Raw genomic sequence first — 576,716 nt, 5'->3', positions numbered from 1 at the left:
AGCTTTGAGGAAGAGGAACACACCCTGACTTGTCCTCAGGGAGGTCACTGCACAAAGGGCCAAGGTAAATAATTTGGAGAGAAGACAGATTGTCAAGGAGACTCTTGCAATTGAAGAAAACAAAAGTCTAAAGAAACTGAATGAAGGTAGTGAGCAAACATATAATAATATAAGCCTCTTAATCTCATATTTTGGTTTGCCAATAATATCTCCATCCCGCAGCTGTATCCTCAATTGAAACATTAGCATTAAAAAGAAAAGCCCATTAAATAGACATCTCATCAAAGAAGATATACACATGGTAAGTAAGTATATGAAAGGATGCCCCACATCATATGTTAGGAAAATTCAAATCAAAGCAATGAGATACTACTACACACCTATTAGAATGGCCAGAATCTGGAACACTGACAACACCAAATTCTGGCAACAATGGGGAGCAGCAGGGATTCTCATTTATTGCTAGTGGGAATGCAAAATGGTACGGCCATTTTGGAAGACAGTTTGGCAGTTTCTTACAAAACTGAACATATTCTTACCATACAATCCACCAATCCCACTTCTTGGTATTAAAGCAAAGGAGTTAAAAACATATCCACACAAAAAACCTGCAAACAGATATTTACAACAGCTTCATTCATAATTGCCAAAACTTGGAAGCAACCAAGATGTCTTTCAGTAGGTGAGTGGATAAATAAATTGTGGTACAGCCAGGCAATGGAATGTTATTCAATGCTAAAAAGAAATGGGCTCTCAAGCCATAAAAAGACACAAAGGAACATTAAATGTATATCCCTAACTGAAAGAAGCCAACCTGAAGAGGCTACATATTACATGATTCCAACTATATGACATTATGGAAAAGGCAAAACTATGGAGACAATAGAAAGATCAGTTGTTGCCAGGGGGTTAAAGGGAAGGAAGGATGAATAAGCAAAGCACAGAGGAGTTTTAGGGCAATGATATGATATACTGTGTATGATATTATAATGGGAAATCTGTCATTATAAATTTTTCCAAACCCAATGAATATACAAACACCAACAGTGAACCATAATGTAAAATATGGACTTGGGGTGATTATGATGTGTTGTTGTAGGTTCATGAATAGTAACAAATGTGCCACTCTGGTGGGGGCTGTTGATAATGGGGGAGGCTGTGTATGTGTGGGGGTGAAAGGCATATGGGAACTCTCTGTACCTTCTGCTCAATTTTGCTGTGAATGTAAAAGTGCTCTAAAAACTAAAGTTTCTTTAAAAAAAAAAACCCATTAACTAAATTCAGGAACTCAAAACAATGCATCTGAAATTTAGGTGCATTGTAGAAAACTTAACAAACTGCTCAGAAATTTCATTTGGGATATCTATAAGGATTTTGTAACATTAATAATTTCTACAACAATGCTATTCTCATTTTGAAACTGAATTAGAGGTGCCTTTTTAAAGCTTTAAATTTAGTGTACTTAAATTCTCTTGAGTTAATGTTTAGTATTCATCTTATTGCAGTAAAAATTGTTCACATTTAGCAAGAGCTTTGGAAAATCTAGGGCTATTCAATCTGCACACGGTTTTTATTTAGCATTGGTGTTGCTGTGTTGAAAATGTATGTATGTGGAGTTTTTATTTTTATAGATAATTAATTTATATAAATGGATTTCTTTCCTCATAAGGTTATTGTGGGATGCCACTAATGTTTGGTAAGATTTAAAGTATAAATATTAAAGTCCTGTATGGTCTCAGAAGTAGAAGCCCATTTTACTTTTATGAATTAACAGTTACACTATATAATATCTAACTATAGATTAATGTGAAATTGCTAGTTCAGTTACCATGAATACAAATATTAGAGAAAAAATTGAAATGCTTTGCAAAGTAGCTTATAATGAATTTGAGTTTAAATGTGTTAGTGATTTTTCAGAACTTGATTAGGAATAATTCTGTCTCTCCCTCACTGTATCTTTTCATAACAAGAATAAAAATTCCACGATAGCAATGACAATTTATTTCTAATATAAAAATTACACAAGATGTGTGAAGGAAATTTACTGAGACAGTAAAAGACTTAAGTAAATATATAGTGACCATACATCTAGGATTGGAAGACTAAAAATTGAAAAGATACCAGTTCTCTACAAAATAATATGTGAGGGGCACCTGCGTGGCTCAGTCAGTTAAGTGTTTGCCTTGGGTTCAGGTCATGATCCCAGGTTCCTGGGATCGAGCCCCACATAGGACTCCCTGCTCAGTGGAGAGCCTGCTTCTCTCTCTCCTTCTGCTGCTCCCCCTGCTTGTGCTCTCTCTCTCTTTCTGTCAAATAAATAAATAAAATCCTTCAGAACAAAATAATATGTGAATATAATACAATGCCATATAAAATCCTAAGACACTTTTGGAACAGAGGGGCCTTGAAAAAAATTCCTAGTTTGTTTAAAGGAATAAACATGAAAATTGAAAATCCAGAAATTTTCTGAGAAGAATACAGAGGTGAAATTTATTCTACCATATCTTAAACATATTTAAAGTTACAAAAATGAAGCCTTGACAAAAGAGCCAGAATAGACATACAAATCATTGAAACAGAATAAATAAGTGGTTAATAATGACAAAGGAAGACCTTTGAATCAGTAGGGAAATGGTAAGTGTTGTTAGGAAAGTGGGGAAAAAATCTGTGCTTAAAGAAGAAAAGAAAATGTTATCCTTAATTCATACCTTCATTCAGAATAAATCCAGATATATTAAAATGTAATTATACACAAAAAAGAAGGAAATCCAGGTGGATATTTGCACAGTCAGTGTGGAAAGAATTTTCTAAACATGACATAACAAGGAAAAAGTCAATAAATCTGACTACATAAAGCTATTTAACATTGAACTACAAAAATGCTGAAAACAAGAAAGTTTAAAGGACAAATTTGGAGGGAAATTTTAATATATAAGGCAAAAATATTACCATAAATATGAGATATTATTTTTCACATCTGTTAGGGTCCTGGCAAAAACAAAAACAAGAAAAACAGGGCACACTTGAGCAGAGTGATTAGGAAGTGTAACATAAGGGGTTTTTTTACAAAAGTATGGACAGTGCTAAGGGAAACCAACCAGGGATGGTGAAGCACCCAGGGCTAGCAATAGCCCAGAAGGGAGCCATTGCCCTCCCTAGGTCAGAAAGAGCAAGGAAGGAGCAGTTCCTGGCACACAAAATGAGTGGCGACCACCAGACAGGAGCAGTGAGGTTTGGTTAAGGATACGGGCCATCCACTATAAACCTGGCAGAGAGGGAGCAAAAAAACAAATGCCTTGACCTCATCATGCTCCCATCTGCCCATCTCCTGCCAAGGACTTCACTGACAGACCCATGAGGGAGCCAGAGGGCAAGGAGCCCACTGATGCTCCAAAGAGCTGGGTGGAGAAGGGTGGAGAGTGAATCTGAAGGTGGAAATGGAAAGCTTGTCATTGGAAAATATTTTAAATGATTAATATTGGTGCTGTAGGGAGTATGGAAAACTGGGATTCAAATACATGTTTGTGGTTGTGTAAGTAGTTCCACCCTTTTAGAGGTCAAGTTGACAATGTGAAATATTTATATCCTGTAACCCAGATATTCTACTTCAAAGGATCTATCCTTCATACTGAATCAAAGAGATTCTTTGTGTGTGTGTGTGTGTGTACATACACATATATGAATAGTCATCACAGCATTGTTTATCATAATTAAGATTCTATAGCAACTTTAATTCTATCAATAGGGAATTGGTTAAATATATTATTATACTCAAAAATGGAATATAAGCATATATTGAAATTAATTAGTCTTATATTTCTTTTTTTAATTTTTTATTTCAGCTTTATTGAGGTATAAAGTATACTGACAAATAACTGGCTTATATTTTGGCTTATATATCTTAATAAGGAAATATGATCACAATAAACCATTAAGTGACAAAATTCATACAAAAAATAGTGAGCCTATATGTAAATACCAAGAGAAAAATGATGAAATTATGAGTGATTTTTGTTTATTCTTTTTATTTCTGGTTATGTGTGTTTCCCCATTTTTCAAACAATGAACATTATTATATAGTAGTTGGGTTTTTATTTTAAGAAAAAAAGGAGAAATCTGAATGTAAAATTAACTCTAACATTAGATATTTGGGGCTCTTCTCAATTTTCTTACTGGTTTCGAAAGAAAAATGTGTGTCCTTTATTAACAAAAAAAATGAGATAGAGCAGTGCATCAAGGTAAATGAAGCCCTCTGTAATAAAAAGCTTAGGGAATGGAGGACTATAAATATTTATGAGAGACTTGTATTTGGTGAGGGAAGGAGATGTTTTTAATGATACAAAAAGGTATATTATAGAGTTGTTCCAGCCACAAAAGTGACAGGATCACCAGTCATCAAGCTCATCTTTTTCTCTAGCTTCTAAAATACAGTGTCAGCTTCACAGCATGAAACCCATTATAGATTGCAGCCCTAATTTTACATTAATACCAAAATAAGACTACCAAAATTTAAGTGTCAAGCAGCATATTGCATATAGCATTATTTATGTCTAATAGATAAACCAAAGCTTTTCTTTTAATCCCTCAATTTCAATTAGATTAACTACTGGTTCTTAGGTATTAGGGAAAGGCAATTTACTCATAATCAGAAAATTCATTTATGAAATAAAATTATGTCCCATTCTGAGAGCTGCATTTAAAAAAATTTCTGGCTTCAAGTTAAAAATGACAGATTGACCAAATACATTTCTCTCTGTTCCTCCCAAGAATTCACTAATGAGAGTGAAGGAATAATATATACACCTACCATAAAAAAGAGAACAGGAGGGAATCCACCGGCAGACAGATTTCAAGAAAATGCTGAAAGATGAAAAGGAGAGGGACTAGGGGAGAAGACATAGCATAATGTGTACGTAGAGGCAGATATTGAAATAAGGACAAAAAGTTACCTGACTTCTCCACAGAACCCCAGAGGTACTTAGAACTGGAAACGAATCTACACCACAAAGTAAAAACAAGATGTAAAACTAAAGACAGGACAATGAATTGGAATTGAGTTCTGTAGCTGCCTCCCAGAATGACCCCTACTCCCTTTTCACCCCCAAAGATTTTATTTATTTATTTACTTATTTATTTATTTGAAAGAGAGAGCAAGAGACAGCGCATGGGGGGGGTACAGAGGGACAAGCAAAATCCCCACTGAGCAGGGAGCCTGACATGGGGCTCAATCCCAGGACCCTGAGATCATGACCTGAGTCAAAGGCAGATGCTTAACTGACTAAGCCCCACCCCCCGTGTCCCTGACCCTTATCTCTTAATATGCATTTGTTTAGTCCCCTCCCATTTTAAATTTAAAAATGGATGGCTTTATAAGGCTAACAGAATATAGCAGAAGTGATAAGGAATGATTTTGGAGGATAAGTCTTAAAAGGCTTCACAGCTTCCATGTTGTTCTCTTGAACTGCTCACTCTGAAGAAGCCAGCTACCATGCTGGGAAAACAGTCTTTGGAGAAGCCCATGTGGAGATTCCTGCACCAGCACCAACTGTCCGGACACCTGAATGAGTTACCTTGGAAGTGGTTCTTCCAGTTCCAGTCAAGCCTTCAGATGACTGTAGTCCCAATTTATGAGCAATCCCAAGTCCAAACCACCAATCAGAACCACTAGGAACTTTCTGACCCGCAGAAATCTTCAGAGATAAGAAATTGTTATTGTTTTTTAAAGCCACCACGTTTGGGAGAAATTTGTTATACAGCCGTACTAGCTGGAATGGTCAACATATGGATGAGTCAAATATCACAACTGCACACAGAATGTTTCACATAGATGCAGTCTAAGATGGCAGAGGAGTAGGAGACCTTATTTTCGTCGGGTCCCAGGGAATTCAGCTAGATAGCTATCAAATCATTCTGAATACATGCAAACTCAACTGGAGATCTAAGAAAAGAATAGCTGCAACTCTACAAATAGAAAAGCAACCACTTTCTGCAAGAATAAGAAGATGGAAAAACTAACCTCAAAAAAGAGAACAAGAGGCAGTACTGACTGCCAGGGACCTAATCAGCATGGATATAAGTAAGATGTCGGAAATAGAGATCAGAATAACGATTATAAAGATACTAACTGGGCTTGAAAAAAGCATAAAAGACACTAGAGAATCCTTTTCTGGAGAAATAAAAGAACTAAAATCTAATGAAGTCAAAATGAAAAAGGTTATTAATGAGATGCAATCAAAAATGGAGGTTCTAACAGCTAGGCTAAATGAGGCAGAAGAGAGAATTGGTGATATAGAAGACAAAATGATGGAGAATAAAGAAGCTGAGAAAAAGAGAGAGAAACAACTACTGGATCACAAGAGGAGAATTTGAGATATAAATAAAACCATAAAGCAAAACAATATTAGAATAATTGGGATCCCAGAAGAAGAGGAAAGAGAATGAGAGGCAGAAGGTATATTGGAGCAGGTTATAGCAGAGAACTTCCATCATCTGGGGAGGGAAACAAGCATCCAAGTTCAGGAGGTACAGAGAAGCCCCTCAAAATCAAAAAAATAGATCAACACCCCGACATATAACAGTGAAACTTGCAAATCTCAGAGACAAAGAGAAAATTCTGCAAGTATCTTGGGACAAGAGGTCCATAACTTACAAGGGTAAAAGCATTAGGCTGGCAGCAGACCTATCCACAGAGACCTGGCAGGCCAGAAAGAACAGGCATGATATATTCAGGGTGCTAAATGAGGAAAATATGCAGCCAAGAATACTTTATCCAGCTAGGCTATCACTCAAAATAGAAGGAGAAATAAAAATCTTCCAGGACAAACAGAAACTAAAAGAATTTGTGATCACTAAACCAGCCCTGCAAGAAATATTAAAAGGGATCCTCTAAGCAAAGAGAGACCCCAAAAGTAACACAGACCAGAAAGGAACAGAGACAATACACAGAAACAAGGACTTTACAGATAATACAATGGCATTAAGTTCATATCTTTTGATAGTTACTCTGAATGTAAATGGTTAAATGCCCGAATCAAAAGACACAGCTATCAGGTTGGATAAAAAACAAGACCCATCCATATGCTGTCTGCAAGAGACTCATTTTAGACCCAAAGTCACCTCCAGATTGAAAGTGAGGGGGCGGAAAACCACTTATCATGCTAACGAACATAAAAGAAAACTGGAGTGGCAATCCTTATATCAGACAAATTAGATTTTAAACCAAAGAGTGCAGTAAGAGATGAGGAAGGACACTATATCATAATTAAAGGGTTTATACAACAAGAAGATCTAACAGTTGTATTTATGGTCCTAACATGGGAGCAGTCAATTATATAAACCAATAGATAACAAAGTTAAGGAAACACATAGATACTAATACAATGATAACAGGGAAATTTAGCACCCCACTCACTGCAATGGAGAGATCATCTAAGCAGAAGATCAACAAGGAAACAAGGGCTTTGAATGACACACTGGACCAGATGGACTTCACAGATATATTCAGAACATTCTATCCTAAAACAATAGAATAAACATTCTTCTCGAGTACACATGGAACATTCTCCAGAGTCTATCACATACTGGAAAAGAAATCAGATCTCAACCGGTACCAAAAGATTGGGATTATTCCCTGCATATTTTCAGACCACAGTGTTTTTTGAAACTGGAACTCAAACACAAGAGGAAATTTGGAAAGAACTCAAATACATGGAGGCTAAAGACCATACTACTAAAGAATGAATGGGTCAACCGGGAAAATAAAGAATTAAAAAACTCATGGAAACAAATGAAAATGAAAAAATGACTGTTCAAAACCTTTGATATGCAGCAAAGGTGGTCCTAAGAGGTAAGTATATAGCAATACAAGACTTTCTCAAGAAACAAGAAAGGTCTCAAATACACAACTTAACCTTACACCTAAGGAGCTGGAGAAAGAACAGCAACTACAGCCTCAACCTAGCAGGAGAAGAGAAATAATAAAGATTAGAGCAGAAATCAATGAAATAGAAACCAAAGGAACAGTAAAACAGATCAATGAGACTAAGAGCTGGTTCTTTGAAAGAATTAATAAGAGTGATAAACCTCTGGCCAGACTTAGCCAAAAGAAAAGAGAAAGGACCCAAATTAATAAAATCATGAATGAAGGGGAGAGATCACAACCAATACCAAAGAAATACAAACAATTATAAAAACATATTATGAGCAACTATATGCCAACAAATTAGAAAATCTGGAAGAAATGGGTGCATTTCTAGAAACTTATAAGCTACCAAAACTGACACAGGAAGAAATAAAAAACCTGAACAGACTCATAACCAGCAAGGAAATTGAAACAGTAATCAAAAATCTCCCAACAAACAAGAGTCCAGGGCTAGATGGCTTCCTGGGGAATTCTACCAACATTTAAAGAAGAATTAATACCTATTCTTCTGAAGCTGTTTCAAAAAATAAAAATGGAAGGAAAACTTCCAAACTTGTTTTATGAGGTCAGCATTACCTTGATCCCAAAACCAAACAAAGACCTCACCAAAAAGGAGAATTACAGACCAATCTCCCTAATGAACATGGATGCAAAAATTCTCACCAAGATACTAGCCAATAGGATCCAACAGTACATCAAAAGGATTATTCACCACGACCACATGGGATTTATTCCTGGGCTGCAAGCGTGGTTTGACATCTGCAAATCAACCAATGTGATACACTACATTAATAAAAGAAAGGACAAGAACCATATGATCCTCTCAGTTGATGCAGTAAAAGCATTTGGCAAAATAGAGCATCCTTTCTTAATTAAAACTCTCCACAGTGTAGGGACAGAGGGAACATAACTCAATATCATAAAAGCCATAAACATAAAGCCCACAGTGAATGTCATTCTCAATGGGGAAAAACTGAGAACTTTTCCTCTAAGGTCAGGAACACAGCACACATGTCCACTCTCACCACTGTTGCTCAACATAGTGCTAGAAGTCCTGGCCTCAGCAATCAGACAACAAAGAGAAATAAAAGGCATCCGTATAGGCAAAGAAGTCAAACTCTCACTCTTCCCAGATGACATGATACTCTACGTGGAAAACACAAAAGACTCGACCCCAAAATTGCTAGAACTCACACAGTAATTCTGCCATGTGGCAGAATATAAAAATCAATCCACAGAAATCAGTTGCATTTCTATACACTAACAATGAGACAGAAGAAAGAGAAATTAAGGAGTCCATCCCATTTATAATTGCACCAAAAACCATAAGATACCTAGGAATAAAGCTAACCAAAGTGGCAAAGGATCTGTACTCTGAAAACTACAGAACACTCATGAAAGAAATTGAGGAAGACACAATGAAATGGAAAAACGTTCCATGCTCATGGATTGGAAGAACAAATGTTAAAATATCTATGCTACCTAGACCAATCTATACATTCCATGCAATCCCTATCAAAATGCCATCAACTTTCTCCACAGAGTTAGAACAAACAATCTTAAAATTTGTATGGAAATTTTAGAAAAGACCCCAAATAGCCAAAGGAATGTTGAAAAAGAAAACCAAAGCTAGTGGCATCACAATGCCAGACTTTAAGCTCTATTACAAAGCTGTAATCATCAAGACAATGTGATAGTAGCAAAAAACAGACACATAGATCAATGGAACAGAATAGAGAACCCAGAAATGGACCCTCAACTCTATGGTCAACTAATCTTCAACAAAGCAGGAAAGAATACCCAATGGGGAAAAAAAAAAAAACAGTCTCTGCAACAAATGGTGTTGGGAAAATTGGGCAGCCACATGCAGAAGAATGAAACTGGACCATTTCCTTACACCATACACAAAAATAGACTCAAAATGGATAAAAGACCTAAATGTGAGACAGGAATCCATCAAAATCCTAGAGTAGAACACGGGCAGCAACTCCTGTGACCTTGGCCGCAGCAACTTCTTGTTAGACACGTCTCCAAAGGCAAGGGAAACAAAGGCAAAAAATGAACAATTGGGACTTCATCAAGATAAAAAGCTTTTGCACAGCACAGGAAACAGTCAACAAAACCAAAGGACAACCAATAGAATAGGAGAAGATATTTACAAATGACCTATCAGATAAAGGGCTATAAAAACTTATCAAACTCAACATCCAAAAAGAACAAATAATCCAATCAAGAAATGGGCAGAAGACATGAACAGACATTTCTCCAAAGAAGACATACAGATGGCCAACAGACACATGAAAAAAATGCTCCACATCACTTAGCATTAGGGAAATACAAATCAAAACCACAATGAGATATCACCTCACACCTGTTAGAATGGCTAAAATTAACAAGTCAGGAAGTGACACATGTGGTAAGGATGCAGAGAAAGGGGAATCCTCCTACACTGTTGGTGGGAATGCAAGCTGGTGCAGCCACTCTGGAAAACAGTATGAAGATTCCTCAAAAAATTGAAAATACAGGTACCTCATGACCCAGAAATTGTACTACTACTAGGTATTTACCCCAAAGATACAAATGTAGTGATCCAAGGGGCACCTGCTATAGCAGCAATGTCCATAATAGCCAAACTGTGGAAAGAGCCCTGACGTCCATTGACAGATGAATGGATAAAGAAGATGTGGTGCAGGGGGTGCCTGGGTGGCTCAGATGGTTAAGAAGATGTGATGTATATATATATGTATATAATGGAATACTATTCAGTCATCAAAAAAATGAAATCTTCCATTTGCAATGATGTGGTTAGAACTAGAGAGTATTATGCTAAGTAAAATAAGTCAATCAGAGAAAGACAATTATCATATGATCTCACTCATATGTGAAATTTAAGAAACAGAACAGAGGATCATAGGGGAAGAGAGGAAAAAATAAAACAAGATGAAACCAGAGAGGGAGACAAGCCATAAGAGACTCTTCATCATAGGAAACAAACAGGATTGCTGGAGGGACAGGGTAGCTGGGTGATAGACATTAAGGAGGGCACCTAATATTATGAGCACTGGGTATTATATAAGACTGATGAATCACTGACCTTTACCTCTGAAACTAATAATACATTATATGTTAATTAATTGAATTTAAATTTAAAATTGAAAAAAAAAAGAATGTTTCACACAGGGATCAGCTTTCTCCCTTAAACAAGATAACCTCCACATTCTCATATTTGGGAAAACTTACAGTCACAATGCAGGTTGGCTCCTTGCTTAATGACTCCACAGCCAAAGGTCCTAATCAACAAGACCAACCTTGCAACAGAACTCGCAATCAAGTTTTAGTAGCTCATTTTAATGTATTGATCAAGCATCACTAGACATTAGTAAAAAGTCCTCCATATAAAAGAGAAAGGCCAGCAGAACAAAGAGAGGTTCACTAAAAAAACAAAAACAAAAGCAAAAATGGAAGGAACAGTGCTAGAAATAAAAAAAGAACTTGAAAAATCTCTGATTGGTAGCACTGGAGAAAATTAACAAAATATTGAATCTATTTTTTTTTAAAACACAGGTTGATATAGGGGCACCTGGATGGCTCAGTCAGTTGAGCGCCTGCCTTCAGCTCAGGTCATGATCCCAGGATGCTGGGATGGAGGCCTGAGTTGGGCTCCTTACTCAGCAGGGAGTCTGTTTCTTCCTCTCTCTCTGCCCCTCCACCCTGCTTATGCGCTCTCTCTCTCTCTCTCAAATAAATAAATAAAATCTCTTAAAAAAAAACACAGGTTGATATAAATAAGTAACGTTCTTTGAAATTTAAATATGATTGCCAAAATTAAAAACTCAGTAGAAGAATTAGAAAATATAATTGAGGAAACTCCATAAAGAGTAGGATTCACAGATGAAAAATATGAGAGAAAAAAGTCAAAATAGAGGGTCAGTTCAGGAGTCCATTGAGGATCACATCGGTCGAATATCTAGGATATGGTTTTTCATAAAGAGAGAATGGATAAACAGTAATATCTTCAAAGAAATGAATCAGGAAATGTCTCTAGAATTGAAAAAATTGAAAGGATTTGCTAACCAAAAGTGTAAAGGAAAAGAGAAAAAGACCTACATCAAGACACATGAATGTAGAACACTTTCTATAAATTTAAGATTCAAAAAGCTTCCAGAGAGAGGAAAGGAGGGAGGGAAGGAGAAAACCAGACTGCACAATAGTAAAGTGGACTCTGAATTGAATTTTCTCAAGAGCAGCAGTGCTGGATAGTAGACACGATGGAGGAGTGCCTATACAATGATGAGAGATAGCAATGTGGTGGTTATGAGCATGGACTCTGGCATCAGATTGCCTGGGTCTGAATTCTTTGTGTTTCCGCTTACTAACTGCCTGACCTCATTTTAACTATTTTCACCTACCTTCAAATAGGTGTCAATGGCTAGAGTCAGTCAGATCCACAATAAACAAAATAGAAAAAAGGATAGGGACTTCTGGGTTGGGTTAAACACTACAGTTAATGGGAGCAGGTCCTGGTTTAGTGCTGCTAGGACATAGCACTAGTGACAGACACCAGGATGAAGAACTAGGTCCTCAACCTACCAGCTGATGTAGAGGGCTGGCCTCAAGGAAAAGGAACCCAAAGCCTGTTCTATGGGACAGTGACCAAGAGGGTTCAAGACATTGGAAGAGTATCTTTAGTCCCCTTCCCAAGAGTAAATTAGCAGAGAAACCAGACAACATAGATGGGGCAGAACCAGTTTGGCAGATTGATTCCATGGGGTGAGGGTTAGATTTACAAAGCTGAATCACCACCAGACCCAGACACTGGGGCACCAGACAAAGACTACATCTATGCCTTGCTTCCTGGAAGGAAAGGCAGAATTGTCACTTCCAGCCCAAGGTCAACTTATCCAGGAAGGTTCATAAATAAGCCTTGATATATTCATTAAACTATAATGAATGTCTCCACTATGAGAGCTCTGGGCATAGAAATTACATCTCTTTCCTCTTTATACCCAGTGCTGAGCACTTGGTCAGCATTCAATAAATAAAGGAGAGAATTATGCATCATGATTCTGTACATGAAAGGTGTTTTTCAAAGGCCACTGGATTCAAACCTAAAGGCTTAGGAAAGATATCCAGATTCAGAATTACTTTCTTCCCCAACAGTAGCCCCTCCTTGAAGGCACTGCTGCCCCTACCATCCTGGTTTCTGCCCTTGCAACAGGTGTACTCCCTCTGGCCACTGCCCTACTCCGGTCACCTCCAGGTCACACCCTCTGAAGCCAGCCCTGCCCTAAAAGATGGCTGTCTCCTGGCAAGGGCATAAATGGGTAATCATACACATTGACCCAGCTAATCAAGATGGCTAAGCCTGCCCAAAGTTCCCCTACCTCCTTTCCTCAGGCATGAGAATCTGTTCTACTTGAGGAGAATCTCCCCAAACTCCAACTTTCATGATTTTTTCCCTAACTGCCTGTCCCCTCAGGCATCTTGTCTTTTCTTCCACTTTTAGGAACAAAACTCACTGCTCAGTAACAGCAGAGAGAAACTTGATAAGTAATATACAGACAAGGAAACTAAGTCTCAAAGAATGAGTAACTTATCCCTGGTCATGGAGTTAATAGGTGTTGAAGATAAGATTAAAGTAATGCTATTTCAGACTCAACAGAACCTTTGAAACTCCTTAATCTTCCACGAGCAGACTCCCTGCTCCCCCCAGCAGCCCTACCTTCATATCCAGGCCTGTAACCCTGACCTCCACTTGCCCTTTCCTTCCTGAGGGAGGAAACATTCTGTCAGAATCTTCATGCCTTGTAAATCCTGGACTACACTTTGTTGCATAAAGGTCATATCCAAACACAGGTCTTAGAAGCAGTTGAGTTTTTGCATTTATTCTGAAAATATGGCCTCTAGCTTCAAAGGAAAAAAGCAAAATACCATAAATTTGGAACAAATTCAAGGGGCAAGCCTATCTGAAAGGGGGAGAAGTAATGTAATGATGTTCTTCTTTCGAGGAAACGAGGCTTTGCCGTGGCCATGTTCATATACTCACTGCAGCTTGACAAACCAATCAGACTTGGAAGAAGACCCTACTTTAATGAATAGCTAAGAATTATTTGAATTGCCAAATTAGGGCATCAGTCAAAGCAGCTATGAGACCCAGCTTACAGAGTCCTTTCACTTTGTCTAGGTAAGTACAACTATTGAAGTTCTTTACTCTCCAAAGTGGATAAATAACCTCTTCCTGTACACTATTCTTTACCTAACAATACCCTTTTTTTCTTGACAAAGAGAAACCGTAGTTAAAATCCTTTCTGAATTATCACCAATTTTAAAATGGTAATGCCGGATTAAAGAAATTTTAATGCAATACCTGAATTCTCTGTGGACTTTAAAAATAAAGTTAAACATAAAATAAAATAAATTTTAGAAATTATAATAATAAAGTCAACATCTTGATTTATAAGTGTACCACCCCCCACCATGGTGCATTAACAACCACATATTTGCTAACAATTAAAAACACCCCAAAATATTACTGCTCATTTAATTCCATCATTCTCAATTAGTATGTGATTTAGAATTTAAACTTATCTTGGTCATCTTTCCTAAGGGAGTTGGGGGGTTTTCCTGTGTTTTATTTTCTAAAGTGGTTATTCTCAGTGTTATTTGAGTTATAATATCTTATTGTTGATCATTTGATTTTATCAGTTGTCCCTTCTAAAAGTGCTCAAGAGTTGTAATACTCAAGAGTTGGTCATAGCCAAGAACTGTCAAATTTATAGCCCAAATGGGAGGACTTTTGATATCAAAAGGGCACTATTAATAAATATACCAGACATAAACTATCTCTGTCCTAGACAATCAAAGAAGTATGGTCAGCCCAGCCCAGTGATTCCCATCCTGGGAATGTATCCTGAGTAAACTTTTTCAAAGGATAAAGCTAAATGCACAGACTGTCACTGATTGTCATGGCTATAGAATATATATTTGTAAAAAATGAGAAGCAACTTAATGTGGGAAAAATTAAGCTAAGGTATGAGGATGTTAGTTAATTACAGTTAAGATTAATTGACTATTATATAGTCATTAAAACTAATCACCAGGAAGTTGGTAAAATAGCACAAAATGGAATGAAAAAAAATACTTACGATGTAATTTTGTTAAAAAAAAAAAAACACAACTTCAAATCATCACTGGACTCCAAACTATGTAGAATTACATGCAGATGTATACACATATATAGACATGACCAGCTACATAATTTGTGGGGCCTTTTTGAGTATGGGACCTTCCACCACTGCAAAAGTCACACACTCATGAAGCCTGGGGACAAACTAAGCTAGAAAAAAAGAAAAAGAAAACAAGTGAGTTATCTGTAAGGATCATAGGATTTGTTTGTTTTATTTTCATTATTGCTATCATAATATCATTATTTCATACATTAAATACAAATGTTTAAAAATTGGTAACATATCTTTAGGTCAACATAAAAGTGAAATAAACTTTGTTTTCACAATGTGAGCATTTTCTGACATCCTGAAAATAAGCATATTTTTTAGGGCTCTAGTTCTTAATTCTGCCTGAGCACCAGCATTTCCTTGCAGCTTTACACTTTCCAAATGTCTACTCTTCACTCAGAGATACTGATAGAGCAGGTCTGAAACAAAGCAATTAAAACCTAGTTATATAGCACTCTGAGCTGGCCTTTCCAACAGAAGGATTTCAAGTGTTGGTTTTGGCCTTTGGGATCTTATTCTCTTACAAAAATAACAAATTTTTCATTACTTTTGTGTTGTGTTTTTGGTTTGTTTTGTCCATTTTTATTCCCTAAACCTAGATATTCTCACCCATAGGGAAGCGTTCAAAATAATAAATATACAAGCTATGTAATTCTTTGGTAAAAGAATATTATATTTTTAAGAAGACCAAGAAGAAATGTTAGACACAGAGAAATCTGTTTAGAGAATTACTGAGATTTTTCTCTGTAACATGTCTTCAAGAAAAGATCTGGAAGAGCTTTCTCTGGGGTTTATTGTGACAAGACATTAATGAGTAAGAACAGTGTTCCAGACAACAGGTAATCAACGAAAGATACATGGAAGAAATCTTCATCCAGGTAAATCCACCACGTAATCCCTAACATGGGCATTATCTCCTAGCAATGTCTGTCATGGATAGTGGCAGGGTCAGAATTAGGGCAAGGTAGCAGAGGTGAGGTACAAAAGGAAGCAATCACTCTCAAGTGCCAACCACGTACCCGTACAACCCTGAGAGCAGGTGCCTCCTTAAATTTCATGGCTTAGGTAACTGCTTGCAAAACTCTGGGTACAAGAGTAGAAATTTATAACACATGTGTCGTGTGTCTGTCTTCTTGACTCTAGAACAAATAACAATTTTTCCCTCAATAGAGTTTTAGAGGAACATTCTCAATCATCAGTAAGTAATTATTTGAAATGGATGTTATCTTTGGAAAATCTGGCTTTCGAGTCTCCATTTACAATATGTCAGATTACGCCTAATTCAATCCTTTGATGATATAAATAGAACCTCGGTAGCATTTACTCCATACCTTTAAGACCTAAAATCACCTTTAGATAGAATGTGACCCAGAGCTTCCCCATTCTAGAGAAGGTAAGAATCAGTAACCCTCTCCAGACAAGCTGGCTCCACCTAAGCATGCTGATTCTCATTAATCTGAGAAGTAAGAAAGGAATGAGGAAAAAAATAATCCTTACAGAGAGAAAAGAAAGATGGGATGATCATTGTTCACTTCTGACTGCCCACATCTCAGCTCAAGGCACTGATCTTTTCAGCCTATAGCCCACCAAGTTAGGTATTCTGTCTCTTGCTCGTCAGAGTTTGTGGAGCAAACTGGGTAATGGCAGTGACAGCATCCCCTAAAAACTGGTTGGAAATGCAGAATCTCAGGTCAGACCCCAGACCTGCTGCATCACCACCTGCATTTTAACAAGATCTTCAGGTGACTTGTAGGCACATTGACATTTGAGCGGGATGCTCTAATCCAGCCCATCCCTTCCCCAACAGAGTTTGTAATATTTCTATCATACACAAAGGGACCAAGCACAACAGAGTGAACCCAGACTTCCCTGTCTCCAAGCAGCTGCATTTCCTAACCCTTGATGTGTTGCACGACCCCTACAATGGGTTTCTGCCACAGTTACTAATTAGCAGACCAAGGCTGGCCCTCTGACTTGATTCATACTGTCAATCCTCTGTGCCCCATAGTACTTGAGAAATTTGGGGGACAATTTTGTGTTGTCGCAATGATTGGGTATGCTATCGATATTTAGTGGGCAGAAGTCAAGGCTGCTAACTGTCCGGCAATCCATGGGATAGTTCTCTATATAAAGAGTGGTCCCACATTCCACAAAAATTTCAAGTATCCCACTGGGCATTCCTGTAGGTGAAAAATTTGTCTATAATTATCTCAGCCTAGGACTGAACTTTGTTTCACACATAAATACAAAGTATTTTGGCAGAAATGCAACTACTGTGCAGATCAAAGGATAAGTTGATTTGGTTTTGATCTGAATTTTGCCAAAAATTGCTCATGAATTTCCCAAAGAATCACATTAATAATGGCAACACCACTCCTGGCAATTCAATCGCTAATTCGACACACTCTATCAGACCACCTTTGTAGCTTTGTCTTTCCCAATGCAACAGTCTTCATTATGTCTTCTAAGAACAAAATGTATTCCATATACCAACAGCATTGACATCACCAGGAAGCTTGTAAGAAATACAGAATCTCAGAGCTCACCCAACACGTAATGAGCCAGAATCTGCTTTTTAACAAGATCCCTGGAGATTCGTTGCACAGTCAAGTTTGGGAAGTGCTCTTCTATTGTGTTTGGAGAAGCACAGGTTCAATGTGGTTGTGCACAAGCATTATATATTAAAATAAATATTGTTAGTTACTTTTTTATTTCTTTTCTATTTTATAATCAGTGCATACAGATTTTTAAAATTACGTTTGTACAAAAAACTGAAATAGACCCATTAATAGAGAACAAACAGGTGGTTGCCAACAGGAAGAAGGCGGGGGGGTGGACAAAATGGGTGAAGGGGAGTGGGAGGTACAAGCTTCCACTTACAAAATGAGTAAATCACAGGGATGAGAGATACAGCATAGGGAATAAAGTCAATGGTGTTGTAATAACATCGTGTGGTAATAGTAGCTATACTTGTGGTGAGCATAGCATAACATATAGAGTTGTTGAATCACTATGTTGTACACCTGAAACTAAGGTAACATTGTGTCAACTATACTTCAAAAAAATCACATTTGTAGACTATTTGATGTTAAGTAAGGGGGTGTAATAAAATATTTGTTTTAGATAGAGGAAATTGATTGTGTCAGGATTGAGAACCACTTAGTTGGGACCTGACCATCTGCCCAGCCATTGATTATCCACTCTCTTTCACCCACAACCACTAGCTGAAGACTTGGAGCCACCCAAATTGTGACATCATCATTGACTGAAATGCCTGTTGCTACCACCCACTAACCAGATGGATCCATTTGGATAACCACATCAACCCAAATTCAGGCCAAATCCCAGAGTTCTCTGGGATAGAAACTGTCTTTTCCCTAGCTGGCCACCTTCTTTCTCTTGATAATCAGACCATTGCCAAGTTAGCCCCACCTCGCTACAAAATTTTCCCAAACCAATGTAAGTTTTTCAAATCCTCATTTGTTCTGTAAGTGATCCTGCCAGAGTTATGAAGAAGGTACAGATATAGTCTAGTGGCATTCAAACTTGAGGATTCTATATGAAACTTTCTGAGCTTCCAGAATGTTGCATACACCCACATGCAGCTAAATTTTAAAAATACATTTCCTTGGGGCACCTGGGTGGCTGAGTCGTTAAGTGTCTGCCTCGGCTCAGGACGTGATCCCAGAGTCCTGGGATCGAGCCCAGCATCTGGCACCATGCTCCGCTGGGAAGCCTGCTTCTTCCTCTCCCACTCCCCTTGCTTGTGTTCGCTGGCTGTCTCCCTCTCTGTCAAATAAATAAATAAAATCTTGAAATAAATAAATAAATTAGTTAATTAATTAATTAATTAAAATAAAATAAAAATTCATTTCCAAGGCAAAAGTAAACGATTTGGCAGGGGTGAGAGGGGTTAATGCTCACACTTGTGTTGTACGTTGCCTTTCCTTGTTATGGCACGACTCTCAGAGAATTGTTCGTTTCAATTACAAAGGCTAAATGATATTTGTATGAATTATGCCACTCTATAAAGAAAATTAAGAACTAAATCATCCACGTTTTGGCTTCACAAATTATCTAAGAAATCTAATCATTTTCAAATATAGGTCTCTCCTGCTATCCAAAAGTAGAGCATTCCAATGAAATCTTTCATAAACCAAAATTGTGTAAAACGAAGAGTATCTCCTGCTTTCTGAAAGTTTATGTTAGTGCACTCTGCTTATAGGAAAGACTTAGATTACATCAAAAACTAATGATGTACTATACATTGGCTAATTGAATTCAAATTAAAAAAAAAAAAAAGGAAAGACATTAGTAGCTGTTTTCTCTAACTGAAAGAAAATCCAAAGAGGATTTTTGCTATATCAAAAAACAAAAAGCAAAAACAAAAGCACCAAAACCTGTTACCATTCTAATGTAAGTTTCTATAAAGGTGAAGTGAAGTAACACAAACTTTTGGAAAGCAGGGAATACATGTTTAGTCATATTTTACACTGTATATATGAAGCATGCTAGAATTATCACTTACGTAAAACTTTTTGAGCCCAAGGTATTAATATACTTGTAATACAATAATTACTGTACCTTTTGATGCAGTTCCCAGCAGTCGAAACAGAAGTACCCACTTTACCAGTAATGTCCCAGTAAATCATTTATACTGATCACATTATGCAAATTTTTCTTCATTATGTGCTTGAAATAATTTTTCCCCCCAGGCATCCTACCCTGAATCATCATCTCCAGTGTTGTGGCTTAGCTAATAGCATGATTTGTTCCATAGCATAGCATGTAGACCCTTATTTAAGACAGTTAAGATAGGAAGCAGAAAAGAGCACTTTAAAAAGTCAGAAAATGAATGCTTAGCTATTGTTTTCCCAGTTATCAGGACTGTGATTTCAGGCAATATATCAAAGTCCACGAATCACAGTTTCCACATCTACAAAAGAAGAGAGTGGGCCAAATGGTCTATAACTTTCTTTCCAGCTTTAGCATGTTGTGATTATAGTCAAAGAGCAAACATGTAAATGTATTCTTTAAACTGTACAGCAATTTTCTAACATTTCTGAATTCATCCTTGATATTAGGTCACCTGGTGATCTTTCAAAGGATTGTAACTGTCAATACTTGGTTATATAGGTTCATGGAAAGAAGCAATGTCATTCTTGATACAAAAATCAGGTATAATTCACTTCCGAAAGTAGTATTTTAACTCTTTTACCCTCCTAAGTAAATAGAGTTGAGAAAGGCAGACCAAAAGAAAATAAGTCACAAGCTCCAGGGCAAAGGAGGGATGCAGACAACAGGGCATTGAAAAGGTGACAGACCATGGGCACCTCGGTGAGTCAGTCGGTTAAGTGTCTGCCTTCAGCTCAGGTTATGATCCCAGGGTCCTGGGGTCGAGACCCACATCAGACCCCCTGCTCAGCAGGGAGCCTGCTTCTCCCTCCCCTTCTGCTCCTACCCATGTACTCTCTGTCTCCCTCACTTTCTCACACAAATAAAAAATCTTAAAAAAAAAAAAGTTACAGACCAAGAGGTGGGGGGAGGGGGGCTCACATATGTGCAAATAACTTAACTCTAGTGACTTAAATTTGATCAGTTTGAAAGACTGATTTATACAGGTTACAATCTAACTTTTTAATAAAAGTTCTCTCCTATTTTTGCTATAATATAAAACAGATTGTAGGTGTTTACTAAACAGTCTTCGCAACTTGGCAAAATCTGCCAAAATGTATAATGTGTATGACCTTTGATTCAACAGCTCTATTTCTTCAACCCTGTTCAACAGAAATATTGGCACATGTACAGAGAGATATGTGTACAAGGGTTTTCACTGCAGGACTGCTTGTCCTGGAGAAAAATGGGAGACAACCTACATAAACGACCCACAGCAGGGCAGAAGTCATGCACACTGCACACTCATTTCATCTTGAAATAATTTCAGACTTACAGAAAAGTTGTAAAAACAGTAGAATGAACTCCCCAAATGTCAACATGTTATCACAATTGCTTTATCCTCCCTTCCTCCCTCCCCCCTGCCTTCTTCCCTCCCTCTCTCTCTCTGTCTTCTTCTACACACACACACACACACACACACACACACATTTGTTATTTACAACAAAATTTAAAATTTTTCTTTATGGTCCTTTCTTTAGGGTCCAAGACCAGGTATTGCATTTACTTGCCAAGTATCTTGAGTCTCCTTTAATCTGAAATAGTTCCTTCATCTTCCTTTGTCTTTCAGGACTTTGACATTTTTAAAGAGAACAAGCCAATTACTTTGTAGAATGCCCCTCAATTTGACTATGCCTGATATTTCCTTGTGATTAGATTATGCAGTCATTTTCATTTTAATAAATATATTTCTAATGACATGGTAGACCTCAGAACATTCTGCTAATGGAAAAGGGGACCATGCTGTCATAGTCATGACAGGAAACAGATGGCCCACTCAAAGGATTTAACTAAATTTTAATGTAGGGGCTCTTTTCAGAGGTGTGGATGGGGTTAAAGGAACAGAAAGGGTTAAGGGAAGCAACACAGGATAGTAAGGCACCCTGGTATTAGCAAGAGTGGGAAGCTTTACCAGTCTTGAGCTAAAGGAGCAAGAGGGCTAAGGAAGAATGGCAGCTAGGCAGGCACTTCAGCCATAGAGGAACATGGGTTGGGAGAGAGGGTCAAGGTTATAAATATCCTAACTTCCTTCTTTACCACTCTCCAATCTCCTACCAGTATCTCCTTTAGCCAGAAGCAACCAGAAGCAAGAGGACAAGGGAGCCAAAGTAATGTAATCCATAGAAGTCAGCTTTCCAGGGCACACTGCAACACAGATAAAGGTGGAGAATAGATCTTGGGCAGAGGGACAAATAGAGAACAACCAGCACAAGGAGCAAGTTCTTAGTGTATAAGGATATGAAACAAGATGTCAACTTGGATTTTTCTCACGGTACAAAATTTCACCTAAGGGTCAGGGCTGAAAATAGAAGGCACTAAGCACTTCATGTTTTTATGTGCAAGCAGTCAAAACTGGGGTCACCCTCCTTCCCACAGACCTTACAGAAACAAAACTGTACAAGTCCTACCACCACCCGTCACCACATTACCCTCCTCCAGTTCACATAAAAAGAGAACTGTGAGGGGAGGAGGTCACCAGGCTTACAATAGCAGTTCATAAAAAGAGTCTATTCCGTTAGCTCCCCTTGCAAGGAAGAGAGAGAGAGAGAGAGAACGTTGCTTCCCCTCCCCCATGACAAGGTGGACAATCTCTAGTGAGGCTCCAACAGAACTGCTTGTAAAGACTGGGGTGACTGCAAAAAGAGTTTGGCATTTTGTTTCTCAACTGCATGTCTGGTTGGCCAGCAGATCTAATGATCTGCTCCGTGCTCCCTGCATAAGACCAGCAGGTTTAATGGTCCCCCCGCAAAGGAGGAGAGAACTGGAGAGAGATGGCAAGGGGCCAGCAGCAGGGGGTACCAGGTAGAAAGAGAGTCAGAACTGCTCCCACCCCCATCAAGTTCTTGATTCCTGACAGAGTTGGAAGAAGGGATCCCACATGTGTCTGCCAGCCTTAGAGATAGTTTTGGTGAGCAAAACTCACCAAGATAGTTGGGTGTTGCACGGGGACAGAGGTGCACCCTATTAAAGAATGAGAAAGGATGCTGTTCTTGGCTGCAAGAGGTATCTAAATATGACAAAGGGCTACTGATGCCCACCAAGGCTAAATGGAAGCAAGCCTCTCTTTTTTTTTTTTTTTAAGATTTTATTTATTTATTTGACAGAGATAGAGACAGCCAGTGAGAGAGGGAACACAAGCAGGGAGAGCGGGAGAGGAAGAAGCAGGCTCATAGCTGAAGAGCCTGATGTGGGGCTCGATCCCACAACGCCGGGATCACACCCTGAGCTGAAGGCAGGCACTTAACCGCTGTGCCACCCAGGCACCCCGAAAGCAAGCCTCTCTTGCAAGGAGCATATTGATACTTCTACTGCCTTTATCGAGCTCATAAAGACTAGAAGAGCAGGCAGAGCCAACCAAGAAGAGGCTGCAGGCAAGTTCCCCATCCCCACTCCCACGCAGACTGAGCAGTTGGAGCCCACATAGATCTGGCCTTCACTGGGGCTCAGGGGAGGAAATTCAGTCTGAATTGCATCTAAGATCAAAGTTTTAAAAAATATAGGATCATAAATATTGAAAGGAAATCATTCTAATAACTGAAAGTAACAGGAAAGTTATGGAAAGGGACTAAAATTTCATTAAGGAACCTATATACCACCACCAAGAAAGGGAAGGTTAAAACATCACAGTTGGGGGAAAGTCATTTTTTTTAAATTAAATCATTTCATATTTATGTTCCAATGAATCGTGTTCCTCCACAATTACCTTCATATTTAAAAAGTCATATACATATATGCAAATAAAAAAATTGTTGGACCGCATATCAAATTGTTAATGGCCATTACATATGTGAAAGAAAGTGAGGTTATGGAGAGTGTGCGGAGTGACAATAATTTATCCTGTCTACCTTCTTTGGTATTTGAAATTTATAATACATGTGTATTTGTGCATTATATATGGAATTATTACAAGGGGGGGAGCTTTCTTGCATGTTCTCTGTGAGGCATTGTCAACTTCTCAAGTGTTAGTAATATATTGTGAGGGTCACAGGGGTTGACACGTGCAAAGCCTTTATCATAAGACCTGGCACATGAGATGCTCACTTAGTTCCTGCCTCTTGGCCCTCCCACCACACCTTTGTCGTTAGCAACTCACACTAAGTGTGATAGCCCAAACACTAAATTTTATGTTTAAAAAGGAAGTGCTATACATACTGCAAATGCAATTATTAGCTTATTTTTCTTTCTTTTTTTCAGAGTGCACACATGTGCAAGAGAGAGAGAAAGAGAGAGAGCACACATGACTTGGTGGGGAGGAGCAGAGAAAGAGGGAGAAGCAGAATCCCCCCCAATGAGCAGGGAGCCCAATGTGGGGCTCGATCCCAGGACCCTGGGATCATGACCTGAGCAGAAGGCAGACGCTTAACAGACTGGGCCACTCAGGCACCCTTCTTTATTTTCTTTTTAAAAACCAGGATTAAATATTTCATTTATAAATGAACTTAGCTTTTTTTTTTCAGTGTTTTCAATAGCTTTATACTTAATTCTTCTCGGGTTCCTTTCACAGTCCTCAAAAATGTGTTTCCACTTGCCCTGAACACAGTTATCACTCAACTTACTTTCTTTACTCTGCTTAGTTCTGCCGGACCTGTATCCAAGTGGACCTCTCCTGCAGAGCACCTCTAATATGCCTCTCAGAAAAGCACACATGTGTCGCCTGGGTGGCTCGGTGTCCGATTCTCGGTTTTGTCTCAGGTCATGATCTCAGGGTCCTGGAATAGTCCCATGTCAGACTCTGCACTCAGTGGGGCGTCTGCTTCAAGATTCTCTCTCTCCCTCTGCCACTCCCCCCGCTCATTCTCTCTCTCCAAAGTAGATAAATAAATCTTTATTTTAAAAAGAAAGAAAGAAAAGAAAAGCTCACGTGCAATCCTGAAGGTGAGAATGCACCAGAAAACGTCAGCAACGTCCTCCTGTACGACTCTGTCCCATTACCTCCTCGGCTTCTGCCTGGTCCCATTCCTGGCTCACATCTAGCAAGAGCTGGCAATGCCACTGATGACCCCTAACTTCCTACCCTTCATTCAGTCTACATTCACGAGGGCTTACTATGTACCAGAGCTATATTTGGGGTTGGAGGATAACAATGAATAAAATACAGCCCCACTGGCCACACACCAAAGCCCCAGCCTTCCCACTGTTTACCAATCCCAGGTCAGCCAGGTCCTCCATTCCAAGCTTAGCATGAATATCATCCCTGTAAATCTTTATTATTTCCAAAGCGACTATCGTGATGATGTTTGCTGTTAATATTATACTTTAAGTTGATTAACCAAAAAACAAACAAACAAAAAAAAACACCTAAGCTATAGTTCATTTTCTTTCACATTTTCTGTCGTGATAACCTACCTCTCTGAGTCATAAAATGTTAACAGAGTAACCTTAATTTTATGAGTGGTGAAAGCTGTTAACAGTAATTTTTAAAAGATGTTTATTTAACACAACAAAACCAGACTGGACAAGACTGCGGTATGGGCTTAAGTCCACTTAGCAGGGGAACTTCTCCAAGGTAGATAAAGGTCCTCACGGGCTATGAATGCGACCTAAGCGTTAGCTTTCTGTTACTGTGCTGCCTGTAGCTCTGGCCTCCCTGAAGACTGCAAAACAGGTTAGGGACTTTCGTTTGAAATTCCTGATTCCTGATTTCCTGGGATTGTCCCAGTGTTCTGCTTGTTTGTGCTTTTGAATGAGGTCAATTCTATTTTAGCAATTCAGTTATGAGCACATCTTTCATCAACTTTTCTTTAATTCTTCTCTTATCAATATAAAGCTTTTCATAGAAGCAGTTCTCTACATTTAGTTTCTTGTATTTGGAAGGAAAAGAAACAAAATTTCAACGAAAACAGAATTTAGAGGCTAGAAAATAAGGGAAATTAATAAACCGTCAGCATGTGAAACTCATCTCTGAATCTGGCTGTCAGGATCAACTCAAATACTGTGTCTGCTGGGAGAATATTGTAGGTCATTGTTAGAATTATGTTAGAATAAATTCAACAATCAGATTTGATATTTCAAAATCTTGGATAGTAGGGTTCCTGGATTTTTTTTTAACAAGAAATTATCACCAAAAATAAAGGGAACATAGTTTGCTATCATGTTGACTTAAAATGAAAACCAAAAAGCTTAGACTTAGGTAGGGTGTTATGGCAAGTGAATTTGATTTTTTGTTTTAAAACCACTGCTCCTTTTGAATCTTCAAAACCTGTTCCCTCCATTCCCTGCTCAGCTTGAAGCTGACTCCTTACCCCTCTTTTCTCCCTCCCACTCAAGTCACATTCCTTTTAACTATGAACTCACTCAGCTCTTACCCCTCAAGCTACTTCACACCAAACTGTTCTTTAACAATATTTCAATCCAGCCAGAACCAAATTTCAAGAGAAGGAATGTGACTTCAAGCCAGAACCTTGTCTTTTTATAGAACTGAGTGGAATCCACAGCTATTTGACTGGTACTGTATCTAGTGTGTAGCCGATGTCATGTGCATGAGAGCTTAATAAGACAATTTGATGATGAAATACCCTCCCTGGGCAAGAAAGCCACAAGGAAATTCCAGAGAAAGGAGCAGGGCCAAATCCTGCAACAAATTTAATTTAGCCTGCCAAATCATAACATGTGATTGATAATAGCAGCAAACAAAACAAAACAAAAAGACTCAAAAGTTAATCCTTAGGCACTATACTCATGATATTCAATTATAGCACGAAAATACATATAATAAAATATACCAGAACATTAATGCTTATAAAACTGTTAGCCTTTTCAACACCTATTGCACTTATGCTAATATGCCTGGTTGAGGCATCAAATAGAGGCCTCTGTTGATTTATAGTTTAAATTACAAATGTAACATCCTGCAAAATCATGCATTAACAAATACGGATGTCCATTTCAATATTCACATGGACAAAATATTCAAGCTACTGCTTCTTTTGACCCCTATAAAAATACTCCCTTGGTGTGGAAGTATCACTTATTGACTGCATCCCTAATTCATAACTTTTAAAGAAATTGTAGAAAACAAGAGAAGTCCCAAAAGAACAAAAGGAGAGGGGAAACTGCCAGGTATGGTTCTAAACTTTCAAATGGGGTAAGAGTGGGATTCCACAAACTCTAGACAAGTGCTGTCCGATGGAAATATTATAGTCACACTTAAAAACGTTAAAAAGAACTAGGTGAAATTAATGCTAGTAGTACATTTTATTTAACTCGATATATCAAAAATATTATCATTTCCTCATGTAATAAATATTACAAAATTATTCATGAGATATTTTAAATCTTTTTGTATATTTTCAAAATCTGATGTGTGTTTTGCCCTTATGCCCCATTTTAATTAGGACCGGCCACATTTCAAGTGCTCTATAGCCGCTTGCGGCTCTTGGCTAATATTGGACCGTGCAGCTACTGACCCCTAAGCCACTGATTACAGCACAGTTTGGAAACTGATTGCGCCTTGGCAAAGCCTGAGGCAAAAGCTGATGGACTCCTACTTTATTAAAGGCACAATCCCATGAGGTGGAAAGAGGCGAAGGGGGAGTGTGGCAGGGAAGGAAGGCCACGGAGTTGGCCACTGCTTAGAAACCAGAACAGTTGTTCCCTGTCACACAATCATCTTCTGAGACACACAAGCTGGTATGTCTCAGCAGGAGAAGGATGGATTTATCAACTAGCTTCCATCTCACTTTGACCAAAGTTCACTTCACGGGACATTAACTCCCGCACACCTTCAGGTTGCATGTAACGTGATGCCAGTTCAGCACCTGCACCTCCGAGGCTTTGGGGAAAGCCCAGCGCAGCAAGCAAGTAATGCACGGCAGAGGCAGGAAGCAGGGCACTGTGGGGCGGTACCCGCGTGAAGCTAGTTGCCATAGCAGCTGGGGAAAACAAGCGGCCAAGGAGCCTAGGGACAGCAGTGTCGTGAGGATGTGAGGTGGTGGATAAGAAATGCCTGACGCAACTGAAAAAATAATGTAGAGATGACTAAGAGTCACTACTGGGGCACCCAGACTGAGTCACATCAAACAGCATTTATGCTCTGCTTTGCTTAAAGGCACCAAATGTGTAGATCATGTTAAGACTTGCCTGGATCTTCACACTGTCCATCTAATCTTCAAACCTGATGTAGCTTAATTACTTCCTACAAACCAAGCTCTGCTCTGGGCACTCCCCAAAGTTAGTTTTTATAAGGAAGGAATTTAAAGACCAACAGCCCTATATCCCAACAACCTATATCCCAAGAGCCTTGCCCTGACTCTTCTCTGATCCTAGGCACCAGCTCTAGTGACTGGGTCCCTGCACTGTTACTTAAATCCGACTCTTTTCCCCTGTACTTTCTTCCTCTTTCCCAGGGGTGCTGGAAACCAATGTCACCAGGTCCCATCAGCCTAAGGCTGGGCTTGTTCTACCTGCCTCCTTCCCTTCATTGTTTTATATTTCTAAACCTTCGTTTCGCAGGGCATGGATCTGCCTGGAAGCCAGATGACTTCCCTTATTGGGTCTTCCTTGCAGAGATGCTCCCATGATGTGTCCCTGTCACTCTCATCTCCACAAATTGACTTCCTCCAGCATTGCTGGACTTCCCACACACCTGAAGCTTGATCTATCCCCCAACTCCATCCTCCCCACCCCACACCCCTCAAATATTCATTCTACCTTGAAAGGACATCTGTTCTCCAGAGTTCAAAGATCAGTCTTTGATCTTTCCCAGCTAGGGCCTTCTCATGGAGTTTCTGCTCGCCATCCAGCAATTCGCGTATCCCTTCTTCTGGACAGACACAACCCTGTGCCAGATTCACAGCTTGGTGAGCAAATCTCCCTTGTGCAAGTCACCAACTGCCCAACTTCACGTTTGGCTTCACTTTTGCTGCCTAAAGCATATTTCCCCCAAACTCTTCCAAAAATTTTCTTCTTCTAGTCTCTGCTTAAATGTTCTCCCTCGAGAGGCTCTCCGGCCATCCTTCTAAAGTAGGCCCTAATTACCGTCTCACATTACCCTCAAAGCACTTGTCATTATTTGTATATTATATACCCATTTGCTTATTTACTTGTTTGTCTGCTTCTTCAGACTATCAGCGCCACTGAAGCCGAAATTACCACTGTGTATCCAGAACACTTCCCAGAGCCAGAATAAGTCTTTGTTGAATGAAAGAATAAATGAATGATCTATTTACCTAGCAGTGAAGCTCCTTATATTAAAGATCAAGGGAATGACACAGATCAGGGAACAGGATCACAAAGGAGTCAGACAGACAACATAACACATAAACCACTGGTTTATAACACTAGAAAGTGGCAGGGCTTGGGGCAAACTACAAAAAGTCTATAATTCCCAAAGACATTCAATTTCAAATTTCAAACTACCTCATTGGCCCAACAGAACTCACCCTGGGGGGACCTGGGGGGCTCAGTCGTTAAGTGTCTGCCTTTGGCTCAGGGCTCGATCCCAGAGTCCTAGGATCGAGCCCCACATCAGGCTCCTCCGCTATGAGCCTGCTTCTTCCTCTTCCACTCCCCCTGCTTGTGTTCCCTCTCTAGCTGCCTGTCTCTCTCTCTGTCAAATAAGTAAATAAAATCTTTGAAAAAAAAAAAAAAAGGCACTCACCCTGGACTCAGCGTCTTGCCAGCACTGCTGGACTTCTTTCCAACTCCTGCAGCTTGATGGCCAGCTTGTAGATGGAGAATCCAGGACCTGATGGATACAGAGCTCTCCTTAGTCTCTTATAATCACCTGGCTGGTGAATTAATGTGGAATTTTACCCCCATGACTTTGCATATAGTCTTCCCTCAATTCCTTTCACATCTACCTTTTCCATCTCCACTTTGCTAATTCCAATTCATCCTTCCTCAAGGAGTCTTGTGTGCCAAGCCCGTCCCTACCCCTCCTCTGTGCTCCCGTGATGCTCTGCGCTCCGGCTCATCTGTTTGTCTCTCTACCAGACTTCCCTTAAGGGAAACGTCCGAGGCTTGTGCCCTGCTGTGTCCTTGGTGCCTGGCACAGTGCTTGCCATAAATTAGAATTGAAAACATTTACCAAATGAACAAATGACTCTGCTGTAGGGATTCCTAGCTGGTTGAACCACACTCTTATAGAAAGCTCAAGAATGGATTCAGATACGGATGAAGACTCCATCCTATTCTGTATCCTTTATGAATAACTCTGCCCAAGACAAGTTCTGCTCTGACATGTGAAGCAGGCAAAGCTGGGAAAGAGAGTCAGTGTATTGGGAAATGGCCAAGGGAGAGGAGATAAGAGATTGTGGCTGTAATGAGTGTGGGTTGAGGCCTCAATTTTGTAAACCAACTTTAAATATTTTCATGAGGGTTGGTGTGTAGGATTTGTGGACAAGTGTGGGGGAGGAGGTGTGGTTCAAGGTAGGAATGTGCATCTGCTTCTTGGATTCACTTACTGGTGGTTTTACAAGCCTGGGGCTGGAGCAGTTCCAGCTGTTTCGCTTTTCCTTTGCCAGAGAGCCTATAAGTGCTATTTTAAAAGTAGCATTGCTGACAGGATTCTATAAATTAATCTGTGTGTACCTTTCTCACCCAAGTTCTCGATTTATAACACCCTCAGTTAGAATACAGCCTCCTCTCTTTACTCATCATATGCATACAAATACAACTAGTTCATTCTCCCCTTTAAGCATACTGTTTACTTTATTCTTGAATTTGATACCAGAATTGCTAAATGTCTGCTGAAGTTTAGGAAAGCAGAGTGGATATAAATAGGGTCAAGGAACCCACATCTTTTAGAAGATGGCCAAACTTCTAAAATCTACACAGTGGAACCCTTGAGGGTAGTATTCTTCTCTAGCTTATTGTCTAATGAATGCTTCCCTCCAGGAATCAAACCTGTTAGTAACTAGTAAAAACCCCCTTGAATGCTTGCTTTAGAAAATTATAAAATTTGGGATGCTCTATGTGTATAACCGTATTTAATTCTCACAGCAACCTACTGAGATATGGGTATTTGTAGCAGACCAGGGAGGTACCCCACATATTCACTACACCCACATTGTCCATTCTCCAGAGAGGGGAGGAGACTGGAAATGGAGATTATAATTGATCATGGCTCCATGATGAAGGCTTCATAAAAACCCCTGAAGTACTGGGTTCAGAGAGCTTCCTGGCTGGTGAACGTATCTTCCTGCTGGAAAGGGTGGCACATCCCAACTCCACAGAGACGAGAGCTCCTGCACTCAGAATCCTTCCACACCTCACCCAATGTATCCCTTCATCTGGCTGTTCGTTGGTATCCTTCATTATATAATAAACTGTTAAATGTAAGTGTTTCCCTGAATTCTATGAGTTGTCTGGCAAATGATCGACTCCAAGATTTGGTCTGTAGGAAGCTCTTCTGTAACCAAATCACAGAGAAGTTGTGGGTAACCTGTGAACTTACTACTTGCGATTGGCATTTGAAGTTGAGGGCAGTCTTGTGGGATGAGCCCTTAACCTATGGGGTCTGCACTTACTCTGGCAAGTCTGAATTAAATTAAATTAAACTGTAGGACATCCGGCTGATGTCACAGAGAATTGTCTGATGTGTGGGGAAAAAAGACCCACATATTCAGTGTCATAAGTATTGTGTGTGTGAGTAAGGAAGACACACAGAGTTTTTCCTATACAGTCCTAATGATCATTGCCTACTAAATTCACACCCTTGTTTAATCTTCTCCTCTTGAGTGTGGGCTAAACTCATGGACTAATTTCTATCACACAGAACACAGCAGAAGTGATGGGATGTCACCTTCAAGGCGAGATTAGAAAAGGCTCTGGCTTCCATTAGGGATGCTTTCCTTGCCTGCTCTCTCACTCTTTCCTGAGCCATGTGTCACAGACTGAAATGTGTCTCTCCCAAAGTCCATATGTTGAAGCTCTGACCCCCAATGTGATGATATTTGGAGATGGGGCCTATAGAGAGGTTATTAAGGTCAAGTGAGGACATAAGGGCTGGTGTCCTTATAAGAAGAGGAAGAGACATCAGAAATCTCTTTTTCTCCACACATACACAGAATAAAGGCACGTAAGGACACAGCAAGAAGGCAACTGTCTAAAAGCCGGGAACAGAGCTCTCATCTCAAACTAACATTGCTGAGACCTTGACTGTGGACTTCTAGCCTCCATAACTGAGAAAATAAATGTCTGGCATTTAAGCCACCCAGTCTGTGGTATTTTGTTACAGTAGCCCAAGTTGACCAACACACCATGTCATGAGGTAGTCCTCTGAAGAGACCCATACGTCAAGGAACCAAAGCTTTTCAACAACCACATTAGTGAATTTGGAAGCAAATCTCCTTCAGTCAAACCTTCATATGAGAGCGTACTTCTAGCTGACAGTTTGATTGTCAACTTGAGCCAGAGGCACACAGCTAAGCTGCGCCCAGATTCCTGACCCACAGAAACTGTAAGATAACAAATGTTTATTGTCATAAGCTAAAAAATATTTGGTAGTAATTTGTTATGCAACAAAATAGATAACTAATACATGGAAGTAACATGTAGTGTCAAGAGATCAGGTAGATAAAGTGGCTAACAGTAAGTCAGCCCCAAATGTATTGTCAAAAAAAAAGGGGGGGAAGAAAGAGTCAGAGCAGCAAATTGGGAATTCTAGTGTGCAGTCAAATAAAATAAGGATAAGGAGGCAAAAACAAGGACAGACAACTGGCGGAGCAAATGAGAAGCCTTCTTTGTGAATTCCAGATGACAGGTCCCAGCCTGGGATTGGATTTGTCTATGCTTCAGGGCAAAAGGTTTACTTTCAATATCCATAACAAAGAGGTAAGGTGGTGTCTTATTTTGGGTTACCCCGAAACAGATTTTGAGATAGGATTCGAAGTAAAAGTAGTTAATTTGGAGGTGATAAAAAAGAGAAAGAAAGAAAGAAAAAAACCACACCACTAGTGGAAAGGGAAGTAAGGCAGGAAAGAGAAGAAACTCAATGTCATATCCTGTGCAGACTGTTATAACAAAACACCATATACTGGGTGGCTTATAAACAACAGACACATATTCCTCATAATTCTGGAGGCCGTCTTTCTGGTTCCTAGATGGTGCCTTCTAGCTATTATTCACGTGGCAGAAGGGGCTAGTAAACTCTATAGGATGTTTTTATAAGTGCACTAATCCCATTCATAAGGACTCCACCCTCACGATCTAAGCAATTTCCAAAGGCCCCACCTCCCAATACTATTACACTGAGCATTGGGTTTCTTCTTCTTTTTTTTTAAAGATTTCATTTATTTATTTGAGAGAGAGAATGAGTGAGAGAAAGAGAAAGAACACAAGTTGGGGGAGGGGCAAAGGGAAAGGAAGAAGCAGACTTCCCACTGAGCAGAGAGCCGGACTCCGCTTGATCCTAGGACTCCAGGATCATGACCTGACCGGAAGGTAGACGCTTAACCAACTGAGCCACCCAGACACCCAGAGCATTAGGTTTCAACATTTGAATTTTGGGGTAGGAGGGAAAGTGCACACAAATATTTGGCATATAGTAGCCAATAATGAATATGTTATCATGCAAGTTGTCACTGTGGGTAACTGAACTTTAATGCCACAGGTAACTCTGGGAGGAAGGATGGAACATAGATGTCAGAGTTATGCATCTCAGGAATATCCCCACCATATCCTGTCTGCCATCAGTTGGTGGGCGGGGCGGGGGGTGGGGGCATGAATTCCCAGTACCTGTGCCTATAAAGACATACATATATTAGTAATGAGACGTACATATGCATACATAGGTTGTTGTGCGTGAACATAATAAGTGCCAAGGGCATAGGAATGAGACACTGGGAGCATTTCCTACATATAGACCCCCTGAAGTAGCCTATAATTGTTTAGGTAGCAACTACATACAGTCTATCTAAATGAAATCATTGAAAATTATTATCATGAAAACCTGTTGAAATGAACATGGCTGTTAGGCTTTTTAAGAGATTTGAAAAACAGTGTTTGAATTCAAATGAATTCAGTCTCACTCTTGCATTAAATCTTGATTTGAGTCAGAGACTTTTGAAAAGTTATGAGCTTCTCTGAGACTTGGTTTTCTCACCTATAAAATGGACTCAATAATTCCTACTATATTTGGTAGTTATGAGACAAAGTGTGTCAAACATAGAGATAATTCATTGTTTTTTTAAGTTTGAACTACCGTGATAATTTGGTGATGGCAACTGTGCCAAAGGATTGCTTAAACAAAATTAGTAATACCACATAAAAGCAATGTTAGTGTATGCTATAGACTGAATGTTTGTCCCCCTCAAATTCATATGTTAAGTATTAATACCCAGTGTGATGGTATTAGGAGGTGGGGCCTCAGGGAGTTGACTGGATCATGAGGGTGGAGCCCTTATAAAAAAGACCCCAGAGAGTTCCCTTGTCCCTTTCACCACGTAAGGACATGGCAAGAAGATAATTGTTTATGAACCAGGAAGTAAGTCCTCAACAAACACCAAATCTGCTAGCACCTTGCCCTTGGACTTCCAAGCATCCACAGCTGTGAGAAATAAATGTCTATTGTTTATGAGCCACTTGGTCTATGGCATTCTGTTATAGCAGCCCAAGTGGACTAACATAATGAATGTCCTTGAGATAAAAAGTCAACAATGCCTATCAGTATCGAAATACTTAATCTATGAGACATTGTACAAACAAGTATTTCTTACAACTTCCTTTCACATTCCAATGCTAAAATTACATTAAAAAGCTAATGTCATTGATACTCTATATGGAAAACCCAAAAGACTCCACCTCAAAATTGCTAGACTCACACAGGAGTTCAGCACAGTGGCAGGATATAAAATCAATGCACAGAAATCAGTTGCATTTCTATACACTAACAATAAGACAGAAGAAAGAGAAATTAAGGAGTCCATCCCATTTACCCTTGCACCAAAAACCATAAGATACTTAAGAATAAACCTAACCAAAGTGGCAAAGGGTCTGTACTCTGAAAACTATAGAACACTCATGAAAGAAATTGAGGAAGACACAATGAAATGGAAAAACGTTCCATGCTCATGGATTGGAAGAACAAATGTTAAAATGTCAATGCTACCTAGAGCAATCTATACATTGTGGGCAATGCCTATCAGAATACCATCAACTTTTTTCACAGAGGTGGAACAAATATTCCTAAAATTTGTATGGAATCAGAAAAGACCCTGAAAAGCCAAAGGAATGTTGAAAAAGAAAACCAAAGCTTGTGGCATCACAATGCTGGACTTCAAGCTCTATTACAAAGCTGTAATCATCAAAACAGATACATAGATCAATGGAACAGAATAGAGAACCCAGAAATGGACCTTCAACTCTATGGCCAATTAATCTTTGACAAAGCAGAAAAGAAGATCCAATGAACAAAAGACAGTCTCATCAACAAATGGTGTTGGGAAAATTGGACAGCCACATGCAGAAGAATGAAACTGGACCATTTCCTTACACCATACACAAAAATAGACTCAAAATGGATGAAAGACTTAAATGTGATACAGGAATCCATCAAAATCCTGGAGGAGAACACAGGCAGCAACATCTCTGACCTCAGCCACAGCAACTTCTTGTTAGACACGTCTCCAAAGGCAAGGGAAACAAAGGCAAAAAATGAACTATTGGGACTTCATCAAGATAAAAAGCTTTTGCACAGCAAAGGAAACAGTCAACAAAACCAAAAGACAACTGACTAAGTGGAAAAAGATATTTGCAAATGACATATCAGAAAAAGGGTTAGTATCCAAAATCTATAAAGAACTTATCAAGCTTAACACCCAAAAAGAACAAATAATCCAATCAAGAAATGGGCAGAAGACATGAAATAGACATTTCTCTAAAGAAGATATACAAATGGCCAACAGACACACAAAAATATGCTCCATATCACTCAGCATCAGGGAAATACAAATCAACCACAATGAGATACCACTTCACACCTATCAGAATGGTTAAAATTAACAAGTCAGGAAATGACAGATGTTGGTGAGGATGCCGAGAAAGGGGAACCCTCCTACACTGTTGGTGGGAATGCAAGCTGGTGCAGCCACTCTGGAAAACAGTATGGAAGCTCCTCAAAAAGTTGAAAATAGAGTTACCCCACAACTCAGCAATTGCACTACTAGTATCTACCCCGAAGGTACAAATGTAGTAATCCTGCACTCCAATGTTTATAGCGGCAATGTCCCAATAGCCAAACTATGGAAAGAGCCCAGATGTCCTTCAATAGATGAGTGGATAAAGAAGATGTGGTGTATATAAATGCAATGGAATACTAGTCAAAAAATGAAATCTTGCCATTGGAACTATGTGGACAGAACTAGAGGGTATTATGCCAAGCAAAATAAGTCAATCAGAGAAAGACAATTATCATATGATCTCACTCATTTGTGGAATTTAAGAAACAAAAGAGAGGATCATAGGGAAGGGATGAAACCAGAGAGAGAGGCAAACCATAACAGACTCTTAACTATAGGAAACAAACTGAGGGTTGCTGGAGGGGAGGGGGTGGGGAGATGAGGTAACTGGGTGATGGGCATTAAGGAGGGCACATGATGTAATGAACACTGGATGTTATATAGAACTGATGAATCACTGACCTCTACCTCTGAATCTAATAATGTTATATGTTAATTATATGTTATAATTATATGTTAAAACATTATATGTTAATTAATTAAATTTAAATATTTTTTAAATTAAAAAACAAAAAAACCTAATGTCATTTTCACCATATCCAATCAAAAATTTGGATTTCTTCAAACCCATTTTTTCTATAAAGCTTTCTTTTTTTTAATTATTAACATGTAATGTATTATTTGTTTCAGGGGTACAGGTCTGTGATTCATCAGTCTTACACAACACACAGCGCTCACCACAACACATACTCTCCCCCGTGTCCATCATCCAGCCACCCATCCCTATGGCTGCATAATATTCCATTGTATATATATATATATATACCACGTCTTCTTTATCCACTCATCTGCTGATGGACAGATAGTTTGGCTATTGTAGACATAAAACTTTTTTTATTAGAGTTGTCACATATTTGATTGTATATATTATATATAAAATATGTAATCAAAATGGTGAAAATTCATCTAAATAAGTTGGCATCATTTGGTTAAAATGAGCTTTGCATGTGAAAGAAACAAAATAACAGAGAAAATGGAGCACTAGCTCTCCAAAATTGTGATTTTTAAATTTTAAAACCACATTGGCATGAACAAAATTTATCAATATATGAACTAAAGGATAGAAGCACCCATTTTTTAGGAGTTTGCCTCTGGAAAACTCAGAGCTGGAGACAAAATTTAAATTCATGAAGAATTGCCAAACAAGCGAAGCAGAGCTAATTGGCCAAAAATAAATAAACTAACTCCAAATATGTGAGAAATGAACAGAAACACGACATTCCTGTAAGTATCCCAGGGTTCATAAAAATAGTTCAAAACCTCTGAAATCTCTGACAAATAGACACAAATATTTAAGACACTTTAAAACTGGAAATACTGTCACCATGATGCACAAACTTACCAATGTGTGACAAACTTCTATGATTGGAAATATTTATTTTTGACCTATTTGTTGTTTCAGTCAATTTCCCTATAACCTCCACTATAGTCTGACACATGGTAGATGTGTGACAAATGTTAGTTGTCTTTTATTTATTAGTATTAACAGAAGAAAATGCTAGCAAAGATTTCTGAGACCCACCTTCAAGTCCAAACCATTTCCAAATAGGCCCTATTGGTTAAAAAGCCCAATTACTGGAGGGGTGTCTGGGTTGGTTAAGTGACCAACTCTTGATTTCGGCTCAGGTCATGATCTCCAGCTCATGAGATCGAGCTCTGTAACAAGTGCCATTCCCTCTCTCTCTCCATCTCCTTCTACCCTCCCCTGCCCCAATCCAGCTTGCCTACATACGTGCTCTCTCTCTCTTAAAAAAAAAAAAAAAAAAAAAAAAAGCCCAATTATAGGAAATCAAACGGGAGGTTGTTATGAAGTGCTTTGGGTTTGTTTGGGTTTTTTTGAAGATTTTATTTATTTATTTGAGAAAGAGAGCATGAGAGGGAGAGGGGCAGAATTAGAGGGACAGACTCCCCACTGAGCATGGAGCCTGAAGCAGGCTCGGTCCCAGGACTCTGAGACTACAACCTGAGCCGAAATCAGATGAGGTCCAATGTTCAACTGACTAAGCCACCCAGGAGACCCCATGCTTTGAGGTTTTTAATGCAAGAGTAAGGAAGAGGTAGGTAGATATTGGAGATAGTCTACCAATGCATCAAATTAATAAGGTGTAGGAGGTCCAGAAGCTGTGCTTGGAACAGGCAGACAAAATGGAATAGCTCAGAAGCTCCATCTGTGAATGCTGAGAATCTATTGAGGCATTCTTTTTACTAAGCCAGACAAAATCCAGAGATGAATCCTTACTGTGGTCAGAAAACACTGACCAAAGCATACCAGAAGCCTCTGATCTCTAACACATGTATAACCCTGCATGCAAAAGGATGACTCCACAGTCCAACACAACTCAGTGAAAATATGTCTTTACGAAGACTCAAGTCCTTTTATATGCATTTTGTATTCAGCAGACTTCATTAATTTTTCCCAAAGATCTTAGCACTAAGAATGATATACATTGACTGGTGAACAAAAACATTCTGGTTTTAATGGCCTAGATATCCAAAAATGTACATTACAACTTGCCTTCCCGTTTACTACCCACTCGTTGAGTCTGACCACAGCTGAATTAAAAGTCCCTGGGAATCCACATTTAAAGGTATAAGACACAAATCACTATGCTTTGAGCGTCCTCTTCCAAGGCTCAACCCCCAGACTCAGCCTGAAACAACTTGCCAGCCTCACATTCCTACAAATGTACTCTATGCTTGGATGTCAATGGTTACCACCAAACTCTCTGAATCCATTAATCAACTTCTTTTCACATGGTTAAAGGCAATTCTGTTTGGGGAGTTGCTAAGCAGCTTTGTCTCGTCCTGGAGATCCATGATTAGTTGTTAAATGTCTTAGTTATGTTGGCTCCGCAGTTGCTGGGGTGGTGAGCTAGCCATTGTTAGGCGATGGGGCGATAGCCCTACCTCAGACAACAGCTGTACCACCTCCATTTGAGAAAGCCTATTGCCGAAGTTTTTTGAGAGACGGTGGGGGCGGGGGTACTGTTAACTTGGCTCAGTGTCTCTCTTGGCCAGAAGGATTTTATTTGGAAATCTATTTGATCTAGATTTAGAGAAGGTCTCTGCCTTCATAAAGAACAAACAATGATCTTATCCCAGGGACTCCACGCCATCAGGTTAGAACTTATAGAAGAGCGCTAAGGGCTTGCCCCATCTTCAAGTGGACGATTTAACTCTTGGATGATTCAGATTGTGTTTACCCAATGGCATCCACGGTTCCAGCAAAGTCAGCAGAACCCCGTCTGCTGAGTGACTAGCTGTGATTGTTTTGTTGGTGATGAGGAAGACATTCCAATCAAACTGTATGATCTGTTGGGGCGCCTGGGTGGCTCAGTTGGTTAAGTGTCTGCCTTCTGCTCTGGTCCTGATCTTGGATCAAGCCCATGTCTGGCCCCCAGCGGGGAGCTGCTTCTCCCTCTGCTCCTGCCCCTGCTTATGCTCTCCCTCTCTCTCTGTCTCTCAAATAAATAAATAAATAAATAAATAAATTTTTTTTAATGTATGGCTTGTGACCGAAATATTCATATGATCTTGGTCCTGACTCAGCATGAATGAATAATCAAAAATATAAAAACACAGCCCAAGGTTTCAGGACCAGATCTTACTTTAAAACAGGGTGTTAGGGGCGCCTGGGTGGCTCAGTCGTTAAGTGTCTGCCTTCGGCTCAGGTCGTGATCCCAGGGTCCTGGGATGGAGTCCAGCATCGGGCTCCTCCACTGGGAGCCTGTTTCTTCCTCTCCCACTCCCCCTGCTTGTGTTCCCTCTCTTGCTGGCTGTCTCTCTCTCTGTCAAATAAATAAATAAAATCTTTTTAAAAAATTTAAAAATAATAAATAAATAAAACAGGACGTTAAACTACCACACCAAACTTCCTAGCACAGAATACCATCCTGTAAGCATAAAGTCAAATTAACAGGCTGACTGTACACTTCTCCTCACTACACATCCCACAGCTTGGGTATTGGACAGATACTATTAAGCCCAGATCCACCCCTCCTACAAGCCCTGAGACATCGAGCAGGTCACAAATCCCTCTGAGCTTCCGTTTTCTTGTCAGTAAAACTGAGAGAATAAAATTAACTTAATAAGTATTGAATTCCTAATATATTCCAGTCTTTCTTTTAGGTACTACGAATACAGACAGAAGTGAAAAAGAAAATAAATAAAAAGTTCAGCCATTATGAAGATTTTTCTACTCCACAAGACTGTTCAGAGGAGTAGAAAAGAGAACAGAATAAATATAACATTATCAGCACATAGTAAGTGCTTAATGTTAGGTCCCCCCGCTAATCCCCTCACTCATTTTTATTTCAGAATGATAAGTGTTATGGAGAAGGTAGGAGAAAATACAGTGTGTCATTTGGAACTGTGTTTAGAAACTAAAAATGCAAACCTCATTTAAGCCAGTATTTTTTTTTTCAAACTTCAGATTCTGACATGCTAGCATTTTTTCTAAATGAAAAATATGGAATAAAACGGAAAGGAAAGGAATGGAATGGAAATGTAATAAGGATTAAGTACTGATTCCTGAAGCTTGTGTTTCGTGTGTGTGTGTGTGTGTGTGTGTGCATGCGTGCACATGTCCGTGTATGTGTGCGCACTGGCTCAGGACGTAAAAAGCATTTCTGACTGTAGGTCAAAAAGTTTTCAAAAAATTTTGAAAGCTACTGACCTATACATGATTTTAAAATAAAGGGAAGTAATTTTCTTTTAGCTTTTGTTCCCAACTACCTCACTCCTTACCTAGTGTTTATGGTGATGACTACTATAAAAATGTACACCAAGATAAATGAGTTTTTTAAGAAAATGAAAGACCATGCTCTAAAATGAAAACCATTTTGAGTCATTTTCTATAGTCCCATATACTTTGCTTATTTCCCAGAATGTCCATCAGAATGGAACAGACAGAATGGGGACATTCTGTCTAAGCACATTTTCCAAAAGTGACGCCTTCTCAATAATTTCTAAATTTGTATGTTTACATGATGGTGTGTAAACTATCATGAAAAAAATGAAACAGAGATTGAAAAGGACGATTGCATGCAGGAAAAGAACGTAGACAAATGTCACGTAGACAAATTCCTCTTCTCCAACCAATGGTCCAAGTCTTGCACAAGCCCTCAGAACTTAGCTACGCCCCACCTGCAGAGACACTGCCTCTGATCTGCAAACCTTGCCGTGGTTGCTAGTCTGGCTTAGAATCACCCAAACTGCATGAAGGATAATGGCTCTAACTCCTGACCACATTTTTCCCATTAGTTTTATTCTCACACCACCTGTCCACTTTGTTGGGAACCAACCTAAATTAATTCAGTCATAAACAACTAGTAGGCTTTTTTTTTTTCAAATATCAATTGCCTCAAAAAAGCAGATATTCTTCATCATTTTTGTGTCTTCTCAGAATATCATTTTAAATATATAAAATAAAATGCATATGCATGGTGCACTGGGTGTTATACACTACTAATGAATCATCGAGCCTTACATCGGAAACCGGGGATGTACTGTATGGTGACTAACATAATATAATAAAAAATCATTAAAAAAATAAAAAAATAAATAAAAAATAAAAAATAAAATAAAATAAAATAAAATGCATAAGGATTAAAAAGAAAGCAAAATATATTGAAATACAGTTGTTGAAATATTTTTAAATACCTGTGATATAAAAATACATAGAATTCTTTATTAATAAATTAAAAATAGACCTATTAGTGGGTCTACTATCACTATAATTGCCAGGTAATGATGAGATGAAATGACACGATGAGATATCTGCAGTAAGTAATATGTCATGAAAATAAATGTGATTTCTATTAGTGACAAAGGAAGTTAGTAACACCAGGATGTGTTGCCTACACTCGTAATTGAAGGAAATTCTACATTTCAGTTAGAGTTAGTGAGAATAAAAATGTAATTCATTTTTATATCCAACACCATGGGTATCTTGAATTCTACCTATGCAAAGTGTCCATACGGCAGGTTGAAAGTGCCTCATTAGAGGCAGATCTCTCTACAACCTTGCTGCAAAGTAACAAAGAAGGCAAAGGTCTGATGGAATCCTGTCATTTAATTAGCAGGCAGTCCCAAGACAATCATGTATCCTGTTCTTTAAACTTGATGAAATCCCAACTCTCTGTCTTTTTAGAAAGTCTGACAGTACCTTGCAGGAGAGGCTTACCCAAGCCAAATGTGCCAAAATTCAAACATTAGGACTCAACTTATCCTCAAGTAAAGTCAGACAACCAAGAATCTTTCTAATTAGTGACCAAATCTAAGACTGCCCAGGAATCATACTTAAGGCCCTTTTCAGGGCTGCTTAGTACAGTCGTGTTGGTTGAGCACTGTGTAACACTATAACCAAATGCAGTGACCATGCCATTTCTAAGAGTACTGACTGCTGGGCTCTCTCACTATTATTGTTGTTATTATTATTATTACTATTTTAGAGAGAGAGAAAGAGTGCACGAGGTGAGGGGGAGAGGCAGAAGGAGAGAGAGAATCCTAAGCGGGCTCCATGTCCAGCACCCCTGGGCTCTCTCACTCTTACACCTTGTACCAAGAAGCAATGCTCAAACTATTTAATATCAAAATAGTACAGGGGTGGGGCCCCTGGGTGACTCAGTGGGTTAAGCATCTGACTAGGTTTTAGCTCATGTCGTGATCTCAGGCTGGTGAGATTGAGACCCGCATGAGGCTCCACACTCAGCACCAAGTCTGCTTGAGATTCTTTCCCCCTCCCTCTCCCTTTCCCTGTGCTCCTCACCTCCACACTTCTCAAAAATAAATAAATAAATAAAATCTTTAAAAAAAAAAAGTACAGGGTACCTCGGTTAAGTGTCCAACTCTGAATTTCGGCTCAGGTCATGATCTCAGGGTCCTGGGATCAAGCCCTACGCTGGGCTCCACACTCAGGGAATCTGCTTGGGGATTCTCTCTCCATCTCCCTCTGCCCCTTCCCCCACTCTCTCTCTTTCTCTCTCTCTCTTTCAAATAAATAAATGTTTATTTAATCTTAAAAAAATTGTACATATTACCCCATCAGAATGGGTGTTGATTAAAAACAACTAGTACAGGTATAACAGTATGTCCTAGATGAATTTTAGCCTTGCCCTGTTCATGCATGGGTAGAGAATATATTCTAGACAATCCCTACATCTTTTTTTAACTTTTTTTTTTTAAGATTTTATTTATTTATTTGACAGAGAAAGACAGCCAGCGAGAGAGGGAACACAGGCAGGGGAAGTAGGAGAGGAAGAAGCAGGCTCACAGCAGAGGAGCCTGACGTGGGGCTCGATCCAGAACGCTGGGATCACGCCCTGAGCCGAAGGCAGACACTTAACGACTGAGCCACCCAGGTGCCCGCGACAATCCCTACATCTTGACCACTAAGTTCACCAATGAAAGTCCATTTCTAACCTATAATAACCTATAATATACTCATTAACAAAGAATGTTGTGTTGATCAGAAATCAACATAAGTAAAATACTCACTTAAAATAACTATTTCTGGAGTGTGACGTCGTGATTAAATGTTGGCTAACCACTTCTGGAGGGTGTAATACAACTATCTCTGGTGTATGGATTAAAATGGACACAATGTGTATATGTAATATATCATACTCAAATTTTTTCCAAAGAATTATAAGCCGAATACCCGATTATCACTATTTTGGTAAAAACAACCTATTAATTTATTAACCTGCCAAACTATTTTGGAAACAAGAAAGATCTCTTACACCTACCAGTGAAAGAAATTTTTTTTTTTAAGATTTTTTTTTTTAATTTATTTATTCGACAGAGATAGAGACAGCCAGCGAGAGAGGGAACACAAGCAGGGGGAGTGGGAGAGGAAGAAGCAGGCTCATAGCGGAGGAGCCTGATGTGGGGCTCGATCCCAGATCGCGGGATCACGCCCTGAGCCGAAGGCAGACGCTCAACCGCTGTACCACCCAGGTGCCCCGAAATTTTTTAAAACTTTGTCTTTGAGTTGAGGTGTTTCAGTTATCCTCCATTAAATGATATTTTGCAAGCTTTGGGAAATCCCCAAAGTGTCATGTAGTTTTAAGGAATCCAAATCCAGCAGAGAGATTCTGTCATCTCCTTTATGAAGCATGAAGGGATGTAGTTAAACAAGCCTATCTAGAGACTAAAAGGGATCAAAGAGCAGAACATGGAAAGATCATGATGAAAACAGAGCCGTGGAAACGGATGAAATGTTGCTCTTTGAAAGCAATGAGTTGGAACTGTGTGTGAAAGAAGACATTAGTACAGGGCAACTGAAGAAGCACTGAGGAAGACCTAAAAGGAAGGCATCTGGGAAAGAGAGAAGGGCAGATTTCTATCTTCCTCTCTGGTCAAAGTAATCTCAAGTGCTCAAACAGCAGTGCACATTCACTAGGCTGCACCTAATGGAATATAGGTTAAAAAAAAAAGTCAAAGTCAGGATCATGTGAGGGAAATTAGGAAGTTAAACACTCTTCTAACCCAGGAGTCAAAAAATCGCCTGAACAAAATGCAGTATAAAAGTGATAAAGGCAAAATGGCAACAATAAAAAGTGCTGTAAACTAAACTAGTTCTGATCCAAAAATAATTTTAAGAATGATATTTCTAATAGCAGATACACTGAATCATGACCAAAACAAAGCCAGCTCGAGGACCCAGGACTCAACAGAGGGTCATGATTACACGAGAAATACCATTCTCTTTTCCTCTGGGACAAAGTTAGATCATATTTCCCAGCATCCTTGATAGTGCTGTGGACCATGAGACTTAGTTCTGACCAGCCAACTGTGGATGGGAGTTATACACCTCGCTTCAGATCTGGCCACACAAGACATTCATGCACACCTCCACACTTTCTTTGGCTTCCTGAGAAATCACATAGAGTAAAAACAGTGTGCAAAAATGTGGTTACCCATGAATAGGGTAATTATGAGCAATTTTTTTGCTTCATTCCAATTTTCTGTACTTCTCAAAATTTGCACAATAACTAAACAATCTTAAAATATTTCTGTTTTATGATAGAGTACATTAATAAATAAATTCATGTGTTAGCTTTTTAAAACTAAACTATCCCCACTTCCTTTGCGTACTTCAGATGGTGTGGATTGGGGTATGCTTCTTCACTACCATCCAGGAATAATATCGGCATTTAATCATTGTAGTTTGAAAGAATAGTTTCTGGTGTCCTCCACATTTTGCCTGTCTGTCAATGCTCTTCTTAAAATGTGACAATCTCAACTAAATAAAAAACGTGAGATAAAAACAAAACATTTTACCAATCCTCTTCACTGTGAAAAGAACCCTTGACTATTATACAGCTTACATCCTGGCCTGTGTTTCTACCAATGTGGCCCAAGATTACGTTTGGGAAGTTTTGGTTTTGTTTTTAGAAGGAACATCACCCTGTTGGCTCATATTGATCTTATAATCAACTAAAACCCTTAAGTCTTTTTCACATAATTTGCTGTCAAGCCTGATTTCACTCATTCTGCACTTGCGCAATTGGTTTTGTTTTTACCCACAAATGCTGGACTTTAGATTGATCCTTGTTAAGTTTTATCTTATTTGTTCTGGTCTATTATGGAGTCCGCTGAGATGTCCTTAATCCCTAATTCTACAATCTTGTTTATTACCTCTCTTTGTATATGTCTTCTAATAACTTTATTAACTTCTAAGTCTCTAAAGTTGAGGGTAAAACTATTAAATGGAAAAGAAACAAAAGGAGAATTTTCCTGAACACCATTAGAAATCTCATCCAGACATCAACACTCTTGGGAGTGCTCAAGTATTGTAAAATGTTAAATTTGGAAGGAATAATCAAGCTCATTTAGTCCAGCTTCTAAGTTGCCCCAAGCCCCATAGCCTGCTGGTTATTCAACATTTTCATGATCCCATCTTTACCGATATGCTCATTATTTCCTTTCTATCTCTATTCTACTTTCTTAGAGAAAAATTTCCTCTTAGAGAACCTACTCTATGCCATCTCTGGAGGAAGTAGTCCTCTTTACTTACATCTGACTTCATCCCCTTCACCTTGACTGATTAGAATAAGAAGGGACACCTAACAAAATAAGATACATCTAGAAAGTAGGATTCATTTATTTATTCAACAAATACTTACTGAGCACCTACTATATACCAAAAACTGTTCCAGGCCCTTGCAATATATCAGTGATCAAGATAGACAAAGATTTTTGTCCTTATGGAACTTAAAGTTATAGCAGGGAGAGAAAAATATAGACATTAAATATAATACATAAGTAAATTACATATTATGATAGAAGATAAATTCTATGGAAAAAAAAGGAAAAGTAGAATGGGATAAATGGTATTGGGAGCGAGAAGTGAAATTTTAAGTAGCCTTACTAGGTCCTTTTTGAAAAGGTGACTTTTGAGCAGAGACTTGGAGGAGATCAGCCATGCAAATTTCTAGGAAAGGAGCATTTGTGCAGAGGGCACAACCCATGCAAAAACACTAAGACAAAGGGAAAATGGCATGTTCAAGGAACAAGAAAATCAATGTGGCTGCAGCAGAGTAAATGTTTTGGAGAAAAGACTAAGAAATGAGATCAGAGATGTAAGTGGGTCAACAAGCATTTTAATTCATATTTTGAATGAAAGGTAAAGCTATTGCATGGTTTTGAACAAAAGAATGACATGATCTGATTTACATTTTAAGAGGATAACCTTGGCCGATATCTAAAAGGAATTAGTAAGACCTATTAGGATGTTATTGTGAAAGATGGTGACTCAGACCAAGGCAGTAGTGGTGAGAACGGGTCAAATTCCACATTTTTTTTGAAGGTGAAGTACACAATATTTGCTGATAAATTGCATGTGGTTATGAAAGGAGTCATGCCAAGGTCTTTGGCCTGAGACAGGATAGTTGGAGTTGTTGCCATCAATTGTGACAGGGAAGGCCGGAGATGGAGGAGGTTTGGAATGGGGGAGGAAGATCAGAAAGTCTGTTTTGGACAGACTGGAAATACAGGTCTGCAGTTTGGGAGAGAGGTCCAAGCTAGAGATATATTGGAAGTTGTTGGCATATAAAAGTTTTTAAAGCCATAAGACTCAATAAGCTCCAAAAGGTTGAAAGTAAATCAAGGGACTTAACCTTGGGCCCCTGTAACATTAAAAAGTTAGGGAGGCAGAGGAAGAACCAGAGAAGGGGATTAAAATAAAGCAATTGCTAAGGTTAAAAAAAAAAACGTAAAGCCAAGATAGTGTAGAAGCCTGGAAGCCAAATGAACAAAGTGCTAGAAAGAGCATTCAACTAGGTCAAATGGGGATGTGAGAATTGGATACAATAAGCTCAAACAATATTAGAATTTGGAACTTTGCTTTAAAGGGAAGCAAAGAAGTGGGACATCAAGTGTTGGTGGATGTGTCATCAAGAAGAGGGTTTTGTTTTGTTTTGTTTTGTTTTGTTTTTTAAATAGTTGACACACAATTAGTTTCAGGTGTACAACATAGTGATTCAACTTCTCTATACATTATGCTCTCTGCTCACCACAAGTGTAGCTCCCATCTGTCACCACACAACACTATGACAATACCATTGACTATATATCCTGTGCTGGGCCCTTTATCCCTATGACTTATTCATTCCATAACTGGAAGCCTCTATCTCCCACTCCCCTTCACTCATTTTTCCCCACCCCCTTCACCCCCCAAGAAGAGGGTTTTTTTGTTTTTTTAAAAAAAGATTTTATTTATTTATTTGACAGAGAGAGAAACAGCCAGCGAGAGAGGGAACACAGGCAGGGGGAGTGGGAGAGGAAGAAGCAGACTCCCAGCAGAGGAGCCTGATGTGATGCTCGATCCCAGGACTCTGGGATCATGCCCTGAGCCGAAGGCAGACGCTTAACGACTGAGCCACCAGGGGCCCACGAAGAGGGTTTTTATAATCGAGAAACAACAAATGGGAACAATCCCATAAAGAGAGGAAATATCGATGAGATTGTCGAGAGAGGGAGGAGTTGCTGAAGTGATGCTGGAGCAAGAGGATATACAATCTAGTATCCAAGCAGCGAGAAGAGCTGAGATAGGCAAAGGGAAAGTAGAATACATCAATTCAGATGTTGGTAGCTGAGTAGATGTGGTGGTGGAGTCTGTGGCAGTTCTCTTCTGATTGCTTTCACTTTTTTAGTGAAGCCAAAAGCAAGATCATCACCATAGATTAAAAATGGAGGAAGAGATGTTGGAGCTTTAAGGAGACAGAGAAGGTGACATCATCTAGGAGAGTAGGAGAATGAATGGATAAGGAATTTATGATTGCCTGAAAGCATTAAAGGCCTATTTGAAATCCCTAATCATGAATTTATAATGAGACTAGCCAATGTGGTTACGATTTTTTTTTTTTCTAACCATGTTCAGCTAGACACGGGCATAAGTTTGGAGTAATCAAAAAGATGAAATTCACCAGGGTTATATTTTTTACCAAGATATAGATGAAGGAGATGAGGATGTATGCAAGGGAGTGATTATAAAGAATGAATGTATAATTTTACCCTGATAAGGAGGAGAGAAAGGACATCAAGGGATTGAGGGACAGAAGGAAAGGTAATATGCTCAATGCATTGGAGTATGGTGGTGGGGGTGGGGGTGTTGGAAACCCATTGGGGTTGGGCTATTGGAGGGAATGAACTGGAAATTTTTTCAGATGGTGGTGAGACCGTGAAAGGCATGAAGTTGAGCGTTATGGTTACCAATAAAGACAAAGTCTAAAGTATAACAATGGGAAATAGTGACTGAGGTAGAATGGAAGACAAGATTTTTGGAAAAGATAAAGTCAATGAACTAAAAGATCTGAAAGTTGAAAGAATCAGCTATGTATTACATATATTTGAATCACTAAGGCCTAAGAATCATATTACAGAGGGGGTAGTGGATCAGAATCTAAAATCAATTTGGAGAATCACCCCATGATCTAAACTCAGTGGATGAGAGATAGTGGGTAATAGTTTGATGATCATGGATTCAGAGTGAAAGAGAAAGAGGAGGAGGAAGAAAATGGTCTAAAAGCAGCAGTAAGGAGCAAAGATGATACCTCAGGTCTAAAAGTGAGAAAGTAGTAGGAGAAAAGCAGCCATTATTTGAGAAGGTTACAGTAGACACAGCATCCTCAAGGGACAACCAAATTTCCATTAAGATAAAATGACCAAAAATATGTGAAATCAAAAGGTAAAAGATATATGAGATTTTACTGATGGTAGACCATGAAATCCAGAGCACTCTGTGAAGGGTTTCATGAGATGAAGAAGCATAGCAGATGAAAATAGATTAGAGGATTAGAGGTCTTTGGGACATTAGAGTGGAGACAATGAAATTTGCCCTGTATGTCAAAAGGTTTGACTTGTTTAAGCAGAGATTAATACTAAATAAGATTGTTCCTTATGGATTCAAGGGACTGGTGGCAAGTCTGTGAGTGTCCAATGGTTGGAAAAGGGGTATTTCAGGAACTCCTTTTTCATCCTTGATGATGATGTTAGGTAAGAAGGTTTGGAAAGACAAGGTCTTAGCCCCAGTAAGTGAGTCTCTTCTTGATTCTGAAAGGTGGGAATAGAAGCTTTAGAGGAAGTGTGGTCTTAGTCCCACTGCACAGATTAATTCTTGACCAATAAGAATATAAATACTCTGTCTTGACCCCTCTTGTGGGTCAAATGTGGCTGTTTTGTTAATGGGTCATAAAATGTGTGTTTCTAGAATTTGTACTAAGGACGAGTACTTGACATGTGAAGGAATGTGGACTCAGAATCTGAGGATAGCCCCACTTGGTGATAGCTATGACATGTCATGCAGGAAGAGCAGAGGAAGCAGCAGCTGTTCCTTGGAAGAGAAAGAAAAATGAATCAGAGCTTAGAGAGATGTAGATACAGGAGCAAATGGAGAGAGAGAGCATGAGGTTGAAAGAGAGATAAAGCTGCCTTGATTTCTAACAACTTATTTGCCATTTATTGCCCTTGGATTATACCAACGCATTTCTTTCTAAGCACTAAACCATCTGATTAAAAATGTATCCTCAATTTTTTCAGTAAAAAGACTTTAATTTTACATGTTTTTAATTTCTGAAATCTGTATTTTCCCTTTTTGGAAAATGGTATGATTGTCTCCTGCGTCTCTCAGATTCATCAAAGATTATCCACCAAGATTAAATAATCCCATACGAGAAGTTTGTCAGAATCTTGGAGTCATTTACCTGAATATGTGAGAATTTTCATTTAAATACTTAGGTGCCCTCTTATTACTCATCACCCATCCCAGACATCAATTCTCTCTTAACCACATTTGACAAGTATTCTACTTAATAAGGAAGCCAGAAGTATACATGGAATTGAGCAGTCCTGCTTTCTCTCTGTTGTCTGTGACTATTGCACCATATGCCCTGGCAGCTGTCCTCTTTCTCTTTGTGTGGTAGTCACACAGTGCATCATCATCCTTTGTGTTTTATAAGGCCCAGCTGTCATCACTGGAGTGAGCTTGGTCAAGAGGTATTCTATGAACTCAGACACAGTGGGAAAGAGAGGAAACCAGTTCTGTGATAGGAGACCTGGCCCAGAAGCAGGACTGGCCCTTGAATGGGAGTAACCAGTAAACCAATATTGAATATCTAAAGGGTTCTCAAAGTCATGTTTAATTGGAGTTGGTGTCAGTATTCAAGAATTTCTAAGCCTGGGGTGTTTGGTTAGCAGCTGAATACACAAAGCCAAATGCCACCCCTGCTGATGGGGGTAGACCATTAAGGGGAGGCAAGGACTCAGTCTCAGGGAGTGAAAATCCCAGATATAGGTGAAATAGAGGTGTGGTCTTAGTTTTCGGACGCAGATTCACACTTGATCTGTGAAGGTTGCTGAGTTCAAGGTTAAGGATGATCCTTTCAAGCAGATACCCAGAACTGCACAGGATTTAGGAGCCATCTGGTCCAAGAGAAAACAGTCGCGAAGCCAAGAGCGAGGATATGGACCAAGAGAAAGTAGAAATGTTATATTAAAAAGCCAAGACCCTTGCATGAAGACTGGATCTGTACAGCAGAATTAATGATTCAGATGGCACCCTAGACTGAAGCACATTAGCTAATTAGCCCTCAGCTACACAGTTCACACTACACAGCACCAGTGCTGGTGGGATGGAAGCTAATCCACTTCCTGCATACACAGGAAAGGGTCAAGAGGAGCTTCCTACGTGAGAAGCTCGTGTTTGCATCAACAAGTGCTTTCCCCAGGTGGTGATTGGAATCATCACAGTCAACTCTCTGAAAGGTTGAAAGCAGTGTTCACGTGGGGAGGGGAGATCATGAGTCCCTGCCATCATGTTCTATCCTGCCCTTCTATGCACTCTAAGGGGAAACAGCCATGTCCTTTCTAAGTTATTGACACTATTGACCTTGCTCCCCACCAGCTCTTCCCTATGGACCAGGATAGAGTAGTTTCCTTTCATGCTTTCTCTTCCCCATGGCCAAATAAAGTTAGCGAAGTCAAGAATTTGTGAGAAATTCCAGGTTGCAGGAAAACATTCCAGGATCTGTCTGAATAATCGCATCTCATTTTATTCCTATTTCTTATTTCTTTATTATTTTTGAAATCTCTTCCAATAGGGCTCACTCAAATCCCCCTTTCTCTCTGGTCATCTGTATCATGCTCCCACATCCCGGGAATGAAGGACCTCACCAGATGTGCTGGTAGCAAAGTGGAAAAAGATGCACACAGCCCAAGTACCAGCAGTATAACATAAACTACTATTCGCAATATAAAAGAGAGGGTGACCAATCACTCTGGTTTGCCTGGGACTTGAAGGGACTTTCAGGATGTGGGACTTCAGCGTGAATACTGGGAAAGTCCCAGGCAAACCAAGATGAATCGATCGCTCTAAAAGAGTAAACAGGCTTTCACCTACACCGAAAATTACCAAAGTTTCCTCTAAGTTCCTCTTTGATGGGTTTCAAATAGAATTGTATTCCTATGTGATATTTCCTTAAAACTGCTGCCACAAGCTACATGCGGGCCGTGTCTAAATGGGGGGAGAGGAGCGTCTTTGAATGCTTCCTTTAAACCTGTCTCCTACTCTTCCTCCTCTAAGATGTTAACAAGTAGGACTGACCCATTCTTAAAATTGTTATCAAATCCATCTACTTTCTTTTTTTTCCCAAGATTTTATTTATTCACTTGTCAGAGAGTGAGAGAGAGAGAGCACAAGCAGGGGGAGTGGCAGGCAGAGGGAGAAGCAGGCTCCCCTGCTGAGCAAAGAGCCCGATGTAGAAGTCGATCCCAGAACCCTGGGATCATGATCCGAGCCAAAGGCAGACGCTTAACTGACTGAGCCACCCAGGCGTCCCCAAACCCATCTACTTTCTGTCTTCTCAAGCACCACCCTCCTTCAAAGCATTATCAATAAGCACACACCTGGATGATTGCACTCATCTCCCCAGGGTTTCTCAAGCTGTTTGTGACGGAGGGACGGTTGTTTTCAGTGTTCTTTTTGTTTTGTACTTTATTTCCAATACATTATGAACCAACACCTCTGTAACATGCAGCAAAAATGAACTACTAGGATAATGATCACACACTTTGGTCTGGAAACAATGTCAAATTTGCCGCAAGAGTTTCAAAACGCTTCCTCTTGATTTCTGTGCTTACTTTGTCTCGGGCTGGTAACAAAGTCATAGTAGCAGGCTACAGACCACACTCGAGAAACATTGTCCTAACAGACATTGCCATTTCCATGCTTTTGCCCATTCTTTCTACCAAAAAATCTAGAATGACTTTGCAAAATTTGAATTAAATTACGTCAGCCCTCAGCCCTTAAAATAACAGAAGAAGGGGGGGTGTGTTAAAAGCATGGACTCTGGAGCCAAACCACCTGGATTTATTTATTTATTTTTTTAAAGATTTTATTTATTTATTCGACAGAGATAGAGACAGCCAGCGAGAGAGGGAACACAAGCAGGGGGAGTGGGAGAGGAAGAAGCAGGCTCATAGCGGAGGAGCCTGATGTGGGGCTCGATCCCACAACGCCGGGATCACGCCCTGAGCCGAAGGCAGACGCTTAACCGCTGTACCACCCAGGCGCCCCAAACCACCTGGATTTAAATCTCCGCTCATCACTTACTAGACTTATTTGACCCCAAGCAAACCACCTAAATTCTATGTGCCCCTGATTCCTCACCTAAAAATTGAGATAAAAATAGCATCTACTTTATAGGGTTGCTGTGAGGATTAAACACATTAATTTTTGTAAAGTGCTTAGAACAGTGTCTAAACCATAAGTGTGTATGTGGCTTCTACTGTTATTATTTATTATTAGCCTGGCCTACAACATCCTGCCTTTATAAATGTTATGTGTTATTATTAGTAATGTTCGTATTATTATTATTAACAAGGCCTACAAGTCCCTTGTCATCTCTCCAGCCCCATGGAACTACCAAGTTACCAAGCCAGCCTCCTACCACACAATAAAAGAGCAATGCACTGGAGATTTTATGCAGACCATCTGCGCAGACTGGACCATTGTCCAGCAAATATTCACTCCCTTCTCTCTACCCATGGGAGAACTATGCACCCACCCCCCTTGACTTTGCATGTGACTTGAATTGGCTAATGGGATGTTAGCAAACATGATGTAAGCAGAGGCTAGTGCGGTTAGTTGGGCTATGCCCTTGAGCTTCTGCCATCACCATGAGGAGACCAGGTCCTAAGCAGCCAGCTGGCCCCAGAAAAATGACCACTACACGGATCAGACCTAAATGGAAACTGCGGCCTGGGGCCAAGCCCATGCCAGCCCATCTGAGCTCAGCAGAGCGTCCCTGGCCAATAGCTGTGTCACTGGAAGTTTTGTCTTTGTTACACGATGAAATCTAACTGCTCACACTATTCCACCTCTTCTCTCTTTCCTTTATTTTAAATTCTGCTTCTCAGGATTTTGTTCCACTTCATGGCCAGGTAGCCCTGTCCTGTACGCTACGGTGCATTCTAGAGAAATAATGCCTTAGAAAAATGGGACTACATATATGGCCCCTAGCCCATTCCATGGTCTCAGAAATCTCTCTGAAGTTTTACTTTCATGTTTTGGGCACTCAAAATGACTATTTGTTAGAAATTATATATGTAAATGTGTGTATTATGTATATGTGTGTGTAATTTTATACACAGGTGGGGTAAAGTGCTCTCAAATGAATGCTATGTAGAATGATACAGAAGCACAGAATTTAGAGGTAGTTTCCCATTATCTGAGTATAAGCTCAGGCTTATAAACTGATTATAAGATGAGTGAAAAATATAAGATACTGAAGGTCCATGCCAGGAGACCACTCATTCACAAGCACAAAAGAAAGAATTAAAGTTAATTTTGTTCCTTTCCTCCTGGACAATAGAAAACAGAAGCTAAATAACCCCAGAGATCTTAAATCAAATCTAAAATTCATTCTCACACATGCCACTGATATTCTAAAGATGCCCATTAATTTGCAATCAAATTAGTGTTTGCTGTAATATTCAAATATTTATTTTATATTTGATGGATAGGATTTTTTTTTTTTTATGAATATGTGCTCCGGACCATATCTCAGAATTGGAGCACTTTTTGGTCTTCCTTTTCCTGCAAGGATATGAGAAAGTGGTTACAGTAATGGTTTCCTAGGATCCTATAGACTATTCCTCTGGAGGTATGCAAACTTGGGTCTAGACTCTTGCAGTGTATGGTTAATTAGCCAGTTAACATCTCTCACGAATGTTATTTTATGTTAACTTGCTGCTGCAATAGATTTGGCTTCCTCTAAAAGTTTAGGCTATCACTTCAAATTTTACTCCCACATGCCAAATACATCACCATTTAAGAAAACATTTTGAAGTGTGAACTGATGGAGAAGCTAATGATGGAACGGGTCAATGCGGACCTTGTTATTATTTTTTAATATAAAAATATCCTGTTACTTTATCCCTTGCTTTTTACCTTGTGAAAATAATGGCATTTTACCAAGAACTTTCCTTTTTTGCATGTCGGGGGAGGGGAGGAGCTGGGCTGTTCAAAGTTAATACCCCTCACTTTTATAATTCTTTGACTTATATGAAATGAATGCTGCCATGGGTTTTTAATCCAGATTTCGGAGGTTTTCTCAGTTTGGCTTTTGGCCATGACTAAGGTTCACTGGATTTATGTTTGCTTTGTAAAATATACAAAAATTCCTACATGAAGGTCAACACCAGGCTGGTAGCATAACAACTATATTGCAACCTGTTCAGCAATCCGTAGCTAAAAGACAGAACTCAATTTACCTTCCCTCTGAAAGAGCATGTCAATTCTACCCCTCCAATTCCACAAAAACTAGAGTAAGAGCAGACTGGAGGCTGGCTTCAAAAACCCACTGGTGAAAGTACATTAAATCTGGAAGCCGCTGGTGACCCCACATGAAAGGTTACCCCCACCCCCCAAAAAAAAGCTCTGGAGATCCAAACATCACAGCTCTTTTAGCCTGGCAAGCAATCCGCTTGATTCAGATCAGCTTCTACGCAGATGAGTTTCTTTGAGTGTTGATACCTGAATAAGTTGAAAAAGAAGAGCTGAGAGAGACGGTTTCCACGAAGTCTGAATCTAACTCTTCCATAAAACATTGAAAAGCTTGTATCATCCATCTTGCCTCCTCTACGCATAATTTAGAGATGAATAAGGCAATTATGGAGGAGTTATAGAGCTGTAATGGAATTTATGTATTTTTAAGGACAAATTCTGTCAGAAATAAAATGTGATGGAAGTCTCCTCTTCACAAATAAAACACATAAGGTCAAAATGGCTGATTTAAGACACATGTGACAAGGCTTTCTAGCATGTAGTATAAAATTATCAACCAAACTGAAAGCTGCAATGGCTGTTAAGAACACCCCTTACCAAAATATATATATTATATATATATACAGATTCTATATGAAATATATATATCATATGTACACACATATCATATATATGAGAATATATATATATTAAATATATATAAAGATTTATCCTTGGGAAAATCATCCTTATATCTGGCACAGGGCATATGTTGACTGACAGTTCTAAAATAGATGTTTTGTTAAGCACTAACATGGCGAGAAAGGTTCAGTGAATAGTTCTGGAGAAGAGGAAAATACTGTTGTAGCCTCAGTTGCATCATTGGTGGCTGGTGGACTCTGGACAGATCAAGAGCAATTCGCATTCATTGGAGTTCCACTGTTCACTGAGCACTTTTACTTACCTCACTGTGATGAACTGTATTCTTGTTCAAGATACTTGCTGCCCCTCTCCACAGGCAACCCCTTGCCTCAGAAAAGGTCATGTTTTCTGCTCCTTGGCTGTCAGGCTTAGCCTGTGACTTCCAAGCTGAAGCTTTAAGAGCCAGCGTTTGCTTTGCCATGATCTCTTTACCCCTGCATTGACCAGCGACGTCCCAAATGGGCTGCTCTGTCACCCTGGTCCCAGAGTGAAGATCTTCATGGAGGAGAGCCATGCCCGACCCAGCCTGGACCTGTAGCATAAGTAAGAAATAAACCTCCCTTGTAAATCACTAAGACGTGGGGATAATTTGTTACTGTATCAGCTGACTGATACAACCACATTGACACAATTTAAGACTTAACTGAAACCTATACAAGTTAACGTTTCACATGCTTAAGGTGACCCAGTTGAATAAGCACTATTTTTTCCCCCTTCCTGAACTGCCAGTGTCATTACATTTTGGGACCTACAGTTCCTCACCTACATATTGAAAGAATTGGAATTAATAATCTCTAAAGTTCCTTCCAACTCTAACATTCTATGTTCATCAGACACCTCTTTTCATAGACTCCTGAGCCTTGTAAGAGTTGCTTGGGTGATATTTGCTACTGTGAGTAGTTATATTTTGGATGAGATCCAAAATATTTGCATATTATAAAAATTCCACAACTATTACTGCAAAGTTCTAGGGCATATTGACTTGTACTCCTTGATACTTTACTCTGTAAATGTGTTACTCAGGTTTTTATATATTTGCATACCACCTTTCTGATTAAATTGCAAGCTTCATTGTAAGAAAAGAAGGTTTTTTTCTTTCATTTTCCTTTCTCCTTATCATGCCTCAGCATGTTTTAATAAGTACTTAATAAACGCACTCCTTACCAAATGAATCTTTTTTTTTAATTTAAAAAAGATGAGGGGTGGTGCCTGTGTAGCTCAGTCAGTTGAGCGTCTGCCTCTTGTTTTCTGCTCAGGTCCTGCTCTCGGGGTCCCCACCATCAACAGGCTCCCTGCTCAGCAGGGAGTCTGCTTGTCTCCCTCTCACTGCACCACCCCCAGCGGTGCGCACTCCCTCTCTCTCTGAAATGAGTGGCTACGTCTTTAAAAAAGGGGAGGGGGCACCTGGGTGGCTCTGTCATTTAAGCATCTGCCTTCGAATGAGGTCATGATCCCAGGGTCCTGGCACCAAGCCCCACCTCCGGCTCCCTGCTCAGAGGAGAGCCTGCTTTTCCCTCTCCCTCTGTCTCCCCCCCCACCCCGCATGCTCTCTCGAGTGCACAAGCGTGCTCTCTCTGTCAAATAAATAAATAAAATATTTTTTTTAATTTAAAAATTAAAAAAAATTTTTTTTAAAGATGGAAACCAGGGGCGCCTGGGTGGCACAGTCGTTAAGCATCTGCCTTCAGCTCAGGGTGTGATCCCAGCATTCTGGGATCCCCCACATCAGGCTCCTCCCCTGGGAGCCTGCTTCTTCTTCTCCCACTCCCCCTGCTTGTGTTCCCTCTCTCGCTGGCTGTCTCTGTCAAATAAATAAATAAAATCTTTAAGAAAAATAAATAAATAAAAGATGGAAACCAGACTTGACCAAAAGGTAAAGCATTTACTGTAAAGATTTTAAAGATGGCAACAAATTCTTGGATAGTCCTCCCACCAAGAAGTGGGGTCTAAATTACTCTCTGGTTGAATATGGACCAATCTCAGTGGCTCACTTGCAGCCAAGATAATGCAGCAGAAGTAACACTGCATGACTTCTGAGGCTGGGTCAGAAAAAGTCATGTGGCCCCCATCTCATTGACTGGAACACTCACTCATGGAGCCCTGAATGTAAGAAGGCAACTACCCTAAGACTACCATGCTCTGAGGAAGCCCGTGTCACATGGCAGGCATTCCAGAAGGCACACATGGCAGAGCCCAGTTTTCAGCTCCCCCCAGCCCATTAATCAGACACGTGATTGAGGAAGCATTCAGATCATTCCAGTCCCCAGCTCGTAATGTGACTTCCAGTTGTTTGAATCTTTCTAGCAGAGGCTCCAGACCTCGTGGAGTAGAGACAAGTGATCTTCCTTCTTCCCTATTTAAATCCCTGACCCATAAAAATCCATGAGCAAAATGAAATGGTGGTTGTTCTGTGTCATTAAATTTGGCGGTGGGTTGTTCCGCAGCAATAGATAACTGGGGCATATGGCGTCTGTGAAAGTCAGCCTGAGCCACACTGTCAGCCCGGACAAGTGTCACCCAAGGAAGTCTACGCAACCACATGCTCTCCTGCTTTGTTTATTTTTATTAGGGTGTAGCAACTCACTGGGGTAAATCTCTCCCCAGTAAGAGCAATCTGGAAGACAGGAGTATTAAAACATCAGGCAGAGATACAATCGAATTATTATCAAGCAATTGCAACATGAAAAGAGTAGGCACTGATAGAATCTCAGAGCCTATTACTTTACTGTGCAATTGCAACATAACAAAAACATGAGTCAGAGATGTAATCACAAAGACAAGTGGGATCAATACTGACTCTAAAATACATTACAGGCCATTTTTAAATAAATATGTAAAATCTGCTTTAAATTGATTCTCACTCGGCAGGAAGCAAACTGCTGTAACAATTTTTACATACAAAGCCCAGAGAAAAGAACGGGCAGGAAGCACCTGGAGCATTCACAGCTTGGGGTGAGGGGATGCTCTTCCACTTCAACTCGCCTTGTGACGTGTTGCTGTCCTGTATGCTCCACAACACATTTCACCTGACGGATCTCACACGCTCTGCTCTGGGAAAGAAAAACCAACATGTTCAAACTGTAACAGCCAGAGAGTTAAAAATAAAGCCAAGTGTTCTTTAATGTCAGCTCAGTTTCCCAAGGAATCTGTCAGAAGGGAGTCAGAAGCATTAGGTGTCTCTTCTGTTGTATTGTTTGGGTGTGTGTTTGTCGTTGGAGCCAGGTCTCCTGTTAGTGTATATGCACTTCACATAGGTTTAATGACACCTCTGTGCACAGCACCCTCCTAGGCAGCATGGACGTAAAAGATAAGAAAGATATAATCCCTGCCCTCAGAGAGTTTATAGATTAGTCGGGAAGAAAAAGGCGTGTCTAAAAGTAACTATTATACAACATAAAGGGTCCTAAGAGCCGAAAACAAGAACTGTTCACAGAACACAGGCCTATATCAAAAAGTTTTAATTTAATTTACTTAGAATATTAAATAGTCCAAATCATACCCTGATATTTTAAGTCCATGACTATAAATTCATCCTCAACCTTCATCCTCTTCTTCCAACATGGCAGCCTCCTTAGACAGAAGAAGCTTGGATTACATACTTTTTAAATCTCTCATCATATCCTTCAGGTATTGCTACAGAGCAGTGCTTGATACATATCTATGGAATTAATGAGTACAGTATATTTGATGTAAGACCTACCACTACAGAATAGATGCCCAAAAGAATTTGGGCTTTGGTGTCCTACTTAGGCTCTACTGGCTTGCTTCTGTGGTGTCTATTGCTCTGATTCTCATCTTTTCCCTTTTAAAAGCTGCCAGTATGGTTTCAGGGAAGCTTGAAGTACTACCTCAAGGATTTTGTATTTTTAGCTTTATCATTAATTGCACAATAAAAGTTTTGGTCCCCTGGACAAGAAAAGAGCCCTTCTCCATATACTTGAAATCACGCCACAGATAGATGACCCTCTGTGTCAACTACAAATGACAAAAGTCCTGGCTTCATTATCCTGCCTCCAGCTAGAAAGTGGCCCCACTTTCACGTGGCCCAGAGTTTCAAAATCAAGGGATTTTGAAGTGTTTGAGACCTGACAAAAGATTTATTGATTCCAAAATATGAAAAGAAACCTGCAAAATCGAAGTGAAAAACTGCTTAACAAAATGCCTTCAAAACATAAAGTTGCATTACCAATATGACTGCACTTCTATTTTTACATAGTTGTAGAGAAAGTATACTTAATGTGGCTACGAATACCTTTTAATATATTTGAAAGGATGTGGACTGTCAGGACACAGTGGGAACAGTTACTGGCCTCCAGTCTTGCTTCTCCCCATCCCGTTTTTTCCTAACAAGGCTCTGATTTTGTTCAGACACACACCCAGCAGCCATGTGCCTCGAGGAAACTGACCCCAGTTCCAGAAATAAACCTTATTGGTCTAACGGTGATATCACTCCCTTTGGCAGGGGTTGGTTCAGAAGTTGGCCTACAACTCAACTCTGACCAGCAAGATATGAAAAGAATGCCCCTGGGGAAGGGGTGTTCTGGAGAAAGTTTCTTCCCTTCTGGGAGAGGCAGTCCCTTACATCTAAAGCTTTTCTGTCTGAACATGATGCCTGGAACTACTCCAGGCATTTTACTGAAACCTGAGGAAAAATCAACACCGAGGATGGCAGAAGGGAGAGATACAAAGTTCCTGGGTCCTCCATAATGTGGTCGAACTGTTGAATGAACCCATCCTGAAGCCACCCTACCTCTGGACCTCTTGCTATATGAGATTAAATGTCTTCTTTGTTCAATCCAGTTTCAGACAGTGTACCCTCATTGATTTAGAGGCACCCTGTCCTCCTCACCAAAGAGAAGACATCCCATTTCCTGCTTCTCTGTCATGATCTGTTTCAGTCATATTCAAAGAACAACAAAATGCCTTTTCTATCACTAGCTGTAAGCTACCCAGGACAAGGATCATGTTCCACTGGTTCCAAGTCAGTCAGTGGTACCATTTGAATAGTAGATATTCTTCCTTCTATCCATGCAACACATTCATTCATGACAATGGCTAAATTCAGCCTTATGGCTGGGCTCAGTAAATTGCTGCCCACTGGATATAATATGAAGACCATTGGGAAGTCCCATGGACAAAAATAGCTCTACTAGATTTCCATCATTAAAGCCAAAGCTGTGTAACACAGTAACCAAGATATTGATTGCTCCTATCCCAGTAATCATTTGTGAGCCCACATGGAATTTTGACCCACAGAACTGTGTGATAATAAATGAGTGTTCTTGTAAGTTATTAAATTTGTAACAATTTGTTGCACAGTGTTAGAAAAGAATTAGAGTGTAATACAAATTATGCCAAAAATTTCAAAACACACAGGGGCGCCTGAGTGGTGCAGTCGTTAAGTGTCTACCTTCAGCTCAGGGTGTGATCCCAGCATTCCAGGATCGAGCCCCACATCAGGCTCCTCCCCTATGAGCCTGCTTCTTCCTCTCCCACTCCCCCTGCTTGTGTTCCCTCTCTCGCTGGCTGTCTCTGTCAAATAAATAAACAAAATCTTTTTTAAAAAAATTTTTTTAAACACACAAACTTGTTACTATACAGTAGGGGTCAGCAAACTACAGCCCACAGGCGAAATCAAGCCCATGACCTATTTTGATATAACTTGTAAGCTGAGAATGGTTTTTACATTTTTAAAGGTATGTAAAAATGAAGAAAGAAGAATATATGACAGAGGCTGTAGGAGGCCCACAAAATCCAAAATGTTTCCTCTCCTATCTTTTACAGAAAAAGTTTGTGGACCCCTGCTGTATACTATTTATTATACCGTAATGTACAGGGACACGCAGAAATAATAGTTTCAGGATACATGCTGTGCTGGATGTCTTATATTTGCCCCTCTGGGCCTATATCCCACCTCCTTCCTTGCCATGAGAGGCTGATCAGTGCAGACCACATCTGGGGCCTCTTGCTCCGGGTTGGGTGTGGCCAGTAAGGGCACTGCCAGCAACCAGAAGGCAGAAGGAAAATGAGATTGGGTGTTTGTTTGCCCCTCTCCGTCCCTGCAGTGCTGCCTTAGGCAGGGCTTGTCCAGGAACCAAAGGGCGCAGGGCCTATCCAGACCACCACACAATTCTCTCCTCCAGAGTCCGGTAACTGTTGCCTCCCGCCTCCCCTTTCTTTACAGCCACAGGCTTCGGCACCCTGATATCCATTGTGATTTCCCTACATTCTGCCTCCACCGGCCTACACAGCACACACCACAAATCATCCATCTTGAATGTGATGTCCTTTTCTTACCAGGACCCTGACGAAGGCACCCACAGATGACAGTGGTTACCTTTGAGGTGGGCCAGGGAAAAGGAGCAAACACGTCACCTCTGATCTTTAATATGATCTCGTTTCATTTATAAAAGGACTTGAAACAAATACAACAAACTCCTCATAATGGCCGCTTCTGGGTGACAAGAGCACAAACGCATATGGTTTTTTTCTGGAATTGGTACACCTTTTAATACCTTCAAATTAAAAAAAAAAAAAAACTTTACCAGCCACACTGATCGTTTATTAAGACTGTCAAAATCACGTATCTGAATTCAAATCGTAAGTCTTCCCGACTGGCCCCAGGCTTGCCTAATGGACACTGTATCGCCTAACTAGTTCCTTCAGCACCAAAATCCCCCCTGCCTCTTCGGCTCATCCCCCCCCGAGGCTCGGAGCCCCGGCCACGAAGGCAGCTCAGCCGGCCGGACCCAGCGCCGTGAGAGTCCCCGCTCGCCCGCAGATTCCGGGCGGCTCTCCTCCCGAGACCTCCGCGCTGGCTCTCTGTGCTGTTTTGGAAATGAAGTAATAAACCTTCACTGCCAGTACTTATAAAGTGTTCTGGCTTTATGGGACAGCATCTCCTGCTGCTTTGGGCACAGGTCCAGCTTGAGCAAAGACTCGGAAAGGAGAGCAAAATGACAATTTTATAACCATTGCCCCAAAGACAGAGGAAAAGAAAAATCAGGCTCATGGTAAAGAAAGCTCATCTGCAGAGCAAACACACAAAAATCGGACTACTAGTTTGGATCTGCCTAAATGAAGTGAGAAAATGAAATTCTTTGATTAATCACGAAAGAGAGTTTCACAGCTATTGCAAGACACGCTCCCTGGCACAAATACCCCTCCCCCCTCCCCCCAGGAAATACCTGATCGTCACTTCCCAGCCGTCTTCCTTCATGAGATCTAGCCCCCTCATCTGAATTCTCACTTTTAGGGAAGTGCCTTTTGTGAGTTGTGGATGCTCGGTGGTTTTCCGTGTACTTCATTTTTTACCAGCTGTGACAAGATTTTTAATCTTTAGACAAGAGAAGCCAAACCTGAGCAAGAGCGAGCTGTCAGGAATACTTACAGCCTTGCAGTTAACTCTCCCTCTCGAGTGTGATTTCAGCAGCAAGGTGCTGCTGACAACGTGTAATAGAACATTGTAAAAGCTACAGGTTAGCACCTCTGGGGGTGCCAGAGGAGACACCATTAAGGGTACGGTGGTGAAATGAAAAATGATTATTATTTAGAGTTTATTAATCCTAGGTGGTATGCTAAGTTCTAAAGAACATAGCACAGACCAAAGCAGGTTGCCTTGAAATGTCTGTGCTTTCCTTAACAAAAACGGGAAAGCCTTTTACAACACTATCTCTGTGCAAGAAGATGAAGTAGAAATACCCGGACTCCATGAACAAAGGCAGAAAAACACCAAAATAACAGCCAAAAGGACTTTTGATGCTTGCATCCTTCATCCCTCATCTGCTTTCATATACAGCACAATGTTGTGTAGCTAGACCATGGGTCCGCAAACTACAGCCTGTGGGGGTGCTGCCTGTAAATAAAGTTCATCGGAACTCAGCCACCTCCATTTGTTTGCATCTTGTCTACGGCTGCTACTGCCCTCGAGCAACAGAGATGAGTGCTTGTGACGGAGACCGTATGGCCAGAGCCAGAGAGCTGGAAATAGTTACTAGCTGGCCCTTTAGAGAAAAGGTTTATTGACCGCTGATCTAGATTGAGTTGGAGAAAACAAGATCCAGATTTATGATAGTCTCAACAGATGTACTTATTAATGTATGTTTTCATACTTATTTATGCAATATAAAATTCAATTTATTTACTCATGAAGTATGTATAAAATGCTTTTTTTGGGGGGGGGCATCGGAGAGGAATATACATACCATTGGGAAGGCTAATGCATCACCCCTCTAGAGTAAAGGCACTCTGCCTTGATGGAACTGTAGGATTTTCCCCAATAAAGTTTTGAAAAGCCAAAGATCCAGATAGATAGTTCAGTGGAGTTGAAGTCGAATGGATAGTTGAATATAAGTAAGATTATATAAGACTTCATCTACATAGGATAATGGCTCATGGTTTGACTTCTAGAAATATTCTAAATAAGACTTGAAAACTATCTGGAGCATCAAGGGATTTATTAGTTTCATTTCAAAGCCCACGAGCTCTTGAAAAAAAAAAAAACACTCGAAATCCACTTCCTGATTCTGTCGTTACAGGGCATTTGAGCTACACAGTCAACAGTATGGTAAAATCAAATGGCATCTGTTTGTTTGGAGACCACAAATGGCTTTCTTGGTATGAAAGTAAACAGTGTACGAAAAATTCTAGCCTAAAGGACCGTTTTTGAAGTCTTCCTGGAAGAATCACTTTTGGGGCTCCAACAAATGTGGACATTGGAAAACTATTCTTTCATCTGAATAGACTAATAAAGGTGTTTAAGCCTCCAAGCTGCATAGAAAGAACATTACTAGACGTTTCCTAGCACATAGGTGGTGTTTCAAATGGATACTATCTTTCTTCTACAAGAATTGTACTCTGTGCCTTAACCTTACCTGCTTAACATCCAAAATCTGTTTTAGGTTTTTGGCAGCTAACATATGCTTTCCCATGGCAACTGCATAATAACATCATCTAGTTTGAAGAGGGAAAAATTTCAAAACGTTTCAGACCCAATTACTTCATGGAACTGTTTTACAGTGTCTTTTTATTTTACGACAATTCTAAAGAATATATTTGACCAGTTTGTATATTTCACCACATGTAATTCTGAACAAAAACATGTTTTTCGCAAAGAAATACACAGAAAACATCCAGGCTTATTCAGGGAAGTGATAATGCATATTCTTAAGCAAAGCAAAACTAGCACTAAACAGGTCAGGTTTTCAGTTCCTACCTTGGCTGGGTTAACTAACCAGAAGAATGACCTTGACAAGTTACTTTCTTCCCTGGGTTTTATTTTCATCATCTGTAAAAGCAGGTGATTTGATTCAACTTGCCAGAGTATTTCCAGCCCTAAATACAATGATGACTAAAGCTTGGCATCTATTGTAGTTCTCAATATAATTACTTCTAACCTTCTTCTACCCTCATTCTTATGCATGACAGAACGCCAGAGGGAAAAAAAAATCACAGTAAACCAAACATGAATTCGATTCTCCCCTTCTATCTGGAAGGGGTCATCAGGATATTGCTGAGCCACAGAGAAAGAACACTTTCCCTTCTCCTCTTCTAGCACTTCATACAAGATTAGAAATAAGTCCATTCTTACTTTCTCTGACTATATTATTTAAAAGAGTAGAAGCAAAGAATGATTTTTTTTTTCAGGAAAGAATTTAGGACCATGTTGGGGCGCCTGGGTGGCACAGCGGTTGGGCGTCTGCCTTCGGCTCAGGGCGTGATTCTGGCGTTATGGGATCGAGCCCCACATCAGGCTCTTCTGCTATGAGCCTGCTTCTTCCTCTCCCACTCCCCCTGCTTGTGTTCCCTCTCTCGCTGGCTGTCTCTATCTCTGTCGAATAAATAAATAAAATCTTTAAAAAAAAAAAAAGAATTTAGGACCATGTAGAGTCTTACGGGTCAACAGATTGGCACATGATAGAAAGAACTTTACCTAAAGCAGGATGCCCAGGCAGCTCTGTAACCTGTCCTTGAAAAAATGTGTGAGGTTACTAGAACATTCAGGTATTGCTGATGGAAGTAATATATGGTCCTACTTTGGAAAGATGTTTGGCAGTTTCTTATAAAGTTAAATAAAAACATGCCCATCCTGTGATCCAGACAGAATGTAACCATCAGAATCACAATTTTTTTGAAAGAATATATAATATGATAGAAAATTACAGCATAGCTCTTCAAATAAAATGCCTAGCATAAAGATTCTGAAAGTTTTTTGGAAGTAGTATTAAGTCTCAAATGATGATAGTGTCATAAACTTAAATATGTAGATTTTTTGAGAAAGAACACAGTGAGCAGACAATCATTTGGAACAATAATTGGGAAGACTTAAGAATTTGAGATATGACCAGGTTGCTAAACTCAGGATGACTTAAAACATTCAACATTTTCGCATATGGGTAAAGACTACCCAAGCAAAAAGAAAACAAGCAGACCCATCTTTTATATGATGCAAAACCCTCCAGGAGGGAAAGGGTCCCAGAGAGGAGCTGATGGTATAAGAAATAATTAAAAGCGACCAAGCACAAACTGCATACTGGCTATTATCTAGGATTTTTTTTTTTCTTTACCTTAGAGCATTAAAGGAAACACAGAAAATGGTAATATCCCCGAGCAACAGTCATTCCCCACTTTTCAGTCATCTTATGCAAAATAACAAATCCAGGGAGAGGGGAGCTTCAAAAAGAGTTAAAAAAGAGGAAGTCATTTGACAGTTTCTCAGACTTGCCAATGAAAGCAATGCAATGTGAAAAACCCAGGCAACATCCAAATATTTTTAGCCCAAGCTACCACTCTTCCGTGAAATAAACCCCCAACTCTTCTCCTAGCTTACAACTCCCATCACTACCTGGCTTTGGTTTTCTTGGCCTCAGCCTTCGCCTGTCTCCTCCCCACCCACTGTGTCCCAGCATGTTCCTACAACTCCCTCCCCCACGTCCTGCCTCCATCTCCACCTGCAGTGCCCGTTCCCTCATCTGAGCGTGATGCTTGGCCTTTCAGCTCCCAGCTTCACCATCTTCTTCCTGGGGGTGGCCCTCTCTGGTCATCCAATCTAAAGAGGCCATCTCTATACCTAAGGGAGAGACTTAGCTTATTTGCTATTTTTTCACGTTTCTTTGTCTTTGTGTTCTTGTTGTTGGAATTGGGGGGGGGGGGGGCGGTGTTGGCTTATTTTCTCACTATACCAACTAAAAGTTAAGCTCCATGAAAGCTAGTAAGTCGCCAGTTTTATGCCTGACACTGGTAAGGAAAAAATTAATTCGACATTTGTTAAATTGGTAAGAAATACTTTTTATTCAAGACTATTATGGGGCACCTTGCTGGCCCAGGCAGAAGAGTATATGACTCTTGATCTCAGGGTCATGAGTTCAAGCCCTGTGTGGGCTCCTGTAATAAATAAAATTTTTTAAAAAGACCGTTACTATTGTAGGGGAAATAGATGGAGCTTAACTCTGAATATAGCAAAGGCAGGTGGGGAATTACAGTCAAGGAGCATGTTAAAGGTGAAGGACAGTAGTTAATTACTAAGAGGAGACATCAAGGGTGGGGGGATTCTTGCTAAACTGACCTAACAGGATCCTTACCGTGGGCAGGTCAGGCTGATCAGATATCAAGGGAATAAGGGTTGACTTAGCAGAATTCTTTGCTACGATTGGGCTGCACAGACCAAAGACAGACATGGGGACCAAGGTCGAGGCCTAGTGCTTAGTCAAGGATAGAGTTTTTGTCAGGACATAGTAGTTCTCAAAAATTATTGACTGGCCAGATGAATGAATGAATGCATGCATGAATTCTCACCCTCAAAATCTAAGTGATAGATTTGTTATTTAAATTTCTTAATTGCTTCACTTTTCCATTTCACCTTACTAGCATAAACACTGGTAATAACAGGGATAAACACGGAAAGAAAACCAAAGAATAAACTCCCTACTCCCATGCAGAGTAAAAAGAATAAATCTTCATAATTAATGATTCCTTTTGTTCACTTATTTATTCTTCAAATGTTTATTGAGAGCTAACTGCAATGTACTAGTTACTCCTCCAGGCATAGACCTACAAATCCAAAGGAAACACCCCAGCCTTCAAGTTCATTGTCCCTTCTACTGAGTGACAAATATGCGAATAGAATGAGGTATGGCAAATGGAGTTGCTGAGATGGGTAAAGGGCACAAAGGAACCCCTGTTGGGCAATGAGGCAGGCAGAGAAAGACTCAGGAGGAGAAAGTGTGATGAGAATTTCCCAAATGAAATGCCCTGTAATAAGACTTCAGCCAGAAAACGTGCCCATCTTCCACAAATGACAAAACCCAGGATATGCTTGGTGTGATTCAATTTCTCATGGAAGTCAGCAAAAAGGCCAGATTGAGTCAAAAATTTGTGCGGGACTTAGACTCAGCCAAGCAGACAAAGGGACAGCTGCACTTCTGGGTTATGTTAATAAATTGGAAATGCATGATTATAAGTAAGAAAAACATATTGCCTATTCCAAGGCTGATATCAAAGGGCGAAAAAATGGCATGGAAGCCCATGAGGAAATCATTGTTATTCCTGATGAATTCAGAGGGGTGGGGAAGAAAATATGCCCCATATGAATGCACTTCTGTGACACAAAGGCTGGTCCTGTGCCTTGCAATCTCAGTGGCTCTCCGCAAGAAGACAAGCCAAGAGAGGAGAGGCTAAACCTTGCAGCTCTCATGCCTAACACGGTTCTTCTGAGCATGCTCCCAGGATCGTGTGCTCTCTCAGCGGTATGGAGGGTTAACTACAAATCTGAAAATAATGTTTGAGAATACCTTTGTATTTTTTAATTTTAATGCAACCAATATCTGAGGTTATCATGATATTTCCCAATAAATAGGAAAAAAATTAAAGATTTTCCCATTTTTAAATTTCATCTCAGGAGTATCATAACCCAAAGCTCACTAGGTGATCCAAACAGTAAATGCAGAAAGGTTGATAAAGAGAAGACTAGATCAACATAAGAGAGGTGATATATGTTGGCAATGATTCCCAACACATGTTCATTAAAAAATTGTGCTAATTGGAAGCTTTCCTTCTTCCATGTGAAAGCAACTAATAAGAAGTTGATGACAGCACAATCAGGCGCTAGAACCCCACAAGGAAATTGCAGATGTAATAGATACCTCTGGGTGCATACAAGACTTTTAAATCTAAATTGAATCTTTATTTAGAAATCAATTTATGTGGGTAGATGTTTTGCCCAAGGGTATTTGTTTGCTCTTTTATGAATGTTTCAAGCTAGCAATTTTTTTCCTTAGGGTTATAAATGACTCTAACTAAATAAAATATGAGGATAGATTTTTGTAATAAATACATCTCTGACATTATCTATTTATTTGTCCATTGAAAAGTGCAGACTTTATCTAAAACAGTTACCTAACTATCACACTTTCTATTTTATGACATAGAATTGTCTATAAATGACCTATTTCCCCTAATGTCCTCCAAAGGAGCTAAAATAGTGATACTTGAACTTATTCCAAAGATTATGAGGTCAATCTGACCCCAGTTCCAAATAAGTAAAAGCATTTCAGATTTATTTAACCTCTAATACACATAGGAAAATATTACATAATTTATTTTAAAGAAAAAGAAAATTCTCTCTAAACTTTACCAGTTGTTCCTTTTTAAACCATACCTCCATATCCTGGGGAAAAATGGGGTCATAATTCAGGCAGAATCAGCTCTGGACATAGGTTAAGTGGGGAAAGTGATGTTCCATGAGTCAGATAGAACAAGGCAGGGCAACTGTCTCAGCCTGGGGAGAGCACTAAAACCGATGGTCAGCAGTCCACACTACATCTCCTAAGAAGAGAATGATTTTGATGTGGATGACATGGGTTCACAAGGAGCCTACCTGCAATTTCACTTATCAGTGACTGGGGAAGTCAAGGGGTGACAATACCATGGACCTCTGTGGTCCATCTGGTTTGGGAAAAGATTCCAGCTAATAGCAGGAAGCATGGAGAACAGGGTCACATCTCAACAAAAATAGGTTTGTCAAAGGCTGAGATTTAGGACAAGATTAAGTTTTAATAATTTTCCATCAGGAATCAGGGAAGAAGAGCATTTGTACTGGCCAGACAGGTTAAAATAGAGAAACTCAGGCACACAGGGATTTGTGGGACACACAGGAGCTACACAATCTCTCAGTTGTACACAGCCAGTGCTGAGGCCCGGCTCCTATCTCTAGTCCCTGCCTAACTGTGTAGGATTATTCAATCATGCCTCATAGATTCCCTGAGATAGTGCAACAGGTGGTCCTTGCAAAATAAAATGAGAAAAACTCAACTATCCAAGGGAAAACAATGTGGAAATCACCAAGGTAATAGCTACATCAAGTAATAAGAAAAATGTCTCTTACTATAATCACCTCAGATTTGAAGTGATGCGATGCTTTATTCCTGTTCCTCCTGTGTCAAGGTTTGCAAGCAGTTTGCAAGTCCCAGTTTCTCTTGATCATCGAGTTTCATATTCAAGGTTCTCTTTTCCTGCAAAATTTCCTGCTGTGCTTGAGAATTTCTTAATTACATTTTCAAGTTTTCTGCTGTCATGGCAGAATACTACACAAAATAATTACGGAGCTAATAAAAACAATGTAAACCCTTTTTCCCCCCAAATCACACAACGATGCAAAATTATAAACACAGATGTAGACGATTTGCTCCACATTTGTCTCAGCAAATTAAAATACCATCCACCCTTTATGAAGAAAGTTTGGATAGTAAAAATAGGGCGCATTGAAGTGAAGAAGTAAGACTGGAGGCTGAATTTCAATCCAAAGTCACCGTGGGATTAATTAAAAGCTAAAATTAGACAAATCTAAGTGATCTCCAAAATTCCTGTTTCTTCTGATTAAAACTGTAGCAGATGTTTACGGTAGAAATTTTGGAAAACATAGAAGAATACAAAAAAGAAGAAAAAAGAAACACCCAAAAACCTAATATTCAAAATTAGACAAAATAAACGTCTGATATACATTCTTCCAGTCTTTTTTCTAGACATATATACACACTTTTTAAAGTTAGGTATCATAGTATACCTAATATTTTTATAAATTGCTTTTTTTTTCTAAACATAGGTTGTGAAAATTTCTTATGTCATTGAATATTTTATAGCATTTTTATTGGTCACAGAGTATTTTATTATAAGAATATACTTTATTAGTATTATATTTATTATGTATTTATTAGTATTATAAATTTATTTTATTTCTCATTTATTCTTATGTATTAAGAATTTATTTTACTAGGGGCGCCTGGGTGGCACAGCGGTTAAGCGTCTGCCTTCAGCTCAGGGCGTGATCCCGGCGTTATGGGATCGAGCCCCACATCAGGCTCCTCCGCTATGAGCCTGCTTCTTCCTCTCCCACTCCCCCTGCTTGTGTTCCCTCTCTCGCTGGCTGTCTCTATCTCTGCCGAATAAATAAATAAAATCTTTAAAAAAAAAAAAAAAAGAATTTATTTTACTAATCCCCCTTTCTTAGGTACACGGTTTATTTCCATTGTTTCCTTATTGTGCACAATTATTTAATAGATTTCCTTTTACTTATATCAATTCCTTAATTATATTCTGGAAAATAACAACATTATATTAAAGATACACAAATTTAAACCTTTTGCTACATGTTGCCAAATTGCTTTCAACCTACACTTGCCCTCCTCCTCTTTAACACAAATGAGAGTTTATGTCCTAGTGCCACTGATAACACTGGCTTTATTACTTCTGATTATTGCCAAATTGATAAAAAGAAAAAATGGTATCCATTTTATTTTCATTTTTCCAACTACTAGTCATGCTATTTCTTTAAACTTATTGACCAGTGTGAATTTTTTGTTTTGCAAATTGCCTATCCATTTTTCTACTGGGAAGTTCAATTTTTTTTTATTATAAGAACACCTAGATTAATAAGCTTTTTGAAATAATATATTACAGATGCATTTTGCTATTTCATCACTTTTAATTATCTTTCTAGTGCTTTTTGATGTACAGATTTTTTTCCTTTTTTAGATAGTTAAACCTATAAATATTTTCTTTTATAATTTTTTACTTTATATGTTTAGAGCCTTTTTCCACCCCAAGATTATATAAATGCTTACCTACACTCTCTTCTTTAAGTTCTTTAATGAGTTCATTTTTTATACTTAGTTCATAATCCATCTGGAATGTATGATAGCATTATAAAATCTTAACTTCATTCTTTTCCATATAACTGACCATTTGATCAAATATCTTCTATTTCTACAGTTTTTAGAACTCCAATTTAAAATAATGGAGGGGCGCCTGGGTGGCTCAGTCATGTAAGTGTCTGCCTTTGGCTCAGGTCATGATCCCAGGGTTCTGGGATGGAGTCCTGCATCAGGCTCCCTGCTCAGTGAGGAGCCTATTTCTCTCTCGCCCTCTGCTGCTCACCCCCTGCTTGTGTTCTCTCTCTCTCACTCTCTCTCAAATAAACAAATAAATAAAATCTAAAATAAAATAGTGGAAAGCTTTCTCCAAACATAATCTTATAAGCCATTGTGTGTATTACAAATAAAAGTGGAGCTGTGTTAGTTGAGCCAGAGGTGGGGGGGAGGACAGAGGAACGGATTTTCTTCATCAGCCTGTAACACTTCACAAAGCACCGTTTGCTAATCATTATCCCCCACAGATTAGAAATGTCACTATTATGTTGTGTTATTTATCTGACTTGGGACTGTTCTATCCTTTCTGCTCTATTCTGGTCATCTAGGCTTCACCAGCACCAGTTCTAATACTGTTTTAAGTATTAGAACTCAAAAGATACTTTCATATCTGCACTGAATTATACACACACTCACACACATACCCACTCTCATTCTTTCTCAAAATTTTCTTGGATACTTGGGTCTATTTTTTTTTCCACATGAACTTTTTAATGAATCCATTAGTCCTATTCTCCCCTGAAGCCCAATAATATTTCAGGGGGGTTATATCAAATTCGTAATTTCATTTGGAGCTAACTGACATCCTAATATTTAGTTTTTTTATCAAAATCCATAATATGCTTTCTCATATTTGAATTTACTTTTGCCTTTAACAAACTTTATACATGTTTCACACATTTCTTATTATGTTTTTAACTAAGTATTTTATAGGTTTTGTTATCGTAATTAGAATCATCACATTTTCTCTCTGGTTATTATCAATTTGTAGGAAAACTATTGATTTTTTTAGGATTCTCTTGATTTTTAAAGGATTTTTGGTTCATTCTTTGGGGTCAGTAATCAAGTCATTATCAAAGAATAATCTGGCCTATGCTTCTTATTTCTTTTTCAAATCTAATGGCATTGGCTAAATATTCCAGAAGAATATAAATGAAAAAGGTGCTGGTGAGGATCCTTCTTCTTGACTCTGACTTTGACAGTGATGCCTTGTCTGGTAGTCATTAAATATCATACAAAACAGTAGTTTGAAACAAGCATTCCAAAATGTCAATAAGGAAACAGTTTTCTATCCCAAATTTGGTAAAAGTCTTTTAAAAAAAAATAGATGTTGAGTTTCACCAAGTCCTTTTTAGCATCTGATTGTTTTTCTCCTTCCAACTACTAATATGATTATTCCATTGATATACTTTCTCATATCAAGTCATCTCTGAATTCCTGTAAGTTATTGGCTAATTATGTATTGTTATTTTAATATAATGCTATATTTGATTTTCTACTGTTTTATTTAAAAATTCTACATCTGTGTTTATAGGAGAAATTAGCCCACGGTCTTTGAGTTTTAATACTTTGTTAGGTTTTGGTATTAATGTTACTTTAGCTTCATAAAATGATTTAGGAAGTTAAATCTAATATCATGATTTTAATAAAGCATATGCCCCCAGGGTAAATTGCAAACACAGTTCATAATCAGCAAATTATGAAATATTCCATTTACATCAATGAAACACGGTTTCTCCGGGAAGGTTCGGCAATAAAAGGTCTTACAATGTTGGTAAAGACTTTGAATATAGCCAATAGAGAAACCCACAGGTGAATTCTACCATTAAAAACAAGTACTAAATTCCAGTATTCAATGCTCGAGTTGATACGATTTGCAGGGCTAGCATGCTTTAAAGAGTCATAGTGGTATGTCCCTTTAAAACAGACAAATTGAGTTCCCTGAAAATAAAGCAAAATAACCCACTGTAAAGCAAAATAACAAAATAGAAATTAACACATTAAATTTCATTCAGCAAATATTTATTGAGTATGAGTACAACTGTTTTACTAGACACTCTCTTAAATGCTGTAGGATAGTCTCAAAATCCCACTTAGGATGTTTGTTAAAAGTAAAACTCCTAAGCCCCCACCCCCAGACTTACTGAACCCAAATTATAGCAGAGACATCAAACTTGCTTGTTTGTTTTTTAATAAGCATTCAGGTCATTCTTATGATCAGGAAAGCTTAGGAAACCCTTGCTATAGGAGATGCAAAAATTAGTGGATGTTTCCAGCGGCCTCGTTAATTGTTGTGCTGCTGAGCCCTGGTCCCTGGGATGTGTGTTGAGCTCCCAAGGTCTAGAGGCTCGAAAGTCTCAGCCTCCATATAGGCCTGAGGGGACATCCTAACCCACAGACAGGACACTAGCAGCTCCCAAATTTCTCCCTAAAAGTACTTAGGGAGGCAATCTTGTTATAAGTTGGGGCAAAAGAATTTGTCTTAAAACTTTATTATATAGCAAGCTCACTCTATGCACTTGATTGTGTGTTTAAGTGGGTGGCTTTGGGAGGCCGATGGAAAAGACACTAAAGCCATCGGAAGCCATCATTTGGCACCGTCCCTGCTGGAGGAGCTGGACTTGTCTCCCAAAATAGATTTAGACGAAAACAGTCAGATTCTTTGCTGTCGTGAAAAAACAGAAAAGAAAAGAAAGTGCCTTCCCCATGGGACACTTTTGATGGAAACAGGAAGATGCAAGTGAAAGCAATAGCTTGAGAGGTTCACAGGGAATTTGATTGTTCCGGATGGGAGGATCGAATGTGTGCCTGGATAGAGGAAGGGGTGAGGGAGGCAAGTCAAGAGAGCAAATGTTTGCAGCTGTGAAAGTGGGAGAAGGAACACGAGGTTGAGCAGAGGAACCAGGAAAAGAGTGCAGGTAGCCATTATTAGGAGCAGGGGTAGGTGAAAGCTAGCGAGACAGGAGGGTCGAGGTATGAGTGGTCCAGCCGCTCCGACCCTTCTCAGCAATGGAGGCTTTGCTCGCTCTCGTTTCTGCCAATCACCTGAGATAATCCTGACTGAGCGTGGAAGAGTATTAACAACCTCAGATCCAGTCAGGATGCCGAGGGCTATTCCTCTGGATGTAGTTCCGCTCTGCAGTACGCCCCGCGTGAGTACGAGATGCCCAAATGACCGCCGAGCTGCAACCTTCCATTAACCAGACTGACTAGCCAGCCTCATGCTCGTCCCGCCTACTCCAAATGAGTAAGCAGCTGCTTGCACTTTATCTGTCTCTCCTAGGAAACTACAGATCTGGCCAGCCAAGGGGCTAGAGCCGCAGCGCCCTCAGGTCAAGGCTGGCAATTGCTTTCAGGTGCTCTGCACTTGAGGGCCAGTGAACTTGATTGGGGGGAGGGATAACCAACCACCCCTTCTGGAGGTTTTCGGCTGTTCTCCATAGGCCATCGTCCTTGAGAACACACAGAACTGAGCAGTGCTTCCCAGAGTGCTGTACTGGGGTCGGTGGCACCACTATCACCTGGGGACTTGTTAGAAAAGCAAATACTTGACCCTATCCCAGAACTACAGGGAATTCTGCCAGAGGAGGGGAGTCTTAACAATGTGGTGTCAACAAAGCCTTTAGGTGATTCTGATGTGCACTGAAGTTTGAGAACCACTGTCCTATTAGAAGGCCAGACTGTTGCTGGGTCGTCCTTTCTCTGGCCCCTTGGGGTATCGTCTTGAGGTAATCACCCCTGTGTCCCACTGACTCACTTGGTCCTGCTCACCCCATTCATATTCACTGGCTCTGTTCCCTCCTCTGAAGGAAGCAGCGCTCTAGCCCTTCACAGGCAAGCAAGGATGCCCTGACTTTTCTCGTGCCTTCATCAGCAGGATCAGATGGGAACTCCTGGACCCTGTATATTCCTAGCAAGATTCCTTCCTCAAAATTCACAGCCTCAGACTATTATCTTCTCTGTGACTATCAATGTTAATTTTATTATGCATTTATTCCTTCATCCCAGCAATTCTAGTCCCCAGAGAGATCTGCAAACCCCATTTTCTGCCACTACCTTCCACCACTACCAACTCCTGACAACACCTCTGCTAGGCCCTCTTAAATTCATTTATCATCAGCAAAATCCCCTGAAACCTCAGTCTCCTCTCTCAACATTTGCTTTGCATAGTTGTTGCAATCGAAGGCTCTAGCTTTAGGATTCTTCGGTGGTGAGCCACACACCACTGACGTGAAGTTGGAGCGGCATCCTTCGTGCTCCTCATTGCCACGTCCAGCCCACTCCCCTGCCTTCCTCCTGAAAACTCCCAGCTTTGGATCTCATCGCACCCCAGCGTCCACTTCCTCTCCACATCCTAGTCACCTATCACCTCCAAGTTACTCCCACCTGCTCCTTGAAGAGTGTAGCTTTTTTTCGTAGCACAACCATTATAGTTCTTCAGGACTGCCATATATACGTGATCTTCAATAACCTGGTCTCCCAGTTCCTTAACCTCTTTTCCGCCGATGACCTTTTCATCCACCTTGCACTGACCACTCACATCCACGGTCATATCCTAGATCTTGTGATTACCAACAACGTCTCCCCGCTACGATCTCAGTTCCAAGCATCCCACTCTGGTCGCTTTCAGTCCATCTTTCCAAAGCTCACTTTTAGTCCAGCTCACATAGTGCTTTGACCCCACCAGAAAACCATCTGCCTCATGCCGTCACTCCTTAACCAGCCCAAGATCCATGGTCTGTCATCTTAATCACTCCCTTAAACACACCCTTAAATCTCTGGTTCCTCTCACCTCATGCTTGCAGTGGGGAAAACTGCAACACTGTTTAAATTCAGCTCCTACACCCATGGTAACTAATCGTACTAGAAATAAATGGGCTCTTAATGCTACCCATAAGGTCTATTGTATGTGTCCTGTCTCTTCTCTCCCCTGCCCTCCCATGAACCTGTTTCACACTTTATTATCACTCTTCGAATCTCCAGCACTTCTGACATCATCCTCTCAGTTAATGATGTTGCTTCCTATTTCATAGAAAAACAGAAGCAGTCAGAAGAGAATTTCTAAAGCACCCCCCCCCCCGCCACAACTACTTGCCTTCTTGCATCTGGGTGCATATGTTCGACATTCTCTCTCATTGCTGCACAGAGGGACTACTGGGGCTCCCGAGGAAGGCTCATCCCCCTACGTGCACAGCAGGTCCTATCTCTTCACACTAATCTAGCACACTGCCTCCCCTCTATCCACATCAGCAGCTTTTCTCTGTCTCCTGGCTTTTCCCATTAGCATTCCCAAACACTCTCATTGTTTCAAAACCTTCTCTTAACTCTACTTACCCTTCTAGCCACTGTTTTATGTCTTTCCTGCTCCCTACAGCTCAACTGCTCAGAAGAGTTATCCATGCTCATTGTGTCCAATTCTTCCGTTCTCTTTTCAGTTCACTTCAGCCATGCTTCTACTTGATTGTTCTACTAAAACTGCCCTTGTCAAGGTCCACATCCATCTATCTGCCCTCCTTTTACCCAGCTCGTCAGGCTTTCCTCATTAAAACACATTCTCCCTCTTTGAGTTCGTTCTACCTCACTGGTATTTCTTTTTGGTCTCTGTTACTAGTTCCACCAGGACTCAACCCACGGCCTGGTCTACAGATTCACCCCTAACTACTCATCAAATGCCTAGCAATGGCAGGTCTCAGTTTCCCACACCCGCCATGTCTCTTGATTATTTAAGGTCAGGTGACCTTCCTCAGTAGATTCTGCATCCAAGTGGTTGCTGCCTGATAGGTTAGTCTTTCTCTGCTTTTCTAAGATCCTAAACTGCTGAGGTCCCAGAATGCCTGGAGGCTCCTTCACCCATGGTATGACAAGAAAAGAGAAGGAATACTGTGCAAGTGTAAAGTGAGGATGTTAGCTAAACGTCAAAAGGCCAAAGAAGATAGAAAAGACCACTTACTTGGTTTTCGTAATTATACAGACAAATTGGCATGTTTGTGACTTCTTCCATACCTAAGGATGAGCCAAAGGCACCCTCAAACAGTATCCCTACCTCTATATATCAGTGCCCCAGAGATGAGACTCTGCCAGAACCAGCCTTCTCCTCTTCCTCATCCCCAGACACAGACCCTACAAGGGTTTTCTGCCTTCCTAAATTAATTAACAATATTATCTCAATTGCTGAAATAGTTTACATTCCTTTTTTTCATAGTAGGTCTTTGAAATTCATTGTGTATTTTAAATTTATAGCACATCTTAATTTAGAATAGTCACATTTCAAGTACTCAATAGCCACATGTGGTTAGTGGCTGCCATATTAGACACTGAAGCCTAAAAAGCCAATGGTAGGAGGAATGAGAAGGAGTTGAGAATATAAATGGAGATTAGGTACTTAAGTGGAGAGAAAAATCTGGAATATCTGTGATTTGAGATCTTGCTTGAGTGGTTGAGAAACAAATAACTGGACTGACATGCAGAAGCCAGTCTACATTGAAATAAGACAACATAACTCTCTATGAGTGTGTATCTTTGTGTGTGTATATCCATATCCACATACACATGCATACTGGGTGCAAACAGAGTCAGGATTTATGATTGGTAGGCCAGCAACTGACATAATTTGTAAGTCAATAAAGTCATAAGTCAATAAGGACTTAACATTTCCCCCACAAAATACCCTGGTTGCCTAAACAGAATATAGTCTTTGGGAAATTAATTCCAGGTTGTTTCTCATCTGTCCATCCCTTGTCCAATTTCCGACACTGCTCCCTATGGTCAGTTATGGACATCCTCCTCTCTCATCTAATTTGATGACCCTTCTCTCCTCATTCCCTTGAGCATCTCTCCTCATTTCAGACACCTGGGCAAACACATTGACCTTGGACTCTGGCTGGGCCTTTGCCTTTTCCACACCTCCAGCTCTCCCTCAGCCAGTTTTAATAATAACACAAATCTCCTCCCGTGGAATGACACCAGAAACTGTCCCACTGAATACCTACCACTCATCATGGCGTCCTCGGTTTTATCTAATGCCCTCCCTTTACTTAAAGTGCATCTTCTCTTGGGGTGCCTGGCTGGTGCAGTCAGTTAAGCATCGAACTCCTGATTTTGGCTCAGGTCATGATCTCGGGATTGTGGGATACAGGCCCATGTTAGGCTCCGTGCTGAGCATGGAACCTGCTTGAGATTCTCTCTCTCCCTCTGCCCTTTCCCCTCACCCCCACCCCATGTGCTTTCTCTCTCTAAAATAAATAAATAAATCTTCAAAAAAAAAAAAAAGTTTGTCTTCTCTTTCGTAGTGAATGTTCATTAAAGATTAAGAATCCAGAGAATTGTTTAAATGCTGTTTGAATTAAGAACCACAGGACAGTTTGCCTGGAGGCCAGACTGGAAGACAGCAGTTGGAAAAGGAAAACAAAATGAGGAAATGTGTATCTACAAATATATTTTAAAATTATGTGGCAATGTAATAGCTATGAAATTGAATCTTCTTCCTTAGGGTAAGTAGTAGCACAGGAGGCCTTGGCTGGCAGAATAACCCCCTTTCTAAGTTGGAAGATATCATCCTTTGATCAAAAACGTAAGATCCTTTCATTTTCCCCACTACAGTCAGTGTTTCAATTTCAAAGGCCACTCGCTGTTTCTGATCTGTTATCAGTCAGGCAGACTCAACACACAGAGAGAAAGCCACTTTAGTGTAAGCTGCTGTCTCTTTTATCACAAATGCAGACTTAAGGATCCTGTTCTGCTAGAACTGTACAGCTCAAGACGAGAAGTGGAAGTAAGGGCAGAGGCAAGCCAGCTCCGTGATGGGCAGTTGTAGACTTGAGAGCAGTAGACGTGTTAAATGCAGGTGAAATATGGCAAGTTACCTACGTGGCTAGATAAAACCCTTTGTCTCTGAGCTAGTTGCACTCCTAAGATCAGAAGTGCCAAAAGAAAAATACCAGGATGTTGCTGGGCAGGTGTAAATAGGACAGTGCAACTAGAAAAGAAGGTACACTAATCTGTTCAAGTACCTAATACGTGCCAGGCACTGCGCTGTCTTTTTAAATACAGCAAACCATGTGGTCCCCTCTGATGAGGAAAGAGACACAGAGAAGTTAGATGCTTGTCTGTTGGCTGCTTTTAAGTGAAGGAGCCATTATTCAAACCCCTGCCTCTCTTACCAGAAAGCCTGAGCTCTTTCTTTTATTTTCTTTCTTTGTTTCTTTCTTCCTTTTTTACCATTCTCGTTCTCCTACAGCACGCTGCCTCCATAGAAACAGAGAGAGGCTCGGGTGTGTTGGTCTGTGGACTGGTTTAGCCTGAAGGACAAGCCTGACCGCACAAACATTTGTTTTCATTTTGTCCATTCTGTGTACCTCATAATTGCGCATCCCTCAAAAAAAGGTTTGGTCAAATAAATACAAGACACATGAAAACATCTCTGCCTCATCCCCACACCATAAATCGTTATTTGTCAAAAGTTGTCAAATTTGCTAAGTTGGTGGTTCACCAGTCCAACCAGTCTGCTGATTCACTCACAGGCTTAGCTTCAATGGGAACACAATGTAATGTTCTCTGATTTCTTTTACGGGAGCTCTTTATATCACTTATTCATATTATTCATTCAACAGTGTTATTCAACAAAAGACAATCGGACAAAGGACAAAAAGGCAAATGACAGCTGGACTGGAATGACAATTGGAATTGAGCCAAACCTGAACTATGTCTTCAGCCCCAACTAGTTTTATTTCTTCTATATTTACTTTTCTGTTTCCTTGAGTGAATTTTTGTGGCTGAATTCACTTTGGTGGGTTGTTTGTTTGTTCTTTTTTTTTTAGTTATAAAAATACATACAAACTGCAGAAACATGTACTAGTTTCTCTGTGTTAAATCTGGTGTGGATTCTTTTATACCTTTCTCCATATGCTCTATAAACATTTATAATTATATGGAAGTTTTTACTACTTTTATAACAATAATACACTATATATTTGTATTTTGTTAAAAATATATCATGCACATCCCTCTAGATTAGTACATTTAGATTATACTTATTCTTTAAGTAGTTACATCACTTCTATTTATACCTATATCAAAATATATTTATTCCTTTAGAGACAAACATTTAGGATGTTTAGGATGTTTCCAAGTTTTTGGTTGTTTTTGTTGTTTTACTATAATAAATACCATTACAACAAACTTCCTTGTGAACTTATCCTTATATATATGTGCTTGTTTTGTAATAGAATGTAGCCCCAAAACAGGGCAATTAGCTCCAGGGCTATGCACATTTTTAAAATTAACAATATAATTGAGACACAGACTTAAGTGTATGGTTCAATCAATTTTTACAAGTGCAGATACTCATGGAACTGACACCCCTATCAAGATACAGAACATTTCCATCATCCTAGAAAGTTCCCTTGTGCCCCTTCCTAGTCAAACCATTTTACCATATGGATGTTCCAGAATGTTCATTCTTTTTTAATTGTATGCATATTCCGTAATCAACTATTCTTATGCTGATGAACGTTCTGGTATTTTTTTTTTTAGATATTTTATTTATTTATTTGACAGAAAGAGCACAAGTAGGCAGAAAGGCAGAAAGAGGGAGAAGGAGAAGCAGGCTTCCCCCTGAGCAGAGATCCCAGGACTCTGAGATCATGACCTGAGCTGAAGGCAGACGCTTAATCGACTGAGCCACCCAGGTGTCCCTGGTATTTTTTTTAATTACAATAAATAATGTCTAGTAAACTTCCTTGCTCTCATGATTTTTCGTACTGGTCCCTGTTTATCACAATATGTAGCCCACAAAATGGGATTTTTTAAACTGAAATTTTTAATTTTGTTAGATACTGCCAGGTTACCTTCGCATGAGGCGTTAGCAATTCACACTCCTACCAGCCCATGTCCTCACACTTCTATTAATAGGAGGAGCTCTTTGGATATCAGGGGTGCTGACCCCTAAGTGTTAAACACTCATTCGTGGGAGCACACCTATTAAAATACGAAACATACACATACTGAGCACAAACTTTGTGTTCAGTGCTTTTCTGGCCACTGATGATAAAACGTTAAAGTCTTATCCTTGTCCTTGAGTGGCTTACAGATCAAATAAGAACAGCAGTGTGATCAGTGCAAGAATGAAGGTTTTCATATGGTGCAACAGGGGAGGAGATTTGGGGAAATTAGACTGGGCGGTCATGTAGAACATGTCTGGGCAAGTGCTGGTAAGTGCTAGTTTGACGGAGTAAGAGTCTGTTGGGTAACGAGGGAAAGAGTATTCCAGAAAGACCGACGAGACTGGAAGCAGCCGCGGATGCATAAAAAACTGTCCTCGTTGAAGAAGACTACGGGGACAGGCAGTTGTAGGCAAAGAACGGCCCCAGAGAAGGACAAACAAAAGTGCTATAAAAATTGGTGAAATGTTATCTTATACACTTGAAACTAATCTGGACATTGTGCGTTGACTATATTTCAATAATTTTTTTAACAATTGGGGAAATTTGAATGAATTCTATAGATTAGGTAATACTATTTTGTTGATGTTAAATTTCTTGAATTTGATAACTGCCCTGTGTTTGTGCAACCGAATGCCTTTGTACTTAGGAAATACACACTTGGATAAAAGGAGCTTAAGGTGTATAATTTACTCACAAATGATTCAGAAAAAAATACTATGTAGATAGGTAGATAAGAGAAAGAGAGAGATATGATAGAACGATAAAGCAAATGTGTTGAAATGTTAACAGTTGACAAATCTAGGTAAAGAATATGTGGCAGATTTTTGTTCTAGTCTTGCAATTTTTCTGTTTGAAGCTGCTTCAAAACTAAGAGGGTTTTGTATTAATATTTAAAATACAATAACGCCTCAGTGACCTTCAGTTGGCTCTACAGGACTAGAGTGAATGATGTAAAATGGAAAGTGGTGAGCTCTGCGGGCAGAGAGGCAAGCAAAGGCAAATTCTTAAAGGGCCCAGTTCTTAGCTGACAAATTTTAATTTTATTCTGAAAGCCATGTGGAATAAAGCCATGAAATCCAATCTGCATTTTTAAAAGAGTACTTTAGCAGCTTTAAGGAGATGGGCCCACAGTGGGACCAAATGAGGCAGGAAGACCAGCTGGGAGGCCACCAGGATGTTTCAGATGAGTCAGGGCCTAGCAGAAACCATGGCTGAGGGAATAGAGAGAAGGGCACAGCAACCAAATCTATTAAGCTTCTGCATGACCTAGAAAGTGAAGGATGCAGGAGGATTCCAGCTTAGGAAACTGGTTAGGTGGTAGTGTTAGTCACCAAAATAGAAAAGAGAGGTACGGAGGAGAGCTTGAGAAGAAAGATGATGGGTTCTGTGTTGACTGTGACAAGCTTAAAGTATGCATGGAAGATTCCAAGGGAGACCTCCAGAGCTCAGAGAAATCTGGACATGAGATACTGACTTCAAAGTCATCTGCATGCAGGCAGTTTGAGCCCTTAAAAAAAATGGTTCTTAAAGCCTTTGCCTATTTCACCACTATGAAATTAACATCTTCTGAGGGCATGCTATTTTTAAAAGGAGGCTAAAAGTGGTAAGTTGTTATCCTACTATACCCAGAATGTCTTCTTCCAAGTACCTGTGGAAACAGACCCACTCAAAAAATATATTAACAACTGCTCTAGATTGAAAGAGTATGTGTCACCATCTAGAGATATTTCCATGAAATGGGGCTTTGGTGAGCTGTTATGCAAAAGACAGTCATTGTTCATTGCACGATCTGAGCTAGAAGAGCACAGCAGCTCTGAAGAAGGGAATAGATCTGACTCATCTCTCCTCGTACCCCTCACTCGGTCAGGGGTTCCACACACACAAGATGCATCCAGCCATGCCCCCAACACCCTTCACCACCACCTTCGGGCAAAACAGCTCCAGAAAGCTGCCTTGTGTTATGCCATATTCTCTGACGGCGATTAGGAGGGAAAGTGAGAACCCGGGAACTTCCTAGAAATGCAAATTACTGGGCCGCACATCAGCACTACTGAACCAGAAATTGCAGGTGAGCCCAGCCATCTGTGTTTTAACAAGCCGCCCCACCCCCCGGGTGATTCTGGTGCACAGTAAAGGATGAGAAATCCCCTAACAGAGGGAAGAGAGGAAGACGAGCCCATTATCATGTCAATCCAGTGAATGACACCCTCCCACAATTTGGAAATTATGAGCTTCTCAAGGATGCAAGCCCTGTCTTTTCATCTTTTAAATCCCTGTAGACCCAAAATCTAATGTATTAATTCAACAAACATTTACTGAGTACTAAGTGAGTCTGGCTCTTAATGTTAGGGAAGGAAGGAAGGAAGGAAGGAAGGAAGGAAGGAAGGAAGGAGAAGGGAAGGAAGGTGGGAGGAAGGAAAGAAGGAAGGATAGGAGGGAGGGAGGAAAGAAGGAAGGATGGAGGCAAGGAGGGGAGTTTGGTTATACAACATCTGTGATTTCAAAGTTATCCCAAACTTTTAAAAGTCCGTATTTTTCTCTCATTCTTCCAACATTTGCCAAGATAAAATACACACATAGGAGTGCACGAAAATGAGCCAAGATTCTGTGGGCAGTAAAGGAAAGGGGGGGGGGTACAAAAAAAGTATTTCTCTATGTTCTTAAGTACTTCTCTTCATATCCTTAATTCCTTGTTTTTCTCCCCTTTCATGATCTTCTATTTCCTGAAACATGGAGAAATTTCACTTAGCCAGACATGCATTCTTACACTCCCAGGGCACGTACACACCAACACCCAAAGTGAATCGTATTAGATTTTTCACACCCCTCCTTTCCCATCGGCCTCTCCCCCAGGGCAGCAGTGGGCCTCCATCCCCTTGGCTGTCTCTCTCTGCAGCGTCTCCCTGTGGGCACTTTCTATTGCTTACCATCCAGGGTTCTGTTAAGACTATGCAGCCTGACACCAGGTGTATCACGGGCCGGATAAAATCCCATGATTTAGCCTCTAACTTGGGATTCACTCTCCTTTCTTCAAAATCACCATCTCAAGGAAAAACCAGGTGGCCAGAGAGAAAATAATAGCTAGCATTTATTGAGCACTAACTATTTGCAGGTCTCTGTATTAAGTGCTTTCAATACATCATCATATTTTTTTTTTACAAAAACCCTAGGAAGCAACTGCGCCCTAACTCTGTGAAGCTATGTGCCACATAATTGGGCCTGTTTCACAGATGGAATTAAGATTAAAGAAATACCTAAAAAGTTAAAGATTAAGAGATGCAGTGATTTACCAAGATCCAACTGTTGTAAGGAAAAAGCAACTAATTCCAAAATTTGTACTTTTAAATCACACAGAATAAGAAATCTCAATATCATAAAATATTAAGATTTTTAAAAATGTATTTAGTTAGTTAGAAGCAGTGAGCAAGTGGGGGGAGGAGCAGAGGGAGAGGATCTCAAGCTGACCCTGTGCTGACTGCAGAGCCTGACGCAGGGCTCCATCTCACGACCCTGAGATCATGACCTGAGCCAAAATTAGGAGTCGGACACTCAGTTGACAGAGCCACCCAGGTGCCCCTCAATATCATATAATATTAAGATGGAAGGTATCTTAAAAATCATCTAGGCCAGTGGTTTTCAACCTGGGGTGCACATTAGCATCATGGATAGTTTTTTAAGATCCTGAAGACCAGATCATACCCTGGATCAATTAAATAATCATCTCCGGGGAGATGACCCAGATGTCTGCAATTTTTTAAGCTTCATGGTGATACCAGTGTATAGAAAATGTTGAGATCCACTGATTCAAGTTCAGTTCTTATATTTTGTGGCAATAGGAACAAAAACTACAGTAATAGGGAAAGTGCCTGCTACCCTCTGACTCACAGTGAACAAAGGAAGTCTTCCACCCACCATGGGGCAAGCATGGAGTGCATTGTTATTCTCCTACAAAGAATTCATGTTCAAATCATCCATGCCTAAGATTGATAGGAAGAGGTATAATTGTTTTCCTTTGAATTTTTAGGCAGGTGTGATACCCTAAAAAGAACAGGGTTAGCGGTCACATGCTCTAGAACCAGCTCTGAACTTACTGACCACGATCTTGGGACACTTACCCTCCCTTGAGCCTCAATTCCTTATCTGAAAAATCAGTGTAATAATAGTCCATGCCTTATTGACTTCACAGGTACTCCTAAAAATCAAATGAGATAATGTATATGATATATACCTCTGATGCAATAAGAGTGATGCAATGTTGTTTTTTAACAGGTAGTGAATGTAAAGAAAGTGCACATTGATGACACACAGACAGGATCTGAGTCCCACTCTTGCTGTTCATTAACTATTCTTAGGGAAGGAAGATAAGCTCTTTGAAAGAGTACTCCCCTATATGAGATGTAAAAAGCAAAATCAGTAACATCATGATTGCTTTGAGAATTAGATAACATTTTGTAAAGTGTGAGGCACCTAGAAGGTATTCAAAGTGTTACTTTCCCTTTCCCACAGATATTTAAATTTCTTATTTATTCTATTGTATATTTTAGATTGAAGCATACCAGAAAAAAAATTAGAGAGTACCTATCATTATTCATTTTGATTAAGAATGCACTGTCCAATTGTGGAAATTAGAATACAAACAGTATGTTAGATAAAATGTCCATAGGTTCTTGGACACAAAAAATTGGAAATTGTTAACTGGAAAAAAAACAACTAACAAGCCCACATGGACAGTATGATCTCCTAGATAAAACGTTTGGAAGTATATACACTAAGAATTTAATCGTTATCATGAATAGGTGATGGAATAGTATCTTTTTATGGTCTTACTTTTGGCTTCTCTACATTTTCTAAATTTCTACAATGTACATATACTGCTTTTGTTACAATAAAAAAGTATTTTTTTAAGAGTGGGGAGAAAAAGAATGGGCTGTCCGAAAGGACATGAGCAAATGCAAAGACATCTCTTGATCTTAGGGCATCTCAACATCATCGATGCACCAGTTCTAACCGAATTTATCAATTTAACGGGATTCCAATGAAAATACCAACAAGCTATTTATGGAGCTAGACAAATTGATCCTAAAGTTCACATGGGAGAAAAAAACATGAAAGAACAATTAGAAAACCTTAAAGGGGAAGAATTTTAGAAAGGACCACTCTTTCAGCCATTAAAGCCTTCTACAAAGCCATGGTTAAAACAGGGCAAAACTGGTGCATGAATAAACAGGCATACCAGCAGAAGAAAACAGAGTTCACAAACATGCCCAGCAAAATGCAGAAGTCTCGTATACGATCAAAGTGGCATCTCAGATCACTGAGGCAGTCAGTCTTCTTAGTAAATAGTGTTGGGGCGCCTGGGTGGCTCAGTCAACTAAGCGTCTGCCTTTGGTTTAGGCCTTGGTCTCAGGGTCCTGGGATTGAGCCCCACATCAGGCTCCCTGCTCAGTGGGGAGTCTACTTCTCCCTCTCCCTCTGCCCCTCCCCGCTCATGCTCTCCTGTGCTCTCGCTCTCTCTCTCAAATGAATGAATAAAATCTTTAAAAAATAAATAAATAGCTAGTGTTGAGATAACTGGATAACCATTTGGGGAAAAAAAGATAAAATTAGATTAATTCCTCAAAATTTACACAAGCATACTCTCCAAATGTACCTGAGAACTAAATATAAAAAATATTATTATATAAATACTAGAGGAAAACAAGTGAATCCCTCTTTTACCTGGGTGGATGGAGAGGCTTCTATGACTAAAGACAGTAAGTAAATACAGTAAAAGAAGCCTGATAAACTTGACTATATAAAAATAAAGAATGTTTGCATGGCCAATAAAAATACAACCATAAATAAAGTCAAAAGACAAATGATAAACTGGGAGAAAACAATTGCCACATATTACATTGATAAGAAGCTAATAAACCTATATACAAAGAATGCTTTAAAACTGAGAGGAACAAGACCATAAATCCTAAAGAAAAATTGATAAAGACATAGACAAAAATGTTTAGGATATTAAAGTGGCCTTTATATAAATGAAAGATGTACAATATTATTCACAATAAGGAAAATGCAAATTATTATTATTTTTAAAGATTTTATTTATTTATTTGACAGAGAGAGAGACAGCCAGCGAGAGAGGGAACACAAGCAGGGGGAGTGGGAGAGGAAGAAGCAGGCTCATAGCGGAGGAGCCTGATGTGGGGCTCGATCCCAGAACGCCAGGATCATGCCCTGAGCCGAAGGCAGACGCTTAACCGCTGTGCCACCCAGGCGCCCCAAGGAAAATGCAAATTAAAACCATAGTGAGATACTATTTCTCATCTATTAGATTGGCAAACATTAAAAAGCTTGACAACATACTCCATTGGCTGGTGAGGCTGTGGGGAACAGGCCTGTTCCTACACAGCTGGTGGAAATGCAAGATGAAGGAGAATTCCCATTTGGAGGCGACTGGCAATATTTCACAAAACTACATATGCAACCCCACTTCTAGAAATTTATCCTGAAGATTATACCTCCAATAATATGAAAATACACATGCACAAGTTTAATCATTGCAACATTATTTATAATTGCAAAATATCAGAAATCACACAAAGGCCCAAGCATAGAACATTGGTTTATTATCAGAAATGAGTACCATGAAGTTGTAAAAAGAAAGAGAATGGTATCTATGAACTGATATAAATTTATCTCCTGGAGATAGTTAAGTAAAAAAAAAAAAAATTAAGTAAAATGCAATAAAGTAGATGACTAGATAGATAGATAAGGGAAAAAGAGGGGAAATAAGATGGCATACACTTATCTGTTATCTTTACCAAAGAAACACAGGAAGAATAAGAGCACAAAACAAGGGTAGAAGGGGATGAGGTAGAAGGAATGTAGGAGAGAGTGACCCTTCTGACTCTATTTTTTCATATAGTTTAGAATTTTGGAAGCATGTTACTGTTATAAACATTCAAAAAAATAAATAAAATTCAATCAACAAAGATGGGAAAGGAAAATTTTTTAAATCTAAAACTGAAAGCAAACCAAAATAATGAATCCGATTATATTTCAAGTGAATACTGTATTCATAGTAAATAAGGAAAGAAAAAAAAATTTAATCTCAGAAAAATCTGAGCAGAATATTTGACTTCAAATCTATACCTTCAGCCTTATGCAGCTTGTGGAGCAGGAGTCAAACTGCACACCCAACCTAAGCTCTTTTTTTTGTTCATTGTACCGGTATGAGCTACGTACTTCTTTTTTTTTTTTTTTTTTTTTTTTTTTTTAAGATTTCATTTATTTATTTGACAGAGACAGAGACAGCCAGCGAGAGAGGGAACACAAGCAGGGGGAGTGGGAGAGGAAGAAGCAGGCTCATAGCGGAGGAGCCTGATGTGGGACTCGATCCCATAACGCCAGGATCACGCCCTGAGCCGAAGGCAGACGCTTAACCGCTGTGCCACCCAGGCGTCCCTGAGCTACGTACTTCTGAAACCATCTTGGATAAACTATAGCAATGACGGAATAAATGTGTCAATATGGTTGGGGGGCAGGCTTTCAATATGAAAGAAGAAACATACAAATAGCGAATAGAGGAAGGTGAGAAAAACCCTTTTGGTGATAGATTGGACTTGGAGGAATGGGTGAACCCAAGATTTTTAAAATATGTATGTGTCGGGGCATATGGGTGGCCAGATGGTTAAGTGTCTGACTCTTGGCTTTGGCTCAGGTTATGATCTCAGGGTCATAAGATCAAGCCCCACATTGGGTTCTGCACTCAGTGCAGAGTCTGCTTGAGATTCTCTCTCTCCCTCTGCCCCTCCCCGCAACCCCCACCTGCTTGCGTTCTCGCTTTCTAAAATAAAATAAATAAAATCTTTTTTAAAAATTAAATATGTATGTGTCTCCGCATGTATACACAGTTTGTGTGGGTATGTGTATATATGTGTGTGTGTGTACATGTATACATACATGCAGGTAGCTTTGTCTGCTGAAAAGCCACGGAAACAAAGATACCTCAGGAGCAATGAACTCACCTAACACCCAGATCTTCCATGTTATATACCACTCCCAACTACCAGGAAATAAGGTTTCTCAGGGGGAAAAAAAAAAAAAAAGTCCAATTCTGAGGCTAGAAAGATAAACAAAAGATGGGCTTAGAGTCTGCCTTCGGCTCAGGGCGTGATCCCGGCGTTATGGGATCGAGCCCCACATCAGGCTCCTCCGCTATAAGCCTGCTTCTTCCTCTCCCACTCCCCCTGCTTGTGTTCCCTCTCTTCGCTGGCTGTCTCTATCTCTGTTGAATGAATGAATAAAATCTTAAAAAAAAAAAAAAAAGATGGGCTTAGAACATAAGATAAGGAAATTCTCACAAAAATCAGCCAAGTCATAAAGATATGGGAGTCAGTTTGAAGGGGTTCCACCAGCCAAATCTGGGACAATTTGAGCACAAAATGCTTAAGGGCAGTAATGAATTATAAACCATTGAGAGAAAGAAAAAGGAATCCATAAGTCCTCACCACGAATAAATACCTAAAGAGGGAGAAAGGAGGGATCTTATTTGTGGTAGAATGTCAAGTGCCAACTGGTAAACATGGAATACAGGAGTTTTGCACATTTTACAACCACCACAGGCAAAATTAGTTCAAGCAAGAATTGTCAGTGGATGCTAAATCTAGGAGAAAGTTCCAGGAGGGGCAGAATACTTGCATGATCTTAATAGGTTTCCCACAGATTGCAAGAGAAAAAAATAGTACTTCTGGGGCGCCTGGGTGGATCAGTCGTTAAGCGTCTGCCTTAAGCTCAGGGCGTGATCCTAGAGTCCTGGGATCAAGCCCTGCATCAGGCTCCTCTGCTGGGAGCCTGCTTCTTCCTCTCCCACTTCCCCTGCTTGTGTTCCCTCTCTCGCTGGCTGTCTCTCTCTCTGTCAAATACATAAATAAAATCTTTAAAAAAAAAATAGTACTTCTGCCGTGGAGACATAGAACAACACTGGACTGGGTGATGAAAATTAATATCACTAATGTGGAGCAGACCAACACTATGTGTTTCCACGAGACACCCTAAGAAGATACCCAGTAATACCTAATATTCCAGCCAGGAACGCACAACCTGACTCTAAGCCCTAGGAAATATCAAGCAAACCAAAAATGAGGAACTTTTGTCATAAAAGACAAAGAATGGCTCTAAAAATGTCCTATATTAAAGGAGATTAAAGAGACATAAACACAAGATGCCATATTCTATCCTAGATAGGATTCTGTCCTGGGAGCCGGTACTACTGGACCGGAGCCGGTAAGGCAGGGACATTACTAGGTCTACAGACAAAATGAGAACACAGATTAAATAAAAGTGTACCAAAGGTCACCTGGGTGGCTCAGTCGGTTGAGCGTTTGCCTTCAGCTCAGGTCATGATCCCAGGGTCCTGGGATCGAGCCCTGAAACAGGCTCCCTGCTTGGCGGGGAGTCTGCTTCTCCCTTTCCCACTGCCCCTCGCCCCCACCACTGCCGCTCGTTCTCTCTCTCTCTCAAATAAATAAATAAAATCTTTTTTAAAAAGCGTATTAACACATTTACTGAAGTTTTGACTGTACTGTGGTTAGGTAAGAGACTATCCCTGTTCTTAGAAAATACACATCCTGTATTTAGGGGTAAAGGGGTCATGGTGTATGCAACCGACCCTGATTCAGAAAAAATATGTGTACTTACATCTATATATACACATATACACATTACACAGAGAGAGAGTATGCATAAGGAACCATGCAAATTGGATAAAATGTTAACAATAGATGAACCTGGGTAACAGATATACAGATCTTCCTTGTACAATTTTTATTCTTAAAACTTTTCAGTATCTTTTGAATTCTTTCCAAATTAAAAAATTGGGTTTTTTTTTTAAGTGTGCTATCAACTTGACTTAAGAAAGTCAGGGGAAGAAATGGTTTAGGTTAGCACAAAGTAGTATAGGTTAATATCAAAATAAACTCGGTATTTATTTTAATCCAGATTTATTTTAATCCAGATCTGAAAAATGCTGTAAGCTAATTTTGATTCAACAACTTCATTATTTAATATTTATAAGGCCATTTACTGCAGGAGTTTTAATGCAATAGCTTACAAACTATAGTACAACCAATAGAGTATATTTAATAAATAGCAATGACTTAGTGATGTGCCATTGATTCGCTGGGTATCTATCCTCCTGAGAGCCTTACAAGGAAGACCTATTTAGTGATCAGAAAAATTGGGGGATGTCTTATCAGCAGGCTTTTTAGGTTTGAAATAAATGTTTGGTTGCATTACTGTTAAAATTATATCACATTCTTTTTCTTATTTCAAAATTATGTCTTGAGACTCAATAGTAGTATTTTGTTAATTTTTGTGTTTACCTTTACTTGGGTATTAATATTGCGATTCTGAAGGGCAAGAGTACCAAGTTAAATATTTCATGACCTGTAAAAACTTAGTGTCCTTTAGCTCACATGAAGATCCAGAGGCTGATAGCAGAATATTTTTGTTTTAATATTTGCTTCCTAAGGACTAATGTAAACAGATTAGAACCTATTGCTTTCTCAGTCTTCAGACAGCTTACGTTCGCAGGCCTGTTATCCCTTTTCTCAAGGAGCTGAGGCTGCTAGACAGGGTGGATCCCAGGGGGTGGTTTGTATAGCATGACCTCCTGCCTTGTTTTTCTGCATTTGTTTTGTTTTGTTTTGGTTTGGTTTTTGGTTTTTTTTTTAAAGATTTTATTTATTTATTTGACAGAGATAGAGACAGCCAGCGAGAGAGGGAACACAAGCAGGGGAGTGGGAGAGGAAGAAGCAGGCTCATAGCAGAGGAGCCTGATGTGGGGCTCGATCCCATAACACCAGGGTCACGCCCTGAGCTGAAGGCAGACGCTTAACCGCTGTGCCACCCAGGCGCCCCTGCATTTGTTTTGTTTTAAAAAAAACAATTTTGTTATAGATCTGAGGTGTTACTCCTTTAAAAGCTTCCTGTTAATATACCAAAGCAAAAAAAAAGTATAATTTACTTATTCATGAGTTATCTCCTACTTATACTGAAATGAGTTCATTGTTTGCTTGTTTACTTAATAGGCTAAATCTAAATAGCCATTAGTGAACGTTAGTAAACGAAATAATACTGGTTTTTTAAAAAGTTTTTTAATTCCACTCTGCATTTCACCTGTAGTGGTTTCCTAGATATACTCCTCTGATAAAGGCATGACTTCAAGAAGTTAACATTGAATTTCTTGTAATTGCCAGTATAAACCAAAAAAAATTCACAAATATCAATTTTCTGTGGCTGACATCAGAGGGGGGTCCTAGCCAGTGCCATTTATTTGGCTCTATTAGCCTGTACTGACTTCAACACGGGAAGGGAGACAAAGGGAGAACTGAAAGTATGGAGGGAAGAAAGTTAAATGCAAGGAGGGAGAAAAAGAATAAAGAGGAAAGGGGCGCCTGGGTGGCTCAGTCAGTTGAGCCTCTGCCTTCGGCTCAGGTCATGGTCTCGGGGTCCTGGGATCGAGCCACACATCGAGCTCTTTGCTCGGCGGGGAGCCTGCTTCTCCCTCTGCCGCTCCCCCTGCTTGTGCACACACTCTCTCTGTCAAATAAATAAATAAAATCTATTAAAAAGAATAAAGAAGAAAAGAGAGAAGAGGAAACAACAGAGGAAGGAGAAGTAGAATGTCCGTTGGAAAGTAAATCGAAGGGATGTTAAGGAAAGGGAAGAAAGTGAAAATGAGAATAAGGCACAGAAGGAAAAGCAAGAGATGAAAACTCGCGCTCACCTGGAGGGTCATGGAAAAGACCGTGAGCTGCAGCCACCCGAGTCACATTTTGGTCAAAGGCAGCGCTAAGTCTTCATCAGAGAGAGCGATGTTTTCTATTTCGCTTTGCTTCTGTTTACTTCATATCAATTTATTTTCTGCCACGTAAAAGCTAGCTCGCGCAAGAGCGGTCCGTAATACTTTACACAAAAAGCACGCAGTCGTTTCGGAGGTGGACATTACCTCGAACCGATCGCTGGGCTGAGCAGAGGCTGTGCAGCGTGCCTGCGATCCGTAGAAATTGCCAACTATTAACAAAGCAGTTTTCTTCCAGTTGTCGCTGTGTGCCATTCTTTGAAACATTCCCTGAGGAATAGTTTTAAACCAGCTTAGATAGAACTTGTCACGGTATCATATAACTGCTATTGAACTGTTCTGAGCTTTGAATCAGCCATGTATCCTTTGTGTGAAAAAGAAAAACAATCTGTCATAAAAGTGCATGAAAGTTGACAAGACTTTCTCTAATAGCTATATCCTGGGAATACATATTTATGAAGGTTTTTTAACACTAGCCTGGGAAACACATACTACGGACTCAAATTCTTTAAAATTGAACCACTGACCTTAGCAATCACTACAACTTCCTTTGCACATAAAATGCAGTTTTCTGACCATCGAGAAGCCTATAATGTTTTACATGAAAGAAAGAACCCATGTTTACATTTCTTTTCAGTATTTAATTTACAATTAAGTATAGACATCATTCAAAATAACTGTCTCAACTTGTCTTAATGTTTATATGATTTCCTTTCAGGATTTTAATTTATGATTAGATACAGACATTAGTCAAAATAACTGTCTCAACTTGTCTTAATGTTTATAAAGCTTTCCAAACTATATTAATTATTCTCTAATATTCTATGATTATACAACGATATCAGTGAGGTTTTTCTTTAAGGCAATAATGGAGCAAAAAGTCAAGTAATGAGATCATTTCCCCCTCTCATCTAAAAATTATTTTTCTCTTTCAAATCTTACAATTAATCCATATAAATATTTAAGTGGAAATTTGTCCTGGTTTTAAAGACACTGAAGAGTTAAATGGCAATACCGCTACAGAGTGACCTATGAATGTTCTTAGGACACATACAATTTTAAATGAGACAAAGCGATGACTATATTTGGGTTTACAAAGGCCCCTAGAATAGATGGTATTCTTGCTTTTAATTTATGGTGGAGTTAATTTCAGGATTCCCAATACAAACACAGACAGACTTCTAGTAAAACACCCCACTACGTTTTACCCCTAGCAAGAAGCAATACAATTCCAAGAGTAGTTTTCGTGTAAGAGTCAATCATACATGTTGCTATTGTCCTTGTATAATCTATTTCTATAACATTCGTAATTACACTCCCCAGTATTCTTTCTTGGACCTCCAAATAATACTATCTGCCTTTTATACAGGAGTCATCTGAGGCAAAATGAAATAAAAGTAAGTTTACCACCAAATAACTTAAGGTTCATTGTAATTCATGAGCTTCTAATTCCTCTACTTAAGACACCAAGATACTATTTCTTCCCATCTCTGCTTCTGACATTTATCTCAAATGAGAGCTAAATATCAAGATTAGCTTAAAAATTTAGACCAGAGTCAAATGCACTTAAACATAAAAGCATAGATAAGAAACTCTAGAATTTCTGAGCTGATGAAGATCTTAAAGATAATGTACCTATAATTTTTAAAGAAAATGAAATCCAAGGATAAGAAAAGACCTTCTAAATCCTGCATAGCTAGTTGGGGGCATGAAGCTGATGAAGGAACAAATAGAAAGGAGACTGAGTACGTTTGGTAAGTACATAAGAAAGGGGAAGAGAGCAAACAAAGTCTTGGCAACATAGGTAACTAGATAGTATTCCACAATATTCCCATGGGGCCTAGAATGGTCTGTGGAACTCTGCCCAGGAAATACCCTCTCACATGGCTGTGAGCTGTGAAGCTAATCTGCTGAGGTCACTCCTTCATCACAAGCAATAGCCAACAGGCTTTTCACTATCACTTTGTACGTATGGATCTGTCCCTAAATATATTCCATAAGCACCATCTACACGGGACTATTACAGTCCTAAAAATTTTTATCAGCAGAAAATACCAGTCTTAAATCAAGTGCACAAAGAAAATGTTCTTAAGTAATGGGGGGTATTCTCTGGTATTTTTTTAATGAGTCAGGAAGCAGAATGGAAAGGAAGGGTGTGTCAGGGACAGCACAACCTCCATGACTAAGGATAAGAAGGGAAAACCTTCTTGCCCTCAAAGTGAAAATCCCCTTCTATTTTAAGGAACACTCTCTTACTTTAATCTCCAAATGAGTAATTAGGGTTAGATAATTTTCTCTTGGGACACCTACTTTCCAAAGAATAAGCTTTTAATGCATCAGTAAGAAAGGAAAACATATAATCTGACAACTAAGAAGGAAAATCATCCATTTCCAAATGCCTTGTCTGTTCTGTTCTCATCAGTCTACAGAACCTGAACTTCGACTATGGAAGGCAGCAAAGATCTCAGTTTTGTGGAGGTAAAGAGACTCAAACGTGAGTTCTCTAGTCCCAGAGCTTTATATGGTTGCTTTTTTGTAGCTATTGGCCTCACAAAGCCTCTATTTTGTCTTAACATGATGTTTCTCAGGAGCAGAAAAGTGGACAATGTGGTGCTTTGAAAACTTTACCAGCTTTCAGGGTGAAATCGTAACTGTGCACTTTAAGTCAGGCTGGATGGAGACATAGATGAATAGCTGCTGTTTTACTGCTCATCCATTTAAAATGCAAATGATAATACCAAAAATTACCAAAGTCTACACTCCAGATGTTCTTATTATTCACTATGGCTTTTTTTTTTTTTTTTTTTTTTTGGCTACACTTAGCCTCTCCTACATATCTCTGAATATATTCTACCACATAACCCTCCTTGTGAAAACTCCTACTCATTTCTTAAATAATTTTGTTTTATATATTTAAAGAGTTGGAATCAAAAAATAAACTCTCATTTTCCCAAGTAATGAGGAAAACAGATCTTCATTTCCATATCCCCAAAGTCAACTGTATAGAAACAAACTAGCAATAACATAAAGTGGCAGACAACCTATTTATGAAGCTCCATTGATGGCTCTGTGGAAACAAAAGTGACCTAGTTTCTTCCAAAGCATGAGAGAAGAGGTCTATGTTAAGACCATGAAGAGAGGAATGAAAGTTCTTTGATTGGTACCCAATTCCCTGTCATGAGATTGCTTAATTCAGTCTTCTTGAACTTGGGGGAAACACAAACACGCGCGCACACACACACACACACACACTCAGGAAAGCCCACTCTCTTTCTGCATGAAGGAAAAGCCCTGTTGCTGGCCACAAACCATAGGATGTGATTCCAAGCAGAGCAGGAGAGAACAAGTCCCTTCTTCCTCCTCCAGCCTCATGGTCTCCCTCTGGTGCCCCTGACTGGCACAACCTGTGCACCCCTGAGTCAACTATTTAATTTCCTTAATCCTCAATTTCCTTGTCTGCCAAGTGGGACCTCACGCTAGTCCTACTTTATGGAGTTTTAGGGAGAAGTCAGTGAAATGATACATGTGCTGTGGCACATGTAGTGACCATTCAAGCAAATAACTTTCTCTAGTATTAAGGAACACACAAGGAGAGAGGGAAGTTAGAATTTTTTGTCTTACAGTCAGTTTCTGGTATGGGGTTATTTTTTCTATTGAAGGGACAGGCTATCTTGCCCCTTGAGTTTGAGTGTCTTCCAGAACAGCTTTATTTAATGTAGAGAAAATTGGAAGTATATGTCTGGACTCAACTGAGAGGTCAGGGCTAAAGGATCAATAGAATGAATGTGTAGTAAAGCCATTTAACTTGGTCAGTGTAAGTTTTCCTGATACGAGCGATGCAGGGCCATGAGCAGAGAGAGACGGGTGTACTCAGAAGTCACGTGGAAGCTTGTGAATGGACACTAAAGCTGTGGTTCTCAAGTTCTAGAATCTAGCAGAATCACCTGGAGGACTTGTTCAAACACAGATTTCTGGATCCCACCCCGGAATTTTGATTCAGTGGGCTGGGATGATGGGGTTTGAGAATTTGCTTTTCTACCAAGCTCCCAGGTGATGCTGAAGCTACTATTCAGTGACCGCGCTTTGGGTACAGCTGTCCAGGGAAGTAGAACAGGGCTGCAATCATTGGTAAGTATTCGTACTAGTTTAAAAAAAAAGTGGGTAGGAACTTCATTCTTGAGTACCTACTATGTACCAGGAGTTTCATAGACATTATTTAATTTCATGAGTTTCAACTATCCTAAAAAGTAGGTGTTATCATTCAATTTTTCAGATAAGTAAATTGTAACCAAGAGAGATAAGGAGCTTGCACAAAGTCATGCAACTAGTAAGGTAGCATCACTAGTATCCTGATCTAGATCAGTCCCACTCCAAAACCTGTATTTTTTCCCAATGTGTCATGCTCTCAACTCTCACTGCGAGTCAGATCAGGAAGGTAATAGGAGGCTTGTTTGATAAGAAGGACCTACAGTTCACAATGAGGTTTTAAATACCATCTAGATGGTAACAATTCCCAAGTTTATCTTTCTACGCCAGGCCTACCTCCTGAAACCCAGTACTCAGCTGCCTACCCAGCATTGCTAACTTCCTCCTCAGCTGTCCTAAGTTGAACTCTTACTATCCCTGCAAGGGTGCGTCCCCTTCAGTATTTCCCCTCCCAGCCGATGATAACTTTATCCTTGCGAAGGCTCAAGGCAAATATCTTCCTCTGCTCCTCTCACAAGCTCCCCATCCGATCTGTCAGTAAGTCCTGATGGCTTGGTCTTTAGAATAAACCCAGCCACCTCTCACCACCTCTCCTGCACCCACCATCATCTCTGGCATTGATTACATACTTAGTGCTCCACTCTTGTTCCTCTGAAGCTTATTTTCAACTCTGTAGCTAGAGTAATCATTTTAAAATCGAGTCAGATCACGTCCCTTTCTAATGAAACCCTCCAATAAGTCCTTATTTTACTCAAAATAAAAACCCAAGTCCCCATGACACTGATCCCATTACCTCTGCTCCCACGGCTCACCTTGCCTCACCTCCTCCTACTCTCCGCCTCTCCTGTCTCCAACCCAGTGACAGTGACCTCCGCCATTCCATGGACACCACCAGGCACACCGTTGTAGGGGTACTTGGTACTGGCTCTTCCCTTTCCTTGGAAACGTCTCCCCCAAGTTTAACAGCTAAACTCCCTCCCCCCATGTCTTTACTCACATTCCACCTTCTCAGCGTGGCCTGTGTAACACTGCTGCCAGGAACCCTGATCCCCTTACTCTTTTTTTCTGCCTTTTTTTTCATCTTTTTTCCTCATGACCTTTTTATGACTATATAATATACCTGCTTGTAATATTTACTATTCATTGTCTACCCATCCCCCTACACACACACACACACACACACACACACACACACACACTGAGGAAAAAGTGGAAAATTATTTTCCCTTTTAAAAGTATTCAAAATATCATAGTAGCCTTAAAAATATATATCATGTCTCAAATCAATATTTCTTTACCTTACCTATCTACCTAAGAAGAAGAATAAATAGGCCAAGCTTCTGTCCTAAGAACTCCTGTCATTTTCCATAGTTTAGGCCTCTGTAATGTTCCTGTGTGAACCAAAGGGCATATATAAGAAGTACCTCTTAGACAGTGATAGAAAAGACTCTATCCACTCTAAGCAGAATCCCAGGGTCTTAGAATGTCAGAAATTTTGGGGTAGACAGTAATAGAAAACCCAACTAAGACTGCCTTAATTAAACAACGTAGTAAAGGAAATTTATTGACTTTTGGAACATAAAAAATTCAGAGTTCTGTTGGTTACAGGTCTGGCTTGATCTAGGCATACACACAATGTTATCAGGAGTCTGATTTTCTCCATCAGTAGGCCCTGCTTTCCTCTGGCTTGGCATCATTTCCAAGCAGGCTTTCCCCAAATATGGCTTCCAACATGTCTAGGCTTATATTTTCTCATATTAGCTACCCCAATAGAAGGAGCCTCTTTGGGGCACCTGGGTGGCTCAGTCGGTTAAGTATTCAACTCTTGATTTCGGCTCAGGTCATGAGCTCTGGGTCCTGGGACTGAGCCCCGTGTTGGGCTTCCTGCTCAGCAGGGAGTATGCTTCTCTCTCTCTCTCCCTCTGTTCCTCCCCCCTGCTTGTTCTCTTTCTTTCTCTTTCTCTCTTTCAAATAAATAAAATCTTAAAAAAAAAAAAAAGATTCCCTCTCTCCCTCTGCCCCCTGCTGTCTCTCTCTCTCTCTCTCTCTCTCTCTCTCTCTCCCACTTTAGAAAGAAAGAGCCTTTTTGACAATCATTTCAAGATAAGAACCAAGCCTGTATCTCCTAGGCCTGACTTTTGTCCTCTCCCCTAGACACATCACTGTGGCCAGAGGATGCTATCCTTTTATTATCTAGTCTTGGGTCTTAGACATGTCCATTCCTGGAACCAAAAGAGGACAGATCCCATATGGACTAATTACAGAGAAGGATGATTTCCCAGAAGAAAAAGTGGGGCTCTTTTATCAGAAAAAGGGGAGCAGACTGCAAAAACATATCGGTGTTTCTTCAGAGTTTTATAAGAGAGAATCTTTCTGCTTATATAACAATGATCTTAGGACTATGCAAGAACTGAAGGCCAAAACCATTTCTCTTAATTTAGAAAGTCCATACTTTTGCAAGAGTAAGTTATTTTCAGTGACTGCCATGGTTTAGGACAAGTTTATTTGTTTTTGTTAAATAATCCTAGACATTGCTGAGTCCTGTGTCACCTTCCCCCTTAGCAGATGTCTGCTATTTCCCAGATTCAGGGCTAGACACTAGGTAAATACAGACAGAGGCAAAATGGGCCATCAGGGCCACCATGTTCCTGCCTTTCTCTACCTCCCCCAGCCTGCTATTTAGGGGCCCCATCAAATGGCAGCTTCCTGAATACTCTGTCTCTGGGTCTCGCACCCACCCTGGTCCCGAGGTTCTCATGGCTGCCTGTTGTCCTGTCCATTTCTATTCTGCCTTCATATTGGCAACTGCAGTCATGGAAAGTCTGAAGACGTGTTGTAAGGATTGGGACCATCAGGCTACCTTGGAAATCTAGAAGCATTTCAGAAATACCGTCTCTGACTACTCACACTCTGACCCCACCCGCCACAGGCCTGGAATCCAATGGAGAAAACCCACAAGCACCAGCTCAGTTGTTTGTTTTGTTTTCTAAAACCAGGCAAACCGTCATGATCCCCGGAGGCAAGGAATCTTTGTGCTTACAAGCCAAAGGAATGATCATCTACTCTGGCCTTGTATTTTCTTACGTAGGAAAAAAAGACATGTAGACAGGTGGTGGGAGCACAGATGGCTTCCCCTCTGCTGTTGAGAAAGCCCACTTGGTGGTGACTCAGAACCGCAGCAGAAACAATGAAGGGGAAAGGAGTCAAATCATCTTTTCCAACCTGATCCCCTGCCCTCTGTTATCCTAAAGCCTTATTTTATTCTTCCATTTCTTCATTTGTTCCTTCAGCAAATACTTATTTAGTGCCTCTCATGTGCCGGCACAAGAAAAGTCAAGTCAAACAGACCGTGTTCTTCCTCCCAGATGCTCAGTCTGATGGGGGAGACAGACACAAACCAACGGGAACGTGCACAGTAATGTGTGCAGTCATAGAACTGATAGTGACACAAGAGCCTAGACAGGGATAAAGAGGGGCTCCTAACCCAGCTCAGGGGCAGTGGGGGTGCAGGTGGAAGTGAGGTCTCAGGGAAAATTCCCTGGAGGAGGGTCGTTATGCTGGGTAGTAATATGACTCAATTTTCATTTTTGATGATCATTCCGGCAGCTGTGTGGAGGGTAGTTTTTAAGGGGGCAAGATAAGTTAGAAAGAAAAATAGGGGCGCCTGGGTGGCTCAGTCGTTAAGCATCTGCCTTCGGCTCAGGGCATGATCCCGGAGTTCTGGGATGGAGCCCCACATCAGGCTCTTTCGTTGGAAGCCTGCTTCTTTCTCTCCCACTCCTCCTGCTTGTGTTCCCTCTCTCACTGGCTGTCTCTCTCTGTCAAATAAATAAAGAAAACCTTTAAAAAAAAAAAAAGAAAGAAAAATAAATAAAAGATTGAACTAGAAAAATGGCAGCAAGGGAAGAGGGAAAAATCTATTTGAGAAATATTTAGGAGGTAAAATCAGAATAACCCGGGGACTGATCGGATGAGGGGTGAACACGGAGATTCGGATCCATTTACCAGCTAGTGACAACAGAAAACAGGAGGCTAGGTAGAGCCATCAGTCATCGAAGGCAAGGGGAGAACAGCAACCAAAGCAGTCTTTGGGTGTCAAGAATGCAGGTGCTTCCCATGGACACACGGATGCATGTTCAAGCCACCGTCATGGGACCGGCCCAAGAAAGCAACCCACGGGGACAAGGAACCTAAGGAGGTAGGGTCTGTGGGACAGACTGCCAAAGGTAAGAGCTGCAGGAGCTGGACCCAGGGATCAGTAGTAGAAGGTATCACCCTCGTCACTCCGCACAGGAGTACTTTCCAAACAACACACAAATGTCCGTGAAAGAACCTGTGTTCATCGAGATAGAACGATAGTGGCACCAGCGACAAAAGACTCTTGCTTCTCTTCATTGAACTGAGAGAGGTTGAGAAAGAGGGAGAGACCCTTCGGACACTGTAGGTTCCTTGGACGTGAGAGCGCTGTCTTAGTATTAGGCTGAGCTGAATCTTCTAACACCTGAAAATGACTTATAATTCTCATGTAATGAGAACTTTTACACAGCTGAAAGTGACTAGAATAAAATTAACCCAGTATCTTGTTCAACGATGGGGGAGCATATCATTGCTATGGTCTGAATGTGGCCCCTCCAAATTCGTATGTTAAAATCTTAATGTCCAATGTGAACTAGTAGCAGGTGGGGCCTATGGGGCGGTGATTGGGCCATGAGAGTGGAGCCCTCATGAATGGGATTAGTACTCATAAAAGAGACCCCTGAGGGTGCCTCAGTGGCTCAGTCAGTTAAGTGGCTGCCTTCGGCTCAGGTCGTGACCCCAGGGAACAAGTCCGCATCAGGCTCCCTGCTCAGTAGGGTGACTGCTTCTCCCTCTGCTGCTCCCCACCACTTGTGTGCGTGCTCTCTCTCTCTCAAAAATAAATAAATAAAATCTTTTAAAAAAAAAGAGAGAGAGAGATTGAGAGCGAGAGAGAGAGAGAGAGACCCCAGAGAGCTCCCTAGCCTGTGTGGATACAATGAGAAGGCATCGCTATGAACCAGGAAGAGGGCCCTTATCAACGAATGCAACCGTGCAGGCACCAGGATCTCGGATTTCCCAGCCTCCAGACCTGTGAAAAATAAATGTCTGGGCTTTTTTATAAGCCAGCTGATGTGGTATTTTGTTATAACAGCCTGAATGGACTAAGAGAGTCATGGTTAAGAAGGATGTTTAGAGAAAAATAAAGCCAACTCCTTACTGTCCTGTTCCTCCTGACTTTTTTCCACCAAGTTCATCCCATTCTTTTTTTTTTTTTTTTAAGATTTTTATTTATTTATTCGACAGAGATAGAGACAGCCAGCGAGAGAGGGAACACAAGCAGGGGGAGTGGGAGAGGAAGAAGCAGGCTCATAGCGGAGGAGCCTGATGTGGGGCTCAATCCCATGATGCCGGGATCACGCCCTGAGCCGAAGGCAGACGCTCAACCACTGTGCCACCCAGGCGCCCCAAGTTCATCCTATTCTTGAAAACACACCCACTAATATCCTACTGTTCCATATTCACAAAAGGTAAGGACCATCGTTAATGAAAATAGATGTGTATCTATGTCATGAAGTCCTCGTGCTAATGACAACTTACCTTGGCTAACTTTGTCAGATCTCGTTCGATCAACATCAGTTTTACCTCCTCAGTGACTGATGAGTTTGTCTAGCAGTGACAGTGACATCAGCTCTGTTGCTTTCTTGTTGTTTGCTTATGCCTGCTTTTAGTTTAGTCTTCAGTTTCTTGGTAGGAATCTGCCTAATCCCCTTGTTCATCTTGCAAGGGTTAGTTCAAGTAGATATAATTATTTATAAATGCAATTAATATGGCACAAGTAACCTAGAACACATCAATCACAGTGCTCGGAAACATTCAAATACATGAAGGTGCCAATGTCACCCCTCCCCCACCCTCCCCACCCCACACAGCACACATAGTGGAGCTCCCACCTTTGCCTCAAGACGCCTCAAAGACCGTAGCATGCACCATTTCACATTCACTAAATGCATCAGTGTCGATATGCGTATTCATTATTATTAAAGCTTAATGTCAGATGAGGAAAAAAAACCCAGGAGCTCTGACATTTTTTGCACGCCTCGCGGGGAGTCATGTCTCACACTGCCCTGCGTGCGCCTGCACCTGGAGCCCACTGTTGTGGCCCAGGCTCTGCGGTGCAGAGCCACCCTGGCGTCGGTCAGCTGAGGCTCAGGGGACCCACCAGTACTGCGGCCGCCTTCTCTTCACTCTGTGCCTTCAAGGTCCCGCCGCCTCTCTTTAGGTCTTCGGAAACCCCTGGATGTCCTCAGGGAGCGCACGTTGCATGACAGTTCCCCCTTTATAATCTCAAAACACAAAATTTGGATTACTTTCCCCGGCAGTAGCAGTGAGGAGTGAGTGAGGAATACAAAGGATCTCTCGATGAAGTCAGGACCAGAGAGCAAGGCTAACCCCTGAGCTGGCATCTGTCACCTGCAGAGGGAGCCACCTAGAAGGACTGGTCTGAGTGAGGGCCCAGGGAATCCAGCCGACTCAAGGCTCCAGTTCTGGGAAAGGATTGTTATTTATGAAGCAAGCAACAAGGAGGCACCTGGGGGCTTAGTCGATTAAGCGTTGGATTCTTGATTTGGGCTCAGTCATGATCTCAAGGTTGTGAGATGGAGCCCCACGCTGGGCTCCGTGCAGGGTGTGGAGCCTGCTAAAGATTCCCTCCCTCCCTTTGCCCCTCCCCACTCCCCTCTTTAAAAAACAAAACAAAACAAACAGGCAACAAGAATTCTGGTTAGTTTGTAAATTCCAGGACTTGGTGCAGTGGCAACACTGGCTTTCTCCTGAACCTGGGTTAAACTTCTTCCCCTTCAGGGTTTCTGAACTCTTTTCCACTTCCTAAGTCTCTTTGAGGCCCTAGGCTTTTCCAGCTTTCCTACTGCCGCTCCCTTTTGACCCCCGCACTTTGCTAATTCCCTGGGGTCATCTCACATATTCTAGTTACTCTTAAAAAACCCACCATCTTTCTGACCTTTTCTAAGTTACCTTTATGCTGGGACATTTGGAAACACTTTACACACCCCAGCTGACCTTCAAAGTCTCCCAGCTTCACTCTTCCCTATCCCTGTGGTTGTTTTTGTAGTTCTCACAGGGAAACATACCTGGGCCCATATATATGCCTGTCTGTCTTTTTCCACGGGTATACAATATTTTGGATTACAGTGTACATACTTTAATGACCTTTTGTTTGTTTCACACAGTTCTCTCATACCTTTTTGTATATGTCAGAAAAATTGTAGGGGGTGCGTGGCTGGCTCAGTCTGTAAAGGATACAACTCTTGATCTCAGGTTGTGAGGGGTTTCTTTTTTGGTGTTTTGTTTTGTTTTGTTTTGTTTGTTTTGACAGAGAAGGAATGAGAGCACAAGCAGGGGGAGCAGCAGGTCGAGGGCGAAGAAGGATGCAGGGCTCAATCCCAGGACCTTGGGACGATGATCTGAGCCAAAGGCAGCTGCTTAACCAACTGAGCCACCCAGCGGCCCCTCAGGTTGTGAGTTTGACCCCCACTTTGGGGGTAGAGTTTACTTAAATAAATTAAATTAAATTTTAAAGAAAGAATTGTAGAAAAATAATCAGCGAAAGAATAAAAAGTTTAAAAAAAGCAATAAATAACACCTTTAGAGATAGCATAAATTATTGACTTATTTTTACAAATTAGAAAGAAGGGAAGAGACAATAAGTAATTTTGACAAATTTCATCACATTATCATATGCAAAGTGTTGTATGAATTTCAATCTATTTCTCCCTTAACCCAATTTAGGTAACAAATGTTATTTCCATTTTGGTGCTAGCAGTGAAATGGAAATGAAACGATGCTCTGCAGTGGGTATTATATAAGACTGATGAATCACTGACCTCTACCTCAGAAACCAATAATATATGTTAATTCATTGAATTTAAATTTTAGAAATGGTGAAAAGAAAAGACACTCTATGGGGAAATATATATATTCCTGTAGAAGATATGTATTTTTTATTTAGCTATACATTTACTATATAGATGTAAAATAGAGAGAGAGAGAATATATATAGAATACGTACATATTTAGCTGTAGAAAAATATACCAACTCCATACCATCATTCTTACAATCCTATTCCATTCTTCCCAACATCCCTTCCCCCACACACATACTGAAATAATTGTCACCAACTGTATTCAAGTAAGAAGTTTCATAGACACTTAGTCTACTCAGGGTGGCAGAATTTCCTAGTTAGACACTTAATAATATTTGTTCTATTGATGTTGGTAAAAATTTTTTCCATATGCATCTTGTGAGCTGCTACTAAATTGTCATCGTTTATCTAACAACTAAACCAAGGGTTATTTTTAAATTTAAAGTTTTGTTTTTTAATATGAACCAAAAAATTGAATTAACAAATTCAAGTTGCTATATCTATCTGTGTACACATCACAAGTGCTATTAGTTTCTACAATTTCTTTAAGCAATAATCTTTAGTGTAGTCAATTCTTCCACATTCATCAATTTCTTTTTTTAAAGAAAAGCTAAAGAATGAGAGGTTAAAATATTATTTCTGGATTATTTTAACCAAAGAAAATACATGAAGAACAGAAATTCTTTTAGATACAGGAAATGCTATGTTACCTAAGCTTCCAGAACCCTTTTCTCCTTCAGATGATTTTTCATTAGTCAAGTAAATGGACTACAAAACTCACGGAGCTTTCAAACTCCTTTTACCATTTAAAAGGAACCATGTACTGAATGCTGTCTGGGCCCCATGGGATCAGGCTGAAGCCAGTCTCCAGCTGAGACCACATCCTTGCTTAGCTCCTTTCCTTACTCTCTCTATCTTCCGTGCTTCTGTTCTTCAGGGAACACTTCCTCAATAAATCATTCAAACAAGAATCCTCATCCCAGGCTCTGATTCTAACCAACCTGACTTAAGGCAAGTCCTAAGCCATAAATTTCTCAAAAAGAGCCATTACTGTCTGGGTCACATGTGTTAAACTTCAGAAACAAATGCTGTCCTGCTCAGTACTTTTTTTTTTTTTTTTGTATATTCAATTTACAACCCTGTCAAATCATTTTTTTTATTGAGATATAACTGGTATATAACATTATAATAGTTTCAGGTGTACAACATAATGATTCGATATTTATAGTTATGGGAAATCATCACCACAATAAGTCTAGTTAACATCGGTCAACATAGTTATAAGATTTTTTTTTGTGATGAGAATTTTTAGATCTACTTTCTTAGCAACTTTCAAATATGCCGTACCGTATTATTAACTATAGTCACCATGTTGTACATGACATCCTCATGACTCGGTCAGTATTTTGTATAAAATATATGCATATTTATTTAATAGCTAAATTATTATTTAATACCTACAATATTATTCAATATCTAGGAATGTTAGTGCAACAATGACCTTCTTGAGAAACTTCTTACTCTTTTTTCTTAAGCAGCACTTTTACTCATGCATGTAGGAGTGGGCAAGGTGGAAAGGATGCACCAATTAAAAATATTCTGCTTTGAGTGGCAATTAGACTGAATACAAGAGCAAGAATTCAGTTGCTAACAGAGAATCAAAAATACATCTCCACAAAATGTTTAGACAATAGTAGTTTCCAAGGCTGTCAGAGGCTTCTAGCTGAATGCTAGCTGTACAGAACATTTAAAAGTAGTTACGGTATCTGGCCAAGCCAGAGAAAACAGGATGATAATTAATCACCTCAAACCTGGACTGAATTCTCAATGTTGTTTTAATGGCTCAACCCTCCTCTGAGCTATCAAAGTCCTTCTACAGAAAGAAAGAAATATGTGTAGCCAACTCTCAATTTTCAGCCTTAATGGAAGGACTATTCATTCCACAAATGTTTATTGAGTTCTTGCTATGTGCCTAACACTCTACCAGGCACTGTTTAGAACCCAGAGAAGTAAATAGGCTGGGAAGATGCCTGAGTTATGCGCAAAACCAAGAAACTGCATTTGGCTTTGGAATGTCATGCTATGGGTGACCCCACACCATGTGTATCTGGCATCTACCTTCTCTGTGTTCCTCACTCCTCCCTTCTCAGTTCTGTTTTCTAGCACATATTACTTTGTATTTGCTTTACCTTCTCTCTGCCAAATTATAGAGGGATACTGCTTTCTAAAAGAAGTGTATGGCCGCCTGAACTCCTGCACTTCCTTTCATTCTATGCTGCTTCTCCCTGACACACCCAGCTCCCTTCCTAGGGACAAGAGAATAAATGGAAAGTAAGCTATTTGGTCTAAAAACACAATATGGACTGTCTAGCCAGGGATGAAGAAGGTGCAACAGCTTAGATTCAGTGTAAGTTATCCATCTGCAAAAAAGCAAATGCTTTTTTAACATTCCTGCACTTGGCAACTGTCAGAGATGGCTCTAATTCATTGGCAGAATGAATGAGCCTAAGAAACGACCCCTTAGAGTCACCTAGTGTTACAGAGTTTATAAAATTCTTTCAGATCCGTTACTCCATTTAATCCTCACAAAGACCTTGTGAAATTAGCCTGCTACATCAGAGGCAACTGAAATTCACAAAGGTTAAGTGGCTTTTCCTAAGTCGCAATGTCGTAAGAGAAAAGCTAGGGCTGGAACCAAGTCTTTCAGCTGCAAGCCTTTCTGCTACTCCAGCATCATCACCGCCCTTAGCCTTGTGAGAGCCCTAGATTCCTTAAAGTGTTTTTCTCAACCATTTCCCCTCCCACTTCTCGACTTCAGCCACTACGAAGTCAGCGATATAATAGTCTTTCAGAGAAGCTAGTGTTGGGAATGTTATAATACCCCACCCTCTGTACCACCCAATTCTTTAGAAGATTAGACAGATAATATATGAGCCATCACGGTAGGGACAGTGATTACATTAACTACCTTCCTTTCTCTCTCCACTTGGCAGGTAATGATGCTGCGAGACACAGTATTTTACTAACCAATATGGTCTGTAGGAACTACCAGAATTGCTATGGACAAAACTGATACAAAGCATATATCGCTAGGTTTCATATACCATTTTGTTTTGTTTTAAACACTCTAGTACGCTGTGAGAGGGCAGAAAGAACTCGCATGATGAAACATGTCTGGGTCTCTGAGTGGGTACCTTCTTTTGGTACCTGTTCCATGACTTACCTGTTTTCTCATATGAATAATGAAAGGGAGGAGGTTAATGTTCACAACTTGGTCTAGTCATTGGAATCACCTAGACATATTTTTTTTAGGACAGTAGCTTAAACCATTCATCATTCATAGTCTTGCACATTATGTCAATATTCTTATGTATTATTATTTGATGACCAATGCCTAGATCTATTGCTATTAATAACTATTGCCTACAACCAATGACTCATCAGGAGTTACAAAATGATGATATTCTAATTCTGATATTCCCTCTAATGTTATTCAAAAAGCTGGAAAAAAAAATAGAAACACACACATAAGAAATGGTATGTATAACAATGACCAAACAAAAAATTAGTACTTAATTCTTTTTCTAGTTTACAACTTTTTCTAAGTTAGGAGGTGGCAAGCATTTTCTGTAAAGGGCCAGATGGCAAATATTTCAGACTGTATGGGACCACACAGCCTCTGTAGCAACTGCTCAGCTCTTCCATTGTAGCATGAAAGCAGCTGTAGATAATAGGCAAACAAGTAGGTGTAGTTTATTGCATTCTAATAAAATTTTATTAACAAAACAGGTGGCAGACTGGATTTAACCTGAGAGCTGTAGTTTGCTGACCCCTGTGATAAGCCACGGCCTTTGCATTTTGGGACACAATTTTTATTATCAAGTTTTTCTGATTGGAATTTCAATCATATCCAAAACTTACAAGAATAGTATAGTGACTTCTCAGTGTCCATCACCTAGCTTCAACAGTTGTCAACTTAGGACTATTCTTGTTTCATATAACTCTTGACCTACCTCCCTTCTCTGAAATATTTTAAAGTAAATCTCTTAATTTTATTTGTAAATATTTATTTCATCCATAAATATTACAGTAACACTAAAAATATATCTACAACATAATTATCACACCTAACAAAATTAACAATATATATTTTTAAGTGTGGGATCAAATCAAGATCCTAACAATATCCATTTTTAATTGATTGATTTATCTCTTAAGTCTTTTTCACTCCAGGGTTTCCCCTCTTTTTTCCCCCTTTCGATGTATTTGATGAAGAAACTGAATTATTTGACCTATAGATGTTCTCACAGTCTGGATTTTTTTTTATTTTTAAAGATTTTCTTTATTTATTTGCCAGAGAGAGAGAGAGAGGGAGCACAAACAGAGGGAGTGGCAGGCAGAGGGAGAAGCACGCTCCCCGCTGAGCAAGGAGCCCCATGTGGGACTTGATCCCAGGACCCTGGTATCATGACCTGAGCTGTAGGCAGATGCTTAACCAACTGAGCCACCCAGGTGTCCCTCACAGTCTGGATTTTTATTATTGAATCCTAGTAGTGTCATTTAGCATGTTCTTCTGTCCTCTATATCTCCTATAAATTGAAAGTGAGATATACAAACTTAAAGAGATCCCAGTTTAAGTTTTTGGTGAGAACACTTTATATGTGGTGTTGTGTACCTTCATCAGAAGGCCCATTTGTGTTATTTATAGCTATTGATGATCATTGCCTCGATTCACTGATTCATTAGGATTTACAGAATGATGATATTTTACCATTCTTTCTTTACTTACTAGCTATAATCTTCTGTAAAGAAAAATTTTCCCTAAATAGCTATTCAATTTTCCTGTTAATATTGGTAAATGAAAAACAGGATGAGTGCATGATTTTCCCCTTAATTTGGCAGATTATTAAATAATGATTTCTCTAACATCTTCCAAATATGACGAATGAATTTCTTTTTAATGGGTATCTCCTTAAAGTACAGATGTCCAGATTCTACCACAAATACATGGAACCAGAGTCTCCAGGGGTAGGACCTAGCTTCTGCATATTTAAAAGTCTTCCTGAATGATTCTGAAACATTGTCTACAGCCTGGCCATTGAGAATGTCTGGACCAGATGACATCAGCACTATCCATCCCAGCATTGCCATTCTACAGGATTATAATATGCAATTAATTATAGATCACTTATATCTCTATTCCTTGTTGTCCTGTAACATAGCTGGAGAAATTATGCCAACCAGGTATTCAATGAACATCCAGGCATTCTCAATAGCTTGGCAACTAGTTCCTTCAGAGAACTGCATAGCTGGTCAGAGATATTTTTATTTTCCACCCAAAGGGTAGAGGTTGGCACCTTCTTAGTTACAAAGTATTCAGGATATCCCTGATGTTCTTCAGTATTCCATTTCCACACTCCCAGAGATGACAGGCACATAAATTAGTGTCATAAATTCACCTGCAGGGCTGGCTCTTCTTGCAATGAGGCATCCATGAAGGCAACACAAAGGGCAAGATTCAGGAACCAAGCCAACACACCATAAGACACTTCAGTTATCTGCCTATTGAAACATAAGAAAGACATTGTGTTGATTTCTAGGGAAAAAATCATTCAAAACCTGCCTTTCTCACTATGGGACTCATGGCAAGTTACCTAGTCTCTTGTGTCTTGGATTCATTGCCTTTAGAATGGGGAGAACACTATCTCATTGAGTCACTCTGAGGAGTAAATGAGTTTAATACATATAAAATGCTCTAAACAGTGTTTTGCACTTAGATTGCTAACCACTACTATTAATTACAGCCAGGAATGTCACCTGTGTGGTGACTCAAAATCAATAACAGGATGGATAAATACAAACTTAGCACAAATTGCAGCTTTCAGGGGCGCCTGGGTAGCGCAGTCGTTAAGCGCCTGCCTTCAGCTCAGGGCGTGATTCCAGCGTTATGGGATCGAGCCCCACATCAGCCTCCTCTGCTGGAAGCCTGCTTCTTCCTCTCCTACCCCCCCTGCTTGTGTTCCCTATCTGGCTGGCTGTCTCTCTGTCAAATAAATAAATAAAATCTTTTAAAAAAAATTGCAGCTTTCAAGAGAACTTGACAAATGTTTTAAAGACTATGAGATCAAGAATAGAGTAGAACATGATTCCCCTTTTCACATTTTAAGAATGGTCATATGAATACTGTCAGCTGGAGGGAAGAGGGTCACAGTATCCACAAATCTTAGTGAAAATTGGTTTGAACCACCATCACTTCCCTAATTCCACAGTTTATGGGAGTTCAAACCCCCATCCTACCCCAAGAATACCTCTTACAACTTTATATGACCACCTTAGACTCCAGCCTCTTGCCTTTGAAGCATATCCCATATACCATGTCATATTGACCTAGGCAAGAAATATAGCCCTTTCTTCAATTTATATTTATTCCTACAGAGCATTCATCAAATTAATATAATTCAGGGGGAAGATGAAAGAGAGGTTTACCTTACATCAGTGAAAACCACCTCCCTGGTCAATAGATACACTCATCCTGAACTATCCTGTGACTCAGTCCTGCCCAACAGAACTTTCTATGATGATGGAAATGCCCTACTTCTGCACCTTCTCTACAGTCATTACTAGACACATGTGGCTTTTGAACACTTGAAATGTGGCCAGTATGACTGAGAAATTGAATTTTGGATTTATTTAATTTTAATGTCTTTAAATAGGCCTATGTGGCTAGTGGCTACCATATTTATAACACAGCTCTAGTCCCTTCCCTGCAGCCTCATGAGCTTTTCACCCCATAGAGTTCCAGACTCTCTCCATCTTTCTCACTCTTCTCACCATCTTTTCAGACCTTCCCTTAATTCATGCCAAGCAATTTGTCCTTCTGCCACGATGCCACAGCATCTGCTATACCCACTGACAGACATGTCTTTGGATCTCTACTTATTATGTGACTCGTTTCAAGTAACTTAATCTCTGTGAACCTCAGAGTCATTGCCTCTAAAATGGAGATAATAATAGTTACTATCTCACTGAGTTAAGCTGGGAATTAAATAAGCCAATATATATAAAGTAGAATATATATCCCAAATGGGCTGAGCACAGGTCATCCCTAAGAAAGCTGTTTTTATACCTAAAAGGAATCCTGATGATAAATGTCTTAACTAAAATTTTCACCTTATTACGTAATTGTAGGCTGCATGGTCCAATGCCATAGCCACTGACTACAGGTAGCTATTTAAATTTAATTTTTTTTTATTCATTTGTCAGAGAGAGAGAGAGCAGGAGCAGGCAGAGGGAGTAGCAGGCTCCCCCCTGAGCAAGGACCCTGATGTGGACTCGATCCCAGGACCCTGGGATCATGACCCGAGCCAAAGGCAGCTGCTCAACCACTAAGCCACCCGGGTGTCCCTACATTTTAATTAATGAAAATTAACATTCAGTTCCGCAGTTCACTTAGTCACATTTCAAGTACTTGATAGCCCCATGAGGCTGGTGACTATCATATTGAACATGGAAAATATAGGAAAATTCTCCTGGACAGCAGCTGAACATCATTATTATCTCCAGTACATAAATTCAAGAGAGAGATATATCCACGGTAGGTCAGAAAACCAGTTACATTGGGGATACCAATCAACAGCAGGTATGTCCTGTTTATCAGTCTCACTCTCTCATTCCTGCCAGCCAACCCAGATTCCCACACTTCATTTTCCCCTTTTACTCCTTGCTCTCCCGTCTCGGCAGTGCTAATGAAATGTATTTAATAAATATCAATAAAATATTGTAGACTTAATTTCCAATGTTATCAAGAATATTTTCTTCAGAATTTATTTTCTTCTAAAGCTTCACAGCAGATGAGATTATGTCTTTCTTTTTATTAATACTAGGTCATATCTGGCAAAACACCAGGCATAATCCTATTCATTTTCTGCAGCCATAGCACAGCTAGGCGCAAGAGATAATTTCATGAACATTTTTTATTTAGTCCTGTTTGCTCACAGGTCGACAGAGCCCGACATAAGATGGTGAAGGGACTAGAGGATCCAGTATGTGTGAGTGTGTATACGTGTGTGTATGCACAGTGTTCAGATCCATGTATATCTTTTGTTATTAATTGTAGTTGATGGAAGTTTGGGCAGTTAATGAACGTTCTCCCATTAAGCTGCTATTCTTTTGGGCATCTGCTCCAGAGGGAAATGTTATCATTAGCGCATGACGGAAACTTATCCTTAGAGCACACAGTATTGCCCTGGCTGTTTTTCTGAGTATTGAGTGCCAGAAAATTCCTGTTTGAATCTTGGTGAGAGTACAAATAAGTGTACTTGGTAGAGAAAAGGTTAACATGGCCCATCATCCTGAAGAATATGTAGTTAGTCCTTGAAGAAAACAAGTAAATAAAGCCTTTTAATATAGTATTAAAATAAATGATGAAAATAAAAACAAGTAACTATTGATCTTCAAAAATAAAATTTAGCCACAACTTTTGGATGTTTTATGTGCAAATGGAAAGGTATCCAGATGCAAACCCAGGTGGTCTGAGTCAGATTCTGTCAGTCTTTACAAACTACGTGGCCTCAGGCAAGCTGCTTCTCTGAGCCTTTGTTTTCAGACATCTGTAAGTGTCAGAGTTCGTCACCCACCCTTCCCTCTCCAGGTTGAAGAGTATCTTGGGTCAGCTTCCCCGGAACACACACTCTGAGAGAGAGATTTATTGGCAAGAATTTTACGGAAGAATGCCCTTCAGAATAGCTGTAGGGACTAAAAAAGCAGGGCTGGGCAGAAGGAGAAATTGGGTTACAGCGAATAGCAACAGTCTTCAATTGATGCCACGGAGGCTCTAGAGTTGGGAGAGCGCTTCAGAGTTGTTCCAAATGGAGACTAGGGCGCCTGACCTTGAACTCCACATTGAGCAACCATGCTATGAGGACTGCCCTTTGGCTAATGACAATTCACAGAGAAGGATGTGAGCTGCCAGTGTTCCCAGCAGCAGGGGAAATGAGTGCCTAGGTCCTGAAGGAGAGATCTGGACAGCATGGACTATAAAGAAGGAAGCCCATTTCATTTCCTGCTGCAGGGGTTGTATCCCTTTCATTCAGGTGTGTGGGCTGACCTCTGTGACCCAGGCAAGGCAATCGCAAGCATCCGCAATAAACCACCTGTCTTAGGAAGAGTTTGCTAGAAACAGACCCTGAGATCAGGATTCGTGTTAAAGTGATTGATTAGGAAACATTCCCAGAACAAACCAGTAGAGAGGTGGAACCAGGGAAGGAAGGAGGCCAGCAACGTTATCAAGAAAATCCTGCAGCTGGGCACTGGCTCGGTTCTACAGGGAAGCTCTGGCAATAGTATAGGTCCTTCCTCAGAGTTACCCCTATTAGGGGGCCACGGAGTAGCATATTATACCCCTGCACCCATTAGCCATTGGTGAAGGACGGTGTCTGGGAGAACTCAAATTCCTAGGTACTCCCAACCCCCAAGTGTAGTCAAATTGGATTCCAGACACTTGGGGCAATCCTTCAACAAAGACACGGATGCTGGGAATGAAACATGCAGGTAGCCTGTGTGCATTAACACGGCAAAGGGATTAGAGAGGCATGGATGGAGAACTCTCAGCCCAATGTCTGGGTTCATGAGTCTTTCTTAACCCCACGTGTGGTATTTCACAGGCAGCCACTGAGCTCAATTGTTCCACTTCTTTGTCACTGTCTATGCTCCAAAGTAGAAGAGGAGATAATCAGATTTGTTAATTACTCCTATTTTAGCATGATAACACATTCTCCTATAAGCAAATGCTTACAATAGAACTCATACATTTACATTTCTCTCAAGGACAAGCAGTAACTGTTAGATCCGGGCAATCCTAATGGAAATTAACAAAATACAGCATCATTGTCATGACCAGAACTAATCTTAGATTCATCCAACAGTTTTCCACAATACATCATCTTCACGTCCAAGTAGGTTTTTGAAATAGAGCACTTTTAAATCCATATATGATGCTATTAGATAATTTTCCCTAAATCACATATGCTTATTGGCATAATATCAGGAAAGTTTCTTTCTAGTTCAGCCTGTGAACTAAATACAATAGCTTTCTGAATTGTTTTAAAAGTAATTTTAAAGAGCTTTTTGCAATGATATCCCATACAGATATTTATAAGATCACATTCCCTATAATTATAATTATAGCTGTGTTAAATTTCTTTGCCTCCTTTTAAAACTTGTAACCTATTTCATCAGGTGACTTCTATCAACATCTAAGACTCATGTTAAGGAGGGTCATTTCAGGCTAATACCTCATTCCCAAGTAGTACTTCGTTGTTCAAAACTTAAAAATCAAGAGAGCCCTGCAGTAGGAAAAACATATAAGGACTTAGATATTAGGCAACTCCCTCTTTTATGGGGGACAATTTGAGGGTACAACCCTAACTTTACAATAATAAACAAAATGAAAGGAAACCCACATTAACCACACTTAAATGTTGGTGTCCATGTCCAGGTGGGAAAAGGGGGCTATTAGGCAAGCACACAAGTTTTATTAGACCTGCCATAAATGGGCTTTTTTCCTCCACCCTTTTCTTAGAGTCTCCTATAACTTTATTGATCGTCTCTACAAATATAATATTAAAACACATTTCTATGCAAAGGCTGAGGAATAAGGTTTATTCTCTTTCACTACATGGCCATTTTGAAGAAATGCCTTTAGGTACCCTATCCAGCAACAACTGATCTCACACTTGAGAAATCTTTCACTCATAATTGAAAAAAAATGTAGTTGTATGTAATTAGCACATAATTTTCTAAGGGTCAGACGAAATACATGTATTTGTTAAAAATACGATTTGTTAAAAAAATCATAGATAATTCATAAAACATTTACAAAGACCGCTCTGTGGGGCCATCAAGCTAGAAATTACTAATGAACTAGCTTTTTGTTTATGTTGTTCAATAGGGGAAGCGTGGAAAGTATAAATATATTTGTATTTGGTCAAGTACATACAACTTAATAGTATTCAGGGATTTTAAAAGAAAGATTACAATCTAAATTGGAAGGTATACAGAATTATTTGTAATTCGTGGAGAACTAAAATTTTTGTTCGATTTGCCCAACATTCTGTTGTTGGAATATTTGCTTTGTTTCTAAATACCTTAGGGTTAAGTATATGAATTACTATGAAACACGAAAAACGTCTAATCACTAAAAAACTGCAGTGAGCTTAGACAATTTGGCCCTGTTATAACTCAAATTTCTTATCTGCAGAAAGGAGAGACACAATGTCTTATCGCCTGCATTTTATCTGATTTTGATTGGGAATTCGAGCTATGTTTCTTATTCTGTTGAAGACATAGTGAAACCAGACAAAGGATCTCAAGGTAAAGAACAGGAAACGGGTATTGATTTCCTTTATCCACCTCAGTCTCTTGGTATCTTTTTGTATTGTACTATGATGGATTAGGTGGACAGGCCAGCAAATGTTTCACATTTGCTACCGATTTGATGGGCTTTGGGAAAGAAGGATTTGAGGCATAGGCTAGTAGAGTCCTTAAAACCAGGTCTGGGTCAGGGTGATAAGTAGCAAAACATATGTTCCCTATATCAGAAGGCTCTAAACCTCCTACCTAATATCTTACTTAGCTCTCTCGTAGCGCGTGTGCGCACACACACACACACACCCCCTCCCTGAAATACTGATGTTTTCTTTTTTTTTTTAAAGATTTTATTTATTTGAGGGAGAGAGAAAGAAAGCACGAGAGGGGGGGAAGGGCAGAAGGAGAGGGAGAAGCAGGCACCCCACTGAGCAGAGAGCTGGATGCAGGGATGGATCCCAGGACCCTGAGATCATGACCAGAGCCAAAGGCAAACATTTAACTGACTGAGCCACCCAAGTGCCCCTGATGCTTTTCTTAATATAAGATTTCTTTCAATCACTTCTGTCTTTCTTTTCTCTGGAGTAAATATGATCATCAAATTATGCTTTCTCATTCTCGCCTATAATCTTCCAGGTAAGTTTTTCTCGAAGTGTCGTCCATGAGACAGTGGATCCAAGCCATATAGGGTAAAATGCAGATCCCGAAGGAACTGAAGCAGTCTCAGGGCGGGGGCTCAGGAACCTGCATTTCCCCCACAAGAGTCTTATGCACATTTAGGTTCGGAAGTCACTGATACAGCTTGTTATATGAGATTTAATTGCTAAATTAAGTAAACGAACATACAGCCCTTCCAAGAGCTATCTGACACCCATAAAAAAGAAAATGCAAGATTAAGTCAAGGCAGTACACAAGCTTCCCCGGCCTCTGGAACACCCCACCCGCTCCTCTTTACTTCTCGAGGGCTTTGCCATTCTTCTTTCTCAGGAATAAATTATTTACAACATAATTAAGCAGTCATTGTCTGAATGTTTCCAGTCCCTCATCCTATCCCACTCCACCTTTCTATTTTCTCCTGATAGTCTTTGTCACTCCTTTTAGGAGAGTGACATTCAACAAATTGAAAAACTAAAGACAAAATAATTCTAGTAGAAATGTAACAATAGCATGAACGGCTTTGTACCAGATAGCATCTAGGCAGTTGTGCAGCGCGAAGTCTGTTCTGGTCTCCTTCCATTCCCACCCACCCCACACTCCCCCAGTCCCTCTCCTTCCAGCCATCCAGTCACCTGAAGGATGCCACCAAAATAGCAAGTCACCCAAACTTCCTTCTGGAATAATGCATCTCAGGAACCATATCTTTTGTGTTTTCCTTCTTCCCATAAAAACTGTTCTGCCTTCTAGTGAATAAAATAAACAACAACTCAATCACCAAGAAAACTTTCTATTTCAGTGTTTTTCATCATGCATATAGTTTTTCTTTTTAGATCAACTTTTTTTGAAGTATAATTACATAGAATGAAAGTCAGCTATCTTGAGTGTACAGTACGAGGGTTTTAACGATATACACCCATGCAACTGTCTCCGCACTCAGACTAGATACCATGACTCATCACCCCAAAGGGAATTTTTCTGCCCCTTTGCAGTTAATCTCACCCCACATCTGACCTCCCAGCCCCAGGCAAGCGCTGGTCTGCTTTCCATCGTTGCAGATGAATTTTGCCTGCTCCAGAGTTCATATAGATGGAATCATACTATGGATACTTTTTGTGTCTGACTTTTTTCTCTCAGCATAATGTTTTTGTGGTCCGTTCATGTTGTTGTACGGATGGATATCCCAGTTTGTGTATCCATTCTCATGTGGATGGACATTTGGGGTATTTCCACTTTAGAACTACTATGAGCAAAGCTGCTGTCACCATTGTATACAATTCTTTCTTGGACATAGTTTGTCATTTCTCTTGAGTAAATACTTTGGAGCAGAATATATATGTCACATGGTTAATTTATATTTGGCTTTATAAAAAAACTGCCAAAGAGTTGTCTAAAGTGGTGGTATAAGTTGTTGAATCACTATATTGTACACCTGAATATAACAGCGTGTTAATTATACTGGAATGAAATGAAATGAAATGAAATGAAATGAAATGAAATGAAATGAAATGAAATGCAAATAAATATATAAGAGTTCCAGTTTTCCCACATCCTCATGAACACTTAGTATTGTCAAAGTTTTCACTTTCTAGCCATCTGGGAAGGTGTGTGTGGTATCTCACTGTGAGTTATTTTGCGTTTCTCTGATGACTAATGATGATGAGCATCTTTTCATGTGCTTTTTATTCCCATTCATATAGTTTTTTTTTCTTAAGGTATTTGTTAAAATCTTTTGCCCATTTAAAATAATTTTGATACTGAACTCAAAGGACCAATTCTGATGGTAGGCATCAGACATAGTGGTAAAGGGTAGAATCTTTTTTTGTGTGTAAGACATGGGATTTTACTCCACAGAAACTGTAAATTCCTGGAACCTAGTCTTACACTGCCCCTGCTTTGTCTTGGTATTACTCTGTGGTTAGGCACACAGGCCGGAGTTGCTCAGCCTAGCTTCACATGCTGGCTCCACCACTTACTAGATGCATGACATCAGGATTCTGTGCCTCAGTTTCCTCTGCTGTAACATGGCACAATGCTTAGGTCATGGGTTTGCTGTGATATTTAAATGAGGTTATTTGAAGCACTTTGAATAGTCCAAATAGGAAGTAGCACTCAGTAAATGTTTGCTGTTGTCAGGATGAAGAATCTGGGTTTTGTTAATGTAAGTGTTCACTCAACAAGACTTCTTTCCAGAATCCTTATCTATATATATTATCTCTCTCCTCCAGTCCTCAGTTTTGCCTCTACAACTTTTTCTAGGTAAGCAGTATCTGGAGATTTATTTTCCTCTGGCTCTCAGGTGATTTGCAAAAGCAATGGCAGAGAGGGTAGGTTTTACCTGAATGAGTTTAAATTTTATATCAATTTATACCCATTTGCTCCTTGGAAGCCTGATTCTTTTTAGAATTATTTCAACGAAGTCCTGAGATGACATAAAACTCAAGAGAGGGAAGAAAAACTAGTCTCATCCCAGCAGGACGCTGGGAGTAACACTTGACAATCAGATTATTTTACCTCAGGGCAGAAAATTAGTTGCCTCCAAGACAAATGAAGGAAGTGAAACTTAACAACTTTTGGCTTTGAACTTGAGGAAGCCCTAAAAATTCCTGAAAACACATATTAAATGAAAAAGAAAGAATTAAGATGCAGTTGATTAATAGAATAAAAGACAAAAACCACAGGATCATTTCAAAAGACACAGGAAAACCACATGATCATTTCAATAGACACAGAAAAAGCATTTGAAAAACTCCAACCTTCATTCATAATAAAAACTCTCAAACTAAGAATAGAAGAGAACTTCCTCAACCTGATAAAGGGCATCTATAAAAAACCCACAGCTAACATCATACTTAATGCTTGAAATATTGAATGCTCTCCTTCTAAGATCAGGAACAAGGCAAAGATGTCTGCTTTCACAAATTTTATTCAACTTTGCACTGGAGTTTCTATAACTAGTGCAATGAAAAAAAAATTCTTTTTAAATTAAGGCATCCAGAAGGGAAAAAAAGAAGTAAAACTGCTGTTAACTATAGATGACATGATCCTATATGAAAATCCAAAGGAATTCTCAAAAAAATTTCCAGAACTAATAAAGGACTTTAGCTAGTTTACAAAATCAATATACATAATTAATTCTATCTCTCTGTATGTTAACAATGAAAAATCAGAAATTGAAGTTAAAAAAATGATTCATTCACAATAACAACAAAGAGAATAAAATACTTAGGAATAAATTTAATGGGAGAAATGTAAGACTTGTATGTTGAAAACTATGAAACATCATTGAAAGAAATTTAAAAAGACCTAAATAAATGGAAAGACATTTCATGTTCCTGGACTGGAAGACTAAATATTGTCAATATGACCACTCTCCTCATATGGATCTATAAATTCAATGTAATCCCTGTCAAAATCCCGCCAGCGAGGCTGGAAAAATGAGTATCCTTGTTAGCTTGCCCCTAACTTTTGTTGGTGCCCAAGGCAAAAAGTACAAATGGGAAGTCCCAGCCACAGCCTGCTCACTTCTCTTCTCACTCGCTGGCTCTGCCTTACACCATGAGGGGCTTTATGGGCAGGTGGTATGTGCGTGTGTGCATGTGTGTGTGTAGTGTGTGTGTCTGTGTGTGCGTGTATGTGTGTGGCCACCCTTCCAACCTACGGTTGTGCATGAAAGAAACATAGTCCCCTTTCAGGACAGACCCAGGGCAGAGATCCAAGCAGTTGCTAGGAAAAAGAGCCATTTGGGCAGATAATTCCACAGTTCTGTTTCCCAGAGGCATGGCCTAGAAGCAGACGCATGGGCTCCAGATGGACACATTCCCTTGGCCCCACGGACTTACTCACAAGGGGACCAGAGCTTTTTTCCTAAGCAAGGCTTCTCAGAACTTTCATATGCAAACAAGTCGCTGGGATCTTATTAAAATGTAGATTTCGTAGGTCTGAGGTAAGGTGTGATGGTCTGCATTCCTAACACGTTTCCAGGCAAGGTTCTGCTGCTGGTTCGTGGACCACACTTTGAGTAGCAAAGCTGTAAATCAGTGGCCCAGATCAGGCGCCTTACTGGGCTGGCTCTAAGCGCGAACTCAGCTGTGGAATGGGAGAGACATCTATGGGATGAAAGCTTGCTTCGGTATCATCAAACTTTCGTCACCTAGGTGATGACTGATGGGGAGCCAGTAGTATTTGTAGTACTGGCTCTTGAGGAGCTCGCAGTGCAACGGCAAGTTAGATATCAACAAGTAAGTCATTGTATAAAGAGGAAAAAATATATTTAGGGATTGTGTAAAAAGGAATTGTGTAAAGAGCAATAAATATATATTTGTCTATATAAATATAGACATGGGACACAGCAGAAGTGAGTAATGTCTGAACAGAGCATTGAAGGGTGCACTGGGCTTCATAGAGAACAATGAAGGAAAGGGGATTCCAGGCAAAGGCCATGATGTATCTGTAGCAGACTGTATTTTCCAAAAATGGCTGCAGCAAAATCTCTAGTCCCATAAAACCTTCTAGAAACCTGTCACTCCCCTATCAAGAGGTGAAGTTTAATTCCCTTCTTGAATCTGGATGGATGTATGATGGCTTCCCTGAATACAATGTGGAGCGATGACACTGTGTGATTTATGAGGCTATATTAGGAAAGAGTATGTAGTTTTTGCCTGGTTTTCTTGGGATGCTCGCTTTTGGAACCCTGCCATCATACTGTGAGAAAGCCAAGAAACCCTTGGAAAGTCCCTATGGGGCGCAACGGAGGTCCCCACCCAGGACTCCTGAGGAGCTCCTAGCCAACAGCCAACACCAGCTTGCCCGCCACCATGCGAGCAAGCCATTGTGAGAGCAGGTCTTCCAGCTTTCAGGGAAACTGCTCCAAGTGACGCTGTGTCGTGGGGAGATAAGCCATTCCCGCCAAGCCCTGACCAAATTTCGATTCATGAGCGAATTAAATGATTGCTATTGTTGAAACTACCAATTTTTGGTTTGTTATGTACCAGTAGATTCCAAGGATTGTATCTAAAGAGGTATGGTACAGTCTGGTGTTTTAAAACATGACATCAGTAAGAGCATGTTTATGGATAACTCAGCTATTAAAAATGAAAACATAAAAATTTGGGAAATGTTGGGAATGTTGAATCCGTGGTATGAAAGGAAAAAAAGTTTAGTAAACAAACCATTAATAGTATAAATATAATGAAGTTGTACTGTGTAGTTAACCATGTTTGGATTAATTATTATGCATGGTTCTGTCAGAAAATATTCTAGATATAAATGTAAATGTATTTACTTAACAAAGTTTTCTTGTGGGGAAAAAAGTAAATTCTTATTGAAAAGAAAATACTAATAAGTTGCTGTTGTGTGTGCTCTGTAGATGAAGCCCAAGTTGATAATTTCCAAAAGAAATCAATTTATAGTTTTCATTACCAAAATGAAAGCGTGATATAATTTCAAAGCAATTGAAAAACCTACCTGACTTCTTTTGTAGGGGATAAGTTCCCCCATTCTTGGGATAAAAGTATGTAATTCTGACCTGCCATCCATACCTTAGTTTTTTTTCCCCCAAAAAACACATCTCTAAGAGAACCAAGAGCTTCTGGAAGAGGTAAAATTTGTAGCTATTTAATGCTGACAACCTTATTTTCTAGAGGCCTGAGGAGCAGTGGGTGTATGCTATTTTGAGAGATAAAGATTTAGAATGTACTGAGTAGATATGCCAAGATTATTTCCTAAGGTGTGGGTCTCCTGAAAAAAAAAATTTTTTTTATTCTTTTGACCCTAATCTAATGTTTAGTTGAAAAGCAATATCCCCATGCAGCATGGAAATTTAGATTACATTTAGGAGTTCAGAATCAGAGATTCCTCGGCTGGAGATAGCAGATGACAAACAGCTTCCTTCTGCTCTGGGCTAAGCTGACTCCTCCTGGAAGATTGTGTTCAGTTCCTGACACTGTATTTTAAGAGAAACACAGACTAATTCAAGTGCATTTAGAAGAGAGTGATTTAAATGATGAGGGAACACAAACCTGTGTCAGATGAGGGACAAATGAAGAAAAAGGGGATGTTTCCTGTAGGGAGGAGACAACTCATGGGGCACGTTAGGCATTTTTTAAATAATGAAAAAAGCTTTCTTGCAGAAGAGTTGTTAGTATTATTGGATAGCCCAAAAGCATAATGAGAAAAGGATAAGGAGGCAACGTAGGGGTGAAGAAGGTCAAAACTGTTCAGAGATGGAGTCACCTTTCAGGGGAGGAGAGAGGTCCCATTACTGGAGATTTTCAAGAACATTATTTTGAAAGAATTCTATATCAGATAGTGGTTGAGTTAGACATCCTGCCAAATCCTTTCCACTATTGCCAAGAGGTTTGAACTCCTTCAGAGTCCCCTGTACCATCCTCTCTGGGAGTCACCAGGTGAGCTCCCACATGTACTTATAACACAGTCCCTTCTTTCCTGCCAAGGCCTCCCTGGGCCAGAGTTGCACCTCTGTGGCAGAGCCACCACACTGCTGGCTCCCACGCCCTCCACCTCCACTATACTGTCAACTCCCTCAACTTGGCAATGGCTGACTTCCTCCGTTTCTTGTGTTATACTGTGCAATTGTTGGCAATCCAGAACCCCATAATGTCAAATGTATTTTATAGGCAAAAAAAATAGCTCTTGGTTCTTAGTCATGGACATTTCCCTCGTTGGTCTTAACAGTCTACAGGGGCTTGAGTTGGAATAATCAGGGAGCAACAGATTTTATGTCTTGCTTACAATCGGCTTTATCCAGAGTGATGTGCTCATTGTCCTTAAGTAAATATCCTAGGTCTCCAATCTTTGTTTTCTTTTGGTCTGTTCTCAGGACGGTCTTTGCTTGGCCCTTCATTTAAATATCCCCTCCCTAAGGGCATACCTGACATTCTGAATCCCAGATTAGAGTCGGGCTGTAGTCTTGTCTTCTTCCCTTTCCCTATCTGCCCCCCCCCACATGATTCTATGACTGAGGAGTGAGAACAAAAAACGAGGAAAATAAAGATAACAGATGAAAAAAGATTTCATAGAAGGGGAAAGGAAAAGAACAATTTCTAATTAAAAATTTAAAGTGAATTAAAAAAATTCAATATGATGTTTATACTACTAAAGAGTGTGACTGAAAGAAGTATTCATGTAATTTAGTGGTAGCAATGTCTATACTCCACAAGATTGTACCGATGAATACCTAGCCTATATATCAGGAAAAAATATCCAGCAGCTTGCTGGAAGTATTTACTAAATAATTTTTATTACTCATTCAATACTAATTATACATTTTGAGAATCAAATTAAGAATAAATTATGTATACGCAATATAAAGATACTTACACACACACCATGTGTATCAATTGATATTCTCCAATTCATGAGTTAAGAAGCAGCTTGTTGTGAGTATCTTTGGCAAAGTTAGGCTGAGGGTAGATGGAGGAGACAGCATATGTTTGCCCTTTACTCTGAACAAGCAGAAAGATAACTCTATTTAGCTCTGCCATCTGAACCCTCCTCAGTGGCACATAACTCCTTAGGGATGCAGTTTTGGAACAAGTTTGGGGTGTGTGTGGGGATAGTGGGGCAAAAAAGCCAACTCTTTGAATTCTTATGTATTCTTTAGCGCATCCTGCAGCGGGCCTCTTTCTCTTACCTCTAAAAGAGAGAGGAACGATGAGAGTTAATGAGAAAGCTAATACTCTATTCATTCTATCTGCAAACCTCCAAAGAAGTCAGGCATTTGTTTTGATTCTCAAGGCCAGTCTAATGCGTGTTGAGCACAGAACGAGATTGAATGTATCAACTATTAAGCAAATGTAAATGGAAGAACCAGGGGCAGTGTATCAGCTAAAAGACCAAGGCTTACGACCTGCGTTAAAGTGGAAATGGTGAGAAATGGCATGAGTGAAGGAGGTCATCCAAGTTAGCAAGTCCAAGACAGGTGGACAAACAGGAATCTAGTATCAAACTATATTCATGAATGTGGAGTTCTGCTGACAAAGAGGCAAGGCGAGTGTGTGACTATGGAGATTGATGGCTTGGATCACTCTTCAAGAAAGACCTTGCCTAGCAGATGCAAGGAGTTTAGTTAGCTGACAGCTTCCAGCTCTAAGTGCCTTCAGGACCCATTTTACCTATGGAGCCAAGGACACGCTCTTCCTGGGCAGTCTTAGCAAATGACTAAGTATGATGGAAGCATCAGGATCTGGCCATTTCTGCCCAACATGTAACTGCTTTGTGGGCAGTATTTGCACTGGAGCTTTTGTTAGGCTGGACAGGCCTTCCTCAGAGCTGCCCTGTAGTCTGAGGCTCTTCCTACCCAATTTTCTCTCCTTCCTCCTTTAACAGGGGTCAAACAAACCTGCATTGTAGCCTGAAGGATGTCACTGCCTACTCCTGCTACTTTCCCCTACTTTTTTCATAGATGAATAGGTAAGTCTCTTGCATTCCTAACTACATCTTGGCGTCTGTTTTCTGGAAAGCTCAGTTGATATGGAGGGATGCCGGTGTTCCAAAACACAGCATGAATAGGGCCACAGTAGTAAGAGAAATGACTAACTGGGGGCCCTGACACTTGGCTTCTCTCATGATATTACCTTGCTTTGAATATTAATCCCAGAGAGCCCAAGGAAATTGTTCACCTATAGGGTACTTATGGTAAGTCCTGGTCAATAGAAAAATATAACAAAATAGAAAGAAAGTGAAAGGAGTAGAAAAACCTTTATTCTTTTCCATTCACAAAAATTGTGCCCTCCCATGAATATGTGAATATACTAAAAAACCATCATTACACATTTTAAATTGGTGAATTGTACGGCCCGTGAATTATATCTTGATAAAGGTGTTATTAAAAAACTTGTGCATTTCCAAGTAGACAAGGGAATACCAAGATGACTGTCGAGGCAAATAAAAGCAATAAGATAAAGATAGCAAATTGTATCTTTTTTTCATTTTGGCCATATGTGAAGAGATTTCACAGTGTTTCTTCATGGAATCTGCAGAGAGGGCCAGAGGGTTCATAAAGCTCTGGAAAATATTCATTAATACACTTTCCAAATGTAAAAGAAATAGTAAAGAGCTTATGCCTCCTTTGAAATGGCTGTTAAAACGAAAGACATGGGACAGTTTCATCTACTTCCCCAAATTCTATAATTTGGGGAAATGGCAGTTGAAAAAGCAGTTATATTTATTCATTTGGCCAACATTTAGAAGGCGCCTACTCTTTATTCTAAGCATGGTCTCTGCCCTTGAGCAGCTCACAGCAAAGTAGGGGACATTGGCTTTTAAACTGTGTAAGATGCAGGGAGACATGCTGCTGTGACAAACTGGGAGACTCTTTGCAAGAAAAAGTGGCAAACTCAAGACAGATCACAGCACATAGACTTGAGGGTGACATGACTTTTTTTTTTTTTTTAAGATTTTTATTTATTTATTCGATAGAGATAGAGACAGCCAGCGAGAGAGGGAACACAAGCAGGGGGAGTGGGAGAGGAAGAAGCAGGCTCATAGCAGAAGAGCCTGATGTGGGGCTCGATCCCATAACGCCGGGATCACGCCCTGAGCTGAAGGCAGACGCTTAACCACTGTGCCACCCAGGTGCCCCAAGGGTGACATGACTTCTGACTTAAAGCACTAGGAAGACTAGTAGCTCATACTTGTATGACAGTTGTTTTGTTTCAAGCCCTATTTAAGTTGCTTGTATGCATTAACCCATTTAATCTTCTCTCTTTTCCTATGTAAGTATCAGCTATGAAAATAAGCTCCATTCGTAGACAAGGAATCTGAGCCAATGAGTTGATTAGTACCTTGTCCATGATCACAGCAAGGAAGAAGTAGAGCCAGGATCATGAATCCAGACAGCCCACTTTCAAAGCATCTCTGTACTGCGTAAGAAAGGCAAAATCCAGGCAAGTCTTTCCTCTGTTCTGTCTTTGTCTCCTTCAGAGGTTTTCCTAAGTTTCAAATATTTTTTTTTACTTATTGTACTAATAACAGTGTAATAACTTTAACAAAGAGAACCTTATCTATAATCTCATTGCTCAACAAATCCCTGACTCTTAGATATCATTATTCTTTCCTTTGTTCCGATGATAGACTTTCTCAGAGCAGACTCTTTCTATCTTACTCCTATGGTATCTAAAGATGGCTCTTCTGAACAACCTTTCCTTTTTCCCATTCCCAGCCTATGCTCTCTCTTGATACCATTTCCATATCTCACACCTACTTAAACCCCACTATATTTCTGGGAAGCTGGAAGTAATAGCCCATTTCAACAGTGGGTGGGACTCCTTGCCCTGCAGAAACTACCACAGCAGTAGCATCCTTGATACGTAGAGGACTTGAGGAGGGAACATCATCATCAGAGAGAAGAGAGCATGTGTGTTAATTATCTATTGCTGCTTGAGAAATTACCCTCAAAACTTAGCGGCTGAAAACAACAAACATTATTATCTCAAGGCTCGAGAGTGGTCTAGCTGGATGTTTCTGTCTCATCATCTTTCATGAGTGTGCACTGCTTATGTTGAGCGAGGTTGCAGCATCTGAAGGCTTAACTGAGGTGGAAGAATCTCCTTCTGAGGTTGCTCATGTGGGTGTCAGTAGGAGACCTCAGTTTCTAGTCACATGGGCCTCTCCATAGGCTTATTTCCAAAAGTCAGCTAGCTTCCCCCAGAGTGAATGATGAGACTGAGAGAACCAGCAAGCAACCAAGATGGAAGTCCTAATATCTTTTATATACTAATTTCAGAAGTGAGGTACTATCACTACTTATCATTTATTAGCCAGTCCTGGTATGAAGTGGGAGAGAACTTCACAAGGGTGTGAATACCAGGGGTGGGGATCACTGGGGCCATCTTAGAGGTTGACTACCATACTTGGGCAGGGAGCAGGGGAGGAAGGAGCAGCCAGACTTCTGTGTTTGCATCTTAATTTATGTGAGTGGCAGTTGAAAAAGCAAGTATATTCATTCATTTGACCTACATTTAGGGGATGCCTACTCTTTGCACATTGCAAAACTGATGCTATGCAATGTGCAATATATATAATTGTACATGGCAGCCCAGGTGGCAGTCCCTCACCAGGGGCATTTGTCCTCAGCACTCTTCCATTACCTGTTAGGAATTCATTTATTCACTCGTTCAACAAACTTTTTTAAAATTAAGTTTTAAATGTTAATTCCAATATAGTTAACATACAATGTTATGTTAGTTTCAGGTATACGATATAGTGATTCAACAATTCTATACATTATTCAGGGCTCATCATAAGTGTGCTCTTAATCCCCATCACTTTTTTTACACATCCCCTCACCTACTGCCCCTCTGGTTAACCCTCTGTTGCATCAAACATTTTTTAAACACCTGGTACTTGCCTCTGTGTTGGTACGGTACTAAGTAATGGGGTCTTAGGGTCTCAGCTCTAACGGAGTTTCAATTTTCCCACATCAGTGTTTTTCCTCTTAAGTATCCAAGACATTCAGAGTGACCACAGAGTGCCCTGTAGCCCCATTCAAGCCAGACTATAAGCAAAAGATTGTTGTCTTTCATCCCATTCTCACAGGGTCCTAATCTTTGGTAAACTTAAGCTAATAATGATATTTCCTCCAGGGAGCACAAACCAAATATTTAACAATCCTCGACCATTGGGTACCTAACAAGAATGGGAGCAGCCTAAACAAGGAGCAGCTCTATCAGTATGATGCATTTGGCTGAAACCAGTCCAGTTGCCCTCAGAGAGGGTCTTTCTAACACACTTCTTTTTTTTTTTTTTAAGATTTTTATTTATTTATTTATTTATTTGACAGAGTTAGAGACAGCCAGCGAGAGAGGGAACACAAGCAGGGGGAGTGGGAGAGGAAGATGCAGGCTCATAGCAGAGGAGCCTGATGTGGGGCTTGATCCCAGAACGCCGGGATCACGCCCTGAGCCGAAGGCAGACGCTTAACCGCTGTGCCACCCAGGTGCCCCTCTAACACACTTCTAATCATGCTAGAAAACTGATTATGACTCCAATTACTCATGAAGTTGGAGAGCCCTACAAAAAACTGAGGGTTACCAGAGGGGCAGTAGGTGAGGGGATAGGTACAAAAGGTGATGGGGATTAAGAGCACACTTACCGTGATGAGCACTGAGTAATGTATTTGCCAGTTCTGGGGGGGGCGGGTGGGAAGTAGGCTACATACTAAAGCCCAGAAGTAAGAAGTGTAGGAAAGGAGTGTGTTCATGATGTTGGGTCAGAGCAGGAAATACAAGGCAGGTAAGCTATTTGTTTTGGAGACCAAGTTTGAGTCTTAGGGGAAAGGACTTGAGAAAATCAAGTGAGATCTGTTTATAACACTGGGCTCAAGTCAAGGTGTCCTGAATTTCATCAACTCCAGAGGCAAACTGCTGATTTCAATCCCAGCTCTGCTACTCACCAGCTATGTGACTGTGGGCAAGTGACTTAATCTTTCTGTACTTCAGTGTTCTCATCTATACAGTGGGGTTGACTGAATGAAACAACCTTACGGGGTATTTGTAAATTAGTATATGTAAAGTGCCTGAACTTTGCCTGGTACAAATCAAGAACACGCTAAGTGCTAATTATTATTGAAGAAATTAAAACAATGTCTACTGTGTCATTAACAGCAAGAGGTCAATTTCATTCACTGCACCAATATTTATTGAAAAAAAAATATAGCAATGAACCTCAGCCAACAAAATCCTTGTTCCCAAGGTGCTTATATGTAGAAGAGGGAGGGGGAAGGACCAGGGGAGAAACAGAAGACTAAAATAAACAAATAAGTAAAAAATATATATTATTTTAGATTTATTATGATGATCATGAAAAATATAAAGCACAGTAAGGTTTATAGGAAGTACTGGGGGGAGAGGCGAAGGGAAGAATGTTCTAGAGATAGGAACTTGTTAAGTCAGAAGTATTTAGAGAAATGTTTGGTGTGTTCCATAAGCAAAGAAGCTACTGTGGCTGGAGGGAAATGAGAATGGGGTGAAGTTTTACAATGTAAGGTCAGAGGGGTCCTGGTTGAGGGTGGGGGGCAGAATATGGGCCATGAAGCCATCGTAAAAATTTTGGGTGTTGCTGTAGGATGGGAAGCCATTGAATTTTTTTTTTTAAGATTTTATTTATTTATTTATTTATTTAAAAGATTTTATTTATTTATTTGAGAGAGAGAGAGAGCGAGCATGAGCAGGGGGAGAGGCACATGGAGAGAGAGAGAGCAGACTTGCTGCTGAAGCAGGGAGCCCAACGAGGGGCTCTATTCCACCACCCTAGGATCATTGACTTGAGTGGAAGGTAGCCACCCAACTGAATGAGCCACCCAGGCTCTCTGCCACTAAAGGTTTTGAGAAGACGAGAGACTTATATTTTAAAAGACAAAATAGATTATTGTGTGTTGGGATGGGGGGAATGGAGGGATAGTAGGTAAAGGAAGTAGCAAGATTAGGTAGGAGGTTATAGTTGAGAGATGATGGTAGCTTGGACTAGGGTCTGAGCTGTGGGGAAGGAGGTGGGAAGAAGTGGATACTTTCAGGATGTATTTTTGAAGGCACCATGGACAGAATTTGCTGATGAATTGTATGTAGCTTGTAAAACAAAGAGAAAGGTCAGAAATAGGGAAGCTCTGTGAGGACAGGGATTTTTCTCTCTCTCTCTCTCTTTTTTTTTTTTTTTTAAGATTTTTAAAAGACAGAACATGAGCAGGGAGGAGGAGCAGAAGAAGAAGCAGACTCCCCGCCGAGCGGGGAGCCCCATGAGGGGCTTGATATGGGGGCTCAATCCCAAGACCCCGGGATCATGACCTGAGCTGAAGACAGTCCTTTAACTGATTGAGCCACCCAGGCACCCCAGATTTTTCTCTTTTATTCAATGCCATATCCCAACCAACTGGACAGTGCCTAGTACTCAACAGACATTCTTTGAATTAATGAAAAGGCACTTCTGATTTGTATTATACCTTTAATTTCTTAAATTCAATAAATAGTACACAGCAGTTAAAACATCTGCAGATAAATGAAGTACCACAGCAATCATAGTTTCAGCAGTTAAATAGTAAAATCTTTTCCAATTCTTTCACAAAGTTAGAAGTTGACATTGCTGCATTCCTAAGCCACCAGCTGCCAAAGATCAGGACTAAAAAACAACTTTGATACTTTCTGTAACAGAAGGGTACTTTGTTATAAAGTATTCATTATAAACAAGCAAAACCCAACAGGATATATACCCGAGTACATATGAGTAGTCTATTGGAGAAAAGCATCCCTACCTGGAAAAAGGAATTCTGTCATCTATCCTTACCAAATCATTACAAAACACAATCAGGAAAATGAAAATATTAAAATACGGAAATTTAACGAGGTAAAATAAATTATGCAGACATTTAAGGCAATCTATGAAATGTTCTATTCTGGTCATCTTCTAATATTAAAAAGCAATTTTTTTTTTGCATTATATGCATAAAATTTTGTACCGTGTGAGAGGTATAGGTGACTATGTAATTGGTAATAATCTCAGGATGTGCTAATTTATAATCCTTCAATACATGTTTTTGAGTTTTAGGGTAACAGGACCTGTTGGTATCCTTGAGTGCTGCATAGAAACCATACCCAAGAACACACCCACTTTTTACTCATTAGTGATTTATGGGGGCTGGAAGCCAATACCTGCTTTTGCCAATTTTCAGGGATGTTATAATGTTCCTCAAGAAGACATTTGATAGAAGGATTTTCAGTTCTAGACATATATATGGATCTTGACTTGCTCCTGTGCTTTGGGGTCTTACTGCACTGATTTCTTTTGGCTGCTTGAATTGTGCTGGATTCTGTGGGGGCTATTTTCAGCCCTTTGTAGGCCGGATACTTTTGCCACAAAGAGTGACAGCTCCAGGGTATGTCACACATATAGTGATAGCTTCTCTACAGGAGGGGTCTAGGAGCAGAAACGGCAATCAGTTGGTAAGAGGAGTTAGGGGTGGAGGTGGGGGAAATTTTGTAGAAGCTGAGTTTTCATAGCAGGCATAGGGTTTTTGTTTTTTTGGTTTTTTTTTTTAATTGGTTATTTGGGGGGAAGATTATAGCGAAACCTAATGTTCCCTTGGGTTGCCCACAATACTGTCACTGTTCCCTTTGCCTTTGACTAGGCGTTAAAGCAGCTCCTACTCGCTCTGACAGCTCCTCCTCCTTTCACCTCTCTCCCCAATAGCCCAGGGCTAAATGGCGTGGAGCTCCTGGCTACCCGCGTACATACTAGGCCCGGGCGAGCCAAAAGGCAGAAGGATATTCGTGTTGCAGTGTAGCGTAGAGAGTCTGGGTTAGCCTTTGAGAACTTTCCAGGATAGTGCGAAGTTTTCTCATCTTGGGTGCATGTGGGCACCACGCGTCCGAGTTTTGGCTGGTATGTCAACAGGGTCAGTCCCAGTAGCTTACTTTGAGAACGCTTTGAGGGAAGTGTGAAGCCCAGGGCGGCCGTGGATGGGCGTAAAACGCCGCACCCAGTTTCGTCTTAGGGCAACTCCCACCCCCCAGCCGGCATTTCCCTTTAATGCGCGTGCCCGTCAAGGTCCCCGCGTCCCTTCCCCTCAGGTCGCCTCGTCAGCCTCTGTTTCCCTCTTTTCTCCTGGTCCCTGCCTTTCCTTTTCTGTGGGACGCCCCTCGCCCACCCCCGCTGCTGCTCACTCGCGGGACTCGGATGTCACTTTACTTTTCCGCGCCGCCTCCCCGCCCCCTCGCCAGGCCGGCCGGGCAGCCCGCCCGTGCGCGCGCCCGCCCCCGCCCCCTCGCGGCCACGCGCTGGGAGGAGGCGGGGCGGAGCGGGCTTAGGGTGCAGGGAGGCGCGCGGCGCGGCACGGCCGACGTGGGGCTCGCGCTCTCGCGGTCTCTCCCGAGCGGGTACGCGGGCACGCGCACTCGCGGGCGCGCGCGCGGACGGCCGGGCGGCGGCAGCGTCTCACGGAGGCGGTGGCTTCACTTTCCAGGACTCAGGGGCGGCCACAGCAGCAGCAGCGGGCAGCAGCCTCGGGAGCCGGAGCTGGAACGGCCGCGGGCGGCGGCGGTGGCGCTGAGGGTGAGTCCGGGCGGGCGCGAGCGCGGCGGGGACAGGCGTGGCCGGGCGGCCGAGTGCGTGGTGCGCGGGTCTGGCTTTCGGTGACTAGACGGTCTGCGGGGACACCCGGTCCTCGGGGCCTCCCAGCTCCCCCTCCCCCGCCTCCGCAGCCCTTTCTCCCGGCGCTTGGGCTGGAGCCCGCGACCTGCGCGGACGCCCCTCCCTCAGGTATTCGCCCGGGCCTCGCCGGTGCCCCCCCCCATCCCTCCCTGTCCCCGGCGTCCTCCCTCTAGCGGGCGTCCCCCCAACCTCGCCTCCACGTCGCAGGTCTCTGCTTACACCGCTTGCGCCCTAGTTCTCGCCCCTGTTCCCCGGCGTGCCCCATTCCCTGCGCCCCTTCCAGCAAGCCTCCTTGCCCCGGTTTCTCGCCCTTTCCACCCCTCCCCCCTTCCTAGCTCCCCCCCACCCCCGCCTCGTCCCTGCCTGCCCATCTTCTACCCCCTTCCGTTCTCAGTTCCCCATCCTTTGCCACCCTCCAGCCCCTTTCCTCTCCCAGCCGCATCCTGGAACTAAGTCTTTGCAAAAGTACTGGATAAATGTCACGGTGGAAAGTGCCCGGCTTGATCTTTAGCTATTTTCCCTAATTGCATAATTGCTGCACATGGTGTCTCTCCTGGTGAGTGCCGGGTCTGGCTCCCCCGCCGCCGCACCCCCGTGGCCCTCGTGGAGAAGACCTTGTGGGATGTGTTTGTGTATACCCTGGTGTGGAGTGTGTGTTGTATTGGTCTTTTGTGAAGCCTAGCGCTTGTCACAGTTTGGAGCCGAAGCCCATTTTTCTCTGGTCTCTTCTTCTCTGCAGCCCCCACTGGCCTGGTTTGAAACTGGATTCCCTCTGCCCTCCCTCCACTTCTCCCCCTCTCTTCTCTCATAATGTTTTGATCTTTTTGCCCTTTACCATTTCTAATGAAGATAAAACGTAGCTTCTTGTGGCTTTTTTTTTTCCCCACGACCAACCAGAAATGTCCAATCCATCTTCCCTTAAGGAAATTAAGGCCGCTTTAGAAAGACATCATCCTGTGCTCGGTGGTTGTTAGACCTATTTGCATGTTTTCAAGATTCATCGTTTTGCATTGTGTATTCTTGAGAGTCTACTCAAATATTTTTATTTAAAAGTACAAAAGAAAGTCCTAGGCTTTACCTTCAGATTACCTAGCTCTTTGGAAAGATTTTAAGCTCTTCTTAGTTTTTTTTAATTCTCTATTCTTTAAAAAGTGTGTTTCTGAATATGTGATAATAATTCAGTCTGGACCTTGGAATTTAAATAATTGTCTCAGCGATTTGGATGCTCTGGCTCTTTAGTGTTTTGTATGTGGGTTCATGCTGATGATGGAGTGTTTTCATATAATGTCATATCCCATTTTATTTTCCCCAGAACATAATACCTTTTCCTCAAAAATTGTATTTTATTTTACATTTTAGAAAAGTTTAGAAATGTGAGTAGGAAGACAAATAACAAGATATTAAATGACACAATTAAGCATTTTCCTGTTGTAAAAACTCAAATGAACATTGCTTTTGCAGTTTTATACCGTGAGATACAGTTATAAGGCTTATCTGGACAGTAATTGAATTTATGAAGTGACTATAGTTGCTTTTATGTTATCAGTTATATTTATAACCGAATCGTTTCATTTTTATGGAACATGTGAGTTTCATTTACTATATTGCTGATTTCCAGTACTGTAATTACCACATAGAGTACATAGCTAATACAGGCTTAATTTGTGTGTTGAAGAAGAAAAATATCTAAACTCTAATATAACACATGTTTGAGGAAAGTCTGTCTTTCAATTTTATGTTTAGAAGCCAAGTTTTACTTTGAGTCTATATTTAAAAATACAGATTTAAATATCTTATTAGCTTTGAAACTATCATTGAAGAGGAGCTCTATGTTTATAACCCTGGAATTTAAGTTTATCTTTCTTCTAGATTAGGTGATTTGATCAGATTAACTAATTAGGAATTAATCTTAAAGATACTTTTAAAATGCTGATTTAGAAGATAACTTTAAAGAGCTTTTTTATTCATTTGTACTTTGGAAAGATAAAATACCAATTTTATTCTTATACCTAATTAAAATGATTATAGGCTGCTTTTTCTTCATAAAAATTAGTTGCCACCTGAGTGGTGCAATAATTTTTTTCCAATACTTTTTTCTGTAATTAGGCATTTAAAAACCAAGATCAGTGGAAATTTGCCTTACTCTTGATATTTGAAAAAGATATGAAAACTTTGTTTCTGTAAGTTTCTGTAGTGGTTATTGGTGGTCTCAGATGAATTTATCATCCGTAGGTTAAGATTTGGATGAACTAAAGTGAGGTCAAAAGTGGAAATAAATTTTTTTTCTTTATGGTGAAACTGTAGAAATTATTCCTCTATTTGGGTTTCTCTTTTTATGGAAAGGAGCAAAACTTAAGAATCTATCATCATCCATTTATTTATGTAAAGTTCAAAGATGAGCAAGAGATGGTATCAGAGGTTAGGGTAGTGACAGGAGAGGTGAATATGCTCTGTTTCTTGGCCTGGATACTGGTAACATGAGCGTGTGTTCAGTACATGACAACTCATTGGCCAACACTCACCATTTGTGTACTGTTCTGTAGGTATGTTACACTTCGAGAATTTTTCTTCAGTTAAGGATTTCCTCTAATACTTACCCTCTGTTGGCCTTCTTTTAGTATCCACACATTCAGTACTTCTCCATTCATTTCTTGATATGTCAATTTTCTGAAGTCCATCAGCCAAACACACTGAGACCCAAACCCATTTATTAACAACTGCTTTGTGGAGCTATAATCCACATACTGCAAAACCCACCCTTTCAAAATATATAGTATACTAGGTGGTCTTAGTATATATATGTGCAACCATCACAGCTATCTGATTTTAGAACATTTTCAGCACCTTAAAAAGAAACTCCATACCTATTAGCACTCATTCCCTATTTGGATATTTTTAATTTTTAAAAAAATTTTATTTATTTAGTTAGTAATCTCTACACCCACACATGAGCCTCGAATTTGCAACCCCGAGATTAAGAGTTGCATGCTCTACCAACTGAGTCAGCCAGGTGCCCCATAATAGTATTTTTAAATAGTTCTCTAGAGAGACTAGTTTTAGTTTTCTGATATTCTGAAGCAGTTTTTGAAATTTGGGCTTCATGTTATGGCTCAGATTGACTCACTGAGTAATCTTTCAAGTAATTATATGCTCATTGCATTAGTATGCAAATGTACATAAATAAGAGCAATAAGAATGTGTATATATATACCTATAACTGTATAAATGTATATAGATAAATGTATATAACTAATGTAATATATAACTGAAACTGTAGGCATAGTTTATTAAGCTGAGGCTCCAGCTTCAGTAAAAAAAATTTTTATTTCATTTAGGTTTCCATATATTTGTCATGTGATGGATTGCTTCTGGTTTAGGATGTATGAAATGAATTCTCACTCATTTCACATTTCTTAAAATATTGCCAACAGCATTTTGCTATATCCAAGGACCTTAACCTGAGAATTGTTCTCTTTCTCACTTCCATGCACATCTGCTCTAACATGCTCTTACATATACATACTTACTAGATTTTAAACTTTTGATATATTTTAACTGAAAGAAGTAAGCTGGAAAAAAAAATCAATGTTAAATCCAAGGGTAAGAATGAAAGTGAAATAAAAATGAAAAAAAAAGTAAGAAATATGTTAGGACTGTTAGAGCTAGACGTGAAACATACTGATATAAAATTTCAGTATTCTATTAAGTGACTTTAGTGTTCATAAAAGGTGTCACAGCTGTGGAGACTGATGCTCTCCATTTACAGAATAGGTAGAAGAGCAGTCAGATTTCTCCGTCACTGTGTTTCAGAACTACTTGTGCAGACCTATTTTGTTTGGCATGGGGGATGGAAGCTGTTGGAGTTGAGAGGGGTGGTGGTGTGTTTGTGATGTCTCATGGAAGGCATTCAGTATTTTCTGTTGACTCTTCACCTCTGTGCTTCCTGATGCTTTTTGTTTTTGGTTTGTCTTACCATGAAAATTTCAATCCATTAAAGATTTGTATTATGAAATCACTTTGATTTAGAGCAAGCTGTAAATTAAATCTTTGGTGATGATGAATTTTTGTCACTGTCAACTAGCTGTATATTTAGACTAATTATAGTAATAAAAACAGTGCTTTATTTGAGGTATCTTTCTTTTACAAAGTGGTTAATAGGTGGTGAGTAACATGGTGAGCACAAGGGGCTTTATTGTCTGGGCATCGATTTGTTAGTTTGGTTTTGAATTTGTCAGTACACTCTAAGCTAGTTTGGTCATAAGGTATGTATTCATAGAAATCAAACTCAGAAATTGATTACGATGGGGTGACAGTTGAGAGGGGATATCCCTTTTCACTTACTAGAATTTTTTGTATCTGCTATATAGGTTATAGCAGCCACTAAGTATCAAGGTATTGAGGAAGTTGAATTGATAATCAGAGCTGCTTGGGGAGCATGAATTCAGAGCAAAGGGAGTTTGAAAGCCTTCAGGGATATTTTATCCAAGACTGGGTAAAAAGAAGAGTCCTTCAGCGTCTCAAGACAGTCTCCATTTCTTGTGAAGCCCAGTTGCTTGGTATATTGCTCGGTCAATGCTGACATCATCATGTGGTTCAGTTTTTATTTAGAGTCATGCAGGCCTCTGTGTTCTTTTTGTGTTCTGTTATCAGAAGATAACAATTGACTAGTTTGGAGGATTTTAATTTGGTAGTTTTTAGAATATTTAGAGTTGTACAACATCACCATTATCTAGTTTAAGAACATTTTCATCACCCTGAAAGGATACTTCATACCTATTAGCAGTCCTTCCCCTCATTCCTAGTCCCTGGCATCCACTTATCGACTTCTCTGTCTCCGTGAATTTGCCTATTTTGGACAGTTTGTGTAAGTGAAATCATACAGTTTGTTGTCTTTTGTGACTGGCTTCTTTTACTGAGCATAATGTTTTCAAAGTTCATCCATGTTGTAGTGTGTACATAATGTGCTTCATTCCTTTATATGACTGAATAATATTCCATTGTGTGGCTGTATCACATTGGGTTTATCCATTTATCAGTTAGTGGACATTTGAGTTATTTCCTCTTTTTGGCTTTATGAATAATGTTACTATGAATGTTTTGTGTATATATTTTGTGTGTTTTCATTTTCTTTCTCAGTACATTTTGAGAGAAAAGTTTTGGCAACTTCCAAAGTTGATTTGTAAATGACCACCGTATTCATTTTATATTAGTTTTACTTCTTCTACTTTGAGGCTCACTTTCTATTCTAGAGTTAGTCCTCCCATAACTAAAAAAAATGATCTTTGATTTTTAATCCAGGATCTAAAATGTCCACTGAGGCACAAAGAGTTGACGATAGCCCAAGCACTAGTGGAGGAAGTTCTGATGGAGACCAACGTGAAAGTGTTCAGCAAGAACCAGAAAGAGAACAAGTTCAGCCCAAGAAAAAGGAGGGAAAAATATCCAGCAAAACAGCTGCTAAATTGTCAACTAGTGCTAAAAGGTACTTCAATTATTATAACCTTTTTAGTTTTCGTATCAATTTGTTGTCTTAAGTTCTATTTTTCTGTTGTATTTAATCATTTTTCTGGGATATGGACCATGAAAGTCATGGATTTTTCTTTCTTCTTCAAGATTATTTCTTGTTTTAATTGTAGCAATATGAGCTTTTTAGTATTTAAAGTCAGTTAAACAATATGGCAGAATCATAAAAAGCTTGTCAGAAAGGGGAGAGGTTGGGCAGGCCGGATCTATGGGGAGTAGGGTCTAGATAGTGCTTCTGGCTCTGTGCTCAGTTCTCCCATGATTGCTAGTTAGCAAGGACTCCTGTCTGCTTCTTGAGGCCCTGCCTTTTCCCCTGGTACCACCAGGGAAGTGGAGTACCATCATAAATCCCTCAAAATCATATTTCTTGAGTGATGTATCAAAAGACCAAATTCTGCTTATGAGAGATTAAACTTATGATATGTGAAAGTGAGGATTGCATGAATTTTTTTCAAGTACATGGATCATCTTTTACTTCATTTTACTACAATGTGATCTTAGATACATAATTTAACATTTCTAATCCTGGGTTTCCTTTTCTGTAGAATGGAGATAATGATGGTACCATCTTCATAGGGCTGTTGTGCAGACTAAATGTGATAAAGCATTTATTTGGCATCTAGTAAGGTCTCATTCACTGATGCTGTCATTTATAGACTTTGTGCCAGTTAAAGTCTTGTAGGTATTTTTCAGGTTCACTGAAAAGACTAGGAAAATGAGATATACATTAGCCTTTGAGGACATAGTGCTGTTGTTAAACTAGAAATACTCAGATGCTGTGATTATATGCGTTTTATAGTAACTCAGGAAAAGCACTTGGCACGTAGGTGCTCAATTGTGTGAAATGTGCTATAATTGAAGAACTAATGATTTTGTGTAGAAACTTGTTTTCTTAAAAAAAAATCTCAGTTTTCAAGTATTATAGAAAAGTGATGTAGGATACAGGAAACATTTAAGTGGATATTTTCTTTTTAAACAATGGTATAAATTAATTTCATCTATTTTGAGTGAGGAGGAAGATTATAGTTGTATCTTTGATCAGTTTTTGCTCTTTGGCAAGAATTTGTTTCTTAAAACATTGGCATGCTCTTATCATAGTCCATTCTCTTGATAATGTCTGTATCACTCCTCTTATATTTGCAAGTATGTAGTTGGACTATGTCTGGCAGTGACAAATTTTGATGATTTGATTAAATTGACTAGTCAGTTCAATAAAATAACTATTTTGAGCTTGTCATTGAATTGACTGTACTGCTTTCAAGTGTTGACACATCTGTAAATGTGAATTTTAAATCACATTTATTCCAAATTAACTTTGTTTCGAGTAGACGTTGTGATTTTACTGGACATAATAGAGTGTTTTAGAAATGAATGCTGTTTGGTCTTAGACTACATTTTTGTTATGTTGAAAGGTGGATTCTGGTGTGTTCCAGCATAAACTTTTATTATATTGGCTCTTAGTTTTCTACATTAGAATGAAGTAGTACCCTTTGTAGATAATCTTTTGTACTTACTTAATCTTATTGGTTCTAAATGTACATATGAAAACTTTAATGTTTCTGAAATCAGGATGCGTCTTACAGTTGATGTGCAAAATCATTTAATTGAAGGTATCTTAAAAATCACAGATACATAGCTTATATCACCATTTGGAATTAAACTTCAGGCTTATTATTTGCAATGACTCTTTTCTAGGTTAATTCAGATACTACTTTGACAAACATTTATTTATTTACTTTTAAAGTTTTTCTTTATTAGAGAGAGAAGGCACACATGAGTGCATTAGCAAGGGGAGGGCGGAGAGGAAGAAGCGGACTCCCTGCTGAGCAGGGAGCTCCATGCAGGGCTCAATCCCAGGACCCTGGGATCATGACCTGAACCAAAGGCAGATGCTTAACCAACTGAGCCACCCAGGCACCCACTACATTGAAATTTAAAATATTTTAGTAATTAATGGTGTGATGTTTTTCTTTTCTTTTCTTTTTTTTTTTTAAGATTTTATTTATTTATGTGACAGAGAGACAGCCAGTGAGAGAGGGAACACAGCAGGGGAGAGGGAGATGAAGAAGCAGGCTCCCAGCCGAGGAGCCCGATGCGGGACTTGATCCCTAAACGCCAGGATCACGCCCTGAGCGGAAGGCAGACGCCTAACGACTGCGCCACCCAGGCGGCCCATGATGTTTTTCTTCTTGAGAATAATTTCATTTTTGAAGGTTTTGACCAGTTGGTTCAGTTGGTTAGAATAGGAGTTCTCAGGTGACCAGAAAATACAGTCGGTAGAGGAATATAGAAAAGTCATTTTGGTGGGACAAAGTTGTTGTTGTTGTTTTTAAATAACTGCTAAGAAAATATCTTTGTGAATCACCATGTCCAAATATTCTTGTTCTACTTGGACCTGAGTGAGTTACTGAATTTTCTTTAGCCTGAAATCTGTGTGTGTGTTTTAAACATGTCAGTACTTACGTACTGCTTCATTTTTCTGAACCATTAATCTAATGCATTGGTGTTAAAATGAGTGCTTCATATCTTCTCCCATTTTGTAGAATTTTGATACCAAATTCTTCAGTTAAGCCTAAATGAATCATGATTGTTACTTCTCTTCCCCTCCCCCTTCTCCATTCTTTTTAGCAAATGACAGTCATGTGCAGTACTCTTACCATTCCTGGAACAGTTAAGGTATTAGGTTAAGTCTTACAAACTGAAATTCAGTTTGTATTTGGCTTCTGACTTGTCTCAGTAACTATGCAGTTCCTGGCTTCTATATGACAATAACCAAAGAAGTGGCATTGCTAGATGGAAATAGGAAATTTAGGCAATTGTCTAGTTGATTTACGTCTAAAGAAATAATTTTGTCTTAAAAGTTCTGATAAGAGAGAGGCCTTTTGTTTGTTTGACTTAGCAAGATAATTGCCTTTCACCTTACCCCAGTGTACAATAACTAGCTTTAGTTTCCTTATCTTTTAAATGGGAAATGATAAAACAGTAATACTTAGAGAATTCAGTAAGATTTATTTAGTTCACTTTTAACAAACTAAGATCATCATGTGAAAGGTATGCTGTAAGTGTGAATTACTGATACTTTTTCATTTTACTGTCCCCTAAGGGACAGTGCCTGAAATAGCTACCTTCCTTACCCCACATGTCAAGACTGAGAAACTTAATACATACCATGATCACAACTTTTGAGAAAGAATTGAATTGCTGTCATTAAAAGCAACAGGACATCTTGGCAACTGTTTAAATAGCAATTCTTAGTATAATCTTTTCTGTCAAGAGAAATATAACCATTCTTAGGTGTGGCACAAAATACATTTTAATATATTGACTCAGTGCTTAGAGTTTGTCAAGTTTATCAGTAAATTGCTTTTTATATTGAATAATTAGATCTGGAATTATAGACATCCAGGGGAGTTCCGGTTCCATTATAGAATTATTTGACAGAAAATAATAATTTATCAATTTTTTTTAAGTAGGCTACATGCTGGGCATGGGCCCAATGCAGGGCCAAACTCAAGACTGTGAGATCGAGACCTGAGCTGAGATCAGGAGTCTGATGCTTAACCTTCTGAACCACCCAGGCGCCCCTAATTTATCAAGTTTTTTAAACCAAAAGAGACATTGTAAGCATAGAGCAAGATGAGTTGTTAGAAAATCCCAAAGAAATTCTGTTAAAAATGTTTGACAGTTTAAGCTTGTTCTTTTGAATGGCTATTCTTTTGGTCTTCTTGGTTTAAAAACAATTCATAAATGTCATTCATGTTTCTGGTAACTAATTAAGTACTACGGAGACATTTTTAATGGAAAGCAACAATTTTCTGTCCAAATACCTTCCCTATCCCAATTTTATTCCCTTGAAGCAAACTCTTAGCCATCTCTGATTTTAGTCCTACTTTTGGCGTTTCTGCATTAGTCTAAATTACGAATAGTACTTACACCTATTTGTTGAATTGTTAATAGTATCTTCTGACTCTTTGCTATGAAATTTGAGGATATAGTATGTTTACCTACTTTTTCTTCCTTTTCCCTCCTCCCCGTTAATGATAGTTACATTAAAAAAAAAAGTATTGGTTGTCTTTCATAACTAAATAATATATTGAAGCCACTATTTCTTATTCTTTCAGTTTTCGACAGTATTTCTTGGTTCCCTACTTTGTAAACTGGGGATATTAGTACTTTCATTCTTCCTCCATCTTCTCAAACTAATTTTGGTTACATACACTTAATTTTACACCTTGAAGGTTAGTGATATTTACATTGCATAGCACAACTACAATGCATCTTCTGTGTGTTGTCTCTGCGTAAAAGACCAATAAATTGCTGATGCATTTGCTATAACTAAATATTCCGTGCCAGACCAAACAGAATTTTAGGATTAGATTTCCTGTAAGTCCAATATCATGATCTCTAGAATACCCAATGAGTTATAACATTGGGGCAAATAGATCAAATCTCACTTTTTTTCCCCCTTAACATTTGTTACTTGATTAAAATAGTTTTACATTTTAGTTTCTTTCATATTTGATCTATGGTTTGCTTACACAGGTGTTTTTCTTCTGGGATTTCTGGTTGTCTTTCTCTCCCCGCATCCGTTAAATAATGTGTCTTTATTATACTTCTAAGTACTCTGCATTCCCCTCTTGCCTGTCTCAACCTGTTTAATTTACACTTGTCTGCTTTGTCTTCCAGAAATGCACTGAAATTTTCATTTCCTTCTTTTTGCTATTTATTACTTTTTGCACTTTCAGTATTTTGCCTCCCTGCCCCTTCCCGCCTGCCCCAAGTGGGGTCTTGAAGGAGTGGGAGGTGAATGTGTGTGTGCTCAGTTTGCTGTCATTAACCTGGACGTACTCGGTTAGTTTCAAAGTACCTGTTTTATACTTTTGTATGAAATCCATAAAGAGTGTTCACCAATATCAGATCTTTGAAATTTCTCATTTAATTATGGGCTGTATATACTTAAAAAAAAAAAAGATTTGTTTATTTGAGAGAGAGAGAGACACTGCGCACCTGAACCCGTGTGCAGGTGCAGGGAGGGACAGTGGGAGAGGATGGTCAAGCAGACTCCCCACTGAGTGTGGAGCCCTACATGGCCTTGATCCCAAGACTCAATGAGATTATAACTTGAGCTGAAACCAAGAGTCTGATGCTTAACTGACTGAGCTACCCAGGCGCCCCGGGTTATAAATACTTTATGTGCATGTGAACATATCACAGAATCCGTATTAGAAGGAATCACGTTTTAAAGATAAAACAGATCCTAGTTAACATCTTCATTTCATAGGATGGAAAATAAACCTCTTCATTTTATAGGACGGAAAACTGAGGCTGAGGGAGAGGATGTAGGTGTGAGCAGTCTTTTGATCCAAGAACTCTCAATTAATGACAGAGGAGAATTAAAATGAAAGGTTTTTTGGTTTTGAACTTATTAGTCTTGCTCAGCTTCATAATGCCTCCCCAGCCTTGAATCACATGGCTTAGAAAAGTGAAAATTATGTTAGTAGCATGCAATTCCTTTAGGGAAATGAAGCCAGTCCTCTTGGAGGAGTCATGTCTATTTCTGTATTTTCGTTTGTTGTATTGAAAAAGATGTGGAATGAGATTGAGAGTGTTTTTGTTCCTATTCTTATTTTTTAAGGTACTTTAGTCAACTATCATCCATTTACTACCATAATAATTACCAGATAGCAGGTATCCGGTTAGCAAATCCTCATATTTAAAAAGCAAAGGAGAAGAAGCAGTTTTGAGAATTTTTTTTTTGTATTTGCTTTAACAAAGCCTATGTTTAATAATGCATGAATGATAGTTAAGAGATTGCTTAGTCTTATAAAACAATGTAACACTGTTAGCCTTTGTATATGTATATAAGGGGTTAGGTGCAGTTAAAAGTCAAAGTTAAAAAATAACATGAGGACAAAAGCAGGTTTTTTAAAAAGTTCTTTTTGCAATGCAATGACATTAAGATGATTATCCACATATTATTAGGATAGTTCTTGCAGAAGGAATAGTGTCAGGTTGGAAAGTCTCAATCTGCTCCAACCTAGAGGCTTTAGGGAGGAATACCATTTATATTTGAATGGCAGTTTCAGGTGTTGGGATGGGATCCTGATAATTCTTCCTTCACCAGTTGATTGGATCATTCAGAATGCTTGGATTCAACTTAGTAATCATCTTTCCATCTTATGTGGGGATGTTCTAGTGCAAATCAGAAGTTGGAATGATTCATAAATAATGTGGCAAAGCTATCTAATTTAAACTAGAAATTTTGGTTATTATCAGTGGCTTAATGAAGTTTTTTTAAAGGACTTATTTTAGAGAGAGCGGGCGAGCAGTGTGGAGGGGCAGAGGGAGAGAGAGAGAAGCAGACTCCCTGCTGAGCACAGAGGCCAACACGGGGCTTGAGCTCACAACCCTGAGATCATGACTTGAGCCGAAATCAGCAGTTCATCATTTAACCGACTGAGCCACCCATGTGTCCTGGTTAGATGAAATTTTTAGTGTTGTTTCTACAGGCTGCATGTATTGATAATGGCCAGTCTTTTTACCCTTTGTAGGTGCATTGCCACAATCATGGCAGAAGTTATGGCTTGGTTATTATTGTGTATGCTCATTTATATAGTATCAGTATTTCAAAATAAAAATAATACAAATGGGAAATATTTGTGTAAAAGTATAACATTTTAGTGAGCTGTTAAGACAGTGAAGACATTTTAACATAACGTTGTCTTTATTTTAAAGGATTCAGAAGGAACTTGCAGAGATTACGTTGGACCCTCCTCCCAACTGTAGGTAAGTACTTACGGATTTTTATTTATTTGTATCTTTTGCACAAGGTATAATTGAACTGTTGGTCTGATGTATAACTGTTGTGGTTTGATTAGTAAAATATTGTATAAGTATTTAAGTATTGCACACTCAAATGACTGCGGAAGACAATTATTTTTTCTGTGCAGAAATGGAATACTTATCAAGTATGTTTGTAGAGGTATAGTGGAGTTGCCAAACAGAGTAATGCAATAACAATAAGATAATGAAATTGTAGAGTAACAAATACAATTATCTTTTAGTGGAATAGGTGTTAGGGCCTTAAATGATTTCTTAAATGATGGAATAATAGTGTGGCTAAAATGTTTGCTATTTGATAATACACTTGTTACCTTTTTGGAAATTGATTTTTAGAAGTACTGAAACATTAAACAGTGTTTTTTCATGGTTTATATTATTTCTTATAGTCCTCGGCTGTAGCTAAGTAAGAATGGGTGATTTGAGGCAGTGATGTTTAAATTTAAAACTCTGTCCTTTATGACCACAGTCTTCAATTTTCTGGTCAGAGTTTATTTATAAGAAGTAATAGTGCTTGCCTGGAAATGATTAATGATATACAGGTACATAGAGGAAGAGGAGAAAAATAACCTCCTACCTTATACTATATCTTGGGTCTGATGCAATAGTTGGAAGATTGGTTATTGGACTATTATAAAACATTTCTTTCTGTTTTGATGTGAGGTCAGTGTTGGAACCAGGCTAACATGGAGTTTTCATAGTTTAAATTGGTAGTCTTGTGGATTGAAGGTGAGAGGGCAGATTACAGGAATATGTTGCTAGTATTGAATGCAGGTAGAATTTATTGTTAGGTATGATGTCTGATTTTACTGATCTTTTTTTAATGTGAAAACAAAGATAGCAACTCTACATATTAATGAAAGGGAGAATTTTGCAGACAGCTATTTGATACTTGGCTAATTGAAAACTTTTGTGTAGGAAGAATTCTAATAAGGCTTTTTATGTTTTGTGGTTCTTTACATGAGAGTCATATATAGTATATGCACTTGCAATAATATTCAAAGAATATCTTATTCAAATAGAACAAATATATCTTTGTTCAGTAAAACTGTTTGACAGTAAGACTTTTTGTCACACTTAAGACTGTTACATCAAAGGCTTTTTCAGATGGCAAATCATTGTTTAGGCTTTGGTAGCCAATTCTTGGAAATGGATTGATTTTGGAAAAACTTCAGTTTGAATGAAACCTAAAATTTCTTGTTTCTTATGATAGTATTTGTTTTAATGATTTGAATTTTTTTTAAAAAAAATAGTTTTACCACATATATTATTTTTTTAACCTTTTTACAATGAAATTGGTAAATATATGAACTTAGTTTATATGCTTATTTGCTTAAATTTTGACAACAAATTACTGGCAAAATAAACTTTATTTTAACGAGTTGTTTAAGGCTCATTTTTAAAAATGAAATCTAAATATTATGTGATGGTTAGACTGCACCTTCGTTATAAGATGTATTATTTTCTAATACATTAGTCTAATTTAGTTTTGACTTACTACAGATAATAATTTAGCTTGATTAAACCAATGTATTGTAAACATGTATGAAAACAAGTGTGAGGAAAGGAATTATGTAATGGCCATTATTTAAGTGTGAGGAAAGGAATTATGTAATAGCCATTATTTAAATAAACTAAAATAATTAAACCAATTCTATTTAAAGTAAAAAGAAAAGTTTATAATGTCTGAAATTTGGAGATTTACTTTTTCATTAAGCCATAGTTAATGATATCATTACTTGTTTATGTAAACTCTTTACAAATAAAGCATTTTAAAATGTGGATATGACACATAATAAGCCCTTCAGAAAGTTTTAGGGAAGATACCTACTTTACTGTGGTTTTCCCCCCAGTTTAATTGAGATATAATTGATATATAACACTGTAGAAAGATACCTACTTTGGTTAATTTGCCTGCTTGTGGGAATTTGCAAGGAAATTCATTTAATGGTATGAAGATTGGATAGTTAGCAAGTTTGCTTAGAAGCCAGGTCTGTGATTCAGTGGCTTTGGCTCCTTTTCTTGATCCCAGAATAGTTGATTGAACTGGATCAGGCAGAGATAAAGATCATATCCACCTTCATGTATGTGGTGCTCCCCTTTGGCAAGCAAAGGATCCGTTACGTTGTGGCTGATTGGGAAGTGGTGATTAGTTCTACAAGCCCTGTGTACTTGTGCTACTTAATAGAGATGTCAGTGTGATTGTTAAGTGGATTACTGTGGCCTTTGGATTGTTTGGTGTCAAATATTTGATTGTGGTTTATAGTAAATCTGCCCATCTATATTTCAGTGGGAATGTGGTTATTATCTTCAGAAAGAGAAGTTAGAGCATAATTTTTGTTTGACTTATTTTTGGCACAAAGTTAACAATGCTTTTGTGGTTGATTTTTAAAAGTTCTGTGCTGCCTTCATCTGTGTCTTAATGACCGTAATGAATTAATTTATAGAAGTATACTAAATTAAAGTTATCTGCCTAATGGAGTCACATTCCCCTGGTACTCCCTTTGTGTATTACCTCTACATCAAACAGGCCTCTCAAAATCCTGCCTTTTGGTTGCTTGGGTATCTGTTAGCTCACTATCACAGAGAAGATTATGTATGAGGGAACATCTGTGGGTTTACCTGTTTAGACAGTGAGACTGGAACAGGTATTTTATCTGTTATTGTTGTCTCAGTGGGGGTGGTTGTGTGTCACATTCCACTTACAGTGTGGTTTACCCTTATTTTCTGGAACCTTAGCAGACTAGTACAACCCAGCTGTGTGTATTTGTCAGGTTAGAGATGGCACCTCTGAATTTTGGTGCATCTCTTATGTGATGACCGGCTAAGCAATTCTTGGAATTATATGGGAGGAACTATTATGTGTGTAAGTATTCTGTCATTTAGACATGTTGGGAATATAAAGTCTTTCTGAATTATGTCATTCATTATAGATAGATATGTTTATGTAAGGCATTTTTAGGGGAACTGCTGTGGTATTGTTTAATTTTTTCTTTCAGGTTTTGAATGAATCTATTATTTTTAAAGCATCCACAAAATACTTTGATGATACGTTAAATTATTTCTTCTTATGGGAAACATATGCCTATATATCTTTCAGTTTTCTTTTCACTTTTTCTGTTGTCTTTAAGGTAAGAATGCAATAATAAGGTTTTTTTTGAAAACTAGATTCAATTATCTTTGGATTTTTTTCTATTACAGCCTGAGTTAATGTTTAAAAACAAAACTTCATGATACATCTAAGAAAAAAGTTTCTGTTCATGAAATTGTATGGCCTGTAGGGCCATTGGCATAGAAAATTATATATAGTTTGGGTCAAATTTGGTTGTATATTTAGAATATTTCCTGTAAGTAGTAGAATATATTTTGCTTGGCTTCTGCTCTTATGGTGGATAACATAATTGACCTATGACATTTGCAAAGGCTCTCTTCTGAGGCCTCTTCAGATCCATAAATGTTTTCGTATTGCCAGCTTAGTTGGAGTTATTGGACTAGAATTGCTCACTACTTCAGTTCCTTGCACACCAGCTTAGCTGGATGGAGCCAGGAGAAATCATGTTACATCCTTACAGAGTCCTAATAGGTAAAATTGCTGCCCCTTGTAAATGACTGTATGTCGTGACTATCGTGGTTCTTCACAAATTGTCAAAAGCACAGATCTTGAATCTATAAATGCTGGTATGTTCATTTCTGTTTCCTCGATCCTAGTCGGAAACTGGGAGTTAGCTAGAAAAATCTCCAAATTAAAATTAAAACTTTTCTCATCCAAAGAGTAACTTGTTCTTTTGTAGGGAAACTAAATGCAAATTCTGTCATGATCTGATAGTGTCCACGTTTGTATTAACTGCATGAGGTTGGAAATGACAGAGATCCTTACTATTTTTTGAAAGTAAATGACTCTTTTGGATTTTGATTTTTGATTTAGTAATTGAGCAAATATGAGGAGGAAATACTAAAAAAAGAGGATTTAGTTCAGTTATACTAGCAAGTTTTACTTTTTATTGCTATGTTTCAATGATCTACTCATTGAACACAGGTTTTGCTTTACTTTAAAAGAAACTAATTGGCTTTATTGAGATGTAATTTAAAGTGTAAAATTCAGCGGCTTTTACTATATTCACAGAGTTGTGTAACCATCACAATCAATTTTGCAACATTTTGATCACGCCAGAAAGATACACCAAACCTTTAAACAGTCACTCCTTCCTCATTTCCTCCCGGCTCTCCACCTCCAAGCCCTAGGTATCAGTCTGTTCTGTCTCTTATAGATTTACCTGTTCTGTACATTTTGTATTAATGGAATCATATAATGATTGTGACTTGATTGTGACTTGTGACTAGATTCTTTCATGAAGCATAATGTTTTCAAGGTTCATCCATGTTGTAGTGTGCATTAGTGCTTTTATCTTTTTGTCTCTGAATAATATTCCATTGTGTGGATATACTACATTTTATTTATCCATTCATCAGTTGATGCACATTTGGGTTGTTTCTACTTTTGTGCTATTATGTATAATGCTGCTGTGAACATTTGCGTACAAGATTTTGTGTGGACATATGTTTTCATTGGGGTTTATATCTGGGAGTAGAAGTGTTGAGTCAGAGAGTAACTATGTTTAACCTTTTTGGGAACTGCCAGACTGTATTACAAAGTGGCTGTACCATTTTACCTTCCTACCAGCAGTGTTTGAGAGTTCCAGTTTCTCCACAACCTTGGCAGTTGTTCTTGTCTGTCTTTTTGACAATAACCATCTTAGTAGGTATGAAGTGATATGTCATTGTAGTTTTGATTTGCATTATCTTGATGAATGTACTGATGACGTTGACCATCTTTTCATATGCTTTTTGGCCATTTTTATAAATTCTTTGGAGAAAGGTGGGTACTTTCTTAATAGCAATGTTTGAAGCACAAAGTTTAAATTTTGTTGTAGTCCTATTTATTTTTTTTCTTTTTGTTGTTTGTGTGTGTGGTGTCACTTCTAAGAAACCGTTGCCTAATCCAGTACTACAAAGATGTACACTTAGATTCTTCTCAGGGTTTTTTAGTTTTAGCTTTTATATTTGATCCTGATCCATTTTGTATATGGTGTGAGGTAAAGGTCGACATTAATTTTGTGTGTGTGTGTGGATACCCAATTATGTCAGCACCATTTGCTGAAAATACCATTGAATTGTCTTGACATCTTTGTTGAAAAATCAATGAATCATAAATGTGAAGGTTTATTTTTGAACTCTAAATTTTATTCCATTGATCTGTATGTCTATACTTATGCCAGCCAGTACCACATAGTCTTTTCTTTCTTTTTATTGACATAGAATCTTGATTATTGTAGCTTTGTAGTAAGTTTTGAATCAGAAACTTTAAGTTCTCTGATTTATTTTTCATTGTCTTCACTCAATAGTTAAGGTGTTCCAGTATAGGATTGGCCATGACTGGACATAAATCTAACCACTGTCTCACCTACTGTTGATGAGAGCCATTTAATAGCAGAAATTGTATTTTCCAGATCATAGTAACTGAAGCAGTATGTAGGGAAAATGTGTTTGTTGGATTAACATTGTGACAGAATGGGAAGGCATTGAAATAGAAATTGGGGATAGTGTTTACAGAGGAGTGAACTTGTAAAGAACCTCTAGTGCAAAAATCTAATTATTGTCACTAATTGTTTTCCTTTTTTGGCTATTGTGGTAATATTTTTATAGGATTTTTAGCTTTTCAAGGATTTTCATATGTGATTGTCATTTGGTCTTGTCAATTACTCTGTGAGAATCCTGGGGTTAAGTAACTTGCTCAGAGTTGCACAACTAGTTGATTTGGATTTAAACCCAGGTTTTCTACTCTTTCATCCTTTATTATTTTACGTGTGTGACTAGATAGAAAAATACATTTAAAATTACATTTGGGGCTAGTCGTTTATGTTTCAGTAAAGTAAAAAAAAAAAAAAAATCAACATGCAAGGCAATCCAAAATATCATTTGCACTATGTTTGATTTATATTTCTGAATTCCATGAGACAGTTTTTTGCCAAAACATTTTGAAAAGGAATTTTTTTGAGTATAGTGATTTTTACCACTCTCCCTTGTGTGTGTGTTTGTGGGTATATATCTTAGTGTTAGTATTATTACTACTGGCACTTTTTCAGGTAAAGAATTTCTTTACATTTGACAGTTCTTAACTCAGTGTTTGAAGATGTCTGCACTTTTAATGCCAAATTGTTTTTTCCCAGTTAGCCTGATTCTAGGTCACCTTCCCCTACAGTTTGTTTTAGTATTTATTGAGGGCTTAATATTAGGTCTGTCCTAGGGCAAGTGTAGGCTACAATAAGATATCCCAGTACAGTTCCTAATCCTAAAAATCTGGTTATAACTAATTGAGAGGTAATACATATGGATGCTTGGAGAACCAAGACTAGGGGAATGTTGATACTCTTGGCAGAAATTGCCAATATCTGTGGCTTCAGCAAATCTGAAGATTGATAATGCTTTCCTCTTTACTTTGGTTGCCCAGAAGCTAATACCCTTCTTTACTTTTTGACTTTAGTAGTTAACAGTGTTTTGTGTAGAAATCTCAACTCTGTATTTTATTTTATTTTCTTACTCTTTCCCCCCAACTGTTTTTGAAGCTTTGTATTTTCATTTTGTACTTTTAAACTACATAAAATTTTTAAGACATATCAGTCTTTTTGGAGTGAGCTGATGATTAATAAATAAACAGTATGAATAACTGAAAGGTGATGTTAATGTGTATTGGTTAGCAGAAGGCTGGAATGCCTCTTTTGAGGAGTCATTAACATGATAAAATTTAAATATACAATGAGGGCCTGTCTTATATAGGTTACTGAATTATTCATATCCTTCTCTCCTTTCTTTAGTACAAATAATTGAGGAATATTTTTTATTCACTCCTAGGAGTTCTTGACGCCATTGCTGTAGTGTTGAGTGGTTTTGCATAGACCTTACAAAGACAAAAGTCTTTAATATTTGAGATACATTAAATGGTTATAACAGCTAAAGGATTGTTTGGAATAGTACCTGTGGGTTGGATAGCCATAGAGTTGGAGTACATGTACAGTGTGAGAGAGAATGAGAAAACATGGTCTTACCTTATATTCCATTGGCATTAAGAGTTTCAGGCTTGTTTATGTTTTCATTTGAATACCTTTTATGATTTTACAGGTGTTCTCCTTTCTTACTGCCAAAAATGAATGTATGTTTTCTTTTTGCTTTACCTTGAGGCTGACTTCACCTGGGGCATAGCCAACATAGAGCCATAGGTGCTGTTACTTCAGTTGGGGAACTTCAGGTGTAATTTTTTGCTGTCATGTACGTTTACTTCAGAACTGAGCTTGGCAAGACATAACTCTCTCCATAAAATCACCAGAAATTTTTTTACTTTCTTATTTCAAAATGTTAATTTTTAAAATATCTGCCTTTAACTATAGATTTAAAAATGTTTATTTCATAATAAAGAAAAATGTTGAGTGATAAAGTGAGTTTACTGCCCATTACTTGCTGTCTTTGGTATTTTATTTCCTTTTTTAAAATTCTTTGCTGTTTTAAGAGCAGTACAAGAGTGTGTCTGAAAAAACGTGTTAAATGATCACACTGGGATTATATTTTATAAAAGGAACAGAACATTTTATCACTTATTTTGCTCAGTTTTAAGCTGGTTATTATTTCAGATTTATTACCTAAGTACTTAGATAGAAAGTGTCATATTACTTTCTAACATGTGATATTTTAATTCACATTGCTGTTTTATCTTTTAAGTTGTCCTGAAAACTGTATTCTTCAAAGCATTTCTTTACAGTGATTATTACATTCATCAACTTAAATATATTTTATCAACTGTTACTGCAAATAACAAGTAAAATGGTTTTGTTCGTTTATTTTATTTTGAGAACAATGGAAATTTTGATTTTTAAATTTATGTTGTCAAAGTGTGTTTTTTGACTGTTTTTTGTAAATGTTCGTTTAGAACTTTTTATTTATAATGTCTGCATACTTTAGAGACTTACTGGGATGCTTTAAAGGTATATCTAAATCCCCGTTTGTGTAGAAGCAGCACATTGTGCTAAAATGTATAATAGAATTAGGCAAAGCCCTAAGCTCAAATTCATTTTCTATTCCAATACATAGAGTGTAGAGACTCTCTCCCCTCTGACCTGTATGGAAGATGAATAATGTCAAATGACCAAAAGGAGAGGCATAGCTGTCGTATCAGAGGCAAGATTCCTGCCTTGGCAACTGCTGTTCCCTCCAACTAGAATCTAGCACTTTCCCCTTCTATACCCACCCCACTGTTGTCAGTTCTCCTGATGCTTCGTGTTACAACTACTTTATCTATTTACCCACTTGGGTGAGAATGCTCTCTTCAGTCTCTATATTTCAAATCCTAGCACTTAGTTGGTGTTCATTGTACCTATATGTGAATAGTTATACTAGGGAGCTGACAACTATTGAATGCTTCCAGTGTTTGAGGCTGTGTGCGGAGTGCTTTACCAGCATTATCTCTTTTCATCTTTATGACTAACCTTGAGATACCTACTACCTAGTATCTATTAGTTTTAGACAGTATTTTTTTTAAATTTTATTTATTTATTCGACAGAGACAGAGACAGCCAGCGAGAGAGGGAACACAAGCAGTGGGAGTGGGAGAGGAAGAAGCAGGCTCATAGCGGAGGAGCCTGATGTGGGGCTCGATCCCATAACGCCAGGATCACGCCCTGAGCCGAAGGCAGACGCTTAACCGCTGTGCCACCCAGGCGCCCCTAGACAGTATTTTTTAGATGGGAAGAAAGGCTTAGAGAGATTAAATAACTTGTCCAAGGTCACATAGCAAGTAAGTGGCAGAACTAGGATTTCAGCTTTGGCTAGTTTCTGACTTTAGAGGCCAAGTGTTTTGAGACTTTGCTATGCAGATCTTCCATTTGCAAAATAGATACAGGTGAATCTGTCTAGAATAGCACTGCTCCAGTAGAACTTTTTGCTACGACGTAAGTGTTTTGTATCTGTGTTGTTCAGTACAGTGGCTATTAGCCATATATGGCTGATGAGTACTTGAAAGGTGGCTAATCTCACTTAGTAAATGAACTTCTAATTTTGTTTAATTTAAATTTAGATAGCCATCTGTGATTAGTAACTATTGTATTACACATCACAGATCTAGAAAAACAAGAACTTCTAAAAGCTTAAATTTATGCTTAATTTCAATTTTAGGTAGATTTTGACCTTTTTAAATTGTGCTTGTAGTTATGTAATTATACCGCATAAGTATTTGTCACCCTTCTCTCCTCTCTTCCCACCAGCCACCATTATATTCTAAGTGTCAGGGACTTGTAAATACTGCTGTTTTTATTTTTATTTTTATTTTTTTTTTATTTTTTTTTTAAAGATTTTATTTATTTATGTGACAGAGAGACAGCCAGAGAGAGAGGGAACACAGCAGGGGGAGTGGGAGAGGAAGAAGCAGGCTCACAGCAGAGGAGCCCGATGTGGGACTCGATCCCGGTACGCCAGGATCACGCCCTGAGCCGAAGGCAGACGCTTTAACAACTGCGCTACCCAGGCGCCCCAATACTGCTGTTTTTAGATCATCACATATAGTGCCCATAGTTAAGTAAAAGACCTTTATGAATATTATAAAGTATTGGGTAAATATTTATTTTTAACTTTTTAACAAAATAAAAGCAATATTGCAAACCATTGTTTTTAGATGGATTCATCATTTATTGAAACTGGAAAGCATATGGTCTGGCATTCTCAAGCCCAGAGAGAAAATGGCACTTCCCGTGTGCAGTTTAATGAGAATGCCAGGGCTAGCATTCAGTTCTGAGAGTTCAGTGTGTTGCTTATTTCACTGATAGAATGGATATGTCTTATGCACTCAGAAAATTTAGTTATAATTAATGCAAACAAGGAAAATGGAGAATTCTTATCCATTTGAAAAGTATTGGAGTTATTTGTCTGGAGAAGTGAGGGGGCCACCGTAGCTGTGTTTCAACTGTTTTCAGAGCCATAAAATGGAAGGGAGATTAATCTTATTCTGTGTGATTATAGGGAGTAGAACTAGCACTGCTGTGTTAAATTAGAAGGAAACCATTTTCTTTTTGATAAAAAGGCTTCATTGTCAGTCAGAGCTGTCCAGAGCAATAACGGACAACTTCAGGAGGTAATACCTATTTCATCTCTGGAGGAATTAAGAATGAATCTGTTTGCTTATTTCAGAGGGATTTTCAGGTGTCAGATATGAAGTAGTACTAGAATGGCATTTCTCAGCTGCTGGACCCTAGACAAATGAAGTATATTTTTATCACCTTTGTCCTCTTCACCTATGGATTATGACTCATTTTTCTTCTAATTTTTGTCCTTTTGGAGTATGTGATTTACACAGTTTATTGGCATATTTAAAGCAGCTTGTTTGTTATCAGTCCCATATCTAAATTAGTAAGTGAGGCTTTTATTTTCTTCTTTACTCATAACTTTTAAATTTATAAGAAAAGGACAACATATGAAGAACATGGGAAATAAGAGGCTGGCATGGAGTTTAGGGACATAAGTTAATATCCGTCAGTTTGATAAGTCCCAGATTATTACGTGTTGTTTCATAAACACCACTTCTCAGACACAGTTAAGAAATAAAAATATTACTGTTAATAAAATTCTAATAAAAATTAAGTTACTTATCTAATGCAAATCTCTTGAATAATTATTTGGTCAATATACTTACCTTCAAGTCTGTCAAACTGTAACAAACTGGAATCCTCATGGTTTCCCCCTCTTCCCTTTGGTTCTGGGAAAATATTACTTTCATTCTTAGAAATTGAATAAGGATTAATGAAGAAAATTTGTGGGTTTTTTGGGGATGTGTTTTTTCCAACATAAACATTCCATGAGCTAGTAAATCTTAGGATTGAAAGGAAATTCAAAATTTTAAAGATTTCAAATGACAGAGTACACTAAAGAAACTACCATTGCTCTTTATACATACATGTGGGCTGCCTGTTTCACTTATGACCACTGATTGAGACATTTATTTTAAAACTTTGGTCCAATATTACAAAAAGATGACTGTCATGTCTATAGGCTGACGCCTAAAGCATCAGAGCAGAATGATCTGAGACCTGCTTCCAAGTGATGAACTGAAAGGTGACAGATTCAGCTGCAAGTGCTGGAGGATAATCCTTGCCTGAAGCTAGGACAAAGTTTCTGAAGAGTGGCAAAACTGCTTATTGTTTTCAGCAATTGACATTTTGGTATTAGGCTCAAGTTAGCAGGCAAATGGAGCAGTCTTTGGATTTCAGGTGGCTAAGTAGTGAGTAAGGGGTTCTGCAGGAGGGGGACTGGTGCTAATCTGAGCCTGCCAGGGCAGGATAAGATGGCCTAGAATCTGGGGAAGTAAACTATAGGAGCTTGGGAGTTAACTGCCTTGAGTCGGGTAAGGCAGAATGGGATAGGAGTAGTCTCTCTCAGTTCTTTTGGAGTTAACATATTCTCCAACGTAAGATAAAAGATTTGCCCTTCCTGGCCAAGCCCTTGTGCATCACTTCAGTAAATATCTGGCAACAGCCTGGTTTGTAAATGATATTAAACAGTGTTATGGTCTTACTTTGCCAATAATTGGGATTTGAGGTAGGAGAAGGGACAAGTTTTTTTAAAAGAAATATTTTATTACCTTACAGAAACACAGTAATAGTAATTCTTAATTCTAACAATGCATCCTTGATTTAATGCCTAAAGAAGGTTCATTTTAAATTTTTTACAATATATATTTGAATTTAAATTCAATTAATTAACATATAATGTATTATTAGTTTCAGAGGCAGAGGTCAGTGATTCATCAGTCTTGTATAGTACCCAGTACTCATTACATCACATACCCTCCTTAATGTCCATCACCCAGTTATCTCACCCGCCCATGCTCTCCCCTCTAGCAACCCACGCTGGTTTCCTATGGTTAAGAGTCTCTTATGGTTTGTCTCCCTCTCTGGTTGCATCTTGTTTTATTTTTTCCTCTCTTCCCCTATGATCCTCTGTTTTGTCTCTTAAATTCCGCATATCAGTGAGATCATATGATAAATGTCTTTTTCTGATTGACTTATTTCACTTAGCATAATACCCTCTAGTTCCATCCACGTCATTGCAAATGGCAAGAGTTCATTCCTTTTGATGGCTGAGTAAAAAATATATATATAAATGCGCTGTATCTTCTTTATCCATTCATCGGGACAGACAAGTTTTAAGAGAGGACAAAGTAATTATCTTTTACTATCCTGTTGCATTGTTGTCAGATCCTTTAGAAATTTTTAGAGTTCTCATAATAGATATTTTGCCTTGGATGATTTCTTAATACTCTGAAACAAATGCTTATGCACTTAGTTCTAAAATTTGAGTGGGTGTAAGGCACTTCTGCCACTATCCAAATGCCTTGGACTATCGCTAGGTGGCTTTAGTTATTGTAGTATCAAAAGATCCTCATTGTAATTTAGCTTTGCCTGAAAGGTAAAATGGACCTCAAAAGCAGCATTGAAGTAGTTTCTAATATTTACGTAGCAGACTTATTCTGTTCTTTTTTTTTATTATGTTATGTTAGTCACCATACAGTACATCATTAGTTTTTGATGTAGTGTTCCATGATAGACTTATTCTGTTCTTAATCTGTATTAGTGGAAAATCAGTAAGTCATATGTAGAATGAGGTGAAAATATATAGTATTTAAAAACTATGGAATATGAATCACATAGTATTCTGAAAATATCATGGACAAAATGTTTTAAGTACTAAATTCAGGGTAGCCTCCTCAAATACATAAATATAGGTGTTATAAAACACAGTAAATATATATCAAAATTATCATATGGTCGTTAGCTAAAATTGGTTTATTCTCCTTCTTTGAATTATGTATAGGGTAGATGTGTCCAACTTGCAAGCAGGGAAATGCTGTTAAACAGTCCTTCTGGTTTTTGAGCTCACCAGAGGTGTGAGTTAATAGGTTGGGTGGTGACAGAACTTTTTAAAGAGAAATGGAATTGTACATGGTTTCTAATGTCATCATTCTCCACATTTGAAACAGTCTTTCATTCCCCTGGTACCATCATTTTAAGAAGTTAGGAGTTTGAGAAGGGGAAATGAATCATGAGAGACTATGGACTCGAGGGAAACAAATTGAGGGTTTGGGGGGTGGGGGATGGGCTAGCCCAGTGAAGGGTATTAAGGAGGGCACGTATTGCATGGAGCACTGGGTGTTATACGCAAACAGTGAATCATGGAACACTACATCAAAAACTAATGATGTACTGTATGGTGACTAACATATCATAATTAAAAAAAAAACCCGGAAAAAAAAAAGTTAGGAGTTTGAGTATATCTTTTTTTTTTTTTTTAAAGTAAGCGCTATACCCAACAAGGGGCTTGAACTCACGACCCCGAGATCAAGCGTTGCGTGCTCTGCTGACTGAACCAGCCAGGCACCCTCTTTTTACGTGATTTAACCAGGGGATTCTTCTGTGTGTACTTGAAGAAGATGTGCAATATATTTTTCTTGATGGAATGTTTTTTATATTAGAACCATATATTCTGCAGTATGCTTCAAGTAAAAAATATTCTTGTTGGAAAAAAGATAGTAACTTTAACTGAGGGTACTGCTTTAAAATAAAGCATATCAAAGGGGAGGTGGATTTGGGGGTGAAATAGGTGAAGGGGATTAAAAGTATACTTAGGATGAGCACTGAATAATAATGTGTGGAGTTGTTGAATCACTATATTGTACACCTGAAACTAATACAAAACTGTATGTTAACTATACTGGAATTAAAACAAAAAAATTAACTTGAAAAAAATTTTGTTTTCAGAATTTTCATGGTGTACATTACAGTGTACATTCTCAAATGAATTAATCGATAGTGGTATATAAAAGAAACATTCAGTTTCAGCAAAAACAGTGTTGTCCAAAATATGAAGCTAGCACTATTAATTTAAAATTTATTAGATACATTATTGTGTTTGCATTTACTTTCATGTTTTTATCTATGAGCTATAAATACCAGAAACGTATTGTTGGCTTTATGTTTATATTCATTTAGGAAATATTTTAATGAAAATAAGTTAATACTGGCAACTTAAAAAAAAAAAAGAAAGAAAAAGAAGCTAGGGATTAGGAGTGGGACATAGCCAAACTGAATATAGTTTTGTAATCAGCCAAGTGGGGAATTCCTTACTGTGGATTTCGGAAATGGTAAATTTTGGTCAAGCAGATTTTCATTCTTCTACGTAGAAGGTAGTCAGAGATACATGTTCAGTTGGACACATGTACATTCATTTGGACACATATATGTAAATGTACCCAGTGACATTCAGTTCCATGGTCAGGCCCATCAGCTGGGGATCCACCTGTAGAATTTTGACTAATCTACAAAATAGAGACTATATTTGAATAAGCACACTTTCTAGGTAAGCAATCAGGCAGGCTTAAGTTGTTATTTATGTGTTTACAACATTGACTTTATAAGTTATACACAGACAAGGCCTGTTGAGATTGACACCCATAGTCTGCTGGAGGCTTGGGAAGGAGGGGGGTCTATTGACATACTGATCCCTGTGGGCTTAGTTTAAGCATCTCTAAGTGCTTATTAGAATTAGGTTAGGATAGAACACAAATGCATTTTGCCACATTGTTAAGGGGTAAGAATTTGTCACAGGGATAGGAAGATCCTCCATGTTTGACAAAGCAGCTGGTCAGAGATTAATAGGGAAGCCTATGAATAGTCTTAAATAGTATTGGGGCCTGGGAAACAGCAAAATAAAATTACATTCTTGAATAAGAATGTGTAAGGTACTGGTGTGTTCAGAAAATGACTATTAGGTTAAGTGAGTAATAAAATAGGCTGAGATTAATATTCATTTTCATTAAACAAATGTTTTCTAAGGGCCTATTATGTGATCAGCATTGTGCTGGGTACTGGGGTTGCAGTTATAAACAAGACAAAAGGGATCTCCAGCCTTTGTGGAGTTTATGTTTCAGCTGTGACGATAGACGGGGACTTGTGTTTAAAAAAACCCCAAACTGCCTTACAGAAAGGAGAAACAGATGTACAGTCGTACAGACAATAATTGCTACGAAGAAAACAAACAAGGGATGAGTTTTAGAGTGGGGTTCTACTTGTACCTTGGGTTTGGAAGGCTTTTCTAAGGACGTGACATCTAAACTGAGAAGTAAGTGAAGAAAAGGTGCTAGCTATACAAGGTGCGCAGGACTCTCGGCATACCAAGCTGCATGTGCGGAGACTCTAAAGCAGGTATGTGCTCTGGTGATCAGGGACCTGGAAGAAGACTGGTGTGGCTGGATTGAAGGGCAGTGGGGAGTGGGCAGAGGAATGTTGTGGCACAAGATAGGTTGAAAAATGAGGCTGAGTAGGTTTGGCTGTTATGAAGATTGTTCTGGCTGTTAGACTGGAAGAGCAGGGTCTAAGATTGGAGGCTGATAGTCATCCAGGTAAGAGAGGTTGGTATTCTGGTTTAGGGTGGTAGCAGTAAGGATGGAAAGAGGGAAATTGGAGGTGTAGTTTTTGAAGGAGAATTGACAAGCTGATAGGTAGATGGCAGAGTTGGGGGGAATGTTAGAGGAAAGGGAGAAATTATCAGGTTTGAGTCTGTTGAGGAATTGATGGTGCCTGTTCTGAAATGGGGAAGATTTATGGTGGGAAGCAGTTTGGCAGACAAGATCAAGAGTCTGAAGTAGAAGCAACATGATCTGCAGATGCTGCTGTGTCACTAGGGCATTGTGACTGTAATACTGTGCCCAGAGCTGGCTCTTCTCAGGGACTATGGATAGCACTGTGAAGATTTGGACTTGCTGTCAGCGAGTCCAGACTAGGTATTGGCTTCTTCTGGAGCAGTTGGCTACATGAGTAGTCCTTGGGGTCTCTGCCTGCTTTGTCGGGACAGGCAGACAGGCTCAGCCTGCCAGGCAGTGCCTTCCTACCCTACGTTGAGCAAGCTTCCTTCTGCTTGGTCCTGCTCTCAGTGCTGCCAAGACAATGCCCAGCCCCTCTCTCTCGAGGTGCCATGTTGGATGCTCTCCTTGTCCCACCTTTGTCCCCACCCTAGATGGATTGAGGGCCTTTTTACTGTTTTTAGACTGGTATAGATTTGATCAGTTCCTGATTGAAATAAAAGCTTCATGGAATATGAAGAAAAGTACTAAACTTAATCTGAACAAAAGATACAGCGTTGGCTTTAATGAGGTAAAAACATCTATCAACGTTGATCAAACTACAAATTAATATTTATAATATTCTCTTGAACTGTTTGCCTGGGCATGGAGAAAAAATAAAGTGAACTAGATGAGTTGCTGATTTATGGGAGAGATAATTTTAGTCTGGAAATTCGAAGTGATTTTTTAGTCTTTAATATAGCAAAGATATGTATCTACAAATATGAGAGTTATAAATATACCATGGTCATTTTTACTTAAAAAAAAAAAAAAGGGAGTTCCATTTTGGATATGTTAATTGTAAGATGTGAGATATCCAAATGAAGGTGCCAGACGGCAGTTGTACATGCATTGGAGAGCTGAAACTATCACTTTGAAGTTGTCATCATAAAGATACTTAAGTCCACGGAAATTGATGAAAATATGTACAGAAAGGGTATAGAAAAAGAAGAGGACACAAGACCAAGCCTTCTGAAACCACAGCATTTAGAGACGAATAAAGAGGAAGGAGAGAGAAGGAGTTTGTCATCTAGGGAGTAGGAGGAAAACCAGGAGAGAGGGGAGAGGATTCAGTTCTTAGTGAATAGGTCTGAAATTGATCATGAGTAAAGTTTTCAAGTGAATAAAAAAGTGGAATAAAATTGTAATTACATACTCTCCTCACCAGGACAGTAATACGTGAATAAAGATTACCAAGTTGCGTTGAAGTTTCAAGAGCACCGTTGACTCCCAAATAATGCAGGGGTTAGGGTCACCAAATGCCCCCCCAACCCTTCCACTGTTGAAAATCTGCATACAACTTTTGACTCCCCCAGAACTTAACTACTAAGAGCCTACTGTTAACCAGAAGCCTTACCGATAGCGTGAACAGTTGATTAACACATATTTTTATGTTATATGTATTATATTCTGTATTCTTACAGTAAACTAGAGAAAAGAAAATGTTAAGAAAATAAAAACAAAATGTGCTGTATTTATTAAAAAAAAAATTCGCGTTATAAGTGGACCTGTGCAGTTCAAACCTGTCTTGTTCCAGGGTCAACTGTAATTTCTTTTGTAATTTTCCAAGATTGTTCATATTACCTGTTCCACCAGACTCTGTAATTGAACTCAAGAGGGAAGCCATCTGAATATTGTCCAGTCAGGCTCAGGGGCCAAGTTAATTAGGAACACTTTTGAGAACTCACAGCTGGTCTATGACTGTGGACTGAACACAGCCAGTTGTGAGTGTCTAGCTCCTATCTCTTTGAACACAAAAGTGTAATCAGCATACACTCTTAATTTTTGCCCTGGAGAAAGAGCTGTCAGGCGTATTATGCTTGGAAAACAGCAAAGGCTACTCTTAAAGCCAGGGTTGACTTAGGTGTGCTCTCACACATTTCCTGTTGACTTAGGTGTGCTCTCACACACCACCTGTCTGTCACCAATCCTGCCGGTGTCTTTTTTGTGCAAAGGCCAAAGAGAAGTAGCAGCCTTGGAAAACCTTTCCCTATACATGTGCTTAACCATAGCCTTAAGAGATATTGGCCTAGCTCAAATATCATCTCCACTCTCTGATTTTCTCTGCTGTCAGTGCACCTACACTTTGAGTTAGAGAGGTAGTATTGCATAGTGGTTTCTTCTGGAGAGACTGCCTAGGTTACATATATGTGTAAACATATGATTTTTATCTTTCATTCTATTAGTGTATAGTGTATAGTGTATCACATTTATTGATTTGATTATGTTGAATAGTCATTGCATCCCAGGGTTAAGTCCCTCTTGGTCATGGGGTATAAACTTCTTAATGTGTTGTATTCAAGATGTATCTACACACACACACACACACACACACACACACACCCCTTTTGGTCTAGTTATATAACTTCTTTGTGCCTTGCTTTCTTCATCTGTAAAATCAAAGAGGTTGGTGTGAAGATTATGAGTTAACATACGCAAAACACTCAAAAGTAGTGCCTGATGCATAAGACTACAATAATTGTTAGTTGTTGATGCAGTTACTGTATTTATAAGGGTTACATGCATTTACTTTCTTCACTTGTTTTGAGGATGATGAAGGTATATGGCAGACCTAATTCATTATCTTCTCAATATGGTATATTGCATATAATAGGCATTCAGGTATTTTTATGCAGTTACTAAGGCAGAGAACTTATGGATGTTTTATTTTTCTTTAAAAAGCTAAGTATACATGTAATATCTTGTGTGTGACCCTGCTTGCTTGGTTGTCAATATCTCTTGATGAAGGTTTTCCGTTTTCACCAGTATGTAGAAGTCTCATCAGCTAATGAGCTAATGTCAATAAAAGGAAGACAATTAGAAAATTCATTAGGAGGTTGCATTGACTATTTTATCACAAAATTAACCCAGTTTTTCATGTTTACAAAGCTCATGAATTGGGGTTGTGCTTATTGGCAGCTAAAATATCTTTTTTTCTTAAAATGTAATCTCTAGTTTTTTATATTAAATACATTCACTGCTTTGCTTCATTCTCACAGGTTTGTAAATTGTCTTTGGTCTTACATCTTGCAGCAGGCCTACCACTATCAATAGTTCAGGAGAGAGTAATCAGTTTTGAAAAGTATGAGCTCCTGCTTAAGCTAAAAAATTTTTCTATACAGTGTATTAATTATTTCTTTATAACATGAGCTTAAGTTTGGTTGTAAGCTTTCATACAAGTTCCTGGGGGAGGATTATTTTAAGATTTAAATTTTGGGGGGGTTGTTTTCCAGTTTAGTTTGTTTTTTCTGATGATACAGATTAACAACCATGAATATATTTCGTGTTCATGGATAATTTGGTATTTTAGTCAGTTCATCTACAGGTGCTCAATGCTGTGGGGACATAGAATAAGTATAAGGTATGGCCTCTTGAATGGGAGCTTAAAAATCCTAGTTGTTGAAGTAAGGTTGACTCAAATAGAAAAAAATATCAGATGATATACAAAGGAAGTATGACATAAGTAGTAGGTGATTCGTACAGCAGTCTTCGTTATTCACTAAAACTTGCTGAGCACATTTTTTTAAAAGATTTATTTATTTATTTGAGAGACAGAATGCATGAGTGTCCAAGTAGGAGGAGGGGCAGAGGGAGTTAGAGAAAATCTTGAAGCAGACTTCTTGCTGAGCACAGAGCCCTAGGCGGGTTTGATCCCAGGACCCTGAGATCATGACCTGAGCCAAAATCAAGAATTTCTTTCTTTTATTTTTTATTTTTTATTTTTTTAAAGATTTTATTTATTTATTCGACAGAGATAGAGACAGCCAGCGAGAGAGGGAACACAAGCAGGGGGAGTGGGAGAGGAAGAAGCAGGCTCCGAGCAGAGGAGCCTGATGTGGGGCTCGATCCCAGAACGCCGGGATCACGCCCTGAGCCGAAGGCAGACGCTCAACCGCTGTGCCACCCAGGTGCCCCTCTTTCTTTTATTTTTTTAATAGGTTTTATTTATTTATTTGACAGAGAGACAGCCAGCGAGAAAGGGAACACAAGCAGGGGGAGTGGGAGAGGAAGAAGCAGGCTCCCAGCGGAGGAGCCTGACGTGGGGCTCGATCCCAGAACTCTGGGATCACACCCTGAGCCGAAGGCAGACACTTAACGACTGAGCCACCCAGGTGCCCCCAAAATCAAGAATTGGCCGCTTCACTGGCTGAGCCACCCGGGCACCCCGCTGAGCACCTTTTCATTAGAGTCAGAATCTCTGAATTTAAGTCCAAGATCTGCCACTGAGAAACTGAACAAGTCCCTTATCTTTACTGAATTTACTTCACCTACTTCATAGGATGACAAAAGGATCAAATATGATAATGTATATGAAAGCTCCTAGAATACTAAAGCATAGTGCAAATATAAAGAGTTATATAATGTTAAATTGTTAGGGGCAGACCATATCAGGGGGAAAGACTGTTTTTAAAAGCTAATATACAGGATTAATGAAGTACTTGGAAAAAGAAGATATTTTCAGTAAGATGGAGAAATTATCCAATTGTATATTTTTTGGAAGATGAAGTCTTTTAATGAGTGAATTCATTGAACACCTGAAATGTATCCCTTCACAGTCACAAAGTTTATATTTTATCATTTAAGAGAAAATGTGTTTCTGAAGCAGAGTATATGGAGTTTAACATTTTCTTGTTAGTTTAGGATCTCTTCTTGAACTTCATTTATGATACTGTGATATAGTGATTAATAAATATAGCACTGCTGAGTTATTGAAGTATGTAGGAAGAGCTTTTACCTCATGCACTATAAATTTAGGCCTCTTTTTGAGATAGGATTAAAATACTATAAAATAGACCCTTTTAAAGGGTGTAAATCAGTGGGTTTAGTGTATTTACAGAGGTGTGCAACCATCACCAGTATTATTTCCAGAACATTTTCATCACTCCAAAAAGAAACCCTATACTTGGTAGCAATCATTTCCCAGTCTCTTTGACCCCCAGCTCCTGACAACTACTGATTGACTTTTTGTCTCCATTGATGTGCCTATTCTGGACATTTCCTATAAATGGAATCATACAAGGTGTGGCCTTTTTGTCTGGCTCCTTTCACTTAGCAAAATGAAAATAGTTTTATAACAAAAAATACTAGTCAAATAAATTGAGTGGGGTGTGGGGAGATTTAAGAGATCTGATGAAAGAAGGAAGGTGAAGTAAGAGTGAGAGGGATGAGATCAGAAGAAATTCAGATTTAGCAAACATTGACTATCTATAAGACTGGCAACTGTGCTGAGTTATTGAGTGATAAAGCCGAATAGGTTCTAAACTGTATACTGGTATTTCATCTATCTTTTGGCTGATAATAATGGGATTTTGAATAGTAAGAGAAGTTATATTCTTTTAATGTATGGAATTGCAGAATAAGCTCTTTATAAAGGAGTTGGAAAGCAGAGTCTTTCTTACACTCAACTTTTGACCAGTACAATTTTGACTTTTATTCTTCCTTTAAAGTATAATTCCCATTTCTTTCCAGTTTGCATTTCTTTTTTTTTTTTTTTTTTTTTTAAAGATTTTATTTATTTATGTGACAGAGAGACAGCCAGCAAGAGAGGGAACACAGCAGGGGGAGTGGGAGAGGAAGAAGCAGGCTCATAGCGGAGGAGCCTGATGTGGGACTCGATCCCGGAATGCCGGGATCACGCCCTGAGCCGAAGGCAGACGCTTTAACGACTGCGCTACCCAGGCGCCCCAGTTTGCATTTCTTCATGTACGTAGGGTTCTTGCTCCATGATGCCAGCCTTGTCCTTTGTTACAGTTTTTGTTCATTATAGAGCAGCCAGTTGAATTTTGGAAATATTATTGGCTGGGAAATTAGGCATCTCAATAATTTCCCTACATATCTTATTACTTAATATGCAAGGTTAGGATGATTGAGCATTCAAATTTCATTTTTTATTTATTCCATTAACAGTCTTACCTCCCCCATTTCACTTGTTTATTTAAGTTTTAATTCTTTAGCTTAGCAGTTCTTTAGGGCTTAATTTTTGTTTTGTTTTAAAGCTGTGCTCATACAGTAGCCAATTGAAAAAAAATTTAAGATCTTTACTAGGTAAACAGCTGACTTGGGTAATATTTGGTATATGGCAGTGTGTAGCTGTATAGCAGTGTGCTAACATTAACTGTAAATACTCTGTTCCGGTTTTACCATGTTATCCTTAATAAATGGTAATGATCCCATTGTATTGTTTAGAGAGAAAACCCGTCATTAAATAGTTTTGATTTTGTGGTGCACAATAGCAATATTTACAATGCAGTTATGAATCTGCAGGGTTTACTGTGTCTGCAGTGAAAGCTACAGATGGAATTTGACAGAATCTTTTGGCATTTTTACCTCTAAGCATTATACATCTGCTATAGGGGTGAGTTAAGCCCTCTGTGTTGTTGAGTTGTGATTATTTAAGCCTACTGGGTAGCCTAAGTATTTTCTGTTTGCCCATGTTCACCTTTTTTTTTTTAAATTTATTTATTTGTCAGAGAGGGAGAGAGAGCAAGTGAGCACAAGCAAGGGGGAGTGGCGGGCAGAGGGAGAAGCAGGCTTCCCCCTGAGCAAGGAGCCTGATGTTGGATTCGATCCCAGAACCCTGGGATCATGACCCGAGCCAAAGGCAGATGCCCAACCGACTGAGCCACCCAGGCGTCCCTGCCCATATTCACTTTTAACTGACTATTGAATGAAATTATAATTTGTTGGAGTATCTTAGAATTTAGTGAGTTTTTTTGTAGAGTTTTATGACCTTTAAATGATGGAGGATTATTATATAGATGTATTAAATGAAGATTAATAATAGTGAAAATTTATTAGACTGATTAGTCAAATAGATATTAACAAGATTTAATTTTATTGTTTAAATTTTATTTTTGATTAGCTGTCTGTAAAATAAACCCTATTACTGAAATATGTTCAACTGCCTACTGAACATTCTTTTTTTTTTTTAGATTTTATTTATTTATTCAACAGAGATAGAGACAGCCAGCGAGAGAGGGGACACAAGCAGGGGGAGTGGGAGAGGAAGAAGCAGGCTCCCAGCGGAGGAGCCTGATGTGGGGCTCGATCCCATAACGCCGGGATCACACCCTGAGCTGAAGGCAGATGCCCAACCGCTGTGCCACCCAGGCGCCCCTGAACATTCTATTTGAATATTTAATTGACACCTCACAAGTAACAAATCCAAAATTGAACTCGTTGTTCCCTCTAACAAATCTGCTTCATCCACAGCCTTTGTTTTTTAGTTAATAGCAAGTCCATCTCTACATTTAGGCTCAAGATCTTGGGGTTGATTCTTTCTCTCTCACTCTACATCCATTCTATCAGCAAAGCCTTTTAATCTACCTTCAGAATACACATAGGGGCTAACCACTTCTCACTTCCTCCATTGTTGCTATTCTGGTCCAAGCCATCTTCACTTCTTGCCTGCATGAATTGCCACAGCTTCCCAGTGGGTCTTTCTGCTTCTGTCCTTCCTTCTCTATAGTCGTTTCTTAATATGACAGAATGATCCTTTTAAAACGAAAGTCATCTCATATTACTCCTTGGATTCCCATTACAGTGACCTGTGAAACAGTAAGTGATCGGGTCCCTCTTTATCTCCCTTACCTCAACTCATATTCTCTTGATTACTCTGCTCCTGCTACATTGGCCTGTTTCCTATTCTTCTAACATACGAGACATGCTTTCACCTCAGTGTCTCGATAGTGGCGATTTCCTTTGCTTGGATTGTTCTTCCTTTGAATAGCTGCATGACTTAATCCCTGACCTGAAATGTCACCTCACTGAGCCTACTCGGACCACCCTACCTCAGCACACCAGTCATTTTTACTGTCTTCCCACAGGACTAAACACGTAACATTTACTTAAGATTTTGTGTATTGTCTATTCTCTCCCATTAGATTGTTGGTATCCTAAAGGCACTGACTAAGTGTTTAATATATTGCACTTTATTGACAACAGGACATTACTAGTACTCTTCAAGCCTCCCTTATTTTCTCTTTCATTCATGCCTCTCCCCCAAGTCTGATGGTTTTTAAAATGGTTTTTTTTAAAAATATGATTGAATATTATTCTCATACAAATAAAGATCTGTTGTAGAGCCTTAGTCTACATCAAGCTTTATTCAGGTGAGGTTAGAGAAGCAACATCCTTTTACCTTGTATTTTCAAGTACAGTCTTGAGCAACCCACCAAGCCAGATATACATTAGAACAGAAAGACTATTTGTTGAGTTTATGGAAACTCTTTGTTTTAAATTGTTTCTACGGTTTTTGCTTGTGAATACAAATATCATGGGATGACAGCCTTCACCATTTTACTAGATTCTTTATCATTTAGAAGGTGATCATTTTATTCTGTTGACAGTATGGAGCACTTTGCAGGTGGATTTCAAGGTTAATTATCATATTGAGGAGTGAAGCAGTACATTCTACTGACTTGCAAGTCTTTCTGAGAAAAACTGAATTATTGCTATTAAAGTGTTATTAATAAATTGGTTAATAAAAGCAATTAAAACTTCCAAGTTTCTTATAACTTGCCATAACTGCTTTGCTTGAAAATAGTTATCACTGAACAGAAATATGAAGAAGATCAAATAACTATTGAAGTTTAAACAAAGGGAACTGCAAAGAAAACCTTCAAAGGACACTCTCCTAGTTTGGTTTTTTGATGAACAAAATTCTTTGTTGTTTTAGAGACAGTAATATGGACAGTTTTAAAATATCATCCTTTGTTAAGTGCTATTTTGTATCGGTCTCATGCTTCATCTTTTTAGGCTCCCAGCAGTTCTGTAATGGCAGGTATTACAGTGTCATTTTTCTGAATATGTTTATTCAATCTCTGAGCCTCAAATTTACTATCAGACTTCAAATATTGGGCCCTTTACTCTGATGTTGACCCCCCATTCTGCAGTTTTTCTCTGACTTTTTATTTCATATTTGATATTCTGAATTTTCTCTGAAAAGCATCATGTACTCATTTTGACATTATAGCTTTAGGAAAATAATTTATTTAACTTTCAAAATAATACCATTTTGTGGCACAGCAAAAAATTATTCTGTCATTTTAGGCATAATCATTTTGGCAAATTCACAGCCTTTTTTTCAAACATTTGTTAGGGTAATTGAACTTCTGAATAACTCTTTGGTATTTTAAAAATTTAAAATCAGTTGTCTACAACTAGTATTTCTTTTTCTTGGCTTTAGGGCATTAGTAATGGATATTTTTTTTTTTTTTAACCAAATAGTCCTCTTTACAATACCTAAAAAGGATGTAGCAAATTTTGTTCCACCTAATGCCAATTTAGAGAATATTTACATTAAATATTTACATTAAAAAAATATTTTATTGATTGATTGATTTAGAGAGCCCAAGTGCAGGGAGGGGCAGAGAGTATCTCAGGCTGACTCAGCACTGCACACGTAGCCCTAAGCACCAACGCAGCCTCCCTCTCAAGACCCTGATCATGACCTGAGCCCAGTCAAGAGTCGGACCCTTAAACTGAATGAGCCACCCAGGCGGACGTCCCTATATTTTACCTTTTATATGAAAATTATGATACTTCAGGATTTTTTTAACCTGCCTATTCATTCATTTTCACTTGATATTTTAGCTGCCACTGTGCATGAGTGACACAACCCTGATGATTTTTCCCTTCTCCAACCGAAGAGGGTTTTTTTTTTTTAATCTGTGCAGCATTTAATCTCTTATTATATCTATTAAGGGAGACTTTAATAGGTAGAAAAAACATATACCCTAAGTTTTAAATGGAAAAAAAAAAGTGAATTGTTAAGTGGGAGACATTTTAAACATGCTTAGGTTTTTTTTTTAACGTAGAAACTTTGAAGATAAATATGCCTTGTGCAGAAATTTTAACCAAGAAAGACTCAATGATCCTTAGTAATCATCATTATATGTTAACAAATTTATATTTGCATACATTATTTGTATATAAAGATTGATTAGTGTCTAGCTTTCTGTATATTTTCTAATATAATTTCCTTTTAATAAATTACATATCTCTGTGCAGTGGACTTTTCAGTATTAGTGTTCATTAGCCTCCTTAATGAAGACTTTTACAGTCAAAGTGGAAGAGGGCCAACTTTTTATTGTTTGTGCAGCAGCATAATTAACTATACAAGGTTTGTTTATTATAGCTGAGTACTAGAACAGTGCTTCCAAGAGGAAAACACACAGAGAAGATTAGTAAATAACATAGCAATGTGTGAGGCTGGCCAATGGTAATAATGCCTTCAATGGGTGGTTCTTGAATTTTAAGTGCATGCTTACATTTTTCAGGTAATAGGAACTAAAATGCCTACTTTTTTTAAAAGAATTTTTTTGAAGATTTTTAAAATTTATTTGACACAGAGAGAGAGCGAGCGCAAGCAGGGGGAGTGGCAGAGGGAGAGGGAGAAGCAGGCTCTTCGTTGAGCATGGAGCCTGATGCGATGCGGGACTCAATCCCAGGAGTCGAAGGCAGATGCTTAACTGACTGAGCTACTCAGGCGCCCCTACAAAGATTTTTTTTTTTAAATTTTATTTTTTTAAGTAAGCTCTGCAGACAGCCCGGGGCTCAAAATCACAACCTCACAATCAAGAGTTGCATGCTCTACCGACTGAGCCAGCCAGGTGCACCCAAAATGCCTAAGTTTAATTGCCATTTTTATTGCACTATTATAAGAAAATAACAGAAATTTCAATTGGAGAAATGATTGTATATGTATACTTTGGTTCTGAAAGACTTTGAGCTCTTTTGTACAACTGAATAATGTTAGAAAGGTAATGAAAATTTAAGGTACGATTTTTGTTTCTGATTTTGCTGAATTAGACATAAAGAAAAATGATACATTTGAGTAATTAATAATAAAATAAAATAGAATAAAAGTTTGCAGTAGGGTCAATACTGTGCACGCTTTTATCCCACGTTTTCTGGGGAAGTCCTGTTTCAGATACTACTCCTTGTTTTCCTTTTATATAAATAAATTTGTAAATGAAAATACCCTTTGGACCTATTTATTATGGTCTAGAAAAAGTGCTTACCCAATGTTTCAGGCACTTTGGGGACACACAAAAAGGGGAGAAGATGGTGAAAATATAGAGATGATAGTTAATTTACATAAAAGTGGAAGGATCATAAATGAAAAGGGAAAAAAAACCCAAAGAGGATTTATTGTCTGGTAAAGGAGGATATGGATATGTAACTGATAAATAGGTTATACATTGTTTGAAAGAAGACAAAAAGGAAAATATTGTGTTCTCACATATGATAGACATTTTGCTGAATATTGTCATATTCTTATTTAATCTTCACAACATCTGTTCCAGGTAGGTATCACCCTCATTGTACACATGGGGAGACTGAACCTCAAAGAGTTTACATTGTTGAAGTTCACATAAAGCCAAACTTCAAACCCTAAATCCCTAAACCCTTTATTTTTACTTATTTATGTTTTAAAATTTTATTCATTTATTTGAGAGAGAGGGAGCATGAGTGGGGTGGAAGGGTAGAGGGTGAGGGAGAAGCAGACTCCCTGCCGAGCAGGGAGCCCAACCTGGGGCTCCATCCTAGGACCCCGAGATCATGACCTGATACCATGACCTGAGCCAAAGGCAGCTGCTTAACTGACTGTGCCACCCAGGTGCCCCTCCCTAAACCCTTTAAATCCCATTTTCTTTTTACTAAATCATAATAAATGACTTGAAAGCCTCAAAGAATATAATTTTTTGAAACTTGACTGAACTGGCACAGAGTATTGAATATTTATTAACGTATTTAATGTACATTTATTAATGTATTTAAATGCTACAACTAAGCTTATCCAAAAAAAGTATCATAGGCCGTAGGTGTTTCTTAAATGTACCAATTCAGGTTAGCAGGGGATACTTGATATTCATCATAATATGAATTATTGAAGTCATCAGAGTAATCAAGGAATTTTGTTTAGTAATTATGTATTACATTAGAATAGGATTTTACTGTTTTAAAGGACACTTTCATATTTGTTATCTAAGCACCTTAAACCTTTCATTAGATCTACCATATAATTGGTTTTGTTCTTTCTTGACCTTTCTGAAGTGCGGAAAAACCTTGCCTCTTTAAATTCAGGAACTGTCTTTGCATATTTACATAGGTAGATCTTTCATTCTACTCCCCAACTTTCATATGCATGGTTGGGCGATTATAGTTAAGTGAATGGATGAATGGATAAATAAAAGGCAGATTTCAAAAGGAGGAACAAGAAGCCTCAGGTGAATGTCTACCCGCAAGTTGTTGAAAATAGGCCAGAAAGTGAATTTTGAGCATAGACTACCTTGTTATAATTGATTAAAATGAAACATTTTATTAGATCTTTTCTTCTTTTTAAGCCATAGTGATGTATGTGTCTTCCCCAAGAATTACATGAGAGTGCATAACAAAGCACCTGGATCATTGCCTGGCACTTACTAGGCATTCAGTCACTACTTTTTTTTTTTTTTTTAAAGATTTTATTTATTTATTTGAGAGAGAGAGAGAGAACAAATGGGGGGGAGGGGCAAAAGGAGAGGGAGAAGCAGATTCCCTGATGAGCAGGGAGCCCTATGCCGGCTGGATCCCTGGACTCTGGGATCATGACCTGAGCAGAAGGCAGACTTTTAACCAGCTGGGTCACCCAGGTGCCCCTCAGTAGCTAAATATATATATATTTAATTTTTATCTTTTAAAGATTTTATTTATTTATTTGACAGAGAGAGAGAGAGAACAAGCAGGGGGAGCAGCAGGCAGAGGGAGAGGGAGAAGCAGACTCCTTGCTGAGCAAGGAAAGGAGCCTGATGTGGGGCTCTATCCCAGGACTCTGGGATCATGACCTGAGCTGAAGGCAGACTCTTAACCGTCTGAACCACCCAGGTGCCCCCCAGTCACTACTTATTAAGTGAAAAATAACCACAGAGGAGACCTTCCAGATGCTTTATTCTTTTTTCCTTTTTTCAAAAAGTCAGTTCCCAAAGAATATAAAAAGTAAAATAATTTATTTCCTGAAATATTATAAAACTTGACTGGCTTTGTATTATTGTTCTGTTACTGTAATAGCTAATTCTTTATTATCTGATATTTAAATCAGAATATAATTTGGTTACATATTATATCAATGAATATATAATTTTTTGAGCAGAGATATTTGGGCCTAAAGAATTCTTTCACAGAGTATTGAAAAGGCATTTTGTTTAAGGTGGGCTGAATTTAGAGATTTATTTGCAGAGACTCTTCTCACCACACCTCTTCCCCAGGAATTAATTTATAAAATAATTCTACTGACATTTACTCCTTCCTTCCTTCCCCCTTTTACTAAAGAGAAACAATAACTTGTAAAAAGTCACTTGTAAGTTCATTTTGGTTTTTTGTCTTTTACCCAAATAGCAACTCCAAGTTGTAAAAATCTTAGTCTTGTATTTTAAAAGGATAGTACTGCCATGTAAAATTTTTGGTTAACATAAAGCTTTAGTAGAATCCATTGCAAATGCCAAGCAAGTATATTTTTGCCTCCAGTTCCCAGTTCTAATAATTTTTTTTTAAGATTTTTATTTATTTATTCGACAGAGATAGAGACAGCCAGCAAGAGAGGGAACACAAGCAGGGGGAGTGGGAGAGGAAGAAGCAGGCTCATAGCAGAAGAGCCTGATGTGGGGCTCGATCCCAGAACGCCGGGATCACGCCCTGAGCCGAAGGCAGACGCTTAACCGCTGTGCCACCCAGGCGCCCCCCCAGTTCTAATAATTTTTATCCTCCTTTCTCTCTATTGCAGAAGTATAGATCATGTTGCCTTTTTTTTTGTAGTTGAATACATTTTTTTAAAAGTTTTTTTGAAAATTATTTTATTTATTTGAGAGAGAGAGAGAGAGAGCACCTGAGTGGGGGCAGGGAGGTAGAGGGAGAGAGAGAGAAGCAGACTCCCCGCTGAGTAGGCAGCCCGAAGCGGGGCTCCATCCCAGGACACTGGGATCAGGACCTGAGCCAGAGGCAGGCGCTTAACCAACTGAGCCACCCAGGTGCCCCGAATACATTTTTTTTAACCAAAAAAGCAGTTATTGATTGGCCTGATGCACTCCAGCTTTACACATTTCTGTACATGCTTTGATTAGCTGATTGCCTTAATGACAGACTTGTGAATCTCTTTGAATATGGGAATACTCATGAGGCAACATGGTCTGAGTTACTCCATATCCTCATTGGTGTTCCCCTTTGTTTTATAGATGGGAAAGGAATTTCTCTAAGACTACAACTTTATTGATGTACTGTAATAATCCCTGATAGACGGAATTAAGGGGAACAGGTGAACTTTCAAATTGTTCCACAGAATATGAGTTCTGCCAGCTAAATGGAATATTAAAAATTGAGAACATTCAACACAAAAACATCTTCTGATCAGCTTGCATATGGAAACTTCAGAAAAGATTGTGCCACATTATACAATTAGTATGCACGACATAAACATTGAAGTTGCATGGCATCAGAACCACTTTTAGAATTTTTAGTGCAAACATTATCTCACATGCATTGCATCTTGTTTTAACTTCTGTAATTCAACTGTGTATGCTTAATGTCCCTTACAGAAGGAAGGGAACATGCCTGGGAGAAATAAAAGAGTGTAGGGGAGTCATTCAGCCATTCCTGTCTTTCTGATCAGTGAGTGTGTGTTTCTCAGAGTTGGAAGATGTTCTTTCAGTTCTTGATTGTGTCTGGTCTTTCTTGAACAGATCAAGCTACTTCATCTAGTAATCAGCTGAATGGATAGGTATCTGAACAGTGCTATAGGAAAACTGGCTGTTTTGGCCTTACTAAACCATAATACTTTATAGGCTGACTTGAGAGGTGTTCAGAGGTAATTTTAATTTTGACTGTGCAATTTTTGCCTTTTGCAATGACTTTAGAACCTAATTCTGGAGTAAGATGTGACATTGCTATACTTTCACATGAATTAAAGATTAACTAGATCGATCAACAGAGCTGAAATAAATGGTAACATTTGAGAACAAATGGCTTTGAAAAATACTGAACATTTAGGGACACCTGGGTGGTGCAGTTGGTTAAACATATCAGAGTTGTGGGTCAAGCTCCATGTCAGACTCAGAACTTTGTGTGGAGTCAGCTTGAGTTTCTCTCTTTCCTTTTGCTCCTTTCCCTGCGTGCGCTCGCTCTCTCTTTCTCAAATAAATAAATCTTAAAAAAAATACTGAACATTCAGTAAGATAGGTATAGAGAAATAATTCTTTAATCAATCAATTTTTTATAAAGGCAACTTAATGTATTTTCCAACTTAAAATTTTGGCTACAGAGAACAAGTGGGAGGCAAGGAATTGATTCAGGATGGTTGTAGTTAAGTTAGCCAACATGAGGGATTCTAGTGGTCTTAATAATAAGTATCTACATTAAGTAAAAAGCTGGTCATTTTATTTATATCTGATGATTAAAAAACCTTTAATATTAACGTAAAGTTTTAAAAATATACATTCTTGAGGGATGGCCTAGTAGCTAATAAGTTACATGTCAGACCCTGTTTAATGCTGTTTAATCTTCACAATTGTAGATGGGTCAGTAAACACTGTTCTAGGTGCTTTATATAAACTCAATTTGATTCTCAACAGCTCTATTGAGAGTAAGGACTGTTGTTATGACAACCTTGCAGATGAGAACCTGCAGTATAGTCACAGAAAGGCACACAGCTGTTAAAGTAGATAAGTCAGGATTCAAATTCAGACTGGCTCCGTTTCCTGTACTCTTAACCTGTCTTCCATTCCAATTCTCGATTCTCTCTTACATTCTTGTGTCACATACAGAGGTTTCAAATGCCCACTCCACTTCATGGAAAGTTGCTGCTTTGAGGATTCTGAGACTAGGTAAGCAAAAATTTTCTCATTTTTACCAGAGGCTGTTATAAGCATGAAATTGGAGAATGGGCATAACCTCATTTCTAATCTTATATCAGACTAGATCATCAGAAAGCTAGTTAGTCCTATATAGGTGTCCCCCCCTCCCCGCACCATTTGAAAGTTTGCTTTATGCCGCTTCACTTTTATGAAAGACCTACATAAGTACCTGTTTTCACTAACAGAAATCTGAAGAGGATTTTTGCTTTTATGAAAAAAGGCGAAAAGCAAAAATAGCGCTCAGTGTTTGTTTTGCATTGAGCCCTTATAGAGGCAGCATGCACCCCACCGCCAAACTCCTTCCCGGGGAACTAGACAGCATCAAGTTGCCATAGCTTTAAACTTTGTCTGTGAGTATTTCTGTTTTATTTCAATTTATTTTGTGCATCTTTTAGAAAGATATGTCATAAGGTGTCAGAAAAGCCTAGGAGAGGGGTTTTGGGGGTTCTGGGAACACTCAACAATTTTTCTATATAAATTAGTGGTAATTGCTTTTCACTTTACACCATTTCAGCTTGCAAAAGTTTTCATAGGAATGCTCTACTTTTTGATAATGGGGGAAACCTGTATCATCCCCTCATGTTTTATCGATCTTTATAAGATGCAGTTATATGAAAAATATTTCTTCATCTCCTATAATAGTTTTGAATACATCGTCTTATATAATGTTCAGTGTTCCCTTTATAAGAATTCATATGACAAATTCTTTAAGGATCTAGTTTCAGACAAAAGTTTCCTTATGATGTGGCACACTTCCTTCTATTAGCCATTGAGCATTATTTAGCCCATTGTGCTTTTTATTTGCTTTGGCTGCAAGGAAGTTTGGAGTTTTATTTCATTTTAATTACAGTAACTTTATTAGCCTATGCTTTTGAATGGGTAATTTCCAGTTCTCTGGGGCGGGAGTTTTTAATCCATTCTCTATGTATCAGCTTCACCCTCTGAAATGATAGGTAAAATTGTTTATATGCACGTGGCAATCTGGGAAAGGATCTTTGGCTTTTACCAAATTTTTAGTGACTTCCACCCTTTGCCCCTAAGATAAAGAACCATTGTTCTCTGGGTTTACCCTACATTTTTATATTTTAATGGTCTAATTGTGTAAGGTCTCTTATAAGCTGCCGATACCCTTTCTGGCAACAGTTGGGCAATAAATCATACCTTTACGTTTAAATAATGATTCTATTTCTTAAATTTTTCAGAAAGTTTAAAAGCATCCTCTCAGTAATTTTAAAAGCACTCAGACTTGGAAACTTAAAGAATAGTTGATATTAGAGAGCACAGGAATGGCAGAGTAGGAGGATCCTGAGCTCACCTCCTCTCACAGACATACCACAAGGCAACGTAATGCAGCTCATCCTGCAGAAGACCTGAAGACCAGCAGAACAGATCTTCCATAGCCAAAGACATAAAGTGGAAGCCACATTGAGAAGGGTAGAAGAAGCAGGGATGTGGTTGGGGACCAGACCCCCAGTATGGCAACCCACAAGTGAGAGGGATATCACAAGGACTCTTGGAGGTCCTCCCTGAGGTGGTAGGGGATCAAACCCCACATCAGGCACCCCTGGCCCTAGCGATAAGCACTGGCAAGATGAGCCCCCCTAATGTCTGACTTTAAAATTCAGCGGCTTAACCCTGGGATGGTTGGAGGGCTGTAGGAAACCAAGATTTAAAGGGTCAGTGTGCTGTATCACTTAGTGGAGACCCAGCTCAGAAGTAGTAGTTTGAAAAATGCCTGGGTTATATGTGAAGGAGATTTACTAGTTTTAGGGTGTGTGCTAGAGGGCAAGGATCTGTAGGAGCTTTCCCTAGGAACAGAAGTGCTGGCAGGTGCAATTTTTCTTGCCTTCCTTCATCCTAGCTGGCTGAACACTGGTGGGGCTTAGTTCTAACAATCTCCATCTATCTTGCTGGCACTGCTTGCCCTACCCTGGTGTTCCTCTGCAGACGTGTCCCACCCAGCCCTTCTGTCACAGCAGACACCCCACCAAAGCAGCTCCTGCCCTGCCAGAGCTGGCAGGTGGCCTCCGTGGGGATCGGTACCCCCTCAAAGCAAATACTACCCTGCCACACCTGGTGGGTGGCCCCAGCTGGGACTGGTACCTCTCCAAACCAACTCCTGCCTAGGGTGGTAGGGGAGCCAGCACCACTGTCCAGCACTCCTCATCTCCTGCACTGGGGGCTGGGCCCACAAGCCATCACCTGTGCAGCGGCTATAGCTGGGCCTCTCAGCCAGCCATGCCTGCTCACCAGTGCACCCATAACAGTTTTGGCTGGTCATTGAGGACAGCCAGGCTGAGGGCCAACCCACCCTACAAGTGCCCGTGGCAGTTGCAGCACAATCAGAAAAGAGGATGCAATGCAGTCCACACAGGGGACACCCTGGAGTGCCTGGTTGTGGCGGCAAGGGGGGAGATTGTGCCCCTGAGCACTACAGGTCACCTTCTACATAGAGCCATTACTTTTAAGATCAGGAGATGTAGCTGACCTACCTAATATGTAGAAACAGGGAGTCAGACAAAGTGAGGCAGAGGAATATGTCCCAAATGGAAAAACAGGACAAAAATGAAAGAGAGGTAAGCAATCTACCTGAAAAAGAGTTCAAAGTAATGGTCATAAAGATGCACACCGAACTTGAGAGAAGAGTGGATAAACTCAGAAAATATAAAAAAGAACCAATCAGAACTGAAGAACACAGTAACTGAAATGAAAAATACACTACAGGGAATCAGCAGCAGATTAGAGCATGCAGAAGAACAGATCAGCAATCTGGAAGACAGGGTAGTGGGAAGTACCCAAGCTGAACAGCAAAAAAGAACAATGAAAATTTTGAGGATAGGTTAAGGGGCTTCTGGGACAACATCTTAACATTTGCATTACAAGGGTCTCAGAAGGAGAAGAGACAGAGAAAGGGGCAGAAAACTTATTTGAAGAAATAATAGCTGAAAACTTAACTAACCTGGAGAGGGGAGCAGACATCCAGGTCCAGAAAGCACAGAGAGCTCCAAATAAGATGAACCCAAGAAGGCCTACACCAAGACGTGTGAAAACTAAAATATTGAAAATTAAAGATGAAGAGAGAATCTTAAAGCAGCAAGAGAAAAGCAAGTATTTAGGTATAAAGAAAACCCAATAAGGCTATCAGTTTATTTTTTTGCAAAAACTTTGCAGGCCAGAATGGAGTGACATGATATATTCTAAAGTGAAAGGAAAAAACCTACAACTAGGAATACTCTACCCAGGAAGGATATCTTTCAGAATTGAAAGAGAGAGAGAGCTTCCAGACAAAAATTAAAGGAGTTCATCACTACTAAACTTCAACAACAACAACAACAACAACAACAACAATATAACTTAAATTTACAAGAAATATAAAAGGGGGACTTCTTTAAGCAGAAAAGAAAAGGCCATAACTAGAAGTAAGGAAATTATGAGAGGATAAACTTCACTGGTAATTATAGTAAACATATAGTGAAAGAATCACTTTTACAGTCACTTATAAAGCTAGTATGAAGGTTAAAGGACAAAAGTAAAATCAACAAAAATTTGTTAAGAGATACACAAAATAAAAGCTGTAAAATATGACAATATATACAAAAGATGTGGAGGGAGTAGTAAAAATGTAGTGCTTTTGGAACGTGTTTTAACTTAAGCAACCACCAACTTAATATAGACTGCTATATACATGGGATGTTATATATGAACCTCATGGTAACCAAAATCCTATAGTAGGTACACAAAAAATAAAGAGAAAGGAATCCAAGCATAACATTAAGGAAACTCATCAAATCACAAGGAAAGAAAGCAAGAGAAGAAGAAAGGAACACAGAAGATCTTATGTAAACAACCATAAAATAATTAACATAAGGGCAATAAGGACATATATATCAATATTTAAATGTAAATGGAGTAAGTGCTTCATTCAGAAGACATTGGGTGACTGAATGGATTAGAAAAAATCTTGGTCTATATACAGTCTGCAAGAGACTCACTTCAGACCTAGAGACACATACAGACAAATGAAGAGATGGAAAAAGATATTTCATGTAAAAGAAAGTGGGGGGAAAAAAAAGGTAAGGTAGTGAAACTTGTATGAGGCAAAAAAAAACAAAAAACAAAAAACCACTTTAAAAAAATGCTGTAAAAAGAGACAAGGGCATTACATAATGATGAAGGGATCTATCCAGTAAGAGCATATAAAGTGAATACGCACCCAACTTAGGAGCACCTAAATATATAAAACGAATTATTAGCAGATATAAAAGGAGAAATTGTTGGTAATACAAAAATAGTAGGTGACTTTAACACCCATCTTACATGAATGAATAGATCATCCGGACAGAAAATCAGTAAGGAAACAATGGCTTTGGATGACACATTAGACCAGGTGGATTTAATAGATATGTACACAACATTCCATCCAAATACAGCAGAATACACTTTCTTTTCAAGTGCACATGGAACATTCTCTAAGATCAGATGTTAGGCCACAAAACAGGTCTTGATAAATTAAGAGGATTGAAATCCTTCAAGCATCTTTTCTAATGGCAATGGTATGAAACTAGAAGTCAGTTGCAGGAGAAAAACTGGAAAAAATACAAACACATGGAGACTTAACAACATGCTACTAAAGAGCCAGTAGGCCAACAAAGAAGTTAGAGGAAATTAAAAAAATACCTGGAGACAAATGAAAATGGCAACATGACAGTTCAAAAGACCTTTGGGATGCAACAAAAACTGTTGTAGGGGAAGTTTATACAGACCTCAAGATATATGAACCCCTATGTTTATTGCAGCATTGTTTCAATAACCAAGATGTGGGAACAACCTAAGTGTTTATCGATAGATGAATAGATAATGACAAAGTGGTATATATATAAGAAAATATTACTCAGCCTTAAAAAAAGATGAGATCTTGCCTTTTGTGACAACATGGACGGACCTAGAGTGTATTATGCCAAGTGAAGTGAGTCAGAGAAAGACAAATACGATATGATTTCACATTTATGCATGAAATTTAAAAAACAAATTAACAAACAGAAACAGACTCAAATACAAAGCACATTGGTGGTTGCCAGAGGGGAGAGCTGTGGGGAGATGGGCGAAATAGGTAAAGGGGATTAAGAGTTACAAACTTAAAGGTTATAAAGTCAAGTCACTGGTTTGAAAAGGATAGCATAGAAAATTTAGTCAATAATATTGTAATAATTTTGTATGGTGACAGATGGTAACTATACTTATTGTACATTTTGTAATGTATATAAGTGTTGAATCACCGTGTTGTAGCCTGAAACTAATAGAATAACGTATGTTAACTATACTTCATTAAAAAGAAAAAGTTGATGACTTCATGCAAATCGTGTACCCACTACATTTATTTTTTGTTAAAGGAACTTATCTCTCTTAAATTTTTTTGTTTGTTTGTTTAAAGATTTTATTTATTTGAGGGGCGCCTGGGTGGCACAGCAGTTAAGCATCTGCCTTCGGCTCAGGGCGTGATCCCGGCGTTATGGGATCGAGCCCCACATCAGGCTCCTCCGCTATGAGCCTGCTTCTTCCTCTCCCACTCTCCCTGCTTGTGTTCCCTCTCTTGCTGGCTGTCTCTATCTCTGTCGAATAAATAAATAAAATCTTAAAAAAAAAATATTTAAAAAAAAAATAAAGATTTTATTTATTTGAGACATTGAGTGTGTGTGAGGAGGGGGTGGGGAGCAGAGGGAGAGGGAGAGAATCTCCAGCAGACTCTGCTGATCAGGAAGCCCGACACAGGGCTCAATCCCAAGACCCCAAGATCAAGACATGAGCCGAAACCAGGAGTTGGGAGCTCAACTGACTGAGCCATCCAGGCATCCCTCTTAAATTTATTTTCTTAAATAAATAATAGTAAATTATTTGTAAAGTGATTAATTATTAACTTAATTTAGAATTAACACAGTTAAATAATAAAATCCACATAGTGGAAAATTGAACAACACAAGCGGTTAGGGACGCCAACCCCCCATGCAGTTGAAAATCTATGTAATTTTTGACTCCCCCAAGACTACTGATATCCTGCTGTTGACTGGAAGCCTTATCAATAACATAATCAAGTAATACATGTTTTGTGTATTATATGTATTCTTTACTGTGTTGTTTTAATAAAGGAAGCTAGAGAAAAATCTTAAGTAAATCATAAGAGAAAATACATTTACAGTACTGTACTGTATTTACTGAAAAACAAATCCATGGTATAGGTGGACCTGCACAGTTCAAACCTGTGTCACAAGTGTCAGTTGTGTATGAAAACAGTATTCCTACATGTTTTCCATTATCTCTCTGGACTATTTATGTATTAGGAGGTATAACTTTCCCAAAATACATAGGACAGGGTTACCAGTAATTATTTGCCATACCCATACATTTATAAGTAAAAGCTGTAACCATTACAGTGAAATATAGCCTGTGCTGCCAACCTCACTACTCAGATTAATTTCCACAGCTGTCATTTTAACAATGTTTTTTATAGGTTTTCAAATGCAAATTATATTGACAGGTACTCTGCATAAATGTGCTATAATCCAAGGGGGCACATGTATTATGTTTTTTATTGTAGTAGGCCGTTTGGCCTGATTGACTGTTTCTCTGCAACAAAATAAAATTACAATTACTCAAGCTGGAAAAGAGGAATAAAGCTTGTCTGCTTTTCACTAGGCAGCATTTTGGTTGTTAAATCTATAAATTGTATAGACATAATATATTTTTCTGTTGAAGAGTTGATGACTGACAAAAAACCCCAAACAGACTACCAAGGTATCATTATAAGTGGTTGTGTTGTGTCTGTGAATTATTATATAGCAGTGTTATGGTATGAATTGTAATAAATTATTCAGTAGTGCTTCTTTCCACAGCATAGAGCTTTGTGAGTAACACATCTGAGGACTATGACTTAGGATAATGAATAACACAGTATTATCTAGCTTGCTACTCTGCAGGTTATGTATGCAAAAAAAAAAAAAAAGTTGTATGACTTAACCATGGACATTAAAATTGGGTTTGCCAACAAAAACAGATTTTCTTAAACATTACGATTTGTATTCTCATAATAGAAACAAATTCTGCACCATTGTCTTCTTCATTATAGAGTATTATTTCACTTTTGTATCTGTATTTATTGGCTGAATAGCCTATAAAGAGACTAGTAATATTATAGTAATAGGTAGTATTTTTTATAATTTATCTCTCAATAAGGAATATTTAAGAAACGTTTATTGAATGCTTAAAGAGAAATGTTCTGTGGAGGCATGCAGAGATGACATATTCCTTATCCATGAGTTAGAAGGTTAAATATAAAAGAAAAATAAAACTAAGAGGAAAAAGATTTTGGGGATGCCTTATAGAAGTGATAGATGAAATTGCAAAAAAACCCCAAGTAATTTGACTAGATAAAATTGCAAACTACAGTGCTTAAAAAAGTTTGTATTGGTGGAGAGGGAGGAAAAAATACTCCCAAGGGGGCAAATAACAACTAGAAAATGTATTCAGAGTAAATGAGACAGGCAGAGTATGACAAACCAGTAAGAAAACCATGATGACTGTGTTAGGTAAATGGGCATACAGAGTACAAAAACAGGGTTCACAAAGGAAATAGGCTTAGCACATAGGCATATGAAAAATGTTTAAACTTGCTAGGAATCAGGGAAAGATTATTTTAAACAAGAAGGAACCATACACAGTGCTGATGAAATGATGTTGCTGGAGGACCATGAAAGACACAGCTCCCTCTGAAGCATGTTGTCGGCACTGTGCTTCAGAAGCAATAGAAATGTTGTCCATAACCTTTAATTCAGTAATTTAACATGAGTGGCTCTAGCTTATGGAAAATAATTAAAAGTAAAGACTAATGTGTGTAACAGTGAAAATGTGAATGTAGACAATATTATATGAAGAGAAATAGTTAAATCGTGGTTAATCCTTTCATTGGATGGTTATGTATCCTATAAAAATAAGTAGACAAAGTATATAGCAATATGAAGAGATGTATATAAAGAGTAAGCTGTATGATTATAAGTTTATAAAATATAAATCTTTAGAAGTTTTGAGGGGCGCCTGGGTGGCTCAGTCGGTAAAGCGCCTGACTTCAGCTCCAGTCATGTTCTTAGGGTCCTGGGATCGAGCCCTCACATTGGGCTCCGTGCTTGGTGGGCAGTCTGCTTCTCCCTCTTCCTCCCTTTCCCCCCCACCATGCGTGCCCTCTCTCTCTCTCTCTCAAATAAATAAAATCTTAGAAAAGATTTGAAAGGAAAAGGAAATTTATAATTCTTGCATTAGAGTAATGAGGTTGTAGATAATTTCCTTTCCTCTTTTCTGGTCTCTGTGAAATAATATTGTACTGATTTTAAAATTTAAATGTAGATTTATATTTTTAAGAAGAGCTTGTTCTCAAGAAAAGTGCCAGTCTTGGTGGGATAGAGTTAAATAAAAAGTAATATTTAATTGTCATGAGAAGAAAGACAGACAAATGCTTTGGGAGGACTCTTGAAGTTCAGTTTACTACATAGTGTGTTTTTATGAAGTCAGGTAAACCTTAAAAGTTACTGTTTTAAGTTGCTGTTTCTTAATGAAATAAGCTGATTTTTAAAGGCACTGAAAATGTTTATGAATTTAAAAATGTCAATAGGATACTATTCTGTTTATTCACATTTTGATTGTAGACCTATTTGTTTACATTTTCTACTATTATGCTGTGGAATGGATAGCTAGGCATTTATTTTAAATACACTTATGGAGTACTTATAAAATTTCCGGGGGGGGGGGGAGACAGGTAATGAATGAAAATGAATAGCTTGTTCCAAGGGAGCTTTGCTTTAGTTGAGGAGACTCATCTTTGCCTGTGATTAGACCCTGATACGAATTGCATTTTATTTAAACACTTCAACTGATGTTTACATCAAGAATGACTTGAAATTGTGGGGAAGAGAGATAATTTTGATGGAAGGAAGCTGGGCAGACATTACTGAGGTTGTGACAGGTTCTGAGCCTTGAAGGATGATAAAAGGTCATGAAATAAGCAGTGTTTTTTCAGGTGGGGGGCTTTGAAGGCAACAGAGGATCCATGAAGTAAATAATAGGAATATTCCCATATAACAGGGAATAGCATGAGCAGAGGCACAGAGATATTAATCCTGGATTTAGGGAATATCTGGTTTGTAGAGGTATAAGTAAGTACATGTTTGTGGGGTACTGACATAGGAATCCCGGTAGCCAGTGTTTGAGAAGCTAGTCTGTGCTGGTTAGTGCAAATGACTAGGGATCCATAAATCAAAGAGCCTCTATTCTCAAGGAACATGTGGTGGTCCAATGTGGGGAGTAATAATTAACTAAAATCTGGTATATTGGTTTAAATTTATATGTTAAGGTTTATTGACCTCATTTAAAATTCCTGTTCACAGGGCCTCTGGGTGGCTTAGTTGGTTAGGCATCCGACTCTTGATTTCGGCTCAGGTCGTGATCATAGGGTTGTGAGATACAGCCCCTGCACTGGTCCTGCACCTTCTCCCTCTACTTCTTCCCCTCATCCCCACCCTCTGTACATACTCTCACTCTCTCAAAAAAATAAAAAAATTAAAAAAAAATCCCTCTGATTCAAACATTATGTTGTTCTAAAGGAAATGATAGGCTGTTACGAGATTATATAGGGGTGAGGGGGAGTGTTCGATCCTGGCTGGGAAGGAGTGACCAAGGAGAATTTGCTGTAGGAGGCCGTATGTGACCTGGGTTTTGATAGTTAAGTGGAAATTAGAAGAGAGAATGGGAGTACGAAAAAGAACAGTTTGGAAAGGCAGGATATAGCCAGATTATTCTCTAGTAGTTTTACAAAGTCTTAAAGGGAGTGGTGACTCAGTTTCTTTCAGACATTTTTTCTTGGGCCTCATGATATGTCAGTAAATAAATGACCATTTTTTTTCCTTCAAGATTTATTTATTTATTTTAGAGAGAGAACAGGAGCAGGGGGAGGGGCAGAGGGAGAGGAAGAGAGAAACTTCAAGCGGACTTCTTGCTGCGTACGGAGCCAGACGAGGGGCCTGATCCCAGGACCCCAAGATCATGACCTGAGCCGAAATCAAGAGTCAAACCACCCAACTGACCGAGCCACCCAGGCACCCCTAAATGGCCATGGTTAAAAGAAATTTGTTAATGAAAAGGATAACCACTCAGCACTGCCTGAGTGGTTTATGATTTCATAGAACTTGGCCATCGTCAACACATCTTATTTAAAAACAATTTGTTGAGTTATAGTGAAGGACAATTTAAGGGGTAGGTTTTATTTAACTTCAAAATAGTGCAATTGAAAAGAGGTAAAAGGTAGAGGTTACTGTTTATTAAGTATACACTATATGGACAGAAAGCAAAAATTCAGGGTTTTAGTGAGACAGCTAAAGGGAATTGAGAAAGACAGGTACAGAAAGAGTTAAAATAGGGAGAAAAGGCATTTCCAGATAACTGACAGTGGTCTAGTGGGAAGTGGTTATAGGTTTAAGCGCTTTTCTTTTTTCCGTTTTACAAAAGTATGAGCTTCTGAGCATGTTACTTTTGATCACATTTAGTGTCTTCATCTTGAGTTTTAGCAGATTTAGCTTATTTTAAACTATTTTAGTGTTGGATAAATTTCCCAGTAGCTGGGAATGAAATACAGTACTCAGCTTCTGAAAGAATTTATTAGTAAACTTGCTTCCCCACACAAGCCTTTGAAGTTAATTCAGGAAACAGTACTGTTAGAAAAGCCAACGATGCTGCCCTTCATAAGCCTCTGTGGCAGCTGTGGAGATCATTCCGTTTGCCTGATCTTTAGAAATAAACTTGGCGCGTGAGTCTGGGCCCCATGATTTTTCTTTTGTTCTTATGAAGTTCTCATTACAAAGTTCTTTTTAGTATACACATGCTTTTATGTATATAGGAGAAGTCTTCACTGAAATTAGTATTATTTTTACACAATCATGATATTTCTGATGAAAATAATTACTTATTTTAGCTTTTTTTTATCTAGGTCAAGTATTGATGCTGCTGTGTCATATTGAATGCTTGGGGATTTAGATTACTGTTTTTAAATTATTTTTGTAAAAGATTTTATTTATTTGAGGAAGAGAGTGCACATGAATGGGGTGGGGGAGAGGGCAGAGGCAGAGGAAGAAGTAGATTCCCCACTGAGCAGGGAGCCCGATGCGGGGCTCTATCCCAGGACCCAGAGATCATGACCTGAGCCAAAGGCAGATGCTTAACCAGCTGAGCTGTTTAGGCGCCCCTGTTTCCTGTTTTTGTTGTCTTAAAGGATATTCTGTAACACGATGTGTGTGTGTGTACACATGCATGTGCATGTTTATTAGTAACATAAACTAAATACGTTTCTATGTTTTAATCTCAAACTGTTTTCCTGAGGGTATGTTATTTTATCAAGAGCATTTTAATTCTTAGTTGTAAATTTTAAAAAGGAAGAAAAGCGTGATTTGTTGAGGTTATGTTAGTTTCTTTGAAAGCAATTAATAAAGTCCCTTTGAAATTATTAGGTTATATAAATTCTTCGTTATAATACTGAATTAGGTCAGTAGCATTACTGCATTTTTTGCTCTGAGTTTTTTCTGTATTTTAATGCAGTGCTTTAGATATTGCTTTGATATTTAGTTGTTTGCCTAGGAGCTTTATCTACGTTCTAAAGCACACATATACTCAAACCCACACAGAAAATCACTTTCTTCTTATTACTGTCCATTTCTGTAGTTTTCCCAGAGGTTGCTAGAGTGGCATCTGGTCTAGCTTGAGTAATATGCAGGCTATTTTATTTCCTCCTACCCATTTGTATTGTTCGATAGAACATCAGGCGTTTAAAAAAGAATAGAAATCCATTTATTTGGGTGTTGTGAATCAAGAAGGAAGTGGCACCAACTTAGTCATTTCCCTATTTTCCCACCTCAGGTCTTGGGATAGGGAGTATTTATGGAACATGTATTTCTTTCCTCTAGATGGATGCAGCTTATGGGAGAAATTTTTTTAAATAACTCCTGAACCATGGCTCCTCTCTGTGGGTCTCCATCTTTCAGGAAAGGCCAAGCCAGAGCTGTAATGGTCTCAGGTTGTCATCTAAATGGGATAGATGTAATGACAATGACAGCACATGGCTCAGGCTAAGATCTTTCTTGGTGATCTTCTCCTACCCAGCTCTTCTCCATCAGAGCTAGACTAGCCCTTTGCTGGTCCCATATCTCCAAGCCTGTTAAATCAGACAGTGAGCTGAACTTTTATTCTTACATTTCTGTCTAAGGGCAATCTCATGAATGAAGGTCTGCAACAAAATAACTCTCTTGTGTTTACTTCACTGCTTTATCTTGCCTAAGGGAAGAAGAGTTTAATATATTAGGACTTTGTTCTGGCTCTTTTTTTTTTTTTAATTTTTTATTCATGGTACATTTGAAACCAAAAAAATATCCAATATCTAGTCTTAGACATGTCAGCATCACTTTCGTCTCTTCTTTAATTTGAACAAATACAGAAGTATTTTGTGGAAAAATTTATAGTATACAGACTGACATTTGCTTTATCTTTCTGCATCTTCCTGGATTATAAAATTAATAATTAGAAAGAAGTCTCCTGCACTTGGTATAATTCCTTATGTTACATAGTTTTGCTTTTCTTCATTTAGTTCTACTTCTTTCATCTGTTCAGCCACTGCCATTAAAAAGAATTCTCTTCCTGGGAGAAATGAGTATTAGAAATGGATTTAAAAAGAAAAGGTTAATGAGAAGAGATGACAGTACATATATAACCATGTGATTGCTCTGTAAAGTATGAATTAATTATATTGATAATGGAGGCTAAGCCTAGCACAGCGTTGGGATTGGAATGCTAGCAGGATGAAATGGCAACTGCATGTGCAAGATTAGAGCATGTAATTGAACATACTGAAGATAAGACTAAGACCTTATATTAGGAAGGCAAGAGGCAAAACAGTAGATGCTTCACAAGGGAAGTAAAGATGGTGACTAGTACATGTTTCTGGTATGACGCAAAGGAAGAGATATCACCAACAGTTTAGTGTAGAATATGAGAGGGTGAGTCATAGCATTGGAAATGATTTTGATATAAGTGGGTTGGTAGTGATAGTAAAAGTAGAAAAACAACTTAAACCTGTTTCTAGCAGTTGACTCATGGCCTACTGAAAAGTTACCTTAAGGTACTGCATTTGAATGGGCTGCTTTTAAGTAGTTTGCCTTTCTCTATTAGTTTTATTAATAACAACAGTAAGATGAGCTACCAAAAATCATATCACTATGTTGATTATAATAAACATGTTTCTTTTGGTAGTGATCTCCTAAAAATGGGTCTAACCTCAAGAAAGAAAAAGGTAGGGGCACCTAGGAGGCTCAGTCAGTTAAGTGTCCGACTCTTGATTTCGGCTCAGGTCATAATCTCAGGGTTGTGAGATTGAGCCCCACATTGAGCTCTGTGCTGGGTGTGGAGCATGCTTAAGATTCTCTCCCACTCCCCCTCCCCTCCATCCCTCCTTCTCTATAAAAAGGAAGGAAAAGTTATTTGTCATAATGTTTTGTCTTGTGTGAAATAAAAACCTTTCTCTAAAACACAGAAAGTCCTTGGCAGTTATTTAAGTTACAATTTTATATAAGTAAAATCTATTTTTAATTTTTTTGTATATGTAACATTTAAAAAAAATACACCTGTTTTTTAGAGCAGTTTTAGGTTCCCAGAAAAATTGAGCAGAAGGTATGGATTTCCCAGGTAACTCGTACTCCCACATATGCATCGTATCCCCCATTATCAAACATTCCCCACCAGAGTGGTATGTTTGTTACAACTGATGAACCGACGTTGACATATCTTTATCACTCAGAGTCCATAGTTTATATGAGGGTTCACTCGGGGGGTATACTTTCTGTGCGTTTGGAAAATTTATAATGACATGTATCCACCATTATATCATATGGAGTAGTTCCACTGCCCGAAAAAAAATCATCTGTGCTCTCTCTAGTCCGCTCTCCCTTCCCCAACCCCTTTTCTTTTTACTGTCTCCATAGTTTTGCCTTTTCCAGAATGTCATATAGTTGGAATCATAAAGTGCGTAGTCTTTTCAGGCGGGCTTCTTTCACTTGGTAATATGCACTTAAAGTTCCTCCGTGTCTTTTCATGGCTTGATAGCTCATTTGTCTTTAACACTGAGTAATATTTCATTGTCTGGGTATGCTACAATTTATTTATCCATCCACCTACTGAAGGACATCTTGGTAACTTCCAAGTTTTGGGGTAAAGCTGCTGTAAACATCTGTGTGCAGGTTTTTGTGTAGACATAAGGCTTCAATTCCTTTGGCTAAATGCCAAGCAGTATGATTGCTGGATTCTATAGTAAGAGTATAATTTGCAAGAAACTGCCAAACTGTCTTCCAGAGTGGCTGTACCATTTTGCACTCCCACCAGCAATGTATGAGAGTTTTTATTGCTCTACATTCTCACAGGATTTGGTGTCTTGATTTTGGCTATTCTTATAGGTGTATGATGGTATCTCATTGTTTTAATTTGCATTTCCCTGATTACACATGATATGGAGTATCCTTTCTTTTATTTAAAGATTTATTTATTTGAGAGAGAGTGTGAGTGCATGGGGGAGGGGCAGAGGAAGAGGGAGAGAGAATCTTAAGCAGACTCTGTGCAGAGCTTAGAGCCTGATGTGGGGCTCAATCCTACAACCCTGAGATCACAACCTAAGCTGAAAGCAAGAGTCAGACGGTCAACTGACTGAGCCACCGAGGTGCCTGAGCATCTTTTCATATGCTTATTTGCCATAGGTGTATCTTTGTAGTGAGGATATCTCTTAAGGCCTTTGGCCCATTTTTTTTCATACCCATAGTACAATTAATTTATTATACCAGAAAAAATATATAAAATATTTGATCAAATATTTGATTAAAGACTAAGTATTTTTTAGTAGACACAGTAATCATTTGATTTTAGCATGTTCTTGTTCATAAAACTGAACATTTCACTTTGCGTTATTTTTTTACAGGAGTAATTTTTTTTTCCCCCAAAGATTTTACTTATTTATTTGACAAAGAGAGAGACAGCCAGTGAGAGAGGGAACACAAGGAGGGGGAGTGGGAGAGGAAGAAGCAGGCTCCCAATGGAGCAGGGAGCCCGATGCGGGGCTCCATCCCAGCACTCTGGGATCACGCCCTGAGCCGAAGGCAGACGCTTAACGACTGAGCCACCCAGGCGCCCCAGGAGTAATATTTTTTTTTTTTTTTGTTTCAAGTTTTTACTCTAGTTTAGTTAACGTATAGTGAAATATTGGTTTCAGGAGTAGAATTTAGTGATTCATCACTTACAGGTAACACTCAGTGCTCATAACAAGGGCCCTCCTTAATCCCCATCACCCATTTAGCCTATCCCCCACCCTCCTCTCTCCATCAACCCTTAGTTTCTTCTCTATAGTTAAGAGTCTCTTATGGTTTGCCTCTCCTCTCTTTTCTTCCCCCCTTCCCCTGTGTTCATCTGTTTTGTTTCTTAAATCACACATTTGAATGAAATCATGTGGTATTTGTCTTTCTCTCACTGACTTGTTTCGCTTAGCATAATGCACTCTTAACTCCATCCATTTTGCTGCAAGTGGCAAGATTTATTCTTTTTGATTGCTTTGTAATATTCCGTGAGCACGCACATGTGTGTATGCATGTATATACCACATCTTCTTCATCCCTCCATCAGTTGATGGACAATTGGGCTCTTTCCATAAATTGGCTATTGTTGATAATGCTGCTATAAACATTGGGGTGCATGTGGCCCTTCAAATCAGTATTTTTATATCCTTTGGGTAAATACCTAGTAGTACAATTGCTGGGTCATAGGGTAGTTCTATTTTTAACTTTTTCTTTTAAAGATTTTATTTATTTATTTATTTATTTATTTATTTATTTATTTATTTATTTATTTATGAGATAGAATGAGAGAGAAAGAGAACACAAGGAGGGGGCATGGCAGAGGGAGAGGGAGAAGCAGTCTCCCCACTGAGCAGGGAGCCCCACATGGGGCTCCATCCCAGGATCCTGAGAGCATCACCTGAGCTGAAGGGAGATGCTTAACTTACTGAGCCACCCAGGTAGCCCTCTATTTTTAACTTTTTGAGGTTCCTCAAAAAAAAACAGGTTCCACTGTTTTCCAGAGTGGCTGCATCAGTTTGCATTCCCTCCAACAGTGTAAGAGGGCTCCCCTTTCTCCACATCCTTGCCAACATCTGTTGTTTCCTGTGTTGGTAACTTTCAGCCATTCTGACAGGTGTGAGGTGATATCTCATGAGGTTTTGATTTGTATTTCCATGGCGATGAGGGACGTTGAGCATCTTTTCATGTATCTGTTGGCCATCTGTATGTCTTCTTTGGAAAAATGTCTATTCATGTCTTCTGCCCATTTCTTGATTATTTGTTTTTTAGGTGTTGAGTTTGATAAGTTACTTATAGATTTTGGGTATTAACCCTTTATAGGTTATATCATTTGTGAATACCTTCTCCCATTCAGTAGGCTGCCTTTTAGTTTTGTTGATTGTTTCCTTTGCTGTGCAGAAGCTTTTTATAATGATGAAGTCCCAGTAGTTCATTTTTGCTTTTGTTTCCCTTGCCTCTGGAGACTGTGTCTAATCAGAAGTTGCTATGGCCAATGTCAAAGAGGTTGCTGCCTGTGCTCTCCTCTAGGATTTTGATGGTTTCCTGTCTCACATTTAGGTCTTTCACCCATTTTGAATTTATTTCTTGTGTATGATGTAAGAAACGGTCCAGTTTCATTCTTCTGCATGTTTCTTTCCAGTTTTCCCAACACCATTTGTGGAAGAGACTTTTTCCATTGGATATTCTTTCCTGCATTGTTGAAGATTAGTTGACCATATAGTTGTGGGTCCATTTCTGGCCCATTTCTTAAATTGGTGGTTTATTTTCTTATTGTTGAGTTTAAAGCATTCTTTTATATTTTGAATAGCAGTTCTTTGTCAGATGTATCTTTTACAAATATTTTCTCCCAGTCTGTGGCTTGTCTTTTCATCCTCTTGACAGTGTCTTTTTGGAGCAGAAAGTTTTAATTTTAAGGAAGTCCAGTTTATCAGTTCTTTTTTTCATAGATCATACCTTTGATGTTGTGTCTAAAAAAAATCACTAGTCCCAACGTCATCTAGATTTGCTCCTATGTTATCTTCTAGGAGTTTTATAGTTTTGCATTTTTACATTTGGATCTGTGTTCCATTTTGAGTTAACTTTTGTAAAGGTTGTAAGGTTTGTGTCTAGATTCATTGTTGTTGTTTTGCATGTGAATGTCTAGTTATTTAAGCACCATTTGTTGAAAAACTCCCTTTGTATTACCTTCGTTCCTTTGTCAAAGATCAGGTTGACTATGCGGGGGTATTTCTGGGCTTTCAGTTCTGTTCCATTGATTTGTCTGTTTCACCAGTATTGCACTATCTTTATTATAGCTTTATAGTAAGTCTTGAAGTTGGGTAGTCCTTAAACATTTTTCTTATCCTTCAATATTTCGTTGGCTCTTCTGGGTCTCTCGTCTCTCCTTATAAACTTTGGAATCAAGAACTAGCATTTTGACAATATTCAATCTTCCTATCCATGGATATAGAATATATCTCCATGTCTTTAATTCTTTGATTCCTTTCATCAGAGTTTTTTCAGTTTTTCTCATATAGAGCTTGTACATACTTTGTTAGATTTATAACTAAGTATTTCATTTTTGGGGGGCCTAATGTAAATGGGATTGTATTTTTCATTTCCAAATTTCACTTGTTCATTACTGGTGTATGGGAAGGCAGTTAACTTTTGTGCATTGACCTTGTATCATATAACCTTGCTGTAATTGCTTATTTCAGGAATGTTTTTGTTGATTTTTTTAGATTTTTCAGAAGATAATCATGTCATCTGAAATGTTGAGTTTTTTGTTTGTTTGTTTTTAGGGAACAAGTGAACTTTTATTGAGGACAGCATAGAGTAGGTGAAGGACACACTCCATGAATCATTGCAGTGTTATCTCTTCCCATTGAGAGTGTCACCCCCGCCCCTGTCTTCTCTGCAGAGTATCTTGGGCCCCACAGATGACCTGGCTGCAGTTCTCTCTTCTGCCCCCTTGCAGGGCTCAGACGCCGGGCACCTCTTCTCTCTAGTTTGCTACCTTCCTGTGTCGTACTTAAAACTCTCCTCTCTCTTTAAAATTTATTAATAAATTAAGTTCTATTGCAGGTATAATTAACATACAATGTTAGTTTCAGGTGTACAGCATAATGATTTTTTTTTAATCTGTTTTTTTAAGTTGCAGTGGAAAAGAAGTCACAAAAAGTGACTTTAGATTATGGGAAATGTATGCAACAAGGACATGAAATTACCAACCAGTATCTCTGTGGGATTTCTTGAGTAACTACAGAAGAGCTGCTGAAGGGCCATCCCCTCTCCTAAAATAAACAAAGCAGCCTCCATGTCTCTTGGGCACCCCTACATTACTACTTCCTAGTGACCCTTGGAAGCGTGTGTGTGTCTGTGTGTGTGTGTGTGTGTGTAAAGTTATATTTAAGTTATTTGGGGGGACATAGTTCCATAAGATACTAGGATTTTTTCCCCTTTTATCTGAGTATCTACTGAAAACGTTGAATTTTTGTTAAATTATTTCTTCTCATAAAAAACAGTATTTACAAAAAATCAAATACAGCAATTTTTCTTAGAGTTGAATTTAGTGACGTCTACCCTGTAGAAGTTGTTTACATGATTTAACATATTTGAAGAGCTTTATGGTGTTTCACTTCCTAAATAGAAGATTTTTGTGGAAGACTTCAGGGTAAAAGAGGTCTGGAGAACCTTCCCATTTTAGAAACAAAAGAAATTTACTCATTTTCCTTAACTAAGAGTTATGGACAGAAAATACATGAAATTAGATCAATAGACTGCAAAATCTAACTTAAATTCATTAAATATAATACTTGGCCTGGAATTCCCTTTTCTCACAAAAGTACTCCGTGTGTAGACTTCTCTTTATAGAAGCAAGTTGTGGAAAGGATGAGAGAACCAGAACCTAAGAGGACCTGAAGTTGAAGGGGGATTTTGTTTAATGTCTTTATCAAAAGCAGTTTACTTTCTCACAAAAGTAAATATGTTTTTTAAAAAAATTAAAATTTTATTCTGTCTTTTGTGTCATTGAAAGTACTATCTTACTGTTAAATTTCCCTTTTTAGTTCATCACAGTGGTGTCCTAGATATGCGTGTTAACATTGCAGGGTTAAAAATTACTGATGTGGGGGGTGGTGCAGTCAGTTGGGTGTCCAGCTCTTGGTTTCAGCTCGGGTCATGGTGTCAGTTCGTGGGACTGAGCCCCATGTTGGGCTCCTCGTTCAGTGCAAAATCTGCTTGAGATTCTCTCTCCCTCTCCCTCTGCATTTCCCACTCATGAGCGTTCTCTCTCTTGCAAATAAACAAATAATTCTTTAAAAATATTGCTGATCTGTATGTCTTTGAAAGCTTCTGACTTAAAAAGGAGATTTTTAATAGTTCTTTTTTGAAGTCATTGTACATATAGTAAGCATGATGGATATATTATACAATTTAAAAACACCATTTATTATTTATGTTTATAATACTTTTTCTTTTTAGAATGGAAAACAGTTGTAAATTATAAGCCTAAATCAAATTGTACTTGAATTGTTTTCAGTGCCAAGATTATTTCAGGATATTTTAATTAAAAAAACTAAATCAGAAAACATAAAATTTAGAATGTGAAAATGAAAGAGTTCTCTAATCCAATTATGTATAAAAACATTTTTTTAAAAGTAAGAACATAATCTCCTATGTAATAAATCCCTATAATTCATTGGAATATTTGGTATTTTAGTTAGCAGTGTAAGGGTGTGGTAGAATACTTTAAAACCTTAGAAATTACTTTTGAAAGTCCTTGAAAGTATAATAGCCTGTGTTAGAGAGGCAAGACTGTTTGGAATGCTTTGGTATTTGAAAAACCTTTTACCTGTGTAGAAGTTAAGGCAAACCACTGAGATTGCATAATGCTTAAATCTTACTGCAGTCTTTATAAAAGTCTTTAGCTTCAGAAGGCATAAAACTCTTTTGGAATTGTGCTAGCTTGCTTTCTAAATGTACGAAGGAAAATAACTTTCTGATGAGGAAAAGCTAGTGTAACGTTGGTGATATAAAACTGAGATGTACCTCCTGGACTCCTGTCTTTACCTTCTGTAACGGGATGAGAGAAGGAACTATTAACCTTTAGGCGAGAGGTAGGTGGAGGTATATTCTTAGCTGAGGAAAAACGTGGGATACAGCAGTTTATTAATTCTGTACTTAATAAACTACTTGAGCCATTGGGACAGCTGGGAGATTTTGACATCTGATTGAGTTAGGTGAGCAAGCAACTATGGGTTTCTATCTTTTATTTATATCTTTTTGTCAGGTATTAGTTGTAAAGTCTGATGTTTATATGTGAAAGCCATATAGGAAGATACTATGTTTAACCATTCATATAAAGATCTTGTGTGTGGTTAGGTTGAACTTCTTAAGTAATTAAATGAGTTAAGTCGTTGAATAGAATTTGTGAAGAATATCTGCTAATAACAATGGTTTCAACTTTGGCAAAATTGATATTTAGTTGTGACAGTAATAAGCTAACAGATTCATCTGTTTCTTGAATGCCTTTTTGGAACAAGATAATAGGGTTATGTCAACATAGTGGAGGATTTTTTTTTTTTTAAAGATTTTATTTATTTATTCGACAGAGATAGAGATAGCCAGCGGAGAGGGAACACAAGCAGGGGGAGTGGGAGAGGAAGAAGCAGGCTCATAGGGGAGGAGCCTGATGTGGGGCTCGATCCCAGGATCACGCCCTGAGCCGAAAGCAGACGCTTAACCACTGTGCCACCCAGGCGCCCCAACATAGTGGAGGATTCTTTTCTTTATTTTTTGTTACTATAGTTGGGGAGGGGTCTTTCATTTGAGAGCTATGGTGATTTTTGAGGTATACGTTTTTTAAAAGGAACATGATTGGATTGGAACATAACTGTTTCATTTCAAGGAGCATAATTGCTTTATTAAAGGAATATTTCAGTCATTTTGATTTTTATAGTATTTTTGGTAAAGACTTGAATATTAAAAGACTTGACTTTATATTAGTATTGTAGAGCTTGGTTCATAGTTTATTTCTCAGACTCAGTGTAAGATTTTATAAAAATATATATACCACAAAAGTCATAGTGTTCTTAACCCTTTTTTATCAGTGTAAAATTTTGGTGAAGCAGCATAGATCTTAGAATAGATAGCCCTAAGCTTCCCTGGGTTTTTGTTTTATTTTGTTTTTAAAGTTTCTAGATTGGATGACCCAGATTACAGTGTATTTGTAGTCTGTCTCATGCCACAGAGGATTTATGGTGACTACTACTGCTACTGCTACTACTAATCTGCATTTATTAAGTGCATGCTTACTCTGAGCTGGGCACATAATCTTGTCTAATTCTTACACAAATCATATGATGCATTACTACTGTTATCTCTGTTGTGCAGTTGAGAAAATGATGCTTAGAGGAGTTAAATTACTTGCCAAAATTTAACATTCTGGGAGATGGAGCTGGAATGCAAATCTAGGAAATCTAACTTTTGCTCCCGACTCTATAGGGGGAAATGCAAACCAGAATTAAATGTCCAAACTAGGAAGAAAGAAACAGTGGATGTTCATGTTTTTAGGTCCCACAGCTATCATGACTGAATCATGAATTTGACTCTGAATTTACTATAGCAAAAGAAAAAAAAAAGTAGAGTGAAATGGGTATGCGAGAATACCATATGAAACCCTTTTCTTAGGATTTAATTCTCAAGGCTCTCTGTAGGAGCCTCCAAAAGAGTCTCTTTGGAAAATATTAGGAATGGTTTGTTCAGTAACATTTTCTATAATATATGTGGTGATAGGTTTAATAGGACTGCTTCGTTTTGATCTCACAGTGAAACTCAAGGCCATAATGTCAAAGCATGATTTGATAAGAAGAGTTGTGTGAGATATCATGATTGTATGGGCCCAGTATGCATGGTTTAGTATGATCCACATATAAAATCTGGAGTACTGAGAGGGATGTAATGATGGTCTGTACACTTTCCAGTCAATCCCGAGCTTCGTATATACTCCAGAAATTAAATGAACACATGGTAGAGTTAACGTCTTTGTCCTGAAAATTGAGAAATATAGATAAGGGATATAGTGACAGTTGTTCATGATATTGAGTTCACAATTGAATGGGTCCTTTTCCCAGGCTACAGGACTATTATAGAAGCCTAGAAGATAAATTTTCAGTAAGAAGGTATTTTTCAGTCCTGTGAACTACAGCAGAGAGCTGCCATGTTAGATAAGGATTGAAAAGTGTCCACTACATTTCAGAAATGGGTCTTGTGTATCTTAGCAGGTACAGCATCAGTGGAGTGTTGCAGAGTAGAAATCCCATTGTAATGGGTTCAGGATTGGGTGCAAGATGAGGATGGGGCAACTTTGTATGTAGACTTACCTTGTGGTTGAAGGTGTATTGGAGAGAACCAGAAGCTTGGGGTCCCAGCATTGAAGGAGGAGTTTTGTTGAAGGACCTAAAGAGTCTTGAGATTGTATGCTAAGGATGAGGAACCAAAGGAGACGGAAAGATTGAAGATAAAAAGCAGAATGATGGGGCACTGGGGTGGCTCAGTCTGTTACGCGTCTGCCTTTGGCTCAGGTCATGATTCCAGGGTTCTGGGATCGACCCCACATTGGACTCCCTGCTCTGTGGGGAGTCTGCTTCTTCATCTGCCTCTGCCCCTGCTTGTGCACCCTCTCTCTTTCTCTCAATAAATAAACACATAGAAAAAGAGAATGATGATTGGTATTGCAAGGTGCATATGATTGGACCTGGAGGGGATGGAATTCAGGTCATGGTGTGGCAAATGGATCAGCTCTACTGAGAAGAGTACCTATCTCATTCCACTCCCTTGCATCCTCCAAATCATACAGAAAAGTACAGACGTGGATAAAGGGGTTTAGTCTACAAAAGGTGGATGAAATCAGGATATGAATCAAGATAGGGGCTTCTGGGTGGCTCAGTCGGTTGAGTGTTGGTCTCTTGATTTCAGCACAGGTCATGATCTTGGGGTCCTGTAATCAAGCCCTTCATGGGGCTTCACGCTCAGCGGGTAATCTGCTTGAGGACTTCTCTCCCTCTCCTCCTTCCCTTGCTCTCTCTCTCTCTCAGGTAAACAAATAAGTCTTTTTTTTTTTTTTTTAAAGAATATGAATCAAGAGTGCATGACCCAACTGAAGAGGTGACTGAGACCAGCAGCAGTTTTCTCCTAAACTTTGAAAATGAGAGCTGTTGTGAGTTGTAAATAAGGGGACCTGGGTATGGAAGATGGATTAAACTAGATGGATTAAGTGGACAGAGAAGCTAAGAATTCCAGCAAAAATAAAAATGTATTCCATTTTGCCACTTCTTCCAGTAGATGATTTTGCTTATGTACTAGTGGTTCCTTCTACCTCAGGGACTTCCTTACCCAGGAACATGTGTGGTGGAGGCAACAAGAACTGGATAGTAAGGAAGCTGGATTTGCACCTCTCATATAGGAAGTACCAACTTATAGTTGGCATGTAGAGTTAAAAGCTAAAGACCAAAGGCCTTAGGAACTGTGTTTGCTGTTGGGACACACTGAAATAAAGAAGTAGATGACACTCAGTGACCGAACTGTATTTATTGTCTGGAAAGGCACACAGCCTACCCAGATCAGTTCTCATCATCCAAAGAGAACAGATTTCAGGGCTGAGTCAAAGGCAGGGGAGAAAAACGAAAATGCTTTTCTGTCATGTAAAGGGCTGGTTAAGAAAATGTTGTCTACTCTGGGCACCAAAGAACAGCTTTTAGTTGATATTGCAGCAGGAGCAACAACAGCTGAATAGATTGTGCAGGGTGCTAGAGCTCTTTGTGGTCAGAGAACAGAAAGCCCGCGGTGATGGAAGCAGTAGTAGAGAGAAACCATGGAGGAGGGAAAATGATGTGCAGCTTACTTAATGTTGGTAAAAGGCCTGGTACAAAAAGGGAGAGATTGTTTCATTCTACTTATAAGTTATCAACATGTTTTCCAAGGCCCGGGCAGCTCCAAATCGAGAAAAAGGAGTCACAATAACATTAGGAACTAGGAATTTCTTGAAAGTCTTGGTTTGGAGCTCCTCAGTTTAACTGGTGACTCCAGAAATGCCTAGCCCAAGTGTAGACCTTGAGGGGCTCGTGCATTTATTGTCTGGCTACTATCCCAGCAGCCATGGGCCAGCGAGGTCCCTACTTTTGGGGCCCTTGACTTCATTTGTGGTCAAGAATCCTTTCCTTTTTGCCTTTTTTATTTCAGTGGACAGTTTTGTTTCTTTTATCCAGTGGGCTCCTCCGACCACAAGGTCATCCAGGGTGTGAGGGTCAGGAATCCTCTGCTGATGCCACCCTTAATCTACTGTGGTAGGATTGCCTTTGGGTGCAAGGCATGTGCTGGAATGGCAGATTTGTGTAGATACGACTTGGCTGCTCTTGTCTCCTGCTGTCCCTACACTTCATTCAACAAGGGCTCCCTGGACTTGGGTTACTCTGCACCTACAGGAGACTGAAACCAAGGTGTGGGAGTCACGGGAACCACTCAGTCTGGTTTGCAAACACACGGAAGGCTTAACCCACCTCTCTGTAGGGCTGATCTGTTTTCCTCCTAGACAAGATTTTGTGTGGTACAGGTATTCTGGCCCTTAGGAACTATGGAGTACATACAGTTATGCAGAGAGGATAGGCTCTGATATAAGTACCAACCCAGTATTTTTGTCTTTTGAGCTTTTTCTCACTATGCTTTGACAAAAGAAATAAGGAGGAAATGGTTTGAGTGAACACATCATTACTGGTTTCTGATATTTCTAGCTCTCTCTGTCAGAAAGGTCATTTTTGTGTGAATATTTTGTTACTAGTTGTAGTAACAACTAGTAACATTTTGTGAATATTTGTTACTAGTTGTAATGCTTAAGAACAGTTTCAGGAACTCATTTAATAGTTTCTCTAGGTGTGCAGTTGTTTTTCTCGAGTAGATTTGGTTTTTAATCACAGATCCTAGATTAAGAATGACAATTATCTAACATTTATGAAATCACCCTGACAACCGAATTTGTATTCCATTTGTTAACAGGCTGTCACTAATTCGATCTATTTGTATCTTCTCTAACCCATGAGCAATTTGGAGGGAACCAGATTTATTCACTCCTCTGTTCCTTATGCTTACCATGTAGTAGGCACGCAAAAGTAGAGATAATAGCAATAATGAAGGGAAACATGGACCTTGAGTTTCCGGAGCTCGTATTCTGATGGGTCTTCAAGGCATACTGAACGTGAGTATATTGGGGTGTGCGTGTGAGGTGGAAGAGTTTTGAAATGGGAGTGATGTATTAGGGTTCTCCAGAGAAATAGAACCAACAGGATATATGTATATAGAGAGAAAGAGATTTATTTTAAGGGATTGTCTCATGTGATTATGGAGGCTCAGAAATCCCAAGATCTGCAGTATACATGCTGGAGATCCAGGAGAACTGATGGTGTGGTTCCAGTCTTGAGTCCAGAGGCCTAAGAATCATGAGAGCTGATGGCATGTGGTTCAGTCCAAAAGCTGACAAGCTTAAGACTCAAGAAGAGCTGATGTTTCAGTTTGAGTTGACTGGAACCCAAAGTTGGCAGGAAAAGACCAATGTCTTGGCTCAAGCACTCAGGCATGTGGACTTCCCTCTTATGCCAGAGAAGGTCAGCCTTTTCGTTCTATTCAGACCTTGAACTGATTGTGAGGGCCACCCACATTAGGGAGGGCAATCTGCTTTACTCAGTCTTTGATGCAATGTTGATTTCATTCAGAAACACCCCGAGACACACTCAGAATACTGTTCAACCAAATGTCAGGTAACTTCTCCCCACCAGCTAAGTCAAGCGGACACAAAATAAACCATCATGGATAGATTATACAACAATTTTATAATATAAACATCAGTATAATAATTTTAAAGCATCATGGAATAAGTGACTGAACTTTTAAAATTGTTGAATTAGAAATCATTCTCCCACTTTCCAGGACTATTTTCATTTGAAGTTGATGTAGTATATGTTATTAAAAAATTACTCAGATGTTAACAAACTTGACTCTTCTTAGTGATTGAATCATTCTTGTGCAGAAACCCTTTGCTGCAGTGGGGAAAAAAAGTGCTCTTGGTAAAAGAAGGGATGTCAAATATATAGTACAGGACTGTCGATTTAAAAATTATTTTTGTAAAGTATGGTAGTAGTGAATTGCTGTGCTGTTGTATTACTCTCCCTGTATCTGGTCCTGATTTCTGATCATTCTGGATTATGTTTAAAACCAAAGGCCATCTATGAATGCAAAAAATTAGTATTTTGTGGTAGCCTTTTAAGTTATAAAAACTCATTGTTGAGAAAATGCCTAGATTCATAAAGAAAATGATTTTCACTGTCCACATATTTTTTTATCTGTATGTCCTAACCTTTATCACTAGAATTCTTTACTTTTTAAAGTGATGCACTGAATATTTTTGTTTGTAAGTTTTCTGTGTAGCGCGTGTGCGCGCTCTCTCTCTTTTTTAACAATAAATGGTGTGGAGTTAATAAATAAATGGAGTTTCTAGTTTTTGAAAAGTTTTAATAAATATTGCCTAATTGTTCTTATTTATAAGCTCTTGTATAAAATATTAATAATAGCTAAGTTGTATCGAGTGCTGGGTAGAACCTGAGCTTTATATGGATTGTTTCATCTGATCCTCAAAATAACCTTGTGAGGAAGGTGTTAATATCCCCCTTTAGGCAACAGCTGAGTGCCTACAGTGTGCAAAGCACTGCCAGGCAAGGGAACTATAGGAATGAACAAAGCAACCATTGTTGAAGCCCACTTTCTAAAGGAAAAGGACAACAACTACTCCCAGTTTATTTAATTGTCATAGTGAGAAAGACTCTGAAAGTTTTTCTGCTACTTTGAAAGTACTATCACACAGGGTATAAGGAGGAGTGGCAAGAAAGAAATTATCTTTGAAAAAACACCTTTGCAGCTTAAGTTCAGTAGGCCACATGGAAGAAGGAAGTGTCTTAGGCTGAGGAGGCAGCATGTGTGAAGGCCTTGAGGTGGATAAAATGGGGGCGTGTTCTAGGAACTGCAATTCAATGACGTGTGACTGGAACCCTGTGGTATCTGGAATAGAGTAACTCAGGATGACACTGGGGCTAGATCATACAGGGTCTTTTTGGTCATGTTAAGGATTCTGTTCTTTGTCCTGAGAGCATTGGGAAACCTTTGAAGTGTTTTAAGTGGAGGAGGCCCAAGTGGATTTACTTTTTAAAAAGAACATTTTGGCTGACCTATGGACATGGGTTTGTAATGTATGCAATTTTTTGTTGCCCTGTAATTTTTCAGCAGCCTTTTAAACGTCAGTATGATAGGTAGAGGTGCTTAAGTTTCTTAAAAAGAAGCCAACTTAAATCCATAGTCATGGGGTTTGGGGCCGGGGTTGAAGCGGTGGCTTGAGAGAGAAGGAAGGGATGATTCAAACTTAGAAGGGACACCTAGTGTCTTCTTTCACAGTGTCCAGAAGACTAGGTTCGTTTTTGAGAAGAGTATGTTGCCCAGCAGATCTCGTATCATGAAAAATCTGAATTTGAGCTACTTTCTATTCAGAATGCTTTCCTTCATCCCATCTGGTCTCCACAGACCACATCAGAGAGGATGTCACTTGAAGGACTTACTAAAAGATTCTGAGGGCTTTGTAGATTGATAAGACATGGTGTGGGGAAGAAAAGTAAAAATAAGCTTATTTTTATTCTAATGTACAGTTTCTGACTTTTCTTATCTGCCTCATGATGCCGATGAAAGTAAGACCGCTGTCCAGCATGTGCATAGATTGGTAGAGGGGCTCTGTGATTTTCAATTACTTTCTCTAGACAGCTCCTCCAGTAAGTTACCTACCTCCTACTTTTCCCCCCTAAGATTCAGACATTAAATTACAGCCCATTTCTTAGAATTATAATTCCATGAAATTCATTTGTTCTAATTTTTCCTCCTAAATTTGTTTTAGTTTCGAGAAACAAAGCTTTTAAAATAATACTAGACAACTCTACTGCTTTGGAGTAAGTTAAAAATAATTTTTTAAAAAAGATTTTATTTATTTGACAGAGCAAGAAAGCACAAGCAGGGGAGAGGGAGAAGCCGGCTCCCCAGCTGAGCAGGGGCTCAAGACCCTGGAATCAACCCCAGCTGAAGGCAGACATTTAACTGATTGAGCCACCAGGAGCCCTGTTAAAAATAATTTTTAACTGAAAAATTTTACTATATACACTAAGGAGAGGTTAATTGTCTGCAGCATAGAACTCCCTTCCATTACTTTCTTTGAATCTTTTTGTGACTTCAGAAGGAAAAAAAGAAGGTGGAAAGTCCGTAAAAATACTAATATATTTCATAATACTTTCTGCCTTCTAAAATGTATTATGTGAATCTTGTTTCTGGTGGAATCATGACACAGACTTGTGTGTTCAAATGATCATGCTGCTTTTTCCTTTGAAAATTTCCTCAGAATTAAGCTTGAGTGCAGCAAGGCTATAAAATCACAAGTAGAGTGGGTTATGTTGTAAGATCTTTTATCATTATGAACAAAAATAAAATAGAAAGTTACCTCAAGGTACTATTTTGGAATACATTGTGGACATTTATACTTTTGCTTTTATTTCTAATCATGATTGTGATTTTGGGATTATTTCATTACATAATAAGGCGAAAGAAATAGTTCATCATAGTATTAATATTTTAACAGAATAATCTTTTGTACCTGCTTAAGAAGGGGATAAAATTTCTTTTTTCTTTATTCTTTAAAACAAAACAAAATAAACCTGAGCTAATTTAAACAGTTGCAGTTTCTGGGAAAACAAAGGCTTTGGTGTACATGCTTTTGATAGTAGACATTGTGACCATATCATGTATGCTTTCTTAATAATGTCTGACATTATCAGATTGATTAACTCAGCATGGGGCCTAATCAGATTTAACTATGGTTGGCAGCTGTACACTAGAAGAATAGTAATACAGAGGGGGAATAAAATTAGTTTTTTAATAAGCTGCATTAAATACAAAACTAAAAAATGTATCAAAAGTGTTCATTATTTCACATTGACATGTGAAACTATTGTATTCACACAGTATCCTTTTCAAATTCATGCTGATTTATATTTTCAAAGATTGGCTACTGCCAGAATCTAGACCTGCTGATAATAAGATTTTCATCTGATAATTGATGGTGTAGGTTTCAGGGAGTTATGATTTCCTGCGGGCTTCAAAGGTCAACATTTGTATCTATATATTGTGTTCACTGTGTAAACGTCAGTCATAGATTATCCAACCCGTCTAAGAAGTAGAACCAAAACCTCTGCTTACTTTTCCTAGAATCAACATATTTCTTTAAAAAATTAGTCATTGCAAAAGTAATTGCTTTCCTCATTGCTTTTTAAAAAAGATTTATTTATTTGAGAGAGTGTGAGTGAGCTAGCGAGTGCCTGTGAGTGGGGGGGCAGAGAGAGAGAATCTCAAGCAGACTCCCTGCTGAGCACGGAGCCCCACACAGCTTGATCCCCAGGACCCATGAAACCATGATCTGAGCCGAAACCAAGAGTCAAGAGCCGAATGCTCAACCTACTGAGCCACCCAGGTGGCCCTCCTCATTGCTTTTTAAAAATGTAGTCATAAAAAGTTAACAAATGATACATATGAAAGAGTCCTACATTAAGACGTTGTGGTTAATTCTGATTCTGCCTGTTAACTTTAACGGGGGCCTTAGAGTTTAATTAGATCTATTCACCAAATGTTTAATGAATACAAATCATGTACAGGCCATTCAGCGATCTATGGTTTTTGACCAAAACTGCACAGATTTTAGCGTCAATCAAAGCACCCTTTTGGTGTGCCTAGATTCCCTATTAAGGATAACAGTCATTAATTACACTTTGAGGACTAATTTTTTTTTTAAAGATTTTATTTATTTATTTGACAGAGAGAGAGACAGCCAGAGAGAGAGGGAACACAAGCAGGGGGAGTGGGAGAGGAAGAAGCAGGCTCCCACCAGAGGAGCCTGATGTGGGGCTCGATCCCATAACGCCAGGATCACACCCTGAGCCGAAGGCAGACGCTTAACGACTGAGCCACCCAGGCGCCCCTAATTTTCAAATATACTGAGAAATAGGCATAACAGAAACAATCAGTTTCTAAACTGTGTTGCATAAAGTGTGTGCAGAGAATTTTCTGCTCCACTAGGTGTGATACCCAGCTTTTAGTAAGTTTTCTAAAGCTATTGAACTAATAAAATTTTTAGTAAATATTCAAATTTTAGTCAGATGTTATTCAGAATTAAAGTAACAAAATAGCTAAGTGAGTAGAAAAGTTTGCAAACTATATGGAGCAATTTTCACCTTCTGGAGAAAGAATAACTGCATTTCAGAGAGCAGTTTTCCAAATAAACGTGCATTAAATTGTACTTAGATGCCTATTAACACACAATCATGTTATATGTATGAGAAATAATATATATTCAATTTCTCATGTTGCTTAAGATTTCTAACTTAATTAGTACAGTGTCATGACTAGTTTGAATTCCAAAAATTAAATATATTTTTAATTTAGGAAAAGAAGCAATTTCTTTCATTTTAAGGTATAGTGGCCCCTAACAGGTCCTCAATGTAAGATCATACAATGTTTAAAGGCTTGATAAGTCCCTGAATGCATGAAATTAGACTCAAACTTAACCTTAACTATAATCTTGCAGATGAGAAGAGATTAAAAATATTCCAGATCCAAGAGGAGTTATTTTGAGGAGTTTTAAGTGCCAGTAAATGGAAGCTTATAATTAACATGGCTATTTAGCTGTCAGTGTAGCTTTATTTTAATGCACAATATGTCTAAGGCATGTTGTAGGTACACAGAAGCATTTGTGGAATTGAATTAAATGTATGCTTCGTAGATGTAGCTTCCAAAAGATATTGAGCAGTTGTTGAGCTACACTAAATTATAAACAATAATCAAATGATCAATATTAATTTATGAAATTGGTAACTAATTTAGAATAAAAAGGATTGATTTGTGGTAAAATTCAGCTGTAAATTTTGTGTGAATATACTGATTAAATCTAAATTGCCAAAACCCTGGCAGTATAGAACCAAGCGTAGCGATATGAGATATAATTTACAACTTATTGATCGTTTATTTAAACAGATATTCACATGTTCATTTTGTGATTGTTTTTTGGATCATGTGGTGATAAATCATTCAGTAGAGTAAATTGTTACTTTTTAGTGTTATTGAATTTTACATACACTTTACTAATCTAACCTTGAATCATTGTGTAAGTTTTTAAAGGGTAGGAGTTGGATAGAATAAGCACACCATTTAACTTATTTTCTGTTATAAACATCATTTTAAAACAATTGTCATTTAAAAAAATTATACTGTCTTTTATTTTTAGGTAATAAATTGACAGATTCTGTTCAGTAGTAATTTCAGGAAATACTAACTCTTCTCTCTTGGATACCTCTGTCAACACTCATTCACTGATGCTTAAAATCAGTTAATAGTCAACAGTGCCTTTCATTCACCTGTTAGAAGACCATAAATGCAAATACGCTTGGGAAAGAGAACGTGTTTGACTTATTACCACATTAATTTTCAAATCACTGATACCAAATTGTCTTCTTAGGAGGCTTTGATGGAAGAGAACACAGTGGGTTAAGATGTGGCTTGTAGCAAAGGTGGGCTATGGGTACCAAAGATAAATAACCCATCATAACCTACTTTAAAATTTTGCCAAGGCAATCTCTGTGATTAAGTCCCTTAAACAGTTTTGGGATGTCTTTTTATTAACCTTCTCATTTGCAACCCTTTCTGGTATTCAGAATTGCACCCGGAGGGTATTTTGTTGATGCGGAGAATTTTGGTAGTGCTAATATTCTTTGAGAAGTACAAATGTTGTACATATACCATAGTACCCTCTTACCCTTAAGGTGAAAAGCTGATATGGGTCAGGATCACATTGGCCCCACTTTTAACTGGGAAGTTTTGAGGGATTATGAATGGGACTAGACATGGGCGTGCAATCTCTTTGAAACTTCTTTGTTCAAATTTTGCACTCTTTTTTCCCATCTGTAGTTAGAAGTTGACAAGTGTTGAGGCTGCTGTTTACTTGGGAAGCCTATTGACCTGACAGCAGCCCTGATGCCCCATTTATCTTATTCACTCAGAAATGGTGCCTTCTCTTAGTGGCACTTGCTATAATTGTACTAACACACTGGCTTGTAGTCCAGTGTGTGGGTTTGGTGAATATTTGTTGAATAAAGGCGGGAATACTGGAGACTCCGCTTCTCTGTGTCTGTTTCTTACTCTTCTTTTCTGTTTTTCTTCACTCATGTTAGCTTCTCTCTTATTTCACATTCAGAGTTCCCATAGTGAATCAAGTAGGTCAGTGACCATTCAATCTGGAGTGACCCAAAAACAGAGTTCTCACACTAGTTATCACTGAGACCCTTAGTTTATCTTCTGTTCAACCTTTAGTGGCTTGCCTTTCACTTGGGTGTGGCATCCTATTCTATTGGCTGTGGCTTGGGTAAATGGCTTGCCACACACAGAGCTTGAGGAATCAGTCACTCAAGGGTAGGCAGGGATTATAGTGATTGGCTGTTAGAGTCTAAGTGGAGAAATATATTTTATCATCTAAACATACTATTTATACATTAACTCAAACAGTTTTTATGGGGGATATATTGTATAGAAAGTATATATACTTGTATTATGAAGGTTAAAATTAAAACTTTTCATGAAAAAGTTGTATTTTTGTCTAGAAGAGTTTCTAAGATTTCATAGTTATTTGATGTAAATCTACTTTTATCCACTTATGTTTTAGGTACCCCCATATATCCATATATAAGTACATGTACTTATAGGTATACACTTGTTTAATATACTAATAACTATATCTCATTATATCCATCATGAGATGTCTTACTGATATTAAAAAAATACAACTGTGGTCTAACATTGATAAAACTAAACACACTATAAAGCGGTAGCATCTATTTTTCTTAAATTTTCTATAATTTATTTTTAATGATAAAAATAACTACAAAATCTTGTGAATTTAAAACTCTTTCTGAAAATTCTATTAGGAGTAACATTAGAGATGTATGAAATCCTTTACAAATCTTTGAAATACAAATAGTTTGAATTATTTTTATTGAAGAAGTAGGTATAGGGCAGATTTTCAAAAGTAGCTTTATTGTTTATTAATGAAGTAAATACTAATTGTCACTTACTGAGTACTTTCTTTGTGCCACAGAGAACTTTGGATGTAATTTTAATTCAGTCTCCAAAATGATCCAAAAGATTGGGGGAATTATCTAATTTTTGCAAATGAAACTTGGGTTTCGGGATTTGGCCACTTGCTCTCAAAGTTGTATAACTGACAAGGAAGAACAGCTGAAGCTTGAACCCATCTCCACCATATTCCAAAGCTCAGACCTTTCCCTTGTGCTGTATGTAATTTCTGTTGCCCTATGCAAATGACTACATTGCACTGAATGAAATTAAAAAAAAAAAATGGGTTCCTGGGTGACTCAGTCGGTTAAGCATCTGACTTTTGGTTTTGGCTCAGGTCATGATCTCAGGGTCCTGTGATTCAGCCCTGCATATGGATCTGTGCTCAATGGGGAGTCCACTTGAGATTCCTGCCCCCCCCCCCCATGCAAACACACATGCACTCTCTCTCTTTAAAAGAAATAAGTCTTTAAAAAAAATAGTATCATTTTTGGTCCCTCTGAGAAATTTTTTTGTTGCAATTTGTGAGCTTTCATCTAGATCCTTCTGGCATCAATGTATAGTTGGAAGCAGATGAATGGTCGTTGTAATGAATTAAGTATGTATATCCAGTATATGCATAATGACACAGGCTTACTTTCTAATGTAGTTATATATCTGCTTCTGTACTGTTGTGCACAATTTTCTTTGCTGTTTTCCCACCAGATTATGTTTAATATAAGCAAAGCAAACATAAAATTCTCATGTTGATAGCTGATAATTTTATAGGACCTTTTAGGAGGTAATTCCCCAGCAAGTTTGAGTTCACACTATCTAAAATTTGCTTTGAATGTTCTACAGTAACACTGTATTTGATTATTCCAAGACTAGTGTTCTGTGGTATGAAATCTAGACTCTCCTAGAGTTTTATGTTCTTTTAGGATAAAAATTCTATTTTTATCTCTCTCCCACTCCCTCTGCCCCTTCTGCTCATGCCCCCTACCCCTGTCTCGCTCTCTGAAATAAATAAATCTTTAAAATAAAAAGTAAGGAATGTGAAATTAATTGGGTTCATCTTGCTTTACTAACTTCATATTACATAGTCATTCGTAGAAGCCATGATAAAAAAAAATGCAACAGTGAATTAACTTGGTAATGAACGAGGCTACTTTGTAGAGAAAAGGCTCAGACCAAGATAAATCGAGATTTGGAACTATAAAGTAGTGACATAAGTATATCAGAAAAGGCAGAACTAGAAGAGTGCTAAAGTTCATGTTTCATCAGATTGAATGTTAAAAGCCAAGTGAGTCCAGAGATAGCTTCAAACTGTTTGGGACAGCTAGGACAGGCTGATTTTTGTCATTAAAACTCTTATGCAAAGAGAAGTTAATAAATGTCACCCTCCTACACTAAACCCTGACTGCAGATTAATAGGCTATATTCCAAAGTGTCCCAAAGGCAACCAGTAAAAAAGTTTTTTCTTACTAGAAAGACTGGAACTTAGTTACTTTGCAGATGAAACTCAGGCTTTAAAAATGCTCTCTTACCCCCCAAATTTGTCTAACAAGGAGGGAAGAGCTGAGTCTAGGAAGGGGGAAGAGCTGAGACTTGAACCCACCCTCCATCTTATCCATGTTCTTTGTTTTGTGGGGATTAACAGCAATACCAAATCATACAGATTTGCAAGATTTTGAAAATTTAGATCAGCGATTCTCAAACTGTGGTCTCCAGACCAGCAGCATTGTCACCTGGGAACTTGTTATAAATCTAAATTATCAGGCCCTTACCCATGCCCACTAAAACAGAAACTCTGGGAGTGGGGTCAGCAATCTGTTTTAACAGGCCCTCCTGGTAATTTTGATACAAGCTAGGTTTGAGAATCACTCCTTAGGATCTTTGCATTTTGAGACCTTAAGAACACAGATAAGAGGGGTTCTGTATAATGTAAGGCTTTTCCTACTTAGAATGGTGTTAGGGATAAACCCACTTTATGACTAGTTGGTAGTAATTCAGGTACAGCCTGAATTAACAACAATTTCCTCCATTTTCAATCCCCTATAGGGAAGATTTTAAAAAAACAACCCAAAAAGTAAATTTGGTCAAATTTGGTTTATCTGGTACTGGTTTTTAAAATAGCCATCAGGGGCACCTGGCTGGAGGAGTCAGTGGAGCTCATGACTCTTGATCTCAGGGTTGTGAGTTCAAGCCCCAGTTGGGCATGGAGCCTACTTAAAAAATAAAATAGCCATCAGCCATAATGTTTTTACTCTAGACTTAGCCATTTTGAGGGAATTAGAATTTGGGTAAGAACTACATAATATTTATATTACTCAAAGAAAGAGACTCAAAGAAAAAATATTTTATTTTTTAAAAATAAAAGAAATAACTTTAATTTTAATGAATTATGTGTAATTTAAAAAATATAAATAAGCTCTTATTAGCCTTATTTGTACTTATAAAATATTTGGACAGCTTAATCAAGAGATTTGCTAAAATACTATAAGGTGATTTCATTTTTTCAGTGCTTCAGTAAAGAATCTTTGTTTGGGGGCGCCTGGGTGGCTCAGTTGTTAAGCATCTGCCTTTGGCTGAGGTCATGATCCCCGGGGTTCTGGAGTCGAGCCCCACGTCGGGGTCCCTGCTCAGCAGAGAGCCTGCTTCTCCCTCTCCCTCTGCCTGCTGCTCTGCCTACTTGTGCTCTCTCTCTAGCTCTGTCTAATAAATAAATGAAATCTTAAAAAAAAAAAAAAAAGAATCTTTATTTGAACTGACTGGATATTTGATTGTATTAAGGAATTATTATTCAATTGTGTGTTGTGTAAGACAGTGGATGATACTTTGGGTATGTTTAATAGGGGAGTATTTGTCTTTTAAAGTCTATAAATATTTCAGTGTATATCTCGGATTTGCTCTAAAGTAATTGGAATGAGGGTAATGAGAGTTAATACATGGGAGTAGAATGGAATCATGGGTTGATAATTGTTGAAGTTGAGTGATAGATGCTATGGTCTGAATGTTTGTTTCTTCTCCCTCCCTCATTCATATGTTGAAATTCTAATGTCTGATGTGAGGTATTAGGAGATGAGGCTTTTGGGAGGTGCTTAGGCCATGAGGGTGGCACCCTTATGAATGGGATTAATACTTTTATAAAAGGGACCTCACAGATCTTCTTTACCCCTTCTGTGCTATGAGAACACAGTGGCTGCCCTGTGAGACTCTGGCAATGAACTAGGAAGAAAGCATTTACCAGAACACCACCATCATGGTACCTGGATCTTGGACTTCACAGTCTCCAGAACTGGAAAAATAAATTTCTATTGTTGATAAGCTACCCAGTCTGTGGTATTTGTTACAGCAGACTGAAGACCAAGACAAGGGATATATAAGGCTATATTCCTTTCTCTAAAAGTATTTTAGTAATGTTTTACAATATGAAGTTGGACAGGATTCCTCCAACGATGATACTGGGTCAGCACCTTCCTCACACAATGAAGGCTTGGTTTTTTGGCTAACATTCCTGGCACACCTACCTTATAATGTTAAAAGAAATTTTTTCTGAGCAAAAAACAGGGTTTTTATTTTGTTGTTGTTGCTTTGTTTTCTTAAGTAGGCTCTACACCCAGCATGGAGCCCAACGTAGGGCTTGAACTCATGACCCTGAGATCAAGACCTGAGCTGAGATCAAGAGTCCTGTGTTTAACCAGCTGAGCCACCCAGCTACCCCCAAAAAGCAGTTTGACATACTACTACTGTAGATAAGAATTTTCAAATGTAATGTATAATTAGGAAATAACAAAAGCAAGTCAGGAGGAAAAACTATTAAAAATGTCACTTAAAAATACCATACTATGGATATGAAATTAATATACAGAAATCTGTTGCTTTTCTATATGCTAATAATGAAGTAGCAGAAAGAAAAATGAAGAAAACAATCCCATTGAACAAAACAAATAAACAAAAAGCAGAAACAAACCCATAAATACAGAGGACAAACTGATGGTTGCTAGAGGGGTGGGGGTTGGAGGATGGGCAAAATGGGTGAAGGGTTGGGGGAGATACAGGCTTCCAGTTAGGGAATAAATAAGTCATGGGTATAAAAAGTACAACTTAGGAAATACGGTCAATGGTATAGTAGTGTTGTAGGGTGACAGATAGTAGCTACCTTTGTAAGTATAGCATAATGTATAGACTTGTTGAATCACTGTGTACAGTACATCTGAAACCATGTAACATTGTGTGTCAATTATACTTCAATTAAAAATATATTTAAAAAATTTTATTTAGAATTGCACCAAAAAGAATGAATACCTAGGAATAAATTTAACCAAGGAGGTGAAAGACCTTTACTCTGGGAACTCTAAGATACTGATGAAAGAAATTGAAGGTGACACAAACAAATGGAAAGATATACCATGCTCATGGATTAGAGGAATTACGACATAAAAGGTATCTAGACTGGTAAGGAAGAAGTTAAACTGTCACTATTTGCAGATGACATGATGATACATATATAGAAAACATTAAAGACTCCACCAAAAAGCTATTAGAACTGATAAGTGAATTCAGTAAAGTTGCAGGATACAAAATTAAATGTATAGGAGTCTGTTGCATTTCTATACATTAATAATGAAGTAGCAGAAAGAGAAATTAAGAAAACAATCCCATTTACACTTGTACCAAAAAGAATAAAATACCTAGAAATAAATTCATCCAACAAGGTGAAAGACCTATATTCTGAAAACTGTAAGACATTGGTGAAAAAAATTGAAAATGACACAAATGGAAAGATACACCATGTTCATGGATTGGGAGAATGACTATCATTTAAATGTGCATACTACCAAAAGCAATCTACTGATTCAACACAATCTCTATCAAAATACCAATAGCATTTCGTGGAACTGGAACACATAGTCCTAAAATTTGTATGGAGCCACAAAGACCTTGAAGAGCCAAAACAATCTTGAGAAAGAAGAACAAAGCTGGAGGTGTCACAGTCCCTGATGTCAAGATATATATACTACAAAGCTATAGTAATCAAAACAGTATGGTACTTGGACAAAAGTAGACACACAGATCACTGGAATAGGGTGGAGACCCTAGAAATAAACCCATGTTTATATGGTCAGTCTACAAAAAGGCAAGAATATACAATGAGGAAAAGAAAGTCTTGTCAATAAATGGTGTTGGAAAAACTGGACAGCTATGTGCAAAAGAATGAAACTGGTCTGCTTTCTTACATCATACACAAAAATAAACTCAAAGTAGATTAAAGACCTGAATGTGAGAACTGAAACCATAAAACTCTTAGAAGAAAACATAGGTATTATAATCTCTTGGACATTAGCCTTAGCAACATATTTATGGATATGTATCCTAAGTAAGGAAAAGAAAAGCAAAAACAAACTATTGGGCCTACAACAAAGTAAAAAGCTTTTGTACAATGAAGAAAAACCTTCAACAAAAAAAGGGCAAACTAGTGAATGGAAGGAGGCATTTGCAAATTATATATCCAATAAGGGGTTAATATCTAAAATATATGAAGAATTTATACAACCGAATACGAAACAAAACAATCTGTTTTAAAAAATGCGCAGAGGACTTGAATAGACATTTTCGAAATAAAACTTACAGATGACCAACAGACACATGAAAAAATGCTCAACATATTTAACCATCAGGGAAATGCAAGTCAAAACCACAATGAGAGATTACCTCATATCTGTTAGAATGGCTAGTATCCAAAAGACAAAAGTAACAAGTGTTGGTGAGGTTGTGGAGAAAAGGGAACCCTTGTGTGGTTGTATCTATTGGTGGATATGTACAACCACTGTGGAAAACAGTACAGAATTTCTTCAAAAAGTAAAAACAGAAATACCATATGATCCACCACTGGGTATTTACCCAAAGAAAATAAAAACACGAAATCATAAAGATATATGTACTCCTATGTTTATTATAGCATTATTTACAATAGTCAAGATACAGAAGCACCCAGGTGCCCATTGATAGATGAATGAATAATGAAGATGTAGTATGTATGTGTGTGCATGCATGCATGAAAACATACATGGAATATTACTAATCTATAAAAATGAATGAAATCTTGCCAGTTGCAACAACATGGATGGACCTAGAGGTATTAATTATGCTTAGGAAATAAGTCAGAAGAGAAATAGTATGTGATTTCAGTTATATATGGAATCTTAAAAACAACAGCAATAAAAGAAAACAAACAGACTTGTAAATATAGAAAACAAACTGATGGTTGCCAGAGGGTAGGTTGGAAGGGGGATTTGGTGAAATAGATGAAGAGGATTAAGAGGTATAAAACTTCCAGTTATAAAATAAGTTAGTCACAGACATGAAAAGAACAGCATAGGGAGTATATCAATAAAATTGTAATAACGTTGTATGGTGACAGATGGTAACTACACTTACCGTGGTGAACACTGAGTAATGTAAAGAATTGTTGAATCACTAGGTTGTACACCTGAAACTAATATAACATTGTATGTGTATTAGATTTCTGTAATAAAGAGATACTATAGTATGTTACCATAAATGATAAAATAGGGTGCATTTTTCAACCCCATAGTTAAAAGATCCTTTTGATTATTTTTAAATAGATGTATTAGCTGAATACTCTAGTACTTTAAATGCTTGCTATTTAGTTTTAAAATGTGCAAGTATTTTTTAATGTTTAGTTAAACTTATGTTAGGAAACTAAAAAGAAATGGCACCTGCCAATGACATTACAGTTAAAGCCTTTCATTATCACATTGTAATATTTTATTTTAAATTTCTATTTTAGGAACATAATCCTTCTATAAAAGTGGTTTTTACTTCATGTGATAAAATTTTTCCTTAAAATACTACTATACTTTTGGGTAAAGATGATTGATAGACTTAATTTCTCAGACTTGTGTATATTTCTCAGACTGAGCCACCCAGGTGCTACTGAGGTTTTCATATTTATTTATTTATTTATTTATTTATTTATTTATTTATTTATTTATTTATTTATTTATTTATTTATTTATTTTTTTAAAGATTTTATTTATTTATTCAACAGAGATAGAGACAGCCAGCGAGAGAGGGAACACAAGCAGGGGGAGTGGGAGAGGAAGAAGCAGGCTCATAGCGGAGGAGCCTGATGTGAGGCTCGATGCTGTAACGCCGGGATCACACCCTGAGCCGAAGGCAGACGCATAACCGCTGTGCCACCCAGGCGCCCCTAGGTTTTCATATTTATAAATTTATAGTATTTAAGGAACTGTTCATTATTTATTATTTTTTTGGTGTTATGGTGTCTTCTTTGTGAAACAATGTTGGTAATATATAGGGGTATATTTGTGTGTGTGTACTTGTGTGCATGCATGCATACCCATGCTACTTTTCATTCCTGGCCTTTTTTTTTTTCACCCCAAGTGAGAAACAACTTCTTTTCCTGGTCTTTAAGGAAAAGAGAAATACCAAAGCTGAGCCTGGTAAAATTTGGAGGAATATAAAATAGTAGCATTCTTTTACTTACTTTAGTTCAAAGACCCTTTCATCTGTCTGCTGGGTGCCTCATAAGTAGTTACCAAAACTCTTGCTAATGCTTCATGAAAATTCACTTCCTTCTGGGAGCACTCCAGGCCTTCAGAATAACCTTCTGTTAGCTAGAGTAACATGATGGTTAAGAGCTTGAATTAGACTGCACTCTACCACTTAATGGCAGTGTAGCCATTATGTACCCTTGACAAAGCTTCGCTAACCTATTTGTGCCTCTTTTTATTCATATTTTAAAATCAGGATAATAGTACGTCCTTCATGTCGTCACTGTGATTATTAAATGTTTGGCACAGTCCCATAATAAGCACTCAGCTGCTTTATTGTCCTCATCCTAATTTCAGTTATTGGGCGGAAAGCGGCAAGTTAAACTGAATAAAAATTTACACCTCCACCCCATGTTTGTTTCAGTCCCCCTATGTTTGATGAGCTTTCTAGGTGATTCTTATATTTAAGACATTATCCTGTGTTGCATTTAATACAGTACCATAAAGATCCTCTCACTGTGAACTTCATCTTCGACCTATCTTAGCCACTAAGAATCGATTATATGTACTCATACATATAAAAGGGTAGATATCTTGTTTATTCTGTGTAGTGCTTTAACATAGTTCCTTCAATGTGTGATCAAACCTCATAGTTCTATGAGATAACGTAGACGTTAAAAAAAAGATAAGAGCAAACACTGGTTCTAGATATGTTACAGAGACCCTAATGGAAAATTCACTGAAGTATAAGAATTCAGTCATCTGTGAGTATTTTTCCTATGGCTTACTAGAAAAAGATTGGATGAACTGTATTAAAATCATAATACATATCTTATTTCTGGAGTAAGACTAGCAACTGTCATGGCATCTTCTCTCCATTTTTTTTGGCTTTAGGTCTTTTTTTCCTTTTATTGAAAAGTAGCAAATGTACTTTTATTTTTCCTATTTTCTGCTATAAATTTTCTGGTATAAATTTTATTTTTTATTCAATTTGGGGAGTCATTAAATAATGTTTCTTTTGAATTAAGAAACAGTTCTTAGGCAGTGAGGATGCTCATGAGTATAATCTGTAAAGTAGAAACATGTTTTGTTTACCTTGAATAATTTATTAGGGCACTCAATAAAAATGCTAAGAAACTAATAGTTCCACAAGAATAATTGTGCAGTGATCTAATTTCTGAGCAAAGCACTTCCAACTAGATATTTTTAAAAGAAAAAATTTAAGTGTCCTTGGTAGAAGTGAAATTATCCACAGCATATAGTTAGGTATAAAGCAGTGCTTACTGAACCATAATGATAAATCAGTGTCTGTTTAAACTAGAAGAAACACTAATATTTAGTATAGACTTTTTCCTGATGTAATTTGTATATGTGGTCAACTAGTTTTATAAGAATGGAGTATATGACGTAAGTTCATTGGAGAGAAATCTTGATTTCCAATTGGTATGATGTTATCTCCTACCTTCCTTGATTACTATCTTAGATTACTCTACCAGAAATGAGAAGAAAATTGAGAAATGACTTATCTGATATCTGTTCCTCTTCATTATCTTTGTATCAAGTTCAGAATTTAGGTAATGTGTTATAGCTTTTTATTTTATCATTATTTGCTATAAAGATAATCTATTCATATTTATTATAACCAAAAATATATTGAGGTAGGTAATTATTATCTTATTCTAAAAAATTACTCTCTAAAGCCATTCACTCTGCTGAAACTTCATTGTTTCTGTCTTGAGGCTTTTCCCAATTTCCTCCTTTTACTGTTTTTCATTAAAATATATCTAAATATCTGCAGTTATAAAAAATAATTTTCTTATAAACCTTTTTACATATAATATCCATATCCTTTTTGTTGTTATTGCCATTTTCCCTTTCTCTAGCCCTTGAGTTCATCCATTGTGGAATGAGTTCTACACATTACTAAATCTTCTCTCAAAGTCAGTAACCTCCTTCTTGCTAAATTCTTGTGTCTACTCATCTCACTGAAATTGTCTCCCTTGATTTCTGTAGTAGTACTATACTTTTATCAGGTACTTATTTCTTGGTCTCTTTGTTGGTTTCTTTTCATGGCTTAAAGTATTTTCTAAACTTGAGGCCTTAATCCTCTACTTCTGTCTGTTTTAGGGAGATTCCTCTGAAGAGGCTTGTAGGTGATGTGAAGGAATGAATGGTTCAAGTAGGGACACAAGTAATAACTAATCAGATCCCTGTCCAAAGGGAACGCCATTGTATGCCTCCAGCTTACTTTCATGTGGGAAAAAAAGTTACTATAATCAGATCTTCTAATTAATCAAGAAATGTATGGGAAGTCTAGATTTTCTGTGAAGTATTCCAGATTATGAGTGTTAGCAGTCATTTGAAGTTTGGAAATACCGGAATGAGAGGGGGTAGGTGTACTACTCTGATGGGAATGAGGTCTGTGTAGTCTATACACTGCACAGCCTTGAGGTGTATAGTCTACATTATAATATGCACTACTCGTATTACCATAAGGAGTGGTCCTAGGGATTGCCTTAAAGCTGTATTTTCACACCAGATGCACATTTTGTAATTTGAGCATATATTGTTGGGGCTGCCATGGAGGAAGGGTTGATGGAATTGATGGGAGTAAATGTCTCCCAAACTACTCTTCCTGCCACAGTTGTTGGAAGCTAATCCACCCTTCCTTCCTTCTTTTCTTTTTAAAAAATTATAGTTCAGGGGTGCCTGCCTGGTTCAGTCAGTGGAGTGTGTGACTCTTGGTCTTGGGGTTGTGAGTTTGAGCCCCCATGTTGGGTGTGGAGCTTACTTAAAAATAAAGTCTTAAACAAACAAAAATTATAGTTCAAACAAACATGACTATGGAATTTTAATTTGTGACCTCTCGTAGAGTTCATACAGTCTCATAGCCTCAAACATTTCTAAATAGAAAGTAGAGAACTAAATTCTGGTTCCTTTTCAAGAAAAGTTTTAGCTGGTGATTTAGGAGTTAAACAATTCTTTGGCTGTCCATTAGCTGATCTTTGAATTGCAGGCAACTACTTACCTACCTCAAAGCAATAGTCAGGGACAATGCTGCTCAAGGGTCTTACCACTTCTAAAATTTACGACTCTCTCACTCTAGATCTCTGTTTCTTGTGTGACCTCTTATACTAGTTTTCACTGCGATGTTTCCAACTACTTCTGGAATACCTTACTACTTTAGTATTTCCTTTCCTCACTAGCATAAAATTAGCTTGCGTCAAATTGAATTCATCTTTTTTCCCAATCTAGTTCCTTTGTCTTTAATCATTGTCATGATAATTCCAACTTGTAAAAAAGTTGCGGACACATGTTTATTCAACCTCCTGGCCTCTGGTCTAGGACTTCCTGAGGTCTGCCAGGAGATTTATTCTCTAGCTTATCTCCATGACTCTAGTCTGTGTCCCTTCCAACCATTTCCAGTCTACTGTAAACAAAACTCTGATCACTCTACTTTTCTTTTCAAAAAATCAGTGGTTTTGATTAGTATAAGCTGGAGTCACCTGAGAAGATTCCTGGAGGGCATGAAATTGAACTGTTAAAGTTGTATGAGTTTTTTGCTAGAGGAGTAAAAGAGATATTTTAGTGGTGGAGAAACAACAAGAAACAAAAACAGGAGATGTAATTGGTAATAAAGCATCCTAATCTGGGATAATAACTATTGGATAGTGGGAAATAGGGTTGGACAGGGTAAGGGCAAGATTGTAGGATCTTTGAAAAAAAAAATTTTTTTTTAAAGATTATTTATTTATTTATTCGACAGAGATAGAGACAGCCAGCGAGAGAGGGAACACAAGCAGGGGGAGTGGGAGAGGAAGAAACAGGCTCACAGCAGAAGAGCCTGATGTGGGGCTCGATCCCAGATCGCCGGGATCACGCCCTGAGCCGAAGGCAGACGCTTAACCGCTGTGCCACCCAGGCGCCCCGGATCTTTGAAAATTTGAGAGAAACATATTTAGCATTTGTTTCTGAATCACTTAAATCTTAGATACTTTAAGAGATAGAAAGGATCTTAGAGATCAGATAGTCATTTGTGCATTTTATAAATGATAGCAAATTTATGACTTGCCCTTGATAATATTAGTTAATAGCAAGATCCAAAGTAGACTTCTCACTTAACTGCCTAGATAGCTTGGCAAGGTAGTATGAAAGCAGCCAGATAATACTTAAACTAATGAGTGTGGCTGTATTCCAATAAAACTACCAAAACAGATTGCAGATCTGATATGGCTTGTGGGCAATCATTTGCCAACCCGTTGTAGAGTATTATTACTAACAAGTGTCCTAGTATATTTTTCTCCTTTTGTGTTAGTTTTAGAACTAAGACATTTAAAAGAACAAAAACATTAAAAAAAAAAAAAACCTTAACTTTTATTTAAAACGTCATCAGATGAAGAAGGAAAATACAATTTATTTTTTACTATCAGGTATAAATTTTCATGTTTAATTCAACTTTAGAAGTTATACAGTAATGTTTCTTTTCAATTGAGAAATATTGCTTTTAGGTAATAAGCTTTTAAATATACTCTATAAAGTAGACATAAGTTCTTTATGTGTCTTAAAAATTATTAGATTATATCTATCAATATTTGTTATGTTAGAAATTAAAACAAATTTAAAATATTTATTTGTTTAAAATAGCAACAGTTGGGGTACTGGCTCAGTTGGTGGAGCGTGTGACTCTTTGGTCTTGGGGTTGTGAGTTTGAGCCCCATGTTGGGTGTAGAGATTACTGAAAATTAAATAAATAAATAAAATGGCAATAGTAAACCCATTTTATGTTAACATAAATGTGTTATGAAAAATATATATTAGTTCATATATATTCTCAAAAATTCTTGGAGTAACATTGTTTTACATTTTTGCAAATCTCTTTAATGTCTGACTTACTAGACCACTGCTGAATTCTGCATCTGTAGTCTCTTGTGATGTGTTGTTTGAAATACATGACACATACATGTAGTTGGAAAAGGAAGCATGCTTTAATAGCCTTTTCAGCTAATTGTGGTAATTTTTGGTAATACACCAAAAGTTGACAAGTAGTAATCTTATCAGTGAAGTGAGTTTATCAGTGAACTTTTCATACTTTGTTAAATTAAAATCCATTGGTCTGTCTTAGACTGTATTCATGCCTTCATTCACTTCCTGTTTGAGGATGTGAGGGTTCCTTGTTCTTTGAATGAATTTTACCCATGCATGATACCATATTATCAGGTATTGGTCATTTGGAAGTTACTGGCTCTGTGAATTATGTAAACCTTCCATATGTTTATATATTTCATTATACAATATCAGAAAAAAGCAATTTTTAAATACCACCACCGATCTCATGAGAAAAAGATATTTTATTGAGATAAAATTGGTTTATAACTTTATGTAACTTTCAGGTGTACAATATTATGATTTGATGTTTGTATACACTACAAAGTGACAATCACCATACAGTTAGTTGAGCACCTTCATCTATTTTGCCCACCACCCAACCCCCTTCCCCTCTGGTAGCCACCAGTCTGCTCTTTGTAACTATGAGTTTGTTTTGTTTTGTTTGTTGGTTTGTTTTGTTTTTTAGATCCCACATGTAAGTAAAATCATATGATATTTTTCTGTTCCTACCTGACTGACTTCACTTAGAATAATAACCTCAGGGTCCATCCATGTTGTTGCAAATGGCAAGACTTTTCTCCTTTCTTATGCCTGAGTGTGTGTGTGTGTGTGTGTGTGTGTGTGTGTGTGTACATATGTGTATATGTACATTTACCACATCTTTTTTTTTTTTTTAAGACTTTATTTTATTTATTCGACAGAGATAGAGACAGCCAGCGAGAGAGGGAACACAGGCAGGGGGAGTGGGAGAGGAAGAAGCAGGCTCATAGCGGAGGAGCCTGATGTGGGGCTCGATCCCATAACGCCGGGATCACGCCCTGAGCCGAAGGCAGACGCTTAACCGCTGTGCCACCCAGGCGCCCCACATCTTTTTTTTTTTAATTGACATACAATGTTAAATTAGTTTCGGATATACAACAGAGTGATTCGACAATTCTTTACATTATTCAATGCTCACCATAATAAGTATAATCACCATCTGTCACATACAACATTATAGTAGTAATGACTGTATTCCTAATATGGTACTTCTTGTTTGTAACTTATTTATTTTACAACATGAAGTTTTATCTCTTAGTCCTCTTTCACCTATTTCAGTCATTCTCTTCCCTGCCAACTGGAGAAACATCAGTTCTCTGTATTTATGAGTCTGTTTCTGTTTTATTGTTTGTTTGTTTTGGTCTTTGGATTTCACATACACATGAAATCATGTAGTATTTGTCTTTCTCTGACTGACTTATTTCACTTAGCACATTACCCTCTAGGTCCATTCATGTTGTCATAAATGGCAAGATCTTATTCTTTTTAATGGCTCAGTAATACTCCATTGTATATATACAGCTTATCTTCTTTATCCATTTATCCATCAGTGGACACTTAGGTTGTTTCCATGTGTGGGCTATTGTAAATAATGCTGTAATGAACATAACTCTTTATGAATTAATGTTTTCCTGTTCTTCACATAAATACCCAGAAATGGAATTGCTGGATTATATGGTAGCTCTATTTTTAATTTTTTATGGAATCTCTATATACTGTTTTCCACAGTGTTGCACCAATTTACATTCTCACCAAGAGTGTTACAGGGGTTCCCCTTTCTCTGAATCCTTGCTAACACTTATTACTTTTTGTCTTTTGGGTACTAGCTATTATAACAGATGTGAGGTAATATCTCATTGTGGTTATAATTTGCATTTCCTTGGCGATGAGTGATGTTGAACAACTTTTTATGTGTCTGTTAGTTGTCTATTTGTCTTTTTGCAAAAATGCTTATTCATATCCTCTGCTCATTTTTAAAAAAGATTTTATTTATTTGAGAGAGTGAGTGCGTGAGGGTGCAGGGTACAGAGGGAGAGGGAGAGAGAGAATTTCAAGCAGATGCCTTGCTGAGTGAGGAGCCTGACGTGGGGCTTGATCTCACAACTCTGAGATCATGACCTGAGCCAAAAGCAACAGCCCGATGCTTAACTGACTGAGCCACCCAGGCGTTCCCCTCTGCTCATTTTTCAATTGGGTTGTTTGCTTTTTTGGTGTTGAGTGGTATGAATTCTTTGTATATTTTTAATATTAATCTCTTACCAGATACATCATTTGCAAATATCTTATCCCACTTAGTAGGTTGTTTTCATTTTGTTGATGGCTTCCTTCACTGTGCAGAAGCTTTTTAGTTTGATGTAGTCTTATTTATTTAATTTTGCTTTTGTTTCCCTTTCGAGACAGATTTATAAACACATTGCTAAGACTAATGTCAAGGAGCTACCACCTATGTTTTCTTGTAGAAATTTTATAGTTTTGGGTCTTACATTCAAGAGTTTAATCCATTTTGAATTGATTTTTGTGTAGGTGTAAGATAGTACTACTAGTTTCATTCTTTTGTATGTGGCTGTTCAGTTTTCCCAGCATCATTAATTGAAGAGACAGTCCTTTCCCTATTGTATATTCTAGGCTCCTGTGTTGTAAATTAATTGACCATATATGGGTGGGTTTATTTCTGGAGAAAAATCTTTTAAGTATTGGTGGCAGATACAAGTTTTCCAAAATTTTGATTTTTGCTTAGATGGTCAAATTTTATCTTTGGCAACAAATACTTTTCTGTTGTTGGTTTGTTGTTTTTTTTTTTAAATATAACAGGCTCATTCAGTTATTATTTTTAGAAAATACCTGCTGTAGGCCCAAGTCTGAATTAGAATAGTTTGTGTGTTTTTCAAGAAAAAAATGGGGACGCCTGGGTGGCGCAGTCGTTAAGCATCCGCCTTCGGCTCAGGGTGTTATCTCGGCGTTCTGGGATCGAGCCCCTCATCAGTCTTCTCCACTAGGAGCCTGCTTCTTCCTCTCCCACTCCCCCTGCTTGTGTTCCCTCTCTCGCTGGCTGTCTCTCTCTGTGAAATAAATAAATAAAATCTTAAAAAAAAAAAAAAAAGGCATTTCATGAAAAAAAGCTTATTTGGTTTTCACCTCTAACAGATATGCACGTGCTTTACTTCAACACAGCCATCGTATTTTGGTATGCAATAAAAATGCTTTATGCATACTTAAGGGTCAGTATTTAATACTATTAGTAATTTTTACTACATTAGTCAGGAGCAAGTGAAGCTCCCTCTCTTTTTTAACTGCAGGTGTAGTTTGGTCCCATTTCATTGATTTGAGGTAAGACAGCAGCAGTTTTACCAACTATTGTGTTTGCATCATCGCTACGAATGTCAACCCAATGAAAAAGGCAAATGAAATCTTAGTATTGTTACGAAAATAATTTGACTTTATTGACTCTGAAAGATCTCTGGGATGCTCAGAAGTCTGTGTGCCACCCTTTAGAAACCAATATTTAATGTTACCTTTTCTTTTGACAATAAAATATCATAACCATTCCCTTGCCACCCATTTTATTTATTTTTAGTATTCTCCAGGAACATTACTATGAAACCATTGTTCATTTTTCTAACCCTAAGTTTTTGCTATGGGATTTATTATTTTGTTTACATGATGATATGACCCTACTAACAATTACTCTTGGGTGGACCTTCAGAAATTAATGGTAGATAAAAAAGCAAGAGCCTGAAAACAAAGTGTTTAGGAAAATGTGTACTAGAAACATACCTGGCCATTGAAGTAGTTAAAATAAACTAAGTTTTGAAGTATCTTTTCATTTTGTAATAATGGTTGAGAGTTAACCACTTGGTTGCCCAAATCTAATTACAAATCTAATTGTTTTGTTATCTCGAGCAAGTCATTTGACCTCTCTGTGCCTAAATTCCCTTGACAGTTGACATTGCTGTAATTCTGGGAAGTATATCTAAGAACTGAAGCAGACCTCCACTGTAAGAAACATAATCCTTTACCTGAAACCCACTAACAGTATTTTAGTTGTGTATTAGACCCAAAGTGCAATGTTAGTTCAGTATCCATTCCCCTTGCCCTCCAAGGACATGTATTCATTGTATCTTCAGAAATGTGCTTCAGAAAGTGCTATATGAATGCTAAACAACTGTATCTATTAAAAAAGATTAAAATGTTCTGGTTCAGATTATAGATATCCATAAGATTTCAGTCAAAACAAATCAAAGAGATGAATAAATCATCATTTTGTTTATACTGTAAATGTAGCTATTGCTTGGTAGCAGCGATTTATGATTTATGGCCAGACACATACACATTTTTTTCACTTTGGTACTCCCAGTTGGCTTTCTTATAGTACCATCATTCTATCTGGAATGACAAGCAAATGAACCAGTGGGTACCTACAGAGCAAGAACCACCATTGGACCATGGACACTGATTTTAGAATCTGCTTCAACTGTTCAGTGTGTAATATGGAAGAGTTTTGAGTATTTTCCTACCAATCCAGAAAAATGTATGTGATCATTTTTAGATATTTTAAAAACTAAATTCTGTTATTAAATGTTAAATCAGCAAGGAAATCAAGCAAATCTTAACCAATTGATTTAACTATCTAAGGAAGATTGACATGTTTCCTTAATATGTTCATAAAAATCCTTTTGTTTAATAGAGACATTATAGGCTTTATAATGCAAGAAAAGCAGCAGAGAAACCAACGTCTGGAATACTATATTCTTTATAATTCAGAGAAATTTGAAGGGTGTACACTAATTTGGAGATATTTTGGGTTAAGGTGGTGCCCATATTTGATTAAAATTTGCTTTGTAAATAAGACATAACTTTCTATGCCCTCTTTCCATTTTGTGAATTTTTAAAAAAGATTTTGTTTATTAGAGAGAGAGAGAGCGCATGAGCACGAGTTGGGAGAGGGGCAGAGGGAAAGGGAGAAGCAGACTCCCTGCTGAGCAGGGAGCCTGATGTGGGACTTTATCCCAGGACCCTGAGATCATGACCTGAGCCAAAGGCAGACACTTAACCAACTGAGCCACCCAGGTGCCCCATTTCGTGATTTTTCTTTTAAAAAAGTAGTATAGTTTTATAGTTGTGACTATTTCTTTGAGTATGTTAATAAGTTAATTTTTCCCTCTGTACAGTCTTTCTTTAAGTTGCTCTTTTTTTGACTCTTCCATGTCCAATTTTTTTTTCAAAGATTTTTATTTTATTTTACTTGACAGAGAGAGAGAGAGACAGCCAGCGAGAGAGGGAACACAAGCAGGGGGAGTGGGAGAGGAAGAAGCAGGCATCCGCTGAGTGGAGAGCCCAATGCAGGGCTCGATCCCAGGGACCTGGGGTCACACCCTGAGCCGAAGGCAGACACTTAATGACTGAACCACCCAGGCACCCCGACTCTTTCATGTCCAATTATCCTCTGACACTTACAAATTTATTTATGGGCCAGGTTTCTTGAGTCTGCTGAATTGTTATTACTTGTTTATGTGCTTTCCAGCTCTCAGAATTTATTACTTTACCTCTTTCCTTTATCTTTACACTGATGTATTTTTTTTTTTACACTTTTTTACAAGTTTTCTATTCTCGTTTTAGTAGGGCTTTGAAAGGGAACAGAAGTCAGTGTGTTTGTTTCCATTTTTGAACATTAGCTTATTTAAATGAAAGCATCTATACTGTTCTTATCTCAGACCAGAAGTTGAGTTCAGCAAGTATAAATACTAAAGTCAACACAATAAAGAATTGTTTTAGCGATCATATGTTTAGATTGTGCAGGTACCATAAAATAATCATATGGTTTTAATGTTGCTTATGAATTATCACATGTTATTTTTGTTGAAAGGTTATAGAATTTTAAAATTAAGTTATGAATTATTTTTTTTAATTCACTGATTTTATTTATTTATTTATTTATTTATTTATTTATTTATTTATATAATGATTTTTTATTATATTATGTTAGTCACCATACAGTACATCCCCGGTTTCCGATGTAAGGCTCGATGATTCATTAGTTGTGTATAACACCCAGTGCTCCATGCAATACGTGCCCTCCTTGCTACCCATCACCGGCCTATCCCATTCCCCCACCCCCCTCCCCTCTGTAGCCCTCAGTTTGTTTCTCATAGTCCATAGTCTCTCATGTTTCATTCCCCCTTCTGATTACCCCCCTAAGTTATGAATTATTTTTAAAAACACATTTACTTTAATGTATTAGGTAGTTCTCATTAAGTAAAAGGTGGACATTTTATTGCTCTACAAATTAGAGTAGTTATTTACAATTGGGAAAAATTTATAGGAGCACAGAATTAGTTTGGTTTTCAATATGCTTAATTTTCCATATATGTACTTTTCTCCTGACCTACTGATCAAATAGCCCCTTCTAGGGAAATGAGTTTCAAGAATGTTAGCCTTGAGATTTTACAAACTCCCCAAAATACTTAAACAAGTGCCCTTGCAATGAATAGTGGAATGTTTGCAGATTTTTAAAAAAATATTTTATTTTGAGAGAGAGAGAGAGAGAACACAAGTGGGGAGTGGCAGAGAGGGACGGAGAAGTAGACTCTCCACTGAGTGGGGACCCTGACATGGGGCTAGATCCTGGGACTCCAGGATCATGACTTGAGCCAAAGGCAGATGCTTAACTAACTGAGCAACCCAGGTGCCCCTGTTTGCAGATTTTGAGACCAGATATACCTAGCATTAAATACTAGCTCCATTACCTATTTGCTGTGTTGACTTAAGAAGGACAAAATGGAAATTTTTGTTTTAGAATTGTTTAAGGATTAAATGAGATGAAATATGTACAGTATCTAGAGCAATGCCAGGAATTTAGATATTATTTCTTTCCCTTATAAGACTGCTTCCCAGTTTTTCTTTTCTTTAGGATGACAGATGTTAATTTTCCCATCATTTTTCTGTGGTTTATTATTACTGTGATCATCCTTCAGTGTGAAGATTCCACTGTGGTTCTATATTTTGTTCAGTTCAATTAACAATAAAATTAGAAGATGATTTTATACAAAGAGGATATTGTAACATACTGTATTGTATATTATAATTGTAGTATACTATATTACTAGTATAAAAACTAGTCAATGTTAATGTAATGAAAATGGTTTTGCTGTCATTGATAATCATTATAAAATTTTTAACTGTGCCTTGAATTAAAAAAAAAGTTGGATTTTTATCATTTTTGGACAGCCATTCCTCTTGGACACATGACATCTAGTAAGCTCTCAATTTGCTATGATTTGGATAGATCACAAGACTAGCTCAGGAAAATGAACACAGTTATAATAGCTTAGGTGCTAGGTATTATTTCAAATATCTTGATTCATTCTGTGTCATCAGTCCTGTACTAGGTACTAGAGCTATAATGGTGAAATAATGTATCAGTTACTTATTGCTGCATAACAGATTGCCCCCCAAATGTATGTTATCTCATTTCTCATGAGTGTGGGTGTAGCCTTCCCAGGCTGTTCTGGCTAGGAGTCTCTCCTGAGGTTGCTGTCAAGATGACTACTGAATAACAATCTGTAGTCACCTAAAGGCTTGACTGGGGCTTGAGGGTCTACTTTCAAGGTGGCTCAGTCACATGCCAGCCGTGTTGGTACTGGTTTGGTAGGAGGCATCATTACTTCTACAAGTGGGCACCTCCACAGGTTGCTTGAGTCCCCTCAAGACATGGTGGTTGGCTTTCCCCAGAGAAGGTATTCAAGAGGAGATAGGGGAAGGTAAAGGGGAGACATAGAAGCTGTCTAAAAATAGTCCTTCAAAAGTCACATAGCATCAGTTCTATCCCATTCTTTTTATCAGAAAGAAATCACTAGGTCTGGCCCACATTCAACAGAAGAGGAATTAGACTCTACCCTTTGAAGAGTGATGTGTCAAAGAATTCGTGATGTATTTTAAAATTTCTAAAGTAAAACATTTCATATTTCCATATGCAATTTCATAGATCACTTGAGAATATAGTTACATTGGTAATCATAACTTAGTATTACATAACAGTGGACTGTAGTTACTAATGTCAATACCAAAATGCAGTGAGATAAGTGCTAGAGTAATATGTGCAAAAGCCATGCCTTCTTTGACAACTGCTAATTGGGGCATTTTTGACTTGGATGTCCTACCATTTTCATAAATTGAAAAGATCTATAATCTGACTCACCAACCACATCCCCAAACCAGCTCTCTTTACTTCCTGTCTGTCATTGTTACAATTTTCTGCCAGTTACCTTGATTTGAGGCTGAGCCATCTTTTAAACACCACATTGCAAGCCGTTCTTTAGTGGCTCACATTCACCTTTTCAGTTTCCATATCTTGTTCCATTTCTAGTTGTATCCCTTCTCCCCTCTGCCCTGTTACTCAAAACAAAACAAAACAAAAACCCCTCATTTTCTCAACTATTTAAAGCAATCTGCAATCTGCTCCCAGCCTCGCCTTCTATTATTTTCTTTTTTTAAAAAAAGACCTACTTCATTAGGCCTTCCCACCAAAACTGGAGAAATTCAACCAAAGGGAGATACTACTAAAGGTCCTCAATATTGAGTTTCTAAAGTTTTTTTTTTATGGGATTAAAAAAATAAAATACTATAGCTAAAGAATATCAGAGACCTAAATGTAGAAAGGGAAAAGATGTTACCAACTTTACTCCATGCGAGAGAAGCTGTTGGAAGGGAAATGGAATGGAGAGGAAAGAGACAAGATGTCTTTGGATGAGGCAGAGGGGACAAATTGAAGGATTCAAACTGAAAGGTGATCTCAGTTGACTGAATGAGTGTGAAAGCACTTAAAGTGTGTAGCATTAGTAAGGGTAAGATAGTGGTGATGTCATTATTCATTAGACTATGTAGCATGAGTCTCAGTAGGAAAGACTATAGTTCTCTATGGTGAGTGGGTAGGAAAAGATGGAGAACCTTTAGTGTAATCAGAAAGACTTGGGTTGTCAGTAGCTACTTGTACAGCCTTTGTCAGGTTGCTTACTTTCTCTGGACACTGTTCTGAACTCTTTTATGTATATTAACATATTTAATTCTCAGAACAACCCTATGGCAAAAAAAACCAATCCTTCTGTTTTTTATAGATTGTCCTTCTCTTTTGGTATCATGGCTGATAGCTGGTTATAGAACTTAGCTGAAATCTCCAGGATCTGGCCAGCCCTGGTGGTTTGTACCCAACGGGTACAATCTTCTTTCAAAAAGCAAATTTGGGGTACCTGGGTGTCTCAGTCGTTTAGTGTCTGCCTTCAGCTCAGGTCATGATCCCAGGGTCCTGGGATCGAGCCCCACATCGGGCTCCCTGCTTAGCCAGGGTGGGGGCAGGGGGTTGCTTCTCCCTCTCCCACTCCCCTGCTTGTGTTCCCTCTCTCACTGTCTCTCTCTGTCAAATAAATAAATAAATAATCTTAAAAAAAAAAAAAAAAGGCAGATTTGTCACACAGCCTTAACAGCAGCCATACATGAAAGTACCCTTCCCAGGAGAAAGCCAGGTTTTGCCTGGGTTGACACAGTGCCTAATACAAGGTACCCAGTGCAGAAACCTGAGAGTTGTCCTGGCCATCTTTCTCCCCTTAATTCCTCACATCCAGTCCTTAAGTACTGTTTGTTGTACCTACTTAGTGTTTCCCTTCATTAGTCCCCTCTTCCCTGTGCCCATTGGCTAGGTTCAAGCTGTCCTCTTCGCTGGTCTGACCTGTTTTCAGTCATAGCCCCACACTGTTCTTCATACCTCTTTAGATATTATTTTGTTGTAATTTTTTGCAAGTTATAGGCTTTAGTAGGTTTTTTTAAATAACAGTTTTATTAAGATATAATCCACATACTATACAATTTCCTCATTTTTAAAGTATGCAATTCAGTTAGAATATTCTGAATTGTGCAACCATCACTCCAAAAAGAAATTCTATACTCATTAGCAGTCATTCCCCATTTGCCCATATGTCCAGACCTAGGCATCTACGAATCTACGTTTCAACTCTAGAGACAAATACAGTGTCTTTTGGACATTTCATATGAATGGAATCATACAACATGTTTTTTGTGACAGAGGTCTTTTGCTTGACATAATGTTCTCAGTGTTCATAGAGGTTACATGTTTGTCCTGTGTTCAGCCAGAGACTTATTAGCACAAATTGCCCTTCTCAAGTTGTTCCTCAGAAGGCACAGCCTTGGACATGTGTATACTGTTCAGGAATGCCAGGGATTATTGTGTTTTTAGCTGTGTTCTCTTCGACTGTCCCTCAACTCCCCCCATCTCCTGTTAGCTTTTGACTGTCCTGTGTCTATCAGTATCACAACCAGCTGTTGGCCTTCACTTATTCCTAGCTGTGATTAGTTTCCTAGGGTTACTGTAACAAATTACCACAAACTGGGTGGCTTAAGACAAATGAAGTTTATTGTCTCACAGTTCTGAAGGCCAGAAGTCCACAATCAAGGTATCAGCCAGGCTATGCTCCCTCTGAAACCTATGGGGGAAAATCCTTCTTGCCTCTGCTAGTTTCTGGTGTCTGCCAGCAATCATTGGCATTCCATGGCTTGTAAATGCATCACTCCAAGCTCTGTTTCCATCTTCACATGGCCATCTTCTCTCATGTGTCTGTGTCTTCACATGGTGTTCTCCTCTGTGTGCGTGTCCAAATTTCTCTCTTATAAGGATACCAGTCATATTGGATTAGGGTCCACTCTGATGACCTTATCTTTAACTTGATTACCTCGGCAAAGACTCTAGTTCCAAATGAGGTCACATTCACAGGTGGGAGTTGATTAGGACTTAAACTTTTTAGAGGAAACAATTCAACCCTTAACACTAGCTGATTGCTCATTTGTTTTCAGTAATGTGGGGCATAAATTTCTCCACATTCTGATCCAAACAAAGTCTGGCTCCTTGAGCCACATAGGATGCTGCTGGTCTCTGAGGCTTGTTTAAACCCTCTTCTAGGCTTAACTTTTGTACTGTGGATCAGGAGCTGGAAGGTGATGAGGAACTCTCTCTTTAATAACTGTCTACCTGTATCTTGCCTGTGGAGCAGAAGGTGTGTGTTTGTGAAGAGGGGAGAAAGTGATCCTGCCTTCTCGCATAGATTATCCACAGCCCAGATCTAGTAATAGGATTTGGGAATTGCAAAACAGGTCCTTCCTCACTGCTACCACCTTCTTGGTGTAGGTCTTCTGCAGCTTAGTGCTGTGAGAAATGACAACCTGTTGATGTTTACCAGCTGTCAAATTCTCTAGGAATAGCCCTTTAACTTTACGTGTCTGTGGAAGATGTGAACTGCTACTCCACTGATACCCTACTAGAACAGCTCTTCTATAACACGGAGTTGTTGCAGGGGGGGTTGGTGCGTGCAAGCTATAGCTGGAATGACATGGCCTCCCATTTTTACTACCCAATGTCTGTAGATTTTACTTAATAATGCTTTGTAATTTGTTGCAAGCCCTTTGATAAGTCTCCAGACAGTGAGAATCATTGTCTCTGCTAATTTTTGCAACTTTAATAAATGTTGGGGTAGCATGAGGGAGTTCTTTGAGCTCCTCATACAGCCATTCTAGAAAGTCTTACCCCTTGAATGGTTTTTAAAGCACCATCTTCAAGGGTACAGTAGTGAGACTGTTACAGGATAGGAATGGCGTATAGGGGCGCCTGGGTGGCGCAGTCATTAAGCTTCTGCGTTCGGCTCAGGGCGTGATCCCAGTGCTCTGGGATCAAGCCCCACATCCGGCTCCTCCGCTGGGAGCCTGCTTCTTCCTCTCCCACTCCCCCTGCTTGTGTTCCCTCTCTTGCTGGCTGTCTCTCTGTCAAATAAATAAATAAAAAAATCTTAAAAAAAAAAAAAAAGGAATGGCATGTAACTCTTTAGGGGAATTTAGGCCATGGAAATATGATTTCCATTAGTGTTGATGTTATTTTTCAACATATTCAAATACTGAAAAGTTTTAAAACCCGTTGTTAAAGTGATTAAAATTATTCCTCATTTGAGTTAATAGCCCTTTTTTTTGCACCTCCTGCAAAACACAGAAGAAAACATTTAAAGATAAATGATTAGAGAGGAATGTTAATAAAATCTCATTTCAATAAGTAAAGTTATTCTTGGAATATTTAATGTACTAATTATGTAAGCTAAGTCTTCATTTTTTTGGAAGCTGGAATTTTTCATAATGAACTTATAGCACATCTCTTTCATGGATATTTATTTGATGTAAATGTCACCATCTGGGCTGCAAATTTTTAAAATCTTATTCGGTTAGTTGAAAGGGCCAGCAAGATATCTTGAAAGCTTTTTAAAACTCTAAATGTATTTTTGTAAGGTTAGCATGCTTCTAGTGATTAGTTTTAACTATGCTGAACCTCTATAGTTAGAGATTGGTAAAGCTAGAAGTTGTTATAACATCTGTAATTTTCCCAGACCAGAATGTTGCTTTTTAGACTGGGAAATCACTCTGAGACTTCATTAATAATGAGGAATAATCACAAAGTATTCTTTTTAGTGTTTTGTGTAAAACTTTGTAGGTTTCGTATCTTATTTTGTAGAACTGTAACTGCCTTTCTGTATGTGTTCACTAATGCTTTTAATTAGAATTTTAGAGATAGTTGAACCTTAGATTTTACTTAGTCCCACCCCACCAATTTTGCTGAAGTAATTGAAGTCCTTAGAGATTATGTAACTTTCTAAGCTTTAGAATTTAAGATTACACATATGTAACTATAAGACAAGAACAAAATGATAACACTTCCAAAAATCCATGAAGCAAAATGTAGTCTCCTTTTTTCAGAAAGCTTTAGAAATGCCATATATTTTCCCCTATAATTTCATATTGTAATAATTATTTTGTTAGCATTAGTTTGGCATTTATATCAAATAACTTGATTTTAGACTTAACTAAGCCACAGAGACCTGAGGATTTTGTACTTTTTTCTAGTAGAAAACATCTGTTCTCCTTTCTCAACATTAATGTTTCAGTAAAGCTAAAATAACTGTCAGTAGTTAGTATTAATATAAATACATAAAATCTTATCTGTATACCTCACTTAAATATTTTGAAACCATGAATCTCAGAAATTAAGATAAAAATTAATTAGGTTTTAAGAAGTTATGCTTTGCTTCTTTATTGTTGTATAGTAAAATAAGCTTTCTATAAGTTATATTTGATCCTCATAGCCTCCTTATGAAGGTAGGTTAGACAACTTTTATTATTTCCATTTTATAGATGGAGAAACTGAGGTTTGGAGTTTAAGTAACTGGCCTAAATTTTATGACCTTAATAATTTACACCTGTAGTTACCCATTTCTTTGCACGTCACCAGTCAGCAGGGTAGTAGTAGCCTTTATCTTGTTTCTCTCAGGGAATGCAGATGTCTTTATGATTTTTATTCTAGAAGATTTAAGAGGAATAATTTGTGTCATTCGGGACAACTCCAAAGCTATCATAAATGTAAGGAATGTTAAGTTAAACTCTGAATGCCAGCATTCCTTTCTTTGTCCTTTTAGCAAACTCTTGTCTTCCTCTCAGTTTTAGCTCAAATGTCACCTTCTCTGGGAAGCCTGCCTTTTTTCCAGAGGAGACAAAAATCCTTTCTTCCTTTCTTCCCTCTCTCCTTCCTTCCTTCTATTTATTATTTGACAGAGAGAGAAAGCGGGAGTGCGCACAAGCAGAGGGAACAGAAGGAGAAGCGGGCTCCCCACTGAGCAGGGAGCCCAATGGGGGCATTGGGCCCAGGACCCTGGGATCATGACCTGAGCCAAAGGCAGAAGCTTAACTAACTGAGCCACCCAGACACCCGTCGTCCATTCTGTCTTTTTAGCACTTTTGTACTGCCTCACTTGGTGCACCTAGTATTTGTTGATAACATGATTGAGCTTCTTGAAGTGATAACATGATTGAGCTTCTTGAAGGCAAACATTGTGATATACTTTTCACTTCTAGGGCCTTGAATGAACCAGATTGAAGCTAAGTAAATATTTTTTTAAAAAGGGGATGAATGAATGCCACAATCCTGGTATGTTTGAAAGCTGTATAAGCCAACCAGTATGTACTCTCTGATCTCGGAGTAACTGTGCAGTGTTAAATGTTTGACTACTTACTACATGATGTTTTGCTGGGTTTTGCTGCATAAATATTCTGGAGTCTTCAGTTGGTGCTGGGCCATTTTATTTCTGTTCCACTTCATCACTTACAGTTATTTGGGACCTGGATAGAATAGTTTCATTGTAATGTTGCCTTAATTGAATCTGTGATTTCATTAAAAACAAAAAGTATGGTTCAGTACATTTAATTTTTTACAAAAAGGAAGTTTTGTTGCTTGAGGACTGTCATATTTGTCTATATTTGTTTAAAAATAAAAATCTTGGCCCAACTCCTGACTGTCCCATAAGTGAATTTAAGAAAGACTAAACTTCCTTCTAACGTAGGAAGGGAGTTTGATATGTCTAGAAAATCTGGGTAGGGTCTGATTAATCAGTTCCTGTGTTTTCAGTACTTTTCTCCTCTCCCGGCGGCCACTTCTGTCCATTGCACTGCTTATTAGCAGTAATACCAGAAAGTGGAATAGGAAATGAAATTCACATCCTTCACTTTTGTTGCTTGTTAGTAGATTCCTTAAATTTTAGGTGTGAAGATGAATGAAAATAGTTATCCCTATTATTTCTGCCTCCCATTATCACAGATAATGATGACTTGTCTACGATTGACTAAAATTACAGGAAAGAAAAGTAGTTAAGAAATGTTTCCTTAAGATTTTTTTCACACCTTTCATTTGGGAAAAGTATTAAAAAGAAAAAGACCTAAATGGATTCCAATTATTTTCTTTATCTGTGCTATTTTTGTTTTGTTAAGCTTTGTGTTGTATAATGAATAGTGGAATTGGGCTCAGTTGTGAATTACAATAAATGGCACATATGGTAAAGACTGTGATTTTATGTCTATTCAACAAACCAAGGTGGAATTGAAATGAAACTATAAATATTTTATCAACATCAATTGCTTTTGTCACCAACCAGGACTAGTCCTAATGAAAACTAGATCTGCTGATACAAAGTTAATGGGAAGCAGAGCAGGATAGGTCCTTACTTAGCATCAGGCAGATTTAAGCAGTTTTGAGTCATCTAGGCACATAGTCATTTTGTTCACTGAGAATACAAATATTTGAAATATTTGAATACTCAATTGAATTAGCCACACAATAGTGCCATTCTTTATTTTCTTTTTGGGGGGGAAAGGATTTAGATTTAATAATAAAATATGTATTTTGTACAATAAATATGCATGAAACAATAATATATTGGAAAGCGAAAAATATATAGTGAAAAGCAAATAAAAATATTCACTTTGTATACTCTTTCTACAATTTATATACCAGTCTGGGCTTGAGGAAGTAGCTGTTCTCTACATTATTCAGCTACTAGGAGTATACTATATTTTCAGAAGCTTTTTTTCTGAATAGTGGTACTTAATAAGATTTTACGGTTAGAATTGGAACACATTTAGATCCTTTAATATTATATTGAGAACATTAAAATATGTTTAACAGGATAGCCCATGTAATTTCCATTCTTTTTCTTTTCTTGGATTTTTAAGTCCACAGCAATAATCCAAAGCAACTTAACCTTTATCCGAAGGTGTCTGAATGTTACACTTATTTGTGCTTCCTAGACTAGCAGTGAAAGCCCTCTTGAGTTTTGTTTGTACATTTTCCAGCACATAAGACTTGAATGCTTAGTTTGTGCAAGATAATATGCTGCTCTGATAAATATAATAATGAATTTCCGATTCCTGCCATAACATTTTAACTTTTGAGTCCAGTAGAGGAGAAAGAATGATGAGAATAACTAGGGAGCCCATATGTCTTGTTTTATTCCTCTCATCAAGGCATAATTATTAGTAGAATCTCCTTTCACCTTCAAGTGTCCTGGTTTGCATGACAAGTTATATGGTCATACTGTGAACAACTGTATAAATATCAGGTTGAGTTTAAGCATTAGGCTACTTCATATAAAGCATTATGGAAATTTAGAAGAGGGGAAGATTGATTTAAGTTGGGGTGGGGAAAGAAGAACTATCTTAAATTTGACACTTTTTCTTAACACATGTTTAGATGGCAAGGAACTGCCATTTGGTTCTTGGAAATTCCCTAATGTAAAAGTAAGAATTTCCTCTCTCGTTTTTAGTTTTTATAGATATATGTTTTGTAAACTGTAGTCTAAAACAAGAGAAGGACACCGATTTCAGTGCTTTTTCTGTTTCAGTTTTCTTTTTTGTGACTATCCCTTTGAGCAGCTGCTGCGATTTTTATGTTTTTAAGTTGTTTAGGTTAAAAGAGGAACATTTACGATCTTTTTCTCCTTTGATTTTTTTTTTTAAGATTTTATTTATTTATTTGACAGAGAGAGACAGCCAGCGAGAGAGGGAACACAAGCAGGGGGAGTGGGAGCGGAAGAAGCAGGCTTCCAGCGGAGGAGCTCGATGTGGGGCTCGATCCCAGAACACCGGGATCACGGAGGCAGACGCTTAACGACTGCGCCACTGAGTCGCCCCTCTCCTTTGATCTTTCTAAATGACTTAACTTTACTAGGAATATTGATTATTAAGCAAGGTTGTAATTAATGTCCAGTATTGTCTAAAAAGCAGTTGGAGGTTGTATATAGTTTTGGGCATCAGAAATTTTCTAGAAGTCTCAAAATGACACATAACGTTTAATTTGCAATACAAAATCTAATCTGCCGTTTTCTTCCCACCATTGTCCACCCCATTTCACTAATGAGAAACTCTTTAAGTAGCCTTATAACTGGGAGAAATGCTTGTAAAGGCCAATACAGATAAGATTGCTTCTTGTACTTATATGCAGGTTTATTTGTGGTTGTGATTAGTATTGGAGACAGTCAGTCAGGAAGTTATTCTGGAATTCCTTTTTCTGTGCTTTCAGACAATGAAGATTATATGACTTAATTCTCCTTCTTTTTTCCTCTTGGCAGGACAAATACGAGTGCCTAGTAAAACGCTTCTTGTCTCTTGGCCATACATACCAGAAAAACAATCACTAGAGAATACTTGAGCAAGCAACATTTTATAGAATTGTTGGGTGAGCATCAGGTTGGATGGCAGGTCAGGGACTGTGCTACAGGTAGAGTCAGTCTTGTGGAAGTCTTGAAAAACAAGTAAAGACCTAAATTAAGAGGATGTATTCTGATGAAATAAACCAAACTTTAGCTTTGTTTCATTCCATCAACCCTGAGAAGACTGTACAAAATTTTATAGACCAATGAAACCTTATACATGTCTGAAAAAAGCATTGTAAGGTTCAGATAAAACTTTTTAAAAAAGATGTTATTTATTCATACTAGAGAGAGAAAAAACAAGTGGGGGAGAGGAAGAGGCGGAGGGAAAGGCAGAAGCAGACTCCCCACTGAGCAGGGAGCCAGACATGAAGCCAGATCCCAGGATCCTTGGATCATGACCTGAGCTGAAGGTGGACAGCCGAGGTGCCCCAGTTTAGATAAAACTTCTGTGTGCAAATTAGGAGTTGGTGTGGTCTGGGGGCTTGTGAAGATGAAGTGTTTCAGGTTCTGATTTCATGAAATGTCATTCCATATTTCTTTTAATCTTAGTGTAGGATTATAAGATATACACATTTCTTATTTAACAATGATTACTGTATATAATAACTCATTTCATACTTATTACCATAAATATGAAACAGTGGTTATAATATACATATTGAGAAGATAAGGTGGGGTTTTTTTTGTAAAGAAAAGATCTAATGTAGAAAGTAACGTAACAGTTCAGAATAATTTGGTACAATAAAAAGAAAAGAAAAATTAAGCATGCCAGTAATCTTGACAGGCAAATTTCGTAATTTGTGAAATGAAAAGATCAGATTCATTAATTTCTAAAAGTATCTTTTGTGTTTGAGTCTATAGCGTAGACTCCTGTCACTTAACTAACACATCTTGGTCTCAGTCCTTTGCTCATGTGCTCTTTAAACAGAATAAGACATTCATATTTATGCTGTTGCCCTTTTATCCTAGCATCATATTTGCTATAGCAGATGTTGGTTTCTCTTGAGAAATAACAAAATAATAACTTTTGATTAACATTTTAGTATTTAATGATATGAAAATTAAGGTAGGAATTCATAGATATATGAATTTTATATCTGATAATAGTAAATAGTAAATTCTAGTTATAGTTCAAAGTCAAAATTCCAATATTATATTGAAAAGTCAGACCAAGTAGACAAATATTTATGGGGCTACTAATATGAGTATGGCTTCTCAGATTGGGCATCAAGAAATGTTCATTGAATAAATGGTGGATGCATTTTACCAGTTGCTTTGAGGGGTGAAATTGTGTATTTTCTCTTTGTAGTTTGCTTTGTATTTGTTAAAGACTGTTAAAAGCAAATGCAGTGCTTATATTTTGCCAAAGTACAAGACAGAATAGTAGGCAGAAAATTGGTATGTAGGCGGGCAAAAGGGCAGATTCACTGCCAAATGGCTTTAGATGAGTTGATGCAAGGAATTTAAATATTAGGCTTTGATGAGAGATTGTTGAATTTCCTCAATGTTGTTTCCTTTGGTATGCAAGCTAATTAGACAACAACAAATAATTGGAGCCAGTGGCTCAGACAGCCTGCTTCTGTTGGCACAAATGCTGTAGGGTGGCACAGTTGGCTTTGTTGCTGACTAGGAAGACTTCCATCAAGGCTCAGCTGTGATCATGTCTGCAGATCCTCCTGGCTGTCTCTTGGAGAGCCTTGCCTTGAATGGGCCATTGGTAACAAGGGGTGTTCGAGGAGATGCTCATAACTTTATTTGTGGTGTTGTTGGAATTTGTATTCACCCCTCCTAATGTATTTTGTCAATCTCAAAGCTCTTCCAATCTAGAAAAATGGAGAGGTCCCTTATTTGGCAAGAATAAAAATTATTACAAAGTGTCTTGCTTCTGCATTAAATGATAACTTACAAGAGAGCAGCTGATCTTAATCTTAATCATGCATAAAAACACCCAGGTATCTTGTTAAAATTTTATATTCCCATGGAACTACTCCATAAATTCTAATGTAATAGGTGTGAAATGACACCATAGAAGCTGGCCTTTCCCCAGCTTAACTAGAATGGAGACGGTCTCCTAAAATATTCAGAAGTCAGAAATGATTTTAATACCCTAAGTGTTGATAAACAAATTTGGTCTGTAAACATGTACTTCAGAGCTGAATTTAGTACCCACCCTTTCACAGCTCTAAATGTCATACTTTCAGTTACATGAGCTCATTAGTTTCTGTTAGTACACTTCTAGGCTTTTAGTAACAGGCCTTTGAAAGAGCTTTTTCCTTATTGTGTAGAATTAAACACTGAAAATAAGCAATCCTCAGAAGTAAATTTACTCTGTTGCCAGCTAGAATACATTTATCCTGTAGGGGTGCTTGATAACCGTCTTTTTTTAAAACTTTGACACAGGGATGCCTGGGTGGCTCAGTTGGTTAAGCATCTGCCTTCGCTTCAGGTTATGGTCCCAGGGTCCTGGGATGGAGTTATGCATCGGGCCCCTTGCTCAGCGGGGAGCCTGCTTCTCCCTCTGCCTGCCACTCCCCCTGTTTGTGCTCTCTCTCTCTCTGACAGTAAATTAAAAAAATTAAATAAATAAAACTTTGACACATAATAAGTACATGAAAGATTATGTAGATACAGCCCTGTAGTCCTTATTATATATTGAATAGTGTATAGATTACAAGGAATTGGTATTCGGTTGTCTCCTAATGGAGCCTTTTGGATTTGGACGAGGCAGAATACCTTCCCTGCATATGTAGGGAGAATCCAGATGATCCCTTCATTGTCCAACAGCTTTATGCATGGACTAGATGTGGGATAACTGATTTCGGATTCTAAAATGCTCTGAACTATTTGGATGCATCTGCTTACATAGTTGCTTCTAAGATCAGGCCAAATTAGTATCCTAGCCTCAGAAAACATAAACAAGGTTACGTAGTTTTGCCCAAAGAAGTAATTTATTCTTCCTCAATAAGAAAACATAAGACAAGAAAGGATTTACTGTTACTGAAAAAGTTTAGAACAACGTAGTTATACCACTTATTTCTAATTATCTTTTTATGATTCTGTAATACTTAGGCAGTCTATTCATATGTTAGTTGGCCACCCTGTAATCTGGTTAGTACTTACTTGTGATTTTCAAAGTAGAACATGTTAATTTAAGGAAATTTTTGACAAATATATTTAGACAGTAATTTTTTTATTTTATTTTTCATATCCACTTTATCCTTTGATACTTGGGTATGGTACACAAGCGTTAAACATCTTAATTTTGTTTCATCAAGAATAAAAAAAGAAATTAATTCAGTGCAACTAAAAATCCTTTCAAAACCTGTTTAGATAATGCCTATTTAAAGGAAAACTGTTTTCTCTTTAGTTTTTTCAAATAACAGTGATAGTACTGCTAACATTTATTTATTGGTTACTTTGTGCCAGTCACTGTGCTGAGCTCTTGTTCAGTCCTTAACACTGATTCATTATGAAGGAAGTTAACAATCCTTTAAACATGTACCTTTCTATTTCATTATATTGGCTTTTTATTTATTTGTTTTTAAAGATTTTATTTATTTATTTGACAGAGAGCACACGTGCGTGCCAGCTCAAGCAGGGGGAGCAGCAGGCAGAGGGAGAAGGAGAAGCAGGCTCCCCATTGAGCAGAGAGCCCACTGTGGGACTTGGGCTTCATCCCAGGACCCTGGGATCATGACCCAAGCGGAAGGCAGACACTTAACTTGAGCCACCCAGGCGCCCCTATATTGGCTTTTAAATTAAACTTTCTAGTTTCAGATAATTTTAGATTCAAATGCAGCCACAGGGAAAAAAGTAGAGATTCCTTGAACCCTTCACTCAGTTTTCCCCCTTGGTAGCTTCTTGCATAACTATAGAGCAGTTATCACAATGGTGATGTTGATAAAGCCACCATCTGTATCTATACTTCATAAATTTAACGTGCACGTATTTGTGTGTGTATTTAGTTCTACCAAGTTTTAACACTTGTAAACATCACATTAAAAATATGGAGCTGTTTGTCATTATAAGAATCTCTCATAATACCTTCTTATAAGCTGCAGCCATTATCATTTTGTTATTTCAAGGATGTTATAGGAATGAAGTTATACAGTATATTACCTTTTAAGATTGGCTGTTTTTTACTCGGCATAGTAATTTCCTGGAGATATATCTAAATAATTGCGTGTATTAATAGTTTGTCTTTTTTATTGCTTAGTGGTATTTCATGTTGTGGATGTAGCAGTCTGTTTACCCATTCATCTATTGAAGGACGTTTGAGTTGTTTTCTCTTTGGGGTTATTACAAATACATCTGCTATGAACATTCATGTATATGTTTTTTGTCAACGTAAGTTTTCATTTTTCTGGGTTGTATCCTCAAAAGATAGGTATTATGGTAAGTGCATGTTCAGTTTTATAAGAAACTGCCAAACTCTTTTCTAAAGAGTTTTATATTTTATATTTCTACCATTTTATATTTCTACCAAATATAAAATATACCATTTTATATTTCTACCAGCTATGTATCCAGTTGCTCTGCATCCTCACCAGCATTTACTCTTATCACCATTTTTTCTTTTATCCGTTTTGATAGGTACGTAGTGATATTGCATGATGTGTATAATTTGCATTTCATTTTGCTAATGAAGTTGAGCATCATTTCTTGTGTTTATTTGCCATCTGTACATCCTCTTTGGTGAAGTATCTCATTATGATTTTGCCCATTTTCTAATTGGGTTGTTTGCTTGTCTACTATTCAGTTGTGGGAGTTCTTTGTGTATTCTAGATACAGGGCCTTTTGTTGGATATATGATTTTTCAAATATTTCCCCCAGTTTTATCATCCTCTGAATAGAATCTTTCATAGAATTTTCAAATTTTGGGGCGCCTGAGTGGCTCAGTTGCTAAGCGTCTGCCTTCGGCTCAGGGCGTGATCCCGGTGTTGTGGGATCGAGCCCCGCATCAGGCTCCTCTGCTAGGAGCCTGCTTCTTCCTCTCCCACTCCCCCTGCTTGTGTTCCCTCTCTCGCTGGCTATCACTCTCTGTCAAATAAATAAATAAAATCTTCTAAAAAAAAGTTTCAAATTTTGATGAGAATATGCTTATCAATTTGCTTTTAATAGTTGTTGCTTTTGGTGCCAAGTCAAAGAATTCTTTGCCTAGGCTTAGGTCCCCAAGATTTGGCAGGAGAAGGGGGTGTTAAATTTCAAATTAAAATTTTTATTCTAATATAGTACATTTGTAACAACCAATAAATCAATATTGATACATTGTTATTGAGTCCACATTTTATTTATTTTTTCTTTGTTTTTATCTAGCATTCTTTTTTTTCTGTTCCAGAATCTGATCCTGGATATCATATTACATTCATTCATCATGTCTCCTTAGGCTCCCCTAGACTGTGACAGTTTCTCAGACTCTCTTTGTTTTCAAGACCTTGACAGTTTTGAGGAGTGCTGATCAAATATTTTGTAGCATGTCCCTCAACTGGAATATGTCTGATTTTTTTTCCCTTTTTTTTCTTTTTTTAATGATCAGAATAAGGCTTATGGGTTCTTGGCAGGAAGACCACAGAGGTAAAGTGCCATTTCATCATATCTCGTCAAGGGTGCATGTGATCAGCGTGACTTATCAGTGATGTTCAGTTTGATCTCATGACATAGGTAGTGTTTGCCAGGTTTCTCCCCTGTAAAGTTGCCCTCTCCTTCTACCTTTGCTGTAATCTTTGGAAGGAATTCACTATGCGCAGCTCACATGAAAGGGATGGGGAGTTATGCCCCACTACATACATTTTGGTATGGTATATTTACATTCAGTTCTATGTATTTTTCTTTATTTCCTTTGAGACTTCCTGTTTGATACATGAATTATTTATAAATATGTTGCTTGATTTCAAAATGTTTGGAGATTTTCCTGTTGTCTGTTGTTCATTTTTAGTTTCATTACATTATGGTGGAGAATATACTCTGTATGATTTCAATTTTTAAAAATGTTTTAAAGTTTGTTTTATGACCCAGGATATGGTCTACATTGGTGACCATTCCATGGGTTCTTTTTTTTTCTTTTCTTTTTTTCATCATGATAAATGTACTCTTTAATCCCTATCACCTATTTCACCCATCCCCCCCATCCATTTCCCCTCTGGTAACCATCAGTTTGTTCTCCACAGTTAAGAGTCTGTTTCTTGGTTTGTCTCTTTCTCCCCCCCTTTTTTCTTTCCTTTGCTCATTTGTTTTATTTCTTAAATTCCACATATGAGTGAGATCATATCGTGTTTGTCTTTCTCTGCCTGACTAATTTTGCTTTGCACTATATTCTCTAGCTCTGTTCATATTGTTGCAAATGGCAAGGTTTCATTCCTTTTTATGGCTGAATAATATTCCATGGCATACCCCCCCCCCCCCCATCTTCATTGTCCATTCATCAGTTGATGGATATTGGGCTGTTTCCATAATTTGGCTATTGTAAGTAATGCTGCTATAAACAGAGGAGTACATGTGTCCCTTTGAATTAGTGTTTTTCTGTTTTGGTGGTAAATATCCAGTAGTGTGATTATAAGGTAGTTCATAATCATAAGGTAGTTCTAGTTGTAATTTTTTGAGGAACCTCTGTACTGTTTTCCAGAGTGTCTGCACCAGTTTGCATTCCCACCAACAGTGCAAGAGGGTTCCTTTTCCTCCACATCCTTACCAATACTTGTCGTTTCTTGTGTTTTTTATTTAAGCCATTCTGACAAGTATGAGGTGATATTTCATTGTACTTTTGATTTGCATTTCCCTGATGTTGGGTGATGTTGAACATCTTTTTCATGTATCTGTTGACCTTATGTATGTGTTCTTTGGAGTAATGTCTGTTCATGTCTTCTGCCCATTTTTAAATTGCATTATTTGTTTTTGTGTGTGTTGAGTTGATAATTTCTTTATATATTTTGGATACTAATCCTTTATCAGATATGTCATTTGCAAATATCTTCTCCCATTCAGTAGGTTGCCATTTAGTTTTTTGATTGTTTCCTTCTCTGTGTAGAAACTTTATTTTTAAAGTAGTCCCAATAGTTTATTTTTGGTTTTATTTCCCTTACCTCTAAAGACACATCTAGGAAAATTTTGCTATGGCCAATGTCAGAGGCATTACTGCCTGTCCTCTCTTCTAGGATTTTTATGGTTTCAGGTCTCACATGTAGGTCTTTAATCCATTGGATTTATTTTTGTGTATGGTGAAAGAAAGTGGTCCATTCATTTGCATGGAGCTGTCCAGTTTTCCCAACACCATTTGTTGAAGAGACTTTTCCCATTATATATTCTTTCCTGCTTTGTTGAAACCACATAATTGTGGGTTTATTTCTGGGCTTTCTATTCTATTCCATTGATCTTTGTGTCTATTTTTTAAAAGATTTTATTTATTTGAGAGTGAGAGAGCGTGCACAAGCATGTGCGTGGTGGGGGAGGGGCAGAGGGAGAAGCAGACTCCCCATTGAGCAGAGAGCCAGACTTGGGACTCCATCCCAGGTTCCTGGGATTGTGACCTGAGCCAAAGGGAGATACTTAACTGAGTGAGCCACCCAGGTGCCCCTAAGATTTTTATTTGTTTGAGAGGAGAGAGAGGTAGAGTGTGAGTGCAAGTGGGGGAGGGGGAGAGGGAGAAGCAGATTCCCCATTGAGCGTGGAGCTAGATTCAGGGCTCTGTCTCACAACCCTGAGATCATGCCCTGAGCTGAAATCCAGACTCGGATACTTAACCAGCTGAGCCACCCAGGCGCCCCAATCTTTTTCTGTCTATTTTTATGCCAGTACCACACTGTTTTAATTACTCCCACTTTGTAATATAACGTTAAGTCTCTAGTTGTGATACCTCTAGTTTTGCTTTTCTTTTTCAAGATCGTATTGGCTCTTTAGAGTCTTTTGTGGGCCCATACGCATTTTAGGATTGTTTGTTCTAGTTCTGTGAAAAATGCTGTTGGTATTTTGATAGGGATTGCATTAAATGTGTAGATTGCTTTGGGTGGTATAGACATTTTGACAGTATTTGTTGTTCCAACCCTTGAGCATGGAATGTTCTTTCCATTTCTTTGTGTTGTCTTGAATTTCTCTCATCAATGTTTTATAGTTTTCAGAGTACAGGTCTTATGCCTCTTTGGTTAAGCGTATTCCTAGATATTTTCTTGTTTTTGGTGCAGTTGTGAAAGGGACTATTCCCTTAATTTCACTTTCTGCTGCTTCATTATCAGCGTATAGGGATGCAACAGATTTCTGTACATTGATTTTGTATCCTGTGACTTTAATGAATTCATTTTTCAGTTTTAGTAGTTTTTTGGTGGTGTCTTTAGGATTTTCTGTATACAGTATCATGTCATCTGCAGGTACTCAGAGTTTTACTTCTTCCGTAATTACCAGTTTGGATGCCCAAGATATGACCATTCCATGGGCTCTTGAAAAGAATGTGGAATTTGCTGTTGTTGGGTGGAGTGATCTATGTATGTAAGTTATATCCTGATAGTTGATTATTTGCTCATTTCTTCTCTGCATTCCTGATTTTCTATCTCATAGTTCTCTCAGTTACTGATAGTGGGGTATTGAAGTTCCCAACTGTAATTGTGGATTTTTCTTCTTTCAGTTCTATTAGTTTTTGCTTGATGTAGTTCAAGATTTGTTTCATGCATTCACATTTAGGATTATATCTTCCTGATGGAGTGATCCTTTTATCATTATGTAGTGTCCTTGTTTGTCTCTAGTAACTTTCTTGCTTTGAAGTTTCCTTTATCTGACGTTAGTATAGCTATTCCTGCTTTTTAAAAAATTAATGTTTGCATGATACATCCTTTCCATCTTTTTAGTTTCAACCTACTTATACATTGCACTGGTTTTAAAAAGTAAATCAAAGCCAAGTTCAGGTTTTAAATGTTGTCATGAAGTTATTTTGAATTCTTTCAATTAAGGTCAGGTTACATATGTGGGTAAATGGCGGTATAAATCACTTTCAGAAACTAGAAAATAGAATATTGGTACAAAGCAGAGAGAAAGCCTTGCTTATTAAGTCAATTTTTGGTCATTAAACAAATATGTGTTGAATACCTCATGTGTGCCAGGAATTGTTTTAGGTGCTGGAGATATAATAATGAGCAAACAAGAAAAAACAACACTGTCAGCCTGGAGTTTATAAGTGGAGGAAGAAGAAAGTGAAGAAATAAACTATATTGTGTGTCAGAAGGTAATAAATACTATGGAGTAAAGTAAAGCTGGGATTGGGGTAGAGATAGATAGTACTTGTAGATGGTGGTGGTCGGTGGTGGTGAAGTTTTGATTTCAGATAGGTGATCAGGGAAGACCTCTCTGATAAGTTGACATTTGTGAAAAGACCTGAAATAATGAGAGAGCAAGCAGTGCTAATTTAATTTCTCTGGTAGAAAGGTATCTCAGGCAGAAAAGAGCATTCTTGGCATGTTAGAGGAACCAGTGGGAGAACAATGTGACTGGAGCAGAGTGAGCCTTCGGGAGAGTGCAAGGAGATGAGGTCAGAGAGGAGGCAGGGATCTCTAGGTCATGTTGAATCCTGAAAGCCACTGTAAGGACTTTAGTTTATGTGAGATGAGAAGTCACTAGAGAGTTTTGAACAGAGTAGTGACATGATTTAGCTTTCATGTCAAAAGGAGCATTTGATAATTTGTGTGTACTTGCTGGTCTGTTGAATAAAAGAAGGAAGATGGGAATTAAATGCATTTGATTTTTAAAATATTTTTTTTTAAAGGAAAAGGTAGAGCAGATAATTCCACAGGGTTTTCTTCACTTCTGTAACCTTTCACTTCTTTACCTTTAATGGATCTGAAGTAATTGACTTTTTTAATTTAAAAAGTATGAGGAGTATTGTGGAATAATTCTCAATGTGACCCTACTAGTAGCATTAGGGGGAAAAAGTCTAATTTCCATTGAACAGTTTGATAGGCCATTTTAAAGGTCTAAAGGAATTCACCAGAGGTGCAGGTGGTATCATATCAGAAATAACAAAGACTGGAGCTTCTGCCACAACTGTAATTTATCTTGGTTCATTTTCAATAGACCGTCAGGCAGTTCATAACACTAAAACAGCTGAGTGCTTAAAACAATATATCTAACAACAAGAGCAAATACAAATAATTAGGGATGGTAAAGAAAGACGAAATATAAGCCATTGATCACACAGCCATTGATAACAGAAACTAGCTTTGCACAATTTTCAAATTGCTAGGGACTTATCATAATTTTTCTGTTGATCATTTCACTTAAAAAATTTCAATGAGATGAAGACAAGAAAAAAAAAAAGAGAAAATTGTGTCTTATGGATAAAGAAGGAAATCGCAATTACATTACTTAATGGATACAGGAAATGCATAAAGATTGTTTTTAACAGACATCATAAAGATTTTGCAGAGGTTGAAAGTGGAGGATTTGTCTGAAATGTGATAAAAAATCTAATCCATTTCACCTTTTGGAAAGAACTAAAGAATAAATACAAAGAATGAGATAGTACCTTGAACCTTACGTGAAGACGATCTCATAGCCTGTTAGAATTTCTGTCCTGCACCCAGAGTAATCTATGACCATAATCTACTTAAACCATCATGAACACTATGTTTAAATCTCCCCACATTAAAAGCCCTTTGAAAGGTATTTGCATATCCATGTCTTACACTTAAACTTCATTTTAAACCCTACCTCTACCCCTAACCCAAGAAGTCTTTGTAAATATTAGCCTCAAATAGATTTCTTTTTTGTTATTCTTCATAGGTGTTTTTCAAAAAGCAAGTATTCTGCAAAGCTTTCTGATTTAATAACTTGGGTAAATTGTAATTGACCAGGTCAGGCAGTAGGACCATTACTAATAAGAATTATATTTTCTGATTCACATATCAAAATAACAGGATCTGACAACAGTTTGGAATCTCTGAAAATTGACATGAAAATCCAAGATATAAATTCTTTGTATCTACATAGGAAAATACTTTTATTTCAAAATAAAAATCATACTTCCTAATCTGAGTGTGTAAAATACTTGACTAAAATGCACTGATTAGGCTACTTCCAGAAGTACTATCTATGTCAAAACTAAATTCGACACTCGTTCTTAGTATGTGAAAACTCAAATATGCTTGCCTCATATTAAAAAATCATGATACATTTAAAGAAATCTATGAAAATAAGTGCAGTAGTTGAATAGTTCTGGTCTTATAATATGAATTATACAAATATTTTTATTATTTATCTATAGAATAAACTCTTAAAGAATCAAACCATGTACTCATTTTTATTCCTTTATGGGCACGACACTTATTAAAAAGAACAACTTATTTCATATGTCAGAGAGGTAAGTAGCCTGAGCATTCAGCCCTGACCAGAGAAATAAATGTGTTTATAATTCTCTGTGATTTTAGTGAACTAACTTTGCACCAGATGAGTTGAAAAAATTCAGTTTATCCTAACACACAAATCAGTTTTCTTCACAGGTTTTCCAATTCTGACAGTAATAATAAAATAATGATGATGGTAGTGATAGAGCTACCACTTCTTTGTGCCAGGTTAAACTGTTACTTGGAATGTCCTTCTTTGTCAGAAAAATTCTTAACCATCCAGCATACAGAGATATACGGTATGCTCAAGTTCTAAAATCTTCAGGAAACCCCTTTGACAATGTTAAGTCGATACTGATGGTTTCTCTGAATTGCTATGATCAGTTTTGTCTCTACAACATAATCAAACATTTCACGGTGTAGAACTTATGAAGTTTTCTATATTCTAAATATAATATACTCACCCCTAAAAATAAGCTCCGTTAGGGGTCATTACCATGTTTTCCTTCCCATGCCTTCATTCATATAGTGCAGCTCTGGAAAACCTATACATGTAATAAATAGCTACTGACTCCCCCATTTTGCTTTTAAAATTGATTAGGATTCTGTTTACTTTAATTTACAAGAATTTTCCCAAATATCATCCTCTTCCTTCTTGATCTCAACATGTTATCAGTAAGTTCCCCAAAAAGGCCTAGTTCACCAGACACAAAGTTGAGGCTGACCTTGAAGAAAGAACAGAATATCTCTGAGTGCTAGTAAATGTGCAGTAATAAAATTCCTGATACAGTTCATCCAGGTTTTCAGTATAATTTTGTAACATTTTATGTAACTTTTTAAATAGTGAGCTCTCCTGTTAGCTCCAATAGCTCCATTATTTTGAAGGTCACGCTGACCAGGATAACACTTCTCTGAATCCAGCTAGAGCTCCCAAGATACTTTAAGAAATCATCATTTTATAGCCAGGAAAGGCCTGGTGGAGGAGTCATTTAATCCATTTTACAGATACAGTTTCTAAAGTCCAGAAAGGTTAAATGGCACATACTGGGCTCACAGTACTTTTTTGATCTTGTGGTTCACCAAAGTGAAACTGCGAGGTAAATTGGTAAAAAGAGTCAAGATTGAAGATGGATCAATCATCCTGACACCCTAATTTAAAGCACCTTCATTTAAGGAAAGCTGAAATCAAACTACCAGGTGAACACCTACACAGCAAACCAAGGAAAGATGTGCTCTCTTGTAAACTTTTGGCACAATGATAACAGTCTTCTATATTTTTTTTTTTTAAGATTTATTTATTTTATTTATTTATTTGACAGGATAGAGACAGCCAGCGAGAGAGGGAACACAAGCAGGGGGAGTGGGAGAGGAAGAAGCAGGCTCATAGCGGAGGAGCCTGATGTGGGGCTCGATCCCATAACGCTGGGATCACGCCCTGAGCCGAAGGCAGACGCTTAACCGCTGTGCCACCCAGGCGCCCCAACAGTCTTCTATTTTTAAAACTGTTTCAGATCCCCATTCAAGTCATCTCTTCCGCCACAAAATTTTATTATTTTGTGCCTTCGGTACTAATTATGAGAAGTACATACTAAAACTCAATATAAAGCCTAAATGATTTGGGAAATTCGGTTTGGATTATAGCTACTTATTAAAGAATTATTTAAGATAGAACTACTAAAGAATAATTATTAAAGAATAGAACATTTAATCTCTGGAAAGACAGGTGTGTTTTGTTTTTCCCAGAGTAACCAGTTGAATAACAATTTTGGATTGTGATTTTTGAACCAAAATTCTGTAAGTAATCATTTAATGAAATGACTGTGGCAGCATCCTTTAATGGACTGTTCTCAATCTATTAGAAAGTTACTAATGAGAAACACTTAGAAACTGAATGGGTTAATTTGGCAACAGTGTTGATGTTAACCTGGGGTGGGAATCATTTAAGGATAGAATCAACTCAAATATTCCGGGCAGGCATCTACAATTTGTAGATTATCCATCCCCTTGGTTTTCTTTTTATCCTCTTTGCTGACAGCTTGTGTTTTATAATCATCCATCCTACCTCAAAAGAGTACAGATAAAATAACAATAAAATTCAAATTGGATAGTTTTGCTTCAGGTTAGAAGCTCCTTCAAAAAGTTTTAAAAACTACCCCCCCCCAAAGTTTTTGGGATTTCATTAAATAAAAAAGGCAATACTTAAGGGGCGCCTGGGTGGCACAGCAGTTAAGCATCTGCCTTCAGCTCAGGGCGTGATCCTGGCGTTATGGGATCGAGCCCCACATCAGGCTCTTCCACTATGAGCCTGCTTCTTCCTCTCCCACTCCCCCTGCTTGTGTTCCCTCTCTCGCTGGCTGTCTCTATCTCTGTCAAATAAATAAATAAAATCTTAAAAAAAAAAAAAAGGCAATACTTTTTTTTGTTATTTATTATGCTATTTGTAATCTAATGGTAAGTATTGGCTAAATAGTAACCAGAGTCAAGCAACCATTAAAATTATTGTGGCATCTTATAGTTTGTAAATTGAAGTAACATTGGTAGACCTAATTTCTTTCTTTTTAGTGTTTTGAGATGTTTGTACCAGTTTCCTGTAAGCAGGTCTTAATTAGCAAAAATTTTCAAGTCTCTGTTCCTATCAAGACTTGTCAGGATGCCAGGCAGAAATCAGTGTGACTGGCAGATAAACTGACTACAATATTGGGAAGATTTTTTAAAAAATGTTAAAAGGTCAGACCTATACTTTTTTTTTTTCAGATCTGCACATTTTGATGTGAATAACAATATGTGCAGAAAGAACAGACTTCGTGAGTTAAATCATATACCAGTTAAATTCAGTTTGTTTTGAGGGTACAGATACCACTCAAATACAGATCAGTAAATATATCTTAGGAATCAAAAATATTGAGAAGAATAGACTGATGAATGGAAATTGAAGAATGATGCGGTTTTTTGAAATAGTATTTGCCCTGGTGTTGATCAAAACAAAACCTAACCCTGCATATGAAAGTGAGATTTGGATCAGCTAAAGATCATATCTGATTTCTTAAGCAGTTTCATCAGTGTCAGCTGTGAGATACACTTAACATTAAATGGCAAGGCAGGATTACAGTGCAAGCCCTGGCGTCCAGCCAATTTCTCGTCCTTGAAGCTATGTGGGATGCTATATAACACTATTGAAAATAGATGACAGAAGCCTGTCCAAACAGCTGCTGCACAGTTGATCTAAAATAGGGAGACCGCAAACCAGGCCAACAGAAGAAATACTTTAAGGGCACACTGGATCATAGCATCAAATGATAAAACACAGCTCAGGGCAGCCAAGAAACAATTGTTTCTGTGAATGCAATAATCAGAAATGAAGTGATTCCTTCATAGCAAAGCCACTGAAAGTAACATTCTGAAACAATGGTTTGCAAACAGGGACAGAATGTATAAATAATAGTTGCAACTCAAATCAGAGGACAATTTAATACAAACATCATGAGAAGGATTAATTAGATCCTTTCTCTAAAGCAATTCACAAACCATTAGAAACATCTTTCATTATTAAGATGTCAACAGCCTTAACCACTTATCTAGACAGAATTTTAAGTTATGTTAGTTTGGTTTAAAAATAATATCAAATATCCAAAGGGCTAATTTTCTAGTGTAGAAATGTGCCTTCCTCCTCTAATATAAGACATCATTTTGAGCATGTTAAGTGCTTTTAAATTGTGGAGCCAATTTATTAATAGTTTTTTTAAATGACAAACTGAAGTCTTTTTATTAGAAATAATCCATTTTATTGATGGAGACGTATAGACTGTTTGCCTATGAGTTCATTTGCCTATGAGTAAATCATATTGGTACAATATAGAATGATTTAGTTAAAAAGTCCTATAATGTAAGAGTATATGATCAAATTTTAGGAATTAGAAAAGACTGGGCCATTATCCCATATAGCCAGGCTCCTAACTTAAGGCAAGTTACATCCCCAAGTTTCTTTAAGTAATAAAAACTCAGAATGTACTTTCCCCAAGAAATGATAAAAGGTTCATAGACTGGCCCACAGATGCTAATTTAACACATAATGTACCTAAGATATACATTTGCACTGAAAAAAGATGATAACCACTGCAGATACATACCACTAATTAAACAAAAAGGAAACAAATCGAAGAGATAAGGGGATAAAATAGAAAGTAAACGATCCCTTTGCATTGAAAGGAACATGATTCTAAAATAATAGCTTGCAAACCAGGGACAGAGTGCAAATAATGGCTACAACTAAAGTCAAAGGATAATTTGATATAAACAGCAAGAAAAAGATTAAAATAATTAGAGCAGATGAGTTAAAAACTTTTGAGTCTTTTGAAATCTATACTGGAACAGACTGGTATTTCAGAATTTATGATTAATATCCTTTTAAAATGGTTTTCTTTTCACTGATAAGGGAAAATTAGAAGCCCTCACGTTTTCCTCTCCTCATCTCTTAAAAGCTAGTTGACTTCTTTCTCGTTCTGTATACTAAGCGGTGATTTCATCTGCATCCCAGTATTTCATCCTCCTATTTGTTGCACTTCCAAATCAATGCTCCTAATCTAGATCTTCCTCTTAAATTTGCTATGTTCCACTGTTTACTGAACATTTTCACTTGGATATCCCAAAGATACCTTAAATTCAGTATGCCCCAAACTGAATTTATCACACTATCCCCCTCAAAAAAATACCCCCAAAATGTATGCATATCCATTCATAGCTTAAGTCAAAATTCTGAGTTCCTAACCTGCTCACCTTTATATCGATATCCAGTCAGTTCTCACCTGTATTAATGCAATAATATCCTAACTACTTCCTACTTTGAATTTTCTTTCTTCAATTCCAGTATTCAAATTTCGTTTGTACTTCCTAAAACTCCAACCTGAAAATGGTACTGTATTTAAAATTAAAACTTTTCTACTGCTCTTTTTTGCCTTTAGGTAAGATATATACTCTTTAACTTGAGTTACAATGCCCTTTATGATTTAAGGTGTTTATTCCAATTACCTCTTACCTTCTAGGCTGACCTAGCAATTCAGTGAAAAACATGCCATTCCTTCTCATGTGTGGTCCTTTGTACAGGCTTTTAAATGTATAAAAAAGGTAATTGTAGAACACTTGGTTAGTAGTAAGTGTAGAATAATTAATTATGTGTAATAAATACTATTTCTCCCAAAATAAATGTTTGGAGTCATTTAAAAATATGAATATCAACTTCTCTCCCAAATATGCCATTCATATGCTCACAGTAAAATCAGTTGGTTGAGATTTTAAAGTACTAGTACTTACGAATAATACCATAACTTCAATTATCTTGTTTTGTTGACATTTCATAAACCATAGACAATTATTAATCCTGGTGAGTTACCAATGATAAGTAAAATTAATAATCTCTCAGTTACAATAGTTTCAAAAAAATGGGTTGTTAGAGTAAGTTATCTCCAGGATGGGAAAGAGGTAGAAAGAGAGAGAATGATCTATGATCTAAGCATAGAGAACTACCAGCATAACTTTGTGAGATGCCTGTGGTCAGCAGCTGCCCTGCCCCTCACCTTTTTAGTCTGTATCTTCCTTCACCTCCAGGTCACAATGGCCTCAAACACTGGGAAGCTGGCATCTAAAAAAGTTAACATAACCAACACCACACCAAAAGAAAACTTTCTTTTCATCTTTTCATCTAAATTACATAGATGAAATAAGACTTTGTGAAATCATGTTCCTAAAAAGAATAAACTCAGGTGAACTGCAGTCTCACTGGTAGAAAAAAGTATTGGGATGTACTTCTAAGTGATACTTGGAAGGTGTGTGGTTTCTTTTAATAAGTAATTTGTCCCTTCCTGACTGATGTTAGTATAATTTGTGACGGCAAGAGATGCTCTGTAAACCAGAATTCTGGCCACCCAGGGTACTGGCAGGAAAGCCCTGTGGAGCAATGCAGGACTCTAAAAGAATGACTGACACGCACTCATCACCTTAGAGATTTTTTTCTAAACAAATCTGATCTTATACATGAAAAAATAGCCTACCTTTTCTGAGATATTTGCATAAACAGATGGCTTATGATCATTTGATAATTTCTGTTCACAGACATAGAAATTTATGGATTTATTAGGATATTAAATAGCTTTTCTCATTTTTCTACACATTTTTTCCTGACGTTTGCCTAGAAAGAAGTCATATCTGACCATCTGATTTGAATCCAGTGCTAATCTACACCATAACCTTATCCTGAACTTATAAACGCGTGCTGAAAATACAGTCTTTGGGTTGTTTTTGATGTGGGAAATAGAAACAAAAGAGAACAGACAATAGGGAGATTATCTAAAAGTCTTCATTTAGAGAATAGGATTTAAATAAAGTGTGCTTCCAGTGAGGATAGCAGGAAGCATGAAGGCTTTATTCACCAACACCACTGAAATATCAATGACAACACTGTGGACTCTCACAGTGAGTCACAACAAGATTATCGAAAATGAAAATATAGTTCAGTTCAAGTAGTTCATAACTTTGGAACCAGTTATATTTCAAAACTTGGTCTGTCCACTTTAGTACTTAGTGTCTGGAATTCCTTTACTCAGTAAAATTATTTTGTATACAGTTCTTAAAATCCCATGATTGTTCATTTTTTAAAAAGTTACAATGTACCTGAAATAAAGAATATCACTAGCAAATTCAATTCTGAATCTGGGGAAAGCATACTCAAAGGTGTAATAAAAGAACCAATTTCTACAACATTTAAAGAACCCCCAAGATCAGGACACCTGGGTGGGTCAGCCAGCTAATCGGCTGCCTTCGGCTCAGGTCATGCTCCTCAAGTCGTGGGATCAAGGCCCACATCAGACTCCTTGCTCAGCAGGAAGCCTGCTTCTTCCTCTGCCTGTCACCTGCTTCTCCCGTAGCCTGCCAGTCCCCCTGCTTGGGCTGTCTCTCTCTCTCTGCTTAAAAAAAAAAAAAAATTAATGAACCCCCCAAGATCAAAGTAATTGATAGTTTGTGCATAAGCGCTCCAACAGAGCTGAGCAGAAGACAAAAAATGTGAAAATGGGACTATAGAGGATGAAGGTCAGGGAGACCAATTCTCAGGAAGATTTTATTCATCTGTAGGGTTTGTGCATGAAATATGAAGAGATGGCATAGGGCAGGGAGCCCTGCTAGAAAGGAAATGGGAGAAGGCCGTCCTCACATAGCCCTCCATCCCTTCCTCTTCTTTATACTGTCACCAGGAACCCAATTCTGTATTTCCTTCTTAGATTCAAGGGGAAACATGGGAAGTGTGGCACTGTAGCTAAAGTAGCAGCTGGCAAAACAGGGAAAAAGAAGGAAATTGAACAGCAGTGTTAAATACTGAAGGGAATTCCTGTGGCACTTCCCAAGTGGCCGTTTGCCTGTAGTAACCTAAGTGAGTTTAGCAATCAGAGATGCAATTTACAGAAATTTCAACAAAATGATGTTCTGGTGTTTTGTTTGTTTGTTTGTTTTGTTTGTTTGTTTTTTTATCCCCAGTAAAAAAGTTTAGCAGTTTTATGGGATTTTTTTTTTCACGGTACTCAAATCTTCTCAATATTTCTCCCTTTATATTCAACGTAGTGTAGCAATTTTAGCTGTGTCGGTTTCACTGAGAGAAAAACTGCCACAGTGACTCCTGCTTACCTTTCCAAGCTCATCTCTCACTGTGCTTCCCCTTACTCACTTAAGCTTTCACTGCACAGACTTCTTTTGAGTTTGTCTAATAAACCAAACTCCTTTCTGCCTCCCAGTCTTTGCATATTTTCCCCCTGCTTGGACCTTACCTGTTCTACCCCCTTCACATTTTCAACTTAAGTGTCATGTTCTCAGAGGGTCCACTAGTTGAATGGTTCACGAGGGTAGGAACCATGTCTATTTTGTTTTCCACACTATACTCAAAATTTAGCATATGCCCGAGATATAATTAGAACTTAATGTATATACAATCTTGAAGGAACATAGGAGAATCTCTGTGGAATATTTCTTCAGGTGTGAGGAGCTACTTTATGTATTTTAAAATTTCCAATGCATTACTGCTCCACAGATATTCAGTCTTATAACAAGGTGTAGTCAATCAGTAATAATACATTTTTGAAAGGGAACCCCTTTCCCAAAGATACATATAAATATATAGCAGTGCCCGTTTGGAAGAAAACACTTGAACATCTGAGATGTATCTGGACGACAACAGAATTTGCACCAAAGTTAGCAAATCACTGCTACTAAATATGTAATAGTTACAGGGAGTCAGAGCTTTGTCAAACAAGATTGGTATTAATGTTATTCTTCTCTCACATAAAATTTAGGTCTGTCATGTAATATTTTAGGTTAAAATGTCATTGATTATCCACTTCTTTTCATTCAGTTCAATTTCCACAACATTAGCCAATTGAGTGTCACTTTGTACATTTCGCCCTATCCTCATACTAGTTTTCTTAAGGAATTTTTAAATCAATACACTTTTTTTTTAAAGCCTAAGTAAGTGTGCATCATAAGGAAACTATCAATTCAAAAACAAAAGCCAATTCACTTGTAACTAATAGAAGACGATCGTGATATTTGCTACACATTAATAAAGAAAAATTGAGAGCTACCCACACAATCTTTGTCACCAACAGCTCATGTACCAAGTTCTGAGAAACATGAGTTTGACTTGCTGGTCCCTGCAAAGGATAGGTTGGTTACATAGCATACATGTTAATAAGGTTTGGAAGGACAAAACAGCAACTCCTCTTCAGCTTTAGCATCACATATGTGTTTTAGCGTATAATCACTACTACAGATTTATCAGGTGAGGTACACATAGCTTTGAAATTTTTAAAAAAAGCATCTTATAGTGAAATTCCTATACATACTAATGAAAGTAAAATGTGTGTGATTTTAAAGTAAACTGTGGTATTTTTTTTAACTCATTTGTGGTTAGCTTTGAGTATATTCTGCTTACTGACTATATTTCCTTGTTAGATAGGTATATAAACATCATGTGTGTGAGACTTTGTATTGTTATTTTAAGAAACGTGTGGTTTCCTGTTCTGCTTTTAATACCTCTCAGCTGTAGTCATAGATTCTCACATAATAGCAGATTAAGAAAATATTATGAAAGGAATAATTAAGACACCAAAAATAGGTGTTGGAATGGTGATTATGTGTGTCTTCATTAGTGTGTGTGTGTGTGTGTGTGTGTGTGTGTGTGTGTATATATATATATATAGTTTAATATCTTGTTGTTTCTAGGGAGAATAATCAAATTAACCACAGATTGTCACTTCATACAGGTGCACATGTAAGAGATGTATAAAAGTTGTTGAAAACTTGAAATTCCAAGCACTGTAATCAGAATTTTAAAATGTATAATATTTCTTGAACTCTAACCATATACCAGGGAATGTGCTAAACACTTTATCTATTTCATTTAAGTGTCTAAAAAACCCTAAGAGAGGAGTGTCTGGCGGGCTCAGTCGGTAGAGCATGCGACTCTCAATCTTGGGTGTTCCAACCCGCACATGGGCATGGAACTTGAAACAACAACAACAACAACAAAAAACCCAAAAACCCTAAGGGAGCTGAGGAACTGAGCCTTGAAAAGTTTAAAATAACTTGCTAGAGGGGGGCACCTGGGTAGCGCGGTTGTTAAGCGTCTGCCTTTGGCTCAGGGCGTGATCCAGACGTTCCGGGATCGAGTCCCACATCGGGCTCCTCTGCTGGGAGCCTGCTTCTTCCTCTCCCACTCCCCTGCTGCGTTCCCTCTCTTGCTGGCTGTCCCTCTGTCACATAAATAAATAAATAAAATCTTAAAAAATAATAATAATAACTTGCTAGAGGTCACCCAGCCGGTAAGTGGAACAGGTGAAATTCACACATTATTGGATTCCAGAGCCTGAGCTCTGCACACTTTCAATTCCAGATTCTAAAAATCATCTTTCACCAAATCCTCCCAATATTCTGCATAATGGCTATGATCTAATAAATGGACCACGCCTGATCTAGTAGATGGGGAAACCATTGTTCTGATTCTTACCCTTGCTTTCAAATCAGGGCTTTTGTATATCGTAGAAATAATATTGATCTCATTACAAAAATGATCAGGCAACAGTACCTTCAGTAATATCATTAATGATTGCCAAAAATTATTATTGTAGTGAGCAAAGTCTCGTGGTAACACACTTCAGATGCAGGCTGAAACATGTATACACAGCTACTCCTACTTCAGTGTGCTTGCTAAATGAGACTGTCATTTCAGTTATGCAGGTACTGAGGCTCAGCTGATGGAGTGCAGTGCAAATAATGGATGGTCAGGGGTTTGACCTCCTTCCTTTGACTCCCTTGTAGATGGTTAGCTATCTGTGGTCAGAGCAGGAATATGGGCTCAATGCCAAGCAGGTGCATGGTATGTTTGAGTGAATATAGTAATTAGAGAAAAGCAGACTGACATCCAAATCTAGGAGAGATGCCTGAGACCAAAGCTAATAAGAATCCACATAAAATACCTAAAATAAGCTGGCTATAGGAAGGCTCCTCAAAGCAGCACAGTCTATCTTGTGATTTAAAGACAAGTTATTTCAATACCTATTGTTAGGTGGTAGCCTATTTAAAATCTATTCAGTGGAAGAAGTCTACAAATATGGGTATCATGATAAAGGATATGCATGATACATTTAATTTGTATAAATTCTTTTACATAAATACTCCTTTAAGTGAAAATAGTATAATTAAAATACTTTAAAATTATGTTTGGACTATGTCTTCTTCTACATAATGTTTTACTAAACATTACACATTTGTGTTACTGAATATTGTTTTACAGAACTTATGTTTACTTTAATATATAGTCTATTTATGGAATTTTTATGGACATTTTGGCTATATATAATTTTTGCCTTATACACTAACTTTGGAATTAACCTACAAGTTAGTGGTGACACTAGAGTACAGAAGTAAAGAGATTGTTGTTGTAATAGTAACTGCAGTAAGAAGACTCTTCATAGATCTGAATGTGTTATAGTTTAAAAATTTTTGTAGTGTCTAGGACGTATCCAAGAGCAAAGATGTCCTAATGATAGACAGTTGGTTATGGTTCGTTTTACAGAAATATGCAGGGAAACGGGAAAGATAATTTATTAACCAGCAATGATTTGATAGAATTCTACCTTAAAATGTATTCACTAAAAATCCATCTGAAGTATAATTTGGTTTCCTATCTATAAGGGTCTACCTAGCAGAAAGAATTGGACCTCTTCTATACATTTAATCACTACATACCACTCATGCATTAATTGTAATCTGGCTTATATTTTATGTATTGTTGTCTAAGCCCTTTCACCAGATTATAAACTCATTGAGGATGGGGATTGTTTTTCACCTTTGTATTCATTGTAGTGCCAGCACTGCAAGTACTAAGAACTCAAAAACATCAAGTAAATTTTTCCGGTTCTTGGATCAGGTAGCATTCCCATGGTAAATTAAAAAGTGATTTACTAGTTTTTAAATCAATCTCTTGTGAGTTTGGTTAACACAAATGAATTTCTCTGAGTTTCATTCCCATGGGTGAATGATAAAATTAGATTTCTGTAGAATGGTACATGTATTGGGAGGATACAGGGGACAAAGTTTCTAATAAATTCCTATAAATGAACCACACATTTCTCCAGTGCATATCAATGGGATTTTATGATAAGCTAACCCTCTTCTTACACCACATTCTCTGATGTTTTGTTACATCTTATGATGTCAAATAGGAATAAGGCTATAGATTTCTTTTAATGCTTGCCCTTTATTATTGTAGAATAACGTAACTCTCCGCTTCTTGAATGGTTTTTAATGTATATAAACATATTGAAGAAATGAGTTACAATCTTTATATAATATAGAGATTTTAAAAATTAGAATGAAAAATGGACAGAAATAGTAATTTACTTTAATTTAGCAATCCCTAAAGGCAAGTGGCAGCAAGTTCCATCTTGAAAGTCCCAGCAGATCTGTGATCTGTATACCTGTGTTTTGAGTAGGAAGATAATGGTTTTTAATTGGCTCATCACTGAAGTTTCATCCTGAAAGGAGAGAAATGAACTTAGAGCCAATATTAACAGGTGATAATTAAATTATGGGTTCTACATGCTTAATGTCCTACTCTAAGGCAAGATGAGGCAACTGGAGGCCATTAACTTTAATAATTGGAGTCAGTATCTCTCTTAAGTAGGACTTTATAGCACATTAGCAATGGTTGATTAGTATTAAATCAGAAAATAAACTGTTTTCTTACTAGAGCATGTTTTACTAATTCCAACTTCATACCTATGCATTTAAATGTATAGAATAATTTACATGAAGTAATATATCTTCAAAGGTAAGCAAAAAGATGAAAACATTTGTCAAATCCTAAAATCAATATTTCTATTTCTAAACATTATTTGTTTTCTACATTTATCATGAGTTAAAAAGCAATGTTCAAAACGAAGGCCCATGATTAACTTTAATCATGAAGAAGTGATTTAAACATTTAATTTTATTGTTAAAGCTGGAAAATCCCTGATTGAAATGTTTAAGTATTCTTTTGTAAAGATTTTATGCCATTATGTTTCACTTAATGTTTTAAATATTAGGTGGCTATTCCACATAAATTGTATGGACATTGCTATAGACATTCTGTAGGAATTATATCACAGTAATGACCATCCTCTTTTCAAAGAGTGCTTTGTTTTGAGAAACATTTAATGAGCATCTCTGTTTATAATATTTTTAACATTGCTGCTACCACATTAACTTTAAAATACTTAATGTTGTGTGTTTATATTTGGGTCTTTTGTTAAACAATCCCTACCTGCCTTGAGAAGTTCATTTTTGTTATGACTTAGAGTGACTGTAAAAGTTACCATCAGACTTTTGGGGAAGTGAAAGGGGATATAGTAGTAGACATTATAGCACAATGCCTGGGTTAATATAATCCCATTCTGGAGAAATGCTTTCAGAATCCCTGCTTGGGAGGACAGGAGTGCATGTCTCCTCCTTGCTACGTATAGTGTAAGATCTGGGTCCCCCTCAACTCCAAGCCACTGGAGGTGCTTATGTTGTTGTTTTCACTTTGGTGTCTCTTGCACCCAGCAGGGTGCCCTGCACATGAAGATGAAACTAGCAGAATCCTGGGCTCCAGACGAGGAGAAGAGTGTGCTGGAATTGTGCAAGTGGTGGTTTGGGAATGAAGGAAATTGGAGGCAGAGGAAAATGGAAACAGGGCTCTCCTTCCTGTTTAAACTCCATGGAAGGGTATTCCATTATTACTGTTCTTACAAAATAGCCAGAATTTGAGGTGGCATTCCTTCTTTTCCATTTTCACTAATCACTAATCTAGTCTTAAAGTCATTGTCTACTCCGAGCAAGACAAGGACCACTCATAAGCATAGTAGGTTCACCAGCGTTCAATGAGGGGGTTTGCAAATCTGGGGTTTAGACAACCCTCTTCAGTTCACCTGTTCCTCTCTATCCTGCTGCCGAAGACTGTGTTTTGACTGTAAAGGGCTCAGCATTTACAGGATTGAAGGACCAAGAAGGAGAGGACTAGAGAGGTGAGGTGAAAGTAGAGAGAGGGGAATAGGGAAAGTAGTAGAAGATGTGGCCCCAGGCCATAATAGATTTTATAAATTTAATGTGGGAGAGAGAGAGGGGGGAATTGCTTCTGATGTGATGTTCATGGCTAGTTATTGTTGTAGAGATCATATGACCATTTATCTGGATATATAACCTATAATTAATCCATACCTATACAATTCTTAACATATTTTAAACAAGTCTGTAATCTTAGAAAAATAATAGCATGAGTAGGCTTACTCAGTTTTTCTCTTGTTGCGGTGATTTTCACAGCAGTGCCTCTGAGCTCCTGGAAAAAAAAAAGGTCTTGGAGCTTCACATTATCTTTAAATGTGCTTTTATTGTGTGTTTATCTGCACTTACAGTCTTTCAGTGTATAGACCCCATGGTGTATGCATGATCCTTAAAATGGGGAATCTGTGTAAGGAAGTTAAATGTGGAAAAAAGAAAAAAAAATTTAAAACAGAGTACAAATAGCAAGGTTAAATTGAATGCTGTTAACCCCCTGCTGACACCAACTAATAGTGCAGAAGCAACAGCAGGAATCTGAAACAGAGTTTAGTGTTGGGAAATTTCTGTTCATGACAGTTATAAATGAAATATACTGGCTAGTTTTTCTTCCTAGGTTATCACTTTAAAGAACATTTTAAAAGCATCAAAGATGATACCTAAGTGTATATCCAGTAGAAATAATAATTTAAAAAATTGAAAACAATATCTTAGTCTGGAACACCCATTAGAATTCAGGTGAGTTTTTTCTTGCTTTTAAAAAATTAATATAGTTTACATACAGTAAAATGTGTAAATATTAAGATTTCTGTCTACATTGTACAGCTCAGTGACTTTTAAGATGGAAAGAAACCCATGTAATCAGCAATCAGATCAAAGCACTGAACATTATGACCACCTTAGAAAGTTTCCTCATGCCTCTCAAAACCATGTCTATTATTATTTAGAAGTTTTGGTTCTCTAGTTATTCTCAGTTCACCTTCCAATTCTATATAAACTACCATGTCTGTTTCAAAGTTGCAGGCTTATTGAGTGCCTCCTGCTGCCACCTTCTCTCCCCAATATATTTCTAGAACAACCTCTTCTGCTTTTGGCCTTATTCCCTCATATCCTGTTAAATGAAAAGTAGCTCTTATTTTATGAATAAGTAAATAATTAGATAACAAGGATGTAGTTGCCTGGGTAGAAAACATGCTGTTGTGAGAATATATTTAGTTGAGGAAATATAAAGAACCAATTAGTGACAATGAGTGAAAAATATAAAATATCCATAATGCATATGTAGGGTATTGATACTTAACAAGTCAAAAAATATTCATTAAAAATATGTTTACAACTGGTTGTAGATTTCATTATATACATAAAATGCTCATCACTCACACTAATTTAATCACTAATCCATCTTTAAAAACAGTTAAAATTCTATAAGCAATAGCCTCATTTATTTCTCTTTTCTGCTTTTATTTCCACTCCCTTCCCTCTGAGAAAACTATACTCAAGGACAGTTTTCATTTGCCTATTCATCTTCCTCTTGCTATTTTCCACTGGTGTATTCTTGAGTGTCTTTATTCATCTCCTTTTCCTCCCATTTCTAGAACTCAACACATTCATTCTGTTTATACTCAGATGAATCCGGTAGTTCTGCCTCCACCACTAGTGAAGCTAATGATTTCTTCCATCTCCAGTATAGTCCCTTAAATATTAAAATGGCATTCCCAGCAGTTCCCTGTTTTTCACCATTTCACAGAACATATCCATCCATCCTTCCTTTCACAACATTCCTATGAAAATACGCTAAATTCATTTAGAAAGCTTTGAACTGTGATGAATTTGATTTTGTTCTTTTTTTTTTTTTTTTAAGATTTTATTTATTTATTTGTCGGAGAGAGAGAGAGCACAAGCAGGGGGAGCGGCAGGCAGAGGGAGAAGCAAGCAGCCTAGCAGGCTCTCCTCTGTGCAAGGAGCCTGATGTGGGACTCCATCCTAGGACCCTGGGATTATGACCTGAGCCAAAGGCAGAGGCCTAACCAATTGAACCACCCAGTGGCTCAGTTTGGTTTTGTTCTGTTTCCACCCAGTGGTTCAATTTGGTTTTGTTCTATTTCCTAGAATACTTTATATAGAGAGGCTGTGTATACAATACCAGGGTATTCCCTTTCTCGATTCCCTTTAATATAATTTACTTTGTTTTAGATTTACTCAGTGCTTCTTTAATTATCTAAATTACCATTATTATCTTTAGTTAATCCATTTCAGTATTTTTATGTTTTGACTTTAAGCTGCTAGGTAGCAGGGATAGGTGCCTACTGAACTCATGTTGAACACCTCAGGGCACCACAGGAAATATTGACATAGTGATTCAAAACAGGGACAAACTTAAGACAAAGACAAAAAAAGGAAATCTGATAGAAAAGTAATACAGAACTGAGACAAGACAAAAGTTTTACAAAGAATGTAGTTAGGTTAATAAAAAAAAAAATTAAAGAACCAGGGTCATTAGAGCTACTAAAACAAAACAGGACAAAAAACTCCCATCCCTGCTATTAGTAAAAACGTTGGGGAAACAAAACCTGGAACAGAGCAGAAATGTGTTCACAGCTCTAAAGCAGTGGTTAACAATGGGAAGAGCTTACATTTGCCATTTCCACGTGAGGCTATTAGTATCTAAAGAAGCAACAGATATAAAATATGTGAGATTTGAGAGGATGAGATTTGAGAAGATTAAACTTTGTTTTAATGAGTCTCGAATCTGGTATAGATTTTTGGTCAAGTTGTTTCCCTTAAGTACTGATTTAAAAAACTGATAACTTAAAACTGCCTCCCTTCCCCTCACAAATGGTCCACAAAACATTCTTCTTTTCTACTGAAGGTTTTATGATACATTGTTATTAACCACTCTTCTGCTATTAAACTGGAATGACCTATTGAGACAAACAGTTCTGAGACCATTCTCCTACCACTGATTGAGACTAGGTTCCCAGATATTAGGAATAATTCATTTAGTTTTCTGAGCAGACTTGGTGACCTTACTAGCTCCAGCAGCCTTCTTGTCCACTGCTTTGATGACAAGCACAGCAACTGCCCGTCACATGTCATTAGTAGCAGAACAGCCAGAGGAGGATACTTAGAGAAGCTCTTAACATATATGGGCTTGCCAGGAATGATATCAGTGATGGCAGCATCACCAGATTTCAAGAATTTGAGGCCATCTTCCAGCTTCTTCCCAGAATGGTGATCAGTCTTCTCCTTCAGCTGAGCAAACTTGTGAATAATTGTGAGCTGTGTGACAATCCAGCACAGGTGTAGTCAGCACTGATTTGGACTGGATGGGTCAAGATAATCACCTGAGCTGTGAAGCCAGCTGCTTCCATCAGTGGTTATTTTTGCTGTTACCACCCACATTGCCACAGTGAACATTTTGGGACACATGCTTGACATTGAAGCCCACATTGTCCCCAGGAAGAGTTTCAATTAAAGCTTCATGGTGCATTTCAACAGACTTTATTTCACTTGTAGTGTTGACTGGAGTAAAGGTGACCACCATGCCAGGTTTGAGAACATAGTCTTCGCAGGGATAGTACCAGTACCACCAATTTTGTAGATGTCCTAGAGGGGCAGATGCAAGGGCTTGTCCATTAGATATGTTGGTGGCAGGATGTAATCCAGGGCTTCAAGCAGTGTGGTTACACTTGCATTGCCATCTTTACAGGTGACTTTCCATCCCTCGAATCAAGACATCTTAGTACTTGGCTCAACCAGAAATTGGCACAAATGCTACTGTGTCAAGATTGTAGCCAGTTTTCTTAATGTAGGTGTTGACTTCCTTAATGATTTCTTTGTATCTCTTCTAGCTGGGGGGGTGGCTCGGTGGAATCCATTTTGTTAACACTAACGATTAGTTGTTTCATACCAAGTATGTAAACCAGAAGGGCATGCTTCTGGGTCTGCCTATTCTTGGAGATACCTGCTTCAAATTCACCAACACCAGGAGCAACAATCAGGACAGAAGAGTTCAGCCTGAGCTATGCCTATAATCATGGTTTGTTTATTTATTTATTTTTTTAAATGATTTTACTTGAAGTAAACACCCAACATGGGGCTTGAACTTATAACCCCAAGATCAAGAGTCGCATGTTTTAGTGACTGAGCCAGCCAGGCACCCCATAATCATGTTTTTGATTAAGTCCCTGTGTCCTGAGACATCAGTGATGAAAAAATAATACTGTTCTCAGATTTCCACATGGAGATATCAATGGTGATGACTTGCACATATTCACCTTTCAATTTATCCAAGACCCAGGCCTCCTTGACGAAGCCCTTTCCCATCTCAGCAGCCTCCTTTAAAAGTCTTTTGGTGGTTCTTTTGTCAATTACACCACATTTATAGATCAGATGGCCAGTAGTAGTGGTTAACTTGCCCAAATCTGTATGTCCGGTGATGATGTGCTGAATCTTTTCCTTTCCCATTATGGCTTAGATTTAGTGGTGGTTTTTGTGGCTCCTGTGTTCTGGCAGCAAACCTGTTGCAAAAAAGCAAGTGGATGTTTTTAAGGATTATATAAGATTAACCTAGAATTCTCAGTATATAAGATTGGTTTAAGGATTAGGGACCCATATAAATATGAATATAGCTGCAATTACACCTACTATGCTAGAATTACAAAAGATCAGTCTTCATGCTTCAGGGCATAAAAAGATCACTGGATGCAATCCAAATGAAATGTCTTCCTTCTGTATGTTACTGCCCAAGTAGGCAACTCATGGGACCTTAATGCCTGCCTCTAATGCAAGACAGAAATGTTTTCAAAGCAGAAAACCAGACATGATGGCTGGATGGCTACCTTCAGCATGGCAATTCCCATATTCCTAAGAGCATATCCAAAAAGTATGCTTAATGCCTCTGCAGGTTTGGTGGTTTTGAGACATGCTGAGTAAGGAATAACAATAGAGCCAAGTCCCAGGGGACATGTTGTACCAAAAATATGGTGATGTGGGGCGCCTGGGTGGCACAGCGGTTGGGCGTCTGCCTTCGGCTCAGGGCGTGATCCTGGCGTTATGGGATCGAGTCCCACATCAGGCTCCTCCGCTATGAGCCTGCTTCTTCCTCTCCCACTCCCCCTGCTTGTGTTCCCTCTCTCGCTGGCTGTCTCTATCTCTGTCAAATAAATAAATAAAATCTTTAAAAAAAAAATATGGTGATGTATATGTGAAATAATAACTTGCAAGAAAGTGGCATCTTTAAAGAGCGTAACCCTATTATTTTTCTTAGGAGAGAATACAAGAAACAAAAAGATCCAAGCCTAAAACATAATTCATTAACACCCTGTTCATAAGAAAGACATAAGAAATGTTTCATTATTTAATTATATATGCCAGAGGATAACAGTTAGGAGAAGGAGAAGAAGAAGAAAGAAGAACACGCAAAAACCCAAGGCAGTGAAGCAATAACTTCTGAAATTTTGCCTCATCTTAAGAGGCATTTTTCCAGGAAAGCCATTATTCCTGGGACCACAAAGTTCTGTGTGCCCAACGGGCTAATTTTAGACTCCTTCCTTATATATGGTTTGATGTTGAGGAATTTTTTTTTTAACAGTACAAACAGCACCTTTGACCAAAGGCCGTGATCAGATCTGCTCTTTGAATAAGAAATAAAACTTTCAAATAACTGAAAATTTGCTATAGGCTGAATGGAGACTAGTATCTGAAATTCCTGATTTCACACTTATGAAAACTGTAAAATATCTGTATTTCCTCCATTAAGCTCGTGTGTATATCAAAGCTGAATCCTGGTGTTTTAAAGTAATGGGTTGTAGAAAAGTAGGTGTTGTTAAATAACTGCAATTCCAGTGGCAATCACGGGTCTCCATTAAATAGACATTGGCAAACAGTATCCCATTCTCTTTGAAAATATAATAAGCTGTTAGAATTGGATGTACTTCATTTTTAAAAACATTACTATATTTTATCAGGCTTTTAAAAAAAATTCAATTTCATTAATTCTGCATGTTCCATTCCATTTTGACTCTTGAATCTCCTAAAGCAAGGGTGTGTATTTGTGGAGTATCTTTCAGTAGCAAACAAGAGGAAGATATATAGTTTTTACAAGATTTTTAATAGGCAGTGTATATAAACCTAGAAACATATTCCTGCAACTGTTGGCTAATCACATTTTTGTGTATGTTATATTACCCAAAGATACAATTTTTAAGAAGAAACCCTGAAGTAAATGCTTCTTTACACCAAAGAAAGACATAATGTACTGCAAAGAACACAAACTTGAGGATTAGAATGGCTTGTTTTTAGCTGCTAAGACACTCACCACCTGTATGAATTTCCTCAGTTTCCTTATCCATGAAATCAGGGTGATTAACACTGACCTTGCTAGGTTGTAGGAAGGATTACTATAAGAACTGCCTAGTAGAGCAACTGGCACGGAGTAGGACTGTCACAAATGGCAGGCACCATCATTGCCATCATTATCATCTTGTTATTTCATTATCTAACTGGTTTCTACGCTCAGATGATAGTTTTTATAATGTAAGCTCCACACATAATGATATGCATAATTAAAAGAGATTAAATGTAATGTTCTATGTTAAGAAATAGTAATCCATACCAGTTCCTACAGTTAAAAAACAGTACGTAGGGAAACTAAAGCCATCACAAAATGAAAATACTGCAGAAGCAACCACTTACAAAATTAGTCTTAACTCAAACGTTATTTCTCTGTTTAATACCAGTGTCTGTATATATATGCTCATCCTGTCAAAGACATCGGTTTCTCAGTAAATACAAGGCAAATTCAATTCAGTTATAAAGTAAAACTGGAAATCATTCAAAAAATGTCCTGAAGTGAATTAAAGTAGTGATGAAGAACTGCTGGGATCATAGTCCAAGCCACTGATAAATGAGAAAACCCACAAGGATGATGACAGAGTAAGTTCTTCAGAATGACTCGATTATCAGAGGACTAACAGAGGCCCTTAGGAAAACCGATGAAGTACTTTCATGTTTTTTTTTTTGATGTGTTACCATAATGTAAAAGTCAAATATGCAGTTAAAAAGTCTGATAATATGCTATCATGCATATACAAATTGTGCCAATAAAATAAACATTCAAGTTTCACTATCCTAATTAGAAAAATTTTCTAATGTTATAAATTTTCTTAATTGAGTAAACATCAACTTATTTTTCTAATTTTTAGTGTAACTTCTCACAGTTTACTCTAAATGCTGGAAAATTACTGTGAATCTGAAGCTGATCCTGATAGGTCTTCCCCATACCTTCTCAGGAATATTTCATTATTCTCTCTTCTATGCTACCCAGTAGCATGTAGAACACAACCAATAAAGTACTGCATTGTGTTTGTTTATTTGTTTATATGTCTATTTGAACCAGTACATAGCAAACTCTTTAAGGACAAAGAACATGTTTTATTCATCTTTGTATCCATAGCATTCAGTACAGGTCTAGCAGACAGTAGAAATGCAATTAATCTTTGTCTCATAGAGGAAAGAAGGAGGTTGGGAGAAAGGCTTAGACATTTTTAACAGTGACTTTTTTTTTTAAACAGAAATCTTTATAGCACCCCTTTTCTTATAGCGTGAACTAAACATGCTTATTAAACTTTTTTTGGATGACAATGGGTCACAGTTTAGAACATTAATTATCACTTTGTGCTATAATAATGATGTCTTCTAGTGCTGTTCAAATGCTTAGGTTGATCTTTCCAAGAATTCATTACTGTGGGGCTTTCCAATTGGGGGTACCTCTTCTAATCTGTGGGAAGAACTGAAAGTTGACCAGGAAAACCAGTTAGACAAGTACTTTAAACCAGTAGCCTTTACACTGAGGACAGTCACAGATATAAGTGGGAGTGGTGGCTGATTCTGTGGCAGCTCAGAGGTCGTCTTCTCCATATTTCTAAGGATTCAGAGATTTGCTTCTACAATCAGAGTTTAGAAAGCTAACTCATATTTAATTCCATTATCTGTGTTTCATAAATTTTCTCCGTCAAAGTACACTGAAATTCTAAATTTTCAGAATGTCCTCCAGATGCAACTATAATTTTTTAAGTAAAATGTTTAATTACATAAAAACCAAAAACATCTTAGTGCTCAGCTAAGAAGTACCCAAAGATAAAAACGTATCATTTTTTAATGGCTACGGAAAGGCAAAAAGGGAGTTCTGTATCTTAAACATTGGTTTTTTTTTTTTAACATGCTACAAATGTTTATTTTGTAGATCAAGGTCCATTTCAAATGTGCTGCCATCAAAGCAGTTTCCAAAGTCCACAGATACCAGTTACAGAGGTCATTAGAAGTTATTCAGAAGTTATTTTTCATTTAATTCCAACAGGAGGAACCAGTAGATAGAGTTGTGTTTAGAAAAAAAGCTTGCACAATGAGCTAACACCAGCCCATTCATATCTGGCTTGTGCCTCAGGAACCGAGGTGATCTCTCAAGAACCCATTGCCTGGTACTATATAGACCTATCCATATCACCCCACAGCACTGAAAACTGCCAGAACTTTTCCCAAAACAAAGGCTACCCTAGAGCTGATACCAGCGCTCTGCCACTACCCTACCAACACCACAATCCTGAAAGAGTGCAAGAAACATGAGTGCAAATACACAAAAGTAGTAATTTGTGCAGAGTTATGAAAAGCAGCAAAGAAAGAGCCCTGAAAAAAATGTAAGGCTTACGATGTTGAAAAATTGAAAAGAGGGCTGAATGTAGAGTGGGATGTGATCGTGACTCCTTCATGATCAGTCCCCTTGTTCCTGCACTCTAACCCGCACTCTTATCTCAGAGACAGCAGAGTATAGTGAAAAGAATATACATGAGGGTTTGACTTTTGCTTCTAATGCTTAGTACTATGTGGCCTTGGGCAATTTATTAAAAGTATCTACATCTCAATTCTTATAGGGTTATAGTCAGATTAAATGAGACACCCTGTATAAGAAATAGGTTACCATGCCTTGACATAGATATAGATACAAGCAAAATAGAAAGCATGATTGTCTTTAACCATATAATTTAATAAACTACTTTGTAATTTATGGTTGCACAACACTTGTATCAATTTGATTCTGACAGAATCAAATTCTTAAAAAATTAGTTATTGATATCTTTGATGTAGCTATTTGAAACTCATTTTCTCCACCTCTTTTAAAGAGGTTTTGTTATATATTGTGACAAACAGATGTTTGTAGACTAGTTTTATTGGCAGGACTTGACCAATTTTATGAACCATTACATGTAAAACTACTTTTTAAAAACCAGTTCATTATATTTATTTTGCCGTAAGCCACTTCAACAAGACAGAGTAACTACACTATTGTATACTATATGGACATTTTAACAGAACCTTTGTATTAAAAAAATTAATAGCTAATTCATAACCCTGACAGAACAACAAAAGGCTAGCTGGAGTATATAAATATTTTTTCAAGTGGTTTTGCCATCTGTTTTCTTCTCCTTTTAAAAATAGATTTCCTTCTGTTTTTGAAGATACTACAAATTCAGATGGAAGATTTTCTACCAAAATGTAGATGATACATGTTTAGGAATCAAGAGTCAGACAGTGTTGCTAGAGTCAAATCCCCCCCTCCCCCCGGCCAAGAGATATATACCTGTGGTTTCTCTAGTTCTTTTTAGTTATCTCTCCGTTCAATACATTTATTTTCTTAAAATAGTACTCTCATTTGAGAGCTCTCATGTTGAATTAATGTCATTAAGGAAAGGCTATGCTCCTAGACTCCTGAAATCCTTTTTAGAATATAATTCCATGTATACACTTAAGATTTTAAAAATCCTAAATCTGCCTCTTATATGGGGTACTATTGGGAATTGAAAAGGAATCAAATACTTAAATATATTCAGTGGATATTCTTTCAGTCTCATTTATGTTGTGTTTATGTGTGTGTGTGTGTGTGTGTGTGTACGGAGATATAACTAAAATTTTGATGTTGTTTGTTATGCAGCATAACATAGCCATTCCTGATTGATAATAGAGATTCAGTGTTTGTTCTTTTTACCAAAGGCTAGTTCCCAAAGCTACTTGGAGTTTATATGAAGTTTTCTCAAAGAGGAGAATAGTCTCAGGCAAAAACTTTACAGAGTGAAGGATACTGATGAGGAATAGAGGAAAAACGGTTGGGGGATCTTTAAAAGAAGGATGAGAAAGTAAATCAAATACGCTTGGTTATAGGAAGAGACGAAATAATCAATGGAAGTAAATTCTGGAGTAGACTTTTCAGGAACATAGGAAAGTGAAGAATTTGTCTGTAGTTAGTGTCAGGATGTACACGCTAAGGTTGACAGCAGGACGAAGCCTTAATCCTAATCTCATAGCCCTCTCTCACAACCATAACAGTGTCTAACTGCAGGTTTAGTCTGTACAACCCTGGGGTTCATTTTTGAACAAGCATGAAATACTTGTCCACTCCACAACCGAGATTTCTTTGTTACCAATGCTCCTCTCTTGCTCTGTCAATGACTGTCTCGCTCAAACTCTTCATCATCTAAATGCACTGGGCATAAAACTATCCTGTTTCCTGACCTTCTTCTTAGTTTCTGACTCACCGTTTTCCCTTGGTCCTGAGGACAGTTCAGAGACTACCTCTGCTGCTCAAAACTGAAAGCTTCATATGCAAAATAAAAACTTTAAGAGGTTGCAGAATATCTAACAGTACAATTCAGAAAGTCATAGGTCACTTAAATGAGAACTAAGATTTTCTTAATGTAGTTATAGAGGGTGTGTACATACGTTATGTACTGCTTTATAGGGTGAGTGACAGAGATACATGAATGATGGCATTTTTTTTTTTAATCCTTTAAGGGTAATGCTCTAGGAGAAGGAGTCAGTATTACTTATGCAACACAGGTTTTATGGATTAGGAATATTAATATCTAGGGGGATTGTGACAGTATTACAGTTTGACATTTTTTAGCATAAGGGGTATACATTGCCAATCCCAATCTAGAGTGTGCAGAAAAAGTAACTTCATATTCTAAACTGATCTCTTTCTAGTTACTGGCAGCCATTGCAAGTCATGCTATAAAATATATAACTCATCTTGATATAAAATACTCAGCCTTGCCTTTTCAGAAGGCATCTCAGTATCTTCTTTTTAAAAATCCTTTCTTTTGACTAATTATTGAGTCTGTAAAAATATCTGCTCTTCTCTAAAGTTCCCCCTGCCTTCTTCTTTTTTTTTTTTTTTTAAAGATTTTATTTATTTATTTGACAGAGATAGAGACAGCCAGCAAGAGAGGGAATACAAGCAGGGGGAGTGGGAGAGGAAGAAGCAGGCTCATAGAGGAGGAGTCTGATGTGGGGCTCGATGGATGTGGGGCTCGATCCCATAACGCCGGGATCACGCCCTGAGCCGAAGGCAGACGCTTAACCGCTGTGCCACCCAGGCGCCCCTCCCCCTGCCTTCTTAAGCAGGTTGGCATTTGAGTGAAGGGAGAAGCATCGCTCCTGTTCCTGTCCTTCCAGAGAGGCATTTCATGGGCTTGACTTCTGGGCCTCAAGCCTTGTTCTTACTACATCTGCTTGATCAGTAGGCAAGCTGTACCAGGATTTGCAGAGCTGTACGTTTCTGTCTGTTCACAGGAAATCTGCACCCAGCTACCTTCTCATTCTTGAACCAAGTCAATTTCAGTCCTGCAGTTCCATCAGCACTTCCACGCTCTTTAGGGGGACCTTGAAATTCTCAATTGCTTTCTCTGTGCTACCCTGGAGTCGGAACCCTGTGAAAACTGCCCTCTAGCCCCAGTAACTGGGGAAATCCCACTCATACTTCATTCCTCTTTGCATTACTACTGTCCCATGAGGGACACAGCACTTTGTCCCAAACAGGACTTTCTGAAAGGTTGGTGGTTTTTGCAGGCTCTTCTCCCCTCTCCCTCCTCTGAGAAGCCAACACCAGCCTGAAGGTCTAAGGATCACCTTCTAGCTTTTCTTGGGTTTTATCTTGTTCTGCTTCTAGTGTGAAAGCCAAGGAGAATGAAGGGAACTCCATCTTTTCCTCAGGACCCAGGCAGTGTCCTCACCCTAGATTCATCCATTCTGAATCTGTGTATCTCAGCTTTCCTAGACCTGAAAAGGATGGAATTTCCTTTCCAAGATATCTGGAATTATACTTCTCACTATGATTATAATATAGTTAATCCTCCAAAATTTTTTTTTTTCTTATGTAAAACTCAGCTTTGGAAGTTCTCAGAAAATCTTTTAACCACTTGAAAGCCTGCTTACAAGCTTTGGACTTAAAAAAGAAATCTACTTTTAGAGTTAAAGTTCAGCTTCCCTGTTCTAGGTAGCATTCTTAGCATAAGCTTCAGGCTTATGGCTGAATTAAGAATAGTTGGAATAGTAGGAGGTGTTAGGGGTGTAGGTAGTGTTGGAGGTGGATAAAGAAAAGAGAACGGCATGATTTTTAAAAAGGGGGCACTGGATAACATTTAAGAAGCTAATATATTACCCTAAGTACTAATTGGCCATCAGAGAATGGTACCACTTCAAAGGAGAGGAGTCTCTGTTATCTTTTAGCATCAGCAGTACCCAATAGTTCATAAATAACTTAATTTTCTTCTTCAAAAAGCTGGTTAATCAGAAGTTTTCAGGAATGAACAGAGTTTTCCAGGCTATAAGAAGGAAGTAATAGTGTTTTCTCAGTAATTGTTCATGACTCTGTGATGAGTAAAAAAGTTAAAAAAAAAAAAGCATTCTGAAACATGGACCTATTCCATGTTTTTTAGTGTTGTGAATAAAATTTTATTGATGCTAAAGAAAACACCACTAAATATAGTGTGGGGATAGTGTTTATACAAGAGAACATCTTATTAATTAATGTACAGTGCATTACAGTCAGGTGAAATAGTGAATGCCTTTATAATTGTGTACATTTTATAGCTAAAATTTCACTAGTGAGGAGGCAAAATAACCTCATGTCTCATTAGTGGAATGCTTGCAGATCTTCGACAGCTTAAATACATTTCACTGAAAGTTATGCCTTGATAGTTGGGAAAATATCATTTTCATCCTATGTGTGATAATGTGATCATAGTATCTGAAAGCAAAATCTCAACCAAATAGGTTAATTATAAATGAAAGATACTAATCTTTCACTGCTCTAGGATATTAACAACACAGCTGAAGGGATTTATAAATGTAGGACACATTTTCAAATAGTTGAGTATTTTATTTTAATCAAAGAATATTTTTCTATGAGCTAAAGACTTTTGTTGAAACTCAACAAGCTGCCAGTTTTCTTCCACTATTAATTATTACCTTTAAAAGAAACACCCTGTTAGAAACTACCTTTTAAGGGAAGGGAAACCCAGAGTTAGTGAGGCTTAAAATAACAAAGGAGTAGAATGTGTTCCAGTAGAACACCATATGAATCACACAGAACAGCTTTCTGTTACAGCACCGTGATCAGTTAGACAGCAACAGGTGAAAACCATTAGTTGTTGTAGCTGCTCTTGGTGAGATTTTTTTTCCTCCTAGGTGTTCTAATATCAACTTATCACTTTCATACCCAGTGTCTGAGCCTCTGCTAACCTTAAATGCAGAATTGAAAAGAATGAAAGAAACTAATCAGAATGAGAATATCAGTATTTTGCCTATATATTAATCAAATATATAGCAGCAACTGCTCAAAAAGGGATTGTGAGGAGTATAAAGGTAATTTAAATGCTTAATATGACAGTAAACAAAAAACAATTTCTCAATTTAGTGGTTTCTAATTTTTGATGTTTATAATTTACATTTTTAAAAATTTCAGGGACTTATTCTTCCTATACCTGTTTTATTCTTTGACTTTTAATTTTATGAGTAATTATGTTAAGATGGAACTCAAGGGGGTGTCTGGGTGGCTCAGTTGGTTAAGTGTCTGCCCTCGTCTGGGGTCATGAATCAGGGTCATGGATCTCCTGGGATGGAGCCCCACAATTGGGCTCCCTGCTCATCAGGGAGCCTGCTTCTCCCTTTCCCTCTGCTGCTCCCCCTGCTTGTGCTGTCTTACAGGCTCTCTCTCTCTCTCTCAAATAAGTAGTCTTTTAAGAAAAAGACAGAATTCAAGTTCAGTCTAGTTACATAATAACAAAAATGTGCTGGTATTGTGATAATTATTGTGAACAAAATGCTGAAGAATGTTTGCTGTGTTATTTTTTTAAATTACATAAAGTAAATGATATGTAACAAAATGATAAAGACAAAAAATGCTGTATTGGCTCTATTGTGCTGAGAACTGCTGAGCCTTGTAAAATACTATCTTCGTTAACCTGTTCTAAATTTTAATAGCCAGTAGGAGTTTGACACAGGGTGTCCAGAGGACAAACAACTCACTGTCATCAAGAGTGTGGTGATATAACCCTTCCCAGTGTGTAGCTATATCATCCAAATTTTCTGTTCGCTACAACCACAGTTATACTCCATCCTACAAAGGTTGCAGTTTAAGTGCACTTTTAGCAGGTGGTTTCCAAATTCAGATTAATCGCAGTTGGTTAATCTCTAGTCAGGGGCAGAAGTACACCTGTGCAGATGAGTGCAGCTATACTGGCAAACACCTGTTAAAGGACAAACTTTTCGCCTCTTCCAGGATCTCTTGGGGATGTTTCAGCACTCAAGATTGTGGACTTGGGTGTACAGTTGAATTCAGAACAGTAATACCTTACATATACAACACTTTTTTCTCTCCCCACAAATTTTTCTGTTCAAAAAATTATTTTCTCAATTAATTCATTCTCGCATTCATCAAACATTTATTAAGTGCTAGATGCTAGGTGTCTAAAATTTAATATTAAAATACCCACCCTAAAAAGGAGCTCAGTCTAGAGGAAGAGAGACACATTAACAATCATAAAACAATGTGATAAGTACAAGAGTGGGAAATAAAGATAAAAGAGAATTATATTTTTTTCTTTAAAGAGGTATCTTTGAGAAGTATCTTTTAAATATGCTTAAGTCACATTTTAATAATTTGCTTAGGATCCCTACTGTGAAGACTGTCTCTAGTAAAGGATGTAAATATAGGTAGTCCTTCCTTTGTGTTCTTTATGCTTTGTCACTTAACTTACCCCATGCTATCTCATTAGCATCTATCCTTCATTCTCAGTTCTTATCCATTTACTCATTTCTTGCAGCGGGATCCTGCAAGAAAGCAACTCAGAGAGAGTGGGAAATGAAAACAGGAATGGAGGTGATTATACTCGCTTACATTAAACAAAAAAAGTTCTAAGACATCTTGCTTCATGAGATGTGCCCCAAATTACATTATTGACTAAGGTATGGGGTTTTGTGGCTCTGAGGCTTTTTAAAAATGAGCTTTTGGTTTCTTTATTATAGACAGCAGGAGTTGCCCAATATGTGACCTGTGGGAAAGTTTTTCAGAATGGTTTAGTGACAGGTTTTTAAGTGTCTCTGAGGTCTGAAAAGGGAGAGTGAGCTAGCTGCCTATACTGTGAAATGATGACCCCCATTGAGAGGGAGTGAAAATCTCTGAACCAGATAAATCAAAGTACTTATTATGTCCGAGGAAAAAGAAGTCGAGCATAATCAATAACACGATTGGACATCCCCGTGTCTGTAGATTCCTGATAAATCAGAATTGGGAGGGGGGAACATAAGAAAGTAAAAAATCATGTGGAGTAATTAGCATGGTAAATCATTTGCCAATGACTTAAACGTTGTTTATTTGAAAACTAGATTTGTTTGATATTTTTGGTTTTCAAATCCATTTTTTTAAAAGATTTATTTGTGTTAGAGAGAGTGCATGTGAGTGTGGGGGGAGTGGTAGGGAGAGAAGGAAAGAGACTCTCAAGCAGACTGCCCGCTATGTGTGCAACCCAATGCAGGGCTCGATCCCACAACCCCAAGATCATGACCTGAGCTGACATAAAGTCAGACATTTAACCGACTGAGCCACTGAGGTGCCTTTTAAATCCATTTTTAAGTTAATATGAGTTTTAAGTCCAAACTTGAAACTATTCAAGTGTCCCTAACTATAGAGCAGATGAATTGTGATATAGTCACACAATAGAATAATACTCAGCAATAAAAATGAATAAATTTCAACTGCACAAACATGGATGAATCTCACAATATTGAACAAAAACAAGTCATACACAAAAGAATACATTGTGGGGGCATCTGGGTGGCTCAGTTGGTTAAACATCTGCCTTTGGCTCAGGTCGTGATCTCAGGGTCCTGGGATGGAGCCCCACATCGGGCTCCCTGCTCAGTGGGGAGAATGCATCTCTCTCTCTCTCTCTCTCTCTCTCTGCTACTCCCCCTGCTTGTGCTCTCTTGCTGTCTCTCTGTCAAATAAATAAATAAAAATTTTTAAAAAAAGTACATACTGTATAATTCCATTTACATACAATCTCAAAATAGTCAAAACTCATCAGTGGTTGTTAGAATTCCAGATAGTGGCTATTTTGAGGAATCAAGAGGCATAGCCTTAAAGGGAGCATGAGAAGGTGCTGGCAATGTTCTTTTTTAAACCTGGACGCTGGTTATACAGGTGTATCCACTTTAGGAGAATTCTTCAAACTATACACTGTTCTTTTTTTTTTTTTTTTTTTAAGATTTTATTTATTTAATTGTCAGAAGGAGAGAGAGAGAGGGAGCAAGCGCAAGCAGGGGGGTGGTGGCAGGCAGAGAGAGAAGCAGGCTCCCAGCTGAGCACGGAGCCCGACGTGAGACTTGATCCAGGACCCTGGGATCATGACCTGAGCTGAAGGCAGATGCTCAACCAACTGAGCCACCCAGGTGCCCTGGATTGTACACTGTTCTGTGTGCCGTACTTCACAAAAGTTTTCTTAAGAACTAATAAACATTTTCACCTCAGAAGATATTTTTGAAAAATTGGAATGCATTGCATATTCAGTCTTGACTTTTGCTTTTCATTTTATACCAAGTCATAAGCATATTCTCGTTATTTAATGTGTTTCATTAACAGGAATGTTAATACCTTCATTACCTTGATTAAGATATTTTGAAAATAAGGAAATATTTATTGTGTATATATATGCATTCACACACTAATATGTAGAGTTGTAATATAAAAACCAGAGTTCAAAACCCAATATAGGATAACTTTTTAATATTTTTTTCATGTTAGGCCACTAGGCTTATGCTACCAAAAGCATACACACCCTTCCTCCAGCACAGTAACAGTAACAGTAATGATGGGGGGGAAGTTCCCCAAAGGAAATCCTTCTCTTTATAATTTGTCCTGAAATAGCAATTCTTTCAACTGTATGGCCTGTGTTGCTATAGTTTCCCACATTTATGAGGTATGAAAAATAATATAAAAATTTATTCTTGGCTTTATGCCTTATTAAAGGAAGTTTCTCCTTTTTGTAACAAGTTCATCTCTTCAATCAGGCTGATGCTAAAGATTAATTTACATTCCATAATATTTACAGTGAAATATAAATATGTATTCCTGGTGTCAGGAACAAGTCAGAAATTTTAAAATATACACCTATGAATAAATAATACAGTTGACTATAAATAAATACACTGGTGCACTACAGAATACAGTGCATTCTATTACCAGATGCATGGTTTATGTAATGTTCAAATTTAGTCTATGACCACAGATCATTCACAAAATCTCACAGAGATTAAAGTAAATGTTTATAAAGCAGTGAAGAACATTATGCCTCCTCTGCTAAATAAACTACATAATCAGGTTAGCTAAGACAAGTACCCCATAACGTCTAAGTTTCCCTTTCAATCTAGAGAGAAGTAAATAGTGTCTCTGTCAACACCTTTTCACCCCTACTAACCTAATCAAATTTGGCATTTCAAATTCAAAGTCTCCATTGTAAACAATATGTTTTATAAGACATCTAATTCTTACTTAGGCAAGAAGTCAACAAATGTTCATTGAACTCTTTCATTTCCCTTACTATTAATTATTAAGTTTGTTTTATGGAACTGTAGTTCCAAATGGAACACATAGTCTTTAAAGTCTTTTGGTTTCTTCACAATTTTTACATCATCTCAATGATTCCTTTCGAGAATTAAAGTAAAATGATATACAGCTGAGTGGTGTTTATTTTTCATAAAGAGGGAAATTGGCCAGATGCTTCTGCAATTGAACAGTTTGATCATTGACTATGTTATGAAAATTATTAGGACATTTTTAGAAAAAAGAAAAGAGGAAAGGTAAGGAGGCAGTGAAAGGGAAAAAGATGATTTAGAACATAGCTTATGAAGATAAGAATAGCTGTAGGAGACAGGCTTTAAAATACTATCTTTAAGTCCTTTTCACAGCTTTCACCTTAAGGTTTAGGTGATCAACTGGATCAGTTTACGTATGCTTAAACATTTAGCTTGTGGTCTTTTAGATTTAAGCTGAAAGACACAATTAGAAATTATGTATATCATAAATAAACTACCAGGGTTCATAAATCCACAATATGACTTACGATGCACTGTAAGTAGAATCTCAACAGTGTGGCTTTGAGTAAATGATACCTTAGTTTCCTCATCCATAAAATGAGGATAAGGGTATCAGTACCTAAGTTTGTAAGTATTAAATGAGTTCAAATCTGTCAGTCACTTAAAATAGTACCTGTTACGGGAAGTGCTCTATAAAAGTTCATTAGTATTACTGTGACTGGCATTACCACCAATTTGATAATTTGTGGCTTCCCAGTCTGGTGTCTCTATCTTTAGCCCACCTCCAATATTTAATGCTGCAGTAGGATAGAAAATGGAATTTTAGGCTATCAACAAGACTCATATCCGCATCTACAATGCAGGACCTTTGACTCTGTAATCATCCTCTTTGGATCCATGGTCTGTATTTCAAAAGAAACACTCATCATTTTTATGGACAAAGATATTGACCCTATTCACTTGTACAGCCAGAAGGTTTTCCAAAGAAACGAAATAAAGCTCTCCCTCTGGTATTGGAGCCCCTCCTGGTTGGGGGCAGGGGGCAGGGACTGGTAAAAGAAAAGAGCATACAGAAAGAAGTGGAGGAAAGGGAAAATAGAATAGGAGGGGAAAGTGCATTGCCTGGATAGAAGATAAACAAATGATTTAAATATCTGCCCTAAATATCCCATTAACCTAATCATCCTTTTCTCAAGTTTCTGGCTCACAGTTACTAACAGAGTTACCAAGGACATGCATTGTTTCTAGCCTTCAATCTTCCCTGTTTTGACTTATTTATAGGCCACATGAGGAAATTTATGTCCAATACAGACCAAGAAGGGTTTCTAGGAGTAAAGATTTCATTTGTTGTTTTAAAGATTCCATCTTCTATCTTTCCGTCAAAATACAGTATTATTCACAACTTCTTTTTACTCTTTTTAACATTTTAAAGCATGTATTTTAGTGTAAAGTATATTTGTTCTAAGGAGGCTCTTAGGTGTGATTCTGTGCCTCCTAATGGCAACCTATAACTATTTATATAACTGTCAGCTGTTTAGATTTCATATTTGTGTTTCAGTAGCATAACCGGCATTTGCAGTTGCTTCAAAAGAGGAAAAGAATATGGTACATAGTAGAGGCAAATTATTTTTCCTCACTTGTCCAAAACGAGCTTACAAATACTTTATGTTTTAGCTAAAAACTTAATGTAAATGAATGTTCACAGTTTTGAACTCTGAAAACCTGATTACCAAATAGACAAAATGAATATTTTTAAAAAGAGTCATGAATCTTCAGAAATTCAGCACACTCTCATTTATTCATTATAATATTGTGGGAAAATTTGGAGTGTAACAGACCTATGTTGAAATGTCATTCCCATATGTTAACTGTATGACCCTGGCGGGACCACTAAACTTGTAGGTTTCTGCTTATCCACCTGTTAAATGAAGGTTAGCAACTGAAAATTCACAGTATTATCCAAATATTTGAAGATTTTAAATGCTTTCCTTCTTTTCATCCTAATTCCTTTTCTTTCAGTATTTCCAGTTATTACCAATAGTTAAAAATAAACTAAAGCAAACATGAAATTTAAATACTTTGTCTTTGATTATTTTAAGTCAAGTTAAAATAAAATCGTTTCAGGAAGCACAAATTATATATATAATTTTTAGGGGAGGAAGGACAGAGGAAGGTGGAGATAGAGAATCTTAAGCAGGGTCCACACCCAGCACAGAGCCCAGTGCAGGGCTCGATCTCACGACCCTGAGATCATGACCTGAGCCAAAATCAAGGGTCGGATGCTTAACTGACTGAGCCACCCAGGTGCCCCACAAATATATTTTATGGATGTACTTTAAAGATACATGCTGCTAACATAATAAAAATATACCTGTTCCCAAAATAATGTTTAAGAAGAGGATAGGAAGACTAAAATAATCTTCAAATAAGGTAAATATTCAGGGACAGAGCTGAGAAAAACAAGCATGTATCAAAAGCATAGAGAAATTGACACTAGCATAGAGAAGTTTTGCAATAAATACTTCCAGAATTTTCTAATGTTTTGGTCAGTGTTTATTTATAATCATGATAACCGAAATATAGGATATAATTATAAAGTAAAATTTAATGACACCATCCCCACTATCATCTTCTCTACCCTGCATTAAATTGAAGAAAACATTTAAATTGGGAACTTTGAATGTCTGTTTCTCAGTTTTAAAATTGTGAAATAATTTCAGGCTTTTAAAAAGTTACAAAAATAGTACAAAGTAGTCCCACAGAGAATTCCCATATGCCCTTCATTTAGCTTCCCCAGTTGTTATGTAAGTATCAAAATCAGAAAATTAACATTAATACTATTTTATTAACCAATATCAGACGTCTATTCAACTTTTATTAATTGCCCTACTATTGTCCTTCTGGTCTAGGGTCCAATCCAGTATTCCCAATTGTATTTCGTTAGTTTTCCTTAGCTTCCTTTAATCTGGCACAGTTCCTCTCTTTGTCTTTCATAATCTTGACACTTTTGTAGACCACTGGTCAGTAAATTTGTGCCATTGCTCTCAGTTTGAGTTTGATGTTTTCTATGATTAAATTCAGGTCATGCCTTTTTTTCAAGAAAAGTGATATTGTGTCCTTCCCAGTATATCATATCAAGAAGTACAAAATATCCATATGTCTTATTACTGATGATGTTTACTTTGATCACTTGGTTAAGGAGATGTCTACTTTCTCTTACTATGAAGTTGCTTTGTTTCTCCTTGTAATTAGTATCTTGTAGTGAGATACTATGTAAATATCTTGTTTATAATCATGCTATAACTACTAACTGATGATTCTTCTCTGAAATGATGTTATTACTGTACTGTTTCTCAAATGATGATTTTCTATTTCCATCTTTCCTTCTACAAGTATAATTGAAGTTCTGTGGCAAGGAAGAATTTTCCCTTCTCACTTATATATTTACTTAACTTACTTTTATCTGTATATTTTTATTCTATGGATTATAATTCATTATTATCATTGCTCCAGGTGTCCCCAGTTTGGTCACTGAGAGCTCCTTAAAGTTGTTTCCTCTGTTCTTTGACATACATCCATTACTTTTTGAACTTTTTCTTACTTTCTAGCATGCAAGATCTTCCAGGCTTATTCTGTACTTCCCCTGCTCCAATCCTTAAGTCTCCTCTTTATCCAAGGAGCCCTGATTCCTTTTTTTTTTTTTTTTTTTTTTTAAGAAGTCTATCACTTAGAAACCAAAATGACACTGGGTGAGCTCATTGGTGCTATGTACCATTGCTTCTAGGCCCTTTCATGAGCTGAGCTAGAAAATGTGCAATGTATATACATATATAGTCTTTTATTTCTATATCTATCTAAAACCATGCATTCATAATGATATCTCCAGCTACAGTCCAACACCACAGGATTCACCACAGCTTTCTCCTACAAATAAGAAGTTATTTGTAGCTCTTTTCTTTGACATAAGAAACTTGATTTTTGATATTCACAGTATATTTATTTGTTCAATCTTAGATACATATCAAGTAGTTTCAGAATTGCTCACTCACACTTTGGATTTTGCTGAGTTTTCAATAAGTCTAGTTAGATGGCACATTTTCATTCTAAAATGCACAAATGATATGCTCACACACACATTCAACTATTGGAAGTGTACCAACAAACATTATTTTCAGTCTTAACCATCTTTGTAATATATGGCACCACCACAAAGAAATATGGGGTCATCTTTTCTCACAGTTAACAAATTTTGTTCATTCTCTCTCCTAGTAGCTCTGAAACTGCTTTGCTTCTCTTTTCCCCAACCTACATCTCTCAGCTAAACCACTGCCATAGTCTTTTAGTAGATCTCCCCACGTCTGGTTTTGCTCCTCTCCAATCCAGAGACTCAGTCAGCGATCCTTTAAATATACAGATGTGATCATTTAAGCCTTGCTCCCTTTGATGGTATTTGTTATATTTCAGATAAAGTTTAAAATCCTCAACTTAGCTTGAAACACCCTGCATGCTCTGATTTCTACCAGTCTTCCTAGCTTCAAAGCATACAGTATTCCTTCCCCATCTACATTAACTTTTCTTGAGTTTCTTTTACACCCCAGGTTCTTCTTCCCTACATCCTCCTTAGTCCTGCTAACTTCTAAATGTCATTCAAATCTCAAATATCATTTTCTCAGTATAGTTCCTGAACTGCCATTCTGGGTTAGACTCCCATGTCAAATCATCCCAAAGCATTTGGCATTTCTCAATGACAGGTTATACTAAACGTATTTGTAATTACTTCTTCAGAGTCAGCTTTTCCAGCTATGTTACAAACTTTTTAAAGAAAGGGATTTTGTCTGTTGCACACTGCTCTATTTACAGTGTCTGAAACCGTGTAAAGCACAAAAACAGGGCTCAACTAATAGTGAATGAACGACGAAATAAATGAATAAAGGAGCCAAAAAGTATTGTCAAAAAATGTTAGGTAGATGCTGGAAACCTGTCATAATTGATAACTACCAGCAATATATAGAAACTAATCTTTGTATAATTTTTATGGATACAGAGACTTCTGGACCCTTTCTGGTGCATTATATTACCTTACAATTGGAAATATCTCTAGAAGATAGTAAACAGCCCTTCTATTATCCAGCAAATGGAGAAAAGTTAAAGTGGATTTGAACAATGAGTCTAGAGGTATAAAAAAGAATTTTCTAAAAAGCCTAAAATTCAAACATGTAATGAAAAATCCTCATCCACTATTCCCCTTTCACAGGTTCACTATTAGATTTTGCTTATCATTTACTTTAAATCCAGCTGCTTTGAGCTGTGCATAATCTAGATTATGTTGAGTTAAACACAAATAGAAAGACCGGTCTGTTTAAATGAGATGGTGATTGGAAATTTTGAGATCTTTTGTCATGCCATTGATTTTGTATTCCCCGTTCAGTAGACTTTCTGACAGAGGTTTTCCTCCACGTGACTAGAGAAAATTGTGACCAGCAAAATTGGCCTTTAAATGTGTTTGCCCATCAAAATAATTTATCAATAGGAATTTTGGAAAGATTGTGATTTTCATTCTTGTAGATATTTATAAAATCAGAATCTTATTTCTCAAGAAGTGACATATGAGAAAGGCTATATATAGTTCATTGCAATTTTTTTTTTCTTTTTCTTCTCCTTTCTTTTTTCTTTTTCATTTTTGGTACAATTATTTCCCTGAACCTTTAGATACCTAAATCAACATATTAGCAAACTAGTGATTGCAAAACCACAGTATAAAAGCTAAACAATATTAATTCTTATAGAAATAAATATTTCTTGCTCACTTTTACTAAAAAATAAGACAGTCTTACTCAAGAGCATTGCATGTATCAGAAGATGAACTGATCCTGCTCTAATTCTGATGACTGAGAATGATGAATACGGTATTTGATATTTTGAGGCAGCTAGGAGGCTTATACTAGTTACTATATCTCCAATTTTTGAGCAAATAAAAGCTGAGTAAAACTGTACCTTTTACCCTCTTCATAATAATTATTGTGACTTTTGAATGACACATTCATTTATTAAGTTTGCTAATTTCACTAAATGGTAACTATTACATAAAGTTAAAAATGCATTAGTAAATATTTGTTAGAAATAAGTAAACTACATGTTCACTGTTATTTCACTCAAATGCAAAACAAATAAAAATGAGCTTCAACTGATAAAGTTTTACTGTAACTGATATTACTAAAGATATTTACTGTGGATTAAAGCTAGGTAAAAAAATAAGTTAAAAGCAAGTCTAGTGAACTCTAAATTATTTGTTAAAACCCTGAAAGATTATTTTAAACCTATAAAATATATGCATAACCATTAAAACAATAAAGTTAAAACTGAAAGTCTAGATTATATCAGGTCATTCAGAGTGGTTATCTTTCTTGAGTTTTTCACTATGTTCTAAATTTTCTATAACAAAAATTTACTTTTATAATCACATACTTTTAAATTTATTCTTTAAATTATGGTAAAATATACATAACATTTACTGTTTTAATAATTTTTAAGTGTATAGTTGGCATTAAGTACATTCACATTGTGCAGCTATCACCATCATCCAACTCTAGAATCAGATAATTTTTTTAAATGGGTTTTATTTTCTTTTTAAAGGGTCTAAAATTTTATTCAAAACTAATCATGTTTCCTAGGTAGCTGTAGAATACTTAGGACAAAAGTGACTTGGCTTCTATTAAATGAAATAAAATATCAAGTTACAACAGTGTTAAAGATGATTAAAAGGGTCCATAAGCAAAATCTATCATTAGTGTTTTGTGAAGAAGCTATAGTTCAAATATATATGACTATTAATGTGGACATTTGTTTAAGTAAAAAAGAAAAAAATTAAACGTTCATTTCATTGAAAATAATTTGCCTTCCCAGCCAGTGTTTTGAAAAAATTATCAGCAGATTCACCTGGTTTAAAATAAAAATATTTCCTATACATTCAGAATTAAAATGATTTGTTAAATCTATAAAAGTTTTTCTACTTTTCCCCCCCTCTATGGTATTTTATTCATTTGCACCACACACACACACACACACACAAATACTATAAACTATGGAAATGTTTTTACTTTTGTTATTTTTGGTTAAATTCATTGATTATAGGTCATGGATGAGTGGATTAATGATTTTTTAAAGATTTATTTATTTGGGGGGGCAGAGAGAGGGATAGAGGGAGAGGGAGAAAATGTCAAGCAGACTCCCCACTGAGCACGGATCCCCACATGGGACTTAATCTCACCACCCTGAGATCATGACCTGAGCCGAAATCAAGAGTCAGATGTTTGAGCCACCCACGTGCCCCTGGATTAAGGATTTTTAATACACACACTACTTTTCACAAAGCATTGTATGAAGTACATAGCCAGTTGACCCTTGAACAACATGGACTTGAACTGTACAGATTCACTTATATGCAAATTTGGTTGGTATTTATGTTTAGAATACTATATTTTCCTTATGATTTTCTTAATAACATTTCTCTAGCTTACTTTGTTGTGATAATACAAGATATAATACATATACCAGATATATGTTAATTGACTGTTTATGTTATCAGTAAGGCTTCTAGACAACAGCCAGTATTAGTGGTTTTTGGGGAGTCAGATGTTATGCATGGATTTTCAACTGCATAGGTGGTTAGTACCCCTACCCCTGGATTGTTCAAGGGTCAACTGTATGTACACAATGTTTGCTTTTGTGTTTTAGGCCTCATTTGTAAACTTTTATGTCAAATCTTTTCTTAAAGTTTAGATTCATTTTATCTGCCAGTTTACCAATGGTCTGGCCTACAGGTTGGCATGTATAAACTGTTCTTTAATCCTCAGATATGAAGTTTACAAATTTGAGATTGACCCAGTCAGTGATTTATGTTTCAAATAGTTGGCGGTTTATAGCATTATTGGTTTTTAAAATTGGTTTAAAAGTCCTTTTCGTAGTTTATGAGAGATTAATAGGTATTCCATAAAAAGGGTTCCATGGTGGAGTGAATTTTTTAGAAAATGCTTTATACCATATCCCTATTAGTGAACATTAGCATATATGATTTTTTAAAGTTCAGTAGTAAAGACATCTGTGTCAATTGAACTCTCTGTATCTCAGCTTTTTAAAGATGAAACCATATTTGTGTATGGCATCTGACCCTCTATGAAATGATGGTCTGTATTGGACTGATCCAAGAAATAATAGTTTCTTCAGAAATCTGCCTCCCCAAAAGAGCTTAACATTTTTGTGATTTGTTCAAAATAAATCTTTTTCTGTCTTTATTTAAATCAATAAAAAGGCAAAAATGGACTATACCTGGAAAGCCCACATCATTCTCTTTGATTTTTTTTCCTTCTTAATTGATAATAAAATTCTTCTCTCCTGAAACTCTAAGGATTTATCAAGCCCTTAAGGAAATATATTTGGGAATCAAATATATATCAAAATGACCCATTGATTGAAAGCACAGTAAAGGAGGAAGAAAGATGCCTGGAGAATCCATACAGTTAGAAAACAAATCCTTGTATTTAGGAATGATACTCATTTATGTGCATATTTAATGTGATGTTTGCTAGAGCTTTTAATGCCCCAAAGCCTTACTTTTCTCAAATTTGCACATGGTATAAGTCCTGATTGCATGATAAACGTTAAGATCTCTATAGAAAGTCAAAGAAAAATGTCACAAATTAGCTGAATTTTAAGCAGAAGAGACCTGTAATCTGGATAATTCAGGTCTCGGTAGCAGATCTCCTGGTTTAATCATACAGCTAATTGCCTCATTCCAGAGCCTGTGGCTATATGTGCTCTCACCCAGAAAAATACATTAGAAGGACTGTTCTTGGAGATTTTGAAAATACCACTTCAGCAGAAAAAAAACCATAATGTACTTGATTTTTATATAGCACAAAAATATGCTAATATAGTTTATTGAATGTTTGCCATTCTTTTCTTGTTTGCATTTTTATTAAAAATATGTCCTTGTTCAAAAATCATTCTAGATACTCTATTTTTATTTTTTTTATACCTTTTTTTTTTTTTTTAAAGATTTTATTTGACAGAGAGAGACAGCAAGAGAGGGAACACAAGCGGGGGAGTGGGAGTGGGAGTGGGAGAAGCAGGCATCCTGCCGAGCAGGGAGCCAGATGTGGGGCTCCATCCTAGGACTCTGGAATCATGACCTGAGCTGAAGGCAGACACTTAATAACTGAGCCACCCAGGCACCCCTAAAAATCATTCTAGATACTTTAAAAGATACTCAAGAGTTATAATTTCTTCAGTTACCATGTTTTGTTTTGTTTTGAGATTTTGGTCATTGAAAAAGGGTGAGACATATTTTGATCTGTTTTTGTACACTGAAATCTTCCTATAATTAGTTATGACTCATACTCAGGTGTAGGATGTTTACATACTAGTGGCTATGCTCCCGTCACTAATGATGGAGAAAGAGGTCTTGAGGGCTCAGAAGATATAGTAAGATAAAGAGATTTCCCTTCTCCATAACCTCAAAAAGAACCAAAAATAATAAAAATAATCACTACAAAAATATAAGTAAGTTTTACTAGAATAAAGATGGAGAAACTTCTAAAACCTTATTTTTAGAAGATAAATCACATACTGTTTTATTACTAAAATGGTTGTTACTGATAGTGTACATTTTAATTTAAGCCTTGGGTAGAGCTAGATCCTGCCTTTTCTAAATAATACGAATAATGTTGATCTTTCTAAGTGGACAAAGTGCACCAGCATCTGAATCTTACAATTTAATAAATGTTACAGTTGAAAGAACATGAGATTTGATGTCATATGACTTTAACTTGGGTCTTGTGTGTTATCTTAGGCTAGTTACTTAACCTAAGTGTTGATTCATTCATCCGTTAAACAGGGTGAACAAATATACCTATATGTTTTTTTAATATTATGAGTTATTATGAGTATTAAATGACATTATATGTGCAGAGTAAACTGTACACGTTTTGTAAATTGCAAACTATCTTCCACCAGATGGTACTGCTCCTACCATTACTCACTACTATTACTGACGATAATAACATACAGGATCATAAATAGTTCCAAATTATTTTAATACTGTCATTTACCACTCTGCTCTAATCAAAACAGATGAGTGCTAGGGAAGCTTTATAGAGTCCTCTTAAGTTTTTCTCTTGAAGGTAAAAAAACCTGAGTCAAATGGGCAGGTGCTGTGTTTTTGTGCCCGAAAACCTGTCCTGTGGCTCCCCCTCCCCATCGCTGATTGAGAACATCAAAATCTCTTTTTAGTCCTAATAACTTTCACGGTTCCTGAGAAAAAAATATGGAATGCTGGTTACTCAATACAACATATACCCTGAGGGTTTTAGCATTCCAAAGGGACAGAGATAAATATCATATTTGATGCATTACTAAGAGAGCTATTAGGTATGGAAGTTACAAAATATTTAAATTGAGAAAGAACTTTTTCTTCAGAGCTCTAGAAGCCCAAGACTCTTTGCATTTGGTATTCATCCCCTGGACCAGTTTGAAAACCACTAGTTTCAGGGAGCCTTGCAAGGCAGTCACCTACTTCAGATTAAGGCTGAAACTATTATCTACTCAATATGCAAGAACAGCACCCACGCAGAGTTAACACTGGGACTTGCTGATGAGGGTGGAGAAGAATACATCACCAGCATCACACTTTTCCTGATCTTTTTCACATATCTCTGCTTCGGAATAAATGCTTTTCTCACCTGTATAACAAAATGCATAGCTGTGTTTTCCAGAGTTAACAGCATGTATACCTGTCATCACTTTTAAAATGTGCCAAAGGAGTCTTTATAAAGTATTGGTTTTCTCTAAAATTATCAAAGTGATTTCAGACTTTAGTGAAATACATTTGGTTGGCACCTAGAAGTGATCCCCTTGGGTACGTAAGAACTACCCCTTCCTGCAAATGAAAACATCACCTGATATAGTTTCTAAATAGAGATACGCGTATCTGCAAAAATCACTCAAAGCTGAGTTTTGTGTCCAAATGCAACTGTTTTCCTTAGCCCAGTTTTCTTCCTTTCATTACATACCCGTTTTCTGTCTTTAAGTTGTTTTATTACATATGGTTTTAAAATTGTAATGGTAGCATAGTTTTAACAGTTTTTCAGTATTTATCTTTAATTACTGTCATGTATGCATTTCCTTTTCACAGAAGTAACAAGATATAAATAATAAATTACACAGAACAGACATTTGAACAAAAAACCATGTATTTTCTTTAGAATGACTGCTGATGGGAGGAATATTTAACAAAGAGGACAAAGAATAGTTAAATTCCTGAAAACCTGAAACTGAGCTTCGAGTGGAATGTGACCTTATACTTACCTATTCCAAACCACTAGGTAATCCTAAACTACCTAAGAAAAATTACCAGACATTTTTCAAAGAAATTAAAGCTGTATAAGTCTGCACTTCATTACCATTCTTTGTAATCTTGATTCACAATCATTTATGGAATAAATATGGTAAAACTATTAGTAAATAAGGATTGCTTACTGTTTAAACAATATTTCTCAATACTTGCCTGGTTCCGTAATTACATTGTAATTATTTTTGATTGTTGACAGTATAATACGTAGCATGTTTCATAGGTGGAATTCTCACTGCTGGTCTATTTTAAAATATTGGTGTTTGTGGGATATTCTGTATGCTAATGAATAGTTTGTTCTCATACATTTCTAGTCATAGAGAACCCTGTTAATTTTAGGACATCGGAGGAGAAAAGGTATCCTACATAAAAACGTTATGACAGTATGATGGTGTCTATTTACAGATGCATTTTTACTGAAATATAAACTAATCTTAAAAATGTCTGATGAATTGTAAAGCTTTTAATAATACCTTAAAAATACTTGTAGTATTTCTTCACTTTATTGAAAGGCTATATGTTAATATTCTAATACTAATGAAATATTTCATATTATTTTATGTATTAGAAAGTACAATATTTTGACATTATCAGCTCCCATTCTATTTATTGAAGTACTGAGCAGTATTTTTGAAAGAAAATGGACACACACTAAGAAGGCAAAGATCAGAAATGGTAGATTATTTTCATCGTTGGGTTTTGATGTCTGTTATTTTATTGCCAATATTAAATTGACTTCTAAAATTCCCTTGTTACAGTCATTTTGTTAGTTCCTTTATGCCATTTAGTAACACCAAACAGTGCTATCTCTATTATAAACCCAAAGAACAAGTCACTTCTTTAGGAAAAATTATTCAAGAGATACCAATTGAGTTTATCTCAGATGTTTGTTTATTCAAGTATTCCTTGTAGTCACCTTACTTTAAAAGCTCTATGTATTTTATTTTAAATTGTGCTCCAGGGCAAAAGCAAAAGCAAGATTTCTTCCTTTGGGACACCTAAATATTTTTTAACTGATCTTTGATTTTTTTAATAGAATATTATTTAATTGAATGTATAAATTTTTACTTCGCAGAACTGAAATTTTGGGTATAAAATCCCAAATTGAATTAGGTGCCTAATTCATGCTTTTCTCATTTTTAAGTCCTCAAATATTAAGTTTTTTTTCCTTTGAAACGTTTATACCAAAACTCAAAGTTCTAGGCATGTTTCTTTGCGATAGTGTGAATTGGAAAATGATTGAAAGAACAAATGAGAGAAAAAATACAAACCCTTAGAGGCTTTTCGATCTATAAATATGTCACTGTTCCCCATATTCAACTAATTAGAGATTCGTTTAACTTATCACATTTCCATTAAAATTCAGTTACTCCTAGGCAGTTAGAAGAGTAGATCAGAATAGAGCAGAATATAAAAGCCTTAGAAATACACAGAAGAAAATATGGAAATTTGGTGTAATAAAAAAGGTGGGAAATCCTTAGCGAATTATATTTTAAGGACATAAAACTGCAAGAAAACCTTGAACTTTTGTCAGTAATTTTATTGTTAGTAATAATGCTAGTATTGGGACTTTAAATTTTTTTAATGTTTATGTATAAAAGTAGATAAGCATGTTATTAGAATCCAGGATACTCAGTGTATTAGAAAGTTGCAAATCTAAAATTAAAGAAATTAAGGGAAAAACTCGAATGTCAAATTTGTATTGGCACTATCAGTATGAGCTCATATTTTAAAACTGTATTTCCTGTTTTGCCTATAGAAAAAGGGCCAGAAACAGGTCCATCCCAGTAGCGGAGTATACCTAGTGCCCAGATCTTCCCCTCTACTGCTACCAAGAAAAAATAAATAAATAAATAAAAGGAAAAAAAGAAAAGAAACAAACAACAACAGCAACAAACCCCACAAGATTCCTTGGAGAAACAGCTGATTCCAGATGTGGAGAGGGAAAATATAAGATGAACCTGGGATAATCTTGTGCCAAAAAGCAAGGACCAACCTAATAGTGTGCTAAAAGGGCTCAGGAGACCCATTGTCTAAATACAGGATAATTTGGAATTGAAAGGTACAACAACAATAAAATTAAAAGAGATAGTTAAAAGTAATTGATTTAACATCGAACAAACAAAAAAATTCACAAGTCCTTTATAATACTGGGATAGAGCTGTCCCCAAATTTATATGCTGGCGTTGGAGGTTACAATTATACATACCAATTCCTTATTTGAAAATTGGTATAAGAAGGGGAAAAATTAACTTTTAACCCTGTCTTTTCAGGTCGTTGAGGGAAAACTCTACATAAGAATATCAGCTAATAAATGTGAATAGTATGATAGAATGGGAAGAATCACCCTTTTTCAAGTACCATACCCTATGAGTGGTACAGATCACGTATTTTTATATCCCACAGGTTATCTCTCTTCTTTTAGATCCCATTCCTGTGAGTGTTATTCTAGTGCTCTCCTAAGAGACAGAGCAGCTCTTGGAAGTTCTCAACTTTAAGCAGAGGTCTCAATTTCAACCTTTCCACCTTTTGCGGTCTGGAGGACACAACTTACAAATGAATATCAAGACCTTTACAAGCAAGCCTCTTTGAAACATCAGCAGCCCCATAGGTTTGCCATACTTGACGATTTTCTGTTGAGATCCTTTTGTGTCTTTTGTTAAGCATTTCTATGCTTCTGTTTATTCTCCTGTGTTAACAGAAGTCCTTCTGGCAAGACAGTACTTAGTCATACTTTACACTGTGATGCTTGTGGGGATCAGTGAAGTAAGGGAAGCAAGTAGGTGTGAACAGTAGGGAAGTCTGGGTTTGGTGAAGACTAGAGTACAAACACTATTGAAATGCCCCTATGTGGGCTGCCTGGGAGGCTCAGTCGGTTAAGTGTCTGACTTTTGATTTTGGCTCAGGTTGTGATTTCAGGGTCGTGAGATTGAGCCTTGTGTTGGGTGTGGAGCCTGCTTGGTATCCTTTCTCTCTCCCTCTGCCCCTCTGCCCTGCTTTCTCTCTCCCCCTCTCAAAAAAAAAAAAAAAAAAAAAAAAAAAAGTAAATGAAAAGGACAGATATTGTTATGATTCCACTTATTTGAGGTACCTGGAATAGGCAAATTCATAGAAACAAAGTATAATAGAGGTTACCAGGGGCAGGGAGAGGAGCAGATGGGAAGTTACTGTTTAATTGGTATAGTTTCTGTCTGGAGTGATGAAAATGTTTTAGAAATAGATAGGAGTGGTGGGTGTGCAACATTGTGAATATATTTAATGACACTGAATTATATACTTAAAAATCATTGAGATAGTAGATTTTATGTTATGTTTGTTTCACCACAATAAAAAAATGTCATCAGTTACTCACAATAGAAAAACCAAGCCATTTGAGGAGACCATTGGCAAGATACCAAAACCCAGTACACCAAATGAGAGCAAAGCTACCGTGGGTCAGAGCCATGTGGCAGGGCTGTGCAGTTTTGAATGCCCACCCTGTATAGGATGAGAGCCGAGCAAGCAAGACTCAGAAGAATGTAGTCCAAGGCACACCTGCCGTGGCAGGGTGAGGTCTCCGCACTTGGTGTTCCAGAGCGCCACCTTATTGAAGCTAGGTCACAGAATTCTGAATTTCCTCATTAATGAAGTGTTAGCACTATTACACATTTCGGAGTTGACCCATTAAAATATACTGTTCCAAAAAAAATTGTAATCATTTCATCACAATTCTAATCATAGAATTTTTCTTGTGTGAAATTTGTGGAAGTATTTAAATGATTTTCATTAACTTTTCAGTGTTTGTTTTGGTATTTTCAACTGTTAGCAGTTCCTGATGCTCAGTCTAGAGGTTCTATAAGATAGGTCTCGTGGGAATAATCTCTGGTGCTCCTTGTATTCATTTTTGGAGAAATAGTTCTTATGAAAATGATTCAATATTATTTGGTAAAGAATTTGTTCACACAGATATATTTTTCTTTAGCTGACATATTAGTTTTGTTGGCTTTTGGTGGGGGGAGGTGACTCAGACTTCCAACGAGATTATTTGTTTTTAAAACATGTCTTTTAAAAAACACTTTCTGGTTTATCTTTGTAGATATTTTTCTACTTTGAATAGCCTACCCAATGAAAGGGTATGAGAAACTCAGATTTACTGTTACTGTGGTTTTTCAGTTGTTGTATATTAACAAATAACATCATTATGTGTTTGCTCTTGGCATTCACACTTACTTGTATCTAAATCACAGTAGTCATCTCATTTCAATAAATTGATTAGTAATAATGTAATATACAAGTTTATATTTGAATATATAGCAGTAGTGATATGGTAACTAGTACTTATTGGATGCTTATTTATTGTTTACTTATTTATGGAATGCTATCTGGTTTACATACATTGGAAGCATTTAATCCTCACAATAACCCCATGTGGTATATATATTATCACCATTTTGTAGCTTAGAAATCTAAAGTGTTGGCATGGTTGGTTACTTACGCAAAGTCCTACAGCTAACCAGGAGCTAGCTTTACCACATTCCATCGGCAGGGTCCTTAACTTTTTTACTACAAGTTCATTAGTAGGTAATTACTAGAAATCAACCTGAGTTGCCAGTTAGGTTAACTGTTAGTTAAGCTGTTAATTATTATTTTTTTTTTTAAAGATTTTATTTATTTATTCGACAGAGATAGAGACAGCCAGCGAGAGAGGGAACACAAGCAGGGGGAGTGGGAGAGGAAGAAGCAGGCCCACAGCAGAAGAGCCCGATGCGGGGCCCGATCCCAGATCGCCGGGATCACGCCCTGAGCCGAAGGCAGACGCCCAACCGCTGTGCCACCCAGGCGCCCCAAGCTGTTAATTATTTTAAAATCCTACTTCTGTAATAATAGTAAGTTTGAAGTAAATTTACAATGTATATGTAAACCATATTTCAGGAATGTGGATACCATGTTGCCTTTGTATGAACATGTTAACCACTCATCAGCAACAGGGATGGTGCAAAAATTTAGAAATATGATCACTGTCCCCAGGAAACTTAAAATCTAGTTAGGTGTTTCTCACACCCCCCCCCCCTTTTTTGAAACCTATGCCTCTCTTGGGCAACCAACCAAACTGCCATGACTTCCTTAAATTAAAATCTCAAAATAAATTAAATTCTGGTATGTCTTACTATCTGATTGTGTGTGGTTCCTGAGTTTTGTAATGGTGAGGGATAACTCACTATCCAAACATTTTTGGTCCCTAAGTTTTGGTAGTAATGAAAGTTTTAACAGCAAAGGGAAACAATTCTATCTCAAAAAATTTGTCTTTTCATTTCCTAAGTCTGCATAGTGTGAGTTCAGGTAGGGATAGTGTGGATTGTGAGGAATATGTGTATCACATCTTAAAATAATAAAACAATAATAAATAGAATGAAGTGGTGACTTAAAACATTTACTCCTCCATCATTGTTCTATTGTGTACCCTTTGAACTTAAAGGTATTCAACAAGAATACCCACTTCTTGGGGCGCCTGGGTGGCTCAGTGGTTAAGCGTCTGCCTTTGGCTCGGCATGAACCCGGAGTCCTGGAATCGAGCCCCACATCAGGCTCCTCCGCTGAGAGCCTGTTTCTTCCTCTCCCACTCCCCCTGCTAGTGTTCCCTCTCTCGCTGGCTGTCTTTTTCTCTGTCAAATAAATAAAATCTTAAAAAAAAAAAAAAAAAAAAAAAGAATACCCATTTCTCTCTAAAAACAATTATTACAGAAATTTAGTAACTAGGGACTTCTGGGTGGTCCAGTCTGTTAAGTGGCTGCCTTCGGCTCAGGTCATGATCCCCAGGTCCTGGGATGGAGCCCTGCATCACACTCCTTGCTCAGCGGGGTGCCTGCTTCTCCCTCTGCCTGCTCTGCCTGTGCTCCCCCTGCTTGTGCTCACTCTCTCTCTGACAAATAAAATCTTAAAAAAAAAATTTGGTAACTAGACTATGGTAATATCTTAATGTTCTGTTTGTGCTGGCTTACATTTATATATAAATAGGTGAAATAGTTCAGCATATAGATGTAAGTGTTGAGTATTAACAGATTTAAAGGACTTGATCCACATAACAGTACAGTTGTTTAGAGTATGTTATGGATTATGCTAAGACCAGTGACAGGATGGAAAGCCCTTTTTTGAAGTAAACTTTAGTATTGTGGCCCTAGTGAAGAATATATAATACTCTGCTGAGAATAGAATCAATTCATTCAACATAGTGAGTACCTAATATGTGCCAGACTCAGTGTGACTCTGTCTGCAGGGTGCCTGGCCACATGAAAATTAAAATTTAGTGAAGTTTTCTACTATTCAAGAGGCATTATTTATGGTCCAGAGGCAGATGTCTTGGATTTGCATTCTGGCTTTTCCACTTACTAGCTGTTTGAACTTGGGTGAACTATTTATAACATCCTTATGCCTCAGTTCCCTCATGTAGTTAATAAAAGAAAAGGAGTAGAGAGAGAGTAGAATTCTAATAGCATCTACCTTATGGGGTTTTATGAAGATTACATAAAAAACTGTATGAAGGACTAAGCACAGTGCCTAATATAATAAATGTTATTTTTATTATTTTAATGTAGAGACAGATGATTAGAAAATAATCATACATTGAGGGGATTTTGGCCTGCTCTGGGAGGGTCAAGGATGACTTTCTTGGAGATGTGATTTGGGTCTGAGAGGTGAAGGATGAGTAGTATTGACTGAGTGACTAGGGAGAGAAGTGGAGGAAGGATAAGGAGTATGTGGTGTAAGGAGTAAGGCTGTGAACAGCAAGTATGAATGAAGTCCAGGAGGGAGCATGGTCAGAGTGCCTTGAGTACAACTAAAAGCCAGAAGAACTATGTAAATATGAGCCACAAGAAATGATAGGGGCCAAATTTTGTAAGGCCTTGGAAAACCTTGGAAGGGTGTTGTTTTGTTTTGTTTTGTTTTGTTTTGTTTTGTTTTTAGGCTCCTAAAAAGGCTTTTTTATTTTTTATTTTTTTAATGTTTTTTTTTTTTTATTATGTTACTCACCATACAGTACATCCCTGGTTTCTGATGTAAAGTTCGATGATTCATTAGTTGCGTGTGACACCCAGTGCACCATGCAATACGTGCCCTCCTTACTACCCATCACCGGTCTATCCCATTCCCCCACGCCCCTCCCCTCTGAAGCCCTCAGTTTCTTTCTCTGAGTCCATAGTCTCTCATGCTTCATTCCCCCTTCTGATTAACCCCCCTTTCTTTATCCCTTTCTTCCCCTACTGATCTTCCTAGTTCTTATGTTCTATAGATGAGAGAAATCATATGATAATTGTCTTTCTCTGCTTGACTTATTTCACTTAGCATTATCTCCTCCAGTGCCGTCCATGTTGCAGCAAATGTTAAGAACTCATTCTTTCTGATAGCTGAGTAATATTCCATTGTATATATGGACCACAACTTCTTAATCCAGTCATCTGTTGAAGGGCATCTCGGTTCCTTCCATGATTTAGCTATTGTAGACAATGCTGCTATGAACATTGGGGTGCATATGGCCCTTCTCTTCACTATGTCTGTATCTTTGGGGTAAATACCCAGTAGTGCAATGACTGGGTCATAGGGTAACTCAATTTTTAACTTTTTAAGGGACCTCCACGCTGTTTTCCAGAGTGGCTGTACCAACTTGCATTCCCACCAACAATGTAGGAGGGATCCCCTTTCTCCACATCCTCTCCAGCAATTGTTGTTTCCTGCCTTGTCAATTTTTGCCATTCTAACTGGCGTAAGGTGGTATCTTAGTGTGGTTTTGATTTGAATTTCCTGATGGCTAATGATTTTGAACATTTTTTCATGTGTCTGTTAGCCATTTGTATGTCATCATTGGAAAAGTGTCTGTTCATATCTTCTGCCCATTTTTTGATTTGTTTATTTGTTTCTCGTGTATTGAGTTTGAGAAGTTCTTTATAGATCTTGGATACCAGTCTTTTGTCTGTAGCATCATTTGCAAATATATTCTCCCATTCCGTGGGCTGCCTCTTAGTTTTTTTGACTGTTTCCTTGGCTGTGCAGAAGCTTTTTATCTTGATGCAGTCCCACAAGTTAATTTTATCTTTTCTTTCTCTTGCCTTTTGTGATGTGTCATGAAAATGTTGCTTTGGCCGATGTCGTAGAGGTTGCTGCCTATGTTCTCCTCTAGGATTTTGATGGATTCCTGTCTCACATCGAGGTCTTTCATCCATTTGGAGTTTATCTTTGCATATGGTGTGAGAGAGTGGTCAAGTTTCATTCTTTTGCATGTAGCTGTCCAATTTTCCCAGCACCATTTATTGAAGAGACTGTCTTTTTCCCACCGGATGTTTTTTCCTGCTTTATCAAATATTAGTTGCCCAAAGAGCCGAGGGTCCATTTCTGGGTTCTCTGTTCTGTTCCATTGGTCTATGTGTCTGTTTTTGTGCCAGTACCATGCTGTCTTTGTGATCACAGCTTTGTACTGCAGCTCAAATCCAGCATTGTGATGCCCCCAGCTTTGTTTTTCCTTCTCAACAGTTCCTTGGCGATTCGGGGCCTTTACTGGTTCCATACAAATTTAAGGACTATTTGTTCCAGTTCTTCGAAAAATGTCATCAGTATTTTGATCATGATAGCATTGAAAGTGTAGATTGCTCTGGGTAGCATGGACATTTTAACTATGTTAATTCTTCCGATCCATGAGCATGGAATATTTTTCCATTTTTTTTGTGTCTTCCTCAATGTCTTTCAAGAGTGATTTATAGTTTCTAGAGTATAGGTCCTTTACGTCTCTGGTTAAGTTAATTCCAATGTAACGTATGGTTTTTGGTGCTATTGTAAATGGGATGGATTCCCTAATTTCTCTTTCTTCAGTCTCATTATTCGTGTATAGAAATGCAACTGATTTCTGAGCATTGATTTTGTATCCCGCCACATTACTGAATTGCTCTATAACTTCTAATAGTTTGGGCATGGATTCTTTTGGGTTTTCCATATAGAGTATCATGTCATCTGTGAAGAGAGACATTTTGACTTTTTCTTTGCCGATTTGGGTACCTTTTATCCCTTTTTGTTGTCTGATTGCTGTTGCAAGGACTTCTAGTACTATGTTGAATAATAGTGGCGAGAGTGGGCATCCTTGTCGTGTTCCTGATCTTAAAGGAAAGGCTTTCAGCTTTTCCCCATTGAGAATGATATTTGCTGTAGGCTTTTCATAGATGGTTTTTATGAGATTGAGGAATGTACCCTCTATCCCTACACTCTGAAGGGTTTTAATCAGGAAAGGATGCTGTATTTTGTCAAACGTTTTTCTGCATCAATTGAGAGGATCATATGGTTCCTGAGTCTTGTCTTGTTGATATGATTTTTCACGCTGATCGATTTGCGAATGTTGAACCACGCTTGCATCTCAGGTATGAATCCCACTTGGTCATGATGGATAATCCTTTTAATGGATTCTGTTAGCCAGGATCTTGTTGAGAATTTTGGCGTCCATATTCATTAAGGAAATCGGTCTGTAATTCTCCTTTTTGATGGGGTCTTTGCCTGGTTTGGGGATCAAGGTAATATTGGCCTCATAGAATGAGTTTGGTAGCTTTCCTTCTGTTTCTATTTTTTGAAATAGCTTTAGGAGAATAGGTATTATTTCTTCTTTGAATGTTTTCTAGAATTCCCCCAGGAAAACCGTCCGGACCTGCAGTTTGTTATTTGGAAGGTTGTTTATCACTGACTCAATCTCTTCATAATTAATTGGCCTGTTTAAAAAATCAATTTCTTCCTGTTTCAGTCTTGGTAGTTTATAGGTTTCCAGGAAGGCCTCCATCTCATCCAGATTGCTTAATTTATTGGCATATAGCTGTTGATAAAAGTTTTTAATAATCCTTCCAATTTCATTGGTGTTGGTCATGACCTCTCCTTTTTCATTCATAATTTTATTAATTTGGGTCCTTTCTCTATTCTTTTGGATAAGTCTTGCCGGCGGTTTGTCAATTTTATTGATTCTCTCAAAGAACCAGCTTCTAGTCCTGTTGATCTGCTCTACTGTACTCCTGGTTTCTAATTCATTGATTTCTGCTCTAATCTTGGTCAGCTGCTTCCTCGTGCGTGGATTAGACCTGTCCCTCTGTTGCTGTTCCAGCTTCTTGAGGTGAGAATATAAAAACTGCATTTTAGATTTTTCTGTTCTTTTGAGTGAGGCTTGGATGGCTATGTATTTCCCCCTTAGGACTGTCTTTGCAGTATCCCATAGGTTTTGGACCGTTATGTTTTCATTCTCGTTGGTCTCCATAAATTGTTTAAATTGATTTTTGATTTCCTGGTTTATCGAGTCATTCCTGAGCAGGTTGGTTCTTAGTCTCCAAGTGTTTGAGTTTCTTCCAAATTTTTCCTTCTGGTTGAGTTCCAGTTTCAGAGCATTGTGGTCTGAGAATATGCAGGGAATAATTTCAATCTTTTGGTATCGGTTGAGACCTGTTTTGTGTCCCAGAACATGGTCTATTCTTGAGAATGTTCCATGGGCATTAAAATAGAATGAGTATTCTTTGGTTCTGGGGTGTAGTGTTCTATATATATATATCTATGAGGTCCAACTCGTCGAGTATGGCATTCAAAGCTCTTGTTTTTATGTTGGTTTTCTGCTCCAGTGCTCTGTCTATTGCTGATAGTGGAGTGTTGATGCCCCCTACTATTAACGTATTTTTATCTATATGTCTCTTTATTGTGGTTAAGAGTTGGCTTGTCTATCTTGTTGCTCCCCTGTTGGGGGCATATATATTTATAATTGTCATATCCACTTGTTGGATACATCCTTTAAGAATAATATAGTGCCCTTCTGTGTCTCTAACTATAGTCTTTAGTTTAAAATCCAATCTGTCTGATATGAGAATTGCTATCCCAGCTTTCTTTTGAGGTCCATTGGCGTGAAAGATGGTATTCCGTCCCTTTACTTTCAGTCTGAATGTATCTTTAGGTTCAAAATGAGTCTCTTGTAGACAGCAAATGGATGGGTCATGTCTTTTTATCCAATCTGCAATCCTGTGGCACTTTATGGGCGCATTTAGGCCATTTACATTGAGACTGATTATTGAGAGATATGATTTTAATGATGCCATGTTGCCAGTAAAGTCTTTGTTTCTATAGATTGTGACTTTCTGTTCTGTATCACTCTTGGGGCCTTTTTACTTTTATAGAACCCCCCTTAATATGTCCTGTAGGGCTGGTTTTGTGGTTACGCAATTGGTCAATGACTGGCGATTCTGGAAGGTCTTTATTTCTCCATCCATTCTGAATGACAGCCTTGCTGGATAAAGGATCCTTGACTGCATGTTTTTCTCTGAAAGAGCTTTAAAAATGGCCCCCCAATCCTTTCTCTCATTCCAGGTCTGTGTAGATACGTCTGTGGTAATTCTGATACCCTTGCCTTGGTACGTGAGAAATTTCTTTGCCCTGGCCACTTTCAATACTGTATCCTTGGATCTAATATTTGCGAAATGCGCTATGACATGACATGACGTGGCGTAGGTTTGTCGTGGTTGAGCTTGGGAGGGGTCCTCTCTGCCTCTTGTACACGAATGTTTGTTTCCTTTGCTAGATTAGGGAAGTTTTCAGCTACAATTTGTTCAAATATCTCTTCTAAGGCTTCTGTTTTTCTCCACCTCCTCGGGGATGCCGATGATTCTGATATTGGAACGTTTCATTGAGTTGGTAATCTCCCGTAACCTACATTCCTGTGCGTGGATTTTTTTGAGTCCAGATTCTATTTTAGCTTTGTCTTCTACTAACACATCCTCCAATTCGCCGATTCGTGCTTCTGCCTCATTCACCCTTGCCGTCAGAGCCTCTAGTTTTGACTGTATTTGGCTCATAGAATTTTTAATTTCTGCCAAATTCACTCTCATTTCCGCCCTTAGAGATTCTATATTCTCATTAACATTTTTGTTAATACTTTTTTCAAGTCTACACATCATCTTGACCATTGTTACTCTGAATTCCATTTCTGATAATTTGGTTATATCCATATCCATTAGTTCTGTGGCAGAGGCCAAAGACTCATTGTCTTTTCTTTGCTGGGGGGAACTTCTCCTTCTCGTCATTCTGATGAGGAGAGGTTGTGGGGTTGTCCGGAGCCCAAATTATTGACCGGGACCCAGGCCGTGCGCCCTTGTTTTATAGGGATCTTAGGGATGTGGGCTTCTTGATTTTTCAGCCTGCCTTCTGGGGGAGGGGCCTGCCGAGCCGATACTCAGGCAACTCTGTTTAGGTAGAGTCTCCGTGTCCCCTGCGAGGGGGGATGGGGATGGGCACACTTTGAGCCGGTGTTTTCAGGCTTTTGTTCTCTGGCGGCTTTCCCTGGTGGTTTGCTGTGCCTCTTCTGAGAATCAGAGCAGCAGCGGCCGAATCTCAGCCTCTGTCTCAGAACAGAGGGATCACGTACCGTTCTCCACTGATGTTCTGGCCACTTTAACTCTGTTTCTGTTGGTGCTGCTCAACCCTGCAGTATCCCGGGATGTGCGCCCCACACCCGGCGTCCCAGCCCTCACTTCCAGGGCCGGCACGTCTCTGTCCTTTGTGTTTCTAACACCGCTAGCCGCCCCGCGCGCACCCCCGGAGCTCCCAGTCTCAGTCTGGATCCAGTGAGCGCACCGGGATTCCGGAGTTCCGCGAGATGCCTAGTGGCACGCGCTCCCGGCTCACGGTCTCAGTCTGCTCTCTTGGGTGCGGTCTGCGAGTCCGCCCGCTCCCACGTGCAGGTGGCTACCGCTTCCCGGCGCCCGAACGGGCCAGCTCCCTCCCCCTTCCGTTTATCTTCCGATATCTGTGCGCGGTTTCACAGCTCCCCGCTTCGTACCTCAATACTCAGCGCTGGAAATGTTCATTTGTAGAGATCCAGATGTATCTTCCAGCATTTCAGGCTGATTCCGTGGATGTTCAGGCTGGTCTGGTACCTATCCAGCTCGACTCAGGGGATCAGCTGAAAAAAGGGTCCCCTACTCCTCTGCCATCTTAACTCCCTCCTCTGTTCAACATTATTTTTAAGATTCATCCGTGTTGTATGGAGTTGTGGTTTGTTTTCTTTATGTTGTATTCCATTTATAAATGTAACACTTTCTGTTTATCCATTCTCCTGTTGCTGAATATTTGAATGTAATGGTTTCTGTAAGCTCGTGGTGATCTCAGGAGCTGCCTTTTTTCTTTTCCACTCTTAGAGATTGTTACTTTCACTCATTTGGAGGATATGTTTATAACACATATGTATTCTCTTGTGTGAAAACTATTCAGCTCATTTCTTCATTCTTTCTAGAATGATAAATACTATTCATTTTTCTCCTACATCCTTTTTTTTTTTTTTAAGATTTTATTTATTTATTTGACAGAGAGAGAGAGAGAGAGACAGCCAGCGAGAGAGGGAACACAAGCAGGGGGAGTGGGAGAGGAAGAAGCAGGCTCCCAGCAGAGGAGCCCGATGCGGGGCTAGATCCCAGGACCTCGGAATTACGCCCTGAGCCAAAGGCAGATGCTTAATGACTGAGCCACCCAGGCACCCATACATATTTTCTTTTTAACACCAGGGTTTGAAGTATCATACAGCCAAGTTATTAGATTATATTATTTAAGTGGGCTCTGAAGAAACTTGGGAGGTAGGATTCCTCCGCATTATCTTGTTTTTCCAAAATAGTCGCTATTTATTTATTTATTTATTTATTTATTTATTTATTTAATTCTGATCTCGTTGTCTTGATCTTTCTGCTCTTCCCAGCTTTGGAAATGGCTGAATATAAGCAAGAACCTGAGAATTCAGGTCTTACAGTTTCATGGGTCATATGTGATAATGTATCAAATTGTGTACTTTAAATGTGTGTAGTTCGTTGTTTGTCACTTATGCCACAATAAAGCTTTAAAAAGTAAAAAAGAATTCAGGTCTTAGGGGAGACATAATAATGACAGTTTTGCATTAGAAAGGTGCGAAGATTTTACTTTTTCCATTCATACTAGTGAAGACCTTCATATAGGAATGTATGTGAAAGTGTTGTGTGCTGACGTGAACATTTTTGTCTTACCTCTGTATTGATGTCAAAGTAATATTTTACTAGTTTTATTTTTTATTTCTTTACCAGTAGAATAAGTCTCCTGAAAACTATTAGAAATGCTGTCTTTCTGCCAGGAGAGTTCAAGAAATTCTGAAGGCAAAGTGTTTTATTACAGTGCCTTAACATTGATGATGCATCTTATTTCTTTAAAGTAGTCTGAATTTAAAATCTTGAAATCAAACTCTAGAAACACAAACTTCATATCAAATACTTTGTTAAATACTAGCATAATTATGAGAAAACTAGTAGAATACAGACCTTTTCTTCTTAGATGTAAATTTAAACTGTATATGATGGGGGCTCCTGGGTGGCTCAGTCGTTAAGCGTCTGCCGTCAGCTCAGGGCGTGATCCCAGGGTCCTGGGATCGAGCCCCACATCGGGCTCCCTACTCTGCTGGGAGCCTGCTTCTTCCTCTCCCACTCCACCTGCTTGTGTTCCCTCTCTTGCTGGCTGTCTCTCTCTAGGTCAAATAAATAAAATCTTTAAAAAAAAAAAACCAACAACTGTATATGATGAACTTGGAAATAAAGTGAAAATTTTAGCATGTAAAAACCAGTTACTTATAAAGCTGTGTGTATAGCTCAGTTTTCTTCTGCCAAGAAATACCTTTATATTATAATTCATTGTTCATTATTTACATTATGAAATAAATTTATTTACATTTATGTATTGCTAGTGTGAGAGTGGAAGAAAAAACAGAGATGATTTCTGGACTCTTCCTCACTTTGCTGTAGTAATTGCATCCTTATTTGTCACTTGAGAATTACACTCCTACTCTGCTGCACAGCAGGCTGCTTTTAATTACTGTCTTCTCTGGAACATTACAATACTTCAGAGCATGAAAAAGGCAGCACATCTCTGTCTGAACTATTACCATTCCATTGATAAAACATTGAAAGAAATTTAACTGTCATATATAAGTTCAATAAAAATGCTGCTGATAGAATCTTATGCAGCCCCTCTAATGTAGTTTTGCAGAGATTCTGAGCTTCTATTTACAAAATAAAAAGATTTGTAATACCCAAATAGGGAATCATGTTCCTATTAGGGAAAAAAAAAGCATAAACATTCCTACAGATCAGAATTCTTGACTAATCTCTTTGTTTAATAAGCTGTGTTCAGTCAACAGAAAACAGACAAAAAGAACAAAGTGAGCCATTTAATTTATAGATGAGGAAAAATAATAGTGGATGAATTCATATATCCTGTGGATAGAAGCGTATGGCTAGCAGTTAACTCTCAAAATTCATCCTAGATCTGAAGTGGACAGAGAAGGGAATAAACAAAGCTGCATATATATACATATAGATATATATTCATATGTATACATAAAACCCTGTTTACGTGATTTCATGCCTTTCAATAATGTAATTTAGCTACAGGAATTCATTTACTGTCCACTTAAATGGAAAACCATATCCTCTGTTGAGTTGCAGTAATCTTTAAAGCTCAAATTCATCTTTGTACAGTCTCAGACCTTTATCCTTCCCTTCTTTCATCCACTCCTCTTCTTTCTCCTTCCTTCCTTCTTCTACTAGTACTTAGAACTACTTCTGGGTGGTAGAGTTACAGCTGCAAGTAAGCCTCTGTTCTTATTCAATTTATATTCTAGTGCGGTGAGATAGGCAGTATTCAAACAAATGAATACGATATCAGATGTAAGTATATGCTCTGTAGATAATTAAAAGAGGGGGGTTCTGCTGAAAAAATAACTCCTGTGCTGCCTTAGAATGGGTGGTTAGGGAGGACCTCTCGCAAGAGGTGATAATAAGCTGTGGCTTGGGGGCCTTGGAATCATCAGGTTATTATGTCTGGGAAGAACTAGAGGAACTAGAGCAGAGGATCTCAGACAGGAATCAGCTTTGCTTACCAGGTAACAGAGGACCAAGTGTCTGGAATATGGTGAAAAGAATGGTGTAAGATGAGACCAGGGAGGTAAGCAGGGAATTATTGGATTATGCAATGCTTTTTAGGGTAGATAATAAATAGAGATGAAAATAAAGCGTAAAAATAAAGAATAATAAGGTATTCTTATTATAAAAGTATTGTTTATTGACTCACTATATGCCAAAAATGTGCTAAGCATATTACCATATGTTACCCGATTTAATTCTCACAATCGTATGAGGTAATCGTTTTTCAGGTGAGGAAACTGAGGCTCAGAAAGAATCCATTTGCTTAAAATCACATAGCTATGAAGTGGGGGGAAAATGGGATTTTATTTGAGCTGTGGTCTAATGGACTCCAAAACCCCCTTCAACTACCATATTGTAAGGAATCTGTATTGTTCTTAGCTTTTCCCTTCTGTCTCCTGTATCCCTCAAAACAATTTCTTCTTCAGTTAAGTTGATACTGGGACATAGCCAGAGAAACCCAATATTTTGAAACTGACTTCCAGTTTTATTTTCATTTTTATTTCATTTTTCTCATTTGCCATTCTGGGTTGCTTACTTGATAACTTAATTACACTGTCTTTGTTTGCAAAGAATGTAAACTGAAAATAAGACAAAGATATTATGAAACAACTTCTAAGTAATGTCAGGAATGATCCTGCTTGATAATTACTAGTACTTTAGGGTAAATTTGCTAAAAGAAGTACACCAACAATTTGCTAAAAAACCATTTTGACTAGAATAGTTTTCAAATTTTCTAGTTTCACTAAAAATGTTGGGCACTCCATAAAAAAATGTGTCAGGATTGATAATGTTTAGAAAATGTTTTAAGAACTTTAATCCAGGAGCTGATATTTTGTATTTCAAAAATACAAGGGTATTTTAGCCACAATACCCTGAAGATGTTCAACCATCTTTAGTTTGGATATTCTTTACAAGCAACATATATGACCTCCTTTCATTAGATACAGAATAGAAAAAATAAATTTATTTGACATTTGTCTCTACATCTGTAGTTATGATGTCATTAGGATTATAATATATGAAATAAAAGAAGTATTCTAGTTATGTGCTTTTAAGTGGGAATATATTAGCAGTAGCACATGGGCTCATTTTGGTTTCAGTAACTTTCCAAGAGCTCTACCATCTTATCCACCAAAAATCCTTAATGTGATTTTGACACTCAATTGAAGGCTCAAGATGAACCCTTGACCTTATTCTGATGCCTGTTTGGACACCAGACCATAGATGTGATTGAGCCTCAGCCAGAGTACAACCACAGCCCAGTCACCCGTGACATTCCTCAAGCCTGTTGGGTAAAGCAGCCTCAGGTATGATTGGTTGCTTCGTTTGGAAGGCGAATGGCAGTGGCAGGCTGATTTGCCTGGAAGGTATTGAACCTTACTATGTAAATGGTTTATACTTACTCAGAATCAAATTAGCAAAAAATTGTTTCATAAAATTAGGCAAAGAAAAAAGCTTAATGAAACTAAAATGAATTTAACTTCTTGAACAAATGTAATTATTTTTACATAGTTATCACTTAACTTGCACTTTGCAGTACTTGATCTAAACATTCAGAGAAATAGCCATAGGCAAGATTTCATGGATGTTGCAGTGACTATGAAAAGCAGATGTGAAAATTGCACATCTTTCAAACATCTTCAGTTTTACTTTTCTGGGATCTAGTAAAATTTGTCATGTGCTGTTGATTGCCAAGGCCTTATTTTTAAATCTAACCTTGTGTTTTGTCCAGTTGTTTAAAAATTATCGATATCAAGTGGTAGAACACTGTATTGAAAAGTTCTTTGTTAGTTCTGAATACACATATTTAGCTTTCCATGGAAAAGCGTTGCAGCCACAACAGAACTCTGTCATCAGCATATTAAATTCTCAGAGTGATTATATGTGATGAATGCTATCGTAGGATACTAGTGACTTTAAAAGTAGACAAGGAGAACAAACAAAAAGCACTTTCTACTTCTAGCCAAAAGGAAGAATCACCCGTCAGTAACCAAAAAGTGGACCATTACTGCCTCTATCATTATTGTTTCTCTGTGTATCTCTTTCTTCCTGCCTTCTCTTACTGCTATCCCATCTTCTCTGAAATCATGACCAAGAACTGGATGCAAAGTACTAATGACTATATTCCAGAAACATAAGCCCCTGTCCCTAATCTCTTGATTCCATTCCTTTAACATCATTTTCTGAGAGAATGGATTACACACACACACACACACACACACACACTAATTAGCTTATTTATAAACTCAGTAGTAATGAAATTCTGCATGTTGGTATAACATATAATGAAGAATATCTGTATTGGTATTTATCAAACATTGACTTTTATATTACTTCAGTAGGATTTGATGCCAGTAATTCAGAACTATTCTTCCTGCAGCTCCCTCCCACTTAACTCTGCAACATGACATCCATTCATCAAAAATAAATGCCCAAATCAATGGAGTGTTTCTGTAACAGGTAGTAATTACCTTGGACTTATTACCCATAACCCACAGACTCTTATCATTCTTTATCAGATAACACAATTGTTCCTACATTAGTAGAAATTGAGCTGTGAGTCTATTTTTCTTGTTATTTGATTAATAGATCACTTGAGCGACTATTAGAAATGTAGTATTTGAAATTGAACAAGTAATGGATTAAGACTTTCTCATGGTTTTCTTTTTTAATTCTGTTTTATGAGTTTGTTTATAGCAGTCCCAAGTATCCTCTTTTGCGTAGATTGGTGTTGAAATTGGCTTTTTTTACAACTTAAAAAGCATGATTTTTATGCTTCATGTTTAAGATAATTGCCAACTCTAGCATTCAAATATTTGCCAAGCCTAATATGTCTGTTTGTGCTCAATACTCCTATGGCAACAGGCAGAGATAATTTGCCTATAAATTTCCATCAGTTTCTGCGCTGTCAAATTATATTACGCGTCTGTGGATATATTGGATACAAGAGAATCTGTGATACGAGTAGTTTACCACAGCCGATTTCCCCCTACTCTGTTTATTTCAGCCACTTTGTTAGTATTATGAAATCTGGCTTGTATTTTGACTCAGGTGTTTAGGTGTTTTCTGATGCCGAAATAAAGTGTGGACAGAGGTGGCATTTAACTGACAATTGATGCTGCTATAATCAGTGTATTTTTGAGAAATATATTACAGCAACAGTTTCCTATACAATATTTTTGGGTTTGCTTTCATTTAAAAATTTTATAGATGGGAAATCACATGTGACAGTATAATGCAGTAGACAAATTTAGGTTTGAATTCCAAATCTGTCTTTTTGCTTTGTAAACTTGGGCAACACATCAAACCCGTTGAGCCTTTGTATTCTTATTTAAGAATATGAATGATATATCTGCTTCATTGAATTATAAGAAAGAAGTGAGGTCATGTAAAACATCTAACAGAGTGTCCAGTGCCTTTCTTTAGTCCTGAAGTCCCAGAGCTCATTAATGGCAGAGCATCAATCAAAAATCAGGTCTTCTGACACACAGAAATGATTTTCAGCCACTGCACGTTGTCTGTTTTTAGTGGTCAGTAGGAAGTCTGGGTATTGGCAAATAGTTATGCAGAGTTATGACTTTTTCAGGTAATTTTTTCCCCATAAAATTTTCTTAAGGATTGTTCTCAAGAATTCTAAAAAGTCAGTAAGTGTTGAAAAAAATTAGTGGTAGGTGTCCAGGCTTTCAACTGGGTGACTGATGACAGTGGAGTCATTCACTGATGGGGGGCAGCACAGAAGGAAGAAGAGCAGGTCTGTGTAACTTAGGTGAGTTCATTCATCAGATCTTTAACATTTTATTGGGTTTTAATTTAGGAACTTTTATAGTCCTTCATGTTCATTTTAGGGCATTCATAAATTTGCATAATTTGCTATTTGGAGATACCCTTTTTATCCCCAGTGCAGGTCCAAATCACAGAAGTTCCTTGGCAGTGCTGTCTTTGATGTCAGTCACTCAAAAGAGTTGACATTTCTATTGTTTTCCATAACTAGGGCCAACTTAAAATCTCAGCCTCTTTTAATGACACTTTTCTCCATAAAGATCATCTTGGAAGAATCTAAATATATGTTTGTTTAAAAAATGAGTAAAGACAATAACTTGAGTATAAAACTGGACCACTTAGAAGTACTGGTTTTATATTGACTGCCTGGAAGATGGAACCAAAAAGTAAAAGACAGTGCGACAAGGTCCAAGATCATCCAGTTCACAAATTTTGGTAATATATTTTCCATTCACCTTCTTTCTTTCTTTTGCTGCCTGCCTTTTTTGATTCCCTTTTTTGTTTTTCCCTCTTTGTAGCAATGATTTAGCATACTGGAAAGGGCAGGTCATGCAGACCTAGGCTCAGATCCTGGCTCTGTCACTTATTACTTCTGTGACCTCTGACTGATGTATTTAACTCTGAGCATGCTTCCATTTCCCTGTCTGTAAAATGGTGAGAATAATGCTTAATTTATGAGGTTATGGGGGGGGGGCAGACTTAAAGAACTCATTTAGTAAGTAGGAGTTTTTAATATTGTCATGCATCCGGTTGAAACACAGAGTAACAAAGCATAATAAAACTCAAATAAATCTGATGATTTATGGGTTGGTAGATAAAAGTTTTAGTTAGAGAGGAGATTGAAACTAACATTTAAAATGAGTTTCCTAAAAATTATCCATGGGTTTATCCCTGCGAACCCTGTCTTCTGTGACCATGATAATTGAATTGACTGTAAGAAAGATGGAATGAGGAAACAATTCTCCTGCCAACTTAAAGAAAATTTGTATGCCCAGAGGCATGCATGTCCAGCCTTATTGGAGAAAGTGCTTCAAAATTCAGCCGGCAGTACTTGAGACTTCCCTGATGATGAATTGCCTGCTAAACTGTGCCACAGAGTATTCAATTTAATTCACTTATCTCTCTTGGCATAGCTTCTTTATAAAGTCAGGGCCCTCACAGGGGGGAGAAAGGTCATCAGGAAAGCCAATTCCAAATCTTAAAGTGACCATACTTACTGATATTTTGAATTCATGGCCATTTTTTCCCCAAATTCCCCCAATTGTTTTGGAGACTTTTTTTTTTTTTTTCCCCAGATTCACATGTTAAAGATATTTTCCAAAAGAAGTCATCAAGAAGGTATATTCTCCACCCACCCCCCTCAGGGACCCTGTCTTTCAGAGTGGGCATCAAATTTCAAACCCTCTTCCCTTACCCCAGCAGCCCTTATCCAAAACTAACCTGTCACGGTTTTCTTTTTTTTTTCTTTTGGAAAGAAGTTAAAGACTCAGGTGAGATGTGGGACAACCTGGTATAATGGAAACAGCCCCAGTTGTGGCAGCTACGCATCTGTTCCCTGTTTCTGTGACTGTAGCTAGGCTCTCAGTGATCACAGATGTAAAACTATGTCTTGACATCTTCATGTCTTGATTAGCTGGAGAGTTCTTTTTGAAAAATTACTTTTAATTGTAAAAATGTCCAAACATACACAAAAGTAGAGAGTTAAACCCCCATGCACCTAATAGCTTCTACCACCACCATTTGCCGTGTTATCTCATCTCTGTCTTCTGCACTCCTCTTTCTACCTTTTGTGGGGTTTTTGTTTGTTTTTTTCATGTAGAGTATTTTAAAGAAAATCCCAGTCTTCATGCCTTTTCATTTCTAAAATGCTCACATCTCACATAAAACCTAAAAATTCCAAGTCTTTGACCTATTCTTCCTCTCACCTCTCTTGGAAATAATCACCAGTACCAGAGAAACACAAAAAAATCTGTTTTCCAAAGGTTTCTGATTCTATAATAATCATATTCCAGCAATTCTTAATTTGAAGTTTATAGAATCCCTGGTGGGTATGGGAAGCCTTTTGATATTTGCATGTATGTGTATTTGTGCTTTAAAAAAAAAAAAAAAAGATTTTAGTTATTCATTTGAGAGAGAGCCAGTAGGGGGAGGAGCAGAGGGAAAGAATGGCCTGCAGACTCCTGCTGAGTGAGGAGCCCAGCTCAGGGCTTGATGCCACAACCCTGAGATCATGACCTGAGCTGAGATTAGGAGTCAGAAGCTTAACCAACTGTGCCACCCAGGCACCCCTGTGCTTTTTTTGATGAGAGGATTGAGTGGTATCATTTATTAAAGTTTCAAAAGAGTCCCTGGCTCAGAGATTCTGAGCCTCGGTAAAAAAAAAAAAAAAAAAAAAAAAAAAAAGTGTTTATAGGGTCTTCACCTGATTCTGGGCCCTGCTAAAATTGAAGTACTATACATAGAAGGTTATATAATCTTGATAAAGAATCTATAAAAATATATTAGTACACCATGATTGTCTTTATAGCATAACAGTGAGCGAAATTCTGCTTATAATTCTGTATTTAGTGAAGCAAGGCCATTTAGAAACAAAAGGTAAATGCTTTGGACACATTATTGGAAAAGGATTATTTAAAGCTAGATATGATGGGAGCACCTGGGTGGCTTATTCGGTTAAGCATCTGCCTTCGGCTCAGGTCATGATCCCAGGGTTCTGGAATCCATCCCCACATCAGGCTCCCTGCTCAGCGGGGACTTGGCTTCTCCCTCTCCCCTACTTGTAACCTCTCTCTCATCCTCTCTCTCTCTCTCTCTCAAATAAATAAAAAAAGTATTTAAAAAAATAAAAAAAGAAAGGAAAAGGATTATTTAAAGCTAGATATGTTAGGGGCTCCTCAGTGGTGCCGTCGCTTGGTTGAGCGTCTGACTCTTGATCTCAGGGTTCTGAGATCAAGCCCTGTGTTGGGCTTAGCACTGAGTGCAGCAGAGTCTGCTTCAGTTTCTCTCTCCTTCTCCCCCTTCCCCCTGAGCACATACGTGTGCATGCGCACTCACTCTCTCTCAAATGAATAAATAAATCTTAAAAAAACCAAAGCTAGATATGATAAAGCTTTGTGGCTTTAAGATCAAGTTATCAGTCTCTTACCCTGTCTGTAAAGAAATAAAGCTTTCTCTTTTTTGTGCTAATAAAGTATTTTCAAAGGAAGGCCATTTATATCAATTTGCGTTAGATACTTTATTTGTCAAAAATTAGATATAACTTATCTGGAAAATCATTAAATCTGGGTCACACTGGACATCTAATCTTTAAATTAAAGCACATGCTGCTACTTTGCTCTTGCCACAGTTTTTCCCACCGAGTTGTATGTAAGCTTAAAGCTGATAACTGTGCCAACCCTGGGTAAGGCTTTAGATCTGTTGAAGTGTATGACTCTGTTGGCTGGCTCTTCTAGGTCATAAATCTTTATAGTAAGTTATACAGGGCCTGAATTAGAAATGAACTTTTTCCAATTTAACACCAGAGTTGGAAATTGGGAGCAGAGTTTTGATGACAACGAAAGCTGCTCTCTGGAGCAGCACCCAGCTGGGCCTTGTGTCCTATATCTAAGAGTCACAGTTCACAAAAACTACCAGAGTTTTGCCAGTACTGTAGTTTCATTTTCTTTTCCTTCAGGAGTACACTTGTTACTCAGAGTATGCTTGTCAGTTTCTGTTCTTTTGCTTTACCTAAATGTGATATCAAACATGAGCAAATGCATGGGGTTTTATTAGCTCTTGATGAATTTCCCTTGGGGATTATAAATAATGCCGCCAGAAATCAGCAATGATTTTGTGTGACTCAGAGAACAGGCCCTTGTATTTTGAGTAATTCTTCATTTGTACTTTTGTAGGAAGTTATTAGATTTGAGTAGCCACAGTACTCAAAGCAGATTAATGATTATTACACCATAATGAGTGTGGTTCCATCATACTTCATAATTAAAAAGGATGATTCTGATGGTGTTATTTGTTGGGCTACACTTTCAACCACTGACTTTATTTTCTCAGGAGTAATGGAAAGTGGATGGTGCTGTGCTCTTGCTTCTCTTTCAGCCGTGTGAGAATTAGTGTAGGTAGATGACTGTGAAAGGATCAGGATAGTATGTGTCTAAGGTTGGATGTGTCACCTTTAAACATCCAACACAACATCAGTAAACCAGAAGAAGCAGCACAGAAGAGAGAGTTCCATAGGTGGCTATTAGAAAAAAACAGGTACTGGGTTGCAGAATGAGAGATTTCTATGGCTGTGATAGAATGCGAAACCAAAATCTGTGTGGTTTACAAGACAATCAAGTGCTAATAGAATATAGATAGGACACAAGTACCCTTGGGTAGAATTTTCTAGAAGTAGTCTTAGGCTACTCCCTGATTAACCTGCTGTTATATAGGTAGAAGATGAAAAGACAACACGTACTTAATTCTTCTAGTGAAATCCATCCCTCACATACCTTCTTACTATTTAAGGCAACTGAGAAAATGGATGCTGTAAAACTATTTATTTTGCAGTCTTGCTACTATAGCTAATGTGTATTCCTCTTTAAAAGCCTGTATTAATTTACCAGGACTGCTGTAAATCACCACAATTTTGGTGGCTTAAAAACAAAAGAAATTTATTCTCTCACGGTTCCAGAGGCTAGTCTGAAATCAGGTGTCAGCAGGATTGTGCTTCTTCTCAAGACTCTGGGGGAGAATTCTTTCTTGCCTCTTTCTAGCTTCTGGAGGATCCCAGCAATCCTAGGAATTTTTTGGTTTGTAGACACATCACTCCAATCTCTGCTTCCATTGTCACATAGCCTTCTTCCCTGTGTGTGTGCCTCTGTGTCTCTGTATCCCAATCCCTCCTTTCTTTTGTAGAGGCACCAGTCATTGGATAGAGGGTCAGCTCTAATATTAAATTATCTTAATTACATCTCCAGAGACCCTATTTTAAAACAAGATCGCATTCACAAATTTGAGGTTTAGAACTTGAACATGTCTTTTTGAAGGAGACAGTATAACCCAGTACAGAGGCCATGGTCAGGAGTAAGCAGAAGTAGTTTTCAGTGTGGATTCAGAGTTATGGTTTTATTTCTTCTTGGTTTTATTATAAAATTGTTAATTGCAGAATTTAAAAGTGGGGATCAATTCTCTAACACATAAGGGAGGTTGTGTCAAGTGAGAGATAATTCCACTTTGTTTAGAATGTTTGGTTAAAATATTTTTGGTGTTTCTCTCTGCAGCATTTAAACAACAGTTTTAACCTTTAGGATATGGTTTCTTTTTTCTTTTTAAAAATTGAAGTATAATTAACATAGAATGTTATATTAGTTTCAAGTGTACAACATATTGATTTGACAATTCTATCCATAACTCACTGCTCACCATGTGTAATCACCATCTGTCACCATAAGTTATTACAGTATTCTTGACTGTATTCTCCATGATGCACTTTTCATCTCCAGGACTTATTTATTTTATAACTGGTAGTTTGTATCTTTTAATCCCCTTTATCTATTTTGCTCCCTCCCGTACTCCCCCCCCCCCCCACACCTTCCCCCTGGCAACCACCAGTATGTTCTCTGTACTGAGGAGTCTGTTTTGGTTTTTTAGTTTGGTGGTTCATTTGTGTTGTATATACCACACATAAGTGAAGTCATATGGTATTTGTCTTTCTCTGCCTGACTTCTTCCACTTAGCATAATACCCTTTAGGTCTATCCATGTGGTTGCAGATGGCAAGATCTCATACTTTTTTATGGCTGAGTAATATTCCTCTGTGTGTGTGTGCGTGCGCGCGTGCGCGCGCGTGAGATCTTTATTCATTCATCTATTGATGGACATTTAGGTTGCTTCTGTATTTTGGCTATTGTAAATAATGCTGCAGTAAATATTGGGGTACATGTATCTTTTCAAATTAGTGTTTTCATTTTCTTTGGGTAAATACAGAGCAGTGGAATTACTGGATCATATGGTATTTCTATTTTCAATTTTTTGAGGAATCGCTATACTGTTTTCTACAGTGGTTGCACCAATTTGCATTGCCACCAACAGAGCACAAGTGTTTCCTTTTTTCTTTTTTTTTAAGATTTTATTTATTAGAGAAAGAGGGAGAGAGAGAAAGCACAGGCAGGGGGTATGGCAGGCAGAGGGAAAAGCAGGCTCCCTGCTGAGCAAGGAGCCAGATGCGGGACTTGATCCCAGGTCTCTGGGATCATGACCTGAGCCACAGGCAGACACTTAACCAACTGAGCCACCCAGGCATCCCTCCTTTTTTCTACATAACAACAATTTCTAGATTTTTCCTTTTCTTTATTTTTCATTGCTCACATATTTGATACATATATCCAGAAATACTTGTCAAGAGAATAAAGATAGAGTGGAAGATAACTGGCTGTCAACCTTATTGTTTAGCATACTCATAAAATTAATGAGGCATGTATGTTATGAATGTTCCAATAAACCTTGTAGTATATTATGAGGACTAGGGCTGAAGAATACTATTAATTATGAAGTGTGTAGTACTTCAGTTTCTATCTTCTATTAATTTTACTCTGTGAAGTAAGCTAGAATATGTATCTGCACTTACAAGATGGAAAAACTGAAGTATTATAGAGATAATATGAATCCTGTTTGGTGTACCAAGTGGAAATATGTGTAGATAACCTAAAAGCAGAAAATATCAAATGTCAAATATGCGCTGGTAGCAAATAGGTGGGCTTTGATTTTAAAAAGGTATGAAAAATTTTGAGGAAAAACAGAATGAACAAAAACCATTCCTTTTTTTTATCTCTTCCCCCTTTTCCCCCTGGAACCAGTATACAGTTTCTAAATTAAAAAAAAAAAAAAAAAGTAAATTAGAGGTGATCACTGCAGAATAATGTGCTCTGAAGAATCAGGTGCAGATATTTCACATCACAGAGCAAAAACACGGAAAAGGACAAACAGCGTCTGTTCTAAGTCTAGGGAAATCCAAGAATCAGGTAGCAAACTGATTTGAGTTGCAGCCCTGGAAGGAGCTTTCTCTGTTCCTGAACTACACATGGCAGTCAAGGGCAACAAAGTCCAGAAGCAGTTAGGCTTATGAGGGAGAATTGCCTGGGGCTGGGAGGATTGAATCCTGTGGGGGTTCAGAAGCCTCTGTTCCAGATGCCCCCCAATCTGCTAGTCTTTTTCCAGGTTCCTCAACCTTGCAGAGCTAGGCAAGCCTTTTCCTTTACTGTTGGTCATTTGGCTCTTGCCTAATGATGGGGAAAGTGAAGCTCCACTCGGAGATTTCGGGATCATCCTGGGCCTTGCCAGCATGTCTGTTGGTTGTTGAGGGTCTCCCAAGAAGAGTTGGAAGGAGAAGGGAATTGAAGTCAAATTTATGTTTGCTAAATTAAACTTTCTAATTTTTCGATATTTCAAGTTAGAAGTACTCCAGTAGTTTCTTCTCTAATACTGTCTCAAAAGCATGATATAAATGTCCTAGCTGTCTACTTAATAGCTGACTCATGTTAGGCAAGTTAACTTAAGTTTTATTTAGTTCATTTCCTTCAACTATAAGACCAAAATTGAGAGTGTGAAGATGAAGTATTTAGTGCACTGCATGCTAGCTTCTAAAGAATCAGTGAATGTTTCATCTGTTTATGAAAATACTTAACACATCTTTGTTAAAGATGCACTATTAAAATTAATAATACTAATTGGGATAAAAGTGAACTCACAATTGCTTGTCTGCAGTGCGTATACATATGTGTAGAGAGGAGTAAAGTTAATTATCTAACTGGTCATAAATTAGCTGCTGTAATAATTAAAAGTGTTGCATAAACAACACATTTAGATGACAGTATGGATCCCATATGTAGCCATCTTATGTTCAAAGAAGTGGCAAGCCCCCCAGAGATAATGCAGAATTAATTACCAATTATTATTATCACATATTTAATTAAACAGAATAACTTAATATACGTAAATGTTGGCCTTAGTTGATTAAATGCATAATTGTTTATAATTTAAATTTTCACTATTTGAAAATTTATTTGCTGTGTTTTTAAGGGAAATTTTAAGAGAAATTGTTATTCATGTTAAAAATCCTTTTGCCTTATAAAGGAGCTTATTTGTACACTAGATCATTTTGGAAGCATGTGGATTACATTTAGTAGTAGTGGCAGCTGCAAGCCTCAGTAGGTTTCAGAGAAATTTCAAAGGTGCTCTGGGGCTACTGTTTCTTACTAGACATTTTTGAAAAGCTTAAACTCTTTAACCACTCTTTGTGACATTAGAGATAGTGTGTTATTAGCATGCCTACTGGTTCTTAGAACAGTAATTCAAACAAGAAGACTGCAATGTCAGTTCATCAAGATGTTTGGAAACTTTAACTCAGTAAGTTAAATTTGGACACCTGACTTTTGCTACTGTAGTTGAAAGAGTTCAGAGACAACTCTTCTTTCCTCCTCCTCTCATTTGAGTATACTTAAAACATGGTACTGTAATGCAGTGGTTCTCAAGGTCTCAGGACCCACCATCACATCATCTGAGAACTTCTTAGAAATACAGATCTTCTGATCTCACTCCATACTTAAGCAGAAACTCTGGGCTGGGATCTCAGAAACCTGTGTTTTAACAAGCCTTCTAGGTAATTCTGATGCAGCTAAAGCTTGAATATCATTACTTTTTATCAGGTTGGCTCTTAGCCAATTTGATGGAAATTTTAAGGAAAACTGACAAACTACAGAGAAGCTATTACATTATAGATAAGGAACCAAGATGCTTTTTGAAAAGTCAGTTTAAACATCAGCACATCGTGTGGTTAACATTAATTAGGTAAACTTTTTCTTTAGCTTTGTAACAGAAAGAAATGATATATGTTTCAAGACATTAATATGAAATTTATGTCCCATTCATTTCTACAATAGTATAGCTAATATCCCTTTGACCTTATTTTTTCCTAATGATATTTTAACTATAAACTTTAGGGAAAGAGAATGAAAGTATCAAACTTCAAATTACAGTTATAGTCATTAAGATCAATCCAGCCTTAATGGCTTGGCACTTCCTTCTGCCTTGCCTCCCAAATATTCAATCAGTCTAAACTACTTTATTTCCCTCAACTTCTAATGCTCCTTCTTCACCTTTTGGTGCAAAAGATTCCATTACCTCTGCCTGGAAACACCTTCCCCCAAAACTCCCCCTTGGTCTGCTCAGTCTTTAGGTTTTAAGCCTAGGTATTTCTTGCAGGAAACTTCTCTTACCTTCTTTGCATTCCCACAGATCCTGTGTATACCATTAGAGAGTAATTGCTTGTGTATTGCTTTGTATTCCTTAGTACACTGTATGCTCTGTAGAGTCAGATTTCCTCCAGCTACTGGGACAGTGCCTGGTACACATCAACATTCAGTACATACCTGATGAATGAATAGTCATTCCATCAGATAACTAGCAACTAAGCATTCAAGAAAGCAGTATGAATGCGTGAGTGTTCGTGTATTAGCCTGTTATTACCATATATTTTGTATATCTTGGTCTTTACCTTTTTTTCCTTCTTTTTTATGTTTGAGAGTAAAATCCTTTGTAACTCATTGCCCACTTTCCTCAGGAACTCTTCTAATATGTGCCTCATCCCATTCATCCATGTTTTGAAAGAGAATAAACAGGACTCAAATGGTGCACACCTTAGCATGGGTACTACCAGTGTACAACTTGGCATGTGAAATTCCATTTTAGTGACATCGTTACAGTAGGAAAGAACTTTTAAATCTGAGACTTGCTATCACGAATTTTGTAATGAACCTTGGAGAAAACCATACTGGTCTATTGCTTTTGGTTTTCAGGGGAGGTCCCACTGGCTGGAGACACTCATTCTACCTGACCCCATTTTCAGTGAGTGAAACTATCTTTAATCTGTCTATATGAGCCAATGTACACTTGTAAAGCGCCTTACACAGTGCTTGGTATACTACAAATGGTAAACAAATGTGAATTGCTTACCTTCCCTTTTTGAGCTTTCACAAACGTAGCATACCATTTCTATGAGAGGCCATGGGGACATTGGAAAATGTGGGGGAGGGAGGGGATGAGTATATTAACTGTCAAGGAAGGTGCTCAAATACAACCTTATCCTCAAGTTCTAAATTATTAGTTGGATGTTGCTATGTGTATTTTCCAAATTAAATTTCATGATGCGTATTTCTTTTTATCATGTTTGGCAAAAGAAAGTTATGGGTTCAATGAATATTAATAGCTCAAGAAATAGTGCATTAGTCATTTTTTAAAAAAAAATACCTACATCTAAGTATACTTCAGATCCCTGAAGGTACCTGTTTTTACAAATTATGATTATATAAAATATATATAACTATATAATTTATATACAAATATTATATATATATATATGTTTTTAAAATAGACCCATAGGAATTTGGTATTTAGTCCGGGAAGGAAAGCAATTAACCTTTGCTGTTGTTATACCACAAATTTTGTTTTATTTATATTTTAAACCTGAAATGTTTTTAATTAATCAAGCCAAACAAAACAGCAGAACCCAAATACCTGTATTTGGCTAGTCAGGTTGACAAGGATTACAACGATAAGGGTAAGGATTTGTCAAGGATGTGGGTATATAGGCAGCAGTGTACGCTGTTGGTGAAACCATGGATTGATACAGTCTTTCTAGCTGGCAATTAAGCAGTATGTACCCTGTGACTTTGAAATGACAAAGGAAATAATTGGAGAGGTGCTCAAAGATAATTGTCCGTGGCTAGTCATGTAGCATTTTGTGTCGTGGTAGCCTAAATTTCCAGCCATGAGAGCTTAGTGAGGTAAGTCATCTATGTCTGCTCAGCTGAATGAATAGGCAACCATTAAAATGTTGATATATATAAGAGCATGGAAAGATTTGCCTAATATGTTAAGTGCAGGGAGAGAAGCTGTTACATTGCTGTATTTGGCTCAAGTAAAGAAGAAAATTCAGGGGCGCCTGGGTGGCTCAATCACTTAAGCGTCTGCCTTTGGCTCAGGTCATGATCCTAGGGTCCTGGGATCAAGCCCCACATTGGGCCTCCCTGCTCAGCAGGGGTCTGCTTCTCCCTTCCCACTCCCCCTGCTTGTGTTTTCTCTCTCTCTCTCTTTCTCTCTTAAATAAATAGACAAAATCTTAAAAAACATTAAAAGAAAAGAAAAAATTCACAAGGCATATATGGAAATAACTACTGTTATTTCTGGGCAGCTTTCCTCCCCCTCTTCTTATCTGTATTTCTTAAAGTTTCCTTAATGGACATTTATTATTATTACCATTACTGTTATTGTTGTTGTTGTTGTTACTGTTATTACATTTCTGTCCCAAGAAAAGGAAGCCATATTAAAATAGCACCAGATTCTACCCTATTCTAGTAGGCGAGAATTGAATTTAAGAAAGGTTTTCCATGGGAATTTTATTTTAGTGATATCTACAGAAGAACATTTTAGGGGTACCTGATTCAGCCATCCTGCTAACTTAAAGTTTATAGTTTTGATATATAATGCTCAATTTTTCAGAGGGTAAAAGAATGTGTTTCAAGTCAAGGCTGCCCTTATGAATACATGAAATAGGAAGCCACTCACTAGGTCTGATTTCAGAGATCCTGAGAGTCTCCCTGTCTTCCAAATCCTTCTCATTCCCTCATCATCCATGCAGTGGGACTTGAGATGGAAACATTACAAGTATTTTTCTTAGGTTAAGCATTTTCTCCTGTGGTCTTTTATGAAGGGTTAATGAGGGGCAATATATAAAATCACCGACTTGGTTGTTTTTGTTTTTGTCTTTGGTGGATGAGGCCATCAGCTCTATCCACTCCAGGAATTATGGGGGGTTTGTCTACTTTCTTTCCATTTTAATTTGCCCCTTGTTAGTGGAAAATCATATTCCAAATAATTAGATAAAACAAATACACAATTGTGATAGCAGATTTCCAAATGATTAATAGAAGGGGAGTGCCAGGTATATGTTTTATTGTTAGTTATGTCTATTGCCAACTGATTTAGATAGGCTTAAGCAGATTTGAAAACCAAATACCTGAGATGACATCAATCACCTGCTTCAGAATCTCAAACCTTTTTCTTTCTTCTGGCTTTTAATATGCTTTGACAAAAAACATGTAACTCTGCTGATATCTGGTCACCTGCAGATTTAGAGTAACACGTTCAAATCTTTTTCTGCTTGATCTTTCTGTGCATTTGAACAATGGAGGACTCATTCTTTTTTAAAATTTTCTTGTTCCTTGGCTTCCATGATGCAATTCTTTCTTTGTCCTTCTTATGCAATCTCTTCCTTTTTGACTTTTGATTTGGTTACTCTTCAATGCCCTACCTGGATATTCACCACAGCTGAGCTGCTGGCCTTTTGCTCTTCTTGCATATGTTTTTCTCTTTGATGTTGGATGGGCTTTTTTACAACTTAAACAATTACAGCTTACTCTTATCTTTCACTTAAATCTTTATCTTTGTGTATGTCTACCCCAAGTCTCTCATTGGAATTTACTGCTTAGGAATATCTCATATCTTCATTAAGTCAGACACAAAGTTTAAAGTCCTATTAATTCTTTTCATATCCAGTCACCCCTTTTATTCATCCTCATTGGCACCAACCTCCTTTAGGCACCTAGTACTTCTCATTCAGGTGATTGCTAACAGCTTTTAATTGATACTGCCAGTTAATCTTTTTAAAAGGTTGCCACTAAGTATGCCTTACTGAAACACCTAATTTTTTTCTAGTCATGTCCAGTCTTACCTTCTTTACAAAACCAACTTTTTTATCAGCTCCTCCTCACTGGTTATCTCCTTAACACTGCTTTCTTAGAAATGATGATATATTTTGTAGTTTTTATTTTTGATTTTTTTATAGAGTTTTATTTATTTTAGAGAGAGAATGACCGCAAGCTGGGGGCAGGAGAGGGACAAGCAGATTCTGCACTGAGCATGGAGCCTGATGTGGGGCTTGATCCCAGGACACTTAGATCATGACCTGAGCGGAAATCAAGAGTTGGCCACTTAACTGACTGAGCCACCCAGGTGCCCCTCTTTCATAGTTTTTAGTACTTAATCATACTGCACTTTGTACCAAACTGTTTTAATGGGGATTTGCTTGTCTCCCCACTTAAATTTCAAGAACCTGTTTAATTGAATTGAACAACACCATTGCATTTTTTCCTTGCAAGTAGTTTTGTGGAGTAGTATCAAATTGTTTTGAATATGTGTGTTTTCCACAGACTTCTAACTTACTGTTATTCAAACTTGACTAATTCATTAACTTCTCAGATTTCTTGTTAAATATGTTAATTACCGGTCCCAAACTCAGAAAATCTAATTTAGTATGAGTCTGAAAACCACACTTTGAGCAATACTGCTGAGATGTTCTTTTCATAGAATCTGTTAGTTCCCCCTAACATCTGTATGTGGTACAACTAGAAAATATTTTAATAGCACTGTTACTACATACGGTTGTGGGTGTGTATTACCGGTTTTTAATTTTACATACACATAAGCAGTAGCAGCAATATTCGAACCTAGCCTCAGAAAGCAAGGACTCACTGGATGCTTTAGGAATGCCACAATGAATGAACTGTTTACTGCCAAACAGATTTAAACTGCTAGGAACTCAATCCTGGCATTTAGTCCTTTAAAATAAGGACTTCTGGTATCCCCTCCAAAAAAGTTTGAACACAACAGAGTAATAAACAAAAGGTAATGAGAAGTGTACATTCTGTTTAATTACATGAGAATGTGAAACATTTTTAAAGTAATATCTCATTTTAATAATCCACAACTTAATGTTATAATGAATGCATCTGTTCCATGTTATAAAACGAGTATTAAACTTTGACAAATTGGGAGCTATTTAGGACTCAAATTTATTACATTTCCTGTTGAGATTAGTTTGGGGTTTTTTTCCCCCCTTGATAGAATTAAGCTTTCCCTGACTCTTTAAATATAGGCCATTTTCTTCCATTATTTTTTTCCTATTCTCTGTGCCTAATTTTAGTTCACTATAGCATCTGACCTCTGTAGTTTAAAAAACAAAATTTGTATAAAGTGGTATTAGAATATAGTAAGATCATTCATTGAAGAGAAACTGAGATAGTAATTATTTCAGGGCCTAAAAATTATTTGCTAAAGATTTCTTCCTACAATTTAAAACATGTTTCAAAGAAATTAAGTGTTTGATGAAACAATACTGATTTGTATATAATATGAGAATTATATTGGCAACTAGTGAAATAGAGCTTTTTGTTGCAGATTAATCCAAGCTCGTTTGGTTATTCATATTTTTTCAGGTTATTTTGGTGATTGCCTTGCTTCACGTGAACTGAAATCTCAGACCAAATTTTGCCCTGTCTACAAATCTTTATTAGCAAGCAGACACAAAAATAATCAAAGAACCCTACTTATAGGCAAGTAAATTTCCCACTTTGTTCTTTTAAACATACTCGAGCAAGCACTAAAGCAAGAAAATAATATTTTGTTAGCGGGACCAGCTCACTCTTTAGTCTGATTAGGCATCAGAATCTTCTGCTAAGTGGGGCAGTGTGTTTGGTGCAGGAATAAGAGCTGAAGACTTCAGTCACCATACAGTATATCCTTAGTTTTTGATGCAGTGTTCCATGAATCATTATTCGCGTATGGTGACTAACGTAACAAAATAAAAATTATTATTAAAAAAAAAAGATAATCTAGCTTTTCACAAGCCCAACATCCACTATTTTATGGAAGAATAGAAAATAATATAATAAAGGCAAGATCTCTTCTGTTCAAAAAAAAAAAAAAAAGAGCTGAAGACTTTGATGACCTTGGATGCAATTCAAACGGTGTTAGGCTGCTAGACTTATTGGAGAATCCTACTCCACTCATGCAAAGGTGGAGAAGCCTGTATGCTATTTCTGACTAGTCTCATATTTTGAACCCTGTTTCCCCAATAAAATTTATTGCTAACATCTTTTGTGCTTAAAGATGAACCCTACATTGGAGATGCAAGTAAAGATAATGGATGCAGGTGAAGATACTGGATCCAGCTCCCTTTAGATTTAAAATCCTGAATAAAATGTTTAGTAAGCTAACTAACCACTATCTGAGAGGTGATTCCTGATTAGGTCCTTCAAATGCCAACTTGCATATAGAGATACATCATACGGTCTGTATCTACATTTTTTTCAAGTTTCAAATCCAATCAGTTAGGGGTTTGTGAAAAATCAGTGGGACCAACATCTTCGGCTTATTATAGTTTAGGACGGGATGGGATAGGAGTACACCAAATGTAGTAAGTATTGTTTTGTGAACCTTCACTTTCAGTTATATATGTATATGTCACTGGATAACGACATGAAATGTATACCTTACTGTGAATCATTGACAAAAAAATATTTGAAATCAGTATTTTAAAGTAAATTACAGGGGAGGTACACTTATAAATTTAGTCAATTCTAGATTTATAATGGAATAGAATTTACTGTTTTGAGGATCATTTAGTAAATAAAATTGTAAACCTTTCCCATATTTCTAAAATTACATTACTCTTTATACAAAATTGTTAGCTAAGATAGTAACTGATTCAGAAAAAGTAACTGAAAGATAGTAACTGAAAAATATTTTTTGTTGAAAAGCAGATCTTAAGATAGGCATTCTATCAACAGACTATTTTCTGAAGGTCTTAAAAATCACCATTATAATAGATCTTTCAAGTTAGCATATAGATAGACTCCTTGAATTGTCAGAACAATAGAAGGAGAAGATGTGATGTGATGATTACAGCAGTAATGCTAAGTGCCATATTTAGCGGTATTCAAGTCATGCTGTTACTTTGCAAATGATACTTTAATATGGTTAAAATTCCCTTGGCAGTAGGAATGTTAGATTAAAGGCCTTGGCACCTGTTCTAGACTTCCTAATTTTCTTTCACAAATGTTACTTTTTAAATGTACTAGTCATAACCCTTGAGCTTTGCTATCTCTGGCTATGCAGATACTCCAGATGTAGAGAAGAATTACCACTTCTTCACCCTCAGAATGTGCTCTTTTTGTTGTTCCATCTCTCAACTGATAGGTTCTCAGCATGTGACACACTTTCTTTTACCAGGTCTCCCTTAGGTCCAACATGGCAAATGCCTACTATGGAAGCCACTCAGGACTTGAAATAGTATGGGGAAGTACTTCATCAGAATCACCTGGGAAGTTGTGGGTGTTGCTTGAGAATTGGTATTTTGTTTTGTAGTGAGTGACTTTGCAGCAGTTATTCCCACTTGCTTGCTGTGTATAGTCTTGAGAGAGAAACCCAGACTAGATAGACTCTGAGCTATGTGGTAGCGGAGACATGCTCTGTTTTCCTTAACATTGTGGCCTTTGTGCCTGGTATGGCATCTGAACACGTATTAGGCACTGAATAAATATTTGTTAAATGAATGAAAGAATCGTTGATTTCATTGACATTTTCTTCTCTCAAGGCACCTGCTCAGCTGATTTGAATTGCATGATACGATATGCAATGGGGAGACTCTCCCACTACCTCCTTCTTGCTCAGAGCTGCAGAATCCTGAGATCTTCTGTCTCATTCCTCAGATAAGAGGTTTCAAAACCAGCAGTCAGACTTGCGTGGTTGCTGACAAAATGCCTACCTGCTGGTTGACTACACTAAACCTTGTCATGCAAACACAAGAACAAATGTACAAAATAGTTTCTAGGCATTTAGAAGGAGGCAAGCAGATGCTTAAAAGAAGGAGTGTTTGATGAGATATTGGAACAAGTGGCCCTCATTTACTGTAGAACTTAACGAATGATTCTCTCACCTGAATTATCATTATTTATGTTAGTTTCAGTCGTCCACTAAATGTAAGTTCATTGAGGGTGTGATTCTATGTTCATATTTTTTTATCATCTATTAGTTTGATACTTACTTATTAATGAAGTACAACTCCGTAACAGGAATGCTAGTGGCATTCTAAATAAAATTTTTCCTTTGATTGTGAAAGAAAATCAGTCTTCTTACAGAGAATTTGGACATAAAGTGCAAAAAGATGTGAAAACCATCTGTCATCTCATCATCCAGAGATGAGCGATATCAACATGTTGGTATCTTTCCAGGTTTCTATACTGTGTGTGTATATGTGTGATTTTCATAAAAATTGGGATAAATTAATTTTGTATTTTACTTTTTCACTGAGTATTTCCCTATACCATTAAAGAATCTTCAAATATATACTTTTTAATGACTTCATATTATTCTACTGTATGAATGTATTATAATTTATTTAACCATTTTTCTATCTTTAGATTTTTTAAAAAGATTTTATTTATTTATTTATTTATTTATTTATTTATTTGACAGACAGAGAGAGAGACAGCAAGAGAGGGAACACAAGCAAGGGGGAGCGTGAGAGGGAGAAGCAGGCTCCCAACGGAGCAGGGAGCCCGATGTGGGGCTCGGTCCCAGGACACTGGGATCATGACCTGAGCTGAAGGCAGACGCTTAACAGCTGAGCCACCCAGGGGCCCCTCTATTTTTAGATATTTAAATTCAGTGATTTAGAAAAATAATTTTAATTGACAGTCCTCTAGTTGTATCATGTTCTTAAGGTGTATGTATAAATAATTTAGAGTCCAAATGAGGTTCTTTTATGACTGTTGGACATGAAACCTAAAGTAATTTAAAGTACTAGAGAATATGCAGGAGATAGGCACTTCTAATTAACAATGACACATAATCTATCAATGACTTTCCCTTTTATCTGTCATGTAGGGACAAATGATGTTCATAGTTGTAACTTCCAAGACATGCATCTACAATATTCTTCACCATCTACACCAGAAGTACTTGAAAAGAGGCAAGAATATTCCCTAAGTGTTGAATCATGATATATCTGTGGATATATATACTTATAGTTTAGTGAAAACCTGCTTCTTCTATGAAGTCTTCTCCATAAACTCCTCTTCTCTCCAGGAAAAGAGTAGTCTTTGCATGAATATTTTTCTGCCTTTCTGATTAGGCCTAAAAAATCCCAGACTAGGGCTTGCCTAGTCAGGAACAGAGTAACCCTGAGGAAGATAATGACTGTCTTTTGACATATGAAAAGAAGGTCATGCGGATCATGTAGAAGAGGTAGTAGCATCCTTATTCCTTTTACTTTCAAATGAGTAAGGGCAAAAGTTATAGGAAGCAAGATTTGAGTTTTAGTATTAAGGAGAACTTTGGGGGGGAAAGATTTGTTTATGTGTGTGTGAGAGAAAGAGAGGTGGGGAAGGGCAGCGGGAGAAGAAGTCTTAGGCAGACCCTGGGCTGTGCACAGTGTCCAACATGGGACTGTATATCATGACCCAGAGATCACGACCTGAGCTAAAACCAAGAGTGGGACACTTAATTGACTGCACCACCCAGGCGTCCCAGGGTAACTTTTCTGAAAGTTAAAATTTTTCTCAAGGGACATGACCTACCTTATTTGTGTGAACTAGAAGTGTTTAAACACCTCATAAGGATTGTTATGTAGGTGTCGCTCTGTTAGCTTGGAGGTCAGCTAAATGATCTGAGAATTACAGATTCTTAGATCACTTAAACAAATGCAACAGGAAATATTTTAGTACACGATCATGGTAGACATAAACTCTTACATAATTAGGTAATGACTGATATCTGTTACAGTCTAGCATTACCTGGCTTAAGAGATGCTCTTATGCTGATACGAAAGATGATCTTAACAGGAATAAATGGAAGACACCAAGTTTGGCTTTTTGAAGTAGTGGCACAGTTACTGAATGAGAGAAATGTGGTATCATGATAGCAGGAGATTTGTTGATCAGTAAGTCAGAATATTAATGGTGGTGCCAAAAATAACCAATTAGATGTTATGTGATATTGAGTGAGTAAATGAATAATTTTAAAAATTATATATGTATTCCAAATCAAGGGAGTTAAGAAGTTGGTATTTGATATTGATCAGATTGCTCTAGAATAGTAGGTTAAGAATTTTTTTTTAAAGATTTTATTTATTTATTTATTTATTTATTTATTTATTTATTTGAGAAAGAGCGTGAGTGAGGGAGAGTGCAGAAGGAGCGTGAGTGAGGGAGAGTGCAAGCCGGGAAGGGGCAAAGGGAGAGGGAGGAGCAGACTCCCACTGAGCAGGGAGCCTGATGCAGGACTCGATCCCAGGAACCTGGGTTCATGACCTGAGCTGGAGGCAGACGCTTAGCGGACTGAGCCACCCAGGCGCCACAGAAATATTTTTTAAATAGATAATTTTCTTAGATACTTAAGAGGAACATTGACAAAAGATTGGGATGGTGGGTAAAATAAATGGCCATTTATTTATTTCTTTTTAAAGATTTTATTTATTCGTCAGAGAGAGAGAGCACATATCAGCAGGGGGAGCGGCAGGCAGAGCAGGCAGAGGGAGAAGCAGGCTCCCCACTGAGCAATCCCCCTGGGACTGGTCCAGCCAATCCCAGGGGGACCAATCCCAGGACCCTGGGATCGTGACCTGAGCTGAAGGCAGACGCTTAACTGACTGAGCCATGCAGGCATCCCTAAGTGACCGTTTTAGGTAAAATTGATAGGTAGATTCTTTCTGAGAGATGACACTTGAATGGTGGGGAGACAGTGGTTTACTGGAATTGAATTCCCATCTCTGTTGCCACTACTCAGCTGCAGTTCAGTGTCACCAATCCAGTGTTGCCAGATCTACCATTTTTCAAGAGAATCCAAGAATCCGTGCATTTTATAAAATTTTTAAAATACTGAGCAGGTAAATAAGCATGCCTGAAGACGAGGTGTTCTTCAGTTATTAGCTTGTGACCCCTGCAAGGGGATCTGCCAGGACCTCATCCCTATATAGGAATAAAGAAAGAGTAAGTCTTTGAGGCAGCCAGGATTGTTTGACATAGAGAAGGAACAGAGAGAGATGGCTTATTCTCTTTCCAGAAATCAGAAGAGGGACCAGTGGGTAAAAACTGTTAAGAAGACAGATTTTTACTCAATTTAAGCAGTTAACAGAGCAGACTAGAAATAATACAGGCTGTATGATTGGAAAATCTGTTTCTAGAAGGTAGCGTTCAAGCCATTGGTAGATGATGAGTAGTCAGGAAGGTAAAATGTAGGTTTCAGACAAGATGACATTTCAAGTTCTTCCTATCCTGAGATTCTTGAATCACCAAGTTCTAGATCCCTGTTTAGCTTTTCTACAAATGCCAGCCCTTCTGTTCGGAAGTGAGTGAATACCCTCCCATGCTAGGCAAGTCAGTACCTTCTTAAAGGCTGGTTTTTCTCTTTGTGTCTACTTATAATATATGATGAAGATTCTTTTGTTTTGCAATTCTTGTTTAAAAGATCCCTTCTGTTTTAAGGAATCACAACATTCAAAGTCAAAGCTTTCAAGTCTCTGAAACTGTTAGTTTTTTTCACCTTATTGCATATAGAACAGTTTTATAGCTAGTGCTTCAGTAAAGCCAGTTTATTCCAACTGGTATCTTGGAGGTGCAGTACATTAGCAATGCATTATGAAGTGAACTAAAGGTGATTGTTTTTTTAAAAAAAGTCCTTCACTGGAATTGTCTCACATTTTCATTATTATTTATCTTATAGTAAGGATATGAAAATAGAACCCTACTATTTCATTTTTCTTTTCCAATATACATAACATTTTCTCAAGATTTAATATGACAGTGTATCTCTATTTCTGTCATAACTTGTTTTAATGGTTAACTATTGTTTATCTCTTATCAGGATGATAGTTAATATATTGCCAGCTTAGACAAAAGTTCTTGGTTTTCTTTTACTTATAACTGCTTTTAATTACTTTATAACAGACTAAAACTATAATCTGTATAGTGCTTGCATGGCCAGTATATTTATTCATTTCTAAACCAGTTATTGTAATAGGTACCAGGTGCTGAAAACACATACCTTAAACTGGAATATGGGCAATCATGATTTTGCAAAATGTATGAAGTTTTTATTAGTATACTTATGAATGTTATCAGTGAGATACTGTATGGTCATAAATCCTACATCTCTTGAATCTTAAGATCAGAAGTACATTGGGCTAGTGCTACCTGTCTCTGAGGAAGACCATGCCTTAGCAGCGCAATACTGAAAACAGAATCCCCACACCCTCCTTCAATTCATATGCTCAGGAAGGCTCGTTTTGCCTGACTTAGTTACTGAGTCTGGTTGGTTGACCTCTTGAATAGTGGCATACTACTGAGAATTTTGAGAGTGCTGAGAGTGAGTGGATATTTTAAGAGTTTTCCTTCAAACTTTTCTTCCCCAATTTGGAAAGATAAGTACTGTTTGATAATCTTATTTAATTCAGTAGTTACTTATTGTGCCAAGCTCTACAGAAAATGCCAAATTAAATAAGACATAAATCTTTAAGGAGCTTCTTTTCTATATTCAACCAGTTATGTCTAAGAAATAAAGCAGAAACTACATAATTTGTAATATAATATTAATGAAAAGATAGCAAAGGCTTCCAGTTATCATATTAAGGTACAAATGATTTCCTAACTGAATTCGTTTATCTACAAGCAGGCACTAAAGAAGTAGTCAACTGAGATATCTCTTCTAATAGGGGATTAGGTAGCCTTCCTTATTGGAGAGCAGATATTAATAGACTTGAATACCTTTGATTTTCCTCTATTTGCCTTAATTGATAACTAAACTTGATGATTTTTTTTCTGGTTTATAAGAGTAAAATATAGAAAATTTAATTCTATTGCTTCGATTTATGAGCATTTCTTTTACTCCCTTGTGCAAATTGTACCATTAATGAAAATTCCTCTACAGCAGGCAGAATATTTCATTTGTGAATGAAAAAGCAAATTGAGTTAATGTATTGTGTAAGAGATTCATATCTAAGTATTGTGTCAGTTTGATCTCAGCTGGGGCTAAGGTACTCTGATAGCTATAAGATATTAAAATGATGGAGAAGTTTAGAGAAGTATGACTAAATTTTATATAAATAAAGCAATTTGATTTATAAATGGTACAGTTTATTTTACCTTTATGATTTGGTAGATGTATTAAGCCAAGTAATTTTTGAGTTGATATCAACTTTAGATGCATGTTTACGTACAAGCCTTCTAATAATAGCATCAATTCTTTTAGCTGTGTGAAAGGATAATTTAAGTCAAAATAAACATTCGTTTCATTCTTTTCTAGTTATACTATGTATTTACCATTGACTGTGAAAAATTACCATTGACTGTGAAAAGTAGATTATTATAATGAACTCTATTTTCTCATCATATTTATGAACACATGACCATTCATGTTTTAACTATCCCACTAACAACCCCCATCTCACTTCAGATTTCAAAGCAAATCCCAGACATCATATTATTCCTTGTAAATATTTCAGTACATGTCTCTATATGTAAGGATTCCCCCCCCCCCTTTTTAATTTAACTACAATACTATTAAAGCAGCTGCTTTTTACGGGGCACCTAGGTGGCTCAGTCGGTTGGGCTTCTGCCTTCAGCTCAGGTCATGATCCCAGGACCCTGGGACTGAGCCCTACATCAGGCTCCCTGCTCAGTGGGGAACCTGCTTCTTCCTCTCCCTCTGCCCCTCTCCCTGTGCATGCACACTCGCTTTCTCTCTCTCTCTCGCTCTCTCTGTCAAATAAATAAATAAATAAATAAATAAATAAATAAAATCTTTAAAAAAAAAAACACAACAGAGCTGCTTTTTAATTACAGGTAAGAAGTAAGGAACACTGGGGTCTAGCCAAGTTCTGATGACTTTAAATAGCTCTGGTTATGTAGCCCTTGGTACTTGGGCAAGCCATTTAACTTTACTCTCTCCATGCTTTCTTGTCTTTGTAAAGAGGTCATTCAGCAAGATAGTATCTAAAATCCCATTGGTCTCTAAACTTCATAATTTAAAAAATGAAGAGACTTCCAGTTTCTGGTCCAGCACGTAAGGGGCTTGTAAGTTGTCACTCTGTCCTAACAAAAAGCTGAAGAAACTGAAAAATCAATAATGTCCTTAGATCTGTCAGAAAAGTGAGGTCACAGGGCAAACCATTGTCCCCAAAACTGGAGTAACAGATGGGTGAATACAGAGAATCACAACTTACTAAAGTAGAAATTTCTGTGGGTACCAGTACTGGAGTAGGAGAACCTAAACTATAATCTCTGAATTTCTAGAGGTTCAGAATGGACAAGTCTGAGTTAAAAACTCCAGTGGGGGCCAGTCAAAGGGGGTCTGTACACTTTCGCAGTTTTACCTCCAGGAGCTTGACTAGGTTCTCACAGCAAACCCCTTCTGCTTCTGGCAGGGGAAGAGGAAAAGAACCATTTGAAATGCTCCAGAATATCCTGTCCTTCATAACAAGAGCTGCCCTCAAGAGAAACTGTTTTACCAGAGCCTGAACTATTGGGGGTTTATCAGAGCCTAACTGACCTGGAGGAAGGAAATACCCAACTCCAGCCCACTCTAGCTATATTATCCCACCTAGGTTGGGGGCAAAACTGAGAAGTCCTTACAAAGTCCACAGTTCAGAGGCAAAGGCTCACTAAAAGATTGAGATCTAGTCATAGAACTGTAGAATGCTTTCCCTAACTCTTTACCTTAACCACTGCACTACTAAAGGCCTATTTATTGAAACAGTTCGCTTTACCCAGTACATCACATTACAGCTATGAAGCAAAAAATCACCATTATGACTGGGAATTTAAAACAAACTGTGATTGAAATGCTAAGGATTCCAATGGCTAAAATAAGACCGGATGCAAAAACATGGGCATTGTAAGCAGAGAAATGGAAATTCTAGGAAAGAATCAAAAAGAAATACCAAAGATCAAAAACACTGAAACAGAAATGAAGAATGCTTTTAGTGGGCTCATTAGTAGACTGGACATGGCTGAGGAAAGAATCTTTGAGCTTGATGATATGTCAATAATAACTTCCAAAAAGGAAAAACAAAGAGAACAAAGACTGAGGAAAGAGAACACAGTATCCAAGAACTGTGGGACAGCTACCACAAGTGTAACATTTATGTAATGGTAAAATTGTAGGAAAAAAGAAAGAAAAGAACAGAAGAAATATTTGAATTAATAATGACTGAGAATTTTCCTGAACTAATGTCAGATACCAAACTACAGATCCAGAAGACTCAGAGAATGCCAGACAGGATAAATGCCAAAAAAGCTACATCTAAGCATATCATCTTTAAATTGCATACCGTGATTGTCATAGTATAATTTATTTATGCTGATGACTTCTGAATATATGTGTGTGTATTGTGTATGTCCAACTCTGTTCTCTCCCCTGAACTCCAGACCCACCTGTACAACTTCCTACTTCACCTTGCATTTGGATGTCTCACAAACATCTCAAATTTTGCATGTTCAAGGGGAGTAGTTGATTTTATTCTCCAGACTTCTTGTTTGCAACCTTCTCATCCCCACCCCCAGTCTTTTCTTTCTTTCTTTCTTTCTTTCTTTCTTTCTTTCTTTCTTTCTTTCTTTCTTTCTTTCTTTCTTTTCTTTCTTTCTTTCTTTCTTCCTTCCTTCCTTCCTTCCTTCCTTCCTTCCTTTCTTTCTTTCTTTCTTTTTTTTAAAGATTTTATTTATTTCTTTGACAGAGAGACACAGCGAGAGAGGGAACACAAGCAAGGGGAGTGGGAGAGGGAGAAGCAGGCTTCCTGCCAAGTGGGGAACCAGATGTGGGGCTCAATCCCAAGACCCTGGGATCATGACCCAAGCCAAAGGCAGACGCTTAACGGCTGAGCCACCCAGGCACCGCCCAATCTATTCTTAACTCATACTAGCACATTATTCACCTAGTAGCTCAAACCAGAACTCTAGAAATCAATTTTTACCTCTCCTTCATCCCCGTAAGCTGTTCGCCATGGAGTTCTGTCTATTGGCGCCTACAAAATAAAATCATCAGTTTGTTTCCTCTTATAACATTCTGTTCTCCTTGCTTTCATTCTTACCCTCCCCAACCCCTGCTTAGTCCAGTATCTACAGAGTAGCCTAAATGATCTTAATAAAATGTAAATGGGATTTTATGTCTCTATTGACTTCCGATAATGCTTGAAATAAAATCTAACTCTAAACTACCTACCATGCCTTCAAAGACTCTACATGATCCACATCTCAGCCCTCATCCTCCCACTCTTTTTATTCATTTTGAGGACCTCTTGGTCCATCTTGGGGACCTTGCACATTCTGATTCCCTCCCACTTCTTGTGTCCTTCTTACTCTGTAGTTCTTAGCTTAAATATCACTACAAAGTGAAGCTTTCTTTACATCCGTATAGCTAAAACAGCTCCTTCTCCTGCTGTTGGTTGCCTTTACAATTTATAACTCTTATTGTAGCCTGCAAGTGCTACTCTTACTTGGTCTGCTTTTGTGCCTTTCGTCTGTTACCATGCCAGAACATGACCCCGTGAGGACAGGGACTGTGTCTGTCTACCTTGCCATTATATATTCAGGTCTTCAGTACTGTTTGGCTCATTCTGGACACTCAACAAACATATTGGATGGATAGATGAAGGGAGGGAGGGAAGAAGGGTGAGTAATGAGGTTGGAAAACATAGCTAAGTTCAGAAAAATGGAGACCATAGAAGAAGGAAATGGAGAAGGGAAAATGCTCTAGACAGGATTGCAGTATGAACCCCAGTGTAGAAAAATGAGTATAGTGGTCCTAACAGTTGATCCTGATATCCATTCCACCCTAGTAATTAGTCCAAACCATTAATAATGATTATATTTCCCATTTGTGGATTGGCCTGGGCAATGAGACATGAGGGGCATTTTGCTATATGGGGTCTAGAGATGTTTTCCTCACTTCTATAAAAGAGAACATGGGAAGTGGTACTCTCTCATCCTCCTCTGGATTAGAGATCCTTTGGATTAGATTGGAGATCTTAGAACCGTCTTGCTACCAGCTGGAAGACGAAGCCATCACAAAGAAGGAAGGAAGGCAGAGACTTGATGCCAGAGCCCATGTATTCTGTACTCAGGAGTCTGGTCTCTTGGATTTATTATAAGTAACATAATGAATGACCTCTTTACTTACCTCAGTTTCAGTTAGAGCTTCTGATGATCTCAGTGAAACAATGAGAATCTATATAGGTGAAAGGACACATTCATCTTGGGTAGTTGTAGGAATTCATTCTGGAAAGGTTATTGAGACTCAGGGTCCTTGATGATAGCCTGAGTTAGTCTGTTTAGTGCTTAAAAACATAGACCCTGGGTGCAGACTGCCTGAAATCTATTCTTATTTCCACCGCTTTCTAGCTGTGTAACCCAGGGCAAGTTACTTAGCTTTTCCTCTTCCTTATTCTTCATGTCTCAAATGCTAGTGGTGATAATACCTACTTCATAAGATTGTCATGAAGATTAAATGAGTTTATCCTTATAAAGCTCTTTAGAACACTGCTCAGCCCACATTCAGCATTTAATATGTTGGCTGTTATTCTTAGTGGTGGCGATATTTATTTATTTTATAGTTAGCTGTTCACAAGCTTCTGTGTACGTAAAAACCACATAGGAAGTTTGTGGAACGCTGCATCCCATTGTCAGAGCATTTTATTGAGTGGGTATAGATTTGGCCAGTGCATCTTAACAACTATATGGGTGATTCTGCTACAGGTAGCCCACAAAGAAACTGCAAAAGATAGTAAAGAGACAGTGGAGGCTTTACAGCAGTGGAGTGAGATAGGACCAATCGTCTGTAAGGAAAATTAATCCATTTGATGTCTTTACAGGGATTTGGGGGTTGGAGAATGGAAATGAAAAGTTTTGACGTGGTTGCTTGATATATGACAAAGGAAATCTTGACAGGCTTTGATAGAAGAAAACACTTTGAGATTTTGAGCCAATATGGCTTAAAGAATGTTGGTACCACTGAAAAGATAAGAAAATGTCAGAAAGGTGAGTCTCTGCTTTGTTTTGTTTAATATGATGGAGGCCCACGTGGGGATGCCAAGTGGGCAGTTAAAAGATGCTGGCCTTAAAGTTTCTCTAAAGGGGGAGCTGGAGAAGCAGCGAGCTGCCCAAGAGAATGGTTGCCACCAGCTAGCCTTCTAGTTTCTCAGCTAAACTCACATGTCAAGAATCCTTTGTTTATAATTTCTCTTAAACTAACATTGGGATTGCATTGCTTAAAATTCTGTGTCATGGTGTAATTATCTTTTTTAATGTTTTCTGAAGTTATGATAATTTTTCCATAGTTTGTGGTATTCTTATTTTTCCTATTATTTATAGGAGACTTTTAATTTTGTTACCTTTACTAAGAACCTACTACCTGCACTCCACTGGATATTTTATACACATTACTTATAATTCTCACAACAGTCTTGCAGGATAAGCACACCTTACATATGTGAGAAAAATAAGGCTCCAAGAGGTTAAATTACTTACCTAAAGTATTCAAACTGAGGTCTGTCCTAGAAGTTCTTGCTTTTACTAGGTTTCCACTAACGTAGCCAGTAGTTAACTAACAGAGACTGCTTAACTATGCTTAACATTTCTTTGAAATCTATGAAGAAACTTTTCATTAAGATTCTGTCATTCTATTTTCATGTTACACATAACATATAGATATTATTGATGAGTAGCAGAGAACAAATAGATCCTGACCTGAGATGCCAATTTTATCTTTTAATGAAAAAAAGTTATCATTATTTAAAAATTTTAACTTTCACATCCATATATTATATTCTCACATGAGACTTTAAATCTACTTATTCTACTTTAGTAAATGATTTATCTTTTTCTCCAGATTATTACTATTTCTCCTTCCTCTGTCTCTGCCCTCACAAATAAACTACCTTAAGAATAAACCTTTTCTTTGTGTAAGGATAGAAAAGCTAAATCTGGTATTAAAACTAAAAAAAAATTGTCTTCACGTCTGAAAAAGAATCTCATTTGGGGGGCTGGGGGATGGTAAGAAAAATCCCTGAGTGTAGAGTTTATGAATCATCTAGAAAATTTCTAGCTGAATTCCAAGTATTCAAAAGATGTTTTGATATATTAGCCAATATATTTTTGAATCATTATAAGAATTAAACATATTATCTAAACACTGTGCAAAGGATGTTTAATAGAGCTTTGTGAATTAATTGGAGAGTTTTACGTGCTAGTAGAGTGTTAATATATTTCCAGGAACTTTTGAGGCATTGAAGAAGCAATTTGAGAACATTGTCCATTCTTTTCTTTTACTGCATTAATGGAATTGGGTTTTCTATTAAGTTTTCTGAAAGAAAATAATCTATAGAGATAGGATTTTTTTTGTTACTCCCATCAGCAACAATGGATATATGAACAGAGAAAATGACAGTGCTCACCTGTCTTTCTATAAACTCTAGTGTCCTCACCCTCACTGTTAACCATTGCCACTCTGCTGATACGCAGAAACAGAGTACATGTGTTAGTGAAGCCCCTCAAGTATTGAAGTGACACTGTTATTTATATATGGTTCTTGAAAACAGATTTTGTTGATATGGAGTCTTACCTCTTAATTTTCTCAAATGTGTAAGGTTCCATGCGTATTCACTTGGGTAGGATGATAACATTTAACATTAGTTTCAAAACGATGCTATCTCTTCTTTTTCTTTCCTCAACCCTTCCTCACCTCGACCTCCAGTCTTTCACTGATTTTGTGGTACTGTTAGGTGTCTGAAGTGTAGGGAATGTGTGTATGTAAGGGGCAGTGGGTCAGGGGAAAGTAGAAAAAGGAGAAGGTAATTGGTTTGTAAGTTGGTTTACAATGTTTTTTGGTTTGGGATTTTCTTTTTTTTTTAAGCTACGGACCCTTTGTTTAAACAAAATCTGATCCAAAACTATGGAATATGTAAAAGCTGGACTATTCTGTTTGGAGTAGGAATACAAAGCTGAACCTCACTAATACATCCCCTACTTCTCTAAGTAAAGGAAGGGGACGCAGGAGAAGTCTTTTAAATAACCTACAGGAGCAACACTTGAAAATCATTGCTCTGCACTGAAGATTCATGTTTTTTTGTAGTATATTGAGTTCCTTATGGAGGGAGATTGATTTTTACAATGTGGAAGTTAGCAAATTTTGTTTGTGAGCTCAATATGTGTAAGGTATTAGCATAACTTAGATTTAAAATTTTGGATGTGTAGGCTAGTACTAGTTTTCTTTGTCATGTTATTTACCTGTTAAAATCTCCTCTTTTCTTTTAAGAAATGTTAAGGCTCCAATTTTTTTTACTCTTAGGAAGAGTCATGAGTACAGTATTGTACACTTATGTATGGATAGATTGTAATCATTAAAAATTCCCTGATTTCTCTTGAGCTGTGGTATATATCAGCTATTAATTTTCTTGTCCTTTTCCTAGATAATATTTTAAAAGAGCTATGTTAAGAGTTGTATAATGGAATTTACAGATTTATCGTCACTTCTGACATATCTTTGGATCTCCTCTTAAAAACAAAACAGAGCTTTGCCATTAGGATAAAAGACTATAAACAGATTTTTAGTTTTTGAAAACAACTTTATTTGCATTAACCACTGTATATTGAAAAACCTTCCTTTTCTCAGGCAGTGTCCATTTAAATTACTTAAGCCCTGCCAGCCAAAGGTTAGAGGCCTGAGTTTGGTTGTTTTGTATCATAAATTATGGCATAATGGAAATGCAGTTTGTGTGATACTTAACGAAAATAAAGCCTTAGTGTTTAGGGATGAAAATTAATTCAAAATATTTTCAGTAAGAATGTGGCCAGCTTGGCCCACATACTGCAGTTCAGGCTGATAAATAGTAATCAGAAGAAGATGATGTACATTACTAATTAAGCTCCAGCAAATAATTCATGTAAACCATCTTTAAATCTGATAACTGAAAAACACACAGGTAACCCCTACTAATCATTATCATATGGTAATGTATAAGTTTCAGTCCAGAAGATTTGGATAAATGTTCTGCGGCGATACCCAAAAATCAGCTTTTCAGTAATTTCTGTAAAGTATTTCTTGTTTTATCCAATACAGTAATTTCATCACAAGCAGTTTCAAATGTCAAAATAGTGTATGTAGAGAAATAAAAGCAACAGTCTTTGCCTTTCTCAATTCTGTGATTACCCTAATTTAGGAGAAATAGTTTTTCTTAATTAATTAATGCTTTAAGATTGTGGGCTGAAAAGTGCCATAAAGTGCAAATTACTGTTTATTTGAATGAACACTCTTCATGTTTAATAGTTAAGAAGTGGAATAAAAGAAAAAGCCAAAAACTGTAACAAATAATTCTATCATTTAAACTCAAATCTCTAAAAATGAATATGGCGTTAGACTTTAAGCATATTTTTTTACATCTGAAGAGATTATTTATAGTATTTAGAAGACTTTTATCATGTAACTGCATGTAGCAGTGTACCACACCGTTTCGTTGACAAATTGCCACTGTAAACCTCTACAACCCTAATATGCTCTCTTTTTTCTCTTTACTTTCTTTTTCCAACAAGTTTAATACTTGAGTATAGTGCTTCCTGTTATGTCCCACTGTAGTAGTAGTTTTCTCAATTTTGAATATTTCATATTCAATTAAGGTTGACTTAAATACTTTAAAAAGTCTTCCCACCCCAACCCTATAGGGATATGTTTACATATATTCATTTGGATTAATATATATTCATTTCCAGATAGCAGTAACATATAGATTTCTGCTTTTTTCTTGAAGTTCATAATGAAATTAATAAATGTGTGATCCTATAAAAATAGACATTTGTTTGCTATCATGATAAAAAGATTCTTAAATATGCTTTAACTGAAAATATTAAACATGACATTTTCAGCTTTTGATGTCTTTTAACAGGTACTCTATTCCTATACTCATATATATTCAATGTTTATGTGATGTTAATGGAAGCAAAAAAATAAAGACAACTTTTTGGTAGAAGACTTGTACCTGGGGCGCCTGGGCGGCTCAGTCGGTTAAGCATCTGCCTTTGGCTCAGGTCATGATCTTGGGGTCTTGGGATCGAGCCCTGCATCAGGCTCCCCACTCAGCAGGGAATCTGTTTCTCCCTCTGTCCCTCCCCCAATTCATGCTCTCGCTCTCTCGTTCTCTCAAATAAATAAAATGTTTTTTAAAAAAATTAAAAGGACTTGTTCCTACATGTTATTCTTTGAACAAGTAATTATTGAGTGTCATTTCCTATATGCCAGGCACTGTTCCAGGCACCTGAGATTCTGCAGTGTACCAAACAAAATTGCATTCTCACGAGTATACCTGCAACTAAAATACTTTATTGTTCATTTACTCTTCTATAAAGAACTAGTCTAGCTTTATAACAGTAAACAAAACATTGTGAGTTTATACCTTAAAAAAAGAAAAACTGGTGAAAATCAGCTGATTGAATCCTATCATATGTGAAGCGGGAGTCCTATTTGATGTATGGTTTTTTAAAACTGTTTTAATGCAAATGAATGATCTGGACTAATGTCAACAGTAAATGCATTTGATTTTTTAGCATTGTTTGACACTGTAAATTGGTTGTTTAAAAAAATTTGAAAACAAATTGATCGAACCTATATATAGGCTGATGACAGCTTATTGGCTGTAATTAACCACAATATGTGATCTCTGAATGTTGAAAATACCTTGAAATTTTAAGGAATCAAGAAATTGGCTCGTCTTCATGGCTTTAAAAAAAAATTAAATACTGAGCTAAGTTATGTATTTGGTTAATACTCCCAAACTATTTGGCTCAGGGGAAAAATAGACTTGACAGAATGAGAGTAAGTAAAAAATCTGGCCCATTGGTGGTCTCTTTTTATAAATTTATATCCCTTAAGAAAAGTTAATCATAGCAAATCATGTTTTGCTTTTTTTTTTTTCAAAATCTTAAGTGTGGAAATACATATAGACTACAGTGTTAAATTTTTTAAGCTCCCTTGTTTGTAAAAGAAATTTTTCTTTTTTTCCCTCATTTGTGTTTAAGATAAATCCTCAGTGTTATATTTAACTATTTATAATATTGTGAAAGCCATTTTCTTTAAGCATACAAACATAAAGATTTCCAATAGCCTGCAGCTAGTATGCACTGTCTGAAGCTAATAGATTGGACAGAATACTGCTGCTGTTTGAGTAAAAGTTAATGCTTTGGAGACCAGCTAATACACTTAACTATAGTGTAAGAGCAGTGGGTGTCCTGCTTATTTTTATTACAAGCTTTATCACTGTGCAATTTTCTTACAACATGCTAACAGTAATCCACTTTAAGCTCATGCTTAAATATTTATTGAATGTGGTAGCCAAGGAGCTATGTTTAAAAGGTACATTAAAAAATGTCTCAATATGGCATTCAGTTGCTTACCGAGCAACATAACCTAAATTATGGTTTATCTCAGACTTTAGAATAATAAGTAATATTTCAATATCAAATTAGAATTCTGAAGAGAATAAAGTTTGCATCCCCCAAATGAGATAATTGTGCATCAGCTCTACTAAACTAGCCAAAATATAAAGTCAGAAAATTCTTTGTACAAAAAACATACTCCAAAATGATCACCCCATGTGTGTCCAAAAGGGTCTCCAGTATCCTGTGTCTCATCCCCCACTCTTTTATTACAATTCTAAAATTTCATTTTAGTATGAATGTATATAAGATATATATTTTATAATCTTCCTCCTCTCCAAATACATAAATATGCAAACTTGTATAAATTATGTAATTACATAAAAATCAAAAGGCATAAGGGTGTACTACTGAATTTAGTAAACATGGGTACACTGGGGTGTGTGTTTACACACATTGAGATGTGATAAAGAAGAAAACTCTGAAGAAAAGGAAGTTCTCCCAAGGTAAAGCTTTATTAGCTGTACTTTTCCCCTGTCTCTTATCTGAAACAACCAGTTTTTTTCATTTGCTTTAAAATAAATCATTTGCATACAGAACGTTAGCTTATTAAAAGGCCTTTTATCACTAAATTTTACTGCATTATTTGCATATCAAGATTTGCAAAACACAATTGAACCTACTATTCAGTATCTTGAAAGCATTCTTGGTTTCATGTCGACTTTCATTATTTGCCAAAAACTTGAAAAATTCTCTTTGTAGTTCTTTTTGTGGTAGCTGGAATTGAAATGTTATTTCTAATAAATAAGCCAGATTGCTTTTAAACCAAATCTGGCCAATCTGTCATTTATATCGCCATCTATTAGTTTTAAATCAGTTGTTATTAATTTTAACTTCCAAATTTTAAATCCATAGGAAGAGTCATGGGGGTACAGAGAAGGTGATGGGGTGGGGATGGCATTAGAATCACCTATGGGTCTAGCACTGCACTGCTAGACACAGTATTCACAATAATAGCTGTTAGACACAGTGCTCACAATGAGCTTCAAGGTAAATATTGTTAATCCTATTTTTACAAAATAAAAAGCTTGGAGATGAACGTTTAGTGGCTTGGCCTAAGGCCCCAGTCGCACATCCAGTAAGTGGCTGTTTTGATCACCTCTTCACCCCTTCGATGAGGAAAAGATTCCTGACAGGGTTGTGGGGATGGTTGAACACACAACACCCGATACTTGTCAGATGAGATTGGCAGCTGTTTATTAGACACATATACTCACAGCTTCAGGGAGGAAGACCCTGCAGTCCATGCAGGTCACATGGGAATTGCACTTGTAAATAGAGTGAGCAACCAGAGGCTGTGAGAGGCAGGCTTTATAGTATTAAGAGAATGGTGTCTCCCCTGGTTTCCACAGAACAATGTGATTGGCTGTTATGAATAATTCTGCAAACTGACAGGGAACTGAAACCTGCTCCTTAGGGATAAGCAGAAACTACACCTGAGCCCTTTGATAAGGAGTGTTACCGGCCCTTATTCACAGAAGCAGAGTGGAAAGGGCAACTTATGGTTAGGCTATTCAAGGCCTTCCTGATTTTACCAGATGTCAAAGCATCGCATAACTTTGAACTTTAAGTTTAGGTCTTACCCCAACAGTGACTAAAATGGGATTCTAATTGTGGACTTTCTGATTTCAGTGACCATATTCATTCCACTGTTCAGTGGTATGTCTTCCCCTTGCTAGGATCACATGTTAACATTTTATAAGTAGCTAAGTACTTTTCCTTTTCTCTGGGCATTTCTTAGTCTTGTTTTCTTATGAATTCACATGTTGTAGTATCTGTTTATTCTCATACAAAAACTGGAGCACTCTCATTTGGGAAAGAATTTGAGAACTTGTTTTCCTTTTAAAGGAAATCTGAGTGTAAGTCGTAATTGTATCATGATTTAGTGTTTTCTTCCTTACACAGAAATTTTTTTCTTTCAAGAACTCTAACTCCCCTTCCCAAAACAAAATCATTTCTCTATATTCTATGTTGTTACAAGAACTTTTTGACTTTCCCTCCACAGTCATGCAACTGTATACCACAAGTCTGGAATGCCCTGTTTCTCCAGTTGCTTCTCCTGCATTAGATCTTTTCAGCCACTCCTGCACGTGGTGACACATACCCCATTCTTTATCTCAGTTGGGTGATTCTTTACAGGGTACTTCACATAATACTTTGGGCTGGCTGCTGCAAGAGATGTGAAAAAAATAAGGGATAGTTTCTGCCATTGAGGCTCTTGCTATGGAGAGTAAGAAATAAGGACTGTAAAATGTTAAAGTAAGTCAGTACACATGGAACTTCTTATTCAGACCCACAGGCTATCCATGAGCTGGTCTCTGTCTACCTTTGCAGCCTCATCTTCTGCGATTTTCCTCTCCACTTGGCTTGAACCAACACTGGACTTATTTCTGCTTATCCACTACGCCATCTTGAGGCATTTCTCCTTGCTATTACTTGCCCTGAAGCACTCTTCCTTCATGTCTGGCTCTTTCTCTTTCAGGTCTCTTCCCAAGTGTTATCTATAAGGAGAGGACCTCTTTGACCATTCTACTTAAAACTGACCCTTATGACTATTCATGCATAGTGGCTCCCAGGTCATCCTCTTACTACCTGTGTGATTTTTCCAAGATATTTAATTTCTCTGTGCCATAGTTTAGTAATCTATAAAATGGGAATATTATGATAGACTGGGTTGTTTTGAGAGCCAAGTGCAACTGTACATGTAAAGTGCTAATTACAATTGTAAGAGTTCATGGCATGTAGTGAACACTTAGTAAACACAGTCCATTTCTAATCATCATCATTATCATTAAGGGCAAAAGAAGTATAACCCATAAACGCTATAGTTGATCAATATAAGAAAAACTCAGAGACATGCCATGAAATCAACAAGTTTAACTGTCAGCATGGACAGTGGATGCAGTATAAACACAGTGACTCCAAAGATCAGTTGCTGAAATGGTCCAGTTGGAGCAATGGGGGACAGACTATTACTGGGGACTTAAGTTGGCTATAGTCTATTTAATTCAACAGAAATTTAAAGAACATCATTTCATGCCAGTCAGTCTCTGTGCTAAGATTGTGGGAGCACAAACATGAATCTATATGTTCCCTAAAAGCATCTAATATTGATTCAGATGGGACTTGAATGAGTAGAAAGAAGCAAGAAAAGTGTTCCATGCAGGCTTCAGAAAGAACATAGGGTAGAAGGGCGCCTAGCTGGCGTAGTTGGTAAAGCATGTGACTCTTGATCTTGGAGTTGTGAGTTCAAGCCCCAGACTGGGAAGAAAGAGAGAGAGAGGGAGGGAAGGGGAGAGAGAGAGAGAAAGAAAAAGAAAGAAGAGAAAGAAGACAGGTAGAAGTACAGAGTTAGAAAGGTTCTGGAATTCACATGGAAGGGAGAGTAGGTTCCCTCATTCCATAGCAAGAGGAAATGACACTGAAGTGAGAGCTTCCAAATTATGGAGAATTTAGGGTCCCCCAACTAGAACATGGGCCTTATTCTGTAGACATTTAGGAGCCTGTGGAAGGTTTAAACAAAAGATTGGCAGGAGAGTAGTACTTAAAATTAGATAACACATTTCTGTCTTTTCTCTGGTATTACAAATTCCTTGAATCTAAGTATGAAAAGGTTTGAATTAAAAGGGGCAAATCTTCTCGACTTTATGTGTCAGACACTTTTTGTAGTTATACAGTTGTGATCTTTTATTAGTTGGTACTAAGTAAATTTTATAGCAGAGTGATAGGCAGTTGGTGACAGGTAGTCATTCAGCTCTTAGTCATGTACTCTTTACTTGAGTAATATTTAAAGTATTAAATTTTTCCTTTTCCTTTTATTTTATGTATCACGAACTTGATATATTCTTGAAATATTTATGAAGTTAGATAATTGTGCATGTAGCCCATCCCACATGTAAATGGAAAGATGAAATTTAACATAGTTCATAAATTGAAATATTTGGTTTCACCTATGCTCACATTGAAACCATAAAAGACTCAGAATGACTGCAGGTTTATATTGTCAGATTTACAACCATAGTTACAGATTTTCTAACAACCACATCTCAGTATTTTTGTAAGGTTTGTATTTTCTTGCAAGCATGTTTGAATACTCACCATACCACATGATGGTTAGCTATTTTTGTCTTTATTTTAAGGAAAACATGAATATTATTAGGTTTGTCCCTGAATAATTGATTGTCAGATTATTTTTATCACCAAGTAGAGTATGAGATTTGGAATAGGTACTCAATAACACTTACAAGTAGGTTGATCAATTTCTATTTCTTGACATTGAATTTATGATGTTTTGCGTTTTTTTATGTGATTTTTAAAAAGAGAAAAAACAACCTGTTATTTTTATAGGATACTTCTGGGAAAAACAGGAGACTCTGTCCCCTCCTGTATACTGCAGAAGGCAGCCATGCACCTGAATTCCTTACTGACTGGTCATCATCGTATATTGTTACTTGGCAGATGCCAAGAATCTAAGAACTAAAGGGATACAGAGTGTATGTCATAGCCAGGAGGTACTGTGCCAGGAGATACTGCCAAACTCAGAGACACCCCTCCCTTCCAAGTCTGAACCCTGAAATTATGCTGGGGATTCCTATGGATAAATGTTTGGATTAAGGTAGATCTGGGAAATGAAATTAGAATTTTCAGTGAGTCCTAGGTTTGGCTAGCTGCCCAAAGCCTCTAATTCCCTAGAGATTTTGAGAGGGAATCTCAGATCTGGAATGAATTATACTCACTCTTAAAAATGAACATTCTCCATCCTAGCCTCTTAACAGCTGTCTCCACCTCACTCCTCAAGCAGTTTGGAACCCCCATCATGACACCACCTTTTTTTTTTTTAAGATTTATTTATTTATTTTAGAGAGAGCATGCGCGCACAGTAAGGAGGGGCAGAGGGAGAGGGAGAGGGAGAGAGAGAATCTCAAGCAGACTCCATGCCGAGCATGAAGCCCAACCTGGGGCTCGATCTCACAACCCTGAGATCATGACCTGAGTCGAAATCAAGAGTCAGGGACGCCTGGGTGGCTCAGTCGTTAAGCGTCTGCCTTCGGCTCAGGGTGTGATCCTGGCGTTCTGGGATCGAGCCCCATATCAGGCTCTTCCACTGGGAGCCTGCTTCTTCCTCTCCCACTCCCCCTGTCTGTGTTCCCTCTTTCGCTGGCTGTCTCTCTCTCTGTTAAATGAACAAATAAAAATCTTAAAAAAAAAAAAAAAAAAGGAAGAAAGAAAGAAAAAAGAAATCAAGAGTCAGACATTTAACTGACTGAGGCACCCAGGTATCCCGACACCACCTTTTAAAAATGGGAAGGTGCAGTTTCATTTTACTGTGTTTTAGTAGAGTAATACTTTCAGCCAAAATGCATTGTATTGCCCACCTCATTCCACAATCCAGATATATAACTCAAGTACCATTGTTCTCTCAATGATTAGTCCAATTTGTGTTTAACCTGCACAGTCTAAGCTTCCATGACCTTGAAACCTACCTGATCTCAACCTTTTATCTGAATGAGCCTCCAGTGAAAGCAGAAAAGCTATATTTATTAATACTAGAAATTCTTATAGTTTTTAAAATAAATATATGTGAAATAATGACCTGCATTATCTTTATGATACCATTTACACCTCAGAATATGAACAAACCAAGGATCATGCCTTGTGAACAGAAATATTTTAGCACCGAAAGAGAAAACTGGGGCACTTGGCTGGCTCAGTCTGTAGAGCATATGACTCTTGATCGTGGGGTCGTGAGTTCAAGCCCATGTTGGAGGTAGAGCTTACTTTAAAATAATAATAGTAATAGTAACAATTTTTTAAAAAGAAAACTGTATTTTTTGTTAGGAAGTGGTCATAGATCATACCAACCGAACGATTCTGTCAGAGCTTTGCAAAATAGAGCCTAATATTAGGCAAGATCCTGAGATAAAAGATAAAATAAAGATCAATGTAAACATTTCAGTCTAGTTGATTTGTATACTAATAAATTTTACTCTTAGTAGAATAGCTTCCAGATTTTAAGTAACCATGAAGAGTTGAGTTATTGCTTGACTTAGATTTTTTAAAAGGGGAAGGGAGTGTTCTGAAAACATTTCCTACCACTTTGTCCCCCCAAGTTCCTTTCCTACTCTTCCTAGAACTGGTTCTTGTTGATTCCCAGCAGTATAGCTGGATATTTAGATCCTCAGTGACTTACTTAATGTTAGGCAGTTCAGTAGTCTGCTGAAACAAGCATAGGAAATTTGAAACACCTAGAGGCTATTTTAAAAACTCTTCAATGAATCATGGAACGCTACATCAAAAACTAATGATGTACTGTATGGTGACTAACATAACATAATAAAAAATTTTAAAAACAAAATAAAAACTCTTTGCTGCTGACATTTTATTTAGAATTCTAAAGAGAGAATGGACTATTTGGATACTGAGCTCTAGTGTACAGATGCTGGGGTTTTTAGGCCGACTTTAAAATCTCTGAAGTTATTTGACCTGGTATTGTATCAGTTGGCTATCCTGAAGCATCAAATGAAAACTAAATCCACTCTGGTGTTGGCAGGCAGTTGTTTTGCCTGTCAACGAATTAGAATTGTTGGAATACCATCCATGTACTTGAGCATGAATCAGAAAATCGGAGAAGGAAAGCTTGATGCCACTGTTTCCCAGTAGGGAGACAAATGATTGTGTTACTTTAAAGCAGCATATCTCATTAGAAGATCCCACCGGCTTGATTCTAATGCTTATGTGGCTAGAGCAGGTCCCCCAACATAGCCGATAAGTATCATTGATTCTTCTTATTTTGAAGTTATAATGTATTCAGTGTTGCTTTATGTTATTATTTTTGAAAAGCAGTTGTTAACTGTACAATGCTTGAGGCATTATTATGAGCTAAAGATTTAAAATATGTCATGTTTTTTAATTACCAAAAGCAGTGACAGAAAATAAAACTCTCCACTGGGGTCCTTTGAAACACTTATATTTACAATTGCTGTGACACTTATGTTCAAGAACATTTCATATTTATTTAAGAACTTAAAGAATGTAATTATAAAGCATTGCTTTGTGATTTAAATTGAAGCTTCTCAGTGTTCATATTGTTGTAAACTTAGATTTTAGTTCCCTGACTTTTATATTGTTAATTATAATTTTAGATTTATATGTGGTCCATGTAAAGCATGTTATGAGAATAAAACCTGTCTAGAAATTGAAAGAACAACGTAAGTGTATTTTAATAAAACCTGGAGTATCGTTACATTCATTAAACCTTAATTTCAGTAAGACTAAGAATACTGAATGAAACGGACAGGAAATCAGAGTGAAATCAGAATGATTCTTTTTTTACACTGAACTTATTAATAAACTAAAAGAGAAGTTCAAACAAACTAAAGAATACCAAAACATTTCTAAATTTTAAAAAATTCAATTCTGTAACTGATAGACATATACAATTAATTTTTAAAAACATTAAGGACTATGTATCTTCTTATAACAGAGGATGACATTATTCCATACCTTTTAGCCTTGTGATAAATTCTAACTATCAAGGGAGATTCATTTTCTGATCATAAGTGTTCATAAAGATATATAAAGCATTTTTATGAATTATTATGAGTTCCTGAATGTAAGGAAGAAAAACTTGCTATGAAATATAGTTTTAAGTGTACTAAACTGAAGTGCCTTACTCAGGGTGCTGGGCTTTCTGAGTTTTTTCTACAGTATCCTTTCAAAAGCTTGTTTTATGAGCCTTTTGTCTTTTATTTTTTATATCCGAGCTTTTTTTGTCCAAAGAAATCTTTAAAAGCTTAAATTGTATAAATTAATAGCTTAGCCACCAGATCATCCTCTTTTCAGTCTGCAGCTACCACCGGTTTGCCTACAGGGAGGCACAGAGGAGGAGGTCTGGTTACTGGTTACAGATTACTCCACTCTTGCTCAGTCTGCCTGGGATTTCCCCTCAGAGGAATATGGTTTGAAAAAACTTCCTCCACCACACTTCTGTTTGCATATTATTTAATTTTCTTTGATAATGTATTATATCAAATATGCACAGCAGTCAGGATCTAACCAAATTTAGTAATAACACAGCAACAGCTCCTTAGATGTGTATTATCTGTATGCCTTGCTAAACTCCCTCGCAATAACAGTACTTTCTAGTTTTCTACCACCTTTCCCACCAATCTGCAGTCTTCTTTTCTAACCATTACCTTCCTCGTGGCCATTCATGGGTCAGTTCGTAGGTCCTCTTCTCTCACTCTGTCTCCCTCTCTGAGTGATCTCTTCTCTTCCTGTGGTTACCACTTACCACCTCTGAGCACTAGAGGAATAACCTCCTGGACATCATAAAAACACCACGTAATTTGAGGTTTGCCTTAGTTTAGCTTCCCCAGAAAGGAGAGTCTGAAGCAGAGGGCTATGTGTTGTTACTTTGTTAGGGGCTATATCCCAAGAAGTAGAGGTACAAGAATGTAGTTTGGTAGGAGAGAGAGCCAGTATATGGATAAGCTATTGAGTTGCCGTCCACTGCCCAGTCCTGTAGGATCATACCCTGTGAAATTATATAAACTGTGTCTTAACACTGTGCATTGTGCTAGGAGAAAGGAGGAAGAATTTTTCCACTAGTTCTTGTTGGTCAGAATTTTCCTTACCATATATTAACTTCCCCACACCTGCAGTCATTAATGGGTGATGTGCAAGTGGGGATCCAAAGCTATGTCAACTGAGAGGCCTTGGAGTGAGAGGCAAGAGGTGCCCACAGGCATGAGACAAGGCACTGTCAGATTATACCTTTGTGAAGTTAGTACTGATGAAACAGCTGAAATAAGACACAAGTGAGATTTAGAGAGTCTAAAGTGGTACAGAAAAGGTGTCCAGTGTAATATACCCCTTTTACCCCTCAGATCACTCATACCCTACATTACACCTAGCTTCCATATTACAACATAGGGCCTAACTTCTTCCCTGAGATTGGTGATTGAACTTTAATCAGTAACTGAGTCCCTTCTAAGGTGAAGCCTTGCTTTAATCATGTGGCAAAAAACTTAAGGCAAGAGAATTAGAGAAACTAGCTGCAGTTCCTGCTGCCTCAGGTGAGCCTGAAACTGTGATACTCATCATCTCCTTCTATTACCCTAAGTCTGTATTTTCTTCATCAGTGGCAAATTTTTTCCCTGATTTGAGTTGCTTGCCTGCTGAGGTGACCCAGAACTTCTTCCCTCAAATGTCTGAGCCCTTAGTTGCCTCGTTCTTGTTGAGTCATGCTAGAATTTCCCATTTACTGTTACCACTAGCCATGGAAGCACCAAGAAATATTTTGATGAAATCCCCCGGGTTCTGGGCATATTTTTCCCTCCCTCACCTTATAGTCATAGTCTTTGCTTCTCATGATAATCATTTGAATATTCCCCACAGTAACCTGACTCCCTTTTTTCTACTGGTGTACAGCCATGAGAAGCCCACAGTGACCAGGAGGTAGTGCAAACTTTATATTTATGTAATTCTTATGTGTCCCCTGGATGAAACAATCACCTCCCCAAACCTGCCTGGGAATCAGGACTTCTAACTTGGCAAATACTAAAATTGCATGGATGGGAAACACAAATTCTGTAAGTGTGTCACTGGGAATGATGATGACAGAGGCTAATGCTACTTTTATCCTTTGGTTCCCACATCTAAGTATTCTAGCTATTGGTAACAGACCATACATTGAAAGCATTGCTATTGGTAACAGACCATACATTGAAAGCATTGCTATTGGTAACAGACCATACATTGAAAGCATTGCTTCAATGTGTATACCACATTCTGGAATTAGAAGTTATCTTTAAGATATCTCTTTAGCTGACTTTTTAATAGGCTACTCTACCTGTCTGTGGGGCCTGCTGTTTCTTTGTGGATGGAGTCATGGTTAGACCAGTGGATTCTAAGGTTATGTACCCACTGTCACGTTTCTTTATTATAAAATGGGTCCATGGCCTAAACTAGTGTTTCGTGGGATATCATATTGATGGATCACTTATTTAATAAACCTTGGGATAGTGGTGGTAGCAAAAGTATTGGGAGCTAGAAACAAAACTCATATCCAGTATTAATTTTGGTAAAAACAAATCATTGCCCCCTTCCATGTACTCAATCTTATACCAAGTGATTGACTCGTCTTGAGTAATTATGTCCTATTGAGAGCTTGACATCAGTATCTTTTGCTGGCAGGTTAAAGCATTTAGCAATAGCATTAACTTTTTTCAGCATTGCTGAGCAGAAGCACCTTAGCTACTCTATTCATGTACCCATTGTGTCAACTCTTTGGTGGCCTAAGTGGGAGGCTGGCTGACAGCCATAGAATGACTCATCCTGTCTACCTTTTGTTGACATTTGACAACACACATATTGACATTTTGGTGGATGCTTCCTGATGGGCATTAATGTGAGATATAAAAATGCACCTTATTTGTGCCTAGTCCATCTTTCCCAGATTTCCTTATCATATCGTCTTGCACTGTTGTGTTCTAGGCCCCTGATCAACAGTTAAGCCATTTGCTACTGCCCATGAGTCCAAATGTATCTAGTTCAGGCCATTTCTCCCTCCATTTGAAATGGATGGCCAGATGTACTGCTCTGGCTGTTCTCACTGGCCAGACTTCCTTTACCACAGCCCTTTTATGTCCACTCCTGAATAAGACTGCAGTGTAGCAGTAGTACATTTTTGGTTACTTCTGAATTCCTTTTTTTCCCCATCAGTTGGTCATGAAAGAAAGAGATATTCATCATATGGGAGTCTGGGTTACTTGTGAATATAGTTTACTCATGCTTTCTGAGCGTACTTGGGCCTAATCCCAAATAAGTCATTTCCATCCTATGGCAGGTTGTTTCCGTGCCCACCTAACTTTATGTCTCAGTGAGTACTTCCAGTCACAGGGTCATTTGTCGTTGTCATCATTAGGATGAAAATTCTGCTAGGGCCCTATAACATACAAGAGCTGTTTTTTAAACAGACAGTTGTTTTCTTTCACAGAACCCCCAGGGTTCTGCATTGTGACTTCTCTTTTGGCACTTGCCAGAGACTCCACAGCCATCTTATTTATCAGGGATAGGTCTTGCACCATCAGGTCCACTGGCATAGATGCATCGTAGCCTGGACCTGCTGCAGAAGTCTTTCCTATAGCTCTTGGTCACTCTTGAAACTCTTGAAACACTGAGTCTCTGATAAACAAGTCAAAACAATATTATAAAGTATGGAATATGTGGTCTCCAGAATCCGAAGAGGTCTACCTTTTTCTTAACAGCATGCGTTGAGAGAAGCAACATGTTCTTTACCTTAGAGAGGAAGTTCTCAGCATGCCCCAGAGCCCTAGACCTCTTAAAAACCTAAGCAGTGTACAGTATCTCTTAATTTTCGTGAGGTGTCTGGTGTGTGTGTTTTATTAGGTCACCCAGGATTCTTTCCATTTCTTGCTCACCAGATCCAGTTAGTATGTTGTCATCAGTATAATGGATTAGAATCACGTTCTGTGGAATGTGAAGATGATCCAGGTCCATGCAAACTAAATTTTGAGGAGATGCAGAGAGTTACCATTGCTCTGGGGCCAGGGTAGTATCCTGTCTGTCTCTACCAGGAATCTGCTTTAGATCCTCCCTACTGATGGGTTCTGAGAAGAAAGCATTCACTACATAAATCGCTGAGTACCACATGCCAGAAGCTGTATTATGTCTTATTTAACATGGCAACTGTTACTGGGACATCCACCAGTGTAAGCTTATAATGATCCATCATCTGTTTTTTTTTCTGCAGGGTCATTATAAGTATAGAAAGGGGATGTGATTAAGGACCACCATTCCTCTGTCTTTATGTCTTTGATAGTGGTGCTAATCTCTGCAGTTCTTCCCAGTACAAGGTGTTGCTTTTGATTTACTATGTAGACTGCAGATAGAGTTGTGGGAGAAAGTTTCAAGGGTTTACTCAGCTCTGTTCTAACCATTGTAATCAGAGGAACATAGTAGCATTTCAGATTACCCAATATTGGTATAATTTGGAATTCTGATGTGATAGTCCTCAAAAAGTCTGGAATTTTCCTTTCCCCAGTACAATTATCCATGTAAAAAATTTCCTTGGTCTCTCCTGCCTTACACTTGTTCTTTTCTCTGCCTGACCTATTTCTTTCTCCTCCCTTTGCCTAGGTATTATCTGACCTCCTTGACAAGGTCAGATTAGCATACCTTATTTTTGTACCACGTGCCTCTTCTATGTAATATTACAATAATTGTAGTTTTATATAAATTTTCTATGTTTTTAAATGAATGCTAACCTGTTCATAAGTTCCTTAAGGGTAGTATCATTACCTCCTTTGTACACTGCTCTATCCCTAGTTTAGTATCTGTCTCATATATTAGGAGATCATTACTTTTTGAGGAACGAGTTGTTGGATGGATGACAGAAGGTGAAAGAGAAGCATTTACCTTAACTTTTCAGGAGCACTATTACTGGAGCAGAGCAATTCTAGAAAGCTTCTCCCCCCGCCCCCATATTTTAACATTTCTCGTATGTTTCTTTTAGCCAGCTAGCTGTTGTGAGTTAGTTGTTATAGCCTGTGCACAAAAACGCTTGCAAAAAGAGTCAGCAGCTTGGAAGAAATTTCCAGAGGCAGAAGTGGAGGAACATTTCAAAATACACTGCATCAACAATGCTCTTGATGACACACAATACTGTGTTTTGTGGGAAAAAGTCATCTCTGAGCTGAAAAGTGATGCAGAATACTTGAAATCTGAATGTGAAGAAGCTTTAGTAATAATTTTTTTTTGCTCACATAGTCTTTTTATTTGTGCTCCAGTGATATTATTATATATCACCATTGTACTTATCATGAGAGCCCATTCAATAAGTATAAAATAATTTTTATGTTTTAAGAAATCACTTAATTTGGCAATTTTTTTCTTAATGGTCCATAAAATAATAGTGCATCATAATTTTACAGTGAATGAAATCGGGTATTATACAGTTGTCTTCAGGTCCTCCATTAACATATATGGCATTTTGTGTGAATTAGAAAGAGGCGTTCCAAAACAGCCAGAACAGCCATGCACTGGATATGAGGTGTGGTGAGGAGAGGCGCTCTCCACCAGATACCTTGGGGATGGGGGAAGCTACCACCACCACCACATCTGACAGATTCAGCTGTCCTGTGGTAATATGTTTTATAATTTTATCTTAGAATTTGCAAGAGAGCATTATATATAGTTTTAGACATTGCTGTTCTGTTCTTGAATCTTATGACTCCAAAGAAAGGTTACAGAAAAACTTTGATTATATAGCAAAGTGAATATTAAACAAATGTTCGGAAGAATAAGTTTCTGTTTTTAAAAATCATTCTCTTTAAGGCAGTTTTTTTTCCTGATGGATAAGCCATTGTAAAGAAATTTTTGTCTGTGAATATTAGGGTGTTTCTGGATAGACAATTGAGTCGAATTTAATTTGAGTCTATCTGGGTCACTGACCTCATAATCTTTTCAGAATGAAGCTCTAGTCATGAAGCATTTCAGTCCCCTTCCTAGAAAATTTTGTCAGCTCCTGAAAGGCATGCCTACCTTTGATATTTAATGTAGAACTTCATATTTATATCTTTGGCAGTGTTTCTGTTTGACCATATAGTCTGGAACTGCTTTTCACACTGATTGTGTCAAAATTTCAATTTTTATGTCACTTTGTCCCACAGCAGCTAAAAACCTAATTTACCTACTATCATTAAGATTTTGAATGCAATTAGGAATAGTTTACTAAATTAATATTTTTTATGCATGGCCTCCCATACAGATTCTGATAGAAAACTTATCAAGAACAATATTAGTTTTCTTGTGGAAAATATTCAGACTTAACAGGTGACATTAAGTAGTTGGATTCTAAATATCTTCTAACTATCTGAAATGCATTTCTGTTGTGAATTTCAAGGTTTATAATTTATATTCACCTGTATTGTCTAATTTTGTACAAAATATCTTTTCTTGCTGCTGCTTCCTTTCTCCATCCCCATCCTCAGTATAGTATAGACAGAGAAGTGCAATTTGTAATAACCTGACCTCTAAATTATTGTCTGGCAGCACAGGTAATTATAAGTGATTAGGAGCTAAAGCTGCAACTCACAAGATTAGGAAAGTAAGTCCAGCAGAACCAGGATCTGTGGTATCTGGTGGGAAAATAGTGTCATTCAGTGTCATTCGGGTCATTCAACCCCTTGGGTTTACTTCCTCCTGCATCTTCTCAAGAGTTCACCACAAACTTACATTTTCCAGTCTTTTCAGTGCTTTTTAGAAGTGTGATATTACCCATCTTCTAGGAAGGTCCATAGTGTTCTATTGAATTGGGCCCGTTACCTTCCTGCCCAAAGGTATGCCATTACACAATACATTGGCAAAAAGAGTTTAAACTGAAGGAATCTAGAGTAATGATTACAGAGCTCGAAATGTCAGCAAAAATATTGTTACAATTGTGTATGTTGTCACTAAAACAATGAAAGTGCTCATCTTGAACAAGTAGAAAACATTTATGAATGAAAGGGTTCATGGGGGATTTTTATTGTTAGCCACGTTTTTAGATATCCACAAACTGCTTACATGGATTTCTTAAAATTTGTTTGGAAAAAAAAAAACAAAAAACTCAGCAGGTCCCTGTTTCTTTTGACCATTTCAAAGACCATTGATCACTATTGAGTATTTTTCACCATTAAATAATACCAAGTCACAGAATGGTCAGGAGAAGTAAGTGGATAGAATTCAAACATTTGCTTCCCGTTTTCAACTCTAATTTTGGAAGTTTGGATGAGGTGAAAATGAGGAGCTGTAGAACTTTGTAAGGTTTATGTTACATCTGATTGTATTTGCTCTTTTCACCACTGCCCATTACTGATAATTAAAAGACAGTTTTTTAACCTTGATTGGGAAAACCATTACCGGTTCAATCTAATCTTCTCAGTATGTGACTAGATCCAAGTAAGATTCTACTAGTTCCAATAATGCTGCAGGTCGTGTTTCCTGGGAGTCTGAGGGGCAGGTAGAATCAGTCACTCATCATGGTTAATCAATTCTAAGAGTTTATCTCATATAACCCTGTTTTGAATTGACTAAATAATCCAGTAAGCAGTGTTTTTAATATCTCAAAAAGGGAAAGATTCAAAGTTGGCTAACAATGAAATTTCCCATTTTTCACTGGCAGGAACCCCAGCCCCATAATGGGGAAGGTCCCACCAGTGCGAAGGCCCCACATGGGGACCCCTCCCCTAGTGAGGAAATGTACCCCTGAAGAGGAGTCCTTCTGGCCACTGAGCCCACTGCTACCCTGCCACGTGAGTACAGCAATGGCTTTGAGGACCTCAGCAATTTTTCCATTTCTTAGTGGCCATTCGTCTGTGAGAATTGGCCAGAACCTCTTCCTGTTTCTCTTAAACATTCAGAAAAGGAGATATAAACCTCCTTTTACTTTTTTGCTTCATTTTTGCAAGTTTAATAGAAAGAACTTGTTTGGATAAGAGATTCAGGCTATTGGTTAGGACTAAGGTGTGATTAGTCAATTTGTTCCTTGTATAGAGTAAGCAGTACTATTCAACAGAACTTTCTGCAGTGGTGGAAATGTTCTGTATGTGCACTTTCCAGTACAGTAGCCACTAACCACATGTTGGTACTGAGTACTTGAAAAATAGTGCAACCAAAGAATTTAATTTTTAATTTTATTTAATTTTAACTAATTTAAATTTAAGTCTCTACATACGACTAGTGGCTACTAAAGTGGACGGTGAATGCCCACATTTAATGCTGTGTGCCTCAGATGTGTAGCCTCTTTGAACAGTTCTACGGATGTACTGCTTTACCTCTATTTCTTTATTAACCTAGAAGATTTTTCCTTGCATTATATTGATTATTGTAAATATGATTCTCTAATAGTAAGAAAATACTTTAATTAAAAATTCTCACTTCAAAATTTATTCACCCATATTGCCCTTCAGTAGCTTTAATTACTTTATGATATTAGGAAAATTTATTCAATCTTAAAATTATGAAGTAATATCAATTTAAATATCCCAGCTTTATTTTCTTCTTTACATGTTTTAATTTGCAACTTCACTATATATGTAGAAGTAATTATACACATTAAAATAACTTTTCCGTTTTATTATTCCTTTTTAATGAGACTATAAATTATCTTACATTACTATAGTGTTTGCAGTGCTATTACCCAAACATTAAATTTAGCACTTACTCATTATAATGCAGTACTTATAAGTTTTAAAGTTTGGTTCTGGTAGGTAGGTTACTGAAATTACAAATTAACTATATGTGTAGTTTTACTACTGAGAGTAGATGTCCTTCCACTGTTGGGCTATCATTAAAAATTGCTTATTACATCATGAGATGTTAATAAGGGAAATTGTTGGGTGGGTGGTATATGGGAATTCTCTATACTGTCTTTGCAATTTTTCTGCAAATCTAAAATGATTCTAAAAATTTTTTTAGTTTACTTTTAAAAATAGTTTCCATCAAATTTAGTCATAGTATCCATTTATAGTCATTAATTTAGCTGTATATGCATGCAAAATAAGAATATCAGATCAGTAATGGGTTGTACTTACATAAGTATCACTATATGTCATCTTCAAAATATCCCTTAGAGATACTGTTATAATTTTACAGATGAGAAAGCTGAGGCACGGAATAAAGAATTATTCAGCCGGGGTTACTTAGCTGGTCAGTGGCAGAACCAGCATTTGAACCCAGCAAGTCAGTGCTTTTAACCACTGCACTATGTTACCTTTTAAGGAATCTTGATTATGCCATGGAAGATTTAGTCTTTCTGTTATCACTATAAGAAATCCAAAATAAAGTAATGCCCTGGTGATAAATTACTTTTACAACTTGAAAAATATGCAAGTGTGCTTCATTTTGTTACAGTGATTCAGACTTTATTTCATACAATTATTTTGATAAGTAAGGAATAGTTCATATTCTCTTGACAAGAAGCATCTATGTTAGTGGGGTTTTAAAAAAAATTATTTCTACTTTGTTAAGATGGTGACTAAGGACAAAAAAAAAGCAATGCATAAAAGATTTTGTTTTACTGTTTGCGTGTTAATGTTATTCTTCCTGGATATTAAATTATGGACAAATGATTGTTAAAATTGAAATATAGGAAAGGTTGATGGTGAATTTTCAACATTTCTTTGAGGTATTCTTGTGGAGTTTGGAAAGTATTTCTTTGGAAGGAAAGAAAAAAGACGGAGTTTGTTGCGTAGTTCAAAAATTGTTGCAAATGGAATATAGTGGTTTGTCTACTCATTTTTTAATATCATATACCCATTTGTGGATTAACACATCCAACAACATGATATATCTACCTGCTGCATGTATTTAAGGTCATGCATTTACTTGTCAGCAAAGAGACGTAATTGAAATGCTTTAAGGGAATTTGAAGCATAAACAGGTGTAATTCTTACAGAATCATTCTTTTTCAGTTAGTGTATATACTTGTGAACCAGTTGGCAATCCTCTCTTGACTCTTGCAAATTATTTGGATTTGGATTCTTGCTAAGAATGTATATTTTTAAATTGCTATGAAGATTTTTGTGAGACTGTAGAAATTTCAGGGCAGAGGTCATGTTTACAAAACAAGGGAATTTTAAATTTTAGTACACATTGACCAATTAAAATTTAGGTTTAGATTATTGGGTTTAGAGTGACTCCCTACCTTGATCTAGTTATAATCTTTACTAGGCCAGGCAATTCATATTACCTAAGGTGGTTGAATTGCTACTGTGTTCTTCTGTGTTGGGCAAAAGAGAACTGAAGTTTTCTCTCTGATGGGAAAGATGACGTCATTGCTGTCATTTTTGAAAGGGTAGTATATGGCTAGAGATCTGGTGAGTGCAATAGGAGGGAAAAAACTTTTAGAGGACCATAATTTATTCCCAAATGCCTGTGATCCAACAGATAGCCTTAAGATGGGCAAGTTCTTTTTGTGACAATGGGTTCTGTTCTCGACAGCACATAATATACCCCTTTACTCAACAATTCCATGTCTTGGACTTCCTAGAGCAAGCCAGCTTTCTGGTATTCCATCCTGTTTTTTCCTAAGTGCACTTCTACTGATTAAACCATATGTCCCATTTTTATAAAATAGCATATTTAGAAAAATAACTACTTTAACAATAAATGATAGGTAAAATAATTTTGCAACATTTCTCATTGAGAAAGTAACTGGAGTATACAGAAGACTTAAGTATCTAAGTTTAAATCTGCCTTTCTGTAACTGGTAAGTGCTACCTTTAGTAGAGTATCCTGCTTTATCATGTACAGTTTAAATGTGTCAGTTAAATCAACCTGGTTGTGGTATTTTCAACATGTTATTAAAAATAATGAATTTTTTGTAAAGATGAACACAGACTATTTTTAATTCATCCATTTCTGTTGGAAACAATATGTTCTCAAGCTCTCAGTTTGTTTCTGCTTTCCATGGTGAGCAAAAAGAGAAAACGCTCTATATCATTAACCTGTTTTTAAAAAGACAGTTGGTATAAATATGTTTTAAAGGGTTAAACAGAACAAATATCCAAAGTATTAACAAAAGGAAAACGAAGACTGAAGCTTTGGCACACTTTCTCTTTCTAGATGTTCACTCCTTATGTAAAAAATGATAAAATTTTAGAAGGCTAAAACTGAGGTGCACAGAACTATATAGTTTGGGGATTTTAAAAATCTATTTATGTGCCTTTCTGAATTTAGAAAGGGAGTCACAGAAGATCCTAATAAAGTACAAATCAAGATATTGCATATTTTAAAAGTACATCATGAAGCAAACAATAAATAAATTTTTCATTATAGATTTTCCTAATCCTCTGCAACCAACAGAACTCTCTTCTAAGGTAAAATATGACAGCTTTCTTTGCAGGATGTATTTGCACATTGGCCCTGGAAGTATCTCCTGAGTGTTAAGGTGTTAATACCTTGAATAGGGAGGAATCCCTTCCTGAGCTTATTACAGAGTTGCTCGTTACTTTTAAAAGAAAATAAACACCTGGGAATAAATAGCTATGGTATCTGCTATATAAACCTGAAAGTACAGCTCTCTGTACTCTTTAGTTTCATAGTAGGTAGACAGAAATTCTGAGATACTTGTAAATTGTGTAAAATTAATAATGCTAAGTTCAGTTTCCTGTTAGAATCATAAGCTACTAGAACTTAAAGGGAAGAGGTGAGAGAGAGATGTTCTACTTATCTCAATTTAGTTATCTTTGGATTTTTTATAAGAAATGAATTTTTTAGATAGTCATTAGCTGTTCTTTGATTGCTTTTAATACTTTGCAACTGGTTTTTTAAATTTTTATAGCCCTTAATGTAGTAACTTCCTTCTCTCATACCTTCTATTTATTAGTTATTAATTTATAACAGAATCTCTATTAGAAAGAGCTTATTATTTTAGGAGAATAAAAAGCTTTGAAAAAGAATGGCTTATTTTAAGTGGTGCTACCCATGAAGTCCCTATTTTAAAAGCTGAGAGCTGGGTTGGACCTTTATAGGAATCTCAGGTCTGAGTGTTTTCTCTCTGCCCTCTGAGATCTGATTTAAGTCTCATGTTCTACCTTGTGTCTTCTTTAGTCTCATAAATAACTTAAAGACAGAAATTATCAAATAAATTGCCAGAAAGCCTAAAACAACAGAGCTGTGGGCTAGAGGAAATTAGCAAGATGTAATAGGAATGAGCATTCACAGTGCTTCACTTACAGGACAAAGACTGTCAGCTCATAAACCAGAAAGCATAGCCTACTAATAGGATAATCTAACAGCTCTCTTTCCATGTACAGGTGACGAGTGGATGTGAAATAATGCTGTGCAGATATACCCAGAATAAAAACTCTTGTAAAGCTGTATTTGAACTACGTGTATGTCTTAAGATGCCAAACTTTTAAAACTGCGTACAAATGCAAATAGTAAAATAAAATGCTATCTCCTTTTATTTTTTTTTATTTTTATTTTTTAAAGATTTTATTTATTTATTCGACAGAGATAGAGACAGCGAACGAGAGAGGGAACACAAGCAGGGGGAGTGGGAGAGGAAGAAGCAGGCTCATAGCAGAAGAGCCTGATGTGGGGCTCGATCCCAGATCGCCGGGATCACGCCCTGAGCCGAAGGCAGACGCTTAACCGCTGTGCCACCCAGGAGCCCCGCTATCTCCTTTTAAGTTGCTATAATGTACTTACTAATTTAGCTGCAGTGCAGCTGAACTCAGATTCTGAACATTGCGTAGAAAATGTTAGAAATGTTTTTTGTCTTTCTTTTTTTTTTTAAGATTTTATTTATTTATTTGACAGAGAGAGAGGCAGTGAGAGAGGGAACACAGGCATGGGGAGTGGAAGAGGAAGAAGCAGGCTTTCTCACTGAGCGGGGAGCCGATGTGGGACTCAATCCCAGAACGCTGGGATCATGACCTGAGCCGAAGGCAGACGCTTAATAACTGAGCCACCCAGGCACCCCAAGAAATGTTTTTTGTCTGCTTGACTTAACATTTTGCAGTGTGCTCTACTCCTTTATGGGTGTGTCGGAGATTCTAAGTCACCTGTGGAGACTTGATTCCAAAGAACTCACTACAATTGTCCTGTCTTTCTGCCACACTAAGTAAGGCCTATGCCTGCATTGAACAGCTTAATGCAGGTTTTGCTCTCTTCTCTTTCTGGGAGAAGACTTGAAACTTAGGTTTATAGATGCTTCAGAGCATACAAAGTAGATGGAGCAGAACTATTAACAGAGCCATAATTAAGCAAGTTGACTACCTACCTTGTCCATAGCTAACTTAACTGCCAATAGGAAGTGCACTTTGTGACTCCCAAACAAGTAAAGTAAATATCGGTAAATCAAGAAGTAAGAGAATCATTAATTGCCTATATTTTATGTTCATTCTGATTTGATAACTAAGATTCCATCTCAATGTTTGCAAATGTAGATTGAACTAGACCTCCCTTCGGATTCAGTTTTCTGCCTTAATTATGGGGCCACACACATTTAAACTAAACACAGATTCCCCTTGTGACCTCCTCCTTGACCATGCATGCCGGCTGAGTCCTGGACCCTCTCTAGAGTTTGCCTCCCCCAACTCCCTCCCCATCAATAAAACTAAACAGTTTTAGTTTATCCACCACCTGCAGATAATAATAAACAGGTCTTTTGTGCTCACAAATTACTGACTTCTGTTACGTTTTCAAAGCCTGATAAATGCTTTTTTGTTTTTTAAATATGCAAATCTATCCATGGGAAATTTCAGAAGGGTCATCCTTGGCTCCTGTGAGTATTGTTCTTGAAATTTCTTTTTCAGTTTTCAGTTGTTTTGTAGCTAGTAGAACAAGATGAATTTTTCATAATTCATAAGTGTTCTTCTGTAATTTGGGAATTACACCCCAAATTAGTTCAATAATTATTAAAGGCCGCTTAATTGGTAACTTTTAGTTGTTCTCCAGCTTCTAATCATGAGAAGATAAGTGAGAACCATAAAATTTTTGTAAATGCAAATACATTATGATACAACATTTGAACTAACTAAGATATGAGGAGAAAGAGTAAGCAAGTGCTGTTTTATAGTGGGGAAGCTATATAAACACCCCCCAGGACCTCTGCAATAACCTTTCAATTGCTCTGAAGTCTGCCACACAAACTCATCATGTAAGCGAATTATTCAGGCCTTGAGCCATTTTAAGTTGTGAGGGAAGTTTCTGGAGAAGTTCTACCAACTGTTGTAGAGGAAACTATTTTGCCTATTTTAATTCCATATTCCTTAAAACTTTTATGATCTATAAAAACCACAGACCAGAATGAAGCCTCCTTTCTTAGTATACTTTCTATATGATGAATTCAAATATTTATGTTAGTTTTAAACATTGAAAAGGAAAAGAAAACATAAAATTTGCTTTTTTGCTGGACAGTTTTATTCTGAATAAAAGGGTTTTTCCCCCCTTAATTTCAAATCCTGTGAGTTTAGGTAGTGGTCAAGTGCTTATCTCTGTTTCCCAGATGAAGAATCCCTGGCAAGGAAGCTCAGTGACTGAGCTAGCTCTCTCCATACATGATACTGCTGGGCAGCAGCAGCTCAGTGGATGTCACTGCCGTCAGGGGTTATTCTTATGATTTGGACTTTTTGTGACTGGTTGGCACTTTGAGTCATTGAAATGCCTCCCAAAAGTCTGTAGGCACACAATTGGAGTTAGTGTGAAAGCCAAAGATACAAGATAAAACACTAGAATTGAATTCAGAAGACTTGGGTTCAAATCTCTGCTAATTAACTACCTCACTGACCTTGTAGAAATCATGCCTTTTGGCCCACCATGCAGAATACCTATCGCAGAGGTGATTTAGCTTAGCACTCAGGCTCAAATCCCGGCTCTACAATCCATTTTCTGTTTTCTCATCTATATATAAAGTGAAAATGGTACCTGCCACATAGGTTATATTTAAGGCTCTCAAAAAATCTATGATTATTGGTGTATAATAAACCCTCTGTAGCTGGGAGCAGCAGCAGCAGGTAATGCTACTGCTGTTTCTTGTTGTTATTATTATTACTGCTATTATTAGGATCAGTGAGATGTGTTTGATAGTATAAACTGTGTTTTGATATATAATCAGAGGAGATAAAATATGTACATAAATACCTATAAGGTATTTATGGATGAAGACCAGCTAAACTGCTTTGGTAATTACAGAAAGGAGAGATTATTTCCATTTGGATTGTCATGGGAATGTTCTTAGGAGATGTAGTTTTTGAGCTTGGTCTTAAAGGATAGTAAAGATTTGGAAATGCTAAGGCAGGAGGAATTGAAAATGGTCAGGGACATCCAAGGAGAAGTGAAAACATGAACAAAACTAAGTACTTATTACTAAATTACTATATTGACTTCAAGGAATCATTACATTTCATTCATCTTTTGGCTAGGTATCTATGCCTATATGAACATAGCCTACTGTTTTAAGTACTGGAAATTCTTTGTTTTATTTGTTTTGTTTTAAGTAATCTCTGCACTCAGCGTGCTGCTTGAACTCACAACCCCGAGATCAGGAATTGCATGCTCTACTGATTGAATCGGCGAGGTATCCCAGTGCTGGAAGATCTTAAACTATTTTGTAATTCACAGAACACTCTTAATTTTCACAGAAAACCATGAAAATCTATTCTGTTATTTCCATTTTATAGGTAAGGGAACTGTGACTCTTGTAGCAGTGATTGCTAAAACGGGAGAACTATTGTACAAGCACTAAATTTCATGTGTTTCTATAGTAATATGCTGCTTCTATTAGTCTAAGTAGAGATAGTCTCAAAGCTGTCAACCATATAGTTGGCCCGAGGTTTCTTTCTTAAAATGTGTGCCATATTCAGAAGGGCTGGAAAAATAGTTGAGATGACCCCGTGTAAGTCCAGCACCACTACTGTAACCTCCAACCCACAGGTTGCTAGTGATAGTACCTAGAAGACGGCCCCAAAGCAAGTGTTAGTAACACTATGTGTGGTCTTTGCTCCATTTTGCCACAGTTCGCTTAAGTTTGCTAGGTAGCTTTGATTCAAGTATTGTTGTCTTTAGTTTATTAAATTGAAACTGACCAATAAATGAATATCAGGTCTTAAAGCTGTGCTGCAGTATGATAAAGGAATCCTGTTCTTGATTCTTGACTCAAAGATACTTGGAAAATAAGAATTAAGAATTTTTATACATTGATACCAGGAAATTATTAATTCATAATAGTCAAATAGTCATCTCTTCATGGATCATGGTACTCTGAATGATCCTGTAGTTACCATTAGTATGATTTCCTTTTTAAAGGATTCTTAATGTAAATAAAATGTCACAACTTGCATTTAGTATTTATTTTAGTTGATATAATAAGCAACAAAAGCCTATGTGTATGTGTGCATGTGTATGTAATTATCAAATCTCCAAGACAGATATTTCTGATATTAGAATACTGTCTACTTCCGTGATTATGCTATTGTACATTTGTTACATTTAAAATATGAAGTTAACATATTTCTACTTGAAATGTCTTGATTACATTGCATATTCTGAAAACTCACACTACTCCAATAAAACTGTTACTTCAAAAATAATATGACTATATGATGTGACATTTATATTCAATGTGATTTTCATCTACTGTATAGGGTTTTCTGAAATTATAACAAACTGTAATTCCATCCAGTTCTGGCTCTGTTGTAAATTTGGGAGTGAACTGAAGTGATTTATCATGAATATCCCACCAAGGGATTTATTTGGAATACATTGTAACATGTTTTTCATTTTTAATAACACAAGATTAGCATCATTCAGTATGAAATATTGTATTTTTACAGAGCATAATTCAAAAATGTCTCCCTGATGCTGTCACTGTATTGTATTGATTTTAACTTGAGGTCTTCATTGTCTAACACTTTCTCTATATGCTGCCTATTTTTAATATTGCTAAAAATTGTGAATATATGCCTTTGTTACCAATGTGTAACTAGTATCAAGAACATCTGTTATCATTTTAGAAGTGAAGTAGTACTTTCAAGCTGCCAGTCTTAAGCAGGACACGATATTAAAATGCTAATACTCATTAGGTGGTAACAAATTCCAGAGATTCTTTATTTTATTTTAAAAGATAAATGACTATCCTCCATTGATAGTTTTTATCTGTCTCTGCAGATATAGGATAATGTGTGATGAAAGACTGGAGCTTCTCACAATTTCTGTTTGCTGTGCATCACCAACCCTGAGTCCTCAAGTTTTTCCACCCCAGCTCAGAGAACTTTCATGGTCTTCCCCTACTCCTGTTTGCTAGACGCACACTGGTCTAGGCAGGCAGGAGGAAGTGAGTAGGATTAGGGACAGGACAAGTGTTAAGTGATACCTGGGCACTTTAGATTAAGGAAAGGACCAGGCCAATTCTAGACCAAGAAATTGATTTTGATACTCTCCCACCTCATCTTTTGCATGCCTCAATATCTCTTATACTCTTGATCATCTTTCTGTAGCTGATAGAAGAGTTCTTTTATACTACTAGGGTAACTGTTATAATCAGAGACTCTGGAACCACGTGGCAGTGTGAGCTTGAGGGAATTACTTAACCTCTCTATGCCTCAGTTTCCTTGTTTGTAAAACTGGGATGGTGTGTAATGGTAATCCACTCCAGTTGGGATGTAAAGTATATAAAACAGTGCCTAGCACCTAGTAGACACTACAGAAGTGTTAGCAGTAGTGATATTATAATAAATTATTCTTACTGCATTTTAGATGGTTAAGGCTATAGCTGCAGGGGAGACCTAATATACTCAATAAATGGGGGTCAATAAATGTTGCATTTCCTGATATTCCATTACTGAAAGAACTGCCTTTTCTTATAAATGCATCTTGCTTGAAACTAATTCTCAGTCTTTTTCCCATTATTCCTGCAGTGTACATCCTTCTTTTTTTTTTTTTTTTAAGATTTTATTTATTTATTCGACAGAGATAGAGACAGCCAGCGAGAGAGGGAACACAAGCAGGGGGAGTGGGAGAGGAAGAAGCAGGCTCATAGCGGAGGAGCCTGATGTGGGGCTCGATCCCATAACGCCAGGATCACGCCCTGAGCCGAAGGCAGACGCCCAACCACTGTGCCACCCAGGCGCCCCAGTGTACATCCTTCTAAGTATACTTAGAAAAGATGATAGTCAACTAAGCCAAATCATACTAGACAGGTATGACTGTTGGCCCCACCCTAGCAATGTTTTCTATTTAAATGGTATTCATTGGCAGAATTGTAGGAAACTTGGGATTAGGAAGGAGAATCTGAGCCTGTCACCTGGAGGTCCAAATCCGTTGTACTTCTCATATCAGAGAGGATATTGCCTTATTGTAAACCGTAAGAGATCTAAGACTCAGTTTTTATCATATATTCCTAGTAACTAGGAGTAGTCGTAACCTGACGGTTATGGAACATTAGGCCATGCAACTCTCTTGCCAGTGACTTGAGATGGCTGGCTTCCTGGGTCCCTAGATGCCAGGTGTCTGCAGAGAGGGCCTCAGAGTGGCTTCTGGATCTGATGAGTTACTCTCTCTCCTGTACATTGTTTCTTTAAAATTTTTTGCTGGAGGTGCCTGGGTGGCTCAGTCAGTTAAGCATCTGACTTCAGCGCAGGTCATGATCTCTCGGGGTCCTGGGATTGAGCCCCACATCAGGCTCCATGCTCAGAGGGGAGTCTGCTTGTCCCTTTCCCTCCACCCCCCCCACTCTCTCTCTTGCAAATAAATGAATAAAAATCTTTAAAAAAATAATAAAATTTTTTGCTGGCTTTAAAAAAATAGTACATAAATAAACTGCTTATTATTTGTCTTTAATTACTACTACCCAGCATAATGTAGTAATAACTGCTACATCATTTTGCTTCGGATTGAACACATTTTAAGTTTATCCCGGTATAGTTACAAACTCCTTCGTGTTTAGTGATTGTCATTTATTGTAATATAGAATGGTCCTCTGCTTTTAACTCAAAAGAAATAGAGGGCTTCGTGCTAGCCATTTTCATTAAGCCAATATTAATATTTTAAAGATCATAATGTTCTTGATAAACTAAAATGTACAAACTATATGAACTGTGACATTGGACTTGATTTTAAAATACCATGTTTGCATATCACTGTTGTGCCTGTTTCAGACCTCTAATGGCTATAAAGCCCTGGCTTACATTTAACAGACAGTCAACAACTGTGACAGAGGAGCTTTGCCCGGTAACTGGATAAGCAAACAGTCATCTAGTAATGAAGTTGGTCTTTGAAGGGTAAACCATAACCTGACCTGCCAAGTCAATGGTATTATCAAAGTGTTTTGTATAATTTATGGTAGATTGGTGTTTACTTCATTATTTAAATGTACTTACTACTTTTTTCCAAGGAGACAGGTTAAAAGACAGTAACAGCAACTATTAACATAAATTTTTACATTTATTTTTAGGGCCTCTCAAACACAGGATACTTTCCTAGAACCTAATAAGGAGATACGTGAAATTTTATTGTGCTGAAAAATAACTTTGTCAGTTCTACTTAAATCCAAAACGAAGCAAATAAACAATAATCTTAAATCAGAATTTAATTATGTAGTACCCTATTTGTTATCCTAAACTGTGAAACAAGTGAAAGTTATGAGAGGCAGAGGTGATGTACTTAGAAAGTACTTCTCCGGTTACTGTAACTGTGGTAATTAAATAGCCGTTCTGAACGTTAGTTTTCTCATCTACAAAATGTGAATTACATTTGTGCTGCTTACTTCTTAGGCTTTGTGGTGGGAATCAAATGATATAGTATGTAAGAAAAATCCTTCTTTAATTACCAAGTGTTTTTCAAATGTATGTGAAATCTTAAATACAAATAATGCAATTAGCAATATGGACTCAAAGACTATGGCTGCACATCTGTATCTTAGAAAATAATTTGCTTAACATCCTCTTCATGGATACTTAAATTTTCATTTCCATTTTTGCTCATTAAAGGGGAAGCTGCTTTACATACCGATAGCAGTACTTACTGACATCTTACTATTATTCTGCATACTATTTTACTCTTCAACTGTTGTTTCTACATGTCATATCATTTAATCCTCACAGCAATCCTATGATGTAAGCAATGTTATTACCATTGAAGGAACTAAAACAGAATTGCTTAAAGAATTCCCAAGGTCACACAGCTAGCTAACGAGTGGCAGCTAAGATAGAGCTTAGATCTGTGTGAATCCAGAATCCAGGCAGCTCTACCTGCCCCTGCAATAGGCAGTTTGAATCACACTACTTATAGTATAGTTCATCTCCTATTGAAGACCCCAAAAGTCATAAATTTCTAAAAGACCATTGTCGTGAAATAGTTTTAGAATAGTTTATCATAACTTTTCCCCACAAAAAGTCCCATTAGCTCTTGCTAGTAACTAAGAGTATCTGACAAATTCATTACCTGACTTTAAGATGAAGTGGATGATCCTCTGGCTTCTCAGAGACCACCAGTGGTTATGCAGTGGCTGAATTGGAAATCCTTTAGCCAGAACAGAAGTGTGGGCAGAAGGAACCTTCACTTTTGCTGTTCCCCAGGCCAGGTCTGTAGAACTCTGTACTTCGCATCTCCAAACCCCACTTACCCTTCAGCCTCCCAGCTCTAGCACAACTGGCATTTTTCCTTAACTAATGACAAGTATTGTGACATATCTATAGAATTACTTAAGCCATTTCAATTGAATGTCTGCAAATGCCCTCTTGAACAGTAGCTATCAAAGGAAAAATATATGTTTAACTGTAACTGAGAGTTATGTAGTGCCTCACTTTTTACAAAATTTCTGTTTTGACCGAGTCTCTAGTCTCAGAGCATAGTGTGCATTTATGAGTATATGCACACATTCTTTAGAGTTGGACAAATTCCTGTAACAGTTTGCACAGTAATAGTAGAATACTTTTTAACTGCCTCCCGCCCCCGCCCCTGCCTTAGGAGAGTTCCTATTAAGGTGGCTTCCAAAGTATGATGCTTTATATCTGAAGTGTGCAGAATGATTACAGGGAGTACAGAATAAACATTTTAAGATGTATAATTACCTATATTAATTTTAGTTTATGTTGGGGAAAATATTATAACTAGTAATCAGAACTGTGATTTCATGGTATTTTAATTGAGGCTAAACTAGGTATTTTATTTTTTAAAAGGGCTTAAATAGGCATTTTGTTTCTTTAAAAATTTTTTTAATTTAGAGAAAATGTTAAATGAAGGATACTACAGTTAGTACCTAAGTAGATAGACACACATATAAACGATATGTGGAAAGCATTGGCCCCTTATATGCACAGTTAGCTCACAGCTAGTTTTCTATATATCCTGTATAACAAAGTCTTTATAATCCTTGCCTGTGTGACAGTCTGTAATAACTTTGGATTGGTTGTTCTTTGCATTAAAGTAAATTCTTTACAGAATATTTTGTCCTGTTGCAAAATAATGGTTAATCTCTGAGACTTGTTTCTTCACTTCCCTTATAACAATATATTTTTTATTCACTTCCTCCTTCACAGTAGAAGAAGCTCCATAGAGTTTAGTATGTGTTTGCAAAATGAGTGCAAAACAGCAATTATTTTTCTTGGTAATTTAAATGAGATCTAACTATGAAAAGGTCTAAGATAAAATTTCAAAGCAGTTTTTCCCTGAAAAAATAAGATACTCAATTAAGAGAAGCTGGCTAAAAGGAATACGTAAGGGCTCTATTAAATATGAAATGTATGCTCTATTGGGATTTCAAAGTCACTGTTGGTCATAAAATATACTTTATTATGTGTGTTTATGTATTTTGCATTTGGCTGCATGAGAAACCTCAGGCTTAAAGGTTTTCTTTTCTTGGCTTTTTATCTTGTAAGTATGTTTTCCCTTTGTGGTTATACTTGAATATGGTTTAAGTTGAAGGCCTAAGATTTGTGCTTTGGGAAAGTTTTTTGTTGTTTTATCTGTTGGTTTTAACAGAGAAAACTGTCAGAAAATAGTGTGGGTTTTGGAATCCAAATGACATGGTTTAGAATACTGATCCTCTACTTACTTTTCCAGTGACTTTAAGCAAGTTGCCTGACCAAACCTCAGTTATACCAACTGAAAATGAGCCTAATAATCTTTACTTCCTGGAGTTACAATCAAGATTAATGTGAAATACTAAAAGGGTTTAGTGCAGCATAGGGGCAGAGTAAATAGATGGTAACTATTAGTTTTATTTTCAGCAATCAGCAGTGGCTCCATAAATCACGGTCATGTAAGGCTGATATTCAAAGCCTCACTATACTGGGCAGCCTTCTTTCCTTGAACTTCTCTTACAGAGCTCACTTACTCTTGTTCCACATAGACCATTCTGGATTTTGCTGCTCACCTACCATCTATTTTGAAGCCATGCCTTCTGCCTTCCCTCAAGGCCAGTCCTTCTTGTCAGTCCTAACATGTCATTTGCCCTTCTTATTTCATTCTTTACTTCTGTTTTATCTGGACTTCCAATTGATAACACACAATTTAGCAGTTGTTTTTTTCTCTACTTCTTTTATTCAAATTTTAATTTCTACAAACTGTAAGTATTTCAGGCAAAGAAGACTGTATTTTTCCCATATTACACACAGTTGTTCGGCTTAAAGCCAAAAACAAACAAAAAGACATTGAAGCAGATCCATGAAGAAAAGGGAAAAGTGGCGGTCATAAGTAAAAATAAGAGTGACACATTCTGATACATTTAGTTTAGGGATGGTTATGATACATTGAGCATCTACCATTGTACTTTATTCATTGCAGTCACTAGGAAGTAGTCAAAGTCTAAAGTTAAAGTCTACTTAGGGGGAGATACCTAGCTCTGCAGTAATGGAAATGCAGTGAAGAGAAGAGGAAATACACTAAATCTCTGATGTCAGAAGACTTGGATTCAAATTTTATTACTCTAGTTGCACGACCTTGGATAAGTCACTTAACATTAGGTGTGAAATTGGAGGGCTAGAGAGAGTTGGGAACCAAACCAAACAACTAATAAAAAAATTAAAGTAGACTTGGACTCTGAAGATTAATCTTGGCTCTGGAACTAATTGTGTATGTGTCCTTGATCAAGTTGTGCATCTCTTGTTTCCTCATTTCTAAATTGAGGGTGATGAAATCCATCTCACAAGGCTATTTGGATCAAATTGGAACACGTGTGTGTTGATGCCTGGTATATTGTGGGCACAAAGTAAATTTTGTGTTTATTTTTATTTTTTATTTTTTTTTTTAAGATTTATCTATCCATTTGAGAGAGAGCACAAGTGCAAGAGCAGGGAGGGGCAGAGGGAGAGGAAGAGAAACAGACTCCCACTGAGCACAGAGCTGAATGCAGGGCTTGATCTCACCACCCTAAGATCACGACCTGATCCAAAATCAAGAGTTGGACACTTAAAAGACTGAGCCACCCAGATGCCCCTGTTGTGTTTATTTTTAAATAAACCTCAATGGATCTACATTGACTTAATTGTAAAATGAGGGATTTGAGATAGAGGAGCACCAAAATCTCTGAGTTTTGACATTCCGTTTCTTTTACCTCAGGGAGAAGATAATGGGTAAAGGATGGATATTGTTATCTTTAAGCTCATCAGAGGATGATGAGGATAATTTAACCTAAAAGAAACAATTGCAGCAAAAAAATGGATACATCTAAATTACATAAGGCACTAATAAAATATATTTTCTTATTCACATCATGGATTTACCTTTATAGTCATATCAGTGGACATCTGTGGCATCTTCTCCATGGGTTTTGATGTTCCATTCTGCCCAGTAAGAACTTTTGTATATTGCACTGTTAGGATGATCAAGTACCTCAGTAATAACTTAAAGCAGAGTTGAACCTGTCAAGTTGACAGGTAATTCACTGGCAGAAGAAGAGCTATATTTTATAATATATCTGTCAAGTTTGACTTCTCCTTAATATTATACATGATTAAACAAGTTCCAAGAGAATGTAACATTGATTCATTCTATTTTTCAGTGAAGAATTCTGCCTATTGAAGAGAAAAATGTAATCTATTGTCAATCTGTGTGTGTGTGTGTGTGTGTGTGTTTTACTTGAAGGCCTTTGATTTCTAAAATAAACACAAAATCGCAGCTTACTTTTCCCTCATTCTCACAAATTTTCTATACAATCTTTGAATATTTGTTTCAGTTTGGCAAATTTCTGAATAAGGATTTACAATGCCTTGTTTATCTGGCATGTAGCCATGTAGGCAAATGTTAAAAGGCCCAAGTAGTACTAATCTGAATCTTCTAGTAAAAGAAGCTGGTATCTGTCAGGTAGGTTGGAAAGTTTAAAAGCATTACAGTAATAAGAGGTTTCCTGGGAAGGCCCTGTTTACCAGAGGTCAAATGTGGAGATCTCAAATAATACACTAGAATCTACCAGTAGATCTTAAAATTGGGCATTAGAGATCTCTGAAAGAGTTACTGCTGCTGTGCCCCATTCTTTCTTTTCTGGTTTCCCAGAATTCCAAGATGGCACTACCCTCCTTGCTACAAGGGATCTTACCATCTAGGGAAATGAAAATTTCTTTGCTTACCAGAAAGTTATGGATCTTGATCTCTTGGATCCAGGGGTCTGACAGGTAGATCCATGAGGTCCAATTTCATGGGTGTGTAGTATACTGTAGTATATACCAGAATGATTGGTCTATAAGGAATCATGTCTTCCTTCACAAACACTTACATTTAGGGTTCTGTTTTTATTTTTTCTAAAGTTGTTCTTTTAAGCATTTCATTCGTAACACCTCTAAGGGAAATTGAAATTTTAAATAGATAAGACAAAGTGAAAAAATTGAATTTGGTTCATCATTTTTGTGATTAAGCATATGTAACTTTTAATTTTCCTATTTGTTCAAGTAAATAGTTGGACAACTTAAGAATTATATCTGACACCACAGTTGAAACTGTTAACAGAACTGTAAAGGAATATAATAAATACATACTTTTCCCTCAAGCCTTTGAAAAAACATGAGGGATTATTAAAAGATACTTTTTTTTTTTTTTTTTTGCTTAAATTCTGGTTGTAGTTCTTGGCTCAGAATATTTCTCTGAATACTAAATCTGTTTTATGAATGCCAGTTCACTTTTCTTAGGTTTTAAATACTGATTTTAAAAGAAGACTCCCGAACAGTGGTATTCAGACGTTTTTAACCATGTGATCGGTTCTTCAAACAAAATATTTCATGGATGTTCAATATCTATAGTGGATCCCCTCTGTTCAAAATGGGGTGAAGAAAGGAAAGCAGAAGTGATGTACACACTCGGACATACATACACATATACATAAATCTCCCACGGTTCCAAGGACTACAGTTCGAAAATCACTGCTGTTTTACTAACTTTTTGTTAGGATGATTGATAGCCCAATTCATATTATTCTGAAGTAGACTTTGAACAATAATTATTATAAATTAAGCAAATTTCAGGAAGATTCCTGAAAGATTGGCAGCAGTGGCATTGTTCTTTAATTTCTTCATAAAAACAGAGCAGCTAGGATATCAGAATCAAAACCTACGTATAGCAGGTACATCAAAACCCAAGTACCTCCTCCAATCCCCAAAGACTAGCAGGTAAGGAACAATTACCAACAACTACAAGATTCAGACAGGCCCAGTAACGGTGTGGGAGGAAGCAGAGGAAAAGAAACAGGACAGCTGATAGCCCAGAGAATAGGAAATCCCTCAAATTGTCAGCAGCTACTCACTGGCAAGCACATTAAGGCTATCGGAATAGATGCTGAGATTAGATGGGTGTTTTTGCAAGATCTAATTCATAGGCAAATACAAGGGAACTGAGAAGCAATTCAGTTTGATGGTGCTGGGTCATTCTGGTTCTTATATAGTCTTGAAGCAAGCGAACCAAAGCTCCCTTCCAAAACAGATCTTCTCACGGAGAAAAGCTGCTTGAAGTAGAATCCAAATTGAGCAGGACAGGACAATAGGGGAGGAGAAAGAAAAAGTCCAGATAAAAAGCAGGTGATGGCATAATGACACAATAAGATATCACCTTAACACCTGTCAGAACAGCTAGTATCAAAAAAGACAAATAATCAGTGTTGGCAAGGATGTAGAGAAAAGGGAGTCCTTGTGCACTGGTGATGATAATGTGTAAGTTGGTGTAGCCACCGCGGAAAACATTATGGAGGTTCCTTGGAAATTTAAAATAGAAATACCATACGATCCAGTAATTCTGGGTGTTTACCCAAAGAAAATGACAACACTAATTTGATAAGATACATGCACCCCTGTGTTTATTGTAGCATTATTTACAATAGCCAAAATATGGAGCAACCCAAGTGTCCATTGGTTGATGAATGAATAAAAAAGATGAGAGATATGTATATGGATGTATATCTATATATAAAAATAGATTCATATAATATTCCATTATATATATATAATAGAGATTATATATATATGAGATTATTATGCTAAGTGAAATAAGTCAGAGAAAAACAAATACCATATGATTTCACTTATGTGTAGAATCTAAAAAACAAAACAAGCAAAAAAAAGCAGAAATAGACCCATAAATACAGAGAACAAATTGGTGGTTGCCAGAGGGGAGTGGGGTGGGGGAATGGGCAAAATGGGTAAAGGGGAGTGGGGGGTACAGGCTTCCAGTTATGGAATGAATAAGTCATGGGGATGAAAAGTACAGTTTGGGAAACATAGTCAATGGTATTGCAATAGTGTTGTATGGTGACAGATGGTAGCTACACTTGTGAGCATAGGATAATGTATAGAGTTGTGAAATCACTGTGTTGTACACCTGAAACTAATGTAATATTGTGTGTCAACTATACTCCAATAAAATATGTGTGTGTGTGTATGTGTGCGTATAGAAAGCTCTTAAAAATAATAAACCATAAAAATGCTTTCAATTCTTTTTGTAAGAAGGTTCAGTATAAATGAAAAAGAACAGTAAATGAATAAATAGGTAAACAGATAAATAGGGGCATCTGGGTGGCTCAGTTGGTTAAGCATCTGCCTTCAGCTCAGGTCAGGATCCCAGGGTCCTGGGATTGAGCTCCTTGTAGGGATCTCTGCTCAGTGGGGAGCCTGCTTCTCCCTCTTCCTCTGCAGCTCCACCTGCTTTGCTCACTTTCTCTCTGTGTCAAATAAATACAATCTTTAAAAAAACAAAAACAGATAAAGCAGGTGATGACAACATAGGCAATCCCACAAAGTGGAAGGCCATTTTTTAAAAATCACTTTGTGAAAACAAGAACAGAGAGAATTCTAGAATCATGAAGTTAGAAAAACTATCCTGGGCTATTCTTTTCAAAGTACAGGAAAACTTATTTCATTTAAAAAAAAAAAAAGCAAAATAAAATTTTTAAGATTTTTAAGGAAAAAAAATAACAAAATAATGTCCCAAAGATGAAAACATCCCCCCCCAATCTACAAAATAGATGGAAAGTATGAACTATTATTTTAAAACAAAATGAAAAAGTGTTTAATGCTATAGGCTAGGAAAGAAAACATAAATTGGAATTTGAAAAGATTGAAAAATTAGTTGTTTGGAGAAAAATCCATGAAGTACCATGTTTAAGATACTCAAAGTTGGAAAACATGAGCAACTGATTTTCTATCCAGCCAAACTTACCTTCAAGTATAACTACCACAGGTAAATAGTTGTGAGTATTCCAAGAATTGAAGTGTTGTTCTCATGAGCTCTTGTTGAAGAATCTACTAGAGAATGAGTTTCAGACAAAAGCCCTTCCCCGCATCCTCCCCAAAACAAAATGAAACAACTGGAGAGATTTCAGAGTAAGAGCTGGTGAAATTCTGTTTCCTGGCACTAGATAGTGGTCCGTGTGACTCAGTTCTGGCCCCTGAGCTGGAGTGGCAGAAATACAAAGTGCTTCTAGGCACCATCCACATTCTCTTCACTAATTGGCCTGCTGGGTGCAGAGGGTCTTGCACAGTATTTCTTGACACCAATAGAAATCATATTATTTTTATTTCAGATATCTCGTATAATATCTGTGACTCACTGCTTCAAGATTACAATAGTTATTGGATTCACCAGTTTAGATTAAATTTTGTCACTGAATCTAATAAGCACATATGTAACACCAAATTTTTAAATATTTTGTCAGCCATATTTCAATTCAGTGTTTCCTTTGTAATACAATGCATTTTATATGATATATTTAAAAACATTATTCTGAGAAGAGGTCCATATGCTTCACCAAACTGTCAAATGAGTCATGGAACAGAAAAAAGGTTAAGAACTTCTGATTTGAATGGAAAGAGATGGGGTCTCTAAATTAATAAGAACAGAGTACCTTTTCCCCACTCCGTCAGCACACATTGAAAATGGCTTGAGCAAGAAATAAACTTTTGTTGTATTTAAAAGAAAATGATAGAAGAAGAAAATTTTAAAAACTTATAATGGAGGTAAGGTCTCAACTTGATTTCATTCAAATACTTTTGTAGAAAGAACTTTAGTTTTTCTGAATGTTTTAGTAGCTTTCTGTTATTTAAAATCAATTGACATGGACTTTACTGGTTATCTCCAGGAGTCAAAAGAGACACCAGACTGTCTTCAATTTTTGTGGTTGGGCAGACTAAGCTAGGCCGAACAATTCTGTTACATGCCTGAGCCACACAGTGGTTCTGGTTTTTACTTTACAGTGTAAGTCTGGTTCAAAGTGCTCTTTTAACTGCATGGATATTAGAAGTAAGTCCATTCTGTACATTTTAGTACATTATTTTAGTCTTCTATCACCAAAACAAAACAAAACACCTAATTGTATTTATGGACTTTATTACTGAAGGGCACTTTAGAGGGTAGCTAAACTACCATCCTCATTTTTATAAGAGTAAACCGAGGACCAGAAAAGTTTCGATTTGTACATGGTCAGATTTACCCATGGTCACACAACCAACGTGGCAGTCTGGGCTCAAACTGTGCTGTTTCCACACATGTGATGCTCACATTGTGCTAAACCCCAGTCTTCTATCTTCCTTCTCTCCTGCTGCCTTTCTACTTTCTACTGTCAAAGTAGAAATTGCGATGCTTTGGTCTGTCATTTCATCCTCCCTCTTGCCTGCGTACTTTGTATTCCATCCTCTCTTGCCTCCTCTTCAAGCCACATTCCTTTCTGCCCCTTCCCATCCAGACTTCCAGAAAGAGAAATACATTGTCTCTCTTTTAATCTCTTTTATTGTTCATTCCTTCCTTAATCCACAACCCACAATGCCAGACATTTCACTTAAACTGCTCTTCTCAAAGTCACAAACATCAGTTTTCAGTTTTCGCTGAAACTGATGGACCATTCTCAATGTTTTTCTCTACCATTCTGCAGTATGTTACACTGTTGACTTCTTTTTTTCCCCTTGAAGTGTTTTCCTCACTCTTAGCCTCTGTAGTACCATGCTCTACTGACTCTCCTCATTTGGTTTCTCATCTTAGGCCATACTTTTAAATGTCTATGAGTGTATCTCATAAGAACACCCTCTTAATGTTTCCCCATTTTCACTGCTGGTTTTCTCATAACCTGATATACTCCTGGGGCTCTGAAGATGCACTGTGTGCTGTTTTCTCACAAATCTAGTCTGCAACAGCTCTTTCACCTAAATGCCATACTCGGCTGGGCATCAGCACCTGGGCATCCTATAGGCTCTTCAAATTCAGAATGTTCCTTTTGTGTCTTGGCTCCGGAATTCAGACTTCTTTCCAGGGCACCGTCATTACCACCATCATCTTATACCTTGAGTAATGTAAAGCCTCCTAACTGGTCTCATGTCCCCAGTCTCAGCCCCTTCCTCACTGCTGTCAGAGTGGTCTTCCTTTCTTTTTTTTTTTTTTTTTAAGATTTTATTTATTTATTTGACAGAGATAGAGACAGCCAGCAAGAGAGGGAACACAAGCAGGGGGAGTGGGAGAGGAAGAAGCAGGCTCACAGCAGAGGAGCCTGATGTGGGGCTCAATCCCATAACGCCGGGATCACGCCCTGAGCTGAAGGCAGATGCTTAACCGCTATGCCACCCAGGCGCCCCTAGAGTGGTCTTTCTAAAACGAAAATATGTTCATGTACTCTTCTCTTTCTAAAAGCTATTCGTGATTTCATTGCCCTCAGGGTAAGTCCAGTGTTAGCACTATATAAAAGGTGCTTTCATGATCTGGTCCTGCTTACCTTTCCTGCCTCACCCTTTGCCACACACCATACAGTGCCTAGTTTTCTGCAAGAAACTTCTTCTTGTCTCTTGCCTCCTGCACTTTGCCTATGCTCTTCCCCTACCTACCTTTCTCTCCCTGCTTTCCTTCAGCATTCCCCTACTCTTGGAGAACTTCTTTGAATCTCTCAGGTCTCATCTCTTAAAAGCTGGTTAAGGAGCCTTTTCTCTCTGCTTCCATAAGCACTCTGTACTTATTTCTGTTACAGATACCATTCATTATAGTACATTGTAATTGTCCCTTAACTTGTCTGTCTTCTCCCCTTATTTGGTAAGAAGAGCAGCTGTGTTTTACCGCTATGCCCCCAGGATCTAGCATCTGCATTTTCTTTTAATGGATGAATTAACGTATCTTTGGTTATAATAAAGACATTTTATTTTCTTCACTGCAGTGGAACTAAAGCTAGGCTACAACTAGCCTTTGGGATCCACACCATATCCCTATCTTATGGGTGAGACTTCAGCCCTCTGAAAACTAAATAATTATATAAACTCCCTTGGACTTTTGAAATAAACAAAATAGTCCTTTTCCAGTCTAGTGAGCTGTAATAAGGAAACACAGATTTTCCAAAGTGTTAAATGTTTGAAAAGAACCTTACCTTCAATAATAATGTGAAAATTCCTAGGAAAAATTTCCAAGTTCTGTTTTTTTCCTTTAGAGCCTGGGAAGGGATTTTCTTTCTTTCTTAAGGTTGTGTGTGTAATTCTTTTCTTTACCTCATGCATCTGGTTACAGTGACTTTGAATTAATTATAATGAATAAATGGGAAACAAAAGAATCAAATGGCCTTTATTATACAAATACATCTGTACTTAAATGTTGCCTAAGAACAGGTGGCTAAACCTCAGAAGACCCACAAATTTATCTGGTGGGCAAATTGTGAATACAAAACATTATCTTACTATTCTTTATCTTCTAGATGTAACGTGCAAAATTCCTATTAACATAGTTGTTAATTATCCTACCACTGAGACAAATAGCTTTTAAATCTACCTTTGTTACTTACATGCAGAGGAACATAGCATTTTAATGTTCATGAATGCTGGCAATGAGTTGAAAGAAGGGTAGTACACTTAAAAACATCTCTAGGGGCACCTGGGTGGCTTAGCCGGTTAAGCGTCTGCCTTCGGCTCAGGTCATGATCCCAGGGTCCTGGGATGGAGTCCCGCATCGGGTTCCCTGCTCAGCGGGGAGTCTGCTTCTCCCTCTGCCTCTGCCCTTCCCCCTGCTCGTGCCCTCTCTCGCTTATGCTCTCTCTCTCAAATAAATAAAATCTTAAAAACAACAACAACAACAACATCTCTAACACAACCCAATGCGTGTATTCTTTACGTATCCTCTTTCACCTTCTTGGTGAAACAGGTGGTCACCTGTTTTGTAGATTGAACCTGGGTTCTCTGCTCAGTGTCTTTTTCTCTGTTTGGCCCCTTTCTGGTCCACATCAGCTTCTGGTCTCTTCTTCCCATAAGGTTCCTTCTTAGGAGTAACCCTGCGATGATTATCTTTGTTTTCTTGCCTTTATATTATCATCAGGGATAGGTATAGTTTTATCTACTTTTTTTTTTATCTTGCTTTGCTCATAGAACCAATGTTTTCCAAGGCCTCTTGATATCTTTGTTACAGTAGCAGAAGGGCCAATCAAACCTAACAGGATCTCATCTAGATTTTTCTGTATGCTTCTAGTTTCACTGTTCCTACTCCCTGAAAATAAGCATTCTCAGAGCTTCTGTCGCTGAAACCATTTTTCTAAGTGAAGTCCTTTTGCAACATTGTTAGGAAGAGTAATAACCCATTCTCTTTTCAGTTCTCCCTTAATATATTTCTCTTGGTCTCTGTTTGTAACTCATTATTAATATGTAGCATAGTTAAACTGAATAAAATGAATTTCTTAAAATTCTACTCAATAAATCAAAACTTAAATCAGTTAGGGCTTATGTTGGAGCAGGAACCTGCCAAAATATGAGTTTGAGCTTTTTCAAGAGTTTATTTTTAAAGCATGATTAACCATGAAAGGGAAACAGATCTCAATTGTTTTGTGCTGGATTTTTCAGTTAGACATGCAATTCTCTTGAAATCCATGTGAGCCAAGTTTACAAACATAGTAGCAGGTCTTTAATATTTTCCTGGCATTGAGACTGATCTAGTAAAAGGAAGAACACATTTATGTATGTTTATTCTAACAAAAATATGCTTATATGTGATAATATCATAACTACCAAACGTAGACCCTTCTCCTCAACCGCTGCTTACCTTAATTGCCATACAAGGCCACTGAGCTGGCAAGCTGAGCATTAGAGGTGAACCTGTGAATGCTTTTAATGTGCCTACAAAGAATTGAGTCTTTCTGAACTAGCGTGAGTTGATTTGTCATTTGCCATCTAAATTAGAGTCTAAATTTAAAATTAGAGGATTACTTTCTCTGTGGTGACTTTTTGGACTTTGAAAATGAACTACTGCCAACTCAAGCAGAAGCATGGAATACCCAAGGATTCCCATTCACCCTATGAGTTATCATCTTATTTTATAGTATTTGAACTTCACATGCTTCTTCCTTCCCTTTCCATGTTGTTTTCTGCATTCCCTAAACAACCCAGCAAACAGATTTTCTTTGTAAAGTTGATTTTTGTTCCTTTTCCAACATATTTTTATCAATGTTGGTTTGCTTTTCTGTCTGCTCCCTGTCCCTGAGGTTCTTGTTTGTTGCTGTTGGCTTTGAAATTTAAGAAATAGTGTTGGTGTTTTGACGGTTCGAATATTTTCTTAATACTGATAGTGCTTCTATGAGCAAAGACATTTAATGTATTTATTATACTTGATACTAAGATTTATGAAATTGGCAGTAGAAAACCACTAAAAGATACTGACCCACAATTTAAATTAAATCAATCTAAATCATTTGATTTTTCATTCTACTATGTTCAATGTTTAATAAGCTGTTTTTGTTATAATACATCCATGTATACTATAAAAGCTGCTACCTACAAAAATACATAAACTTATAGGAATAACCAACTTAGAATGTTCTGACAATAACTGATAAGTTCCAGAGCTTATTATTTCCAATTGTGTTGATTTAACTGTGGAAGTTTGTGGGTTAAATCCCTCATTGTTTCTTTTACTAAAAACATTTTCTGCCTTTAATGTTCAGCTGAAGAGGTGTAATCTTTAACAAAATTGTAATTTAAAAAATTACATTGTGAATATTTAGCATTCTCTGGTCCTAAACAGTGTAATTGTGTTTGCAGTGAATAATTTGTTAATCTAAAATAGAAAGAACTCTTACGTGGATTAGGATAGTTTTTCTTGATACTTTGCAAATCCTTAGCCAGCTATGAACATACAACTAAATACGATTATAGTTCACAGTGAAAACAATCTATCGTGGGCTACTATATTTTTAGGAGCTTTTACATGATTGTTTTTGGAGTGGGAAAATACAACTTAAAGAAGTAGATAAATTTCATAAAGTAATACCTAAATGTTCCACATAGGTGTTTTAGGTTTTGTTTTGTTTTTAAAAATAATTTGGAATCACTGCCTTTACCAAACCAGTTGTATTGCTCCCCATTAGTTCTCACCGTCAGACAAACTGTGTGTTTACTTGTTTATTTGCTTAGTGTTATCCTCTCCTCACTAGGATATACATTCCATGAACATAAAGAGTTTGGTTTTGTTTGATGCTCAATCTGCATTACCTATGTGACCGACACACAGAAGGAGCTTAGAATATATTTGTTGAATACATGACTAAATAAACAAGTAAATTGATTTCATTTACATCATTTTTTTCTTTTTATTTAACATATTTTAAGCATTTCTTTATGTTATTAAAGAGTAAAACACCTTTTTTAAGAAGAAATCATGGTATGCTAAAGCAATTAAGTGTAGATCAAATCTGATGGAGATATTTTAGTTACTCCGAGGCAGGTAGGTGCAGAGGGGGAGAGAATCCACAAGCAGACTCCCTGCTGAGCACAGTGCCAGAAGTGGTCTCCACCCCAGGACCCTGAGATCATGACCTGAGCCAAAACCAAGAGTTGGCAGCTTAACCAACTCTGCCACCCAGGTGCCCCTGCTCTGCTTTTATACATATTAAAGAATATATTTTATCTGAACAAAAGTGAATTTTATATTCATCAGGGCTTGAACTAGAATAAGACAAGAAAATTCAATTCTGCCAGCTTTTAAAAATACAACAGTGAATTGTAAGTCTTTTCTGTCTCAGACCTAGTTTTTACTCCTACTCTCTTACCCTTTCTTTTATCTCCCACTGCCTTGTTTCTGTCTTTTTTCTTTTCTTCCTTCTTCTCATATATGTACTTATATATGCCCAAGAGTAAACAAGGGGAAAATGGTCAGATGTGCAGGTATGCTGGAGTAACTAACTGTTGCTCAGTCCATCCCACTTCTTTCCCGGGTCTCTCAGACATTCTCATTTTTACCAATTTCCATTCTGTACTGATCTCCTTTATAACTTCATGGACAGACATTTGATAGGCAAGTATAACAAGGAAAGTTTGGGACTACAATATTAAAAAGTAGCTTTAGTATCTGTCAGTAGTTACATTGGAGCTATGGTGCTGTCAGCGATGCATTCTCCACTGCTTGCTTACAGGAAGTTACAGGAATGGACATCTGGACAGTTTGGAGCCTACAGAACTGATAAGTCACCACTGAGCAAATCTTAACTACTTCTTGGGGAGGGGGGGGATGTATCATTTCTCTTGAATTTAGTTGACATATTTGCTTCAAACAAAATCTTGAATGACACAGCCTATCCATAGTTTTTGGATAAAGGGGAGATGGGTTCAAGAAGGTACTTTGGGTTCCTAAAATGCCATGATCTCATTCACTGAAAAGTAGCCATTGGCATCCCAGCTAACTTTTCTTTTACTGTATATCCATTTTCATGGAACTTAGTAACATGAATAAATAACTAGTATACCATGGAGGGGTTGAGGATCTGGGGAGCAAAGGATCAAGCAAATTGAATTGGTACACTTATACTTCAGTACAGAGCAGATCTAGTTGAAATATCCCCACCCTCACCTCTCCCTATGCCTCTCCTCCCCAGAAAGCAAGTAATTTTAATGTTGATATTTTGCTGATATTTTTGGTGAGTACTATCATATTACCAGTGTGATTAACAGAACTAGAATGTAGCTAAGGTAAAGCATTTGGCAGTATTTTGGGAAAACTTCCATGTAGAGAGATGAGTAATCATATACTTACATTTAAAACGTAAACATATTGTGCAAGATGAACATTTGTACATATAGAAACTTTTTTTAAAGGAAACTCAAGAAGGACATTGCTTTTGTCGTTTTCAGTGTCAGTTCTTAAATTAACTTTTTTTTTTAAAGTATGGAACACTTCACGAATTTGTATGTCATCCTTGTGCAGGGGCCATGCTAATCTCTGTATAGCCAATTTTAGTATATGTGATGCCAGAGTGAGCACAAATTAACTTTTATTTTGGCATAACTTTGGATTTACAGAAAAGTTGCAAAGATAGTACCAAGTATTTCCATAACACCTCACTCAGTTTCTCTACTTAAGTTTTTATTTTATTACAAACATAGGTCAAAGATACTGTGGGTTTGATTCCAGACCACTGTAATAAAGCAAATACCATAATAGAGTGAGTCAAATCAATTTTTTAATTTCCTAGTACATGTACAAGTAACATTTACACTATGCTATAGTCTATTAAGTGTGCAGTAACATTATGTCCTAAAAAAACACTGTAATACCTTAATTAAAAGGTACTTCGTTGCTTAAAAAATGCTAACCATCATGTGAACTTTCAGGGAGTTAATCTTTTTGCTGGTGGGGGTCTTGCCTTGTTGGTGGCTGCTAACTAATGGGTGGCGGTTATTGAAGGCTGGGGTGGCTGTGGCAATTTCTTAAAATAAGACAACAATAAAGTTTGCTACATCTGTTGACTCTTCCTTTCATGAACAACTTCACTATAGCACTCAGTGCTCTCTGGTAGCATTTTACCCACAGTAGAACTTCCTTCAGAATTGGAGTAAATCCTCTCAAACCTTGGCACTGCCTTATCAACTCAGTTTATGTGATAATCTAAATCCTTTGTTGTCATTTTAACAGTCTACCCAGCATCTTTACCAGAGGTAGATTCATCTCAAGAAACCACTTTCTTTGCTTATCCGTAAGAAATAAATCCATATCTGTTAAAAGTTTTATCATGAGCAATTCAGTCCCATCTTCAGGCTCCACTTTTTTTTGTTCCAGACTCCACTTTTAATTCTAGTTCTCTTGCTATTTCCATCACATCTGCAATGAATTTCCCCCACTGAAGTCTTGAATTCCTCAAAGTCGTCCATGAGGGTTGTCTTGTTCATGTTGATATTTTGACCTCTTCCCATGAATCATGAATGTTCCTAATGACATTTGGAATCGTGACTTCTTTCCAGAAGGTTTTCAGTTTACTTTGCCCAGATCCATCAGAGGAATCATTATCTATGGCAGCTATAACCTTACAAAATGTATTTCTTAAATAATAAGACTTGAAAGTCAAAATGACTCCTGATTCATGGGCTGCAGAATAGATATTGTGTTAGCAGGTCTGAAAACAACATTAATCTTATTGGAAATCTCCATCAGAGCTCTTAGGTGACCAGGTGCATTGTCAATGAGCAATAGTATTTTGAAAGGAATCATTTTTTTCTGAACAGTAGGTCTCAACAGAACTTAAAATATTCAATAAAACATGTTGTAAATAGATGAGCTGTCATCCAGGCTTTGTTGTTCCATTTATACAGCACAGGCAGAGTAGATTTAACATAATTTGTAAGAACCCTAGGACTCTTGGAATGGTCAGTGAGTATTGGCTTCAACTTAAAGTCACCAACTGCTTTAGCCTGTCCTTTGAATCTTTGAAGCCAAGCCATTGACTTTTCTCTCCAGCTATGAAAGTCCTACATGGCATTTTTTTCCAATATAAGGCTGTTTTGTCTACGTTGAAAATCTGTTGTTTAATGTAGCCGTCTTCATCAAGTATCTTATCTGGATCTTCTGGGTCACTTGCTGCGACTTCTGCGTGAGCACTTGCTGCTTCACCTTGCTCTTTTATGTTACAGAGACAGCTTCTTCAACCTCCTCAACCAACCTCTGCTAGTGTCCAACTTTTGTTCTGCAGCTTCCTGGCCTCTCTCAATTGAAGAGAGTTATGGCCTTACTCTGGGCTTTGGCTCAACAGAAGGTTCTGGCTGGTTTGATCCTCTATCTGGACCACTAAAACTTTCTCCATATCAGCAATAAGGCTGTTTTGCTTTGTCATCATTAATGTGTTCACTGGACCAGCACTTTTAATTTTCTTCAAGAACTTCTCCTTTGCATTCACAACTTGGCTGTTTTCTGCAAGAAGCCTAGCTTTCAGCCTGTCTCAGCTTTTGACATGCCTTCCTCACAAAACTGAATCATTTCTAGCCTTTAATTTAAAGTAAGAGATGTACAACTCTTCCTTTGATGTGAACATGTAGAGGCCGTTGTGGAGTTATTAATTGGCCTAATTTTATTACTGTTGTGTCTCAGGGAATAGGGAGGCCCACAGAGAGGGAGAGAGGGAATGGCCAGTCAGCAGACCAGTCAGAACACACACAGTTTTTATCAGTTAAGTTTGTTGTCTCATATGGGTGTGGTCATGGTGCCCCAAAACAATTAAAATAGTAATATCAAAGATCACTGATCACTATAACAAATACAATAATAATGAGAAAGTTTGAAATATTGGGAGAAGTATCAAAATGTGACTCAGACATGAAGTAAGCACATGCCATTGGAAAAATGGTGCTGACAAACTTGTGACGCAGAATTACCACAAACCTTAAATTTGTAAAAAAATACAATATCTGCAAAGTGCTATAAAGTAAAGTATAATAAAATGAGGTATGCCTGTTTAAAAAAAAAAAGGAATGGAGCATAAAAAGGTACAACTACTAAACAATATGGTATCCTGGATGGAATCCTGGAACAGGAAAAGGACATTAGATAAAAACTAAGGAAATCTCAATAAACTAAGGACTTTAATAATAATAATAATTAATAATAATGTATCAATATTGGCTCATTACTTCTGACAAATGCACCATAATAATGTAAAATGTTAATAATAGAGGAAACTGGCTATAGGGTATATGAGGACTATGTATTATCTACCTTTGCAATGTTTCTATAAATTTAAAACTTTTAAAATCAGAAGGTTTAAAATAAAATATAACCCCCCCCCAAAAAAAGTTAATCTTATGTTTATTCAGTATCTACTCTGCCCTCAGTACTTTTTGGTCACTGTTAAAAGTGTCAATTCTTTGTGAATTCACATTGAATCAAAAAATGCTCTCTGGGTGTCTGCTGGGTTCCAGACACCATTTAAGCTAACAAGGATACAAAGATGAGTAAGACACAGTACCTGCCCCCAAGGGACTCCAGTCTGCTGAAGGCTAAGAACAACATAGCCTAGGTTAGTGCTGTCACGGAGAGCATGTCATGGCCTGTGGGAAACCAGGGCTAGGGATCATTTATTTTGCTGGGGCTAGAGTGAAACCAAGTGTTGGAAAATGGCTAACTCTAAGAAAAATACAATAGACTGAATACCGAAGGAAATTTAAACAAGTATCGGACACTTTAAGGGTGGTAGCAAGGGTTTAGGGATGTTCAGAAGAAACCGGGGTAATGAGAACTCTTTCCAGTGGTGACTAATTACAAATAGAACTGTAAAATTTTTAGTCGCAGCAGGAAACAAGGTCAGTATGAGCCAACAGTTTCCTTATATCAAAAATGATGTGATATGGGAAAATATTAAGAATATAACCTACAAAAAAAAATGGTATTCTTGTTCTCCCAGATGAGAAGACGATCTATACCAAAATAGCAAATCCAATTCTGTTCTCATTTGGTCATCCTTTTACCCATTATGTACAAAGAATCATCTTCAAGTTAGATAGACCAAAAATTAGAGAAGATTCAGAGAACCAAAAGAAGCATAAAAATGACAACTGAAGCCATTTTAAAAGCCACAAAATTGCTTCGTACAGAAGAAAGATTTCTACCTCCCTAATTTCCAGTAATTGAAAGGTTGTTAGGAGAAGGGCACTGACAATAATGGTTTTTTGAACAGAGGTAAAGGAAAAGACCTTAAATTTAGCAAAATATAATTAAGTGCAAGAAAAACTTCCTAATTTGAAGAATTAAACATACATACTTTAAAGTCAGTGATGGGAGGAAACTGCCTTCCTGGATTTAGGGAGATGCCCGGCCCTTTGCTGGAGGTCTAGAAACAGAGATAATTGTTTCCAGCTATTCAGATAAAGAGGATACTCTTTGGTTTGAATATCATATTAGATATTAACAGTGTATTGGCAAGTATATAAAATAGCAACAACTGTTTAGTGATCTTAACACATAAATATGACAGCAACATTAGATTTGGGTTCCCAAAGGAAAATTAAATCCATCAAAAGCAAAGAAGAATCCCAGCTGCCGTAAGCACTTGACAGATTGAAAGAAGATAGGGATTTCCTGTAATCTATTCTATTCTCAACCTTTTGTTTCAGCTTTAACATTTCTATCCCTTCAAATGCTATTCCAGCCAGTCCACCTGTATCAAATGTATAATAGCTTTTTATAAGTAGTAGCAATTTTTTCTGTATGTAGACAATAAAAGTGCCCGTCTTTAGGAGTCATTGTTTTTCTTGAGAATCAGACTACTCTTCCTTTTTTCATTTGAATTGATTACTGGGTGCTTTCAGAGCTTTGCTTTTCATATACTACATATATTGTAGTCACACTATGTCCTTAGCATTTGTTTCAGTTTATAAAGAATACAATTAGCCTTTTTAATGCTTCAGTCACAATTAAATCTCGCCTAATGGTTAGGAATTGGTCTTTCCAAGGCTGAGGAGGTGTTTTTAATTATTCATTCCTCGGTTTGTTTCTTACAGCAGCCTCAGCTGTGCTTTATTATTCAAAGGTTAATGCAAGCTGAGAAGTGGGTAAATTAAATCTGCTTGGCAGCCAACAACCCTACGTATTAGCAGACACTGTAAGATGGGGATGGGCAGTATATGTTATTTCCACCATTGTAGCACTGCCAAAAGCAAAAACCACTAAATCCCTCAAAGATAGCCTACACTGACAGGAATTATTACGGGATACTACAAGTGGGTGGTTCTTAAATAGCAGATCTTCAGTAAAATCTGTGTTTGTTTTGCTTACAAAGAGAGAAGGCAATGGCTGAAATCAGAAAGGTAATAATAGCTTCTGTAGAAAATTGATGTAGATACCATGACTAATGAACTTTGTATAATATTAAATCACTAAGTTGAGTGCTGGAAGTCACTTCTATAAATGTTTTACTAGGGCAGGCTGCAAAATTTCTCATGAAAGCAAGGGCATAATGGGCTGTTCTTAGACAACTAGGCAATATGAAAGTGCTGTCATAGCTCCACCCCTGCGATTATTGTGAAGAACAAAATTTTTCTAGAGCCTTTCATTTGCTTCCCTTTTAAAAACATGTATTCTTTATAGCTATGGAATCACGAATTTTGTAGATTCTTAAGGATGCCTTAGAAATGTTGGCACAACTATGTGGGAAGTAGGGGACATACCTCAGTAGATTTTATGAATACACCAAAAGCCATGAAGTAACTTCTTAGTCTTCTGTTTGGTTACTCATTCTCTCATCTCTACTGACGTGTTTTGTGGGGCTGGTCTCTTAAAAACTCTCCTCCAGTTGGGGCAGCACTTCTGCCAAGAATCCAGAGAGCTCAGTCAAGTATCTTCCATTACTTCACTGGAGCGAACAAGATACATATACCTATGCTACCTGCCCTGTTCTTTATTTCTTTTGACCAAAAACCCATCTATCTTCTGACCTTTGCCGATGGGCTAAAAGGAAAAAGGATAGGAGATGAACTCTATGCTTGTCATTGAAAATCTGGATTGTTTTTTTAACACGAGGCCTGACATAAAAGCCACTATAAGGTATTAGGAAATCCAGGTTTATGTATTAAATAGGGGTTTAAGGAGGAAAAAGTGGAATGGTCTCATTTTAGAATAATAATCCATCTTACATAGTTGTGGTAAAGGTTAAAGACTATGATACATATGAAAGTGGTTTGTGAACTCTATAAACCAATCTAGAGATTAAATATTGTTAAATACTAACTAAATATCAACTAAGTTGCTAAGTGTTTACATGATGTCAGGATGTACATAACTCAAATCTGCTTTTTATTAGTACTTGTCTGTAATTTTGGCCAGTTCTAATCTCTTAAACAGAAATGTGGTAGCTAATGCTAGCACCATTTAGTTTATCATCAGTACTGCCTTGTCTTCCGTTTCTCCTGCTTTCAGTCTACACTGAGCCTTGATGTCAGAGCATTATGTGGGAAAGAAGATAAGCTTTCGAATGAGACAGTACTAGGTTTGAGATTCAGTTCCACCATTTACTGTGTAACCTTTGGCAAGCCATTGAACTTCTTTGAGCCTTAGTATCATATAGCAGTAATTTTGCAGAATGGCAATAATTTGAAGAAATATGTGTTAATGGTAATAGTTACCATTTTTAAAACACTTTTTGCCAGGCACTATACTTAACACTTTATGGATATCTAGTTCTTATGACAGCCCCACGATGTAAATAAAGTTTCCTTTTCTGGATAAGAAAACTGAGGCTCACAGAAGTACAAAAAGTACCCAGCCTCATGTCTGACAGTAGAAGATGATCAGTAAATTATATCAACATGGATTTCACTGTGTGATTCCTACTTAGAACCTTCCTTCAGTACCTGTCAACCTTTAATGTATATACTAGTCATCCAGAGATCTTTTTAAAAAATACAGATTCTGGAGGTGCCTGGGTGGCTCAGTCAGTTAAGCATCTGCCTTGAACTCAGGTCATGATCCCAGGGTCCTTGGATCAAGCCCCACATCAGGCTCCCTGCTCCTCGGGGAGTTTGCTTCTCCCTCTCCCTCTGCCTGCCACTCCCCCTGCTTGTGTGCATACACTCTCTTTCTGTCAAATAAATCAAATCTTTTTTTAAAAATGTAGGTTCTGATTCCGTAGGATTGCATAATGCTGTTGCTCTCTGGACCGCACTTTGAGGCCCTCTGTGACTCCATAGTCTGATTAATGGTTCTCAACCCTAGGTGCTCATTAAATTCTGATTGAATTAGTCTGGGATGGGACCCAGGTGTTTTGGGTTTTTTTGTTTTGTTTTGTTTTTAAGTTCCAGAAGAAGTTCAAACTTGGGGCACCTGGGTGGCATAGCGGTTAAGCGGCTGCCTTCGGCTCAGGTCGTGATCCTGGTGTTACGGGATCGAGCCCCACATCAGGCTCCTCTGCTGGGAGCCTGCTTCTTCCTCTCCCACTCCCCCTGTTTGTGTTCCCTCTCTCGCTGGCTGTCTCTATCTCTGTCAAATAAATAAATAAAAAATCTTAAAAAAAAAAAAAAGTTCAAACTTTTCTTTTAAAGCACTGGACTCCCTTTATTCAAGGAAATCATGTGCTGAATATATACATACGTGTGTGTGTGTGTGCGCGCACGCGTGCGTGTATGTAAACAAAGTGGAGTTTATCTAATCAAAACTCAGGGAGGGAGCAGAGTGATTAGTGATCCCAAAAGACCTCACTGGAGTCCTGCAGCTCCTAGAAGCAACAAATTTGAGAACTACAGGTCTCCAGAATATATTTCCAACTCCTGTCATGGCATTTGAAGCCCTACGTTATCTAACTTCAATCAGCTGGCATCTTTGCTGTTCTCCCACCAGGAAAATCACTTTCCTCCTCTCTGCTTTTTTTCCAGTGTCTTTAACCTGTTATGCCCCATCTTTCCGTACCTGTTGAAATCTACTTTATCTTTCCAACCCAGTTTAATTGCCACCTTTTTAATGAAGCTTTCCCTAGAGAAGGTACAGTTCATGTCAGAACCACATGTGGGATGTGTTCAAACCACATGCTTACTCTGAGTAAGTCTGATGTTTCTTCTTCTCGGGTCACTGCTGAAATGAGACCTGCTAGTGCTTTGGTGTAAGAACATCCACCCACCAGGAAATGAAATCATTCTTTTTACAGGGCTCCCATAGCATCCTAGTTATGAATACCATGGAGCACCATTATCTTGTCTTCTCTGGTGTTGCCTAGATAGGAAGCCCCTTCAGGATCAGGACTGTTTTTGTCCTGCCCAGATCATAGCACAGTACTCTACACATTATAAGCACTGAGGGAAAGGTGGGGAACTCTTGAAAATAAGTCTTGGCAACCAATAGCCAGCATTTTGGTCTTGGTGGAGATCTTGATCTCCTGAAGTAATCATAGGGAAATTGTGAATTAAGTCTGCTAAATGCCATCTTTTATTGACAGTGTCTTTCAGTGCAGGATTAGTATTTACAGTAGGGTCTATTTTTGCCACCTAGCACCTTCCTCTACAGGGCTGACATTTAACTTTTCCTCTGCTGAACATGGAAAAAAAAAAAAAAGGCGTTTTGAAGTGGTAATGTGTGTGTATCATAGAGGTAAGAGAATGAGTTTTAAAGCCACTATAATATAGCATCTGAGAATTTGGACTTGGTGCAGTCTCAGATGTTGTTATAGGATGGAGCACATGAAACTGAAGTTATTTACTGAATTATTAACTGAGAAAGATGGGACTTAGCAGTCACTTGTCACTTTCTTTCATGAACTCAGTATTGAGTAGGGAGAAGCATGGGGGACAGAGAGAGACATCAGCATACAAGGTGTCATATAGCAGGTACAGAGAAGGGAAGTCAGACCCCCTAAGGAGAAACCCTTCTTATTTCCATGTCTTGGGTCCAGGAGTAAAGGGTGGGGTGAGCTTCAGGACCCTGATTCGGCCCTACTAGTTTCTCACTTACCTGATAATATAGCATAAATTTTATAACCCTTACTATGGGCCAGGCACTGTTCTAAGCTGTTTATATATATTAATTCATTTAATGCTTACATCAACTCTATACGGAAGCCATTTTTCAAAAGCAAGGGAACAGTAGGAGGCTAAATAACTTGCTTCAATTCACACCGTTAGTGGCAGAGCCAGGATTCAGACCCCTGGCTATCTTGATCTGAAGCCCACTATCTTTACTATTAGGCTATAGTAATAGACTAGTGTTTTACTAAAGATGTTTATTTATTATTTTTCAACAAACATTTATCGTGTATCTGTGTGTGCTGTTTACTTTTGCCATTGGCCTTCTAGTTGACCTGCTGGAAGAGAACCGTGATGGTGGGTCTTGGAGCCAGATAGCAATGTCAGGGATACAAAGAAAAATGCAGATTGTAGGATACCACAGCTGACATTTTGGGGAATAAATTAGCCATATGAAGTAATTACTGTTTACCATTTTCCTATCCAAAAACAAAAGATTTCTCAGCCAATGAAAAGTGTATTGAGTATATTGGAGGTATTTAATCCACTTGGAAAACAAACTGCTTTGATAATAACTTACAAATAAACAGATAAATCTTAACTATCCTGTCTAAAAATAGTTAACTGTTGCTAAAATCTGCCCTCTGGTAACTTTCTAATGGAATTTTTACTCTGATACAGTATTATAAATGTTAGAAAACAAAAAAGATGCGTTTGGAATGATACCAGGGAACTTTACATTCTGTCCTCTGTGAGTAGTAACATTTTTGAGAACTAAAAAATTTGGGGAAGGATTTGGCTTCCTCAGAACCGTAGGGCAACATTGGCTTGCACTCTTGTTGAAAGCTTATTTAACCTGCAGGTAAGATCAATAGACACGTTAAAGCTCTACAGCCTTCCTGTCTTACATGTGTATGGGGGTACATTTTAAATAATAAAGAAACATCACCTGCTACATTGGCTAGCTCACATGCCAGAATTGTTCTTACAGTGAAGATAAAAGAGAGGCTAGTCCTGGAAGTCCTGAGTACCTTGCAACCTTTCATCTCAGAATAGAGAAAAGGCACACGCATCTGGGTGGGAGGTGGGCAACAAAAGCAGTGTTGCAAGAAGTGATACGTTTGCTAAGGAAATGGAGAGAGTAGCATAAGATCAGTATTTCTAGTTTGAAAAGCCAAAAAAGAAGAATTGGGTAGCTAAAATAAAAATGGCTTTTCACCAAACCTGAATCTAGTCCTTAAAACATGCCCAGGATAAAAAGATAAAAGAAAACCCGTGTTAGTGTCGATCTTTGGTCTCCTGTCTTACACGGGGCGGTTCATCGTAATGGTCACTATATAGATTTTCCAGTTGAGTCTTCACATCTAAGTTGACAGCAGTTGTGAAACAGTAAGAGCCTCTCCTTAGGATCAGAGGGCTCAGGGTTTTTTAATGGGTGTGGTCTTGAGCAAGGCACTTCACTTTGTAGAACCTTAATTTTATCACTTTTGAAATGAAGGCTTTGATAGAAGTGATTTTCAGTGGGAGAGGAGCTTTTCCATTTTTTCAAATTATCACACACCCCCACCACCAAATACATGCTCAGAATCACTGCTGAAGGAATGATTCTTTCTATAAGAAAGAGGGTATATTGAAAAGAAAAAAAATAAGCTGTGAATAACTTGATGAACTTATTTCTAGAGTCCTTTCAGCTATCTAAAGGATTAAAAATCCTATAATTCAGTATTTTAAGTAATTCTGATTGATTTTATGCCTAGTTGTCTAACTCAGTGAGATTCTAGTCCAGTTCTAATGCTTCTGCTTCTTCTGTGTTATGAAGAAGTTGAACTAGATGGTCTCCCAAGTCTTTATATTGTAACTTTATTTCTTACAACCCACATATATAAAAAAGATTTGGTTCTTTTTGACTGTGACTGTCTTTGTCCCTATAAGTGAATGTGTCTTATAAAAATGCAGCTTGGGAGGAAAAAGAACCATAGGCAGTTTGTCCCTGTGGTCTTCCTTCCTGCTTCCCAAGTTCTCTGTTTTTCCTTGCTCATTATTTCATACAGTTATGTCTTAAAATTTTAAGTCTGTTGCAAAGTTGTATACTCACTGCAATATATCACACATTGGGAGAATTAAATTCACACACCCACCCACCCACACACTGTACACGTAATATAGAAAGAAGCAAGAAGCCTAAGGTGTCATCAAGTCACTGAGTTGTTCTTCCTCAGTAACTTACAGAAGGCTAGTTTTACTCACTATGGATGCTGTCTTACTAGCTACTGCCTTCCCTGGGAAAAGGAAGTATTGTAATTATTAAGCAGTAATTATTTTTTGTTTAAAAACCTGTTTTTCTCCAGTCTCTTCCTCTCTTAGTTTTTGACACTATTAACATAGGATACAAATTAGATGACAGTAGTGACTTTAAAGTACAATTTGGTGAAAGATATCTACAGTCAACTGAAATCGTTGTTTTTTTGTTTTTATCTTCACATCTCAAATCTGGAAAGTGTGATTCAGGACAGAGATCCTTCCCATTAATTAAGCACACATTGATAAAAAGTTTAATATAATTCTTTTTCTTGGAATATTTCAAGAATAAGGACCAGACTGCTAGGAACTAGAGAGAAAATGTATGAAGGAGAAAATAATTAATCATTCAGTTCTGCTTAGAGCTTAGTGTACAGAATGGATCTTTTCTATCCCCACTATTATATCCTAACCTCCTAAGATGTGATGGACTTTGGTGTTATTGGTCTTCAAAAAAAAATTACTACATACAAATATAGGAAACCTCAGGAGTTTATGAAATACCATTCTTCATTTGTCCTCTCAAGAGCTACAGTCCTGGCCTATTTTCTCAATACCCTCTTAGCTATAGGGGATGTTTTTTCACTATCAGAATGAGTTCCTTTTTTCCGGTGACCCAGATAATGCTGTTTCTTAAGATTTCTTCTCTTCCAAGTATTAAAGGTCCCATAAATGACTTTTTATAATGCTGTGTTTGCATAGAATGTTAACACTTCCAAAGGAGTCCCTAAGCTTTGAGGATAAGGGAGATGTCCCCAAGGAGAATGTAGCTAAGTTGAGACCTAAAGGACAAATAGAATGGTCAGACCTACAAAAGCATCTTATCCAAAGCCAGGAAGCAAGAAAAAGCCCAGCTGCCTTGAAAGTTTTATAAGTAAGTCCAGTCTGACAGGAGAATGGAGCTGGAGGAAAGGGGAGTGGTAAGGGATGAGGCCAGAGAGGTCAACTGGAGCCAGATTTTTTTGAAAGAATTTGTATGCTTCAAAGGAACTTGGGCCTGGTCTTCAAGGCATTAAGAAGTCAGGGAAAACAGGAAAACAGAAGTCCCACTTAAAGGATTTTCTGGAAATTGCCCTATCTGCAGTTTGGTAGATGGATTGGAGGAGAGCAAGACTGGAGTTCGGGAAACAGCATGCTGGTGCCATCGTCTAAGTGGGAGCTAATGCAGTCAGTAGGCAGATTACAGAGGTTCTGCTGGCTTTGGAGAATTTAGAGAAGAGAAGGAGGAAGGAAGCATAGTCAACGATGACTCTTGGGTTTCCCGCCAGATTAGAGGTTCCATCAGTGTTCGATAGGTTGATTGTCAGAGGTGGATAATGAGATACCTAGAATGAAGATGAAGAAACAAGGTAACTGAGGGTAGAACCCCTAGGAAGGCAGACATTGAATAGATATTATTGAAGAGGGCAAAAGAATTGGAGAGGAACTCTAAAGTGTAGAGAGAGCCTCTGGAGAGATACCTGAGGAAGAGAGCTTTTTAGGAATCAGGGAGTAGAAGCTACGGTTTCAGTAAAATGAAAACAAAAGACACTGCTAGATTTAGCCACAAAGAGGTCAGCTTATGACCTTGAGAAAAAGTCTGAAAATATTTTCCCCCTTGAATCTCCCCACTTCCACGTTTTTTCTCATTTCATTCATACAGTTTTGTGGTATTTCCCCTCTTCAGCTGCCTTTCCTACTATCCTTATCTGTAGCTGGTCTGGGCCTTGCTTTCATATTTTTTTAAGGAATGGAACTATTCTTTCCTTCCAGTTTAGCATTAGAGAAACATACATTATTGTGTTATAAGCAAGAAGCTCAATATTCCTGCAGCTATTTACTCTCAAAGGGACTTTGGATATATGTGCAGCATGTCATTTGCCTGTGAACATTGTGCTCACCCCTGGAAGGGATGGATTCAGCTATGTGGAATCTGACATATAAGCAGAGATTTCCAGAGCTCCTGAGAAATCCCTTGTACTGTCTTCTCCTCACCATTCTGTCCCCATCAATTTGAGGTTAGTGTTGGCAGATCAGAAATTCTCTGCAAAGGCAAGTTTCTTGTCCTGTGGAGCCAGGATCCCTACATTGCCTGGGCTACCTTACTCTTTTTCTCAGAGTTGATGTTAAATGAAAAGGCAGCAGGCACAGCGAAAAACTCTTGGTCTTAAAGTCACAACTGTGCACAGCACATTGGAAGTGTTCAGATGTATTTAAAACGTCTTATGATCTTAAATAAAGACAGTGAGTGCTTAGTCCCTTGCAGCATTTTTATTGTACATGTGTAATATTTCATATGTATAGAAGGGCTCATCCACTGTGGGCAGCAACATAGAAAGCTGAACACAGTTTACAAGGTTGATTCTCTTAACAGAATTTCTCCAAGCAGCAACTTTGGTTATTTAACTAATTTGTAATTTGCTAACTGATATTTGCATTTTAATAGATTTATCTAATTGCATTTTATTTTGAAATGTAACTCTGTTAGCTGTGTTTATCTTCTTTAAAAAATAGAATCTGAAAATAAAATTGAGGGTATTGATCATTAGCAAGTGGGAAAACATTGCTAAATAACCTCATACCTAAAAATCCTGATGTTAAGTAAACATTCCATTCAATGCAAAATGGGATTTCCTGGAAGTGGCAGCTTTGATTTCTGATATTTCCAAAGTTCTGCCCTATCTAAGTACTACCCTAAGATTAGATTGCAGGATGATGGTGGTGATAATAGCCGTAGTAATCATGATTATTAATGTCTGGGTCCTGGTAGCCTGTTTTCTAGTCCTGAGATCTTGAAACCCTTCTTATAAATCACCAGGCAGTTAATCTTTTGAGTGTGTCGGTGAGCTTCTGTATTCTCCACAAAGCATCACAGCACCTAGAATAGCAGCTAACAGTCGGAAGTGTACGATCTGAGCCTCTGCAGGCCCCGTTTTCCAAGCTCTGGGAGTAGAGCGCTACTAAAACTTCAGTTGCTGCACAAGGTTCATGCTGTAGTTGCCTCATTTCGTAGATGAGGAAACTAAGACACTGAAAGATTATATGGGGAGATTACATATTCACCCAGGGCTCTCCAGGCCTTATATGGTGGGGCTAGGATTCAGAAAAGCAAGTCTGACTTAGAGTCCAGTCACGTTCTTCACCATCACTCTACAGTGCAGGTGCCCATGGCACTAACTTTTATTTGGTCAACTTAAGGGGTAAGTGATCCTTGAAAATGTAAAATGGTCTGCAGCTTCAGCTTCTCACTTTTTTGGTCCAAAGTATATAAAAGCCCATTCTTCTGTTTTATATAAATCCAAATAATTCTGACATATTAAAAAAAACCTCCCTTGGTCACTATGGGCTACTGGAGCCTCTCGATCTGTATTGTCCAATATATGTGACCACTAGCCACATGGAGCTATTTAGACTTAAATTCATTAAAATCAAATGAAATTGAAAATCCACTTCCTCATTCTCGCTAGCTCCATTTCAAGTGCTTAAAGCCACATGTGGCTAGTGATTACCGTAGTGGATAAAGATAAGAACTAAAACATTTTCATTATCACAGAAAGTTTTATTAGACAACACTACTCTAGAACAGTATTGTCGAATAGAAATACAATATGAGCCACATGTGTAATTTTAAATTTTCCAGGAGCCACATTAAAAAAGATAAAAAGAAATAGGTGGTTAGTTTTAATATATTTTTAGTCCAATATATCTCAAATATTATTATTTCAACATGTAATTAACAAAAAGCAGTGATGTATTTTACTTTCCTTTGCATTGTCATTGAAATTTGGTATATATTTTAGAGTTACAGCATATCTGAGTAAGTAGCCACATTTCAGGTGCTCAATAGCTACGTGGCTATCATATTGTACAACACAGTTCTGTACTTTTATTCCAGGATTTCTCAACTGGAAGCTATCAAAATGGGAGTGGGACAGAGGGCTATGTAGTTCATGAACCACTGCTATAAGCTTTGGGATTGCAGGTGGTGCCAACATTTCACTTCTAAGATGATAGAGGAGGCCAGACTGCTAAGACTTAATCTGTGTATATTTGAGAAGTATTAAAAGTTTTAGATGCATTTTAAAACACCAAGCTGTGTTCAAAATAGTTTGTTACTACTAATATTTTTTTTTAAAGGCACATTTGGACAGTATAAACCAACTCAGAGTGATAATGTTAGCTGTGTTATTTATTCCATTATTGATAACTGTATAGATAGCTGACCGACTTCAGAGAACGAATAAAATACGGTATTCTGACAGAGAGCCAAATAAAATTTAAAACGAGCACGAATTGAACGTAAGTAACTTATAGGCATTGCCTGCTTTTGTGAGGTATCTCTTGACTTGTACTTCTGAGTCCTTCCTTGGCGGCACTATTTGTTGACTCCTCAGTTAGCCTAAATTATATAATTAACTGTGATGACCATTCTTAGAAGGTCATCTTAAGATTTCTCAAAGTGACTCAGAGAAATTATGTCTTGGTATTTAGGAAACATGTCTATGCACATTGTTTCATAGCTGTGTTCTGTGTGTATTTTTTAAACTATATGTCGTCATCTACCTTGAAGTAGTGTTGTAACTACAAACCTATAATTTACTCTACTTTTAAGTTCTTCCTTCTGATAAACTTATCTATTCATATTGGGTCTAATTATAGCTCAGGGTGTAACCGTGTGTATTATTTGTCTGAATGAGTGAGCTTGTCTGGCAACAAGGGGCTGTTGTTGCCAAAGCTTTATTGTCATCTGGCTTGAATATATTCTGTCTGTACCTCACCGTCAGCTTCAGGAGAGGTTAGGTAAAGTGTAACCTGGGGCAGGAATGTTATACTCTGGCCCCTTGCTCTGCTTCTCAGTATATTTCAGCACTTTGCAATAAACTTGGCTAGCTATGATTTTTTTTTTTACTTCATCCTTTTTAAATAAGAGAAATCCAAACTAGAGATAAAATTGAACTCTTCTTCATTCCCCATCTTCAGAGCTATCCCATCCCCCTACTCCTCTTTTCTCCTGTTCCCTGCACAACCACTGTCATGAATTTAGGCCTATCTTTCCAGTTCATTTCTTCAAAGACTTTGACATAGATATGTATCCATAAACAATATAAAATACTATTTTTATATTTCTAGTTTATACAATAAGATCACACTGTGTACTTACGTTGCAACTTGCTTTCCTCATATAGCATTTTAGTAGACTTTTGGGGCATACTTGTTCTTAATATGAAAACTTGGTACATATGTAAGAACATATCTAACACATAAGTAAGTTATGAGACCTATAATAAAACAGGTAACTCCTGAATCCACCATGCATACTGGAAAGTAGAACATCACCAGAACCAGTAAAGCTCCTGTGTGCTACTCCTCCACCATCTGATTCTACCCAGGAAACTACTCTTCTGAGCTTTGTTATCATCCATATTCTTGCTTATCACATATATTTGTGTCCTCAACAATACATTTTCTTGTTTGCTTATTTTTAAACTTGGTGAAAATAATATCATACTGTATATATTCCTTTAGACTCACTTTTTTTTTATTCAATATGACACTTTTAAGATTAATCCATGTTAATTAGTATGTTTCCACTGTTATGTAGTATTCCTTTGGGTGCATTTATTCCTTTTTCTGTCAGTGGACATTTGTGTTATTTCCAATTTTGCTATTAAAAATAGTGTTTCCATGAACATTCTTGTATATGTCTTCTGGTGCACATGTGTAAAAGTTTCTCTGGGGACAGTACCTACGAATGCAATTGAAATGTAGTAATAGAGGAGTATATAGATTAACTAGATAAGTCCATCCACATTCTTATCCAAAGTGATTGAACACTCTTCAGCAATGTATAGTTCTTGTTTTTCCACATCCTCATCAGCACTTGGTTTTGTTATGCATTTATCTTTGCCTATACATTGTGTAAAGTAATACTGAACTGTAATTCTAAGTTTCATGTCCCTGATATTAATGAGACTGGGTATTTTTCATATGCCTTATTGGCCATTCATGTTACTTCTTTCTGGAAATGCCAACTTTTGTCTTTTCTAAGGGGTTGCTAGTCTTTTTCTTATTGATTCATAGGAATTCGTATACTCTGGACACTAGAATTTGCTCAATTTTAAGTGATCCAAATATCTTTTCTCAGTTTGTGGTTTGTCAGTCTCTTTAGGCAACCTCTAAAACTTCTGACTTTTGCATTGACGTGCTTAATCCATCTACAACAAAGGTTTGTATATTTATTGAAGTAAAAAATCCAGTTTCTCTATTTGCCATATACAAAAACTGTTTTCTTAGCCCCATTACTTCTGACATATATCAGATTCCTGTAAGTGTGTGGAAAAGTTTGAGGGATTTCTTTGAGCTTCCAAACACATTTTAGAATCAAGTTGTCAAGTTTCATTTTTTAAATAACTGTTAGACTTTTGATTGGAATTGCATTGGATCAGACATCTACAGGATGCTGGGTCTCCCTACTCATAAACGTGGTATCTCTCTCCATTTATTTAATTCTCTTTGTATTTCAATAAGTTTTATAATTTCGTCCATTAAAATATTTTTATGAAACTTACTCATAGTTTTTTTTGTTATTTTTAGTACTACTATAAAAGCTATTTTAAAAGATAATTTCTAATTTTGTTGGTGTGTTGAAATACAGTTGATTTTTCATATTGATCTTAAATCTAGCCACTTTGTAAACTTTTATTTTTTATTTTTATTTATTTTATTTTATTTTATTTTTTATTTTAAAGATTTTATTTATTTATTTGACAGAGAGAGAGACAGCCAGCGAGAGAGGGAACACAAGCAGGGGAGTGGGAGAGGGAGAAGCAGGCTTCCCACGGAGGAGCCTGATGTGGGGCTCGATCCCACAACGCTGGGATCACGCCCTGAGCCGAAGGCAGACGCTTAACCGCTGTGCCACCCAGGCGCCCCTGTAAACTTTTATTAAGCTTGATAAATTGTGTATAGATTTTTCTGTGTACATAAATACTGCAAATGCTCAATTTTATTTTTTCCATCGCAATCTATATACCTTTTGTTTTTTTCCTTCCTGTGTGTTTCATACCTTAATGAATATGATCTCTAGTGCAGTAATGATTAGAAGTAGGTATAGTAAGCATCCTTATCTTGTTCCTCAGTTTTAAAGGGTATGCTTTTGATATTTGTCACTGAATGTATTAGTTGCTGTGAGGTTTTTTATAGATGTTCTTTATCAGGTTAAAGAAATTTCCATCTATTACAGTTTTGCTAAAAGTTGTTTTTTGGTTTTTGGTTTTTTTATCATGAATGGCTATTATTAAGCCTCTTGAGTGGTTTTCCTGCACCCATTGAGATTATCCATTTTTTTCAACTTTAATCTCTTAGGTAAATAACACTAATAATTTTCTATTAAACTATCCTTGCATTCCCAGAATATATCCCAACTTAGTTAAGATGCATGCTTTTTCTATATACTGCTTAACAATGAAGTTTTTGTAGATATAAACTAATTTCAAAATAAGAAAGAGTAGTAGCTGAATTTTTGTTGACAATAAAATCTTCCCCAAAAGGTTGCCCACTATGCTACAGGGTGTGAGGGGCATTTATGGCTATTAGATGAGGGTATTAGCCTGATGTAGCAAAAAGACCACCGAAAAGCTAAATTATAATCTCATTTTGCTCTCTGTTCACTCGAGAGATTATAATTCAGTTGACTTATGTGGGCCTTATTTTCCTCGTGAGTTTGTCTGAGACTCGGGGACAGATGTTTATTACTAGTAGCCGTGTGGCTTCACTTGCTTTCCTATTAATCCGTTGTCATCAAACAAACATGTACTTACTAGGCCCTAAGACAAAGCTAAAATCTATTCCTCAGGGAACTTCTAGGGAGGGACAGAAAGGTAAACACTTCAAAAACTGTTCTAAGGACCCCTGGCTGGCTCAGTTGGTAGAGCATGTGACTCTTGATCTTGGGATTGTGAGTTCAAGCCCCACATTGAGCATAGATCTTACTTAAAATTTTTTTTAATTAAAAACATGGTTATAAAATGAAATTATACATCTTGTTTTCTATAGACCACACTACTTATGATACATAGGGGTTGAGGGGGCAGAGATTCTTTGGCTGAAAAAGAGAGAAAAGAGGAAGCTTGAGATGGGATATGATACTTGAGCTGACTTTTATGGATGATGAACATTTACTGATCTCCATGAACCTCATTTGTATTCTCAGTTGTTAACAAAGGAATTGGACTACTTTTTATTAGCCTTTTTTTTCTCTAGTGGCCCTTCTGTCTTCAAAAATTTGTCTCTTTCACCCTGTGACTATATCATTAAGTAATACCAGCATCTTTTCTTCATAGAGTATTGACGATATTGACAAATGAATCATCATATAGAATTACCCTATTTGTTATGTTTTTGTGGAATTGCTCAATTTATTGTTACCATAAATAGAATTTTTTAAATTCCAGGGTTTACATAATCTCTAAGCACATTTCATTTGTATGTCTTATTTCAGTGCTGGACCCAAAGGAGACAACATTTATGAATGGAGGTCAACTATATTGGGACCCCCAGGATCTGTCTATGAAGGAGGGGTGTTCTTTCTTGACATTACCTTTTCACCAGACTATCCGTTTAAACCCCCTAAGGTCAGTATGAAGTATGCATCCATTTTTAGCAATATGTATTGTTGTATATGTATATACATATACATATTCTTAAATATACATATCTAGGAATGCATGTCTATTCTGTTAACATAGACAACTTCCCAGGGCTAATTGTATGTAAGAAGAAACAGAATGTGAAAAATTATAGGCTATTTCCCTACCCCGTCCCCTTACTCATATTTCATTGCTTTTTCTCATCCTTTCTCAGTGTCTCCTTTCTGTGGTTTATGTTGTAATATAACATAAAACAGCACATTATGGGTGGAACTAGGTGAGTGAGAATGGGCCTACGCCAGCACTAGAACCCAGAAAACCAGACATAGCCTGAAGCTGGAGCCAGAGCGAAGCCCAAGAGCCAGACTAATTGCGGAGGGAGCCCCACTAAGGCAAGTCTCAGGGCACCAGCTACGGAGTTTTGATGCCTCCACAGTTCAGCTACTCACATGACATATACATGCACTAGAATGGAAAGTGTGACCTACAAAGACTTAAAAGTGATGCCAAGAACATTTAGTGAAAACGTATTTGTAATAGTTGATTAATATAAATGACTAATTAATGAACCATAGGGAAATTTACATTTATTTAAGACAAGATTATATACTTCAAGAATTCTTCACATTCCTTTATACTGCCTGTAAGTTAGTCATTTGATGAGTTTAAATTTATTCTCCACTTTGGAAAGGGAAAGACCCTAAGAACACTGACTCTCTGCGTTGGCCACCAAGAAAAAATTCTCATTTGACCTGACTTTAACCTCGCGTGCAGAGGGAAGTAAAACTTGCTCGAGTTGTAGGTTGGAATGGACAGTTTTAAAAAGCAAAAATAGGATGATAACCTTTACCATGAAATTCTGTAATTCCCCTCCCTCCCTCTCACTCTCCCTCTTTTTTCTTCCTTCCTTTCCATTGATGCTTGAATATTGGTTTGCTACCAAAGCAAAAGTAATAACTATAATTTTACCAAAGAAGAAACCAAGGCACAGAGAATTTAAGTAACTTTCCCAGCATTACACAGCAAGCAAATAGTAGTGTCTGTATTTGAACCCAGGAAGTCTGACTCCAAAGCCCATGTTCCTTTCTACATTACATGATACATTTTATCCAAGCTGACAGAACTGGTAGCACTGGTGACCACCCATACCTGCATTAGGTTGGTTTTTTGTGACAAAGCCATAGTACATCTAATATTTATTTTCTCCTTTTACTGGAATGGACTTTTTGTTTTTCATTCTACTTGGGACCAGCCCATAAATCACCTGGAGTACTTACTGCACTGCTGATGATGTGAGGACCTATCTCTGACAGCCTCTTCAGTAAATGAAATACAGAGTGGGGAAGGGGAGGGACAATTCCAATCAGGCAGTTGTGCTGCTTGTGAGTTTGGTATAGGCTGTTCTGTACATCTGAAATATACATCTCAGAAAATGTGCGGGCTTATCCAAGTTCTGCACGACAGAAATGTGTAGATTAAAGCTAGAAAGGAGAACTAATAGATTAGATAAAATAATTCAGTTTCCAGAAAGGCCTCAATGGACTGAAAAGATGGTCCTAATAAGATAGAATTTAACACAACTAAATGCATAATATTTCAGCGACAAGCAGAAAGAAATCATGATACATGATAGGAGAGACCTACTTTATTTTCATACAAATAAAATCTGTGGGATTTTGGCTGACTAAAATTCTGTGGGAACTTAAGGTTCCTGAAGTCTTAAGGAGACATTTTTAGGAGTACAATCCTCGGAACTCTAAAGCAATTGCACTGTATCTGGAGTGCTTCATTCACTCCTAAGTTCTTCATTTTAAGAACAAAACAAAAATAAGCTGGGGAGAGAGTCATCTACATTCTTGAACTTCTTCTCTGGGTAAAACACTGCAGTGGATATCAGTTGTGCCAACTCATTTCTTTTCTAAAACACCGTACTGAGGCTTGGGTGTTCCCTTTCACAGATGAGAAAACTTAGATGAGGCTTAGAGAGGTTTCCAATAATAGACAACCAAGCATTTACTGATTTCTGACTTCACAGACCATATATTTTCCACTGAATTATACACAGTTAACCTGGAGATGTTCACTAGTAAAAATAGAACGTAGGAGGAATGTGATATCTGTCCTCAGATGTTTTAGGAACTATGGTGTGGGTTAGGATTTAGGCCTTATTTTGGATGGCTGGATGGGACAAAAATAGAAGCGGAAGGGTGTCAGTTACAGGGAAATAGATGTTAATTCTTACGAGGAAAATCTGACCCACAGCTGCATAGTCTACTTTTGAATAGCTCTACTGAGACAGTGGGCGTCTTTTTACTCAGAGTAAATATTTGCCAATATTCCTGTTAAAAAAAAAACAAAAACAAAAACAGAAAACAGAGTTAGTACCTGTCAAGAATAGTACCAGAAAAAAATAAGTTCCTCCACTGAATGAATTTGATTAAACAATCTCTTAGGACAAAGGAAAAATCAAATTTTGGTAACTCAGATCGTAATTTAAATGCACATTTATTAGAAACCTATGGGAAGTTTTGAAAGAATTACCGCCACCTAATTTATCAGTTTTAGAAACCAGATTTTGTAGGCAGATATGCTATTCTAAGTGGGGGAAAGTTTGTGGGTGTCTTGAAAGCTGTTAATTAAAACAAAGGCTTTTTTTGTTAATAGTTTTCAAGTACCCTGTCTGTGCCTTTCTAATCTCCTATTATTCTAAATAGGCTGCTTTTGGAGTTGTCCTGGTTTTTTTTCTCCGTTACCCTCATCCTTTTCCATCAACCTTAGCCACATATTTTGATTAATGAAACATTTCCCAATGCTCTGAAGAATGAACCGGATAGCAGTAGGTGTTAGAGAGAATGATTGGTGAAACCAGAGGTTCACAAATAAATCTGATTGGCCATCTGTTTGGCTATCTAATGGTTATCAGATATCCATACCATAAAATTAGTCTATAGCATTATGGGATCCATGAGATAACTTTTCCCAAACTCTTACACTTGGAATCCTTAGTGAGGATTTTAAATGCTCTCATGCTCAGATTAAATAATTTAACATATAAACCATTTAGCCATGTTTATATGTTTAAAAACATCAATAAATAAACCTCTATGACTTAAAATGTGAAAAAATAAATAAATACTGTAGTGCTCCAGTATATCGTGTAAATGTCAGTGGATTGATTTGGATGTCTCTTCAAGACATAGGAACTTTTTGGAAATAGGATTTCATTAGTTTGAATATCCCACACTCCACTAGCTAATTTTTCAAAATCAGATGAACTATTCCAATAATTTCTTCCAAAATTCATCTAAATTTTAATAAGGCAAGGAAAACAATTTTTAATTGAGTATGTAATGTTCACTAAATTTAGTATACTAGTTTTAAATAGGTCAAGTACTTGTTACACTTGCAAGTGCCGTATCAGTACAATTCTTAGCACATTGATTTTCTTATATAATCAATATGTTTAGGCCTCTTTTTACTAAATCTACAGGAGTTTTGTTTGTATGACATTGTTAACTGTGTCTAAAGTATCTGATGCCAGGTCTTTAGGTGAATATTTAACCATCAATGATAATATTATTTCTCAGGGAAAATATTCATTTAATGAAACTGTCTAGGAATAACATATGGCCCCCCCAAGAAAAAAAGGAAGAAGAATAAATTACTGGTATATCCCCAAGTTTTTTGATAACTGTATTTCTTTCATTATTGATAGATATTTTAGTGTTCTAATTCAGATATCTCTATTTATAAAGTAGAAATTGCTTTATATCTTTTGGGGGATTACATATTCTTATTTATATTACAGATAATTACTCCTGTGCTCAAAACCTACACTTTTTTATAAGTCTGGTATATAAATTACTTAAATGTTTTTAACTCTACAAAACCTACATATTTGTTACAGAATAAAAAGAGATAAGCAAAAGGGAAAATTTAAATTACCTATAATCCTAACTCCAAAATTAATTATTCATGCCATTTTGTATATCTCTTTTGAGATTTTGTTCTCTGCATTTAAATATACTATATGCATACACACAAATATATACATAACTATTGGTCCATAGTCCCCCTGGTTTTAGGATTACTTTTTACCTAATATTCTATTTTCACCCAACACTCTGTATTTTCCAATAAATATATAGCTGCATTAGAATTATTGAGGCTCCACAGTATTCCATTATATAAATATACCAAATTTAATTTCCTGTTATTGGACATAAGCTGTTGCCAGTATTTTTGTTATAATCAGTGATGTGATGAGCATCCTTTTAATTGCATATTTTGTATACTTGCATAATTATTTCCTGAGGCTGAATTTGTTGCCATAAAACTTCTGGGTAGATGGGTTTATGCATATTTGTAGAGTTTTGTTAAAGGCTGACAAATTGTCCTCCGGAAAAATTTTAGCAATTGACATCATGGCCATCAACATAGTGATAGTACAGTACTTCCCTTCACTCTGCTCGGCTCTGTGAATTCCTAGTCCTTTTTAATCTTTGCCAACCCAGTAGATGAGAAATAATATTTCATGGTTGCTTTACTTTATATTTATTTGACTACCAGTGAGATGTGGAAGTTTTCACATATACCATTGTCCCAGTTATTTCTCTTTTTGTGAATAATATGGAAGTGTTTTTTCTTGAAAGTTACACACCAAATAAAATTAATAAACATACTTGAAAAAATCAGAAGCAAAATAATAGAATATGTTTTATTTCTATATTGTTTTATTTCTATGTTATTTTTTTCTACTAAAAACACTTTGAAAATATTGTGACACCTTGTGTCTGATATTTTGTGTCTCAGAGATTCTAATGACATACATGCAAACTAAGTCACATTAGATAACACGTAGATCTTTGTTTTTACAGTAGGAATCATAGAGGTAGCCTATTCATAATTTGGCTTTTTCTGTCTCCCCATGGATCTGGATATTTTATTTAAAAAATAAGTGGGCATTTTATTTTTTTAAAGATATTTATTTGAGAGAGAGAGAACACGCACGTGTGTGCACATGAGCCAGGGGGAGGGGCAGAGGGAGAGGGAGAAGTAGACTCCCCGCTGATCAGAGAGCCTGATGTAGGGCTTAATCCCAGGACCCTGGGATCATGACCTGAGCTAAGGCAGACCCTTAACCTACTGAGCCACCTCGGCACCCAATAAATAGGCATTTTAAACAGATTTAAGAGTAAGTAGGTAGGAAAATGAAATATGTTTGTTATTTTAGTGTTTCAGGCAGCCCATGCACAAGTCAAACATGCTATGTGTTCATATCTATTGCTGGAAAACACTGTTTTCTTTGGTAATGGCAAGATGATATCTGCCAGTAGGTATTTTCCAAAAAGGAATAATAAAAGTTGTGCCTAAAATGTTTAAAAATTTGCATACATATGTAGAAGTATTTGTGTGAGAAAAAGAAAGCTCTTTAATATTAATATCTAAAAGCTTATTTATTTTTTCATAACAAATTTTATCAAATATATTTGAAAATAAATCTTAGAGATCACCTCAGAGTGTATTTTATGTTTTATGGTTTTAATTTTTTTATAAAATCTTACCGTGACTTGCTTACTAATGAAATGTCATTAAATGGGAAAGGTTTTAACTGCTTTCAGACAATGAAATAGGTAATTTAGGTCCATCAGATTTTCAGAATTTTTATTTTATTATCATCATTAGATTTTAAGCTTTAATTGACAGGTCAGGGCTAATCATGAATACGGTAGCTAATTAGTTATAGTAAGAAGCAGTGATGTTCAGCATTTAAAAGCCAGAGAGAGATCTATAACAAAAGTTCAATAAGGAGATCTACTTTTTATTCAAATTAGGTTATTATTTACTTGTTTTTATGGTTGTTTCTATTTCTGCCGTTGTTCAAAGAAGAAAGCTGATGGCTTATCTCAGTATTTTCATAAAGAGCAATTGTTTACATGTGTAAATGCAACTTCTCACTCGTTTGTTCTGGCCTTGGGGGTAGAATACGTAGTTGTCCTGGAGTGAAATGAATTAACTTGTTTAACCTGAGTTCATTTGTTCATATGAAGCCTGGCTGAGGATTAAGTACTTTCATACCTATTGATTTGCCTTTTTGGTATCTCCAGTTTAACACCCAACAGTCACCTCAAACTTCCTTGGTCCAAAACCAAACTATTAATTGCACAACCCCATCCCACTCCTGCCAAACCAGCTCCTCCAGGCTTGCCCCTCTCAATGAGTGAGAATTCCATTTTTCTAGTGGCTAAAGTTAAAAACTTGCAGTCATCCTTAACTTCTCTCACAGCCTAGCCAGACCCAGGTTCACTGGCTCAAGATAAATATTCAAAATAAATCTAGAATCTAACCATTTCTCATCATCTCTCCGTAGTAACAAGCACTCTGGCCCAAGCCACCATCAATTGCTCCCTTTCCCCAAATTATTGTGGAAGTATCCTGTCTTGTCTTCCTGCTTCTGCCTTATCCCTTCTGCCGCGTACACCCCTCTACCAAATGGTCCTTTTATAATGTAAGTCATGTATGTCCATTCTTTGCCTAAAGCTTTTCAGCAGTTCCCAACTCACTGAATAAAAACACATAAAACCCTGTTCACAATATACTTTTCAAAATCACTGTCACTCTTGACTCAAGTACTCTAAAGCATGTTTCTTCCACAGAGCCTTTCATTTGCTCTTCCTTCTGCTTTCATTGTTTTCCTCTACCTAAAATTCTTGTGGCTCACTCCATTTGTCACTTTAGGTATCTGCTCAAATGTTATCTTTTCAGAGAAGCTCTGGGGTGACAACTCCCAACCACCTTCTGCTCCCCATGAAATTCCCCACCATACCCACCATACTTGATTTTTCCCCATAGCACTTCTCCCTCCTGGCATTATATATTTCTTTATCTAAGGGTTTATTATGTTTTCCTTTCTTCAGTTAGCATGTAAACTCTGTGAGCACAGGGACTTTGTCCATCTTGATGTCACTCCTAAATTCCTGGCACCTAGAACAGTGCCTGGAGATTTAGTAGGCATTCAGTAAAAAGATGTTGAATTAATTTAATCCATACTAGTTTGCCATAAAGACAGTATTCATTACTACCATCACCCCCATTTGTAGACTAGAAAACTGAGACTCATGGAGGTCAAGTGGTGCACGGGTCACATAGAAGGTAGGTAGCAAAACTGGAAACCAAATCCAGTTCTAAACTGAACTTTTCATACCCCACTTGTGGAGAAGCTTTAAATTGCTCATGTCCCTGGAAGAAGGAACACTTGTACTTAGATTTTACACTCTGGTATAAGTTAATTATATCAGATCATTCTCTAAATCAGGTTTTTTGGGAGGGAGATGAAATTGATGATACAAGGAGGAAGGAATGTCAGGAGGAGATTTCAAGTGCCTGTCTTTCAGTTTTGGCAAGTATCCTTTTTCCAAAAGCACCTGGCGCTTTTCTCCAGCGAATTCCTACTTCACAGACACTGAAGTATTAATTCTGTGTTGAACAGTAAGTAACTGATTTCTGGATTTTGTTAGCCCTAAGCAAAAGAGAAGTTACTTCCTATTTCACAGGTCATTTTCACACTTAATCACTGTCAGAACAGCCTTTTATCCTCAGTGTCATGACTGGGCTACAGTATTACTTGTATCTCATGAGTCAGTAAGTTTTCTTTTTTAGTCTATTCTCCTTTGCGATAAACCATTTTAAAATGCCCTGCTATAATTTAATGTTGTGTGAAATTTCAAAATGAATGTAATGAGTAAAAATAGATCATAACGATGGCCATTATCTTCCTGCTTTTGTTGTATCCATTTGTGTGTCCAACCCCCCCCAACTATTACTAATTTAAGAATTACTAGGAAGAAGGATTGGATTTTATTTGTTTTCATGGCAAGGAATACCAACTTTATTTGTTCTAAACCAAATTATATATGCCAATAAACTAAAAGGGAATCAGTCATTTGGCTGACAGGAAGTTCAAATACATCATATTTTATGAGGAGCTTTCTCTCTAGTTTTCTGTAGTTTAATGCAGTCCCAGACTTTGGAGAAAGACCTTTAGTTTATCATTGTTTTCTCTGAAATGTTTATGCCCAAGACATCTTAATCTATTCGGGTTGGATCAGAGTTTGCCCAGGCTCGGATGGAGTTGGTATATAGTCGGCCTCTCTGATAATCTACTCACACAGCCCTATCAGAGTCTTGCCGTAGAACTGGGGATCTCAAACAAGTATTTTGCAGCGTTCCTTCATACTCTGGAGTTCCTTTCTCTGTGACCTCACTCCATATGGGACTTGGTATTTGTTGATATTACTGTCAGCATAACTGAAAGGAATGGGCAGACCTAAATTCCTTCACAACGGATGTTTCTCTGTTGGGGAGGGGAGTGTCAATGAACAAAGAAAATTGGATTGAGACAACATTCAGATATTTGGAAAATGAGGAGCTTTCTTGCTGTCACAGCCAGGCGAAGATGACAACTCACTTATCAAAGAGAGAGGTGAATTCTCCAAAGAAAGTTTCCCAGATTTAAACAAATGACACTCTCCCCTCACAAGGGTTTTCTGAAGAGAAAAGTGTCGGGTGGCTTCAAAATGAAATCTTCAGGATCCCAAACATCAAAGGGCAGGGATCCACTATTTCCAGAAAATAGGGAACATTAGGAGCTCTGAGAGAAACGCCATGAGTCACAGAAGGTTGAGGGACAATAAGGCAGTGTTAAAGGAATAGTCTTGTGAAGAGGGAAACTTCTGCACAACTGAGCCAGAAGATGCTTCAGATTTGCAATTTTCTTAACCTTGTAGAAAAGAGCCCCTAATGAGAACAGATCAAGACAGAAAAAACAGCTTGTGTTGATTAAGTGTCTGTAAATTTTAAAACAAATTATTTTCTATCATCCACTTGAGAAATGAGATGGTGAAATGGTATTCTACATGTAAGAAAAAATGATGATAGTCTCTACTTTATTTAAAAGTATTACTTGTTTGGATAGCTATATCTAATGCTGTTTTGTTCCAGGTTGCATAGAACGGGGAGGTCTGAGTTAATTTTTAAGACTTCCAGCCAAATATCAACTCCTTTATGGCAAATGATCAAGTTTCCTTGATTTTTTTTCCATAGAGTTGGATCTGGATCTCTTGATAAGATTGCAGCCTCTTAGAGATTTGCTTAAGCAGGTCCAAGGAAAAATTAGGCAGGGAGAAAGGAATGTTCTCAATTCCCAGTTGGCCAAGATCATAGTCAGTATGTAATCATGGCTTGTCACTGAGTTAGGGGAAGATATTATCGACTGGCCTTTGCAAGCATTATGCAGGTCTTCCCCTGTAGAAAATAAGGAGGAGCAAAGTCATACAAAAGTTAAAGATTATGAATAAACTAGACCTAGCATCAGATAGCTACACTAATTCATACAGGTATAACTATTCTAAGCAATCAGATACATTTTTCTTATGGTATTAGTATGTTAGCAGAAACTTGCCAAAAATCACTATAAGTTCTTATTAGTTGCTATTTAAAATGTCTGTGTTAAGGCTAATTTATAAAGCAAAGATTTATTGAGCCCATATGGCTTTCTAGGCCTTGATATATAAAGATCTATAAGACAGACCCAGGGACCATGTAGACAAGGAGAACAGGCAGGGACTTATACAATAGTCCAGGCTAGAAAAGAATGAAGACTGAGCTTCGGGGATAAAGACAAGGAGAATGATATATGAATTCTTTTTTTTTTTTATTCTTTTATTCAGTAAATATGTGTGTACCATGCACCGACCAGATACTGAATGTATAGAAATGCCTCTTCTTGCAGAGTTTACATTCAAGAAATGATAGAAGATTCCTCAATTTCAGCATGATTGATATTTCGGGCAAGATAATTCACTCTTGTGGAGGGATACCCTTTTCAATGTAGGATGCATAGCAGCATCCCTGGCCTCTACCCACTAGGTGCCAATAATAGGCTTTCTCCCCCACTCTCAGCCCCCCAGTTTGTGACAAACAGAAATGTCTCCAGATATTGTCAAATGTCCTCTGGAGGCCCTAGGGAGATCACCTGTGGTTGAGAAGCAGAATTTTTTTTTATTTGAATATAGTTGACACACAATGTTATGTTAGTTTCATTATACAATATAATGATTCAGCTTCTTTATATAGGATGGTAGTATGCTCACCACAAGTGTAGCTACCATCTGTCACCACACAATGCTCTTACATTCCCTGTGCTGTGCCTTTATTCCCATGGCTTGTTCATTTCATAACTGGAAGACTGTATCTTAAACTCCCCTTCAGCCATCTTGCCTACCCCCCATACCTCTTCCCTCTGCCAGCCATCAGTTTGTTTTCCATATCTATAAGTCTGATTCTGCTTTTTGTTTGTTTGTTTAGAGAAGCACTATTTTAGCAGTAGTGTTGGTATCCATTGGTAACTGGTTAGAGACATCTATGAGAAGTCTCCAGTTTCTACTCTGAGTAACCAAGACCAGGAGGGGTTGGGGGGACATGCTTCCTATGAGGAACCTATAGGACATTTGGGTGGGAAATGTTCATTAGGCAGCTTTACAGATCTGGAATTCAAGTGAGTGATGTTAACTAAAGATACAGGTTTGGGGATTAAAACTCTAAAATAAATGACCTCACCCACAGAAATATGCAATTTTAAACCAAACTGAGTTTTTGGAGCTAAAAATTTCCGTAATAGGTTTCCCAAGGGAAAGACTGATAATTGAAAAGATTAAGAAAACACACGTTTTCTCTTTTTCATTATGTGCTTGGTGTTTGGGGATTGGAGGTTATTTTCCATGCAAGAGTACACAGTAATGCCTCACAAAATATCATATTCTTATCTTAAAAAGACTCATCTGTTAATAAATCATAAAAGCATGAACAATTATACCAAGTCAAATAAATTACTCTTCCCACAAGTGCCTAACTAAGGCCTAAAATAAATCAAAATAATTACTCCTGCAAGGGAATGGACTAAATGCCCTTCTTTAAGCTCTCCTTGAGTCTTTTGTTTTAGCTTCAAATTCTACTGACATTTTGGTGGTTATGGAGAGTTGTGTATTAGACATCATTCTGTATTTTTTAATGCCTAGTATTTTATGCTAACATTATACTGTAATTTTCCATTCATTATCTCACTTGAACCTCTCACTTTGAGAGGTAGGTTTCATTATCAAGGAAATTGAAACTTTTAAGTAATGTGATTAGGATCACATAGCTAATAAGTGCCAGGGTCAGGATTAGAACTCCTAGCCTCCTGATTTCCATTCCAGGTGCCCCAACTCTTTATAGCTGTGGTAGGTAGCTAAGCTGTGAAGCGATCTTTGCTAAAAACACAGCAATCCGGTTTATTGCCAACAGCCATACTTTAGATGACCCCTTGCATTCTTTTCTGTAGTTGATGGGAAACATCCATTTTGCTTTTGTTTTTGTGGAGAATTGGGTTAAATAAGGTTTTTTGTTTGGGCATCTGCAATATTGTAAACCTATATATGTACGGTATATTATATATTTATATTTCTCTTATACATGGCCACTAATTTATTTTAAACTCTATCCCTATAGATTTATACACAATAGTTTATACAACAAGGAAATAATACATAAAGCAATATGTTTATTTCAAGTTTTTGCACCTATTTTCTTCATTTCCACATTTTTTCTTCCTTTCACACTTTAAAACAACATCTCTTCTATAGTGGTTTGCTTTTAAAACCAACTATTTCTTTTTTTTATTATTGAATTATACTTGACATACAGTATTAGTGTCAGGTGTACACCATAGTGATTCAACATTTTCTATACATTACAAAATGCTCACCATAAGTGTAGTCACCATCTGTCACCATACAAAGATATTACAGTATTGACTATATTCTCTGTGCCATATCTTTCATCCCACTGACTTATTTATTTTATAAGTGGAAATTTTTACCTCTTAATCCCCTTTGTGTATTTTGCCTATTTGCCTACTCTCCTCCCCTCTAGCAACCACCAGTTTTTTTTTCTGTATTTAAGAGTTCATTCATTCATTTGCTTTGTTTTTAAGATTTTACACATAAGTGAAGTCATAATGACAATTGTCTTTCTCAGTCTAACTTATTTCACTTTACTGTAGTAGCCCTGCATCCATTCATGTTGTTACAAATGGCAAGATTTAATTCTTTTTAGTGGCTGAGTAATATTCCATTTCACACACACACACACACACACACACACACACACACACACACACATATTCTTTATCCATTCGTGTGTCAATGGGTTGATTCCATAATTGGCTATTATAAATAATGCTGCAGGAAACATAGTGGTGCATGTATCTTTTCAAATTAGCGTTTTCATTTTCTTTGGGTAAATACTTAGTAGTGAAATTACTGGATCATATGGTATTTCTATTTTTAATTTTTTGAAAAGCCTCCATACTGTTTCCCACAGTGGTTGTATCAGTTTACATTTGCATTAAAAGTGTATGAACCTGAGTTCCCTTTTCTCCACATCGTTGGCAACACATTTTTTGTCTTTTTGATAGAAGCCATTCTTACTGGTGGGATATCTCATTCTGGTTTTGATTTGCATTTCCCTGATGATGAGTGATGTTGAACATCTTTTCATGTATCTATTAGCCATCTGTATGTCTTCTTTGGAAAAATGTCTATTCAGGTCCTCTACCCATTTTTTTAATCAGGTTGTTTGTTTTTTTGGTGTTGAGTTGCAGGAGTTCTTTATGTATTTTGGATATTAGCTCTTTATTGGGTATATCATTTGAAAATATCTTCTCCCATTTACTAGGTTGCTTTTTTGTTTTGTTGATGGTTTCCGTCATGTGCGAAAGCTTTTTATCTTGGAGTAGTACCAGTAGTTTATTTTTGCATTTGTTTCCCTTACTTTAGGAAGCATATCCATAAATAAGTTGCTAAGCCTGATGTCCAAGAGATTATTGCCTGTTTTCTTTTAACATTTTTGTGGTTTCAGGTGTCACATTTAGGTCTTTAATCCATTCTGAGTTTATTTTTGTGTATAGTAAAAGAAAGTGGCTTAGTTTCATTCTTTTGTATGTAGCTATCCAGTTTTCCCAACACCATTTATTGAAGAGATTTTCTTTTCCCCATTGTATATTCTGCCTTCTTTGTTGTAGGTTAGTTAACTGTATAAGCATGGGTTTATTTCTGGGCTTTCTGTCTTCTTCCATTGATATATGTGTCTATTTTTGTGCCAGTACCTAACATTTTGATTACTATACCTTTGTAATATTTCTTAAGATCTGGGATTGTGGTACCTCCAGCTTTGTTCTTTATTCTCAAGATTGCTTTTGCTGTTCAGGGTCTTTTGTGGTTCCATACAAATTTTAGAATTTTTTTCTAGTCTGTAAAAAATACTGTTGGTATTTTTTGATAGGGATTGCATTGAATTTGTAGATTGCTTTAGGCAGTATGGACATTTTAACAGTATTCTTTTCAACACACAGTCATGATATATCTTTTTCATTTGTTTGCGTCATCTTCAGTTTCTTTTATCGTGTCTTACAGTTTTCAGAGTACAGATTTTTCACCTTCTTGGTAAAATTTTTTCTTAGGTATTTTATTTTTTTGATGCGACTATAAATGGAATTGTTTTCTTAATATCTCTTTCTGCTACTTTGTTATTAGTGTATAGAAATGCAACCGATTTCTGTATATTAATTTTGTATTTTACTGAATTCATTTATTAGTTCTAATAGTTTTCTGATGGTGTCCTTAGGGTTTTCTATATATAGTATCATGTCATGCTAGTGACAGTTTTACTTCCTTAACAATACGAATGCCTTTTTTCTTCTTTTGTGTCTGATTGCTGTGATTAGGACTTGCAGTACTCTGTTGAATAAAAGTGGTAAGAGTGAACATTCTTGTCTCGTTCCTAATCTTAGAGCTTTAATAAAGCTTTTTACCATTGAGTATGATGTTAGTTCTGGGTTTGTCATATATGACCTCTATTATGTTGAGATATGTTCCCGCTATACTCATTTTATTGAAAGTTGTTATGATGAATGGATGTTGAATTTTGTCAGATACTTTTTCTACATCTAGTGAGATGACCATGTGATTTTTATTCTTCATTTTGTTAATGTGGTATATCATATTGATTGACTTGTGGATGTTGAACAGTCCTTACATCCCTGGAATAAATCCCACTTAACCATGGTGAATGATCCTTTTAAGGTATTGTTGAATTTGGTTTGCTAATATTTTGTTGAGGATTTTTGTGTCTATGTTCATCAGAGATATTGGTCTGTAATTTTTTTTGTACTGTCTTTATCTGGTGTTGATATCAAAATAATGCTGGCTTCATAGGATGAATTTGGAAACATTCCTTCATCTTCCATTTTTTGGAATAGTTTGTGAAGGATAGGTATTAACTTTTTATTAAGTGTTTGGTAAAATTCACCTGTGAGGCCATATGGTCCTGGACTTCTGTTTGTTGGGAGTTTTTTGATTACCAGTTCAATTTTGGTATTAGTTATCTGTCTGTTCAGATTTTCTATTTCTTCCTGATTTAGTCTTAGAAGATTGCATATTTCTAGCAATTTATGCATTTCTTCTAATTCATCCAGTTTGTTGCTGTGTAATTTTTTGTAGAAGTCTCTTTTATAGTTCTTTGTATTTCTGTGGTGTTGGTGATAACTTCTCTTTTATTTCTGACTTTATTTGAGTTCTCTTTTTTCCCTTGATTAATCTGGCTAAAGGGTTATTAATTTATCTTTTCAAAGAACTAGCTCTTAGTTTCATTGATCTTATCTATTGTTTATTTTTAGTCTATTTCATTTATCTCTGATTTGATCTTTATTATTTCCTTCTACTAACTTTGAGCTTTGTTCTTCTTTTACAAATTCCTTTGCATTTAAGGTTAGATTGTTTAATTGAGATTTTTCTTGTTTCTTGAGGTAGGCCTGTATCACTCTAAACTTCCCTCTTCAGACTATTTATTTTTAAATATTTTATTTATTTATTTATTTGAGAGAGAACGCATGAGTTGGGGAGAGGGGCAGAAGGAGAGGGAGAAGCAGACTCCCCACCGTGCAAGGAGACTGATGCAGGGCTTGATCCCAAGACCCTGAGATCATGACCTGAGCCAAAGCCAGAAATTTAACCTAACTGAGCCATCCAGGCACCCCCAGACTATTTTATTTTTAACTAGTTTTAAGTAGGTGATATATAAATACACACAGTAAAAAATTCAAACAGCACAAAAGGTATACAGTAAAATTAAGTCTTCCTTCTTGTTGCCTGGCATTTTAATTCATCTCCAAAGACATTCTTTTTTTCTACAATTGCTTTTTTCACTTATCATCTTCAAGATTGTCCTGTATTTGTATATGTAGATCAGCTTCATTATAATTATATAATATTTTATTGGATGAATATAACATAATCATTGAACCAGGTTTCCCACAACGGATGTATAGGTTATTTCCAATCTTTTGCCATCATAAACTGAGTATATTTGTACATACTGTCTTTGTGAATTTGTGTAATGGGTAATTTCCTAGAACTGGATTGCTAGGAAAAAAGGCTATGTGCCTTTTCGGTTTTAATAGTTTTTTTCCCAGACCGTCTCTGTTTTCAGAGACGGTTTATACTCCCAACTTAGATGAACCTGCCTTTTCCCTACTTCCTCACCAGTGCTGTGTGGCACACCAAATATTTGACCTTTAACAATCTGATAGGAAAGATTGTTTAATTATTTGCTTTTGTCTCATTATGAGTAAGAATAACATCTTTTCATGTGTCTGAAGGTTAGCCTTTTTCTTATTAAAAAGAAACTTTATAGAAACCTGTGTTCTTTATACTTTCGAACCATGTAACTTTTGGTAACACTAAACTCTGGAATTTACCATTTATACCTATAGAAAGAGGAAGTTTAACAGTCTCCAACATTGCCTTAATTTTGCACTGTCAATGATTGCCCACTTAAAATCTTAAGTGGCTTCCCTTTGTACCTAGAATAAAATCCAGACTTCAATGGCCTCCAAGGCCCTCATGGTTTCTCCACCAGCCTCACCACAATGCAACTCTCCTTGGTCTCCTTTTCATCCTCAGGACCTTAGGATTTTTCGATCCCTTTGCCTGGGACATGTTTGATCCAGTTCTTCACGTGACCAACACCTCATTCTTTAGGCCTCATCTTTAGTATTATCTAGTGGGAGGTGCATTTTTTGACCTTATATAGATAGTTCCACATTGGTTATTTTCTATCACATCAGATAATTTCTTTCCTGAAACTTTTCAAAGTCTGACGTTTTTACCTATTTGTTGGTTGGTTTATTTTCTATCTACCCACATTAGACTCTAAGCTCCAGAGAGCAAAGATCTTGTAGTACCTGACAAATAGTAGGTTTGATGAAGCAAGTGAATATTCATTTATCTTGTCATATCTTTAACACTTCTGAAATCTTGTTTCTTCTTTGTTGGTTTGTAGTATTGAAAAGTTGTTTAAAATGAGCAAGAGAGAGAGAGAGAGAATGTGTGTGTGTGCGTGTATGTGCATGCATGTTCTCATTCTCTCCCACAGAATTAGATATACCTGGAGGGTAGGGTCATCCTTTTTTTTTAAGGTATATTTATTTTTTAGAGAGAGAGAGTGAGCAGGGAGGGGCAGGGGAAGAGGGAGAGAGAATCTCAAGCAGACTCCCCCAGGGAGCCTGATGTGGGCCTTGTCTGATGACCCTGAGATCATGACCTTAGCCAAAACCAAGAGTCGGATGCTCAACTGACTGTGCCATCCAGGTGCCCCTAGGGTTGTCCTTTTTTATGAAGATGTTTATCATAAGGGCATTTAGTAGACCCAGTAGAAAGTAATACATTTTTGTTAAAACAGTGAGTGGCAATACAGTTTATCTTAAAATGCTTAAAGTTAAGTGCTACTATATTGACATGAAATTTAATGGCAAGAAATGAGTCTGTGTTAAAGAAAAAACTTGAGTTTTTATTTTCATCTTGTTTGAAATAGTATATTCTTGATTTTGTAAAGTATCAAGGTTATGTTTTATGTAGACCATCTGTTGACACAAACTATAAGCAAATAATTTGCATCTTTAAATATAGGTTCAAATAATGCTAAGTACATGGGCCAATTTTTACAAAACAAGAAAATACTATAATCCAAGAACTAAGTACCTTTTCCTATAGATAACTACTTTCAGTAACATAGTATGAACATATTCACTTTTCTGTGCCATTTTTAGAGCATCAGAATTTGAAGTCACATCATGAAAGCCAATTCAGTGTATACGCTTGTTTTCCTGAGGCATACTTAGGCAAAGAAAGTACGTAAACTCTCTCTTTGCTGCCACTTTGTCACACTGCACAACTATCACTTCTTAAGCTGTATTTAAACACAAGATTCCTGGGGGGAAAGTTCATGTGTTATAGAATGGATAAATTGTGGTGTTTTCATACAATGGAATATTATATATTAGCAAAATTAAAAACAGAATAATGATCAATACATATTAATCTCACAAACATGATATTAAAAGAAGACACAAAAGAGCATGTACTGTATGATTCCATTTATGTAAGTTACAATACAGAAAAAACTATTATATAGAAGTAGAAGTCAGAATAGTGGTTACATTTGGGAGGATGGCTGTGACTGGGAAGAAACAGAAATGAGATTTCTGGGGTTCTGGCAATATTCTATGTCTTGTTCTAGATGGTTGTTATTTGAGCTTGTTGACTTTTTAAAAACTCATCAAGCTGTGCCGTGATGATCAATGTACTTTTCTTTGTATATATTTCATTTTTCTAATAGTTTCCGTTCAAAAAGCACTGTATTGCTACATTTAGGCTAGGTCCTCTCCATCTTGGGAAAATTATATGCTTTGAGCCTAAATGTAGGTGGGGTTTTTTTCCTGATTATTTGTATTATTTCTTTTAACATACGGTTTGACCTGTTTAGATCTTTTTATTCTTAGTTTCTGACTCCTGTGTAAACTATCCAGGTTTATGTCACCTGCAGCTTGGATAAGCATGTCTTTTATGTCTTCCATTTAAGTCACTGATAAAATGTTGAAAAAGACAGGACTAATCCACACATGATCCCAGAGAAGAGCTTTTTTGTGCCTACTTAATTTACTTGATCTTACACCAAAATCTGCTAAAATTTGCTTACTGAGCTTATTGTGCATCTACCAGACTGAGTTCTCTATCATCCAGCCTGGAATTCTCCTTCTTGCCCACGAGGAGACACTCAAAGTGAGGTTTTTCCATAGCACAGTTTGCTTTTGGACCCTACTTTTTACAATCTCATTGGTCATAAATAATACTTCCCCACATACATAAAAGTCGAATTTATAACTGCCAGGCTGCTGTGTTTATTTTAGCGCTGGGCCAGTGCCATTGACAGTAATAAAGGAAGAAGACTTCCAAGAGTTTTGATCGTGTATATGCCTGAGCAGAATAGGAAGAAGTTGTTAATGGGGGTAAACAAAGAATGATATGTTCACCTCAGAGATACAATTGGTTGGCATAGCACCAGCATTCAAAGAGAATCTGCATATGACCCTCAATTTATGCCTTGACTTCCTAAGTTTTTTGAATGACTTTTAAAAGACCTCATCATAAACCATGCTGGAGTTCAAATTATGTCTGCTTTATTCCCTTAATCTGTAATTTAATAGCCATGTTGAAAAGAAAATGGAGTTATCCATGGCACAGTTTGGTTTTGGTATATCCACGCTTAATCCCATTGATCACCACCACAGCATTGTCTAAGTACTAACAAATCATCTGTTTAATAATCCTTTCTAGAGGTTTGTTAAAAATTCTGTCATTCTCCTTGTTAACAAAAGAAATAAAATTTGATATAATTGAATAGAGTTGAAGACTTTGTCTTCACTCTGCTATCTGTTACAGTTCACTTTTATCTACTCCAAGGAGTGATTCACTTTCTTAATTTGCTACGTTTGCTTGGATAAGCCTTATTTTCTTTAGTTGTGTTTTTGTTTCGTTTTGGTGGTGGTGGTTTTTTGCTTTGTATGTCTAAATCCATGAATTGGTTTTAATGGTAGGATTTTATGACAATTAAAAGATAAAGATGAAAAATTGTACCCACCCTGGGATAAAAGAGACACCCCCCCCCAAAAAAAAGGGCGAGACCCAGCCCTGGCCTTCATGGAGCTTACAAACCAGTACAGGGGACAGACATACCAATAACTGTACTAAGGATAACAATAGAGTGGGAACACTGGAGAAAGAGCACTTGAAGGATGGTAGCAGTACCCCTCAGAGAAAAGAAACTGTATTTCTGACAAAAAGAATAGCATACACAGAGGACTGCAAGTGTGTGACATTTTCAGGGCAGTGTGGTCTATGGAGAACCAGGATAGACAGATGTGCCACCTTAAGGGATTTATCCTGCAGGCAAAAGACAATTGAATGTGTTTGCATGCTAGACAGATTACCCCTGAAGCGATATGGTGCATGGTGGTTGGAGGAGAGACCAAAGAGAAATAGTGTTGTGGAAGAGGCTGTTGTAATAATTTCATCTAGTTGATGAATGCCTAGAGTAGTGACAAGGGGAATGAAGAGATAGAGAAATTGAGGAGGTAGTGTCTACTGATACATTTCTCTCATGTCCATGCTCCACATTTCTTGCAGGATGCATTAATATCACTGTGTATTTTTTCTGAAGATCTGAGCTTTTGTGCACAATCATTGCTATGCAGCTGAGAGTATATGAAGTCAATAACTGCAGGTCAGTATGTCATGACATAGCAAGAATTTTTGATGTAGACACATTTGAAGTTGTCTATCTTCTTCTTGGTGAGCAATTCAGGGAGGGGAAAAAAAAAAAAAGAGATAGTCATCGAACCCTCCTTACCCCAGTCCTTCAGAATTCAGTCTGTACCTTCCTCTTCTCAGATACTTCCTGGGATTTTTCCCAACCAGGCATGATCTGTTCTAATCTGAACCCTAGAGCCTTGTGTCCTCTCATGTGACAATTCTTTGTAGTTATCTGTATGACTCTTTTCTCTCTCTGCTAGATGGTCAGGACCTAACTTGTAAATCTTAGCTTCCTTTCCCACCCATTAGCCCCGTGCTTCTCAATTCCACATAGTGCTTTGAAGGTGGTAGTCAACAGATATCTGCTGAATAAATGAGAAATTTATCCCTTGTGTTCTTTGTTCTAAACCAAAACCTTTTTTTATAATTGGCAGCGAACATTCCTCAGAACCAGACAGTATTTATACTTTTGTATCTTCCCTAGAACCTAACATAGAACTGTTTAGACTAGCATCAATAAATACCTTCTTGGTTTATTATTTTAGAATTGGTTATTTTGAAATTCTTTTTTTTTTTTTTTTTTTAAGATTTTATTTATTTATTTGACAGAGAGAGAGACAGCCAGTGAGAGAGGGAACACAGCAGGGGAGTGGGAGAGGAAGAAGCAGGCTCCCAGCAGAGGAGCCCGATGTGCCCAGAATGCCAGGATCACGCCCTGAGCCGAAGGCAGATGCCTAACCGCTGTGCCACCCAGGCGCCCCTATTTTGAAATTCTTGACAGGATAAATAAGAAAGGAATAAAATTCATGACATATTCATTAATGCATCTTCTCAGAAAAAGATTCTCACCTACTAGGTTGTATTTACTTGTATAAATGCTGACAAGTGCGTTGAGTTATATTTGAGCAAGTATTGGGGGCCTAGAAGAGGACTGGTAGCTATCTAAAATAGCTGACTCTAACCAATACCAAAAACCACTGTCTAGTCATGTCAAGCATATTCCTAAGATTAAACATCCCAAAATTTCCAAATTGAACTAAAATTTAAATACAAATCAAACTTAAAAATCAGTTAATTTATTCAGAGAAAACTTTTCTTTTTCCACACTTACTCCTACTTCCTATTTGGGGGTTGACGAGAAGACACAAGCATTTGATAGCTGAAAGCTTTTTGTAGAAAATTACTGTTTATTCAGTCACTCATTAAATATATATCCAAGCCCTATTAGATGTGTGACAGTGCTGGGTATCATGGAGATTGCAAAGAATCTCCCACAAGTCTTGCCCTCAATTCCCTTCATTCTAGGTAGGAAGAAAGAAATATATATACACACAAAAGGGTAAGCTTAAATGTAAAGAAGTTGAGAAAAAGGATTGAGTACTATGATTGGAAATGGCAGGGGAATGCTTCATAAAAGAACTATCCATGAAAGATGGATAGCATTTCCATAGGTAAAAGAAAATGTCAAGTTATCAAGATGGAGGATGGCAGAACTTTAAAGTGTGGAAAAAACAAGCTTGTTCTACCAGCCATGTCCTAAGCTTAGTAATCTATTACATATATGGAACTTGAATTTAGAGAAATACCACATTTAGAGCAATATACTTGGGTATCATTTGAAACTTTGAAAACAGGAAAAATCTCAGCATTAACTAAGTTAGTGAATCTGTTCACTGTAGGTTTGAATTTTTTTTTTAAGATTTTATTATTTATTAGAAAAAGAGAGAGAGCACAAGCAGGGGGAGGGCCAAAGGGAGAGGGACAAGCAGACTCCCCACAGAGGGGGTAGCCCAGAGCAGGGAGCCCCACGCAGGACTCATCCCAGGACCCCAAGATCATGACCCGAGCCGAAGGCAGACGCTTAGCTCTCTGAGCCATCCAAGCGCCCCCATGAGGTGTTAGTTTAAGAAGGAATGCAATGTAAATGAAAGCCAAAACCATACTTTTTCATTTAAAACGATGTCTATAAACATTTTCTGAAAGAGGGGGAAAAAAAAGAGGAAGAAGGAACGCTATGTAGGGGCACCTGAGTGGCTCATTCGGTTGAGTGTCCAGCTCCTAATTTCAGCTCCGGTGTGATCTTGGGGTCATGAGATGGAGCCTGTGTGGGGCTCCATGCTCAGGGGGGGCGTCTGCTTGAAGATTCTCTCCCTCTCCCTGTGTGTCCCCATGCCCCCCTTGCGCACAGGTACATGCGCTCTCCCTCTCCCTCTCTTTCTAAAATAAATAAGATGTTTTTAAAAGGGGGGATGCTATGTAACAACCCTATTACAGCTTCCTAAATAGCCCTTTCATCATGGCACTCCCATGATCAAAAACTACAGAGTAACAGACAACTTCTTATTGTATCATTCACCACCCACTCCTTCGTTCTGTCCGTCAGACTTCAACCTTATTTTACTTTTTACGTAAGCTACCTGGTTAGCTATCCATTAAGTGTACAGTGTCATGAGTATCAGATCAGTTCTTTACATCTGTTCTCCACAGAAATCTAAAGATTATTCACTAGGATATTCTAAATGCTGAGATTTAAATTATTCAAAGATAAATAAATCTTAATGACAATTTTCAAGTCATGTTAAAATATTATTTGTTTACTTTTTTTTTAACCGACTTGGTTTTTCTTGCCTTCAGTAGTCTCAAAAATGACAGGTCATTTAAAATAAGAACAATGATAATAATAGTGAATATCGTTGAACATTTCTTCTCTTTGCTTAACACTTTACATGAATTCTCATTTTACCAGAACTTGATCCGAAAAAGCTATTAAATCCCTACAACATTAGCTTTTCTGTGTGAAGTCAAACTGTTGAGATCTAAAAATCATATAAATTTCTTTATTCTCTTCCTGTTTTCTTTCCTGTTTTCAGAAAACTCTGGGACGATGGGTGTGTGTGTGTGTGTGTGTGTGTGTGTGTGTGTGTGTGTGTTTATTTTGTTTCCTTCCTCCTTATAACTTCTTTATTTACTATTGAAATTGCCTCAGCTATGCACATTTGAATTCCTCTGAACTTGTGTCTCAGTTTCTTTATCCATAAATGAGGAAAATAATAGTACCTACCTCACAGGGTGATTGTGAAGATTAAGTTATGTAATAAATGCAGATCACTTAGCACAGTGCTCAGCACATAAACATTGCATAATTGTTGGCCATTTTTAATTTTTATTATTTTTTTGGTTACAGTGTTCAGTGATATACATGTTGTATTTTTTTATTTCATGATATAAACAGAGAAACCAGTACCTTTCCCTCTCTAGCATACATACATGCAAAGTTTGGAAACTTTTGAACACTGCCATTTTCAAAGAATGTCTCTTCTGTGTGTAATATAGCACTCACTGAGAGAGTGGGCATTCAGCCAACTCTGTAATTGCTGTTAATTTACTGTATCATTAACAGAATTAGTCATTGTTTCATTTTCAACTGTGTTAAAATATAGTTTATTTCAACACTGTTGTGGGCTATATGAAAAATCAAATTGTCATTTCCAGCAAGTTACGATGAATACTTTGTATTGTGTTGTATGTATATTGAATTATTAATCTCTTAAATAAATAAATAACTGCCACTTCATATGTCTACAAACATAAAATGTAGTACCTCTTTCCCAAAGCATAAAGGAAGCCTGTGTATTATTTCCATTTCACATTTAGGAAATCTATAAATATGCTACATTTTATATAATTGCCTTGGGTAGTGTGAGACCTGTAAAAAATGTGAACAAAATTAAAAGGAGGGCATTCTCCGTATGTTTATGTTTATGTCACTGTCTCTAATTTAATAGCAAGTGTCATATGGTTGGCCATTTATTATCCATTAATCCATTAAGTATCTCAGCTGTTGTGCTTCGTAATTAATTGTCGTTATGTATGAGACACTTTTGCAGTTAAAAAGCAGAAATGAATCATCTTGTCTTAGAAATGTAGGTTCATTGGACATCTGGTAAATTATGTTTTCTCTATGCAGTACTAATTAATAAGTAAGTGTTGTTGGATCAACATAGCCCCACATAATGGTTTTAAGTTCAGTGTTCAAGAGCAGCTGTTCTAGTATTTTATGGGGATGGGGATTGGGGAGTGATGCCTCTGGTGGAAATACTAAACTCAGAGAGCTTTGGGTTTAGGTTTTGATGGACCCCCCAGGCATTGATTGAGCACCTATTATGTATATGCTCAATGAATTAAAATAATGGGAATGCTTCAGTGATAATTTGCCTACGTGTTTAAGTTTAGATACCAGATCATCCTTTCTCCCTCAATTGCTGGGGATTCAGCAGTTTTTGAATCCAAATATAATTATGTTACTGGAAAATTTGTCCAAGCCATGAAAACCCATTTGTGAAAACTCATACAACCAGCTTTAAAAAAAAAAAAAAAAAAAATCCTTAATTGTTTTAAAGTACCATATTACTTTTTTAAATGGCCTTTAAAAAGCTATTAAAAATCCAAGTCTTCACATGGTGAAGTTGTACTCCCGGGAGTGTGCCACTTCTAGAGCTTTGTTTAGTTTGTTTATTTTCTTTTCTTTCTTTTTAAACCGAGGAAGGAAACCTCTATATGCATGCCAAACAAGCATTGATTGAGCTAGTTTCAAGCTACTGTGTCTTTAACAGATAGTATTTTGTTTCAAATAAAGTGATTGAGACATCATCTATAAGAAATTCTTATACAGATTTAAATATAAATCAATTCTTCCTAAGGGATGGCTCTATATTGCCTTATATTTTGGCATATATGCTACAATCTGGTCTCAAACTAGTGTTGTCCCTGAGGCCCATGAAGAAGCAAATGCAGAGCAGCACAGTCGAAGGTACACGGGACTTCTACAGAGAAATAAATAATGCACTGAGGGTGAACTCATACTCAGATTGCAGTCGGCTCTATAATATGGTCCTACCATAAAAGAGAATCAGTACCATTTCTGAAACTTGAATCAGTAGAACAAGTCAAAAGAAATGAGATAATCTTTTAAAGAGAAAAGGATGGAGGGGTCCGTGGGTGGCTCAGTCAATTAAGTGTTTGACTCTTGATTTCAGCTCAGGTCTTGATCTCAGGGTTGATGAGATCCAGCCCTGCATCCGGCTCCTCGCTGGGCATGGAGCTACTTAAAATTCACTCTTTCCCTCTCCCTCTGCCTCTCCGCCCCCACCCCCAAAAAAAGAGGAAAAAAGGGAATAGGAAACACAATGAGAGATCAAGTCACTAATAAAAAAGAACACACAAATTTGGAAAAAGAATCAAATTGAACCTCGTTCAATATAGATATGTTCCTGAAACATTCTATACAAATTTAATTTTTATAAGTTAGATAAGAAGGAATCTAATTATCTGTCCCTAATAAAGTCATACCAAGTATCTTCCCTTGCAGGGCTTGGGTGTAATCAGGTGTTGCTGGTAGGAGAGGGCCCTGAGGATTGAATACAATGTTCCTGTCTTCAAGAGATTTACTACTCACGATGGGGGAAGTTTTCCAGTTGAATGTTTTTCTACGTCTGTGCTTAAAAGGAACTGAGAAAGACTTTTTAAATGTAAATATCTATGCGCTACAGTTCTTTTATTTTTCATCATTTAAATAGTATTTGAAATCTTTTTTTAAAAGTGGCTCTATCCTGTAGTTAAACGTAGCATGCTGCACAGTCTTAGTCACAGCAGGGTGGGTATCAGCTTTACACATGATAATTCCTAAGTAATGTTTAATTTTAATTCCTTTACTGCCAGTTATGAGAGAAGAAATATATTTCCGGGTTTGTTTTTTTTTAATTTTTTTGATTTAATTTCCAGGTTTGGTTTTGTTTTGCTACTGCGTATTTCTTAGAGTTTCTTTAAGATTTGTGGTTCTCCTCACCTAGATGGGTTATTCCAGTTTTTATTTTGCCTTAGGATGTGATCGTTGTTGGTGCAGTGCTCTTATGTCCACTTTAAGAAAAGAGCACTTGAAATCTCAAAAAGGGTAGCCATACTGACATTTTTTAAATGTGTACTAATAAATTGTTCAAATAAACTAGTTTCATAGTGAACCTTCAGCCAAGATCCATTTGAATGATGTTAACCCTGCTATTTTGGGACCTTTGTTACGTGATTCACTGATTTATAGCACAGGAGCTCCAAATATTTCCTCTCTGGGTCTCCATGGAAAAGTATTTTTAAGAGGAATATATTTCTCACCGATCTTATACTTCCTCAGTAAAATCACCATGTCATTTATCTCCTGATGAAAAGTTTTTTAAAAAATGGAATCTATGTGCAAAATAGAGATTATTTCTGAAATATTATTTTAAATGATCATTTTTAATGTCATTATCAGCTTTTCAGCCTTAAGGTTGTTTCTTTACTTTAAAATATTTTCCTAAATTGTCTAGAATCAGTTTGGCAGAAATACTTTATTAAAATATTTTCTTCTCTATCTGCACTCATGCCCTACATGATTTCTCTCCCTTTACAAAACCACTTTTTGTCTGTATGTGGAATGTTGTCCTTACCCTAGAGCAAAGGAGTGGTACAAAGAAAATACATTTAAAACTCAGGTGATAGGGGAATTATTACGTGAACACATGCGTTTTGAAATAGCCTTGTAAAACTAGGAGATGTGAAGAGGGAAAGAGACACTAGCACTGCTTGAATTTCTGCTGAGTGCCAGGCGTGTATTAGAACTTCTTGTGTACTTCAATCTTCACAGCCACTGTGGGAATAGCTAGTATTTTTCCCCATTTTAAGATGAGGAAACTGAATCTCAAACAGGCTAAGTTGATTCATCCAAAGTCAGAATTCCAGCTCAAGTCCATTGAGCTCCCAAAACCACATATTCTTTTTGTAATATAATTCTTGGATCTTGGAACTAGAATGGGCCTGAAAGTAATCTAATTTAAATCTCATTTTGTCAGGAAATAGGGGCTCAGAGTAGCAAAGTGACTTCTACTACTTAGTAGCATTGTTTTAGGCTATAGTCAACGTAAAGAATTCTGTTAACTCTTTCTAAAATTATTTTTAAGGCGAGGTGATTCTGTGAAATATAGAAATAGCACAGCTACATTTTAAGTTGCCTTTTAAGATAAAGTAATAATGCAGCTGGGAAACATACATACATGTATTGTTTCCTAGTACTGCTATAACAACACAAACTTGGAGTCTTAAAACAATATGAGTTTCTTGTCTTACAGTTCTGGATGTCAGCAAACTAAAATCAAGGTGTCGGCAGGGCTGCATTCCTATTTGAGGTTTTAAGGGGAAATTCATTTCCTTACCTTTTCCAGCTTCTTGAGGCCAACTGCGTTGCTTGGGTCATGGCCCCATCACTCTGGCTTCTTGCTTCCACACCTCACTCTTACTCCTTGGCATCCCCTTCCTATCTTCCTGCTTCCCTCTTACCAAGCTCTTGTGATTATATCCAGCCCACCCACATAATCCCAGAGTAATCACCCCATCTCAAGAACTTAACTTAATCACACCTGCAAAGTCCCTTTTACCATGTAAGGGTAACATTATTCACAGGTTCCAGGGATTAGGATGTGGACATCTTTGGGGTAGTAGGGCATTATCCTGTCTACCACACTCATACACACCCACATGCCTCTGTTATGTGTTTATGTAGCACACATCAATGAAAACGCTTCTCATCCAGGGTCATCTAGGAATTAGATATTCTGGATAAACAAGTTTTCTATATCACTATATCCAAATCGTTTTTTAAATTTCCTTAATATATGGAAAATGTTCGAAAATGTTCTGTCTTCCCTGCCTTTGAAAACAGTCTTCTCAATATAATTTTATCTCTCCTTGAGGAATGATAGCTATCATGATAAACATCAGTATTGAGCTGTGCTTCAAATACAGCAATAAATGCAAATGCAGGTGTAGGTTGTGTGATACACAGAACTCAGTGAGTATTAAGCCCTGCATGGAACTGGAATTTTCTTTACTGTCATTTTTTATCATTTGTTTTTTTGTCAGAAGGGTGAAATGAAGGGTGTACTGCCGTCCAGCCCCCTGAACAAGATAACATAATGGTCTTTCTATAAAATTGAATCAGATGTGAGCAGTCTTCTGCAGAATGAGGGTGGAAGGAAGGTGATTTCTCAGCCTCTAAAAATTTCCTTTTAACATGTACAAATCCCTTGATATTTGTCAATATTCAAAACATCATTTTCTGTTTCTGTATCACTAATGTCTAAAAGGACTACAGACAATTCCTTATCAGTTTGCATATATTCTTCTCTTTTGTTTCCCCTGGTTTTGCTGATAGGGTCTGGAAGAGAATGCTGGGTGTTTCAAGAGCTGTTATTATCAAGTTTTTACCTTCATTGTGGAACACCGTTGCTGATCTGACCAGGCCACATGTTTTTTTTTTAAATTTTTTTCATTATTTAAATAGGCAGTACTAACAAATATGTCTTGCTTTCTCAGGTTATTCTCCCCAGTTTTCCAGTTTTCAGTCTACTATAAGTTGTGGTTTTAAAATGTTCTTTTACCTAAAGAACAATAAGATGGTACAACCCCTCAGAAAGATACTTGTCTGTTTGAGCACTAGCCTGTGATTTATTAGCAGTTGGTCAGTAAACAATGGGCTCTTTCTGTGTGCCAAGCACTGTATTAGACATCAGTTGAAAGAAAATACTTTCATGGGTAATTCATGGTTTGATGAGGAGGTCCTGTGGCAAGTGTGATAGTAGAAATAGAGGAGTGTGGGGCGCCTGGGTGGCACAGTGGTTAAGCGTCTGCCTTCGGCTCAGGGCGTGATCCCGGCGTTCTGGGATCGAGCCCCACATCAGGCTCTTCCGCTATGAGCCTGCTTCTTCCTCTCCCACTCCCCTTGCTTGTGTTCCCTCTCTCGCTGGCTGTCTCTATCTCTGTCAAATAAATAAATAAAATCTTTAAAAAAAAAAAAAAAAAAGAAATAGAGGAGTGTGATAAGGGAACCCTGAAGAAAGTCATAGCTTACATTACAATAGGTAGATGTGTGACACTTCTTAAAACTCTGATCATCATTTTTTTTTCCTGTTAAAATGGTGGTATTTGTGGAAAATAAACTCAGAATTGAGTAAAGACCCAAATATGAGACCTGAAACCATAAAACTCCTAGAAGAGAACACAAGCAGTAATTTCACTGATATTGGCCTTAGCAACATTTTTCTAGATATGTCTCCTAAGGCAAGGGAAACAAAACAAAAAACAAACTGTTGGGACTACACCAAAATAAAAAGCTTTTGCACAGCAAAGGAAACCATCAGCAGAACAAAAAGGCAGCCCACTGAATGGAAGAAGATATTTGCTAAAATATATCCCTTAAAGGGTTAATATCCAAAATATATCAACCACTTCTACAATTCAACACCAAAAAAATCAGACCATCTGATTAAAATATGGGCAGAGGACCTGAATAAACAGTTTTCCCAAAAAAGACCTACAGATGGCCAACAGACACATGGAAAGATGTTCAATATCACTAATCATCAGCTAATGTGGAAAACTGTATGGAGGTTCCTCAAAAAATTAAAATTAGAAATACCATATGATCTAATAACCACTACTGGGTATTTACCCAAAGAAAATGAAAACACTAATTTGAAAAGACATATGCACCCCAAAAGCCCAACAATAGATGAATGAATAAAGAAGATGTGGGGTGTGTGTGTGTGTGTGTGTGTATAGTGTGTATAGTGTGTATATATATATATATATATATATATAGTGTATATATATATTCTTTCAATTGATACTCTGTTGTGTATATATATACACACATATATACACAATAGAATATTAATTGAAAGAATATATATACACTATATATATATATATACCCTACACTATATATATACCCTACAATATATATATACACATCCTTAAAAAAGGATGAGATCTTGCCATTTGCCACAATGTGGATGGACCTAGAGGGTATTATGTTTAGTGAAATAAGTCAGACAGAGAAAGACAAATACCATATGATTTCACTTTTGTGTAGAGTCTAAAACAATACAAATGAATAAACAAAAAGCAGAATCAGACCTATATATACAGAGAACAAACTGATGGCTAACAGAGGGAAAGAGGTTGGGGAATAGGCAAAATGGGTGGGGAGGAGTGGGAGATACAGACTTCCACTTACAGAATGAATAAGTCACAGGAATAAAAGGTACAGCATAGGGAATATAGTCAATGATATTGTAATAGTGTTGTGTGGTGACAGTTGTAATAGCATTGTATGGTAGCTACACTTGTGGTGAGCAGAGCAAAACATATAGAGATGTTGAATGACTGTTGTACACCTGAAAGAAATGTAACATTGTGTTTCAACCATACACAAATTAAAAAAAATATATTTTAAAGTACTATTTTTGGTAGCCTACAGCATTAAAATGTAGGAACAATCAAACTCCCTGTTTGATTCGGTGTGTTTTATTTATGAACACCTGTTGGGACAAAAGTTAACAAACATCACCAAAGTAGATCCTTTAATCAGCATTGTAAAACATTAAAGAGTAAAGCATTCTCTGTCCAGAAAATCCACATGATTCTTTGCAAACTCATGCTTTGTTTTTCATCCATCTATATTTTGCTTGTAATGAAATATCTCCACTTAAAATAGAGAGTCAACAGTAAAAAACAATCTAATTAGAAAATGGGCAAAAGACATGAACATCCTCTCTTAAGAAAGAGGGTATCCAGATAGCAATTGAGCACATGAAAAAGTGTTCAACATCATTAGCAATTAGGAAAATACAAATTAAAACCACAATGTGTTGCCAACCACTACACCCAATTGTGTTGCCAACCACTACACCCAATCAGAATGGCTAAAATAAAGCACAGTACACTAAATGCTGGCAAGGATGCAGAGAAATTGGATCACTCTGCTGGTGGGAATGTAAAATACTTCAAGTGCTCTAGAAGAAATTATGGCAGTTTCTTATAAAACTAAATATGAGCTGGGGCGCCTGGGTAGCGCAGTCGTTAGGCGGCTGCCTTCGGCTCAGGGCGTGATCCTGGCGTTCCAGGATCGAGTCCCACATCGGGCTCCTCCGCTGGGAGCCTGCTTCTTCCTCTCCCACTCCCCCTGCTTGTGTTCCCTCTCTCACTGGCTGTCTCTCTCTGTCAAAATAAATAAATAAAATCTTTAAAAAAAAAAAAAAACTAAATATGAGCTTATCATACAACCCAACAATTGCATTTTTGGGTATTTATCTCAGAGAAATGAAAACTTATGTTGTCACAAACACACACACATGTTCATGGCAGCTTTATTTGTGATAGCTAAAAACTAGAAACAATCCATTTGTCCTTCAAGTTAGGTAGATGGTTCAACAAACTGGTATATCCATACTACAGAATACTACCTAGCAATAAGAAGGAACTGACTTTTGATAATGCAACAACTTAGATGGATCTCAAGGGAAATGTGCAAATAAAAAGAGCCAATTTCAAAAAGTACATTCTGTATGATTCCATTTATATAACATTCTTGAAATGACAAGATCATAGAGATGAGGTGCACAGTAGTAGTGGTTGTCAAGAATCAAGGAAGGAAAGTGGGAAGGTGACTGCCCAGTTAAATGGTAACACAAAGGATGTTTGTGAAGGAACTGTTCTGTATCTTGGCTGTGATTGTGGTCACACAGATCTACATCTGATAAAATTGCACAGAAACACGAGTACATGAGTGCATATAAAACTGGTGATAAGTGGAAAAGGTCAGCAGACTGTATCAGTGTGAGTTTCCTGTGATATTACAGTTCTACAGGATGTTACCATTGGGGGAAAATGGATGAGGAACATATATGATTCATCGGTATTATTCTTACAACATAGTATGAATCTATCTATAATCATCTCCAAATTACAGTTAAAAAAAAAAACAGGCATTGAGGCTAAGTAAGGGAGCATGAGGTTTTGGGTCAGCGACACTGTATTCAAATTCTGGCTCCTCCAACTTACCAACTGTGCAACCACATGCCATTCTTTAGCCCCTCTGTGCCTTCATTTATTTTTTCCTGCCATTTTATTGAGATATAATTGGCATAGAACATTGTATTTATTTTAGGTGCACAACAAAATGATTTCACATATGTATGTATTGCAAAATGATTACCACAATAAGTTTAGTTAACATCCATCACCTCACAGAGTTACAGCTTCTTTATTTTAAAAGCAGGTACAATACTACTACTTACCTCTTTGAGTTATTTTTTTTTAATGTTTTTTATTACATTATGTTAGTCACCATACAGTACATCCCTGGTTTCTGATGCAAGGTTCGATGATTCATAACTAATGAATTAGTTATACGCAACTAGCGTATAACACCCAGTGCTTTGAGTTATTTTGAGGATTAACTGGCTCCAAGTACCCAGTCAGTATCTGATAGATTTTTAAAACATTGTATATAAAAGCCACTCGTCATTTACATTGGATCATAAAAATATTTTGTCTTTTCATCTAGCACGTAAAGGAATAGGCACTCTGACTTCTCTGCAGAATTTTAATATTACTAGGTATTCTTTGTTTCTTTAAATTCTGCTCATGTGTTTTTTCTACTTTTATGGGATTAACTCTTGTATTCTTTTTCCTTCCTTAAACACCCTTTAAATGTCCTTCCTCCTAATTTGTGTATTTAAAACTGTAGATTTCTTTTTTTTTTTTTTTAAGATTTTATTTATTTATTTGACAGAGACAGCCAGCGAGAGAGGGAACACAAGCAGGGGGAGTGGGAGAGGAAGAAACAGGCTCCCAGCGGAGGAGCCTGATGTGGGGCTTGATCCCAGAACGCCAGGATCACGCCCTGAGCAGAAGGCAGACACTTAATGACTGAGCCACCCAGGCGCCCCTATAGATTTCTTTTTGACAACTGTTTTAGCCAAGTTGCAAAGTTTGGTATTGGCAATCCAACATTTCATTGTCATTCAGTTATAAATGTAGCTGATTTTTTCCTTTGATTCAAGAATTATTTGAAGAATGTGTTTTTCAGTTTCCCAAAACATTTGATTGAGAACCTTTGTGGTCTTAGTAATTCTTTGAAATATGTTAAGCTTCCTCTGTGGCATAGCATATGATCAGTTTTTTATAAACTTTTCTTATGTGCTTGGAAAAGAATATATATTCCTTGTGAGTGTGGAATTTCATCTTCATTCAGTCCCTTGATTTTGTTAATTTGGTTGTTCCTATTTTCAGTATCCTTACTACATTTTGGTCTGCATGACTTCAGTTACTGCAGCAAAATGTCCCTCTGATTGTAGATGTGTTATTTTCTCCTTATAATTCTGCTAAGTTTCACGTCTTATATTTTTGGCTATCTAGTTAGGTACCACAGATTCAGAATTGTTACATTTTTCTGATGAATTGTTCATTTTATCATAATGCAGCGATCGTCTTTATTCATTTTGCCTTAAACATATATTTGCTCTGATAGTAACATAGCCATTTAAACTCTTTTTCAGTTGGTGTTTGCGTAGTATATATGCCCAAGATTTAGAATTCAGGGGAAACATTTTTCTCCTCACTTCAGAGCCTAGGCTTTCTCTAGCAAGTGTCTGTGCTATCTCTCCCAGAAGACATTATCTTTTCAAGTCCATCCATTTACTAAAAGACTAGCTCCTCAAGTGTCCTAATCTATGTAAGGGCTCTCAATTCCAACCTCTTGCCCCATGTAGACCCAAGGTTTCACCTTTCTCCATGAGGTCATCAAAACCCAAGCCTCCATTTTATCAAGGCTGGCTACTCTCCCTCACCCCCTTCCTCTTCCCAGGTCCCACCCTTGGCAGCTGCACTGTCAGCTCATGTGCTTACTGTAATTTTTGCTTTTCAATTCTGGCCTCTAGGGATTCTCTGTGCAAATTCAGCTATGCATTTTTTTTAAATGTTAGTTATATTTTCTTCAACATTGCTAGGTGTTCGGAATGTGTTTGTGTAGAAGGAATGTTGAAGTTTATCTGTAAGGTCTGGCATGTTGCTGAAAGGGCAATTTTTTTTTTTTTTAAAGACTTTATTCGAGAGAGAGAGAGAGAGAGACAGAATGAGCAGAGGGAGAAGCAAATTCCCTGCTGAGCAGGGAGCCAGATGTGGGGTTCGATCCCAGGACCCTGAGATCATGACCTGATTTGAAGACAGACACTTAACTGACTGAGCCACCCAGGCGCCCCTGAAGGGCAGTTCTTATTAGGAGTATTAATCTAGCCTGAAAATGGTACTGTATTGTTCAGTAATTGTAGAAGACAGGATCTGTCTGTACTTTCTGAGTCTTGATTTTACATATTAAGTAAATCTGATGTTTGAGTGGATGCTGGATGCCCTGGTGAGGTGGCAACAAAGATCTGCCATCTATTTTTTGGTTCATAGCCATTTTGAACTTAGGGCTCCAGAAGACTGGTCTTTAAAACACCAAGATTTTTTTATATTTCAACTTAAATTTTGAGAATACTTATAAACATATTAATAAATAGCATTAAGATCTTATTATTATTTACATAAGACTTTTATAAAACAGTTTTACCAGAGTTATAAAACTGACTTAGACTTAACTTTTGAATTGAAGTTCTTTTTTTTTTTTTTTAAAGATTTTATTTATTTATTTGACAGAGATAGAGACAGCCAGTGAGAGAGGGAACACAAGCAGGGGAGTGGGAGAGGAAGAAGCAGGCTCCCAGCGGAGGAGCCTGATGTGGGGCTCGATCCCAGAATGCTGGGATCACGCCCTGAGCCGAAGGCAGACGCTTAACGACAGAGCCAACCAGGGGCCCCATGAATCGAAGTTCTTTAAAACTTTCATAAACATGTTTCAAAATTATACCTAAACAAAGTGCAGTGGTGATCTAGCTATCACAGGTCAGAGGTAGGCTATGCTAATATTATATTCAAGATACACAATTTAAGGAGGAAAAGGTTCATAAATTGCAACTAATATAGTTTTTTATAAACTATATTATTTACATACATGCCTAATTCATGTTTTTAAACCATGATGAATAATATTTATGTTCTTTTTATAGTATTCCCATGCTGTTTTGAACTTTAAAATATACAAAATCCTTAAAACAATTGGACTCCAACAAGTTTCCTTTGAAATTTTCATTTTTGAAATTTTTTCTTTGAAATGTTTTTAGAAGTCACAGTTAGTTTTTCTCTTACAAACATTCCTACGATTGCACTGAGGGCGTGTTCAGTCCCCAGAACATTAGTTAAGTGATAGCACTCTTCATCAAAAGCAAAAGGACTTGATCTTACTATTGGGGTTTAGTTCTCTGTGTCCAGGATAACAAATTCTAAAACAATGATTTTGTTTATTGATTCTTCTATGTGCCTAAGGAAAATTTAAGTATGTGGTTCAACCATCGACCCTTGGATTATTTTGTCTAATAAAAGGTATGTCTGTTTATAACAACTTTACATTTTCTCCTAGGTTACCTTCCGAACAAGAATCTATCACTGTAATATTAACAGCCAGGGCGTCATCTGTCTGGACATCCTAAAGGACAACTGGAGTCCAGCCCTAACCATTTCTAAAGTTCTACTCTCCATCTGCTCACTTCTTACAGATTGCAATCCTGGTAAGAGACTTTAAGTCCAATACTGAATTCAAGTCTATTCAAGGCTTAAATGTCAGACCTTAGTGAATTGTTTACTACCACCACCACTACTACTGCTACTATAACTACTATTATTATTATTGATTTTAAATTTCCATAGTATGTAACTGCTTTCTTTTTAAATTGGGTCCTCTCATTAGTCTTTTTAAGACCTATTATTTGCCAAGAAGGAAAAGGCATAGTGTGATAAAAATTAATGAAAAATCATTTTGGATTGGAAAGTGCATTTAAAGAATGCATTACATTCTGCTGCCAAATAATAATAAAAATTCAAATTGAATGGCTTAATCTTTAATTAGATGCCTACCAGAAGATGTTAATTTGAGAAATGTGAGCTATTAAAATCTGATAACAACCAAGCAGCACCATGCAGACGTGACCTTGTTGGCATTTTAATAACCATGCGTCCTTTCAAGCTAATAGAACAAAAAAGCTGAATGGTCCTCAACTAGGAAATACAGCTTCCCAGGAAAACTAAAGAGAGTTTATGGCCAAGCCTTTGTGGCTTGCTGGTGTGCTTAATGGTAAAAGTTCTTACTTTCTGTGTTGTCCTAGATGTGTGATTATGTGTCTTTGACCAGCTTCTTTTAACCAGAAGACAAACCAACTGCCAATTTCTTACATATATGGGTTTATTTTGGAAACTACAAAAATCCAGAGGTAGCTACAGAGTTTTCATTGATGTTTCCAATGAGAAATTCTTCTTTGAGTATTTAATTAGTGGTGTTAATATTTCATGTGGTTCTATCTTCCACGTCCAGGAATAAACTCTATTCACTAGATGAGTGAAGTTTTAGACAAGAGAGAAATGACAAAGGGGAATCAGGGTCTCTCTTAGGCTCCTGATTGGTTTATAAAACATGAATTATAATTATAAATTATCTGTTCGAATTTTGTATGTTTGTTATTTTTCAATAGTAGAAACTTTTTAAAATAAGGATATATATAAAAATACTTCAACCAAAAGGAAAATAAAATGTAATCGTGCAAGATTATAAAATGGTTTTTAAATTATTTCATACTTTTGCCCCAGATAGTGAAGTTCAGTAATGCTGCACTAATTTAAAACTGAATGACAAATACTGTGTTCTATCTCCTTATTCCTATTTCAGTCCCATTTGTCTGTATGACTGTGTATAACTTCATTTAGAGGTAATGTCATCAAAAGACATTTTTTGTGTGATATGAGGCCTAAACCACATGGTCCTCCTGGAAATGGTGGAACATGGAACTGCATCTGCCTCCCCACTCCTAAAAGAATACTTCTGGGGTTTGCTGAAATTTAGAGGGGAGTGGTATTTTAAGAGAAAAATTTATTTTGAGAAGTAAGTCACTTATTCAAGAAACTTTTGACATGAGGTCATCATGCTGTACACCTTAAACTTAGCAGTGTTTTATGTCAAATATATCTCAATAAAACTAGGGGGAGAAAAGAAAAAGACTTTCGAGACCGTACTATTTATGAGGCACTTCTGAGCACTAGATGAATTTCCTCACTTCTTACACATGGAATAAGGTGTAACTTCACACTTAGAGAAAAAGCTCCATGCTGAGAGGCATTCCTTATCCCAGTGGTAGCCAGGCCTGCTTGGTCTCCCAGTCAGCTGAAATAGGCCTGTCTTTCTGAATCAGCTCATATAGGGGAAACTGTTTTCTGTACAATCCCCGCTTACTACCTTCATCCCAACAAAGCCTTCTCTCAGCAATCAAAAAGATTTCTATTCAGTAAATTAGAGTTTTTTTTCTTTTTCTGTGTCTCAGAAAATTACAGATACATTCTGCAAAACAATAACAATAAAATCACCCATGGCTAAAGCAAAATTGCATAAATTAAATAGATTTTGAAAATAATGCTATTGATAGTAAGAATAAGCCTAAAGGATAAAGAAAAAGTAAAGAATAAGCCTAAAGATAAAACCTTAAGTTTTACCAATTAGTTATAGCCCACCTGATAAAAGAATACAATATCGTTTGTAAAATACATGCCAACAGACTAAATGTTTATTCTTTAACACATATAAAAACCTTTCCTAATTGGCACATCGTCTCTATGTGTGTTCACACATTCAGAGTCTTGAAAAGAGTTGTTTATCTTAAATCAAAATATCCGTTCTTTTGTTTAATTGATTTACTTCACTCTCTTTTGGGTCACTTCTGCAGATTTTCCCCCCTAGATTTAAGTTAAACTTCAATCTAACCTATCTTCAAATTATCACACATATAAGTTTGATAGAACACAAATAAGTAAGATTTTCCTGTACTGAATCTGTAGAGCTATTTTAACACCAGAACGCTATCAGTTCCAAGGTAGGCTTTGCATAAGGATATAAATTTAACCAATTTTAAAAGTGTTTTCTCACTCTTCTCCCTACATAAACTGATCTTTTAAATCAATTTTCATACTTTTCTCATAATTTACATTTGTCTCTTTTAAGAATTTTTGGTCTATTCATAAATGTTAAATGTTTGAAGGTGGGGCTGCACATCCTTACTGCATGGTGTCTATAGTCAGCAGTTACAGATTTTAATACCAGCTCCACTGTTAATTAGTTGTGTGACTTGTACTGGTGACTTAACTTTCCTCAGACTCAGTTTCTGATACAAAACAGAGATAACCATCAGCCCTACCTAAATCACAGCATTCCTACGAGGTACAAGAGCAAGTGCTTTATAAACAGTCGTGGACTGTTGTTGATGTCATTTCCCAGAGTTTTTAGGACTCCAAATAGCCATACATTCAATGGCTAAATCCCTACTCAGTTGAATTTAATTGAGAGAAGAGAGTATTGAATAATCTGTAAACACCACCACTTCTTGGATTTAAACTCTGGAAAACCTAACCTTGAATTAGTAGTCCCTATTGCATTAATTCCTAGGATTAATTCTCCGGTGGCAAAATGTCCAACAGTTACCAGCCAGTGGACGGGTATACCAGTGATAATCATTCTGTTCCCAGTGCAGCGTTCTAGATAGGTCTAGCTGCTGGCCTTTATAGGACTGTTCACACTTCACAGTGATGTGTATTGAGTCTGCCAGAGCACTCTTATTTGTCAGAGATCACCTGGCTGCCAGAGTTTGGCTGTGTCACACTGCTGAGGAACAGAGTGGCAGCTGAAAGGAATAGAGGATGATAAGCTCAAAAGGCCAGGACCAACCTTCCAGGCTCTCAGAATTTAGGCCTCCTTGGTGAATGTGATTTAATCCATGAATTGCTGAAGTTTAAAGTACTAATCAGATTTCCATTTTTCATGGAATATTCTTATTTGTCAATACTCTCTTCTCAAGCATATTCAAAATTTAAGCCCTGTTCTATTTGATTTTATCTTTTGAAGTTTGTTTTTGCTCTTTTGTGGTTTTTTTAAACTCTTAGATATTTATCACATTCTTTATATGAGGTCTCTTTATTGTTTAAAATATGCTTATCTTATGGTCTTCAGACCTAAAAATAATGGGTATTTTGCCTTGTACAAAATTAACTATCCTGAGAACACTGACAATTATGAACTAAAACAAGCAGGTCAACAGTTTCCCTATATCAGATGCTTTATTTACAGAGTAATTTTCAGAAATACTTCTAATCTTTTTTTCTCTTCTTTTTCTGAAAAGTTTATAAATCTGGATGACATCTGGCATTATTTTATTTATCTCAGTTCTACTTTTCTACTCTACTGCTGTTGCTATCTAAAGTGTTAGAATCTTGCTTTATTCTGAATGTAATTCTGATACTGTGTCATTAAAAAATTATCCCCCAAATGTATGGCATTTATGAGATCATTGGAAATTTGAAAACTGAGCATTTGATACTAAGGAATTATTGCCAGAAATTTTTAGGCATAATAAAACAGAAATTTGATTATGAATTTTTTACATGCCCTTATCTTTTAGAAAAATAGAACTATTTGCAAATAGAGTTCTTTGATATCTAGAGTTTGCTTCAAAATAATCCAGAAAGATCAGAAGTAGATAAGGATGTGAAAGATATGAGATTGACCATTATAAATGTTGAATGATGAGGGATGGCTACATTGGGGGGGGGTTCATTATACTAGTCTACCTTTGAATTTTGTTTGAAATTTTCCATAATAAGGATTTCTTTTTACTGCCAAAGTTGAGCAGCAGTATAATCTGTAAAAGGTGTGCGATTTGGCTCTTTTGTTCTGTGAGGGGATCATTTGGGCTCTGACCCTCTCCCTGTGTATTTCATTCCCCTGTCATCTGCCTTCAAACTAAAAGCTGCCTCGTGGTTCAACCTGGGCCATCAGGGTCCTGCATTCATACAACCATGAAGTCTTTGTTGGCCACTCTTCAAACAGGCAGAACTGTACAGACCAGGTCAAACGAAAATGCTCTGAGCATACCCACAAACAACACCACTCAAGATGGATGAGCTCTTCCCCCTACCCCCTAGCACCTTCCAAATAAAAATCAAGTATTGATTACTCCCAGTCATAGATTTATGCATATCTTTATTAGAACAACAAATAGGACTAAGAATGGCAGCTAATTAACCTTCAGCCTTACACAATGATTAAGCCGAGGGTGAGCACAGCTGCAGCGTCATTGGTAAGAGCTTTATTCTTCTCAAATGGACTGAGCAAATGGAAAGAGGAGTTTGTTCCCAATGGCTCTTTTATAGTGTTCTGGAAAAGGTCGGAGAATGGCCTCTTCCTCATTCTCCAACGTCCCAGCCCTTTGTTTCAGATCACTTATGGCCTGTTTTTTAAACAACTGATACAATCCTTATCCATAAATTGTCTCAGATACCTAACTTTGGTTGTTATTAATTGCTTGTCTTTGACCTGATTATGATTGTATAATAAATTATGTTACTAAACATGAAAATTTTATAATTGATAGTTACTGCTAGGGGATGGGGACCATAAAGTAGAATTATTTCAACACAGGCATATTTGTGTAGATTTTTTTACCCTAAGCTTATGAGCTGTTAGACTGATGAAAGGTACATCAATGGACTTTTAAGAGGATTCCATTGCTTACCATAGGAACGTGAACCTGGCTTCTACACATCCCACTCTACTACACTTGAGAACTGGCAAAGAACAATTTCTTTAACTGAAATTCAGATAAAGCTGTAAAAACAATAAGCCTACCTGTTTTCAAAGCTGGCTATCTTAACGGGAATGCAAAAAAATTTTTTTCCAAAGAAGACATTAAATATGGGTGCGTAGACATAAGGTTTCTCCTAATGCCTATGACTTTTTTTTTAAAGTGAGAAAATTATGAAGTAGAAATATATGGTACAACATAAAGCTAACTTCAAGCTGTTCTCTTTGTGAAGAATTGGCTCTCTTCTATAATATGTCACATTGATAAATTCCAGAAGTCATTCTAATCAGTACTTCCAAATATGAATGTAGATGGGCTATAATTCATAGTCTTTTAACTTCTCTGACACCTTATGTAAAAGAAGGCTATATTTATATGAAGGTAGTCAATCTACCTGGTATTTTAAAAAACAGGAGAGTAAGTAAAGTCCAAAAAGAATGTGTGAAAGACTTTGGGTTCTAACTCAGTATTATCCTGAATCCTGGCACACTGCCCACTCTTGAACCACAGGTTCCCATAGGGTCATTCAGATCTATTTGGAATATGCTGTCCATGGTGTGGAGGCCCTAGAAGAACTGAAGATTCATTGAAAGGATGTATAAAATCAGGGAATACGCATCATTAAGGAGAAGAACATTTCTGTTTTGTGAATTAAAGAAGTTTCACAGAAGTGATTCTGTACCATCATACATTTGGTTTAAAAAAAACACCACCAGCAACAAAGTATCAGAGCACATGGGTGGCTCAGTTGTTTGAGCATCCGACTCTTGATTTCAGCTGGGATCATGATCTCAGGGTCATGGGATCAAGCCCACACTGGGCTTCATGCTCAGTGCAGAGTATGCTTGTCCCTCTCCCTCCCTCTCTGCCCCTCTCCCTGTTTGCTAATGGGTCTCCCACTCTCCATTTAAAATAAATAAATCAATAAAATCTTTTTAAAAAAAAGTATGATTCTGGTTACCTATATATTTATAAATGTGTTTCCCTACCTTGTCATTCTGTAGAAGGGAACTCTAGTTGTCTTACAAGGGATACTAGTATATAATAATATAAACTAGAAGATCCAACTTTATGGCACTTTATCAAAGTATCGTGATATTCTAGAAAACACAGAACGAGAAAAGAAAGCTAAAATTATCTGACCATGAGTTTAGGTTTTGGATTGCCAGGTAGTGAAACAAGTAAAAAGAAGTTGACTCAGAGTTGCCAGGAAGGGATTGGTGGCTTCAGTGTGTAGGGGAGAGATGATTCCATGACAGAGCAGGTGTCCTAATCAACCCTTGGTATTTCTGCTTTGTATAGGCAAGTCTTTATTTAGCATAACAATCAGTTTGATATCTGTCTTGAACATCCAAGTTGTCTAGGTTAAAAAGAATATTAGCTGTTGATTATTTTTTTGATATATCATTGTCCAAAAATGCTGACCACAAAAACATTGTTACTTTCTTAGTTACATGTATCTCCTTGGTAGCTTCTTTTAAAGATGGTTAAAACTATACTTTATTGGCTATTATATGGGTTGCATTCAAAATATGCCTGTTAGGGGCACCCAGGTGGCTCAGTCGTTTAAGCACCTGCCTTCGGCTCAGGTCATGATCCTGGGGTCCTGGGATCTAGCCCCGCGTAGGGCTCCCTGCCAGCAAGCAGCCTGCTTCTCCCTCTGTTTCTGCTGCTCCCCCTGCTTGTGTTTTCTCTCTCTCTCTCTCTGTCTCTCTCTCTCTCATGCTTTCTCTCTCAAATAAAATCTTAAAAGGGAGGGGGAGGGCATTGGAGAAATTGCTCCCTTTTGGTAAGGAAGAAAATACAACCTTGTATTTATCATGCTCGTGTTTATTTTTCTCACTTGTTTCCTTACCTCTGACCCAGGAAACAGCTCTGAACCAGGTAATAGCTATGCTACTAGCATTCTTTTTTTTTTTTTTTTAAGATTTTATTTATTTATTTGACAGAGAGAGAGACAGCCAGCGAGAGAGGGAACACAAGCAGGGGGAGTGGGAGAGGAAGAAGCAGGCTCATAGCGGAGGAGCCTGATGTGGGGCTCGATCCCATAACGCCGGGATCACGCCCTGAGCCAAAGGCAGACGCTCAACTGCTGTGCCACCCAGGCGCCCCTATGCTACTAGCATTCTTAAAGCAGGAAGGTGAATCCCTAGGGTGGCGATCTATAATATCTGTTCTGGGTTTGTTTTGTTTTGTTTTGTTTTGCTTTTTATCACTGTAGAGTTTTCCTCTCATCCTTCGTAGGACTCTGACTGGTGTGTCCTAAAACAGCACTAAAATCTCACCAATTCAGTATAATTAGGACGTCAACCAGATTAGTAATTTTTTAATGAATTGTAGGAAATTTTAAGTAAGTGAAGACCTAATATGTTTAAGCACATGTAGGAAATACTAGTAAAATGTTTACACTAGATGGCTGTAGACTCTGCTTTACCAAGGACAGGGAGGAAGTGGGCTTTTCACATTCATAAAGTAGAGAAAATGGTTATAATGAACCCTAATGTATTCCTCAGTCAGCTTCAAAACTTACCTTTATTTAAGGTTTGTGTATTTTTATAGGTTATCAAGGACTTTTTTTCAGGCAGGCTAAATATTCTTAGATAATATTGCTTCATACTATTAACTTTCATGGCAACCCTTTTTAAAAGAAATAATACAGTAAACTTCAGAATAGGTCACTGCATTAGAATATTACTTATTTTTTGTTAATATTATTATTTGTTAATATTTGTTACTGAAGTGTGCAGAATGTGTTGCTGTGGGAAGTAGGCTACTGGTAGTCCTAGTTTTCTTTTTAAGGAGAAATGAAGATAAATTATTTAAACAACACATTTAAATAATATATATTTGAAATCATAACAATGCACTATAGTGTTTTAATATGGAAATTTGAGAGTTCTGAAACAACATAATAAAAATCCTCTAATTGTCCAGGGATTTACTTGTGTGGACAAAACATCTGGATGATTGAATAACATGTTGCCTTTTTAATTTGGATATTTGAGATCATATTGTGTCTTGGGAGAAATATTATAGTTATGGAAATATGAAGAATTAATGTAACCCTACCAATGTCTGAGTCTGAGACCCTTAATTACCAAGCAGTTATCTGTATATTTCCTTACTTTCTAAAAGCCTTCCATTCAATATCTGGCCTGGCAGCATGCTTCCAGTAACAACTCTCACAATAATTCTTATTTTAAAAAGAAGATGCTTCTGAAATGTCAGACTAATTATTCCTACACAACAATTTCTTTTTTCCTAGTCCTTATATTTGTCCTGTAAGAGATCCTGGAGCTTGATGCTTCTTATAGGTGTTGAATTTTTGGTCATGTTGTATTGGTGAGGAATTTGCATATTAAGCAGCATAGGAGTTCCTTTAAAGGACAGGCATATTTCTTTCCACTACAGATAGTGTTCCTGGAAAAAAAATCATAAATCAAAATGTTTTAGATATATTTGAAGAACTTCCTGCTTAAGTATTTTATGGAGAAACTTATTGCCAAATAAAGTACTTACAAGCTTGAATATTGAATGCCCCAATTTATCTTTTCTTGAAAATATAAGGATATTTTCCCCCTAATTCAGCACTGCCTTCCCTCTGAGAGCATTTCCCCCAAATAAGTCATATTTCTTGTGATACTCAAGTGTCGAGGGCAGTCTACAAAAACCCGTATAACTGAATGCCTGTAGGCAGGGATAGGTAGTACCTTATGGGGCAACTGCTCACATCAGTGAGGTGCACAACCTTTTATTCAGAGCATCGTGGCCACACGTGGACTCCAGTCACTGACTTTTGTCTAGACTAGCTGCCGTGTTGGAAACGTGTTCATATACAGTCTAATTCAAATACACAAGGGAAGTTAGGACAAACGGAGACCTAGAGGAGATGCCTTTATGATTTGTCTAGCTTTGAGTTACCGGCGTTAGATTTTCATAAGAAAAGCTCTAGAAAAGATCACTCAGCTACAGTACATGAATAATAAATAATCCTGCTATGCTGGGGGGAAAGGCACATAACAGTGCCAGCCGCCCCCCCCCCCCCCCGGTCCTCTCTAGGAGGATTCATCTACCTGAGGAATGTATATATCTTTATCTAGGCAAGGGTCTGATGGGGCTGGTGTATTTTATAGTTAGCCTTACTCAGAATGGTTCCATTCCTGCAGAAAATGCATCCTTACAGTGGATTCATATTCAGAGTATTGTGGTTAGCTTCAAGTTGGGATTCATCACATCGGAGTTCAAAAAAGTCTGTGTCCAGTTTGGTGAAAGCTTATAAGTGACAGGTTACTGTTTGGGGGAGGTTTTCATTTGCTTGTTTAATTCTCTGGAAAGGTGATTTAAAGTTGCAGTTATCATACTAGACAAGCCATTGATTTATATATGGGAGTTGCATTCGGGGAACTCTGGCTGTGTTGCATATTCATAGTTTTCATGGCGGAGCAAGGATATCTTAAAGGTGAAAAAAGGGTCTAGATGTACTCCTTGAAAATGTCTCAGCATTGGGTTTTCTTTTTTTCAAAATGGAAATATCTTCAGTTTTTTCTCATAAAAATAACACATGCTTATTAAATTTCTCTTAAATCAACTATCTTTAAAGATTAAGTATTTAATTTTCATTTGAGGTTCTTTGCTTTGCAAACTCAAATGTGATGGGACTCAGCAGAGTGTATTTGTCAGTTAAGTTTGTCTCATTATAATCTTGGTGTAAATTTAGACACACTGACCTCAGTGTTTAGCCCTGGCTTTGACCTGCTTCTCCTTAGCATTTCCCTGTGCATATTTATTGCCCCTTAATTAATATAAATCTAGATATGGGGATTAGCCGTTGCTACAAGTTTTCTGTTAAAAAGTCTATTGCTGTCCCTGCAAAAATAACCTCTAATTTATTGGTTTGGAAGTCAATCTCATTATAAAGCTGCTGTATATATTAATTTTTGATGAAAATTCTCTTCAATTTATTTTTTAGAAAATGTCATTTTGGGGTTTTCCTTTTTAGAAATCACCAGTGAACTCTTTTTTGTTTTGAGAAACACTAATAAGGAAATGGATGGACTAGATCAGTGCTTATCAATTTCTACATTCTCCTAAAACTGCTCTCTTCATCCATTAAAATCAATTAATGAGTGTCTTTCTTAGTTTAAAAAATAGCAGATTATATTAGAGGTTTTTTTCTCCCGTGAAGTATGTTCAAGTCTTTGGCATCTGATGCCGTCGAGGGGACTGGGTAAAGCTGTTAGGAAGCTACGTGTTTCTTCTGTTGTTGTCACTGACAGGCTCTGAAAGCACAAATAAGAAATTGAAAAGTGAACCAGACCCTCAATATAAACAGGCACCGTTCTTTCCTCATATGAGAACGTGTATTTCACGTAGAACTGTTTTCCCAAGGAGTGATTGAAAGACTCTTTCTTTCCCTTACTTGCGGAATTTCTGAAGAGTCAAAAACATTTAGTCTAGATTTTAATTAATTTTTTCTTTATTATTTCTTAAATGAAGATGATTAAAAGATAAAGATTACAGTTGAAAAAGGACTAAAAGATTACTTTTTCTCATTCTCGAATAAGAAGAGGGTTTTTTTTTTAATGATAGGGATAGAATTATGCAAAAATTGTGTATTTTAGGTCGAAGGTCTTTCCTATTCCCCTAAATAACCTCTCCTGGTGGTTTTTTTTTTTTTTTTCCTTTCATTTTTTTACAGCTGAGGATCAGTAGTAAGTTTGTTACTCTTTAAAATTAGTCCTCTTTCCTTCTATAGTCACTTTTCTTTTTTTTTTTTTTTAACCATAGCACTCACTATTTGGGCTTATTTACAGCTTCTGTCAGGAGAGATAACTGTCAGGCTCCACTGAGAGTTTAGTTCCAACAAGACGACTTATTTTTCCTGTGTCTGTTGTCCAACTGCTCTATAGTCTCTTGCTCTCCACACGAACAAAAAGGTTTCAGGTGTTATTCCTAGGTAGGCATTTGCCACAGGTGTCTTTTCTATCACTTAAAATATGTAGAAGTGATGAGATTATTAAGTAGCTGAGTATGGTTCATGTAATTCTCTTAGATCCTCATTGTATGCCACTTTTGAAACTCTAAATGCTATTTCTTTGTTGGTTAATTAATTTTGCAACTTAGACTTCTGTCCTCATTTAGTCCATATCTATAATGTGGTAGTTTGTTAATACAATATGTTTGTTACTGATAAATTGAACTATTCTAATAATATTTATTATCAGTAACACCTGTACCTGGTTTGTAAATGACATAGCATGGATTTTACTTTATGTAAATTTAAGTGAATACATTTTTAAAAATTGATAACAGCATAAAACATTGTACAGGATGTCGCCTGCCCATTGTGCACTCAGAAGGATCCCTCAGCCCAGAGGCCGTGGTGCTCTGATCTCCTTTCTGTCCTAGTACCGTTGCCCATATGGCTGTCACATTCCCTCTTCAGGTGACCTTTCAGGGACTACCACCTTTTGAGACCACTGACACCATGTAGCACTGAGGAGATCCCTCTGTGATCACACTGACTTTTTTAAAGAATCTCTATGTACAGAAGAATTGTTAATGAAACTATTCTGTATTTTGTTAGTAGTTGTCTAATATCCTCAGGGACCAGGTGTGGAGACACGAAGGAATAGTGATACTCTTAAGGTGAAGCATTAAATTTTTCCTTCTGACTAGAAAGAGAAATAGCCAAAGCAATGTGAACCACTGGGCTTTTGCTTACATTCTCACATCAGCTTGTTCATTACTGCCGTCTACAGACTGCCTCTTTCACAATTTCCAAAAGAAGAAGCAATTAAGAGAAAAAGAATGAACCACATCAGAGGTCATCTAAGAAGTAATATAATCCCACATCATTTTTTGAAAGAGATGGAGACTAGAACTTATATATAGCTGTTGCCCAGCCTTTTTGACCCTGCAGTGCTTTCTTACTCATCTTTGGCCTGTCCGCATTAGCCCAGGGACTCTTTTGTGCTTTACTTCCTGTAGTTTGTAATATAAAAACAATTGATCTACTGTGTGTATTTTCAGAGTACACACATACAAACTCCAGCTTCACCCCAGGCTCTGATTTGACTCCTCCCTCAAGCCTAAAGTGTATCCTTATCCTCCATAAGAATCACTGAGCTGGAGCTAATGGCAAAGTGAAATGGACCAGCACATATTTATTTCCTTAGGACAGAGCTTTGTGGTGTATCTATCCTTGGTTAGTCTTTCTCCTTTCTCCCTTTTCCTATTAGCCATCTCCTCTTTTTCTGTATTTTCAGCCTCTTTATTTTTCTGCTACTGCTTCTCTTTCTCTTTTCTTTTTTTATCCTAATTGGTCACCTGCTGCTCGCCCTTTTCTTTTAACCTTTCTTTCACCCAGAAAAATGTTTTTAAAAAAAGAAAGAAAAGAAGGATATCAAACTATTTTTTATTTGTTTTTATTTTAAAAGAGCTTTATTTAGTATTATCTCTATAACCGTATGACTTAGCTTGTAGTGTCTGTTGGCCTCGTATAACCTTGGAATATTCCATTTCGCTTCATGTGCCAAGCAATGGCTTTTGTCCATCTGGTGTGCCAGGGCAGGAATGGCCCATCAACTCTCAAAAGGGTATGGTGTCAACTCTGAAAATGTGGCTGAACCCTGTGAGTTGTTGCCATTCTTAGTCAGTACACACCTTCCCAATGCCATGGCCTCTTCCTCCAGCTAAACAGTTGCTTTTCTATTTATTTTTTTAAATATTTGCTTTTTTAAATCTAGTTTGGAAACTATATTAAAGTCTTGTGCTCTGTAAGTAGCATTGCCAAAGCAGTATCCCATGCATAGGACAGTAATCTCATTTTGATGTTCTGAACTTCTTTGTCCTGTGTATGGATGGCAAGGCTTTAAATGAAAACACTGGAGGGGCACCTGGGTGGCTCAGTCGGTTAAGCATCTGCCTTTGGCTCAGGTCATGATCCTGGAGTCCCAGGATTGAGTCCCACGTCGAGTACCTTCCTTGGCGGGAAGCCTGTTTCTCCCTCTCCCTCTGCCGCTCCCTGTGCTTGTTCTCTCTCTCGTTCTCTCTCATAAATTAATTAATTAATTAATTAATTAATTAAAATAAATAGGGGTGCCTGGGTGGAGCAGTTGTTAAGTGTCTGCCTTTGGCTCAGGGCGTGATCCCGGCCTTCTGGGATCGAGTCCCACATCAGGCTCCTCCACTGGAAGCCTGCTTCTTCCTCTCCCACTCCCCCTGCTTGTGTTCCCTCTCTCACTGGCTGTCTCTCTCTCTCTCTGTCAAATGAATAAATAAAATCTTTTTTAAAATAAATAAATAAAAACACTGGAGTTAGTCTATAGTGTAAGATGGTTTATGTTGTATGACTCTAAGCTATTGCCTGTCACTGCCCTTGTGCCTGACTTCCCTAAGTCATAGTGACATACCTTTGTATGCATGCATCTTTTCAGCAAACCTTATGATGCCCCTTGCTAGGTTGACCAGTATCAGATCATGAGCACAGTGAAGGTTGTACCTTATTATTTGGTCGCCATGTTAAAAAAGATTAAGTCAAAGGAGCTAAATTATACTGAGTTTTGAAGATGTCAAGAAAACTAGAGTGTTGCCCAGCTCTCTCATTCACTAGATAAATTGGTGCCCTCATTCGTGAATTGAAGATAGTACTTCTGACCCTGACTGTCTTGCAACATTATTGTAAAGATAAAGTGGTGTGTATAGACCTCTGTAAACATTTTGAAGACTATGAGTGTCCTTGGATGGATGTATTAAACTGAAGGTCTGTATTAGCTCTGCAAGCTTCAATGAACCTGGCCTCTGAGATGTCTTAAAAAAAAAAAAAAAAACTATTTTGTTTCTTGCACAAAATCTTTTAAACAGCTTATTCATAGTTTTGTGAGTTCGGAGTTTCATGTGTGATGGAATTTACCTTCTAGAAGGAAACTAATAGGAAAAATGAATTGTAATTCGGACTTGAGTTAATGATTTCAATTTGCTTTAGCCTCCTATCTTTATAATCTAAAACATTTAAATATGTAATGTTATCTTCTGTCGTCTATAAAATGAAGCCTGCTTCTTTATTCACAGCTCACACGATACACAAACTGTATGCCTGTATGCAACCCCATCTGGTCAACGAACTTCCCAAGAAACTTTGCCTTATTTCAAGTCAACCAAGCCTTTTTAAACCTTTACTCCCACTCCTATTCTTCCTTTGCTTTTACCCTGTATAAAATACGTCTCAGACCCCAAGACAGCTTAAAATTTGTCAGGATATTATATCAGATGACAGACTCCTGAAGTTCAGAGACTATGTGTAGCTTAGGTAGAAGTGAAACCTAGCTATTTTTAGCCAGGTTTAAGTAAATTTAATTACTGAACTAGATATACTTTATTATCTGGATTGTTTGTAATGTTTTTGAAATACAGCAGAGTGGACTTCTACTTCTGGCCGTGACGAAATAACAGAAATTAGATTTATACTCTTACCTTAACCAGCTAGAAAACCAGACACTGAACTGTTGTTCAGCCCAAGACCAAGATCCTTAAGAGAGGAGAAACAAATGTGAGCCCCACACTTGCCTCAGCTCACTGCCTAGGGGTAGCTTCCAGGCTGCAGTAAGGGAAGAAGAAACCAAAGAGAGCACCCAGCGTCACACTGAGTTAAGGAGACAGAGATAGGGGTTTGGGAAGACCCAAGTGGCTTGTGTTTGTGGGGCAGAGACCCAGAAAAGAGGGACTGCACAGAGGGAATGCTCCAGAAACTGAAAAGGGAGTCAGGCGCTCAAGTCTTTGGCTAAGTTTAGATCTCTGCATATGTCAGGAAAAGCCACTTGGGGCCAGGGAAAGAATCTGCACAAAGCAGTAGGCCAAATAATTCCTAGAGTTCACACAAGGCTGTCTGTGAGGGGAAAGACCTCCCAATAAGCAGGAATTTATGTAATCCTCAGAAAATATTGCCTTAATAGTAGGGGTAAATTATCTCTACACTAAAGGCTACTCTGGATCTACCCTAACAAAATTTAAGAGCAACCTTGAAAGGATCAAACTTTGCCTAAATAAATACATGCTAGATCAAAGTACAACATTCTTTAAGGGAACACAACAAATTCCAACACCCAACAATGTAAAATTCAGTGCTGTACATCCAATAAAATATTACTGGGCATTTGGAAAGCAGGAAAATAGAACCCATACCAGGAGAAAAATTAATCCATAGTACCCAGAAATGACAGAGATGATGGAATTAGTAGGCAAGAATGCTAAAACAGTTACTATAAATAAATTCCATATGCTTAAGAAGGTAGGGGAACACACAAACATGGTGAGAAAAACAAAATATGAAGAAGATGGCAATGAAACTTCTAGAGATTAAAAAATACAGTATCTGATGTTAAAATTACACTGGATAGGATTAACAGCAGATTGCATACAGTAGAAGAAAGGTGAACATAGTGATAGAAACTATCAATAATGAAGCAAGAGAAATAAAAGTCTAAAAAATAAAATGAACATAGCCTCAGTGAGCTGTGAGATGACATCAGGCTATTTAACATACTTGTAATTGGAGTCCCAGAAAAGGAAGTCAAGAAAGAAAAAATATTTTAAAACATAAAATATTTTAAAACAACTTCCACTTCCAGTAACAGGGACAACCATATTTACCTTCCCTCCTGAAACAACCAAAAGAGACAAAATATATAAAACAGTGGTTTGCAAGACACGGGGCTCAGGCAGGAAAGGTCAGTGATCCCTGATACATGGTAGGAAACAAGGTGGGCCCTCGACTACTGCCCTGTGAGTTTGAGTCCATAGTGCTAGAAAGGGAACCAGGGTGGACTCTAGCAGACTCTCTAAGTTGAGCAAACAAAACGGAGTCCAAGAAAATTGAGGCAGTGAGAGTTCATAAGACAGAGTGCAGAGAGGAGAGAGCTGCACGCACAGAGGGAACCCCAAATATCTGCAGAACGTACCTCTCGAGTATTGTCGAAAGTATGGGTCACATGCATACAAGGAAACCACCCAGGTTCCAGGGAACTGATTTGTTCCCCTCTTTGCCACCTTGGTGAGAGATGGATTCCCACCCTAGGGTTATGGGGCTTGGCCAAACACACAACACCCAGCACTGGACAGATGAGACTGACAACAGTTTATTAGTGACTTACATTCTTAGCCTTTGAGGCAGGACGTCACACATCTTGCAAGGCCACCTGGGGATTGCACTCCAAAACAGAGGGAGTAACCAAGGGCTGTGGGAGGCAGGTTTTGTAGTCTCAGGAGTGCAGAGCACTCCCTGGTTCCTGCAGAAGAATGTGATTGGTTTGTTTGAATAATCCCACAGGCTGGCAGGAAATTGAATTCCTGTGAATTCAGTGATAAGCAGGAACTATTCCCGGTGTCCATGATAAAGAGGGTTCTTCAACTAGGGGCCCTTATCCTAGAAGAAGAGTCAGGAATAGAATGTGTGGTTATGCCATTTGAAGCCTTCCTGGTTTGCCTGAGATGTTGAGGCAGCACATCAAGCTGAACCTTAATTTAAAATACTATAAGAACCATCCTAAAGTATTAAAGGAAATAGTGCCTTTTCCCATAAGCCAGACTCGAAAAATTCATAATTCATGGGCCATTTGGATATACAGGAAGGAGTTGCCTTAGATTGTGGAAAATGATTAGTCCTAAAATAAGCAAGCACCTACCTGGTCATAAAAGCAAAACCAGACAGGGTTAAAATGTCTCCAAGAAAAAAGCTCAAGAATATCTATACGATACAAAAATAGGGGCGCCTGGGTGGCACAGCGGTTAAGCGTCTGCCTTCGGCTCAGGGCGTGATCCCGGCGTTGTGGGATTGAGCCCCACATCAGGCTCCTCCGCTATGAGCCTGCTTCTTCCTCTCCCACTCCCCCTGCTTGTGTTCCCTCTCTCGCTGGCTGTCTCTGTCAAATAAATAAATAAATAAATAATCTTTTAAAAAAAAAAAAAACCCTTTCTTTAAAAAAAAAAAGAATACAAAAATAAGGGGCACCTGGGTGGCTCAGGTGGTTAAGTATCTGACTCTTGATTTCGGCTCAGTTCATGATCTCAGGGTCATGAGACTGAGCCCGGTGTTGGGCTCCCTGCTGGGCGTGGAGCCCGTTTAAGATTCTCTCTCTCTCTCTCAGGAAAAAACAAAAAAAAAAAGAATGCAAAAAAAAAAACTTAACGATTAATTTTAGAGAAAGAATATACAAAAATATCTAGCACCCAGCAGGGTAAAATCCACAATGTCTAGCATACAAAGATTATCATCTTGCAAAGAAGCAGGAGAAGATGACACATGATAAGGAGCATAACCACTTACTGGAAACTGACCCAGAACTGACACAAATGTTAGAATTAGACTAAATAGTGGTTGATAATGTTCTGAATTTGATGAGAACTTTAAACACATATATTAAAGAAGTTTGATGAACCTCAAGCAGAAAAAACATGAAAAACACCACACCCAGGCACATCATATCAAATTGCTGAAGAGTGATAAAGTGAAATTCTTAAAAGCAACCCCCCGCCAAAAAATGGTCATCTTATTACAAAGAAGCAAAGATAATAATGACAGCAAATGTCTATTGAAAAACTGTGCAAACCAGAAGATGGTCAAACTACATCTTTAAAGTGCTAAAAGAAAAACTGTCAGCCTAGACTTCTATACCCAGTGGAAATATATTTCAAAAAAGATATTTCCAGTAAAACATACCAAAGCTTATGCACATTCTAAAGTAAAATTTGGCATTGGAGAAAGGCCTTTATAAGCAGATAAAAACTCAAAAAAGCATAAAGAAAAAAGATAAACAGATTTGACTATGTAAAAATTGTTTAAGTCTTTATGTCAAAAATACCGTAAGTTGTGCACAGATAGCAGTCTTGCAACATACATAACGGGCAAAGAGTTAATATTCCCAATAGAGGAAGAACTATAAATCAACAAGGGAAAAACCAGCAACTCGGTAAAAAATGATCTAAGCAAGCAATGCATAGAACCCAAAATATAACCAAGAAACATAGGGAGAGATCTTCAAACTCTAGTAAGTACCAACTGAAGTGAGATTTCTTTTTTTAATCACAGGATTGACAAAAATCAAAAGATTAATAACATCCCATTTAGGGAGGGTGCTGGGAAAGACATGTTTATACACTTTTTAGAAATATAAATTGGTACTTTTTTAAGGATAATTTGGAGGCACCTGTCAAAATGTAAAATGCACATACCCTCTGACCAGCGATCTCACTTCTGGGAAGCCATCCTGTAAAAATACTCCCAAGGCTCTAAGGTATAGGTACAAGGAACACTCCACAACATTGTTTATAATAGCAACAAACTGGGGATGTTCTTACTGTGCATCAATAGGGAATGGTTAAATAGATGCTCTGCAACCCTGAAAAAGAGAAGACAAATCCACAGTAGTATGTAGTTTGATCTATAAAAAATAAAATAAAACTGGCCATACACACATAAACACCCTCACACATGTATTTGACTATAAAAAGCATAGAAAAAAAAATTTTTTTTTTTTTTGAAATTTACATACAAAACTATTCAAAAGCAGCTACCCTCTGGGGAATTGGAATTTGAAGGTGTAAGGTGAGAGAGAATTTTCATGATTTACTTCTATATTTGTTTTATTGTTTGAATTTTTAAAGGTTAGTAAATAATTTAAAATTTTTATATAATTTAAAAATTGTTTTAAATAAGTATTAGTAAATTAAAATGAGAAAACCTAAAGTTAGATTTTAGCTGATGAAAGAGCAAGCTTTTAAGTTAGCTTCTGAAGCACTAGTAATTTATAATTAATATTTTCAACTTTATCCAGGTCTTACCCTTCATGTAAAGTAAATGCTTGAGAATTGACTATTATGTCTTTTTCTTAATAAGAACCAAAATACCACATGTTAAACGGGGCAGAAACGTACGTTGTCGTAGTAATGTGCAAATAACTCTTCTATTCAAACTTGCAGTAAGTTACTGTTACCAGGACTGTACTTTGTGAACGTTCTCTGTACCTCATTATAGTTTCAAAGCATCAGCCTGTTTCCATTCACTCAAGTCACTGATGATTCATTCCTAAAAATATGAAGTTTCCCCTCTGTGTCTTGAAGAATAATTTTTTTATGAATAATTAGTAATGTGTGTATTTACTGCTTACTTATACTGTGTTAATTTACAGAGCCTTAGAAACTCATTAGGAAATAAAAATAACACATTTCAGAATTAAAGGAGAATTAATTTCCACTTTTTTTCAAGGGGTTTTAGTAAGAAGTGTTACTTCAGCTCCTCTTTGGTGTCAGCAAAGTGATTCCTAGAGCTGTACCCTCTTGAGAACAAGGGAGCATAGGAACAGGCATCGTTTTTCATCTGCTAGACATCAGGGAAAATGTAGCCCTCTTATTTCTTCTTTGGTCTTCCTAATAGAAATTAGAATGCTTTTTGAGAAATTTTAACTTTTACTTTTAAAATGTGTATTGTGTGTTTATTTTAATGTCTCATTTCAGTGACATACATTGCCTTTGTAGTAATCAACCAAAAGATAGGATGGAAAAAATTTTTTAACACCAAGAAGGAAACTCTTAAATGGCTGTGACGTTTTCTTCTTTAAATGTTCTCTAGTCTAACATTCTTTAAATAGTTATGGAGGCAGTAGGTGTTATGCAATTTAAGTAGTCAAATAAGTGATAACATTATTATCCCCCATGCTGTCATCCCACCCCCAGACAGTCTATTTACAGTGTAGATTTTCTATTTGTGGCCCAGGAGATAAAAATGAGGTCTGACTTCATGTCTTAATTATGAATCCACATGACCACAGTTGGGTTCTCACCAGCCACCATTTAATGACTTCACTGCCCATGAAAACAAATGTTTTTATGATGGGGAAAAAACTTAGACCAAGATCCAAGTACATCTCAGTTAGTGCCAAGGCATAGAGACTGCATGTGGGGCAGTGCCTGAACCGAAGCAGATCCTTACGCATCACCCGGGCGGCCCCTGGTCATTGCCAGGGTCATCACTGGACTTGTGGGGGAAGGAAAATGTCCTATAGGTTGTCCGTGGGGAAGCCATAAAATATTGCCCTTCAAGAATCACCATCCAGGGGCGTCTGGATGGCTCAGTCGGTTAAGTGGCTGGCTTCCGCTCAGGTCATGATCCCAGGCTCCTGGGATGGAGCCCCATGTCGCTTCCTTGCTCAGCGGGGAGCCTGCTTCTCCTCTCTCCCTTCTCCTTCCCCTGCTTGTGCACGTGCGTGCGCACTTTCTCTCTCTCTCTCTCTCTCTCTCTCTCTTGCATGCGTGCATGCCCACCCGCTCCCTCTCTCATGAATAAATAAAATCTTTTAAAAAAATAAAAGAATCACCATCCAACAACAGTGTGCATGTACTTAATGTCACTGACTTTGTACCCTTTGAAAATGGGTAAAATGGTAAATTTTATGTTATGTATATTGTACCACAATAAAACAAATTGAGAGAATCACCAACCACTTTCTAAAAGCAGCTCCTTAGGGACACCAAACACCTTAACCTAAAGGTTGAGTAACAGTTTGACACAGGAGGGGAGAGACAGGAATGTTGAGAAACAAGCCCTCTCTGCCTGCTGATGCTGCTGAAATGGAGTGAATACAGCAGCGTTAACACCAGGCAGCAGTGAGGGTAAGTCATGGCTGGTAAGTTCTCTCCTATTCCTTTGCCAGGCTTGGCAGCAGTAACAATAATGAATATGGTGATAACAGCAACAGCTTGCTAATTTTGAGCCTGCATAGTACGAGGTGCTATATTCAGTGCTTCTCATTAGTTTTCTCATTTAATCCTCTCAGCCACCTTATGAGGTGGACACTAATGTTATCTGCTTTTTATAGTTGAGAAAACAGGCTCAGAGAGCTCAAGTGATTTGTCCAAGTGAGGATGGTCAGAACTTATTTACCAGTAAGGAGTTTGATTCTGGAGCCTAAGCTCTTAACAGCCGGGTTACATGGCCCCAACCACAATGTCTGTGTGACACATCTGAGATGTGCCTTCTGTGCATGGACAGCACCTTGATGCCTTAAGCTCAGTCACTTGGTTATTCAACAAACACTTGCCAAGCTCTGGTTCAGGCCCAACGCCAGGGAAAGAAAGAGGGAGTAGTTAAAATACGCAGGTTAAAGTCCCTGCTTTTGAGAAGAATCTGACAGTACTCAGATTACCACAAAACCAGAGAAGCTGGGGCCAGAATGTGTATTCACCATGAGGGCCACGGTGACAAATGATGGAAGCCCTCTGCCTCAGTATGCCTGCTCCACCAGGATGTCCTGCAGTTAGAAACCACTCCGTCCACACAATCCTGTGGCTAGGATACCTGTATTCCCTTATAGGGAGTCCAGAATGCTTTTATGAGCATTTCTACAGCGTCCAGCCCTTTGGCTGGGTAGGCAACTCATAACACCATTAATTCAAGGGGTAGAAGCATGGGATGGGGCATGATACAACAGTAACTCCACTCTTTCTCAGTCATCAGACTCCCTTATCAGAGTGGGTCCTTAATAGCCAAACACATTAGACCCAGGAGGTGAACACACACATTCCACTGCCCTTCCATCTACCCCAAACAAAGGTGCCTTGTCTCCTTGACACCGCCCCCCCCATTCAGAGGACCCTAGCAATCTGTACAAAGAGATCCTGAAGAGAAAGAGGAGAACTCTGCATGGGCAAGATTCCAAAAGCTGGTTTAAGACAAATCACCCTCAAGCATGGCATTGTTCTTAACTGATTTATTCATCACCAAACTCCATTGTAGCGCACTCACATGCACATTTTATAATGTACACATCACTCAAAATCTCCTCTAGGAACACGGTTTAAATTGTGGGCTCAGGATTGCCTGGCTTAGGGTAAGGTAGAGGAAACTACCTTTGTAGTTCTGAAGGACTTCAGACAGGAGTGATGTGCAAGTGTTCCCGGCATATATTCTGTGCGGCATCCACTTTTCTTCTGTGTTTAGTAGTACATCTGCCAGTATCGACATCTGGTGATTATACTAATATCTTTTCCAAGATACCTCTAGCTACAGGATAGCTTGCTCTTGGCATTGTAACAGCACTCTACAAGTCTCTCTTGAATGAATGTCCAGGGTTAGCAATCTTTTCAAATTATTCTTCATCTACCCCAATGTTTTCACAGTATTCTATTTACATACTTGCCTTCACACAAATTATTCTCACAGATTTCTGAACGTAAAATAATTTTCCTATTCACTATAAAAGTAGTCATTTAAAATTGGCCTATTAATAAATAGCCATTGCAATTATTATTAATTACTATAATTTTAGAGAATCCTCAGGCACTCAATTCAACACATTTATTTTTAGCGCCAAAACTTGGAAGGAACTATAGTAGACACTACGGAGATTGTATGAGGGCTATGATCACTACTACTATGGGAAATATTCTTCTAGCTATTACAATCTAATGGAGGGTGGGTCAGGAATAAGGAACGTACATAAATAGCATATTGTCTCGTTGGAGCTTGGAGAGGGTGTGGTTAGCAAGGATGGAGGCAGTTGGAGAGGATTATCCTGAAGGAGTATAGGACAAAAAAATGTGTGCATGAGAATGTGAGAAGGATGGCTGAGAGAGGACTTGCATGTCAGGAAAAGAGGATGGAGGTGTGAAACATGACTTCCTACAATTGGACCCCAGGCCCAGGAAAAGCAGCCTCTGAGGGTATGCTAGTCACTGAACTGTGTCCTTTCAAAATTCATATGTTAAATCCCTAAGCTCCAATGTGACTGTAATAGGAGATAGGGACAATAAGGAGGTAATTAAGGTTAAACAAGGTCATAGGGGTGAAGCCTTTACTAGTAGGATTTGTGTCCTTAACACGAGGAGACACTAGAAGGCCCTCTCTCCTCTCCCTGCCTTGTGAGGACACAGGGAGAAGGTGGCTGTCTGCAAGGCAAGGAGAGAGAGTCCACAAGAGAAACCGAATTGACCCACACCTTGATCTTGGACTTCCCAGCCTCCAGGACTGTGAGAAATAAGTTTTTGTTGTTCAAGCCAACCAGTCTATGGTATTTTGTTGTGACGGCCTGAGCACACTAATGCAGGGTGTATATAAAGTTTCAAGTAGAATGTTGGTAAAAATATTCTGTATTGTATACCAGTTCCTCCAGGACTGTGCGTATTCACTAGACCTGGATTTCCTCATTTATTTAAGACGTGGCACTACCCACTGGTCTTGAAGGAGGACGTGGTGTTTGTTTTATCCCAAATTTTAGACGTAAGAACAGGAATTGATCTTCCTCCTCATCTTGCTTACTCCTAGCAAGATGTCCTGCATTATAGAAGGCTCATGGTAAATATCTGCTTGACTAAATTAAGATGTCACTATTATTGCAGCACAAGGGAAAGAGGACTTAAACGAGGAAGTCACCAAGAAGAGGTTTTGGGTTTGAGCATTTCTGCAGTCCCAAGAACTGAGTAGTTGGGAGGTAGCACAGAAAAGATGTACGTTCATGTGTGCATTCCCACCCTGCGGCTCAGTGTCTGCACAATCAGGAGTCCTGCTTCTCTTCATTATGAGTAGTCTGGATCACTGTTTCTTATTTTGTGACCACTTTTTTACAAATTGTACTTTCGAACTCTTAAGAATATAAGGTTTTGTGGCATCTCTACTAGCTAATTTCATCTCTCCATCAGTTTTCACCACATGAATGAAGCGCAGACTGGAATGCTCTTCAGTTACCATTCAAGGCTTTGAACATGTAGCCATGGCCATAAATCATCCAGAAAAACACTGACCTCTAGAATGACTAAAATTCTAGAAGCCTGTTTTCCTCCATTTCCTGCTATTTTCAGCCAGTCCTCTTAACTATTAACACATTTATATGTTGCTGTAAGAGCTAGTCATTTTATAACAAAATGAATTTTCCAAAATATGTTAATAGTATTTACCATATAAAATTATTAATGTTTAAAAAGTCCTTTATTTTCTGAACTTATAATAAACATTTTCTTATTGATTCTTAATCACCTTCATTATATCCACCCTAAGGTCTTCATATCATATTTGAAGATGATTTCAGGGGGGGGAAATGTTCTCTTTTGTATAAATCCTAAAGCTAATCATATGTTCAATAAGTAAGGTAGCAGGGGCGCCTGGGTGGCACAGCGGTTAAGCGTCTGCCTTCGGCTCAGGGCGTGATCCTGGCATTGTGGGATCGAGCCCCACATTGGGCTCCTCTGCTATGAGCCTGCTTCTTCCTCTCCCACTCCCCCTGCTTGTGTTCCCTCTCTCAGTGGCTGTCTCTATCTCTGTCGAATAAATAAATAAAATCTTAAAAAAAAAAAAATAAGTAAGGTAGCAAAATCAGTAAGTTACTTGACAGGCTTCCATTGTTAACATAGCCCAAAATGCTCTGCATTTCCTTTTTATGGAATGATAGGAACTTTTGGTCACATGTTAGTAAAACAAAATGCTAGAATAAGAATCAATGATATTATAAAGTTTATAATCTTTTGAGGCAAAAAGAGGATAACTACAAAAAAGCATGACTTGTGGGCATGGAGTGAAGCAGTTTCCCATCACAGTGTCTTAAGTTTTTTTAATGTCTTGCCAAAGTGCTTCAGTATGCTTGTAGCCATAACTATGGTGCCTTTGTTTGGGTCAATTATTTTTAACCTCCCATTTACATGAATAAACTGACACAGCTCTTAAAATGGATTGTACATAACCATCCAAAATTGGACATCTGTTTCTGGAGGAAATGGTTTGGTTTTCTAAATGCCTCTGTCCCATTCTTATTTTTTTTCCAATCATTAACAATAGTTCTTTGGATTTTTGAGACATGAGAAGGCTTTCTCAAAAGTGATACCTGACAAAACCTCAGAAATAAACACAAAAAGAAAGCAGATTAGAATTTTTGACATTGTATCAGTATTAAAAACCAGCTGATCCTAGATTTAAGATGAAATTAGTGTTAGATTCAGCTGAGTAAATTTAAAGTTCGAATTGGCTTTATTCAATGATTCATGGACTGAGCGGCATCCCATCTAGCCAATAGGAACTCCAAGTAGCTGAACAAAATGGAAGGTTCTCCTAGGCAGAAGGGGGTAGGGATAAGGAAAAAGCAGATTATCCCATCTTTCTTTGGGGGGAAGAAAGGGATTGATCAGGTAGATTACCTCACTAGTACTGACCAGGAAATTCCAGACTGACCAGTTAAGATTCCATACCTGGGAGGGACTGAAATGGCAGTTAGGTTAGTTATTAAGTTTTGGTTTGCTGACATGGGGCTTAGCACAAGAGACTCCATTTTGGGCCTGTTGTTTCTTTTTTAACACCAGTATTATGTACATTCATTAAGTTTATATGAAGTTAGATTCACCCTTAAAATATATAATACAAACTATGGTTTAGAATTTTATCCTTTATGCAGCTCAAGTGGCTAAACTATGTATATCTTAGGAATGCAGCATTTCTTTCTCAATTATATATATACATATATATATTTTAAGATTTTATTTTTAAGTAATCTCTTCTTTCTCAGTTTTTTTTTTTAAGATTTTATTTTTAAGTAATCTCTACACCCAACTTGGGGCTCAAACTCATGACCCTGAGATCAAGATTCATAAACTCCACTGGCTGAGCCAGCCAGATGCCCCCAAAATTTATATTTTTAATTAACTCATTAAAATCCTACACAGGCGGTGCCTGGGTGGCTCAGTTGGTTAAGCATCTGCCTTTGGCTCAGCTCATGATCCCAGGGTCCTGGGACCCAGCCCCATGTCGGGCTCTCTGTTCGGCGGGAGCCTACTTCTCCCTCTCCCTGCCACTCCCCCTGCTTGTGCTCTCTCTCTCTCTCACTGTCAAATGAATAAATAAAATCTTTAAATATAAATTAAATCCTACACAGTTTTAAAACAAATTCTAACATTTTGTGATTCTGAAATACTGCACACAGACTCAGTATGTTCTGTAACATTATTCCTTTCTTTGCCTATCAGTAATGTATTTCATACAATTGATGAGGGTCAACTTCCCAGTCATTTACTCAATTTTCCAAAGATAAGGAGCCTAGCAGACCTCATCGGTAACTTTTTTCAGAGGTAAATTCTCAGTTCTTTATTAGCAATTTGGTCTGTCCTTGTATTTCTCTACCCTCTTGTACACAAACGAAGCTTAAGTAGCTTTCCCTGGAGTTTATAGGGATGTGACAAATTCCATTAGAAAGTCAGTCTAGTTTTTTGTGTCTCTTGACATCAACACACTAGGTCAGCCTATGTCTGAGAGGAGCCTGTCAAAATGGCTGTCTTACTGCATTTCTCATTGTTATACTCTGGGTTGATATCCCTGAAGGTTATATTATAGATCATTTTATCAAAGGCAAACCAACAATAGTAGCTGTGCAAGGGTTGGTTCCGCCTAATGAGATATGTCCTCCAAAGCCACTAACGGCTTGATGCCCTAACAAAACCTGGTTGCCTAAATACTTCACCATGACTTCGGGCTAGTATCAGACGTACCATGTTTGATCTGCACATTCATTCTCAGACCTAAAAAAGTACATTGCCTAGTATCTTCTATTCTGTAAGTATAGGGTGAAAGCCCAAATAAATTCAAGTATACAAAAACCGTATTTCACTTTGTTATTGCTTCTCCTCTGCCCCTGATTTGTATGCACCACAGCAAACACATACACAGACTTATCTGTAAGTATACATATATATGTTTTCAGTTTAATGCCTGAATCTCAGACTCATTTAAAAATCGTAAGGGTGCGCCTGGGTGGCTCAATCAGTTGAGCACCCAACTCTTGGTTTTGGCTCAGGTCATGGTCTCAGGGTTGCGATATCAAGACCTATGTCAGGCTCCGCGCTTGGCACAGAGTTTGCTTGAGTTTCTCTCCCTCTGTCGCTCCCCCTGCTTGTGCACACATGCTCCCTCACTCTTAAAGATAAATAAATCTTTAAAAAAATAATAAATAATAAAAGTAATATGATGTTTGGACCATCCCAAAATCAGTGTCCTGGAAAAGGCAGTTCGAGGTACCATCGCATCAGCAGATTTTCCCAAAAGTGGACTCACGTTGTGGCTATTTACAGAATTTCATCCTTAGTCTAACTTGTGCTATACTGTAGGTGAATGGGAGGGATGGTGTGTACCAACTTTTTGAATATGACATGGTTTCATAGGATCCATTAGTTGGATAATGCCATGCCTGTTCAGGGTGGGCGCACTGGTTTGCCTGTTTCCACACTTCAGTTCACTAAAATCTGTTCATCTGAATGTTGTTTATTGACTAGTTCCAAGTCTAAAACCAAATTTTTATAACAGCTTCATTCCCATGATAAATTACCATTTCCTAAGACATTCTAATGAGATCAGTCAAATAAATCATCAGAAAGCTGAAGTCTCAACACAAGTGTAATGTAATGATTTGGTATATGTATGGGCTAAACATATTGCAACTCATGGACTTTAGTTTTGATGGATTAAAAATAACCAGCTAATGAAATTAAGCACTTAAGTTTTGTGTTGTCCCTGGAGAAACAATGACTCATTTTTATTTTGGTTTATAACTTGATTATAAATTTGAAGGTTGGCTTGTTATTACAGCCAAGCACCTTTTAAGGAATCCAAGTGCGTTTCATTAAGTATTTAACATCACTGCCAGGGACAGGCAAATCCTAAAGATCCGTTGAGCATGGAAGACATTAAACATTCATTTTTCTGCCCTGCAATCAGCCTTAACCGTGACCTGTCACCCCCACACTAGATTACCTGAGGCTCTTTCTGTGTCAGGTATTATATACTAGAGACTTGAACTTAGTACAAATGAGAATTAGACTTAAATTACTAAGCTAATTTTCATTTCCGATTTTAAACAAAACTTAAATACCTGCCTCCAGAAATAAGATATAATGATGTTTAATACCAGCAGCCAGGTCTGTCCTGCCATGAGCAGTTCATATACATCCTTCCTTCCTTTTTTTTTTTTTTCTTTTTTTTTGTACAATACTGAATAAAAGGCACAAACATCTGCTTGTCCCTCCGATAAGAATTTTAAAGTTCGGTTAAAATATTTCACATGAGTTGACACCACAGTGGTTTGGTTGCATGTACATTAGAAATAATCTCTAATCAAGTAAAATGCTGATGCTTAATTCTTTTGTTATCTTTATAGGAATAGTTCTCTAATATTATTTTGATTTATTATAATTCTTATGATTATCCTGGACTGAGTAATTTAAATATGGAAAGCCCTATACTTACGGCTGGACCTAATTTGCAAGTGAAAATATAGCCATTGTTCATGCAAATAGTGGGTATATTCTCATTTAGAGGCCAAAAGGCTATTCAGTATCCCACTCTATCTATTTATTGATATGGAGCTGGAAGTCTCTCCTAGTGTGCTGAGCAGGTCATATTATTTTCTGTAATGATTTTCTTTTTGAAGCTTTTAACTTAGTGTTTTATCTGGGATAAAAAAAATTTTTAAGAATTCCGTAGATTTCAAATTGATAATTGAGGAATGTAAACAAGAATCCTCACTGAAAGTATTCTATAAGGGAAATGTGGCAAGTAGATAAAATTAAAAGGAAATCCACTCTTAATTTTTTTCATCATAAATAGTCCTTGAGGTATGTATTTTCCACAGGGCTGTATTTGTGGGGTTTTTGGTTTTTGAGTGGTTTTTTTGTTTTGTTTTGTTTTGGTTTTTGGGGGGTTTTTTGTTATTGGTTTGGTTTGGGGGTGTTTGTTTTGTTTTGTTCTGTTCTGTTTTTTTAGACATAAGACAGTATAGCATGTATCAGTACCAAAAATTTGTTCTCATGACCTCTGACAAAATGGAGCAAAACTAACAGGTCTAGAGGGCTGATTTAATCTTGCAAAAAATATATTTTTTTTTAAAGTCATCATTCCTAAGAATAATTACTATGTGTGTGTCTGAAGAATGGCTGTTTAACTAGGAAAACCATATAGATACAAATGGTACCTAATTTGCAAGTGAAAATATAATTGTTTATGCAGATGTGAGTTCATTCTCATTTAGGGGCAGTAGGTCTATTCATTGCCTTCACCCCCCCCACCACCAAAAAATACAGCTCTAGACATATAATCACTATGCAAATCTAGTCAGCATGTTTATACTGGAAACAAATGTAGCCAATTATAGAAAAATAGGTGGAGCTGTTTTAAGCATTCATTAAATCTCTCAGGGCAAGGGGGTAAATTAAACTTTATAAGACTGCTGTAAAAATAACCATTTTAGAATTTAAATATGGTTGTATAATTTAGTGGTTGTTACCAGATTCAATTTTAACACCAAAATTTAATTTCAAAAAAATACTCCAAATGAAGCCTTGCATCTGGGGACCTGTGACTGTGCCCAGCACACGGCATTTAAAAATTAGGACTTCAGCGTGTCCCATTTCATGCTGAATCAAGAGTGGCCTTTTGAATTTCCAAAAAGAATCCCGTGGTTTGACCAGTCTTGAATAAATATAGTGGCGGGGTAGGTTAAAGCCCCTGTAGGTGAACTCTTGTCAGCATCATCCACAGGGTAAAAAGCATGGTCCCTCCTACCCCTTAAATGGTCTGCATGATCACAGCCAAGAAGCCAGCTTTCTACAACCTATTTTCTCACTTTTAATGATGTATCTTGGAGAAAGAATTAAAGTAGTAGAATATGAATGTTAAAATGTCATTTGAAAAGTTAAAGCATCAGTGCAGGTCAGATTTCCATGAAGAATGACTAGCACAGCTAGCTTCGTAAAAAGTAGTCATCAAAAGCCAGGCTTCTGAGAAGGGGATGGAAAAGATACAGTTGTGTGTCAAACACTGTGCTGAGCCCCTAAGTGGCAGAGTTGATGGTGGCTTTCAGCTATGTGATCTAAAGAACCCGAGATTCCTTTTAGTCAAAAAAACAGAACGAAATTATGCACATACTCTTTTGTTCCAATTATATTTTGTTAGTTTCCTTTCTTTGTGCTACATGTGGTCTCTATAGTCTCTTTGAAAATGTGTATACCTGTGGGAAAGATGGTACCTTAAATGACAGTCACATTATGATCAGGTATATGTTTCCTCTGGGAGAGAAAGGTCTTTGGGGACAGGAGGGGAAAATATGCCAGGAAATCAGCCAAATGGGGAGGAAGCCAACCAGATACAAGCTGGATTTTCCCTACTTTACAAAGGTGCTATACAGTCAGTTGAAGAGAGGCCCAACTTTGAATTACTACACTGTGGTGAAGAGTGGGAAAGTTGGAGAGTTTTGATGTAGGTCCTTGTCCCAAAGTAGGCCAGGCATTTTTTTAAAAAAGAGGCTTGCAGCTCAGCTGAGAAGTGTTAAGGTAAAGAAAGGTCAGCAGGTTAGAGAGGCCAGTGCAACAGGGCTTGTTAGGAGTAATCAAAGACCTACTTAGGGAAGCAGCAGGAAGCAGAGTTGGGATTTCCACCCTAGGGAAGTTATAGGGGCCATCTGGCCAGAGAGAAGTTGGCTTAAGTCTGAAAAGGTTTAAAATCCAGTTTAAAATGCTGATTAGAAAAATCCCACAATGAGCAGTTTGATCTTTTTTTTCCCTTTCTCACATATGGGACAAGGTGATTGTGCCCAAATAATTCAGCATTATTGGAGCAGCTGGCAGGCTCAGTAGAGCATGCAACTCTTGATCCTCAGGGGTTGTAAGTCTGAGCACCACATTGGGTGTAGAAATTACTTTAAAATAAAATCTTTAAAAAAAAGTAGTTCAGCATTATTTTTAAGGAGTTAATGTATAGACAGATAACTTCGATAAGTGCTTTTGTCTCACCTCTTTTCTTTCCTCCTTTCTGTGTTTTAAAACACAGCCCCACCTCCCACCATGAGGTCAGTGGTTTGTATTTCCTTCTGCACAGATTGATCTCTCTAGGGAAAACAAGGACAATACAGACTGACCAAACCGTTGTCAAGAGTTGTTGCTCTAAGCGACTAAGAGGGAAACCACTTTGCATTGATGCATTGTTTTAATATATAGGCCAGCACTTTACACTTAGCCCAAAGTTTTTTATCATGAGTTATTCTTTTGGGGCAATGATTTCACAGTAATCTTTGTTATAGTGTTCTCTTACATTAATATGTTTACTTCTTTTGAAAACATATTTCCTCCAGAAATGGGAAATACTTTATAGGAAGGAAAACATTAGAACAGCCCCTATTAAAGATAAAAGTATGATTAAGATATTGAAAAACCATTTAATGTGTAAGAACAATCTGGTACATTAGACAGGTTATTGCCAAAAGCACATCTTTATGCATAGTTAGCCTTGCCACTAGGGTGGGGAGGGTGGGTGTAGTAAAGGAAGCAAAGTTGGACAGGAATAGAAAGTTTTAAAAGAGGGACCTTGCATGACCAAGTTTGTGCCTTTTAAGACTAAAGTTTAGTTCATCTGAGAGTGGAGAGACTGAAGACAGACGTTCAAAAACGTATTTTGATGGTCCAGGTAAGAGATGACAGACACCATGAAGAGAAAGAGAAGGGGAAGGGCCAAGAGATATTTGGGAATCAGAATCCCCAGGACTTGGTTTCCTAGCCACTATGACAGCATCACTAGTGACTGTGTAAACTTGGCTATGCCTGTTCTCCCATAGATTTCTCAGCCAATCTTGGTGAACAAGAAGGATGCATTCTAAGACCAGGGAATAGTATTTAGTCAGTTTATGGTAGCCAGTGGGTTACCAGAAAAATGGAAAACAATTTACCACTTATATTAAAATTTGTCTGGACATGGTTCTTTACCTATATTAGAAGGACAGTAAAAGTTTGAGTCCTAGAAATAGACCTGCTCACTTGGCTGAAGCAGAAGTAGGGGAGAACACATTGCCCGAGGGGTTAAAACAACAACAGGTTCAAGTTCAGGCAAGATGTCAATAAAACAGGAAACTACTGAATACAGACTAAATATGAGAATCTTTATGAATTATAAGAATTGAAACCATCAAGGACTAAAAAAAGGAGATAAGCAAGCTTGAAGAAAGCAAGAGAACAATTTTAAGAAATAGATCACATTGCCTGCTTTAGACTCAAAGCAGAGATAACTAAATATTAAACCATGAAAAAATGACACCAAGGCATCCCAAATGTTTACTGTCGCAAGTCAGCAGCTTGAAGAGCCACTGATCCTGTAGGTGTAAAAATGTCATTTAGGCTTAAGCATGAAGAGGAAGATGCCAGGAACTTGATACTATCTACAGACTAAATTTCGTCCTGATCACCGGTTGTGAGCACCCATTAATTCACTTGTTAAATATTTATTGACTGGTCATCTGCAGTGCCCCAGACACTGCTGGTTTTGTGGTAGAAGACTGAGAAAGAAATACTGCCTACCCTCACCGGCGGGGAAAAGGAGGGTGGTGGTTAATGGTTGTGTTCTAACTTTAGCAGAGAATTCAACAACATCGCTTTTAGAGGAGAGGATAAGAGCAGCCTCAGCCCAAATCAAAGCCTACACCCTCAGTGTCATTCCTCAGCAGGGACAGCATCCATATGGCTGCCTCAACTACAGATTTCCAGCACTCGAAGGCAAACAGGGTGACCTGGTAAACTGAAACCCCTGAGATTCTTGTCCAGATTCTTGTCTCTGGCTCTGAGCTGGGTTACTGGTATCCCTGGACTCAAGTCCAGATTCCCAGATGCAGTGGAGACTGCGGACATGTGTGATAGTATCTAGGGCATGATTGCTGTACTCACACTCACTCTGAAAGCCATCTCCTGTCCCACTCTTAGCTACTGAATAGGGTAAAGAGAATAGACTATTTGAGGGAAAAATTGGTAAATTAGAATACTTGTTTGTAGTCAGTGGACTACATTTAGGACTGTGGAATAAAAATGTATCTTTTTATCTTGAAGAAAAGGTGTGCATTGCATACAAGTTTCATTAGGTTATTGTTGTCATTTTTACCTCCATCAGGGTTAGAAGTAGAAGATAGCATCAAGATAATCTCCAGTCTCTCACAGCCAGAGACCATAAGAAAAATACTCTAAAATAATTTGTTTTCCATGCTTGGCAGGAAAGAATATATATTTTTGAATAACTGGATACCTGGGCGGGGCAAGGGGCACCTGGATGGCTTAGTCAGTTGAGCATCCAACTGTTGGTTTCATCAGCTCATGTCATGATCTCAGGGTCCTGGGATCAAGCCCCATATCAGGCACCCCACTCAGCAAGGAGTCTGTTTGTCTCCCTCTCCCTCTGCCCTTCCCCCCATACCTGGTACATATAGGCCAATAAGCTATTCTCTCATCAAAATCTACCATCCTCAATAATAACACATGTTGATGATGATGTGGAGAATTGGAACCCTGACACATTGCTAGTAGGGATGTACAGTGATGCAGTCTCTTTGGATAGACTTTGGCAGTTCCTATAATGGTTATGCATAGGGTTACCATCTGACCAAGCTGTTCCACACCTAGGTATATACCAAGAGGAATGAAAAGATGTTCAAGCAAAACTTGTGTACAGATATTCCTAGTAGCATTATTTATAATAGCCAAAAGTGCAAATTGCCCACGTGTCCATCAACTACTGAATGGATAAATATACTGTGGTCTATTCATACAATAGAATATTATGTGACAATAAAAATGGATGAGGTCTGATGCATGCTACAACATGGATGAACCTTGAAAATGTTATGTCTTGTGAAAGAAGCCAATCACAAAAGATCCCATGTGTATGATTCCATTTCTGTGAAATGCCCAGAACAGACAAATACATAGAGACAGAAAGTAGATGACTGGATACCAAGGGCTAGAAGATTTCCGGAGATGAGGAATGGCCGCCAGTGGGCACAAAGCTTCTTTTTGGGGTGATGAAAATAATTCTAAAATGGATGGTGGTGATAGTTGCATAACTGTGAATGTCCTAAAAACCACTGAAGTGTACACTTTAATTGATTAAACTATATGAATTATATCTCAGTGAAGCTGCTTTTTTAAAAAAACCCAGCTTTAACATCTTGGCATCTTTGACTCTTTCCTGCCTGCCGCAGCAACAGCTCTTTACAGTGGTATTTTGGGGAAAGCAATGTGTGAATCTCTGGTGTCTTAAACAAGTCCTCTACTGTAAGAGTATTTTCTTGGAGTTCATTAGAAATTATTGCTTAACTAAGCCTGGAATTGTAACCCGATAGCTTCTCAGTAGGAATGCACCATCTGTGCCGTTCTTTAGAGGAGTCTAGTCTAATAGAACGCTTTATATTTCAAAACACACACTGATTTAATGTACATAGCACTGCTATGTAGACTTATAGGATGAGGTTTTAAATTTTTAAAGCTATTTTATCAACAGTGTACGTTAGATTATAGCCAGTGTGTTTTGTATTGTTTATTGAGCAGTCTCAATTCAGTAGGTATTAATGTGGAATGGTTTAGATTTTCTCCCGTCACTGCCTTAGGCCCTGTTTTGTTGAATCTTGCTTTTCTATTCCTTAATAATATTTAGCAGATCTTATAGCATCCAGGTCACTTTCAGTTATTAGAAAGTGAATCTAGTCCATTTTTAAACTGCCCTCTCATACCTGATTGAAATTTAATTTCCTCCTCCATTCCCATCAGGGTGGATGGAACATGGTCTGGTTCTCAGACACTGCCTTCTCCTCCCTTTTCAAGGCCTAACTCCTAAGCAGTTGGGGGCTAGGTTATGAATGACAACAGTCTCCCTTTACCTAATTTCCCATGGTAATTATTTTCCCAGCTTCTTTGGCAAGCTCCATCTTGCCATCCATGCCTTCTGGGAGACAAGTGTCAAAATGCTGCTTCACTTGGGTAATTTGGAGAGCTCACTGCCCGGTTCCCTGATGTGGAAGAACCAGCCCTGGCTCGGCCTCCTAATAACCCTGTCTCCTGTGGTGTCCAGTAAATATTTAACAACTGGCTGGGAGTGGGAGTCGTGATGGTACGTGGCATGTGTATATGCACATACATAAGTTTATTATATATTTTATTGATGTAAAGAATGTGTAGTATACAATTTACAAATAAGAAAATATACAATACTTTTTAATGTAAATTTCATGTAGTCATTTGATTGTCCTAGAAGTGATTCAGTGATTTTTACCAAAATCTATAGCCTTCCTATAGTTGCAACTGACAAATGAGTGTAGTTCTAACTTGAATGTTGGATGATATTTTCATTTAAGAACTAAGACAAAAATGAAAGAAGGATGTTGGAATTTCACTTGTTCGTGTCATGAGCAACTTCTTTAGCAACTTCCTAATTTGAATTAGGTTCAAATACCGGAAGAATATATCCTCCAGTTTTCATGCTATTCACAATGAAAGGACTCTAGAAATGCTACACTTTTAGGTTTAATCTGCATTATTAGCATTTTATCCATCACTTTCCTAGCTTTCCTAGCTCCAGACAATCAACAAAATAATAAATAATAATAAACCCAAGTCCTAAATTGTAGCACTTGCCAATTTCAGGCTCCATGCATGACCTTAAACTGAATGCATAATTGGGACAAGATTCATGATAGCACATTGTTTTTTTGCACCATATAGATAGAGTAGGCATAAAAAAATTATGAAAATAATAATCATAGCAGTAAAATAATTAAGAAATGATGAGTTTTAAGTATTACCCTTGTTTGTAAATAATTTATTTAATCGTAACTTTATCTTTTTTTTAAGATTTTATTTATTTATTTGACAGAGAGAGGGACAGCCAGCGAGAGAGGGAACACAAGCAGGGGGAGTGGGAGAAGAAGAAGCAGGCTTCCAGTGGAACAGGGAGCCCGATGCGGGGTTCGATCCCAGGACCCGGGGATCACACCCTGAGCCGAAGGCAGACATTTAACGACTGAGCCACCCAGGAGCCCCTAATTGTAACTTTAATTTTTAATAATGGCTGTGTTGAAACTCCTAAAAATCTAAAAATTGGTTGCAAGCTGGTTCCAGAATACCACTGTCCCTCTCACATAGCATTCTCCTAAAAGCCTCTTAGTTACTGGGGTCTCCTCCTTTGGGGAGCTGCCTTCTTAATAGGACCCTGATGAGATAGCAGGGATAGTATAGACCACTTCCTTGGTGCTCCCTCTCTCTAATCAAATAGTCAAGGGGCAAATCAGCTCATACTTGGTTTAAATCTCTGGCCAGGAATGATACTCCAGTCTGCTCTTGCAGACACCCCAGTCTTTACTTGGTGGATCTTTTGTTACCCTCCTTGCATGGCATGAGAGGAAAAAGTCATCCTCTTCCCTTTTTTGTGGTGCCGAGGAGGAGGGAGACAGAGAAGCTCCACTACCACACCCCACACTCCCAAGGTGGTAGCTCGGTAGCCCCACAAACCTTCTTTCTCTCCTTTCCCATATGTTATGATCGATATCTGGGGTTGTCAGAGCCAGATCATCTTCTCTTATTAAGTCCTATGGAAGGTATTGATGGTCTCTAGAATTTGAGATACTCAGTACCTCTTTTAACATCACTAGTTATTAATTCTGGAGTAACAGCGTATCTTGCTAGACTCGTATGCAGTTTTGTTTAGCATTTTCAAATTTAAATCTAGTTTGGTAATATCCACCATTTGGTTTAAATCACAGACATGGTAATTTTCCTCCTAAATCACTTTGAGTCACACACACACACACACACACACACAAACACGACGCATGTGTGTGTATGTTCTCAGGGAACTTAACAATCTTTCCGGTTTGGGCTAAGCCTATAATTAGTAGTCTGGTTCCCCCACATTCCAGAATACAAAAACCTTAACTCTGTCCTACTCACTTGATTTTTAATTAGTAGACCCAGAGGAATTCAGATATTCCTAAATCTTGATAACATTCTTCAAAAGAAACATATGATTCCTATACCCGTGGGGTGGAATAGCTTTAAATGCTCTGAGTCTTAACCTCATCAAGATTAGTATTCTTTAAATAAAATTTTAGTGAAGGAAAAAAAATGGGAAAGGGTAAGGACTTACCCTATCAGATATCAAAACATACTATAAAACTATAATGAGAAAAGCAGGAGGAACAAATAAAGCAAAAGACAAATTAATGTATTAACATCAGTACAGAATCCAGTTCAGATACGTATAGGAATTTTGTGTATGATAAAGCTAGCATTGCACATAAAAGTTACTATATGTAAATATAGGGTAATCCTTCTAAAATACTGCAATGAATGAAGAGGGCCTTTGTACATAAGCATAACATCAAATCAGAAAATATTAAGGAAAGATTGACTTATTAAAAATTTTAAACTGACGTATGGCAAGGTGCATTATAAACTAGGTTAAAGGACAAATGACACACTGAGAGAAAGTATTTCCTCCACACATAATGGATAAATAGTGTTATTCTTAGAGGTGCACTGAATTTATTTTGGCTGAATACTGAACAGCCAGTGTTAAAATCAATGAGCAGCCTAAGGCAAGACTGATTATTCCTATTATAAAATGATCCTCTTAGATAAACAGTAAATAGGAAATTTTATATTAAGAATGTAAATAGTATTATAATTTTTTTTAATTCAGGATGTTTAAAGTTTGTCATTATGACGTAGTAGTATAATTTTTCAGCACTGCCAGCTGCTAGGTGGCTCCTCTGTACATTTGCAATACTTACATAGATGTTTCACTTGATGAAAAGCATGAATTGGGAGGGGAGGCTTACTTATGCCAGTGCAGGTTACCGTTAATGGAGATTTTGCTGTCGGATCAGTGAACTTTCCTTTCCCTCTAACACTTACAAAAAGGTAAAGACTTAAGCTTCTCAGCTCCCAGACTTGAAGATTTGGCTGGCGGTGGTGGTGCGTGTACTGAAGTGCTCCCATGAACTGAAGCTGTGTGCAGTGCTTAAAGAAAACACTTCCTAAGTATTTAAGAAACAAACATAAGGTTTTTTTCCCTGTTTTAATTTCTAATGTTTTTACATTTGCTTGCTGCTTCCCACAGTCACTGGATGTGCTGCTTTCCCAGCAGCCATTGCTTGTTACCTTTCCCATCGGTGTTAGTTTACGCAGCAATGTAAAGACCCGTTTTGTTCCAGCAGCTTTTTCACATATGGTAACTGCTCTTCCATGTCACCTTGAACATTTGTTTGGATACCTGAGAAAGCAGTTCCAAATTATTCCCTTATACGTCATGGTGTTTATCTTTGGCCGAAAGAGATTTTCAGTCCCAAGTGACATTCACAATGCTTACCAGTACTTTTAAAGCCAGTATTCAGATAGTAGCATTGAGTACACATGATGGTAGCATGCCTATTAAATATGACGGCCACTTACATGATCTTTGATCTCCACAAGTTCAGGAAAGCTGGAAATGACATCAAAGGAGGCATGTCTGTTCAGTCTTCACTAAAGCAGATTTTGGCTGAATACTGAGGCCAAAGCTAAATTTCAGTGCATGCTTGATATTTACAATGTATAAAGTGCTCCTTCATATTAGGAGGGAAAAAATGGACAAAAGACATGAACAAATCACAGAGAAAGACATATAAATAGTAAACAAATAGGAGGAAATATTAAACCTTAGTAAGGCGTCAAGTTAAATGCAGTTTCAACAATGACAGATTTTTTTTTTTGTTAAGCTAACAAAAAAAATTAAAAAGATAGGTAATGCAGTGTTGCTGAGAATGCTTAGAAACAGGGCAAATTGTACATCCTTTGAGTGATGGCAGTTCAGCAGTATTTACCAAAGTTTAAAATATGTGTTCTCTGGTCCAGCACTCTTACCTAGCGGAATCTACCCTCCAGAAGTACTTTGCCGTGTGCTCAAAGATTTATACAAGACTGTAATATTAGTTGTAATAACAAAAAATCAGATCAAATTTACATGTGCATCAGGAGAGGAATGGCAGACTGCTGAATAACCACAAAGGAATGCCCTGTGATTATTAAAAACAATGAGCCTAGGTCTATTTGTACTGCCTTAGAAATGCAACTGCATTGTATTGTTATAGAAGAAAATGCAAGTTGCTGAATGTTTTTTATGTGATTCCCATTTGATTTAAACAAATATAAAGAAAAAAGTAAGGAGGGATGAGTATCAAACTGTTAACAGTGGTTACCTTGAGATAGAAGAGGTATTGGGATGGAGGAAATTAGAGGGAAGAAGGTAATGTTTTTTACATCATACGTACTTCTTTATTATTTGAATTTATTATAATGAGCATCTATTACTTTTTTGTCTTATAAAAGATTTAAAGAAAACTAAGCTAGACCAAACCACCACCGAAAAATTCCATGAAAGACAAAAATGGGCTGCTTCACATCATTACAAGGCAGACCCGTGGAAAGCCTCCAGTGACTTGATGGGTAGCTAAAAGAATGATGTTAATCACAGGTATAATGGAACAGCTGGCAAAGCAGTCATTTATAGCCTTGAAGAATCCAAGAAATGGCAAAGTGCAAAGCACAAATTTCAAGAATAAAATAATTTAATAAATAACAGGAGAAAAGTGAAAGAAAGCTTTCAAAATCACTATCAGGTCCCTTTCTGTGACATGCTGATAATTCGTGTCTAGAGAAGAAACTTCTGTGATGAACCAACTTATAATGCTAGTGCTACACAGGGACACATGCCATATGGAGTCGCTGCTATTTATGGTTGCTATTTTGTGTGTGTTCCTTCCTTACTTGTCTTATGTTCTTCTCTCTCTACTTAAATCCTTGCAGTAAATGGAGTTAACAAGAGGGAAACAGAGTGGCAGGCAGAGTCCCATGAGGCACCATTTTGTTTAGCACTGGTTCTCCAGTACCTAGAACAGAGTACAGACTCAGTAAATATTTGTCGAATGAATGTGTAGGCTCCAGTCCAGTGGGAAATACAGATAAGTAAACAGACAACTAAAAGGCAGTATTCTCAGTGCAATGATAGAGGTAGGAACAGACAAAACAGAAATGGGACGCATAAGACTGCCAGGAAGCTCCTAGAAGACAGGCCCAAGGATGCCGTGCTTGAGCTAAATGTTGAGAAATGAGTAGAAGCCTTCAAGCAAAGGAAGCAGGACGAGTATAAGTGCAGACCTATGAAAGAGCAGGGCTTATTGAAGAAGCTGCAAGTTGTTTTTTCTGGCTGCAAGCATGGGGACAGGAGAGACCAGTGATGTTCGTGCTCTGCCTCAAATCATATCCTCACAGCGTGGGCAGATGGGGAAGAAGACAGGTCTGTCATTTCAGCTCAAAGGAGGAAGAAGGGGACAGATGAAAGATTAGGCCTAGAAAGATTAGGTCTAAATCAAGGATCTTGGGAGCCATGCTAAGGACTTCTGGATTTTATCTGAGAGAATGTCTTCACAAAGACAATCAGATTTATATTTTAAAAATATGACGCATAAGAACACTTAGTTGCCAGTCTTTATTTTGAAAATAATAGCAGCAATGTTGTACATTAAAAAAATTAATTCATTTAATTCTCACAGAATTTTAGGGAGTAGTTACTGTCTCCATTGTGTAGTTGAGGAAACTGAGGCACAGAGAAGTTAAGTAATTTGCCCAAGGTGACTCAGTTACTGGCAGAACTGAGGTACACACCCATGCAGTCTGTATCAAAAGCCCATGCCCTTGTCCTATTCTGTACTATTTTTTGTTTGTGGTTTTTTTTTTAAGAATATATATGCTTTCTTAAGAAAAGGGAATCCAGGGGCATCTGGGTGGCTCAGTCAGTTAAGCATCTGCCTTTGACTCAGGTCATGATCCCAGGGTCAAGCCCTATGTAGGGCTTCCCACTGAGCAGGTAGTCTGCTTCTCCCTCTCCTTCTGTCCCTTCCTCTGTTTGTGCTTTCTCTCTTACTCGTTCTTTCTCAATTAAATAAATAAAAATCTTTTTTTTTTTAAAAAGGGAATCCATTTTTTTTCCATGTAATTTTTCCTGTATCACCTGCCAACCAAGACAGAATGTTCTTTGACCTTGCAAATAGAATCACCCAGTAGTTCAGTAGTTTGCCTGTCACTTCCACTCCCTTCTTGCCATACAGCTGCTGCTTATCCCCTTGAGTATTGATTCCTGTCTCCCCCCTTTTCTGGACAAGCTTTAAGCCATTTGGCTTCCAGGGTACCCAGTGTAGCCCCCGCCAGGAGAGAGGCAAGCCTGGAGATGAAGTTATAGGAGTTGTCTGAGCCTTTCTCTTCCAGAATCAAAGGTGCACAGACCACAGATCTCAAAAAAATGGGAGAGCAGAGTATTCATTATGCTCACCTTTCACTCACTTGCAAATCATGGTGGTTATTCAGTCAACAAGCACTTAGTACTAACAGCTTCTCTTTGCACCTGGAACTGTGTAGGGAGGCAGAGATGAGACAAGGAAGTAGAGAGGAGGGAAGAGGTAGGTGTGCTGCCCCTTGTCAGTGGTCTTTCATTCTTACCCTTTCATTCAGGCTAGTATTTCATACCTAGTATTGTGTCAACAAGATGAAGGCATTTTTATTAAACAGGTGAGGTGATGTGGTTTAGAGGTGTAGTTAATGAAGAACATTATATACCAACTCTCATATCCATGATTTTCCATTGCCCGTGCCATAAATCCTGTTCCTCAGCCTCGGGGAACCTCTAATACATGCGGCATTGGTATTCGGGAGAACGAAGTGCTTAAAATCATCTAACCCTGTGCTGTAAGCATAAACATGCTCTTCTTTCAAAAATTCAGATAATTGCTGTGAACAAGGCAAAAAATGTAGAAGACTTAAATTTCAATTTACTTATCCACTGATAAATCTTGTGGGGTTTCTTTAGTAAAGAGAAGGAAGACTGTTAGAGGATAATATCAAAGATCGATGAAGATTTGAGAAAGTAGAAACCCAAAGTGATGGGAATTTTTTCCTTCTCTTTTAGAAAGAAGTTGTTAGAGAAGTAAGCAAGTAATTTATGTTTAGATACTCTTATTACATCCCTGGCATAACTGTATCCATGAAATATGAAACCTGTGTAAGGAGATTCATCTTTACTTAGATTCGTAATTATAAATACACTACAAAAAGAGTGTCTTGTTCCGTTAAATTCACTGTGATAGTCATTGCGTAGTTTTGTTTTTGGTTTTTTAATGGTTTTTTGCTTTCCTATTTTTTTTTAAGATTGATTGATTTTAGAGAGGGAGAGCACAAGTCGGGGGGGGGCAGAGGGAGAGAGAGAAACCTCAAGCAGACTCCCCGCTGAGCACAGAGCCCAATGCAGGGCTTGATCCCAGGACCCCAAGATCATGATCTGAGCAGAAATCAAGAGCCAGCCACTCAATTGACTGAGCCACCCAGGCGGCCCTATATTATATAGTTTTGATTCACTAATCTACAGTCTCAACTTTCTACAGCAAAACATTTAGCACTGAGAACTACTTGGTTAATAATATGTGATTTTTAAATTCCTTCATTTTATACTTTTATGTTATTCATTTATACTTTTAAAAAATTTCAGATTTACATAAATTTGTGAAAGTCTGTGCATGGTAATGTTCCTCACAGCATTGTTTATAAAGCCAAAAATTGGAACAAACCCAAATGTTTCTAAACAAGTAGTTGGTTATTCAGGTGAATACTAAAAATGATGAAGTAGATTTGTAATTATTGCTATATAAAAGTTACTTACCATATAGTGAGTTTTTAACATTACAGAAGCAGACTATAAATTAATCTTTTTTTTAATTGTGTGTTTAGAGAAGAAGTCCAGGAAGATATAAGGCAAATGTTAGCAGTAGTTCTCTCTGAGTAAATTTACAGATGATCTTCACTTACAGTTTTCTGTCTTGTGTATTATTTGAGGCAGTTTTTATTATTAATATTGCTTTTATAGTTAGCATGTATGATTTTACAGGTAGAAAAATATTCTTTTTAAACTCAAACTTGAAAAGGTAAAAGGAACTCTGAAAGAAATCTAATCTAATTGTTTAAGCAGACAAAAAAATTTTGCACAATGCATGTTAATTTTATCAGTGCTCTAACTTTTGTTTTGAGATTTTCCCCCCTTCTTCCCTACTAAAATAATATTAACACTTGATTGTAACACATTTTCTCACCCATACCTTCCTGTTCCCCATCCTTCATCTGTCCCCTTCTTCCTCCTTTGAGCTGAAATGACAGACCTGTCTTCTTCCCCATCTGCCCACGCTGTGAGGATATGATTTGAGGCAGAGCACGAACATCACTGGTCATTCTGACATTAAGCCTGTCCTTTACCTCGATCAGTGAGTTAGAAAGCACAGATGGATCTTTAGTGCATTTCACTAATAGAGATTCTGTTCAATTAAACACCTGTCTTGAGTGACGTAGACTGCAGCTCTTGAGGATACCTATGTTTTACTCAAACTTTTACATTCTAGACTGCCAGAAATTGGAATAAGATGATTTTTTTTCAAGGGTAGAGAAATGTGACTCAGACCTCTCTTTGGCCCTTTAGCCTCTAAAGTCATTACTTAATCTGAACTGGAAGACCACATTTTTTTAAAGTATCTTAGCCAGTTTCCAGGCATTTGGTATTACTAGTTTAAATCTTCTTGAAGCTGATTGGTTTACGTGATGGTCTCAGGTTCGGCATTTGGGCGAGTGAAGGGGAAGAATCACAGAGTAGGCAGAGATGCAGAAGTTCTGAACAAACCCACATACTGGGTAGTCTATCTAAATTGTTTGTGGTATAAGTGAATATAAGAAACTGACCTCTCCCTAGAATAAATGTAACAAGCTTAGCACAAGTCCAAGAAAACATAAGCAAGGTTTGGTAAAATGTAAGCAGTGTCTTTTTAGAGAGAGGGCTTGGAAAGTCTTCAGCAGCAGCCTCAGTAGATCATTAAAAGGTGGTGTTTCTGTTGCACCTCTAATACTGAGAAGGTGTGACCGTGAGTATCTTTCTAGGTTAGAATCTCATCTTCCCGCGTTACAGGTTGTGTTAGACCACAGGCGCACTTCTTTACTTTTTTCATCTTTAACTTTATTTTTTTTTTATCTTTAACATACTGTTTGCTAATTTTGGTTCCTTCTTATCCACTAGCTCTAATATACTCAAATTCTCAACACCAAAAACAGAGGAAATAAAAATCAGGGAAGGAGTGAAATTAGAGAATGAAGGGAAAGGGAGGGGGTACATTCTGGGACCTAAAAAACCTAAAAAACTAAAAAAAAAACTAAAAAAAAAAAATCCAGAAACCTAAAAAAAAAAACCTTTATTTTTAATTGCTCTGATTTTTTTTCAGTCCTGTGTGGGTGGAAAGCAATCTCCCAAGCAGGGCGTAGTGGGCTCCAGGCTCAGAGCCTGGCTCCGCCGCTTACTCTGTCTTGGGTAGGTGACTTACTAACCCCCTAGTGTTCCAGTTTCCTGATGTGTCAGTTCCGCGGAGTTTTATGGAGTTAGTATGTTAAAGTTTCAGGATGTGAGTATTAGCTATTATTTAATATCTACAGGTATTTTCATAATAAAGAGCTATATGGATTTTGATATTTCCAAATTTGGAGGAAGAAGTAGACCATCTTCCCCTGTGTCAGTAAGGCTGCTGCTTGATGGTGTTCAGCTGAGGCTCTTGAAGCCTCCGCCAGTGTAGGCAGTGAGGGGTGGGAGTGCCACCACTGCCACCACCTAGGGTCTAAGTCCCAGGGTAAAGGAGTTGGCCAGGCCATCAGAACCACTTCCCAAAGAGTTCTCAGTGAAACAGCTACCTGAAAACAAGGGGAGGGAGGTGCAGTGGGAACAGGGAGAGAGAATGACTAGTCAAGAAATGACAAGAGCCATCGGTTAAAAGTACAAGTAGATGACTCTTTTGGCAGCTGGTGTGAAATGTGATGTGTCACTGGCAGGTCATTTACAAGTCTTTGCTAAAGTGACATTGTTCCAGCTTACAGCAGCAGTTTCCCACCACCTCTGCAACTACTCCTTGATCTAGGGCTAGCTTTCTAGACACTCCTTTGCCCCAGCTTTGAAAGAGGAAGTGCTGCTGGTATTTACTGACTCCTGACTCTGCTTCCCTTCCAGCTGACCCTCTGGTGGGCAGCATTGCCACACAGTACATGACCAACAGAGCAGAGCACGACCGGATGGCCAGACAGTGGACCAAGCGGTATGCCACATAGGGGCCTGCTGCTTGCTGCCCCCCGCCGGACCTGTGCAAGCACATTCACCAAGTGCATCAATAGCCCTACCCACCCCTCCGGACCTCGGTTCTTATTTTCTTATTTTTATTAAATTTTGAACCTTTTTCTGATGGTATGTCATCCATTCCCCACTCCCTTCTCCCTCTCTCCTTTTCCTCCTTTTCTTTCTCTCTTCCCTCCACCCCCCCACCCCCCCACCTTCTCAATTTATTCCCTTTTTTGATTTCTATTAACTTGAAAGATTTGGGGTTTTTTTTCCCACCTCAACATGGATGGGAACTTTTGTTTTCAGTGCAAACAATGTTGGATCTGTAATAGTAAGAGCTTTCTTACAAAGCTTTGTATTACTGTGTGGTTTTGTTTTTTGTTGTTTGTTTTATTTTGATTTTTTTCCTTTTATGTGATCTTTGGGAAAACACGAATTCAGAATTATATCTCATTTCTACTTAAATGTAGTGCTTAGGGTTAATTTTTTGTACTGAAGTCTTTATTGGTGGGTGCATGCTACTGGGAACAAGTTTTTTGTACAAAAGCTTCAATCAGAATCACTGTGCATTACTGAGACTCTGTTTATCACTAGCCTTCTGTCCCCCACACAGAGGACTGTTGGATTGAACAAAATAATATGTATTTTGATTTACTTAAAGTGCTTGTAAATTTCTTAGGGACCTGCCACTTTTGACTGTGGATCAGTTGATGTACACTTGTATTATTAAAGCACTCAATAAATCACTGTGGCTGATAAATGCACTTCTGGTAACCCAGTGTTTGCTTTGTATCCTGGTGACCAGCGTAGCCCTACGTGCAGCAAGTCGTGTCTAACTCAATTACAGATTCAAGTGTATTTTTCATCTGACCTCTAATATTTCTTTGTAGCTAAGTTGCTTAACATGTGGAATTTCTCCAGCTGTCAATAACCTGATGATTTTACACTTGTTTCAGATCATTATCACTTTACATATTAGCCGGACATTCCTTTCTCATAGACATCCTTTCTGTTACAACCTTCTCTATTCAACAATTAAAATATGAGACTCCAAAAATAGCTTCTAGTGAAAGTCAAGTTTGAGCTGAGCATTGAGTTTGACCACTTTTGAATTTATTTCTCTCCTTTTTTCCTTTTAAGATTGTTATAGTGATTACCCTTGAGTTTTGGTTTTGGGTTTTTTCCATGATTTTGGTGGAAGAAGTAAACTCAGTTGCATCAATCATGGTCAACACATTCACTGACAAGGGTATGTATGTCTGGCTTTAACCTTCAGACTATTTTAGGTATGTTTTGTTTTTTCTCCATAATTTTAGTGGAAGAAATAAACTCAACTGTATCACTCATGGTCAACACATTCAGTGACAAGGGTATGTCTGTCTGGCTTTGACCTTCAGACTATTTTAGGTGTGCAGCAATAGAAGGCAAAGGAAACTTGTGTATGGTGCAGTTTGAAAAACATACTGATGTGCCGATCAAAATTCAGGGTTCTTTGTGTTACAAGGCTTTCACTAATTACAGTTACAAGCCCACCATACCACTTGGTCTCATTTAAGGAACATCTTTACTGCTAAATAGTGGGATTTATAAATGGAAGTCATTCACCTCTGAATATTTCTGATTCAAATTTAAAATCTTTATTTGTAACTTTTTAAATACCTGAGCCAAAAGATGCAGGTTTTTGTGGTTAAAAAGAAGTCTCAAAGAAAATATTGTTCAAATATTGAAAAAGTAACTTTTAAACTAGAGTACCTAGGGTTATTTTTTTCTCTTTTTAATAATGATTTTACCATTCATTTTATTTGAAAACATTTTCCAGCATACCAGAACACTGTATGGTCTCTGTTGTAACCACTCAACTCTTTGCTTGTAGCAAAGGGAACTGCAGACCATACATGTGAATGGGCGTAGCTGTGTTCTAATAAAACTATCAATAGCCAAATTTGGCCTGTGAGTTGTAGTTTGCCAGTCCCAGATATAGAGACCACTGTAGACTGGGCCAGGGGTGGGGGGGTGGGGGGATAGTCAGATACCTGTGTGTTTAACATCTCTTTCTTTTAATATAAGATTAGTATAATACAAGAGTAACTTTTAGGAAATTACCCTGAATGTGTTATTGTCTATAGACTTTCTCACCTCAGAGGTTTATATTTACTTTAATACCTTAGATTTAAAAATTCAGTCCTAAAAGCACTGAGCCATATTAATATGCAATCTTATTAAACTGATTTTTTTTTTGCTTTTGACTGATTAAACCAGACTTACAATATTAATACTGACTTTTATTGACAATGTTTAAATTCAGTTTGCTTTTCTTCTTTTAAAATGTCAACTCCAGTTGGACACATTTTAAGTGATATATCCAATATATTACATCTACATCTCATAACTGGGCGTACTTCAGATCATTGAAAAATGTGTGTTATTTGGGAGCCAGAGAGATAACAGTTCTAGTAGGAAATCCTGTCACAGATCTGTGTTTGCTTTCCCATGAGCCATCTTTAGATTTTATGTCAATTTGATAGGAAGTCTACAAAATTTCTTTCCCCGTGTTTATGAACTCTAAATACTTATGACAAACAAATGTACCCTCCTCTCAAATGTGAAAGCTGGAGAAACTCCACAGAGAGCAACAGATCCTTAGTTGAGCCTGTTAAGTCTAGATTCCAGATAACATGGTAATATTACTTGAAATCTATAACCACAGCAGGCAATACAATTCCAGTAAGTTTTCAAAAATGTTTGTAAAATAAGATTTGGGAGTAGTTTAGCACTCAGAAAGCTTAAGTCATTTCACTAATGATCATGGGGATAGCATTTCTAAAAATCAGCAGTGATTTTGTACCTTAATATTTGACTCTCCATGCCAGTTATTGCTAGTTATAGTATTTTATAGATTTGTTAAATAAAATGTTGGCAGATCTTTGACAGAGGCAGGACCACTGGTCATTGAGAAAGTAGTTTGAAATGGTATTTATTGATCTAAATAATTCAGAAGGTCGTGACCTTAATTTGTCATAAAACTACAAATAAATAGAACATTCTTCATCTCTTCTACAGGAATCCATTGAAGATAGCAAGGGCAGAAGTAGTCGATCTTTTCTTCTTATTCCAAGATTAGAAAGTCAACCTAGAAGTTCATCCTACAACACTGGTTTGGAAATTAGGAAGAAAGGAAATATTTATTCAGAATATACTGTGTACCATGCCGTAAGTTACCTAATAAAACCTCAGCATAGCCCTTCAAGGTGTAGGCTGCCATGGTCTGAATATTTGTATCCCTCCCCACCCCCCCAACCCCAGTAATTCATATGTTGAAATCTTAATCCCAAGGTGATGGTATTAGGAGATAGGGCCTTTGGGAGGTGATTAAGTTATAAGAGTAGAGCTCTCCTGGTTGGGATTAGTATTCTTATAAAAGAGACCCCAGAAGACTCCCTGTCTCCTTTCCATCATGTGGGGACACAAAGAGAGGTCAGCAGTTTGCAACCAGGAAGCGGGCCTTCATTGAAACCCAACTGTGCTGACACCCTGATCTTGGACTCCTGACCTCCAGAACCATGAGAAGTAAATTTCTTTGGTTTATAAGCCACCTAGTCTGTAGTGTTTTATTATAGCACCCTGGACAGACTAAAACAGTGGCCCTCATTTATGCACAATGATCAGAGTACCGAAGTGACATTTCTACCCAAGCATGTGACACCAGAGCCTTGCTATACAAAACCACATGCACCTTTCTTCTAAATATGAGATCATACTGTGGAAACAAATTGTCATGATTCAGTCTTAGAGTCAAGATGCTGTACAATTTCTAGGTAGTGGGAATTTTGCCATCTTCCATAATTGGAAAAAAATGTTGAAGGAAATGTGGGCCTGGTATTACATGAGAGACCAAACAGCACTTCTAATTCCTAGAGGTACCACATCAAGACTTGACCAGCTATGGGAAACATGTCCCTTGGAAGACCTCTGAACTTCTCTGCATCTCAGTCCCACAATAAAAGGGGGCCATTAATTATTGCCGGGCATGGCAATTTTTAAATGTCTCTATAATAAGTTGTGTTTTAAAAAGAGGTATGTCCATAGTTGACACTGAAAACAGTTGTACAAAAAGCCCTCCCAGAGGATCCTGACCTACCTATGCATTTTATTTCAAGGTGGCTTTATAACACTGTCAAGTTGTCCCTTCTGTATGGGACTCTCTGGTATGTGGGGTGGAACCTCTCATGCCATAGTAGCACACCCTGTGCCCTAAATGAGTCCTGCAGTTGTCCTCAGAGGAAATCTGGAGCAGGATATAGGATAACTATATTTTGAACCATAGCACTGAAAGCTACATCCCATCTGGAATCTCTTGGAGTTGGCACTGTCAGGGGCTCAGGGCAGCTTGGCCTCTGAGGACCTGCCTTAGTGTACACCCATATACCCGCGGGGAGCCGACCCACTCCTTAAGCCTGGAACATACCCTCTCCATGAGGCACCTAAAAACTCTCATGCTCCACCATGTGCACTGGTAATGCAGGTTACGGTGAGCCACTTATGCCAGTTTGGTCAGGACTTACCCTGGTTTTATTTATTTATTTTTTTTTAAGATTTATTTATTTGAGAGAGAGAAAGACCAGCAGTGGGGTTGGGGGGGAGAACAGAAGGACAAGGAGACTCCCTGCTGAGCTGGGAGCCCGATGTGGGGCTCGATCCCAGGATCTTGGGATCATGATATGAGCCAAAGGCAGATGTTTAACTGACTGAGCCACCCAGGTGCCCCCCCTCCTTTTTTTTTTTTAAGATTTTATTTATACCTTGTTTTAAAATAGAAAGTCACATGTCTCAGAAACCCCCTCAGTTTGGGACAAACCAGGACTGTTGGTCATTCGAGCTTTTGTGCTAATACTAAATTTTAGCATCAGGTCTCAGGCATTACATAGGGCTAATTTGGAGGAGTGTTTTCCCGGATGTACAGTTATCCTTCTAAAAGAGATGCACGCTCTACAGTCTGAAGGGTCCTTGCCGCTCTTTATGGCTCTCACCCCCAGCCATCTTCACTCATTCCCTGATTCGGAGGCGTATGAGTGATTTAAGCCAACTGCAATCTTCCTTTACATCTTCAAACATGACTCAAGGTATGTATGCCTTTCTCTGAGGTCGTCTTATGCATGATACATTTTTTGAGAGGATTTTTTTTTACAGGGAAATTCCTGAATTTTAAATCTCTTAATGTATCAGAGCCACACAGGAAAATGGATGAGATAATGTGATCGTCTCTCTCTCACCTGTTTGTACATCTACGTCATCAAAGTGGGGACCTTATCCAGTCGCCTCAGCATCTTTTGGAGCTGGCGTGATTCCTAACCCCACCCTCACATCATCCCCTCCTCCCACACAACATTGGGCTCTCATCTATCTTTTTAAAAATTGGATGGGAGGTCAGAGTTCAGGATGACAATCACACCCTGGTTTGTAGGAAATTTAGACCTCCTGAGAAATTCTGTCAAGCTATGCAACAGAAAAGTAACAGATGCTTTACAGTCGGTGCCACTGAGCACACTGAGAAACACCCAGCCAGATTCTTCTACTTAATCTGTAGTGCGAGAGCAGTACAAAGGGGCAGGGAGAGGTCACGCTTGCCTGGTACAGCCTGCATCTGCTGAGCTTGTCTAGAAGGAAGATGATAACGTTCTTCATTGTTCAGTCTCCCTCTTGAAACTACTGGCAAACATATGAGTGAAGATGGCCGCCACCATGATTGGACAGGTTCAGCCTCTGTCCTTTACACTGACAGCTCATGACTTCATGTTCACCAGACAGCTTCCAACTACCATGACTTCAAAATCAGAGCAGCTTACGGACAGTTATTCAAAACCTGTGATGAGAAACTCCAGAAGCTGTTATTAATCCCCAGGAGACCCCATTCACTTTAAACAATAATGAGGAAATTACTTTAAATTCAAGCATGACTGTGCATTTTTACTTAAATGTGAAACATCTGTGCCTATTAAAGAATCCCAGAATTCTTCTGTGTTCTTAGTGGTGTGTAATAAAATACCAGGATGTACTTGTCAATCCAGATTTGGTCTGTTGGACTTTGTAGGAATGGTAATGTTATTGTTTGGGATTTTTTTAAATAGTGGAGTAAAATAGAGAAAAAGTAGGTTTTAGATAAAATGACAGCTTTCCTGGGCACTGCAAAATTAGCCTAAAGACTAGATGTATCAAACTCTCAAAATGTTTGTGTGCACCTTAATTTGATTTGTTTTATGGATTAAGAGGCCAAGGAGTAAGTTGCTAAGTCACCAGAGTCAAGGGAAATCAAAAATTTGTGCACTAGTTAAGAACAGAAATTTTGTCAGAATGATAATATTATTACTTATAGCAGGAGATTGAGAGTGTAGCTTCCATTTAGGGAAGATGAATAGGGAACTATAATTCCTTCTGAGGCAAAGTCTATAAATTATCCCTAATATCCATTCTCCCTTTCTTCCTTTTATAAATGGAACCAACAAGTTTTTGCTGGTCACATGACCACCTGGCTAGAAAATAAATTCCCCAGCCTTCCTGTGATTTGTTCATTATAAAAAATGGTCCCAAATCTCAATCCTTCCAGTATCCACATTTTTGCAGCTTCTTCCATGAAAAAAAAGGAGTCTCTTTTCTTCACGCCTTGAATCGAAGCTGGCCTTCCAACTTGCTTTGGCCAGTAGACTGTTGGGGAAGTGATCTTGTGCTGGGTTCAAGCCTGGGTGTCCAGGGGAGATGTGCACTTTCCACCTCTCTTGGAACTCTTCCATGCCTTGAAAATAAGTCCCAGGCCAGGCGGTCAGAAGATGGGAGACCATGTGGAGATGAGCTGAGGCAATCCAAGACCAACCCATCCCCCAATATCCCAGCTAGCCCAGCCAAGATCAGCAGAACCATGTTCCCCAGTGCTGACAGTGGTTGTATGCATCAACCCAACTAAGACCAGATAAGCTACCCACTGGATCCTTATATTTGTGAGCAATAATGAATGGAATCGATTGTAGCCACTAAGTTTTGAAGTGCCCGACTATACAGCAATAACTCATACCAGTTCCAAAGAAGTGAACAAAAGCGACAGGAGCAAATTCCAGATCTCATCCTGTCAAAGGAAGCTGCTCGCCTTACACTCCCTCTTTGCCCTTTCCATGGTCTGGAATGTAGGTGTGGTGCCCGTGAGCCAGCTGGGACCAGGTCAACAAGGGCCACACCCAAGAAAATAGGGAGCAACAACAAGCGGGAAAAGTTCTGTTTTGAACATGTTGAGACTGAAGTGTCTCGGATACATCCAGCTAGAAACGTCTGGCCATTGGGCATACCAGACGTACGTTCAGGAAAGCTTAAGGATAGAGCTGTGAAGTTGGGAATCGATGTGTATGGGAAGAAACGTGATTCTAGGAGAGGATGATATCACTCAGAGAGAGTGTAAAATGGGTAAAATGGGAAGAGAAAGAAGGGCAGGAAAAAGCCTTATGGATGAACCACACGGCTTACCAGCCATCCCGACTCAAATATCCAGAGATGACATTTTAACACTTTGACTTTAAAACGTGTGTTTTAAAAATAACATAATCTATACTATTGGTGGGGAAAAAAGGCCGTTGGCAGATGAAATATTCTGAGGAATTATGAGGTTGACAGAGCAGCTGGAATTACTGATGGGCCCGAAGCAGAAGTGTGGGCAAAGTGGAGCTCACACAAGGGAAAACTCTCCAGAGTAAGAGGTTCCAGAGTTCGACTTCCTCCCTGCTGCTGAGCTGCAAGAACTGGGCCTGCTGCTTCAGACAGCAGGGTGATGGGGCTCTGAGTTGGAGGAGCCTGGATCCCCGATACCACAGAGCACTGAGGGACCTTAACATCCTCCCCAGACTTCATGCGACAGAAGTCCGTTCCTGTCTTCCTTAAGCCCTGCTATGTGGAGGTTCCTGTCGCTCAGAGCCGCTCTGGGCCTGATGAACAGACACACCAGCCTCATGCTGATGGCTGTCTTTGGGGAGGGGAGGGACCAACACGAGGGAGAGACAAGATTTCACTTTTACGTCTAATGATGTATTTTTTTAAGGAGCTATAAAGCCAATAACTATGACAAATGTTAACACATTTTGCATGGTTGAAAACACAGGATGTCTGTTATACCATCATCTATACTTTTCTATATGTAAATATTTTTCCAAATTAAAAAAAATTAATGTGAAAAACAGATTGTAAGTAAGCCTGACATAGAGGGGATGAGGATTTAGTTTCTGTGCGATATATTTTGGTAAGCTTAAGTTTTTAATCAGGAGTGTGTATTACCTTTGAAATCAGAAGGAAAATAAAGACATAACAAAGGAGATAAAACTTGAATGGATATAGGCTGCCTAGGTAGAAAATTCATTCAATAAGAATTGTTTTAGGGGCCCCTGGGTGGCTCATTCGGTTAAGTGTGGGACTCCTGATCTCAGCTCAGGTCTCGATCTTAGGGTCGTGAGTTCAAGCCCTGCACTGGGCTCCGTGCTGGGTGTGGAGCCTACTGAAAAACAATGACTCCCTTTGGGGTGCCTGGGTGGCTCAGTCGGTGAAGCGGTTAAGCACCAGACTCTTGATTTCAGCTCAGGTCACGATCTCAGGGTCTTGAGATCAAGCCCCATGTCGGGTTCCAAGCTCAGGGCGGAGTCTGCTTGCCCCTCTCCCTCTGCTCTTCCCCAACACACACATACACACACACACACACACACACACACACATACACACACACACACTCAAATCTTTTTTAAAAAAATAATTGTTTTGAAAGGAGATATGGAAAATGGGATAGTAGTGTGAGATTTGATCAAAAGAGGTGTTTTAGAAATGAAACAAACTAGAGCCTCCTTATGATGGTGAAAATGACCAGAAAAAGAATGAAGGGATAAGAATCTAGTCTTGCTACTCAAAGCGTTGGCATCACCTGGGAGCTTGTTAGATAAGCACAGTCTCAGGCCCAGACCTGTTGGCTCCGACTCTGCACTTACCAAGCTCCCCAGGTGACTCGTGCACAGTAAAGTTGAAGCAGTACTTGGATGGAGCACATGGGGACAGGCCTGTGGTAGGAAGGGCGGTTTGTCAGAGCAGGAGGGAGGATCCCGGGGGCTGCTGTAGATGGAGGAAGATCATTGATTCGGCAATGGGGAGACGAGGGAGCGACCATCTGACAGCTTCTATTTTCTGAGTAAAGAATGAAACAGAATCACCTTCCAGGAGGCAGAAAGGGAATGTGGGAAATAGGAGAGGGGAGAAAACATGAAATGGTCATCTCAAAAAGGGAAAAGTGACCAGTGTGGAACGCCCATGTGGAGATGGGAGCTTTGAGCTAAAAGAAAGTGAAACTAGTCATCCAGCTTGAATGGCTTTCTCCAGCAACGTTCAGCTGCTCAGGCGCAGGAAGAGAAGGCAGACAGGCGACCGAGAACGGACTGTGCTGGGCCACGTAGGCAGGAGGCCGAGAGGAAGGCCAGAGAATTAAGGGCACTCTCAAGGAACTGACTAAACGATGGACCCTGAAATCCATCCTGGCAGTGGGGGTCCAAAGGCAAGGGAAGGATAGAAAGTGGTGATTACAGATTAGTAACAGGCAGTGCAGCATTGATACATTTCACTGTATGATTAGTCTTTGAGGTTAGTTATTAACTTGACAATAGTCAAGGTACTGTAATTGGAACGGATCTCCTATTTTGAATGCAAGAGTTTGCTCTCCACGTGATTCGGGTGTTGCGTGCAGTTTGGATATGTGTGTCACTGTCTCTGTCTGCTAGTGTTGAAAACCGCAGTAATCTGTATTCTGAATTACTGGTAAAGATAATGCCTGGTACCTGAGAAGGGGAAGAGAAGAATCGCCAGTGCTCTGGCTCCATGCCCGATTCTTTCCATATATGTTCTTTTCTCACCTCTATCCCTAGGTTAAGCCCTGTAGGCGAGACATAATCAGCCCCAGTTTACATGTGAGGCAACAGACACCGAAAGGTTCAGTAACTTCCCCAAGGTCACCCAGTGAGGGAGTGACCTTGTCAGGATTCTGAACCATTCCTCCTACACCTTCCTGCCACTCCCTGTAAGATGAGTGACTTCGTTGACGATCACGTGTGCAAACAGCTGCACTTGGGCCAGCACACATTCCAGGGTTCTTGCCACATTTTGTTTAACTAAGAAAGTAACAAGACACCCTGAGCAGTACATTCTTGGGTGGTGATGAAACTTGCCAAAGGTGGGGGTTCTCAAGCATATGGTAGCATTTCTTATCTAGATTTTTTTAAGAAAATGTTGGCATTCCAATTAGGGGTCAAATTCTTTTAGAAGTACTATTGTCAAAGGCTTGAAATTCTAGAAAGCTGAAAACTATGTACATTTGGGCAGCAATAGTAGATTTCTGTGGCAGAACATTTAGGGCTTCTTTTTCTCCTTCGTTGGCTTATTTTTGTTTTGTGTTTAGTGAATAAAAAAGGTGATCTACTAGGACAAGATTCTGTATTACTATTATCACCATCATTATCACCATAATCATCACCACTATCACTACAGTGTAAATATTCAGCACAGGGCACGCAACACACTTATAAATATAGATGTATGGATATGCATACATATAATCTCATATAACCCTTTCTAAAATCCCCTGAGATGTGTATTATCTTCATCATATGGGTGTGGAAACTGAGACCCAGAGGTTTTAATCAGTCCAAACTCATGTAACTGCTACATAGCTGAGCTGGGTCTCAAACCCCAGTCTGTGTGGCCACAAAGCTCGTGGGCTAAACCCCTGTGTGATCCAACCTCCCAGTCCAAGCAAACTTGATATACATAATTGTGATTTTACCAGTTGATGATGTAGGAAATTACTGGGTTGATAAAACCAATATCCAGGTAAAGCAAAATGCTGCATGCAGCTCTGTTGGACTAAATAGCCCCTCAAATGGACAACAAGGAGAACGAAGCAGGAGGAAATGTGAGTGAGCCTTATAGGCTGGGGTATGTGGAAGAAAGCAACACAGATCAGTCCCAGGGAGCAGGGAGTCACCTCTGCACCTCACAAGCCCACCAAAGTCCGCTCCGTGCCCATTTCTTCTCTTCCCTCTGGCAGCAAGTTTCTGCTTTTTTCTCTTTCCTTTCTTTCTTTTTTACCCCCAATCCCCATGGGAAGATTTCTAGTCATTTTATAGCTGAATTCAGTAGAAAAATAATGTTTATTCACTTCACAGCCAATTTGGGCAGAACACATCTCTAGTCCATAAAATAATGCATTGATACATTTGTGATTCAGAATTGCAGGCACATTCCTTGCATTTTGGGCTGGATAAAATTAAAATATCACTTTCCTTTTTCTTTCCCGTGGATTCACTTGAGTTGCCCTCATTAGGCAGAACTGGTGCTCTTGGGAGAATGCCAGGCTTCAGAATAGAGGCTAGTAAATCTAACCTTATAAAGTTGCGGTAGACCAAAAACAAGACACGAGGTGAACATGAACATTAGGTGGACTTCTGTCTCCCTCTCCCTCTCTCTCTCTCTCTGTCTCCACCCTCCTTATACACACACACACACACACACACACACACACAAAGTCTGGCTCCCTTTCTACCATTTTACTGAACCCATTCACCCAAATATCACTCATCATCAAAGCCAGTAGTGTCCTCTAGAAGTTCATCTTCAGACTCTAGAGCATTCCATGCCGTAACCCTCCTTCCTGAATTTTTTCCCTTGGCTCAGGTTTGAATCCCTCAGGCCCCCAGGGCAGCCTTCCACACCCACGGAATGGATCAGATCCGTGGTTTTCTGTCCTGTCTTCTCACCTTCCCCCACGTCCGAGGATCTCATCCCATGTGTTCTGATGACTTCTGAATCACTCACCTGGGTCTTACAAACATCGGCTCTAAATTACCCACTTCCTACTAAAACTGGTTGCCTGGGAATCCCACCAGCACAGCCAACTCTGCATGTTTTTGAGTTGACCTCACGCACTCAGTATGGGTTTATCACATCCCTCAATCACATATACTTGCGGGAGGACCACAGAGATCAAGACAAGTGCATTCTGCAAACCAAGTCTGCCCCAGACCATGTTCATTTGTCCCCCCGTGGCGTCACAGGCCTGGCCTGCCGCAGTCCCCACTCCAGAAGGAATCCCGTGGAGAGAGCTTGGAAAGCAGACAAGCTGGGACCTAGGCCAGTTACATAACCTCCCTCGCTGCTGTGTGCCTGTCTACACACTGGAAATAAAACACCCGTCTTAGGAGGTTATATTCTCGAGTGCCTGCCGAACAGTAGGTGCTGAATAAATGCTATCACCCACCTTCTCTCCCTTCCCAAATGATCATCCTGCCAAAATCACCTCATGCGTGCAGCCAGAATCTCCCTGATGAGCCGGTGGTAGTGGCAGAAGCTGTCTGCCTTATCCCTCTCCTGAATTCTTAACCCAGAAATACAAAAGGGTTAAAATTTAATTAAAAGGGGATGAGAAAAGGAAGAATGTGAGTTTCATAAGGGGCAGGGTAGAAACACTGGATCAGTGAAGATTGAGTGGTTTTTCCCAAAGTTATTAATTCTAGTGAAATTTGTTTCAGATAGTTCACTGATACTTACATGTAAGCTACCCCTCCACCTCCGTATCTCTAGAAGCAAACATAAGAAACAGTAACAGCAGTTATCTCTCGGGAGGGGATTTGGGGTATTATAAGAATTAGGAAGACAACTTTTTATCACATACTTTTAGCATTATGTGAATTTTAACCATGTGTAACTACTATAGTTTCCCCCCCCCCAAAAAAAGTTGCCAACATAACACAGAATTCTCTCCAGCAAACAGTTTGAGGGCAATTAAGAGAACTTCCTTCATCCAAGACATACCTTTCTCTTGATAACAATAAATCAAAATTAGCTCATAAAGATGCACGATGGCCAAGGAGTTTGAAAACCCCTGGTGTGTCCTCATCACCCACAAGACAACGCAGCTGCAATGCAAACTCATTTTTAATCTAAAGCAGGTTTCGAAGAAACTGGCTCTAGCCCTGGGCATCGGAGACCCCAGAGTACCAAGGGGTTAACGAAACTGAAGAGGCACTGGGATGTCAGAGGGTCAGGTTCTGGCCCTGGCCCTGGCGCTGACTGCCTTTCACCCTCTGCATCTCCTTTTTCTCTTCTATAAAATGCGATTTGTGAGGTCGCTCTGATCCTCGGATCTGTGGTACTGGGTCAGTAGAGTCGTTAGACCTCTTACTCCCGCCCAAACCCCCAGTAGACCGTGGCTGGTCTCTGCTCCCACCCTGTCAAAGGGCCTGAAATCCTCATGCTGAGAGTGCCTTCTGGGCTTGTGATGTTATTTCTAGAAATCCTTCCCAGCCCCCATCCAGATTAGATGTATGCATTTTCCAAAGGGCATTCTCAGCCAGAGGGATACAAAAATGATTTGGGGCAGTACATTGACAAACATTTATTTTAATAGTTATGTACTTATGTTTCTTATGCTGTCTATGTTTATATTTATGTATTCCATGTCTTATGCTCGCCATTAACTGCCTTATGCCATTTGACACTAGGTTTCCATTTATGCTACAGTGTGTTATGGTGTTAGGTAAAGACACAAGAGCTAAAAGCAAATAAATAACAGTATAGGTGGCATATTATTCATGAGAACAGTCACTAGGATGATTTAGAAAATGACTAACATAGGACCCCTGGGTGGCTCAGTCATTAAGCATCTGTCTTCAGCTCAGGTCGTGATCTCAGGGTCCTGGGATCGAGCCCCACATCAGGCTCCTTGCTCAGCGGGGAGCCTGCTTCTCCCTCTGTCTGCTGCTCCCCCTGGTCATGCTCGCCCTCTCCCTCCCTCCCTCTCTCTGTCAAATAAATAAAATCTTAAAAAAAAAAAAGTGACTAACATTTGAGGAACACTGACTGTGATGAGTTGAATTGTATACCCCCAAAATTCATATGTTACTGTCCTAACCAGTACCTCAGAATGGGGCCTGATTTGGAAATAAGTTGCAGATGTTGTTTGTTAAAATGAGGTCATACTGGAGTAGGGCGGGCCCCTTGTCCAGTATGACTGGTGTCCCTATAAGAATGACACGCACACAGGGAGAACACCATGTGAAGATTGGAGTGACATAGCCACAGGGCCAAGAAGCAACAGAAATGAGGAGACAGGCCTGGAGCGGAGCCTCCCCTCGAGCCTTCAGAGGGAGCACAGCCCTGCCGACAGCTTGATCTCAGACTTTTAGCCGCCTGAACGGTGGGACAGTACATTTCTGTTGTTCAAGCCACTCCTTTTGTGGCACTTGGTCATGGCAGCCTGAGGAAACAAATACACTCATGTAGGACACTGCCCTGCCCTGGGGAAATGGGACAACAGAAAGATGTGCCAGCTGAACCAACTCCAGGAAGTACGGAGCCACTGGGGCTTGGCGATATCCCCAAACTGCCAGGCAGCTTATCTGCCCTGGTGTCTGTGGCCCCAAGGAGGGCGTCTGTGTCTGGGATCAGAGGAAGCAGCTGACTCAAAGGGCCTCACAAGATGTTGCTTCTCCTCTGGGTTTGATTTCAGGACCCTCACCTCCAGGTGGACTCACCACTCCCCTAGAGAGGCTTTCTCGAGTCTCCTTTCCACGAACTGGTGTGGTAGGCCTAAAGTGGCTTCTTTAGAAACTTTTAGAAACTCATCCCTACCTTTGCCTGGAACTCGCATCAAGAATTATTAACCATGTTTAAAAGTATTTTATTTTAGGGGCGCCTGGGTGGCTCAGTTGTTAAGCGGCTGCCTTCGGCTCAGGGCGTGATCCTGGCGTTCTGGGATCGAGCCCCATGTCAGGCCCTTCCGCTGGGAGCCTGCTTCTTCCTCTCCCACTCCCCCTGCTTGTGTTCCCTCTCTCACTGGCTGTCTCTCTCTCTCTCTCTGTTGAATGAATAAATAAAATCTTTAAAAAAAAAAGTATTTTATTTTATTATTTTATTTTAATTTAATTTTATTTTATTTAATTTTATTTTATTTTATTTTATTTTATTTTATTTTATTTTATTTTACTTTATTTTATTTTATTTTAGAGAGAGAGCGTGGGGGCAGAGGGAGGAAGGGGCAGAGAGAGGGGGAAAGAGAGAATCTCAAGCAGACTCCCCACTGAGTGCAGAGCCTGACGGGGGACTTGATCTCGGGATCCTGAGATCATGACCTGAGCCAAAATCACGAGTGGGACGCTTAGCCAACTGAACCACCCAGACGCCCCTGAAAGCATTTTAGTAAGCTAACTAAAACCGTCAATGGCCATGAGGTTTGTAACCATGCTCTTTTCTCACAGTGGTCATTTTTAGATGCCGTTAAGCTCAGCGCGGCCTTCCCCAATCTGAGTTACTACGGAACACCAGGGCAGCGTCCGGGCTCATTAGCGCCCCGATGAGGGCGAGTGGGTAGCGAGTTAGAACGCCTGGCTGAGGGCTCAGGCTAGCTGTGCGACTTCGCACAGTCCTCCCTCTCTGAGCTCCGTCTCCTCATTTATCACAAGCAGGTCAGGTGCCGTTAATGCCTCAAATTGTTGCGTGAGGCTCTCTGGAGATTATCTTCCTGAAGGGGGCTTTGGAATTTTAAAAACGGTAAGAGGCCGTCACCAAACATTTGTTGAGGACTTCCTAAGTGGATGGCAGTGAGGGGAACACAGGAGTGCTTCAAATCCTTTCCCTCGTGAAACATTTACTCCACGAAGGTAACACTTGTCGAGAACAACCACCAAACAAAGATTTATATTTGCTGAACAAAGTAAAGTTGAATGAAATAAAGAGCTAGAATGTTCAGACAAGGGAGGAGTCGCTGCTGGCTAGAGGGTCGGGGAAGGCTTCCCGGCCCTTGCGACATGGAAGGAATGGGGAAGAGTGTTTCATACAAAGAGACTACTGTGAACAAAGATGCAGGGCTGGGACGGCCAGGCAGGAGCCAGACCCGCAGGAATTGCAGGTTAGCACGACCCGGGAAGAAACCGGATCGGAAGAAGCCCGGAGAGCAGCAGGAGCAACAACAGATTCGGAGGCGGTTGGACTGTGGGCACCATCGCCTTCAGGCCGCGGAACCCAGGGGGAAACGCGGAAGACGTTCAGGGGAGAGACGGCGGGGTCTGACCCCGGCAGTGCTGGAAGGCGCAGGCCCCGGGGGAGACCAGGGTGCGGGGCCTCTGCGGGGCTTGGGGCCGACGAGGTGAGGTCACGGGGAAACGTGAATGGGGACGCCACCAAGCGCATGGGAGCTTCGAGGAGGGACCCTAAAACTGCTCAGGAAGGAAATGGACCATCCCACCTGCTCACCAGTTGCTGAGAGCTTTGCGGGCAGCAGCCCATCTCCCACACAGCGCTTGTGAGCTCAGTACTGTTTTCACCATCGGTGAGAAACCGGAGGCTAAGGGAGGTTGATTAACTTGCCCCGCGTCCTCCAGCTGGGACTGAGTTGTGGAACTGCAATTCAAACCCCGGCCCTCCAACCCCAAAGTGTGTGAAGTTGTTTCAAAGACATTTAATAACAATTTAACATAAGGGACTCTTGAATCTTTTTTTTTTCCAACTTATTTCAAACTTTTTTAAGCATACGATTAAGACGCACAGATCTTGGATGCTGAGGTTGATGAATTTTGACAGTTGCATATATCTGTATAACCACCATCCAAAACAAGATGCAGAACATTTCATTCATCCCAGAAAATTCCTTTATGCTTCTTTCCTGTCAATTCCCTCCCCAACCCCCAGGGAACGCATTCTGATTTCTATCTCCGTGGATTGGTCTGCCTGTTCTAAATTCCATATAAATGGAGTGTGTGTTCTGTTGTGTCTGGCTTCTTTCACTCAGCATCTTTTGGGCATTCATCCATGTTATTGTGTGTATCAATAATTCAAAGCACTATTTAGCTCACGTCCCCTGAGAAGCAGGTAAGTACTATGTTGGTAATAATACTATTTCAAGCCTATTGAAAGTATCGATAGGCTCTTCTCTGTTGCCTTTCTGAGAACCTAACCTTCTCTCTAGTCCACCTGAAGCATCCACTTGCCTGAAAGGAAAGTAGAGCATCAACTGCTGATGAAAAGCCAAGAGAAAGACCAAGGTAATAAGACACTGTCCTTACGTAATGGCTGTGGTATTGGCTTTTCAACATAAAACCACAGTTTTGGACAATGGCTGCTTTTTTTTTCTCCCGGTACAATAACCTTTTATCCAAAAGTGCACTAAATAAATATGTTAAAAGTAGTAATATCTTGACACCCAGGCAGGCAAAAACACACTCAGCAATTTAGTCAACACAACAGTGTCTTGTCAAAGAGTACCACATGGGACGGATTTGAATTGCACGCCATGTGCGCGTGAAGCCGGCTAACTTACGAGTGTAAACCAGGCAAGAAGGGGGACAAGTACATGCCGTATGCCTTGAGCTTGTTGTAGCCTTGTACTGTTCCCACACTTTCAAGAACTCTTGTGCTCAATCCTTAATTTTTCCCTAACGACATTTATCTGCCTATACCCTAAGTGCAGCATGAGAGCAAAATAATGATGAGCCCAAAGACTGAAAACTTAAGAAAACTTGAAGAAAGAAGAAGGAACCCTCCCTCCCAGCCCTCTTCCATCACTTTTGCGCCTTTGGTGAGTTCAAAAGATACTTTCCATTTTATGTATAAACTAGATTTATCTGCCTTCACGTTGTTGTTTGTTACTTGTATAAACTTGTTTTCGTTGTTCAATTGATGGAGTTTTCTATCTGTGAACATTACACTGAGGTATCTTAGATTGGGAGAAAATACATCATCATTTTTTCCCACCACAATTTGGGAGAAAAAAAAAAGGTTGTCATTAAATGACTTACCCCTTGGTAGCGAAATCTTCGGGAATGAGTTAGGTGGTTAAGCAGGGATACGTAGGTTCAGCCTTCTGCATTTCAAAACTGGGGTTTTTCAGCCAGACAGCAGTCTTGGATTGTCTGCACCCCTCTGTCGCTCCTGTGGTGTATCAGTGGGTGGAGATTTACATAAAAGCAATCCAGACAGAAAGGGGAACTAGAAGAACAGCTGGTCCCTCCACCGGCCCACAGGTGGGAAGGAAGCAGGGAGAGAAGAAAGATTAACATGTACGAAAACGGCAATTTCCTCTCACAGGCTTTTGCTTAGAAAAATGACCACGACTCCAGGCAGAGCAGCCACGCTGGGCCTTAGCTCAATGGGAGAAAACCAGGGATGGCCAGAGTGAAGGTGGTGAGCCTCCCCAGTCACCCTCGGATGCCATCGCTGGAGCCCGTGAGCCTGGCTAGCTGGTCATGGCCGGACCGAAGAGTTTGCTGCCTCAAGCAGGGCTACTGCTGGACCCCAAAGGTTCAGGACACTCAGTCGCAGTGGCCACAGACCTCTGAGGACATTTTCTCAGAGACCCAGAAGGGAATGCCCTGAGGACCCTGCCTCCAGGGTAAGCCCCCAGATGCTCCTCGAAGAGCCACAACCTTGCTGGGCCCTTCCTCTCTCGGCCCCCAGTCAAAGCCCCTTGAAGCCCTGAGGACAACCAGCCCCACAAAGTACCTGTGACTGTGGTTCCGCAAGTGCCGGAGAGAAGGGAGCGTGAAAGGATAGAGACCAGTGAGTGGATGTGACCAGCCAGGTACAGGTTTGGAAGCCCTCCCGCCCAGGTGACCCAGGTTCCTCCACCGAGAGAGACTAGGGGAAGGGGCGGAGCAGCTCGAAGTTCAGAGCAGCCGAGGAGACAAAGCCACCGTTTGCAACGTATGGACCTTATCTGGATTCTCATTTTAAACAATCAGTAATAAAAAAATTTCTTGGACATTAAGGGAAATGTAATGATGTAAGGAGGCATTCATTGTCTTCGGTATGCTGATAGTGTTATGATTTGATATTGTTTTTTGGAAAGAATCCTCACATACATCCTGAAAAAGTTCATGGATGAAATCTGAGATTTGGGGCAAAATGAGCCAAGGGAAGGAATCAATAGAACAGATGAAACTCCACTGGCTGTGGGTTCACGTTGTTGAACCTGGGCAACTGGAACACAAGAGTTCGTTGTACTATTTTGTCTACTTTTGACTATGTTTGAGGTTTCCCATAATAAAATGAAAGGCAGGAAAGAGGGTGGGTGGGAGGGGATGGAAACCGGAAGTGGGAGAGAGGTCATTAGGACTGAGGGGAAGTGGGGTATCTGCTGGGCGGGATCCTGACCACATCGGAAGGGAGGAAGGGCAGGCTTTTAGGAAGCGGGCAGAGCCCCGCCTGGAGAGCCACACGCGTGTGAGGGGAGGGAGCCCGGGTTGTGAACAGCTCTGGGCCCTTGCCCTTGGGGTCGATTGTGTGAGCCGCCTGAGAGCAGACAGAGGTTTGGAGCTGGGCACTTATCTCACCCAGCAGCATGGGGACAGTGCTGTCCCTTGTCTGTCCCCTACCTGAATCCGTGCGGCAGTTTGGTCTGACTTATCCATACTATGACCTGTAGCTGCCGGCGCGCCCACAGCAGATGGAGCCACAGAAATAAAACAGAGATGGAGATGGACACGGCCTGAAGGAAAATTAGGTACAACGACACAGGATCCGTGGCCTGGAGAGGCTGGGGGGCGGGGTAGGGCAGGAAGGAAGGGAGCGGAAGCAGCGCAAAGCTGGTTAGTTTTGCTGACGAAGAAGCTACGGCTGAGCGGACTCCTGAGAGGACACCCTACATCTGGATCTGTGTGAAGTCTGACGACAGCGGGCTGTCCGGTTTTGGTTTCTCCTATTTGTAGATTCAGGATTCATTCACTAAGTGTTTCTATTAACAGAAGAGAATAGTAATGTTAATGTTGACGATGTTCACAAGTACACGAATCCTTTAGGCTCCATGGAGTGTCTTAAATAGCAAGATAATAGAGACAAAGATATTAAGGGAGCAATTGTTTTTCCACCCAAACTGTTCACAGCCTGAAAATCCACAGCTCAAGAACTCGAGGCCGACAGCGAGAGAAAGTACGCCTGGGAAACACCACCCTTCCAGAGATGGCACAGGCGTCCACTGAGCAAAAAGGAAAGAATCCTTGCTTGGAGTTCCAAAAGTAATCTTGAGTATCTACTATGGGAAAGGCAGACTTTGCTTTCCTCTGGTACCAATTTCCCAATCAATCGATGTTCTTTCTAACATTTGAGAGAAAGCGACATTTCCCTTAACCTTTGACCTGAAGAGGTGGACACGTGGCTTTGCCACTTCTCTGATCCTAGGACTTCACTAACAATGACAGCCCTCAAGGGCCTGGGCTGTAGCAGCCTTTGTAAGTCAGTCCTCTGGGGATTTGCAAGTGCAGGGCCCCAAGGCCCTTATTCTTATTCTTGGGGCCCCAGGCCACATGCCTGAAAGAGAGCCCTCGATGGGTTTTGGATTCCAACAAAGCTTCCTAGCTGGCATGGGTTTGGGGAGGTTATTTAACCTCTATGAGTTTATGAGGATTAAATGAGAACGTTTAGGGTAAACATTTAGCCCAGTATTGGGGTCATTCTAAGTGCTGAGTAAATGAGATCTATTGTCATTATTAGTATTCATTGTTGTTATTGCTAGCATTATTATTTTATGGGCAGAACGAATGAGCTGGCAGCATGAGTACAAACTCTAGCCAGAATTTGACAAGGACAAAATAAAACCAGACCCAGCCACCCCAGGAAGAGCCTGTGCTTGACATGACTTAAGAATTCATTCCCCAGGGGCGCCTGGGTGGCTCAGTCGTTAAGCGTCTGCCTTTGGCTCAGGGCGTGATCCCGGCGTACCGGCGTACTGGGATCGAGTCCCACATCGGGCTCCTCTGCTATGAGCCTGCTTCTTCCTCTCCCACTCCCCCTGCTGTGTTCCCTCTCTCGCTGGCTGTCTCTGTCACATAAGTAAATAAAATCTTTTTAAAAAATAAAAGAATTCATTCCCCAGCTCCCGGGCTCTGCTCCTCTCAGAGGCCTTTAGCTAATGCTTCTCTGAAGCCAGGAACTCACTGTTGTGCATAAATGGAGGCACAGCCTCCCAAGGTGGTGTGTTCTAAACTACGGGTGACGGGCGCCTTGGGGGCTCAGTCGGTGAAGTGTCTGCCTTTGGCTCGGGTCATGATCTTACGGCCTTGGGATGGAGCCCTGCTTCTCCTCTCCTCCCTGCTCCTGCTCTCTTGAGCCATCTCTGTCTCTGTCTCTCTTTCTCCAATAAACAAATACAATCTTAAAAAAAAACAAAAACTTGCTGATAGTCTGCTGTATATAAATCAGGCAAACTAGGTATTTTTTCCTTTCCCAGCTTGCCAAGGAGTGCCTGGTTAAGTCCTGCTAAGGAATGAGGTGGTCTTGCATTAGAGAAGAAGGGGCGTTTCAAGGCCAGCACGTGAGTGTGAAACTTTCGGCCATGGTGGGGAAGGAGCAATTTCTGGAGCTTTGACACATGCTGCCAATCGTATAACACAGAGAAGAGAATCTGGTGACTTTGCCTCACTGAAGAAGGCAAACCAGAGCAGATGAAGGGGGGTTGGCGAGGGTCAGGAGGAGGTGCGGCTGGATCAGGAGGAAAAAATCTGCCCCTCCTCATATCCCAGGGTGGGTTCAAAGCCAGTGTGGCCATCAGTGCTGCTGCGAATCTCCAGGTGTGGCTGGTGCAGAGTGACAGGGAGTCCAAGACGTTCAGGAAGGGGTGGGGAGTGTGTGTGAAAGGACCCAGGCCAAAGGGCCCCCCTCGCCTGGCCAGAGGAGACTCTTGTGTCCCTCAGGCAACAGTCATCGGGCCATTTTAGAACAGCCCAGCCCCAAAGGAGCACATGGGCAGAGCCCACTCCAAGCTGGGGACTGCTCAGAGAAAATTCCAGGGCCGTAACCCCTAAACTGGCTGCCTCTCCTGAGAGCCAGGGGGAAGGACAAGGAGAACTCCATTTTTCTGTTTCAGCGTGTTTTAAGAAAGCCATGTTTCCCATAATTTAGTCCTGTTTAAAAAAATAAGAGACAGGGAGAAAAGCCTGAACACAATTCATGCTGGGAAAGCAGGCTCACACTTAGCTTGTTAAAAGTGTATAAATACAACTCCTCAAGCAGAAATTTAGAATTAAAAAAAAAATAATGAAATCTTCTGGCTGCGGCGTGTGGTGTGGGGAGGGAGGGCACCAGATAGGGACATATGGGTGTAACCACTGGTATCAACTCTCACTACTCCAACTGTCCTTCTCATAGGATCTGACAGCTCTTCACCTCCTTACCGGGAAGTGAGTTTATTTCATTTCAGGCTCTCACAAATGAAAAGAAACAGGGCTATAACCCTTTTATGGAGTGAGTGAAAAATGTTTTGTGTAGGGTAATTTGAGCACCAACTGGAATTCACCAGGTGATTTTATATCATTTCCATAAACTTTTATTGAATTAAGATAATAGCGTTTTGGATTTACATGTCACATTTCTTTAGAGGGAGCAAAGCACATTCACACAGATTCCCTTGATTTCCAAAAACCCCTGTGAAGTAAGATCTAGCAGGCACTACCATTCCTCTAAAATAAAATCTACGTGCGAAATGTTTTTGCCTTTCCCTTTAGTCCACCAAGATATGGTTGAGCCCTTTAAGAAATTCTTTCATGCACAAAAGAACCTCCTCATAACAGTTTCAGACACTTTAATTTTATTATGTGATACCGCTTTATAACTCCTGTACGGCTTCATGAATTCCGGCTTTGAAGCCGCCACTTCTGAAATCCTCCTTTCTCCATTTAAACATCAGTTTCAAAAATAATCTTTTTGAATATTTAAAAGATCAGAGGAACTGTTTAAACCCCTCTTTAAGACAGGAATATGATTGAGTGACAGTCCCCCTCTTCAACAGATGCCCCAAACTATAAAAGAAGCTTCTTGCCTTTTCATTATAAGAAAGAATTGATTATACACCAATCCAGTTACTCCAGTGAGCAATTTAGAAGGTGTAGTATTTTTCTTCTTTCAGGTTTTGCCAGAGAGGGGGGAATGCATTCTGGCAGACGCTACAATCATCAAAGAGTACGGAGCCAGGGTGTAAGTTTGAGTGCAGATGTGTTCTTAAAGAGAGTGTCTTTTTAGGTTTTGTTTCAAGATTTACTTATTTAGTTTAGAGAGAGAGTGAGGGCAAGAGCAGGGGGAGAGTCAGAGAGAGGGAGAGAATCTCAGGCAGACTCCACACGTGGAGCCCCACGGGGGCTCTCTGCTCACTGGGGAGTCTGCTTCTCCCTCTCCCTCTGTGCTCTCTCTCTCTCTCTAGTAAATAAATAAAATCTTTAAAAACAAAATTAACTGAGCTCTTGACCCCTCATTTGTGCTGAAGGTGGAAAACTTAATCTCACCAATCCAAACTGACTAGTCGCTTCTAATTTAAAAATCACACCTTTTGGGGGCACCTGGGTGGCTCAGTCAGCTGAGCGTCTGACTCTTGATTTCAGCTCGGGTCGTGATCTCAGGGTCATGAGATCAAGCCCTGAGTCAGGCTCTGTGCTCAGTGCAGAATCTGCTTGAGATTCTCTCTCTCCCTCTGCCCCTCCCCCCACTCACGTGCACCTGCTCTCTCTGTCTCTCTTTCCCTCTCTCTCTCTCTCAAATAAATCTTTTAAAAAGAAATAAATAAAAATAAAATCATGCCCTTCTGGGTAACCCCAGGTGATGAGTGCCAGGAGGCTGCATAAAATGTTCCCGCTGGTCTCTTCTGGCCTCTGTGAGCGGGGTCATGTCAGCATCTCTTCTGCTATCCTGGCAGCGGTGAGGCACACGCTTCCTTGTCCTCCTCTTCCAACCACAGGCCTTGGCTGACCTGCTGGGCCTCTCCTTGAGGAGTGGGAGTTCTGAGCTGCTCTCTGGGGGCCACACCCCTGTCCCCTAGGCCTCTGAGGCTTCATCTGAGCTCAGCCCTCAGGACACTACGAGGCCCCAGGCTCCAGGATTCTCCAGGAGGGTTAGGATCCCAGGCTACACCTGGGAAAGGCAGGCAGTTTCAGTTTGTTCCCCAGTCCCCTGACTTCGCTGAGGCAAACACCCTCCCTCCACCTCCACGGGCCATTTGGAGTTTGCTCTGAGGCAGAATCACAGAACACTGGGCATCCCTTGGGGACCCCCTCCCTCAAAACTCTAGTCCTGTCCCCTGCAAGTCTTCCTTCTTTCCCCTCAAGTTTGCTTCTGAGGCAGGAGAGTTGTGTTTTCTTCCTCACTCATTCTATACTCTAGACCAATGTTCTTTTCTCTGGATGGACAACCGCAGTGACATCGCTGAGGACTCATTAGGCAAATCCCCCCGCTCCACCCCAGCCCTGCTGAGGCCGAGGTGGCCCCGGAATCTGTGGGCTAACCAGCCCCCAGGTGCTCCCAGCCGGAGTCTGAGTGAAACTCTCCTTCCAGAGTCCTTCACCCTCCACATGCAGCGCCTGAGAGTTTAAACCAAGTCTGGGATTCAGAAGCCTCTTTTCTCTCTTAAGCACCAGGCTTTCAAAATTTAACTCTGCTTTAAATATTCATAGGCCCACCTGAGAACTAGCTCAAAAACCACGCTTTATTTTTTAGCAGCCTGATTGAGAGATAATTGACTACAATCAACTGCACATACGTAAGTGTACCGTTTGATAAGTTTTGACTTATGCCTACATCTGGGAGACCATCGCCACAATCAAGATAATGATCACCACAGAAAGTTTCGTGTTCTGTCAGGATTTGTTTCTGGTTTTGATGGGTTTCTCCTTCCATGGCGGGAGCATCCTCAGCTTCTCTTGTTTTCATGGTGAAGGGGGTGGGTGCAGGGCAGGGAGAGGGAGGAGTTGCCAGGAAAGAAAATCCATTGGGTGAGAATTTACCATAACCTCTCACTGCAGAGTCACTCTGCCCCTCCTGTTTCGGAGGGAAGACTGGATTCTGAGCGCCATGCTGGGAAGTAGAGGTACCACAACGAACCGGACAGGCGCAGGCCTGAGCCCTGAGTGCAGGCCTAGCAGGAATCTGTGCGTTTCTTAACCACCGGGAAGGGCCTCCCCAGGGAGTGTGCTGGAGAGGGGATAACAAGAGAGCCAGCCTGGGACCCGGCGAGAAAGCGGGACGTTTAAACTGAGACCTGAAGGGTGGGTCTGAACTGACAAGGTGAGTTCCAAGCAGAAGAAACTGTCCGTGTGCGCTGCCGAAGATGGGGCAGCTCCAGGAGGTGCTGGGCCCCGAGAAACTGAGCACCAAGGCCGCTCTCCACTTCTCACCGGGCGCTGAATCTGCCGGCGACTCCGTCTGACTTCCAGCCTCCGGAACTGTGAGAGGTGAGTGTTTGTGGTTTGAGCCGCCGAGTGTGTGGGACTTGGCTATAGCAGCCCTCCGGGACTGAGACACTGACAGCGACTCATGAACTCAAGGCCAAGGTCAAGATGGTCGTTGACTTTGGGAGGGCTCTGCCACTCCTGGGACAAGCTCGGACACGGGGTCTTTGTGAGACTGGGAGTCCCAGGGCCTTAGACCCAGCCTTCCTGGCTGCACCCCGGAGCCTCTCACTGAGGGCCCTGTGGGGAGGAACTGTGGATCCTTCTAAAACATGACCAGCTCCCAAGCTCTCCGACTCCCTTCCCGGGCTGGCCTTTTCCACCAGGCCCTGCACTCTCCCACGTTAGCTGTCTGCTTCTCCCTCAGGTTGATTCAGAGTCTCCACTGCTGTATTTTTTGCCTCTTTCAGAGTCCTCCCCTTTTATCTTTCTAACTCATCGCCATCCTATGCATTGCTACCGCTCACACCCCCACCCACCACTCACTTTCTAAAGGTTATTTCCAAGCATCCTTTACCCATCACGAGGTCATATTTGCCGGAACCGCCACATTCACGTGAAACAAGGCTGATGACTCCCCCCTGACTCACAGAGTCCTTTAGTGGGATCTTTCAGATAATCTGGTTCCCACCTTCCATTTTACCTAAAATGAAAGCTCCCCCACCCCCCCACGAAGAAAAAGAAAGGGCCCAGGAAGACAAAATAGCAGATGAGTTCAGTGCAAGGAGCCCCTCTCCACCTGGGGCTTTGCTAAGCTCCCGCCCACAGATGTGGCTGAGTCGGCAGCTCAATCAACAGAAGGGTACTGAGCACCCCCTTTTGGGGTTCCAGAAACAGTGAGACCGGGATCGTGGACAAGGGATTCACTAGACAAGTGCTCCCAGGAGATGCTGGAAGGGCTGGGGAACCGGGACAGGAAAGGTGAGGAAGCCACAGAAGGGGGCCATCTCAGGCAGGCTGTGGAGCAGAAGTTATTCTCAGTGTCTCTCAGCCTGGGGCAAAGGAGCCAGCCTGCACACTCCCACACCTGTCAGTTATTGGGAACAGCCCCCCCACCCCCCAGAGGACAGAAACTCCTCCCAGGTGGAGGGATAGATGGGTATATCCATTTTCTCTACTTTGTGGTATGTCCCACCATGAATAGAAAAGAGGCACCGTCAGCTCTCTGTGTATTTGCTGAGGGGCTCTGGTGGCCTCAGGGCAGCCCCCTGAAGGTCACAGCTGTCTGATGTTAGCAAATCACACAGAACCTGGACATGGTACACAGGTGGTTGCTGGGGTCCAAGGTGGGTCGCCAGCAGGGTTACTGCAGTCACTACTGTGGGCCAGCCCTGTTCCAGGTGTGCTTCCAGGCTTCCAGGCACTGGCCACTGAAGCCACACAATAACCACAGAACGAGGGCACTGAGAAGTTAAATCACTTGCCTAAAATGCTCAGCTAGTTAAAAAAAAAACAAAAAACAAAAAACCTCAACTAGTAAGTGTCAGGCGGGCTTCCAACCAGACTTTCCACTCTAGACTGTCGTCAGCCTCTGGCAACTCAGCCAGTCTCAGGACAGTGCAGAGCATGACCCTTTGCTAAAAGAAAACAAACAGACCTACTTACTTGTGTGTATGTGTGCGTGAGGAAGGGATAACCAAACAGTGCTAGCTTATACAAAAGAGTACACTTGTGTACGTGTGTGTGTGTGTGTGTTTACAAAATTTCAGTTAAATGAAGCTCTGGAACAGGAAAAATCATCTAATATACGGTAGAAAAATATCAGAACAAAGGTTGCCTGAAAAGGAAGGTAGGAACTTTGTGGGTTTGGTATTTGTGTTTGGTTTCTTACTTTTGTCAAAACTAGCAACACACTTAAAAATTGTGCACGTCATGGGATATAGAGTTTTCCTCAACAGACAAAAAATGTAAACAAATATTAAACTCTAGCTAACAATTTGCCTGTTGAAGGATTGGAGGGAAGTGCTGAAGAGGAAGTTGGAGGGGAAATCGCTGATGTCTGCACTTTCCTCTGAAATACATACGCAAAAGAAAAAAGATAGATTGGTGGGTGGGTAGAGGCAGGGAAGCCGGGCAGATGTGTAACAAAGCAGACTAGGAGAGTGTGAGTCGTAAAGTCTAGGGTGAGTATACAGGTACTCACTGCGGAATTATGATTACTGTACATTTGAAATTCTTCATAAAAACATGTTAGGTGGAAAAATGTAGTTACCTCTAGAGAGGCCATGGGGGAGATTAGGAGTGGATGAAAGGCGACCTTAGTTTACTCTGTATGCTTCTTAACTGTTTCATTAAGCATGCACTATTTTTGTAACAACGTATTTTAATTTAAGAACTTAATAACAAGCGCCATAAAATATGATCTCTCCCTTGTGGAGTTTATGGGAAACGTGATGGGAAATTTAAGACACACACACACACACACACGCACACGCACACCTTTCATGATAGGGTTGTTGCCAATAAAAATGGCATTAACAATGCACGTGAACTGGTGACCCACAATGGAAGATCAAATGTGCTTTGGTCCTGCTCTGTCACCAACTGGCACTGTGACCTGGGCCTCAGTTCCACAGGGTAGCAAACAAGGGGGTTGATTTGTGGGTTCTGGGGTTCCCTCCAAAACTGCTAGAGACATTCCTAGGAGATGTTTGTATGAATGGCGTCAGTATCGTTTGAGGAGATCAGGGGAGGAAAACCACTGAATCCAGGAGATTTATAAACTTACACTTGAAAAATAAACGTAATGTTCGGAAGACAAAACCTAGGGAGGGTTATGCTCTGGGATTATTGTGCAAAGGGATTCTCTGTGTTCTTCCAGCAGAGGAAATCCGACATCACTTGTGGTCCCATATGATAGTGTCTCGGTGCAATTCTGTGAACGGGGTGTGTAAACTAGAACCCACCACCTGTTTGGTGAATAAAGTTTTACTGGAACACAACTGTGCTCACTTGCTCTGGATTGCATCTGTCGGCTTTCTGGATGACAATGGCAAAACTGAACAGTCGTGACAGAAATAGCCCGGCCTGTAAAGCCTAAAATATTGACACTCCAGCCTTCTACAGAAAAAGGTTGCCAACTGCTGTTCGAAACATTCCCTTCTCTTCCGGTGTAATCAGCATCGAGTTTATGTTTCTTTCTTAGAGGGTAAGGGGAGGAGGCCGGCTGCTTCTTTCCCGTCCATTCTTTCCCTTTCTCCATTTCAAGACTGTTCTCCAGATGGCTGCTTTCATAATGACCAGGGCTTTGAAAGCCACAGAAATTGCCTCCGTGGCTGGTAATTCCATTAGTGACTTAGGGCCAGGTGCGTCAGCAGAAGCTGGGCAGTCAGAGGGCAGGATGCGGGGAGCTGTAGACCCCCCGGGACACAGCAGCCTCGGAGGGCCCTGGAAGGGCCGAGCCCGTGGAGCCGCAGGACCTGACGATTGCCGCTGCTGTGTTCCTCCCGCGCGGAGACACGGGCCCACGGCCAGCAGGTCCTCAGAGAGCAGATGCTATGGAAGACCAGGGACTCCTCTTCCAAACTACCCCCCTTTAATATGAAAATAAAGCACAGATGTTTGTCCCGTGTGCTGCAGGGGCGACGGGGATCAATACTGCAGAGGATCCTGGGGCCGGGCCTTCTTCATTTGGCTCCGTTTTTGCGGGCCGATTTCCTCTGTCACTTCTTCAGTCCCCGAAGCCAGTGCGAAGCCGAAAAGAGGTGTTTGCATGCAGACACCGCTTGCGATGGAAGGGAGCTTGCGGGAGGGCGGCTGGCTTCTTTAGTCCTAGAGCTGAGCACTTCCATCGCGTTGTCATTACCTTCTGTCAGGGGTAATCAACAAAGGAGGTTATCGACTGGAGGAAACACAGATTCAGCTAAACAAACGGTGCCCTTCCGTGGTCGCTCTCTTTTCTCTTTCTTGACACTGGTGACATCGACCACTGATGTCTTATCAGAGCCTCCAAAGACAGAGTTAATCAGACTTGAGTTCAGCGAGGATTTATTGAGGTGAGTGCAAGGCAGAGGACAACACAGGGCACAGAGGTGCCTGAGGGGCAACTGCAGGCCTCGAGCAGGGCACAGTCAAATATGGGTGTGGGACAGACACGCAGGGGTCTGGCAGGAGCTGAAAGAGGGGTGCCTGGTGCTGAGGGGTCCAGAGAAGGAAAGAGTCACAACCAAGGCCGCGCGAGGGTGTGGGGCAGAGGGCAGAAAAGGCTAGGGGGGGATGGGCTTTAAGGCCAGGTTGGCTAGTTAGCTATTGTCACGATAATGCCGCCTTGCACACCCCCAAATTTCATTCACGTGTCTTCAGGTCTGCAGGTGGGCTGATCTGGGATGGCTTGTTTGGGCAGCTCTGCTTCACGCTGAGGGCTCTGCGGGGCTTGGCTCAGTCCACATTTGTTCAATCTGGACCACTGCTTATGTGCTGCTGGAACTTAATAAGGAACACACGAAGTATTGGATGATGACTAACAATACTCTTGGAGACAGTTTCTTTTCGTGTGTAAGGTGTCTGCCTTGGTTTCCCTGCTGCACCATCATTAGTTGGGAGCTGCCCATGGAAGGCATTGCTCTGGCACAAACACCGTGATGGATTTTAAAGAGAAACAGCTGGGGCCCTTTCTCGGTTACGCTCCCTATCGCTGGAGGACTATGAGGAATGGCCCCAACACCAATCCTTGCACTGCTGAACCATAGCCAAAAATGAACTTCTTCTGGAGTACTCGCTGTCAGAGAAAAATAAGCTCCTATTTGTCCCATTTTCCATAACATGCTGCTGAATGCATTCCTAACAGATATGCTCTTCATTCCATTTAAAGCCCAGCTTCCCACCCCTTCGGGGCTCCCCTCTTTCCTCCTTTCTTTTCCTCCCTCTTGTCTCCTCCCTCCCTTTCCTCCCTTTATTTTCTCATGCAGGGCAGCCTAATTCAGTCTCCTTCATACTTGACCTCGTGCCAGCACCCAGTCCTTAAGATCCCACCTTCAACCCCAAGTTGAAGTGGCTTATCAAGTTGTTTTTCCAAAACAAACACATTCTCTCCCTGAAAAGAGTTCTGGAGCCAGGTGGGAAGATAAAGATTTTGGCTCACTGTGCACACGTATGTACATACACGTGCACACACATGCACACACACACGACAACTGTTCTTTAGGATAAGTTACTTATCTTCCTCCCTAACATATGAACTATTCTAGAACTGAGACTGTATCTTTTTGTGTGTAATTTAATTAAGTTATAAATTATTTTAAAATACAAAAAAGTATCAAGAATAATACTACACTCACAGGAACATCCCATGGATTTAACAAATGTGAACACTGCCATATTTGCTTTCAGTCTCATTTTATGAAACACATCATTATAGATAATAATTATAATAATACCAACACTTTCCTAGTGCCAAGCCCTATTCTAAATACTTCATGTGCATTAACCCCTTCAGTCCCCATACGAATCTGTGAGGTAGGTATTAATGCTGTCCTTACTTACAGAAAAGGAACCTGAGGCACAGAGATGTTGAGTAAACTGCTAATAAGTGTAACAGGCGCAATTTGAACGCAGGCAGACTAGACTAGATGTAGTTTTTGGGTCATATTCGGTTTATTCTTATGCTTAGAATATAATTACCCAATAGATATTTGTTGAAAGAAACTCATTCATTTAGTGTATAAATAAATACATGACTGACTTGCGTTCTGGGAAAATCAGGCTCAATGAGATGACCAAATCCTTTCTGTGGAGCAACCCGAGCCATAATATCATACATTCCCTATTGAGATACTGTTATCTTGAGTTCTAAACTGGTTTTAATTTCCCTCGCCTACTGGCTTCCCACTGGGAAGAGGCAAAGTTCTTGTATTAGATACATATTGCTGCATAACGACTTACCCAACACAAAATGGCTTAAAACGATACTCTCCTATTGTCCCACACACTTACTGTAGGTCAGGGACACAGGGCTCAGCTGGGGCTGGCTTCTGCCTGCTCCACAAGATCGGGGGCCTTGGCTGCAGAACTGGAAGACCGGAGCTGGGCTCATCAGCCCGAGGGTCATTCCCTCACTTGTCCGGCAGCTGGTGCTGGCTGTTGCTCAAGGACTGTCAGCCTGGGCATGCCCACAACATGCTAGCTGCATTCCCAGGGCAAATAACCCCAGCAGAGAGTCAGGCAGAAGCCATGTCTCTTATGACCATAGAAGTCACACAGTGTCACTTCCACTTCATCCTATAGGTCAAGGCAGTGATAAAGGTTGGCCCGGGTTCCAGGGGAGGAAATACAGACCCTCCCTTTCCATGGGGGCATGTCAGGGACCTATTGCAAGGAAACCAAGGAGCACGGGTGAAATGTCTAATGTACCACAGATCCCGAGAAACAGATAGTGTGATAAGTGTTCTTTCTATTACGGAAGGAGAGTCCATTCTTTTGAACCGGTTGGATCCCACTAAAATGTACGAGAATGGACTCGACCAGTGCGTCCACTATGAAAGCAGAGAGAGAGCCAAAGTCACTACATATTTCAACTATTGTACCATGACCACCATACCCTTCTCTCTAACCTGTTCAAGTGTCATCAGCCCTTAAAACACTGAATACATGGGCCGCCGTACAAATCCAGCCAAGTCTCCTTTTCTTAAATTCCAAAGTGTTTTTCTCTCCAGGGAGATGGGTCAGCTCCTCCCTGTGCTTCACTTTGTGTCCTGAACCCACCGTGAACAGGTGCGTAAGGGGCTGCCGCTCTATCCGCAGCAGCACCAGCGAACTCCGTCAACTCAGGGCAGGTGTGACAAGTGGGGGGGTGCTGTGTTATTCTTGCATCCGCGCAGGGAGAACTACTGTCTGGCTGGTTTACATTCCTGGAGGGAAGCAGATGTAATTCATATCCTGAAGAAATAAAGCCCACATCCTATTTGACAGTTCAGATGACTTATTCTCCTTGTCCTGATAGAAAATATCTACTTCTACAACTGAGCAAGAAAATGTAATAAAGTGAAAAAGGCCCTTGAAGAAGAGGTTATGGCATCTTTGCTCTGAAAAGAGAATGGCAGGTCGCTTTTAAAGGTCACATCACACACATGGTGTTCTTCTGAGAGTGGTGGTAAATCGAGCAAACCCTTAATGTTTTCTTCAGTTGTAACAGGAGACAGTGTGAAGTGTGCTGACTTGAGGCTCATCTCCTGTGTGTGTAGCAAACACCAAGGCTGTGGGCAATTCCTGCCATATGCGGACCGCTCCAAGAGTGAGGGGCGAGGTGGCCGTGCCTACAGGGACGTGGTGGCTCCTTCTTTGTTATTAAAGAAAATCAGCCTTTTCCCTGTCCTGTGACCGCTCAATTTCTACTGTCACTACATAAATAGCTCCCTGATTTGGGCCATATTTTTTCTAAGGAATGAGTTATTGAAGTTATCTAATTTAATCATTGGGAGATTATCTTCCTACACCGATTTAATAGAGGAAATTAAAATGTGTTTTCTTTTTGTTAGTATCCTCAACTGCCATCTGCTTAAAAATGTGGGTATAATCAGCCACTGGAAAGTATAAGAAACAGATCATGTTTACAAAGGAGTTTCTCTCCTTTTAAAAAGCGTGTGAATAATATTTTGAAATCCCCACGAGGAAAAAAAAAATCTGCCAGAATTTTTAGTCAAAAGAGATTTCATTTCATAGCAAGAACTGGTCATGTAAAATGATCCCTCCAAATAGAAACCCATGGCTTCCTGGTAATTGTGATATTTTTAAGACAAATGAGGCATTTTTTTTCTTTTTCTTTTTTTTTAAAGATTTTATTTATTTATTTGGAAGAGATAGAGACAGTCAGCGAGAGAGGGAACACAAGCAGGGGGAGTGGGAGAGGAAGAAGCAGGCTCATAGCGGAGGAGCCTGATGTGGGGCTCGATCCCATAACTCTGGGATCACGCCCTGAGCCGAAGGCAGATGCTTAACCGCTGTGCCACCCAGGCGCCCCGGCATTTTTTTTTTCTAATTTATTGTTATCCAGAAACTGTTTCCGTAGGTCCCTCTGGTATCACTCAGTGGGACTAAATCAGGCCACCTGTTCCCGTTGGTTTTCAATCTTACATATCTGGAAAATCTCTCTAGTCATCTTTCCCCCGTAAGGATCATTCTGGAGAAATAAATACTGTTTTTACATTCATATGAGTGTGTTTTGAGTAAGGGATATTAACATTAAGATTTTTTAACTGCTTGGAAGATTGACATTAGTTCTCCATCTTCATCAAGGAAAACATACATTGATTTTTTTTAAGCAGCTTTATTGAGATATAATTAACATGCCATGCAATGCACTCATTTAAAGTATACAAATCAATTTTTTTTAGTACATTCACATGGTTGTATATCCATCATCACAATCTACTTTTAGAACATTTTTATGCCTCACCAAAAAACCCCACAAAAAACCCTGTATGCTTTAGCAGCCATTCCTCATTCCCTGCCCCCAGCCCATGCAACACTGGGACCCATTAATCTACTTTCTTTCTCTGCTGATCTGCCTTCTCTGGACGTTTCCTATAAAAGGATTCATACAGCATGCAGTCTTTGGTGACCGGCTTCTTAGCATAATGTTTCTGAGGTTCATCCAGGTTGTAACGGGTATCAGCACTTGTTCCTTTTTATTGCTGAATAATACCATGTTTAACTTCTCCATTCATCAGTTGATAGATGTTTGGGTTGTTTCCAATTTTTAGTTATCATGAATAATGCTGCTGTGAGTATTCATACACAAGTGTTTGTGTGAATATATGTTTCAGTTCTCTTGGGCATATACCCAGGAGGGGAATGGCTGGGTTGTATGATAATTCTATATTTAACTTTCTGAGGAACGGCCAAAACCATTTTAAGCTTCCACTAGCAATGTGTGAGGGTTCCAATTTTCCCATATACTCACTAGCACTTGTTATTGCCTGCATTTTTCACTACAGCCATCCTGGTTTGTATGAAGTGGTGTCTCATTGTGGTTTCCCTAATGACTGATGATATTGATCAGGTTTCCATGGGCTTATTGGCCATTCATACATCTTCTTTGGAAAAAGGCCTACTCAAATACTTTTTAATTGGGTTATTTGTCTCTTAATTATCGAGTTGCAAGTGTTCTTTATTTGCTCTGGAAACAAGTCCCTTACCTGATATGGGATTTGCAAACATTTTCTCCCCTTCTGTAGGTTGCTTTTTCACCTCTGTGATAATATTACTCCATGCAGAGATGTCTTTAATTCTGATGGAGTCCAATTTATCTATTTTTTCTTTTGTTGCTTGTGCTTTGGGTGTCATATCTAAGAAACCACTACAAAATTACCTCTTAGAGTTTTATAATTTTAGCTCTTACATTTAGATCTACGATCCATTTCAGTTTATTTTTGTGTATGGTGTGTAGTAGGGTTCTAAATCCCTCCATTTGCCTGAAGATATCCAGTTATTTCAACACTATTTGTTGAAAAGACTCTCTTTTCCTCATTAAATTATACTGGATCCCTTGTTGGAAATCAGTTGATGATAAAGGTAAGGATTTACTTATGGATTCTCAATGCTATTCCATTGATTTATGTGACTATCCTTATGATGACTGATAGATTACTGTAGCTTTGTAGTAAGCTTTTAAATCCAGAAATGTGAGTCCTCCAACTTGTTCTTCTTCTCCAAGATTATTTTGTTTATTCTGGGTCCCTTGCAACTTCATATGAATTTTAAGATCATCTTACCAACTTTTGCAAAAAGCAGCTGGGATTTTGATAGAGATTGCATTGAGTTTGTAAATCAATTTGGGTATTGTAGCCACCTTAATGATATTAAATCTTCCAGTCCATGATTTAGACCATTCTGATCCATTAATTTAGGTCTTCGATTTCCTTCGACAATGTCTTGTAGTTTTCAGTGTGCAAGTTGTGCATTTCTTTTACATATTTTATTCTTTTTGATGCTATTGTAACCAGAATTGCTTTCTTAATTTCAGTTTTGGAGGGTTCATTTTTAGTGTATAGAGGTAACATTGACTTTATCTGATGTTCGTCTTGTATCCTGTAAACTTGCTGAGCTTATTTTCAGGTCTAATAGTGTTTTAGTGAATTCCTTAAGGTCTTCTATCTGTAAGAGCTTGTCGTCTGCAAATAGAGATAGTTTTCATTCTTTCTAATATGGATGTTTTTCCTATTAACGGTGTGTATTTCGTTAATAGATGGTAACCAGTCTTATATTGTTGGTATAAATCCCACTTCTTCATGGTGTGTAATCCTCTTTATGTGTTGCTATATTCTGTTTGCTAGTATTTTGTTTTCTGTTTTCATAAGGGATATTGGTCTTTCACTTTCTTTTCTTGTGATTTTTTTGTCTAGTTTTGGTATCAGGGAAATACGGACCTCAGAGAATGACTTAGAAAGTCTTCCCACCTCTTCTGGTTTTTGGAAGAGTTTGTGAAGGATTGGTATTGCTTCTTCTCTGAATGTTTGGTAGAATTCACCAGTAAAGCCAACTGCACCTGGGTTTCCCTTTATGGGAAATTTTTAAGTGACTCATTTGATCTCTTTGCTTGATATAGGTCCATTTGTATTTTCTACTTTTTTTTTTTTTAAGATTTATTTATTTGAGAGAGAGAGAGAATGTCAAGCAGATTCTGTGCTGAGTGCAGAGCCTGAGGGGGTGCTCAATCCCACAACCCTGAGATCATGACCTGAGCTGAAATCAAGAGCCAGACACTCAACCGACGGAGCCACCCAGGTGCCCCTCTACTTCTTCTTTAATCAGTTTTGATAGTTTGTGTCTTCCTGGGAATTTTTACGTTTCATCTAAGTTATCTAATTTTTTGCCATACTATTTTCAAGGTATTCTCAGAATCCTTTGTAACATCAATAGTAATGCTCCTTCTTTCACTCCCAATTCTGGTAATCTGAGTCTTCTCTTTTTTTTTTTTTTTTTTTTTTTCCCCTTTTGGTCAATTTACGCTAGGAGTTTGTCAATTTTGTTAATCTTTTCGAATAACAAGCTTCTGGTTTCATTGATTTTTCTCTGTTGTGTTTCTATTTTATAAATCCCCACTCTAATCTTTATTGTTTTCTTTCCTCTGCTTGCTTTAGGTTTTGTTTGCTCTTCTTTTCCCAATGTCTTAAGGTAGAAGGTTAGGTTATTGAGAAATTTCTTCTTTCTTCTTATAGGCATTTACAGATATAAAATTTCCTCTAAGCACTGCCTTAGCTGCTTCCAATGAGTGTTAGTATGCCGTACCTTCATTTTCATTCATCTCAAATTATCTCATTCATCTCAAAGGATTTTCCTTTTGATTTCTCTGCCAGCTCAAGTTTACTGTTGAACCCCTCTGTGAATTTCTCATTTGCATTTGTACTTTTTAGTCCAGGATTTCCATTTGGTTCTTTTTAATAGTTTTTCTTGATCGGCTTTTTTTTTTTTTTTGGATGAGACATTTTCATCATACCTTCCTTTAGCGCTTTAAACATGGTTATCTTTAGTTCTTTGAACATATTTATAATAGCTGTCTTGAAGTCTTTGTCTGCTAGGTCCACTGTTGGGACCCTTCCAAAGTCAGTGTCTACTGTTTGGGTTTTTTCTTGTGTATGGTTCACATGTTCCTGTTTCTCTGCATGTCTTGTAATTTTTTGTGGAAAACTGAACATTTTAGATCATGGATATTGACACTACTCCCAGGGGTGGTGGTGGTGGTGATTACTGTTTGCTGGGCTGTTTCTTTATTAGGGACTTAACTAAAATAATCCTGGGAAGTCTAGCAGCCCCTGGTGATGATGCTCCAATTTCCCTCACCTTGTTCTTCTCCTCTAGACTGGCCACCTAGGAATCGCTTCTGGTGGGTATAAGGCATTTATTGGTCAAGGTTGTGCTTAAGCCCCCTTAGCCAGTTAGGTTTTGACCCTTTTCAGTGGTATATGTGTATGGCTTGGAGATCAGAGTGTTTACTTTTTTGTCCCATATTCTAGCACCTTCGAATCCTCTGACTGCTGCTCTCTGAATGCTCCCCAGGTGGGTGCAGCCTTAGACATGCACACAGTCTTCCAGCTTGCCATGAATGGCCGTGATCATTGTTTTAAAGCCTGATTCCTCAGATGTCCCTGTGTCAGAGGGATCTAGTTTTCGGGCACTGATTGATCAGAGGTTGTGTTAAGCCCCTCAAGTCAGTGAGGCCCCCCTGTGCTGCTGGGTTTCTCTGAGACTTGTTCCAGGATGCTTGCAAGTCAGCTCCACCATCTGCTCTGATTGCTCCATTGGGGGGTGTGGTGGGGGCAGGGCGAGGGGAGGCTCCAGGCAGCGCCCCGCATGCGCACAGCCTTCCCAACACCTGAGTTGACTGTGATCCCAGGAGGGCTCTCCTTGGTAGTCGCTTTCCTACTTCTCTCTATTAAACTTCTGGCCGCTCTGCTGCTTTACTTTTTTCAGGATTACCAGCCTCTTAATTTCCACCAAGACCTCCACTGCTTTTTGTTAGTGTTTTTTGTTTTTTAAGACCTCCGTTTTTTGGGGGGTGTCTGGGTGGCTCAGTTGGTGAAGCATCTGAGTCTTGGTTTTAGCTGAGGTTCTGATCTCATGGGTCACGGGATGGAGCCCCAGCCAGGCTCCGTGCTCAGAGGGAGTCTGCCTGAAGATTCTCTCCCTCTGCCCCTCCCACACTCGTGCTCTCACTTTCTCTATCTCACTCTCTCAAATAAATATTTTAAAACAAAACAAAAACAAAAAACCTCCACTCTTTCTGACAACACTTTTTTGCATGGAGTTCGCCACTCTGTTCCAGATTGTCGCCTCAGCTGAGCTGCAGGGCTTGTTGTCCTTATGACCTGCCTCCCGACACCCCCACCCTCCCCCACCCCCGGCAGCAGAACTCTTGCACCACCGACAGCACTGGGGGTAGGGACCCACTCTTCCCCAAATGATAAGTGCCCCCTCTCTACAAGTGCATACTGGGGGCGGGGGCTGTGGCAGTCCCTGTTCTTGGCTTATCTCTTGCACCATGGAACGTCCACCCTTCTAGCCTGTGCACTGGGCCAGGGATGGGAGTGACAGAGACCCCAGTCCTCTCATCTGGAGTAGAGCTTCTACCTTGGAGCAGGACGGCTGTACCATCCGGAAGACAGCTTCCGGGGCGGGGCGGGGGGTTGTTTTGTTGTTGAACCTGCCAACCTGCCCCTCCAAGGGTGAAGCCATCGCCTCCGCCTGGTTGCTGGGGCAAGAAGCAACCCCCATCTTCTTGGCCACACCTGTCCGGGGCAGAAGACCCAGTAGCACTTCCCTAATTCGGAGCCGGGGTGAAGGAGGGTCAGGAAGCAGGATGTGGCTCAAATACTACAGACTCTAGCTGTTCTTACGAAGGTTGTATAGATCTTCCCGAACGGCTTTTTCTCCATTTGCTGTATGCCCTTCAAACAATTTCCAGAGACTTTAAGTTATTGCTTTTTAAATAATTTTTACCAGTTAAATTATTGTTTTGCTAGAGAGAGGGTCTGCTGAGACACTACTTCACCATCCTGGAAGTGCTGGCCTCCATTGACTTTTTTTTTTTTTTAACGTCTATATTTAATTGGATTGATGAGCCCTTGACCTCTCCATATGGGAGGACTGAGAGCTAAGGAAGTCATCAAGGACTGAGAGGATGGGAAATGATGACTTACGAATGTTCCCTGGAAACAGAAGTTGCTTAATGCAAACTCCGGTTGCTTTTTAAAATTTCAAATGATGTCATATATTTCCTCCTCTTCCCCCTCAAAGCTATCAAAACAGAATGCTGGTAGCTCACGACATTTTCAAGTTGGAAGCAGACATCAAATAAATGAGGATATAAGTCCCAAGAGAACAGAACTCGCTATTCTAGTTTTCCAATTTTTGTATGAAATAGGAAATGGTAGTCGAACAACAAATGATGTCTCTAAAATGGTATTTTCAAACTGAGTACTGTTTCTGGATGGCACAAATTATTCATAACTCAGCAGGGTCATAGCAAGCTTTCTATTCTCCAAAGAATGCATTTTGTTTCCCGAGACACAGGGCCCAATAGACAAAGAGCTGAATTAAGACATTTCCTTACATCAGCAACAATTGCGAAGTTTCAGTTTGAAGAAGAATACAATTTGAAATCTAAGGGCACTCAGATGCAGCATGTTAAAATAGAAAGATCATTCTCTACTTAAACAGCTATCATGTCAGTTCTGTGAAAAAAGAAAGTACTCATATTTAGGAAATATTTGGGGGGAAATCAAAACCACAATATTTAATAATCTATGCCATACTTGTTCCGCTAGGATAGTACTGCTTGAGTCAGATAAGTTGTGAATTAACAATTTTAAAATATTGAAATAACTGTAATGGTGTACTTTAATATATTTCCATTCACAAGAGCTTCCGATTTATTTTTACCTATATGAGAGTGTGGTATATAAACATGCTTATAGTTTATTGAAGATAATTTTAATAGTTTTGCCCATTTCTGCAGCCATATGGCTGTCAGCCCGAGTGATTGGGCAGCTGTTTCCAGATGCCTAGCAGCATTCTGTAAATCACTAGAAATAATAGTGTCGTAGGAAATCATAGGATCCTAAGATTCTAACCTCTGGGGAAAGAGACACAAAGAAATTAAATGATTTTTCCCAAGACCCAGAGTCAATAACTGGTAGAGATAAAACTAAAACCCAAGTCTCTCAACTCCCTGTGAATGCCCCTTTCCCTGTCTTAAGTGAGGCACATTCTATTCTGAAGCAATAAGGAGAATGCAAAATGGACAACAGGACATTTAATAATGAAGTTATTTTTGGTCTTCTCAGTTTATGGAGTATTCACATTCCTTTTCTAAATTTTATCTTAACATAATCCTTTGAAGCAGAAAGTAGTAGTAGATGTAGCAGCAAGACTGTTGATAGTCTCATTTTGATGAAGAGGAAATGGAGACCTCCTTTACTGATTTGACGGCCATCACCCAGCCAAGAAGTGGGAGAACCAGGGCGTGAACCCGGAACTTCCCACCCAAATGAGTGTTTTAGACGCCAAGGGGAATCAGTGGGACTTCACCCTGACTGAAGAGTTGCAGGAGTTACAAGAGGAACAAGACAAGGCCTTCCCCTCTGGGCATTTGATGCCAAATGGTAGCCCCTCACATTCCTTCCTATTACACACAATGTCTACACCACGAAGGACTGACTCAATATTGACACCAAGAATCTGGTAGCCTCCATGAAGTCTCTGATGTTTTGCCTATGAGTAAATTATTTAATCTCTCTGTGCTTTGGTTTTCACTTTAAAAAACAAAACAAGGGGCGCCTGGGTGGCTCAGTCGTTAAGTGTCTGCCTTCAGCTCTAGGCGTGATCCGGCGTTCTGGGATCGAGTCCCACATCAGGCTCTTCCACTAGGAGCCTGCTTCTTCTCCCACTCCCCCTGCTTGTGTTCCCTGTCTTGCTGGCTGTCTCTCTCTCTCTGTCAAATAAATAAATAAAATCTTTATAAATAAATAAATAAAACAAAACACCTCCCAACCTCAATATGATGCAACAAAGACCAGATGACTACCTAATAAATAAGAAACTTTATTTTTTTAAGAGGATAGAGGGACTGCTATTTTATTTTATTTTATTTTATTTTATTTTATTTTATTTTATTTTATTTTTTATTTTGTTAGAGAGTGGGAGGGAGAAGGGATAGAGGAAGAGGGAGAGAGAATCTTAAGCAGGCTCCACACCCAGTGCAGAGCCCAACTCAGGGCTCACTCTCACAACCCTGAGATCATGACCTGAGCTGAAATCAAGAGTCTGACGCTTAATCAATGAGTCACCCAGGTGCCCCTAAATATGAAACTTTAAAAGCAAAAGTGATATATGGTACTTCCAGTGGCACCCTTTCCCCCAAGCATCTCTATGTAACAATGATTTCCATGTCCTCACAGATGGACTAAGATAGCAGTACATTGTGAGTCTAGTTACAAAAGCATCCCACCCAGTCTTTGTCCATGTTACTTGCGGTTCCAAAAAATCCTCTATGCCGTGTATACACATAGCTCCATGTAAGTTAAGAATGAGGGCTTAGAGGGTAAGAGAAGACATGCACTGTAAGAAATTTCCTGTGCAGCTTCTGTTCTGCAAGTCAGTTCACTCTATTTCATGTGAAGGTCATCGTTTCCTTTCCTAATATTGAACTGAGCACCGTGATTGAAGTACTGGTAAAAACAGTAGAAAGAACAGGGGAGGGTGATCACTGGGAAGACGTGTTTCAGGACTGCTGCATAAACTACCATCCCCAAAAGTTAATGGCTTAAAACCACAGTACTTAATTCTTTCTCACTATTCTGTGATGTCACCTGGGATCACTTGTGTGACTAAGTAGCTGCTGGCTGGGGCATCTTTGTTCTCTTCCACACAGCTAGCCGGGGCTTCTGCACAGCATGGTGGTCTCAGGGTTCTCACAGGGCAAAAGTGGAAATGGCCAGGCCTCTTCTGGGATAAGCTGGCAGGGCATTGCCCTGGTCAAAGCAAGTCACAAGAGTCAACTCAAATTCAGGGGGAAGGCAAGTAGACCACACCTCTTGGTGGGAGCAGTGATGTGCCCATTCAGAAACAGAAGGGATGGTTGGTGGCCATCTTTGGAGGCAACCTACCACAGAGGATGTTATGAAAGAGAAGCCTTATCACTTCCCTTTGGAAATTCCAGACCTGCAGGAAAGGTGGGTAAGGTGGAAGAGGCTGTGTGGAGTTATCTGAGGGTTCAAGACAGTTATAAAGAGATCAGTGCAGTGCGCCAAGTGTGGTGAGGGAGTGGTTTGGTCTTACGTCTTCCAGAAACATTCTTCTCTGGCAATTGAACAGGTAAGGCATGCCCATGTTCCCACTCCCCTCTCCTTTGGGAGGAATTGGGAATTGGAATGGGGGTGAGGTAGAAGGACTATGGGCTGAATTACATCCATCTTAAAATTCATTTGTCAGAATGTGACTGTATCTGGAGATAGGCCTTTCAGGGGTAATTACATTAAAAAGAGCCCCTTTAGGGTGGTCCCTCATCCAATCTGACAGGTGTCCTTATAGAAAGAGGAAATAAGGACACAAGAGAGGCACCAGCCCCCCTCACAGCCCACCCTGCCCGGAAGGATGACCATGTTTAAAGAAGCAGCAAGAGGACGCCCCTTTGCAAACCAAGGAGAGAGGCCTCAGGAACAACCCATTCTGTGGACACCATGATCTCCGACTTCCAGCCTCCGCCAATTGTGAGAAAATAAGTTTCTGTTGTGGAAGACACCAGGTGTGTGGTATTTTGTAACGGCAGCCGGGGCGAACAACTACAAAGGGAGCAACCCAGAGCCCGCCAAGCTCGTGAGACCCAAACCGCAGAGCTGCCTGGCGCCTTCAAACGCCGGGAGGGCGCTGGGAGCCTCACCGGATCTAGTTCTGACGGGGTTCTGGGGACCGGAAGGCGGAGAACCACCCAGAAGCCGGCAGACCCAGGGGGCGCACTGGACCCTCAGCCCCAGGTAAGTCTTGTCGAACCCACATATCTCCACAGACATTGTAATTCGTTGCCGGCATTGAAAAATCAGGAGATTTTACCTCAGGGGGGGAAAAAAACGGGTTTCCAGATTCTCTGGAAAAGTTAGAAGCCCTGGCCTCGAGGGCCCCGCAGGCGTTCGGGGAGGCTGGGGACCGGCTTTTCGGTTTGAATCCGGGTTGTCTGTCTAAGCGCGTTTCCAACGCGGAGTTTCGTGAATAACAAGTGAGAAAAGAGACAAGCACATTCTCTCAAATTGCGGCGCTTGGAAATGTGGGGATTGAAAGTCTTCATGGTAATTTATGTCTTGTCATTACTGTAAAGAGTGTGATTCACCTGCGCGGCTCTGTTCATCGTGATTTACGGTGGAGGAAGTTCTGTAATTGGCCGTAGCCAGAAGAGGCGGAAACTTCTAATATCCCAGGTAGGGCTTTTAAAGGGTTTTTGTGATCTTAAACTGAGTTTTTATAGGTGTTTCTATTTCCGGAAGACATTGGAAATAGCTGTAAGTGTACGTGTGTGTTCAAATTGCTTCTCACTTGACACTCTTAGATACGCGTTGGCAGCTTGTAAATTCCTACTTCGGTGTAATGAAAAATCTCGTTATAATTTGCACATCAAACAAGAGGGGCTGGTTACTCTAGCTGGGGGAGCCTTGATTGAATTTCTAGGCTTTTGAGAAACTCCCAACACTCCCAGTTGTTAATGTTCTTTATACATAATATCTGAGACAGAATTAGCAACAGAATTACTGCTCAGATCTGGGTTGCTTTTCTTTCTTGCAAGGCACTTTGCATATTTTAGAGGATTCTCCCTGTTCCTGTGTTAAATTAGGCACTCAGAGAGGCTGCAGGCTCTTTCCTGGGTGCTGGCACTTTATCTCCCCTTGGAGCATCTGATTCTAGCACAGGGATGATGCCTGGCTTTTCGCACCTGAGCCTCATTAGGGCATGAAGGCATAGTCTCCTGACTGGAATGTATGAAGAACACCCCCATGTGCCCCCAAATCCTCTTTTAATGACCTCCCCCTGCACCCACCACCTCCACAGATTTTCCCCCACCCCCATCCTACTGCTTTTCAGCTGTTCAAGGGAACGTTGTGCCTCTCTGGAGAAATAGCCTTGATAAACTTTTCCTGAGCTCCTGCAGTCATGCTCTCAAGACTGGCTTTTCTCCTCTGGCCAGTCTCGTCCAAGATCCATCAGTGATGTTCCCTTGATCCGTCGGTAATTATTGCCCATGTGTCCCCTTGTGACTGTCTGCCTTACTCCCCTGCGACAGGAATACATGGGGGTGGGCACAGACACCAGGGTGTGTCTGCTGTGGTAAAAACCATAACTAGCATCTGCATGGGGCTCACCGTGCTAAGGGGTCTCCATGAGCTAGCTAGTGTTACTCCTTTACTCACAGGGGTAACAGAGATTTGTGTAAAGTCACACGGGGAAATAAAAAAGCTGTTGAACCCAGGCCAGCCGACCTGAAAGCCCTAAAACCCTGCTCATATTTACATAAATAGCTTATGTATTATATAACCCACACCTCTTTCCAGAAAGGATTTATGAGGGTTTACAGAAGTGCATAAAGATAAAATCCAAAATCCACAGGGGGTTACATCAGGACTATAGGAAAATAACAGGAAAAAGCAAAGGGAGCCAGCAGCGTCTCTGCACACAGAATTAGAGGCTGTGGCATGGTGTCTACATCCCCGCTATCAAGTCAGGCCCTGCCATCAAAGTCCTTTTGGGGCATATCGTATCCGCACCACCGAGCAGGTGGCTCCTTGAGGGCGGAACGAGCCACAGTTACATGATTGTGATGGATGACATGATTGTAATGGTTTTTGATTGATGGCGTGATTGTGATAATGGAGGATGCACCCTCTCCCTTTCTCCCTTCAACTCTCCTAGTTCACGAAACAAGCTTTTCTAGTTCTCCAAGGCTCTGGAGAAGCTTCTCTCTAGTACCTTCTCCACTGGATCCACCCTGGGGAAAGGAAGTGGTTCTGCTGACCACGGAGGGGGCGGAGGTGCCCCCCGGCTCACATTGCTCTGCAGGGGGGTGTCCGTGCTTCCAAGAGTCACTGCTCCCCCATGTATTGTCTTGCCCACCTCGGACTCTTCTCTTGGTGCTGATGGCTGCAAGGCTCTGCTCCCCACGGACCCTAGTCCTAGGGGTGATGACGGGGTGTTGGGAGTGTTAAGGGTGTGGTGGAGGTTGTTGGAGCTTGAAGTTCTCCAGCTGTTGTAAGTGAGCTTAAGTGAGTAACATCAGTTCAGCGGAAAGTCCTGGGACAACCATTTTGGCTTCAGCTCCAGCTTTTGCAGGAATGAAGTGGACATTTGGATCCCTGACTGACTTATACAGCCGTTTCCCAAAATTGTTCAGAATTGGAAAGGAAAGGGTGGGTGTTTGTTTTGTTTTTGTTTTTTGACCCTTTAAAATCTCAACTAATGCTTTACTTTGTCATAAACATCCCTATTCCTAAAACAGGGATCTTCCAAGAGTCTGTCAGGAAAGCCCATCGTTGGGGCAGCCTATGATGGCTGCATTTGAGGGGGCCTTCTGAGCAGGTGCCAAGATAGGAGTACAGATGCAAGAGCTGCATTGTTGCAGGGCTGGGGGAGGATGAAGAGGGGAAGGCCTGGAGGGCCGGAGAAGGGTGAGAAAGACTGCAGGGCAGCTCTGATGCCTGGGAAGTTGTGAGTGGGTAGGGCAGGGGAGGAGGAAGGATGAGTGGACAGTCTCAGGCTGCAGTGCAGGTCAGGTTCCTGGGGGAGGCCCTGATCCGGGGTTGCGCATTGGAGGGCACCACCATCTCCCAGGAACGAGCCTGTGCTGACTCGGTGGCTTTGTTCAGTCACTGGCCAGGAGCAGCCCGTGGGAAGTGTGGCCTCCCATAAATGTGTTGGTGCGTCCAGAGGAGAAGCAGCAAAGCCTTCCATTGTGCTCTCTGCAGTCGGAGAGCTGCGTGGGGCTGTTTCCGGGCATCACGGTGCTGAACCCGAGAGGGGCTTGAATTAAGTGGGCACCTGCTGGCGTCTGGGCTGGTGTCACTGCTACACCTTGGGTATGCCGTCGTGGTCTGGGGAGAAGCATGGCCCCTGCCGTTCCCACAGCCACAGTCAGTGGGGGGTGGGGACTAGAGTAGCAGCACCTGTATGAAGAAAGCTGGATCTTTCCCAGGAGCCTCATAGCAGCCTTCTGCCTCCTTGACCAGGGCTGGGGCATGTGGTCTGGTGGCCCAGAGAGGAAGTCGTGTCAGCCACCACTGTCGTGTGGCTGCCAGAGGCCTACTGCTGAGCCCCCAAGGAAGACCCTAGAGCTGGTGTTTGAGTCCTGTGCAGACCATGTTGGGCAGTTCAGCCCAGACCCTCCCATGGCAGCTCCCCGGCACTTCCGGCCAGTCACGGCTCCGTGTACTCCATGGGGGTGACCGGGATGCTTTCTAACAGCTCATCGTTGTGAGACCTACCATCCCGACAATGGGATTCAGTCCCCCCTCTCAGGAAAGTCGTTCACCTCTCCTTGGAAGGGGGAAATCATAACTGGAAGGGAAATGACTTCTGTTGTTCGGCCACCACCCCAGGTACATTTACATGTGTCCTCTTGTTCTCTCCTCCCAGTAAACTTGTGTGCAAGGTAGATGTTGTTTCAGGCCTGGGGCGTGTCTCTTTCTGTTTATTCTGCCTCTCCTGTTGGGTGGCAGCCATGGGGTTTGGTACTTGGATGCCAAATCCGCTGGGTGGTCTGGATTAATCTAAGCCCATCAGAGCAACCTCCGCCCCTTGTGATTGGTTCAGAAATGGGCTTATGACCAGTTTGGCTCTGAGATTTAAGGCAAAGTTACTGGGGCTTCTGGATTCCCCACTCCCCTTTGGGGTAGAGAGAAAGCCACAGGCGACCAGTTTCTATCTTCAGCTGGGTGTGAACAATGAAACCAGATTGCTGCTGGCCGTCATCCTGTGACCCTGAGGGAAACCCTATTAGGAGTCCAACACTGAACAGCAGCAGGGAGGCAGAAAGAGTGGAGTCCTTGAGGACATCACCGAGAGGCTGGACCAACCACCCTGAAAACCTCAGTCTGTAGAGCCCCGGCTCTAGGAGGCCATACATTTCCTTATTGTTGAAGCCACTCTGGTTACACTCAAAGCAACCTAACTGCTCCACATGTTATGCTCGTTTTGGAGAGGAGGAAACCTATATCCAGAGGGATTAAGTAACTTCCCCAAGGTTTCGCAGTGAGTGTGGCAGAACTGGGCTTGGAACCAAGGTCTGACTCTGGGCTCCACACCCTGCAATTAATCTGGCTTTTCACTGGGGTAGTTGATTCACGTATTCCAAAGGTTCTAAGAACAGCTCAGACATGCTGAACTTACTAAAAAAACTGGTCTTTGACTTTTTGTATTTCCTCAATGAGCCCAGAGCTGGGCCATTTCCTGTGTAACAAGGATTTCCAGAACATCAAAAGACTCTTACAAATCACACTAATGCCAGATCAGGCAGCTTTATTACCAGTTCTAGGGGTGACATCAGTACTTTTCCTCTATTTGTTAAAATAGGCCATAATAATGAGAAAGTGTAAAATATGTACAGGGTAGTGGCTTCCAATCATCTCTTATCACAGGCGACAAATGTCTCACACCTGTGGGAAGGGTGTGGGTGGAGAGTAGCACTGCATCTTCACTGAATATTCCTACTGTGGGCAAAAGGATTGTGAATGCAGGCATGTAATCAACAAAAGTCTAGGACATTTTACTAAAGCAACTTAAAATCTTAGAATTGCATGGAATTGGGAAGGCAGCTGGTCTAGTCTCCTACCCATAGAAGGCAGGAAACCCTTCCAGAATGCCCCTAATGGGCTTTCCCTTGAAAATGTTCCAGGGTAGGAAGGCACTCTATTCCCCTTGCTAGGAAGTTCCTGATATTGTGCGGACATCATACTTATATTTCATTACAGTCCCTCTTCTTCAGACCTTAATGGATACCAGCTCATTAAAAGACAATTGGTGACCGATTATCTTTGTCACTGTGCTTTACTACCAAGAAGATGATGAGCCACTAGTAATAGATATCCCCCAACAGGGTGACCAAACGTACTTATCTATCCCTTTATCCCCTAACTTTGGGTAGAAATAGAACAGCCATCCTATCTATGAATTTGATGTAGCCCAAGAGAAAGACAAGGGATAACTTCAAGGTTTTATGTAGCACAAAGGGGAGGGGGGAGGGAGCAAGGGGTGGTTTTGTTTTTATTTTTATTGTTTTCAAAGCATACATTTGAGTTTTGAAACTACTGAAACACAGAAGTCTCCCATCATATGCTCCCTATCTTTAAATATTGCTCTCCAGAGGCAAGCACTTTGAAATCTTGCAGCGATTTCTTACAGTGTTTATATTTTAATGTGTTCATATTGTTATTTCTTGGTTTTTCAATTTTAAGTATCATTAGTTCCTATTGCAGAAAACGAGGAGTTAGCATGTTCACACCTTCCCTACCCCTCCTGGTGCCAGCCCACACCACCACTTACACACAAACTCTCACTCTCCGGTCTTCCCAGTATGGTTATATCACAATTTTTGGTTGAGTCAGCATTCAGTATTCACATTTTTATGACGACGTAAATGTTGTTCACAGCTGAACCATGCAACGAAATCCAGAAAGAATAAAGAAGCATAACTTAACCTCACTAAAAGAACCTGAGTATGTGTGACCTAAGGGTGCCCTCCCTGGACTATTCTAGAGCAAATAAACCAGACTGGGGGGAAGGTATTGGTGGGGGTTATTTGTCCTGTGTCTGCGTAGGTGGAGTCAAGACCAACTCCTGAGACAGCAGGTGAGCTTCTCCTTCCCAAGCAGGGTGGAAGTCTGGAGATTTTGTACAGAGGCCAAATACAGAGATGAAAAGCAGAGTGAATCAAAGCCAGTAAAAAGAAGCTATAAACTAGCTTCTACCATGTGGGAACCTTTCCGAAGAGGCTTTCTCTCTTCTGTTGCTGTTTTTGGATTCTGGAAACAGTCCTATCAGGCATCCTTTTGAAATGGTTTTCTTCTTAGAGGCAATTCTTACCAGTTATTCATAACCATTCAGTGATTCACAAACCACCTTCCATTTATTATGAGTTGATGTTACAGTGTGAGGAAGGGACAAGGCAGTGAGGGAAGCCCCATGTCCCTACTCTAAAAGCTTCGTTTTCTTTAAATGTGGCAGTTACCTTGCCAGGGCGGAGCAGGGGGGAGGGGAGTCATTTTGCTTCTGTCCTCTCCCAGGGCTGAGTCCAGGTGGTCCAGGAGCACTGGGTGGGGGGGGGGCACCATTGCCTGAGGCAAAGGAGAAATGTATGTTTGCCCTCACTCATTTAAAAAAAAAAAGTCCAGCAAAAGGATTGGCAATTGAAATTCAAACTTAACTTTCTCCCAAATACAATGAAGTTCCCACTTACTCAACTTCCACATATGTATTTATATAATGAGACCGTCTATAGGTCTATCATTTTTATTTACACCCTAAGAAATTGTCCTTATTGTCATGGAGTTTTTAGTTTCCAGTTCCTCAACGGGGAAGAATAAATCTATAGGGACTTAATTATAAGTCCTCTTCTAGGGTTATTTTTCAATATCTGTGGAGAGGAGCTGGGCCCAGGAAAACCTCACTGCCTTTTTTTTTTTTTTCCCCCTTTTTCTGAATGGAAAAGTTCTGATTACTTACACAAAATCAAATCAACAAGTACCTAAGTGCCCCTTTACTTTTTCAAATGTTAAGCTTCAGTTTCTAATCCACAGAAAGTCCTCCCCTTCTGAAACTCCCACAGTTACTTTTCTAAACAGCTTCATTTGAATGGTTCCCTTTAGCTGCTTGCTTTAATGGGTCTGTGAACTTCTGAAGATTCAGTTATGCAAAAGAGGTTTCAAGTGCTGTCTTCAAAAGAGGGGAAAGCCAGAAATGGATGTGAAAGAAAGCCATTTGCACCACTGGGGCTGTTTCTGGAGAAAGATGACCTTCCTCTTGTCTTCATTAGAGACTAATATAATTCCATTTAGTCATGATCTGTCAGACTTAGAGCTTGTCCTTTGCGATTAATTGGGCTCAGCCAAAACTCAGCCGGCCGCAGAGGTGACCAAAGAATCAATTTTCAGATGTCCTTTTAGGCCACGTGATAATCATAGCTAACAGTGGGATTTTGCAGGCTGCTACAGGGCTTTTACCCTCTTGTTGGGAATATTGAGAAATTTGATCCTTAAAACAACTGGCTGGTGATAAGAATAGTAGCAAATATTTACTGAATGGTTACACTGTGTCAAGCCCTGGTTGCAAAGTTTACATGTATTAACTCTTGATCCACGCAGCGGTCCTCTGGGTCTGTGTTGGGATCCCGTCTAATCCCCTCACATGAGAGAACTGAGGTCCTGTGGCTGAGAGATGGCTCAGCAGGGATTTGAACCCAGGGAACAAGTTTCCAGGCTCCACACCTTAACCACTATAGGACAATCTTACTACTTCCCCACCAGGGTGATCGTCCTGCCCATTTCACAGTTGGGAAAGCAGAGACCCACAGCCTATTTCTTGTGGCTCACACAGTTAATAGGGAGTGCAGAATAAAGAGTTAAAACTCAGGTGTTCATTTCAAGTCCTGCACACACCTACGTGTTACACCACCTCCCTTTGCTTGTCCTTCTGACCCAAGCAACTCTGGGATGAACAGTTTGTCTTTGGAGAGCCCTAGGACAAGCTTGCACTCACCTCAGGTACAAAATTTAAGGGGTCTCCAAAACCCTCAGTAATCTAAAAAATATTTCATAGCTATTATTTTAATAAAAACGGATACAAAAATCCATGATGAATAAGATTAAAAATGAAGTACAGGTTAGTCCCTCCCAATTCCTTTTCAAGCCCTTTCCCCAATTCTAGCAAATTTCCCAATTCCTTCATGCCTTGCTCTTGAAGAAATACCTGAAAGTCTTGAAATAGAACTCATTAATTCCTGGGGTATTTACATTTAATACCTGAAGTGTAAAGGCATTAGATTTGGTGAGAATTGCCAGAACTGGGGAAAGGGCTTGACAAGAACTTGGGAGGGACAGAGCCTGTCTTTATTTAAATTTTTGGTATCCTGTTCATCATGAATTTTTATATTTTTGATATTTTTAAAATATTATTTATCTGATTACTGAGGTTTTTTGGCAAGCCCTTAAATTTTGTCGCATTTAGTACATGATCTGGAAGCCAGTGGACATGAACCACTTTGAAAATCAGAAAAACAACCAAATAGGAGGTTTCAAATGGTGGGGCAGGAAGGCAGCAAGACCCAAGGTGTGTGTGTTGGGGGGAGGGGGGCAGGTGTCTGAGGTATGAGCAGCACTCTGGCAGGCTCCCAGGAAGGGATCGACACACACTTGCATGACAGTTCTGTGAGGTAGGATGTCTCCTAGAAATTCAATAAGTTGCCCAAAGCCAGGCAGCTAGCAAATGGTGAGCCCAGATTTGAATCTGCTTTTTCTCTGGATTGCAAAGCCTGAGCAGCGGTCTCTCTTTCTGCCATGAATCAGGAATAAACAGAGCATGGGAATGGTGTACAGACTACTCAGTACGTGTAATGAAATGCCATTTCATGGCTTTCAAATACAGAGAAAACCCAAGAGAGACCAATGCATTCTTTAGGAATAAATAATACATAAAATAATTTTGAATCTCCATCTTCATTCTTTCAACTTGAAGTATCGTTGAGGAACACGAACCGCACATATTTAAGTGCAAACTCTGGTATGTGTCAACACCTGGGAAATGAGAGCCACGTGACGCTAAAGCTTTCATCACCTCCCAAAGTTTCCTTGGGTCCTTTTGTAATCCCTGTCTCCTTCTGTCCCTGTCTCCAAGCAGCCACTGCGGTGCTGTCCATCACCGGGCTTTTGTTTACATTGCCCAGTAGTCCGTATAAATGGATTCATCTGGTAGGACTCCCTTTCACTGGCCTTCTTGTGGCATGACTGTCTGAAGATTTAGCCCTACTCTTGGATATCTCAGCTGTTCTCCCCTTTTTACTGCTGAGTAGTGTTCCATTATGTGGCTAGAAGACAATTTGTTTATGCATTTACCGGCTAGTGGTGGTTTTCGGTATCTTAAATTTCTTATGTACATAAATAGATTTTAAGATACTTGAACCTGTTTAAAAATGATGTGTTCTCCCTGAACTCCTAATTCCCCTGATATGGCAGGGGCAGGGCTGTGTGTTCACCTGCTGCTTTGCGTTCCCTCCTGGAAACACGGACCATACACTTGTCATGCCTTTACATGCAGATAGGGCCCTATGGCTAATTTTGGCCAAAGCAGTGTGAGCGGAGGAGGCGAGTGGTATTTTCCAGAGAGGCGGCAAGAAGCCTCCGTGCAACTCTTCGGTTTCTCTTCCCCTCAGGCAGGGAGAGTGGAGGCCATGATGAACTGGTGGTGGAACTACCCCATAGGAACAGGGGGGCCCACCGAGTCACGGGATAGAAGCAGCTGCCATAGGGAGCTGGTCACCCTACGGGGCACTACCCACCATGAGAAATAACGTCTTCTGTGATGCAGGGTTGTTCCCACAGCCGAAGCCTGGCCTTTCCTTACTAATGCACTTGAACTTGGCAACATGATGTTGCCCTTTATAGACTTAACAAGACTAAATTTCTGCCAAGGCTGAATGAGAGTTTTACTATTTAGAGTTGTTTAAGAAATCAACTAATATGGTCCAGCGACAGACCACCTTTCCCTCTGGTGCACGGGAAAGAGATCTACGTATTCAGAAGAGGAGCATGGGGGGAGGCAGTAAAGAAGGGAAAGAAAAAAAACCCATTTATTTCTCTTGTTCATGTACCAGCAACTCACCTACGTTAACTTATTTAATTGTCACAACTCTAAAGAGATATTTATGGTCTCCTTTTTACAAAGAAAAAACTTCACAAAGACACAAAGAGATTCCCAAGGTTACACAGCTGGTAGGTAGCCGTTGAGGACTGAAAATCTAGGTCTGCCGCACTCCCAGCTGCCTAAGGACTCGTCCCATTGGCTTGGGAAACACAGGAAGATGGGAGAAAAAGAAATCCTGCCTGACATCCCAGCCAGCCCTTGCTACAGGCTAGCTGGTGCTGGTGAAAAGTGGGTAGTCAGGCAGGAATGATCCACAGCCCAGTGATAGACAGCCTGGCACAGCACAGACTCACAGCCCCTCAGCCCCAGCCATGCTGATGCAGGCAGGCGAGGAGGTGGGGGTGTGGACAGAGCAGGCCTGGAGTCCCCAGTTTGGACCTGAGACCACCTGCTCTTACTGAGGGTAAGAGCCCGCGCAAACCCTGACTCCCTGAAAGTAAAGTGGGGGGTGATGTATGGAAAGCGCGTGGAGAACCCTGATGGGCTATGTCAGTGTGGGCTTGTCTCAGTCTTTATGGGTGCTGGGTGACCCAGCACATGACCATACAAGGCCTGTAGGCCTGAGAGATGGTCTCCGGGCTCCCCTTCAAAGAGCCATACTGACATGATGTTGCTGTTGAAGGAGACCCTGTTCTCTGTTCTGATCACTTGTTAAGTTCGCCTTGTGCAAATGTCGGGTCTCCCGCTGTTATCGGTAAGAAAACACTTGTGAGAATCCTAGTGGCTCAAGCCTCTTGGAGCCTGAGAACCACTTCATCCCAATGCTCAGGAGAGTTGTGTCTCCTAGTTAAACTTCTCTCCCAAACACTGTGGGAGTGGCAGTCGGGCCAGGCACAAAGCCCCTTCTGTGCTCTCCCAGACTGAAGATTTGTCCATTTTTGGAGATGAGGTACCCCTTAGAGCTTGGGAGGGAGCACTGTTTTCGTCAGCCGTGAAGCGGTCCCCACTCTTCTGCGCTGGGGGTATCCCCAGCCCGGGTAGAGACACTGAGTGAAATAGGTTACGATCAGCAATTAAACACAGTCCATTCATGGGACTCGAGCCATGGCTGTATTACATAATATTAAATACATGGACGTGCTGCCTTAGTCGGTTAAAATGGTTCAACCTATTATATTTTATCACTTGACACATTCCAGGAAGGAAAGTGTTCGCTCGGTAACTTTTAACATTTCTTTGCCTGTCCTTCCCTGGTTTTTTCTTTAAAAGCATCTGGTATGAGCAAAAAGGTAGATGCAATAAAAATGCACCCCTTAAATAAGCTTCATCTTCTTAATAAATACAGTGTATTTTTTTCATATTAGACATATGGAACTTGCTAGGAGCTGGGTGGGAAAAGGCATACAAAGAAGATTGGTAGGTTGCTTTATTAAATAATCTGAAAAAATTAGGAGAAACTAAAATTAAAGATCGCCTCCTCCCCCCAGAACCCTACTCTGCCCTATCCGTATAATAGAACTAAAGATATTTAATTACGTGATAAAGGTCCTGGTCTTTGGATGTTGTTATTGGGTATTACCCCATAGAAACAAATCATTGCTCAATTACAAATGTATTGAAGCATAAACTGGTTTATTAAGGCTGTGATTATTCAAGGGTGGTTTCTGAAGATGCTGGCACCTTGATAGGTTCATTTTCACGGCCTCTCACTCTTTCCTCCGTGGCGCCTCTAAGCCATGCAAGTAGTTAGCATATCCACGTACTTAATAACAAATTATTGGATCTATTATATACTTAAGTACTTCACTATGACCATGTAATTAGATCCCTGGGTCCTTTAAAGGAAAGGCGCTTCTTATAAATAGAGCTACAGCAATAAAAGAGCGTTGGTGGGCCTGCCGGCGTGTTGTACATTTATAGTGTGTGTCCCGGTACCGAGCGGGCCCTCGAGAGATGCCGGTGTTGATGATGGGCCGTAATTGGAGTCACCCAGCCTTGCTGTAGATCGGCATAAAAGGATTTTAAGTATAAATTGATGACATTTTAAGAAACTGAGATAAAAAAACAGCATACTTTTATACTTGCTGCTATAGAAAAGCCCTGATCACAACGTCCTAAGGGTAAGGAAAAGAGAGCACAGGCTTGGACCCATCTGCTAAGTGGAAAGGAAGGGAGAAAGTAGGTGAAAGCTTCAGCTGACAACAGACTGTAGGAAACAAAGCTCTGTGGGACCTGTGTGAACAAATGCTGCTTAAGTACATGACGTTGGGGCATAGAAGCAGAGAGGTGCCCTCTAGGCTCTGGGGCCCCCACCGTGGCCTTGTCACTCACAGCGTCAGGCAGTGCGGCCAGAACATGTGCCCCACCTCATTCAGCTCCTGGTCTTCTTACCGTTTTCCCTTCTCATTCCTTTCCTTCCATCCCCGACTCCAGCCCAATTTCTTGATTAAGATCCCGTAACTATTGTGCACTGACTTCCAACTGGCAAACCTCAGACTTGATTTCATTAGTCATTTTCGAAGTTCCGTAGTTCTAAGTAATACTTTCTATTTGCTTGAAGACCATTTTTAGACGAAACAGAGTAAAAACGTTAACATGCCTACCACCCAGGGTGAACAAGTGAATGTTGACATTTTGTCATTAAAATAAATAAAAGCAAAGGAACAAATATTACAGATCCAAGGAAACCCTGCTTTCTCTCTCTCCATGCCCCAGACAAATATTACAGATCCAAGGAAACCCTGCTTTCTCTCTCTCCATGCCCCAGGCATGCTCGATCCTGAACCCTGTGTCCCCTCGTTCCTGTTGTAGACTGTGTGGATATGTGTTTAAACAGGCTACAGTACTGCGAGGTTATCATTTTACATGAATGGACATCCTTCCAGGGGCTGCTGGGGTCACTCCGCTGTGAACTGGAGCCCCACGAGCGCAAACAGGCTTTGTTCACTCCTGGGTTTGCCCTGTAGGGTTTCACCGTGTGTGCATTCCTCCGTGTATTTATTCCCAACTTGATGGCCGGTCAGGTTCTTTCCAATGCGTGGATAGCTCCGACAAGGCTGTGATTTCCTAGAGTGCAGGTAGATTCGCCCTTTCTAGGTCTTGGCAAATAGCTCTGCAGAGTGCGGCGGATCCACACGCCTGCCAGCGCGTGAGCTCTCCCGTTTTCCCACATCCTCTCACTTGGTTTTGTCCGGCTTTTTTATTTCTGCTCATCAGATGGGAGCTCTTTGGGGTTTTAAATCTCATTAGTTTCCCTGATGATCAAGGAGGTTGAGTACACCCTTGCTGGGATTGTTGGCCTTCCAGACGTCGTCTTCTGTGCACTTCCTGTCCCTGTTTTTTGCTGTTTTTCTGTTGGTTTGTCTTTTTCTAATTTATAATTCTTCGCATACCCTGAAAGTGATCCTTTGTCTGCCTCATTCATTGCAAGTATCTTCTTGTCTGCTATTAGCCTTTTTTTTTTTTTTTTTAAGATTTTATTTATTTGACAGAGATAGAGACAGCCAGCGAGAGAGGGAACACAAGCAGGGGGAGTGGGAGAGGAAGAAGCAGGCTCACAGCAGAGGAGCCTGATGTGGGACTTGATCCCATAACGCCAGGATCACGCCCTGAGCTGAAGGCAGACGCCTAACCGCTGTGCCACCCAGGCGTCCCTGCTATTAGCCTTTTAATGCTTTTATGGTGTTGCTGTAGTACAGGCGGTTTTCTGATGAACTCGGATGTATCCACTTTTTAATTTGAGCTCTGCTTTTCATGTCATCACTAAGAGATTTTTGCCTGTCCCTAAGGTTATAAAAATATTTTAAAGTTTTGCTTTTCACATATAGGTGTTCAGTCACATCAGGATGGGTAAGGTGGAGATCTAATTTTACGTTTTTCTGTTTCCATTTTTCTCACTGGGATCGCAAGCTTTCCCAGCGTCGTTGATTCGTAGGGACATTGCTGCCCCATCCTGAGCCCCCCGTGTACGTAAGATGGTTTCCCAGCTCTCTATTTAGTATCAATTTTTGTACTTTTTCCCCACCTTTTCTGGGATATATTAAGTCTATGAAATGGTTATTTGGGTTTATTAAAATTTACATGGAAAGCTGTAAGTAATTTTGGGGGGCCTCAGGAAAGAGCAGTGAGGAAAGCCGGGGCTGACTTTCTCCACAGATGGAGTTCAGAAAACTCACAATACAACACAGCACTAGATTAGGAGGAGTTGAGAGTGGGAGAAAAGAAGTCCAGTTTGTCGAGCACCTAAAATGTGCCGGCTATATTCTGGGGCTTAGCCTATTAACTCATTTCAGATTGTCAGTAGCCCTTTGACTTAAGTTTTATTTTTGTACTCACTTTATAGATGAGGAAAACAAGAGATGCAGGGCAGTTTCATAACTTGCTCAAAGTCACATAGTGATTGAGTAGCAGAATTGGGACTGACCCTTTAGCCTGTCTGTCTCCAAGGACCTTGACCTCTCTACTTGGCCAGAAAAGTTAAAGAATGAGCTGCTAGGCCAGGCCACCTCAGCTAGGAGGAGTCCCATCACCCCATTTCACACTACCTCTTGAGCTCAGGGCTGGGACTAAAATGCACTCTTTTGCTGAGCTTTTGTTACTATGTGTCAGGTCATTAGCGTCCGTTATCCTATTACCTTACATCAATCCTGCGCAGTAGGACTTACTACACTTGCAGAAGAGAAGCCTGAGCTGTGGAGACGTGAGCATTCTCCTAAATGCTACTAAGATATACTGCCAGGGCTGCAGACAGCCTATATGCCTTTGTGTACAGGAGCTAAAACTCTCGAACAGCTCCGACCCCCCTCCCTTCCCCCAGGGTAGACACAGCCCAATGTAAGGGGCTTGGCTGACCGAGTGCAGGAGGCTTCAGCCCCAGGAGCCCCTCCACACGATGGCCTCGTGCAACCGCAGCCTGCAGATTGGAACACAGAGACCCTGAGAAGGGCTTGACCTTAGGTTGGTCTGACTCCAACAACAGGTTCTAGTTTTCTTATGTCCCATTGTTTTAGACCAGTGCCTCAGAAACTTTCATGGTTCCAGACCATTTGGCTGAGACAAAAGTCTCCAAAGGCCCATGCGTTTCAGCCTCCCAGTGAAACAGCAACCAGGTTAAGAGCAAGAAATTATTATTTGTGTGTAGATGTGTATGTTTTATTTAGCTGTAGCCGTGGTTCATTCATAGTTGAACCACAATGCATGTGACATATAAAATCTATTCATTAGAAAAAAAAAGTGGGGCGCTTGGGTGGCTCAGTCAGTTGAGCTTCTGACTCTTGATTTTGGCTCAAGTTGTGATCTCAGGGTCCTGAGAGTATCCCTGTGTTCGGAGCTCTGCACTCAGTGGGGAGTCTGCTTCTTTCCCTCTTCCTTTCCCTCTGCCCCTCTCCATGCACTGGCATGAGAGTTCTCTCTAAAAATAAACAAAATCTTAAAAAAAAAAAAAAAAGGGAAGAAAAAAATTAGTCAAATTAGTGATGCCAAATGTTGTCATAGCTGGAACTCTTAGAAGAAGACAAAGAGTTTTCTGCATACTCCAGTATGGTTCTAATTTTAAGATTATAGATGACTAGTAAGTGGGGCTGAGTGGTACATAAAAATAGAAATCGCTGAAAGGAGTTGAATTTTTGGATTAACTCACAGTCATGGGAGATCTTACTTAGAGAATCACTTCTTTAAACAAAAGAAAAGTCCGATTACATGGGGTTTCTCCAAATTTCCAGTAGAAATCCTAGTTTGGGAATATTCTGGAGCATTTTTACCAGCTGCATACTTGAGCAATTCCCCATTCTTCTTCTCTAAACTGTCCACATGACCGTAGTTTACCTAGGCTCACACGCTGCAGACACAAATCCAAAATGACCACTGCCTGCTCACGTATTTCAAAAGAGATAATCTGAACCTAGAACTGGAAGGGGCTAGGAGGACCAGAATCAAATTATCCAAGAAGGAATGATAAAACAGTTGTTATAATTGTGCCAGAAATATGATAAGCTAGAAGGACTGGAGACAAATGACTTTATTGAAGTTCTAGAAGGAAAAAATGGATTCCACGTGTCCTAAATCCAGATATTGTTCTCAAAAGACCATGCTTAATAGCTGAATGAAACAAAGAACAAAATAATACCCTTTAGGGAGAAATAGAGAAGCCGAAACCAGTAACTGCCTACTCTACATTTATGACTTTTCCCAACTGAGCAGCCATGGGCTCAAACTTAATCTAAGTTAAGTCGTTTGCTTTCACATTTGCTTTTTACGTGGCCTCATGTCAGCAACCATAGCTAATTTCTTCAGGTCAGTACCTGTCCTTGAGGTCATCCCTTAATGAAAAGGGCAGCAAAATGACAAACTCTGCTTTACCCAAAGACGTGACTATGTCATTTGATTTATTTTATACATATATTTGAGGGGGAGAGAGCACACGAACGGGGGAGTGGCAGGGGCAGGGGCAGGGGCAGAGGCAGAAGGAGAGGGAGAAGCAGATTCCTGCTGAGCAGGGAGCCTGATGTGGGGGCTTGATCCCAAGACCCTGAGGTCATGACCTGAGCCGAATGCAGACTCTTAACCGACTGAGCCACCCAGGTGCCCCTCATTTGCTTTTCAAAGAGGGGATCACATCCTACTTTTCTTCGGTCCCCCCTGTGACCAGGACGAAAGCAAAGTGGCTCCTGAGTTCAGTGATTCAGATGTCCTGTGATGCTAAATTCAGTCCTCAATGATTCCCTTCTTTTTGGACTGAGCGCCACCAATTTTGTTCTTAGGAATAAATGTCCCCTTTCCTGGTTCTTTTTTTGCTGCTGCTGGTTTTCCTCTGGTTGCATTTTCCAACTCCGTCTATGTCCCAGCTGTGTTCTCAACAATACCTCAACTTGATGGGACTTGGCACTTATTTCTTTTAGTCACTGGTGTGTTATGAATCAAGCTTGTGAAAACCGCTTCCTTGGAAATTGTTAACATGGTCTCATTCCACAGGCAGAATCGTGCAGCCCCTTGCTATCCTCATCCGTAGGAAAGCACCCCGAAGTTCCAAATGGCCTTTTATTAAAGAGTCTGGAATAGGTTCCCAGCAATGGGGACTAAAATTGGTATTTCCATTAGGCAGAAGAGATGAGAAAATATTTCTTCTTTTATCTTGCCCCTACTCCGGAACCCCAGCTCACCAAAGGTACCAAAGAAGTAAAATCTAATTCATTTCGATTAATGTAAACAACTAGGAGTTTTACTGTTTTGGCTCAAGAAATCCTCCCATTAAACAGTAAACAGGCCAAATAAGGAAATGATTCATCTTGCCAAGTTCACGGAGCATAATTTTGTTGGCAAGTGTTATCTGACACGGAATAATAGAATTTCAGCGTTGGAAGAGATTTGAAAAGTCATCTAGTCGAACCATCCAGTGGACGCTCCAATGTCCTTTATGCACCAGTGGCTCTAGAACCTGGCTGCACATCACAATGATTGAAGGCACTTGTTCAAACTAAACTCATTTGGCCTCACCCCAGTGAGATTCCGATTCAAGAGGCCTGGGTGGACCTGTTTATCTTGAACAACACCCAGGTGACCCTGGTGCAGCCACTCCACGGAATAGTGTTCCAGAACCACCACTCAGCATCACAGTGCTTGGAGTCTGCAACGTGTCGGCCTCTGCTTGGTTCTCTCCCACACCTGGCCCTCTCTGCCTTCCAAAGTAGCTGACTGGGGCAGCTCTGACTGTTGAAACATTCTTCCTTTGTCTCAGTGGAAATCCTTCTCCTCATAGCTTCTTCCTCCACTCTGCTCTCCCCGCTCTGAGCTACACGGAGGTCAGCTGACCACCGCTGAGCCTTCAGATACTTGAAAATGGTGTTCACGCTCTGTCTTGAGAGTTCTTCTCCAAACTAAACCCCTCTCACTCCTGTAATAGTTGCTGTGTGGCTCGGTTCTGACCTTCTCCCCAGTGGGTTTCCTCTTTTGGGGGGCCCCTACTTTTGGGTTTTAGAATTCAGCAGACAGAAATGTCTAATCTAAGTTCTTCCTCTCACTAGCTGGGTGGTTTGGGCACTTGGTGATCTTTAGCCTTTGTGAACCTACACTTGGTCATCCATGAAGTGATGACACAGCTCCTTGGTCAGGGCGGTGGTGGGGTCCAGCACAGAGCCTGTCCCCCAGCTGGCCTCACAGGCAGCCCCCTTCTACCTCCTGGTGTGTCTGTCTTTCTCTTGGAGTGCAGTGTTGAAAGTAGCACCATGAAATAGAAATGGAATGTGAGCCAACTATGTAATTTTAAACTTTGTGGTCACCACATTGAAAGAGTGAACAACCGGGTGACATTCATTTTCATATCTCCTAATTAATCCAATGTACCTAAAGTTTGTTAACCTATGATCTATAATGAGATATTTTACGGCTTTTTTTTCCCCACACTAAATCTTCAAAATCTGGTGCGTGTTTTACTGTCATTGCACATCTTAATTCGGGCAAGCTTCACTTCAAGCGCTCAAAGGCGACGTGTGTCGGACAGTGCAGGTTTAGGGGTGTATCTGTTCCTACACTGGGCTTGCGACCCTCCCACTAGCAAGAACTCACTCCTTCTGCTTCTGCCCTTGAAAAATTTTCCTGTCTCAAGGTTAATCTGTGGTCCAAAGCCTGTCACATCTGTTTTTAAATCCTGAGCTATTCAGTTCTTCAGGGGTTATGACTTGAGCACCAATATAGACTAAGAACTGGGGACACCGGTTCTTGCCCTCAGAACATTTGAATCTAGTCAAGAAATATATCCATAGAACTGTAAAATCAAGGCAGAATTATTAGGTACATAAAAACGTAAATGTATCGTAAATGTATTTTGTTGTCTTAACCACCGACAAAATAATCCCTCTTAGAGGTGGTTTGCCATGCTCCCATGTAGGCTCCTCCCCTGCTTCACCCCTTTCCCAGATCTTTAGTATACACGCCCACAGAGATCACATGCCAATCATATCTGACTTTGGCCCAGTGGGGTTGGGGATTCCAAGAACTGGCTAAGCCAATGCAGTGCCAACATACAATTTGAGGAAGGACCCCAGAGGAAGAGGGGATGGTGAGAATATGCCTACATCCCCACCACTGCCCAAGACAGTTGCGGAACAGAAGTCACATGGAAGGCTTTGGAATTTCAGGGGGCCATGGGACAGGGATTGAGTGATCATGCTAGGCCTGTGGTTCTCAAACTTCACTGTGCATTCCAATCACTTGGGAAGTTTATAGACATCCCCAATGTCAAGATGACGCCTCAGATTATTTCATCTAAATCCCTAGGAGTGGGACCCAGGCATCAGTTTGTTCTAATGTCCCCCCCCCCAAGAGATTTTAGGGCAGCTAAGTTGGGGACTAATGAGCTTAAGATGTGCTTCTCGAACTTTCACATCTAATACAAGTCATCTGGGAATCTCCTTAGGACTCGGATTCGGATGCAGCAGGTCTGGGGCGGGGCTAGGACTCCAGCTTTTCTAACCTGTGGTCAGGTGGGGTCTATGTTCTGGTCTAGAAAGTAGCAAGGTCTAGATTTCGAGGGGCTGGGAGACCCACTTATTACTGGGTTATGTGAAGCTCTCTGAGACTTCGGAGGCTGGAAAGTTGACGGACGGCTGGGAGGGCAAGAACAGGCAGGTCTCAGGGAGAAGAAACAGTAAAGCAGGAACGTGAGGGACAGGTGGGATTTTAAAAGATGGGAAGGGAAGAAAGTGCATTTCAGCAGGAAAACAACCATGTCTTGTCCCCACAGAGTCCAAACAAAAGGCACATGTTTGGAACAAGTAGCTCCCTGTGGAGGGTGGAAGCTGGCAGGGCAACCAGAGGAAAGCACTGGGCCAGGACGGCAGGTGTGGGACGCTGGCTTCAGGTGTCCTGGAAAGCCTAGCAGGTTTTTGAGTTGAAGCTCAGCCTTCTGAAAATATTTAGTGATTTCTCCCTTTGCAAACAAGGGATATCTGGGTGTGACAACGGATTGAATAAGTAGAGCCAGATGGGTTTTGAAAAATAGCAAAGTTCTGACTTGAGCTGCTGCTCCTGGAGTCGGGTGAAGGAGAAACTGACAAACCCAAAGGAGCAAACACTAACACTTACTTTTCTTGGAAAGAAAAAATGTAAGTTCTCTTATCTCCCCTGTTTCCCTATCACTCTATACCAGATCCAAAATCCTCAGCTAATGTGTCCAAGCAATTTGGCAGTCCCTGAGTTAAAGGCAAAGATCTTGTAATTTCCCCCTACGTCCCCCGAATATCAATGCCCCTGACTTCGAGCCTTGGAGCATTTTAGGATTAGAACATACCATCTTGTTCCTATCCTATCTGCCACCAGCCCTCCATGCTGGCTGCCCGTTCTCCTTCAAACCGTTGCTGAGCACACAGACCACATCCCAGTCCCTCATCATGCCCCCCACCCCACCCTGAAACCATAGGGCAGGTGTTGGCTCCTTATAAACCCTCCCCGGCTATAACCGTGACACACACAGCTTGCCTTCCGCTCTCTGTCCTACTTGTTCATGCTTGATTCATGTATAGCATAAGTTCGTCTTCTTCTTTTTCTTTTTTTGGGGGGTTTATTCACTTATTTTAGAGTGTGAGTGGGGGAGGGGCAGAGGGAGAAGGAGAGAGAGAGAATCCCAAGCAGACTCCCCACTGAGTGTGGAGCCCAACATGGGGTTCGATCCCATGACCCTGAGATCATGACCTGAGCTGAAACCAAGACTCAGACACTCAAACGACTAAGCCACCCAGGCACCCCTACAACGTAAACTTTTAATCTTTGACTTCATGGTTTCTTTGGCAGTCATCTGAACCCCAGTCCCAAGTTTGGGGAATTCCTCGCTGTACATGTCTGGAGATTCATAGAGCCCACCTCCCATCATAGCCAAAAAGGGCAAATTCTAGCTGCTTTCCTGTCCCAGCTGTGTGTTTGTTGACATGTGGCTCAGCTTAGCAAATAGATGCTCTTACCCAGGTTTTTAAATCTCAAAGTAGGAGACAAAGAAGGAGAGGAAAATACTCTTTCAAAAAATTCCTTCTCTGTGTAAGTTGATCAGAGCCAGTTTCCCCTGGCTTACAAGGTCAGGATGTTCCAGACTGTGCCAGAAAAGGGAGGCAAGGGTGCAGTCCCCAAGCCTGTGTGCTTGTGAAGTCCACACCACTCCATGCCTCCTCTTAGAGCCCCCACCAGGGTCACTAACCATCCTGGTTTTCCTGGAACTGAGGGGGTTTCCCAAGATGTGGGACTTTCAGAGCTAAAACTGGGACAAGCAAAGTTGAATGGTTGGTCAGCCTGGCCTGAGCCCTGTAGGTCAGACTTAAAGGAGTTTGATGTTACAGCTGGCTATGAGTAACTGAAGATTCATCAATATGTCCTGGAGAAAAGAAGGATCCCAGGAATGCACTCCCCAGAGAGAGCCTTCTCAAATCAGAGGCTCTCTGCGAGAAATGCTCAGCGATCTTTTGATGGGAGCAGAGGTGGATTTGTCAGGAGGCTACTGAAGCTTCAACTTCAGAGGCCTTCGTTTGGCCAGGGAGGTCCTGGGAGGGGCCCAGTGAAAATTCACAAGATCATAGGTTTTGGCGTGTGTGTGTGTGTGTTTTAATATAAAAGTGAGATTTATTTTCATTGCTGGGGTTTAAGCTGCCTATCTCTTTCCTTTCTGACTTGCCCTCCTGTCACATGGGGGGTGTTAGAGTGTTCCTGGGTGTTTTTGGAAATTCTGCTAAGGGCATGTCAAGCTTGAGACCGATTAAATTTGGGCTTAATGGGCTGTATTTCTGTAGTCAGCGTCACTCGTGCAGCTGAACATTTGCTGGCAGAGCTGCTGTGGAAAAGGCACACACCCGATTTGCAGAGTTTTATCTGATGCCGCTCGCGAGGTACTGCTCGTACACGCAGGGAAGAAGTTCTGAATTATCCATACGTTCAAAGCCTGGGAGTGGGTGCGGGAGGGAGTTAATAGAATATCCTGAAAAAGACGGGAACTGCCTCGAGAGACACGTGCGGGTCTCATGAAAGAGGAGGGAGCTGAGCAATGAAAGATTTCTGTCCACACAAAGAGGGGCTTGGGGAGCAGGGGCATTCCTGTCTTGGATGTTTTATTTTGGACTCGAATTGGTTGAACTTGAAACTGCCTGTTAGTTGGGAGAAAGAGCAAGTTCGGGAGCATGAGAGTATAATAGGCAGGAGTTACATGTGAGATGAAAGTTAGAGGAGTGTACATCACAGGATGCTAGATTCATGATGTCAGAAATTATGCTGGGAGAGAAGGCGAGCTGCAGTGAAGGCAGGTGCCCTCCCCCCGGAGGAGGTCCCACATCTAGCACCATGCCCAGTTTTCCTCGGCACCGCTGATAAAAACAGCACTTTTCATGATTTTGGTTTTTGCCACCTGGGAGCTCTTCAAGGGCAAGGTCTTATTGATGTTTGTATCAGCCGCCCCTGGCAGAGTGCCTGGAACCACCCCCCTCACCCCCCCGTAGGCTCTTAAGAAATGTTTGCTGAATTTAATTAAAATACCATGCAAGATCTATGACCACAACACCACCCAGTGCCCTGCTAGTTAACAAAGGTTAATAACAACAAGGTGCTCTTAGAATAAAAGGCTTACATAGAAAACCAGCTAAGGGGTTCTGGGACCACAGATCCTTTCCCCTCCACTCCCAATGCCAGGGAATGTGGACAGACAACTGTATGTGGCCAAGGCGAGGGGGCTCTGTAGCCACAATAGAAGCAAGAGTAACAGGACTTGCTGCACCCTGGGTAGAAGCCAAAAGAATAGACAAAGGTGTTGCAGGGAGGACAAGCAAAAGAGGAAAAAACAATGGCACTGAAATTAAATCCATGTATACCACTGCATTTGCACACTTAAGTAAAATTGTACATAAAGATATAAACACAAACCAATTTTAAAAAGCTCTTAGAGGGGCGCCTGGGTGGCTCAGTGGGTTAAGCATCTGCCTTTGGCTCAGGTCATGATCTCAGGTTCCTGGGATGGAGCCCCACATCAGACTCCTTGCTCAGCAGGAACTGGGGTGCACTGCCCAGTTTTAACATAAAAACAATGTGGGCCAAACACACACACACACACACACACACACACACACACACACCCCACACACAAAAACCCAAGACAGTGTGGGCTACAGCTGAGGACTGCTACTGTTATGCTAGGCTCTTCCAAGTGGAACATTGAACAGTGAGGGTCAGAGGACGGCTCGAGTCGGGCACACCTTACTTTGAGCAAGAAGAGGTGTAACATGATAATGTCAGCCCGGACATGGGCGGAGTTTACTTGAATTGGGAACCTTTTGCCCAGTGAGTATGTGAGAAGGCACCACGAGGGATCAGAGAAGTTCTGGAGGGATCAGAGAAGTTCTGAAGGGCCACAGAGGGAACGGGGAGATCCTTCTGTATGTGGTGAAGCCCACTGAAGTACGCCAGCAGACAGGACGCCACCACCGACCGCTGGGGATCACCCCTCGTTTCATTAAGTCAACTTTACAACTTTCTTGGTTTCCCTGGGGTATTCTTATTGTTTCTCCTTTTGTTCCCTTTAACTCTTACTTTTGAAATAATCTCAGATTTTCAGAAAAGTTACAGTAATAGTACCCAGATTCACCAATTGTTCGTGTTTTTGCTACATTTCCATTATCACTCTAGGTACACATTTTTTTTTTTTTTTGGCATTATTTCAGAGTAAGTTGCAGATGTCCTATTTCCTTTACCCCTATATATCTCCACATATTCATCCAGAGATAAAAACATTCTTTCATGGGGTGCCTGGGTGGCTCAGGTGGTTAAGTGTCCAACTCTTGGTTTCGGCTCAGGTCATGATCTCAGGGTCGTGAGATCAAGCCCGGAGTCAGGATCTGTGCTGGGTGTGAAGCCTGCTTACGATTCTCTCTCTCCTCTGCACCCCCCTCAACTCAAAAAAACAAACAAAAAACCCCAAAATCATTCTTTTACATAACTATGTTACAGTGGTCAAAATTAGGAAATTTAATATGGATACAAATTATTACCAAATATATTCAAATTTCGCCAATGGTTCCAATATATCCTATATACTTAATAGCACCATCCAGTGGAACTTTCTGCCATGATGGAAAAGGCCGTCGAGCACTTAAAATGTGCTCAGTGTGACTGAGGAAGTCAAATTTTAATTATATTTAATTTAAATTAATTTTAATTTAAATAGCCTCATGTCCCAGTGGCTCGTGGTTAACATGCAGGCTCCATCTTCCTGGGTTTTAAATGAATAATTCTGAAACTGGGGCACTATCAGGAGAGTTCCCCTTTCTCAGAGGTCACAGACCAGGGGTCCGCCAGCTGAGTATGACTGTCAGAGGTGTTTTGTTTAGCCAGCACAGTGTTTTCTCAAAAACGAGTGGAATGAGTTGCCTACAATTAAAAGTTCTGCGGTTGCACATGACATTTGGAATGCCTGGCTTTTCATGAAAAGTCAGAAGGCCTGGCAACACAGCGCCTCCTTCCCACAGGCCCTCTCCTCTACAGGGGCCTGGTGGGCTTCAGGGTACCTCCCAGACCCACCACGGCATGGCATTTACATTCACCTCCCCACGCTGTGAGCCCCAGGTGCCTTCCCTGGGGCCTCATTGCTCGCTCCAAAGTCCCACGTCATGGGCGAGGGTGGGTGAAGGCTCTGTCCGCCTGACAGAAAACGGTGCTCGGTGTTGCCAGTTTCCCCCAGAGAACAGTTACATGGTGGGGACAACACCGGATTCCATTTGAATTAACCAAAATTCTTTTCTCCGAGGAGTTTATTTCTTCTACTCCCTTGGGCTAAATTCCAAAATTACCTGCTGCGTGGATTTCCCCACTGGAAACTGGTGAGAAGTCCAGGCTTGACCCCTTGGGCTGATAAGAGTAGCACCTCTTTTCTGAACCATGCAAGCTTGTCTGAATTTCACCCTCACAGATGCTGCTCAGAACCCCAGCTACTCCAAGCGTTTGCTTGATGGGCTTGCAAGATCCCCCCTCTGAAACATAAGCCCATGCTCTGGAGGAGTGTGTGTATGTGTGTGAAATGAACTTTTAATTTTAAATCCTACAGAACGATTGTGACGGTAGTACAGAGTGTTCCCACGTACCTGGCACCGGTATCCCCCTCAACATTTTACATCAGTAGGGTGCCCTGGTTATGATTAATGAATCAATATTGACCCATCACTATTATCAAAAGTTCATACTTCACTCGGATATCCTTTATTTTTACCTACTGTCCTCCTTCTGTCCCGGGATTCCATTCAGGATCCCACATTATATTTAGGTGTCTCTTTAGGCTTCTCTTGGCTATGACAGTTTCTCAGACTTTGTTTTTGATAACCTTGATAGATTGAAGGAGCCCTGGTCAGGGATCCTGCAGAATGTCCCGCAATTTGGATTTGTCTGCTGCTTTTCCCATGATTGGACTGGGGTTACGTGTGCTGGGAATGAAGGCCACAGAGGTGAAATGCCATTTTCGTTACATTTCGAGGATGTATTGTCAACATGACATCATTGGTCATCGTGACACCTGGCTTGAAGCAGTGTTTGTCAGGCTCCCCCACTGCAGAGTTCCTTTTCCCCTCCTTTCCATACTGTACTTTTGGGAAGGAAGGCGCTGTGTGTGTCCCACACTTAAGAAAGAAGCTCTGCTCCACACCTTGAGGGTATTTACAATGTTTGGAAGTCCTTCACGTGAGAGATTTCTCTATTCTCCCCCAGTTTATTTATTTTTTCAGTCATTTATGTATACCAGTAGATTCATTGGTATTTATTTTATGCTTTGAATTATAATCCAATAATACTACGTCATTGTGTTGCTCAAACATTCCAGCTTTGGCCATTGAGAGCTCTTTCAGTTGGCTCCTGTGTCCCTTTAACATACCCTCATCATCGTGAGATTGTTCTGTCTTGTTCTAGCATTTCTTCACTTTCTGGCATTCTGGATGTTCCAAGTTCATCTTGAATATTTCCAGCCCCAGTCCTAGAAGATCCAAAGGGCTCTGGTTCCTTTGATTGGAGAATGGTATTAGAGACCACGATTTGGGTGCTAAGTGTGCTTGTTGGGCCTGGGGTATCTTTGCTTATCAGCCCTCTCAGCTGGCAGAGCAAGGGACGTATATACTAACCTGCGTATATATACATATCCTTAAATATTTCTGCGTGTAACTCTCTGTATCTATATTAAGCTAAACATGAGCTCATACTGTTGTTTTTGCTCTAATCCATCACCACATGGAATATTCTAACCTCCCGCTCCAGTGGATGGTTCCCTCCACCCACTATCCATTTACCTAATTGTTCGATTCCACTATAGATGTATAGCAAGGTATACATGGTAACCCATGGTTAACCCATACCCCGCATAGAAACAACTTTATTCATTAGAGACAGTGCTTATGTACAAGTTCTTTGCCTTTGGTCTTGTAGACTCCACCCATTTCCAAAGTCACTTAGGTCCCCCGCTCCTTCAGTGAGGTTTTTCATATATTTGTACTATGATTTGTTTTGTCGCCTTCTATCCTAGGATTTCCCAACTTACCAAAGGACTGTTTGCAGCATATATTAAGGTTCGTTCTTTGTGCTGTAAATTTCTGTGGGTTTTGACAAATACATAGTGTCTTGTATCCACCTCTACAGTATCCTATGGAATGGTTTCACTCCCCTAAAAGTCCCCTGCACTCCACCCATTCAGTGTTCCTTTCCTCCTGCTGACCCCTGGCAACCACTAATCTTTTTTACTTCTCTATTTTTGCCTTTTCCAGAATTTCATATAATCGGAGTCATAAACTGTGTAGTTTTTTCACACTGGCTTCTTTCATTTAGCAACACGTATTTAAGATTTTTGTGGCTTGAGAGCTCATTTCTTTTTATCACTGAACAAGATACCTATAGCACAATTTGTTCATTCTCATATTGAAGGACCTCTTGGTTGCCAATTCTTGGAAATTATGGATAAAGCATCTATAAACATTCACATGCTGTGCAGGCGTCAGTCTTCAGATCAGTTGGGTAAATACCTAGAAGCACAATTTCTGGATCATATGGCAAGCCTATGTTTAGCTTTGTAAGAAACCGTCACTGTCTTCCAAAGTGGCTGTACTCTTTTGCAATCCCACCAATAAAGAATGAGACTTCCATTGCTACACATCCTTGCCAGCAATTGGTGGTATTGTCAGTTTTTTTGGATTTTAGTCATTTAAATTTTTTTTTTCATCATGATAAGTATACTCTTTATCCCCATCCCCTATTTCATGCATCCCCTCACCCACCTCCACTCTGGTAACCAGCAGTTTGTGCCCTATAGTTAAGAGTCTGTTTCTTGGTTTGTCTCTCTCTCTTTTTTCCTTTACTCGTTTGTTTTGTTTCTTAAATGCCACATATGAATGAGATCATATGGTATTTGTCTGCCTCTGACATATTTCACTTAACATTATACTACTCTCTAGCTCTATGTTGTTGCTAATGGCAAGATTTCATTCTTTTTCATGGCTTAGTAATATTTGTGTGTGTTTGTGTGTGTGTGTGTGTACATCACCTCTTTATTCATTTATCAATGGACACAGGTGGCTTCTATAGTTCGGCTACTGTATATAATGCTGCAATTAACATAAGGATGGATGTATCCCTTTGAATTAGTATTTTTGTGTTTAGGGGGGTAAATACCTAGTAGTACAATTGCTGGATAGTAGGGTTGTTCTACTCCTAAATTTTTGAGGAAACTCCATACTGTTTTCCATAGTGGCTGCAGCAGTTTGCATTCCCACGAACAGTGCAAGAGGATTCCTTTTTCTCCTCCCTACCAACACTTGTTGTTTCTTGTGTCTTTGATTTTAGCCCTTTGATAGGTGTGAGGTGATATCTCATTGTACTTTTGATTTGCATTTCCCTGATAATGAGTGATGTTCAGCATCTTTTCATGTGTCTGTTGGCCATCTGTATGTCTTCTTTGAAGAAATGTCTGTTCATGTCTTCTGCCCATTTTTAAATTGGATTATTTGGTTTTTGGGTGTTGACTTGTATCAGTTCTTTATATATTTTGGATACTAACCCTTTATTGGATATGTTGTTTGCAAATATCTTCTCCCATTCAGGAGATTGCCATTTAGTTGTGTTGATTGTTTCCATCACTGTGCAGAAGCTTTTCATTTTGAAGTAATCCCAAGAGCTTATTTTTGCTTTTATTTCCCTTGCCTCCAGAGACATATCCAGAAAAATGCTGTTATGGCCAATGTCAGAGACATTACTACCTGTGCTCCCTTCTAGGATTTTTATGGTTTCAGGTCTTACATGTAGATCTTTAAGCCATTTTTGAGTTTATTTTTGTGTATGGTAAAAGAAAGTAGTCTACTTTCATTCTTTTGCATGGAGCTGTCCAGTTTTCCCAACACCATTTGTTGAAGAGACTTTTTCCCCACTGTATAGTCATTCCCCCATTGTCAAAGATTAATTGACCATATCATTGTGGGTTTATTCCTGGATTTTCTATTCCATTCTTTTGATCTATGTGTCTATTTTTTATGCCAGTAGAATGCTGTTTTAATTACTGCTGCTTTGTAATATAACTTGAAGTCTGGAATTGTGATACCTCCAGTTTTGTTTTTCTTTTTCAAGATTGCTTTGGCTATTCAGGGTCTCTTGTGGTTCCATACAAATTTTAGGATTGCTTGTTCTAGTTCTGTGAAAAATGCTGTTAGCATTTTGATAGGGATTGCATTAAATATGTAGATTGCTTTGGGTAATATAGGCATTTTAACAGTATTCTTCCAGTCTATGAGCATAGAATGTTTTTCCATTTCTTTCTGTCATCATCAATTTCTTTCACCAGTGTTTTATAGTTTTCAGAGTACAGGTCTTTTGCCTCTTTGGTTAAGTTTATTCCTAGATATTTTATTGGTTTTGGTGCAATTGTAAATGGGATTGTTTTCTTAATTTTTTTTTCTCGTTGTTTCATTATTAGTGTATAGAAATGCAACAAATTCCTATGCACTGATTTTGCATCCTGTGACTTTACTGAATTCATTTATCAGTTCCAGTAGTTTTTTGGTGGAGTCTTTAGGGTTTTCTATATAGAGTATCATGTCATCTGCAAATAGGATTTTACTTCTTCCTTAGAGATTTGGATGTATTTTATTTCTTTTTGTTGTATAATTGCTGTGGCTAGGACTTCCAGTACTGTGTTAATTAAAAGTGGTGAGCCTGGACATTCTTGTCTTGTTCCTGACCTTACGGGAAAGGCTTTCAGTTTTTCCCCATTGAATAGGATGTTGGCTGTGGGTTTCTCATATAAGGCCTTTATTATATTGAGGTATGTTCCAGCTAGACCTACTTTGTAGAGGGTTTTTATCATGAATGGATATTGTACTTTGTTGAATGCTTTTTCTGCATCTATCGAAATGGTCATATGGTTTTTATCTTTTCTCCTATTGATATGATGTATCAGGTTGATTGATTTATGAATATAGAACTACTCTTGTATCCCAAGAATAAATCCCACGTGATTGTGGTGTATGCTTTTTTTTAATGTATTATTGGATTCAGTTTGTTAATATTTTCTTGAGGATTTTTACATCTATATTCATGAGAGATATTGCCGTGTAGTTCTCTTTTTTTATGGTGTCTTTATTTGGTTTTGGAATCAGGGTAATACTGGCCTCATAGAATGAATTTGGAAGTTTTCCTTCCTCTTCTGTTTTTTGGAATAGTTTGAGAAGAATAGATATTAACTCTTCTTTAAATGTTTGGTAGAAAATAAATTAATATTTGGTAGAATGTGCCTGTGAAGCTGTCTGGTCCCGGACTTTTGGTTTTGGTGAGTTTTTGATGAGTGATTCAATTTCATTGCTGGTAACTGGTCTGTTCAAATTTTCTATTTCTTCCTGCTTCAGTTTTGGTGGGTTATATGTTTCTAGAAATTTATCCATTTCTTCTAAGTTGTCTAATTTGTTGGCATATGAGGTTTCACAATATTCTGTTACAATTGTATCTCTGTGGCATTGGTTGTTACTGCTCTTCTCTCATTAGTTATTTTGTTTGGGGCATATCTCTTTCTCTCTCTCTCTCTCTCTCTCTCTCTTTTGGTTGATGAGTCTGATTAAAGGTTTATCAATTTTGTCAATCTTTTCAAGGAATCAGCTCCTGGTTTCATTGACCTGTTCTATTGGGTTTTTAGTTTCTATATCATCTATTTCTGCTCTAATCTTTGCCATTTCCCTCCTTTTGCTAGGTTTGGGTTTTGTTTGTTCTTTTTCTAGCTCACTTAGGTGTAGTGTTAGGTTGCTTATTTGAGATTTTTCTTGTTTCTTGAGGTAGGCCTGTATCACTATAAATTGCCCTCTTAGAACTGCTTTTGTTGTATCCCAAAGATTCTGGACCATTGTGTTTTCATTTTCATTTTTTTCCATGTAATTTTTTATTTCTTCTTTGATTTCTTGGTTGACCTATTCATTGTTTAATAGAATGTTATTTAACCTCCTTATATTTTTGTTCTTTCCAGATTTTTTTGTGGTTGATTCCTAGTTTCATTGCATTATGGTCAGAAAAGATGCCAGTTTTAGTCATGCAATAGGTGTGTGGTGGTAACTTGTTTTAATTGGACTAATTTTTTAAGTACAGTACTTTAGGTCCAAAACAGGGGGGTGGCTCATGATATTAAATCACATAAAAATAGGTTATAAAAATAATAAGAAAATGGGAGCACCTGGGTGGCTCAGTTGGTTAAGCATCCAATTTCAGCTCAGGTCATGATCCCAGGGTCCTGGATCCAGCCCCATGTCAGGCTCCCTGCTCAGCAGGGAGTCTGCTTCTCCCTCTGCCTCCGTCCCATCCCCCAATCGTGCTCTCTCTCTCTCTCAAATAAATAAATAAAATCTTTAAGAAAATTAATAAGAAGAAAACAAGTTAAATAAAATGAATTTAAAAATTGGCATTGCCAAATAGCTGGAATAGTTTATTTTTGCACTTCTGTAGTAAGTTTAGCTTTATGTTGCAAACAGTTTCTTTCATACATGAAAAGGAAGGATACAAGATTACATGGAAAGACAAAATTTTCCCCGCTTCCGAATTTAAGTAGAAATTTATCTTGTAAACTTGCTTTTTGTTGTTGTTTTCTGCGTGTTTTTTAATCTTATGAACTAATGGGCATTGGATACCAGAAAGATGGTGTTAGCAACCAGTTTTACAACTGTAGCAACATGTTTCCAGCAGGAGTTCCTTACATCTTCCTTCCCTGGAAGCTGCCCTCCATCAGCCATCTCTTCCAAGAGTTAGTCTGCCGAAATGTATGACTGAGAGCATCATGTGTCTTTCTCTGTAAAGAATTCTAGAACAACAGGCATGATGATCCAGACATATTAAACCCTGCTAAAAACTTGTGAATTAAATTGAATGGAGATGGTGTAGACACCATGCTATTTGGTGATAAGGATTTGGCCTATTGGGTTTCCCCTAGTGGTTCCCAAATCTGTGATGATTTTCTTCTAGAGGCCACTAGGAGAATAAAAAAACAAACAAAACAAACAAACAAACAACAACAAAAACCTTACCCGGACCCTAGGAGGTTTCTCTCCATTCCACATCTTAACTTAGAATTTCTTGCTTTTCATTTTGCTATTTTTAGAGAAGAGTCTGACTTTTAGTGCATTTTCTTAAAGTGTGGTAGTGTATCTTCACTGGATGGAGACTCTTAGATTTGAAGGAATCTCTGAAATTGAGATCTCCTTACACTGGTTTTATTTTGCAATGGCTATGTGCACAAAAGTTATTGCTAAGCAATTACTGTTCGTCTGACACCTGGAATGGAGCCAGATGTTTGAAATGAATCAGTACATTGAGGCATAACTCCTTTACCTGGAATTAAAAGGAGCAAAAAAGGTTCTTGATAATATTTCAAGTTAATTTTCCACAGTATCACTTGAAGACAGAGCAGTGGAAGGAAATGCAGTGGTCTGACAGCCTATTTGTCTGACCTAGCTGCAAGACCGAGAGAAGCAGGTGAGCTAATACCGCCACACACTTTTTTTTTTTTTTTAAGATTTTATTTATTTATTTTTTTGACAGAGATAGCCAGCGAGAGAGGGAACACAAGCAGGGGGAGTGGGAGAGGAAGAAGCAGGCTCCCAGTGGAGCAGGGAGCCCGATGCGGGGCTTGATCCCAGAACCCTGAGATCATGACCTGAGCTGAAGGCAGCCGCTTAATGACTGAGCCACCCAGGCGCCCCCACACACTCTTTTTATAAAGCCGCTATGCAGAGTGCACTGTCCAAAAAGGGAGGGAAAAAAAGGGAAGAACAAAGAGTGTCAGTAGCTATTTAGACAGAAAGACAATAATGTTCTTTCTAGAGTGTCCATTAATGCCAATTTGTGGTGAAACTTTCCAAAGCTAATGAGATATTAAATGTGTTTTGTCAAGGGAAGAAGCCGATTAGTCTTTGGTGTGATTTTTAATGTAATTGGCAAGGAAAAGTATGTGGCTTAAATTTTGGAAGTAACTTTCATCCAGAGCCCTGTGGAAACACGATTGGACTCGTGAAGGACATGAAGACCGCTTGGCCTGGAACTTAATAGCAGTTGTGAAGCATGACTTCTCCTCTGGATTGGGTTGATTGTATGACCTTTCCTGTATTTGTAGGGAGCCCTGAGCCTCTTGTGTAGATGCCTGAACATCTTCGTTTCCACACATCACTGTTCGTGGCTTTCAAAGGCAGTTTCATTCTAAGAAGGGTTTTAGAACTTGGGGCTTTCCAGATAGCCTTCCCACATGAAGTAAGCCAGTAATCAATCATTAACCTATATCAAACCTATAGAGAGCCAGTATGGAACTGTATGTTATGTAATACACTGAGACTGGTCTACTTGACCTAAGGCATTTGCTATTATGGAAGCAGATCTTTGAACTTGATGAGTTGTTCATTTTTAAACCTCACCAAACCAAACTCTTTTGTTCCCTTTTGGGGAGGGTTAGGGGATGGTTTGAAGAATCCAAGCTTGGTTCCACCTGGGTGGGCTTGAAAAGACAACTCCATGAGCTTAAAAAGTAGTTTCACACCAGTTCCCCAATATCAAGCCACATTTAAGACTATTATATATAAGATAGGCTAACTTTAAAAATAAAACTGTCAGTTATTTTACCAGCAAAAATGGGTTTATTTGGAAATAGCAGAGAATTGCTATTTGGGACATGCAAGCTATGGCAAAACCATAGGCAAGTCCGGGAAGCAAAGGAGAGGAATGTTCTTTTATAGAAGAAGGAGGGTATTGGGAGAGCTCCTTATAAACAAAAAGTGCCCTGGAGTAAACTGGGACTTCTAAGTGTAGCAGTTTTTCATTGGCTGAGTTGTGACAGTCTCTCATTGGCTGAGCTGTTGCCAGGCAGGGAGAAAACCTTTGTTCCTCCTGCTGGAGTAGTTAAGTCTAGATAGGCTTCTTCCTGTGGGGAATGCAACGTCCTTCTCTCCCTCCCCATCTGCATTTGAGGACTTGTGGTGGGGCAAGAGAGCTCCCCCTGCTGGCCTCCTGAATCCACTTTAAATGAGGTCTCTTTAATTCATTTTCACAGGTTATGTATTTTTGTATGTAAAAGTCCCACTTGTGTGGGATACTAGCTACTTAATCCAAACATAGGCTAGATATTCCCCAAGTCCCTGTCCTGTCCTGTCCTTTAAAATCTAGCTAGGTAAGTAGATGGTTGTATGACAGATTATTCAGATAAAAATAGGCATGGCATCTGTGACAAAATGAAAATACCTTCTCATCAGTGAATATATCTATAAATCAGGAGTGGCTGTAACTATAGTGATGATGGTTGTCACAACTTACAGAATTCAAGTGGAAATATGTAGTGCTTCACATTCAACAAAGCCTCAATACAAACGGGGGGAAAACATTAAACTTGCATTAGCATGTAGAAATAGACAGAGGCAAAATCAGATGTACTCTTGAGTGAAGCATAAATGTATAAAGTAACAGTGTAAGAAAATAGGAATTAGAATGAACCAGAAGGGTCTGGCTCAGTTGGTAGAGCATGGGGCTCTTGATCTCAGGGTTGTGAGTTCAAGTCCCACATTGGGTGTGGAGATTACTTTAAAAATCTTTATTTTTTTTTAAGATTTACTTATTTATTTTAGAGAGAGGAGAGCGAGTTGGGGGGAGGAGCAGAGGCAGAGAATCTTCTTCAAGCAGACTCCTTCTGAGCACAGAGCCCAATTCAGGGCTCCATCTCTCAACCCATGAGATTATGACCTGAGCTGAAATCAAGAGTCAGATGTTTAACCGACTGAGCCACCCAGGTGCCCTTAAAAATCTTCTTAAAAAATGAACTAGAAAGTAAAGAGCTTGCCAAAAATTTTTCAAATAAAAAAAATCCACTGCCCAAGACTCCTCTACTGAATGGGCTAGGTCCGTGAGCCACCAGTTGAGACCTTGAGCATAGAGGAAGAGGCAGTAAAGTCAAATGATTGGGTGAGGAATAAAGTCCTGTAGACCCATGTTCAATGCTAGTTTCACCACTCACTGGCTGAGTAACCAACAGCAAATTACAGCTCTAACTCATTTTCCTACCTGTAATTGTGGCTAAAGCTGATAGCCAATGACAGTAATCGTGAGCATAATGTGAGATGTATTTAGGTTCGCATCAACAAAACACAAACTTGGTTTGTGATATGGGAAAAGAAAACTTTATTTTATGCTCTAATAAAATTGTTCAAGCAGATTGAAGATAAGTTTTTAAAAAGATACTAAAAATCCCCTCCTCAGGTGGGTGACCTTACTGCCATGAGGGAGCTAGAAACAGAGTACATACTACCCGGGAATAAACAGATAAAACTCTCGCTCCCTCTCAGAATGGAAGGAAACTTTGAGGCATCCTTCTACTGTTTAGTTTCCAACCAAGGCCCTAGGGGTTTACAGGGAACATGACTCCGGGCTAATTAGCAACCCCAGACCTGGCTGGTGCTGCATCGAGTCACTTACAATGCTGATGATTCAGAAACAAGAGGACAGTTTGCTCAGTGACAGACTAAAATTGCAAAAGCTTTGTTTTAATATTCATTAAAATGAAGTTCAGCTAAAATAGGGATCAATTACAATTTTTATCAGAAGTCCACCTTCTAGACATTGTTGAGTCAAATAAGTTAAATGATGTTCGAGTCCCTAAATCAGTGTATTTCTGTTGTTTTTAAACAGTGACTGCTGGAGAATGGTAAATGTGTCCTTAAATATGGGGTATGATTTTACCTAAAAAGTTGATACGCTATGTGGTGGGCTAAATTGTGTGCCCCAAAAAGACATGTTCAAGCCCTAACCCCTAGTGCTTGTGAATGTGATCTTTTTTGGAAGTAGAGTCCTTACAGACATAATCCAGTTGAGATGCTGAAGTAGAATGAACCCTAATCCAGTATGACTGGTGTCTTTCTAAGTACAGATGAGACAGACACACAGGGAGAATGCCATATGACAATAGAGGTAGAGACTGGAGTAAAGTGTATACCAGCTAAGGAATAGAAGGATTGCCAGCAATTCCAGAAACTAAAAGAAAGGCATGGATTCTTCTCTAGAGTTTTCAGAGTAAGCATGGCCCTTCCAACAGGACTTCTATGTTAAAGTCTTGAGACCAAGTTTTTTCTTCTCCGGAAAACCTGTTTTTGCTCTTAAGGCCTTCAACTGATTGGGTGAGGCCCACCTACATTATGATGGGTCATCTGCTTTACTACGAGTCCACTGATTGTAAATGTTAATGTTAATGTTAATCACATGTTAATCACATCTACAAATTCTCTCACAGCAACATCTCAACTAGTGTTTGACCACACAGACTGGTCAAATAAATATATATATTATATATTTAAATTGCATCTATGTCATTAATTGCTACATGTCTTCTCTCATGGACTGGAAGCGCCATACAGAATCCTTGAAGTTCCCACAGTGACAGGTACATAGTAGGTGCTCATGAAAACCTTGTCGACTCTCTAACTGATGTAAGAGAACTGGAAGGGTTCCCAGAGAGCTTTGGGTAGAGGTGAGGATTCCAAGACCCAGACAGGTTAAGAATCTCATTAGGGTCAAACAGCCGGAATTAGACCAGGTCTTCTGCTACTGAGACAGATACTCTTCTTTGCACCTGAACCCACACCTCCCGTTTCAAGGTAGAACTTCAAGTGTCCATTCTGAGCTGGCTGACTTATTCTGCCTTACCAAGAAAGTCAGCCTCTCTGACTGCGGTTTCCAAATTTGCAAATGAAATCGATGTGAGGAGGGTGCTTCTTCTCACTGGTTAATAGAGAGGGACCAGTGAGTGGGTCGAAGATGGATTCCAAGAGCAACACACTCATGCCCCGACTCTCCCCCAACCCACCCCCCCCCCGTCTGCCTCTTGATGTTATGAGAAACTTTGAAGAGTAGGTAATAAGGCAACTATGTATTAAATGCTTAAATTAAGTGCCAGAGGCTGTTCTCTGTGCTTCAGGTCTGTTTTATTCAAGCTTTACCTGCCTATATCCTAGTAGCAGCCCCAATCTAGACACGGGGAAACCAAAGCACAGGGACTTGATGTGACTTAACCAAGTCTTGCACCCAAATATAGCAGATTGGGGGTTTCAGCCTCAACACTCAGGGTCCAGAGCCCAGGTTCTTCATCGCTCTGCCTTAGGAGAGATGAAACTTGAACGTGTCCAAAGCAGTGAGCACTTCCCAGAAAACAAAACGTGAGCCACAGATATGAGTCACATACATAATTTTAACTTTTCTAGTAGCCACATTAAAAACAGGAAAGAAAAACAAAATTATTTTTAATAATTAACCCAGTATATCCAAAAAATATATCCTTTCAGCATGTATCAACAGAATTATGAAATAGTTCTTGTGTTTTCATACTAAGTCTTTGGAATCTGGTGCGTCTCAATTGGGACTGGCCGTATTTCAGGTGCTCAAGGACTTCTTGGGCTGGTGACTACCGTACAGCACAGGTCTAAAGCGTCTCACTGTCACCCTTCGTCACAGAGCTACCCTGGCCGTGCTCTTATTTCCTACGCGCAATGAACTCCCCGCTGTCCGGATCAGGAACAGCCGAGCTATACCCAGTCAGTTATTGTAATGCTTGGGCTCCCTCTCAACTCAGTCGTGGGGGCCTGGGAGGGGGGTCACCACCAGCCTCATAAACCGCACACATCTTTTGCCCTGTAGACGGAAATTGAGATTTCACAGCCCCTGTTGTCTAGATTGGGCTCTGGGTTTGCCCCTGGCTGGGCGGCCAGTTCTGCGGGCTCACCCTGAGCCTGCCTGCCTGCCTGCCTCTCTCTCTCTCTCTCTCTCCCCCCCTTTCTCTCCCTCCCTCTCCCTCCCTCTACCCCCCCTCCCTGGAGAGTCAGCCTGGTGAGTCAGGGCATGAGTTATGAGTAACCCAGAAGGCCCTGGAACAATTGTCTTCCTGACTAGCTTTTGAATCACCCGATCCTCTCTGGGATCAGATCAAGTTGGGAAAATTGGTTCTGCCCAACCAACCAGGGCTCCCTGCCAAGATTTCTCACATCTGGTCCCTCCTTTCCTTCTTGGCTCCCAGACAGTCCAGGCATTTGGCAGAGAGAGCTTGAATTTTCTGGAATTGCTTTTGCAGGGAATTTGGCATAAACTAATCAGCCCCTTCACGTGGCTTCCATTCTCTCAGGTTTAGTTCATTGGTTTGTTGGGCTTTTTCCCCCCCTCTCTTTCTTTTTAAAAAAAAGCCTTAGCCATTAAAATATAAGTTGAAGCTGAAGAGTGGTTTAAATTGAATGAAAAATTGAAAGAAGATTCTGGTTACGGTGTGTTATCAACTTCTCACTTGACTGAAACCAGTCTCCACCCAAATCTTCACCCAGAAAATTCTGCAGGTTCTGCTTCCAGACCCCTCTGCCCCAGATATTGGCATAGACTTTTGTACACAGGAGCAAGATTTAAAATTTTTGCAAGAGCAAGAAGTGCTCCAATACTAGAGGGACTCTTAATGTTGAAAACAAAATATAACAATGGAGTTAATTAGCATTGCATGGCTCACAAACCCCCCTCCAGGGGCTCCTCCTCGGATTTAAATCAGGGCTGTGCGAGATGGAACAGCTCCCACAGAGAGACCCCTTCCACCAACAGTTCTGCCCGCTGTTTTTCATCCTTCTCCTTTGGCTCTGGGAGGAAGAACAGCTGAGCCTGGATCAGTGGGCAGCATTTACCAGCTGCATGCTAATAGTGCCCAGCCCCAGCCCAGCCCGGCCCACCTCCCGCCTGGCCTTCCCCTCCACCCTTTGCTTCTGAATTCAGACCTTAACCCTTCAGACTCACAGTTAGCCCAGGCCCCAGGAGGCTTCAGGCATTTCCTGGGCAGCCTTTGGGAGAGCCGGGACTGTTTGGCCCAAGCTCTCCTCCCAGCTTGGTCAAAGGAAGGGCACTTCCTAGATGACCCTGCCGTTATTTTACTCTGATCATGAACTAGAGGCTTCATAGATTCCCTGCATGCTTGCAACAACCCCACTGGTAGGTATTATAATCCCCATGTTTACAAATCAGGAAACAGACTCCAAGAGATTGCTGTTAATAAGGTTGAACCAGTGTCTGGGGTCATCCTGGGATTCCAGTCAGATCTGTCTTGCTCCAAAGGCTGATGCCAGGAATACTGCTCCTCACGCCTCCCCAGGCCCCAGTGGTGGGGATGCTGCTCCGGCCATGATAGGAGTGATCATAGGGGCGCTAATACATGGTGACTGATTGCATTTTGCAAAAATGGATAAACTATAGAAATATAAGACAGAAGGCTCTGATCAGAACTGATCAGTGCTGGTGGAAGGGGCTTCTGTGCGGGAGCTGTTCCATCTTGCACACGGACCCTGATTGTAATCTGAAGAGTTCCTCAGGGGGTTTAGAGCCATGCAGTGGTATACACATACATGTATATACATGTATTTATAAATATAAATGTACACACACACACACACACACACACACACACATACATATATCCCATCCCAAATGCTCTTACAATGAGACCGACATTCCTCCCACTGAGAGTAGGATCTGTTTCCCTCCCCTTGACCTGGTGGCTTCTGGACTGCTCTAAGCAGAGGGACCCAGTGGAGATGATGCTGTGTGGCTTTTGAGCTTAGATCACACAAGGGATCTGGCTCTCTCACAAGGCTGCAGTCACCTCCAGGCTTGGCTGGGAGGGGCTGTGGCCCGGCTCACCCCTATGACTCAGGACCTTGCTGTCGTCCAGAGATATCCGTTCCTTGCCCTGATGGGCCTCGCATGGGACCACTCACAACGTGGAAGCTTGCTTTCCTCACAGGGAGGGCTCTGAGAAGGCGAGACGGAAGTCAGTCTTCTTGTAACCTAATATCAGAAGTGACATCCCATCACTATGCCATGTTCTCTTTGTTAGAAGCTGGTCACCGGGTCCAGCGGGGGCACAAGGGGAGGAAACCAGGGCCTGAACAAAAGCAAGATCCCCTGGGGGCGGTTTTGGGGGCTGCCTGCCCCTCGGCCTCCTTCGTTGATCTTTTGCTGCCAAGCCCATGCCAAGCGTCTTCTGCACAGACGCACACACTTAGGCGCATAAGGCTGTGTGCCCTGAATGGGGTCCTACATGGCAAGCAGAGTCCTACATAACTTTGCATTTAGTTATAAGGGTCTATGTTTATGGAGTCCTCAGCTCCACCCTCCTGTCTTCGTTTTGAGGCCACGGAGAGCGCTGGTAAAATTGCTGGACTTCACACCGCTTCTCCACCCTGGTTGCCCTTGGAAATCATCTGGGGAGGTTTAAAGAGTCCAGTTGCCCAGCCCACACACCAAACCCATCATATCAGAATTTGCAGAGGTGGGACCCAGGCACTGAGATGTTTTCTTGAAAGCTCCCCAAAAGATTCTAATGTGCAGTCAGTGTGATAACCGTCATACATGGTAATGGGATCTCGGTAAAATACAGATTCTGGTTCAGCAGGTCTGAAGAGGGGCCTGATCAGCTCCCAGGTGATGGTAATGCTGCTGGTCCATGGACCATACTTTGAGGATCACGGGTTTTAGGGCAGTGGCTCTCAGTCTTGGCTGCACATCAGAATCCTCGTGGAAGCATGAAAAATGTTGATGGCCATCTCTGTCCTAGAAATGTTTATCTACTTGGTCTGGGCTGAGGTGTGGGCATCAGGCATTCCCCCCGCGAGTCTGCTGTGTGGCTGGTTGGGCACCACTGCCCAACACACTCCCAGGGTCTCTGTCCGTGCTTCTCTAACCCCACCTCCCAGTCTCCACTCCTAACCGATGTCCTCCCCACCCCCTTTCCTCACTGCTGCTCTTCCCGATGAAACAGTAGTCTCCAGTATGGTTTCAGCAGCAGGGAGGGCGGCCAGGCTGGCAAACATCTCTCCGGGTGCACAGGATTCCATCATGAGGGACTCCTCTCTGTGCAGGGAGCACCACTCTCGCCTAGGGGGCCTTTTTTTTTTTTTTAAGATTTTATTTATTTATTTGACAGAGAGACAGCCAGCGAGAGAGAGAACACAAGCAGGGGGAGTGGGAGAGGAAGAAGCAGGCTCATAGCGGAGGAGCCTGATGTGGGGCTCAATCCCATAATGCCAGGATCACGCCCTGAGCAGAAGGCAGACGCTTAACTGCTGTGCCACCCAGGCACCCCTCGCCTAGGGGGCCTTTTAAACATACAACATTCGTGGAAATGGGAGCACATTCAACCTCTGACAAGTCTCTCAAAACCTGTCCTGGACTTCCTCCTTCTGAATGGCCTCTCTCCCATCCTGTCTCCAAAACAGAACCAGAACGCTCTTTCTGAAATGCAAAATCAAATTCAATCCTTGAGTAAACCCTCCCGTTCTTCCCGCTGCTTCCTCTAGGACACAGTCAGCCCAGGCTCCGGCTTTACCTGCTCCATTCCAAACCACTGCGTTCTGTGCAGTCCCGGAACCTGCTGGCGCCCCTGGCCTGGGCTCCTGCCCTTCCCTCTGCAATGCTCAGCCACTGGCCCCCTCCCAACCCAGGAGTCCAGTGAGGAGAACACCCTAGCTGACAGTTCTGTGTTCCCCACAGATCGGACCCATTGTGCCCACAGCATCTAGCAACATAACTATTCACAAAACAGGAAGGAAATCACCTAGCACTTGAATGGGTTGGGTGGGGGTGGGACTGGGGCTGGGAATGACTAAAGGAAGAGAAAAAGGAGAAAAGGGGAATGAGCCACTCACCCTATACATACCTAAGGGCGTAGGATCAGAGCTTCCTAGGGCCATTCCATTCTGGGTCTTCAGGATGGCAATTCTTTCTTTTCAAAACACCATATGGTAGCTCTGGCCTAGGCTCCTGGAGTGATTGAAGGGTCACTAGAAAATGGAAGGATGATTCAATAGGCTTTCTTAACCAAACACATCCCTGCTGTCTGGTAACTCTCAAAAGCCCCCAGTGTTAATTCAAAAATAATGACTCTGTTTCATAAAGATTGGAAAAGGGCTGGGGTGCCTGTGTGGCTCAGTCGGTTGGGCGTCTGCCTTCGGCTCAGGTCGTGGATTGAGCCTGCCTTCGGCTCAGGGTCCTAGGATTGAGCCTGCTTCCTCTGCTGCTCTCCCTGCTCGTGCTCTGTCACTCACTCTCTCTCTCTCTCTCTCTCTCAAAAATAAAATAAAATCTTAAGGAAAAAAAAAATTGGAAAAGGGCGCCTGGCTGGCTCAGTCAGTGGAGCATGTGACTCTTGATCTTGGGGTCATAAGTTAGAGCCCCATGTTGGGTGTAGGGACTACTTAAAAGATTAGAAACATTTTTCACTGGACATGAATGTGCACATACCCCACTATGAAGGGGAGTCCATTGAAACCCAACCTTTGCGGGCTGTGTCTCTAGAAAGTGGCTTTTCTGCCAATATGGAGTTCAATCCCAAAGGAAGATGAAACAAATTATTTCCACTGTGACCTTTCTCTGTCCCCTCCTCCTCTCCATTCTCCCCTTTCTCTTCTCATTCACTCCCCCTTTCCTCTCCATTCTACTGGCTGCTTTTCAACGTTTATTGGTGTAACTTGACTAAGTTAGAGCCCTAGCCCTGCTTTTACACATGACCGCAAGTCCAACTTTGAGAGCCCTAGCCTGGAACACACCCTTATCCCTTCTAGGTCAGCTTCGCCTCGGCCAGTTTTTCTGTCCAAACCACCCATGATGGATGAGAGTCTGGATCTTGCCCTCCTGCAAGTGCACTCAGGGCTGTGGGCTGTCCCCAGTGAGCGTGCTATAGTGCAAGTGAGTGAGGATGCCATCGAAGACCCTTGAGTACCTCGAACAAGCCAGTCTTTTGACAGCCGTGTTTTGTTGTGTTTTTAATAAAACCCTTCTCCTTAAATATTTTATTTATTTGACAGAGAGACAGCCAGCGAGAGAGGGAACACAAGCAGGGGGAGTGGGAGAGGAAGAAGCAGGCTCCCAGTGGAGGAGCCCGATGTGGGGCTCAATCCCAGAATGCCAGGATCACGCCCTGAGCCGAAGGCAGGCGCTTAATGACTGAGCCACCCAGGCTCCCCTTGACAACCATGTTTTAACTGTCATTAGTAATAAATAACTTGTTGCTTTAAAAAAAAAATCAAAATACATCCAAGTATTCTAAACCAGAACCCCCTTAAATTTTAACATGCATCTGGAACACCTTTGCAAATGTAATTCTGTGCTTCCATCGGTGAAGATGATGTTCAGAGACTTAATGGGGATAGACATGCCTTTAAAAATATAAAAATTGTCAAGGTTTTAGTAGGAGTTAAGTCGATGGTGTGCTTCCTTATTGTGGAGCATGATGGAGACCAGGGCCCTCAGTAATGATTTATTTAATAAAACCATTAATGAATTGAAAGTAGAAGGGGGGAATTTGCCCAGCTGTCGCACATCATTGCCATCTGTTGGGTTCCTGCCTCACCTGTGAGCTCCTTAGAAGGCAGTAGAGTGCCTGACACACAGTAGGGGCTCAATAAATGTTTATTGAACTGAATTGCTTGTCTGATAGCTGAATCAGTGAAGCAGATGTAAAAAGAAATTGCCCAGCTCTGAAAGCTCCCTTTGGATTTTAGCCAAAACTCTATTTCAGCAAATACTATTAGGATTAAAGATACACTTACTCACAGAGAAAAATAAAATGGGAAGTCACTCTTTTTTCTCGTGTTAAAAAAAATCTTTTGAAATCATCCTCTGCCATTTCTTATCCATCAGCATTACATTAACATGATCTGTTGCTGTGAAAATGCTTCCCTTAAACACATCAAATGGATTAATGCTGGCACTTTATCAGGTACAATTTCTGTTTCCATAAAACATCTTTAGACATATAAAAACTACTTAAATGAGAAGGAGAAAATCCTTCCCTTCTCACATCATCCAGTTGACTCTGTGGAAAAAGCTGACATTTCTAGAGGCCTGGGCTTTGTTCCCTCCCGCGGGAGCTGTTGCTTTGTGAAGGGGCCAGCTCCTCCCTGTGAACCTGTCTTCTCCTTAAGCCTGTAGCAGCCTGGGGAGCGCAGCTGGCTGACTTCTTCGGGGCTGCAGCCAGCATGGACCAAGTAGAAGAAGGGACCGAGACAGCAAAGGAGGGCACAGGAGCTGAGCCAGGTTAA

The 576,716-nt window shown here is 38.7% G+C and overlaps 1 protein-coding gene, 2 long non-coding RNA genes and 1 other non-coding gene across 5 annotated transcripts; 3 read left to right on the top strand and 1 right to left on the bottom strand.

Annotated features, from left to right (window-relative positions):
• The first annotated feature begins 134,014 nt into the window (after nucleotides 1–134,014).
• Nucleotides 134,015–491,313, top strand: UBE2E2 (ubiquitin conjugating enzyme E2 E2). 2 transcript variants are annotated; one of them, XM_045791659.2, is made up of 6 exons: nucleotides 134,015–134,215; nucleotides 139,613–139,796; nucleotides 146,573–146,623; nucleotides 409,982–410,114; nucleotides 445,260–445,407; nucleotides 490,445–491,313. In XM_045791659.2, exons 2-6 carry the CDS (start codon nucleotides 139,621–139,623, stop codon nucleotides 490,540–490,542), a joined length of 606 nt encoding a protein of 201 aa, XP_045647615.1. In that variant the 5' UTR covers nucleotides 134,015–134,215; nucleotides 139,613–139,620; the 3' UTR covers nucleotides 490,543–491,313. The 2 variants fall into 2 exon arrangements, with proteins under 2 accessions (XP_045647615.1, XP_045647616.1); XM_045791660.2 differs by lacking the exon at nucleotides 409,982–410,114 and adding an exon at nucleotides 362,757–362,886 and having other exon boundaries at nucleotides 134,084–134,215.
• On the top strand, nucleotides 167,856–219,096 carry LOC148108387 (uncharacterized). Its single transcript, XR_015727850.1, has 2 exons — nucleotides 167,856–198,563; nucleotides 201,578–219,096. It is a non-coding gene; the product is annotated as an uncharacterized LOC148108387 (long non-coding RNA).
• On the bottom strand, nucleotides 390,656–390,757 carry LOC123788510 (U6 spliceosomal RNA). Its single transcript, XR_006778523.2, has one exon. It is a non-coding gene; the product is annotated as a U6 spliceosomal RNA (small nuclear RNA).
• Nucleotides 491,314–506,751: 15,438 nt separating the features above from the next.
• Nucleotides 506,752–509,626, top strand: LOC148108386 (uncharacterized). Its single transcript, XR_015727950.1, has 3 exons — nucleotides 506,752–507,645; nucleotides 508,071–508,178; nucleotides 508,688–509,626. It is a non-coding gene; the product is annotated as an uncharacterized LOC148108386 (long non-coding RNA).
• Nucleotides 509,627–576,716: the final 67,090 nt, after the last annotated feature.

This window comes from Ursus americanus, chromosome 20 (assembly GCF_024610735.1).
Source record: "Ursus americanus isolate L20-20 chromosome 20, mUrsAme1.1.p, whole genome shotgun sequence".
Taxonomy (NCBI): Eukaryota; Metazoa; Chordata; class Mammalia; order Carnivora; family Ursidae; genus Ursus; species Ursus americanus.
The sequence above is the reverse complement of the archived record's forward strand: the minus strand, read 5'-3'. Positions and strand labels throughout refer to the sequence as shown.

Excerpts from the sequence above, each read along its gene's own strand:
- UBE2E2 (XM_045791659.2), top strand. The coding sequence starts at position 139,621 with ATGTCCACTGAGGCACAAAGAGTTGACGATAGCCCAAGCACTAGTGGA. Across the intron at positions 139,797-146,572 it reads TTGTCAACTAGTGCTAAAAG|GATTCAGAAGGAACTTGCAG; the intron begins GTACTTCAATTA and ends TTTATTTTAAAG. Across the intron at positions 146,624-409,981 it reads GACCCTCCTCCCAACTGTAG|TGCTGGACCCAAAGGAGACA; the intron begins GTAAGTACTTAC and ends GTCTTATTTCAG.